At 41.1% G+C, this 576,716-nt stretch overlaps 14 protein-coding genes across 24 annotated transcripts; 6 read left to right on the forward strand and 8 right to left on the reverse strand.

The window, feature by feature from the left end:
- Positions 1–3,803: 3,803 nt before the first annotated feature.
- CDK5R2 (cyclin dependent kinase 5 regulatory subunit 2) lies at positions 3,804–6,398 on the reverse strand. Its single transcript, XM_075181052.1, has one exon. It carries the CDS (start codon positions 5,937–5,939, stop codon positions 4,971–4,973), a length of 969 nt encoding a protein of 322 aa, XP_075037153.1. The 5' UTR covers positions 5,940–6,398; the 3' UTR covers positions 3,804–4,970.
- Positions 6,399–6,483: 85 nt separating this feature from the next.
- Positions 6,484–300,253, forward strand: LOC142098309 (sterol 26-hydroxylase, mitochondrial-like). Of its 3 annotated transcripts, XM_075181047.1 has the most exons (11): positions 6,484–6,534; positions 8,168–8,392; positions 10,419–10,473; positions 284,285–284,475; positions 286,761–286,960; positions 291,216–291,413; positions 292,801–292,964; positions 294,291–294,457; positions 295,328–295,409; positions 297,817–298,017; positions 299,095–300,253. In XM_075181047.1, exons 3-11 carry the CDS (start codon positions 10,453–10,455, stop codon positions 299,215–299,217), a joined length of 1,347 nt encoding a protein of 448 aa, XP_075037148.1. In that variant the 5' UTR covers positions 6,484–6,534; positions 8,168–8,392; positions 10,419–10,452; the 3' UTR covers positions 299,218–300,253. The 3 variants fall into 3 exon arrangements, with proteins under 3 accessions (XP_075037148.1, XP_075037149.1, XP_075037147.1); XM_075181048.1 differs by lacking the exons at positions 6,484–6,534; positions 8,168–8,392; positions 10,419–10,473 and adding an exon at positions 267,623–268,550; XM_075181046.1 differs by lacking the exons at positions 6,484–6,534; positions 8,168–8,392; positions 10,419–10,473 and adding an exon at positions 280,651–280,945.
- WNT10A (Wnt family member 10A) lies at positions 72,466–113,498 on the reverse strand. Its single transcript, XM_075181050.1, has 4 exons — positions 112,772–113,498; positions 101,698–101,960; positions 89,998–90,371; positions 72,466–73,899 (listed from the first exon to the last, which is right to left on the reverse strand). The coding sequence occupies exons 1-4, from the start codon at positions 112,834–112,836 to the stop codon at positions 73,423–73,425; spliced, it is 1,179 nt and encodes a 392-aa protein (XP_075037151.1). The 5' UTR covers positions 112,837–113,498; the 3' UTR covers positions 72,466–73,422.
- On the reverse strand, positions 140,803–212,219 carry WNT6 (Wnt family member 6). Its single transcript, XM_075181051.1, has 4 exons — positions 211,818–212,219; positions 161,933–162,153; positions 150,185–150,489; positions 140,803–142,670 (listed from the first exon to the last, which is right to left on the reverse strand). Exons 1-4 carry the CDS (start codon positions 211,892–211,894, stop codon positions 142,209–142,211), a joined length of 1,065 nt encoding a protein of 354 aa, XP_075037152.1. The 5' UTR covers positions 211,895–212,219; the 3' UTR covers positions 140,803–142,208.
- LOC142098310 (sterol 26-hydroxylase, mitochondrial-like) lies at positions 253,355–267,088 on the forward strand. Its single transcript, XM_075181049.1, has 8 exons — positions 253,355–253,564; positions 254,970–255,169; positions 257,176–257,373; positions 260,537–260,700; positions 261,761–261,927; positions 265,484–265,565; positions 266,022–266,222; positions 266,814–267,088. Exons 1-8 carry the CDS (start codon positions 253,431–253,433, stop codon positions 266,937–266,939), a joined length of 1,272 nt encoding a protein of 423 aa, XP_075037150.1. The 5' UTR covers positions 253,355–253,430; the 3' UTR covers positions 266,940–267,088.
- A 2,888-nt stretch (positions 300,254–303,141) lies between the features above and the next one.
- Positions 303,142–328,160, forward strand: LOC142098303 (sterol 26-hydroxylase, mitochondrial-like). The gene is made up of 9 exons (XM_075181034.1): positions 303,142–303,436; positions 309,064–309,254; positions 310,727–310,926; positions 320,960–321,157; positions 322,012–322,175; positions 324,247–324,413; positions 324,643–324,724; positions 325,530–325,730; positions 326,164–328,160. Exons 1-9 carry the CDS (start codon positions 303,197–303,199, stop codon positions 326,287–326,289), a joined length of 1,569 nt encoding a protein of 522 aa, XP_075037135.1. The 5' UTR covers positions 303,142–303,196; the 3' UTR covers positions 326,290–328,160.
- A 1,562-nt stretch (positions 328,161–329,722) lies between these two features.
- LOC142098305 (sterol 26-hydroxylase, mitochondrial-like) lies at positions 329,723–349,863 on the forward strand. Its single transcript, XM_075181036.1, has 9 exons — positions 329,723–330,046; positions 339,290–339,480; positions 340,320–340,519; positions 343,755–343,952; positions 344,718–344,881; positions 345,721–345,887; positions 347,011–347,092; positions 347,817–348,017; positions 348,850–349,863. The coding sequence occupies exons 1-9, from the start codon at positions 329,828–329,830 to the stop codon at positions 348,964–348,966; spliced, it is 1,539 nt and encodes a 512-aa protein (XP_075037137.1). The 5' UTR covers positions 329,723–329,827; the 3' UTR covers positions 348,967–349,863.
- A 248-nt stretch (positions 349,864–350,111) lies between these two features.
- BCS1L (BCS1 ubiquinol-cytochrome c reductase complex chaperone) lies at positions 350,112–358,530 on the reverse strand. Of its 3 annotated transcripts, none has more exons than XM_075181038.1 (9): positions 358,374–358,530; positions 357,796–358,158; positions 356,071–356,210; positions 354,025–354,219; positions 353,485–353,548; positions 351,871–352,040; positions 351,249–351,366; positions 350,793–351,052; positions 350,112–350,332 (listed from the first exon to the last, which is right to left on the reverse strand). In XM_075181038.1, the coding sequence occupies exons 2-8, from the start codon at positions 358,113–358,115 to the stop codon at positions 350,800–350,802; spliced, it is 1,260 nt and encodes a 419-aa protein (XP_075037139.1). In that variant the 5' UTR covers positions 358,116–358,158; positions 358,374–358,530; the 3' UTR covers positions 350,112–350,332; positions 350,793–350,799. The 3 variants fall into 3 exon arrangements, with proteins under 3 accessions (XP_075037139.1, XP_075037138.1, XP_075037140.1); XM_075181037.1 differs by lacking the exon at positions 358,374–358,530 and adding an exon at positions 358,239–358,350; XM_075181039.1 differs by lacking the exons at positions 357,796–358,158; positions 358,374–358,530 and having other exon boundaries at positions 356,061–356,140.
- A 116-nt stretch (positions 358,531–358,646) lies between these two features.
- Positions 358,647–371,004, forward strand: ZNF142 (zinc finger protein 142). Its single transcript, XM_075181035.1, has 9 exons — positions 358,647–358,824; positions 360,349–360,651; positions 360,743–361,348; positions 361,893–362,081; positions 362,710–363,528; positions 364,349–364,526; positions 364,840–367,999; positions 369,071–369,176; positions 369,710–371,004. Exons 2-9 carry the CDS (start codon positions 360,405–360,407, stop codon positions 370,165–370,167), a joined length of 5,763 nt encoding a protein of 1,920 aa, XP_075037136.1. The 5' UTR covers positions 358,647–358,824; positions 360,349–360,404; the 3' UTR covers positions 370,168–371,004.
- A 4,097-nt stretch (positions 371,005–375,101) lies between these two features.
- PLCD4 (phospholipase C delta 4) lies at positions 375,102–416,952 on the reverse strand. 5 transcript variants are annotated; one of them, XM_075181041.1, is made up of 18 exons: positions 416,858–416,952; positions 403,938–404,035; positions 403,688–403,839; positions 398,570–398,652; positions 398,292–398,450; positions 394,667–394,895; positions 393,741–393,870; positions 392,092–392,323; positions 388,669–388,870; positions 387,972–388,116; positions 384,527–384,679; positions 383,831–383,995; positions 382,070–382,226; positions 380,187–380,303; positions 379,760–379,938; positions 378,785–378,920; positions 376,660–376,809; positions 375,102–375,850 (listed from the first exon to the last, which is right to left on the reverse strand). In XM_075181041.1, the coding sequence occupies exons 4-18, from the start codon at positions 398,589–398,591 to the stop codon at positions 375,744–375,746; spliced, it is 2,283 nt and encodes a 760-aa protein (XP_075037142.1). In that variant the 5' UTR covers positions 398,592–398,652; positions 403,688–403,839; positions 403,938–404,035; positions 416,858–416,952; the 3' UTR covers positions 375,102–375,743. The 5 variants fall into 5 exon arrangements, with proteins under 5 accessions (XP_075037142.1, XP_075037144.1, XP_075037141.1 ...); XM_075181043.1 differs by having other exon boundaries at positions 398,570–398,636; positions 403,688–403,843; XM_075181040.1 differs by having other exon boundaries at positions 403,688–403,843.
- A 26,844-nt stretch (positions 416,953–443,796) lies between these two features.
- Positions 443,797–453,670, reverse strand: CNOT9 (CCR4-NOT transcription complex subunit 9). Its single transcript, XM_075181056.1, has 8 exons — positions 453,378–453,670; positions 452,146–452,325; positions 450,436–450,551; positions 448,978–449,087; positions 448,132–448,241; positions 447,737–447,835; positions 446,686–446,777; positions 443,797–444,624 (listed from the first exon to the last, which is right to left on the reverse strand). The coding sequence occupies exons 1-8, from the start codon at positions 453,399–453,401 to the stop codon at positions 444,456–444,458; spliced, it is 900 nt and encodes a 299-aa protein (XP_075037157.1). The 5' UTR covers positions 453,402–453,670; the 3' UTR covers positions 443,797–444,455.
- Positions 453,671–453,693: 23 nt separating this feature from the next.
- USP37 (ubiquitin specific peptidase 37) lies at positions 453,694–469,131 on the forward strand. Its single transcript, XM_075181053.1, has 23 exons — positions 453,694–453,830; positions 455,703–455,895; positions 456,526–456,697; positions 457,049–457,146; positions 457,654–457,826; positions 458,890–458,984; positions 459,529–459,613; positions 459,879–460,040; positions 460,460–460,591; positions 460,676–460,799; positions 461,363–461,568; positions 462,183–462,300; positions 464,017–464,096; positions 464,203–464,367; positions 464,471–464,542; positions 465,122–465,266; positions 465,619–465,871; positions 466,084–466,247; positions 466,385–466,445; positions 466,755–466,867; positions 467,406–467,475; positions 467,605–467,743; positions 468,006–469,131. Exons 2-23 carry the CDS (start codon positions 455,740–455,742, stop codon positions 468,085–468,087), a joined length of 2,865 nt encoding a protein of 954 aa, XP_075037154.1. The 5' UTR covers positions 453,694–453,830; positions 455,703–455,739; the 3' UTR covers positions 468,088–469,131.
- A 4,710-nt stretch (positions 469,132–473,841) lies between these two features.
- On the reverse strand, positions 473,842–527,638 carry VIL1 (villin 1). Of its 3 annotated transcripts, none has more exons than XM_075181059.1 (20): positions 527,551–527,638; positions 498,437–498,536; positions 497,902–497,976; positions 493,870–494,066; positions 492,201–492,309; positions 490,877–490,987; positions 490,485–490,687; positions 489,338–489,416; positions 488,189–488,287; positions 487,105–487,258; positions 486,589–486,689; positions 482,588–482,725; positions 482,168–482,326; positions 481,351–481,530; positions 480,719–480,864; positions 478,673–478,817; positions 477,216–477,404; positions 475,858–475,926; positions 474,619–474,759; positions 473,842–474,164 (listed from the first exon to the last, which is right to left on the reverse strand). In XM_075181059.1, the coding sequence occupies exons 2-20, from the start codon at positions 498,509–498,511 to the stop codon at positions 474,051–474,053; spliced, it is 2,484 nt and encodes an 827-aa protein (XP_075037160.1). In that variant the 5' UTR covers positions 498,512–498,536; positions 527,551–527,638; the 3' UTR covers positions 473,842–474,050. The 3 variants fall into 3 exon arrangements, with proteins under 3 accessions (XP_075037160.1, XP_075037159.1, XP_075037158.1); XM_075181058.1 differs by lacking the exon at positions 527,551–527,638 and adding an exon at positions 508,086–508,191; XM_075181057.1 differs by lacking the exon at positions 527,551–527,638 and adding an exon at positions 501,645–501,725.
- A 6,941-nt stretch (positions 527,639–534,579) lies between these two features.
- Positions 534,580–563,035, reverse strand: CTDSP1 (CTD small phosphatase 1). Its single transcript, XM_075181060.1, has 7 exons — positions 562,695–563,035; positions 546,540–546,691; positions 543,622–543,720; positions 543,181–543,237; positions 542,623–542,715; positions 540,752–540,937; positions 534,580–539,643 (listed from the first exon to the last, which is right to left on the reverse strand). Exons 1-7 carry the CDS (start codon positions 562,759–562,761, stop codon positions 539,515–539,517), a joined length of 783 nt encoding a protein of 260 aa, XP_075037161.1. The 5' UTR covers positions 562,762–563,035; the 3' UTR covers positions 534,580–539,514.
- Positions 563,036–576,716: the final 13,681 nt, after the last annotated feature.

The raw sequence follows: 576,716 nt of genomic DNA on the forward strand, positions 1-576,716 counted from the left end.
CAAATTCAATAGAGTGCGGTTCCGCACAACCAAATGATGTGAAAAGCGCATTAGGACAGTATGCATTGGCTTCATCACCAACTTCGGAGATCGAATGCAAGATGCACCGACGCCTTAGGGAAGCACAAATAAAAAAATAACATAAAAAAGTGCTTCGCTAGCTGGTGACGGCTGATTTTAAAGTGGTCCCAGCATCTTTCATCTGTCTGGTTTGGCATTTTTCAGTGTAAAAACTGCATGAAACCAAGATGTGTAGAGGAACACTAATATAAAGGTGTCTTTTGTAGATCTTCACATCCAGAGCTATGGATAAAAACCTATTGCATATATATATATGAACCATTTATGTGGAGCGAGCTAAAGGCCATTTGCCAGTCAAGAGGCCTGCTGGCTCTTATAGTCCCACAACAGCCACAGGTTCCCTAATTTTATTTTACCATCTCCCCAAAAAAAAATAAAAAAAAAATTGAAATCAGATTTCCAAAATTATATTGTGGTTAAAAATAAAGTATACTATTGTGTACTGGAGGGAAATAGTATCTCAGAAACAAGTTAAATTACACATATTAATAGAATCCTTTCACACAAGAAAACATCTAACAAAGCCAACACGAATGAATGAGGCCTAGCAGGAAATGAACTTGGCTGCATTATTTGCAATGCTGTGTGCTACCATATCTGTTAAGGAGCGTTGACATGGCAGAATTATAATGAAATCAGCATTTCCTCCTTAACAGGAACACTTTTGTATGTTAAGTGAAATTAACTATAATTCAACCCCTACCGTATTTTCATACCATATGATATGTACTCTATTGTCTTACCTGTTCAGATCAGAAGTTGCTTACTGCACGTGGACATAAAACTGTAAAAGTTATTCCCACATCCCAAGTCATTTTCTGGGTTCAAGTTTCACTCTAATCTTAAAAACACCTATATTGTATTATCAGTTTTAAGATAATCCTGTTGAAAATTTCGGTTAGTATATTATGTTTATGTCACTGAAGCTACAGCAATCCATGCAGAGGTTTAAAGATGATAACGGTCAATTTGGTTGACTTTGGCTAATCTAGGCAGATATTGCAGCGTGTATCACCAAATCGAATAAATGTTATCCAATCACAATCTAAACCAGATTCGGTTAGCCAGGATGCAAATCTAGGGGTTGTATATGGTATCATCAGCTAAACAAAACCAGGACACTAAACCAGAGTGCTTCACCAATTGGCACAAGGTATGTGAAAATGATGCTACGTTGTATATGGCCAAATCACGGACATGATCTGCCTGGGTAACTGGCCCTCCGCTGATAGCAGCATCAGGAAATAACAAACAAAATATATTTTGTTTTTCTTGTGACATAAGTTATATTTTAAATAACCTAGAATATCTTCAAATACATCACTGAGGAATTCTACTAATTTCACACCATTACTTTTTGTGTATAATGACTGCGTAACCTGCAAACACAAGATCTGAATGAAAATAGTAAAAAATAACAATGAAAAACGATATATTTAAATTATGCATGCAAAGATTCCTTTACATAAAATAATGATTATGGGATACAGGAATGTTGTATACCAACATAAACACCTATGTTCATTATTTTGTAAATATATATTTAATATAGCAGCCTAGCGCATTCTGTGGAACTATAGCTGCCATGTCTCAATGAGGGTAGGTCACAATTGCAGCCATGAGTTTTAGGTAAGTTGCAGTTATATTGTTACCCTATTACCAGAAATAATGGTTCTACTAGTACCATGTAAATTAGGTATGGGACCTTTTGGTTCCTATGACCCCATACCCACTTACGCTTGCAGCGTTAACAGCATTTTTGTTGGACACGGCCTGTTCTATTTACTTACTTTCAATGCTTTGGGGACAGAGGGTTCCCACTCACACAAGCACTGTGTTTGACACGCACCATCCCCGTTGTCTTCCTATTGCCTGTAACCTGTTCCAAAATTTTATTTGGTAATAATTATAGTGTAAAGTTCTCTATGTTACGTTAAACAAAGAAACTCCCTGTGCCGAAAGATGAAAATCTGTAAATTATTTGTTTCATGCAAGTGTGCTCTTTTACACTGCTGTGTTTTTCCCCCCTATTTTGTGATTTGGGGTGGGTGGGGCGATTTTAGTCAGTGACTAAGCAGGTATGTTGATGGGCTAGGAGGAGTATTATGCATGACAAAATGCAGGACTCTTGCCCTTAAAGGGTAGATTTTGAAGTTTAAATAAAAAGAGAAGTGGAGGTGTTGCCCATAGCAACCAGACTGTAGCAATCATTTCCTAAACTGTATTATGAGAGCTATAATCTGATTGGTTGCTATGGGCAACACAGTCACTTTTCTTTTTCTCAAGCTCAAATGAATCTACCACAATGGCTCAGATTGCAGTGTGGCTCATGGGAAACTTGATATTTACAGTAAAGAAGTAGTTAAATCATGTAGCTGGAAGCAGTTTTTTTTTTTTTTTTTTTTTAAGGGTGCACTACACCCCTGTTATAGTTCAGAATCATGAAACCCTTTATTAGAAAAGGTCTGTGAAACATATTGGAAGTGAATGTTATTCATCTACTTATTGGTATTCATTAAAATATATTATAATTGCATTTTCTCTGCCAAGATTTAGATAAAAAAAAAAAAAAAAAAGTATCTAGTTTGTGGATAAAAGGCCAATGCCATCAATGGTACAATGTTTATTTGACTTTTTAAAAACTTAATAAAAATAACCAGCTAGTGAGGTGCTAGTGTTCACAGCGCTCCAATCACTCCCTGCTAACACACTGAAGTGAATGGAAAACACTCATCCTCTGCCACGCGGGAACGATTAATCTTTGAAATCGCACCATGCAACGTTTTATGTGCCCTACTGTGTGACAAAGGATGCGCGTTCCCTATCTACTTCAATGGGTCAGCATTTATCATCAACCTTTATTTACAGGGTGCCACAAAGGGTCCGCAGCATCGTACAAAGAGCATACGTCATAATGGTATTACATAGCATTACAGGACAATACAATAGAGCACGATTTGAATGCTACGGCCGCTAGTGTATTTCCAGCTGGAAAAGTGCTAGAGTTCAAAAAGCCCGTCTGACACAAGCCTAAACAACCATTTATAACTATTTGATACAAACCTACATTGAAGCAAACGTGTTGACCTATGTACCTCCATGCTAGATGGAGGGTGAAATCAGAAGATTACAACTTTGCACATAAATTATAACAGCAATATAAACTATATGACAAAATAATTTCTTGTGAAGGAAAATCAATTTAAAACAATAATATAAAAGTTGCATTTGTAAAAGTGTATATTACAGATGGCTGTTTCTGTAACATTTAATCCCATTTGAAAAACCTGTCAGGAGCCTATGTATTATTGGCTTAACGTTTCAGCACCAAGGTCAGCGAGCAACATGAATACTGTACTGTACTCTGCAGATATACAGCAAACACAAGTCTCTAATAAAAAAAAATAAAAAATAAAGCATTAGTGAGAAGGCAGGAGTGAGCATTTATATTGTCCAACGCTCCTTAAATATTGAATAGAAATTATGGATGCTGGTTGTGGAAGCACATTACTGTGTGGGTGAGAGGGTCTGCAAAATAAACCAGTGTATTGGTACAAATGACATTACAGGCTTTTGCATGGAAATCTTATTAAGAAACAAGGTCCATTTTTTTACCCAATAACAATCCAATCCCTTTGTCAGAGATACACATCACCCTGTCACCTGCTCACACAAATCCCAGTGCTCATTGCTACAATCAGACAATGAAGAAATCAGTATGGTCAAAGATCAAATCACTTTTATGATTTTTTTTTTTTTTTTTAAATATACAATATAAAACAATACGTTTCTTTTTGTACATTTGAACACCGTTGGCACATTGAACAGCTTCATTGTCAAACATATTGCGGCATTTTGTGTGTTCCAGTTTTATTTGTTACATTCATACATACTATGAGGTGTTTGATAATCTGAAATATGCAATGTCCAGTCACGGGTCCAATACCCAATGATCCGCTTAGTTTCCCTGCAACAGAAACACAAATAGGCTACAGGTAAAGATGCTGTCATGAAATTTAAAATAAGCTGTATTCCCAGCTACACAAATAGGTGTGTTGCAAAATGACGTATCAGAGCGGCTTAAAAAATAAATAAAACCCAACATAAATGACTAAAAGCCGCATACATCTGCTGAAAATGCTTAATAGGACTGCAATACTTTGCAGCAATACCGCCCCCCCCCCCCCTTCCCCCTGGGTGTTGTATTTCAAACATACACATTTTAAATGTAAATCACTGCCTGCATCACGGTAAAGTGACACAAATGGTTTTCAGTTTAATAAAAGGGAGATTTGTACAAATGTGATATACAGATCCTCAACTCTATTAAATGATGGGGTATTTAGGAAATTAGTAAACATAAAAGTTTCACTAATTACGTGCCCTCCTTCCCAGGGTGGATTAATCAACAAAGAAATATTACAAGCACTTTGGGTTAGTGATCATCTGGAACCTGCAATCAAAAATACTCCAGAACCTAGACCAGAACAGGATCTGCTATTCATGTCACCTTGGAAACGTGACTTACGGATCAGGAAGATGAAGTTTAAGCCCCTGTGTGTGTGTGTCTTATATTAGCAAACTAAAAATAAATAAATAAATATGTGAGTTGTCTTCACACCAGTAAAGTGGGTTTCCCTTAACCCTTTGACTACCAGCAAGCAGGCCGCAACATGTTGCAAACCTTTCCAACACTAAATAGATGAATGGTGCAGTGCTCCTTAACAATCCGTGCTGAACGGCAAAGAACCCAAGTGCTTTAGTCTGTTTTCCTGTCAGCAGCCTTGTGAACTGGACTTAGGCCCCAGTTTTCAAGTTGATCATGGACATTTGTTGGTTATACCTAGAATAGTCCTCACCCAACCCTACCCAAAGCCCACACCTCCGCCTTAACGGTCCAAATTTATAGTCCAGTGTCCATTAGATTCCCTGGTCTCTCCTTCATTCTTCAGATCCTGGAAGACCTGTGTGAAGTAATGTGGGTCAGAGTTGATCTGCAGCATTTTGGCACTCATACGGTCAATGATGCTCAGGCAGCGTTGCCAGAAGACTTCTTTGTCGGTCTCCACCAGGAAGGGCTTCAGGGGGTAGGAAATCTCATTCCCCATATATGAATAAGCCAAGTAGAGGCAGGTGAGGAAGGCGGCTTGTAGCTCATACTCACTGGCAAGTTCGTCTCCAATGGCCTCTCTGCAGAGCAGGTACACAAACACCAGGTTAGCAGGCGTGATAAAGCCTTGGTCTTGCCAGCCTTGCAGAAGCAATGAGCGATCAACATTACGGAACCACATAGTGGGTTCCCCTGGGCTCAGCTCTTTCAGTTTATAGCACCGGCGACAAACAAACTCTCCCAGACATCGAAGGAGTTCACCTGTGGATGCTTGAACAATAACCCGACGCGGTGAGCAGAGGGAACGGCCACTTGCCTGTTTCTGCACTGCCACCAGCTGCTGCTGCTGGATCTTCTGTCCTTCAATGGAACCTGGGGGCACCGTGGGCACGGGCACCGCTTTAGGTTCCCTGCGACCAGGACTGACCTGGGATTTGCGCAGGTTCTCGTGGTTGAGCTGCTCCACTGGGTTGTTGTTGTTGGGCAGCAGCGGGCCATTGATGGGTCCAGGGTTCGGGTTAATTTTCTTGGCATTTTTCTTCTTGGCAGAGGCCGCCACTAACCTCTTCCAAGTGAGCGCCGAGATCAGCACAGAATGTCTCTTTAGGCTCTTTTCCGGTTTGCTGCCTCCATTCTTGCTATTGGGAATGGCCAGGTAGCCACCACCGACTCCAGGGGGCTCGGGCTTCTTGTCATCCAAGGGTCCGGCCTTACCAGGAGCAGGGGACAAGGATAGTACTGTGCCCATGATCAAGGCTCCCTACTGGCACCAAGCAAACGAATGGTAAGAGGGTGCAGCTGTGACCTGGACTGGCACTGAGATCTGTGATTGAGATGGGTGAAGTCTGGATGTCCAGTTACCCTGTGCAGAGCTCGGGTAGCCACAGCCTGGTGCAAATCTGTACAATGCAATCAATGCACTCCTGGTTCGTTTAGGGTGGATGCAGAATATTCCCCTGTTCCCGGCTTGTAAGGGGTGTGGGTTAACCCCACGCCCGGTCCTTGCAGCTGGTGCGGAGATTGGTGCAATCCCGGGGTGCTGGCAGCCGGGGACGTGGGCTCCTGCAGCGGGTGTGGTGATTGGTGCAGTGCCCGGGGACGGCGGGGTGCTGGCAGCCGGGGACGTGGGCTCTGACTGCCGCTCCTCCCGCTCCCCTGTGCGCTCTGCAGCATCCAGCGCACGCAGCCCGAGCTCTCACACTCAGGGCGGCACCCGATCCACAGCGTCCGGCCAATCAGAGACGTGAGTGGACCAGAGCGACGGGCGGCTCCGCCAATCCCAGGCGGAGAGTGGGGGGAGTGTGGCTGTGGTGGGGGTCGTGCTGCTGGATGCAGCTTTGCGGGTGGGTGTGGGACTGCATCACAAACACGGACACGGGTGCTGGCGTTCCTTATTGTGACGCGTGGATACGGCCACGTTATTGATACAATACACCCCGTAGTTAGGTTACCTGCCTGCCCGCCGGATATAACGGTAAATCGGGGATATGTCGCCAACAGCAAAATGGCGATTGGTTTCGTGAGGTAAACATTCCTTTACCTCATAATCTCTGTAACAACCAAGCCTGGAATCCATTAGCCAACGTGGTAGGGCAATTGCTGGCGCCCCCCACCTCAAATATCTTACTGAGCAGTTATGTGACGTCATTGTACACCCCCTGAATGTATTAAATGACGTCATGTGGGCACCCTGTGATGGCAGGCTGCTGGGTTACCCTGTCAGAGAGCTGGCAGCCTCTCCCTAGGCAAACATACTAATTACAAAGCACACCAATCTCTAGAGCTGCACCATAATTACAGATAAAGCAGACTGGACTATCAATTACAAATCAGTCACAGGTGGAAATTGCATTTAAGCAGAAATAGGCACATTTAGTATTGTTTTATGGTGTTTTCTGTGTTCTTGGTTGCAGTAACATATATAATAACAGCATGCAAAGATCATCACAATAAGTAAAGCTCATGAAAGTTACAAAACTGAAAAAAAAAAAATTTTTTTTTAAAGGATATTTTATAACCTGGGCCTGGATCTGTATTTCCATTAAGGTGGAGTCACACAGGGCTGCAAAATGCTACCAGTGAGGTAGCTAAATGCAATCCCTGCCGTTCCCTCATCATTATGTGTCTCCTGGGCAGTTTCATTCCAAATTTATTGTTATGTGTCTCAGTACCAGTCTGTGTGCAGAAATACCTCCACAGTTTTCAGGGCGAGGGCACTGGTGCTGTATTCTGGCAGCAGACAGAGGTATATGGAGGGGGGTGATGCTGACACACAGGTATCATTGGTATCTATAAGAAAAGTATCACCTGTACTCATGGCCGTATTCCTTAATGTTAGACTAACAAAAAAGGACAAAGTTTCTTTGGCATCCACATTCGGACAACATTTATATAGAGGTGCCAGTCTGTACCGGTGGCACTTTTAGGTATAACTGCGAGCGTCACCTGTGCACCTAGGCTTATTTTTGGTATGATCAATTTCTAGTTTCAGGTTACCCAACTGTACTCAATAATACTTAATAGAGACATATAAAAGTCTGTATTCTTGGTAGTTTAGAAACCTTGCCTGTGGTTGCCAAAATCATTGGGGATCATGTATATAATGTATGTGTAAGGCTTTATATTTGGCAAGACACATCTGAAGATCATAGAAAATAGTTTAAAACATAAACTGCCTGAGTGTAGTTTTGTTTGTTGTAACAGTGTTAGAATGTGGGAAAATATTATTTTATAACGCATTCTTATGGGATCATTGTTACCTTACCAAAACACGTTAAAAAAAACAATAATTACCAAAAGCTTTTTCAAGTACTGTAAGAACAATACACATTCAGGGAAACAAAAAAAAATCAGTTTTGGGGGAGTTCCATAAGTTATACATTATAGCAGAATATTACTTACCTGGGGACTGTCGTTCAGACTGGTCCACTGATGTCTGCCGCTGTCCAGTTGAACTTTCCTCGTTTTTCCCGGCAGCCCTTTGATGGACAATATGCTGTTTGAGAAAAACTTAATTCTGAAAAGACCTAAATGTGTCAGACATCAGCAAACCTGCCTAATCAGTAAACTGACATTTCTTCCTTCTGGTGCTTGCTAATGAAAGGATCATCTCCACAAATACTTCTATAATACCATTGCAAAAAGGATTTTTCAATGGCAAACAGACAAGTGGTGAAAATCGAATAGACCACCTAATCCCAGGTATGTAGTAATAATGGAATTCCAACAAATATTAATTTCAGTTTTGGGTGGAATTCACCTTTAAGAACATAAGTTTTTATCTGCAATACACAGGGATATGTGATCCCTATACTAAACAGACAACTGTGTAAAATATTCTTTGTAATGACAAACTAAACTGAGGCTCATGATCATATGTTTATGCTTAAGTTATTGTGGTAGTGAGTAACGGGAAAAGCTTGTAGGTTTAGTTATTCAGCTCACTCCTGAATATAAATAGTATTACAGAGTTTGGAACTTCATATCTCCATGTGTATTACTGATCAAACACCCAAGATAGAAAATAATCTCATCTCAAGAGTCCTTAACGTTGCAGTGATGTCTTTTATTCTGTCCAAAGCTTGATTGTACTAAAGGATATCAATATTTGTAATGCAAACAGATTTTATATATATCAAGTACTTGAACAATTATCTTATCAACATGGTGTATGCAGTGTTCAATGCTCCTTATTGTTCCTAGTTGTTGATAATTGTTTGTTTCCTGAGCTAAATATCAAAACGCAATAAAAATATTTTAAAAAATAAATAAAAGATATTTGCAAGGAAATTGATAATGGACCAAGAATGGCAAATACTTCCACATCTTGCTTCCATTAATTTTCCATTTAGTATCAATAATCCGTATGCTTTGATCTGCTCACTGACTGCACTGAAAGGTGTGCCAATAGTTTTAAAGATAATGAATTAGGATTTGTGTGTTTGTTTGAGTGATTTCTGCCTGTGACCTATCACTCGCTATCCTCCCTACACAAGAATATGAGCATCACCTAATAAAGATCACACAGAAAGAAAACTCTTTGTACAAATAGAGTTCAAGTTGAGAGCTGAATGCACCATGACAGCTTCTCCTTTTTCATATGGATCAATCATCCTTTTACCACATGTATGCAGGGTTCAGCTTGTGGCAGGGTTTAGGTACACAGTTGGATTGCCATAGCTGATAATAATAGTAATAATACTCAGAACCTTTATTCTACCCTCCTGTAAGTTTCTCTGACTTCCAGCTAAAGCTGGGTACACACTACACTGTTTTCGTCCAATAATCGGCTCAAACAGCCAACATACGACCGCTCGTTCAAAAGTCGGGTCAGTGTGTGCAGTGACACGATGGTCGAAAGTCTGCCCAAATGGACGATTATCGTCTCATTTGGTTGGTTGTACTGTTTAATATTTTCGTTCCAATCTCGTTTCCGTTGTGTAGTGTGTATAAACTTCCGACCGATCCACAACAGTGAGTACGAAATTACAGTCATTGCTCACGACAACATGGCCGTAAAAAGTCGCTAAAGGGACGTCCGCTCTTCCCTTTATCGTCCTAAACAAGGCTAGTGTGTATGCAGTCCATGAACTGAGCGATCGGAACATCGATCGCATGTAAAATCGCTCGGCGTAAAAAGTTGGTAGAAATTTCTGTAGTGTGTACCCAGCTTAAGTTAATCCTTTTAAGCCATCTAGAAGTTCCCAGAAATAGGGATACACTTGGGCATGTTTCCTATCCACCCAATTGTACAACATATCTGCCAAAACAGCCCCAGTGTTAGTGTGTACATCACCTCTCTATTCCTCACAGTGTGGGGATAAACCAGTGTTGGCTAACCTGCGACAAGTCCCAGCCTGCTTTGCCCATATATAGCAGCTTATTGCTGGAAGGGTATGCTGGGACTTGTAGTTTCACAACACCTGGAGTGTTACGGGTTAGCCAACACTGGGATAGACTGTCTGAGCTGGCTGTTGGCTGGGACAGTTAATTGCGGTACAGTAAGGAAGGGGGTGGAGCTGACAACTCACCATGAAAACGGTTTCCAAGAGTTGACATTTCTGGGAGTCAGACGCTATTGCAGGATGGGCAGCAAAGTTCCTAGAAAACTTAAGTTCTTGTTTTAAATAAAGAATTCGTGGCTACATTTTTTTTTATTATAGAATAACAGGAACATGTAGAAACTACCAAAAAAGTATAATCTCATATTTTTGTCAATTTCATTTAGGTGCCTCATCAGGTACTGCAAGTAAATGTAGGACATGATAACTTTGTTTACCCAGGTAAGTAAATTTTATTCTGTCTGTAACAGTCATTTTTAGTGGACCAAAGCTGGGTACACACTACAGGTGTGTCAATCAACTATCGTGCCATTCACACGGTAAACGACTGTTCGGTCCGATATTGTATTGGTGTGCTCGCTCCCATGATCATGTTTTATCGTACCAAAGCACATTTTAGCATTTTATTTTATAAACTGACTAAAAATCACTGTCAACGATGGAATGATGTCGGGGAAATGTGGAAGTGTGTACACACTCACAACCAGCAGTGTAGGCAGATCTCTATAGAGTGTGCAGAGTCACAATTTTTCAGCAGATGGTTATAAGCCCAGGATTCTAATCCTTTCCCATTACACTCAAAATTTCACTTTCCTTTTATGTTTCATCTACCAGGGAATAACATACTTAATGTCTACAGGACCTAAAATGACCTAATCTGGGTGTTAGTACTTAAAATAACCTATTTTGAACGCATAAGAACCTAAAAGATCTAATTCTGTTACTTAAGTTGAAACTATATAAATTTACAGTGGAAATGTGTTTTTAAAAGAAGGCAGGCAGTTCCAGCATCCAGCTTGTGTGATTTGATTTCTGATTTGAGTGTATTGAACCTACTGTCCACCAAGGTGGTACTGTCACATAATTATATGTGTGTGGTACTGTGCTTGTATGCTGGCTTGTTGCTTCTTGTGTGTTAAGGAATGTCCCAGTGGCTGTATAGAAGGGATTATGCCTAAATGTAAATCTTCAAAAAGTGCTCTACTGCAACAGTGGATTGGAGCTGACAGAAACTTTCCAACTGATGGAAAAGTTATATATTGTCAATCATGCCGGAAACAGGTAAGGTTCGTTTGTTGCATGTATACTAGTATTTTACGCAATTTTTCCTTACTCTGCTAGTTGTAAATGACGTTCAGCATATCCAGACTCTTGAATGACAAACCCCATAATATAATATTAATTTCCAGTGGTGTTTTTGTTTTTTATTTTTGTTTCCTGTAACATCAGTAGTCAGCAACTCATTTGGCAAATGCTGATAGGTGTGCATCTAAACCGGAGCAGAGCTTCTTAAGCTCGAAATTGGGTACAGAACCCAAAGACATGTTTAATCTGCGTCTATGTGCGGCTCTCACTGCCGCCAATATGCCTGTTGGTACAGTCCAGAACCCAGTCCTAAAAACATTTCTATAAAAGTTTTGCAACAGGAAAGTAACAGATGAGTCCTCTTTAAGAAAAAAAAAAGATTTTCCCCAGCTATATGAGAAGTCTGGGGTTATGACAGATGAAGAGCACAGATCTGAAGGTAAATGGTATAGGTGTGTACACATAAATCTGCATGCTCATCAGGATTTTCAGTCGTTGGTAAAATTGCTACAGGAATCTGTTTTTTTTTGTAGTGTGTACCCAGCGTTACTTGTTCCACAGTGTATTTATCTAGATGTTTATGGGTCTGTTGGGAACTTATGTAAAGCCAAAAAATTGTTTTAAAGTGATTGTATTACCAAAATGGTTGTTAAGATATATCAGCTGTGCTTTATATGACTTTGTGTTTTTGGTGTACAGACATACATAAAATTGTGTCTGTTTTCACTGATCACGTGTCCATGTTAATTTTGAAAAGTCTGTGTTGAGCATCCACTACCCATTCAGTAAAGTCATTTTTATAGTATTTCTTTATTGCTTTCTGACCTCCAGCTCCAGAGACTTGACTCTGTAATAAAACTTTTATTTTTCTTAAGTATATTCTACTTACTGCAGCACTAGCTATAAGGGACACTAAACAAAATTGTGCCTTATATAGAACAGCTACTAGTAATATTTAGAAATACAATATAAAAATATCCATGCCTTAACAGAATTAGAAACGTTTGATATTCTGTTTACGTTTACTGTGCAGTTGAATGCAAAGTATTATTATCATTTTCTGCAAAGAGATTCTGAGGACTCTTGATTGTTGAACTGGTTCTTGTACGTCTCTACATTCACAGTGTGGGTATTCCTCAAAATAGGTGTTAATAAGTGTCATATGCAAGCTAATTACTCAGTCATAAAACTGCAAATATGTGGTTGTGAATTAATTCATAGTGTTAGCTTGGAGTAGCTTAGATGAACTCTGTGCCCAGACATGAGTTAAAACAGAGTAGGGGGGAGACTAAATTATTTATCTCTTTGGTCAGGTTTCTAATCTCCTCTGCTCTACCCATGAGGAATTTATGGATAGAGAATTACAGATGAGTACCCAGTACCAATATATGGGATGGGTCGTAAAATCTAAACCCTTAAAATCTCTCTCTAAGGTAATATCAATAGTATCCCAAAACAAACCCCTCACATTCTTGGTGAGTCTCTATAGGGAAACCTGTGGCCTGCTATATGAAGGTAATATCAACTTTGTAGTACATTCTGCTAAGAAGTTAGGCCAGTGTAAATAAACCCTGACTTGAAAGGTGCTTGAAAAGAGGTCATAAAAATGAATTTACATTTACACATACTTTCTAGGTCCGAAATCACAGGATGGGGGGGTTATGGGTATCTGCAGCATGTTTAAAATGTCTTATAAATCTAATAGATTTGTTCACTTTTGGGAGTCACTTTTATATTGAGAAATGTCCCATTATTCATGCCATCCCAGCAGACAGGAAACTAATTATTCGTGAGTTTACCATTTTTGTTGTTTATTCCTTTTTATTTTACAGGAATCTATTGTATTATATCGTTGTATGTCATTTAGTTAATGGTTTTTCATCTTAAGAATTGTGGATTTATTTTCCATATTAAATTACACTGAATAAGTTCAGGTGTGTTCGTACGAATTCGCGTGTCAGATTTAGCTTGGTTTTAGAACGCTACATGGTTGAAATAGAGGAGATCATTTGGTTTGATAACTCTGGGTCAGGGAAGATCATTTGGTTTATGATAACTCTGATGAAGATAATTTATGATTAGTTTAAAGGGAGAACCGAAGGCTTCCTGAGTAAATTGTCAGCTCTTCACATAAAAACCTTGGTGGTGACATAATTGGTAAGGCAAATTTAGTGTGTGGGACAGATAGGGAGAGCTTTAATCACTTTTAAACAGACCAGGTGGTTGTTTTTGATTAACCCTTTGTCACGCAGGCTCAGGTGAGTGCTGGATCGTGACAGTAACTTCAAATGCTAGACAGCCTCTGGATGGAGCAAGCTGCATTATTGGATGGTGTATTGTTTTAGGAGATTAATGTGTTTGCTACAATCGCCAACATACCCAAACACTTTTAAATGGCCAGGATGTTCTGGGATCAGTAGTGCAACATGTAAAAATGGTCAAATATCACATTAATTTTACAAATCAGTCCACACCCCCTGCCTCATGTATGTAGGAATAGCCCTAGTGCTTTCTACCCGGAGCTGATTTATAGACAGGAGCATATATTTTTTTGTGGATGTGATCCCCCTGGGGAACTGAGACCCATACTAATCAGCTTAGGGCTGGTTGGCATTATTGCTGGGGGCCCCATGTTGCATGTTTCCTCGCTATAATGTCACCAGTCATTAATGACATAACCTAGTGGTGATATCAGCATCTTCAGGGGCCTCTCATTTTTTGTCCCCCAGACTTTGCCAAGGTTGGCAGCAGTTGGGATGTTTTGACTTTTATGGTGGGTGTGGCTTATTTATATTTTTAAAACAAACCTGTATAGACGTCAGTCACTCAAGTATATGTAATTTGCGTACTATGCAGACTGACCGGTATCTTGGCATACTTGTATCACATCAGTTCTCAGATGGTAGCTTGGCAAGAGGTTTCCCTATTTCCATTACTTGTATGCCAATATTTTACAGATGTATTGCATGAAATTGCATTTGCATTTCACTTCCAGAGGCAGCGATGCGCTTCATATGAAGAGGTATTTATCACCTCTATTAACAGGCCACCTGAGGCTCAACAGACACAGCCTGCACCAGCTGCTGATGTGTTTTATCGCCTCAGTGATGCTGTTATATAGATGTTCTCTGGATTGTTTATTGTAAATAAAAATGCAAAAGTCTCAGTTGCACACATTTGCAAATGTATGTTAAAGCCACCCGCCACTCCACAGCGCTTTTGCTAATAGGGTGGTCGTGGTCCTAACTCTAAACAGTGAGAGTGCCATATATTTGGGCCATACATATATGTGTTTTAAAATTGAGAGCTAACTTACCCCAGAAGCCTCCAAATAGCAATACAGCGACAGCACTCCCCCTCAACTACTGACACCAACATGCCTCTCAGACAAATACAGAAGTGGAAGTTGCTCAATTAATTTATAGACTCATAGCAGGGGCTTGAAAGGGCGGGGTTATCCTAAAAGGAACAAATGCAGAAAAAAATCCCCCAGCAAACTGCTATAGCCAGCAAAGAACCTGACATTTGTACTGTAAATAAAATTGCAAAAGTCTCAGTTGCACACATTTGCAAATGTATGTTAAAGTCACCCACCTTTTAGGATAACCTCACCCTTTCAAGCACCTGCTATGAGCCTATAAATTGATTGAGCAACTTCCACTTCTGTCACTCACAAAATGAGGATCTGTCACTTTAATTTATCAACTAATATGTTATGAATAATGACGTCTGTTCTGAGAGACACACGTCTCATAAATTGGTCCACATTTTATCTCTAACGGATTGACATGTTGACGGTAGCTGTAAAGATAATGATATCCAAAGGAAGCCCTCCCACTGCCATAAAGACACTCTCACCTTCTTTACAGAGCTTTATCATGTCCCCTGAGTCACCTAATCTGTACACAGCTCGCAAGTCACCTGTCATCCAGCAGTGCCCTCAGCTGTGTGAGCTGTGGGCTCGATAATATACATGCTGCAGCCGTCACGTGGCGATCTCACATGCGTATTCTGCGTCCAGCTAGAATTATGCTATTTTAAGTATTCATACTTGTATTACTGGATGATTTACAATTCTGCCACTAACGGTATTAAATGCTTTGACATTTTTTGGAAACATTAGGTATAAAATTGAGTAGAGATGTCAAAGGAATAGTAAGCAGCGTGGAAATTGCAGCTCAGAACTGTTCATGCCAAATTTACCAGCATTTCAGACTTGCCCGAGCTTTATACTGCAGCTCATGGAAACAGTAGAGGTGTCCACGCTCCAGGATCGATAGCCCTGATACCCGCCCATATTTGAGAGTGGTTACATATTCTGCAGAGAGCGCTTGTCTGAAAGAGCCCTAATGTTTACAGCATTTCAAGGAGACCCCGGATCATTCACTGAACTCTCCTTACATTGTCTAATGATAATGTGTAATATTTGTGTAATAATATGTAATATGAGGGCACATTAAAGTAGAATAGCTCAAATTTTAATGTGTTATCCTAGTGGATCTGGTACAAGTGTGGAGTTCAGAGGTAGCACCAGGCACTAGAGTGCAGTTTGGTATGGCTGGTTCCAAATATTAAAATAACGTACAAAGGGACTAAGGGGTGAATAGTAGAACCACTTTAATTACAGACATCACTTCTTTTCACTGTTATTTTTTCCTAGTGCTCAGGGAGTAAGCCTTGCTGCACAAAGAAACGTATTAATACATATAATAGCCCCACGAGGAGCAGACATTTGATTGTTCAGCCAATATTAAGGAACACTGTCATCAATCTTGTATTACATTTATATATTTTTTAAAGAAGATGGAGGAGGGGAATAGTGGTCTATTATATGTACATGATCAGCCCCAACTTTAAAACCACTGACAAGTGAAGTGAGTAACATTGATTATCTTGTTACAATGGCACCTGCCAAGGGGTGGGATATATAAGGCAGCAAGTGAACAGTCAGTTCTTGAAGTTGATGTGTTGGAAGCAGGAAAAATGGTCAGTGTAAGGTTCTGAGTGACTTTGACAAGGGCTAAATTGTGATGGCTAGATGACGGGGTCAGAGCATCTCCAAACGGCAGGTCTTGTGTGGTGTTCCCGGTATGCAGTGGTTAGTATCTAGCAAATGTAGTCCAAGGAAGGACAACTGGGGGAACTGACGACAGGTCCATGGGAGCCCCAGGCTCATTGATGCGGGTGGAGAGCAACAACTAGGCCGTGATCCACCCAGGATCACTCATCATCCTCACACTGTCACTGTGCATATTAATGTGCAGTACCATTGAAATAAACTTTCTGCAAATAAACTTTTATGATGATACTGAAGTAATTTACAACCCTTACTGATTTTCTTGTGTCTTTCTAAAAGTAGATTTTTGGCAAAACCCAAAAAGAATGAGGAGCAAGACAGTCCTCTTCATACAATAAATACCCTTTTTCTTTGGTCATAATCCTGCCCTGCTATGTTTAGCCTTTGCAGTCTGTATTATGTTAAAGGAACACTAAACCCCAAAATGTACATTTTCAGATATAGACCATGAAGGTAAATCATATGACAGCATGGACTTATTTAGCTAGGCATAAGCTTTCCAGTTATTTTATGACTCTCGTTCAGCTCAGTAATGCACAGCCTTTGATATGTGTTAATGTCAAATAATCATTTACTTGCTCTTTAACTGATAGTGTAACATTGCCTGTGGAATGTTAAGGGACAATAGATTCATGTTGTGGAGATCTCCCTGCCGAGCCGTGGTCACATCACAGCACTGCGGCTGCTCCGTTTATTCGGGCTTCCTGAGGCCGAGTCCTGGCAGTACAGAGCGTTCTGAATGAATTCTCCCCCCTGTAGCTCAGCTCTTTCTTGTCCTCCACTATTATATGCACTGTATGTAGTCTATTATTCTGTCGCTGCTCATTTATATAAAAGCAGCATTTTTAGCTGCACTCTGAATCTGGGCATTTCCAGAGAACTAGGCAAAGAAGGTTTTTATATTGTGTCAATATGTATAATACAATATGCACTACATATACGTCACATGACTAGGTGACAACTGTTATGGTGAAGAGCATTATGCTATACAAAGCGAATACAAGGCCTGATTCAATAAGGCACACAAAGCAAATGAAATATGCATTTTTTTTAAAAAATAAATAAAAGCAGGCATATGCACATCCATATTCAAATAGAAGGTGTACATCATCTACCTGCTTTCTCCCATTCCCTCCCACAGTCTGACCTTGAAATCGTAGGCAATAGAAAGGGTCCTTTGAGTTGGAAGATGAATTTGACGGCGTATAGTCCTTTTCTGAGCATGCACAGCACAATGGTATGCAAAATATGGCGCGTATCTGCATTTGTGTTCCTTAATGAATCGCGCCCACAATGTCCTGTCTGTTCAGTAAGCTCTATGCATGGTGGTCCACAGACCAAACCATGTCACAGCAGCCCCCATGTTATTTATTACCTGTGAAAAAGGCTTCATAATAGTTGTATCCATATAAACATTAATGCCAATTACTTGCAGGTAATAACTGAGTGAATTCACTCTGTCTGAATCCGCCCAAGAATCCTTAGCATGATACACACTGGGGCATATTCAATTAGCTTTCCGGTCCGCGGAATCGCGCCGGAACAGCCGCGAAACTTAATCCACGTTACCGCAATAATGTGGATTTTCGATCGCAGCCCATAGGGTTGCGTACGAAAATCTGCGTTATTGCGGTACTGTAATACCGGCAATAACGCGCACTTTTCGCGGTAACGCGCGTTACCGCGAACCGGAAAGCTAATTGAATATGCCCCACTGAGTTAAAGCAAAGAGTGATCCAGAGTTTTGGGCCAGGAATAACTGTAATATCCTGGTTTTCCCAGGACAGTGCCAATTTATTTATTTAACGCAAAATGTTTATTATATAAATACAGGTGACAATAAACATGAATGAAACATTAAAAATACAATATCAACCAGGGTCACTTTCCATTGTAAAAGTATTTTGCCTGACATTGCATGGATCTCAATGCCATGAATGTATATACTGGTTCGGTGGAAGGCAAAACTGGTTTATATTGCGGTCACAGCTGACCTTTATGTACGTCGGACACTCTGCATTAAATTATACTTACTTTATTGTAGGTTTGAAAGTGTTGCTTTGTTTCATTGATCTGCCTGATTTGTTTTACTATGGTCAGAGCACCTAGTCATTCTGGGTGCACAGACGAGACATGATATGGGTGGGGTTTGAACAACCTGTAGCCAATCAGAATAAAGAACAGCACAAAGTATTTGAGCGTAACCACATTCTGCATGTCCGTGTGTAGGTAAGTTTGATGAGAGATGGGCTACGCCAACATTTAGACAATCTGAGAATCTAAATGCTACAAACAGCACATATTATTGATGTGAGGCCCTTGGTGCTAGAAGATTGTGCCAATTAGCTCATATAAGCAACACTGAGATCAGAGGCAGTTACTGAGATTCCACCTGCAGAACTGTTCACACAATAACTGCCATGTTACACTCTGTACATCATACATATAATAAAGACCTATACATGCAGCAAACTCATAGTAAACAGTTTATATCCATTCTGCTATAAAATAGTTTCCAATAAACCAGTATTGCAATAGTGGTTTGGTAGTGCAGCAGATGTAATTCTATGAATATATTTTATTGATACTTTAAGTTTTAATAGAGATGAATATATTTACTTGGTAAATATAAACCATACAATTCTCTGCTGCATACACTAGACCAAATTCGGCCTGAGGGATAATACATTTACGCTGTTATGTGATCACACAGATATCTAGAATTCTAACAATTTTTGAGTAGCCTGTGATTTGGAAAGTGCAGACATACTGTATATATTTAGCAATGGCGCCAGACTTCCCATATACTATACCACCTTAGAGCCATATTCAGGGTCCTGGTAGTGTTTTGTCATTTTAAATTCCCACACAACAATACAGAGATGGAAGTTGCATTCACAGCAGGTGCTTGTAGGGGAGGGGGTCACACAAAACCAAACAAATTATGTATGTTTACTTTGCCACCAATGAAGGCAAAGCTGGAAATATTCATAGTCACCTCCTCTCCAGAATGTCTGGGAGACTCCTAAATATCTAGGAGAGCAGTGTAACCTCCTGCGTCCAGCTCACTTCCCTAGTGGCTGAAGTGGGACTGACAAATCACAATGAATCGAGTCAACCTGGCCTGCCCCCACTGTATTAGGCTGCAAATAGCAGCAGAAGCGGGGCTTAATTATGCAATTTGTGCAGTCACTTTTTGGTTGGAATCACACTCAGGGGTGGAACATGGGCACCATAACAAAATTTGGGGTAGGGCCTGGAGGTGACCGTCCACCATCGCATGGCTACTTCTGGGCATGCTTAGGGCTGTTCTGCCAAACTGGGCTTCACTGCGCTTGTACTGTTGTACTGTCCACCATGCATGCTTGAGAGGCGTACATTGCTGAGTCCCCTACCTTTCTGGCCCCATTGTGGCCACAAACACTGCCGTGGCGGTAGTTCGGTGGTGGTGAGGCAACAGTACGAATCACTGTGTCAATCCTCCCTTTCTAAATTATGGTGGTCCCATCTTTGGGACCTCCTCCTTCTGTTCACCGGTGAAGTAGAGGTTAGTGTCTGATTTGCCATTAGACCTCAGGACAGCACTGTGTCGCTTTGCCCCTTGCTGCCTCATCACGCTGCTTCAAACCATGATGCAGTGCTGGTTCAGAGTCACACAGCAATAACTATTAGTGCTAGGGCTGTGAATGTAGCCAGAGACGCTGCACAGAGTGTTATGTTGACTCTGTTGGCATTGTCGCACTCTTTTAGGAGGTTGGCTTTTCAGAATCACAGTGCTAATGGTTTACATACTTGGAATTTGAAATATAATTGCATCTGTGGTCTGAAACTTCAGGAGACAGGGCCAACAACACTCGGCAGCTTCTTCACAGCTCAGGCAGCTCTGCCAGAGTTCATCAAGGATCCCATCGGCAGAGTAGAAGGGCCGTACAGGTGAGATTGGTAACTGCGTGGACAGTAACGAGCGCTCCTCACGTTCTGAAGTATAACAAGACAAAAATATTTTATTGCTCAATTGAGAAGTTACAATTCGGCAACAGCTGTAGGCATCCCTTTGCCAGGTTTTGCCCATATAAAAAAGCATGCACAGATTTGTTTTAGTACTTAAGTGATGTTTTTTGGAATCTAGATGACGAAACAGGTAAAAAGGCTCACTCAAAAGTAGATCTCAAATTCCATGTGGAGTGAATGGGATGTGTTTGGGATATATAAACAGAAACTGATGTAATGTAAAACAGTGGTAAGGTACAAATGTATAATTATCAAAACAGGAAAAAAAAAAAAACTTTTCAAGCAAAATTACTGCACAAGGGGATAAAAAGACATTTGAGAGTTATTAAGTAGGAAACGGCATTAAGGATTAAACAATTGACAACCCTGTAAGCCAATTAGAAGAATGACGAAGTGACAAACGCCAACACAAGAAGGCCAATCAACACACAGCTCTGCTGCAGCAGCCTGCAAATCACTCTAAATTTATCAGGGCTCCCAACAGCACCGCAGAAGTGGGTCCCAAGGGAGGAAATCCCACAATTCAAGCAACATTGTTAATATTTGCAATGTATTTTTAAAATTATTGATATAAAATATGTCTGATATTTATCACTTGCGTGAATGTACTGAAGCATCTTGCAAAATCTGTACAAGTTGCTCTCCCTTCAAACTTCCTGTTTATCTCCTTATTGTAGTTTCCTGTGTTGGATGTATTAATTGATGCTTCATAACACCAATCTCTTCAATTAATTAATACATACAATGCTAAGTGGGATGATCATGGGTAGATCATAGTCTGGTCTTTTTATTGTTTGTATTTAGTTCCAAAAATATATGCAGTTTGGTGTTTGTTGACCAAAGTTTGGAATTGGATTAAATACTGAAGGAATTGTGCTTGGTCATATTTACATTTTGTTTATAAGACAAGCAGTGCACTGGTTCCCAATGGGTTAAATCTTATCATAAATGCTCTTATATGTAATAAAACAAGCTTGTAGCATGCAGTTCCAGGCATTAGCCAGCAGGGTGTGCATGTACACTGTTACATTCAGGTGCTGGAGCACATGTTCTCAATCTGCTGTCACAAACGTGAGCAGAGCAAATTACTGACCCTGAGAACTGAGCCGAAAGACAGGCCATGTGCTCATATTCCGATACATGCAGTGTTGAGACAGAGAAGGATTATTGTGTACTTTGTTCACTCATGTTGTTTAGATTCCAACATTTCCCCTTTAAGTCAGTGAAATAATTCAGCAAATAAAAATATCATAACATATCTTGATATAATGAGTACTTTATTACTAATATGAGTGGTACTGGGGTGTAAGCTATGTTTTTTTTCGCAGAAACTAAATTAAAGTAATATGTGATCTTTTCTTACCCAGGATGCTACTTAAACTCTAACCCATTCTCTCACCATCTCCCGGTTTCACTAATGCAACCTACTGCTATCTGGTATTCCGCTCACCCATCTATCCCTTCTTCAATCCATTGAGGCAGCAAGACTGATCTTCCTCTCTCACCGCTCCACGTCTGCTGCACCACTTTATAAATGCCTACACTGACTCCCTGTATCCTCCAGAATCCTATACAAATTATTCACCCTTACCTACCAAGTCCTCAACAACCCCACCCCTTCATACATTTCAAATCCCATCGTCATATACTCTCCCCTCCATCCTCTTAGATCTACCTCTGACCTGCGCTTTGTCCTGTCTCTGGTAACCGCCTCTCACTGCCGTCTACAGGACTTCTCCCGTGCTGCTCCCCACTTATTGAATTCCCTACCACACCTGATCAGACATTCCCACAGCCTTCAAATCTTTAAAGCTCTCTTAAAACCCGGTGTAGATGTCATTGTGCGCAGTGGGACTTAAAGGTGCCCCCTCTAGGCAATGGGCTGTCACCTGGTCCTCTGGCCAAGAGGTCAGCTGCTTGAAGCCTGAGGTGCTATGTGCCCCCAGTGCTGTCTGAGCTGGGGGGAGGGCCTTAGCACTACAACACCTTGATTTTTGAGTGGCACCACTTTTCTTTTGCTCGGGTGCAAGGATAATTTTTATATTTTTGGCTGAGAGGCCAGGGCCTTACTTGGCACTATTTATTTATGCACCCCCAGGGGAGCTGAAGAATCTGTTCCCCTGGGGATAGCTTCAGCCTACCTGGGGGAGAAAGGTGGGCCCGAGGACCTTGGCCTCCTAAGGGGCATTTTGGCTCCAGGGGGTCGGGCAGGTCAAGGGACCCTCCCTAGCTTCTTTATTATGGTTACCATTTCTTACTTTTATATTCTCCATTGCTATATTCTCACTCTTAGCCTAGTCCCACCTATATTACTGACATTAATGCACCCTCTCAACTGTCCCAAATCTGCATCTCTTTTGTTTTTCACACTGTCCGATGCTGTGGAGCACTGTGGCACCTTACAAATCAGCGATAATAATAATATATAATAATAATATCCATTCAGTACTTTTCACATCATGCTTAATTGTCAGCATTTTAAAATAATTTCTAGTGACACTAAATACATAAAGCATGATGCTGTCTAGCCGGATATTTGTGTACTATCACCCCCATCAAGGTCTGATTTGGTTATAATGTAACTTTATATACTACAGTGAAATAAATATTAGCTTGTATTAACCCAGAAAATATGAATAGCTAGTAAAAATGACAGGCATTATACATGGGAGGAATTGTACTGCTCACTTGGTCAGTTTTGAAAAACAGGGATGTTTCTTTGGACAATTGGTAACTATGGATCATGCATTATCTAACCTTGGTCTCGGTGTGTTTGTGAAATCCTAGATTTATTTTTAGATTGTCAGAAAAGGCCCCTCATGTAGCTAAAAGCTTTCAATCATTTATAAACGGCATCAAGCAATGTTTTCTTTGGTATGTCACAGTATGTTTCTGTAATATTTAGTTCCCAGTTGCTTCTGTATTTGTGAATGATCCGTACAGCTGTAAAGTATTCAACCTTGGTAGTTTTACTGTTGTGTCAAATATTATATTGACCTTTACTGCTGAGCGGGTCTCAATTAATGATTTTTTTTTTTAAATTGTGTAGTTCACTTTATGAACACAAGAGGGAGTCTTTATACTGCATTTGACATCTCTAGTTGGTTTGCTGAAATATGCTTAGACTGTAGCAGGTATGACAAACAAAGGCTTTGGTAGTAGATGGTTTATTAAAGTATTTTTACGCAGTGTAAATGTGCTGTGGATTTTGTCTCGTAAAGGAGACACTAGGGGTGTTGCTTCATATTATTTTGTATGTAAATGCAACAATTTGAAGAATACTCTGATGCACCTAACTCTTGACATGTTAACCCATGCGCCAAGACATAGGTGACTGTAGAATAAACAAAGGTGAATAACATTGCAAAACAGGAGAAAAAAACAATTGCTCTGCACGTGAGGAAGCATGCTACACTTATGTGTACCCGCCCTTACTAAAACTTACTCTTGCTCGCCCCCATTCTGCTCTTCAGTCGTAATAGAACGTAAGTGTGAGATACGCTCAAAGTTACAAACACATTTTACATGTGCAGTACAGAAATGTGTATTTATACTTCCTGTAAATGGACTTAAGTCCATCTCTAAACGTGAGTGTATATTTATTCAGGACAAGTTTAGCTTTTCATTCATCTTTCTTGATTCGAGTTTTACATGTGAGATTATATTATGATGTTAGAAAGAAAGTAAAAGCATTACAAAAAAGGATTATTTCTAATTTTTTTTGTTCTATAATGCAATAAAAGATGGGCAGCTTGTGTTCCTAATGAGGGATTCTTTGCTTTGCGGGTACCCCTTCTTGATCCTCCCATTCTATACCCTCATCCACACCCCCCTCCAAGCTCCAGGAGCTGCTACTGACTACGGTATGGAGCAATCACTGCACATTTCACAATCATCTCTTCCGAGTTCATCAATTACCGGATTATTGCAGAAGATTTTATTTTTATCTTAAAAGTAAAGTTTTTACCTGAATTTTAGAAATGTAGTTTAACTTATTAAAAACTTTTGAATTGTTTAGAGTCTAGGGGCCTGATTCATTAAGGATCTTAACTTAAGAAACTTCTTATTTCAGTCTCCTGGACAAAACCATGTTACAATGCAAGGGGTGCAAATTAGTTTTCTGTTTTGCACATAAGTTAAATACTGACTGTTTTTTCATGTAGCACACACATACTTGATAGCTTATTTCTACACTGAAATTTAAAGTTGATATTTGTGTGCTACATGAAAAAACAGTCAGTATTTAACTTATGTGCAAAACAGAATACTAATTTGCACCCCTTGCATTGTAACATGGTTTTGTCCAGGAGACTGAAATAAGAAGTTTCTTAAGTTAAGATCCTTAATGAATCAGGCCCCTAGGTTCTCAACCTGTGGTAAATGTACCCCAAGGGATACATCAGATAGATACAAGGGGTTACTTCAGTCAGTTACAAATAACCCAAGAGAACATTTAATGCATTATTAAATAATAAAACGTATACAAAGTTATAAACTTAGAGGGGGTATTTTTAAAATATTTAAAGAAGTAGTTTAATATACATTTATTGACATTAGAGAGTACTTTCAATACACCTATACACAATAGGGGATACTTAGTATAAATAAACACACATTAGGGGTACTGAGTAAACCTGTCCCATTACTTAGTGATATATGTTACCTGTTCTAGAGTGTTTCAGAAATAAAAAATAGTTTTTACATTTTTTATGATTTTAACTTTTTAGGCTTTCTTTCCTCCTTATGGTGTATTTTTTTAGTGAATATTTAATATAAATGTAAGTATAATGGGCCTGATTCATCAAGGAAAGTAAGGCAAACAAATGAGTATCTTTTCTCATGGACAAAACCATGTTATAATGCCAGCGGTGCAAATCATTTTTTTTATTTTGCACATAAGTTAAATACTGGCTGCTTTTTCATGTAGCACACAAATACTTTATAGCTTTAATTGTACACTGAAATTTTAAGTTGATCTCGGACATGCCCTACCCCAGCTATAAATCTGCCATCACATTTTAAATTTACTTCCTCATCCAATGCAACATGGTTTTGCAAAGCTGCAAAGTTATTTCTTTTTTTTTTTTTTTGCTTTACTCTCCTTAATGAATCAGGCCCATACTAATCATATTTGTTATGAGAGCTACATATACGTGGTATAAATATGGCACTCATATATTATGGGGCTGGTGCAGAGTTGGCCGTAGCCAGGTTGTGTAGCATAAAATATGCTGATTGGTTCAGAGCATGGCCAGAAGCAAAAATGTACACCGACTTCTGTGTGCAGACCTGATCTCATCTTACACTTGTGCCACCCTACAGCTGGAGAGGTGACATGTCGGAAGGGGAGGGGGGGGGGGGGTGTACTTGTAATTGTAAACAGAGGCAGACCCGCATGGAGACACCTGTCAGCCATATAAAAAAAGTTTCACCCTTGTAGTTTGGGAGCACTCTCCCCCTGTGGAAAGAACACTGTTTCTAACACAGACATTGACTGCACACAGCCGCAGCTCTATCTAATCAGCGCCGGTGTTAGAAACTAACATAGAGCAGTTTTCATTTTAACTCTCCCAAAATGTCAATGCTGAGTGGGTACATGTGACGCTGGCTGGATGAGGGGCGTATAATTTAGTACAGAAGTGCCCAAAGTATTTGTTCTTGGGGCTGCAAATCTCAATCGGAACCAGGACAAGAGTGACAGACATAGATATATAATCTATGCTCTCTGCATTAATGAGGTGTTAACTCAACTCAGCAAATCCAGCTCTCATATCTGTAACATGGACCCAAAATCTGCCAGTGACTAGTCTCAGTCAGATATTGCAGAATACATTGTTCTTTTTAAGTATTATTCAGTAAAAATGAACAGATTAATGTGTAAGGTAAAGTAATTTGTTTCCTTTCTGTCTAAATATCCTGCTACCTATGTTTTATTTGGACGGCCATGGGTGAACAAAAGCTTGTTGTTCTGCTTCCATGTTATCGTGGGACCTGCCACCTTCTCCTTCAGCGGTAGCTTTACCTCCGCAATGGAGCAGCTGCAGGTGGGACCCAGCCTGAGACGGTGGGAGGGACACAAGACCAGTGCAGCTGCTGAGACATTAAGATAAGAGATGCTGGGACTGGGAAGCCTGGGAAAACCCATCCCCACTGTTTAACACTTGTAATGCTCTCAGTACTGCTAGAGATGGGTTCATGTACTGTGTTCCCACTCGCTGCACAGAACTAAAGCGTTTGGAACTTTCAAATAAATTAAAAGAATTAATAAAGTTTCAGAGAGAAGTGTTTATAAAATAAATGGCTGGAGCTGGATGAGTTGTAACAGGCTATCTATATAAGAAGCAGGGACAATAATCCTGATAAACATTGTATCTCCTCTCAGAAGATGTTGGTGGGACTAGTGCAGTGATTGATGCAAATAAATACACATTTCCCCCTTTGTAGGGATTGAACATTTAACACTGAACTTTGCTGAAAAGATATCACGTGTGGGCAGAGCAGCATCCTCTAAAACTGACAATACATGTTCAAATCTGAGATTCAATTGTTTTCAATTCTAACAGAATTAAAACATGTGCGGCTCCCAATAGATTTAAAACATTAAGATGTAGATTTATGAATCGATCGCTAATACGATGGGGAGTAATTGAACATTTTTATCTGAAAAATTCTAAACAACATTCTTTGAAGTGTATGTATTCTAATTAACAATGTTATAATGTGTGATATCATCACTCATTTTTAATCGGAACATGCTTAAAAATGTTAGACTGTAATGTATGTGACGTACATGAAACTATCTTGTTGCATATAAACCCAGTTGTTTATTCTAAAATAAGAAATGTTGTGTCTATGACCAGATAAAGGTTAATTTGTTTCACAGTTTATTGCAACATCAGTCACATGGGTGAGCAGAGCTTGGAATTGATGATAGTAGAGAGTAAGCAGATCCTTATACACTGTTCAGCCACAACATTAATACCACTGACAATTGAAGTGAATGATATTGATTATCTCGTTATAATGGCACCTGTCTATGGGTGGAATATAATAGGCTACATGTGAATAGTTAGTTCTTGAAGTTGATGTGCTGGAATCAGGAAAAATGGGCAAGCGAAAGGATCTGAGCGACTTTGATGGGGGCAAAATTGTGATGCCTAGACAACATGTTCCTGGTATGCAGTGGTTAGTACCTACCAAAAGTGGTCCAAATAAGGACAACCAGGGACCCAGTGACAGGGTCATGGGCGCTCAAGGCTCATTGATGCGCGTGGGGAGCCAAGGCTAGTCCATTCATTTCCACAGAAGAGCTGCTGTAGCACAAATTGCTGGCAATGATGTTAGAACAGACAACGCATTGCCGCTTGCTGCGTGTGGGGCTGCACTGCTGCAGACCGGCCACAGTGCCCATACTCACCCCTGTCCACCGCCGAAATTACCTACAATGGAGCAATGGAAGAAGGTGGCCTGGTCTGATGAATTACATTTCCTTTTACATCATAGGGATGGCCGGGTGCATGTGCACCATTTACCCGAGAAGAGATGGCAGCAGGATATACTATGGAAAGAAGACAAAAAAAGAAGAAAGAAGCCCAGCAGAGGCAGTGGGATGCTCTGGGCAATGTTCTGCTGGAAAACCTTGTCACAAAAATTGTTCAGGACTGGTTTGAGGAACATGACGCTGCGTTCAAGGTGTTGACTTGGCCTCCAATTCCCCAGATCTCAATCTGATCGAGCATCTTTAGGATGTGCTAGAACAACAAGTCTGAACCATGGAGGCCCCACCTCGCAACTTACAGGAAGTAAAGGATCTGCTGCTAACGTTTTGGTGCCAGATACCAGAGGCCATCTTCAGAGGTCTTGTGGAGTCCATGCCTCGACGGGTCACAGCTGGTTTGTGTAGGCAGGTGGTTTTAATGTTGTGACTGATTGGTACAGATATTAGAATTTTTAACTATTTCTTAACATAAAGCGAGCCTGTCTGCAGGCCAATACTTACTTTTGTTTTTAGTTATTTCCATTGTATTTGCTTCCTTTGTAGTGGTGGCTTATTATAAGGAAGGTCAGGGTGGTAGCCCAATGCCTAGAGCTGTATTGGCCATATAGCTGCTCCAGCCTTCCCTAATTGTAGAGGTGTTTAATTATAGTAAAATTGTCCCTGTAAGAGGTACAATTGCCTGAAAGTCCAGAGCAGAGGACCTTAATCTGCAGCAATGTGACCAAGTAGTGTGACAGGTGTTGTTATAATGCTGTCTTGTATGTAGTTTATCCATGATTTAGCAGCAATAAGCGTCCTTATCTGATTTGGACAGCATATATATAATCTGTAGTAAAAATTAGTTTGGTTAACCAGACAAAGTTCACAAAAATAATTAAGCGCTTAAGGTGTAGGAAGAGCCCATTGCTTGAGCCCTGCCCATCAGCCTTAATTTGCTGCCCCTCCCCTCCTCGGATTGACAGCCCTCTCTAACGCCAGTGGCGGTCTGTGTGGAGCAGAAAGAAGGGACAGGTTCTGTTAGCAGGAAGAGATGGCGGAAAGGTCATTACAAATGTTCCCACAACTAGCTAAATTGTAATAGTATAAAGTATGTATGACTAGTTCAGCTTAATTCACACTAGAAATGTGTTTCTTTTGTCCCATGGCAGCGATGTTCTCCATTCCCATAACTCATTTCACCCTAAACCGCATCATAATGTTTTATCTTTATTTCTGGGAGTTGATAGATCCATACCTGATTCGCCATCTCTCAGACAGGCCAAACTGATGATTCTGATTGAGACAGTGAAGGAAATGTATTAGAAAATGTTTTGTTTATCTCACAGATTTTTGTTGTGGTATCGGCCTAATATAAGGTATTCATATTCTCTTAACTGGATTATTCAAAAACGAAGCGAAACCTCATCCTTGGAGTTCTGTGAAATCAAAATTTCAAAAAAACAATATACAAAACGCCTCCTTCTTGCGTCCCTACTGGCCAACCATATGCCTAGACGAACTGGCTTTCAAGCATGGATACAGCCAGAGATCATGGTCAATAATCCATAAATCCAACCTGCCTGCAGTAAGCCTATTCCCATCTTCTTAGAAAGATCTTACATAGGTCAATGCCTTCTGCTTATTGCTGCTCGGAGAATACACCAGAATCTTGGAATATTCTTTTTTAAAAAAAAAAAAAAAATTATTTTATTTTATTCAAATTAATAAAGTAAATCAAGTCACTGTAAAGATGAGCTGCTTAATGGAGTAGTTATCAATACTGAAAACAATCTAGGGGTATATTTACCAAATTGTAGGTTTGAAAAAGTGGAGATGTTGCGTTTAGCAACCAATCAGATTCTAGCTGTCATTTATTTAGTACATGCTACAAAATGACAGCTAGAATCTGATTGGTTGCTATAGACATCATCTCCACTTTTTCAAACCCGCAGTTTGGTAAATATCCCCCCCCCCCAGTATACTTATTATAACAGATATTGATGTTGTGTTTGATTGATAAGTAATTTTTTATGAATGATTTTACTGAATAGAACATGATTGACCTTATTTTGCTTTAAATGATTATCTATATACATTGAAATGTCAATATTTTCTCATATGAACATTATACTGCTAGAGATCTAAGATTTCACTATTATCATGCAATTAATCAACTTACTTGTCTGTATATATCCCCAAGCTATATGTTTAGGTATATATACACTGAAAACACTGGCCTGCCAATGAACCAGGAGGCTGAACTTTGGATTGGGTTGCTTTAAGCTAATATTTATATTGAATCTTTTATCGCTTTAACATAATAAAAGACGTTTAATGTACAGCATTGTAAAGCAATTACCAAACTAAACAAATGCAGCAATTAATTAGTAAATGGACCCCACGGTGTGCCTAGGTTTAGTGGTGAGAGATGTTTAAGGTGAACTGCTCCCTTTCAGTGCTGAAAGCTTGTAGATGATTTGTTTTTGAGGGGTGGGTGGGAGTAACTGTGAATAATATGAATGGTGCCCGGTCTGTAGTCCACACTGGAATCGTGCACTATAGGTATAACCTTCACAAGAAGTATATCTAATTACAGTGTACAGGCAATCGGAAAATCCTGTGGGCTAATGCCATCATTTTTCTAAGTCTTCCAGCATTCATGTTAACCCTATCAGCTAGTCATTGCCATACAATATGCTGCAGACAACTCTGGCGTCAAGCAGTGATTCAAGTCATTGAAACTCATAAGCCCTGTGTGCTTCTGTTACTCATTTTTCTAATGAATTCTTTTTTTTAGGGGTTTGATTTATAGATTCCCTCTGCACCCCTGCATTCTTCCCCAGGACCTGTCCCGGTAGAAGCAATATGCACAGGTGATTGATAACACTGAATTCCTGGCTTCTGCAGACAGGCAAGCCATTGTTATATTAAAAATAACCCTCCCATTCTGCTTATTATTTCCAGAGGCTGCGCTTGGCCGCTCCGGTTCTGGGTGAAATGAAATTGCCAGTGTAATTGTTTAAGACAAATAGAATATACACTTATCCTAGGAACCCCATGCAAGGAATTTTAATAAGGTTTTGCTGTGGCAATCAGGCATCTATTAACCCTTTATCTGGGCTTCTGACACAAACTGATAATTTCAGGCTGTGCGGTTTAAGAGCAACAGTTCTAAAAACTAGTCCTAAGTCAATTAGTCACTTTTATGTGAAGGATTTCCTCCAACAGATAACTGGATTGGCTCTTGAAAAAATTGTTGTTATAGAATAATGATTTATCATTACACATGAATGGGGAATGTGAAGCTTGCAGTACCGTGGACAGACACATGGCAGTGCTGTTGCACTAGTTAGATAGACGATCCTTAGCTCTCACAGCCTACGTTGAACATTTAAAAGTTGGAACTGAAAAAAATGTATATTTTTTTATGAGCATTTGACATATAGTTACTGATCACATTAAAAAATATATTATACTTTAAAGATTCTCCTGATTACTGTGGCATGTTGGAGGGATGAATGGTATATCTGGTGTTTATATGTTTATAGTTAATTATACGACCCTGCAAGGTGGTTAATAGGCATCTGGCCATCATACTACTCTAATTTAAACTTTTGTATATTATTGAAGGTTATTGACTTTATTGTGCAATATCTTGAGGACCTCCCGCCTCTCCCTTGCTCCTCCTTCATTCCCCACCTTGTCATACTAACTCAACCGTTAATGTGATGAGAAATTTGGAAGATTAGATTAGATCATTGTTCTCTGTTATATCTGTATATATTTCAATAAAAAACATTAGAAAAAATGGATTATATACCAGCTTGTGCTTTTCATTTAGTATAGATGAGTATTGGAACATAGACAGATCTCAAAGGATATATATTGCCCTCCAGAGTAGGTTCTTCTGTTTGGTTATCTTCCTAGTGATTCTGATGTCGGAGTGTGAGCACAGTACATTTACATTATCCATATAGCAGTTTTACCTATAATTCTAAAATTATGAGTCAGAATACAGTATATGTAGCAGGTTAGTCTGTGATTGGATGCCAAATCTACGTAGCAGGTTAGTATGTGAATGTATGCCGAATCTGTATAGCAGGTTAGTCTGTGATTGGATTCTGAATCTGTGTAGCAGGTTAGTCTGTGTTTGAATGCAGAATCTATGTAACAGGTTAGTCTGTGATTGGATCCTGTGTCTATGTAGAAGGTTAGTCTGTGATTGGGTGCCAAATCTATGTAGCAGGTTAGTCTGTGATTGGATCCTGTGTCTATGTGGAAGGTTAGTCTGTGCTTGAATGCTGTGTCTATGTGGAAGATTAGTCTGTGCTTGTAGAAGGTTAGTCTGTGCTTGGATGCTGTGTCTATATAGAAGGTTAGTCTGTGATTGGATGCTGTGTCTATGTAGAAGGTTAGTCTGTGCTTGGATGCTGTGTCTATGTAGAAGGTTAGTCTGTTATTGGATGCTGTGTCTATGTGGAAGGTTAGTCTGTTATTGGATGCTGTGTCTATGTGGAAGATTAGTCTGTTATTGGATGCTGTGTCTATGTAGAAGGTTAGTCTGTTATTGGATGCTGTGTCTATGTGGAAGGTTAGTCTGTTATTGGATGCTGTGTCTATGTGGAAGGTTAGTCTGTTATTGGATGCTGTGTCTATGTGGAAGGTTAGTCTGTTATTGGATGCTGTGTCTGTGGAAGGTTAGTCTGGTATTGGATGCTGTGTCTATGTGGAAGGTTAGTCTGTTATTGGATGCTGTGTCTATGTGGAAGGTTAGTCTGTTATTGGATGCTGTGTCTGTGGAAGGTTAGTCTGGTATTGGATGCTGTGTCTATGTAGAAGGTTAGTCTGTGCCTGGATGCTGTGTCTATGTAGAAGGTTAGTCTGTGCCTGGATGCTGTGTCTATGTAGAAGGTTAGTCTGTTATTGGATGCTGTGTCTATGTGGAAGGTTAGTCTGTGCTTGGATGCTGTGTCTATGTGGAAGGTTAGTCTGTTATTGGATGCTGTGTCTATGTGGAAGGTTAGTCTGTGCTTGGATGCTGTGTCTATGTGGAAGGTTAGTCTGTTATTGGATGCTGTGTCTATGTAGATGGTTAGTCTGTGATTGGATCAGTGTATCTCAGGCACCATAGCAAAATTTGGGTAACATTTTGGGTTAAATTATGTGCTGTTCTCGCCTTGTGGGCCCCCACGTTCTGCTTTCAATGGAGGAAAGTAGGGTCTCTTCTCAGCACATACTGCACACGTACCACTCGGAAGAGAGGGGAACATTTATACACCTTCAATGCTTGTAAAAATAAGGATCAATAGATCACTATAGTAAATGCTTTTGAACAATTACTATTTTTAGCTATGACAGATGGATCATGAACACTTGTATTTTTGGTCCATCATCATCATCACCATATATTTATGTAGCGCTACTAATTCCGCAGCGCTGTATAGAGAGCTCACTCACATCAGTTCCTGCCCCATTGGGGCTTACAGTCTAAATTCCCTAACACACACACACACACACACACACACACACACACACACACACACACACACACACACACACACACACACACACACACAGACAGACAGACACACAGACTAGGGTCAATTTGTTAACAACCAATTAACCTACCAGTATGTTTTTGAAGTGTGGGAGGAAACCGGAGCACCCAGAGGAAACCCACACAAACACGGGGAGAACATACAAACTCCTCACAGATGAGGCCATGGTCGGGAATTGAACTCATGACCCCAGTGCTGTAAGGCAGAAGTGCTAACCACTTAGCCACCGTGCTGACCATTTTTTTTCTACATCTACAGTAAGTATTAAAGTTAAAGGGGCTGATTCAGTTCATTCATTTAAGTCATGTGCCACTGGACATCATTGGTTGCGTACATTTCCGGGTAATGTACCCCAACATTGCAGATTTTCCTGTGTACCTCTATGTTGCATCGCTGTGGAGTGCCTTTGCATCCTTTCCAGAGGCATTCCACGGCACATCGCTCAGAGTTGAATGAGCCCAGTCTGTCTTTCTCAAAATATATATATATTTTTTTTATAAATGTTGAAGCTATGAACATGGCCCACTGAACTTGTTGCAGGGCAGTGTTAGTGCAGTGTGCATGGTTATGTTGCTATTGATCAGAGTGTAGGACAATATGTGAGGTTAAGTGTTAGCAGAGAGTAGTGGACTAAACTTTGTACTTAGTCTCCTTTAACAGAGTGTTGAAACCATGCTCGCAAAGCCTCCCCGCAGCACAGTGGACTGCGTACTTAATAAGCGCTTAAAAAACACCATTATATTGTAAAAGAGAGCACTTATCAGGTAGTGTGCCCAATCACTTACATCATTTTTTGGACTATGGGTTTAAGAACACACATATTAACACCCGTGTGTGCTAGTCCTAAGACAGATATTACTTTTATGGTAAATATCTGTCACAGCCAATCCTTTCCTAGTGTAACACGTTACTATACAGGGTTAGGCCACTGGCTATAGCACTCATTTATTGCCAAATTACAATGCCTAATATATATTTCCTGCTACTAGATCCCTGATGTAAAAGAAAGTGCCGATTGCTTATCTCCAGGGCTATAATTAGGGCTATGCAAGAGGGGCATCCGCCCAGGGCGCAAAGCTAAAGGGGGGCGTAGGGAGGTGAATATTCTAGGTTCATTTGGTTAAAGTTGAGGGTTTGGGGGATGTCAGTTTTCCTTTTTACCACAGGCTTTAAAATTTCTAGCTACAGCCCTACTTATCTCCACTTATAAAATGATGTCTGTGTGTTACTTAAATTACATACAACATGACCGTTTGGAAAATCAGGAGAAGTTAGACACCATCCTCATCTTCACCCTCATCCATCACAATTTCATAGGAGCCTTGCCCATTTCAGTCTCCAGAAGTCCGGGATGTTGTGTACAAATGAAGACTGCTGGCAGTGTGCACACAGACAAAGATGGTGACTTGTTAACTAGCTGAATGCAGCCACTTGTCCTTTATATTGCTGCAGTTACCAGCAGAAAGTGGTTTTGTGTTTCGGCAACTTCGCCCTTGGGCTCCTTCATCATCATCATTTATTTATAATTGGCCAGCAATTTTTCAGTGTGGAAATGCAGTTTTTGTGTTTACACAGCAGGGCCTCTTAGTGAAACTCTGCACAACCAGGGTGGACCGTGGCAGGTGGATGTTTATTACCAAGAAGGTGTTTAAATACAAATATTTAATTTTTGCCTGTCTTTTACTTTGTAGTTAATTTTTTGCAAATCCTAGCTTTATGTCACCTTCTAAATATATAAAAAAACTTGCATTATGTGGAGTCCTATCCTTCCACAGGCCTGTATGTGTTTTAGAATGGACAGGCAGGGGGAGTTGGCTCTAGTTGCTGTCGTTATAGGTTCAGCCTCTGCATTCTGAAGAGTGCAATACATCACTTGACATACCTGAGGAGGCAGGTACAACATCCACTGATAGTTATGAGAGTATATGTTCATGTACGAGTGATTTCACAAATGAGTTATAGTTCCATTGTGTGTTAAGTGTTTGAACCATGAGAAAGGGGGTATGGTTTATTGCAGGTACTGTCCTCAGACACATTGTCTGCTCGTCTCTGCGTGGGGTGCTGTGTAGCCGAGCGTACTTCCCACATCCATCCCCAACTGTCACAAGTCTGTAGCTGAGTGGGTACGGGGGGATATGTAAACCCGTGGGGTGACTGAGTGAGTGCTGGTGCCAGGAATTGGCATTACATTTAATACAAATCTACTTACTTATGAATAGGTAATTAAGTTACTGAATGATAAAACATTATTATAGTGTTAGAATTTGCACAATTTTAGCAGCTGTAAATATTTATCTTCTCCAATGTGTTGGATGTGAGTATTTTATCTGTACATATGATACAGGTATTACTTATTTTATGTCCACATTTAGGGTTTTATCTTTATGCAATTAAAGTGGACTGTACTGCACTCTCTAGAAGGCAGCTGTTATGTTCTGGCTGTTTGCCCAAGATTTATAGATTTAGTTTATGGAGTCTATTTATTAATCAGTAAAAAGCCCTAGATCCAGCGAAAACCCTAGGTTTTGCCTGATTTAGGGCTTTCTGTATTGTTGTTTGAGAGGCACGTCTGGTATCAGTACCTGATAGGGAGTGCTGGTTCTTCTATTGCCATTTTGTAAGTTCCTGGGGTACCACTTTGCAAGTTAGCTCGCAATTTAAAAACACATGAATGTATGACCCAGTGTAGGGACTCTCATTGTTTAGAGTTAGGACCATCCTAATAGCAGAAGCGCCTTGACAGGACTAGTGGCTTATCATAAATTTGCAATTGTGTGTAACTGGGAATTATGCATTTTATGTAAAAGTACAATAGCAACTCCAGTGTTGGGGGATATTCCTGTGTATGTTTCATCAGGATAAGAAATAATCACAAAAGAATTGACTGGAAAGTGGATTATTGCAACTGGGCCCTCGAACAATTTTAGGGCAGTAAATAGGTTGCTAATGATGCAGTGTTAGTCAGATGGTGGACAGAGGAACCTCCTGTCTTCAGCTAAACATGTGATCGGAGCGTTACAAACAGGTTGGCTACACTGTAATGAATATGATTTGATGTGTTGCTATTAAATAAATGTCACTATGCTGAAACAATATGCAAGCATCTATATAACGAATGCTGCACAATTAGTATCAATATATTGTAAATAGCCAAAACTGTTACTCCATAATTACTCCGCTTTATGGGGCATATTCAATTGTCCGTGTTACTTACAAAAGTAACACAGCGTTAAAACTATTACCGTTATTACGGTAATTCTAAGCCGGATTTCAGCTCGCAGCTCCCTGAGCCCCGAGCTGAAATCCAGCGTGAAAGGTACCATAATAACGGTATTTACGCGCACTATTACCGTAATGACGGTAATAGTGCGCGTGACGCATTACTTTTCAATGTAACGCTAACAATTGAATATACCCCTATATGTAGCTGGCTATGAATACGAAGAAACTCGTCACAATGAAAATCATTCTCATTTTTATATCGCTATTTTTTTAATTTGTGGTTGTTGAATGATTTATTTACTATCCAATTCATTCACACCCACTGTGCATTTTTTAACTGTAACATTTTTGGTTTGTGTTTTCATAAATGGTTCCCCAACATTTGTGATGAGGTTTCTTCATTTAATTTTTTTTTGTTTTAAATGTTTTATTTCAATAGGATTTTGTGCCAGATATATTACATACAATTATTATTATTATTATTATTATTATTATTATTATCCTATATAAAGTACCAACATATTACACAGCACAGTATTTTGTAATCATCAGCTGGAGGAGAGTTGCATTTTGTTCCCATAATTAGTTCTGGACAAAAGCTTCTGATTTGCAGTCTGTGATTCTTTTTAGTGGCTGAATATAACAGTTGTGTAAGCAGTTAGCATGGGGCCCAATCACTGTGAGGCACCTTGTGTCATAATCCGTGAGCTTCTCTTAGTCTTTTACCTATTAAGGTTATTACAGCTCTCTTTTGTTATTGACGTGTTTTGCCATGTAATGAAAGATTAATTTACTCATTGATGGAGTTGGCTCCCAGAATCAAGGGACTCATCTCCGTAAATCAAAGAAGTAGTTATGGATTCATCAGCAAATAAATATCCTTTTTATGTCCTATCTGACCTATTGGATTGCATCAAAGCCCAGTCACCTCTAATGATGAATGCTCCTGGGACAGACTAGATATAACTATTTAGCTGCTGTTGCATGTCTCACTGATTTTATCCACTGTGCTTTTCTGACTTTCCAGCAGCCAGCTGGTTAAATGTAGTGTCCCGTAATGCCTATGGCGAATATCTGTCACCGCTGAGTAAGATGTGACTCATGGGAATGGAGTTTAAAGCTCCCTGATGTTCTTACTGGAGCCGCCCATCGAACACAGCCCTGGGGGCACAAAAACGCTTAGCTGCATCCCCATGTCACGAGCCAGGCATGTTAGAGCAGGGCTAGCAGTACTGCTCCAGGCTGGCTGGAGTTCTTCACCCGTAACTGGATTTCTGTATCTCTCCCTCCTCCTCCATATTTTCAGCATGGTGACAGCCGGGTGAGATGGGTAAAGCACCAAAGAGCATATGCCCTAAACACTTCTGAGGAGCACAGAGCACCTGACGTGTAATGCTGAAGACCATCTTCTCTGATGTTTTATAAACAACTATGTAGGAAACTTCAACATGGTGACACCTTATAATCACTAGATAAGTGTTAATGAAATGATCTCCAAATTGAAACCTTGGGACAGGGTAGATGTAATATAAACGCTGTACAGGATAGACTATGGGGACAGTTCAACCCAGGACTATAAGTGGATCTTCCCGCTCCTACGAACATTTTCAAACCCAAAGTTCTTCTTATCACACCTGATATTTTACCCAGTTTAATAGAATTGCCTGCTCGCATAACTTTGCCCGAAAAGTGTGGGACTTGCTGAGCTGGGAAGTTGCACACAAGACTCAAAAAGTTTTGCATCCAACTGTGAGAAGCACTGAGTCCACGGCTGTTTTTGCACCAACCTGCCCTTCTTGTCAATGGATGTCAGTGTATGATGATGCCACAGTATAAAAAAACAAAAAAAAAACCACAAAGAGTTAATCAAGTTTAAAAAAACAATAACAAAATAATTCCCTCTTTGTAAATTGATTTGAGGGGGGGAAAAAACAAAACATAAAAGCTGATTCAACTACTTGCTACCAATGTCTGCTGCTGAATGACTGTGACCTAAATTGACCAGCATATTCCTTCATAATCATAAGCTGCCAACATGGGAAAACACTTGTGATTGGCAGAGTTACTAATGGTCCTATCCACACAAACCTCCCCAGACCTGTACTGACCATGCTGGTGCTGTTTCCCACTATGGGAGTCGCTGATAAAAGTGCGACAACCCAGCCTCTCTGGTCTGGATACTTTAGCAGGGGGACACCAAGTTGTCTCCCTGTGTTAGTGGGAGCCAACCTGGGCTGTCCTGAGCTAGTGCTGGTTATGGATTTAGGATGGGGTCATACTCATTTTTTTATTTTTTTTTGTAATATTATTTATTTACTAGTGGAGCTTCTCCGATTCATTTCAATAGCCCATTCATTTGAATTAAGTTTTTATTTTTACAAAAACACAACACCAGTGGCTAACTAGCCAAGACACCAGCTCTATTTAACACAGTAAGTGGTTATTTATTTATTTAACAAATTATTTTTTAACTGGTATCTTCTATTAACGCCATCCTGAGATGGTGATAAACAATTCACGTATGCCAGGTGATAATGATGGCGGTCAGGCGTCCATAACAAGTCATCATGTCAACTTTTACCTTTTTTCCCTTAATAATTATAAGTGGTTTTATTGGGAATAAAATGTACATTATCAAGGATTACAGTGAGATACAAGCACTGTTGTGCTTGAACACCACTATTCCTTAAGTTGCAGGCTATGATTTCATGCGATTGAAAATTTTTCTTAAAAACTATTCAATAGGACTTCTCTTGCCTACCCATTGCTTTATATGGGGAAATAACATGCACAGAAAGTCCTCTTTTTGGCTACAATAGTGCAAAATGGTTAGAAAAAGAATTTCATGAAAATAAAAAGGTATTACCTTGTCACGTTTGAAGAATTATTTTTATAATGTGCAAAAATGGGGAACTGAGTTGGACAGAATAGATGGAGTGTAAATATAACTGATCAGCACTGGACAGGATAGACGAAGTGTAAATATAACTGATCAGCACTGGACAGGATAGACGAAGTGTAAATATAACTGATCAGTACTGGACAGGATAGACGAAGTGTAAATATAACTGATCAGCACTGGACAGGATAGACGAAGTGTAAATATAACTGATCAGTACTGGACAGGATAGACGAAGTGTAAATATAACTGATCAGCACTGGACAGGATAGACGGAGTGTAAATATAACTGATCAGCACTGGACAGGATAGACGGAGTGTAAATATAACTGACCAGTACTGGACAGGATAGATGGAGTGTAAATATAACTGATCAGCACTGGACAGGATAGACGGAGTGTAAATATAACTGATCAGCACTGGACATGATAGATTTATTGTTGGAAATCTACAGAGATATATATATATATATATATATATATATATATATATATGCTCTGAAACTTTATGCTGACCTATTCACATTGTATTTTCAAATGTAAAGATGAGATACTTTGCTTCAGTTGGTGGTGTAGCTGCTGACCCTTGCTTTGTGAGTGTAAATATAACTGATCAGAGTAGAATAGAGGGACTGCATCCTACATACAACATGCTGCCAATGCACACATGTGATCAGAGCTAGTGCTGCATGGAGATGGATGCGGCATATCCTATTGTCTTACATCCATGCTCTGTACAGTGTTCACTCTGACTGCTTGTGTTGGCACTTTCTTTAGAACGTTGAAGTATCCAATTTGCAATATGAGTTCTACTACATTCAGCAAGCGGTGAGTGCAGCTCAGAGTGAATGTACAACAGCCATTGAAAAAGCGCCCATGTGTACGAGCCATATAACTCAGAATGTAAATGTACTAAACATATTTGTCTTGTCTATCTTATTTCTTTTGCTTCTTGCTTTTAGAACACATACCCCTTGTTTCTTCATTAATGTGATTTTAATTGCAGGCTTTATATTTCTTTCTTATAGTTGCCATTATTGTTTGCTTGAAGAATATTGTGTGTTTTCACCGTGTAGAGCATATATGTACTCGATGGATTGAGTTTTATTGAACGCAAGATTTTTTTCAAGTATGTCTCCAAATTCCAACAGGCCTATATGGTCTGTACTGGAGAACTGCTGTAGGACGGTGATTATCTATCCACGGTCTCTCCTGGAATGCAGCGCCTCGGTTTCTGCAATCAGCAATTTAGCTCTAAATGAGTATATTCTTGTTAGATTTCTATATTACATCTTGGAATACATTGTTTTCCATTGCAGTAAACACAACATAAATATTGTGGTGATGAGTTGGTTGTGCGTAGTCATGACCTTCCTTAGTGTGGTAGTCGGCAATCTGTTATTATCCCTTGGTATCTAATGCAACATGTCTAGCCGGGAATAGACTGCTGTGTGTGCTGCTCATGGCTGTAATTATACAAAATTATAATTCAGATCTGGCACCTCTATATTTGATGTGTAAACATCATTGTCCTCCACCCACACTGCCTGCCCACAACTTCTCTTTGCCTGTGTGAGCCGGGGCACCGTTTTGCCTAACCAATCCCAACAGCATTTGATACACTGGACACAAAGCTCAATGTAAAGCTACATTTATAACTGATCATGGAGAATGCTTCAGTTTACAATAATCAGTGTTCGACATTGACATGCTTTATATGAATACCTGTATACAGTGCACTTTCTACTGTCTTTCAGTCATAGAGCAATAATAATAAATAATTGCATTCAAATATGATTACAGAACAGTTTGTTGTGGCTGAGAATTATCCAGTCAATGTAATGGGATTTTACTATCTTTTATTTTCCCCCTCTTTCCCCATACTAATGGTATAGTGGTTTATATTGCCACGGATCACCACCACTTAATTCTGTCCGGTCCCTGTACTTACAGTGGAATGATGGCTGGGCAGAGTACCTAGCTAAAAAGGTAGAAAGTCCCTTTAAGTTGAAATGATAATTTTTAAGTGAAATCTAAAGATGTTAGATGTCACTGAGGTTTTCTGTGATGTAGGCAACTTGCTATTATACAGGTCATTGAACGTTTAAATGACTATGGCATACATGCCTACACTCTTGCAATATATGGGAGGCTCCCGGACTCTGGAAAGAACAGACACCCTCCTGGATCCATGTGTGGCAGGCTTAATGACAGGAGTTGAGATAGTACCGGGCAGTGGGTGGGGCGATGGTGACACGATCAGGTCACCACGGCCCCTCCCTACTTGTCACTTGACCTCCCCTCTGGATTCCTGATGAGTGGAAAGAAGCTTTGTTTTGTAAGAGGATTCTGTCTATCTGAAACAGGTGGAATGTTCCTGGAGTAGGTGGTAGGTGGTACAGTGAGGCAGGGTGCAGTGCTGGTGATGATACTAGTTAGGACCACCTGGGTGTTTTGAGGGCAGTGTAATCTCTGGTTGTGGAAACTAAGATGGAGGCTTTGCTTGCTATATAGAGGAGTACCAACATTTTGTAATGATACTTACCTCTCCTCGCTCCCCCGCCGCTCCGTCGGACCCGGAAGCCGCACTTCCGGGCATCGGCGGTCACATGACCGCCAGACCTAGGGCGGGGAATTCAAATCTGGGACTTCCTATTTAAACAGCGCTCTGACACTCTAGGAGTGTCAGAGCAACTTACCTGTTCCTGGCTTCTGATTTCTGTGTGTATTGATCTCCTGTGTACCGACCCGGCTTGCTGACCATTCTGGATTCTGTTTCTCCTGTGTTCCGACCCAGCTTGCTGACCTCCCTGATTGCCTGTGCTCTGACCATGGATCCAGCGGCTAAAGATCTAATGGAACATTTAGTGGGAAGAATGGACAAACAGGAGGCGAACCAAGAGCAACTTTTAAAATTCCTCCAGAGCTTATCCACTCGGCATTCGCAAGATTTTGGCGTTGCTATCTCGCAACTATTGGTGGCCTTCCCTACAAGAGGATGTATGGAAGTTTGTGTCTTCTTGTTCCATATGTGCCCAACACAAGACTCCTAGGAGGAGACCTTATGGCCATTTGCTTCCATTGCCAGTTCCTGAATACCCGTGGTCACAAATCTTCATGGATTTCATTACGGACCTACATTTCTCCAAGTCTTGTACTGTAATCCTAGTGGTCACGGACCGTTTTTCCAAAACCGCTCATTTCATTCCACTGAAAGGTCTTCCTTCTTCCTCCTCTTTGGCTGATATTTTCATTAAGGAGTTATTCCTTCTTCATGGTTGTCCTCATCACATTGTCTCTGACCGTGGTTCTCAGTTTATATCCAAATTTTGGAGATCCTTTTGTCACAAGTCTGGAATCAAACTCGATTTTTCCTCCGCATATCATCCCCAGTCCAACGGCCTCAGAGAGAGAACTAACCAGGAGCTGGAGAAATTCTTGAGAATATTCATCTCTGCCAATCAAGACAACTGGGTGGATCTCCTTCCATGGGCTGAGTTTGCCCATAATAACCATTTCCGTGAGGCTATCTCCAACTCTCCTTTTTTTATTCTCTATGGCTGTCATCCCAGATTACCCACCTTTTCCCAAATTTCTTCTTCCGAGGTTCCAGCAGTGGACATATTATTTCGCAATTTTTCCCACATCTGGGAACAAACCAAATTAAGCCTTAGAAAGGCCATCACTCGCTCTAAACAAGCCTACGATAAAAGGAGAAGAGCTGGTCCTAATTTCTCCATTGGGAACAAAGTATGGCTCTCTACACAGAACATTCGTTTAAAGGTTCCCAGCAAAAAATTTGCTCCCAGGTTCATTGGTCCCTTTTCCATTTCCGAGATCATCAATCCAGTAGCCTTCAGACTAACATTACCACGTTCTCTTCGTATTCCAGATGTTTTTCATGTTTCCTTGCTGAAACCAGTGGTTAATAACGAATTTTCCACTCCTCCCAGAGTTCCTCAACCTGTTATTATTCAGAATCAGGGTGAATATGAGGTGAAACAAATCCTAGACTCTCGTAAAGTCAGAGGTTCCGTACAGTTCTTGGTAGACTGGAAAGGATATGGCCCTGAGGAACGCTCCTGGGTAAGAGCGGCTGACCTTCATGCCCCCTGTCTACTCAAACTTTTTCATAAGAAATTTCCCTGTAAACCTGTGTAGGTGTCCGGAGTCACCTTTAAGGTAGGGGGTACTGTAACGATACTTACCTCTCCTCGCTCCCCCGCCGCTCCGTCGGACCCGGAAGCCGCACTTCCGGGTTCGGCAGTCACATGACCGCCAGACCTAGGGCGGGGAATTCAAATTTGGGACTTCCTATTTAAACAGCGCTCTGACACTCTAGGAGTGTCAGAGCAAATTACCTGTTCCTGGCTCCTGATTCCTGTGTCCTCCTGGTTCCTGCTTCCTGTGTGTATTGATCTCCTGTGTACCAACCCGGCTTGCTGACCCTTCTGGATTCTGTTTCTCCTGTGTACCGACCCGGCTTGCTGAACTCCCTGATTGCCTGTGCTCCTGACCCGGATTGTCTCACGCTCCTTCTTCTATACGTTTATCTGCCATTTCTGTGTACCGACCCGGCTAGCTGACTTCGCATCTGTTCTGGTGACCGTGTACCGACCCGGTTTGATTGACTCCGAGATTGTTTCCTGATTCTGTCTGCATTGCCTGTCCGACTATTCTCATCCTGCTCCTATTCCGCTGTACTACATCTTGAGGCAAACCTGAGGACCGCGACCTGTGACTACTGGCAGCAAAGCCCATCCCGCCTTGCGGCGGTTCTTGGTGAATACCGGGGAGATCGTTAGACTCCGCACCTCAGGTAAGCCAGCGCTAATCAAGATTACTAGTGTATCCAGTAATCCGTTACACATTTTCACTTTGTAGAAGCACTTCATTTTTGCACTAGCTCAGAGCTGGAGGAGATTGAGTCTCATCTTACACCTTCCAGTTGCACTTTGGTGAACTTTTGCTCAGTGTGCAACAAAGTTTCAAACACACACAAACACGAGTGACACATGTAATAAAGACCAATGCCCCCTCACCCTCAAAATTAATTTTAGCCGTAAGCATTGTGGTTTAGACTCCATTGAAGGAAGCTTCCTAGACAGTGAGCTCTCACCAGCCAATACAGAATTAACTCAACACAAGCATCTTTTGGCCCCAACAAGTAGGTATAAATAGTAGGAGTTCCACATCAAGGTACCCTCATGCACAGAGGAGCAAAAAAATTACCCTTCACAGAAGGTGAATCAGGGCTCAAGACTTGGGTCTACCTCAAGCGGCCATCAATAGAGTAATCCCTAAAAACCATGAAGTATCACAATATCTAGAATGCCTTAGTATCCACTCATCATTTACCACCGGAATGCATAAAGATGTGACAGACCTGCACTGACCAATGCCCTGGACACACATATGGACAGATTATTGTCTTTCCAATAGGACACAGATTGTGGCCTCTGTTACCTCAATAATAAAGTGATCACCTTGTCTGAAAAATGTGAAGATCGCAATAGCAGGAAAAGGAGAAACAACTTAAGGATTCAAGGCATCCGCAAATTATTGGTACAAGACTAGCTTGACCCCTTCCTCAAGAGCTTTTATTTACATTTTGTCCTTGACCTATCATATCCTGAAATAATTATAGACAGATCATATAGGGCCAACAACCATGCATTGTCATTGTCTGTCTACACTGTAGAGCCAAAGAAGCCATCTTAGCAGCAACCAGGAACATGGTAGAATTTGGAGAACGCCAGCTATAACTTTCTCAGTACCTGGCTTTTACCACCCCCACCAAGAGGAGAGCATTGAATGAGATTACTAAGGGCTAAAAGAGGCAGGGGTCCATTATTTCTTGGGATTCCACTTTTGTCTATTTGTGGTTATGGACAGTAAAACACTAGCTATTACCTGCCTAGAAGGAGGTCCAGGCCTACTCAGCAGGTTGGGTCTGCAGAAGGTGGATTCAGTCCAGTGGCAATGATGACAACAACCTGCCCTTCCTCTCAGACAAACAGGTCATCCGCAGGCCCCATTGTGGATTGTAAGTGACAGCAATTCAAAAGACTATTAGTTGAGAGGGCCTTTAACCTCCTCATTGAGTTTGGGTTTTGCCTCAGTGATTAATAATGACCAGGTTGATTTTCTGAAACACCTGAACACCATTGATAATACCCGATGTCTGTTCAACCATCTGGAACATAAGAAAACACCAGCTGTGTTCTGGCACATAGATGCTGAAAAGGTCTTTAACAGAGTCAACTGGCACTTTATTTCTCCCTGAATGAAGGCTATGAATTCTGGATGCCTTCCTCACTGCTATTCCTGTCCCTCGACTAGGGTTCAGCTAGGACCCTATAGATCTTCTCCTATATTGATTTGAAGAGGAATGAGATAGGGATGCCCTAATTGCTATCTCTGTGGAAACATTAACAAATTATGTTAAATGTAATGCTGTTATCTCTGTGGTACTTATCGGTTATGTAGAACACAAGTCTTTTGTTTGTGTATGATGTCGCTGGTACCCTGACTAACCTTATTATTACCTTCCAAACTTTTTCTTGGACCTACAAATTTATCAAAGTTTGTCAGTCCACTTCCCCAGCCCCCCATTTGATGAAACTATTCAAACTGATTTTTTTTTTACAGTACTTGGCATGACACATCGGAACTATTTGTAGTTCCCTGAAGATCTCATGGACACGTTATATTGCTGACTTTTAGATGGATGCTGTCCCTAAATTTACACAATCTTTAATTCGGTTTCCTAAACCAGGGGGTAAATGTATCAATATGCGGGTTCTTCAACACCCACGTGTTCAGCCTCTTCCGCGATTAAATTTCAAGTGGCGCTGCATTGTAAAGGGAAGTTAACCTTTTACAATGCAGCGCCGCTTGAAATTTAATCGCGGAAGAGGCTGAACACGCGGGTGTTGAAGAACCCGCATATTGATACATTTACCCCCATATCTTCTTCTGCTCCAATATTGGGCAGACAACTTTGGGATAGCAAGAAACTATAAGTTGAATACCAAATTCTATGGAGATTCAGATCCATGGGAAAGCTGGGAGCCTCTGACTTAATTACATTTATAGAGAACCTCAAAGGGGCCAGCTTCCCTAAAGGACATGTCTCCCTGGTGTGAGGAAATGGCTAGGCTTGGAGCTTTAGAGTTGTCACTCAGTTCCTCTGGGTTGTGTACTGTGGTTATCCAAAAGATCACAAGTCGTCCATGTTTACTCTAACACAAGTATTGCACATTCATTTGCCATTTGGGGTCAGGACAGGTTCCCCTCTCGCCATTTATCTACAGAGAGAAATCATGATTTGTTTAGTTGGTGTTTTAAAGCTTTCAAATTTCTTTAATCCTCTCATAGAACAACTTAAATTTATTTCCTAACTTTGGTTGGAAATTCCCCAAGGTGAATTTTTACATTTTTTACCAAATTACCAGCTCTATTAAGAGTCTCCAATCAGGCCTGGAGCTAACCGATTTGGAAAAAAGTGTTGACATCAACTTGCCCCTTTCATTGTCTTCTCGGATCTATGAGCTCTTGATCTCCTGCACTTTACTATTCATCATTTTCCAACACAAATGAAGTAAATGCTGGATCAGCAAGAAGCATTTACTAAAACCTGGAGCAGGACAAAAGCTTTGGTAAAAAAATGTGTAAATGAAGTCCTTCCATACACCCCGATAGTATCATGGGAACCAGGTATATTCATGTATGCCCCCTTCCTTATCCTGATTAGATATCCCCAGTCCACCTGATGCTATGTGGGGCATAATCCCCCAGTCTATCTGCCTCCGAGCATTGGGTCAGTGTGTGTTTAATTTGGTCCCCTTTAATTAGGCAGTATAAGAATGATTCCCCCAATCCCTTATGCAAAAGACAAAATAAAGAAACACCCTCATAATAAAATATAATGGTGTTTTTTTAGGAAAAAGACCCTTACTAACCAGCCCTTTTTATTTGAATTGTCAACTAATGCCTTGATCTGAAGTTATTCATACCTGGCAACATTTGGAATGCAGGAGGGGAGGTCAAATGGCAAGTGTGGGTGGGGGCATGGTGACATGACTGCATCACTGTAGCTCCTCCCCCCGCATGACAGTGCCCTAATTCATGAGGGAGGCGATTGCGTCATCAAGCTCCATCTACGCCCACTTCTATAGTGAAGTACGAGGGAGGCCTACATGTAAACAAAAAGACTCATGTTTTACAATCTGACATGGTGAAGTAGTCAAAGTGCAAAAATAGTCAACAATGTTTTTTCAAACTAAACCCACCTCTTAGTCTTTTAGCTATGAGTTGCTAAAAATCCAACCACAGGCAAAATACTTTAACATACTACTGGCCCAACTTGTATTTTAGTTCTAGCATCCCTTTATGTGAATTGTTCCCTGCAAGTGTGTCACTGCTTTCCACTGACACTGGGTTATAACAACCCACGGAGCCTAATTCTTAAAGACCATGGTGCTCTTTTTTCTAATAATGAGATTGCTGTCCACCACTTGTCAGTAGACATTTGACCCTAAAAATGACACTTTACTTTTGAATTAAGAATTCCTGGTTCTCATGCCACTCACAGTTAATAAAAAGCCTATGGTTTATGACCAGTATCATGATGTTAAACCATATCCCAGTATTTAGAATGTTACTAAATAAACATACACACAGATATACACTCATAAACAATGCAATAATTGACCACCAGATGGAGACTTGATACACAGTGGCCCTCAAAAGCTTTGAGTATTTGCGATGGGGGCCTGCTTGTTACCTACCCTGTGCACCCTGTCATTAGCTGCCTGGACAGTTGTTACTGTCTCACATTTGCATTCTGGTCAGCAGGTTAAGCAGGTACTACCGCTGCCACAGCTTTTTTGAAAAACAAGTAGCATCTTTGTTTGGCGGTAACATTGTAAAGAATTGTTCAAAAGAGGTTGTCTGATTTCTGAGCTTCAGTAAATTGTAGCATATGAAATCGTGGGCTGGGCATAGATGAACTCAAAAAGAAACCAGACAGGTAGAACTGGACCACAGCAGGAGAAAGCTGTTAAATTAACAATGCTACTTGATATCTGAATGCTTAATCTCAAAACCTTGTAGCTTACTGCAATTTTACTTTCCGACATAGAGAAGTCTTGGCAGATTTGCAGCATCTGTGTACAACTCCAGCAGCCGCAGTGTAAAGTGGTTAGTCAGTAAATTTGCTCTGAAATAGCCTGGCAATTGCAAGCTGATCTGCCACATGTTGTGATGTACCAGTAGTGCAGTGGTTAATAGTGTTGGTGACTACTGTTTGGCATTGATGCAGTTAGAATGTGCTCACGTTTACAGGCTTATTGTACTGGTTGCTATTTGTATACGGAGTGCAGTTTATAATAATAACAGGTTTGATTTATTTCTAGGCAGTTAAGTGTAATATTGACTTCCATCTGCTGCCAGTTGGCTTGCCAAGAGGTTACAAGCTGGTAAATGAACCATGATTTTGCATGTATTAGTAAACAAATACTACTACCAAATGACATTTTAAAACTCAGTGAAATTAGCTAGTGAAACGTATGCAGCCTATCTCAGTGTTGGCTGACCTGTGACACTCCAGGTTTTTGTGAAACTACAAGTCCCAGCATGCTTTGCCAATATATAGCAGCTTATTTTTGGAAGGGTATGCTGGGACTTGTAGTTTCACAACACCTGGAGTGTCACAGGTTAGCCAACACTGGCCTATGTGATAACCAACATGTTATTGAGGAAAATTTAATATCCAAAATGACAACAACACTGCATTCCCAGTGACAGTTTTCTTTTCTGCACAATTTGCATGATCACGCCATTCTTTTATCATGATCACTCGATTACATGAATTGCATCCTAACACAGCATGGACAGGGACTAATGACGCGACTTGCGTCACTTAGGTCGAGCCCACTTCACAAGAAAGAGAAGCGTGATCTGGGAGGGGGGGTCTACTCTCAGGAATGCGGGAATACTCCCAAAAATTCGTCAGTTTCCCAGACATTCCAGAAGAGTAGGAAAGTATGACTAAATAGTATCTGTCTCCCCTCTGTGACATCATCACCAAGCTGCCTGCTGCATGGTTACATCAACTAGTCTTTGAAGGTGACCCAAAATAGAGTTTGAAATGGGAGGGGCTGTGCCAAACAGTCTGAAGGGGCATAGCTGTGTCTGTTACCTATAGCAACCACACTGAACATTATTACTCCACAGTAGGTCAGACAATGCTGGATCTTCTAACCAGTGATGGTTGCATGTGAATAGCTCAAACCTTCAAAAGCGCCACATGTTATTCTTAAAACAGCCTGAAAATGACCTTTGCACACTTACAACACTCATCCCAAGATGCCCCCACACCCCCCCTCACTTGCCATAAAATGCATCCAAATACACTCAGAACTCACTTACCACATGTAATCAGAGCCCCACTTTCCATAAAATGCCCTCAGATCTCCATAGGCCCTCACATGCCACTTGTACTCCAGAACCCTACCAGATGCCACTCAGACCTCCCCACGTGTGTTGTGCAGAGGAGGGTACGTGACACAGAAGCTATTTGCCCTCATTCAGTCTAAATGCTGTTTTATACATAAAGCATAGAATAAGCCTGAGCCTGGGCACAGAGCTGGAGGCCACAGGTGGAGGCTTTCTGCACCATCTTTAGCCTACCATAATTTTAAACTACCCCTAAACCGGACACTTGATGACTTTCAAATGCCAACTGTGTAATAATTGTTGGAGGATTTGGCTGCCACCACCAGGCTCCTTCACCAGCATCTGGAACCGCTTGTATAGCTGCTGCAGCGCCTCTTTACTGTGGGCTGACTGTTACCTCCTGACTGCTTACTATGGATCAGGACTGCTGGGTAATGAACAGAGTTTTGACACACACTGGAATCAACATAGGACAGCCAGGGAACTGATTAGAGTGCAAGCTCTTATCTGTTGGTTGCAGGATACAGTCAGGCAGAATTTTAAAGCAGTGATGTTTATTGCTCAAGGATCCTTTATATGTACCTTTACATATTAGTTGATCATCCAGAAGTACAGATTGTATACTACAGTTGAAATGCAAAATACAGCTCTTTATATACTGTTTCTGTCACACATGTTGGCAGGGGGTAAAACAGCCCCTGCCCCTACCTGACACCTCAAGGTCTGAGATATTACATTCAATATTTAGCATCAGGATGCAATATTTTCTAAACATGTATTTATCACAACATAAACTTAATATTTACATCAATCTGTGATTTCCCAAATTGCTTGCTGTTGCATTATTCAGTTAGTTCCCCTATCTTCTTAACAAGACAGGTTTAATAGGTAACTGGCCTCCTGCTGTGTATTCAGACTAATAAAATGTGCTCAGGCTAATAAGATGTGAAAAGGCTTAATTAGCATTTCCTTCAGGAAGTTTACAAAAGTAAATTTCCTCCAACGTGGCATACTGCCAAATAAATACATTTCCAATACAAATATCAGTAAATTTGCAATGCTATACATCGGCGCACTGTGCCCCTAATTGAAATAAATGTATACAATAAGTTATTTCTAAGTGATCCAGCCACACTGGTGCTAACCTCATACGATCTAAAGATAAAGACATTATCAGTGTTGCAGTTTCTTCATTTAATTCATATAGTGCCTAGAATGATCTTGTATTATATATAGTTAGTTGCTGCAGTTTAGCATTTTGTATATTTAAATAAATAAGGTTGTGCAGACTATGCCTTGTTTTTCTGCAGTTGTAAGCATCAAAATTATTGTAGTGGTAATGCCTTGGCACGGACAAACCCTATTCACCAGGTAGTTATAGCATATTCTGATGTGTCGTGTATTATGCTTGATTCTATACAACTTAATGCGTACACATTAGAGATGAGTGAAATCACTGAAATATAGTTTTCGCAGATGTGCGACAGTTCAGTGATACAATATTGAGCTCACAATTCCCTGGAATGATATTCTGCACTGTAAATTCCGAATTTCGTAGATATTATTTTTTCAACACTTGGCCACCTCCCCTGCTGGCTGTCAATACAGGAGGTCTTCTGCTAAGAGGTCTAAAGAATTAACCTCAACAGTGCTTTTTATATACCCTATTTTGTTTTCAAGTTCCTTAGAGATTACTTTGCAGGCACCTTTCACTAGAGTATGAGCACTTATGTTTTGTTTTATATCTTGTGTGTCTATGGGGGTCATTCAATTAGGCAGGTATCTCCGCATTATGTTTATAGTTACAACACCTTGCGGCCAATTGAATATGCCCCTATGTGCTAACTAGTTTGCTGTAGTTCCAACATGTAACCAAGCAGAGTGTTAAAACCTTGTACCTTCTCTGTACTGTGTTAACAATACTTCTGGCCCTTTTTAAATTACCATTATTGTTATATAGAATAATATTAATAGTGTAAGTATGTATCACACCTGTATATGGAGCACTATGCTGTACTAGACCTCAGTGTGAGGGTTATACAAATTTTGGTCTCCTGGACAAAGACTAATAAAGGTCCAGGAAACATCAACTATTATTTTCTGGTAGTAAAATAATCTTCAGAGTAGTTGCTGATCCTGAATACCTTTGATCCACCTTTGATTTCAGAAATGCAATATTGCCTGGTCATTGCTTGATCTTGTTATGTAACACAATACCACCGTGTACTGGTAAAGACACTAAGCATAAGATATACCTGTGTATACTGTATACTGTATCGCAACTGCTTATTCTCAACTTGAGTGTAGCCTCAAATTGACGGGTGCTAGTCAGAAATAATGGAAGGTTATAAATGGTGTTAAATGCAAGTCTTGCTTTTAACAGAGGTAATTTGTGCCATAAAATGCTGAATTCTGGTATCGATGGAGTTGCTGGGAGAGGCAAAGTAGTAGTTAATTGTACATGCAAAGAGAAGGATTATTATAGCTATATAACTATGCATGTGGAGCCCACGGCCTTCTCTTTGCTCTTGGACTTCTTTTATGTCCCAGATTCTTTTTTTTTTTACAAACGTTTTTATTGAAGAATTTCAGATATGTACAATACACGAATATATATCAAGTATTAATAACCTTTTTCAAATATAATGAGCATCTATGTACTCATATAATATTACAGGTTTTATAGGTGGGACCAAAGAGATATAGCAATGCTGAGTCTTTTTCTCCACTCCAAAGGAAACAGTCTTTTTTTCTAATTGCAGAGAATCCCATCATAGTCCGGCAATAAAATAGAACAAACTTAAACGATGATTATACCAAAATATTATGTTATCCCAAATGAGTCAAGTAAACAAAGAGCCCCATTCTCCCCATCCCATATGCAGATAGCTACGGAGACCTAAGGTGCGGAGGTCCCGGATTCTTTTGTATATTGATTATTTAAAAATGTAGCATTGTACCGATATTTTATACTACCATGGCAGAACATAGATGTTGGCTGGTGAAAATGGGGCTTGTGCCAATGTTATTAATATATCAGAAACATAATAGAGACGAGAAGGTAATTTTTCCCAATAAAGCTGGTAACAGTATGAGATCAAATTTCTCTCTTTCTGTTAACAAAATTAATTGCTGCTGATCACAAACAGCCAGGGGAGGGCTGGGGGCAAGACTCGACTCAGCAGTCTACATTAATGAATGCAGGTGGACCAGTGACCCAGCCCAAGGTAGCCCACTATGGGACCGGCTCGGGGGGCAGGTGTCCTCCTGCCCCCCAGCCTAGCCTGCCCCTACCAACAGCCATTTAATATTGCCAAGGTGATTTATAGCGCTATCCTGGGCATGACTTTAGTCCTTAATATCCTGAAAACATATCACTGTTCTGTTGGAGAAGACCTGGATATATAAAGCCTCCTATAATAAATTGCCAGAAGTGATCCAGGTATGAAACATTTAGTCTTTCTATAACTAGAGGCACCTTTATGGCTCATACACATGGGGGGACGAGAGCATTCACCAGTGTTACATGGCCCTACCCCATGGTTCCATCTGTACATGAGGCACAAGGTTAGGTAACAGAATTACCTAGTTACATTGAATTCTCATTAAGGTATTACTAAGCTCTGAAAGGTCAGAAACATGGGACCGTCTTACATGTGCCGCTAGCTTGTTCCTTCAAGACCCCATTGAAATTGGTGGTTACTGACACTGTGTGGTGCAATTGAGGCAGTAATGTAAAACAAATAAAAACCAACATTTAGTTGAGCAAGAACTGATTCTTATTTTATGTGTATTGCCATCAGCACTATTCTTACTCCATATAACATGCCTATGTACATAATTCTTGTTATTAAATTATGCTGTTTAAACAGTTATAATTTTTACATTTACATAATAGCTGCGCCCTCATTTAAACCACACACACTATTTAGTATAACTCACTTACTGTTTTGCAAGGTCACTAATCATTTCAGTTGCACCTCTGTGCTCTCAAGTCAGCCCTATATGCAGCTCTTGAACTGGAGTTAATGTTTGTGATTTTACACAGTGTTACAGTTGCCTCTAGTCCATGATGCGTAAGGACGGCTAAATTCCAAGTCATTTTTACCTATGCAAAAGCCATCATCTAGCCTAAGAAAGTTTTACACATTGGTGTAAAGGAAGGAAAGACTTGTGCATCCATTTGTAATTGTGCCCTATTTTCTATACCACTGTAATTTTCTTTTTATTGGATGATGGATCATATTTGCTACTTGTTCTTCTGTCATCTTTTTAATAATACAGTAAATATGAAATATTAGTTTACCATACAGTTCACTGATCTCTATTTTAACCTCAGTTCAAACTGCCCTCGCCTTGTTGTGGAAGATATTACTTTTCAGAAAACTAGTGTAAAACAATAGTAAAGACTAATATCTGATTGGATGCTGTGTGTTACAGCTCATTTGTACAGTTTTTTGTACTGACAGTGAGAGATGTGTTAGATTGTCTATTCTGTATGTTGTATCTGCCCGTGGGAATTATTACACACTGATGTGTGTGCTTGTACTGTTTGCCTAGATTCCTGTTAGCTCTATTTACCCCAGCTGCCTGGCTGGCCTCCATTGCCTCAGTAATTTGGGGTTGTATGTTGGAAGGTTAAGTATTGTTGACACTTGTCATGACCAGGGTTCACTTCACCTCTCTTGGCAGCAATATGCTCTATGCAACAGTTGCATCACACTCGCAGTTGCCGCTCTCCATACATGCTGACTACTGCTTTGCCAGCATACAGATAATCTTAGAATACTACAACCTACACACACACATGGTCCATTGGAGATTTAGGTTGAAAAGATGAACAGCCCTGCAAAAAGAGGTTTGTTTGGAGGTCTGCAAGAACAGAGCAGCTTGTCCGATGCTAGATTCCTTTGTGTACACAATCCTGTGTGTTTGTTCATACACCTGTTTTCAGAGATCTGCATGCACTCCTAAACCCTTTCTATCCAGCATGATTAAAGGTTCCTCCTGTCTGTATCCCCCAGCTTTAATTATTATTATTGTTTGTGGAAAGTCCCTATGCCGATTGCTCTGATCAGCCGCCACTGTCATGGAGAAAATGATCTGTCACCCAGCCAGCTTGTAATAACAAGCCAGGCTCCAATGCAGAACAATTATAGGCTGCGTACCTCTTCATCTTTACCACTTGCTCTGCCGCTTCCCTTTGCCTGCCTGGACTCTTTATTTCCCACATACTTCTTATTCATTTTTATCCATTCTATTTGTACCTCACATTTTCCTTTTTCTCTTCATTTGATCCTCTCTGTTTCTTCTTGCTCTGATAGTGGTTATAAGATGTGTGGTATGTGGTATATTGACCTAGGGACTGCTGTGCATTGATGTTCTGAAGTATTATATCCCAAACATTATATGAACCATGTGTTGCTATCAAAATCAGAGCAGGTTGCCAGCAGAGCACATGCCTGGAATATGCTGGGTACTGCTGAACATCTAAGCTGTGTAATATATAATATTCTAGGCAACTGTTTGCTGGTCATTGTTAGATATGATGCTATGTTATTATGCTGTGGAATGCATAAATGGATGTTAATGTAAGAAAATATATATACATTCACTATTTTGCATTGCCCCACACTAAGGGTTGATTTCTGCACTGGTTTAGAGCTGTTTTGAATCGTGTTTTATTCCTATACTTTCAATTGAAAGCATTTCACAACTCTCAGCTTCACTTTAGTGGAGAAACGTGTTTCAAAATTTAGGAGAAAAATGTAAACTATTAGTTATTTTAAAGTGGTAGAAGGTTGAACCTTGATGTGATGTTTAGAGTTTTGCATAATGCATCTCTTTTCTACTTCCCCACACACCTAGATGCATCTTCAGTCTACAGAGGTTCTCATCAATGACTGGAAACTAGACATGCAACATTATGAGTGCAGAGCAAACCGTTTAAATGCACTGGAGCAAAACCAAAGTGATTGGCAGTGTGCCTCAAAATGTGAGGATCATAGGTTCAATTCTAATGAAGTCGCTATCATCATCATCAGCTATTTATATAGCGCCACTTATTCCACAGCGCTGTACAGAGAACTCACAGCAGTCCCTGTCCCATTGCAGCTCAATGTCTAAATTCCCTAACAGAGATAAGGCCATAGCACAAGTCTGCCTGCAGTCCGGGGAAGGGGTGTACTAACAATGGCTGAGTACAGTAATGGCATATTTATGCAAATGTGGCTCATGCAGACCCAGTGTCTGACTAGGGCATGAAGGGCCCACCGGGGAATGCAAAACTAGGGGCCCACCAAAGGGGGTGTGGTCAGCCATCATAGAGGCGGGTCCAGACACTAGAGGGGGAGTGGTCAGTCCACTAAGGACAGCTAGCACCTTAGTGCAATATATAAAGAATGCAGTGTGTGTATAAAGAATACAGTCTTGACCTCCCCCTTAGATTGGGCAGAACAGTCACCAAAAATCACGATTGTCCCACTAGACCAGGATTGGCTAACCTGTGGCACTCCAGGTGTTGTGAAACTACAAGCCCCAGCATGCTTTGCCAATATATATAGCAGCTTATTGCTGGAAGGGTATGCTGGGACTTATAGTTTCACAACACCTGGAGAAGATGGAGTAACCTCTGCTATGGTCGTATTCCTCCAAATCTCCACCAATCAGCAAAACAAAGTGAAAATAGCAAACATAGTGTAACACCGTAATAGATAATACACCTAATGGGGATAGTTCACCACTAAACACCAAGGCTCTATAAAGTGTATGGGACCTGGATCCCAAAATCATATAACAGGACACCCCTGTGAGTGCAAAATATAAAATCTGCGTCCGACCCTGGAACAAGGTACCGGGAAAAAGCTTTATTACAGTGGGGAAGAGAGTTTTATATTTACATATTGTAAGAAGGGAGACTTTGGTGGTTTACTGACCATCTATGAAACAAACTTGGCAGAGGGCTGGTTATACATTGGATGTGAAAATATTATGCTGGGTACAGAACAGTACTACAGAATCTATATATAGTGGGCATGGGACAATATGTAGTGGGCATGATTCTTTTATGTTGGTTTTGGACAGTGTACTGTGGGTACAATGCTCTAATGCAGGAATAATGAAATATAAGGTGGACATGAGACAGTATGTGATAGGCACACTAAGGTGGGCATGTGGCTTTATGGAGTGGGTATGAGGCTGTTTGTAGTGAGCATGCTACTGTATATGAGGGATATTAGGCTGTGTGTAATGCACATTATTTATATTCTATATGACACTATAATACTTTAAAGCTAGAGTAAAGCTAGAGCTTGTAAGATAGAGTTACTGATTGGCATGTGTAAATAATGTGTATTAAATACTGCCTGATATAAAGAATAGAGAACATCATGAACTGTTATTCCATATGAAGTAGGTATCAGAAATGACTACAGCATTCACCATGTACATTGTAGCTCACCTCTTGCAGTACAGCACAGGCATCTTCCAGCGAGTAGAACACTGCAGAACCTTTGATGTTCTCCACAAATGGGGATGACATTGCTTTGTCCATTCTCCTCACTGGTGACCTCTCTACTTCCTTCACTCCTCCATTCAGCTCCCACACACATTGCCAGATCTAGGCTGGGAGTGCACGAAAGTCTATGTGCATGTCAGCTGACAGGGTGAGGGGGCGGATCAGTGACAGCCAGTCATCTTTCAATTGCGATCGCAGCTGCGATCGCAATTGAGCAGCGGGGACGACGTGAGGGGCCTCCTGGTAAGCTCCGCCCACTGGTGAAAGGGGGTGTGGCCGTACTGTATCCGGGCTTACCGGTGGTTTAACCGGTAGCCCGCTGGGCCAGTCCGACCCTGTGCAGACCAGATGAAATATATATGCCTGCTAGAAAGTGTATCTTATGCACCTGCTAGAGGGCAGGTGTAAGCACTCGCTGATGATGATGACTTATTGCAAAACAGCTGCATATGCTGATGAAGGGTGGCAGACTGCATCCACCCCTGTATGTTCTCCCTCTGTGTAGGTTTCCTCTGGGTCCTCTGGTTTCCTTCCATAATACAAAAACATATTGATAGCTTAAACTTATTCTGTGTGTGTGTGTTAGGATAATTTAGATTGAAATCTCCAGTGGAGAAGAGGCTGGTGTGAATGATTACATATTCTCAGCACAGTGCTGGCTAATATGATCGGTGCTATATATGCAAGCAATATTAATAATAATAATAATAATAATAATAATTAACATTGGACTGTAATCAAGCATGTTTATAGCTTATAGCTGTAGTAAAAGTCATATTTGCAGTAAAAGTGCTTTGTGGAAGTGGTCCTAATCAAGTGCCTTGTGATTATGTGTACGTCTTTGATCCTTTAGGGCTCTATATTACACAGTGAGTTCAATGGAGCATTTTGCAATAAATCCCTATTAAATCTCATTGGTAATTAGGATTTGTCAATGAGTGACACTGTATGTGCACCTTGGTTGTTGGGATGAAAGCTGTGCCTACATGTTCCCTGTAACACCCCAGGGAAGGAGCACAAAGTCTCCCTTTGTATGTGGGAGCGTGAGATGCTTGAGTCAGAGAGCTCTGCAAACACTGAGACACAACGACTTTCAGCCACTGCTTGTCCAAGAAAGATGTTCAGACAGGTGGCATTATATTTGTACACGACAGGTTTCGCTCAGATCTCTGGGATGGGTACATCCTACACACTACAAAGTTGCCAAGATACTAACAATAGAGCAGAGAAATACGATACACTGGATTCTCACAGTGATACCAAGTGCTGGCTCCATAGGCCATTCATGGAGCTTTACATTGGACAATGTAGCATAACAATCTGTACTTTGTTCAGTATCACTTTGACACATCCTTGTTTGCCAGATTTGTTTTATATAAAGGCATCTGTCTGTTAAACCTTGACAAACACTTCCTCACTTTTATATTATTCTATTTAATAGAAATAAATCTGACAGACAGAACTGGATATGTTTTGAAGAGGTTGAATTGTATCTTGAATGTCAGAACACTTCTGTTTATTCAGAAAATCCTTTGGAAGTTGCCAACAGGACAATACTCTATTTTTGGCTGTTCATTACTCCAAGTCACTGTCATTGACAATATGTTGCTGCTGGGTGGATCCGCGCTGATAATGACTGGACACAGTAATGAGAGTGTACGCAAATACTAAGTTCTTGTTGAAATATTTAAATGAGATTGAAAGGGCAGAGACCATGCATTTAGAGGCACAGTCCCAGTTTAGCGCAGAGCCTCTTTCGTGACTTCAAGTTTACATATCATCAGCCAGTATTTGCATCATCCAGAGACATTTTATGTGGGAAAAAAGCCAATGCAATAAAAATGTAAAATAGAAATGGGATTCATGAAATAAAGACAGTCCTGGCATTCTTCTACTATCATTACTTATCTTAGACATAAAGGAGATGGTTATGCAAAGTGTTTACAAAGAGGCACTTTCCAAAAGCTGTGTATCTATGTATGTGCATGGAGGTGCATTTATGCAAAATGGTGTGTGTGTGTGTGTGTGTGTTTATTGTGGTTTGTAAATTACTCTGATTTGAACCAATTAAATAACTTACCCTGTGAGCAGAATTTTATGTTACAAAAGTTTTTCTATCAGATTTTCTGCATTCAGACACAGGAACAATGCACTCTAGAAATCAAGAGTATGACCTCTTCACATGTGAGGAATACCTTGCAAAATCTATTTTCTTTATTATATTTTATATTAGTTCTCACGTACGTTCATGCCATTCAATCCCATTATATCAGTAGTGAAATGGTTTAAATAACACAGCAGGTGATCAGCATTTAACCCCATTGTATCCTGTGTTGTTCTGTTTCACTCGTGTTATCTCTATAAATTTGACTGTACCCCACAATATCAACATCCTTGTCATCTCCCACATTACTACTTCCTCAGGGTACTCTGTTATTCCCCATCCCCCTCTTTTTTTCCTGCACCCTATATATTATTCCCACTTTATCTTCCATGGGGTGTATATTACCTTCATTCTTCTCTCTTACCCTACTTATTACTCTATTTATGATCCCTCTCCCGCCTTTCGTGTTTATCCGACCTTTCCCTTGTGATGTTTATAGAAAGTGAGCTCTTTTAGGGAAGTAGAGGAAGGTCCTGGTCCCAGGTAGGTGGTTGTGTGTGCAGGTTTTTGTTAGTATGAGCAAGAGACATGAGTCAGCTAGAAGGATTTGGGGGAATTCATTTAAAAAGTTAACTTTCTTGAACGCTCAAGTCTAAATGAGTGTTTCCTTTCGTTTTGGTAGATGTAATGATGGTTAAAGTACCAATAATAATCTTACCATAAACTTAGACAAATGTTCAGACTAATTTGGGAAAATATTTAGGAAGCCATGGATAGCAGTATAACAGTGCTCCTGTATTGATAACTGGTGACTGAGTACAGCATTGCTCCTTTCAAAGTATTCCAAGTTGTTTTCTGCAGCTGGCACAAAATTTTGCAACTTTTGGCATTTCAGAAAAAAAGTTACACATCCATTTCTGAAACAGTTCTCAACCCCCTCTTATTAGAAGTATGATTAGCCCTTTTAAATGGGTTGAAACAATAAGGTATCTATCACTTTCCTCCACCTTTATTCTTCTTTACTTCTCTAAACAAATTTAAACACCCCAGCAGGCTTGAACTGGGCTGCTGGGAAGTGGGGAAAATAATTCCCATCAGTCTCTGCTGAGGGGTGAGAGGAGCATGTGCAGAGCTCTGATTGGAGGAGCCCATCTCATGCTCCTCTGACCCGTAAAGATCAGCAGCATCCTCATTCCTTCTCTTCTCTGCCTGTCCGGGTGACTGAGGCTTCTTCTTGTGAGTACAGTGTTGCTCTCAGTCTCCTGGGTCTCTCCCTCCCAGCACCCCTTCTCCAAGTTGCTGTTCCTCCCTGCTCCCAGCACACATTCTCCCAGTCTGAAGCTCCACTGTAATTAAACACTCGCTTTTTCAAATGTGACACCAATGGTCCAGGGTCAGGTAAGGTTTGGGTGGGCTTAAATTAGTGACCAAGGGGCTTTTCTTCACTAATTGGAGCACACGGAGGAAACCCACGCAAACACAGGGAGAACATACAAACTCCACACAGATAAGGCCATGGTCGGGAATCAAACTCATGACCCCAGTGCTGTGAGGCAGAAGTGCTAACCACTAGGCCACTGTGCAGCTCTTGTAGCAGATGATCCCATCGTGATCCCAAAATAAAACTTTGGGGATTTATTAACAACAGTATGAACAATTTTTGAAATGTTTTAAGAAAATTTTAAAATGTAGCTTTTTGAGAAAATCAAAATTTTGATTTTTAAAATTTTACACTTTTAATTTTGATTAAAGCATAATGCTGTATTATATATTATATGAAAGGCCATAAAAACACGTTTATAATGAGACTTTGCCCAACTCTCTAGTTCATTCAGGTGAGCTACAAATACAATTTAAAACACGTTAACTGCAAGTTTTTCGTTAAAAAATTGCAGCTTTAAAGGCATTTATCTTCAAAACCAGTGCACATATCAGCCTAAGGTTTAGGGTTTGTTTTTTTTTACAACCATAGCAGCATTTATTATACAAAATTTAATTGAAATTAGAGAATGTAGGGTAGAATTTTTTTCCAAAATTATGTTGATTTGATGTGGAATTACCCATTATTCTTGTAACTAAATGAATGACTTTCATGGCCAATTAGGAAATTCCTTACAGGTTATTGTTGCTGCTTTTGTTGAATGAACCTGCAATCTAGTTGTTCCCATCTATAAATCTGTTGAATGACTTCTGTTATCTCCTTCATGCTCATTTCTTAACCTATTTATGTTTAGAGCCGTAACCCTTTATATTTGTAACAGTGCAGAATGCACTGTGTGTAGAGTGAGTAGAATGAAGTGATGTACGTCTGTCTGACCAGTGTGTTTACCTGCCATTGTTTTATCATTGTTTTGCTCTTTTTTTTAAAGTCTGTTTTACAGAGCTTATAATAATTGTGAAACAGATTTGTGTTGCTGTTAAAGTGTTTATCAGCTCTTTTATCCCCACTATAGGGTTACCTGCTGGGTAATTTTGCGTTAATGTTGTTTGTTCAGCAGCAATGATTTGCCCAGCTTCCTATAGAAAACACGATCCCTCTGCTGACCTAAGCCCCCAGTCTATATTGCGCTTCATGTATGGAAAGGGTTATATGGGAGGGGTGAAAGTGCATTTCCCTTCCTCTTCCTGGAAAAAGTAAAGTTATTTGTGCTAAAAGATGTCATTGCAGCCTCTTGTTGCCAGCGAGGCCCTGTTCTCACGCTGAGAGGATGGGTGGCGCTAGCATTGTGGGGGCAGCCTGGAGATGCTGACAGAAGAAAGTAGCCCCGGTAATACAGCAATTAGAGAGGTCGGAAGGAGTCTTCTACAGCAAGTCCAGGAATAATGGTGATATTATGAGAGAGGAGGAGAGAACGTTTCCCATTCTGGCTGCAATTAGGAACAATCTTTCAACTCAATGACACAGACACGGGAGCACAGAGCTAATGAAGAGAAGAATGGCTTAATTAATTGGACAATTTACGTAAACAGGAGCTTTATGTTAATTATTTTAACATTTAGTCCTCACTAGAGAATGGGAATCCCACTTTCTCTTTTCTGACCCCATTAGTTTATTTTATCACCTGTCCACTGAAAAAGCACCAAAACCTTGTACAATTGTCACTTCATGCCTGGGGGGCCGATTTATAAAGTGCCGCTTAGTATCAGGGCTATTTATGAAAGCCCCCTGGTGGGTGAAGACTATTGCCGGTAGTAGCCTTTGCCAGGAGCCTCCTATTTAAGGACAGCTGCGTGACATCACAAGGACGGCGGTAGCAAAGGCCAATACAGGATAAAAATAAAAGTATTTTTCCCTTTTTTACTTTTACAAATATGTTGTCTTTTAATCTTCATTATTATTATTATTTTTACTACTCTGGAATTGAAAGCTTTCAGTTGCCCAAGTCCGGGCTTTCAGTTCCAGTACATGTGCAGGTCAGCATACCGGCTCATATGTACAGAGAGGGACCCTGTACTGTACTGGAAACTGCTAAGACTCCTCTTACCACCGGCAGCCAGTGTCGCCAGGTATCCCTGAGCTACCTCGGTGACAATTTTTTGTTAAATCGAGTTGAAACCAATAAGCAGCAATAGAAAATCTTGGTTATCACTCCAGCATCATCAATAAGCCCCATCATTTTATCCAATCTATCTTTTAGACTGTTCACATTGCTTTTGGGAGAGTGGGCTTGTCACGTGCTAATCAAGGGCAGGATATTTAGATCATGACATTAAATATAAGGTGCTTAATTTATGGGGCAGGGCTGCCACTTGTGTCCTTATGTGTAAATATCACGGAGACTGATCTGGAGGAAAGTAACCGTCCATTGGCCACATGTGGATACTGGCAGATGTGTTTGACACTGCTGTTCTACTGCTCGCTTTCACTGTGTGTGATCAGCAGAACTAGGAGCGCGATACACTGAGTAGTCTCATTTCACATTTATTATATAGTTTAGTACAGCATTATTTTGCTCTGTTGCAAGACTTGGTGAGATCACATGAATAACATTTTATAGAATATCTATAGGAGCATGTAGGATCCAGTAATAGTACCAGATTGAAATTGTAGCTTGAAACAGAATCAGGCACTGGCGTATATAACACTATTTTGTTCCATTCTGAATGTTACTCCAAGTTTATAATGTGATATTGGCCGCTGGTGATGTAGGTTTGTGAAATATAGGTGCATAAATACATATGGGAGCTTTTTATCTCTAGAAAGTGAATTATGATCTGATTATCTGGGCTGATTCCTTGCAAAACTGCAGATACTCATAGCATTTATTAAATTATGTCCTATCAAATCAACACATGAAAGAAAGCATGGTCCCTTGCACAGCAGTGGATGGCTCCACTCACTTCAGTTGCCATGTTATTTGGACTACACTTTGGAAAACCACTTTTTCTAGTAATAAAGTATGTGATCATATGTATGGATTGTCGAAGTCAGCAAATTGGATAAAGTCATTTCAATTAAAGTCGAGCAAACTTGGTTGTCTTTGTCTGAAAAGATGCGTACGGTACGCTACGACGTATAAGGGCACGCTACGGCGTGGAAGGGCGTACGCAGCTGCAACACGTGGCAGCTACAGTATTTGGTCTTTTACCATACATTCGCACAAACACGCATACTTGTAAAATAGTACACATTAATGGTAGTTGCAACACATAGTCATTTATGTCGAAATATAGTAGTATTTATGTTATATATTATAAGTTATATGCACATTAGTGAAATATATGGAACAGGTTGAATGAACCATATTGTGTGTGGTATCATAATAAACCTCTTTACATTTGCTACTGTTTGGTTCACTCTGCGAAGGAATCGCGGAGTGCATACACAAGTTATGAATGATAGGGAATTATGAACTACTTAAGACTAAGGAATCTTGGCGGGAAGAGCAGAGCATACCCCCTGGAGAGATGACCCCCTCCTTTGGATTCTTTAGTATGAACTAGCCAATGATGACAACCCCTTGGACCTTCCTGAAACCTGGACCAATAGAAGCAAGCTATACCATCTCCATTGTATTACTGTATTTCTGTGTGCATATAAGCAGCAGCTTCTCATCTAGTGTGCAGACATCTTGTCCCCAGACTTCAGGATTGAATGACTGCACACTGGATCCAGAGCGCCTGCGATAAGTAACGGCTGTATTTATTATCACTTCGCTTGAACATATTATACTACTTTTTGCGAATAAATCTTTGTGCGTTGGAAACAGAAATCGAGGTTCGACAATCGTTATTGGTTAGCGACAATACACACTTAACAGGATATACAGCCATTTAGAGAACTAGAGGTGGCCAGTAGTGAGCTGTTCATGAACCACATTAGTCCAATAATGATTGTTGTATATATCCGAAATAGTTTTAGAATTTTGCTGTTTTTCTATTAGGTCAATCAAATTTTAATAAAGATGATTATACTTTTCTAAGCCCTCCTGAATGCTTGTCAAAAGTTATATTTTTCCTCCACCACTACAAAGAATACAATGTATGTAGCTAAAAGAGAGGACAGGTTTGTAAGTGCATAAATTTGACTGATTTGTATGTTCTTTATGTCCTTCTGCACTGCTGGAATTGCTGCTTGAGCAGTCTTGCAGCAGATTGAAATTGCTTGAGCAGCCTTGGTCTAGATGAGGATCCAATACACCATTAATTCACGTTCCTGCAATCTTGGGAAAAACTCTAAATAAATTCTGATTTCACACTGGGGCTAGAATTACCTTTGGGGAATTAGTTAATTTAGGGGATTGCCCCAAAATAAATGTAAAATATCAGCAATGATATACTTTAGCCAAAATAGTTTCACATTCGTCAATGAATATATATATCAAATGTGTCTAATATTCAGTTATTAGAAGATAATACCATAGTTCATCATCACCATCACCATGTATTTATATAGCGCCACTGATTCTGCAGCGCTGTACAGAGAACTCACAGACAGAGAGAGAGACTAGGGCCAATTTTGATAGCAGTCAATAAACCAACCAGTATGTTTTTGTGTGGGAGGAAACCGGAGCACCCGGAGGAAACCCACGCAAACATGGGGAGTACATACAAACTCCTCACAGATAAGGCCATGGTCGGGAATTGAACTCAAGACCCCAGCGCTGTGAGGCGAAAGTGCTAACCACTGAGTCACCGTGCTGCTCCAATGTTTTTTTCATCATTCCATATGCAGTTCTCTACAATCTGTTATATCTTTTAATCAGTCAAAAAAAAATATCTCTGGTCAGAAATCAGAGTTATCCATTATAGGTGGATATTTCTGTAGTCTCAGCAAGATACGCAGCAATATCTCAGTAAATCAATTCCATAGTCCACTATTAGTCTCCTACAAAGGACACTTGAAACAAATACAAAAGAAACATCAATAGTTTTTGCCAAAACATGGTAACTACAAACCTTTATTGCCCAACCTTAAGGGCCTCTAAATCTCCTCTTCAGAGGATAGGAGGAGTGATGCATCACTCTGCAAGACAGGAGAAATGATAGACAGATAAATTAACAGCGTGCATAGATCAATAGACAGGTGCATGGAACGTGGAGGATCTGAGAGACCTGCTGGACCAGCGACAGCACCTTGTGAGCAGAACGCCAGGTGCTTGACTGTAAATACCACCTGATTATCATGCAGAAGAAAGAAGGGACTTGGGAGGGGGTTAATCACCAGGTTCTTTGAAGGAGCTAATTACTGTTTGATGTAGCATAGTCCTGGGGAATCACACCCATCCCAAATACAAGGGAGATATGTGGTCCAACCTATTGAGATCTTGCACTACACAACATAAGCAATCCAACAATGGTGTCGGCTTTGTGTTGCTGCTTAGTTGAAAGTGTCATTATTTTATGCTTGCGAATATTAATGAAACCTGTTTCTTCCTGTTTCAGCTTTATTGCAGACTTGTTAAGTTCTAAAGGGGGTTTCCACCATCGGATGACTTTGATTTATTTGTTTGTATATGCCCTTTCTGCAACTTGTACCAAATGCACTGCTTTATATTTGTCATTTCCTACTGTATGTTTCAGCCATGTACTTTGTATCATGAGACAGTTATGTATTTTAATAGCACAGAAAGCACAAAGCTGCTGTTTGGATACATTTGTATCCAATGCTGAGAGCGTAAGAGAGCTGTGTCATACCCCAGGGCAGGAGAAGCCGGTAACAGCGTCATTTTTATGACACAAAAAGTAAGAAGGAAACCAGAAAGATACAACAATGCGTTTAAAAAAAGTTGCAGGAGGGCACGTACAATAGCGGTGCTAAGGAAACTTAAACTGCTGGATGGTAAGACAATCCTCACTGAAGACCGTATTGCACAATCTAAATATCGGACACATTGCTCATCACCAGCTATGTTATAGAACCTCCATAGCACAAACCACTAATTGTATAGACTTGTCTCCCACATTTTGTATTACTTCAGCCTCTTTTCTAATGCAGATGTGTGTTATTCCATAGGTATAAAATAATCAGCAAATACTGTCCTACCTGCACATTTTCCGTATTAGCATTACAGATCCTGCCTTGCTGTGTGATCACTGACCTGCACCTGACTGTATATGCCTACACAACAGCTTCTGGGTTCTGGTCCAGCAGGGAAGAGTCACAACTGGTACCAAGTTTACCCTACTATGCAGAGTCATACTTTGTGATAAGACTAATAGGCAGAGGCATATCTGGTATCAAAACAAATATGCTGAGTCATACCTGGTGGCAAGTCTAATAGACAGTGCCTTGTCTGATGCCAGAACTAACAGGCAGATCCATATCTGGTACTAAGACTATGCCACAGTGCCATATCTGGTGCCAAAACTAATAGGCAGATCCATATCTGGTACCAAGACTATGACACAGTGCCATATCTGGTGCCAAAACTAATAGGCAGATCCATATCTGGTACCAAGACTATGACACAGTGCCATATCTGGTGCCAAATCTAATAGGCAGATCCATATCTGATGCTAAGACTAATAGGCAGATCCATATCTGGTCCCAAGACGAATAGACAGATCCATATCTTGTGCCAAAACTAATAGATCCATATCTGGTGTCAAAACCAATATGCTGAGTCATACCTGGTGCCAAGACTAATAGAGCCATATCTGGTGCCCAGACTATCAGGCATAGCCATATCTGATGCAAAGACTAGTAGGCAGAGCCATATTTGGTGTCAAGACTAATAGGCAGAGCTATATCTTGTGATAAAACTAATAGGCAGAGCCATAACTTGTGATAAGATTAATAGGCAGAGCCACATCAGGGGGTAAATGTATCAAGCTGAGAGTTTTCCAGTGGGTTTGAAAAGTGGAGATGTTGCCTATAGCAACTGATCAGATTCTAGCTATCATTTTGTAGAATGTACTAAATAAATGATAGCTAATTGGTTTTTCAAACCCGCCAGAAAACTCTCAGCTTGATACATTTACCCCCAGGTGTCAAAACGAATATGCTGGTGTCAAAGCATCTGTTGCTAAAACTAATATTTTCCCACTCATTGTCCTACCAAGTAGGGATTTTGACAAGCGGGACTGGATCTGGCTGATAGCACTTTTCCTGCTTTCCAATGACAGACAGATAGCCAATCGAGGGTCAGTGGAACCTAAACAGATATCAGCCAATGCTGATAAGTCTTTGGGACAGAGGCCCCTGGAAGGGGGGGTTGGCTGTTTAAATCAGCTTCACTTGATCATTTTGTTTTTAAATGGGAGTTTTGTGCTGTCACATTTTCTTTATGATGTTTAAACATCACAGGCTCTACAATCTGCAGGTCATTTGCATTCCTTATTTTGTAGTAGTTTTGTGGAACATAGTTTGGGAGGGCTAGTATCACCCTGACAGTAACGCAGACACAAGTACAGACCTTTGTCACTTTACCAGATCAAGATAGGCAAAGGGTCCCAAAAAGGCACCATGTTTTTGTAGGTAACTCCCCTTATTTACTAATAATGGAATAATGTTATTTTTATTTAAAATTGCCCATTTATTCTGAAATGTTCTCAGTGATCTTATGGTGCATGAATACATTGTATGCTGATTGTAACACCTGGAAGATGATATATCAGTACTTGAGCAAAATGGCCTCCTTCTTGTTCCCTTTCTAACTAGTTACCCTTGACTGACTGAATTACTTCCCCTTGAATACTATATTATTCCCCTCAACTGTGCTGAGTGCTATAGTGTATGTAATAAAATTTTGAAGGGACTAGTTAATTAATTAGGGAAGAAATTAACTTTTGTTGGCACACAGACAAGTGATCGTAGTCTCGGTAGTCAGATTGATATTGATAATGGACTGGCACTCACATTCTAGGATTTCCTGTATAGAGTGTGTATATATTACAACTATTGACAGGCGAATGCTGTTGTGGCCGTTGTTTGGATCATATTCTAGGTTATATTGTATTTCATACAGGCAGTAGGAGAACTGGACAAGAAAGCTGAAACAGGACAAAAGTCATGTATGTAAGCAGTCTGAGCAGTCTTGGCGTTTTGCATGTGTGGGCAGGGGTGGTGTCTTGGAATTTGGGAACTGAGGGGGTGAGTCATTGCTGTGCACTGTGGGAATTTCTTTGCAACCCCCCTCCCCTTATGAATTAGCTTTCCTAAGGATCCTGTGACCTCAAATGTGAGCACTAGGACAATGTACAGGTAGAAACTGGAGTGTGTTCTGTTAATAAACAATTTTACATTAAAGATTTCCACTCTTACATCAATTCTACATTGTGTTACTGTGTTGCATCTAATATCCCAGTGTTTGCCATGCCACGCATTGCTGCGAACAGGTTCTTTAATTACTTATCCAAGTCAGTGACTTAGGATGCGGGACAACCTTTTGCAGATTTATGGCAGCATCCATTGAATGACTTTTAGTTCCGGATATTTGAAACCTCAGATATATATGAGAGGCCATATTCTCTATCCCTGCAATTCATTTCCCCCCTCAAAAAAGGTTCTCGCTATAATACATTGTGTATCTCACCAACAAAAGATACCACTAAGGGCCATATCCAAACAAAATCTGCAGTCTACAATTATTATTATTATTATTATTATTATTATTATTTTAATTTCTTTATATTGCAGCAAACTGGGGAAATAAATCATAGCACAAAGTCCTAGACAACAAACAAGAGGTGGCTCAGTGGTTAGCACTGGGGTCATGAGTTTGATTCCCGACCATGGCCTTATCTGTGTGGAGTTTGTATGTTCTCCCTGTGTTTGCGCGGTTTTCCTCTGGGTGCTCCGGTTTCTTCCCACACTTCAAAAACATACTGGTAGGTTAATTGGCTGCTATCATTGACCCTAGTCTGTGTGTGTGTGTATGTGTGTGTTAGGGAATTTAGACTGTAAGCTCCAATGGGGCAGGGACTGATGTGAGTTAGTTCTCTGTACAGCGCTGCAGAATTAGTGGCGCTATATAAATAAATGATGATGATGATAAGCTACCAAGTTTATTTTTGCCAATACTTGTGAATGTTTCCTGGCTACTTTGTATAGCATGCAGTAAATATATGTTTTACTGCTTTACATTGTTGCTACATTGATAAACAAAGGAATAATTGCCATTAGACAGAAAAATTTGAAGGAATCGCCTTTTCAAACCATAGTTTACTTTAATGACTATTCACAACAAGAAAATAACTTACAATATAATAACATATAATCTCTACATACACAAATAACAAGATCATGTTGGTTTTTCTTATTCTTAATTTACAATGTATCAAACTCTCTCCTTGTTGACACAGTGTGGAGACCATATGATATTGTGGTAATGCTGTTCCTGGGTCACTATACACCTGTATAATTGTTTATCTCTCAGTGTCAATATGAAATATGTCTGTAAAGAACAAATGTAAGTGAGAACATAGCTTTACAACAGGGCTGAATCTGTGGAGTCATTAAAGGTCACTAACAGAACAGGATTATGCTTCATCACAGGTGGATAAATCAGTAAATAAGTCAGTAAATGAACTAAAAATCTGCTATATGAGACTTTTTAAATTAAATATTTATTATGATTTGAATCCAGTTAATTATGACATGTGACATATTATTGAATATTTCAGTCTGTGCACTAGTTGCCCATGTCCCTGGGAATTCAGTAACAATACTTTTATTTAATCTGTATATACATCAATGACAGTGTCTGAATGTGGACACCAGCATTGTAGAATAGAGCACAGCACACACAGCCATCGAGAGGCGCACAAACAATTGCACCATTCTATCTTACCCAAAAATCTGTGTGCAGGTCTGCACTTACAGTCATGTTATATGGGGTAGTGTTTTTTTGTACTATAAGTATAATGTGTATGTCACGAGAATAATGTTACTATTTTATTTAAAGCAGTAATGACGTTAAATTGGTTTGTCTGGCTACACCATGTGTTTTCCCTTGTTATACAGTTCATTCTATGCCCAGGCCTTTCCTATCTTTCCATCTGATGGAAATACACCTAGATACTTTACTGCTGACCGATAAGCAAGCTCCTCATGATCGATACTGTCTCAGCGGTTCTTGGTGCACTCAATTTTCATCATGATGGATTTAGGGAACTTGGTTATAATATATTTTCTTTTCCTTTTAATATGCATGCTCAATAAATAGTCATATTGAACCAGGAGAATAAGAATGGTTAAAATTGGATTTACTGTACAGAATAATGGGTATTGTACTGCGTAGTTGCTGAATATTGAAAAAGAAGGGCATTTCATATTTAAATCCTGAGACTGTTCCTGGAAATTAGGGTTAGTTCAGCCGGAGATTGCGCTATTTTTCCCCTTAAGTCCTGTGTGTGTTCTTTTCAGAGATTCATCACTGGTGTTTCACTACACCTGCATTACAAGGTAATCCAATGTTAAAAAATGCATACTTTAAAAGGAATCCAGCCAAGGCATTCCCTCCCTGGGTGGGTCAGATGCCCCTGGTACTCCCACAGTTACCTCAATGTGTTACTTGAATCTTCTGTGTCTAACACTATTCTAGATATAATAAATGAATACTGGCACGCATAGCTCAGGTATGTATGTTCTTAAATATTGACACATTTTAGCAGTATTCACTTTCTATGATTGAATCATCTGTGGGGGCTGTCAGGTGTGACACAGAGGTAAAAGCTGTAATCCTAGGGGAGGAACCCTCCTACTTTCTTGTACCAGTTTTGGGGAGGGGTGGGACGCTCCACATAATGAGATCTCCCTTAAGTTTCTCAAAAACACAGGTAAGTGTACTTGTTCCAAACAGAACATAGTGCGACTAAATCCCAAAGTGTTATATAGGCCCTTGAACCTTAGAAATACTCTTTATTTTAAAAATCATTCAGATGTTCCTCGGTGCTTGCTGTCATATTTTAGTGTGCCCCACATCCTAAGTCATACTTACCAACCTTCTGTTCTTCAAATCCGGGAGCCTGCGGAGGAGGTGGGCGTAACGGGGGGCGGGGCTCCAAAATGCACGTCATTCACTGGGAATCGCGGCGTTTGGGATTTAATTCTGCCCACTTCCAAATTATCCAGATGCGGGAGATTGCCACACTCCATCGGGAGTCCGGGAGACTCTCGCAAAATGCGGGAGTCTCCCGGACATTCCGGGAGAGTTGGCAAGGATGTCCTAAGACCTTGACAGATAATTATACTTGATGTATGGTTCAGCAGACTTACTGTTACTGAATTTGTTCTGACGTTTATACATCATTGCACGGAACAGTCAGTAAAGACTGATATTGTACAGTTGATGTACAGTCTATATAATTCAACAATTTATCCCCATCACCTGGAAAAATGGCTGCCTCTTACATGTCTGCTTTGTTTGGTCTTATATCCACATTAACATTTTTCTTCTTTTGTTTGACCAGCAAACTACAGTAATGTTAGAATGTTTCAGTATCTGTTCAGTATTGAAAAGAATTCTTTGTTTTTGGTTAAAAATGAATATTGAGATGATTATTGCATGATTGCATGACCTCAGCCACAGGGGAAGCACGTTGCAATTTGAACTACAAGTTCCAGCATGCTCTGCCAGCCTCCAGTTCAACAACATCTGGAAAGCCACACGCTTCCCGGTAAGGTAAATATATCCATCACATATTCACAAACATTCTCTGCAATATACTGGAAGTATTTCTGGTATGTGGCACAGACAATGTGTCATTCAGTCCTTCAGGTATATGCAATAATGTGTATGCTGAGTAGTCCTGAGGGGTTTCTAACAGGTGTGAACTTTGTTTTCTAACCTGAGCTTTACATGTAATGAGCTAGAAATATCTATAGAACGTCTTTCTGTCACTTGTAATAATTGTTTATTACGGTGTATGTACCAGGTGATAACTGACCGTCTCTGATCCAGAAGATTTAACCCATATTGTACCGTAAGAGTTAAACATTTTATGCAGATATTTGCAAATACCTCAATTCATTTCTCAAGCAGAGTGAGGCCCACAGCTATCTCAAAGGTTTCTGCAGATAAGATAGGGCTGCCTCAGTAATGGGGGAAAATATATGGATATTCAGTAGGATAATGACAGCATTTCTCAACACTTACATTTATTTGTTCATTTTAACATATATTAAACTAAAACTTTTTTTCTATGCAACAAGTCCCATTTTTGTCAATTCCATTTGTGTTCTCTTGCAGTCCAGACATAGCTGAGGCAAGCATACATCCATGTTTTAGATTAATGTCTTGCTTGGTCTCATAATTGTTTCCTTATTCCTTTGGGCTCCTTGTGGCAGCCAGTCAGTACTTCCAGTTTTATTTCTTTCTACTTACACACGCTCACCCACTCTGTGATGCGGCACTCCTCACACACCACATAACAACACCAGTGGAATTTGCAGTTGCACCTCTCGGAGCGCGTCTGTCTGAGAATGTTATGACCGCGGCCGCAACACAGGCTCTCGCAGTTGTCCATTCCCGGGCTGGTTTTGTTGCATATCCGGCCTTGTGTCCCCGCTGAGTCCAAGTTCAGCTCCTGCTCACAGAAGTCAGGAGATTTCTCGAAATATACCAAGTCAGTGATGCTGGTTCTCCTCCGGTAAGGAGCCTGCGTCTGCTCTAACTGCGCCAGCTGTCCATTGTTCCTGTTGTGAGGCCTTATCAGGGTGGCCACTGAGAACCTGTCTTTCAGGAGGGAGCCGATCATACGAAACTCCGGAGTGACCTGCCAACAGGTCTTTAGCTGGCAGCTTCCAGAAGTACCGTGACATTTACATTTTCTTTTCATATTGTCCATCACAACCTGAGGGTATATAAAGAAAATAAGTTACATTAGTGGTGCTCTGACCAAGTGCTGGTCTCCTGATTATGTGTGACTTGGTGTGTATGTGGCATTCTGTAGCTCTTTAGTCTGGCAGAAAGTGATGGGACTAGTAGTTCTATGGTAACTGACGAGATACAGGTTATTTGAGCATGGGCAGCAGGGTGAAATGCAAAAGTGGATAACGCAATCACACATTGGTTCAAGCTATTACCTTATTCACACCGAGGGGTAAATGTATCAAATCTTCTAAAAATGATAAAACTATTGTTTATCTAGTAGATTATAGAGAATGATAGCTAGGATCTGATCTGATTGATTATTGGCATCTCCTCAATGTTTCCTTTTTAGAAGGTTTGATACATTTATCTCCAAGTCTTGTATTCTATGACAATAAGATGGTTCGTATTCACATGTCAATTCTAAAGTATTTCTGGACATTGTTAAAAGTTTTAAACGAATGGTAAATCTTATTTATATGAAAACGTAACATTGACAAATCAATGTACTATACATTCATATACTTCACATATATTTCGTGAAGTAAGGTAAATGTGTGTCATGTAGGGAGCATTTTATCTAAGCGCGTCATACTGTCTATAAACCTATTGAATGAAAAACAGCAGAAACTCTTTAGTGATGGAAACAATGAATTTCAGTGGTACATACTGTTTCAGACAAATTCAGTTTTGCAAATTGTCATAGATATTTGTGCAGGTCACTGGATGACGTTCCCTTTTGGATTGCCTTATATGATCCATTATTACGGCACCTTCATAAATATATATGTACATGTTTCCATACTGATACAAAATTGGAGCTGTCTGTACCTTTGTAATAATTTGTCTGTGTGAAACACGTTGTATCTACGACTGAACAATCCCTTGCTGTCTACCACAAGAGTCTGCAGTAGGCTTAAAGACAGGAAGTATGATGTGCTCAGATAAAATGCTTCCTCCGTGATGCATTAGTTTAACTTTAGAAAATAAAATTTCCTAAGACAATATTATATATCATGTTTCATTTATGCTGCAGGTTACTAGGATTCCTCCACGCAGTGCAACAAAAGTGAGATTTCAAGTGGCTTAACTTTTGTTTACACTTTTATATCCAGCTTCATTTTCTGAACGAGCCTCCTGGGAGCGTAGGGTTAATAGTATTTTTTGCTACAACTGTCAATATAAGACCTGGCGAATAAAGGGAAGGCTTAAAGATTTATGGAAACAAGCCTGGAGCAAATTGGTATAAAAGCCAAAGCTCCTCTGACAAGTTGTTTTCTGACAAGATGTACGTGCCCCGCAGGTGGAGGTAGAGGTCACAGGTAGGTCAAGTAGGAGAAGGGTTAAGGGTCAGAGTTGAGTTATGCACTGTCGGTAGCTTTGGGGCTGGATTTGAGAAGCCAAGTTTTTTTCTATTATTGACAATAAAAATATTTTAACGTAATGGAATAAAAACTTTTAAGTAAGTGCAACCTTACAGTATTTCACTAAACAAAAATGTACCATGCAGTGTGTAAATTGGCTCTAATAAAATGTGAGAGAATGCTATTTCAGAAAGGAACACATGGGTCAAAGCATGATAAAATAAAAGGTATATATATATATATACAGCTCAGGATAATATGTAACCGGAGTCAGACACTGAAGTTATACTGTAGTTTGTATATAAGGGGAAGTTAGAGAGAGGCCTTGGGTCGCATCACATGACTTATAGCTCATACTTGGTTATCAGGAATGCTTAGAAAACAGATCTAGTTCTAGGTACAAGTAGGTGTAAGTTATACTTGCCAACTCTCCCTGAATGTCAGAGAGACTCCCTGAAATAGGGGTGATCTCCCTCACTCCCTGAAGAGTCTGGCATTCTCCCTGATGCTGAGCCAGTACAAGACGTGGTTGGCTTCGCCATCTGTGGCATTGTGACACAGATCAGAAATTGTGCCCTATGTCCATGTATTGATGCCTATGGAGGTGGCCATTTTCATGGAGACCAAGATTTAATCATAGACTGACAGGTAAGACAACATGACTACAGTAATGGAGACAGAAATGTAAAAGACACTACAGTCTCTAGAGATTCCTTAATTAGCTGCTTTTCTTTAATGAATGTCCAGGAGACTCCCGCATTTCTGGGATACCTCCCGGGAGAGCAGGGCAACCTCCCGGTTCTCGCCCCCGTAATAGATAAGTGGTGGGGGTGGGGCTTAATGATGCAAATATCACATCATCTTAGTCCCACCCCCTGCTGTAAGTGGCCAAAATTGTGACAATGGTTTAGGGGGCAGGGCCAAAATGATGCGATTCGTCAAGCCCCACCCCCACATGCCGACCTCCCTGGGATCTCCCTGAAGCCAACGAGGAAAAGTTGACAAGTATGGTGTAAGTGTCACCATTTACTGGTCTCCTGGATCAGGACTGAGCATGACTCTAACCTCTGTTTTCACCTGTTATTAACAATAGAGTTATAGACTGAACCTTGTATGGAGAAAGCAGCGTTATGCCATATTCAATATGTGACTCGAGGAAGAATCTTGGTATAAAACTAAGAATGCCGGTTGTATGATAAATCCGTTTACTTGCTGTATCCTGACCTCCTTCTTTATTATTCACCAAAACAAAATCAGGATGTTTCTCCATTGTCTGAAGCATTGTAAAGCGTAATTTCATATTGTATATAAACAGAAAGGCGTCTGCACTGACCATGGCATTATAGAAGTATTCATATAAAAATACAAAAGCAAAAGATGTGCTTTGAAAGCTTCTGTATCAGAATTCTGACTCTCTGCACACACAAACACCCACTTCCTTTGTATACACTCTAAAAACAATGGCGAAGCATTGTTCTCCATTTTTCCCAAACAATGGACACACTTGTCATGTGACTGACACTGTTTACAAGATCAAAGCACTTGTATATGTTTTTAGACTGTTGTTGGACATGATTAGATATTGTCAGTTCAGCATAGTGGGAAGTAATTTTGGCAGTTACCAATTCTGTTGTCTGTGTTTTCATTAAGCCAAACTTAGATTTTTAAAGGGGGAAAAAAGCAATTCAGAAGAAGCGAGGAGAGTACAGTGATGTTTGTTAGTTTCCTCGCTCCTGACGCCATGACTATATTAAGAGTATGGAGAGATATGCAGTAGATAAGTTAGTGACTTATATTTATAATTTAAGCTTTCCATACATGCTGCAATGCAGTCCCTTGGCCCAACCACAGAGCAACACGATCTGTGCATTTCAACCACACTTGTGGCTTGCTAAATTGGATGAAACCTCAGGCTGCATGGTGAGAGCACAACTGAAACACACTGAGGTCTGTACATGTAGTGGAAGATGACCGTACAGGCAGGCTGATAATGATTATTTTCTACCCAGATTTATGGGCATGCCCGATAAAGATACTGTACGTCAATTGTTTGACGTGGCTGCCAATGTCACAGCAAGTATGGACACCTGGAGATCAGTGGACCATAGAATGTATTACTCATTTTACAACACATTTTGGAGGTTTTGCCATGTGCTATTTGTATAATATTGGTGATAAGTGTATTTTCACTTGTGTAACATTTCCATAAGGACTGGAATCCAAAGTTACTAAGGAAACCTCATCCTTCCACCCAACTAATTCTGCCCCTCTTACCTTCCAAATGGTCCCTCTCTCAGGTCCAAAGTATGGACATCTAAAATAACTATAGGCTGCAATTGATTCTAAGTGATGGCATAGGTAAAGACAGCGCCATATTGTAACATTTGTAGTATCACACCAAGGTGGCTGAAGTCAGAGTATTATAGGGCCCTCTTACCTCTCTGTATGTATTACCCAGTATTGTTTTATTATTGTTTGTTCCCAATTGTAAAATGTTACGGAATCTGCTTGCGCTATATAAATAAATGATGATGATATATGGTATAATTCCAAGTTAGTGGACAGTTACCCTCTCAGGGGAGACTAGATTTAGTAGTCAATTAAGATGTGAGGTCCTAAAGTTTAGGCACCTACATCTCCAAAGGATCCAAAGGGAGTACGACCATTGGCGGTGTCTCTGAGATCATCTTACATTGGCAATTCACAACTGGGATTCTTATCAAGTTATTATGTGACAATAATGAGTGTCGTTAAATACGCTACTGAAACCTCGAACATAGGTGACTCTTGGCTTTGACATTTTATCAGACACTATTTGAGGTATGATTAATATCTGGGATGAGCAAAGGGAGTAGCACACTTTCTGTCAGCTACACATCAACATGCATATTTTGACATCATAGCCCCTAAACCTATAAAATGACCTAATAACCACAAAATGGGGGGGAAGTGGTTAAAGACAGATCTTAGTGGAAAACCACAAAATTGATTCAGCACATTTCTGACACTGTGTCAAATTTGCTACTTTAAATAAAAATGTAAAATTATATGTTTGATCTTGCACATCGAGCCCTAGGGCCCCAGAGGCTTACAATCAGACAGACCACGGGATGTCATCTATTGGTTGCACTCTACTGTTAAAGAGGAGAATGTAAAAGAAAGTCAGAAGCCTAGCTAGGATAATCCTGACATAGTCTTCAACAGAGAAGCCTCCTGAAGCCCCTTATGGAGGAGCTGAGAAACAACAATATAAGATACAGATGTGTATTCCTGCTGAGCACCCAGGTCATTCAATTATGGTAATCTTTAATGCTGGTTTTTGCTCGCAGCTCAGAGAGCCGTGAGAAGAAATCAGGGTTAAAATTAACGGTAATAGAATTATAATTAATATAATATGTGAGAGAAGGGTGGGTCTTAATATAGTGTGGAAGGTAAGCTATTTAATGGTGGAGTGCAGGTGGGGGCTAATTAATGGGTGCAATTTTTTGTGGGGTAATGGTGGGGTATTTTAATTTATTGGTGGGGATATTTAATTTAATAGTGGGGCTTATTAATTTAAGTTGAGATGACGAACCTTTAATTTAATGCTGGGGTGGTTTGGGGCTATTAATTGAATATGGGGCTGATTTTGGGAAGTAGGGCTATTTATTAAATTTGAACATGAATTATTTAATGCCAGGGATGGTTTTGGGAATACTTGTTAGAGGTAAATGCTATTTAATTTATTGCTGGGGCTGTTTGAAGGGAGAGAAATAGGTTTATATATTAAATGGGAATACTATTAATTAAATGTTGGGGTGGTTGGAGGGAAATAGGTTTATTTATTAAATGTGTTTGCTATTGTTTTAATGTCAGGGCTGGTTGGGGCAATGTGAATATTATTATTTTAATGTTGGGGGTGGAGGGAGACCTAATTATAAAACATGGGTGCTACTGGTTTAACACCAGGACTGGTTGAAGTTTTCTAAATCTCATGTACCCATTTTTATTTCAAATAGGGCATCCAACATTCCAGGATCAAGACAAGCAGAAACTAAGCTAAAGAAACCAGCAGCCACAAGTGATGAATTTGACAAGAACAGGTAGGAGAGAGCAGGACAGTCTGCCAACTGTCCTGAATCTGGTGGGACAGCCCTGAATTTCAGTGACTGTCTCGCTTAGTCAGGATTTGGTCTGACTGCATGGACAGTTGAGAGGTACGTTCCGCTTCACCATGTACTGCTCGTGAAGCCAGAACTGCGTGTATCTAACAGTAGTGCACACAGTATTGTCTGTGTATTTGGCTACAATGATAACCATGTTACATCATAGAGGCCCCCTGTCTAAAGTGCCCCAGTCCCGTCCCCCCCCAGAGCCTTAATACAGCTCTGGGCCAGGGTGACAGATTGACACCTGGAGCTTTTCCCAGTACCACCCCTCATATTATTTGTTTCAGGTTAACCCTGTCACATCGCCAGCATTTGAATCTCCCTCAATATGTCATGCCTAAAGAAGTGCAGCCATGCCCCATGTTGACCACGCCCTCAACATGTGACTGCTCCCCTCTGACACAGCCGCTGCACAGAGGGGCCGCGGCGGCTTACAGCAACCTTGCTTATCACCTATGGAGGGCCCAAAAAGTTGCTGTCCCCAAATTCCTTTTGGCAGCCCTGGTTACCTGCAAGAAAACACATGCAGTAATCATTGCTTTGCACAAAAAAGGCTTCACAGGCAAGGATATTGCAGCTAGTAAGATTGCACCTGAATCATTCATTTTACACATCATCAAGAACTTCAAGGAGAGAGGTTCAGTAGTTGTGAAAGGCACTCAAGAACGTCCAGCAAGCGCCAGGACTGTCTCCTAAAGTTGATTCAGCTGCGGGATTGTGGGACCACCAGTGCAGAGCTTGCTCAGGAATGGCAGCAGGTAGGTGTGAGTACATCTGCACGCACAGTGAGGTGAAGACTTTTGGAGGATGGCCTGGTGTCAAGAAGGCCAGCTAAGAAGCCACTTCTCTTCAGAAAATGCATCAGGGACAGACTCATATTCTGCAAAAGGTACATTGATTGGACTGCTGAGGACTGTGGTAAAGTCAGGGCCGGATTAACCCAAGGTCTAACTGGGCTAGAGCCCAGGGGCCTCGGGCATCTGGGGGCCCTTGAAAGTGCTTGGATTTTTTTTCTTTTTTTTTCTTTAGAGCTGCTCAGCTGTAGTGCGGCCGGCAGCATTATTCATCAGGCTGAGGGCTTTCCCGCCCCCGGCTCCAACTGTCAGCTCGTCACGGAGAATGGCAGGCAGCTAACAGCAAATGTTATGCTGTTAGCTGCCTGCTGCCACTAGTCCTTTCGCGGCGTGAAGTAATCTCCTTCCTGAGGAGATCTTGTGAGAGTGAGACTATGAGTCATAGTCTCACTCTCACGAGATATCCTCAGTAAGGAGATTACTGCCTTCCACAGAAGCACTACAGGGAGTGGAAGAACGCCTGCAGCCAGGATGGATCAAGAATAGGAGGTAAGCAAGGGGGGGCTCACGGGCGGGAGGGATCACAGTACCCTTAGCCTGGGGGCCTCCATTCCCTTAATCTGGCCCTGGGTAAAGTTATTTTCTTTGATGAATCCTCTTTCAGATTGTTTGGGGCATCTGGAAAAACGCTTGTCCAAAAATGTAAAAGTGAGATCTACCATCAGTCCTGTGTCATGCCAACAGTAAAGCATCCTGAGACCATTCATGTGTGTGGTTGCTTCTCAGCCAAGGGAGTGGGCTCACTCACAATTTTGCCTACAAACACAGCCATGAATAAAGAATGGTACCAAAGTGTCACGGTCGTCTGAATTTCTTGATCCGATTCGGGACCCTTGGGACTAGCTGGAGCAGGAGTGAAACAGAAGTTAGCAGCCTGGATGATCTTCTTGCTCATGTTCTTGCTGATTGTAGAATATAGCAGGGGAATGAGCAGTCTGGAAATGTAGACAGGAACACTGCACTTGTAATGCAGTCAGGAACACTGCACTTGTGATGCAGTCAGGAACACTGCACTTGTGATGCAGTCAGGAACACTGCACTTGTGATGCAGTCAGGAACACTGCACTTGTGATGCAGTCAGGAACACTGCACTTAGGAATGCAGACAGGAACACTGGAGCCAAGAACTATCCTCTGGAGAGAAGTGTGTTGTTCTGGCAATGAACAGATCACAGCAGCAGGTTTAAATAGGGTGTCCCAAACAACTATTGGCTGATCAGTTCATGTGATCACAGCTGCAGAATCTGGTTGGTCTGGAATGATCACCTGACTGCATCCAAGATGGCTGCGCCCATGCAGCAGAACAAACAGTATGTGTTTGTTTACAAACGGAGGTGTGGAGGATGGGAATGCTGCAGACGACCAGAAGGGACCCAGGTAGCCGTGATATGACAGCGGCGGATGAGGTAAGTGCGGCTAAGATCCCGATTTGTGACACAAAGCATCCTCCAAGAGCAACTTCTCCAAACCATTCAAGAACAGTTTGGCAATGAACAATGTCTTTTCCAGCATGATGGAGCACCTTGCCATAAGGTGAAAATGGTAACTAAGTGGCTCGGGGATCAAAACATCAAAACTTTGGGTTCATGGCCAGGAAATTTCCCAGACCTTAATCCCATTGAGAACTTGCGGTCAATCTTCAAGGCGGGTGGATAAACAAAAACCCACAAATTCTGACAAACTCCAAGCATTGATTAGGCAAGAATGGGCGGCCATCAGTCAGTATATGGCCCAGAAGTTTGACAGCATGCCATGGCGAATTGCAGAGGTCTTCAAAAAGAAGGGTCAACACTGCAAATATTGACTCTTTGCATAAACTTAATGATATTGTCAATAAAAGCTTTTGACACTTATGAAATGCTTGTAATTTTACTTCAGTAAACCATAGCAACATCTGACATAAAGGTCTAAAAACACTGATGCAGCAAACTGAAAACCAATACTTGTGTCATTCTCAAAACTTTTGTCCATGACTGTAAAAGCCATTGCTAGCTTGTACTTCTCCTGGATCTCTCTGCTGCATCTGACATTGTGAACCACTCTCTTCTCATATTATTATTATTTATAAAGCGCTGACATATTATGCAGTGCTGTATTTTGGTGGGATCATGGCACACATAAATAACATACAATGCCATGAAACTGAAGGGTATGATGACCCTGCCCAAATGAGCTTACAATATGAGAGGTGTGGGGAATACTTGATACATAAGGTAGCTGAATAATTGTATTTGCTGGTGGGCAAAGTGTATGTGTCTACTGTAAGGCAGCAGCATTATCAGTCGCCAGTAATAAAGCAGCCGCGATCGACTGGCATCTCTGCAGCTGTCGGTGGTGTAGTATAGCTGATATTCAGAACTATCCTTTGTTCCTCACATTAAATCTACACCTAAATCCTGTTACATACATATAAAAGCATTTCCAGAATACACACATATCTCACTCAAGGCTCTGCAAAAACTTTAATTCATGCACTCTTCATCTTCTGCATTGATTATTGCAATTCCCTCCTTATTGGTCTTCCCCGAATTAGCCTCTCACCCCCTACAATCTATTTTACACGCAACGACTATATTGATTTTTCTTGCAGATTGTTCTTCCAGTGCTGATCAACTCTGTCAGTCTCTACATTGGTTGCCTGTTTTTCACAGAATCCAATATAAAATACTTCTACTAACCTACAAGCCCATCAACAAAACTGCACCAACCTCTGTTCTGCACAAGATCTGCGTCTTTCATCCACACTCATTACCTGTTCCCATCCCCGGTTGCAGAATTTTTTTCGGGCTGCACCCACTTTGTAGAGTTCCCTCCTTTACACAATAAGACTTTCCTCTAGTCTTCAGACCTGCATGATTTCTCTGAAAACCCACCTCTTCAGGCAATCTTATAATATTCCTTAACCACCCTCTTAACCTCCCTAGGTTGCCCTATCATCACCCTTTACACAGTTCACACAAGACAACAACCCTGTGACCAACTTTGCTGTGTGACTGGATCATTTAGCCCACTGTTTCATTATTTCCTCATTATAATGTCATCCACCATAGAAGATTTAAACTTTACACCCATGTTACCTAAGAGCAGTATACATTTTTTATGTTAGATTATATGTTTCTATTTTTTTGTTGTTACTTCTCTCATTTTAATTGTACATATGCTTCCATAGTCCTGCACTGCTCCCCAATGCTCCTTACCTCTAATCCCTATGTCATAAAACTAAAACTCTTGAGACTTGCCACAAAAAAATCCACCTTAAAGTGACATATGCAGAGCTAGCCAAACCTAGAGCTGCTTTGAGTGAGTGCCTAGAAAACATAAATAAATTAACGTTCAGCAGGTGTAGGAATAGGTACTTTCAATGTAGAGCCAAGCTAGGCGAACTCCTAGCGAAGGCACTCTGCACACAGAGATCTCTGACAAAAGATAACAGGTAAAACTCATCACATAATATAGTCTCTCAATCCTAGAACACATTACCCTGAGCAGATCATAGCTACAGGGTTTCTTGTATAAGAAAATGTGTGAAAAATGTAATTGGCGTCTTTGGTAGTTTTCAAAACATGGCATGTTGTATGTGAAGATATACTGGTAAAGTCTGTATCATTGAAAAGTCTTATTCAAATGGGTATGAAGACCTCTTGCATATATATATATATATATATATATATATATATATATATATATATATATATATATACACACACACAGACACACCGAGGCATCATACATCGGTGGACTGTTGGAGATGTCTGAAGAGAAAGGGAGAATCTTGCACAATACTTTAAATAACTTGCAATTTAGACAAACATATGGTACAAACACTTTCACTCCACAAGCAAACCCTAGGACACTAATTAATTGTACTGGTGCTGTACAGCTTATCATGTATCAGATTTGAGCAACCTGTTATCTATGGGAGATTATTCTGTGAATCACATCTTATGCAGAAGTGGCATTTGCAGGCCATTTGTGTACACTGGCTGAGTTACTCTGAGATATAGGGCATCACAGCTTTGTCAACCAAAAAAATAAATGGTCAGACCTGGCATAGAAAATGTACATGGAGGAAATGGGGGATTTATTTCTGATTACTGAAGTGACAGCTTTTATAAATGCGTTGCTGAGAGCATCTATGTTGTATAGATACTACTTGTATTCTAATTCTTATAAATGTCCCCCATTGTGTATTAGTGGGGGCTGTTCTGTGATTTATAACAGTAGCTTGTACAGGTGATTTTCATAATTACAGATGATCATTAACATCAAAGAATGCACGAGAGAGAAGTGGAGGAGCTCCAATACTTCTGACACAGAAAAGATCAGAGACTTCCAGGCAAATGCTCCCCACCCAATGCCAGCGCAGTACCGCTACAAAGATGAGAGGGGGGAATAATCCAGGCTGGAGCACCAGCTGAGTTTTAGCAGGGTCAGGATCAGATAAAATGGCAAGATCACTTATTTACAGACTAAACAAACTGGAGATGCACATGCAGGTGGTGTACGCAGATCATCTTATGAAGGTGTTTCCACTTATTTCCAGACCTGGACCATGTTACCAGGGGGTTGGAAGAAGGAAGGGGCTGCAGGTGAAGGCTACGCAGGGAGTGGCCCAATAGCTGCATGTTGGCCTTCACTGCTTTATAATATAAATACTACATCTAATATAATCTGACCACTGGACATCATAATACAATTCTAGTACACTCTATACAGAAATAGGACACTACACCCCCAACATGACCTGATCACTGGACACGATCATAATACAATTCTTTTACACTCTATACAGACATAGGACACTACACCCCCAACATGACCTGACCACTGGACATGATCATAATACAATTTTATTACACTCTATACAGACATAGGACACTACACCTCCAACATAACCTGATCACTGGACATGATAATAATACAATTCTATTACACTATATAAAGACATAGGACACTATACCCCAACATGGCATCTAGACATGTTCATAATAAAATTATATTGTATTTTAAATAGATAATTACAATTATACAACATACAATATAATACCATATTGAGAACTGTATCCAGCAACCATAACAACAAATAGTATTGTGGTGCAATTGGTCAGAAATTGTTGGGGACAAATCTTCAAATGTAGAAATTTGTGATTATTGCAACTATGCTGATTATAGAGGAGCTGATTCCCCAGCTGAGGTTGTGCTTCAGTCCCAGAGCCGGATTTAGACCTCATGGGGCCCTAGGCAAGATACTGGTTTGGGGTCCCCTCCCTGAAAAAATCCATAGCACTATACTTTTTAGCATAACATATAGCCTTATTCAGGACCTGGCTGGCAGACTTTAGCCCAGGGGGGGCAAGCATATAACACTGTCCCATAAGTAGTAGTGGCCCATTTTTAAAGGTTGGTCTCACCGCCAGCCCTGGGAGGGCCCTCTGGGGACCGCTGGGCCCTAGGCAAGTGCCTAGGTTGCATAGTGGTAAATCCGGCCCTGTTCAGTCCTGAGAAAAACCATGATGATCCCTGAGTTAGGACAGCTTAATATTGTCAAATAAACATGTTTCCCAGATATAAATACATAGCGTTCCAAAGCTGTCAAAAGCCCATATTGTGTATGTAATACTGTACTAATAAATGCTGAATTCATTACATCCACACTTAATAATTTTAAGTGATGATCTATTTACTCACCACTTAGAAATTATTTAAAGAGTGTTTATACACTGTAGTGAATATTTGACAATAATTTTCAGGATTGTTTTTCTGCTGGTTAGATCCATCAATAAATATGCACTCTAAAAAGAGGCTCAGAACTAAACCCACCATCAATATGTTACCCTTTAACTAGGGTTGTTTTATAAAGGTGCAACAAAGACATTTGCTTTATGCCCTCCTGAAAGGGGACCTAACATTACGCTTATAACTAATACAGCTGGAATAAGTGAGGCAATATAAGAACTCATATCTTGGCGTGCCCGCCTCCCCCTGGTATCCAAGGAAAACAAAAGTTTTAAAGTGTGGGAGTCTCATGCTTAAATAGGCATGACTAAGCTTTAGCACTAGTACAAATTGCCTAAACAGTAAGTTTAGATTAAAGTCCAAAACTTTCCCAGTCTTAACCATACTTGCCAACTTTGGCAAGTTGTGATGCGGGAAAATCGGTGGAAGATGGGCGTGTGCCTAGATTGACATCACATTTCTAAGCCTATTACAGCAGGGGACAGGGCCACAATGACGCACAAATCACCTTCTATGCCCCGCCCCCACCACTTAACTAAAGAAGTGGACAGTATGGTTGGTCTGCTCTACTGGGAGTCTCCCGAAACATTTTGGGAGAGTAGACAGCTATGGCCTTAACAGCTTTGATCTTTCCTGTCAAATTTCTGAAAAGGAAGTAACCCCTCATACATGTGTAGCAGTGTAAACAAACAAAATATTATTAATTATTTAACTTCTTTCATCTACTATAGCATTACAGCACTGGTTTCATGTCCCCATAGGGCTATCGGGCCCCTGGCAGTTGTCTGTGGTGCCTCCTTCCAACTTTTAACTGTTTACTTAATAAAGTGATGAATGCACCAAACATAGCATAAGAGTTCTGAGCAATGTGCTCAAAGCGGCGGCAGACTAACATAGGTCATCTACAGCAAGGGCATGTTCAGGCGCAGGCAGCTAATTCAAATCCTGTGTTTTGCATCAGTGCCCTTCTTTTCAGCCGTATCTTTGCACTGGCCACAGATATTGGTGATAGGGCCTTGTCATGCATGCATCTCATAGCTATTGCAGAACATCTGTACACTTTCGAGAGTTATTTATAGCAAATATATGGATTATATTGAAAAATATTATGGATAAAATTGTTATTGAGTTTTGTTTTGTAAGTTGTTTTATTATTATTATTATTTTGTTAGCATTGATTTTAATTTATGATCATTTTAAGGTTATGTGCTTTCTCATGTGAATTCATTGTATATACGCATGTAACGCATGTAGTCCTCTGTATTTCCCCTGATTGGGTATGTCTTTTTTATATGCAACTTTCATTGTACTTATAACAACTACAATGATTTGGTCACTGCCATTTGGTGCCACTTTTAAATAAAAATGACTGACCTCCAGGGATGACAGCCATGAATCCGACAGCTGTTTGTGCCGCAAGGCTCCCTCTATGGCACAAAAGAGTTGTTGGATTCATGTCTGCTGCTGCTTGAGGTCAGCAGTTTATGATTTAAGCTGGGTACACACTACACTGTTTTCGTCCAGTAATTGGCTCAAACAGCCGACATACGAACGCTCTTTCAAAAGTCGGGTCAGTGTGTGCAGTGACACGATGGTCGAAAGTCTGCCCAAATGGACGATTATCGCCTCATTTGGTTGGTCGTACCGTTTAATTTTTTCGTTCCAATCTCGTTTCCGTTGTGTAGTGTGTATAAACTTCCGACCGATCCACAACAGTGAGTACGACATTGCAGTCATTGCTCACGACAACATGGCTGTAAAAAGTCGCTAAAGGGACGTCCGCTCTTCCCTTTATCGTCCTAAACAAGGCTAGTGTGTATGCAGTCCATGGACCGAGCGATCGGAATATCGATCGCATGTAAAATCGCTCGGCATAAAAAGTTGGTCGAAATTTCTGTAGTGTGTACCCAGCTTTACAAGTGGCCCCAAATGTCTGTCAGCCATATTCATCTTGTAACAGATTATATAATAAGATTGGACCTTTCTGTGAAGCTAATTACTAGGAGCTGAGAACTCTGACGTGTAATGCTGTATATACTACAAGCAGATGAAAAAATGCACATTTGAACTCCGTTACAACATCATGCCTCTTTGCCTGCATCACAGCACTGATTCCTATGCTAAAATGTTTTACATGCAAAACTAATACTGTTCCCCTCCACTGGAATGACCTCCCAGGCTCCATCCGTCTGTCCCCTAATCTGAGCACCTTCAAACGGGCTCTCAAACCCATCTGTTCCTTAAAGCCTACCAGCCATCCATCTAACCTGCTCCTTCCTTGCTCTCCTTACCTCCCACTTCCCTGTTCGCGCTCCTTGTGCACTTGCTCCCTTACACTGACTCCTCTCGTGCCTGATGTCTGTGTCCCCTCCCTTTAGGATGTAAGCTCTTAGGAGCAGGACCCTCTTCCCTTCTGTCTCAGCACCATTTCTTCTTCTCCACAGTTACTGTACTTACTTGGAGCTTTTGGAGTCTTGGTTTTGCTAATTTTTGGTCTTTACTGTTGTACCTTGTATGGTCTACTGTTTGTATCATGTTTTTTACCGCGCTGTGGAAACCTTGTGGTGCCATATAAATAAATATTAATAATAATGTTTTTTTATTGTAGCAGGAAAGTGGTAACAGTTTAGAATATACTCTGCTTAAGTCAGTTTATAAATATAAATTATATGTTGATGACAATGTACTATGTCATACTTGCCAACTTGTTCTAGTTGGCGTTCGGCAGCTGCCAGGGGGAGGTGGGCATGCAGGGCTTCAAAAATCGCGTCATTTTGCACATGCCTACTGTGACGTAATGACGCAAACGTGTCATTTTATAGGGGGGGGGCAAATGCCGCGATTCCCAGAGAATCGCAGCATTTTGGACCGAATTCTGCCCGATGCGGGAGACTGCCATACTCTCCCGGGAGACCCACCCGGAATCCAGGAGTCTCCTGGACATTCCGGGAGAGTTGGCAGGTATGTACTATGTATTTTTGATAATGGAGAGGGGGCATGCTTATATTTTCTAATTATTGGTGGTTCTGAAAAGCATATTTCTTTTTGAATAGTAATATGATGTTGTTACCACAGGACAGGAGACCACAGTGGTCTTACCACAAACATTTGCACTCATATTGGAGGACACATGGAGTACCTGGCAGTACACAATAGTGTGTATATAGTGAGTGTGAGTAATGCCTGGTGGAGGGCCTTGTGGTAATTCCAAAGCAACCATGATTTGTCTGTTGATGGCATTGTGCTGGCATCAGTCTTAAACTGTATGGAGGATTACAGAAGGGCCAGGGCCTTTGGTTTGATCACAGCCTGAGGGCTATCTCTGGTGTTTGTATGTTCTCCCATGTTCTCTTGGGTTTTCTCTGGGTGCTCTTGTTTCCTCCAATGGCCCAAAGACAAATGGTTTTGTAAACGTCACTGCGGTAAGGACTGATTCCCTGAGTTATATTCTCTGATCTGACTGTGGAATATGTTGGTGCTATAAAAATGAAAACAATTATATTGTGAAGAGAATAACCTGCAGCTCACTAAGGACTATGGGCTATTATACCAAGTCTTATGTTACGTGGTGGAGAAACACAAAAAGTAACGAGCCAACAGCCCCTCTGCCAGTCACATGGAATTCTATTATATAGTTAATATACTTGGTTATGGCATTAGATCCTAATTAATGAAAGCATAGCTATATATTAGAGCAGTTAGACTTTTTTTAGTCTGTAGTTATTTTTAAAGGAACATTTTGCATTTCTTATAATCCAGAGACCTGTATCATGGCACAAATGCTACAATACAACGCCATCTCCTGTTAACTTGGCCAACAACCTACATGGTGCTCAGGAATTAGGACTGAGCATTGTCTATGCATTGCCGTGGAACAGATATCTATGTTATCTCCTGTTATATGATCATAGGTTCATTAGAATACTGTAGTAGGAAACAGTGATTGTGGAAGCTGCAGGAAAGGCGGCACAGACACTTACCTGCCTGCCCACCCGGTTGTTGTGCAGTCTCATGCGAGCATGTATGTCCCTGTAAAGTTCCCGGGAATCCAAGAACTCTTTGGAGAACCGTTCCCCATAATCCACATCTGGACTACAGCCTCCCCACTCCCAGGAGTCCTGTGGCCCCGGGGCCTCAGCAGGCATGTGCTCCATGACACCGTGCACCATGCCCTTCCCACGATTCATCGCTTCCATCTGTAGTCTGTGCAGCTTGGCCCTGAAGGCCTCTTCGTCTCCTCTCCTCTTTTCATCGCAGCCACAGGACTTTAGCTTGCCCATGGAACAAGCATTGGACACTGCATGCACCACCCCAGCTGCAGCAATAGCGTAGGCATAGGCGCTTTCCCGGAAACCTGCATTGGAGAAGGAGAATGATCAGTGGTAATACTCACATCTGTCTCTGTTAGTATTATCAAGAACATAATTGTTGGGGTCTGCACAGGTCTTGTCAACAGGAGGGAACATACTTTATTTCCATAAGTGGGACGGCCTGATGTTTTGGGGGCTAAGAAACGTGTTTTCCTTAAAAAAGTGTGTTCATTAGAGTGTCGTCTTGTGGACATGACCGGTGCTCTCCATTAATTCTATTGTGTTGAAATTGCCCCGTGGACCTGGGGAGAGGTTTGCATTTTGGACCAGCACTGGATATTACCCAGAAATAAGTTAAATAGTTATACCCCATTCATACTGCACCAAAATCCTGGGTTTTTCCCGGGTCGAGCTCAAACGACCCGGGTCTTGGTGCAGTATGAATGGTACAAGTCAAAAATACCAGGTCTAAAAACCCGGGTCTTCAACCCGGGATTTATCGAGGGGTAATTCCCGGGGCGGACCCGGGTTGCCTGCACTATGAATGGAAAAACCTGGGTTTTTCAACGCTAGTTGCACAGAAAACAAGATGATTGGCTGTCTGCCTGTCAGTGAATCATGAAGAACTGTGGGGCAATGGTGAGGGGTATGTTTTATAGTACAGATCTGTGTGCAGCATATCTCACAGTGATTCTACTGTGCTGTGTACATACATTTTTTGGAACTGAAGGTGACCTCTCAGTTTTCTTTATTCTTTATTAAAAGGGGAAAGAGTAAAATGTAGTAATTGGGTTTGGATTGTGAGAAAATTAAGAACATCAACCAGAATAGAGCTACAAGTACACTAAATTTGGAATATAAGTAGTATATAAAGGTCAACATTTAAAGGTCATTTAGCCAGTCCTTGCAGCTGTATAATGCTCATTCTTCAGCCACAGAGGGGTCACAAAGAAGAAAGCTCAATGTACATGTCAAGTTGCTGCCTCGTTTTATTGCCATAGAGTAAAATTAAATTCTAAGCACCAATAGTTATTATCCCTGCACCTTTAAATCACAATATCTTGGTACACACCTTCTTACCATACCTTTTTGTAAATATTGTGCAGGAATCCGAATGATAAGTTCAGTCGCTGAGTGATGAAGAAAGGTACTTAGATCCCAAATACTATACACATTATTATATTGATTGCGTGAATCATCACATCCCCAAATTACGAGACATATAAATGCTGTGTTCCAGCATTAACCAGTCACCTTTCAATGACATCACCATTTTTCAGCCAATGAAAACTGCTCTGGTGATGACTCCCACAAATTGCCAGGGCACAGACTTGTGCAGTATGAATGGGGTCAACCCGGGAAATTCCCGGGTCCAAGGTGCAGTATGAATGGTGTTTCTGAGCTGGGACGCTCCGAGACCCTGCAAAAACCCGGGATATTGCAGGGGCGGCAGTATGAAAGTGGTATTAATAGATAATTAAAAGCATAATGCAAGTAAAATGAAATATAAGCATTGGATCTTTGCTGAATAGTTGTAGTTTCAAGCACCCCCAATCAGGCTATGCTTAGAGAGATGTGAACACAGGTAGTATACAGAACCAGACAAATAGATGAATTAACCATTGCATGATTAAATAGTTTCCCAAAACATGTCATGTTGGTGACGCTTGAGAGCTGCAGTTAATAAACCTGGTGAAGACTCTTCTAGAGGCAAAGGTTAAGACGTGTTTTTGGTCAGTCATATTGTCAATTCACTAATAATTGTGTATCTGGCTAAATCACTTAAATGTGAGTTACAAATGGTGCCATCATTATAGGTGTTCACTACATCTCTGAGCTGTGGAGATGTATCTGTTCAACCTGCACTCACCAGAGGCACCTGGCCTGCAGTAAGATGTTAATAGCAATATACTATAAACCACACATTTATGACATTTGAAATACTATTGTTATTGTCATTGAATTAAATAATTAATCATATATGTAGGACTTTGTGAGAAATCACAAACTATCAGTTTAATAAGGGAAGATACAATATGCTTGGACTTTTACAGCCGCTCTTGCAGTTAAGTTACCGACTTAAAGGGTGAATTGGGTGGTGTGTGTCTTATGTCTTGTATAACTCATGACAGTAAGGGGCATTAGGACTACAGTTATTTCAGATGTCCTAAAAATATTTAGATTATGATATGCATTGGTTATTACATGCTTTCGGTATGATATGAGCCTACGTGGTACAAAAGGTGTCCATTAAAAAGGAGTTGTTGAGGTCTGATCGCTGCCACCTCCAAGATAAATCTGGCCACTTTTCACTTTTTTGCATTTGTGTGTAGTAGCATTACCCTGGCTCTTCCACATTGTCTATGGAATGAGCCATCCAGGTATTCACAGAAACAGATACAAGTATCTGAAAACAGGTCATAGACGCCACTAAAGAAGAAGAGGCTTTTGCTTTGTTCCTCTGCATTTTTTAGTTCATAAATGACGACCGGTATCCTTTTATTATTGTTTACTTGTATAGCATATACACCGTGCATTCCAGCGAAGCCCCATTGGAGCTTGCAGTTTAAATTCCCTAAGACACAGACTGTGGTCTATTTTGCCAGAAACCAATTAAGCTACCAGTATGTTAATAGACTGTGGATGGAAACCGGAGCTCCCGGATGGAGCCCACAAACACGGTAAGAATTGACAAACTCCACATAGATAGGGCTCTGCCCACAGCGCTGAGGCAGCAATGCTAACCACTGTGCCATCCACCGTATTCTGCATGAATTTCATGATTTTGCTTACATGAAAACTGCAGGATTCTTCCCTGACTTGTCATCCAACTGCTCTGTACTGTGGAAACAGGCTGGTTGGTGTAGTTTCTATATTGTCCTGTGTTAAGATAATCATCACAGCTTGAATGCCAAGTTCTCTTTTGAATAGAGAGGATCTGGGGAAAGAAGGGAGAGGCTATGTTGTATTACAGAGCCCAGAGAAGTCCTCAGGACATATGCCATTTAGCATGGTTTTGCTTTTATCTTGTGTGCTGCGGGGCGGATCCGAGTGATATCAGCTGTGTTTACGGGGCCTTTTCCAAGAGCTGTCAAAATCAATCCGGGACACATGGGCCTATCTCTCCCCCATCCTCCTGTCTTTTGTACTCACCAAAAGCTTGTTACACTGACAGGTACACACTAGTGATCAGTGAATGAACCTGTGCATGACCTAGGCAGTTACAGTATTGTCATTAGATCCTGGAGACATGCAAATTAGGTTTATGAAACTACAGAAAGTAGATAAGATGAGATGGCAACTTCCTAAATAAGCTGACTGTAGACATCTGTACAGTATAAAGCCTTTGTTAACAAACAGTAAGGAGAATGTAGTTATCACTGCTAATGACAAGTGATTAACTTGAACAACAGATTCAAGAGAATATTGGTTATCACTATTTGATTGATATATCGCTATTCAAGGTCTCACAATGTAAAAATGTCAGGGTCAGCTTGTTTAAAAAGTTACATATGAATTCATGAGGTAGAAAGGACAGAAGAAAGTCTTGTGTCCTGCATGACAGACATTCATAGAAATATGGCACTGTCCACTGAATGACCACTAAGTATCTCTGGTTTTCTTTTCTTCTTCTCCTTAGGGTAGCTGTGCTGTTGTTCAGTATGTTTCATCCTGTATCTCACTCTAATCCCAGGATGTATTTGAGGAAATGTGATTTGGAGAAATGAATTGGTGCTTTGTTGTCCAGATACAGCAGCAATTAATGTCTTGTATGTCCTGTTACTTCTGTATAATAGGCAAAATTAGCTGCATGTATACAAAATGCCATCATGGTACCTCTAAAGTGACAGTATGAAAATTAAGATGTAAGTACTGAAATAGAGGAAGGTCTATGTAATATGGAGGGTTCTGATCTTATATCTGCTCTACAGATACATAACTCGTACCTAAGATCATATAGCTTATTGCAGCTCTGAAACTATGTGTTAGCAGCTGCTACAAATACAATATGTAGAAACTTGTGTGTGTTTTATGTAAGCTGCTGAGATTTACAGCTGCAGTCTGGCCGTAGATTGTATCAGGCATTTTTCAAGTTTAAACATATCTGCTACAATGTTTCTCAATATAATTTTCAGGAATACATGTTTATGACACTGAGATTTTACTGTATCTTAAGAGGTTACTACTATGATATGTGAGTGAAATAGACACTATTGGTTTGTCCCCTTCTCATTTCGCCGTTTGATGGTAGGCATAGCAGAATTTGTTGTTTTTTTTCGGCTCTGGCAGCTCTTTAGAATACATTCTTTACATTAATCCTCTTTATCGACTCTCTGTTTACCAACCTTCCTGTGCAAAGTGATTGGAGAGTGAGCCAAGGCCTTTCTCATTTTCCTTCCTTGTGCTTCCATAGCTTGCTGGCCCAAACATGTCTCCCCTATCCATCACCTACACCACCTCCCCCCTCCAAACTCCACCTAAACTGAGAGTGAACCTGCCTCGGCTGAAAACCAGCCACGTATCCCAACTTGTTTCAATTCATCTAAACACCTTCTGTCTCCAGGAAAAAAAATAACCCTGTGTGTGTTGAGTGTAATGTAAAGAAAATAGCTTCCCTTGAATGAATTGCAAAGAAAATTGAGCAGATGATGGAATTTCAGCACATCCCCTGTCTCATCGGGTAACTGCTCAGAAGTTACTGAGTTATTGAATAGATTGATTAAATAGAAACATATGAACTTAATGGGCTTAGAGTAATTATAATAATGCATTATTTTAAAATGAATGTAATTTCTGCAGAAAACTGATGTACTCCCCATGTGTTGCACACTGAAATAAATACATTATCCACTTAATAGCACATACTGGAGGTAGTTTGTGTAGCGCATAAAGTCTGCTGTGCAGAGAACGACCAGCATTGGATCTGCCCATAGCCTCGATTTGTGCAAGTGCGTCTATATTTCTGCAGAAGCAAATGGGTTTACGGTGGCGTTAGTGCCAGTTTACACTGCTCTACAAATACATAACTCGTACCTAAGATCATATAGCTTATTGCAGCTCTGAAACTATGGGCCTGATTCATTAAGGATCTTAAATTAAGAAGTATTTAAGTCTCCTGGACAAAACCATGTTACAATGCAAGGGGTGGAAATTAGTATTCTGTTTTGCACACAAGTTAAATACTGACTGTTTTTTCATGTAGCACACAGATATCAACTTTAAATTTCAGTGTACAAATAAGCTATCAAGTATTTGTGTGCTACATGAAAAAACAGTCAGTATTTAACTTATGTGCAAAACAGAATGCTAATTTTCACCCCTTGCATTGTGACATGGTTTTGTCCAGGAGATTTAAATAAGAAACTTCTTAATTTAAGATCCTTAATGAATCAGGCCATATGTGTTAGCAGCTGCTACAAATACAATGTGTAGAAGCTTATGTGTGTTTTATGTAAGGAGGAGGACTTTGGCGGAGTTAAGGCATTCCTAGCAATTTACGGAGTTGACATTTTGGCGTGCTTCTTGTTGCGGAAACAAGTTATTTTGAGGCATAAAATTTATTAACAATTTTTTATATAGTGCCAGCTTTCCCTGCAGTGCTTTATAATTGAAATGGTGAAAATGGGGTGCCAAGTGTGCATTTTTAGGGGAGTTACTGGCTAAGTAGAGGGGCGCACAGCTATTTCCAGTCCCCAAAATGACTGAAAATTATTGCGACAACTTTGAGCTGGTGAAGATTGTTTGTTGCTCTCAGAGTACTGGAATAACAAGCTTCTCATACAGTCGTCCCACATGTAATAAAGTCCCCAAATCAGGATTAACTTAAGTAAAGAATGAGGAAAAACTGCACAGCATTTAGGGAAAAGTATTATTTTATTATAAAGAGGTGGCTCTAAAGTGTTAGGGGATGGACTATGAGGTGGACAATGACATTTCATCTCTTCAGATTTGTCTGCTTGGCTGCACCTTGGAGTGGGATCGGACCATACTGAGCTTTGTGTTATGCAGAGCACATTGGGATCACTTGACAAACGACCTCCATTGTAAATAGCGATGTGTTGTGTTGAATTTTTCCTTACGGTTCCTGTTTGTGTTCCATTCATTCAGTGGAACACTGGTCTATTGCATTCTCATTTGTCTTTACCAAAGTTAAAGCAATGTTTTTGAAGATGCACAGCGTAGAACCGTTGACTTGCATGAAAGGAAGAAGCAGCCATTATGTGGTAGTGGGAGAGCATGTCCTTACATCTAAGGAATACCCCAGCGAAGCTCACAGGCATATCTGATACACGTAATATGAAGGAATTACTTTCTTCTGTGTATATAAATATCTGAGCCACAAATAATTCATCAGCAAGCCACACGCACGGCTGGGCTGATGGCACAGAAGTGGGAAAAAGAGATGAAATATTGAGAAGGCCTTGTCACTTCTGATTAGGGCTGATGACCCCAGGAGCACATTTTGTACCAGGCTAACAGCTGATGTGTAGGGAATGACTCTCCCCGGAGACACACACAACCATTAGCAAAGAAACACAAATATCTGTCTCCTGCTAAGTGTGAGTAGACTGTTACAGCTAAACGGTGTCCCAGTTCACACCTCTGTGCCTCTCCACCGCTCACTGATTTATTAGTAAGATGTCCCTTCAGTAGCCCTAGGATAATGTTGGGAAAATTCTCTTTATCTACAGGTAGCAAAAATAAAACTAACAATGACATAAAATGTTAATGTTTCATCCATGAGAAATTCCATCCGTTGATGTTTTGTTACTGATGGTGGTGCACACTGTCTCAGACTCTGCACCAGAATCAGTAGTCCGCAGTTGGCTGTAGCTCGTGGTGTCTTTCCCAAAGACTTCCATGCCAAGATCAGCATGGTATTGTGATCCTCAGAAAGTTGCCCAGCCGTAATCACTGTAATTTCTGCCATTAGCACCCAACTATCGCCACTATCTCAAAGTCACTTAAGCATCTTCCTATAGTAGACAAAATATAGGGCAACCAGCCCTACACAACATGTTTATACATATGCCTGGGCATAATGTAATGTTCATTTCTCAGCCCAAGAATATACTTTGTTTGCCCCATTTACTATTGTGGTAGTTTCCTATTTGTGTTTTTTTACTTTGTAGTGTAGCTGCATATTGCACTTAATTCTGATATTATACAAAGAAATGTTTGTATACAATAACAAGAAGTGTGAAAACTGCAACATTGTTTGGTACAAATAGCAAAGTAAGAATGTTTGTGATATTGGTCTATGGGGGGAATTCAATTTCCCCCGAAGTACCTCTGCGCTAAAACTATTACCGTTATTACAGTAATAGAGCGCGTAATTACCGTTATTACGGTAGTTCAAATACCGACTTTCTGCTCGCAGCTCAGGGAGCTGCGAGCAGAAAGCTGGGTTAATATTACCGTAATAACGGTAATATCTATAACGCAGCGGTACATCGGGGGGAATTGAATTCATATTCTTAACTTGCTATCCTAGAGTTTGGATGCTGATCTCACCTAAGCTCAAACTGTCCCCCCATCAGTATATACTTTATGCTGGAACAGTTAGCTATAACCATTATCAAAGGCTTTTTTTGGGCATATGTATCTGTGTGTAAGACAGAGTGACAATAAGCAATGTGGGCACAGACGCCAGAAGACTTATTTGAGCATATTATAAGGGAACATGCAAAGAAATTATAGAAGGCAGCTGGTAGCATATACAGGGCTCTAAACCAGTGGAACTTATTTATAGATTTAAATGGTAGGACAGCCTGTAAAATGTAACTCAAATAAAAGTTCCTGTGTTTGCTAAGAACAAAATAAAAACAATTTTACAAATAAAAGAAGTGTTTATTAAATATTTAGGCATATAGTGGAGCTTAGTTAGTGTTTGCAGACACAAAGGGGATATGTATAGGAGTGTTTGATATCCTGCACTATGCTGTGTGTATGGCGCTTTCCTTAGTTTTGTAGGAGTGTGTACAATATAATTATGTACAACCTCCATGTACCTACATATCTCCCAATATGTCAAGGGGCTAAAGAAGCTCACCTAAAGGGCAAGTAAAGCCACAATATAATGTGTATTGATAAGCCGAATATTGTATCATAAATAACTAAATATTTTATACTTATTTAAATATTTCATCATGCACTCCTTGTTCCCCTTTCATCAGATTGACATGTTAGGCGAGAAGTGCTTCTCTATCTGAGCCAGCAAATGCATTGAATGAGTGGAAGTATGGTGGCCTAGGGGTTAGACTTGCTGCCTTACAGCACTTGAAGCTGTTAGACTTGTGTTCTCGTAGGGTTCCTCTTGGTGCTCTGGTTTTCTTCCACAGTCCATGATCATACTGTTCGGATAATTGGCCTGTCTAGAGTGGTTGTGTGCCCTGGGACCGTGACTGCTCTGCAATTTTGTATAATATGTTGGTGCTACATGAGTAAAAGTAAGAATTGGCAGATTCATACACGGGCAGGGACAGTGATGTCACAGCAGCTCAAGTGACAGAAGTTTCAAATTGTTTACTTGCATTAGATCCAATTAGGACACTATGGATTATTTTCCAATCACTTATTTCCCCATTACTTATTCAAAAATTTGTGAATTGGCCTCAAATCAGAATGCTGCAGTTCGGTTGATTTTAGTGACGTTTTGACCAATATCAATAATGAATAAACAATTAAAAATAACTGTTGCAAGTATATGTGAAGTTTTGAAACAAATCAGCCAAACAAATTGCAACTTAAAATAAATCAGGACTGACTCTTGTTTGTTAAAAAGGAATTGTGACTCAATGGCAATTTATTACATAGCCAAAAACACTGGACCAAACACAAGTGCCTTGTTTCTATTGTTGTATTTTACCAGTGCCTCTCCGCCAGAGAGATTCACTGGTAAAAGCAAAAGCACTGGAGCAAAAATCAAGTGTTTCTGCGGAGTGAAAATGGCTGTGAGCCCTTCCGCAAGAGTAAATCTTGTTCTCGCTTTGCAAAACTGTGCGCCCCAGTATTTAGCAAAGAAAGCTTTTAATGCACCCAACTACTCACGTTGGCCGACGCAAACTGCTGCTCCTTCACAGATGCACCATATTGCTCTGCAAAACATTGCACTATGGTGGAAAGTTTGTCACACTACTGCAAATCTCTGACTGGCCTCTCTTTTCTGTCTCTTCTTTCTTCTATTCTTATAGTTAAAACTTGGTCAATATCAAGACTCTTTTTTTATGATATACAATGATTGTATTAGTCCCTGAACATGCATAACTTGAATGTAACAGATTTTGTCTTGGACTGATGCTCATTATTGACCTTCTCAAAAATAAAACTTTTTTTTAAAAAAAAGAGCATTTTACGCTTATTGTTTTTTGCATCAACATGAAGAGGTAATGCTGGAGGAAAATGTAAATGATATACAAAGTAGCTCCAGTTCTTAATGCACCTCTGTGACTGCAGCATTATTGCTGCCCTGACCTAAACCTGTCTAACAGGAGTTTTACACTAATCATATGAAAGGATTTTAGAGTTTTTCTAATAAACACAAAACTATGCAGAATATTAGCAGAGGGTCAAGGTTAATCTTGGGGTGGAAATACTTGTCCCCTTTGGTCCTTATCTGTTAGCAGACAGCCATGTAGTGAAGTGAGCAGCAGATAGATTGGGATAAGATCAGAAGGGTAGGAGCACCTCTTCAAAGCCTGCAAGGAGAGATGTGCTGTCACACAGGAATGGGAGGCCGCAAGTCATCTATATAACTGATGGCTGGGCTTTTCTGTGCTGCTTATGTATATTAGATGGCAATGTAAATGGCATCCAGTCATATGATCTATGTGACCAGTGAAGACCATGGGGTATATTTACTATATTGCAGATTTGAAAAAGTGGAGATGTTGCTTAAAGCAACCAATCAGATTCTAGCTGTCATTTTGACGCATGTACTAAGTGGTAAATAGAATCTGATTGGTTGCTATAGGCAACATCTCCACTATTTCAAACCCGCAGTTTAGTAAATATACCCCCAAGTCATAACCCTTATTCAGAGGTACAGTCCAAGGTTTAAAACGTTTGTTACTGGAATAACTGCTTAGTAACAGTCCTTTATTTTTTCAAGCTAGGTGTAATCCTCATTATTCCTCTGTATGCTGTTTCAGTTAAGAGTTCTTGAGTAGGATTGCATAAACTGTATTGTGTTTTCAATATGGGCAGCACTGTGGCTCAGTGGTTAGCACCTCTGCCTTACAGCGCTGGAGTCACGAATTCAATTCCTGACCATGGCCTTATCTGTGTGGAGTTTGTATGTTCTCCCCGTGTTTGCGTGGGTTTCCTCCGGGTGCTCCGGTTTCCTCCCACACTCCAAAAACATACTAGTAGGTTAATTGGCTGCTATCAAAATTGATCCTAGTCTCTCTCTCTCTGTGTCTGTCTGTGTATATTAGGGAATTTATACTGTAAGCCCCAATGGGGCAGGGACTGATGTGATTGAGTTCTCTGTACAGCGCTGCGGAAACAGTGGCGCTATATAAATAAATGGTGATGATGAATATGTACTGATGCCTAATTCACACAATCTAACGTACAGGTAAACATGAAGAGTAAGGTTGCAGTTTTGTTGCATTCCAAATACCTCCATTGACACATACACATAAATATAACGTGATTTACTGTTCCCAGACACCACTGCATAGTACTGAATTTAACAACAACACAACAGGGTGGGTACAATTCGGTTAGAGTTAGGAGCCAGTGAGAAATTTCTGTGAGACAATAAAGAGCTGTAATGAATGAATAATATTAGGAGAGGACAGATGGATAGGTAAAGGAAAGAGAGACACAGAACAGAATGACGCTCTCACTGAGAGTGACCTTAAAGGATAACTCCAACTAAAAGAACCATTGGAGACACATGCCCACGGTAGAGGAGAACCAGCAGTTTAGGAGAACTGGGCTCTACCAGTGTTGTACTGAGCAGTGGCAGCAGCCAGGTCATACCACACGGTGTCAGTTGTGCCACAGATGCAGTCTGTTCAGAGAAGTGTTAGAGAACAAGAGCATTTGAGTTTGAGGTATTCACTGTAAAAATATAGAGGTGAAATTTCCGAAACGCCACCCATCCCTGGCATGGCACCCCCACTGTTCTGTTAGTTGAGAGGAGCAGCAATTAGGGTAAAATCAGGTTTTAGGTCGCATTAGCCTAAAGTGTAACTATAGCTCAAAATAGAAGCATGGATAATAGACGGTCAGCACAGAAATGCATATAATATAATGACTTCCTGGTAGCCATACTGATATTTCATGTTGAGCTATCAGTGGATGAATGCTAGTGTACTAATACAGCCATTTGTATGGTGTAACCATGTATCCCCTGCTCACCTCTGCTGAATACCGCGCTCTCGTATGGAATCTTGTTCTTGGTTTCCAGGCTGGAACAATTCCAGCGGTGATTTTGAAATTGGTGTTGGCACTCATGGATAGCAATTTGTATCCCTTGGATGGCCGATGCTGCCACGTCCGGGTGCCGCATGCAGACGTCCATCTGACGGCGGGTCAAGCCTGGTAATGTTAAGCATACGGTATTGGCATTCAACACTGGCTCTGGTGGTATCTTCAGCCCTAGAATTTCATTGGTTAATGACCTGAAAAATGCAGAATAAAAAGGAAAACCGCTGTTAGTAAAATCTCACCTTGCCCAGAACGTCGGTTTATATAATAGTGTATAATTACTAATGACATGACTGACAGGCCCCTCTAGTAAACATGCACGTCTCACCTGACAGTATTATCTGTACTAAAGACAAGCACCTGGTGCTGAGAATTGAGGCATTGTGTACCAGTCAATATTGATGACTATGAACAAATGAGAAGATATATGGACACATGAGGTCATACAGAGCTATCTGTCGCTCTATTTCATCGTCTACAATCTTACCTGTGAGACTATCAGTTACCAGGAATGTTTAGTAAACGTTGTATCATTCCTGCTGTTCTACCTGTCCCTGCCTGACATGTTACAGACATCTCTGGCTTTTATCTACAAAAGCCTCTAGGTGCATTGCTCTCAAGTGCTGTCTTTGCACCATTAAAATAATTATGTCTCTCTCACAGTCATTATTCCTGGCTTGAAGGATGTTCAACGGGTTATAGAGGAAAACAGTGCAGGTGCCAGGAATTACCAGGGACCTGCCCCCCGGACACTCACTGTGTCAGCATTGGGCAGAACAGTGATATCTCAAACACTTTACAGGTATTACAGAACTGTATCGCAAGGACCACCTGAAGTCAAATGTAATCCAAAATAAAACAATCTTGTTACAGTCACAGAAAATATGTAACGTTTTCCATAGCATGACAGAACTAAGGAGCTTTGATATTGCCTGTGCCTTTGTTACATGGCTGTATCTAGACCATTATAGGTCCCCTGCAATGTCTTCCAATAGGCTCTATAATACAGAAATTGTGTGTCCTTATTGATACCAGCCCTGTCAAAAATATATGTAGTTCTGATAACTTTTTACAGCTTATTATATAAGGGAATTTGCATCATCGGTATTGTGGTCCCAACAATTGTAATGTCAAAAGTTATTCAAGTAAAATTCCTCACTGATTCAGCCAGGTATATCCAGGCTTGTGGCCCTTGAACAGAACTGGATTATGTGTCAGTTGCTTGTAGAGTTGGGAATTTGACTGAAGACCTTAATATCTACCTCTCTATATCTATAACTGTTCTAATCACAATCTTTTATCTCTTCTTTGCTCCAAGTGTAGCGTATTAGGCTTCACACCTTTATCATTACCCTATTTGGATAGACCTTGTTTGGGTTCTTTCTTTTCTAATAATGTTCTTTTCAAGATGAGGTCTCGAAAAGACAAACTTCCTAGTGGGGTCTAACTAACTATGGGCAGCATGGTGGCTCAGTGGTTAGCACTTCTGCTTCACAGCGCTGGGGTCATGAGTTCGACTCTGTGTGGAGTTTGTATATTTTCTTCTTGTTTTTGTAGGTTTCCGTTAGGGAATTTAGACTGTAAGCTTCAATGGGGCAGGGACTAATGTGAATGACAAATATTCTCTGTACAGCGCTGCGGAATTGGTGGCGTTATATAAATAAATGATGATTATGATGTGCACAGTGGAATGAGGACCTACTTCCAACTACAAACGGCTGTGGCTATGTAGCCAAGAATTCCGCCAGTCTTACTTTATGCCTGGCCATGCTATTTATTCATTTTACAGATATTTGAAAAAGCACCCCGAGTCTTTCTATTTTGTGGTATAATATTATAACCAATGATCCCCCCCTCCCAAGTGCTTTACTCTTCTCTTCGTCTCATTAACTTGTAAAGCTTAGCATGTTATTATACTGTATGTGTGTAAAACTACACAGTGCGTTTGATTTACAGCAACCAGCCAATTTTGTTTTAATGATCTCTGGATAATTCATTATCTGATCTTGTTTTTTAATTGTTATTCATTGTGTCACATTTTCTATATGCTGTATGTAATTCTCAGAATCTCTTAAAATAATAGGAGAATATTAAAATGATTTAAGATTGTTTTTGTTGGTGTATTTTTGGGGTATATTGCCTAGCATACACCTTAAGTGCATCATATGTGCCAAGCAACAACATGTCCTAAGGAATTGTATTTAACAGTTGGAAGAATGATAAAAAATGATTTTATTTTTATTTAATCATTTATGCAGATGCCATTATTTAGGTGAAATGCCTCAATTATTAAGGAGAGCTCATCGTATTTAAAAACAGTTGAGGACCTGCCATACTATAAAGCCACGGTGCTTGACCTGAAATACCTTTGTGTCTGGGTACAGGACATGGCTAATGCTAAGGCTGGTACTTGGGACATATGTGTACCCCCAGCCCAGCTCGTCGAATTGTATTCATGGCCCCAAGATCAAAGTGAGACCATACCCCAGCAGATGAAATGAAAAATTAGCCAAAAATAGCCAGTGATCCCTGTACGTCCTGTGTTTCCCTGATCAAAGCAAAGTCTCTGATACATTTCCTGTCCGCAATTTATTTCTGACATATTTTATTTACACTTTGTCTTCCTTTTGCCCCTTGGAACAGGCCACAGGTTCAAGTTTCCAAAATCAATTTCCATTCTGAACACCAGCACGTGGAGGGGGGGAGAATTGTGGTCTGCGTTGTTCACGATGAAAGGAGGAGTGGGTTTGTGGTTCATGTGCTTGTCTTTGAAGTGGGAAATGCGTTTAGGTCTAACAAGTTCTTGTGTGACCTGCTGCAAACAAGTTTGGATTGCTTGACCCTCATTTAACTCTTTTCAAGCCAGAGGGCTGTGCAAGATTAAATAGCCATGCGACTTTCTCTTTTATGGGGGCAGCGAGGGGGGCAAATGTTTCTTTAGATTGCATCGGTTCACAAAGAATAATTCTGAACCATATTAATATTTTATACTACAGGCAGATTAGTTTTAGCTGGAGTGTTTACAGTAGCAAAGGTTAGTAAAGTATTGTGTGAATAGAGATAGGTTATATAAAGTCTTCATTCTTATATTTTCATTTTATTGGCTTTCTGGGGTCATAGATACAAAAAGTTTCCTTTTGTGGGATTAGATTTTTACATTGACTCAGAAGTGTCATTAATTACATCTCACCCATTGCTTTTAATGTGATGCTTTGTGCTCCATCTAGGGGCATTTTTAGGGAAGCGTGGTAATATGTGTAGATACAAAAGTGTCAATAAGTATGACAATGTAAAGTGGGAATGCTTGAAATAAAGGTCCCCGTAATGTATCCTTATTTACATGTGATTTAGGACATTAGGTCAAATGAGGACAATTTTAGAAGAAAGAAAAGTACAGGTTTACTAAGACGGACATAATAAATACTTTGAGAGTTTTTTATTTTACACTTCTCCATATATGAACATTTCAGTCTCAGACTATGTATGCAGGGCCACCAAGAGGAATATTAGGGCCCCAGTACAGCAACTTCTTGGGGGCCCATTCCATAGTTGCAGTAATGGGCGTGGCCACACCAAGTTGATGGCTCCTCCCACTACACAGACAGGCCCAGTGCCCCCCTCCTCTCAGCATCCCTGAATGTATGTGCGTAGTGGGAAGGTTAGTGCATTTGATCCTTTCAAGCAGTGCAGTCCGGGAGAGGGGCGTGACTATAGGGCAGGAGGGGTGGGGCGCGGTCAATCGCATCATTTTGCCGCACCCCCCCTCCCTCCCTGCAACGGAAATAACGTTTTGTCGCTGGGGCGGGGCCAAAATGAGGCGCTTCACCGCAAATCGCATTATTTTGGCCAGGGAATTGCGAGTTGCAGGAGACTTGCCTGCTCTCCTGGGAGTCCGGGAGACCGACCCGGATTTCGGGAGTCTTCCGGACATTCCGGGAGAGTTGGCAAGTATGTAGTAAATAGTAACCGCCAGTAATGTGTCTGAGGTCATAGATATGCAGAAATTTGCTGCATGTTGTGTTTAGTGCCTGATGTACAAATCTACACACTTTACATAATGCAGTCATGCTTAGTGTGACTTCATATACAGTACATGGGATCCTCAGATGGTGAATCAGTAGGGATTGTAGAATGCTGATATTATGGGTATCATAATGTGCACTAAGACTGGGCTGACTCACTCTTGTAAATACATAATGAAAACAAGTTTTATTCCTAACGTGCAGATTTGTCTCCTGTGTTCTCCCGTCCTCTGCCAGGTGATTGAAGACAAAATAAAAAGTGTCTGCCCCTCCCCCCTCCTTTATAGACACATTTCATTACCAGGGTCCTGTCTGCTTTTCTCTCTCTCTCTATTCATGAGTAATACTAAATATTTTGTTTAGGAAACATCTTTCATTTATATAATGATATTTCATAAGTACAGATGTTTCCTTTTGTCTTAAAAAGCCAATTGTTTCTGTTTAAGTTTCATTTTTTTGATTATTTCTATCATTGTTTCTATATCTTTAAAGGAAATAAAATGACTTTACTGCTGCTGGTGATTTGTGAGCAGTTAGTGAATATGAAGACTTGGTTATCCACATTTGGTAAAATGTCTCTGATTTTACTCAGTATAGATTTAAGCTGCGACAAGCAGATCACAAGCATTATCAGTACATATTGGGCACAATAATTATCAGAGTGTAAAAACAGATTATGAATTGATGTAACAGAATCGTTCATCTGTTGCACTAAGCATCTTACATAGCTACAGGTTAGCAATTGTTTCTAGAGATGAAAACAACAAACATTTAAGTAGAAAAATAATATTGTGCAATGTTTTTAATAAATATTGTTGCAATTTTACAATTTTTTAATGCCAAGTTTCAGAGGACTGAACACTGGTTGTCTTACAAATATAAACATTTAAAGAGGGACTAAAGCCACTATTTGAAATTACTCTATATCAAAGGCTGTGTATTGCTGAGCTGAATACGGGTACATACACACAAGCATGCATTCTTAGTACTGCATGTTAAAATCCACAAAAACTGCACTGTGTTCATGTATGTTTTAATATGCATTTATATGTGTTTAATATGTGTTTAGATAAGATCAATCTGCGTTTTTTTAAAACATGCATCTTTGTCAGAAAACAAAATATTTACCTTTTGAGATGAATATATATTTTTAAATGTGTTGATGCGCATCAGTTGCACTGAATAGGACAAGAAGCATAAAAAAGTGAATACTTAAGTTAAACACATGTAAAAACACCAACATATATAGTTTTATTTGGAACCGTGTTATTTACATCCATTTAACTTGCGTCAGAAATGCATCTTAAACACAGAATTTTAATACCGGTGTGAAACCTTACATAGATGAAATAACTGGAGTGTTCATGCTAAACTAAATATGTCCATGACACTCACCTGTGTCATGGACATATTAAAATTCTGCAGCAAGTTGCTATGTTAGGAGGAAGGAGCTTCTCCAGCAGAGCAGACAGACTGACTGACAGCTTTGCAAACTTGTTCAGAAATACCCTGTGTGAATTGGTGGATACATGGGGTAGGGCAACTGAAATGACTACAGACAAAGTTGTTTTAGGTACATTAGGTCCCATTAGGGCACTTTTTTAAAAAAAAATAGGGGATTCAGATGTCTGTAATGAAGCGGGAAGGTGATATTTTACTTTTAATAGAATTGCAGTAGAATGTACAGGATAATACTCCACAATGTAATTTACTAACTTCAATTTGGGGATTTAGTTGTCCTTTTAGGCAGATGTGGATAACATTCGGCAGTCTGGCTGTTGGAGAACTGCAAGTCACAGCATGCCCTTCCAGCCATAAGGAGACTAGCAGTGCATGCTGGAGCTTGCAGTTCCACAACAGCTGGAGTGTGACATGTGGCCTACTCATGATTTAAGTTGTTGTTCACACTAAAATATTGTGCATTTTGTCAGACGTGCAGAGAAGCGCATTGCTTTGCAGGCTCAGTTTCTTGTGCTCATCCTATGAGCAATACATCGACTATACAAAATAAAATGTGCCGACCACAAGGTGGGCATATAATAGACTGATTATATCCTTCTGGTGCCGTATCCTGGTGTCATCACCTTGACATTAGCTGCCCTTTTAATGCTATAACGTGTGACTGGAGAGATTGTGTGAGAAAAGTCTTCTGAGCAAAAGTTGCTGCGGTGAAAGGAGTCTCTAATATAACAACACAATTGTTTTACGTCCAAACCATGTGATGAGCAACTAGAATAACTACAAGATATCACAAACACAATAACAACATATCTGTATTCAGCACAAAAAATAATTTGGTAAAACTGAAGATATGCTCAATGTCTCTCTATGCCAAATATATAAGGTATAACAAGATTACTGTCAGCATGCAGAGGGCATTGTGCTGTCCTGCCAGCGTTGTTAGGTGAACTTTATAAACAGGGAACAGTCGCACAAGAACCACTAAGTATTGTTTTATGCATCCAGAATTAGTTTGTAGAACCTGATGGATGACAAAAACATTCAGGAATGCTCAGCAAGTCACGTCTATTCCTAAGAGATGGTTAATCCATAAATAAATTGGCAAGGAGGATTTGGTGGTCATTTAGAATCCTGATAAAAGACTCGAGCGGTCCATTATTTGTGCACCAATATATACACACTTGCGTGCCAATATTAAGCGTTTTGAAGTGTACATACTTTGCACAACCATTCGCGGGACTGCGGCCCATCATTAGAATGCACACGCTGGCCAAAATGTGAATGTCACTTCAAAGTACCGTCTGCTGTCACTTTATGACCACCCCTTAGGTAATTACAGCTTTTCCTTTTCTCCGCCTTAATTACTGCTTGTTGGAGTATCATTTATATCTTAATTATGGGGACAAGTCTTGTTATTTCATGTGTCACATTTGTACATTTGAATGTTGGACTATGAATGCGCTCTCCCATGCTGAACTCATTACACCTAGATAGAGCAAAACACATCCCACTAACTGCAGGTGAAGCCTCAGAGGGACATACCATCCAAAATCTCTGTGCTGCCATCTATTGAACCAGGAATGCCTTCTTAAATTGTTAATTCTCCACCTGTAAGTTTATTAGAATATCTTGTCCCACTATACAAAATATAGTTTTTGTATCTGATTAGAAAAAACGTGTCCATTTTGCAAATAGTCAGGATTCACTAAGGAACAACCCAATGCACCTAAATTCTCCAATCAGAAGGAGCAAAATGTATCTACAACACCGTTGCTATCATGTTGATATGCCAACCCATGCTAACACGCTTTACAAATCACAGAAACATGACAACACAAAAGAATAAAACTGCACGTATGCTACTGGTTCACATGTGTCTGCTTTTCATAAATTACCTTTAATATCTCCTAGCAGACATTAAAGAGTGCCCGGCAAGATATTGGGAGTGTTGAGTGACCTAGGTCCAGACCAGCACCGTACTGTGTCCTCTGGCAACCAATCAGCAATTAGCCTTGATTAGTGTAGTGCAAGTTAAATGATGTCATCAGATACCTGACTCTTGCTGCCAGACACTATAAGGCACAATAGTCATTTCACCCAACTCTGTCCCTTGGGGGGGGATTCCGTTATTTCGGTAATAGTGCACGTAAATACCGTTATTACGGTAGTTTTAATGCCGGCCTTTTGCTCACAGCTCTCTGAGCCAGATTTATATTACTGTAATAGCGGTAATACGTTTAACGCAGCAGTACTTCAGACTGAAATCTCCTGTCCCTCTTTTCTCCCACAATATTATTCTATTTGATCTATCGGTAAGATTGGCATATGTGCACCCATCCATCTACACATAACTGCTTTCACCATGTGACATAATCATATCCTCACTATTGATTATACGAGGTTCTGTTATGTTGTGATGTACAGTTTGTGACTTTATATTGTAAGTATAATACCCTGCATTCTGTGTGTATGTCTCCATCACTTGCTTACTCTCTATCTATCATTATATATATATATATATATATATATATATATATATATATATAAACTAAAGGTACATACCAGTGGCTTTCACCTTGTAGAAATACAGTTGAAGATGCAGAACATATTGTGATACTTTGTACATTATTAAATTGTCTAGAAATCTGTTTCTGAGGAAGCATCTAGTGTATGTGCTGATGTTTTACTGTCATAGACTCAGAACTGGGAATGTTTCACACTACCTCTTGTGATCTAGGGAGACTAACTGAAGTTATGTATTGATTATAGTATACAGGTAACAGCACTGTAGGAGCAATAGTCTTAATACAACAGGAACAATGAATATTTATATTGTTACATTTTATAGGTGGTACTGTCAGTCTAGTATTTCCTCCATGACATTCTGCCTCTATTAATTCTGCCTCTATTAATACTGTACGGTCATTCATTATGTACAGTGAATACTCTGCATAGTTGTGTCTATAAAATTATACAAGTGTAGTGTAAGACATATGAATGTGGCCATGTCTTGGGAACATACCTTACCTTTCAGTAACTGGAGATTCATTATTTCAGCCATATATGCCAATTATTAATAACTTATATGGACAGTCCGAGGTTTAAAGATTTGTTAGTATTGCCCCTTGACAACACTAAATTCCAGTATTCAGCAAACGGGGGTCCCTTTATCTGAAGTGGAGCCGCAGTTTATGTTGCTACAGTGGCACAATCCATCTGCTGGCCTCATGTAAAGTGGGGGGCATCTGAAGGTGGCGGTGTCTCACTGTGGTTTTATTTTGCCTTCTTGGTTGAACTTGATGGACCCTACTAACTATGTAACTGTATTTTATATGATGGTTATAATTCTCTGTATCTGCTATTATTCTGTATTCACTGCATAGTTTCTCTTATTCTGTACATAATTTGCAGTGTTCTAATCTATTGTGAAAGTATAGATGCTACACCTGCTGTTGTGTAACCTGGATGTATGTGTCAGTATCTGTTCTTCTTCTATATGTATAGACAGCTGCACAGTACAACACCTCTTGTTCTATGTGTTGGGAAAGCTGCACAGTACAACACCTATAGGTTTATATGTAGAGGAAGCTACACAGTACAACACATCTTGTTCTATGTGTAGGGAAAGCTGCACAGTACAACACCTCTTGTTCTATGTGTAGGGAAACTGCACAGTACAACACCTCTTGTTCTATGTGTAGGGGAAACTGCACAGTACAACACCTCTTGTTCTATGTGTAGGGGAAGCTGCACAATACAACACCTCTTGGTCCCTATGATGAGTTCAATTCACAGTATCTGCTGCAATGCAATATGCTCTTTATAGAGCATGATGGAAGATGAGTATTTAAAATACAATACAACTGTTTCAAGGTCATAGCCAAAGCTTAGTTCATATTGAAGAATATAGTGTGTGAACCACTCCTGTTGAGGCACCTGCCTCTAGGTAAGATGCCGGGAACAATTCAGTGTTTTTCACTGTCCTGCACCTGCCCAGCACATTTTCTGCAGAAACCAACATAAAAGCATCATATGGGGCTATTTACTAACAACATGAAAATCCCTTTTCTTTTTCTAACCAGCATACAATCAAAGTTAATTGGTGGCTATACATTACTACACATTTGCACCATTGTTAGGAAATAATTATTATATTATGCAAATTTGTGCTGAAATCCATCATAGTAACTGATAAGATATTTGTGTACATTAGTCTAATCTATACTCAATCGATCAAAGCTAATAACTGATTGTTATGACTTACACAACACGTGTGTTGTTTACACCATGGTAATAAGTCAGCTTTCATCTCTGCCAAGAACTTGAGAAAATATACACTAGTGTCATTATGCACAATTAAGAGGACGAAATCATTTTGATGAACATTAAAAATCATTTTCAAGGCTCTGCTGACTGTATAGAGGACCCGGAGGGGGAATTGTTTTAGGTTTTCTCTCAGATAGGATACAAAACAATTTAAGATTCATTCAAGATCTAAGACATTACATTACTTTATACAAACCAATATAACGTTAGATGAAATAATTGTGTAACTCCACCTGTTGTCTGTCACTAGTGTTGCTATTCATTGATACAATGTTATCACTTTGCATCAGTATTTGTTTCAGATGGGGGAGTCGTTGTATCATAACATTCAGACTCTTTCTATCAGTTTCTGGTTATATATTACAGTATGACAGGTTTACAGCCTCTAGTAATTAACGTGGTACCCTGTGTGACCAGATCTTCCACATTATCCAGAACAGATTCATTGGGAAGTTTCATATTATAAGTTCTACTAGACTGAGGGCAATTATAGCGACTAGTGTGAATGCTATGGTACGTAAAATACTTCCCATGTAGACTGATTGTTGAGCAGGAAACCTGTTGTGAAAAATCGCTGTTAAAAGTATTTAACCCAGCTCGTCACTGCTAACAAGCAAATGGTTAATGTTGGCGAAGACACTGGAAAGGCGTTTAATTCCTTCCTCACTTACAGCCTCTAATGTGACCTTCCTGTACTTTTTTAATGGAATTATATTTACTCCAGAATGACTGATGCCCATATAATGTCTCCCACCCAGATAGATGTCTGATTAAGATTATGGAGCCAACAACACAGAGGATTTTTTTCACTACTAAATGCAAAATCCAAAGCCTGAGTCTGTGAAAACATTATGTTACATCTCAGTACACAGTAATATACAGAGAGCTGAATTCAATACATTCTTCTCTGCGATAGAGGCATGTACACAATTAGTGGTTTGGATTCAACAAGGTATCTGCAAGTCTTTGAAGTGGGGGCGTCTGAAAACGCTTAGATCAGCACTAGCAGACGAACATGGATATTATACAACCAATCTGACAGTAAAAAGCAAATCTTATCATACACAAATCTCATAACTTATTTTTTTCTGTGGATTTAAGACACTGGCAGCGCCTATAACAACACCCTGCAGCCCAACTTTCACTCTGTGTACTTTTATATTAGATGACATTACATAGAGACAGTAAAGTGTTACCTCTGCAGGGAGAGCAGCAGTCCGGTCAGGATAGTGAGGAGTCCAGGAAGGTACCACAGTGCCATGTTGCTTGTCAGTCAGTCTGGGATGCTCCCTTTACCCCTCTCTTCCCTGCTGCCTAATTTCATTGATGTATAGCTCAATGTAAGCAAGGTTCATCTTTCCCCCCCGCAGCTGGAGAAAGTTTCCCAGATGGAAGAAACCACAGAACAGTCTTCTCGTTAACGTTCTATACACTTCCAAGAGTTTAGTGACAGCGGTGAACAGATCAGTGGTCTCTGGATTTCATTCCTCCATACTCCTCCAATTCTCCACAAGTCTTTCCTCCTTTCTGCTCCTACACCTTGTCAGCCTGGGTGACTGGATCCAGTGTCCATCTAGAACTGTTCTTCCCTCTTAGCCTCAGCATCTAGATACTCATTTATCTCTGGAATATCTCACTACACTGTTATATATCTCCCTGGCTCCCAGCAATGTTCTCCTACCTCTGTTCTCCCTGGTTCTAGAGCTTCTTGTTCTCCTCTGACTTGCTTTATCCTGACTGCTGCTTGTCGCTGTCAATAAGTTGATGATTAGGTCAGTGTTGGGATAGGGTCGGTGTATTGCCGAGAAGCTGTCACAACTCTATCCTCTCCTGCTGTGAGCCTGTATGATCCTCCCTCATTACACTCTCCACCTCTTTAAATTACCCTCTCTACACTGACTGTCACACACACCCCAATTCTTCCCTCTTCTGCCCTCATCTGATGACAGGAGAGAGCACCCAGGTTACCAAACACGTTAACCTGCCAGGATATTGATTTATGCCACTACCTGTGTCCTAGTTGTGTTATACAATGAATCTATTTGCTGCGGTTGACATGATATGCACTATGGTTTGTGAAGGAAAGCAGAGGAAAGAGATAGAAGTTACATATTTTCATGTGTGTAGACTCAGGAGCTTACAAATGTGTTGCAGGGTATGGCATAATACTCGGTAGTCACGTTTAAGTGCCAGCCCTTTACTTAAACATAATTGTATTACATAATCCCATCGTCAGAAATCTCTGTTTCCTCGTTAACTTTTTACACATCAATCACAATATGTTACCAAAACAACTTTCACTTATAACACCACATAATAACATTACAGTAAAAACCATTATTACATATAAGTTTTATACATCTTTATTATTTGCATACAGTAGATTGTAAGCTCTTAGGAGCAGGATCCACGATTCCCGTCAGCTTGTCTGTTTCCCACCTCGTCTGCCCTATACCTCTTTGTGTTATGTTTAATGTTTGTTCTGTGTCCTCACTGCCGAATTTTGTGGTGCCCTATAAACACTAATAGTAATAAATATGTTTCTATCAGGGTTTATTAGTAAATAACAGCCATGTTTACTTAGTCATTTAAGGTATTTTGTTACATTTGCAAACATAAGAGTCGTGAGTGGATTGCTACATTATGTGACACTATAGCCTTGGTAGTGAGAGGGTTAAGAGAAATGACAGCCTTGCTGGATGGGAAAGGGAGGATACAGTCTTAGAATGGGCCCTGCACATTTGTCATGGACAATTTACTAAGAATTCACTGGTAGACCTGTGTGAATGCAGGACCTGTACTGGGGATTCCTGGTAACCTCTTCATTGCCAAATTGTTTCTGAAATGTATCAGACACATTACACAGGCCCATGATATGGACAAATGGCTCATTATGATTGGGGTTGGGGCATAAGTTAAGGTGTGCAGCTTCTCTATAGATATGCAGTCACTGGCAAATATCTGCAAACGGCTTCTGCTTAGCGTTGTAAGCAGACCAGGGACCGGCACGCAGCATAAGATATTGCCTTTTGCGTCTGTATGGATACATTCATGTCATACATACTCATGCTTCGCCTACTTTTACAGTTCTGCCAACTACATTCCATTGCATGATGGGACTTGTAGTCTTTCACTGTAACTTTCTTTAACGATGTTGAACACTCTCCTTCGCTATAGATATTTGTATGTTTATGGAATGTATTTGCACACACTGATGTTTATCAGAGCAGCAAGGCAGAGCCTCTCTTACATAAGGTCTACGGTGTTAGTCAGCTGGTTGGGTTCACACAGTTAATGCAATTAAAAGTTTCAGAGTGGTAACATACATTGTTGCGGGTCATTGTTTTCCAGCACATATACCTAGATCTCCTAGAGGTAGCACATTTCTCTCAGGTAAGGGTTAATTAGATTCTGATTGACATTGTTAATATTGGACCAAAGCTTTAATTTTCTATAAATGTTTGAGAATTGTCTCAGCAAAGTTCTGACTATAGCAACTCTCACATCTGTTAAATGTGCGTTATAATTACATATTCATATCACACATTCAAGTAAACCACACATTACTGGGTCCCTGTAATATATTGGATCAGATGACGTCATGCCAGCTCGAGGCAATGTTACTGGGCCCAAATGATGAATAATTATAGTCAGGACCCTCGTGGCTCAGGACCCTTTTAGCAGCTGGGGAAGCCCATTTTAGCTATTGTGGTCTGGCTGCAGCGATGCCGCACTGAGTGAGAGGACTGTACCCAATCTCTGCAATGATGTCTTCCATTCTACACACACAGCTTCTAGGGGTAAATGTATGAACATGCGGGTTCTTCAACACCCGCGTGTTCGGCGATTAAATTTCAAGCGGCGCTGCATTGTAAAGGTAAACTTCCCTTTACAATGCAGCGCCGCTTGAAATTTAATCGCCGAACACGCTGAACACGCGGGTGTTGAAGAACCCGCATGTTCATACATTTACCCCCTAGTCTCATTGTAGCTCTGGTACATAAAATACACCACATTCTAGAACTTATAAATCATACTGTTAATAATAATATATACCTGTCACCTCCACTCATTAGAGACAGTCATTTTATGAACTAACATATTATTCATGAGAATGCAGCCTATCAATTCACTCGGAACTAGTGACATCATCATCCCTCCGTGATATCACTGGTTTCTAAGTCAGTTCTCATTAGCTCAGAGCTGCCAACCTCCATCCACCCAGCGCAATATACTCTGCTACTGGTCTCCACACTTATTTTGCTATTACAGTTACCTGTGCTGAATTCATTAATTGATGGGAAGGTTTTTTTTAAAAAATCTCAATCAATTGATTCAGCAAAGGTAACTGCAATAGTCAATTACGTGGGAAATTTTGGTTAGAGCACTTAGTGCTGTATGGAGGGGATCATGTTGGAGAGTCGGTCATTCTACTTTGTCCCTTCCATCATACCTGATTTTATTAGGACAGTTGCAATTTCCACAGACCAAAAAAAGTCACAGCCCACCAATACCCTTAGCAAAAAGGGGTGTGGTTTCCAGATTAGAGGTGTGGATTGGCGGCATGTCCAACACTGTGTCTCTTTTATTTTCTGGTATGTGGGATGGTAACCTCTAATAAAACATTTAAAAATGTATCAATACATTCCAGTTTAAGAACGCCATAATCTGTGTTATGTTCATCTTGTGTTACGTTGTGTTACAGTTTGATTACAGACTAGTAATGTGGCAGAATATGCTGAGAAATGCTACACATTCTGAGGATGGCTACATTCAGTAGATCACATACTTATTGTCTGAGGCCTGAAGCAGTTGTACACCTCTAAGAAATCCGCCGCCTCTCATTAAAACATAATGTAGAAAGTCCAATTTACCCTGTGATGCACTGATATACCAGACACACAAGACGCTCACTGACAATGGCTGCTCGTAAATCAGGCTTCTCATTGCAAATATGCTTTTATGTGCGTCACCGACAGAATAGGAATGTTTGTAACAATGTAACTAGCCACTGTCCAAAAGAGTTTCTGCAGTAATATAGGCTGTGTCATTGTAAAAACCTGTGATTTTATCATTGTAAATGTGATGTATGATGAAAGAGCATAATGGCATTTCTCACATACCTGTAACTGGTCAGTGTTGTGCTGAGAAACTAATTACAAAGAAGAGTTAATCGTTTTGTCATACAAAGTTACAATACAACAAGTGAGATGTAGCTAGATGTTACTCTTGTGTTATGATTATGTCTAAGGGACATTGTGGAATTGACTCGGGATCAATAGTGCAGACAGTTGACTGATGATCCAATGTAATTATTATTATTATTATTATTATTATTATTAACATTTATCTATAAAGTGCCAGTATATTCCATAGTGCTATACAATTGGGAGCTCCACAGTAATAAAACAAGACTGTGGGCAGCACGGTGGTTCAGTGATTAGCACTTCTGCCTCACAACACTGGGATCATGAGTTCGATTCCCGACCATGGCCTTAACTGTGTGGAGTTTGTATGTTCTTCCCGTGTTTGCATGGGTTTCCTCCGGGTTCTTTGGTTTCCTCCCACACTCCAAAAATATACTGCTACTCCTTCCTCCCTTCTTGTAGTATAATGACCCAAAGACTTTTCATAACAAACTTCCTTCTGTGACATGTATTGTAACACCGCAAATGGATTATGAGTTGATTCAGAGTTCGACACAAGACCAGAAACTTACTCTTACAATAAGGTCATGGAAGTCGGGCACATTTCTGCCCATACACAGAGCGGTATGCATCTCGAGATCCGTCTGGCTCCGCATTGCCTGCATATGTTCCTGGTTTACCATAGGACATCAATGCCCCATAGCAGTTGCTAAAGATACGCCTCCTAACAGACGTACATGCTTGTTTCTGCTGGTCTGCATGAGCCAATTTTGCCTTTACTGTACTCTCCCTAAGTTAAAACACCCCTTCCCTCCCCTATAGCGCTCTCCATACACAGAAGCCAGAATTGTGCAAGTCTACATAGAGTCATATGTGTGCTCTCACTTTCTGGGCATGTGCAGAGCGCTTTCACACAAGATACACTACGCAAGCTGGCATACACCCGACTCGACATCAGCCCCCAGGTTTTTATTGTTGTTTTCTGGTTGTATGCTTTCAATTTATACCCCTTTCCCCGTGATGTTCCCCTGTCACTTCCCCTCTTTCTGTATCTTCGGTTAAACCAAAGGGAACACTTAATAGAAAGTTATTTCAAAAAGCAAATCAGTGCACTCCATTTACAGAGGAGGTGACTTTATGTCAGAGTCACCCTGCATTCTGTGGCTTCCTCCCTTCAGGGCAGAGTCGGACTGGCCCACTGGGGTGCGGGGAAATCCCCTGTGGGCCTTTCTTCTTTAGGACCCTGCCCTTATTATAGGGGGCAGACTGTGCAGTCTGTGAGGCGAACCGGGCCCAGACTGTAATCCAGAGCCGTAACTAGGCAGGTGCTGTTGCCCAGAGCGCAAGCCTAAGGGGGCTCCGCGCCCGCCCACTACCTGCCTCTGTGAGTGTGACTGACAGACCTCAGAATTTGACTGCCGGCGGTCCGGTGCATCCAAAATGGCACCGGCTCCTCCTGCCTTCTAAACTGTGCCCTCTGTCCCTGCAGTGTCTGATGTCATGATGCTGACCCTGTCAGAGGACAGGAGCCAAGAGCAGCCAGTTCAGCAAAGAAGAATGAAGAAGCAGCGGAGAAGAGTGAAGAATGAATAAGACAAGGTAATTATATATGAAATAACGGGGGAAGAGGAGGCTGGGGGAAAGTGGGCTTAGAAGGGGGAGAGGGGGCTGGAGGAAAGGGGGCTAAGAAGGTGATAGGGGGCTGTAAAAAATCACACTGGAGAAGCGGCTGGGTGAAAGGGGGTGGAGAGGGGGCTGTATAAATCACGCTGGAGAGGTGGCTAGAGAAAACGGGTAGAGCAGGCTAGAGAGAAAGAGGGCTAGGATGGAAAAAACATGGTGGAGGGGGCTATAGAGAAGGAGGAGATGGGTAAAACGGGTTACAGGGGGCTGTAGAAAACAGGGTAGAGGGGGCTGAAGAGAAGGAAAGAAAATGATGTCTGTATTAAATATGGGGGGAATTTGTAAGCGATTAGTTTGATTTTGGGGCTTGTGGGGAAATAGACTTTTTTTATTAAATCCCCAGCCCTTTAGAAGTGCTGTTAATGATTTAATGTTAGGTGTGGCGGAAGTGGGGGTAGGGTAGGAGTTGAAATATGTCTTGTTTATTAAATAGGACTGTTATCAATTTATTGTTGGTGCTGCTGGTGTTGGGAGAATATGTTGGCTTATTAAATAGGAATACTAGTAATTTAGTGTGTTTCAGGTTAAATGAGGCTCCTTCAGTTTCAAATAATTAATGACTCATGAATGCAAGATTTATTGTGACGTTTACCTTTATTTTTACGATAAACATAACATAAAAGAAAATGTAAATCAAATGCTTAACTTCCTGTATGTTCAAGTAACACGGAAGCTGGAAAAATAATAGGCACCTTTCTTCATCAAGGTCCAGTCATGAGGGAAGGGTCTCTCTGGCTGCATTCCAGTGTTATACTCAGAGAACAAAGGGTCTTAGAATCAACTTACATATAAGAGTATAAACATATTTTCACTCTCACTATTGGTACATTACTAATAAGAAACAATATATTCTCACTCGTGCAGAAGCATCTGAGACACCACCCTGGCATTATATGTGGAGATGTCTCGGCCCAGCCTTTGATCAGAATAGCATTTTACAATACGCACAGAAAAGTATGAATACAACAAAAATAGAGCTCAGTGGCCATTTTGATAGGCCTGTTACATAATGTCATGGTTGTTTGGAGGGAAATAGATGTATTAATCAAATGTGAATACTATTATTTTAATGTTGATGCTAGAGGGAGGCCTAATTGTTAATCATTGGTGCCATTGATTTAACGCCAGGGCTGGTTAGAGTTTTCTCATTTTAATTTGCCTTTTTTTTTTTAAAAAAAAATAGGTCTTCCAACATTCCAGGATCCAGACAAGCAGCAACTGAGATAAAGACACCAGCTGCCGCAGGTAGTAAAAGTGACAAGAGCAGGTAGGAGAGAGCTGGACAGTCTGTCAACTGTTCTGAATCTGGTGGGGCAGTCCTGAATATTTGGTAACTGTTCTGCTCAATCTAAGAGGCAGGCCAAGACTGTGTACTCTTTATACTGTATACACACTACATTCTTTGTATTCTACACTACAGTGCTAGCTGTCCTTCATGGGCTTCCCACACCCCCTCTAGTGGTGTGGTTACGCCCTGTCTAATGGCTGGCCACATCCCCTCTGGTGGGCCCCTACCATTGTATTCCCACTGTGGGCCCTTCATGCTCCATTCCGACACTGCTTCCGGGTGTTGCCCAGACTGTGATGAGCAGAGACAACTCTCAAGCAGAATTACCTGCATATAACACTCACTGGTTTCTTATGAGGGAGCTTAGACGACTCTCTAGCCTCTCTAGTATAAAAATGTATTGGCTCAGATTTGTCATGTCCTCTTTCACCACTTGATGACATTTTATCTCTGTACTACAATTGTATAATGGTGAACAGAATATGCTGTCCACTCTCTCAGAAAATGTAATTAAATCATCATCATTAGTACTGTCATACTGCAGCATCGTGGGGATAGTAAGAACCGTGCTGGACACCCTAATATACTGAGCACTAAGGGGTGCTGCCTGATGTGAAGGAGAAATCCTGGGACATCACTCATTCCCTAGAGATTAGTGCTGGAGAGATCTGCAGACTGGATCTAATGCAAACCGCTCTACTACATCCAATCATTTACTGCTGACAAAAGTAAGGCCCAGCAAGCAAAGCAAACCTCCCTAGTTAAAAATGTAAAAGTAAAATAAAAAATATATATGAAAAAATAAATAAAAACACAACTTGTACGTCAGCCTCATCCCACAACCATCACAATCATATTGCTATATTCTGGAGGAACTAGCTTTGTATATTTTAGATAAATGAATGCGCTTATAAACTACGTATATAACAATTACAGAAAGTTGAATCTTCAAAAACAAAATGTTTTTTACTACTTCGGTTTATTTTTCTTTATATAACAGACAAAAACGGTATTATCCCAATATATTGCAAAATGAAATCTGTATCTCCAAAGACTAACAATTTAAAATTTATTTTGGTAAACAGAAAAAATACAATTACTCCCAAATACATGGATGCATGCTAAATTTAATAAATTGGTTTGGTCATGAAGGGGAAGGAAATAATCCAAATACAAAGTTCCCAAAAATAATAATCATCATCGTCATCATTTATTTATATAGTGCCAACATATTCCGTAGCGCTTTACAATTGGGGACAAACATAATAAACTAATAAACGAACTGGGTAAAACAGACAAAGAGGTGAGAAGGCCCTGCTCGCAAGCTTACAATCTATGGGACAATGGGAGATTGACACATGAGGTTAAGTATACATTTTGCATCTTGGCCCAGCCAGACTGCAAAGGTAAAAGTGACTCATAAGCTAAATGATCCTTTCACACAACAATGTTGGTCAGGGGGTAGTTGTCTTGTGTGAAATTATGTAAAGGGTGGTAATAGGGTAATGTAGTGAGGTTAAGAGGGTGGTTGAGGAATATTATAAGCTTGTCTGAATAGGTAGGTTTTCAGAGAACGCTTGAAAGTTTGTAGACCAGGGAGGAGAGTCTTATTGTGCGAGGGAGAAAGTTCCATAGAGTGGGTGCAATTATATTGGATTCGGTAGAAGACAGGCAGCCAGTGTAGAGACATACAGAGTGATTCAACAGAGGAATAGTTGCTTTCAAATCCGTTTTTTTCTGTTCACTGTTCTTTCTGAGATCTGGAAGCTCAGCACCATAAACTCCACTAACATTTCATTCAAAACAAACATAGAAAACATCTCTCATTCTTGTGTGATCAGGTGCCAGCTGAGAGTGGACACAAGGGTATCAGGAAGAGTGCCCTCTAATGTACAGTAAAATAAATATATATATATATTATGATAGATACAATATTACTGGTCACTATGGGGGCACTCTCCCTGGTACCCTTGTGTCCAGTCTCAACAAGTATCTATCTATCTATCTATCTATCTATCTATCATATATCTATTTCCTATCTATCTATCTATCTATCTATCTATCTATCTATCTATCTATCTTATATCTATTTCCTATCTATCTATCTATCTATCTATCTATCTATCTAATATCTATTTCCTATCTATATCTATTTCCTATCTATCTATCTATCTATCTATCTATCTATCTATCTATCTATCTATCTATCTATCTATCATATATATATTTCCTATCTATATATCTATCATATATATATTTCATATCTATCTATCTATCTATCTATCTATCTATCTATCTATCTATCTATCTATCATATATCTATTTCCTATCTATCTATCTATCTATCTATCTATCTATCTATCTATCTATCTATCATATATCTATTTATCTATCTATCTATCTATCATATATCTATTTTCTATCTATCTATCTATCTATCTATCTATCTATCTATCTATCTATCTGTCTATCTATCATATATCTATTTCCTATCTATCTATCTATCTATCTATCTATCTATCTATCTATCTATCTATCTATGTATCTAATATCTATTTCCTATCTATCTATCTATCTATCTATCTATCTATCTATCTACCGCGATTCCCGATGAATCGCGGCATTTAGCCCTGCCCCCTGCTGTCAAATGACGCAATTTGAAAGTAGGTAAGTATGATCTATCTCTCTATCTTATATCTATTTCCTATCTATCTATCTATCTATCTATCTATCTATCTATCTAATATATATATTTCCTGTCTATCTATCTATCTATCTATCTGTCTATCTATCATATATCTATTTCCTATCTATCTATCTATCTATATATCTATCTATATATCTATCTATTTCCTATCTATCTATCTATCTATCATATATCTATTTCCTATCTATCTATCTATCATATATCTATTTCCTATCTATCTATCTATCTATCTATCTATCTATCTATCTATCTATCTATCTATCATATATCTATTTCCTATCTATCTATCTATCTATCTATCTATCTTACCAGCAAAGAGCGAAGGAGAAATATAATTGTAAGTAGGTGAAGAAGTAAGCAAGACAAAATGCATTGCATGATGTTCAGATTCTGATGAAATATTTAATTGGACTTTGTTTATTGATAAAAGATAGAGCCAATAAGGAAGCTGATAGCAGAACCCATTGTGGCTATGGAAGGAGAAAGGAAAGAAGCTTCATATTACAGAAATGTTTGGAGGCATTAACTGCACTCAGTAAAGGGATGTGTAGAATAGCAGGCGATTAATCACTTTATGTCTTTCATGTTTGAACTGTAAACCTGACAATCAATAGGAGAGTTCCCATTAGCAAGAAACCCCCTAGTGGTAAATGTGAAAACTACATCCTTTGGCTGATGCATTAATGGCATTGTCAAACATTAATAATTAAGTCATACACCGATCAATCACAACATTAAATCCACCTGCCTAATATTGAGTAGGTCCCTCTCGTGCCACCAAAACAGCTCTGACCCGTCAAAACATGCAATCTCTGAAGGTGTCCTGTGGTATCTGGCACCAAGACATTAGCAGCAAACCATTTGAGTCCTGTAAGTTGCGAGGTGAGGCCTCCATGGCTCAGACTTGTTTTTCGAGCACATCGCACAGATGTTCGATCGGATAAAGAAATTGAGAATTTGAACGCCAAGTCAACACTTTGAACTCTTTGTTATGTTACTCAATCCATTCATGAACAATTTTTGCAGTGTGGCAGGGCGCATTTTCCTGCTGAAAGAGGCCACTGCCATCAGGTAATACCGTTGCCATGAAGGGGTGTACTTGGTCTGTAGCAATGTTTAGGTAGCAGCAGAACTTTGCCTAGAGCCAGGTTTGTCTTCTTCCCATAGTACATCCTGGTGCCATCTCTTCCCCAGGTACACAACGCGTGCGCACCTGCCATCCACATGTAATATATGTAATATAAAACATGATTCATCAGACCAGGCCACCTTCTTCCATTGCTCGATAGTTCAATTCTGGCATTCACGTGCACATTGTAGGCACTTTCAGCGGTGGACAGAGGTCAGCATGTGCACTCTGGCCGATCTGCAGCAACGCAGCCCCATATGCAGCAAGCTGCGATGCACTGTGTATTCTGACACCTTTCTATCATAGCCAGCAATTTGTGTTACAGTAGCTGTTCTGTGGAATTGGACGTGGGTAGCCTTCGCTCCCCATACACTTCATTGAGCATTGGGCACCCATGACCCTGTCGCTGGGTCCCTGGTTGTCCTTCCTTGGACCACTTTTGGTAGGTACTAACCACTGCATACAGGGATCATCCCACAATACCCATTATAGGTGCTTTTTGCGGTGGACAGGGGTCAAAATGGGCATTCTTAAGTCCCATTTGCAGCAAGCTGAGATGCACTGTGTGTTCTGACACCTTTCTCTCATAGCCAGCATTACCTTTTTCAGCAATTTGTGCTACAGTTGCTCTTCCGTGGGATTGGACCATTCGCCTAGCCTTCAATGACCCTTGGGTGCCCATGACCCTCTCCCAATTTTTCCGGTTGGTCTTCCTTTGACCACTCTTGGTAGGTACTAACCACTGCATTCCAGAACACCACACAAGACCTGCCGTTGTGGAGATGCTCTGACCCCGTCATCTAGCCATCACTATTTGGCCCTTGTCAAACTCACTCAGATCTTTATGGTTGCACAATTTTTCTGCTTCCAAGACATCAACTTCAATAACTGACTGTTAATTTACTGCCTAATATATCCCACCCCATTGACAGGTGCCATTGTAACAAGATCATTAATGTTAGTCACTTCACTTGCCAGTGTGTTTAATGTTGTGGGTGATTGGTGTAGCAGCCTAGTTACCATAATCTGATGTTTTAAAAAATGCAAATTGTGTTATTTTATTATGCAGCAAATATGCAGTTTAGAGTTATCTTGCACCTGTTAAAGAGGATCGGGGGCATATAAGTGTTCAATAGGGGATGCAAATGAATGAACTTAATTTACCTGTAGGGTTCAATACATGAGCAAACTGAAGTGTTTGTTTTTTTTTTTTTTGCAGGTGGGATTCCCATGTGAGCTCTGCCCTGTGCTGATGAGGTTGGGACTGGTATCACATTATGGCAGGGGGACCCAATGCTGCGGGTCTCCCTGTTATAGTGTGACCAGCCTGGCATAGCCTAGTGCTGTGTGATGCCTTTGCAGGGGGACCTAGTCTGTATTGCGCTAGCAGGAGTTACTCATTTGGGGACATGCATTTTATTTATTTGTCTGCAATTTTGTAATGTTTTCCACCCTTTTCAGGCTGCAGTTTTGTGGTCTACTCTAAATCCAAGCTTTAAATGAGTCTTCTAATACACATTGAGATGCCATTTATTTAAAATAAAGTGCTTTGAATATTGCTTTGATAATTGACTGACACATCTCTGCCGCCATTTCTTTTAAATTATATATGCTTGCTGTTATATTAAATTACATATTCAAATACATGTTTTATAGACAGCATGGACTTCATGTTCATGGAATAGATTTACAGTAATTCTATACAGCATGACATGCAGGGATTCAAATCTCTACTATAGCTGGAGAGCCGCAAGTTGCCAAAGTGTGATGTACACGGCACAGGAAGTGCCTGTACATAGAGGCCAACTGTCCCGGTTGTAATTTTATGGTGTGTTTGCAAACACACCATAAAATTAGTTTGTTACTTGCAAATTTCATAATCTTTTCTTATCCTCTAGGCTTTATTATTTAAAAATCAGTGAAGTGCATTATAATGTAAATCAGTGAACAAAACATAATGGCAATTGTTATGTTTCAAGGTCGCTGAGACAATATTGTGCATAACAAGAGTAGATGCAGCAACTCGACAGCAAAGCATCCCTGGAAGTGACTTGGAAATGTTGGCAGCGAGGCACATGTTATTTCTGAGTCTGGTGGTGACGTTCTGCTTATTAGCTTTATGTTCAAGGCCATCTTTATCATTATGTATATGAAGGACTTGTTTATAAGGTCCAGGAAGCCAGAAGCTTCTCAGCCATGCCAGCCCTCTCATTAGCAGATAAAGCTGTTTAATAACTGCCGCCCATATATTGTATTACACACTGCCGCCTGTGACTGTGCCTCCACCCATTTCATCTATAAATCCCCCAGATATGGTGCAAATCCAGACCTAGGATGTGCACCAGAAAGTTGAATTTTTTACCTCCTTTATGCTATATTCCTCCCACTATGTTCTGTCAATGATTTTCGCCTCTTGTCATCATCACCTCACACTCCCACCTTGAGGATGTTGCCCACGTTGCTACCAGCATTTGGAACGCCCTGACCCAGTCAGTCAGACTCGTCCCAGACCCCGAATCTTTCAAACGCTCCTTTAAAACTCGCCTTCGCACACTTCCCTACTTGGCCCCATCCTGAGACAGCCCCCTCCTCACGCTCCACCTGCCCCTTTCACTCCATTTACTACCCTAATCCTCTTACTGTAAACTCTACCTCCTATCTCCCCATCCTCTGTGCAATGTTTCCTTTGTTCTAGATGAGTCTTATGTAGTTGCTTTCTCTATAGTCTCTAGTATTGATTTCTACTGCTTCTATTGTCCCTTATCTGTATTTTTTCTGTTTATTTTTTGTTGCTTGTGCAGCGCTGTGGATTCTGTGGCACCATACAATAAGATGATGATGATGATGCAGTAGTGGTCATAGTGTACGATCATGTAAAGGTGGCCTATACATGATAGTAGGCCGATGAGCTAGCATTGCAGCGGGAGACTCGGAGGAAGTAGGATAAAGTGTTCAGGATTCAGTGGCTCAGCATCAGAGAGGGTGATAGCAGACAGAGTAAGTGCACTGATGAGTGAGTGAAAGGGACTGGAAGTTCTTGTGATTACATAATGTTTGCTTTGCCATTTGAGACCTCTGTTTCTTCTCCTCCTTAAAACTCTATTCTGGCATCTGTGGCTGTGCAGATGCTGGAGTCTGGCAACAATGTTGCTGTCCGGGAGCAGCGCGAAGCAGTCACGATGTTTGAAGTCACATAATAGCAGGTTTTTCATTGGTCATTGGGTAAAAGTCTCAGCAGAAACGGATGGGTACTTATTATCCCTAGGGGGTTGGGAAAGGTGCCAAACTAACCCCAAATATTCCTTTATCATTAGCTTTCTGAGCTCACAAATCCTTGGTCTGTTATGTTTTCCTGTCTTGTTTAAGCAGTTCTTTCTTCATATACTTACAGTACATCTTGACCTTTAATGAGATTTTTATTAAGTTGTTTGTGAGCCCTGTGGACTTCTATTTATGCTGCTGACATACAGGACTACAGTGGTACTCTGCAGCTGTCTGTACAGAATAACAGATACAAAATACATACAGAGAACGAACAAATACTGAGAATATCATTAGGCATACAGGACAAGAGAAGGAGCACTGTGCAGCTGTTTGGTCAGTATCACCAAGGACACGTCTTTAAAGCAGATGCACTAAACCATCTTTTGGTGGTTATGTGCACCTAGGATTACTTTGGTGCCCCTAGATTTATGTCAAGGTGCATAGGTTGGCACCTCGGGTTGAGTGAGGGCATTATTTAATAATTATGGATTAAGCACACCAGATTACCTAGTTCTGCAGAATGGTACAAAAATGTGATTATTACTATTAAATAAAGGTGGTGATAGGGTCAATTTAGTTGGCGGATGAACTTTGATGTGACTTTTACCATTTTGCACAGAGCGCCTCTTGAGATTTTTCTCCCTCTTCACACACCTAGGCGCACTTCTAGCTTGCGGAGGTGTCTTTTAAGAGCTGAGTGTAGACGTGACCTTGCAGTGAGCTGGGCATCCAGGGGCAGTGCTGGGAAACCTGAGGCATTTTGCAGTGTGCATCCAGTGCTCTCACAGGTGCATGATTTCTCCTAAATGCTCAATTTCACATATCTGCATGAAATAAGCCATCTAGAAGTACTCCTGGGTGTTAGTGTGAGTGAGAAGTGGTTGTTTTTATAGCTTTCGTTTGGTTTGCCTATAGACTCCCTGAGATCCAATACGTATTCCAGACTTGGTTTGCTGTGCAGAAACAAATCCTGCCTAACTCCTATGTTCAGAAAGCACATAACACAACCTGTACTAGATAATTGTAGTTTATAGTACAGTAAGGAATCTGGCTGCTCTGCCTTCTGCTATCAAACTCCATATTTTTGGAACACCTTACCTGAGTTACTTAAACCTGCCACCTGTCTAAAATTCTAAAAACTTCTGTTACTCTGTTTGCTAGGTGATACTACAATATATTAGACTTTGGAAATCAGCTGTTACTCACTCCTGCACATTGCAGGGAACCTAAGCACTGAGCTTCTGTCACACAAGCACTTATTCGTTCTTCCAACAAAGAGTTAATGTGCCAGAGACTTAGTATTTACAATTTCTATTGTATGCAGGAAAATGTAAATACTAAAATAAAGGTGGAAGAATTTACTTATATATATACTTAATTTCCATATATATATGTAAAGGTTTGAGATAAGTTGTGATTATAGGGAAAGATATTTCCAATGTGCTCCATGCTTTCTGTGCAGTATTGATGGACACTACCTTTCTTTCTCACTCTAGCTCTAAATGTTACAAAAATATGTATTTTACCTGGAAGAAGTACATTGAGAGTCACCTCTATGTTTTGAGTATGCCCTGGATATATGCTATACAGTTGTGACTGAATTCCCTAAAAAACCATGTATTACTATTACAAACATGTTTATAGTATTGAATGGCAGAAGGTTTGAAAGGTCAGATAGATGGCATATTTACTCAGACAGGATATTCCAAAAATTGGGGGGGGGGGGGGCATAGGAAAAAGCAGAGTCCGGATTCCTTATTGAACTTTGGAACCATTAGTTAACTTCTGGAGGTAGATCTCAGGTGATGAGTGTTGTTAGCTGCAGGGGTAAGAAGTAACTGGATGGCTTGTAAAGTAAGTATCTGAAGGACAAACAGGCAAAGTGATTGCCATGTCTTTAGGGACGGCGAGTCTGGATCAGATAGCATTTCACAATGGTGTTTTGTATTTACACAGCAAAACAAAATGGCAAATCAAGCTTGCTAATGTGGGTTTGGGGGACTGTACCGTTTTTATTATTATTATAATCTTTAATTTGTAAGTGGCCACAAAGGGTCCACAGCACCATACATAGAGCTTGGCGAGACAGTACAGAGTGACAATACACGGCATACAAGGTAGTACAAAACAAAGTGCAGTAATTAAAGTGTAATAAGTATAGACAAAGAGCAATATATATAAACAAGTACCAATTTAGCAGAGAGAAGGACATAGGGCAAATAGGTAAAAGGGAATTCCAATGTACAGATAGGAAGGGAAGGAGAGAGGTGGAGTGAATAAAGGTATGCGCCTGTGCCAAATAGAGTGAGCAACACTAACAGGGCAGAGATGGAGAAGAGAAGGCACGGGAGAAGAGGAAAGATGGGGACAGGAGTCAAGTGATGAAATGGAGAGAAGGGACGGAGGGATAAGGACAAAGGAAAGCAAGAGGAGGAGGACATGAGGGAAGAGGGCCCTGCTCAAGGCAGCTTACAATCTAAAGGTGAGGGGGAGACTGACAGGAGACACAGAGTGGCAAGAGGAGGTGAGGAGCTGAGGGGAGAGGAGCAGGGGAGTAAGAAAGAGGGGCGAGGTATAGGACGGTTAGTTAGAGTGAGAGAGAAGAGGGATGGAGAAGGGTAGGGTTAGGTGGAGGAAAGGTAGGCTAACCTGAACAGGTGGGTTTTAAGGGAAGGTTTGAAGTCTGACAGGCTAGGTGATAGCCTGATAGAATGGGGGAGATCATTCCAGAAAAGGGGGGCAGCACGGGAGAAGTCTTGAATGCGGGAATGAGAGGTGTTGGGAAGATGCGAAGTAAGGCAACGTTCGTTGTATAACCGCAGTGGGCAAGATGGAGTATGAGTGGAGATGAGGTTGGAGAGATATGGAGCAGTGGAATTAGAGAGGGCTTTAAAGGTGAGGGTGAGGAGTTTGAAGAGGATTCTGAAGCAGAGGGGGAGCTAGTGAACGGCTTGACAGAGAGGGGAGGTAGATGAAGACCAGAGGGTTTTGGTGGCCTGCAAGGAGAAGAAGGGTCCGATCCGAGCTATGTTACAGAGATGAAAGCGGCAGGATTGGGCAAGGGATTGAATGTGAGGGGTGAAGGAGAGGGAGGACTCAAGAGTGACCCCCAGGCATCGAGCTTGGGGTGAAGAGGAGATGATGGTAGAACCAATAGTGATTTATTAAATGATTCCTACGCCAAAGAACGAAACTGTATACGATTCATGGTCGCACATAAATGACGCTTCCAACTGCCTACGATTTGAAGCCCGGAATGGGGGTGGGAAAGGGAGGACTAACGTAAGCAATGTACAGTAAGGGTGTGCCAATTGACAGCGCACACACATTCTGCCAATTCAACGTCTGCACATCTGTCAGGTACGTGTTTTTTAGCCGTATCATTTGCATCAGCTACAGGTCTGGTGTAAAATCAGAGTGATAGTGATGATGGAAGTGTATGCAGCCAGAACATGTGTTTGCACTTAAGAGCAACTGGAAAATGAATTTTATGCACAGTACATATTAAGAACATCAATAATTGTATTTTTGTTTATGTATTTTGATTAACGACTATATTATTAACAGATGACAATACATTCATGTTTTTTCTTTTCCTGTGTGTTCTGCTGGGACTTGATATTGCACATATGCATTGTACGTTTCCCAGAGTTAGTTCTGTCTGTCTGCATACGGCAAGTGTCTTATAGGAAAAGCGCACTTATACCCGTATTCAGCAGTAAACATTTCTTCAGATCTGCTTGCGTTGAATACGGGCATCTGGGCGTTCAAATTGTGTGCATTTGTTTTTAAACGTAATTTGCACTCAGATTGCGTTCCTTAATGAATCAGACCCCATGTCCATAATTAAACAGAAAAAGGTTACATTAGGAGTGAGCCAAGCTGTCAGTGTGAGATGATGTCAGGATAATCTACTTATTATATTTGTTTTCTCTTCTCAACCATGAAAATTGGACTGGATTTTTCCTCTTCCAATGACCTGGGTTGAATTGGCAGAAGCAGATCTCAATATAAGAACAACTGTAAAGGTTACACAAATCTCAGTAATGTGTTTATGTTTATATTATAAAACTAATGGTTGCTTGTTCCTCTTTATAGATATTGTGAAAATACCGAATAGTCTTATCGTTATGTCATTTTTCTTTTGCTGCAGTTTATATTAGCAGTGTGTTAATGTGAGTTTTCCATTTTTCTTCTATTGATATATATTAGAGAACCAGTGCAAAAGGCTATCCACATGAGATAGCTGGGGTCGCATGTACTTAAACTGGGGATGCAGAGTAAACTTTCATTTTGCATTTTAACTCCTTCGCCGATGAGCCTATTTTGACACTTTTTGGGTTGGTCACATTCCAACATCAATTTCAGAAGACTTTGAAATACAGAAAATACCATTCATTTTTGCTTTATACCTCCTGTCACTGCGAAAAAAATGTTTTTTTTTAGTTGACAGTGCATGTGTGTATTTTATTTTCTACGCACCACCAAAAAATACTTTGTGGTTCCTTCCTCTTGCAAAACAGCACAAGGCAGGCTTCTACACATAGTTCTTCATAATAAAATCTGCACTTGAAAATGATAATGCAAGTTTTATTTTATTTTTTGCTTGTTTGCACAGTCCTGAATAAAATGCATAAAATAAGAAGGAATAATATTGGAAGTCCAACAACGCACACTATTGTGAAAACTAGATAACCTACCGCATCAGATGAAGGTAGTCCTGAGATTATTTAAGCAAGGATGGGGAGATCTGGGTATTATAACCCCTCTTCTCTTGACTTTTTAGCGCTTTCTCTAGTGTCAGAAAATAACTATTAAGGTTGGGACCTTATTTGAAAGAGGGTACTTCCATCTTTCCAACAAGGTAGCCCCTGAGTCTGTAGGGGCCAGGATGGGGGAGACCTGTGTATTACAAGACCCCTCCCCCATCCTGGACTCTTATATAGTGTTTGGTGTTACTGTTTGGTGATAACATGTGATCACCAAGCAATAGCTACTAAAGGGCAATATAGTTTGAAAGAGGGGACTCCCTTCTTTCAAATAACGATGCCGCTGATTTTTTTGATGTCAGGATGGAGGAGATATGTGCCCTTCTACCCCATCCCTGGACTTAATTACTTCTGTAATGCAGGGTATTATTTTTATCACCAGATAATAACTATTAAGGGGCATCTCATTTGAAAGTGGGGATTCGCCTGTTTCAACCGAGGGTGTCCTTCAGTTTCTGGGTGCCTGGAAGGAATAGATGGAGCACATTTAGTGCCCTCGCCCCATTCTCTGGCTCCTCATTATTTTTCAGTGGGCAGTGTGTGAGGAGGCGGGGCTTAACCATGTCATTGCAGTGATGTCCTTAAGCCCCTCCAGCGTCACCCACCAACAGGAAATAGCTGGGGGGACTGGTAAGTATAATTTTAACTTCTTTGAACCGTCTGTGTGCTAAGAACGAGTCCCAATATTTGTTTGTAGTTGCCACTCCTTCTTTTCTTATGGATGGTAAGTGCTTTAAAAATGGGTAAGGGGGCTGAAATTGTTGAAAATAAGCATTTTAAGTAATATCTTTACAGTGAAAATATCTGGACTGTCGTGGAAAAGCTGGGACATTTGCAAGCATAATTATAGACTTTATCAATGTGTCTTACACCGCACTATGGCTGTCTTGAAATTAGAATTTCACTGTATATCACCAACAAAATGACTTGCGTAATTTTCTGCAGCATCTACTTTACAGTCCCTACTTTTTCTTTATCTCTACCTCTTGTAGGACACTATAGAAGCACATGATAAAACATTCAGTGAGTAGCTTGCAATGCATTGCAGAGTAGATGTGATATAGGTTCTTGTGTCTAGGTGACAAACACACAATGCCATTATTATCATCTCTAGCGGTAGGATGCAGGCACGTTTCACGTATCGTGTTCTCCTGCAAGTCTTTAATGTGGTGACATAGTGCACATACCCACATAGCTTGTCAGAATCTTTTCTGGTCCGTCTGTGGATTCTCCATTTTATGTTTTGTTCATTTGGTTGTTTAATCCCAGTGTGCCGGGTACACAGCTGTGTTAGTTGGAAGATACGTTTGAAGCAGATGCACTGACCACAATTATAGGGGCATCCACACTGGCAGACTTCAGCCTATCTGTGATCTCAATGCCCGTAGCCAGAAATAGCTTTCCAGAATTGGGGAGAATCTAACAGAACCACAGAGCAGGGACAAAGCCGATCCACCCAGTGGGTCTGGACTTAATAAGTGGTCAGGATATCAAAGTAGAGCTGTCACTTACATACAGTGCACAGACCAATATCCAGCTGCTTATATAGGATCTAGTAACATCATGATTCCACTGACTGCGTCTCACAAAACTTCCTGTAACCGAGGATTTGTGTTTTAATGGAAATGCAACTGTTTTTGAGTGATATTTAAGGAACATCATGAGAGCCATCTAAAAGTGGTTTATAATGTGATTTTAATTCTTTAAATCTTATCCATTGTGAACCGAGATGCAAGGAGTTGTCTAAGTTTATTTCATAAATCTTGTGTTTAATATGAGTAGACCAGATTTAATGTTACTTTTCTTTTAGCAAGATAATCAAAATTGTTTCTAAGTTCATTTTAATTTATAGTTAACCATAACCTTTACAAGCATATCGTTTGTTGCTATTTTGTTTGGATAACATATTGGGCAATAATGTTAGTTTGATTGATTAGCTGCCCAGTACAGTTTCTGTTGTTCTCTATTCACTATTCTTATCATCTGAGCTTTATGTAGTTCAGAGAAAACTTAAAATACAAATAAGTTATATTTTACCCAAGTTCAGTAAACATGTCACTATAGGGATTGTAGGGCTCTGAGATCCATCTACACTACTGCACCTGTGGAAATGCTGTATAAATGTTGGTCATTGCGACTTTGTATTATCACTAATTAACTCATAGTGTTGTCTATGGCCCAGGTAGCCTGAGACAGCTACATAAGTTGGGGCAGCACGGTTGGCTAAGTGGTTAGTACTTCTGCCTCACAGTGCTGGAGTTATGAGTTCAATTCCCAACCATGGCATTATCTGTGTGGAGTTTGTATGTTCTCCCCATGTTTGCGTGGGTTTCCTCCAGGTGCTCCGGTTTTCTCCCACACTCCAAAGACATACTAGTAGGATAATTGGCTGCTATCAAATTAACCATAGTCTGTGTGTCTCTGTCTGTCTGAGTGTGTGTGTGTGTTAGGAAATTTAGACTGTAAGCTCCAATGGGGCAGGGACTGATGTGAATGAGTTCTGTACAGCGCTGCGGAATTAGTGGTACTATATAAATAAATGGTGATGATAAGTTATTGGAGCAAGAGATACCACAAAGTGACCTGGCTTCTCTTGTAGAAACACATTGGAGGTAATTGACGAAGACAGCAGCAACTCTGCAGTGCAAATATGACTTCTGACCAGCCGAAAGCCTAAATTTCCGCCAGGGCACAAATGTTTCGGGTGCAAAATCTCTGCATATGTGAAGGGGCAGAAATGGGCAGAGGTGAGTAGTTAGATGGAGTGAAGGTTCTCCCACCGCAGTACGGAAGAGGTGACCACATCATGCAGAGCAGTGCAGAAACTATTTCAGTTTGGAGAACAAAGTTATTGTAATGAGCATTTTCAGGGGTGGAAATTTCCCTTCCATTAAGGACTTCAAAGGACTCAGAGCTGGCGAAGGTCAGGTCTTGTCCTTTACTTTTAATTAGACAAAACACTTCCCAAACACAGTGGACTGTATAGTAATAATAATAATTAAAAAGGCAAGATGCCCCCTGTCCCCCCCCCAAATCCTCCTAAACTAGCCCCAACACAAGACAGCCTGAGCTAGTTTCCACTATAACAGATATAGGGAAGAGTCACCCGAGGCTCCTTATCATATGGTTTTGGGGGGAAGTGCAATAAATGCTTCCCCACCAGAGGATACCAGCCCTGTGCTAGGAAGGGTTAGAGTATTTCTCAATCCCAAGTTAGACTTCTCAGTGGTCTCAAAGACCCTCTGCCATTTATACCAAAAGTGTGAAAAGAATAAACACAATTTAGAAAAAACAAAAAAACTTTCCTTGAATAAAGGTTTCCCCAAGACTCTCGTTCACTTTATTAAATAAAAAATAAAATCTTGACGACGGCTTCTACTCCAATTGGGAGGAAAATAGGAAAAACCCTGAAAACTTCCAAAACTATCCACCCGAACCATCCATGTGGACTACGATGGAACAAGAAAGGAGAAACGCTGTAACTTGATATGTCATCATTGATAACACAGGACAGAAAATATAGTGCGTTTTTTCTTAGTAGTGTCTGTAAAAATAAGTTGACCAACATTCAGAAACTACTTCTTTAGAGAAACGTTTGTCTTTTAGGATTTTCCATTTAATTTATGACTGAACATGAGCTCAGTTAATTAGCTCACAGCAAGCATGTCTTTTTATATCAATTAATCAGTCCTAAATACTGTATCATCTTTTCACGTTCATGAGAATCATCAATATCAGTGTAGTTGCTGTTAAATCCAGTACTTTATTATTAGTTTGAATTAAATATTTTGTGTATCTTAAGAGGGCGCAATAAGAAACTTGTTGCAGAATATTCTATGTGTCACATCCTAAAGGGTGGAAGTGACTCGGCTGTTTAGTGACCTCTGAGTAGATGTGCTCTTCCGGAGATAAGGAAGATATAGTGTGCACCTCTCAGGCCCCTGAGGGCCATCCGCTTGTATGTACCAGAGCTTGGCAGACTTGCCCAGCGCTGCAGGGGTTAGATTAGTCAGGACCCGCTGCCAAGTGTGTTTTCGTGTTATTTCTGTTTGCAGAGTGGGAGGATTACCTAATTCCATCAGTGCAAACGCTCTTTGCCGAGGATAGGATTAGATGTACAGTATGCCTGAATTCAATCCTACAAAGATCTGGAGGAAGAGAGGCAAAGGGTTATCCTACCTGTGCCAAGCTAACCCGCGGCCAGATGAAAACCTGCTTCCTATCTAGCATTTAACCCTTTATACGACAACAGATTGCATCATACAGTGTGTTCCCAAAACTTATGTTGCCTTTGTTTTTATAGTCTTTGATTTAGCAGTTGTATGTTTCCCAAATAATGATGCTAGTAGCTCTCTATGTAAGTAGCTGAACTACCGAGTGGACAATGACTTGCGTTGATCTAGGCGGTATGTTTCAGGAACTATTCCCTATGTTGGATGCTCCATATAGCTACAGTTTCAACTGATTCCATCGTATTATTAACTGTTGAACATATTAAACACACGTGTAAAATTATTCTGCAAGTGGTTAGGGCCTTTTTATTGAATACATATATGCACAGCGGAATGAACCAAATACATTCTACTTGTATCTATTTCTCGACATCTTTCTGATCACAATAATATCGTTTTTTGAACTGAGCCAATATTTTTGAGAATGCCGCTTATTTGATCATTTGAAACTAGTTAAATCACAGTGAACGTGCAAACATTGTCAAGGTGGGTGTGTCGCTATTCGTGCTGCCCCTCCTGTTGCTTATAAATAACTAGATGGCTACCCAGAAGCATCTGGTCATTGTACACACATCACAAAGCTAAACACATCATCTAGGTGCAGAATCAGAGCAGTCAGTTGCTGTTTATACGGCTTGTATGAAATCTTTAGCAGAATTATTTTGTTAAATGACAATGTTTAAGCCTCCTCTGACAGCACTGAGCATCAGTATTTATACAGCAAAGTATAACTGTTACCCAGGACCTGAATAAGGGTTCAGACTGCCCTAGACTAATACGCTCATAGCACCCCCTCTGTCTTCCACGCCAGGCTAATACTCCTTGTGTAAAAACAGACTCATCCTTAATTTAATATCCAGCTTCCTTCACAACTGCACCTGTTGCCATCCTTGTCTCTACTACTCATCCTCAAGCAAAGCCAAACTCAGACTATAGACATGCGTTTGTTTCTAATGTTTTACTTGCGTTTAGTTTTCATGCTTTCCCAATGCTATGATAATCATCACAGAAAAACACCATTGGGTACGTAGTGACTCTATCATGGTTTTCACTGACAGAACCATTTACATTTCTTATTCTAGCAAGCACTACAAAATGCCTGTAGACACCACCAATGGGTAAGAGTCTTTACTGGTCCTGTCGTGCCAGTTACAGGGGATTTGATCTGGTAGTGTGAACATATGGTTGGCCAATAATCTTTTTTGACGTACGTTGGAGATCATTGGCTAACCCAGTAAGTGTCTGCCTGTACGGCTGGAACTTTGCAGTGTGGCCTCTGAGTATAAATAACTCACAGGTCACAGATTAATTGTTGCAATAAAAGACCTAAGTTACTCCTGTTTTGTTTTTTTTTAATACTGATAATTTGTAACTTCTCTTTTTGTTCTCTTGACATATCACAAAATCTGACCAATCTAGCAGAAGTTTCTATTACAGACAAACAAACATATGAACCAGTAACCAATCCTCTTATCCCAGGGCACTTGTGATTCATCATTTAAATGTCTCAGATAGTGATACAGAACACACTATAGAACACAGTGCGCACATAGATCACTGTAGGGACCTTACGTATGAAGACAAGAATGTGTATAGATCCAGACTGCATAGGTGGTCAGGTGAATGAGAGGGATAAGAACATGTTCTATAGCACAGCTGTAAAGTACATGGTCAAAATATGGACCATAAGGGACGGTTACATGGCCTATGAGCTCCAGCGTTATCTAAATTAAATACATTTTTGCAGGGACAGACCCACCCATATGTGGTTCTACAGCACAGAGGTCCCCACCCCGATAAAAGACTTTGGAGTGCTCTGTCCTCATCTGCCCAGCCGCGGATCTCAGCAGGATAATTGGAAAACAGTACATGTCACTTGTCTCATAGCATGATTGCTCTGATTTGGCAGTAACGCCTGAAAACTCCCTCTGACATTAATATGAGATTCTGTTTGTTGGTTCTCAGCTGGCACCGTTCACTCTATTGTGTAACCTCCCCTGTTAATATTGCAAGTCACAATTATATTTATTAAAATACCAAACCATATTTATTTTAATAGCCTTAAAAGAACTGATGTAGAACCGCATAGCTAGCCACCAATTCAGAGGATGTCGCTAGATTCAGCATCGCTTATTATTTTCAATAACATTCTAATGCCATGTATTTTCAGTATTCTATACCTCTGGAGTTGGGCTAATGTAGCATGCCTTCTGTAATGTCTCAGTGTCCTGAAAATGCACTTTTACTTGCAACATTATAAGCAGGTGTTTCACTCCCTCTTGTGGAGAAGGTAGAAATGACACACTAGGGATATCTTCTGGAGTTGCTGTAAATATTTAGGGGGTATATTTACTAAACTGCGGGTTTGAAAAAGTGAAGATGTTGCCTACAGCAACCAATCCGATTCTAGTTATCATTTATTTAGTACATTCTACAGAATGACATCTAGAATCTGATTGGTTGCTATAGGCAACATATCTACTTTTTCGAACCCGCAGTTTAGTAAATCTAGCTCTTGGAGTTTTATTCATTTGCTCCCGAGAGACCTGGCTAACAATGTCGCCTGTCTTATTGATTTGTCCTATACAAGATATATTTTGAAAATGGTTTATGCTTTCATCATCTGAAGATGACATTAGCCGTTCCCTCCTATGGGGAGAGCATTGCAGGAGAGGGGTCTTTGGATCCTTCCCCGTCTGGCTTCGTCCTCCTCCCCATTGCAAATTTGCAAAGGCCATAAGAACCTTTAAGTGAATGCGATCACTTTACTATAGACTGTTCGCCAGGACAGGCTCCTATTTTATTTTTTTTTATAATTTTTTATTTTCAGTGGTCAATCAAGAAAATACAGACAGCAAAACGATAACACTGTGTAGCATACACAGTAAAATCACAACAGTTATTGGGGTGTATCGCATATTAGGAAACCTTTAGACAAAAATGACCGGTTTTTACATTTTTAAAGAGTAATATAAAATGGGTGTAGGAACAAAAGGGATTGTGTGAGGGGGGTAGGACCACAAAGATAAGCACTGTAAGTATTTAGAGGATAACTAGGGTGTGTTGAGCCTATAGCAGAGGGGGAGATATGTGTCGGGAAGAGTTAGGGTCATCGCACATGGGTCAGGTCGGAGGACACGGAGCGTTGACAGGCTCCTATTTTAATAAATAGTAATGATAAATTATTTCTTATTTTTTATAATATAATCAGAAATGATAATTGTGACGCAGATGTGATGGGTGATAAATAGACCCCTGTGTCTTGCTTGAATCTTTCATCCAGGGTTCCTGTGCTGTACTAGGTGGGAGAAAAGCGACCTAGTGGGCATACGTCAGTAGTTTTATTGTTCTTAGCATAACTAATTTACATGGAGACAACATACTCTGCATTCTTGCACAATAAATGAGCCAAATATATAATAATATATGAAAATACATTGAAACTAATGGGTGGGGATCACCCTGTGCTTACGCATTGTCTTGTAAAGAAATAACTCTAATTTGTGTCAGTAGATATAAATAGTAGGAAGTTACAAACTACAGACTAGTCTCAATTCTAAACTTAATAGCCACGTTCCAGCCCTGACTGCTGCTTCTGTAGGCTCTGCGCATCCCCTGGGCCCTGGCTGTGAGGATAAGGTTCTAGCTCCTGCAGCCTCACTTCACATCGAAAGCTGATTTCAATGTACTGTACTGTGTTAGCTTATTATACTATGTACTGTGGTAGAGCACATACTCTGATGTGTGTCACTCTGTAACACATTGGTGTCAATGTTATCTGGGGGAGACACAAACTGGATACTTCATCAAATGCTCTAATCATAATAATTTGAGGCCAGGTCCATGAAGAGCTGTAATGATAAGCGCTAGAACACCAGATAGTTTTTTCTGAAGAGAATTGAGTTGAGGACAGATGACAGGTTTATTTTAGGTGATTAAACTACTTAACGCTGCATTATGATTTAATTCAGCGCACTAATTAAGTTATCCACTTTAAAATGGCTGTGGGGGTGTGTGTGGACCAGTCAGAAGCCACATTCTGAGCGATTGCAGCCCCTGAGTGGTCCGACACCTCACACACCAGTAATATTTGCAAAGTTCTGGGTTATTGCATACTTGTCTACTTTTAGGCACTGAATTCCGGGGGACCCCGGACAGGGGGCGTAACTAAAGGGAGGGGGCGGGGCACGGTCATCCATTTTGCCCCCTATGTTTTGATGAGTTGGGCGGGGCCAAAATGACACGATTCACGCGAATCGCGTTATTTTGGCCAGGTATTTTCCGGGTGTGGGAGACTTGCCTGCTTTCCCGGGAATCCGGGAGACCGACCCAGATTTCGGGAGTCTCCCGGACATTCCGGGAGAGTTGGCAAGTATGGGTTATTGTATTATGTACACAGAAGTGTTTTATATTTTTTTCTTCTTGAGATGTTATAACAGAATTATAAAATGCAGACGGGAAGATGAAACTGGAAGCTGCCCTAAGAGGAGCAAAAAACTCTGATTATTCCTCTCCCCCCTCTGATATTTCCACTTTTACATCTCACAGCTTTGCTACTTATAACACACAACATTTTAGTAGCCAGTGAGAGTGTCTATCACTGGGAGAGAACAATACAGGAAGCCATAGTACAGTAGATTGTTTTATTCTAATACCCTGGGCTGCAGCACATCTACTAATAATAGACGATGGGAAGATTAGCAGCAGTTACTGTGTCATCCTGCCTCTGACTCTCAGCACACAGGGTGAGACCACTCCGTAAAACACAAACATTTACAATATGGAAAATGGCCTGATTCCAGACAGTTTATTGCTTTTTCAGTGTTGATCTGGGCTCTGTGTTCCTGGCTGTAACAAAGATTCTGAGATATTTACTACATATTCCTTTGTACAACATTTATAGTTAAATTGTTTCATTGTCTATGAAAAATAGTTTCAGAAATAATTTCTGTAACAAAACATCTTGTTGAGTAGAATCTTTTCTATACAATATTTATTTTACTCAACCTTAACAGAAACATATTAAATAACTTTATTAGTAAAAAATACAATAATATGGTACACACATTTCCTCCTACCAATGCTGTGTGAAGCTGTACAATGATCAGTAATGGAGATTATATGGTACTTTGAGAATCATTTACAAGGATAAAAGTTGATCCCATCACATTGAGCAAGGGCCACACTCCCAGCAGGCGATCATCCTTCCCCCTTACATGCTGATAATATCTCCAGGGTCATATTCACAGTCAAGAAACAGGTTATCAGGCATGATATAATACAGAGCAATAGAGAAACAGAATTCTGGCGGACCTGTGCAGTTCTATCACATCGACTTAGCACTAAACAGAACCTTTTCCCTTCTAGAGTATAAGTGCTAAGATTGGCGATATAGGGATATGGAGTTATACTTCTTAGGATTACAAGAAGATAGTGGTTTGCAGTGCGGTCTCCTTATACATGTATGATCACAGCTATCGTGTTATAACAGATGTTTCCGATGCACAAAGCATGACTACATTAACTGCCTCCCATGTGGCTTATAGAACCCTGTGGACTACAAATACTACAAAGTCCTGTCGTTCTGGATTGTACTATGTACTCTGATCAGCTGTGTAATATAATAAAAAAAACAACATGGTGGACGTTTATCTGTTGGTCGTCCATCATGAGTGTAATGACATTATAAGCATTTCCTGACATGGGAGTAGGTCATCTGTGAATGGAAGCCAAAGGTTACCTATCCCTGTCCTAACTTGTCCAGACATCCAAGTGGATAGCAATCTGCTGAGTGTTTTGCTGAGTGAAATATAAACTACTTACAGCTTGACGTGAGTTCTGCCTAAGCTCTGACAACCAATATATTTATTGCATATTAACAAGCCATTGTGCTGTTGCTCATTGAAAATATAATAATATAAAGGTTGGATGCTTTAATATGACAGTCTGTAGTTTGCACAACCTTTTGCTTGCGTGTTGTGTGGTTGAGGAGAATGATCTGGACAGATCAAGCACTTGTAGGACAAATAGGCTGAATTCAACTGGCGTATATGAAAATGATGCCCCATTATTTATTTGGAAATAATTAAATATTTTTTCCTGTATATATGTGTTGTCTTGGACATTATCGATATGTTGCTCTGCATTTTGATGACCCTCTTCAATGAATGAGTCCATCTATTTATTACACCGTGAAGAATGGTCCTTTTATCCTTCTGCACCAATCACTGCTAAGAAGTCACGTGACTGTCCAAGTCTCAGAGCTGACTCTTGTTTCTGTCTCACACTAGACTACCACTGGTTTAGAGGGCGGGTCTGTGTCGGTGTTCGTGGTCCGCTTGCAGGAGCCTGCAATGCCCGCAGTACAATTATTAATGAAAATTGACAGTTTTGGACCCCCCTCTGTTTAGAGTCTCACAAGCACATGCTGAGCTCTTTTTTCACAGTGCATTTATTGCAGTTTACAACGCAACACCAGTGGAAGCGACACAGACAGCTCTCCTCCACCACCACAGTCTCCTCCCGATACCCCCTGCCGCAACAGAGCAGGTCACACCCCCCCACGTCCAGAGCTGTGCTGTTACACACACGTCCCCGAGTCCCTGGGGAGCCTGTTTTTCGGTTGGCCTGGCAGAAGTCTGGGGAGTCGGCAGAGTAAATGAGATCTTGTTTGTCAGGGGGCTTGATGTTGTGACCAACAGGTATAATCGTCTTCCCGTCGTTTCCTCCCATGACCTTGAAGGCTCCATTGAATCGTTCAAGCAGCCGGTCCCCTACCTCCCTGAAGTGTGGCATTTTCTTCCAGCATGTACGCAAAGTGCAGGAGCCGGACAGCCCGTGACATTTGCACTCGGTCCTCATGTAGTTCTTCACCGCCTGCATGTAAAAAATTAAATGAGAAAGAAAAAAATTCAGACGGAATGTCCCGTATAATATTTATTTGTTACTTCTATATCTTAGAGGGAAGACTTCCTGTAGAACAGTAAAGTACTCTGGGCTCCATTTATTTCTTCCATTTCCATTTTACAGGTATCTGAAATGACCTAACCCCTTCTATGAAATAACTGACTTCAATCAGCCACAGTAGAAAGTTGATTTGCAACACTAACTGTATTTTCAGTCAAACAAGTTTAAACAATCCTAAACCTACAATTATATTGACATGAAAATGCTAAAACTGAAAAAGCGACAGCCTGGAGGGGGTCTAGGTCTACCGTGCCAAACACGTATCTAGACTTTCTTTAAAGGAAAACTTTCAAAATATTTTAAACAAAGATTTAAGATATATAGAAGAACAAATCTATATGAATAACTACTGAACATTGAAAATTGATTTCAGTAGTCTGATTAGTATTTTGCAGTTTGGCCACTTGGGGCACTGTTCCATGAGAGTATTTTGCTCATATTTCACATTTCCATGGAAGCAGTATAGCATCTCCCACACATTATTAAATTACAATATACAGAAAACAGTATAGAACTTATTAATGTGTGCTACTCAACATAGAATAATCACTTTTTAAATACAGACCCTAGGTTAGCCCAAACTCAACTGTGGCACACTTACTGTAGATTTCCTGAAACTGTGCTCATAATTGATTGTATTAATGGAAGCCCTTTTAGGTAATCTCTTCAGTGCAGAGGAAGGAAACCCTGATTCTACAAGTACAGGGTAGAGAGATTTATTTCCCAAGTATTCTTTCAAAATTGCATGTGTCCTTCAAAAATAGTAAACCACTTAAATGAAAGGCTTTCATGAGTTAAAAAAAAAAAGTTGCAAAATGGAGATTTTGGAACAGCAGTATTTTTGTGCAAACCACTCACTTTGGAAATAAACCAATCTGTCAGTTGTTAGACAGCAGCATGCTGAGTATTCCTAAAACAGCATTTCCTGAGAGGAGACAGATAACACTTCATATCGATAAACATCAGGTATTGCATAGCAGACATACACTGCATCCAGGAGGTCAGAGAAGCTGCAGGGGGTAATCAGGTGAGCAGCACCAGAGTGTTTCCTGAGATACCATTATGCTCAGGACCACCCCTGATTACAGGGGACAGATACAGGATTTTATGGCTTCTTATTAGCTACAAGTGATGTTGCCACATTTCAGCAGCTGAATGCAGCAAGCTCCTGAAGTCTGCGGCATACCACTGTACCTGGTAAAATCCTCCCCAAATGATGACATTTGTGCTTCACCTACTCAAAAAAGCTGTATATCTGAGAGTTTAGTGACTTTCATTTCTCAAGTCTTTAGTGTATGGCAATTACAAATGTAAACTGACAGAATAAAACTAGCTGAATAGAGAACAGACAGGAACAGGATGAGACAGAGGGAGTGAGAGATCGAGAGGAGAGAGCCAGAGGAGGAGGTGGAGAGATAGATTGGTGAGATAAAACTAGATGCTTCTCCCATGGAATGCATCTTCGTTCCCCCTGCAGGCAAAACCCGCCACCCCCAGGAATTCTGCATGGCCAACACGGCTGCCTGCCTCCCCGATCTATCGCTCATTAATTCATGATTCATGTAAGGCCTCTTCTGGCTCTTTAATTAAAATAGTTTTCTGTGATCATGGATAGGAAACCACAGGTCTTAGAACAAGCAGCCAAAATCCATTGCCCTTACTGATCCTGAGCGACAGGGCATAAGTTATAAGTGTGGGGAACGTCCTACCTCCACTTCTGTACCTATACTATTCCCATATATGACTTTAAAATATATGATTTCTGATTGATAACATCACGCAATGAAAATACTCAAATCTTAAAAGTGTATCACTGTATTTTTATAAAACTAGCTGGTTAATTGGAAATCAATATTTAAACAGTAACTTCATATTTATTAAGGGAATGATATCAACCATTTTTCTGTGAACAGATATTCCGGATGGCCAAAGATACTCACTTTGTGCTGATTTACAATCACTTGAATTTAGTCTCTTATTAATATAGTTGATGTTTTTTCTTTCACAACATAATAAAGTGCAAAGTTCAGTTATGTTTAATTGTATAAAATCTATTTAAATATATTAAATGATCATTTTCCTTTATCTGCTTAAAACTTCTTTTTTAATTTTAACTTTTTAGATTTTATGTAGCTTCACCTCCAAATAAAATTTGGTATACTTTGAATTGTTTTGTAATGCTTTATGCGCTTAAGAATATGATGAAAATCAAGTAAACATTGAACATTTTACTCTTTTTATAAATACAGGTATTGTCTACAATGCTTGGGCCAAAGAATATAGAAATATTGTGATGGCCGTGGGTACAAAACGACCAAGATGCCACCTAATTCATAGGATCATTATCAGGAATGGTGGAAAATGCTATTTTAAGATGAGTGCTAAAGACCTTTGGACAGCACTTACGGGACTGCAGAAAAATCAGGAAATAATCTGTCTGCTTGGCCTGAGAGTTGAACAGCTAGATATCAGCCAGTTTCTCAACCCATTGGTGTGGCCAAGTTGAAGGATGATCATGTCACTCAGCTTTCAGGGCAAGCAGCATAATCGGCCAATCTAAGGGTTTTCCGGATAAGGGTCTATTCTGGAATTTAAGCACCATGCCTAAAATATACTAAATTACATTTAAAGTTTACCTGTATCTTTATCCACCTTATACCTGTCCTCCCTCCTTAAGTAATTATTTAGCAGTGATCCTCAAAGTAACAGTAGCAGGAGGCACTTGGTAATCATATCTATCAATTCTTTTAGTTTGTGAATGGACCTTTCACTTCACCTTTTGGTCTTTGTCTAGTTTGACATGTAAGCAGCTTGCAACTGACCTGTGCAATATTGTTATTTCTCTTACATCATATGGTTGGACAGTGGACCCTTGTGGTATAGAGGCCCATATACATTCTGGGAGACTGTATGATGCCAAAGAGGTGCAGTACGGCTGCTGCTGCCTCCCCTGCTCTCCATTGACGGCCTCAGGAATGGAAATGCGTTCACTACCGCTGACCTGGTACTGCCACTGCCATCGGTGGACAATGTACCGCACAACACTGCAAACTGGAGATAACTCCTCTCTGGAGCCCTACAGTGGCCCAGTCTTGGGAGGGATCAGACTCTGAGTTTTCCTCTAAGGAGGAAGGCAAAATGACTGATGGTTTGGACCTTGGGCAAAGACTTCTTTAGGAGCAATGAGGGTAAATGGATCAAACCTACTAAAAGTGAAATGTGGAGGTGTAGCCCATAGCAACTAATCAGATTCGATCTATCATTCTCTAGAATGTACTAGACAAATGATAACTAGAATCTGATAGGTAAAACCTACTTTGAAACATTTACCCCATGATATAGATGACTTGGTGTGGACCATACAGCAGGCCCTTGTTATTAAGGATAGTGAGAAGCCTGTTACTCCAGACTTGTCTTTGCTCAAGAGGAAGAAGAACCAGTATTTCATTTCCTTCCACTCCTCAACTAAAAGGAGTGGGTCCAACCTGACAGGAAGATTTCATGCAGACTTCACTGTCCTTAGTGAGCGTACTGAAAAATGGGATGATCCTCCCAAAGTGGATGCCCCCATAGCATATTTGTTGAAGGCTACAACTATTCTGATTCCCAATGCAGTGTCTCTTGATGATAGCGTGAACTACTAGCTTCCATACCCTCAAAAAAACATTCTGCAAGATGGGCAATCTGCCCATCCGAGAGCACCTGTGGTGACAAACTGTTCACTTCTCTTCAGGGATCAGAGATTCACTCCTGATACCTGGGTAAACGGAATAGTAGATCGGAGTTACATCATAGATCTCCTGAAGTCCCCACCCAGACGGATTTTCACCACAGGTCTTCCTGGAGATAAATCAGAGAGGACATTCCTTCTTTAGTCTCTTCAGGGGTTGTCATTCCAGTCCCAGGAAAGCAGAATGGATTTGGATTCTAATCAAATCTCTTCTTGGTTCAAAAACCACATGGATTTTTTCGTCCCATTTTGAATTTGAAATTCCCAAACACCCATATTTCAATGAACATGTTCAAGATAGAGTCTCTGAGGTCTATCATAAATGACATAAAGCAGAGAGAATTCTTTGTTTCTATCAGCAATGCTTGCATGTCCCCATGGAAGGCCATCAATGCCTTCTCAGATTCACAGTCAGGTCTCATTATTATTAATTTTGTGCTCTACCTTTCAGCCTGGTGACAGCATCAAGAATATTCATAAAGATTATGGCAGTAATGGGCACTCTTCTGAGATCCAAGACAGTGATTATCATTCCTTACCTGGACAAACTGTTAAAGCAGGATCCTATGCTCCAGGACCAAGTGTGAGTGAAAGCCTAGACCTTAGAGTAACATGAGTGGATAATCATTTACCAAATATCCAATTGTTCAGGCATTGTTCAAACTTATTGTGGACAGATGGGATCATCCAGATGTCGACATGATGGAATCTCGGTTAAACTACGGGGTGGACTGTTTAAACTGCAGGACATGGGACGCCACATCATGCCATGGAAACTTCATCTAATTTATCTGTTCCATAAGTTCTAAAGAATGTAAAAAGAAAGGGTGTTTGCCTGATATCAGTGGCTCCAGATTGGTCAAGAAGGTTGTGGTGCATGGGCATTCTCAGATTGACAACAGGCCCATCATGGCACCTTCCGCTATTCCTCTATGACAGGACCTAAGTCAGGATCCGTTTCATCATCATGATTTAGCTCAGTTGGCTTTAACAGTGTGGCTTTTGAACCCTTAATCCTTAAACTTTGGGCTTCTTTGACATTGTGTTTAAAAATATGTTAAAAAGCTAGAAATTACCATAAGTTGTAGATGATATATATCTATAATGCAAAATGAAAGGATTTCCTACCACTTCTTTTCAGTTAGCTCTTTTACTTTTATCTTTCTGCAGGAGGATCTGGATCGAGACTAAGTGCTTTAATAGATCAGGTCTTGGTCCTGTCGGTTATCTTTAAGAAGAAGCTGGCTCTTTCACCGGAAGTACAGAACTTTTGCAGGGTTGTTGCATGTGTAGCTTTCATACATTTCTTCTATAGCTCCTTGGGACTTAAACTTCACAGCTTTACAACATCCTCCCCTTGAATCTTTGGAGTCAGTGGAATTGAAATTTCTTACATGGAAGACAACCTTTTTTTTGGCTATTTCTACAGCAAGAAGAGCTTTGAAGCTTGGGACTCTGTCTTGTAAACCCCTCCTTTCAGCCTAGGTTAGTGTCCACCTAAATCAGGCTATTGTCATTCCGACTTTAGGGCTTGGTCCATCTGCAGCAGAGAAAGGATCTCTTCTTTTGTTGCATGTTGTGAGGAAATATATTAATAGGATTCTAGAGTTTCAGAAAACTGATGATCCTTTGGTACTCTCTGGTGCCCGCAAAAGAGGTTGGCCAAGGTCTAAGCAGAAAATTGTTAGGTGGGTCACTTCAGTATTGGACAGACTTATATGGGAGTGGGGTAACCTTTTGCAGAAAATGTGAGGGCATATTCTACCAGATTCGTTAATGCCTCCTGGGCAGCAAGACACCGGGCTTTGGTTGAGCAGCTGTGTCTGGCGGTCACCTGGTCTTCTGTACATACGTTTTACAATATTTTTTATATCCACATATCCTAGTTTTGGCTGAGCGCATCCACCCGTAAAGGCAGCTCTGGACTGTCCCCATGGCTCCAGTGAACTTATATGAAATCCTTTTCTCTGAATCCAGTGGATGGTACTGGAAGTCCATCCTTTATGCTCTTTTAATTTCATTTGTTGCTATGGAAACATATGTTACGCTCTGTTGTTTTTCTCTCTCTCTCTCCTGTGGGGCTGTTAGTAAAGTAACTGATCCCGGCAGGCTAGGAGATATAGAGGGGGAGGAGTTCTGACTTAGTTTCAGATTTCTTAAGTGCCTAAAATATGCTTGAGTCTCTATACCCCAAGGGTCCAGTGCCCCCTAATGTATTCAGAAAAAAATTATGCAATGTTAGTAAAGCCACTATTTGAAATCATTTTTATCAAAGCTGTGTATAGCTGATCTGAATAACATGTATGAAATAACTGGAGCATTGTATACCATGGTTCATGGTGGTCCTTTAAGTATGGGAACCAGTTTACAAGTGAAATGTGTGCCACTGCATTCAACCCAATGGAAGAGAAGTGGTAAATATGTCTCTATGATAATGACTGCAATAAATTCCACTCCATCTATATACAACAGCCATCTACCGTGACAGGAGGCACAAGGTTTTAACCTAACCTTAAAGTAGGGGAGGGAAACTTTTGGATGCCCAAAATGAGGGTGCTAGTGACCAGCTACAAGCCCTTGACTCTCTTATTAAACTCTAACTGATTTGTCACTTTTAACCATGGGAAGAAGTGATATTTAATTAAAGTCGATAGTCTGCAATGAGACAAACCATGTAGTGATGCAAGAAGTGCAAATGCATTTCTTTCCTTTTTTTGCATGCAGGGAATATACTGGACAGCTTAATTAGTACACTGCAATTTAGAGTTGAGCTGGGACACACTCCCTCCTAACTCTAAATCTGTCAATATATATCAAATCTGCCCCTGCAAAATAAATATATATATATATATATATATATATACCGTATTTCCCCTTGTATAAGACCGCTTCCATGTATAAGACGCACCTTAATATTAGCCACGAAATTTGAAAAAAATACTGTTAAAAAGTGTGCTGAGACTGCAGGGGCTTACTGCCGGCGGCTGCACACTATGTGCAGGTCCGTTCGGCAGAGACAGGCAGGGAGAGTGTGTTGGCCAGCTGCTCTGATTGCAATCAGTTGGTGCAGGTCGCGGGTTGGAAGAGACAGAGGTTGTGCTGCTCTGCGCTAGGAAAAGTCGGTGCCTTTACTGTCAGAGTGTGCTGGCCGGCTGCTCTGATTGCAATCTGATTCAGAGCAGCCGGCCAGTACAATCTCCCTGCCTGTCTCTGCCGAATGGACCTGCCCATAGTGTGCAGCCGTCGGCAGCAAGCCCCTGCAATCTCGGCACACTCCTCAGTGGAACGGACCTGCAATCGCTTCCCCCCCCCCCCCCCCTGGATCCCCGCTGCCACTGTATAAGACGCACCCCATTTTTAGACCCGAAATTTTTAGAAAAAAGGTGCGTCTTATACATGGGGAAATACGGTGTGTGTGTGTGTGTGTGTGTGTATATATATATATATATATATATATATATATATATATAAAGACTTGGCCACGATCAATCACCTAGACTTAGGCAGCCTGTGACTCTCCAGAAGTTATGGTGCTACATGTACCAGCCTGCCTTGTTACCCAGGTCACAGACAGAGGCTGCCAACATGTTTTAACATAATATGAAACATTGTTGGAAAGCTATCCAGCTCTATCTGCAGCTATTAATTTCTCTGCATGGTATATAAAATATTTACTACAGTTACTGTTTCTTACCAGCCTTCCAGCTTCATTGTTATGGAGGTCTATCAACGTTCGTATGTCGCTTTTCCCCTTCTTCCGTTTTGCATCCATGAACTGCCGCGACTTCTCGTACCCATATTCTACATCGTCTCCACAGCCTCCCCACTCCCAGGCAGAGCCATCAACTCCGGGTCCAATCGCAAGAGGCGGAGGAGGTCCCCAATTCCGCGTCACCTCACAACCACACTGCATCAGCTCCCCCATGCTGCAGGCTTGTGTCACTGCATGGATCACCCCAGCGGTTGTGATTGCGTAGACAAACGCTGTCTCACGGATATCTGCAGGCATCAGATCACAGAAAACAAAATTAATTGTTAGCTGTATTATATCCTAGTTATATCCCAGTAACTTTTCTAAATATTCACATGCCATTTACTCCAAGTTCAAATCAGCTTCTAGAAATAATATATTTTATACAGGCTCTGAAGCAAATTGTATCTTCTTGTGTTACAATATCACTCTTCCGTTCTTGGCTTTTGTTCATAAGCTTGTGTTTTTGGTTTTGCCAAATAGACGACATTGCGAGTCACAATATACACCAGTTGTAACAGAATACATCCAAAGTCAATCATATACTTATTTAATCTCTTAATAATTACAAAGTGTCCATCCTGAGGACACAAAAGCATCTGTCACATCAATCCAAATACAGAAATGAAAGTTTGTGACAACTGATGAGACCAGGATTACATCACATATTTTTCACTTAGACTTGTATATTCATTTAAACTGTGGTACAATACAGAAACAATGTTGCATTCTGTTGCTTACATTGAATTGTATTATCTATACAGTGAACTCTTTGGGCCTGATTCATCAAGGCATGTATTTTGAGTGCAACCCGAGTTTAATATTGTACGCCCGTATTTAGGCTTTGTGCGCACCCGAATTCATCAAGGCGCGGATTTCAAGATACGTGTGTTTTTGAAATCAGAGGCAGGTATGCTGTACTCTAGTACAGCGGACGCAGCAGGATGCCTCTAATACCTATGTAGATTATGAATTCACAAAAGAATGCACAGGAAAATAAAATAAAATCTTGCATTTTTGTTACCTGATAATAATAAAGGAATTAATGTTAAAACAGTTAAGAAAAAAACAAGTATTTTTTGTTATTTATTTTTTCCATGAAACACATTTATTAGAATGTTGTTAACGTCTACTGAGCATAAAATTCATTTTACAGTTGTACATTATTGCAAACATAGGTCATCACTACTGATCAGGAATTAGGCTGGCGCAAGTGATGCGGCAGAAAAGCAAGTAACTTACATACATTCGGACGTGGCTGCATGTGCTCGAGTTTGTCATGCCCTTATTGTACATTGACTATGTAAAAACGCCCCTTCCTCCTCCAATTCACTTCCCTAAATCATAGGCTGTAGTAAGTGTCCTTTGCGCTCGCAGACGCATGGAGCAGGGCTGCGTTCACGGACGTTTCTGCCTATTCTGGGCATGCGCAGAGTGATTCAAAATTGGCACATACATGCCTTGATGAATCAGGCTCCTTATATATTATTGTAGAGCTTTATATATATATATATAGTTTAGTGTACGCTTTCAGTAGTCATGCAGATTGTAATAACTAAGACATGTAACTACAACTCCCAATGGACATGGCTTGATATTGCGAATGGCATTTGGGGAGCACCACACTACCTACACCTGATTGTTGATGTGAAATTCAAACAACAGTCAAATCAAAATTGAAAATATAAAGTTAAATGTAGTTAGTGTTATGTCATGTAGTATTGTTTGCATTATAGGCGGCCTCAAGAACATTCACTGATTATTAAATGATAAGTGGCACCAATAATGCACTTATTTTCACAGTACTACAGTCGTTTCTATTGGAAAGTGCGTAAATTATCAGGAGTTTCAGGAGGTAGAGGGATTTAGTGAGGTATCACAAGTTTTACAAGGGAGGGTGCACAACCTCAGCAAAATGAAGTGTATTGTTATCTTGAGGTTGTCCTAATGCATTGCTGGCTGCCCAGAGAATAATATACATGGTCAGCTGTAAACCACTAAAAGGTGGTCCCAGGAGAGGGCTGTCTGCTGATGCAGGAGTGCCACAAGTTATGTCCTGTTTCCCACCATGCCTTTTCCAGATATGAGCCTTCCTAGAAGCTAGAACAAACATAGTTAATCTATAACTCTGCAGCCTTTGCATAGCTGCCAACTGTCCCTAATTTTCAGGAGTACGTCCTGGGTTGGAAGTTTTACAGATCATCTCCTCCACCTTTGGTAAATTCTTTATTGAAGCAGCAAATTCGTGAAAAATACAGGTGTGTCTTCTAACAAAAAACACTGTGGCATGCTATAAGAGTCATTTTTGTATTTACCATTTTCACTCTAGGTTTTTTCCTTCAGGCTGCTATTAATGATATATGATTTTGGACTACCATGGCAACCACAGTTACATGGCACATGAGGTAGTGAGCAGTGAGGCTTTGGAATGCCCCTCTGAGTGCTGTCTCCCTTCCCCCCCCCTATCACATGACATACGGAGAGCGGTGAGCCTCTTTCTGTGTAGAAGACTGACTGTATCTGTTAGCAATTAAATATGTCTCCCACATACAAAAAATTTGCCCCCCTCCCCCCTGGATAACTTCCCTTTACATGACACCGAAATCCACATGCTTGAAATCTTGGTAGTTTTCCCTGCAGAGATGTTGCAGGATAAACGAGGATGCTGCAAACCCGTCCATAGTAGAGCTGTAGTATACATTACCAGAAGGACTTCAGTACTAGAGTGGGGGTTTCCTGGGATGGCCCCCCTGTTTGCTGTACTTTGCGGCCATATTTAATTAGCGACAGCTCCACTAAAGGTGAAGTTATCCTTTAATCCTGTTCCAGCCAGCTTCCTATACTCCAAGACATTCAGAAACAATCTGAGCTCAAAACCAACCAATTGGGAACTAAATTGCTAAATCTAACCCATAGTCTCTGCCGTGTATTTTTCGTGCAGTGAAGAGTCTCTGAAAGGTTTGAAGTCTTGCAGGGATCCTTCAGCAGGTGCCCCTAGGCAAAGATATAACTCAGGAATCAGACATATAGGAAGGCGTCAGGGACATTCCATTCCCATCATGCTCACTTTAGAGACTCACTTTTCATGTCCATCAAATTCCCCAGTGAAAGAGAAAAATCTTCTGCAGTCACTGAATGCGACTAAAATTGGGGAAAGCGGAGAAAAGAGTGTGCAGTGTGTAAACTGTAAGTTCACAGATTCTGTCATAGGCCAACTGGTGTTATCACCAATAAACTGACCTGACCCCTTCATAGAATTAATCCTGAAATTTAGGGGCCCTGTAGCAAATTGGCTTGTCCTTACAAGCTGCTTATCAGCAACACTCCATCAGTACAGACACCCACCCATCTCAGACTGTGCCGCATCTCGGACATATTATTCAATATTATCCAACATTGCAACACAGTTCTGACAGCTGCCTCATTCCGCTCAACTTGAATCTGATTGCAACGTATATGCAGCTAGCCTATGTCTAAAGACTCGGAATACTACTGCTAAATTACACATGTGCATTCCATATGTAACGTCTGATTCAGCCACATTCGCCGCTCATCTTGTTTGAAAATATGTTCGCCACGCAATTGGTTGCTATGGGTAACACCTCCACTTTTCCTTTTTAGCTTTAGTTAATATGCGCAAGTCATTCAATTGAAATTAATAATTTGTGTCCGACGCTAATTTTTTGTTTTTTGCATACTTTATCATGAAGGTATTTTTTATGTTCATATCTGATTTAATTGATGGAATCCAAAAATAACTAGTTTAACCGATCTTTTGACACCTTCAAATATATTTCTTTTTTTTTAACATAACGTTCCTAAGATCAGAACAGATGTAATATATATGCGATATGTTCCTGAGGCCTTTTGTGAAATAAAATCCTTACACTAATTATTGTACACAGTCAATTACAAATTGATACTATTGTATTGTAGGACAAGTTATGTGTATGATTGACATGGACTATGAAGAATATTTGTGAAAAGTCCTGCACTGATTCTATATAGTGGGCAGCCTTGGTCTGGGTCACTGGGCTACCTACATTTTTCTCCTTTAAAATATTGCTAATAGGCTGCTGAGCTGAGTCTTGCCCTCCAGGTTAAAATTTGCCAGCCACCGTCCTCTCCCAACATTTATCTCATTTCAATAATGAGATAAGAAGAGATGAGATGATGTTTTTGCACTGCTAGTAACACTGGGCACATCAGCCTACTCCTTACTATGCAAATAACGCGCTCACTACACCCAACTGTGCTCAGCAGCCAATGCAAACGTCTGCTCCTTAATAACCAATGTCATTGTGCTCTGAAGACTCGCGCTACTACCTGGAAATCTAGGTGCATTCGTGCAATTTGCTGCACACAGAGCCAACAAAGAGAATTTTGTGCTGCACTTTGGCCATTTGGCCCTTCGTACGTAGAATCTGTGCAACATTACTACAAACGTCACAAAAGAAAAAGAACACTTTGAAAAATAACCTATATGCCCCATTTGTACGGTGCTCAAGTTTGAATCAATGTCTCCTTACTGTATAGCCCAAATAATTTACCTGCAGCAGCAGGAGCCCTACTCCAACAGACATCTCTGCTCATTAGATCTTTCATGCCAGCTAAAAATGTTTCCTTTATACAATTTACCTTTGCTTTGTCATCCAAATCAAATACTACCTTTGCCAAATCCTTTAGTATTAGCTGCTAAATATATCTTGAATTATAACTTTTGTAAGAAGCGGAGGAGGAAGCGGTGGGTTGAAAGCGAGTGGTTTCTCTGCAATACAGGAACCATTATGCTATTTAAATGCTATAGTAAGATCTTGCGGCATCCAAACCCAGTGCCAGATTATCACAGGGTACTTATGTATTGATACCTCTTGGCCTCTTTTCTTAAGTAGGACCCAAAAATGAAGAGGGGGGGGGGGGTGTTCATAAGCATTTTGCTTAATGTTAATTATTCATTATTTTGCTGCTTAAAGTGGATCTGACACCTACACACAGCTACGGTATTGAATAAATAGTTGAACAGATAACATATAATCCAACATATATTTAAATTTGCCTACATAACGTTTGCCAACTTCTGGTCAAGTGTAGTCATGAGTATAAATGAGTGGAAACATCCCATGTACTCTGTGTTGTCATGTCCCCTGCACTTCCTCCTTGGTTCTCCCCTCCAGGATACCCCAAGAGGAGAAAACAATACATGTGTGATTCTGTTAAGCGCCTTTAATAAAATTAATATTAGTTTTGTCTTTATTTATCGAAGACCATGTATTACTGAGCTGAATAATATGCCTGTAATAACTGGAGTGTTTATAGTTCATTATTTATGTGTACTATGCTGTCTTTCCATCCTCTCCAGGAACTTGGGTGGAGTTATTCTAACGAAAGAAGCAGCTAGTGACTGACAGCTAGGCAGACTTGCTTTGCAGAAATGCACTATGTGGATTGGTCGAATCATATATAAGAACAGCAACTCAGCTGCAATGGAATGTCAGGTTAACACTTATAATGTACAGGTAGTAGACAAAAATAGAAACACCGCACAAATGTAGCTTATGCTTTAAATAAGCAAATAACATCTCAGAGTCATGTTTAAAGAAGCGGAGTGTCTTGCTCTCTATAATTATGACTAATATGGCTGCAAGAGCAGACCTCTGTGACTTTCAATCACTCCCTGAGCAACGTATAAGGAGATATCAGCCTGGAATCTGATGAAGAAACATCATCCGCAAAGGGTAACAGTGGTCAGAAAAGCATTCTCCATAATAGTGACATAATAATTGTAAGCTTGCAAGCAGGGTCTTCTCACCTCTTTGTATTACCCAGTATTATTTATTACGTGTTTGTTCCTATTTGTGAAGGGCTACGGAATTTGCTGGTGCTATATACATAAATGATGATGATATCCATACCATAATAGCATAATGTCATGGTTCGGTTGCTCATCAGATTTGGCAATGCTCATTTTCCAGTTATGTGGTACAAAGTGCAGAAGCAATGAACAGAGCAATGAAGGAAGGTGATATTTTTAGATGAAGCATCCTTCACCATGTTGTCAACAAATGGACAACACCCTTAAGGACGCTACAGCCTTGAGTGCTTGTTTCCAATAGTGAAGGGTTCTGGTGGTTCCGTAATATTGTGAGGGTGTCTCCTGGTATGATTTGGGTGCAGTCATTGCTAATCACTACTGAATGGTACCAAGTGATCATCTTCACCTCATTTGTAGAATTTATTTTCTGAGCCCCAATCCACAGAGCATGTGTGGTCACCTAGTGGTTTGATGAGCATTATTATTATTATCGTAGATTTTTTTTCAGTGCTCAGCAGCGCCCTACAGTAGGGAATACATTACATAGATAAAACAGGGACATGCAAGCCTGTTGCCTACAACTACCTCTTGCATGTTACTCAGCATTACTATTAGTGGCATAATTACTGGTCATTAATACTACTGTGCATATTACTGGTATATAACTACTAGTGTTGGCATATTACTGGACATTAATACTATTGTGCATATTACTGGGCACTACTACTACTGATAGCATATTATGAATGGTAAGCTGTATGAGCGTTAGGGTAGTACAGTGGATGAAGGGGGGTGTAATTTCATTCTTTGCCTCAGACATCTGAAAAGCTAGATTTTCCACTGGCAGTATTATGGGGTACATAACCCCTAGAGTTCAGGGTGGTCTTTCTTTAAATGCATATAACATAATCCTTTAAGGACATGATTTCACCTCATAAAACGTTTTAATTCTACCAAGTTCAAAAGTCAATAATTAAGACTTTAACCGAGTTTACAAGTCAGACAGCCATAAATCCCAAATTAGTGTTTTTAATTCATAAATGGCGGCTGAGTGCTGCTTAATAGACCCATTTGGGACAGTAAAGCGCAGCTATAATGATTACCTCCCACCGAACACAAAGATGTCATGTAGGACAAAGGGAAGATGGAGACCACAAGAGAGGAGCACCACACGGCTGGTATAGAGACTAACTTATAACACTTCCTCAGGGGAACAGTAAATTACACGGCAGACAAGAAAACATTCTTTTTCTATATTAAACCCACACATTGTCTCGGAGCATTCATAATTACTTCATTACAACACCGGGGGAACATGTCTAAGCAGTAAAGCTGAGGACTTATGTAAAATGTAGCAATAATCTTATTCCTGCCTGCAGGGAAGAGAGATGCGGCAGGCAAAATAACTTCTACCAGATCAACAACAAAACTCGGGAAGAACCGAGATTTCCAATTGTCCCATAGTGCAGACGCTGCACCACATACAAATAATAATATGTGGGTTTCATTAAACACATGCCTAATTGTACCCAAGATGGTGACAACATTGCTGTTCTCGGCAAACAAGACATTGGGCTAGATTTACTAAACTGCGGGTTTGAAAAAGTGGAGATGTTGCCTATAGCAACCAATCAGATTCTACCTGTCATTTTGTAGAATGCACTAAATAAATGACAGCTAGAATCTGATTGGTTGCTATAGACAACATCTCCACTTTTCCAAACCCGCAGTTTAGTGAATATACCCCATAGGGTCTATTTATGACCATTCACCTTTTGTTCATTATCATTGCTATTGCAATGATAAGAAATGGATTAGCATGGCTATTTATTATATTTGATTAGCCAGAACAACGGAGCCAGAACAGCAGCTTTGATAGGAACCTGTAGCGGCAAAGAATCTATAGTACGCTGATCCCAATCACTTCCAGGTTCTGACCTGGCCTTTGCGCTGAGCATGCGCGGCCATCAAGTCAAGCTTTACGGAGCTTGGTAAATAGGTTAAGACAGGTCAATTCATAATAATGGGAACTATGGTAGTTTGCTTAATGCAGGAGATACCTCTGATATTTCCTGGATTAGGCTAATTTTAAATAGCAAAATAACCTAAACCAGGCAGAAATATACATTTCTGCATGTTTTTTAAGCTTGATAAATAGCCCCCATAGGAAAAAAGTTATCTCCAGAACCTCCTCATGACCACACTGCCCATCGAGTGAACATTTGAAGTCTAACATATGAATACATTGTTAATTTTGCTTTAGTATGATACACACACAGTTATGCACAATAATCTTTAGGCTTCAGCCGTTACCGTGGATTACACTCTGGATCCATTCAGACACCTACTAAATAAATCCCACTCCTGTTTTGAACGATTCATGTGCAAGAGTAGCATATTACCAGTAAGTAAATTAATTAAAAAAGAGTTGTATCTCACAGAACCATAATGATTTTGCTCATGAAGGAAAGACAGCTGCCCCCTTGCCCCAGAAATACCCTCTTATTTGGACAAAGTACCCTTTCCCCTACTGCTTCTTACCTTGTGTGGAGCATGTGGGAGGAGGGAAGGCGGCAGGTAGAGCTGGGGGGGTAACCGTGCTGCTCCTTTGTGTCAATGACAGACTGGGAAGTGCGGTGCTGGGATGTGCGACACTCTTAGCCAATCACTGACACAAAGAAGCAGCAGCCTTAAGCCTCAGTACAGGTAAAAAGCATGCAGGACGCACTCAGTTTAATTTACATTATTAACACATCTCCTCTTCCCTAGTGTCAGTGAATGAAGAAGGGGGTGTGTTTAATTTAAATCCATAGGGCGGCAGGGGTGGCAGGAAAAGTAAAAATACTAAATGAGTGACATGATCTCACTTTTTCTGTGTTTTAGGTGCTCACGTAATGCTGGCGCTCTTAGCTTGCCTAATAGCAGCACCGTCCCTGCATTCCTGCCGAACAGTCCAGGTTATAGCGGAACAGCCCTTATTTACGGCTGTTTAAAGGAGACCGTTTTACTGAAATGGCGGAAAGGGGGGAGGGCATCATATGGGCAAGTCTGACCCGATTTTTACATTCTGAAATGTGTAGAGGTATGGTGATTGCAGTTACATAATCTAATGTGGTGTTAGTATAAGAGAAACTCATAGGTAAACCAAAGGGGGTTTCTAGTACCTGGAAACCCCCCTCCAAGCCTGGGGCACTGTATATTTGAGGTGGCTGGACCCTGCTCCCGATTCAGACAGCTCTGCTTGAAAAGGGAGAGCTGTGTGCACCTAACAGTAGTGCATGCAGCATTGCCTATGTATATTATGGGGATAGGAAGAGTTGGAGAGCAGCCAAGCACTGTCTAAAATTATAGCTACGCCCCCATGCATGCTGGTCACGCCCACTGGCGGCATGGTGTGGAAACCCCCCTCTACAAATCCTGCATTTGCCCCTGAAGCTGCACTCAGGATGGGTGGAATGATGTGTTTCCCTTTGTGAATGGTATAATGTTGGATAAATGCTGGTACATCATTACTTATAGGACTTGATCATATCCAGATTTACCAATATTGTTAAAGAAAACCTGTCAAACTGTTTTAGAAAATCTAACAGTACAGGCTGACTAAAAACCTATTTGCAATGTAAAGTTATTGCTACATAGACTAATATTTAGAAAAACATCATCTATAAAACACTGCCACTCCCTCTCTGTCATAAATGGCTTAGTTATTATTAAATATTGGTGGGGGCAGATGTTCCTATTTCATAGAATGAAAAGCATTCAACGCTTGGCTTCAGTCTTTCTGTGACTAGTCATTGAGGGAAGCATCTATGATGTCCAGCAGTGAATTTGCCCCTGCCCTTTAACAGGTGCTAACGATATAAATCCTGCCAGGCATACACGCGTCTCTCTGCTGGTCTGCCTCAGCCGCTTTTGCGCAACTGTCCTTACTGTACTCGACCCATGTTAGACCTCCCCTTCCCACCCCCATCCTGCCTCATTAGTTATAAGGAGGCGAAAGTGTCAGATTTGCAAATATGTGCGCTGTCTTTGTGGGCGTGCACAGTGCAAAATTCCTTAATTTATGCTACACAAACTGGCGTAGGTTCATCTCCATCCACATCAGGCCCATCGTGCCCAAGGGGCTGTTACCAGAGAGCCACCAGCCATGTGAAGATACTGCAGCAGTAGTGCTCACAAGCAGAACTTGCCTGTCAAATTTCTAACTTTAGACAAGGTGACAACCTCATAGCAGATTTCACGATTATCAAGGTGGCAAAGACGTGGCTCTTACATTGTCCGCAATGCTCCGGAATCAATTATTGCAAAAGGAAGAAGTATGGGACAATCCTTATACCAATCACCTGTGCTTCCTCCTGCACTCTAAAGGGCATATTCAATTAGGGTTCCGGTCCGCGGCAACGCACGTTACAGTGGAAAGTGCGCACTATTGCCGGTAATATGGTACTGCAATAACGCAGATTTTTGTACACAACCCTATGGGCTGCGAACGAAAATCCACGTTATTGCGGTACCGTGGATTACGTTTGCGGCCCGTTCCGGTACAATCCCGCGGACCGGAATCATAATTGAATATTTCTCCAAGTGCGGTAACCAACAGCATGATTATAGGAACCAGGAGGGAGAGGAAGCATATCCCTCCTCAATACCAACTCTACATGTGCTATCAGTGGCAATAATAAAGTCACTGCAGGAGGAAACACAATCTAATACATATACCAGTCACCTGCTCTTCTTTCTGCATTCACAGTGCAATAACAGACAGCTTGGCTATATGTAAGTATATTTCCTCTCCAGTTCCTACTCTACTTGTGCTGTCAGTGGCAGTGTTGCTAATACAGTCACTGCAGGAGGAAATACAATCTGATATTTACACCAATCACCTGCACTTCCTCCTGCACTCATAGTGCAGAAACAGACAGCATAGTTATAGGAAGCATATTCCCTCTCCAGTTCCTACTTTACTTGTGTCAGTGGCAGTGTTGATAACATAGTCACTGCAGGAGAAAACGCCATCTGTTATTTACATCAATCTTCTGCGCTTCCTCCTGCACTCACTGTATTAACAGCACAGTAACTGACATCATGAATCCAAGTGCCATAAAGGGAGAGAAAGTTTATTCATTCGCCAATACCTACTCTCAAGCTGCAAATACAGTCACTCTAGGAGGAAGTTTAGGGAGGGTCCATTGTGTGGGTAGTGCTCCTCTGGGGCAAGGGGGTTGCAGCCTAAGGGCTAGATTTGCTAAGCTGCGGGTTTGAAAAAGTGGGGATGTTGCCAATAGCAACCAATCAGATTCTAGCTGTCATTTTGTAGAAAGCACTAAATGAATGAAAGCTAGAATATGATTGGTTGCTATAGGCAACATCCCCACTTTTTCAAACCCGCAGCTTAGTAAATCTAGCTCTAAGTGTTAAGAACACCCCTGCTGATATAGAAAGATTACAAACGAATTGTCCTGTTGACAGTTAGGCCTCTATAACTGCTATATATTACTTAGTTGTTTTCAGTTATTTGATGCCTTTATATAGTAGTTGCTTTGCTGAACTAATAAAATATATGAAAAAAAATCACTGCAAGCCAACGTTAATCTTTCCACCCCTCTCTGCTTGTGATGACATTTTGTTTATCTCAACAAATTTTATCTTACCAAGAAATCTCATGTCATCACCGACTATTCTAGTATTTAATTACGATAATAGTATGAATATGTAACAAAAAAAGCACTTCCAGAAATAGTGAGTTATTCTAGCTCGGGGCCACATCAAATCCCATATAAATAATGTTGAAATATGTCTTGCTGCTAGTAATTAACATTGTACAAGGCAGTTGCTAATCTTTATAGCTGACACCTCCTGGAATCATGACATGCGGTTACCTTGCTGAAGGATCTTTCCAAAGTACTTGTTGTGACTGGTGCAGTTCCACCGCCTTGACCTGAACTGGTACTGACACTCGCGTACTCCCATTTTGGCACCCTTAGCCACCTCACTAACGATCTCTGGTTCCGTCTGGCACAGCTCCGCCTGCTTGCCAGCCAGGCGCTTGGTTTTCCTGCAGATGCTGTTAGGGTCCATCACCAAGGGGCTGCCAACTGCCCTGCCAGATGAGTAAAATAAAGGGAGAAAATAAGTGAAGGAGAGAATGAGATCCCTGCTAGTAAAGCTGTGAGAGGAGTTTAGCTTAAAACTGTCATACAAAGCACTGCTTGTTACAATGATCTGACTCAATGTTCTTTACAAGCTGCCCAATGTTTTACTATCGAGTAACCTGCCAAGGGACCTCCGATCTCTGCGGCCGGAGAAACAGCACCCCCCGCTGCCTCCTTCCCTCCTCACCCTGAGACAACACCCCATCTCTCGTCTGTGAAGGGGGAAAGCACAACAAAGCGGACAGTACACTGTGTTATTTGGGAGCAGTGCAATAATATTAGTAAAGTATATAAAGACAAACCAATATTTTCTCTTGTCTGCAATGTCAAACTCAGCACTGAAAAGGAGTCCAGCAATTGTTTCGCTTATATGACCGTATCAGAATTAAATTACGGTAGAGGGGGTTGCCGCCTTCAGATGACTTTAATTTTTATTGGTTTCTACGAGGCCACCAGCAGTTATACTGAGTACATTACCGTACTTGTCAACCTCTGTCCATGTCGTTATATCAGTTAGCGTTAGTTATTTTTGTTGTCCTGTAATATTACACAAAGTTTCTCACTGGATACAGTCTAATGCAGAGCCCAGGTAAATGAAAATAAACCATGTTATCGAATTATATAACTAGATGGCACAGGTGAAAGATAAAGCAATGTATTTAGTACAAGCCTCAGGAGGGAGCGTACAAGCCAATAAATAATAATCATTATCACAAAGTCATATTCAAAGTCAATGTGGAATCCCAAAATAGATCCGTTATGTAAAGTGATTCATAAACTGGTAAATGACTTAAACACATATGGCAAACTTGGCACAAGCCTGATGCAAGTTTCCAAATTGGTGACGATGATTGACAGCTGCATCTTTGCGCTGGAGGAATCAAAACGCTTGATTGATTTAAAGTTGCATGTATCTTAAAAAGCACGCAACTCCAAATACAGCCCTACCAAGGTAAGTGTATAGATGCATTTTTACGTTAGACTCTGTGGGATAAATTTACTAAAGCTTCTACAAAGGAAAAGCGGAGGTGTTGCCCATAGCAACCAATCAGATTCTAGCTATCCGTTTCTAGAACGTACAAGATGAATGATAGCTAGAATCTGATTGGTTGCTATGGGAAACACCTCCTCAATTCCTTTTTAGAAGCTTTAGTAAATCTACCCCTGTATCAGGCCCAATGTACTTAAATGTGCTGTGCAATGACCTGCAGGAGTGAGTTAGCCCTGAAGTTGGAAGAAATACTGCAATACTATAATACCAAGGATGTTACTTGATAACTGAACAAGGAGAATTAAATTAACCAAAATTAAATAAATAAAAAAACGGAACTTATTTATCAGTGTACTGTCAGAGCTGTTATAAAGTCTCGTTGAGAACTTTATTAAAGGAAGAATTTACTTAACGTCATTTTCCACTTTTTGTTTAATCAAAATAACTCCAAAAATGACAATACTTCATTGTCCCAAATCCTTAATGTGCCAAAAAGGGATTTTTTTTTTTCAAATGCATGCGATTTTGGCCGAATTAAAAAATATGATTTGTCACTGATGTTCTAAAAATGTCAGAGCTTTTCCCATTCGTTTCAATAGTCAATGCATTTCAATGGTGTCTCCAGTATGTGGGCTACATATAGAAACCCCATTGAGAGAAAAGGATCGACGCAAATGAATGGGCAAATCTGCATGAAGCTCCAGAGCATTGTTAATTGTTTTTTACCACGTAAATAAAGATGCAATTAGTCTGTATTGATGTGTAGCAATTGGGCAGCGTGGGTAACTGCTTCTGAATGGCAAAGGTGATTCCTGGCGTGGATCATTTAGGTGGCGGCCAGGGCTAGGGATTATATCAGGCTTCATACTGTAGGTGGAATTTTCTACTTTTTACCACTTGGACAATGACGACTTAAGACAGAAGAAAGAAGAACAGAAGATTTTCTTTATATTTCCCATTGTACTACAACAGATCTAGAATTAAGATTATATTTTTTATTTAAAAAATTAGCAAAAAGGAATAGGGAATGTTTTCTTTCAATTAAAGTTTATTTTAAAATTCTGTATGATGGAGTTAGGAACCTAAATACCACTTTGCCAAGCAGGGTTGGTATTCCCTGATGGGGGTTGGGCATGTTGTTTTTTGAAGTCCCACCACCATTGAGGCAGCAACCCTGCGTTGACCAGTCTCAGGCTGGGTTTTGGTATGACAGGGGTAACCCAGATTCGTTGGTCTTCCTTTTTTAGTTTAAACCAGCCCAGGCTCTCTGTCATTGGAGCTGATAAATATTTACATAAAAGTTTTGCCTCAAAGTTTTGCCTCAAACCAGTGAACTTTTCTAATCAATCCCTTTTATATTCCCCCTGTCTGATACACCAAAGAAACCAATGATTGCAGTCATTTTGAGATGTCTAACAATTTTTTGGGAGAGGTTTGAAAAATTGGTGACTTATGATCAATTTAAAGTTAACACATTTATTAGCAAACCAACCTAAAAATCACTTTAACAAATAGCGTTTTTAGCAGTATTTCTGTAAATTCACCTTCAGTAGTTCTCTCAGCTTAGACTTGTGTGGCCACAAGATAAGATCACATTTCTCTACCTTCCTTTACCCCAGTAAAAGGGTGGGAAGGAGCCTTTGTTTTGTCATAAAAACTCAGATCCTTTCCTACCAAGTAAACAGTGATATTCACACTATAACGATACAACAATACTGTACATGTACTGATAACTTAGACTATTTTTTTAACATAAATGAGTAATAGAAATATGTTAAGATTCATGTTTGTCTATGGTTAGTTTGTGGGTTTTGATTTAGATATTCACTCGCACTAGCATAGTGATGGGCACAATTCCTTGGTTAATATTATGTTTTCCTGCTACTACTTAGCATTTTGGCTTATTTTATGTTGCTATATTTTGGTATGCTTACTTCCATCGTTGGCTTTTCTGATGTCTCGTAAAATCAGCTATATGTTGTCTAACTACTTTCAGATGGAGGAGGGGAGAGGGCACGCCAACTAAAATATATATTCAAGACTAACATTCCCTTTCACCTTAACAGGTTCTCAGACACGTAGGTGTACTCTTAAATGCATATTTAAATTTAACTCCCATATATAAATTTAACGTTGGCGGAATTGTAACAAAGGTCTGCTCGATGCTTTTCCGGCACCTGCTCACTGCTGCTGTGCTGTGCAGTGGTGAACAAGGCACAGAGCCGGATAGAGCCCTCAAATCGGGACAGTTGGAAGTTACTCCTGAAGGAGCTTTGGGGATCTACAGAGTTGACAAACTAAACATTAGGGAATGCTGTATTATGCTGTATTTATCAGTCCCTTACAATCTAATCCCTACCACAGCCATACATACTCATACCAGAGCCTATTTACTTAAATCAATTAACTAATCAGTGAGTTTTTGGACACCAATGCAAACACAGGGAGAACATATAAACTCCACGCAGGTAGCACCCTGGTTGGAATTGAACCTAAAGTCCCATTGTGTGATAGCAATGCTGCTGTGTCTCCATGCTACCCCTATTATAGTACCAAAGATCTATGGGCCCCTTTACTGGATCTAGAGAGTTACTGTATATATTATTTGAGTACTTAGTACAGCTTTGAAGCATTTGGTTAATAGTTCCAATCCCGCTTCCCCTGTCAGTTTTGTATTTAAATACCCCCAAGAACACCCAACCTCTCTTCCCCTGCTCATGTTTTTTTTCTGCTCTCTGTGTCACCTTTCGTCCCAAAAAATGCAGACAAATGATCTGCTCCCTGAGGCCGCTGATGATGGTGATTACACATGACAGATAAGCAGTCAGGTGCTAAAGTGTTAAAGAGATCCCCAGCTTGCTGTCAAGTGGCTGTACCCGCACATGTGATCTAATATTGTGTTACCTCACATATACGCTTGCCGGTGCTCTATCAAGTGCTGGTTCAGCAGTGATTAACCATAAATTGAGTTCCTGTAATAAAATATTTTCAGGAACATAGTTCATTTTTTCCCCACTTATCATTGTTCACCAACAAGGTGTCTGAGAATCAGATATATATTTGTAACAGAAAGCAGGCCAGCCGTACGACATGGAGTTTGCTCGCTCCATTACAATCAACCTTTTGTTTTGACTTTTGGGTGCCAAATACAAAAAAACAATTATAGGATTCTACTCCGATAATGTAATTCAAGAGTATCAAGTATTAATTCTTGGGAAATCACCATAGCAAGTTGAAAATTCCCAAAACTGGGCTGTCCTGAACCTATTATGACCAGGACCTGTCACCTACACACAGTGAAGGTAGCTATTTTGGGTCAATATTCAGCCTACCAATTCATCAGGATCTGTGGGTACAATTCCCATAGGGGTTTTAGCCCTGCACGGATTAAGCTAGGGCTGGTTCACATTAAGCCGGGGGGATCCCACAGTACGAGTCTCCCTGTTATAAAGTGGCCAACTCAGCCTAGCAACAAAGCATGATGTTGGTTATTGCTTTTGCAGGAGAACCCAATGCTCGCTGTCCTCCTGCTTCAGCCGTAGGTACTATTATATCATAGTACCAAAGATCTATGGGCCCCTTTACTGGATCTTTACTGGCTATATATTTCTTTATTTCCTCTCCCACTCATAAATGTATCAGCTCTATCTTCACCCATCTCCCAATCACAACTTCATCTATACATCTTCATCCCATCTGATATATCTTCACCCACCTACTCCCTTTCCTAATTCTTTTTTAAATTTAGTAATAGATATTAAGTTCTTATGTAACATGCCTTTCGGATGACTGGGCTGGTGTGATGCCTCCGGGTGATGTGGCATGAATGGAACTACTTTTGGAGCAGGTTGGAATGTAGCGGTGGGATCACATAATGTCCCAGTGCCCAGGAAAAATCTTTGACTACCACAACAGCTTGGTTTCAGATAAACCTAACCTGACTTCAATCTCGGACTCAGACTACTTCATCTTTCAGTCTAAACCCTTTGCTTTTGATTTAAAAGCTTGTTCCAGTTTGCTGTTCTTCTGCAATGATCATCATCATCATCATTTATTTATATAGCGCCAACATATTCCGTAGCGCTTTACAATTGGGGACAAACATAATAAACTAATAAACAAACTGGGTAAAACAGACAGGTGAGAAGGCCCTGCTCGCAAGCTTACAATCTATGGGACAATGGGAGATTGACACATGAGGTTAAGTATACATTTTGCATTTTGGCCCAGCCAGACTGCAAAGGTAAGGTGACTCATAAGCTAAATGAACCCGTCACACAACAATGTTGGTCAGGGGGTAGTTGTCTTGTGTGAAATTGTGTAAAAGGCTAAAGGTAGCGAGGTTAAGAGGGTGGCTGAGGAATATTATAAGCTTGTCTGAAGAGGTAGGCTTGAAAGCTTGTAGACCAGAGGAGAGTCTTACTGTGCGAGGGAGAGAATTCCATAGAGTGGGTGCAACCCGAAAAAAGTCCTGTAACCGGGAATGGGAGTATGTAATGAGGGTGGATGAGAGACGCAGATCTTGTGTAGAACGGAGTTGCCGAGTTGGGAGATATTTTGAGACAAGAGAGGAGATGTATGTTGGTGCAGCTTTGTTGATGGCCTTGTAGGTTAGTAAAAGTATTTTATATTGGATTCGGTACAAAACAGGCAGCCAGTGTAGAGACATACAGAGTGATTCAACAGAGGAAGAACGATTTGCAAGGAAAATCAGTCTTGCCGCAGCGTGCAAAATAGATTGTAGAGGTTTGAGTCTGTTTTTGGGAAGACCAGTAAGGAGGGAATTGCAATAGTCAATGCGGGAGATGATGAGTGCATGAATTAAGGTTTTTGCAGTGTCTTGCGTGAGATATGTGCGAATTCTGGAAATGTTCTTTAGATGTATGTAGCAGGATTTAGATATAGAGTCAATGTGGGGAACAAAGGATAGGTGTGAGTCAAGGATTACACCTAGGCAGCGAGCTTGTGGGGTTGGATTTATGGTCATGTTATCAACAGAGATAGAAATGTCAGGTATGCTCTTGTTGGTGGGTGGGAATATTATTAACTCTGTTTTGGAAAGATTAAGTTTGAGTCGGCGAGAGGACATCCAAGATGAAATGGCAGAAAGACAGTCAGTTACACGGGACAACACAGATGTCGAGAGATCAGGAGAGGATAGATAGATTTGGGTATCATCCGCATAGAGATGATACTGAAAGCCAAAGGAACTTATTAGATTTCCAAGAGAAGCGGTATAGATAGAGAACAGCAGAGGACCTAGCACTGAGCCTTGTGGTACTCCAACGGATAGGGGAAGCGGAGCAGAGGTGGCTCCAGAGAAATTAACAGTGAAAGAGCGATTAGAAATGTAGGATGAGAACCAGGATAGAACAGTGTCTTGAAGACCTAGGGATTGCAGCGTTTGTAGGAGAAGAGAGTGGTCAACGGTGTCAAATGCAGCCGAGAGATCCAGGAGAATTAGGAGAGAGTAATGGTGTTCAGTTTTAGCAGTGATCAGATCATTGACAACCTTGGTCAACGCAGTCTCTGTGGAGTGTTGAGAACGAAAGCCAGACTGAAGAGGATCCAACAGGTTGTTAGCGGAAAGAAAGCGTGTGAGGCGAGTGTAGGCAAGTCTCTCCAGAAGCTTGGAGGGGCACGGCAGCTGAGAGATGGGACGGTAATTTGATAGAGAGTTTGGGTCGGAATCTTGTTTTTTTAGAATAGGAGTAATCACTGCATGCTTGTATAGTGATGGAAAGATGTCAGTAGAGAGCGAGAGATTACAGATTTGAGTTAGAGGTGAAATGAGCACAGAAGACAGGGATCTACCAATTTGTGAGGGAATAGGATCAAGAGTACAGGGGGTAGAGTAGGAAGATAAGAAGAGCGTAGAAATTTCCTCTTCATTTGTGCGGTCAAATGAAGAGAGGGTGTCAGAGGGTAGTGGGAAGGAATTGAGCTGATTGCTTGTCGAGGAAGAGGATACCATTTCTAGTCTGATCTTGTCAATCTTGTCCTTGAACTAGGAAGCAAGATCCTGAGCACTGATAGTAGATGGAGGGTTCGGGGTGGGAGGATTGAGAAGATATTTAAATGTATTGAAAAGGTGTTTGGGGTTAGAAGCCTGAGCATAGATAAGAGATTGGAAGTATGTTTGTTTTGCAGTGTCCAGAGCATTTCAATAGGAGTGGTAGACAGAAGTATATGTGAAGAAGTCATTAGAGGTGCGAGATTTACGCCAGTGACGTTCTGCTTTACGGGACAGTTTTTGAAGATTTCATGTTGCTTTAGTGTGCCATGGTTGACATCGAAGTCGACGTGTAGTATGTAGTGTCGCTGGAGCCACTTGATCAAGGGCCGTTGCTAAGGTTTGGTGAAAATGGGGTACTGCCATCTCAGGGGATGAGAATGTAGAGATAGGGGAGAGGTGTTGAAGAGAGGTGGAAAATTGTTGAAGATTAATAGAATTCAGATTTCTGCAGGTATGAGGAGGCTTGGTAGAGTTAGACAGTAGAGAGGTTAGAGCAGTGGGGGTGAGTGAGTAGCTGACAAGGTGATGATCCGAGAGGGGGAAGGGTGTGTTAAGCAAATTAGAAACTGAGCATAGTCTAGAGAAAACAAGATCAAGTCAGTGGCCATCCTTATGAGTAGATGATTCAATCCACTGGGAGAGGTCAAGTGAGGAGGTTAGAGAGAGTAGCTTGGAAGCAGCTTTGGAAGGTGGGTTATCAATGGGGATGTTGAAATCACCCATGATGATGGTGGGGATGTGTGAAGATAAGAAGTGAGGGAGCCATGCAGAGAAATCCTCAATAAATTGTTGGTGTGTTCCAGGGGGATGATAGATCACTGCAACACGTAGAGAGAGTGGATTAAAAATGCGAATAGCATGTACTTCAAAAGATGTGAACGTGAGTGATGGAACATTTGGTAGAACTGTAAACGTGCACTGTGGGGAGAGAAGTAGTCCAACCCCACCTCCTTGTCTGCCTTCAGGTCTGGAGGTGTGGGTGAGTTGGAGGCCACCATGTGAAAGTGCTGCAGGTGAGGCAGTGTCTGATTGCATGAGCCATGTTTCTGTTATTGCCAGAAGGTTGATCAATTGTGAGCTTATATTTTTCAGCTCTGTTTATTGTATTCACCTACTTGTTGATTTCTATAAATAAAGAGATTAAAAAACAAAATAACAAAAACTTTTCTCCGGTGCTAGACCCTTCCTGCCCAATACCCTTCCGATACAAGGCAGAGGCTAGGGAGATTGATGGCTGCAGAGTCCATACTGAGAGAGAGTATCGTAGACTTAGCCGTAACCAGTATCGTATTAGAGCATGAGCCTGAGAGTGAAGCTGTGGACTACAGCGAGATGCAGAGAGGTATCAGTGATACTCTGTGTGCAGCACAGTATTGGGGTACAGCCTAACCAGGTTCTGTCAGCCTGACTTGTCAGTGAGTGCTCCCGTAGGCATCCAGAGAGAACCATGTGCGTTAGGCTTGTCCGTCTGGGAGTGACTTGTGGGCTAAAGAGGGTGAAACCAGAACAACAGAAGAAACCATGATACGACCGAGACAGAGTGACAATCCCAGGATTTGAGTGTGTGGGCCCATCGACTGATGTAATGTTACTGGGATTCATGTAACTAAGTGCTGTGTAGGAGGAAGAGATGGAATAAAAGTGATGCATTATTTCATCAGGAAGATGGTTTGGTGCCATTTATCAATGTCATTGTGCCTGTCCACCCACATTCAACTTTCATTTGTTACTAAACCTGTAAGTGCAGGGGCACTTGTTTACAGAACTACCAACCGCATCCTGGGAGAAGAGGATGTGGTGGAATGTGGATCTACAGAGGAAGATGTCAGGGGGAATATGTACCTACACCACCCTACAGACCGACAGGGACCTGCACGCTCCTAGAATGTCAGTGTAAATGTTTAAATATCATTAGTAGCTTTACACACACACACTATATATATATATATATATATATATATATATATTGGGGATTTAAACAGGTTTCAGCTCTATCTGCTGGCAAAGGGTTAAATGTCTTTGACAACAAATGAGATTTTTGAAAATCAATTTGACATGATTGCAGCAATTGTCCTGCAGGCAGCAACTCTGCTCCCGAGACCACCTGTAAGAACATAATCCCACCTGCAGGGGCGGCTGCCGCCAGTCAGCGGTAAACACATGATGCATTAGGGTGCAAAGATTAAGTGACAACATCTGTGTTATTGTGTGAGATACAAATGGGGCAGACTGATAAATGTAATGCTAAATCAACCAAACCACAGAAGGTAGTTGGTTACTCATCCAGCCAAAAAATATCAAATTGTTTCTTCTGCAAAATATTTTCTTTTTCCATGTTTAAACAGAGGTAGTCTACGTCCAGATGGACCTACTTTTAATGGTAAATAATAAGACTAATGTTCTGGGGGCTTTTGTCGTCACGTGCAGGAACATTCTAAGTGAGTCCTGAGCGTTCCAAAGAATATACACATTTCTAAGCATTTTTCTTTAGAACCCCATTAGAGAGAATGGAGACATGATAGAAGAACATATGAGGAGCATATCTGAAATACGCTCTATAAAAGTGTTTGTCTGGATATAGCCATACACCCGCCATTGGGTATAGTGGTTACCAATTCGCCATGTAGAATTTTTTTTTGTATAATAAAAACACTTTTTGCAAATGTTACACTTGCAGACAGATGTAAATAGTAAGGCACGTTTTAATAGAGAATCCTAACTTTAGTCACATTAAAGCTACTTTATATCCATGTCATTATACGTGGCCATCCAAAACTGAACTTGTCCAGTGTACCCAGAAACTGTTCATTTCTATACAGTGAAGTTTATTACTTTGTTTAATGAAACTGAACCCCAAAGTTACATTTACTAATATATACTGTGAGGTGCTCAACACTAAAGTACTAAATGTTTTATGTGCACAGATCTGCATGTAGATTATTGCTGCGGAATTGTAATAACTGAACTGTTTAACACTTTTATATAGTACCTAATTTATTTTTAAGACACAAGAAGACTGATTAATAGTTGTAATAGCAATACAGTATACAGACTATTTGCAATATATTTAAATCTAATTATAACAGATTGGATGCCCCATTGGAGCTTACAGTCTAAATTCCCTATAATACACACACCAAGAGAGACTAAGGTCAATTTAATAGTGGCCTATTATCTTACTAGTATGTTTTTGGAGTGTGGGAGAAAACCAGAGCACCCGGAGGAAACCCACGCAAACACAGGGAGAACATACAAACTCCACACAGATAAGACCATGGTCGGGAATCAAACTCATGACCTTAGTGCTGTGAGTCAGAAGTGCTAACCACTAATCCACCGTTCATCGCTATATAACCTGATATACCAAGCTTTATCTAATGGACTTATGAAGAAATACATTGATATTACAATGTGTACAGAAAGGCATTCAGTACATGCTGTGTCAGTGTTGCTACAAACAGTCATTTGAAGTTTCACCATTATTGTCTTTCCAGATATGACCTTTTCTACATGCGTGTGATATTATATTATATAATAAAGATGACTCGATCTATTGACTTTTCTGAATGTTCGTTTTTGCCATTTCCTTGTAGTGGCGTTAGTGGGGATCTTTCACCCGCCATATGTAAAATTGTTCCTAGTGAAATGCTTGATGATTGCAGAGTTACACAAATCCCTATCTTCATGTTTAGTTCGCCGTTCAATCAAATAACACTTTTAGCACTTTCTTGTGATGACATTTGATAGGTTTAAAGCACTAATTAGGAAGAGACATTAAATTGTCTGGTTTAGTAAAAAATATAAGTTATACTTTTAAATATGTCATGTAGAGCTTTACTATTGGAGCAGCTGCATTCTATTGCCCGTGTGTGTGTGTGTGTGTGTGTGTGAGTGTGTGTGCGTGTTAGGGAATTTAGACTGTAAGCTCCAATGGGGCAGGGACTGATGTGAGTGAGTTCTCTGTACAGCGCTGTGGAATCAGTGGCGCTATATAAATAAACGGTGATGATGATGATGATGTGGGGTAAAAAATAAGTATTTTGCTATGTTTATGAAGGTGCATTTCATTGTAAACACCAGTAGGTGGTGTGCTAAACTCTGTGTTTTGACAGTTTCAAAAGTTTTTCACCTGCAGGCTTTAAATTGCGACTTAATTTTCTGAACAGGCTCAGCATCTTACCAAAGTAGATATATTCATATGTCTTAATAGTCAATACATTATACAAATATCTATTCTATCTCTCTGTACAGATAGCAACGTTAGGAGTTCTGTGTCTACCTCCTTTATGCCTTTTCTGTCATTAGGACCAGTGATGTCATGCAACACTCACCAATCAGTGGAGACCTCCCCCTCCCCTTCTGACCATAGGCCACACCTACACATTATTGTACTGTCAGGGAGTGAGTGGATAAATTAAAAAATATGAAAACAATGGCTTGAAACAGTATTCAATAAAATCAAACATACATTCTTCTGCAGTTATGATTGGAGATGAAAATAATGGCTCTCTAGCTCATGCAGACTTTATAAAAGCTAAGTAAAATTATGCAGCATGAACATTATTATATATTCATCTCTTAATATTTCCCCAAAAAAACATATTTCCACAAAAGGAATGTAACATAGGATCATTGTGCCTTTAACATAAGGGAACATTTATGATCATTATGTTCCTTTGATAGTCCAATAGTAGTTACATGGTTAAAACTTAATCTACATTTTGGGGCAAAAGGGTTAAACACAAAATTCAGATTTTCGCAGGGCAAAAAAGTGGCTAAAAAACATTTTGAAATATAACAGTCTATAAACAATATTATGTGCATGTGCTCAGTGTTACACGTGTATTCTTTCCAAACATTTACGGCTAAAGATAAGTTATTGTGACATACAGTCTGAGAAAAGTCTTTATCTTGGTTTCGGAGAAGGTCACACCAGTCAGTAATGGGTTAATGACACTGTTCAAAAACCTGTAACAACAATGAAAATAAAAGCTGGGAGCGCAGCTCATGCCAGAGATAAAGTGCTCCCAGTATATTAAAAACAATTTATTTTCCGGAGTTGATTCCCCTTTCTCTGAACTCGTCCTTTGTTCGGTATACCAACTAATAAGTGGCTGCGTGGGTAACCCTTGCAGTGCAGAAAACATGATAAATTGTCATCTACAATCCAGACGTTCATAATTGCCCAAGAATGTGTGCTCCATTTTATTGGACACTGTTTCAAGGACACAAACAGTCATGAGAGATAAGATTCTATTCCTTCTACTTAAAAGGGATTACCACATTTTTTGACAACACCCCTAGAAATTAGGAAGGAAGCCCATCTGCTAGGACCCATTTCTTTACCTGAAGTCAGAGCTCGGATAGCGATTCACAGATACGGATCATACAAACCGTCCAGTCCAAATCAGTAAATCTGAAAGTTCAATTCTGATCTGTCGAATATTCTCTTTGAATCGGACTGGACAGGCTAAAGTCTCGTTATTTATAACTAGGTAATAATGTAAATAAAGCCACCGAACCAAGTAAGAAATCCAGAAACACTATATAGCCATATTTAGCATTTTTCAAATGTTTTCATTATTTTAAATTGTTTTGTTGCTTATTTTCAGAATGTTGGAAATATTCTACCAATGACACATATTCCAGTGATCCTGTTGCTATGTCTCCCCGAACTTAACAACTAATGTTATGTGTATGTATGAAGACTGCCGGTTGTCAGGATCATCATCATCATCATCAGTTATTTATACAGTGCCACTAATTCCGCAGCTCTGTACAGGAACTCAATTCACATCAGTCCCTGCTCCATTCGAGCTTACAGTCTAAATTCCCTAACATACACAGACAGACAGAGAGATAGAGAGACTAGGGTCAATTTTGATAACAGCCAATTAACCTACCAGTATGTTTTTGGAGTGTGGGAGGAAACCGGAGCACCCGGAGGAAACCCACACAAACACGGGGAGAACATACAAACTCCACACAGATAAGGCCATGGTTGGGAATTGAACTCATAACCCCAGTAGTAGCATGTAAACAACATTGTATCAATAATTTATTATTTCTAAAATGGCAAAGAGACATCATTAACCACAATGAAACAGTGAAGAAGTGTAAAACAATCCTAAATGTGTTTGAAGGACAGTACAGTAGCCACAGATAAATAATAACTATTTACATTTGCGCAGCTGCTGACCATCATTTTGTTACAGATGTACAGTAGTTTTGCTGTCTCCAAGGTACAGACATCAGACAGCTTACAACATTCTATATGACTCCGTGATCTACCTACATTACAATCCTCATCTGTTATATATTACCTAGTGTGTATTGTATTGCAGCCGACCTGTGACCAGCAGTTATCTTTTTTATTTTTTTACTCAATAGAACATCTAAAATGATCTTTGTGTTGTGATTGATGGATTTAATTTTTTTTTCGTTATTTTTCCTTTTAATAGTTTGTAACCTGCATAAGTCTAGTTTCGTGCCTGAGGTTTGGCCACTGAATAAAACTGACTGTTAAGAGAGGGATTTCCATCATGGGAAGGGTGTTTCTTATTGCTGGAGGTGACAGCTTGTGACATTTATTGAAGCTAGGTGACGCATGCGCAGATGCATTAGGAAGGGCTGGCAAAGAGGTAAGACTCCGACTCCTTTTACCACTGCCAGATAGTATAAATGGGCAATATTTATTGTTTAAATAGCGTCGATAATAGGTTTTCTATCAATGCTTAATAAAGCTAGGTACACACTACAGAATTTTCCACCAACTTTTTATGCCGATCGATTTTACATGTGATCGATGTTCCGATCGCTCGGTCCATGGACTGCATACACACTAGCCTTGTTTAGGACGATAAAGGGAAGAGCGGACGTCCCTTTAGCGACTTTTTACAGCCATGTTGTCGTGAGCAATGACTGTAATTTCGTACTCACTGCTGTGGATCGGTCGGAAGTTTATACACACTACACAGCGGAAACGAGATTGGAATGAAAATATTAAACAGTACGACCAACCAAATGAGGCGACAATCGTCCATTTGGGCAGACTTTCCACCATCGTGTCACTGCACACATTGACCCGACTTTTGAACGAGCGGTCGTATGTCGGCTGATTTAGCTGATTATTGGACGAAAACCGTGTAGTGTGTACCTAGCTTAATAAATAGACACATAAGCAACACTGCTGTTTTCTTGTATATAGGGGCATATTCAATTAGGTTTCCGGTCCACGGTAACGCGCGTTACTGCGGAACACGCGCAGTATTGACGGTAATACGGTACCGCAATAACGCAGATTTACCTACGCAACCCTGTGGGGTGTGCACGAAAATCCACGTTATTGTGGTACCGTGGATTGACTTTGCGGCCCGTTCTGGCGCGTTCCTGCGGACCGGAAACCTAATTTAATATGTCTCATAGTGTTAATTTGTGGTAGTGTTTGAAGTATGTTTCTGGTTAGTTCACATCAGTGCTCAGTTACTTCAACCAATGTTGCAGTTATTTCACTTTAAATTTAAAGCAGAAAAATCAGTTTATTTAAAAGATCACTAAACCCATAACTCCCAACGGTCACATTTTTAGAATAGGGACATGATGATGGGTACGTGCCCCATCCCTCAGGGGCATAACTTACATTTCTGAAGTGCTAGACCACCCCCAACCCCTTCCCGAAAAACAACTCTACAGTGAGGGAGACAACATTCCCAGGGGTCGGGAGAAAAAGTCTGACTAGTGGGATGGTGTGAAAGTCCCTACAATTAAATGACTATAGTTGGGAGCTATGCTAAACCTAAATCAGAAGTTGGCTTGTTTACCAGTATACATGTAGAAGTCTCGGGAGCTTTATAAGAAATGGAGATACTTGTGAATGTGGGGGAAGATATTTTATTGTACAAAACACACTTGCTGATTCCTTTCACTGTCCACACTCCCTTTGTCTCTTTGTCTTGAAATTCTGATTACAGATAACAATAACTTGCACTCAACTCCACAGCAAATGCACAGGTAAAATAAATATATATATATATATATCTTTCTGTCAAAATGTGGAAACATTGACATATATTTTGGGGATGTCATTAGTTGGATTTTTATATACAGCAACTTGTGTTTTAGTTTTTTTTTTACAGTTTTAGAGGCTGATTTATCAATCTGCACTGTTTTTTGCTGAAATAAATAATCCCTTATTGCCGCAGTTTATTAAGAAAATAACATCGCTCAGATTTGCCCTTCAATAAATCAGCCCTTAAGTCTGAAATTATCATGAGTGATGGAACAAGAGAGTGAGAAGAACAAGATACATTCATTTTTCAGTAGTGAAATCATGTGACAACGTCCTATAATAATCCTACAAACAGCCTTTTAATGCCGACAGTTCACCTTTAAATTGCTTTTGTAGTAATTGCGTTACACAGCGGCTTATATGCAGTATGAAACATAGCAGCACACAGAGCACCTGCAGCAGTGTCTTCAATCCAAGATACCAATTCTCAAATTGCAACTGGAACAGATTCCCCAGTCTCTGTCGAAATTGTCTACGTATAAATCACACTAATGCAGTTTTCATTGGAAAAATACAAGTGTTAAGGTGTTCTAGGTTAAACAAAGAGTCTTGTGCCCTGAAGTGTAATACCACGTACCAAAAGCTATGCGAATGTTTATTTATTAGAATGCCGCCTATTAGTCATCCGTCCCAGTTTTCCAGGGTCAGTCCCAGCGTTGTTTTATGATTCGTTCTTGTAAAACTGTGAACGCTTTTCTTAAATTACCATTTGCACAGTACAACTTCTGCATGCTGGGTCACATTCTCTGCAAAGAACAAGAATGATGCTGAAAGATTTACCCTACTAATATCATATTTGGGCCACCCCCTCATTGATTTCAACTTTTACATTTCTTTTCCAAAATAACACTTATTTGACTCTCATTTATATTTCATATTATTATCATTATTATCCTTTATTTATAAGGCACCACAAGATTTACGCTGCGCCGTACATAATACAAACAGTAGACCATACACGGAAAATAGTTCAGAACAATAAATGAGTAATACCAAGACTCCAGAAGCTCCAGACGTAACAATTATAGTGAAGTTGGAGCACAAGAATAGGTAGAGAGACAGGAGTGAAGAGGACCCTGCTCATAAGAACTTACATCCTAAAGGGAAGGTAAACAGACAGTAGGCACAGAGGGGAGTCAGTAGGGGGGATCAAGTGCAAGAGGAGTGAGTAAAGGGGCCGGGAAAAGAGAGGTGATGAGAACGAGCATGGAGAGGGGGGTAGCTGGATGGCTGGTAGGCTTTGAGGAAGAGGTAAGTTTTAAGTGCCTGTTTGAAGAAGTACAAATTAGGGGACAGTCAGATGGAGCGTGTGAGGTCATTTTTAGCTTCTGAAAGTAATTTATTTACTTAGACATTATTTAACATTAAAAAGTTTTCTTAAGTACTTTGCTCTATCTGCATATAAATGCACATTTTACTTGTGGCATATTGGCATGTACATGGAGTAAGGAACTTAATTAAAATGATTTGACAAGTAAAACAAAATACTGATTTCAGCATTTCTGTTAAGCTTCAGATGCATTGCATGGTGTAGAAGCCCTATGGCACCCTCAAAGTTAGTATCACTTTCATATATGACAGTTTCCAATTCTTCCTGATCATTTAAATCTCATTCCTCATTAACGCATTTAACATTTATTCTCTCTGCATTCTGCTGCTCAAATATACACCAATCAGTCACAACATTAAAACCACTGACAAGTGAAGTGAATAACATTGATTATATCATTACAATGGCACCTGTCAAGGGGTGGAAATTATTAGGTAGCAAGTGAACAGTCAGTTCTTGAAGTTGATATGTTGGAAGCAGGAAAAATTGTCAAGCGTAAGGATCTGAGCGACTGGGTCAAAACATCTCTAAAACGGCTTCTTGTGTGGGGTGTTCCCAGTATGCAATCGTTAGTACCTACCAATAGTGGTCCAAGGAAGGACAACCGGTGCACCGGCGAGAGGGTCATGGGCGCCCAAAGCTCATTGATGTATGTGGGGAATGAAGGTTAGATGTCTGGTCCAATCCCACACAAGAGCATATATTGCTGAAAAGGTAATACTGGCTATGATAGAAAGGTCTCAGAACACACAGCGCATCACAGCTTGCTGCGTAGTCGCAGACTGATCAGAGTGCTCATGCTGACCCCTGTCCACTGTCAATAGCACCTACAATGGGCACATGAGCTCCGGAATTGGACCATGGAGCAATAGAAGAAGGTGGTCTGGTCTGATGAATTATGTTTTCTTTTACATCATGTGGACAACCACTGGGTGCGTGTACATTATTTACCTGGGGAAGAGATGGCACCAGGATGCACAATGTTCAAGAAGGCAAGCCAGTAGAGGCAGTGTGATGCTCTAGGTGATCTGCTTGGAAGCCTTGGGTACTGACATTCATGTAGATGTTACTTTGACACATACCACCTACCTAAACTTTATTGCAGATCAAATACACCCCTCCTTGGCAATGGTATTCTTTGATGACAGTGGCCTCTTTCAACAGGATAATGCACCCTGCCACACTGCAAATATTGTTCAGGAATGATTTGGGGAACATGACAAATAGTTCAAGGGGTTGTCTTAGCCTCCAAAATCCCTAGATCTCAATCCGATCGAGCATCTGTAGGATGTGCTAGAAAAAGTCTGAGCCATGGAAGCCCCACCTTGCATCTTACATGACTTAAGAGATCTACTGCTAATGTCTTAGTACCAGATACCACAAGACACCTTCAGAGGTCTTATGGAGTCCATGCCTGAGAGGGGTCAGAGCTGTTTTTGTGGCACGAGGGGGACCTACACAACATTAGGCAGGTGGATCTACTGTTGTTACTGATCGGTGTATGTGCTGTTCCATACAAATATTCGCACAGTTCCAAAAAACACTTTTATGATGACTCTTATGAGGGGTATGCTGCAGGTTTGTAAGGGTCCTATTCAATTACGCACATTAAGTGGACTTTTCACCATCATGAAAGTAGCACACCCTTTCGCATCCGTAGCGCCACATTATGCACCCAAAATATCTCTTAATTTAATGGCTGTGCCTGCAAGTCAGACCTTGCAGGAAAATTGAGGGGGTTTGATGAGTAGAAAAGTTGGACATGGTTGTCATAGCCGCTGTCCCCAGCTGTTTTATAGCAGAGTTCTCACTCTCCATCAGCCCTATATTGACAAATTGCAGAGTATGTCTTATTTAACCGATTTCAGAACATCTTTACTTCTGAAGACATTTTGTAAGATCATCATTCCTGCCTGATCCGCTTTACTTGTATGACAAGTTTTAGAAATGTCACCAGCTGCTGCAGATAATCTGTGCCCTGAATGATATAAACTCACAGAACATGAAGATTATTTGCTGCTGACTTGCAACCCAGTCCATCGTTACCTCTTCACTTGGGGTTTTCCAGTACGAACCCGTTCTGCCAAAACCACTCCCTACACCCGTTGCTGCTTCAGTCACACTCTGCAGTTCATTTCCAGGCTCACAGTCCATAATGTGGGGATTATGTGAACTCTTTTTTTTTTTTTTCTTTAAATCCTCTGTTTAATGATTCAGTGATGTATGAAATGATTCAATCCTGGAGCGTCCAGAGCCGCTATAAATGAGTAATGTTGACTACATATCTGTCTGTGTGCCCATGCAGCCGTATGTTAGCACTCAATTACCCATGCTTGCTGCTGGGCACGGTGCCCACTACAGAGTAACAAATGCATCTGTTTTCCCGTAAGACCAGGAGCGGCGCTCAGTGTGAATGTCAGCCCGGTGGTTAACCCTTATAGGGAAAGGAGTGTTGAACATGATGTAAGTAGCAATATAGAAACCTTGAAAATAATGTTAACCATTTATAGCCGTTTCCAGTTTGATCATAAGATCAATTAAGGTTTCATAAAGTGTGCAGAATACTCGACAACAGTGCCAACTGTAGGCAGTAAGACGGTACTGCGCTCTACCAAAAGTATCACTTACGGTTTAATTTATTCAGTATTGGATTGGTTTCAGGTAAACCATTATATTTTACCATCTGTATATGTTAGTTATTTTTATTTCTTGTCCAAAAGAAGTCCTGCAGCAGATGAAGTTATTAGATGCTAAAAACAGCTGTCTGTCATGACTGTATATCCATCATCATCATAATCATCATCATCACCATTTATTTATATAGTGCCACTGATTCCGTAGCGCTCTACAGAGAACTCATTCACATCAGTCCCTGCCCCATTGGAGCTTATAGTCTAAATTCCCTAACATACACAAACAGAGAGAGAGAGAGAGAGTGACTAGGGTCAATTTTGATACCAGCCAATTAACCTACTAGTATGTTTTTGGAGTGTGGGAGGAAACCGGAGCACCCGGAGGAAACCCACGCAAACACGGGGAGAACATACAAACTCCACACAGATAAAGCCATGGTCGGGAATTGAACTCATGACCCCAGCGCTGTGAGGCAGAAGTGCTAACCACCGAGCCACCGTGCTAAAGAGCCGAGTGTCTGTTCTATGTACAGTATTGTGTATTTTATTAGCAATGTTAACAAAGATGCAAATTGTAAGAATTTCCTGAAGTTTGAGTTTTATGTGACACTGGGTCTGATGCTGAGTTGAACCTACGACCGTTTGCGTAGTGTGACTTATGAAAATTTGCACCTTGCATGGATATGCACGCAGACAGACTTGCAATCATCTGACACTTCCGCCTCCTTGTATCTGGAGAGGTAGAATGGAGGAGGGAAGGGGCGTGCTAACACAAGCTGAGTACATTAAGGGCAATTTTTTTCTTTTTTTGCTGCGTTCATTTGAACGCAAGATGGAATATTATATCTCCTGTATTATATCCAGCCTAATAGTGAAAAGCCGGATGCATCTTGAGATGCCTATGACACAGCATATAGGCGTAAATACGCTATTTTTAGGGGCAGATTTTTTTAGCGTAAATTTCAGCCAACTCAGAATTAGTACTATTATAGAGAATGCATAGGAAGTAAGCATATACTGGTGGATTTAAATAACTAAATGTTGATGATGATGATTTATTTAAAAAAAGTAATAAATAAAAAAAAAGTAACAAACATATTGGCTGCTGGAGAAAGATTTTCTATGTGATAGTGAAATAAAGGGATCTGCTGCATCAGCTGCAAATTCACAAAGTGTCATACAAAATGGGCGTGGCTCGACAGGGGTTTTCCACTTTCTGATGACTAATTATTGGCTTTTCATGTGCAAAAATGTCTATCACACATAAAATGTTCTCTGTATGTCTCAGTTTTGCAGTTCTAACGGCTCGGTGTCACGCTTTTGTTTGTTTTCATACAGTAAATGTCCTTCCCATGTATATATTTCTGCGTGTGTTTATCTACATGTTCGCAGCTGTTTGTGAACCTGTATATCATTTGTTGTTAGTACATTTGTGTGCAGCTGCCAACTTCTCCCTTTCCACCAGTAGCTTAGGGTCTGTCTAAGCTTGTTCTCCCTGACACAATTTTAGGAACCATCGAAAATCTATAATTATCATGACAAGCTTGTCTCAACGCCTCCCTCCCTGAGCCTTTCCACCCCTGTAGTTGGGAATTAACCCCTTGTAAGTGACAGGTGTCCCTCCACTGACTCATGCCATTACCTGTATAAATAAAATGAATTAGTATACACTTTTTAAAAAATGTTTATATAATATTGGACGTTATCCAAGAGCCCTTTAATAATATACAATAATCCTGAGAAGACCTTTGCAACAGGATTTCTGCAGCAGGGACAAATGTTGGTGTTAGGATTATAGATCCAAGTTTTGTAGAACTACAAGTCCCAGCCTAAGCTTCACAGGGCATACTAGAAAGTTGTCTACTACTAGTGTTAGGGCTTTGGTAAAGTTAAAGGTGTGTTGACAGAGTATGAATATACTTCTCTACTCTCCCGGAACGTTCGTGAGACTCACGAATTTCGGGTGACCAATCCCAGAACCCACTTCTACTTCTTGAAAAGGCAGATCCCATAGGCAAACCAAAGGAGGTGGAGGGGGTCCTAGTGCCTGGAAACCCCCCTGCAAGCCTGGGGCACTGTATAATTTAGGTGGCTGGACCCTACCCCCACTTCACACAGCTCTGCTTGAAAAGGGAGAGCTGCGTGCACCTAACAGTAGTGCATGCAGCATTGACCATGTATATTATAGGGATAGGAAGAGTTGGAGAGCAGCCAAGCACTGTCTAATATTATAACCATGCCCCCATGCATGCTGGTCACGCCCACTGGCGGCATGGTGTGGAAACCCCCCTCTACAAATCCTGCGTTTGCCCCTGGGTCCTTGATGATGGCGTGATTTGCACAATCATGCCCCCCTTGGCGGGGCCAAGATGGCAAGATTGCATCATTACGCATTGGGAGGTTGACTCGTGATAACGCAATTTGCATCAGCATGCCCTGCTGCCCTTAGGACCTCCGCTCCGGGATCTCAAAAAGTATGTAAGTATAAATATGAAATATGGAGCATTAAAACAGTCATCATCATAGGGATTGGATGTGCCCTACTGCAGAGGTGCTCAAACCCAGTCCTCAAGAGCTACCAATAGGTCATGTTTTCAGGACTAAGTGGAAAGGCAACTAAAGGCCGTGTTCTGCCCCTGGTCTTAGCTTATATGGAATTCTCTGGTTAAAGTGGAAACAAACTATATGTTTTAGAGAAGAATGGAGTATATGGCCTTGTGTCTCATTGAATGTCAGCTCTGTTTTCATATTTTGCTCCTTGCACACCTCTGTATTGTGTGCGAGTACATTCCACCCCCGATCTCTGAACCAGATCACTAACTTCCCTTATTGCTTATAAAACCTCTTAACTTGTGTCTATATCACACTAGACAATCAGTATATAAATCACCCCCTTTGACACACATGGCAGATGTTGTAGAAATAATGTAAATGTAACTCCTCACTGTCACGTGTATAAACAGAGACCTCTTACATGAAGTTTAAAAGTATTTCATGTTTTATTTTTTGGGGTTTTAGTTCCTCTCTAAGGCGTCTGATTACTAAGATGTCCTATTGCTGCTTGTCGCACTGACTGGCAGCGGTAAGAGTAGTCTCACTGCCCGTCAGGCCTGTAAAGGGTTCGTGAGGCATGCCAGCTCATACATGCACACTAACGCTGGAGGCTCCAGATTACAAAAAAATAAAGTAGGTGTCTAAAACAAATAGTTTAAAAAAAATTACTTTATTAAATTTAAAAAAAAATAAATCCTTATTTTAATAATAAAACAATATTTTTCCTGTGGGCCCCTCCATCCTGAGATGGTGCTAATAATCGGAGGACAGCAACTGTACTTGTGCTGCCGCTGTCCTTGCCTGTTTTCACAGGGTTAGGGCTTGTCTCCCGTTGATAAATACACCACTAAGTAATGATAAATAAGATATCTGTCCAAATGTATTCTTCTAGCAGCTAGATATATATATCGGGTTTTAGGAATAATTATCAGCAAGTTTGGTGGAAACAATAAAACCAAGCTCATTTTAAGAACATTTCCTGTATTTTAGCACAATGTACGTATATGTCAGTACAATGTGTAGTCTTTAATCGTGAAGTGATATGACTGTATCTGGCACACACATTGTTTTAGCAGAGGTCTTAAGTGAAAATACTTATTAATCATTATTGTATATAACTAAATGCTGCTGGCTAGAGGCGTCTCGTTAGCAGCTCCTTTGACCAAAGACAGAGGCGTCAAGTGAAGGGCAGCCAAAGGGCTGTACGGCTTCCTTCGCCTCACCTGGAGACTGTTTTTAAAGGTCCAATAAGTTCATTTGTTTTCTGAAAACTCGTTTATGTCACGAGGCAGATACAAACAAGGAGATGAATTGTTACATTCAATTAGGTGACCATGTATGGGCGATAATGCCTAAAACATATATTTACTGAATTTAAAATATCATTTTGCAACATTTTCAGACCAACCACTCCAAGGTATAATACTAGTAGGGTACTTTGATGCCCAAAGTCATCTAAAGTTTTCTTCAACTGAATTACCCTAATTGCATGATCTAGTTGCTGATTCCATGATGTTACTATAAACAAATGAAAATCGAAGCGCTAGCAATGACCCTTTGCCCTCTTGTTAAGACCTTTGTGCGAAAAGTAAATAAAAATTGTTTTCACGAACATTGAATAAACAAAGACTCATTATGAACAACGAAAATGTGCGTGGTCCGTGGCAGCGTGCACCAGAGAAGGGGGAGTGGACACGCTGTTCAGGGGTGTGTCCATGTACCCCAGGGGCCACGGCCATTCCCATCCCGTCCCCACCAGTGAAGTACACCTCCCAACTGTCCTGGAATTGGGACAAAAGTTCAGTTCCGCGGGACAGATCCTTGAAATCAGGACTGTGCCACCTAAATTATGTAAATTAGGACAGTAGGGTGGCATATGCTTCTGCTATGTGCTTCTGCAGTATAAAATATAATTATCTAATTAATATATATATATATATATATATATATATATATATATATATATATATATATATATAAATGTTTATACATACACTCACACACATACACTCTCTCACTCTCATCACATCAAATACCTCAAATTCCTAAAGGCAATGGAAAGTTTTTCATGTACAAACTGATTGAAAATCCTGATTCATTGAGGTATTGTTGCCAACATTGTAATATAGTTTCACAGGACATTGCTGAGCCTGTGCATCCACAGAGGATATCTGTGATACCATATTGATGTTCATTTGCAAGTAGAAATTCAGAGGTAGGTCTAGGAGTTAGTGAGGGAGAGTATTTTGAGATGTATGAAGGTGTGGTGTTGATAAGGGGTTGTAGGTTTAGGATGAGTAATCTGACTTGGATTCTGGAGGGACATTTCCAGGAAGAAACCTTTAACACCTGCGGCCCTAGAAATTAGGGAAATGTGGTGGAGGCAAATAGTGTTTGACTTCGCCAGCACCACATCTCCCTATAGAGGCTGGCTTTGTGCTGGTTTGCATGTCCACAATGGGGGGAGAACCTCCGGATATGCTTCTTAGGAGGTGTATCTTTTGCGAGTACCAGAGGCTTTGTGTAAAGAGAAATGCTAAAGATGATGACATCAGCAGCACTTCTGATTGGCTCTTTGGGTATTGAACCCTCCTTAAGACAGTATTTTATTCATTAGTGTCACAGCTACAATACATCAAATTTCTTATGCGATTTTCATATTATTAAAAATGCTGTCAAGACTGTGTTCTCTCTTGTGTGTATGATGCTTTACTATATTATATTATATTTTGTATGAATAGGTTAATGCCACATTCACATTTATAACTAACACTGTCAAGTTGTGTCTCTCTGCTATAGTGGGGTGTAAGTATACACATTTGTACAACTGTGTTAGAAATACTGCTGTTTTAAGTTGGACGTATCTTGATACAGGTGTGATTCAAAATACATACGTAAGACTGCTATTCATGTGGCCAAGGGCCTGATTCATCTTTGATTACAACCTGCACGCAACTTGAGCGTATATGCGCCTGCATTCACATCCAAGTGGATCTAAAGATACGTTTTCATTTCAATCTGGGTGGGCTCTTGTCTGTTGTATGTAGTCAGATACAACAGAGTGCAGAATGCAGATATGCGTATGTGCAATAAGTCTCATCAGAATGCATGCATGCAAAAAAAATTATAAAAGAAATGAACAAGTCATAATACTATAATCATTAAATAAAAATGTGTGTTTAAAAAAATATATTGTTTCATTGTTTTCTTATATTAAATACATAAATCATGATATTTTTATTCCGTACTGCATATTCAATCCATTTTTATAGTCTCTTTTACTTGAAAACACGTTTTGTGCTTTTCTAGTGGCACACAGATGTGTAGTTTTAATACAAAGACGATGCCGTTACAGTCATCACTATCAGTCGGCACTTACACCTGCCCTGGAGCTGGTGCAAGTGATACGTCTAGAAAATACGTACTTAAGAGAAACCCAGGACTTGAATCAGCCAAATCTGCATTGGCACGCCCTTACTGTACATTGCCTATGTTCATCCATTCCTCCCCTCCCTCGTTCCGCCCTTGAAGTCATAAGTGTGATTTGCTTTCAGACATGAATTGCGTTCATTGGCATAAAGTCTGTTTCTGACAGGGCCCTGGTAAGAATCAAACCCATGGACGAAGTAGCAATGCTAACACCACTTTCCTGTATATTTATAAACTAAAGGCAAACAAATTGCCTCAATATAGTTTATGTACTAGACCTATCCTAGAGCATTTTTGACTATTTTTGTATGTGCCGTCCAGGAGATGCAGAGGGGAGATACGGGCATGACTTGATGATGACATTTACATTATCAAGTGGGTAGGGCAAGCCATATGATGAGGCTAATTGCATCATCCTGCCCCTGTTCACTCAATGTTCACTGTAGTGGGCGGTGTTTGATGACAAGATTTGTGTCATCACATCATGTCCCTGCCTACCTTGCAGCCGGGTAAGCACTTCTGCAGGAATTTTGCCTTATCTTTTAGGAATCGGTAAGGTCTCCTCCTGGCTCAGGAGAGTAACTAACTATGTCCAATAGGCTCAAATATTGAACTAGAGTTTACTGGCTACAAAGGCTGTGAAGGGACTAAGAACTTATCAACAATGCATAATGCTAGTGAGCTGCATGCAAATAAATTACATCTCCCTCCTGTGAAATATTGATGTTGTCATGTTTATTCTGTTTCGTTGCTTCTTTTAGTATTAATACTCCCCATTTTCTGGATTTGAGAAGTCTTCCCAAACAACAATACTTTGCAGATCCCTAACCAGCAGTATTGTTGAAGGCAGCTCGTGCTGTTTCATGGAAAATACTTAGATCAAAATTGAAAATATCCTCGATGTTTCCTCCTTGACATTGTCCTGATTCTTGAGTAAGAATTGTTCTATTTTGGTCATTTCTGTTTGTCTTCACTTGTTTCAACATTTCAGCAGTGCTGGCGAGCACCTCTATCTGGGTCTCAGATTAACCCAGTTTCTCCTCCTCTGTTTATCAATTTGTGGTCTGTGATAGTAAGATCGTGGTATTTCTGCTTTCCTTTTCACAGTTGCTGGTAGCCAGTTTTCCCATCTGTTCTGCATCTTACTACTTGTTCTGCGTCAAGTGTTTCTCTGTATTTTTTTTGCCTTTCCCTCTCCTCATGTATATACAGTAAAAGTATTCTCTCTGGCAGTAACATATTTGGTATCACTGGGATCAAAGCCTGTAACCTTCTACCCAACAGCAATCGATCAGGTGAAAACCTACTTTCAGTTCTTTCTGTTGTTCACAAAGCCTGGCTCTAGAACTTGTCCCATTTCTTTGCACTTTGTTAGAATTTCCTTGACAATGTTTACATATTTTTCCTCCAGATCATTTGATTGCGGGACGTACAGACTAGCGGTTGTGTGTTTGTTCCCCCAATTAAATGTGAAGTCCGGAACTCTGGTGGTGCATATTGAGGTCTACTGTTTGTAACCAACTCATCACATATATAGGATCTATGCAGAATTGCTTTGAGATGTGATATTATTGTACCAGCTGTATGTTTTCGTAGCTTCTAACATCAAAGTATCTGCTGTAGTAATCCACTACAATTAGAAGGGTCTCATTAATGCATATGATGACCATTCTTGGATTTCTCCAGGCATCACTGGTTCTTTGGTTCTTTGATGTTTTGTCTTTGATTTGTCAGGAAATTTGCTATAAACTCGTCAATGTCCTCTTGTATATGTGGCCCAAACACTGCGTCTCCGGCACATCTCTAAGTCAACACAGGTGACCATGATGCATTTGTGTCGATTTCACTGTGTACACACAATCCAGTTACATATAAATACTTATTTGCCTCTAACAAGTTCCACAGGTTCTGGATTATGGAATACACATTTTTGTCCTTAGCAATCTCATCACCCACCCATTGTCTGTATTAGATATTTTAGAACTTCTACATTAGTTGGTTCCTTTTGTGCTTTATGGCTTTCAACTTGGCATTTGTCACTGGAAATTGTGCCCTCATGCCATGCTTTAATGCCATGCACTTGTTCCTCCAGATCCAGTTCCTCTTATTCAACCTTTTTGGCTCTGGATTATCTATCTGCCATTGGGATGTCTTTACCTGGTTTATCTTGCACTGATTGGTCACAAATTTTTGTAACCTAAACAGCTGAGTTGGAACCACCGTCAGGGGTATGTGTTCCAATTTCTTGTGGTCTGTTGCAACTGTTCATTAACCATAAATGTAATGATGGATTTTCTCACATCCCACTACTATAGCTACTCTAGCCAACATTTCTTCCTCAATCTGCATGTAATTAGTCTGTGTTGAGGTCATGGCATGTGACACACAGCTACTGGCTGCCTTCTTGAATGTGCTCCACCCCTAACCCTGTTTGTTATGCATCCAGCAATGTTTTATGATGCAAAAAAAACTTATTATTTTTTCCTGTTTGCTTGGTAGTGAGATTTGGACAGTCTCAAAAGCTTGTTAGAATCGCATATCCATTCTATGTTCTTGTTGAGTAAGGTTCGTAAGGAGGCAGTGTTTTGTGCTAATCCCTTAGAAATTGTAACCAAATAGTTGTACATGCCTAACACAGTCTATAGCTTATTGTGGTTTCTTGGTGCACAGTCTATAGCTCTTTCTGTGATAGGAAATCGTCTATCCAGAGAAAAGACTGGGAGAATGTACAAGCTCCACACAGGATCAATCCCATGGACCCAGCTCTGTGAGGCAGCAATCACTACACCACTGTATTATTCAGTGTAGCTTTTTTATATATATATTTTTGCAATTGTAATTCCAGACAGTAAACAAGTAAACCTGTAGCTCCCAAATAATGTTTGAACTGGTTGATTTAGGGGTCTCTTTATCCAGCACTATCTGCTAGTATCCAAATTGGTCATCAAGACTATTAAAGAACTTTGTATAAAACGTCATACAATGTTGGTATCATATTATTGTCTCTCAATATAACCTGATTTAAGTCTCTTCAGTCTCTATGTAATATTTTATTTAGATTCAAGGGCTACTCACTCACTCCAGTGGATCTTTGACCTTCACAATTACACCAAGTTATTCCTACATACAAGTTCTTCCTTTAAGATCTATGGGAACGTTTCTCGGTGGGTGTATACATCGTTGTGTCCCAGGTTGTAATTTCATGGAACATATTCCTGGCAAACCGCCCAAATCTTTGAAAACATCTGCATAGTGCTCCTGAATTTTCTCCATTGTCAGGTGTGGTTCAGCCCTCTCAATGCACATTATTCATTTTATCAGGCTGTTTCTTGCAAGAAGACTTAGAACCGCTGAGGCTTTTGTTTCTATGACTAAAAACATCAGTTTATTTTTCCATTGTTTGTAGGCATCATACATTTCTGGATAATTTTTGCATATTAATGCGCTTTCACTATGTTGTATTAGTGACTAATTAGTCATTAGATTAGTAGGTAGGTGAGAAATCACTGATACAATACGTGAGGAGTGAGTGAGGTCATGTGGGGTTCTGAGAGGCATGGGGAGCATCTGAGAGTAGTGTGGGTTCAGAGACATATATGGGGCATCTGAATGGCATGTGGGAGGTCTGAGGGACATGTAGGGTTCTGAGTGGCATGTGGAAGGTCTGAGAAGCATGTGAAAGGTCTGAGAAGCATGTGGAAGGTCTGAGAGGCATGTGGAAGGTCTGAGAGGCATGTGGAAGGTCTGAGAAGTCTATTGAAAGTCTGAGAGGCATGTGGAAAGTCTGAGAAGCCTACGGAAGGTCTGAAAAGCATGTGGAATGTCTGAGAAGCCTATGGAAGGTATGAGAAGCATGTGGATGGTCTGAGAGGCACGTGGAAGGTCTGAGAAGCATGAGGATAGTCTGAGAGGCATGTGGAAGGTCTGAGAAGCTTATGGAAGGTCTGAGAAGTATGTGGATGGTCTGAGAGGCATGTAGAAGGTCTGAGAAGCATGTGGATGGTCTGAGAGGCATGTGGAAGGTCTGAGAAGCATGTGGATGGTCCGAGAGGCATGTGGAAGGTCTGAGAAGCTTATGGAAGGTCTGAGAAGTATGTGGATGGTCTGAGAGGCATGTGGAAGGTCTGAGAAGCATGTGGATGGTCTGAGAGGCATGTGGAAGGTCTGAGAAGCATGTGGATGGTCCGAGAGGCATGTGGAAGGTCTGAGAAGCATGTGGAAGTTCTGAGAAACCTATGGAAGGTCTGAGAAACCTATGGAAGGTCTGAGAAGCATGTGGGGTTCTGAGAGGCAGGTGGAAGGTCTGATCGTTTTGTGGAATGTCTGGGAGGCATTTGGAAGTTCTGCATGGCATGTGGGTGTATTTTTGGAAACGCAAGTGACTGTGGTACAGAAATCATTATGGGGCTTTTTGTCATTTTGGAAAACAATATTTTCTGAATATGCACAGAAGAGAGAGAGAAAGAAGTGAGCAGAGTATGTGAAAGGGTGAGGTGAGTGACCTCATGTATTGTTTTAAATTATTGTTGAGAATAAGGGTAATCTGAGGACCTTTTGAAAGTTAGTATATCAGGTATCACAGCACTGTCCTAGATGGTGTCAGAATCTGTGTTTTTTTATCTATCTAAAAATAATCTGCAGATAGTTTTAATTCCCTCAAATATGCACATTCTCCACCATATGAACTTTAAAAGAATATCTTACCAAAAATGACATTTTAGTTTTGCATTCATGTGCAAAATCCATAGCATAACTGCAGCTATCCCACATGGAAATCCCACCTGGCTAGATTCTCCGATCATAAGGAGGAAACATGTGCTCCTTTAAAACCTACACCACAATGCAGCACAAATCCATCAGCTGTCTGATAGCAGGAGCTGTTGGGACTTGTAGTTCCACAGCAGCTGGAGAATAATGGGTTGCTACTTCTGAATTTAACAATAAATAGATGCAACTTAACCCTTTCCTTTCAAAAACAAACTGAGATTCTAAAAGCCTTTTTCAACTTTAACAGAACTCATGTCTTTTTTCTGAAGACACCTAACGTTCTTTTCCTTCTCTCCAGCAACAATGTATCATTACATCTCTTCCTATTTGTGTTTCCATGACACTGCCTCTGGCAACAACACCAGTATATGTGGCATTAAATAAATCATTTTGGGATAAGAGCCATCGAAAAGGTTTAGATGAGTTTTTATTTGGCAGGGAAGGAGGAGGGAGCTGTGAAACAGAGCCAGGATATCTGGATGGATCACCTTAGATAATAAATTGTGTACAATTGCAGGTTCTGGCTAGAATAGAACGACTTTGGAAGGGTGGCTTAAATTCTTAATAGATTTAAAGAGTTCAAGTTTCGACACATACCTGAGTATACCTTTTATGACCCATGTAACGAAACCCCTCTATTTATACCACTGTCCCCTCATCTGATCTGAACAAAATCGTTCCAGCAGAGATTACAGAAGTTCAGTAGATTGTGGGATTTATGAGGCAAATGGTGGATACTTGTAATATCCAAAATAAATTCTTAAGGATAATCTTTAGTATTTGTAGTGTGTGTATCCTTAAAGGAGAAGTGTTGTGATTTTGTATATAATATTTTAATACTGCCCCTATAACCAGCAGCCCCACTAGGTAAGAAGTCTGCACCGCCTGATAGGAGTTGCGTTCCTCGCAATGTTCAGACCAAGCACGCCGGAACCCTACATTTGCTTCAGTGCAAAAACTAGATTTTTATTTTGTGGAGTATTACTCAGGCATTGAAAGGACTTGATTTTGCTCCAACTCTAAGCTGATGGAGATTGGATGTTTTATACATTTATGGAATGCGTATTGTCCCTACCAGTTGCATGTCAGCCGAGAAGCAGATTTTTAGATGAACTTTGCTCAATTTAAGCAAATGTTCAAAACATATAAAAATGCCACATGTAATAAAGATAGTCTCAATGTTCCCTCATTCTTGTGATTCACTGAAGCCGTAAATGAGACTAAGCTGAGCAGTGTTTTATAAAAGTTTATAAATAAATCATATTGTTATATGAGTAATTGTAAAGGTTTAGGTAATGCTTTATTTGGCAGAGAAAGAGGGTGGGGTGGTGAAAATGGCTAGGATGTACGAGGCACCTGGGCCCGTCGATGCTGTTCTTCCCTCCTGAGCCCCCCCCATCTCTGCTCTTCATAGAGTAGAACGGTGGCCTCCACGGAGCATGCGTGGTTCAGAGCATGTACCCCATGCACATGTTCTGGACCAGAGTATTTTCATAAGAGGCCTCTGCTCTACTCTGTGGAGAGTAGAGCGGGGTCATCAGCAATGGTTTTAAGGAGGAGCAGGGAGCTCAGAGGTGGGGGCGACCGAGCTTTCCTAATCTCCACCCACTGCACCCACGGTAGTTACGCCCCTGAGGATATACCTCCATATACAGTATAACAAAAGGGGTGGCTCTATAGTGAGAAGAGCTAGGACTTGAGTTGTTATATTTTTGTATAGCGCCAGCATACTCAGCAGCTTTACAATTGGCACATTGACATATTTTGTATACGAGTGAATGTATGAGCTTCAGTCTCATGAATATTGACACAGCTGACAAAGTGGGGGGTCTCCTGCGTGTAGTATGTAGCCGGTAGTATTTAATATTTAATTGAGCAGATATCCCTGTCTACACAGATTCCATCTGATCTTTACTTCCACATTCCCTCTTGAAAGCACAGTAGGTAGGTGATCAATTAAAAGAGCAATGTACCCAACCTCCAAATGTTGGGCTTTTATTGAACCCCACTGTTGCCTCAGCTCCTAAGACTGTGAGTAGAATAATCATTGTACCTCGTGGTGCCAGCGGAAGCAAGGGTGTTCCTCCCATCAAATGAGTTCCTTACTTCAGGAGGCAGAATGTAGGAGGTGACAAGGAAGGTACATGAGTTATTACTATTATTCTCCTTCACCATTTGCTACCTTTCTGTAATGCTTCTCACGGAGCCCATGATTGGTCAGTGAATAATGCAATCACTGTGCATCTCCTCCTGTAACACCTAGAGGTATTGGGGAGGAACAAGTGCCCTAGTGTAGTGCTTGTACCATGCGCAGCCATGACTGCAAGTCACTATCTGTCAAGTTGCTGAAATCTCAATTATGAGATCTCCACAACTCTACCATATGTAGGGGTGGGAAAGGTTTTTTTTTCATGTAATTATCTTTTAAGCATTAAAGGGTTAATAACAGTTTTCTTGGCATCAGCTTGGAAGAATTGCAAAACCACAGCACACTGAGGAATAGAACTCTAAAACATTGGATGGAATCAAAATTTCCATCTATACAAAGCTAATAAAGTATTAGAGATTGGTATCATATATGCAATGTTTGACGACATGAAGGTTACTCACTAAGTGCCTGAATTAAAGTTGGCTGCAATTTTGAGACCCAAACATAGGCGTACACATACAGTCGCAAAATTGCTTATGTGTGTATTACATACAGAATAAATATGTGGCTGCATCAAGATATGCTCTGAGCACTCTGCAGCTGGAGTAAAGATAGAGCAATCATCATCAACTTATACAATCAGTGCCACCCATAAGTAACTATCACCTGGGCTGGATACTGTCAAGGCAGAGTCCACCGAAAGAGCAACAACTAGCACCAGACCATGTCAGGCTTGGCTGGTCACACTATAACGGGGACCCTCAGCATTGGGGACACCCCTGTCATAATGTGAAACCAGCTCCACCCTGGTCAGCATGGGGGAAGGGGTATTTCCTAGGGGATTCGGGTAAAAAAAACCTGCAGCCAATCTCTCATTACCTCCTGCCTTGACTACTGCAAACTCGTACTGTCTGGCCTACCCTTCATCTATCCTTCCCTCTACAATCCTCTACTTCTGCTGCACCACTCTGCAAATCCCAACACGGGCTAGCTATATCCTCCAGAATACAATTTAAGCTTCTCACCTTCAAAGCCCTCACCAACTCCTCCCATTCATAGATCTCTGAATCCCTCTCACCTTTTTTAATCTGCCTCTGTCCTGTACCTCTCCTCTTCTCAAGTAATTTCCTCTCACTTGTTCCCCAAAGTCACCTTCAGTCCCACATATGAAACTCCCTAACCCGCCTGTCCGGACTGTGCCCCAACCTTGAGTCTTTCGAGCACTTTCTGAAAATATACCTCTCGCTATAGTCTTATCCACCACCACCTAATACTACTCAAACTGCATGTTCTACCAGCTCCATGCCAATGTCAACTCTTAAGTCCTCTAGTTCCTATTGTCTTATGAACATGTCCCTTTTCCTCTGGACTGTAAGCTTTTACCAGCATGTCCCTCTTCCTCCCTCTTCCTCTAAACAGTAAGCTCTCGCGAGCATGTCCCTCTTTCTCCCTCTTCCTCTAAACAGTAAGCTCTCGCGAGCATGTCCCTCTTTCTCCCTCTTCCTCTAGACAGTAAGCTCTCACGAGCATGGCCCTCTTCCTCCCTCTTCCTCTAGACAGTAAGCTCTCACGAGCATGGCCCTCTTCCTCCCTCTTCCTCTAAACAGTAAGCTCTTGCGAGCATGGCCCTGGTTCTAAAGGGGGAGGAGTCTCACGTCTGAACCTCCTTCCTTAACCTTGTCTGCGCATGTTCTACAATGAGATTGTATTTTTTATCATTTTGTTGCACTTTACAAATAATCAATGTGATTGCCCTTGCCTGATCCATTTTATGCACGCAATGAACAGACTCCTTCCCACTTATGTGGCAGCATTAATTTTGAATATGTGTTCCATGACTAAATGTGTAAGAGCTTAAATCAAGGCAAAATTCACCAAGATATTAAAATAAAATCATATAAGGAAAGATCCTACCACCTGCATTGAGAAGCGGTTCCATCTTTGCACTGCTCCATCACAGCCTGCCATGATGCACAGCAGCTTGACCTCTATATAGGCCACATTCCTGGCGTGGCCTTGTCACTGTGCAGGGTCTGGTTGACTGACAGTTAATCCGCTTATCCTGTTACCTGTTGTAGTAATTCAGGTCATCCTAGAGTATGCTGAGTGTACACTCTCTTCTGTTCACTAACCCTCCTTCGTGCTGCCAAACAACTCACAGTGACTGTCCTTCTAAACGGGAAGTGTGAGTTTTGAGTTGAACTATGGACCAGGTTTTGAGATTAAATCAGACAAATTCTCAGGTCAACAGTTTGTTCACTTCTGAGTACATTGGGGGTAAATTACAATGGCATAGAGCAACACAAAATGGTGTCATTGTTTATCCCATCTGCACCTGGATTAATACACCAGGATTTGCGCTGAATTATACCTAGATTTATGCTACAATACACCTGTATTTGTGCTGCACTACACCAGGGTTTGTGCTGCACTACACCAGAATTTGATCACATCCAAAAGAGCAGTACATTAACTTGCCCACTTGATCAGCTAGTTGTATATGTCCATTGCATTTTCTGGTTTGTAGCTTCAATGTGCGTCTGCACATTTGAAATTCCCTCTTCAACAATGTGATCCTTTTTTCCAATGTACTTAGGTTCATTTGAAAGCTGCACTACCGTCACGCTTTGCCCACTGAACCCACCCGTGGCTGTGAAGGAAATGCCCATACGAGCAGCAAGATGGCGATGCTGATGCTTTGGTCTAGGACATTATTTTTCATTCGCTCTGTGACATATCGTGTTTTCAGGATTTCCCTCTGTAGGATGAACTCAGTATTAAGGCAGATTTGCTGAGAATGCTGTGCTGAGAATTTCAGTCATTTGAGGCCCTTTGCAAAGCTGAAAAGGCAAAGGTGCAACGCAGAATATGCTTTATTTGCACTGTGCGCTATGATTTGCACAGGTGTATCTAGATTTCTGCCAGCACACGTAGGTTTACAGAGCTCCTTGCCGAGTACTTTGCATTTATTACTTTAGTATTTTCCTGCAGCTTTAAAAACAACAATATTTAATTTTGCAGACCAAGATTACAGGAACATGATAAAGGGGCAGAGAGAGCTTGTTATTAGCGGGCTCCTTGTTGTGCAGAGAGGCACATGGCCATTTTCACTCTGAAAAGGGCTTTCATTTAGCTCCAGAGGTGAATTTGCAATCAGGCAACAAGCTAGTGCTGACAATCACCATCATTATAGTGTATTCACTAGTCTCTAGGCTGGTGCAAATAATACGGCTCTAAAAGGCATCTATGCATCTGCGTTTAGGTCTGCTTGACTCACAATTCACAATGCACTCGGCTCTTCCCTCACCTATCAATCCTCTTCATGCACACATGTGGATGCATGCTGCTCTGTAAAGGCGTAGGGCAAGAAATAACAATGCGCTTAGTAGATGTGGCCCAGTAAGTTTGGTGGCTCATTTGGCTGCAAAGGTTATTATTATCATTTATTTATATAGCGCCACTGATTCCGCAGCGCTGTACAGAGAACTTACATCAGTCACTGCCCCATTGGGGCTTACAGTCTAAATTCCCTAACACACAAACACACACAGACTAGGGTCAATTTGTTAGCAGCCAATTAACCTACCAGTATGTTTCTGGAGTGTGGGAGGAAACCGGAGCACCCGGAGGAAACCCACGCAAACACGGGGAGAACATACAAACTCCACACAGATAAGGCCATGGTCGGGAATTGAACTCATGATCCCAGTGCTGTGAGGCAGAAGTGCTAACCACTGAGCCACCGTGCTGTTCCACATTCTGTGATCATATAAAACCTTACATCAGATGACTGCTCATTGCCATTTCCCTGTATACATTGACAAGGTCATTGGTACTCCCTTGTGTGGAGTAAGTGCCACCTTTATCAGTGTAAGTATAATATACTGGGCACAGCTGCAGTCTGTCACAAGCACTGGCCTTGGAGCATCAAAGTTTCTGTGTTTCAAGTAAAATAAGTCTCCCACTGAGCAGCAAATCCTAATATCGATGTTTCATGTTTACAATTCATGTACATCTCGCTTTCCTTATACATAACAGGGATACATCAAATCTCTCTCTACATATATAAATATATCTTATTGTTATTAAATAATTTCACCAGGTTGTATGTTCTATTCCATGATGCAGGATGGTGGGAGGGGACCAATAATCCACCAAATCCACTAACTTCTGTATTCTCCAGACAGTGAGGGAGAGACAGGGGTATGAGACAGGGGTACGGGAAACGTACCCTCAGGTAGACACTCACTTCAATGCAATGCAATACTAAATCATGATAGTAAAGATTTGTCAGAATCAGTGGTGGAAGTGGGGGGTATACGGGGGTATGACAGACTGCCACTTCTCTTACTGCCTTCATTGTAGCACATTCCAGTCACTTACATTATATATATATATATATATATATATATATAAACACATACAGTGGTGGAAGTGATGGTTATATGGGGTATGTCATACTGCCACTTCTCCTACTGCCTTCATTATACCACTATCACATTCCAGTCACTTACATTTTCCATACCGCCACTTCTAAATTTCCACTTCAACCACTGGTTGTAATCACGACCATGACCCATCTATCAGATGTCATCAACCTCTTTCTATCCCGTTTCTTGATTGATTTGCCATAAAATATGATTTTTAACTACCTTGTGTAAAGTTAAATAAAAAAATTCATGAAATTATTCTGATTTTATTATATTTAATGTTGTCACCTAGACATTTCTTACAGTTTGTTGCTGGCAGTGTCTTTAGATAAATACATGAAGTTTAGTGACTAAAATAAGAAAAGAATGGGGCATCATAATAGTAACATAACAGTAATCTAAAAGTATACACTGCAATATTAATTTAAAAATAAATTGTATGATTTTTCACATTTATCCTTTTATATTTCTAAATGTTTACAACGTTTTTACATAGTTACGTAGTAAGGTTGAAAAAAGACACAGATCCTTCGAGTTCAAACTTTCATAAATTGTAATTGAGTTGATCCAAAGGAAGGCAAAACAAAAACACCATTGTTACCAAAACTAGTAATTTGATAAAGTTCCTGGTTCAATGACCCCCATAATATCCTCTATTAATTATAGCTACTGATACAATTTCTATTAATGAAAGATATCATCATGATCATAGTTTATAAGGTTCCACATTCAATCCATTTTTACATTCTGTTGGTAAATGTGCAACCACCACCACTGTATGGAATTCCATAGTTTAGCCGCTCTTACAGTAAAGAATCATTCCCATCATTTCTACTATTCACAGTTAGTAAACCCTTGTCTACTGTATGTAAGGTCCTTTATATGAAAAATTAATTAGACAAATCTTTGTTTTGCCCTCAAATATATGTATACATATTAATTAGGTCACCTCTAAGGTTCCCAAACTTAACAAAGTCCAATAATGATCCATATGGTCACCACATACAACTTCAGCCTAACCTTGTTCCATATATAACTTTCACTTATAGGGCCTCATTTAGAGTCGGACGCAATGTGTGTCTAAGACGTACATGTAAGAACAGGAGTGGGAATGTGCCGCAGCTTGGTAGGGTATTACGAGTGGCATGCAACCCCAGTTGTATCCCACTCATAATACCCTACTGAGATGCGACCAGTTCCCACAGCTAGCTAACTACTTGCGCCATCTAATTCCTGCCGCACTTTTTCAGTTTTTTTGACACGTGTTCCGTCTGCATCATAAACCGTCTAGGGTTGTTTTTTGCGGGTAAACGCACATAGTATCTAAATTATTCACGGTCACGGCTACATAACTCCGTGTTCCACCATTTCCCTCGTACTGAGACGCTGTCGCAAGTGTACACTGCATCTGAAAAGCAGACGCAACTGATGCTTACTGCGCATGCGCGTCAGTGAAAATGTGCACAATGTGCCTGAAATGGACTTTGCGTCTAACTCTAAATTAGGCTCATATTGTTCAACCTGTACATTCTTCTTCCCCTAGTCCTAGTACTTTCATCTTATATATACCAGAATGCAGGGCCATCTTAACAACATTATGGGCCCCCGGGCAAAGCAGTGCGCCGGGGCCCCTAGATATAGATATTGATATATCGATCTATACAGATACAGATATAGATATAGATATATAGAGAAAGATAGATGTACTTGCTCAGTGACCCTTGAAGGTTTTTTTGCAGGTTTTTTTCTTTTGCAGGATTATTTATTCTCATTAAGAGCCTTGCCTATGGGGCCCTCTTGCCCGTGGGGCCCCTGGGCAGCTGCCCGTTGTGCCCAATGGAAAAGATGGCCTTGCCAGAATGTGGAACGATATCGGACACTCACAAAATACGAATATATCACATCAATTGCACTACCAACATCCAATTTGAAACGCACTTCCTCATAAAAATGAATAATATTTTCTAGGCATGACACTGGTATCAAATTATTTTCTACAATATATTTCATAATCACATAACTCAGAATATCTTCAAGTAATTTACCAACTGTCAGCCTCGCAGTTTTATCATTTTATGGTTCTGATCTTTTTCTTTTTTATTAAGACATTTAAAAGATAAGCTTTCTCTTTATATTCCACAGCTATTTTTCCTACTTTATCATTTATTGACACAAATATTATATGTATGTATGTAAAAATGTTTTGGGATTAGACTTGCTATCTCTTACATCCCGTTTGTACACTTTGGTCATTAGTAACCTGATTTGATATTTATATATTTTACAGCATTCCTTGCATTTACATAATGAACATTCATACCCTTTTAGTTTTAGTAAATCTAATTGTATTCTTTTTTATCCTTACATCCTCAAAGACATTCTTATTTAACCTCATTGGACATTTTTTTATTTATAGAAATGATGTTTCTATTCAGTATGTAATTGCTTCAGTACTTATTTAAATATTTTTCAAATTTGATCTCTTTGCTTTTAATTAAGAGTGCACTTCCCCAGTCTGCATTACTACATTGAGCTAGTTAAACGTTACCCTTCCAAAATCTATAGGGGTAGATCTATCAAACCTGAAAAGGAAAAGTGGAGGCGTGGCCCATAGCAACCAATCAGATTCTAGATGTCACTTATCTAGTACATGCTAGAACATGACAGCTAGAATCTCATTGGTTGCTATGGTCAATACCTCTTTTCCCTTTTAGAATGTTTGATACTTTGTAGCTTCCTCACAAAATGATTTATTGAAACTCAAGTCAAAAGTTACCATGTTGTGATCACTATTCCCTAAATATCCCTCCCCTCTGCAATAGATAGTATCAAGTCCAGTCGCGCTCTCCCTCAGATGGTTCTTCCACCAAAGAAGGTGTTTTACAATTCATTTAAAAATCAGCTTCTTTTGCCAGACTAGTGCTACATTTTTCTTTGCTAACCTTTCCATTTAGAATAATAATGACTGATTTCAGTAAAATTTTAATTAAAATGTAGAAATGTGACCCACGAAGTAAAGATGTTTAAGTTGTTCTTTACTGTCTGACTAATACAGGAAATAAATGAGGTTGGAACGATTGGTAATTTAGGGGATAAGTGATAGCAGGCAGGACTGGAGCGATGATTTTGCTTTTGTCTGCATGCGTATTCACATTTTAGCTTGTTATTCTACAAATGGTGGATAGATCGTTTGCATGGGGCACTTCCCAACGTAATAACTTGGTGTGATTCTCGTTACATACTGTACTCATAGGCAAACCGAGGGGGGTTTCCTAGTGCCCGGAAACTCCCTCCAAGCCTGGGGCACTGTATAATTGAGGTGGCTGGACCCTGCCCCCGCTTCACACAGCTCTGCTTGATAACGGAGAGTTGTGTGCACCTAACTGTAGTGCATGCAGCATTGCCCATGTATGTCATGCGGATAGGAAGAGTTGGAGAGCAGCCAAGCACTGTCTAATATTATATCCATGCCCCCATGCATGCTGGTCACGCCCACTGGTGGCGTGGTGTGGAATTTCCCCTCTCCAAATCCTGCGTTTGCCCCTGGTACTCAGAAATCATAAAAGAACTTTTTACAAAAAGCACCACGAGACAACACAATCTGCGGTTAGTAAGTTACCATTACATTCCTTTTATTAGGGTTCAAAATCTTGTCCCTCTTTCCTTCCAATTTGCCTCTAAGCTCTGATGTTTAGATCTGTATCGAAAAGAGCTATTAAATGTCCACTTGTATATTTGCAGCCACCCTGTAGTATACAGATTAGTTGTTTGTGGTATATGCAGCTATATACAATAAATATTTGTAGTGATTTTCTGCATCTTAAAGTGTGTTGAAGTCCTTGCTGTGTCTATGAACACATGAAGCTGCATTTTATAAGAGTCCTCAGGGCTCGTTTAGATGCACAACTCTGCAGAGTATGATCATGCAAACTGCTGTAAAAATCGTGTAGACATTGGGATCATCGATCCTGGTTCTTACACGTCTCTGTTGTTCAGACGAACTTCAGTAGAAACAGATGTCACACTGGACAACAGAGGGTGCAGGTATGGCACCGGTAATCCTGATGTCTGCTGTGTTCAGATCGTTTCACTTACATCTGGAATACTGCGTGAGAGAATTCTGGCCGTACCCTTAACTGAACCAGTTGTCCCGCTTTGTTTCATGCAAACTTTTACCACAAACATTATTCGTTCCGAAAGCTCTTTTTAACCTATAAACTAGTGATTACTGGAAACCTTTTACCGTACATAAAGTATTTAGTATTTTCTCTTTAGTGGTAGCATGACGATGGCGGACGCATAAGGAGTTTAAATGCAGTTCATTTTTCTTTCACTATGCACATAATGTACCTGAACGCGTCATATTCCACATAACGCATTCTGTAAGTATAAATTTCTCTTGAATTCCCGCAGGCTGTATAATGTATCCTTCTAATAGGATTCTTACTGGGGTATGGTTACAGCATATCTAGATCATAGCTTACTCTATGGAAATGTGTTTACAGCAGAGATTGAGCCCTTACAGCTTTTACTTCTCAGAAGTCTATTTATCAAGCCGAAAACCATGCAGAAACGTCTGTTTCCACAAGGTTTAGGTCAAATTAAGTTATGTTGCTATTTTAGATTAGCCTACCGTGGGAGATATCAGAGATATCTCCTGCCTTAAGCAAACTACCACAGTCCCCATTATTTTCAGTGGGGACTGCGGTCTGGACCTATTTACCAAGCTCTGAAAAGCTCAACTTTTCGGACCTTGTCCCCGATTGGGTACGCCACCTGAAAATGGCATTAGCTGTTCTATCCAATGGGCTGTGCATCGCAGAAAATGGATCATCAGATGCTGTCCCAGCAGGCTTTGTGATTCACCCCTCCCTTCTATCGCTAATTGTGTTCCAAGCAAATCAAATGAAGCCTTCACTTGTTATATTTAGTAGGCCCCGGCCAGTAAATTGTATTTTCCATTGCATGAAAAGTCGTTTAAGCAGGGGGCTCATTTGTGACGTCACCCCTATACACTGTTAAATTCTCTTAGCAGCAAGAATAACAGGTGCACAGTCGCTGCAAACATGGGAACTTGATCATCCAACAGGGAGGAAAGAGGACAACACCATACTTTATATATACAGTTTATAAAAGTTGTACTGGTCATTTACCCCTTAAAGTATACCTGTACATACATACAATTGGGCAATCCTTTATCAGGCTGAACACGTACTATCCGCATCTATAATTAAAGGATTTATGCCCGAAAGTCACATCCTCCATATTGCTGTCTATCCTGTAATAAAGTATTTTATTGGATATCCAGTGTCCAGGAGGAGGAAGGTGTGGTCTACATTTCTAAAACCAATATTCTGCCTATGAATTCACTGGCAGCTGGTGACATTATTGAGTCATGAGGCGCTCCATGCCTCAGGCGGCCTTCTCAAGAATATTGCTATTGACCACAAAGTGGCCACATGCTGTAAAGTGATAAGGACTATTCTGTCTCCTTCTATATAATGTTTCTTTAAAAATTACAACCTGTCATTCAAACACAGTATAATTTCTTAACTTCCCACACCTCTATAGCTTTGGTTACCTACACCAAGGAAATTAATAGCACTTTATATAAAAACCAAGATATTATAATGGGAGAGGTGAATACACCCTCACAAATACATGTTAGAAGTGCTGAGATATGCCTCCATAAACAGCAATAGGCACAGCTCTCCATTTAGTGGATGGGAGGGGAGCAAACAAAAATTGCCTCCCCCCAATCATTACTTTGGAAATAGTACTAGAACTGCTGCCGAAACATGGACATTTGTGTAATTGTCTTTTTCCTATCTATGTGTGTTTTATAACACTGTGACAAACCTTCAGGTGTAGTCATGTACATCTGACAATGGCTTGAGTCTACTTATTGACATAAGGACACACAGGAAGATCAGACCAGCACAATATGTATTTCTCTCTCTGTGAAATCTCCGCTAATAAAACTAGTGCGTACAGCAGACCCACCAAACTGTTTCTACTGTGGTCAGGAGTAGGTACCGGATTCAGCCCTGGCATCGCTGACTAGCAATTATAGATGAAGAATCATCATTATTGATTGGAGTCCTAAAGATGAGGGGAGGAAATCAATAAATAACTTAGGTAAATAGTCAATTTTAATTCAGTACTATGGGGAAATTCAGTTCTGAGTGATCCTCCGTAGAAACCTCTTGTGATTAGCTGATGCGCTCATTTCCGTGTGTTACATTACCCGAAACATCGCTGATTTTCCTGCGGACATCTATGAGGTACGAGCAAATATTGTCAAATACACATCGCCGCGAGATGCCTTCACGGACTATTCCAGAGGCACTCCGTGGCACATACCCAAGAATTGAATTTACCCCTATGTTTTAAAGTTAGAAGTAAATTCAACAAAACACATTAATTAAAGTAGAAATAAAATTCAAAAAGCTGTGATATAAACTACTGTCAATAATACAAGTCAGTGACTTGTGATGTATAAATAATGCAGCAATATGGCAATATCCAGTGAGTAATATATAACTGGAGTCTGAGTTAGCACAGCTGACATCCAGGGACAGGTGAGCGTCACCTGTACACTTGCATCGCTCATGGAGTCGGACAGCTGTCAATCAATATTAGATAGGTCAGATGGGTCCAGTCCAATTTAAACTGTGGAGACAGCGTGGGTCAATTTAAGCAATAAATAAACGGCACGTTAGGCCACTAGTTACTATTTATAGTATAGTACAGGGTTTCCCAAACCCAGTCCTCAGGGCTCCCTAACAGTGCAGGTTTTCTGGATCACATGTGACATAATTAGGACCACCTGTGGATCTGTTACAATGTGTCAGTCAGTAATGAATACACCTGTGCTCCAGCAAGGAGATATGGAAAACCTGCACTGTTAGGGAGCCCTGAGGACTGGGTTTGGGAAACCCTGGTATAGTAAATAGACTATAAGCTCTGACATGTTATAGGGACATTTACATGTACATTTGGGACTGTTACAAGAGGTCTCCACATATCCGACCAACCAGTATTTTATATCTATAAGTTCTCCAGTGATCATTTATGCCAAAGTTGTTCAGCTTTATCTCTAAATGTATATCCTCCGTTTGTGCCCTGTCTAAAGCCACGTGTTATCATTTCAGTTTTGAAATATGCAGTTCCATAAGGGACGGGGGGGGGGGGGGTTACATAAATCACTCGGTGCGACATTTCCCAGCATTCAACAATTAGCAACATGACAAAATCCCATGGAATTCACCCTACATGCAATTTCCATTACAGTCATCTGGATCTGTTTGTATCAGACAAAAGAGCATCTTCTGCCAAAAGACAACATAGTAGCAAAAAGATTAATAAGACTACATTATTACTTTATTTCACAATGAGACCAAAAAGATATATCTATCTACCTATATCTATCTATCTATCTATATATATATATATATATATATATATATATATATATGGAAAACTAGGCAATCATGCTGCACAGTAACGATAAATCAAAGTATGGTTTACAACTGCTGAGCTCAGCAGTCATTATCCGTTACACCGTGCCAAGACATAACCATTTCACTATCTATTAGTCTATTTACTGCTTATCAAAAGCAGTGCAGCTACTGTGTCTGCAAAACATCTGCATTGGCTTCAACAGCCAGACAAACAAATAGATATATACATAATTATATGTCCTCTAAGCTATGAGTGATATGTCTTCCTGGGTTCATCTGCTTCTTATCTATGTCCACTTATATAGATCATACTTTACAACTCTCCCTGAATGTCGGGGAGACTCCCTGAAATAGGGGTGATCTCCCTCACTCCCTGAAGAGTCTGACATTCTCCCTGATGCTGAGCCAGTACAAGACGTGGTTGGCTTCGCCATCTGTGGCATGATGACACAGTTCAGAAATTGTGTCCTATGTCCATTGATGCCTATGGAGGTGGCCATTTTCATGGAGACCAAGATTTAAACAAAGACTGACAGTTAAGACAACATGACTTCAGTAACGGAGACAGAAATGTAAAAGACACTTCAGTCTCTAGAGATTCATTAGCTGCTTTTCTTTAACGCATAGTTGCCTACTGTCCCGGAATGTCTGGGAGACTCCTGGGAGAACCGCTCTCCCTGCGGTTCTCGCCTCCTCAATAGATAAGTGGGGGGGCTTAATGACACAAATATTGTGTCATCTTAGCCCTGCCCCCTGCTGTAATTGGCCACAATTGTGATAATCGTTTAGGGGGCAGGGCCAAAATAGTGTGATTCGTCAAGCCCCGCCCCCACGTGCCCACCTCCCCCGGGATCTCCCTGAAGCCAACGAGGAAAAGTTGTCAAGTATGATATAGATATTACATAGCTTTAGATGGGCCAGTGTCATGAAAGGTTTCACTGTCTTGCACCTACAGAATACACATTTCCCATAACAATGCATTGTGACTTGTACTAATACAGAAATACAGCCTCCAGCAAAACAAATTACTAAAATCCCGATTTCTTAAGAAGACTGCACCAAATACGAAAACAAAATCTGTTAAGTAATTTTAATTTAGGAAACAGACTAAATATTGGTTCAACCCAAAATATGTCTGCCTCCACTTTGTGTTGGTGATGGATCCATTTAAAATTACCAAGCAAACATGGTGATCTTACTGGGGCTGAACAGTGCATTGTCTGAGAGCAGAGCGGGAGCCTCATGGGGGAGCCAGGGCCTTGGAGTGGGGGCGACCGGGCATAACTACTGCACCCCCTATAGTTCTGTCTCTGGGCATTACTTTTTTCTGCTAGAGTTTACAGATCTTCTGGTACTCGTTAATTATAGTAGCCTCCATTTATATTAAGCCACCGGAATAACTGCTGTTGCCTCGCCCTCTTCCGTATTCTCATCCACTCCTCCTGACCTTACTTCCCATTCTCTCCTCTCATGCTTGTTAATTATACAGTTATCTGCCACCAGTCATTCCAGAGATCGTCTATTCTGGTTATCCGACTCTTTAGGAACTGGCAGGACGGGTGCCCAACCAATAGCTGGCGGATTATTATTCCTTGCTGCTCCGCGCTGGGGTGCGAGACTCAAACAGCTCATCCCTGCACGGCTCATCTTCCATGGTGGCACCCGTATAATTAACAAACAACAATCTTTTTAGATGTGAAAGCGGTCTGAGGGCTAGATTTACTAAACTGCGGGTTTGAAAAAGTGGAGGTGTTGCCTATAGCAACCAATCAGATTCTAGCTGTCATTTATTAAATGCATTCTACAAAATGACAGCTAGAATCTGATTGGTTGCCATAGGCAACATCTCCACTTTTTCAAACCCGCAGTTTAGAAAATATACCCCTGAGCATTTACTCGTGGTCCGAGGTGATGGACATTCAGCGGGAACTGCACTTTACTCACACCTGTGCTTTTAGAAAAACAATGGTTCCAAAATATTTAAAGGACATGCCAGATTCATAATAAAATGCCTAACCATAGGGTCCATCACCACTTCAAATTAATATAATAGTAAAATGACAGTAAAATGAAAATGAAAACATTGGTATAAAAGGTTGGTTTAGTGACGGGGTGGCCCAGGGAAGACAATGCAATTACTGACTTTGCAGAAGTTTATGGAACAAGGGGCAGACTCTTCACATAAGTCTATTTATTGTAGGACTAATACTGCTATCTCCGTTGAAAAACGTGTGTTTTCACTGAAGATAGGGCGTTACTGTATACATCGAGGGGACACTGCAGGAGATAAGAGGATTTGCAGCGGTTCAGGTTGCCCTAGGCTAATACACTTGTATCGCCTGCTCGCTTTACACACCAGGCTAATACACGCTAGGTACCTCCCCACCTTCACCAATGCCTGTGCCCATCACCATCCTTGTGTCTCCTACACCCGCCCAAGTATGACTCATTGGCATCAGCCTTTGCCATGGTAATACATCGAGATTTAAACCTTACAAACAAAAAAATTCATGTTTTTTTTTTACTTTGGAAAACAACTGTTCTCTAATAGTTTTAAGTGAATTATTTCAGATTATACCTCTCCCTGTTACAATTTTGCACCCCAAAAGTGTTTGCACCCTCCCTCCAAAGAAAAAAGCCTTGTGCCCGGGCTGCAGCCTGGACAGCCTATTGGATAATCACATCCTGATATCATTGTAATCATTATTCTGTTATCTCAAGACAGCAATAGCAGAAAAAGTCAATGAAAAAATACTTTATTCTGTCAAAGGGTAATATTGATATATATATATATATATATATATATATATATATATATATATGTGTGTGTGTGTGTGTGTTTGTGTATGTGTATATATATATATATATGTGTGTGTGTGTGTGTGTTTGTGTATGTGTATATATATATATATATATATATATATATATATATATATATCTATATATATATGTTCAACATTTTTGTTATTCACTAAGTGGAACTGAAAGTCCCAGATGACCTTCATAATTAGACTCCAGAGCAACAAGTGGCAAATTCATACAGGTCTATGCACCAAACACAAAAGCAGAGGAACTGGTCTCAAAAGAGCATGGGTCTGATTTTGAGATAGGATAGGAGCAAAGCACAGAAAATGAGCAAATTTGCACCTTGGCAAAACCATGTTGCATTGGAAGGGGAGGTAAATTTAAAATGTTGGGATATGGCATGTCATAGATCAACTTTAATTTCAGTGTAAAAATAAAGCTATCAAGTATTTGTGTGCTATATGAAAAAAACAGCCAGTATTTCCCTTGCGTGCAAAAAAAAAAGTCAATTTGTACCCCTTGCATTGTAACATGGTTTGTCCAGATGCAAAATTGCTCCTTTTCTTTGCTTTGCTCCTAACTCAAACTCAGGTCCTATGTCTGTATATGCACTGGACCTGGCTGTTGAAAATGATCACCAATGAATTATAATAGTCTTCATTTGCATACTGGACGTGCGTTTTTAATGTATTTGCAAGAGGTAATGTCATTGGAGCTGAATGTACCATCTATTCTTCTAAGTGGCCAAAGAAAATATAGATAGAAAATGACCTTCCTGTCCCCCAGATTTACTTCAGTTCAACCAACTGTCTGTATTCTTGGGAAACATGACTCAAATTTGTTAAGAACATTTGAAACATACACAGGCATAAAGTTCATCAAAATAAGAGACTCACAGCTCCCACCACCCACAGCCAAACTATTACTTTCTATGTTGTTTACAGCTAATTCCAACTAAACATTTACATTTATTTTATTATAAAAGTTTTAATTCTACCAATTTTTCTCTGACACTCCACTATCTTTGAATGTTGCTATCTATAGATTATGAAATATTTTAAACACAGACCCCAAAAATTTTTTATGGACCGCAATAACTACAGTGACAAAACACACAATCAAACAAATCACACTATCCAAAATATCCAGGTGCAAAAGTATAAGTAGCAAGTTTCAACTGGTGGAGAACTAGAAGTCCCAGCAATCCCTGGCAGATAGGCTTCCAGGGGGGTTAGTTTCACAACAGCTGAAGAATCAGGGTTGTCTGAGGCTGAGGTAGTGCTATTAGTAAACAATATGTATTTTTCTTTCTCTAAAGAAGTTCAGTTATATTTAATTATAAGCAACATATTCAAGCAACTTGTAACTTTGTGAAATGTTCTGTAACCCTTAGTATCACAAGGGGAGTAGAGGAATTAGTAGGAAACAATGCAGAGATGATGTTAAGTATCATGAACTAAGCTCCAGGGCAGTAAAGAGTTAATGTACACATATGATTTGTAGGGTTATTACATATTACCAGGTGGTTTGCTAGTGTCCCAAATGAGTAGTAATGTAATTGTTTCCTTATTGTGTAAATGCTATACCACACACATGTAATATGCGAATCAAATATAAAATGTGACTTCTCTGTATAATGCACACAGTGGTGTATAGACATATCACTGGGGGAAAGATTGCAAGCTCTAGAGGTCATTATAACACAAAGCCACAGTTCCTCTCTGATGCTGCAAAGGTGGCAGTACAGTCAGACTAGCTGATAGCCACCTGGGCTCTCCCATCTGGATCGCAAATGAACACTTGCTGATTGAGGAAGACTCCGCTCCCGGGTCACACACTAAAATACTGTGAGCCACAAAACTAGATCTTTTGGGTTGTGCAATCATTTAACTATCACCAGCCTGACACTGGCGTTTAATAAAACGAAACAAGGAAAAACTGATTACCAACCAATTCTTCTACAGAGCAGTTTAACCCGTTTATTCCAGGACACGTACAACCTGTCTCAACTGTATTCGTTTTTATATAGTTCATTTGGTAATCATTAATTTAGTGAGATCAAGATAAAACACAGACAATATCTCAACAGCAAATACAGTACGTTCAGCCAGAGGTTGATGTAATTATACTGTATAACAAGATTAGGCAACCTGTCTCCCCAGCCGTTATACAACTACAAGTCCTAGGCAAGGCATGCTGAAACTTGTAGTCCCACTGTGGCTGGCGAGCCACAGGTTGCCTAAGCCTGCTATACACAGTAAGGTACATCGCAGACTAGTTATTCTCGGTGCACTGTACTGTACCCGGGCAATCTGCGGCTTTAAGCTGTAGTGGAACTACCAGTCTCAACATTCCAATGCTGGGACTTGTAGTTTCATATATTCTGGTGAGCCATAGGTTGCCTGAGCCACTTTATCTGCACATAATGCAACAATCACACTCTTGCGACGTTTAATACATCTGTCCGCTCTTTAACATTTCCGCGCAAAGCTGCAGATACTCTTCCACATGCGCTATGCTATTTAACCCTTCAGTGACAGCCATTAACCTTTCTTCAACCCATGTACCGATTATTATTACACCGATTATCACAAACCAGGCAACTGCAGAGTATTGCTTCCTCTCCATCAACTACACATCAACATTTGTTATTTTTAGCAATCATATGTAATCCCATGGCTGTCAAAGAGCAACAGAGCATTGCTCCCCAGTCTGTCAACAGCCCCACTGTCTGAGTCCTTTGCATTATGTCACTGATCTGTAGCAGCAACCAGTTAAGTTGACTTGACAAGCACCTAGAGATTTCACTATGCTCCTGACAAAACATTTTTAGGACGAGACTAACCCCAAACAGATCTCTGCTTGCTGTGGATAACGTTCATCAAATATCTTGGGCATGTGGAGTGGGGCAAGTGGGAGCTTGTGAGATAAGTCAGCCAGGGTTATCATCTAGGATCGTGTAGTCTGGGGCTACTCACCACCAAAGTCCTATGATGTTTGCAGGGCACAGGAGGATGAAGAAAAGTCCCAGCTGAGACCTGGACAGTGGCATCATGCTTTCTCTGACAAGGTGAGTGAGGGGATTCTCTAGACAGATGAGAAAATATATATTCTGCTTCTTCAGTGCAATCAAGGGAGGCAGCCAAGAACACACAAGGAGCTAGATCAACAAGTAGAAAACTCCGAGGAATGCCTGGATTGTTCACTTTTCTCCCTATGGGGATGGATGAGAGGTGGGAGGACAGTAGCACCACTCAGCGCGTGCTAGGGCAGTGGGGATTGGGGTATATAGGATTCCAGTGGCTCCAGAGCGCAGTCAGCGGGCATAGACTGTCCTGCAAGCTGAGAGCTAAGAAAGGGGAGCCCGTTTGGGAGGAACACACAAGGGTCGGGGGTGGAGAGAAGGAGGTGAAGAGAGGGAAAGACAAGGAGGAGGGAAAGAGGAGTGGAAGAGATAGAGGGAGGTGAAAAGGAATTAGGAGAATTATTAATTGCGCATTACCCTAAATGGAATCGGGGGACTACTTTATAACATATGTAATACACACTATACTACATACACAGGAAGGGCAGAGGCTATAGGGCAGGTGTGTGGGTTGGGAGAGGGCATGATGTGACCTATTCTCAATACACACCTTGGTCCCTGCAGTGCCCTGACCTGGCAGCTTGTGGCGCCGTCTTGGGGTAAAACGCACACAAGCAAAAGGTAATGTCCAATGCCTCTGTCCTCATCCACTCCCTCTGGCCCAAAATCTCTCCTGTCATTCAAACACGTGCAGAAAAATGCAGAGCGGTCTTGGCAGTGACCCGGTTTGGAAGGAGATGAGCGAGGAATGGTAAAATAGAATAGAAATACATTAGACCCGCATCGGATGGCGGAGGGGCGAAAGGGAATAATCATGTTTGATAAGTTGGTGTTCGGGAGATGATCAATGCACTCTATAGAGAGGCTGAGAATAGAGAGGAGACCTGACAGGTCTGGATGGAGAGATAGCTCTGGACGGAGAGACTTATTTATTGTAAAGAGAGAGAAAATGTCTTAGGAATGAAGTTCCTGCAGGTGGCAGCTCCTGGGCAGAGGTTATCTCCTGATGGAAGGAGAGAATAAGAGATAACAGCAGGATGTCACACACAATGCACAGAAATATGAAGACATGAGACGTTTAAGTGGAGCAAGCAAGAAAAAAAAAAGTTGAGATTTTTTTTTTTTAAGTTTAAAGGAATTTAAAAGCCTCCTAGTGTCAATTTGCTGGGTCTTACTGAAATAATACAAAGCTAGGAGATGTATGCTCCACTGAATTGTAAAGTTTCAACTCGTTTTAAAAGTTTTCCCTCTAACCCAAAAAAATAATAGTAGGAATTTCATGTCTTTTATATACAATTAAAGGTTGGTGAAACATATTTAAAGGCACATAAATTATCTAGAGACAGCTCCACCTGCCTGTTTAAGTCTATGCAAACAACAATAGATTTATCATTGTATTTTATAAAGTCGGGAGTGCTTTGGTTGCATCAAAGTGTGGTTCTTTAAAACAGCATTTAAATGCGACTTTTGGGGCTGATGCTGATCGCAAAATGGGAGTGAATTACTCCTTAAAATAATTAGACAACATAAATACACCCCTTTATTGCCCATCCTACCTCTCCAGGCGCAGACGGGCGTAAATGTCTAATACACGCAGGTCTGTATAGGCGCATTTGCGTTCCAATGCTTTCTGATCATGCACAGAGTGATACAAAAAATGCTACGTAAGCTGACGCACGTCCCACTCCACATCAGTTCATGAAAGTAAAAACCACACATCAATTTCGGGGACTGCGAACCACAATACAGGTTTTGTGACCTGGGATCTATACAAACTGAAGTTACTGCAAACATACATCTAGAGACCTATCTTATGATACCTCAAAGTTTAAATATAGCATAGAGGTGGATCCAGAGCACCAATTGGACAGTCACCATCATCAATACATTAACTTGCCCCAGGACCACGGTACACACAGAGGTACACCTAAAAGGTATGTCTTAAAGATACATGTAAGTTTAAATCAGAGGCGTCGCAAAGGGTTAATTTGGAGTGATCTCTTCATTGTGCAAACCAGCTGTTTGCTATAAATCAAATGCAGCTTGTTCTAGTGTGCATGTGGGTTGCGTCTTTTAAAACCGCCTATTAGATACGTTTCTATACAAACCGCAGATTTTTAAAGAGGTTTGAGTGAAAAAAACATATCCAATTTATGGCGGGTTTAAAATCGCATAATAAATCACACTCCATCATTGCCCCGATTTGCTTTACAGTGCAGACAGAGTGCCTCATTTAGAGTCGGATGCAATGTGCGTCTAAAACGCAAATTCATGAGCAACCGCGGGAACTGCCCACCGCTCGGTAGGGTATTAGGAGTGGGACACAACCCAAGTTGTGACCCACTGTAATACCCTACCGAGCTGCAGCCAGTTCCCGCAGCAGCTAACTACTGGCGCCTCCTCATTTCTGCCGCACTTTTTCTCTCTTTTTTGACATGTGTTCCGCCTGCGTCTGAGTCCGTCTATGGTTTTATTTGCGGGTAGACGCCCATAGTATCTTTATTATACAAGTTCATGCCTACATAACTCTCCGCGTTCTGCCCTTTCTCTCAGACAGAGACGCAAGATGTCGCAAGTGTATACTGCATCTGAAAAGCAGACGGAACAAGTACTCACTGAGCATGTGCGTCAGTGTAAAGGTGCACAATGCGCCTGAAACGCCTTTGCGTCCGACTCTAAATGAGGCAGTGAATTGCTAACTTGCCTTATCCTTGGTATACTAGGGATTCCCATTTAATTTTTTACCACCATGCTCACATCAGTTGCAATATCTCACTCTAGTGCATGGGATCATTATATATACTGCCGTGCTAGCAGCTTCAGTATCACTCTTTTTAACTGGCCAGTCAGAGAAAAGGATTGACATCATGATTGGTCCCTATTAGTATGCTAAATTTTCTGCACAGATAAATGCCAGTATTGCAGCGGTTTTAAACATAATTACAGACACCTTTAAAGGTTACTGATTATTATTATTTTATAATATAAAACTAAAAATAAGTAAAAAAAAGTTTTTGAAGGGATCTCAGTCTGATAGTGCAGCCTTGTTTCTCACTTAGAACAGGACAGTTTTATAACTACAAGTCTCAGCATATCAGAGCTAGTACCGCAACATTAGGAGGCCCATCAGTTGCATACATCGGTCCTCATCACACCTATAAATGGTGAGCTCAGTTTTCCGTTTGTTACTCTACAAGGATATTGGGGTTTATTGAAGATGTGCAAATGCAGTTTAGCACAGAAGCCATCTTTGCACATTTATGATTGCATTAGTGTCTGTATACATGAAGATGTCTGTGATGTCATCAGAGTCTATATACATGAAGATGTGTGTTTATGATGTCATCAGTCTATATATATGAATATGTGTGTTTGTGATGTCATCAGAGTCTATATACATGAAGATGTTTTTGTGATATCATCAGAGTCTATATACATGAAGATGTCTTTGTGATGTCATCAGAGTCTATATATATGAAGATGTGTGTTTCTGATGTCATCAGAGTCCAAATACATGAAGATGTTTGTTTGTGATGTCATCAGAGTATATACATGAAGATGTGTGTTTGTGATGTCATCAGAGTCTCTCTCTCTTTATATATATGAAGATGGCTGTTTGCAGAAAATTAAATATGCTGGTATTGTAAAGTCCAAAATTTAAATGAGCAAATGTGGACTTGTCTGAACACACCTATCCTTTATTTGTGAGCAGTCGCTGACTTTCTGCACAGATCATGTACTCACACATAGCACATACACCGTGCACTGGGGCACATTGTAAAGTATATAATAAGTAAGGGTGAAGAAAAGGCACCGATCCGTCAAGTTCACAAACTCTACCACAACCTCCAGTCTGACAGTGGCCAGTTTGGCCTCACAGGGGTTGGGGAAATCTGTTCCTGGACACAACAATGGGAATTAAAAACATTTCCAGGACCAATCACTATATCTATAATCACTATATATAATTTCCTCTAGTAATTTGAGCCACCATCACCAACCACATGTAAGAAATTGCACAGCGTATCCACCCTTACAGTAAAGAACCCTTTCCTATGCTGATGGTGAAACCTTCTTTCTTCCATTCACAACTGATGATCCTGTGTTCACTGTATGGTCCATAGTACGAAAAGTTTGTTAGGCAAATCTTTGTAGAGTAAATTAAAGAAAACCCGCCCAGTAACTTTTTTTCAGCCCAGGTTTCTTTAAAAGTGATTAGTCTTGCACATGCTTGTGAGAAGTACACAGTGAAATAGTGGTGCGATCACATCACTAGGTGTCTAGGGAGGAAAATAGTGTGAAATGATCAGTTTACAATGATATAAAAGCCCTGTTTCTCAGTACCTCTTAGTACCACACTTCCTCCTCTAACGTGTTGATACAATGAAGACTTTCACAATCCGAGATTCCACTTTCTGTTTGAAACCGTTTAGAAAATAGAATTGTATGTGTCACTCTAACACAAACACTGACTCGCAGCGTGTGGGATAGATGTAAATCCTATCTCAGGAAGCACACGTTATTTCTTCAGCCCAGGATTTATGGACCTCGGCCGAGCATTACGAAACATTAATATAAATGTTTATTTCTCATCGTCACGTTTGCAGTTGGTATATGTTTTATGATCTGAGAAACCGCTATTGTTTCTTTACTAAATTGTAGGGTAAGGATTGCACTTGTCCCAAGAGCTTACAATCTAATGAATGCAGTACAGTGATAACAATCCAGTCTTTGAAGTTGAGGCACACGATCAAACTATAATACTTTGCTAAACAGTTTTTCTTTACATTTTTTTTATACATCTTTTGCCTCATTGTCAAATACTGTTTATTGTGTCTAAAGAAAGTTTTTGTTTAGTCTGATAATAGTAAAGGATTCTTTGAAAAGCAGTTAGAAAAGGTGGAAGGGATTTACCTTCTATTTCAGTGTTTGTAGTAAAGTTAGATCAATCAGGCAGGTGAATCCTTATCTGTGTTTTAGAAGAAGGTTACTCATCCAGATTATACGCTTTAAAAAAAAAAAATTGACGGAAAATAGAGTTTGCTGCCAAATGGGCTGATAGAGAAATTTGTCCCTCGTTTCACCGGAAAGCATGGGTTCAAGTAAAGGCGTCTACCCCAATGATTTGTCCTGTTTGTGATCTGCTTGAGGTAACAAACAGCTGGGAAACTCCTCCAGAGGAAGTCGGAGGATCTCAATCACATGAAAATGCCAATTATTTCTGTTTGGTTCAAACAATAAAAACAAGATCACGTGGCATTTTGCTGGTGACTTTTCTCTCATCCGGACTATTCTTTTCTGTCTCCTCAGATCCTATTTACAGGGCTACATTAATTAATCAGAACTGGGCAGCCTACATTTTTCTTAGCAGTAGCTAAGGCTTATGTTACATTTTAAAACTAGAGATGCTCAGGCTCGGTTCCTCGAGAACCGAACACACCCGAATTTAGGGGATCCGAGTACCAGGCTGAGCCAGCTTGGTACTGTCGCGAGCCCTTGGAAATTAAAACAAGGCAAAACGACATTGTGACGTCGTCGGATCTCGCAAGTTTTGAATTCCTTTTAAAGATCCAACATAGTGAGGGGTGGGAGGGAGGGCAGACCCCCATTTTTCTTTTCTGCCACTGCTGTGTGCCAATGTGTCCTAGATGTGGTAGGAACTGCCGTGTGTTTGTGTCATTGCTCTGTTGCTTACCATCCAGCCAGGTCGCTGCAGTATTTGTCCCAAAGTGTATGAAAATAATATTGTGATCTGTGGGGTGGTCAAAATTGACTGCAAATGTCTTGAAATTAGTGTTATTGAGGTTAATAATAATGTAGGAACAAAAAAAGAGCAAAATTATGTGATTTTAGCATATTTTTAGGATTTTTTCTAAAAAAATCCAAAACCAAAACACACAAGGGTGGATTTACCAAAACCAAAACACGAAGCTAATCCAGATCCAAAACCAAAACCAGTTCACGGGGGTCAGTGAGCGTCTCTATTTAAAACTACTAATTTTTAATTCTTTCAATGTCAGAACAGTTATGTTGACTCAAAAGCATATTTCATTAGCTACTCAATGGTAACTGCCGCATTGTTTTTAAAGTCTTTCTCAAATACCAAGATACTGACTAAGGTGCTAAATAAACCGCCATTCGCTGCACATTGCTTTTACCATTGAGCTATTTACATATCACACCAAAGCTAAAAATAAAGCAAAACATTAATCATTGATATTACTAAACATCACAAAGTCTGAGAGACATCATTATAGATTTGTAAAACTGATACACTTTGCAAAATTCCTATTTCTCCTTTATGAACAGTTAACGAGATGGCTATTGCATAGAAAGTGTGTTCATTTTGGCCCCGCCCTCGCGACGTAATGACAAAAATTGCGTCATTTGACAGCGGGGGGCCGGGCTAAACACCGCGATTCACTGGGAATTGTGGCGTTTGGGATCTAATTCTGCCCACTTCACTAGGAAGTGGGGCACTTCCTAGTGAAGTGGGCAGAATTCGGGAGACTGCCACACTCACCCAGGAGTCCGGGAGACTCTCGCAAAATGCGGGAGTCTCCCGGACATTCCGGGAGAGTTGGCAAGTATGCTGTCGATATGACAAGCAGGTACTACCCGCCTGAACTGCACTGTGTTCATTCAGGATTGAACAGTTGAAGCTCAAGTGTAACTTACATTCAGGATCCTTAAATAAAACTTCTGGAATTTATTTACTAACAAAGTGCAAATATGAGTAAATCTTAGTGACCAATCAAAAGCTAGTTCCTGTAGCTCTAGTGAAGGCTAGGCCAACCTATGGCTCTCCAGGTGTTGTGAAACTACAAGCCCCAGCTTTACAAGTAGATAGCCAGCTGATAGTTGGCAGGGCATGCTGGGACTTGTAGTTTCACAACCCCTCGAGAGCCACAGGTTGGCCTGGCCTGATCTAGTGCAAAGCTGGCCAATGAAAACTGTTGGGTGGATGAGGGATACGCACATCTGTGTCATGAATGGTCCACTAAGCCTAAATACAAGCTGCCCTATATAAAAACAGTTGCTAAGTAATAACATTCACAAATATATTTGTAATAGTTTCAGTGCCTGTCTTGACTGAAGATATTTGTCATCTTGGTGAGATGCAATTGTACACTCAGTAGATATCCGGTCAGTAATCCCATTGTAAGAGACTTTATTTCTGCAGAAAATAGCTGATAACTGAGAACAATACCTTGTATGTAGCCGCATAGCAAATGTAAATACAATTTCAAACATCTTATGTATTATTAAGGTATGGAAACTTAAATGTATCTAACCTTCTAAGAATGAAAAGCCCAAAGCAATCATTCAGATTCTAGCTATCATTTTTTAGAATGTACACGATAACTGATAGCTAGAATCTGATTGGTAGCTGTGAGCCACACCTCCATAATTCCTTTTTAGAAGGTTGGATACACTTACCACTTTGGGGTATATTTACTAAACTGCGGGTTTGAAAAAGTGGAGATGTTGCCTATAGCAACCAATCAGATTCTAGCTATCATTCTGTAGAATGTACTAAATAAATGATAACTAGAATCTGATTGGTTGCTATAGGCAACATCTCCACTTTATCAAACCTGCAGTTTAGTAAATATACCCCTTTGACTTTTCCAGCCAGTAGCTAATTAAACATATGTAAGATGGGCCTGCAGGCTCCTGGGCAGCGAGATGCCATTGTGTAGCACAGTGGTTTCCAAACTGTGTGCCGCAGCTCCCTGGGGTGCCATGGCCAGGGCCAGTGATAAGCAAGGTGGGGGACTACTTGGTAACTATTTTGGCTTAGGGGTTCCTTGAAAAAATTATGGAGACCCTAAAGGTGCCTCGAACTGAGAAAGTTTGGGATCCACTGGTGTAGCACATCCTCTCTGGTGTGGATGAGTCCTGTGACTCCAGCTACACATAACGGAATTTGGAGTTTGTGTTTGGCAACATAGCACCGGGGTAAGGTTAGGCCCAGCTTTCTGTTCTTTCTGCTTTTATTGTTTACTAATGACCATTGGAAGAAGGCTAACAGCAGAGGACAAAGGTCCTTCTTCAGAGGTCCACTACCACTATCACCTTTTATTTACTAGACCAAACACCTGCATCCAAATACAGCTGTCCACATGGGCTGGCTGGCAAATTTAACCCAGAGGGCGAGCTTAGGCTCAGCAGCCTATTAGGAACATTTTAAAGGAAAAAAAACATGCAGGTAGCCCTGTGACCCAGCCCAAGGTAGCCCACTATGGGACCGGCCCAGCTAGCCGCTGGCTGTCCATAGCACAGGACACGACAGCCGGGTACTTCCATAAAACAGCCGCAGACTCTTCTCCCTATTAATATACCAGCTCTAGCTTATGCACAGTGCTGCTTACACTAACGGATCCATGGAACAATAAATGATTGAAGGCTACGGGTGGGCTAGCCTCCCTTTCTCCTGAAACCTCATTGTGCACCTGAGCAGATATCTCTCCACTGCTGACAGATAACCCTGACATGGTGCGAGAGCAGCCAGTGCTGAAATGCCAGGATCTTCTGCCTCGCTTCCCCTCCGAGTGAGTGGCACGGCTAGAGACAGAGGGACAGGTGTAAGGCGTTATCAGATCTACAGGCGAGCAGTGGGGCCAAATGAAATGAGCCCTTTGATTTTCTCCAGAGGGATCTTAGGCTGGGGCCAAGGAGGGGAGGGGGCAGTGGGCTGTAAAGACAGAACTACAGAACCAGAGATGATAGCAGGTGCAGGAGACCCTGGGTGGCTGCCACTCATTATGGTTCATTTCAGGAATCTTATCACTGCGGGCTGTGTATTCTGTCATTTCATCTTGTCTGTTACTGGGATGAAGGGGTTAACAGAATATTAGAACTAAAATTAAAAGCATCTTCCTAGTATGTTTTCACACTTCGCAGTGATGCAATTTTCCTTTGCACTCATCAGTTCCTGTAGCTGGCAATGTAAATGCCCATGTTTCCAATGGCAGAACTATTGTGGCTGCAGGGGGTCCAGAGGCGAGGGGGGGGGGGGCAGCAATGGCTATACCCCATCTCATACACCCACAGGAGACCCCCAGCAATCCCAAATCCCCAACTTCAGCCCCTAAGGCTTCTGCTCTGCTCTGAAAATAGCAAAACAGAGACCTCTTTGGATGGCACAAGTTTGGGCTGCACTTGCTCCGTAGTTTACAGCAACATTCGTCAATGTAGAGTTCTGCCGCTGTCTACAAAGATAATTTATGTTTGGCTCTTCTAAGCCAGATAGAATTTTCAATATGGATCCTACCACAAATTCATCTTATATATAATAGGTGTCACATGATGCAGGTAGAAACATATTTCTAACTCTTAGGGGTAAATTTACTAAACTGCGGGTTTGAAAAAGTGGAGATGTTGCCTATAGCAACTAATCAGATTCTAGCTGTCATTTTATAGAATGTACTAAATAAATTATAACTAGAATCTGATTGGTTGCTATAGGCAACACGTCCACTTTTTCAATCCTGCAGTTTAGTAAATATACCCTTTAGAATTTCTCATATAGCTAATACATATTTTCAACTCATACATGAATTATATTGGAAATAATGTACCCCTCCACAGTAAAATAGGATATTATAAGTCACTGAGGAGTGTGTCATCCCCATACATAGATTATAGGACTCCAGGGTGACGTTTGGTTAGACAGTAGGAAGCACATTATTCCATGTTTGAATTTGTATGATCCGATCTTCTTATCCAGGTGTGTTTTACCTTCCCTGACAGTTATACATTCCATCACGAAGCGCACATTCTACAATGAGTCATGAGACCTAAGTGACATCAATACTCTACAAATATAAGGATATATTTTACAGGAGTTTTTACATATATTTGTGCATTAACTATCAATTACATGCCATACTGATTTACATTTATGAAGGATATTTGACAGTGATGTTATAAAATATCTTTATGCATTGAAATTTCTTCCGACAATCAGAGGACGAGGACAGAACCATCACAGGGATGATAGGAGGAAGCGTGTTGACAGATCATTGCAGTCTTATCATTTTGTGGATAATTATAAATAGTATAGTATAAAGTAGTATTGTCCTATAGTATTTATATATATATATAGCACCAACTTTTATTTTTAAAGCCTGTACATTTCCAGTCTGTTCAAATAAACACAAATAGTCTTCAAACTAAGCCAGTAATAATAATATATAGAAACTGTACTGTTCTCAGTTTCTGAAATCTTCCATGACACTGTTAAGGCAGAAGTGCACAGATCAAGCGCCTCTTTACATTATGCACTTATTGGCTGGATACATGAGCGATCGCTGATGCAAATGATGGCATGAAAGCTGTTTGATATACTTTAAGAAAGGCCTGTAAGGGACCGGTTATACGTCTGATAACGCGACTGTCAGGCTTCTATTCATATGCCAGGTTTATGGTTTGAGCATAGTCATCTTATATGTTTTTTGGAAAGTTTGGCATTACCATGATACAGGAGTTAAGGAGACAATGTGACAACTGCCATTCATTCAGTAAAAAAAAATATATGTAAATCTACAACCCCCCCCCCCCCCCCCTTCCCCATTGGAGATGTCTCCTGCATTAGGAAAAGTACTGTGTTAAACGGCAGTCCCCATACTCAATGGGGACTGCGGTGTGGGCAATTGATCATGCTCCAAAAAGCTTAGTTTAAGGTGGTATTAGCGTTCCCACTCTCATCACATCCTCCCATTCTTAGTTATAGGACCTTTTCGGGCTGCACCCACTTTGTGGAATTCCCTCCATCGTACAGTAAGACTTTCCTCTAGTCTTCAAACCTTCAAGCGTTCACTGAAAACCCACCTCTTCAGGCAAGCTTATAATATTCCTCAACCACCATATTAATATTCCTAGGTAACCCTATTGCCACCATCTACACAGCTAATGCAAGACAACAACCCTCTGACCAACATTGCCACACAAAGCACACTCAAAACTTTTACCTTTGCCTTCTAGCTGGTCCATTGTGCAATATGATGTAGCACATGCCCTTGTGTATCAAACTCCCATTGTCTCATAGATTGTAAGCTTGCAAGCAGGGTTCTCTTACCTCTCTGTCTGTATGTATTACCCAGTATTGTCTTATTAATGTTTGTTCCCAATTGTGAAGCGCTACGGAACTTGCTGGCGCTATATAAATAAATGAGGATGATGATGATGATTCATTCCTATGGGGAGAGCATCACAGGAGAGAGGGTCTTCAGATCCCCCTCCGGCATCCTTGCTGCTCTCCCATGTGCTGTTTAACGCAAATGGCATCTGCTCAAGCGCGATCCTTAGTCACAAATGCGTATTGAAGACTCTGGTTCAGAACCTGGAGTTTTCATTAGAAAGAAGTCACCACCGGGACAGTCTCCTATCGGATGCACTGTCCCGACATGACTTCTATAGCAAATTGCCCCAAAAAGTCGTCTGTCAACGTTGCGATAACAGATGATTCTTATTAGTAGAGATGTTCACTGACCCCAGTGTTTTGGTTTTGGTTTTGTATCTGGATTAACTTTGTGTTTTGGTTATGGTTTTGGTTTTGGCAAAATCGCCCCTGCGTGTTTTGGTTTTGGATCCCTTTTTTTTTCTAAAATCCCTATTTGTTTTTGCTAAAATCACATAATTTGGCTCTTTTTTATCCCTACATTATTATTAACCTCAATAACATTAATTTAAAATCATTTCCAGTCAATGTTTGTCAAGTGACAAGAACACTGCTATCCCTCCTGTTTCTGTGTGAGCAATGTCACTGCAGAATGGAGAGGAGTGACAACACTGCTACCCCTGTTTCTGTGTGAGCAATGGCACTGAGCAATGTCACTGGAGACTGGAGAGTGACAAGAACACTGCTACCCCTGTTTCTGTGTGAGCAATGGAACTGAGCAATGTCACTGGAGAATGGAGAGTGACAAGAACACTGCTACCCCTGTTTCCGTGTGAGCAATGGCACTGAGCAATGTCACTGGAGAATAGAGAGTAACAAGAACACTGCTACCCCTGTTTCTGTGTGAGCAATGGCACTGAGCAATGTCACTGGAGCCTGGAGAGTGACAAGAACACTGCTACCCCTGTTTCTGTGTGAGCAATGGCACTGAACAATGTCACTGGAGAAAGGAGAGTGACAAGAACACTGCTACCCCTGTTTCTGTGTGAGCAATGGCACTGAGCAATGTCACTGGAGCCTGGAGAGTGACAAGAACACTGCTACCCCTTTTTCTGTGTGAGCAATGGCACTGAACAATGTCACTGGAGAATGGAGAGTGACAAGTACACTGCTACCCCTGTTTCTGTGTGAGCAATGGCACTGAGCAATGTCACTGGAGACTGGAGAGTGACAAGAACACTGCTACCCCTGTTTCTGTGTGAGCAATGTCACTGGAGAATGGAGAGTGACAAGAACACTGCTACCCCTGTTTCCGTGTGAGCAATGGCACTGAGCAATTTCACTGGAGACTGGAGAGTGACAAGAACACTGCTACCCCTGTTTCTGTGTGAGCAATGGCGCTGGATCTCCTGGGGAGAGAGGTACTTATGGAATCCAAAACCCGTGAGATCCGACAACGCAACAATGACGTTTTGCCTCGATTCAGATCAGAGATTGCGCAAAAGTAACGAGCCGGCTCACGAACCTACTCGGTTCCCCTAAGTTAACGGAGCCTGAGCATCTCTACTTATTAGGGCAAAAATATGAAAATCTTAAATAGGCCGCAGAATCTCTCCATTATCTGCAGACCATTCAATGCTAAAGCTTCCGCATGTCCCATAGCCCAGTGGTTCCCAAACTGTGCGCCTAGGCTCCCTGGGGTGCCTCGGTGATCTCACAGGGGTGCCTCAGCCAGGGCCAGTGGTAAGCAAGACGGGGGACTACTTGGTAATTATTTTGGCTTAGGGGTGCCTTGAAAAAATTATGGAGACCCTAAGGGTGCCTTGAACTGAAAAGGTTTGGCATCCACTGCCATAGACCCTGGTTAAGAATTTTCTGTGTCTGTTGTACGATGGATGAAGTTGTCAAAATAAGTAATTCTTCCCTTTTAATGCCACAGGAGGGAGCTAAAGAGCTCGCACATTTGTCCAGAAATAGATCTAGTATTTGATTATTTTATCAGATTCTTTCTCATTGATAAGGAAGATTCCCTATCATTGCATTAAACCAAGCCAAAATTTAGCACCAAGATATTACCAATCTGCATTTTCACTTATCACATAGCTACATATTATTTAGTATTATTACAAATCAGACAATATATAACAATTCTTATCAGTCCCTGCTCCAGTGGGGCTTACACTCTAAAATTCTCTACCACACAAACAGACTAACATTCACCCAACAGTTGGTTCTTCTGCAATAATATAAGTGATATTTATTTTTGTGTAATATTTATGATAAAATTGGTGCTAAATAATTAAACTATAGAAATAATAACAATTATCAACATCGGTTATTTATATAGCGCCACCAATTCCGCAGCGATGTACAGAAAACTCACTTACATCAGTCCCTGCCCCATTGGAGCTTACAGTTTAATCATAAGGAATTTCAGCCTGCTTATAATTATTATGGATGACATCACTCATTAATTAGTTGCTGTTAATTCGTTCATATAAGACTAATTATTTCCCTTTAAATGGAAAAAATAAGGCTGTTATAGGAATACTCGGTTATTTTACTCTAGAATGCAAATAATGCTGAGAGAGATAGGTTACAGCCAGTAACGGGAATAAGACCGCACAATCCAAGCTAAACAGGAGAGAGAAAACACAAGTACTGCCAAGTCCTAATAGCACACGCAGCGCTGCTTAAATTATCTCATCCTTGCCACCCGTCCTGCTCACGGTATGAACAGGGGGCTCAAGCTCTACGCCTGCCCGGTATCTGTGTGCCGATCATGGACCAGATAAAGACGGTAACAGATGATTGTAAGCCCCGTGGGACAGACAATTCTCTAGATAAATTGGCTAATTGCAATTTTGTCATATATTTAATAAATGTCATGCTAAATTAACCATATATATATATGTATGTACACACACATGCATACATATATACATATACATACATGTATACACATGCAAACATATATACACATACATATATACACATACATACATACATACACATATATACATACATATATACACATGCATACATATATACACCTACATACATACATACATACATACATACATACATACACCTACATACATATATACACCTACATACATATATACACACACATACATACATATATACACACACATACATATATATATATATATATATATACACATACATATATACACCTACATACATATATATATACACATACATACATATATATACATATATACACATACATACATATATACACCTACATACATATATACACATACATACATATATACACCTACATACATATATACACACACATACATACATATATACACACACATACATACATATATATATATATATATACACATACATATATACACCTACATACATATATATACACATACATACATATATATACATATATACACATACATACATATATACACCTACATACATATATACACATACATACATATATACACTTGCATACAGTAGTGATCCAAATATACCTAAAACTGCCTTAAGCTGTTCTCTCAGGCCTGATAGCAACAGACAGCCCAAGCTCTGGTGATGCGCCCCTCTGATTAATGGCAGTGAGGACAGCCATATGCGGATGACCCTTTTTGGAAGGCCGCTGTCATCTGTTCCTCCATTGCTTCTCTAACCTGACTCTACCCTCCTTCCTTTGTTACATTGTTGTTATAAATTATAAAGCCATTATTTCCCTGCCTTGCCGCATTCTTTCGCTCTGTGGAAGAATTTTAATGTATTTATGTTTTAGGACTGCTGGGTGAGCAGAGGGTCGCCCCAGCCAAGTCCCAGTGAAGAGCTGCTGAAACATAATGATAAGAAAACTCTTGTCCTCCTAATTTACAGACCCAACTTCAGGGGGTCTCGCAGTCTGCTCCAGTGCATGAAATTGTTACTAATCGCTTCACTCCTCCAGCGCAGCCACTTCTGCATCTGATTACTATACCTGGGAACTTGCAGGCAGGCTGACCCCCTTGACCTTTGAAAAAATTAACCCTTACAGTGCACAAGTATATGCAATGCCATGTTTCTATTCCTTCTACTCCCTGTATTGCATCAATTCCGGTGAACTTGTGGATGAAGCAAAACCAGGATTTACTTTATACTTTCCAAATGAATAGCTCTTGTGATCTGACTATAACTTCATATGTCCGGGTATTCACATGTCCCAGGTATTCACATGTCCCAGATTTCACAGTCCTCTTTTTTCCCCCCACTAGATATCTTAACATTACAGGGGCTGAGGCAGAGAGGCCATATGCCAGTTTGCTTAGTGTGTCTTGTAAATACACACTAAGCTATGCTCAGCAGCATAGTGTCGTTGGAGATTATTGGTCAACTATTCAGGGTTTAGGGGTCTATTTAAGACTCATCGCACACTTTGGCCGTTAACTAACATCTCTCATCGCCGCTATTTGCAGCAATGAGAGATGTAAGCGCTACGGAATATGTTGGCGCTATATAAATAAATGATGATGATGATGATGATGTAATAACGGAGTGATTTACCAACATACTGGGAGACCTGCTACAATAAGCACCTGTTCCTGCAAATGGTGAACTGGAGGGGAGGAGCGTTCACTCTGCCAGGGAGGGTTCAGAAGTTCGCCCTCTGGCTAAGCTTCCACTATAGGGTGAGCTGCTAATGCCAGCTAAGGAAGACAACCTTGTTAAATTGTACAAGACCGCAGTTCCCATAGAGGATATGGTGACTGCGGTACTAAGAGATAATTTAGTGAATGCTGGAGATATCTGTGATACATTGTTGCTAAATGGCCCCAATACTAAAAATTGCGGAAACAGTCGTTAAAGGCAAAACAATGTTTAATAATAAAAAGGCCTTTATCTCATTAATTTCACCTTTTCCTTGGCTTCCTGTAAACCCTTTTACTAGAATTCCAGGTGAGCAGGGAACTGAACTAGCAGACTTTTAGATTCTAGGTAGGTGCTGATTTCTGTGCTTGGATGGGGGTTTTGTGCCCTAGACAGTGACTTGATAGGAGACTCTAATGTGTTCCCCAGAATGAACCCTCTTTTGAACACCTGTCACAGGCAGAGAACATTCCTGTGAAGCTGAGCACAGCCCCTGTGTGCAGAACCCTCCGCCAGCTGCAAGATTCCTTTCCAAGGCAGACAATTGTGTACAATCACCTTCAGGCTCCCAAAGCTGGAACGTTATCAAGAGGTGAGAGGTCTTTTGATGTTAAGCCCCCGTGAGGCAGACAAGTATGGCTCATCCTCAGAATTCCCAAGATCCTAGCAGCTTCAATATCAATGGAACATGTAAGGAGGCAGCTCCTGACCTCCAAAAGCCCCGAGGGGGCCAGCAACTTATTGCATTGCACAATGACAGCGTCAGTAAATATGCAGCTCCAGTTATTTTCTGCTGGGGCAACAGACATTACTGACATTTTATTGAATCCATACCGTTTCCTTAATAATAGATTTTAGTTCTTAATATTAAAAGCTCAAATAACCTAAAATACAAGTGCCTGTATATTAAAAGTAAAAAGCACTGACAGCAACATTCACAAATATTTATGTAAGAATTCTTTAATGTATTCTTGTGAATGTTATTAGTCGCTCTTTTTTGCGCTAACTTGTGTTTTAGGTCTAGTGGCCCTTTAAAGAGCAAGTATTGCAGATAGTCTATTTATTTACACACACTGTCAGTAATCTCCTCTGCCTGGAAGATTTATTAGAAGATGTCAATGTCTTTAGAAAGGCCTCATAGATAATTTTACTCTCCAACATTTTCTATGATGTGGAGCTAAGTGGTGAATTGTGTGGTAATAACGGGAACTAAATTCTGTAAGGTGAGTCGGCCACTGACGAGCTAATGCTGGCAATTGGCACTTTGATCAGCTTCCAATTTGGCCACACACGTAGGTGCTCAGATTGGACGAGGTCCAGAAGTTCCTCAAGCGGCCGGATCGCTACTGGTATTATTGGGACCTGTCAGTGCAGTAGGAAAATGGTTGTGCACGCGATCATTTTCCTATTGGGAAGGGGAGGTGATACATTTCTTTTACAGGGTAAGTACATCCCTAAACCTGGACTCATTCCTGCACTCTACCTCAGTGGACAACTTGCTGCCTGCCTGAACAAAGACCAGTGGGTATATTTACTAAGCTGTAGGTTTGAAAAAGTGGAGATGTTGCCTATAACAACAAATCAGATTGTAGCTGTCATTTTGTAGAATGTACTAAATAAATTATACCTAGGCTGCATTCCCAGTGATGTCACTGGTTCCTAGTGACTGGATAGGCTGCATTCCCAGTGATGTCACTGGTTCCTAGTGACTGGATAGGCTGCATTCCCAGTGATGTCACTGGTTCCTAGTGACTGGATAGGCTGCATTCTCAGTAATGTCACTGGTTCCTACTGAATGGATAGGCTGCGTTCTCAGTGATGTCACTGGTGCCTAGTGAATGAATAGGATGCATTCTCAGTGATATCACTGGTTCCTAGTGAATGGAGAGGCTGCATCTTCAGGAATATTATACAGCCTACAAAATGGCTGCCTCCAAGACCATTGCATGAGTTGTGGGAGCCCTAGGTGTACCCCTTCACCACTCTCAGGTCCTGCCCTCTGCTTCATGCCTAGTTTGGAGCAAAGAAGAGATTACATCTTCTATTCTTGGGAGTGTGTTTCTCGGCTGCAGCATCATAGTCCAGGGCACCCCCAGCCCATTGTAAACATGAAGGAGCAGCAGCCAACAGCTTCACAGGTAAGAAGCTGGCAGCTGCTGCCCCTCCACGTCAGCATCTGGCGTTTAGTGTGGGGTCACCGTGGTTGCAACGAGGACACTGAATAAGTGACATTCAGTGTTTTAGGTGCCCCCTACAACCTGGCACCCTATGCAACCTCCTATGTTTGTCTAATGGTAGTGTTTGTCCTGGCTACCTGTGTAGGTGACAGGTCAGCATTTAAGGTTGGCCCTTCACATGGCATTGCCGGTACAGCTCATCCCCGGAGGTTAGGTATGCACATCACTCTCATGGCCCAGACATCTTGCTACTTAGAGAACCATGTGTCTGATAGCTGGGGCTGCCTGGTGCAGAGTGCTGGGTTAGCAGGGCTTCCTGCTAACAGTCTGACACTCCTGTGACACTGTCTCCCAGAGTGTGATCCCTGCTCTCCTGATAACCTCCCGCTCCCACCATCCCAAACACACTGTGCTAGGGCCTGAGAGGCTGTTAACCCCTCACAGATGGGTTGGCAATCAGTACAATTTACCCACGCACATCTTATCTAGCCCTTGAGCATATTGTTTTCACATACCATGTTTATCATAACTTATTCTTCTACAGCTGAATGTGTCTGCAGAGCCTCAGCTTTACGCAAGTTTATATATAAATAATAATCTAACTCTGCAGCTGAAAGACCCAGGTGCAAGTTACTGCAAACATGGGGTGTTACAGTTGGTATTACATCTAAAGTGGGGGCACAACATTTCTAATGGACACTGTGTAATTCCGTGAAATGATCCCACTTATTTGCCCCCCCCCCCTCCCAGAGTCACAGAACGGCTCCTTATTCCAAGGTTTCCTCATTCGTTTTATGACCCTTCTTTGCTGAGAGTAGTCGGCCATCATTACACTATTAAAAGCAGATGTGGTGGATCATAAATTACCTCTAGAATAGGAGATTATGTCTAGCAGCACAAATCTATGTGAGCTGGAAATCCTTCTGTCACTGCAACAATTGCTGCTACTTATTACAGCTGCAGGTATGGAGATGTGAGTGATGCACACAGTATATAATCAGGTCCGGGGGGGTCTTCCTATGAAGCGACAGAGGCAGCCGTCTCAGGCAGCAAGGTTTTGGTGGGCAACAAAGTTTAAGGATTTTATTTAAACATGCAAATGTTGGGCCTGATTCATTAGGGATCTTAATTTCAGAAACTTCTTATTTCAGTCTCCTGGACAAAACCATGTTACAATGCAAGGGGTGCAAAGTAGTATTCTGTTTTGCACATAAGTTAAATACTGACTGTTTTTTCATGTAGCACACAAATACTTGATAGCTTATTTGTACACTGAAATTTAAAGTTGATATTTGTGTGCTACATGAAAAAACAGTCAGTATTTAACTTATGTGCAAAACAGAATACTAATTTGCACCCCTTGCAGTGTAACATGGTTTTGTCCAGGAGACTGAAATAAGAAGTTTCTGAAGTTAAGATCCTTAAAGAATCAGGCCCGTTGTTCCTGCATATAGGTATATTATTAGACTCTACCTGGGGCTGGCTGAGAAATTTTAGCCCGGAAGGTGAGACTCTGCTAAGCAGCCTGTTAGGAAAAATAATCCAGGTAGCCCAGTGAAGTCATCACGATCAGTCGGCACTTACACCCGCCCTGTATGTGATACGGCTAAAAATCACATACCTGAGAGATGCCCTGAACTTGAATCGCCGCATTTGCGTTAGGACGCCCTCGGATCTCTAAGAGGGAAGGTCCTAAATGCCACAAAATAAGCAAGTATATTATGGTAGTATGTGTAAGGAAGGAAAAAAGGGGCAATTTCAGTTGTCACACTAAGCAGACTCCTGTATATTGTGTGTATTTCCATTTACAGAGAAATTTGGGGGATTGGGAGTGTACATAGGTGTTGATATACAGTAGTTGATGCACCCTCCTCAGTCTGTTTCCTTGTCATTTTCTACAGTGTTGTGTTTAGGGCATACTTACCAACTTCTTGAAGTCTTGCTCCGGGAGCCTGCCAGGGTGGGCGTGATGGGGGCGGGGCTCCAAAACTTGCGTCATTTTGGCCCTGCCCCATGATGGAATAACGCAAATCGCGTCATTTGACAGTAGGGGCGGAGGCAAATGCCGCGATTCCCGGTGAATCGCGGCATTTTTGAACTAATTCTGCCCACTTCACTAGGAAGTGGGCAGAATTATACCAAATGCGGGGGATTGCCACACTCACCCGGGAGTGCGGGAGACTCTCGCAAAATGCAAAATTCCTATCCATCTGATACATACGACCCCAAACATGGGTGAGGGAAGGGCCATGTACAGTAAGGGCGTGTTCATGCAGATGCAACTAATTCAAATCCTGTGTTTAGCGTTAGTGCGCTTGTTTTCCGTCGTATCCTTTGTACCTGCTACAGGACGGGTGTAAATAGCAGATAATTGTGATGACATTACCTCTCTGATCTTTATTGGATGACTGTGGCACCGTTTATTTCGCTGTTTAGGACGTATGTGAAAAGTCTTTCTTTACTACCTTTCAGTCTCAGTAGCTAAGCATACGCATTAAAGATCTATTTATTTAGTTAGTTTAAAATAATAGATACAATTTTTTAAAACAAATTCTCAAATATATTAATTATATATTTGTGAATTATATATATTTTTTTTATTTGGTTTGCTATTATGTTATTATCAGTTGTTATTTTAATTTATGATGATATAAAATAATGTGCGTTCTGACGTGAATTCATTGTAAATACACATGCAGTAAACATAGTGTAATTGCTCCAAAACAACTACTTCCGCCTGTATTTGTGTCTGTTCTTACGCACTGGTCATACCACCCCTACTCACGCCGTAACGGATCTTGAGTAACATTTGGGATTGACTACGGGCGGATGTACACAATGTTGCGCACTTTTTTTAAACAGGAAAAATAAAATCTGCGCATTTTATGTATCTACTTGTGAACAGTGTGTTTTATAATTGAATAACAGGAGAATTTGAGAGTCGGGTGTTTTCTGCCTGTGGGACGTGTGAATGTGGGAACAGACTCAGACACTCTCCCTACGACGTTCCCTGTGTCCGGATCTAATATCCTGCATGAGGACGCTATTCAGGACCTTATCAGCACTTGTTAGTACTCAGTGACATGTCCTGGCGCATCCCCTGTGTGAGGTCTTATCTGTCTCCTGCTGTAATCTCTGTCATTCTCCCTTCTCCATGGAAACGACAATCTCCCATCAAACATCCATATACTGCAGCTTACTATCCCGAACATGCTACATTTACTCATTTTGATTCTGGAATTATTTTTGCCTTTCAAATACTCCTCTTTAAAGAACAGGAATAGATGGTAAGAAAAGCAGAAAAAGAGGACGTGTATTGTGCAGTCGGTCAATTTGGAAAAATAGAGACATAGGTCAAATCTGTGAAACCTGGGACAGTCTGCAGCTTTCTATATTGTCATACTCATTGGGCCTGATTTAATAAGTAACTTAAATGCCGATGCATCATCATCATCACCATTTATTTATATAGCGCCACTAATTCCGCAGCGCAGTACAGAGAACTCACTAACATCAGTCCCTGCCCCATTGGAGCTTACAGTCTAAATTCCCTAACATACATACACACCGACACAGAGACTAGGGTCAGTTTGATAGCAGCCAATTAACCTACCAGTATGTTTTTGGAGTGTGGGAGGAAACCAGAGCACCCGGAGGAAACCCACGCAAACACGGGGAGAACATACAAACTCCTCCCAGAACTGGAGCATATGCCTATGAACGCAAGAACATACAATTAATCTTCAAGCACAATGGACTCTTACTTTACCCTATGATTTCATGGGCGGAACAGGGATGGGAATGGGCGGATGCGTGTTGTCAATGTACGGTAAGGCCGCGCCAAGCTGGAGCACACGTCCGTTACAAGGTGTATCACTGGCATCAGCTACAGGTCTGGTCTAAGTGCTGAGTGATAGTGATGACAGCTATGTATACAGCTAGAACATGTGTTTGTAATTAAAAGCAACTGTAAACATTTATTTTATGTAGAATAGACATAAATAACATCCTAATAAATGTATTTTATCAGAGTGGGGATGAAAAATTTTTTTTTTTAATGTTTTGTCATTAATGACTCTTTTATTAACAGGTGACATTAATTGAATTTTTTTCTGTCGTTCTTTTGGGACTTTATAGTCCACATGTATTGGACATATCCTGCAGTGTGTTGTCTGTTAGAGCAGAGCGCAACTAGACCTGTATTCATTGTTGAATATGGATGTGTGTATGCCCCAATTACATGCTGTTTAAAAATAAATGCAATTTACGTTCACTTTGTGTGTCTTAATGAATCAGTCCCTGGGTGCACCTATAAAACATTATAATTAGTAATTAGCGATGTCCCTACTGATCTGTTATAAAATATGAAACACTTAGTGAGTTCTGGCAGTCTGAAATCAACATTTAGGGGTAAATATATCAAGCTTAGAGCTTTCTGTCAGGTTTGAAAAACCAATGAGATACTAGCTATCATTAATTTAGTACATTCTACGAAATGACAGCTAGAATCTGATTGGTTGCTATAGGCAACATCTCCACTTTTCAAATCCGCCGGAAAACTCTCAGCTTGATACATTTACCCCTTAGTATTGGTAACAGTGGATTATATACCGAGAAGTTGGAACCACAGAGGGCTGGATTTCCGTTACTTTTATTGATAACAATGAAGGTTTCTGTTGGCACAGATTGGCTCCTGGACATTCTTGTACCAATTTGCTCCCATAATCCCGCTCACAGGAGGTAATCGCCCGGTGATGCCAGTATCACTAGGAGGAGTGACAATAAGAGGGGTGATTCCTGGCTACATGTAGCACGTTCCCCTATGTTATGCTCATCCTCCCTAACCCGTCACTGAAACCTGTTCCTAAAATACAACTGGCTCTTCTGCTACAATAACACTGTTTCTTCTACAGAATTGTTCTCCTACAGGAGATAAATATTTCCCTGGTCACAGTGCACAGAGAGCAGGATGGGAGTGAGCTGGAAGATGCTCCCTGACAGGCTGTGTTGTTCTAACTGGTCCCACACTGGGAGTCTGAGTACTTCTCTCCCCAGGCCGAGCCTTCTATGTAACAGAGGCCTTTTCAGCACAGACCTTTCTCGCCACCGCCATCCGAGGCGTATCTGGGTGACCTTGGAGCTCCTGGTGGGAAGAAGTGGGTTTAGGAGCGGGGGGCCGGAGGGGGTTTAGTCTTCCCATGGCCTCTTGCTGTGATCAGAACATGCAGACGGGAGGGTTAGACGATTAACCCTTTAGTCCCTGTGTCTGGGGCACTGTTGTACATGCCGGCATGAATCCTGCCATGGACATTTATGTAACAAACTATTAACTATATAGTAACACACAGAGGAAATGGTCCAGAGATTCAGTCCCAAATAAAACCAAACCTCGCTCGGCATTTAATAGGTTAAACAGGCAGCTGTAATGTGAGGCGGATCTGTAAGAAGATGAGTAAAGTATAAGGGACAGCATATGTCTCTGCAACAAGACCCCCTCCACCCAGAACAATACACTACCGGACTCCCAATTTAATTTACTATTGCAGTAACCTGGGCTCAGGGGGAGGGATCCTGTTGTGGGGACTGAATAAGAGAGATATCCATTTAAATCAAAGGCAAGTGACAAGACATGGTCAAAGCAGAGCAAAAACTTGGAGCCAATTGTCATCGAAAACGGGCGTCTTTATGGTGTTAGGCCCGTTTCTTGTTTTGCCCTATACATCAATAAGTTACATAGGCAAACCAAGGGGGGTTCCTAGTGCCTGTAAACCCCCTCCAAGCCTGGGACACAGTATAATTGAGGTGGCTGGACCCTGCCCCCGCTTCACACAGCTCTGCTTGAAAAAGGAGATCTGCGTGCACCTAACAGTAGTGCATGCAGCATTGCCCATGTATATTATAGGGATAGGAAGAGTTGGAGAGCGGCCAAACACTGTCTAAAATTATAGCCACGCCCCCATGTATGCTGGTCACGCCCACTGGTGGAGTGGTGTGGATACCCCCCTCTACAAATCCTGCGTTTGCCCCTGAAGTTACTGACAAGTGATATCGCCAGCTGTAACCTTAACTGGCGGGGAAGCCTATTTAACAAGTCTCGCTGCAATAGTTGTTTTGTTATTTTTTCAATTTTTAAAGGTTATTCATTTTCTTCAAATATTTTTTATACATTATTATCCATTTTGTTTATTTTATTTTTATTAGTGGAACTGTTTGGGGTGATATAAAATCATCCGTATCGTGGCAGTTTAATAAATAGGCTCATCACATGACGGCTACGTTGTCTCGTTTTATTTTCCAATCTCGCTGTCTGTTCTTCCATAGGTAGTAATTGGCTGCACAATGTATGTGAGCTGGTGAACACATCTCTAGAACCGTTTAATTGGGCGCTTAGAGCGGGGCCTCTCACCCTTATTATATCGCACTCTCTACACCCCTATGATGCAATGTGCAGGTAAATCTGTTCTGAATACCCCCATACTGTGAATTCCTTTACAATCTATCTAGTTAAATATTAACAAAGGACTCATTTTAAGTAGTGTTGAATATGTTTTATTCACTCCTGATACATTAATTTAATAATAATTGTAATTTGCTTCATATAACAGGTGGCAGAGCCTCTTCACTCTCCCTCAGCTTCTCCAGGTTAAGAAGCCCAGATTAAGAGAACCAGTTTGCAGCAATCAGACCCCACCTCCCTGATTTATAGACCTGGGTCCTATTTACCTGTTCAGATAATGATGATTCTACTCCAAACCCCAACGGTTATTTTAATAAATAAACATAGAGAAGAGACTGGAAGAGCTTATTCTGTGTGACTTTAGGAAACGCTTCCTATCTTGGGAGTAGTATGTCAGGGGCCTGGATACAATTTGTACCTTTGTGGGGAGATTAGAGGATTGTGCTAATCCTACTTTAATCATTTAAGACCTGTGAGTACTTGGTGACTTCAGGCTGTTGGAGTTTAACCCCTCTGAAGGCAGAGAGTGCTGCAGTGCATTGCGGTACAGTATTCTGCAGGGCTCTCCGGCAACCCAGCGGTTAACTGCGTCTTAAATCCAAGCCAAAGAGGAACTGTTTCATTAGATGACATTACCAGACCCCTGCTAATCCCTTACAGCCTCTTTGGATGATAAGCTAAAATAATATCCAGTATACGTTGATAACTCTCAGCTGATATGCCCTATGAGAATGCGCCTAGTGATCATTGTGGGCTCCAAGAGCATGGGTCTGTCCCGGACTGTCCATCCTGTGGATCCCTGCTGGGATACACTGTAGCAGCAGCCCCCGCACCCAAGGCAATGTCTAATGTACAAATCGGCTAGGTCAACAAATAAAGAGCCCCCGCAAAGAAATAACTGGGCCCCTAGTGGGCACGGAGGTGATCACACAAAATATACCAGCAATGACCGCCCAAATTCACACCTCCCAACACTGAAACATTAAAGAGCTGGACAAACTATGGCCATGCTTCCGATCTACCCAGAGACACCCTAGATACACCCAATCATGTCCCTGTTACACCCAACCTTGTCCCCATCTTGGTGAGGCTCCACCCCAGAACTGCTAAGCCCTACCACGTTAAGCAATGGAAATCGGGCCCATTGTGAGGTATATACATTATACTGAACCTTACTCAGGATATCAGTGTGGCTCCCTGACAATATACCATTGGGGGGCCTCGGGATATTGTGCCAGCATTGTCCTACAGATATTATAGCAACACTACCCTCAAAACAAGGCCTGGATTTCAATGTTGTACTCCCCTAGACCATGTGCTACCTTCACCCCACCCCACCCTACTCTTCAATGTCACAAAGCTCCATGACCCAACTCCCGTAAATCCCATCGTCAATGTGAAATAAATATGTATAATCTACTAGTAACGACATACAAGGCTGCTTGTCCAATATTATCACTATTATCACTATTCCAAGTGAACTTTGGGGCTGGCAATCGGATATTATAAAACTGAACTGAGGGTCAGTGCAGGTGACAGTCGGTCAGCATCATATTGCTATGTGTCTACGAGAGTTCTTGAGGGCCCCAACACTGCTCTATAGTACAACATGTTGCCTTTACTGTCATAATTCCAGTCTTGTTTGATAAGTCTAAACATTTCCAATAGACAAAGAGAGACACCAGTATAAGTATATACATTGACATGTATGGGCTCCAGTTAATAGAAAACACAGCAACTAAAAGCCAAGATTACATAGGTAATCCATGAAATTATAATTCTTATTTCTATTTATTTAGTGACTGTCAACAGTTTCTGCAGAGCGGAACAGTAAATAGGGTACAATATTGACCTACAAGTACAGAGTGATATTGAGGGGAGAGGTTGCTGTTTGGAATCACAAGAGCTTACAATCTAAAGCATTTATTCAATATTTATCCCATCATCAAGTGTCCCTAACCCACATCTAACATTAGTTTACCTATAGATATGGGGGAAAATAAAGGACATGCAGTGTCAGATTAATGCCTTCTTATATAAGACTGATGATTGTATTGTTACTTTATTTTCACATTTTATTTTTTATATATTATTATAATTATTACATTTCTTATAATATTTATATATTTTTATTTGTTTTCCTGTTGCTGACATATAAGATGTTTGATCATTACACACGTTTAGCCAACAATTGATTTTCATTTGTGTCACAGGTATTGGGAACAGAGGAGGAGGGAAGTGCAGGTTAAACTACAATTAAAGCTTTCAATTGAGTCTTTTTAAAATAGATGTGTAATATGAAAGTATCCACCAGGAGGCACTATGCACTAGCTTGTAGTTTTTAAAGACCCGTTTCTCAAGGTACAATTAACCCTTTATATTATTCCGTGGCAACATGAATCCGTGAAATTGCAAAATGACACTCCAATGGCTTTTAGAGGCAAAACTGTCAGAATCTGACACTGTTTTGTTTTTTTTTGGGAAAAGAAGGATTTTCTGTTTTTGGAGTCTTCAGCCTTTACCATCATCATCATCACCATTTATTTATATAGCGCCACTAATTCTGCAGCGCTGTACAGAGAACTCACTCACATCACTCCCTGCCCCATTGGAGCTTACAGTCTAAATTCCCTAACATACACACAGAAAGAGAGAGAGAGACTAGGGTCAATTTTGATAGCAGCCAATTAACCAACTAGAATGTTTTTGGATTGTGGGAGGAAACCGGAGCACCCGTAGAAAACCCACGCAAACATGGGGAGAACATACAAACTCCACATGGTCGGGAATCAAACTCATGACACCAGTGCTGTGAGGCAGAAGTGCTAACCACTGAACCACCGTGCTGCCATGGGGATACATCAAGAATAAAACCTTACTACATTTATCTTTCATGTATTATTTTTCTTTGAAGAACAACTATTCTCTTAAATTTTAAAATTAATTTCAATTGATACCTCTCCCTGTCACAATTTTGCACCCCCCAAAATCTTGTGCCGCACCCCAAAAGCCTTGCACCCTAGACTGCAAACTAGGGCCATACTCCCAGCTGAGGAGCCGAGCATGCTGCCCCCAACTCCTAAGGTAGGAAGCAGCCGGCGTGGCAGTGCCGTTTCCTAGGGGGGAACAGGGGCAGCTTCTGAGCCAATGTTTTTCTTTGTTGCCCCTAACTCCTCTAATAACTGCCCTAGACCATCGAAGGACACCTTTTTATATAACAGGGCTCTCAGACATATATTTATACCGTGAAAGGAGCGTAGAGTATATGTTCGGCTCGGTTAACTTGATGCCATGCCCAATATGCCCTCTGGTGAGCAGAGCCATGCTCAGATGAGTCTGTATAAATCTTTATTCACAGGTAACTGTCCTGACACTAACTGACGTTCCTATACACATTGCAGAGATTTTCCAGGAATCGCTGCCCACCCTGATCGGGCAGCTGTGCGCAGTTAATATGTTAGAGTGGACCTGTCACCTCTGCATAAAACTACGCTGGCATCAACTATAAATATGTTCAGATGTCTGTGCAGAAAGGGAGCCTCACTGACAAGGGGGTTCTTTCTTTTTTAGATGTTTCTCACTAGCGTATTAATCAGTTATTCTTTTCTCTTTTGTGTCTGTCTGGAAACTGGCTGCAGCTGTCTGTTAGATGCTGGAAATAGCGATAGGCGGAAGTACAGTCCAGTAACGTGTATTTGTACAGTAGTTGCTCCCCTGCGTTCAGACACCATTCATTAAGGAAAGTTAAGCAAAAATAAGTAAGACAAAACCATGTTGCATTGGAGGGGGAGGTAAATTTAAAATGTGATGGCAGATTTATAGCTGGGGTAGGACATGTCCTAGCTCAACTTTAAATTTCAGTGTACAAATAAAGCTATCAAGTATTTGTGTGATACATGAAACAACAGACAGTATTTTCCTTATGTACAAAATAATACACTAATTTGTAATCATTGCAGTGTAACATGGTTTTGTCCAGAAAATTTAAGTAACAAAACTTACTCAATTTTTTGCTTAACTTTCCTTAATGAATCAGGCCGTAGTCTTTATATAAACCTGTGTACTCAGTAAGTAAATAATTAGTCTGAGGGTGGGAGTGAAGGCCGGAGATCATGTTACCATATTGGGTACAATAATCATAGTTGGCCGATGACTGCACTACATACTGACAGCTCATCGTCCAATCATCTTTCTTCATTCTGGATGATTGTTGGTGAAACTGAAAACCCACATATCGGTCAGTGTGTGGCTGCCTGGACTGTGTCTGTTCCCATTCAGTTATCAGATAATTGTTATATAACAAAACAAGCCAGCAGCGGTCATTAAAGTATGGGGTATATTGAGGGTATAATGTGTGGGGTAATATTGCTGGTACTTATGGGGTAATATTGCTGGTGTAATATATAAGGTAATATTACTGGTGTAATGTGGGGGGGAATATTGCTGGTTTAATATATAGGGTAATATTGCTGCTATAAAATATGGGGTAATATTGCTAGTGTAATGTATAGGGTAATTTTGCTGGTATAATATATGGGGTTATATTGCTGCTATAATATATGGGGTAAATTGCTGGTGTTATATATGGGGTAATATTGCTGGTGTAATGTATAGGGTAATATTACTGTGTAATGTATAAGGTAATATTACTGGTGTAATGTATAAGGTTCCTCGAGCATTAATATTTTGCATTTTTATGAATATTGTGTAAGCCCAGTGACTGCCTCTTCTATGTAGCTGACGATACAGTTTAATACATAGGAACAGGGAGACTTTAATCAGGTATAATGAAGTGTTTATCTACAGTACCAGTAGCAAGCTATGACACCAGACCCCCTACTCAGAGATCAGCAACAGAGATGCCTCGTTCTGCAGATGGCTGTGAGATTTTGTGCGTTTCAGCAGCAGAATTTGGCCTTAAATGTTTCCCACCACACAGCAGAATGAACTGACCGTCATCGCCACAGTATCCCAGAGAGCTGACAAGTAACATTGTATCCAGAAAACATCAATATCACACATACCTGATCATTTTCTGCAAATGAAATAATTATCCACTTCAATCTCTTCACTGCCGGATGCAGCAATTTTCACACTTTCATCTTAAAATATCCTCTTACAACATATTACCGAGAAATCAGCCATAAATGTGTCATTAAGTACAAACTTAAACATCTCTGCAGGATTCTGACATTTCCCCTTATATATATATAGAGATAAGTACAGTGTGTATTGATGACTCAGCCGGGATATGACGTATACAATTCTTGACTAATCCACAGCTAATCAGACATAAAAATAAATTTTTACATTTTGCTTAAAAACATATTGTCAGAGCTTTTATCCCTGGTATTTTTAGTTATTCAGTGTCAGTCTGGAGATTTATCTGTCCGATCAACAAGTCGACAAACTTCTGCGCATCCAAAGTCACATTAAAATCAAATGGAGCCCTAGGTAGATTAGTAGTTTGAGGTCCGCTCCTTCTATATCCAGCTCCAGTTCTACCTGTACATTCAGTAGTACACAAAGAACCCAGCTTATACCACATGATTATATATTAATTATAGGACCTGATAAGCAGCCTAGCACACTGAGCATGCTCAGAACAGAGGTAATCACTGAGCATGATCCATCCACCCTCTTCCAGCTGTTGGTGATTCAGAACCACTTCGGCTCCTGGTTCCAGTCTCTGATACATTAGTGGCAGCTCGCTGATCTGCTTCTGATCTCACTGCTGTTGCCCTGGGTATCTATTTCTCTTGTTCTGAATCTCCCTACCATTGTCAGTACATCTATCCTGGTACCTAGTGCTTCCTGCATGTCCCAGCGTGCCAACACGGTGCTTAGACAGTTATATAAAAGAAGTTGCCCGGCTTATAGCAGGAGCGCATTATTATTAACATTTATTTATATAATGCCAGCATATTCTGCAGCGTTTTATATTTGGAAAAAAATCAGTAATATAACAAGACTGAGTATTAATAAGGAGGTAAGCGGGTCCTTCTGATAAACTTACAGTCTATAGAATGCCTAGGAGATTATATTACCAGCATTGTATAGGTGATTATATACTGGGGAATTCCCATCTTATACCAGTAGTGTATAGATGATTATATACTGGGGAATTCCCATCTTATACCAGTAGTGTATAGATGATTATATACCGGTGGATTCCCATCTGATACCAGCAGTGCATAGATGATTATATTCCGGGAGATTCCCATTTTATACCAGCAGTGCATAGATGATTATATTCCGGGAGATTCCCATCTGATACCAGCAGTGCATAGATGATTATATACCGGGGGATTCCCATTTTATACCAGCAGTGCATAGATGATTATATTCCGGGAGATTCCGATTTTATACCAGCAGTGCATAGATGATTATATACCGGGGGATTCCCATCTTATACCAGTAGTCAGGGCCGGTGCTAGGGTCCTTGGCGCCCTAGGCACATTTTCAAAATCTGCGCCCCCCGCCCCATTTTCAAAATCGGCGCCCCCCCCCTGTCTTTTCTTACCTTAACTTGCCTCCTCTCTGTTCCGTCTTCTACCCTCCACTCACTGACACTGTCGGGCCGTGATGATGATGTCACGGCCCGACAGTCAGTGAGTGGAGGGGCGGCGGTGGTGATGATCAATAGTCCCTCCCCCCTCCCTGTGGATGTATCTGAAGCTGTGCGGCGGCCGTGAAAGGTATGGTCAGCAGTCGCCGCACAGTTTTAAAGAAATTTTTAATCTGTGGCGCCCTCCAGAGCCCGGCGCCCTAGGCAAGTGCCTAACCTTGCCTAATGGGAGCGCCGGGCCTGCCAGTAGTGCATATATGATTATATACCAGAGGATTACCATCTTATACCAGTAGTGCATATATGATTATATACCGGGGGATTCCCATCTAATGCCACTAGTGCATAGGTGATTATATACCGGGGGATTCCCATCTAATGCCACTAGTGCATAGGTGATTATATACCGGAGGATTCCCATCTATTACCAGCAGTTCATAGGTGATTATATACCGGAGGATTCCCATCTAATACCAGCAGTGCATAGATGATTATATACCAGTGGATTCCCATCTTATACCAGCTTTGAGGGCTATGACCTTCCTGCGGCAACTTATTCCCGTGGTGGGAAAGTTCACTTTTCTTCCTGTCAGCTCTCCTTTTTCTCCTCTGCCCTTTCCTTTGTCTCATGTGCTCTCTCCTTCATGCCTCATATTTCTCCTTTCCCTTCCCTATCTCTCAACTCTCTGTTCCCCCATCATCCTGATTTCTCTCTTGTTTCCATACTATTCTCTTTTCTACCCCAGTCCCCCTCCTCTCACTCAGCCTGATTTCTCTCCTTCTTCCTTATCTATCACTGGGCATCCGCACTTGCCACCTTACAGCAGGATGGTAGAGGGTGTGGGCAGCTCATTTCACTATTCCTCTCTGCAGAGTGAAATCCTACTTATCACCGGAGAAAGGACCATATTGAATAATACACCCCACAAGGAGCCAGTAACACCCACAATTCATATATTTAGGAGGAAAACCTTGTTTGTTTAATTTAGTAAAGCAGAATATATTTTATTTTAAAAAGACTTTTTTTACTGTATTATGAGATAGAAAATAATATTAACAATAACAATAAAATAGGAAAGTTTCAACTAATTTACAAGGTGACAGTGATCGCTAACACTGTTCTCATTACAGATGCTGCAGTGCCACCTAGTGACCAAACATGGTCATTTAGCAACTAGTTTTTCTAATGCAAACTTCAGGTAACTGCTTACACGGTTCAGCTGATTATTGGCTCAAAATATGTGAATTATGTTGAATTATGTTGATTTTTTTTTATTATTATTAATTCTGCTTGTAAATCACAGTTTGCTTCCTCTCAATCTGTTTTGCCGTATCCCGGCTTTTATTTGCCCCACCCAATTCCCATCAGCCCTATGTAACCACCTGGGGGTTTTGCAGGTGGCACAACTAGCTAGGTAGGATTCTGGAAATTTAGAGAGAGAGGGTTGTAGTTGTTTTGGGGTGAGGTACGTTTTTGCTGGTGCTAATTGTGACAATCAGTATAGCGACAAAAGAATGCCGATTAAAATATTCCCCATACGGATTAAATCCAGACTTACTATAAAAAAGACACACAACGTCACCAACACACCCCCTATACATTCCAAATGCAGAAAATGCCGACAGTTGCAAATTACGTCAATTAAAATGGCGAGAGTGACATTTACGGTTTTAAAGCGGCAATGCCAGAACCCGCCGCCATCCTTTTGCACAGCGGAAAGGACCGTGTACAGCAGTGTATGCCCCTGAATTTGCACCCTGCACCTCTTACAATAATTTCTCTCTGCAAAATGCAATGTTGTTTCTGCTCTACTCCACAAAATGAGACACACCTCTGTGCCTACTCCGAGCTTCGCGAGAAATGCCTCCACTCTGTCCAACTCCCTCCGTTTGCCTGCGCAAACTTTTGCTCCTACGCAAAAGCGACCATTTTGCTCTGCAAACCCCATACGCCCTGGTGGAAACTTAGGCACATGCGGAGCACGGTAGGTCCAAAACCTGCATGTGTACGTCGTAATTGGCCTTCAGGGTTTTTATCACCAGTAAGTGTGTTGTGAAAATAATACACCTGGGTTATTATCTGGGTATTTATACTCTGTAATAACATATCTCCGATATCTCCTGCGTTAGGCTTTTAGTAAATGAACATTTTACTTTAAAAAACATACATTTTATATTAGAATAGAATGTTACGCAGTATTGATAGTTCAGTAAAATGTAATTCTCTGCCAGTGTTTGGCTGCTGTATCATAAGTCCGGTCACAAGATAACCACTGTCAGCCAGATTGGAAAGTGACCCTGTTGCTGGTGGCAGGATTGGCTGGGTACACACTACAGTGTTTTTAGCTGAATATTGGGCCAATCACACAGTAAACTACTGTTTTGAGCCCGATATTGCATTAGTGTGTACACTGAAATGATTATCGTTCTAAAGCTCATTGTATCTTTGATTTGATTTTGAAACCAGATAAAAAAATCTCTATAAACGATGGAACGATGTCGTTCTAATTCTGCAGTGTGTAAGCACTCAGGACCGACAGTGTCCATAGATCTCTATGGAGTGTGCAGAGTCACCATCTTATCAGCCGATGGTTATGACAGATGAAGAGCACAGATCTGAAGGTAAATCATGTAAAACGTGTATAGTGTGTACACAGGAATCAGCTGCTGATCGGGACTTTTTTTTTCTTTTTAATCGTTGGTTAAATTGTTAAGGATATCGCTTTGGGAGACGTTTTGTTTAGTGTGTAACCAACCTGAGTCACACATCTGATACTAATTTCGTGGTATAGTAAATAATGATAATAGAGAGGTCTGTATTATGATGAGATACAGAAGAATCTCTCTCCTGATATCACAAATGAAGGTTAATAATTACTAAGACCTTGGATGAGAGAAGATAACAGCCCTGATAGGAACAGATATAACCATGACCTCAGCAGTACCTGACTTTGTACTACAACCAAAGCTGTGACCTTTTCAAATACTTTCCAGGGACACTTTGCTGCTGAGCTGCGTTGGGCCAGCGATGGGCTACAGGTGGCCCTGGGACCGCACGTGGCTCCGAGCCTTCATCTTGGGCTCTTGGCTCCTTACTGCTTTATTGTCAGATGTGTTTGTTATAGCTTGTAACACTTGTATAAAATGCCCCCTGATTTGTTATTACAGATAGGTGTCTCTTTCTTTGATTAAGTGTATTGTTTTATCTTATTACTGAGATTAAAGGTGATGTCGGCCCTTTTGAATGTTAGAGGATCCACCACAACAGCACACAGGTACTGTTGTGGTGGATCCTGGGGCACTACAATCCCCATCATGTTATATTCTCTTTCCTCAGCTCACTTCCCCCTTCCCACCATCTCTGTCGCTGCTATTCTGAAAAGATAAATCAGGCAGAACCGTATAACCATGCAGTGTGTATTCACGGTTACTGGGGCTAGATTTACTAAACTGCGGGTTTAAAAAAGTGGAGATGTTGCCTATAGCAACCAATCAGATTCTAGTTGTCATTTATTTAGTACATTCTACAAAATGACAGCTAGAATCTGATTGGTTGCTATAGGTCGCATTACCCTATTTGCATGCAATGTAATAATATAATGTTATATCCACAAGAGAGTACAGTGTCTTGATTGTTGTTAATAAAAGCAAACATTGCATTTTCCATATAAAATGTAATGAATACAAACACATCCTGCTTTGTTGTCTATTCCTTTCTAAATCCAATAGGAATATGTCAATCAATCAAGTAATGTGAATAGACGGCCACGACTTGAGATAATATAGCCGCGACACTAATGATGTAAGTACCATAGGCTGGAGGGGTTAAGGTGCAATGAGCCAATCAGAAGCGACTAGATGTGCTGCTGACAATCGTCATCATCGGTTCGTATCATTGCACCAGGCCTCCATGACCTGTAAGTAATATACTTCCTAAGAGCTGTATCTGGTCAATGCGTTAATGCCTAATTATGTCACATAATGTGTATCTAACGCAAAAAACATTGGCGTACATCCGACTTTTAATGAGACCCTGCGTTCACACCACTGCTAAATGCATTTCTTACATTTACATTCTGTTCAACCAATCGGTGGGCAGTATGATTACATATTTGCCTTATGAGGAACAGAGGTTGTGTCATTCATTACCGCTATACAGGTACCCAAATATTATAGAGAGGCAGGGGGGCACATGTCCCCCGGGCCGGACCAAAAAATAGTATTTTGGGCCGGTGCTATCCCTGTTAATTACTTGGTGGCCGGCCCCTCCTCTGGGACCAGCCACCTTCTCCCGTTGCCGCAGAACCTGTCACATGGGGCGCGCACCATGTGATAGTTGCCGTCCCGTGTCTGAATATTGCAGAGCGTGCTATATTAGTATAATGTGTATGTGTGTTATACTGTGTGTGAGTGAGGGGCCAGTGTATTGGACGTAAATGCTATTTAATTTATTGCTGGGGCTGTTTGGAGAGAGGGAAATAGTTTTATTTATTAAATGGGAATTCTATTAATTTAATGTCAGAGATAGTTGGAGGGAAATAGGTCTATTTATCAAATGTGAATACTATTATTTGATGGAGTTTTCTAAATTTCATGTACCCATTTTTTTCTGCAAATAGGGCCTCCAATATTCCAGGATCCAGACAAGCGGCAAATGAGCTAAAGAAACCAGCAGCCACAGGTGGTGAAAGTGACAAGAACAGATAGGAGAGAGCAGGACTGACTGCCAACTGTCCTGAATCCGGTGGGACAGTCCCGAATTTGGGTGACTGTTTCACTTAGGACAGTTGGGAGGTATGTCCCGCTTCACCCTGTACTGCTCATGAAGGCAGAACTGTGTACACCTAACAGTAGTGCACACTGTATTGCCCGTGTATTTGTCTAAAATGATAACCATGCTACATCATAGGGGGTTACCTTATCTAAAGTGTCCAGGCCCCCCAGAGCCTTAATCCATCTTTAGACCTGGGCATAAAAATATATATATGGATTAAGCAACACTAAAATAGCCTCTTTTTATATGGATAAATATATATTGTACTAAAAACCACACTTTAAGGATGGGCCGCTACTTACGGACCAGTGATGTGTGCTTGCCCCCCGGGCTAAAGTCTGCCAACCCTCCCCTGTACAGAGGATACCGAAAATGAAACAAGCTAAACCAGCGTATGAGAAGTGGTACTATGCAGGCACCCATACATTCAAAATAACCAACGTAATGAAATTGCACCTAACAAACATCTATAATTTCAGCAGCAATGCTCCAGACTCCACAGACCAGGTACAGATAATAAAATGTTTCTAACGTCATACCTATAAAATGTGGACTTTGTGCTGCTACAGTGCACACTGTACACTGGCTGGGAATGGGAATACACTGTCTGCCCCTGGATGTAAACAGTGGGAGGTCCCGGAGGCTTCTTCTTTTCTCTTTCACACTACAGTAAATGATAGCAGCTCTCGCTCACTCCAGCCATGATGTCCCCTTATCTCAGGCGCTGCATCCTCCCTCTGCAGACGCGCAGGGCCGCAGTCACCCCGGGCAGGACAGTGACAGGTGCGGCCGCAGCTAGAATAGCAGAAGGAGACAAGAAAGTGAAAACCTTTAAAGATCTACCGGGACCCTCCCTGCTCACCAACCTGTACTGGGTTTTTCTGAGGGGTTACCTGCTGCATAGTCATGAGTTACAGGTCGGTGTGGCTTCACTGCATGCCATCTATCTGTCTTACTGTGTCTTGCAGAGTTTGTGTTGGGAGAATTGGTGTAAGCGAATTCTAACTATGTGCAACGTAACTGATACATACTGGTCTACCCTCCAGAATGTCCAGGAGTCTCCCTCCAGAGAGCAGGCCACACTCCTGCTTCCAGCCCACTTCCCCTGTGAAGTCGGCCAGGATGGGGCCTTGATGATGTGATTCACTGCAAATAGCGTCATCGTCTCCCCTGTCCCCCTCTGCACAATTCTGGTTAATTGCAGCACGGGCCAGCAGGACCAAGATGATGCTATTGGGACATCATACAGTGCGGGGCGAGTCCAGAAAGACGGTATTCCGTCATTAAGGGCCCATTCCACCCACCTACATAGAATGCGAAGGCGCCCAATGAGATCGGAGGGTAGGAGAGCCCCTTGATGTGCGTTGGGCGGACCATCCTTATGCCAGGGGGTGCAGAATCACAGCGGTTCTCTCTGCACATCGAGCGTGCTTTATACGTGACCTCCAATGATGACACTAAGTAACTACGCATTTTATTATTAACTATAGTAAACATACATGCCATATATATCATATATAATATATCAGTTTGTGTCCTTATGTCACTGTGTATTTTTCTCCATTTGTACTACGCTATAGAAAACCTCAGTATGCACCACTAATCTGTTATTATCTTAATTTGATAAATGGATTAGAAATGTCTGATAATTTTTTTAATTATATTATAAATTTTTACTCCTGCTCTCCTTATTGTTTGACTGGACCCTCCCTGGGCAAACACTTGGTCCTTGTAGAGTTACATAAATGGCCATATAGCCTCCTATAATGTCCGACCTTGATAACATTGCTGAAAAATGATGCTTCCCTATCCCAGGCTTGTGAGCAAGTGGATCTGTGATCTAATACAGTAATTACTGAGATGTCACTGAAACCGAGTGCTAGGACTGTACTACTTTCAGGGGTCTGTTTATCAAGAGCTCTCCGATAAGGAGCGATAGAAAATCATCATTATCATCACCATTTATTTATATAGCGCCACTGATTCCGCAGCGCTGTACAGAGAACTCACTCACATCATTCCCTGCACCATTGGAGCTTCCAGTCTAAATTTCCTAACAGACACACTGACTAGGGTCAATTTGTTAGCATCCAATTAACCTACCTGTATGTTTTTGGAGTGTGGGAGGAAACAGGAGCACCCGGAGGAAACCCACGCAAACACGGGGAGAACATACAAACTCCACACAGATAAGGCCATGGTCGGGAATTGAACTCATGACCCCAGCGCTGTGAGGCAGAAGTGCTGACCACTGAGCCACCGCAAAAATCTTCTATCATGCTATTTATCCAAAGATCTCCGGGGCAGCTGAACGATACAACTCACTAATTTTGTGGCAAAATCACACGTCTGATAGCAGTGAGGTTATTTTTGGTGATTTCCACAGCAAATTAATAAATCGATCTTAAATTTATGTTTATAAAAAATCATACATTAGTAGATTCCTACTTAGACTTCAGTGTTTCTTTGCTTAGTTGGTAAATATAGCCCCTTATCCAATTGTCACTCTGTAGCTCATACTAACACTTCTCTGTTGTTTCTTCCACTCATTTCCTGTATGCGTCTCTCTTCTCTTATTGCACAATATTAGTATTATCCCAGCAATCTACATTCATACCAATATATGTATGATGTTTTGTGTGGTGATTGTTGTGTTATATGCACACAGCAAAGAGCTGGACTTATCTGTTATCAGTGAGTCTGCTGTGCATGTACCACACTATGTTATTGTGGGAGAATGTCTGTCTTATAATGTATGTTCACCAAGGAGAAACCCCAGTACATGTCTTATACCGTTAAGAAATGGTGATGTGTTCCCTCTTTCACCTATAGGTGTCACATTATGTTGTCAGGAAGACCTCAAAGTGAAGGTGTTGCCCATAGCAACCAATCAGATTATATCATTTATGTACTACATTCTAGAACATGATAGCTGGAATCTGATTGGTTGCAATGGGTAACACCTCCATTTTTCCTCTTTAGAAGATATGATAAATCTATCCCATAGTCTTTGAGCATCCCTGGCTATAGAAACAGCTGCATAAAATAAAATGTCATTTTTAAGGGCGGACTATACCCTGTTTATGAGTATTGCTCATTGCCACTTTATTTTTTATTGAAATGTTCATTAAGGCATAGGGATACATTCTGCATTGAGAATATTATTACTCTGCATATTAGCATGTATCAGCTTGATGAGCCACTACCATACAAGGTCAAATATCAATTAAACTCCTATAGAACAGGGCACTAGCGAACAAACTGAAGGTTATTCATTTGGATATACTGTGCCATTTTAAAAATGATAAATAGTTCAGTATATCATACTTGCCCACTCTCCCGGAATTTCCAGAAGGCTCCCGAATTTCGTAATATTCGTAAGAGCAGGCAATCTCCACTATTAAATGCCGCAAATTTCAACATTTTATAATGGGGGCGGGGCTATGGTGACGCGACAACATCACCCCCCCCCCTTTTGCCCCCTGTCACATGACCTGTCCTCCCTGTTTCTCCCGGTGGACAGGTCATAAAAGTTGGCAAGTATGCAGTATATAGGGGCCAGTTTATCAATAGATAATGCTGGTGAAGTATGCTTTTATTTTGTCACTTATAGCAGAAAAATTTAGCAAAAATATGGTATGGAGTACTTACCACTTCACCGACCCAGTCACCGCAGGTGTGCGCATGAGTGAGCTAACTTACCAGACTTGGGCTTTCAGTTCCACAAATGTGAAAAAAAAGATGACACCAAGGCCGTGGAAATATTTCAGTACAAAGGGGGGAGATTCAGTTAGCCGCGTCGTGTCTTCGGACCGTCCGTGAAACACTTCGCGGCAGAGATTTGACAGATATCTCCGTTTATTTTCCTCGCACATGAACTGAGATTTCTACCGTAATTGCTGCAATGTGCGTGGCGCAATGTCCGTTCGCCACATCACGAGCAATTGAATCTCCCCCATTGAATGAGATACAATTAGGAAGATTTGACGTTAGAACATGCACTGGGGTATACTAATAGACAAAGAGCTGTGCAGCAACTCCCAGTGTCAGGCAGCTGCTGCAGGAGGTAATAGAATCCTGGGAAACTAGATACACAAGAAGAAAATATAATTTTGCCTTTGTAGAAATCACCTGTTTTTGCATTTTTAGTATGGAATACTGTGTATAAGACATAGGAGAACTTCAGAGGTGTCACCGATGTGCTACCTTATTAATAAAGGGAATGCAAGGGTTACATAATGATAGACTCGACAAACCAGAGTTGTTTAATTTGGAAAAAAAGTTGCCTCGGTGGTGATCTAATTATTGTCTACAAATATGTCCGAGGACAATGCAAAAAATGTGTCTGATGAGTAGTGAGGACTGTACAGGTGACAAGGAGGCACCAACACAAACTGGAGGAACCATGTCTTCACTAACAACATAGTTAGACTATATGCACTGCCGAGGGGGTTACTAACGGCAGCATCACTGCATGGGTTTAAAAAAAGACTGAATGTATTTTGTAGGAAGAATTGTATCAATAGTCATAATGCACAAATTAAGCAGTGGAGTGATTGATGTAGGGAATGGGTCTGATGGCCATTTATGGGGTTGTTGACTTGTTTCTACCTGCGAGGTGTGTCTTTTACCCACACCCACTATGTAGTTATGTGATATTAATTCTAGGTCTTTATGTACAGTCACTCGGTTACTCTTTAATACATTAATATTCTATATATTATTATTATTATTATTATTAATAATTTATTTGACCTTGATCTGTGTTTCAACATGTAGACATGTTATTCCTGTCTATGCCATACTCAATTAATGCTTCATTCAACTACTGATATAAATTACAGTTTTTCATTAAATCCTCTCTGTAGCAGCTGGAGGCAGCGTTACAACAAACCACTTTGCTAGTCTAGGCCCTGGTCCTGAGAGGAGTACTCTAGAATATGTTCCTCCAGATATTTCCAAATATTTATTAAGCAAAGTTCCTTTCTTTAAACTGGTGAGTTCTTCCCATGAGACCCCACCATTCATGAGATTCTTATCCATCCATTACTCTTCAGACTGTGGTGTCTGAAGTATTTATTTTTGAGAAGGATCTGAAACGCATGGCGTAGCCATACTGACCTTGGACTTGTTGGGAATCAAATGTCTCCAGGGACCGGCCATCCTGACCTTGGACTTGTTGGGAAGCAAATTTCTCCAGGTGCCGAACATCCTGACCTTGGACTTGTTTGGAATCAAAGTTCTCCAGGTGCCGAACATCCTGACCTTGGACTTGTTTGGAATCAAATGTCTCCAGGAGCCGAACATCCTGACCTTGGACATGTTGGGAATCAAATGTCTCCAGCAGCTGAACATCATGACCTTGGACTTGTTGGGAAGCAAATGTCTCCAGGAGCTGGACATACTGACCTTGGACTTGTTGGGAAGCAACTTTCTCCAGGAGCTCGACATCCTGACCTTGGACTTGTTGGGAATCAAATTTCTCCATTAGTTGGACCCGTAGCCTGTAGAATAGAGGAAGCAAGGTGCTGGGGATGGGATCCTGCAATTTTACAAGCTGCCGTCAAGTTTTCATTGTCTGTTAAATTTCATTAGGTCACACGTTACAGTGTCAGCTCGGATTAGATAACGTTTTGGATTAAAATTATGTTATGTCAAGAAATTATGTTTTTACTGTATATCATGGCAGTTCAATCAATGTCTTGTTTTTTAACAGCTGATATACAAGAAGCGGTATGGTCCATGGTGGAAATCAGAAATTGGCAAGTTCCGAATGGTGAACATAGCTGACCCAGCGATTCTGGAGGTTATGGTGCGACAGGAGGGGAAATATCCAATGAGAACTGATATTGACATCTGGAAGGTGCATCGGGAGGAACGGAACATCCCCTGCGGGCCTTTCACAGAGTGAGTCTTATGTGTGCGGCCTGCATTTTGCATTAATGAGTGTTTAAACACCCAGATTGGCCTGCGTTGCTGGAAAATATCCACACACATGAGAAAAACATGGGGATAAAGGGTGACAAATTAGTAAAGCACAAATTAGCATTAACATACCACCCAACTGTCCTGATTTAGATGGAGAACTCCCTATTTTGGAAACATTTTGGAATTGTGTCTCGGTGACGGATGCCTCTTCAAAGCTGCATGCCAGCAGTGGGTTCCGGCAGCATTAAAGGGGCATTATTTTGGGGAGGGGAATCGTTTCTCTGTGTAGCGTGACCATGCCCCAAAATTTTCCACACTGGGAAGCCCACCCTCGAGGGTTATCCACAGGTCAGTGATGCTGGGGTTGGCTGGCAGGTGTTAGTGGGATGGAGATGGGCAAGAAACAGGATATCTCCTCCCTGCTGAGTTGGTGCCTCACTCAATGCTAGTCTGAACTAGTTAATGAGATTCCTAATCCCTGTTGCTGAAGAGCAATTCTTTCTTTTAACCCCTAACAAGCATTTAAAGGGGCTGAAAGAGCTGCTCACTTCCTGTGAATGTGATGAAACGGGGAGGGAGCCCTGGAAATAGGGAATCCACCATTTATAGTCCATGGTATTGCAATGTGTTAATCCACCTGGTTCTATTTAAGAAGCTAGGTGGTTTCAGTCCATGTTCAGGTCCAGTTGAATAAAAGTTCTTAAACACCCACAACCCCAAATAAGGAGAAACATTCTTAATTAACAAAGAACATAATTATATTCACAGGATCCAAGATTGTTGATGAAGAGACAGCTGGACGGAATGTTCGCTGTAGTTTGCGCTGTCACAACATTCAAAATATTTAAGTGAAAAAGCTCAACAGTTGAGCTCTTCCTTGTCCAGTGTGAGGATACAAATAAAGTATAGACCCTGGTACTGGGTCAATGGGTGAAAAGCCCTAAATCTGTTTTCACCTGATTTATCAAAGCCTCCAGACTGGAGAATGCTATCACCAGGTACCAGTGATGGCAGCCTTCACGTAGGGAGGGGTGTGAGGCACCTCAGGATGACGATAGCCAGACATCAACCAAGCAAAAAATCCTTTTTTTTTGTTAAAATTGTTCTTTTCCATTTTTTCCAGTTTCTTTTATAACTTTATTATTTATTTTCGAATCTAGAACTGGAAGCCCCTATTTGGTCTTCCAGTTCCAGTGCGCAGAGGGACCCTGCACTGGTTTGGTGACTGGTAAGACTCCTCTTACCGCTACTTGCCAGTACCGCCGGGGAGCAGTTAGATATCCCAGTATTGTATTATGCGGGCATGACTACGCTTTCCTCAGAAACCTTTCTGCAACAATGACTATATTTACTATAATAATGACTTGTTATCTTGTTATCCCAGGCAAGCAGATAAATGGCGTTCTCTGCGGACGGTCCTAAACAAGAGGATGCTGAAGCCGGCAGAAGCCAAAACCTATGATGGGAGTATTAACGAAGTGATTTCAGATTTCATGCACAGACTGCAGTACTTGCGCAAGGAGAGCCCGTCAGGCGAAATGGTCAATGATGTGGCAAATGAACTGTACAGATTTGCCTTTGAGGGTACCGAGATAACTGTAATAACATTGCCTGTTGGAAAACATTTGCTAATGTGTGTTTGTTTTTCCTGTTTTATTTTATTTTTGCTCTAATATCTTTGACTCTCTTGAATACATGAAGCTATAAAGAAATACACTATTGAAATCAGTAAGCACCAGTTCAGTTTTGTATGTCGTGTGCTGAGAGTTGGGGGACGGATGTGACAAAATCAACAGGGACTATTTAGATTGCAATTACCACTGAGGAATTGGCTAAACTATAAGAGCCTTTTGCCAATATCAGTGTTTCTAATGCTGACCACACTCTTGGCTCTATCACCGCAGTTATGTCCAGTGCGGCTGTGAATGTGGTTGGCCGTATTAGAAAGATCCAGCTGCTCTTGAGTGGATCGTTCTTGGACATTGTGGTCATTTTGGGGCTGTGATGAGCTATAATCAGTCTGGTGTTGGTAGATCTGCAACTAAGTAATTCAACAGTATTCCTGACTAGGGGTGTTTTTATAATGACAACCAAACCTAAGGCAGCTGTCTCGGGAAGAAAGTTTTGTCGTGAAGCAAAATGAAGGGAATTATTTTTTAACAAAATGCTTGTTGAATGGAAGCAATAGTCTAAATTAGTGATATTTCATCAACATCTTAATATTTGTATACACATCTCATATAAAAATATTTGTTTGTTTGTTTTATTTGAAAGCTATGTGGTCTTTCTTCACCCAAATTCTTAAAAAAGTGTCAGAAATAACACAATAAGTAGACCTGGATGTAGTCTTGAGGTCCTCTAAAACAGAGGTACCACTTTAACCCTGAACCCCATGACCTAAAAAGGTTCTGGCTGGGACAAAGGTCTGAAGGCACAGAGATAGGCACCTCGAGGTCACATACTGTACCCCAGACCTGGGACAGATGCTGTACAAATCGTGTGGGGCTTCCCTCCCATATGTCTTTCCGGCACCCCTGTCACCACACCAGGGGCACATGATTACCTGGGCTTTCTTGCTGCCAGCCTCTTAGCGGGAGAACCAAGGAGGATTGTCCATGATTAGAGTGGGTCAAAGGTCCCCGCTAAGACAGTACTACACTGATCTAGCCAGAAGACAGGGAAGCAGAGGATTATGATACTTATACAGTATAAGAGATGAGGAGCAGTAGAGCATTAGGCAGTAGACTGGCCAGACAAACCGCTGGCGCTGCCCTTGGAGCACGGTGTGAGAGCTCAGACTACCATCTCTTCAAACTGGATTGATATTTATCAGCTCAAATGTGCAGCTCACAAGTCAAAGGATTAGAAACAAGTTAAACACATCATCATCATCACCATTTATTTATATAGCGCCACTAATTCCGCAGCGCTTTACAGAGAACTCACTCACATCAGTCCCTGCCCCATTGGGGCTTACAGTCTAAATTTCCTAACACACAGACAGACACATAGACTAGGGTCAATTTCTTAGCAGCCAATTAACCTACCAGTATGTTTTTGGAGTGTGGGAGGAAACCGGAGCACCCGGAGGAAACCCACGCAAACACGGGGAGAACATACAAACTCCACACAGATAAGGCCATGGTCGGGAATTGAACTCATGACCCCAGTGCTGTGAGGCAGAAATGCTAACCACTAGGCCACCGAGCTGCCCAATGCTTATTTTTCCACCAGAAAATGAGCTGACAGACAATATATAACATATATTGCCTAATAATAGATGGGCTCCGTTGGTTTTGCTCAAACCCTTCCTCATTGGAATGAATATTGTAAATTCAGTAAGATAACTGTGATGGAACCGAAATCCAATACGGGACCCCAGCCTGCGTACTAAGGGGACACCATTGGAGCGGTGATGACCCCTCACCCAACCAATACCCCTGAAAAAGAATATCCCATGGAGACCAGCTAGTGCTAGTTACCCCCTGGTTATCATAATAACTGGGAGAAGGGGTAAGAACGAACGTTGTCAGTGCTTATAAGTGTTTGGTGTTGCTGTATCTCTGATAATTGTGTCTCCTGTCTCTTAGGAATTTCCTATATTGTGTTCGAGACCCGAATCGGCTGTCTAGACAAACAGATTCCTCCAGAAACCCAGAAGTTTATTGACAGTATTGGCCTAATGTTCAAGAATACAGTATATGCGACCTACCTTCCGCGATGGACCAAGCGGATCGTTCCCTTCTGGGGTCGTTTTATGAAAGGTTGGGATGATATCTTTGATTTTGGTAAGTACAAATTAAATAGCAGAGAGGTGATGCAGGTATGGGATCATTATCCAGAAAGTTCCATAAATTGTGCTACCCACAGTAGGTGGAGGATCTCGGGGGTATTGTCTGTGTGTATGTCACTTCAATCCTCATTACTCACGTCACAGTGATTATATCGCCATGTATCACATTGTTATTAACTTGTGTAGCAGTGGTCATCACAGTGACTGTGGGAGAGGCGCTTGGTCATCGTGTCTGTATCAAGACTTTCCCTTCCTCATTATCCTGTGTAGCAGTGCTCCTGACTGTGATTGTAGGAGGAGGAGCTCAGTGATAATATCTATGTGTATGACTTTCCCTGCCTCATTACCTTGTGTAGCAGCGCTCCTCTCAGTGACTGTAGGAGGAAGAGCTCAGTGATAATATCCATGTGTATGACTTTCCCTGCCTCATTACCTTGTGTAGCAGCGCTCCTCTCAGTGACTGTAGGAGGAGGAGCTCAGTGATGATGTCTGTGTGTAGGAGTAGGACATACTCCTTCTCATTACTTGTGTAGCAGTGCTTGTTGCAGTGACTGCAGGAGCAGGAGCTCAGCAATAATGTCTGTATAACATTGTCAACTAGTAGCATCGAGTGGTTTTTTTTTTCCTCCAGAACTATCTTTATAAGTGGTTTCTTAATAAAAGATCTCACAGCTGTATCATAACAAATGTTGCATGTCTGGGGCCTCTGGAACAAAAGAGTAAAAGAAAGAGCAAAGATTCAGTGGTCATCACTATAGTGATCATATAATATAGTTATCATATAATCATATAATAGTGATCTTTACTGTTTAAAAACAGATTAAACAAAATGACATTACCATGTTTGTATTTTGCGTTACACACTTCTTAAGGTACGTACAACCTTAAATCTAGATCCATTTAGAGCAAATATACGGCAATTATCATCATCATCAGCTCATCAAACTGCCCCTGTCTTGTGCAAGTACAGCATTTACCTTGATAAGGAACATATTGTAGATCCCATAGATTGTAAGCTTGCGAGCAGGGTTCTCTTACCTCTCTGTCTGTATTACCCAGTATTGTCTTATTAATGTTTGTTCCCAATTGTAAAGCGCTACGGAATTTGCTGGCGCTATATAAATAAATGATGATGATAATGATGAATCAATGCATATTTTCTGCTGTCAGTCATACTTTCATGAATTCGCATAAGTGAGAAGATCAGCTCATAGCTTGGTCTTATATTATATTATATTATATTTCCACCCTCCCTCTTTAGTTTTGATTACTTTTTCTTCTTATATACAGTTCATTGCTTAACTTGTCTGTAAGGTTATGCACCTACATCATCATCATCATCATCATCATCAGTTATTTATATAGCGCCACTAATTCCGCAGCGCTGTACAGAGAACTCACTCACATCAGTCCCTGCCCCATTGGAGCTTATAGTCTAAATTCCCTAACACACACACACACACACACACACACACACACACACAGACACATACACACACGCAACCTACATGGAGCAAATAAGAAAGTTTAGATTAATTGACTAGCAGCATGTAAAGCACTGCTGATATCTGACGATTTGTGTGACCTACGGGGCAGGTTTATCAAACCTTCTTAAAAGGAAAAGTGTGGTGTTGCCCTTAGCAGCAGCTCAGATTCTAGCTATCATGTAATAGTGGGTACACACTACAGTGTTTCAGTCGAGTATTGGGCTAATCAGACAATAAACGATCGCTCAGCCTGATATCCCATTAGTGTGTACACAGAAACGATGAATGATTCTCGTTCCAAAGCTCATTGTATCGTTTCATTTGATTTTTAAAAAGAACTAAAAATCTCGTTTAGCTATAGAACGACGTCCTTCCAATCCTGCAGTATGTCCGCACTCACGGCCAATTGCAGACAGTTTCTCCAGGAGCAACGCCCTTCTGGGAGTGTATATTTAAATTTATGATGTTGTCTCTGCCTCTCCCACATGGTACGGTGTCTAAACGTCAATCAAATGAAAATAGTGTGAAATAATAAACCTCTTTTACAAGCTCCATATGTCATTCATGTGTGCCTGTATACCAGTGTATATAGCATGAAACACATTTTCTCATTACGGTATCATTTATTTACTTATGTGACATGTGTCCATCTCTTCAATTCTGTATTGTTATATTAACATTATTCCATGTTTGTTTCCTATACCTCTGTGTATTTAAATTATTTGTAAATATAATGATGGCAGAGCAGGAATACTATATATATATATATATATATATATATATATATATATATATATATATATATATATATATATATGTATATGTGTGTGTGTGTGCGTATTGATATGTCTACATGTACAATTGTACCTATTATCAGTCCTTAATTTAAATGTATTTATTATATTGCTATTGGGAGGCCATATATCGGTACAGTGTCTATGGAGTCACAATCTTTTAAAACGATGTTATGATAGACAAAAATCAATGTTCAGACTTTAAATCATGTAAAAATTGTTTAAAACGTGTATGGTGTGTACGCATGGATCGGCATGCTGATCAGAACTTCAGTCGTTGGTACAATCGTTATAGATAACACATTGGTTGGATATTTCTGTAGTGTGTACCCAACCTTACAGGTACAATTGCAAACAGCTTTTGCAGTCCGGGCACATACTACCTGTCCTGCCTGCTGCCTACACACTGGGACGCTCCTGCTGTATAACTCCAAATCCGGGGCTTCACTTACATTTTCACTCCTGTATTGCACAATGTTTGTCCAAGTGCACATTTTACACCCAGTAGCTGGATTTGTCCCTAGCTCCAAATCAGCCCCTATATTGCTATCTCAAAGGCTTTCCCAAATCTGCCTTTCAACCAGTGCATAAAAAACAAAAAGTGCCCATGGATAGAACCATCTTAGTGCTCAAATCCACACTTGTCAAAGTACAAAGAGACACAACTAATGCCGAAGTAGATGGATAACATCACAAACTTTGGGTTACTTGTGCACTGTGCCACCATTAATCTCTGTGTAGGATATATCTGAGAAATGGATATAACATTAAAGTTATACTTTCTATTCTGTCTCTTGGATGTCGGTTATATATCTTTCTATTCTTTAGCAGTACAACAGGGTGGCAGTATTATAACCTCCTGATTTATCCACTCCAGGGAAGAAGCTGATTGACAGGAAGATGAGTGAGATACAGTCCAGACTGGAGCGCGGGGAGGAGGTGCAGGGAGAGTACCTGACGTATCTGCTGTCCAGCGGTAAACTGAGCATGTCCGAGGTGTACGGCAGCGTGTGCGAGCTGCTGCTGGCTGGTGTGGACACTGTGCGTAATCAACACAGATCATTCTCATGACGGTGCTGCTAAAAAAATATTACAAAATCTGGAAGCAAAATGAGACACAGGGGTCTATGCATCCAGCTTATATGTTTCCAATGCATTAACTGCCTAACGGAGGAGTATCACAATCCCCATAGATTACTACGGGATTGCAATGTTCTGCAATGCATCAAGCTTTGATAAGCTTTGCACTGCGCAGACAGGTAACGCCATCTCAGGATCTCGGCAGCGCTCGGCTGCCGGTAAATAGGAAAATTAGATCACAGAAGAGGGGTCACTTCGCCGGGGCTCCCAGATTAACCCCGGCATGATGCCTTCAATCGGTGCATAAATATGTATCACTGTGATGTGCAGCGATGCATATTTAGTTGCACCCCATCCTATTGATGCATAGACCCCATAGTGCTTTAAATTAAAATAAACTACAATTACACAGAATTTCGTCATCAGATTAACTTATCTGCACAGCCAGATAATGTTTTTTAAAAGAACTCCACCCAAATACTTGTTTGATAAGATGATTTGAAAATTATTGTTAATTAACATCTCTGCTGCTTTCTAGGGGGGGGGGGGGGAGCCTATATTATATTTTTTAACCTCTCCACCTGTACGGTGGTGATTTCAGCCAACATTTATCAGTTCAGTTTAATGGCATAGAGGTCTGAGCTCTGAGCTCCTTGTCCTGCTCACTGCAGTCAGCCAGTACTGCTGAAACTATGTTACAGCGTTCTCCAAATCAGTGAACATTTACAGCCGCAGTGAAGGTGATTACGTTTTTCAGCCATAGTGCAACAAAAAAGAATGAAATAACAGTGTTTGCAAATCACCTTATTATCAATTGGGAGATCCAAACTAAAAATAAGTTTTACTACAGTTTACACATGCAGGACTCTGCTTCATAAATAAACCTTTTTGTTGCCAGTTATGAGGCAATGTGCAACAAAGCTACAATCCACTGTAAATGTCATTTTACGATTGATACATGTGGATGAAAACACCACAATCACCTTCATGGTAACCTCCTGTTTTTCCACTGCTTTTCCAGACATCAAACACATTATCTTGGTCTCTGTATCACCTGGCAAAAGACTCCGAGCTCCAGAAGACCCTGCATGAAGAGATCGTAAAGGCTGTTCCTATGGATCGTATACCTGTAGCTGAGGATATAACCCGAATGCCCTTACTGAGGGCAGTAATTAAGGAAACGCTGCGGTAGGTCCAGATGCGTCTAGAGATCAGAGTTCGGGACTTTTATCTTAATTTAATTATTAATGTTCAGTTAACAACCAAGTGATGACAGCCGTTATCAGGGGGTACAGCTGTAAAGGGCCCGGACAGACCCCTCCGTCGGTCCGTGCCCCCTAGTCTGATTGATGTGATTCTACATCCCTCCGCAATGCGGTGGCTCACAGTCATTTAGCGCGTGATGTGGTGACATCATCACTTCGCGGTGTGTTCCCAGTCTGGGAGCCGCTTCATTGTGTCAAGAACCAGGAAAGTGAATTGGGGCTTGTATTGTAATGAGGGAGGGGGCTGCCAGATTAATTTGTACTGGGCCCCACAGTTTTTTGATGGCAGCGCTGACCATTATGTTATATAAACTGTACACCATTCAAACACAGTGAATTTGGGGTATATTTAACAAAGTGTGATGGTGCACTAACGTGCACTTAACATACAATTCATGCCTCGATGTGTCCCCCGCATATTTATTAAAGATGCATCGCAGCAGATATCGTGGATATCTGCTGCTTTGCATTCTGCTTCGTTTTGGGGAGCAGTCACCATTCAATAGTATGGTGACTGCTCCCTTTTGCAATCTAACAAGTTCCGAAAAATAGTTTTTTTCGGGAACTTGTCTTGATAATGTACCAGCTGGAGCTGGCGTACATTATCATAAATGAGAAATCTCAGTGCTGTCAGCTCTGCTCCGAAGAGCAGAGCTGAACAGCGCATGTGTGGAGGGATCATGTGATCCCTCCCTGTCACTCAGCGCTCTCTCTCTGCAACGATAGTTGCAGAGACAGAGAGGGGATCTTTGTGCGCATGTGCAGTTCTTGGAACTGGACATGCGCAATTGAAGAATGAAGAGAAGACCCGGAGACAGCGCTTCCGAAGAGGGGGGTAAGTATGATTTTTTACATCACAGAAACAGCAGTTTTTCGGAACTGCTGTTTCTGTGCAGGGTTGTACATAAATGTGAGAAATAGTTCAATCCTTATCATTGCGATAAGGATTGAAAACTATTTTTCACTTTATGTTAATATTGATAAATGTGCCCCTTATTAATCATTTAAATACAACCATCATGGCATTTATAATAACATAATGTCAGTTGCACAGTTCAAAGCATATGTGCCTACTCTCCCGGACTCCCAAAAGAGCAGTCCTCCCTCCTGGATCCTGCCGGAGCGGGGCTTGATGACACAATCACTCCATCATAGTCCTGCCCCGAGCCACAGATCGTGATTTTGCACAATTGGGGGCAGGACACAGTGATGCGATCTCGTTGCCATGCCCCCTAACGCACTTACCTCCTGACCTCCCCTCAGGGATCTCCCTAAGGGCAAGTTTGAAAAGTTGTCATGTATGTTTCAAGTGTTTCCAAAGATGGATTCACAGATAAAATACTCTGATAGGAGAGCATCAGGAACTTGTGTGTGTGAAGCCAAAACTCTATTTCCCATCAGGTCGAAGGGGCGCAGGAACTGGTCCTGTCTCACTGTTATGCCCTCTACTCACCTCCATTACTGCGTATTAACACATTTGCTTTATAAGTGTCGCCCATTGCTGTTCCAAGATGACATAAAAGACTCATTTTTATGAACTCTGAAACTTTTTTCAGTGCAAAATTCGTTAAATGATTCAAGATGCCAAAGTCAGCTATTGACAGAAACTGGAAATGTCATGAAATGCGTTGTCATCCCTAGATATCATTCCACAGGAGATTTTATCCCATTTAAATGTTACTGTGATGATACAGTTCCCTGGGAGTCTGGGCTGTAGGACAGGTGGATAGAATGAGTAATTGCAGTTTATGTTGTTCGTGCTGTTATTTGTTATTGTATGTAAGGAGCAAGTTGTGTGGAGTTCGTTCGCCCCATATAAGTGGTCTTGCTCCAGTTTTCCCCCACACGCCACACACTGGTAGGGTAACGTTACTGTCTGTCTATGTGGGAGAGAACTGGGACGGGACTGATGTGAATGATAAACATTTTTGTTGCTTAGCGCTGTGCAAAATAAAAGTATATAATTATAAATAGAATTACCGATACACATTTAGTTGTGCTGTAATGGGCTTCTGTTACTTAGTACTGTGGCAATATTCAAAAGTTTTATGAATAAAAGAAATTGTGGTTATATTTATTGATATTTAGTTACTGCACTGTATTATAGAATCCTCATTTGTAACCTGACACACGGATCACGAGAAGGGAAAGCCACAAATTATTTACAGCTGCTGTTGTGTCATGACAGGGACAGATGCAGGATTTGTAGAGGGGGGTTTCCACACCACACCACCAGTGGGCGTGACCAGCATGCCTGGGGGCGTGGCTATAATTTTAGACAGTGCTTGGCTGCTCTCCAACTCTTCCTATCCCCATAATATACATGGGCAATTCTGCGTGCACTACTGTTAGGTGCGCGCAACTCTCCCTTTTCAAGCAGAGCCGTGTGAAGCAAGGACAGGGTCCAGCCACCTCAATTATACAGTGTCCCAGACTTGGAGGGGGCTTTCCAGGCACTAGGACCCCCACCCCCCTCGGTTTGCCTATGCATGAGGCAGCGTTAGACAGTCTCTAAGGAGTGATCATTAGGCAGTTTTTAACATGAGTGCATTAGACAGTCTCTAAGGTGAGATCCCTAGACAGTCTCTAAGGTAAGAGCATTAGACACTCTCTCTGTTGAGAGCATTAGACAATCTCTTAGGTGAGAGAGCGTTAGTCTCCAAGGTGAGAGTATTAGACAGGCTCTAAGGTGGGATCATTAGACAGTATCTGAGGTGGGAGCATTAGACAGTATCTGAGGTGGGAGCATTAGGCAGTCTTTAACGTGAGTGCATTAGGCAGTCTCTAAGGTGATAAACTTTGCACCTTCTAACTGCACTTCTGCAGACTCCAACCAACGTATTAAAAACCTTCACACATGTAATTAAGAGACAGCCACGATGTTCTCTCACTGACAGGCACTACAAGAGGTGCAGCCATAAATTATGTGCAACTGACCTTATGCTCTATATTCAGCTTTGATACAGCTTTCAAGGGTTTTCCAACTATTTAATGTACGCGCCTTCTTGCAACTTTTGCTCCTGTCCAGTCCTGCAGAATATATTGGTGCTTTATAAAGAAAGTATCATGAACATTTATCTTTCTGCCTCTCTCTGGTTTTCACCAGATATTTAAAGTCCTTTTATATTTGTTCAGCAGCATTTATCTGTGCTGCCCTATGACCAGTTCTGCTCTTTGTACTGGATAGAATCCCACCAACAGCTTTATATGTAAGAAAAATAATAGATATGCATAGAGAATATATAGGGTTTGGATACAAAAAAAGATAAAACATTACATTTAGTAAACATTGCAGGAGGCCATGGCCAGGTAACGTTAGGATCCCCCGGAGATGTTCAGCACTTTCAAACCATGGGGCTGCCCTCATGCCGATTTCCCTCTCTTAAAAACATTCCAGCTGAGACAATTGGGCGGTAGAAGCACTGCATTATGGGAAGGACAGTTGTCCTAATACATTTTTCTCTCACCCCCATCTACAGATTGTATCCTGTTGTACCGACCAATGCAAGAATGGTCAATGAGCGAGAGGTGATAATTGGAGACTACAAGTTCCCTAAGAATGTACGTTTTACAAACCCATGTGATAAGAGTGAATATATTACAACATGACCTGTGTAACGGTATTTTTTCACCAATTTGGCATTAAATGTTTTTGTATTATACTTGCGCTGGTGTGTTAACTTCTTTGAACATTCATTATCATCATCATCATTTAGTTATATAGCGCCAACATATTCCGTAGCACTTTGCAATTGGGAATAAACAGAGTAATGAAACAATACTGGGTAATACAGACAGAGAGAGGTAAGAGGGCCCTGCCTGCAAGCTTACAATCTATGGGACAATGGGAGTCTACATGAAGTTAAGTGACACATATTGCATAGTGGGCTATATTGTGTATGTAATATATATATATATATATATATATATATATATATACGTACACACACTAATTACACACCTGTATGAGATTGTACGCAGTCCTCTCTTTCATTCCTGTGTAATCTCTTCCTGCAGACACTCTTTGTTCTGTGTCATTACTCCATCGCCAGAGATGAAGCCAATTTCTCAGAACCTGAAAAGTTCTATCCGCAGCGGTGGCTACGGGACAGAGGACTGACGCATCATCCGTTCAGTTCCATCCCCTTTGGGTACGGGGTGCGAGGCTGTGTGGGGAAGCGAATCGCTGAGCTGGAGATGCACCTAGCGCTGTCTCAAGTAAGTCTGTAGGATGATCTGGAAGGGGGAACGATGTCACCCAGAATTTTTCATCTCAAAGTGTAAATAAACTAAAATATATATTTTGAAATATTGTTGTGGAAGGGGCTCTGTACTATTTTACATTTCCATGGTTGTAACAACTTTACTTATAAAATCATTCTGTAGGGACTCAATGATCATTTCCATATTTTTGTGAAACTCTGCCCCACATCTCAAGTCAATAAGACTCATTTATGAACTGAGAAAACTAGTATATATAATAGACTGAGATATCAAGTCAGGTATAACATATATGAATAATGGCCTCTAAGATGGTCTTTTAAAATACTGTATATCTTTATATTTTTGTGGAGTTTGTAATATATCAATAATGATACAGGGTACACAAGAGCTGCCATGTACAGATACAGTCACTGCTCTATAAATCACTTTTCCTTATAATTTGTCGATGTTCAGAGTTTTAATGCGACTGTCATTAATTCTGCGCAGCGCCTCCTGCTGGTGGTAATAGAATATAATATATAATAATATAATACTAGGTTGATACAGGAAGATTAACACTCTCTCTAACTTTCCTCTCTCCTGCAGTTGATCAGGATGTTCGAGATTAAACCAGACTCTCAGCTAGGAGACGTCAGATCCATCGCTCGTATCGTCTTAAGTCCGGGAAAACCGATCAACCTGCGATTTATAGAGCGGAATTCTGAGGATTAGGAATTCAGAGATGGACAATTTATAACCATCATCAATTTTTATGTTTCAGAGTCAAGTAACATAAAACCGGTGGTAATCGAGTTATCGGGGCTGTAATTATTCCGATAGTGAACAGAGCAACATAGAAAATATAACTACTTACCAGTAAATAGACACAGAAGAAATCCGATGAGAGGACATCGCAACACTTCCGAATGACGTCAGTTGCGTATGCGACTTGGAAATGTCAACTTTTAAAGAGGCAACACACAGACCCAGATAAGTTTTACTTTTGGGTTAGGGGTTAGGATTAGGGTTAGGGGTTAGGGTTAGGATTAGGGTTAGGGGTTAGGGTTGCTAATAAAATTAATATTACCATAGTCCTTGTGTTGCCGCTTTAAAAAATAAAAAAAAACAAAGTCGTGCACGAAACTGACGTCATTTGGAAGTGTTGCGGTGTCCTCTCATCAGATTCCCTCTGTGTCTCTTTACTGGTTAGTAGTTATTTTTTCTATGTCGCTCTGTTCATTATCGAAATAATTATCTAGGAGTAAACTGTGTCGGTGTTTACAGCACCGATAACTCGTATTACACCCCATAAAACTATACGTCAGGGGAGAATAAGAATTAATCTGAAACAGGGATTAGTATATAATAGTGTGGCCAGGTCCTTGTATGTGGCTGTGATAGTAACAAGCTCATCTGTGTTTATGTCACATTTCTACCTGGTGGCTATAATGTGAGCTGAGCAGATATTAGTGAGAATACAGGGCAACAGGCGGCCCTAGGGCCACATGCGGCCCTCCAAGCCATCACATGCGGCCCCCAGGGCCTCCCCGCTTTATTGTCAGATTTGTGACATGTGAAATGCCTCCTGATATGTAATTACAGATAGGTGTCTCTTGCTTGGATTAAATGTATTGTTTTGTCCTATTAATAAGATTAAGGGTAACATGCTGCCCTTTTGAAGGTTAGAGGACAGCCCATGTAACCCCCAAAGTGTTTCAGGTCACCGATCACTGCACTGAAAATAAAGTTAATTAGTGAGACACAAAATTCCTAATAAATTGATAGCAGTGTTGAAGTGTGTTCGTCCCTAGTGAGGTGACAGCTGTGTTCCTATGAATATTCATGTGTCTGGTTTCTTTGTTCCTTACTAATATCACTAGTTCCCATGGGGATTGTTTGGCTCTTTCTTCATGAATATTCATGGCTCAGTGATGTCACTAGTTCTCAGGGGATTGATTGGCTCTGTCCTCATGAATATTCATGGCTCAGTGATGTCACTAGTTCTCAGGGGATTGATTGGCTCTGTCCTCATGAATATTCATAGCTCAGTGATGTCACTAGTTCTCAGGAGACTGATGGACTGTATTCTCATTAACTATTGCATACCTTCCAACATTTCCGTGCAAAGCATCGGGAGAGGGACATGGTCATGGCATGATGGGGGCTTGGTCACGGCACAATGGGGGCATTGCCACGCCTCCAGAAGGCTGCCCAGCGCTGTAAAGCACTAGGCTGCCCCTTGGGAATCTCCCCTCCCCTCCAAACACTGCAGTAGTTGGTGAGACAGTGGGACAGAGTCCTAAAATCTGAACTTTCCCGCTGAAATCGGGGGACATGTGGGAGGTATGTATTGCTTCAGGAGCAATAAGTGTAAATATTTCCATTTCAGTGCCTGCGATCATTCTATATATATGTGTGAGGCACAACGGTATATAAATCCTCCCTGGCAGATTCCGGAGGGGAGGTCTGCAAATTAAACTCAAATTCCGTCATTGAGACCCCCTGTCGCCCGCCCTCTTCACTAGGATGTGGGCAGAATACCAGTGGTTGGCCTGCTCCCCTGGGAGTTTAGGACAACTACCTGAAATTCAGGAGTCTCCCGGACATGTATCCACAAGATATTATGTTTTGTGTAAGACTTCAGCCTGTATTAACAATGAGAATATTTTTATTAAATGTTTATTTTAAATGTATTATGTTATTATAGAATACTCACAGATCCGTCTTTGCGTTCATTCGCCTATGATTAATACAGTTATTTTGCAGTTCTGCTGGATGCTCTCTGAAACATCTTCTTGAATTGTAGAATTATTTTCTGTGGGGACACTATGGGGAACATATTATTTAAATTTACAGATACATAGTTTAAAGAAAAATTGTATCTATTAGTGATAATCTTGAAGAAGTTACATTCAGGTGCACATCATGTTAGATTTGTTGAAGTGTACAGTGTCCACTGAACTCATATGATAGAGGAGACATTGAATCCTAAATTTCTTTTACCAAGAACCAAAAGCAGAAGATTAGTAGTGGACAGTCGCCCATCATATACGTTACCGTGACTCGAGCAGCGGCTCTGTTAATGGATGTCAGCAGACCAGGGGGTAAATGTATGAAGCTCCGGGTTCTTCAACACCCGCGAGTTCGGCGCCTTCAGCGCTTAAACTTAAAGCGGCGCTGCCTTGTAAAGGGCCGAACTCGCTGGTGTTGAAGAACCCGGAGCTTCATACATTTACCCCCAGATCTGTATAAATACAAATCATTACATTATTTTTATTAAAGTAAAAAAAAAAAAACTGTAAAAAAATAAATACACTACATGGCCAAAAGTATGTGGACAAACCTTCTAATTAGTGAGTTTGGCCATTCTAACCCTTTGCTAAGAGGCCGACCGACAGGCGTGCAAATCCATCCTTGCACTAGTGTTTTATTTTCATAATTATCATACTAAGCCTGCTTGTTAACCCTTTGCATGAGGCTTTATGTACGATGTCTGTATGACATTGCTTGATACGAAAAAAATATATATTTATCATACCTCAAAGGTGCAAACGTTTCCTTAACAAAAACAAAACACACACAAAAAGTTTTCCTAAACAAATCAATTTTTTATAAACAATATTTTTAAATTAAATTTAAATAACAATCAACAATCAGATGTGAAATAATAGTTTTTGTAAAATGTTTAAATTTTTTTACTTTTTTATTTCATTAATACATGTGCTGGTGGTATTTCCTCAGCACCTGGAAATACCTGACTTATGACATTTTTAAAGCATATTTTGGCTCTATGGTTGCACTTTGTTCACACATTTCCAAGCTCAGCAGAGTTTAGCTACACAAAATAACAGGAGACACACTATATATATATATATATATATATATATATATATATATATATATATATACATATATCCTGAGTGAGAAGCCTTTTGCACAATTTTAGGTACATCTGATGCAGAAAAGAGCATAGTTATTAGTTATGCTGACAAATTCTAATGTAATACACAAATATAAAGTGCTTTCATGATTTATGACATAAATTAATGAATTTCTTAAAGTGCAAGTAGGCAGGAATCCAGAGTGAGTCTTTTTGTCGGGGAAGAAGTAGAGTATACTGCAGGCAGATAAATACACATTTACACATCATTAAATACTACTTGTCTGAATTTCCTGCTATTAGTAAAAACCCTTTTTATATTAAAATGTGTTTGTGTGCTTAAATGCTGCACCTCCAAGCAGCGGGAGTACCCATGTTACAATCACTATCCAGAGCATTACAAGGTAAAAAGTCATTCTTTACTGTTCCAGATGGTATATCCATGCAGTCCAAGGCCTTCCACCCATTATGTGATTACAGAGAACGTATATAGCATCTTATCACCAATAACCGAGATATGGAGAATGAACTCGGCCAGAGTGAAAGGAGCAGAGTTCATTTTCTAGCGATACAATGAGTGGAAATGTAGCAATATTATGGTTTTAAGTCTATGCAAACCCTGATTCTGAATAGCCATAGCTAACATTTAGGTGGCTGTATAGTAAATTGCAGTACGTTGATATATTGGGCCTGATTCAAGTCCAAACGAGACTTGCGCTAAACTATGGAGTACGGAATTGAGTGTATTTCTGTCCGTATTCAGACCCAAGTGGATCTCATTTTGATTTGAATCTGGTGTAAGTACACATTGCCCGTTCAGAGCATGTTCAGAGCGAATTCACGCAAGATACAGCACTCAAACGAACTTACATTGGTCTACAATACTATTGAGTTTGCAATTGATCATAAATAGCTGCTGATGATGATCATCATCAGATTTCTTTTGTATTCTTAGGGTTATATGTATCATAATTATATGACTTTTTACAGACATTGGAGTTTAGTCACACCCCTTGTTTTAGGATGTAGGGTGTGTACCTTCTGTACACCTGTTGGGAAGGTGCCTCTCACTTCTGAATAAGATGGTCAGTTGCTTGCAAGACGCCATTGCTTTGTGCCCACTGTGATGGTGGGTAGAGGGGTCCTGGCACCGCCTGGTGACATGAGCACTAACTTGTCTCTTTATTACTTGCAAATTTACTCAGCGCACACTTTTTCTCTTGCCCTGGTCTTCCTGGCTGGGTGAGCAAGAACAGCATATCTATTATATAAACGTGTTTTATACGTGCAGATCGCATGGTTCTGGGTTAGGTCATCGTAGGTCTCCAGTGTCAAGTCTAGGAGAGATGTCCTGGTACATCTCTGGAGATTGTGGAGACTTCCCTACATTGTACATAGACTGCACCACGCACGTAGTGACTGTGATATAATGGGGGTGTAGTGTTCCACATTCTACGTAGACTGCACCACGCACGTAGTGACTGTGATATAATGGGGGGGTGTAGTGTTCCACATTCTACATAGACTGCACCAGGCACATAGGGACTGTGACATGATGGGGGGGTGTAGTGTTCCACATTCTACGTAGACTGCACCAGGCACATAGGGACTGTGACATGATGGGGGTGTAGTGTTTCACGTTCTACATAGACTGCACCACGCGCATATTGACTGTGATATAATGGGGGTGTAGTGTTCCAGATTCTACATAGACTGCACCACGCACATAGTGACTGTGACATGATGGGGGGGTGTAGTGTTCCACATTCTACATAGACTGCACCACGCACATAGTGTCTGTGACATGATGGGGGGGTGTAGTGTTCCACATTCTACATAGACTGCACCACGCACATAGTGACTGTGACATGATGGGGGGGTGTAGTGTTCCACATTCTACATAGACTGCACCAGGCACATAGGGACTGTGACATGATGGGGGGGTGTAGTGTTCCACATTCTACATAGACTGCACCAGGCACATAGGGACTGTGACATGATGGGGGTGTAGTGTTTCACGTTCTACATAGACTGCACCACGCGCATATTGACTGTGATATAATGGGGGTGTAGTGTTCCAGATTCTACATAGACTGCACCACGCACATAGTGACTGTGACATGATGGGGGGGTGTAGTGTTCCACATTCTACATAGACTGCACCACGCACATAGTGTCTGTGACATGATGGGGGGGTGTAGTGTTCCACATTCTACATAGACTGCACCACGCACATAGTGACTGTGACATTATGGGGGGGTGTAGTGTTCCACATTCTACATAGACTGCACCACGCACATAGTGACTGTGACATGATGGGGGGTGTAGTGTTCCACATTCTACGTAGACTGCACCAGGCACATAGTGACTGTGACATGATGGGGGGTGTAGTGTTCCACATTCTACGTAGACTGCACCAGGCACATAGTGACTGTGACATGATGGGGGGGTGTAGTGTTCCACATTCTACATAGACTGCACCAGGCACATAGTGACTGTGACATGATGGGGGGTGTAGTGTTCCACATTCTACATAGACTGCACCACGCACATAGTGACTGTGACATGATGGGGGGGTGTAGTGTTCCACATTCTACATAGACTGCACCAGGCACATAGTTACTGTGACATGATGGGGGGTGTAGTGTTCCACATTCTACATAGACTGCACCAGGCACATAGTTACTGTGACATGATGGGGGGGTGTAGTGTTACACATTCTACGTAGACTGCACCAGGCACATAGTGACTGTGACATGATGGGGGGGTGTAGTGTTCCACATTCTACATAGACTGCACCAGGCACATAGTGACTGTGACATGATGGGGGGTGTAGTGTTCCACATTCTACATAGACTGCACCACGCACATAGTGACTGTGACATGATGGGGGGGTGTAGTGTTCCACATTCTACATAGACTGCACCAGGCACATAGTTACTGTGACATGATGGGGGGTGTAGTGTTCCACATTCTACATAGACTGCACCAGGCACATAGTTACTGTGACATGATGGGGGGGTGTAGTGTTACACATTCTACGTAGACTGCACCAGGCACATAGTGACTGTGACATGATGGGGGGTGTAGTGTTCCACATTCTACATAGACTGCACCAGGCACATAGTTACTGTGACATGATGGGGGGGTGTAGTGTTACACATTCTACGTAGACTGCACCAGGCACATAGTGACTGTGACATGATGGGGGGTGTAGTGTTCCACATTCTACGTAGACTGCACCAGGCACATAGTGACTGTGACATGATGGGGGGTGTAGTGTTCCACATTCTACATAGACTGCACCACGCACATAGTGACTGTGACATGATGGGGGGTGTAGTGTTCCACATTCTACATAGACTGCACCACGCACATAGTGACTGTGACATGATGGGGGGTGTAGTGTTCCACATTCTACATAGACTGCACCACGCACATAGTTACTGTGACATGATGGGGGGTGTAGTGTTCCACATTCTACATAGACTGCACCAGGCACATAGTTACTGTGACATGATGGGGGGGTGTAGTGTTCCACATTCTACATAGACTGCACCACGCACATAGTGACTGTGACATGATGGGGGTGTAGTGTTACACATTCTACGTAGACTGCACCAGGCACATAGTGACTGTGACATGATGGGGGGTGTAGTGTTCCACATTCTACGTAGACTGCACCAGGCACATAGTGACTGTGACATGATGGGGGTGTAGTGTTCCACATTCTACATAGACTGCACCAGGCACATAGTGACTGTGACATGATGGGGGGGTGTAGTGTTCCACATTCTACATAGACTGCACCACGCACATAGTGACTGTGACATGATGGGGGGGGTGTAGTGTTCCACATTCTACATAGACTGCACCAGGCACATAGTGACTGTGACATGATGGGGGGTGTAGTGTTCCACATTGTACATAGACTGCACCAGGCACTTAGTGACTGTGACATGATGTGGGTGTAGTGTTTCACGTTCTACGTAGACTGCACCAGGCACATAGTTACTGTGACATGATGGGGGGTGTAGTGTTCCACGTTCTACGTAGACTGCACCAGGCACATAGTGACTGTGACATGATGGGGTGTGTAGTGGTTCACGTTCTACAAAGACTGCACCAGGCACATGGCGATTAGATGATCAGCTCAGCAGTAAAGCGTGCCTGTGAGGTATTAAAGCACGTTGACAATGGTGACAATAGAATATAACCTCAAGTAATACCGAGTTTGTTATTAGACTGAGTCTTATCTCCTATCCTAGCTGATATCTCATCAATTCAGAGATGACCCTGAAATCGGCACAAAGTCCATTGCTGTAGAGTCTCTATACATCTGCTATTGACTACAGAACAAAATAAACAGTGCTGCTAGTTTACACTAAGGCTGGGTACACAGTACAGGAAATATCTCCCGATGCGATATTGTTAACGATTTTACCAACGACTGAAAGTCCCGATCAGCAGCCGGTTCATGTGTACACACTGTACACAGTTTACATGATTTACCTTCAGATCTGTGCTCTTTATCTGTCATAACCATCGGCTGATAAGATGGTGACTCTGCACAGTCCATAGAGATCTATGGACACAGCTAGTCCTGAGTGCTTACACACTGCAGAATTGGAACGTTCTATCGTTGAACGAGATATTTAGTCTGGTTTCAAATTTAAATGAAATGATACGATGTGCTTTAGAACAATAATCGTTCATCGTTGGAGTGTAGACACTAATGCGATATTGAGCCAAAACAGTCATTTATCGTGTGATTGCCCCGATAATCGGCTGAAAAACTTGTGGCATGTACCCAGCCTTATACTGAAATATGTCATCTTGAAAGCAGGAAAATGTGGAAAAGTGCTTTCAATTTACAAAACTCTTGTTTACTATATTAAAGGAATATTATACTCAAGATGTAACTTTTTCAAATATATGTATTGTAGAGATCGAACAACTGAATAAGTTATTAATATTCCAATCGCTAAGATCACTTTGATGACAGGTTTGTGATTGGCAATAGGGGGCACTGTTCCTAGACGGGAATTCAACCAACCTGTTCCTGCACACGTCCGGTTATTGCGGTAGGGCAAACTCAGCTCGTTTTTGCTCGTAGCACTGCGAGGTGCCGCCGAGTCTCATCGTACTAGGCTTCGGCAGCTTTCCGCTTTGAATTCAATTGTCATCAGCTTTTTAGGGGGGAATTCAATTGACCGCGTTGTTCTGAGGAACATTGCGGCTGTGCATTTTTACAGTTTATACGGTAAAAATATCCACTTATTTTTGCTCCTACCTCTGTGGGGCGTGAACAAAAATGAGGGATACTTCTGTGGAAAAAAAAATCTGCGCAAGTTGTCTCGCGGCCGTTCCCCTTAGAGGAGGCACCGCCATAGGTATAGATGGAAACAGCCCTAATTAGTAATTATCCACCTAGCCCTGGGTATAACTGCTCCTATTCTCATTACTGAATATAAATATTCTGCACAGAGTACTAGGGTCTATCTCCCTGTAATGGGAACACTCACATTCCAAAGTAATTTCTCAACATTCCAACGGCTTTAACCAACCTGCTCTCGCTGTAGCCTAGATAGAGGATGCTTCTGGTCCATCTGATGTCAGTAATATAATACAATAGGGGAGCAAAATGTCCTCAGAACAAGGATGCTTGATGGAATCATTAGATGTTTAGGGGGAATTCAATTAGCCGCGAGGTGCAGTTGGACATTGGCTCCATGTACGGCTACATATATTGGGAATGCGATACAAAATCTTCGCTCATTTTCTCCTCCCATCTCCACGGGACGAAAGGGAAAAGGAGCGTTGATTTGTGAAAAAACTCTGAGGCGATGTGTCTCCGCAGACTGAGGCACATCACATCACCCTGCGGCTAATTGAAGTTCCCCCTTAAAATAATTGATTAACAATAAAATGAAGAAAGATAAAAGTGCTATAAAGCCTGTCTAATCCATCTTAGATGGGGTCGTGCTTCAAAATGTGCATAAAATATAACTGCATAACGCACTAAAGAATGTACGTTGTATTGTACTGAACAGGAAATATTTATGTTATCACCAACAATTCCTAAACATTCCATCCTGTCTGGCAAATAGCCCAGATTTCAAGGTCCTGTTCTAAGGAATTTATTCCTGAACATTTTTTTTTATCTCATAATGTCGAAGGTTTCCAAAGCCGATCAGCTACACAGTGCATGCTGGAGATCTCAGTATCTGTTCTTATACTGTGTGTGTGCACAGTACTACTTCTATAATTCCCGGTATCTATATGTTATACTGTGTATATGGACGATTACACAGTGACACTTCTACCATTCTCAGTATCTGTTCTTGTACTGTGTGTACGGACAATTGCACTGCACTACTTCTCGTGTAAATTGGATGTGATTCTCAGTATCTCTTTGTATGCATGGAGTACCGTACACTAGCGATTCTCTTATTATCTATGCTGCATAGAGTCTCATGGGCCTATTTATCTATTTATAAAAAAAAAAAAATTATTGTAACAATGAAAATTACCACTTTCTCATATTAATGTTTAAAAAACCGTCTCGGAGAGATGAATCACTTATCTCTTCGCCAGGTCTGTCTCCGTCATTGTGCACAAGCGCGAGTTGGCGCACACACGAGCTATGGAAGTGAAAGGGTGGATTTGGGCTTTCTATTCCATTAATAAACTAAGTTATTTTTTTCTTTTAAAAACACAGACACAAAAATAAACTACATTATATACAGTACATAACTTCTAAATAATGTTGTTTGTTTAATTACATGAAATAATTAATAACAATAATTAATAATTAAAACAGTTATTCCAAGTAAAAAAGCTTTTTTTAAGGCTGTTATGGTGACAGTTATAGCTTTTAGAGAAAAACTAAAGGAAAAGTATTTGCTGATTGATAAATAGTATATTTCGCTTCCCTCCATTCAGCTCTATGGGTACAGCGATTGCCAGCGAAAATGGGGCTATCAACGGTAGCAAAACCCCATAATATATAGGGCAAATTACCAGCAAGTTATCTCCAACAAACACCCCCATTCTTTAAATAAGCATCTCAGTATCTGTTGTAGATCTCTGTGTCTGTATAACCCCAGAGTACCACTCCCCTCGTTCTGTATACTGCATGTAATTCCTATTATCAGTTGTCATTTTGCAGAATTAGAGTTAGAATTTATTGAAGGTAACAATCTCCAAAATAATTGGTTTGTGTATTGATTGGTTGGACAAGAAGAGATATTAAGGGGTGTATTCAATTGTTTCTTTTAACGCGCTAAAACAAAAAAAAACGAGCGCTCTAAAAATATTACCGTTAATACGGTAATTACTCGCTAAATTTCATCTCGCAGCTCCCTGAGCAGCGAGCTGAAATTCAGCCCGCTGGCAGCGAGTAAGTACCGTATTAACTGTTTACGCGCGCAAAATTACCGTATAATATGACGTTTTTTTCGAGCGCTCGTTTTTTTTTGTTTTAGCGCGTTAAAAGAAACAATTGAATACCCCCCTTGGTGTTGTAGAGAGTTTATCCAACTAACAACCTGCTACTTATTAGGACAAAAACAAGCAGAACTATGAGATTCTTAGTAGCACAACAGGTTTTAACATCGCTACATCCAGTAACTGGGAAACAACGATACCACTGCTCAGGGCCCTAAACCTGCCATAGCCATACACATTTTGGGAGTGCCCTTCCTACCCCTGTGCATAGACCTTGGGGAACCCACTCCCCTATTCTTGATTCTTGGCTTCGAACCTAACGCCCCATGTGGTATCATTTGTCTTGGATGACATAGTGTCATCCAGGAAGGCTGGTTTCAGGGTTTTTCTACCTCAGCTGTGACACATCTGCAACTAAAAACAGGATTTTTGTAGTTACGTTAAATCCTTTTCTCTGAATCAATTTGGGGAAACTGACAATGGGCGTAGAGGGTCTAGGCAAGAGTTGGGCACCCTAAATTTTCTTTGCTAACAACCTTCTCCCTTCCCCCTCTTCTATATGCCCTCCCTGCAGCGAACCCATTTTTCTATCATGGTCTGGAATGAGACTGTGCAAGCTCCATGTCCTAGCTGGTCGAGACATTCTTGCACAGGATTTTTATACCCAATTGAACAGAGCCGATAGAGACTTTACTACTGTAATAAGTGTATCTTGTCTTGAGAAAAAAACACTCTCTGCTTTTGGTCATCATACAGCGGACCCAGAAGACAAGTCTCTGGGTAGGAAATAGATTAGGTTTCTGATAGTCGATGATCCGCCTATGGGATGCTAATGTGTGTGGCATCTCTGGCACATGAGCATCAAGTAAAGCTCAGTACTTCACCTTGAGAGATCGTCCAGATAAAGTAGGATTGTCGCCCCTTTGGCAATGACCGCCATGGTCTTCATGAACAGCCTCGGAATTGTCTCAGAAGACATCGATGGCCTTACCAGACTGCAAAATACAGTAAGCATTCTGGATGTTCATGAAGTCGGTTCTATTATGAACTTGTCCAGTTCCCTGATATATCTGAGATTACACCTTGAACCTGTCCACTCAAATCTGAGTGTTTAGAGTCTTGAGGTTCAAATTGGGCCAAAAGGATCCATTTGGCCTAAGCAGAAGTCCAATTAGAACCCCATTCCTTTTTGGACTGCCGTCACTGGAATGACCACAATTCATAATTAAAGCCCAAATAGCTTCTTGTAGAAGCTTGGGTCTTACTAGGTCTCCAGGAAAGTCAGGGCTGAGGGTTGGAAGCCAGCCATTTGGCTGCTCAAGCCTACTTTCCCTTCAGTTGTCCTCCCAAGGGGCATAGGACTGTCCTCTTTAGGTCTGATATCTTGCTTTACTCATAGTGCAAAAAGACAGAAACTTTGACCTTGCACCTAGATATATCTACTGGCAGAAAATAACTAGCTCCAATGAACAAACATCCAAAGCTGCATCCCCCAAATATTTGTATACCTCCTGAATGTGTTCAACTAAATTTAGTAATTTAGACCAGAGTCTACCAGATTTCAAGCCCTCCAAAATCTGCTCCAAGCCCTTTATCCTCCCATGTTAAACCATGTTAAACCCCTGATCTTAGAGGACAACTAGAAGTCTGGACTACCGTAGGACTTGTAGCTAGGGAGGTGGCTTGTAGAATCCTCTCTAAAGTGGAGGAAACCTTAACAAGATTCTGGATTGACTGTGCTAGACTTCGAGTCCCAACTAGCTCATCAGGGGGAGTTATCACATTGTCAAAAGATCCCTGTCTGAGATGCCTCAACGATCTGACTCCTTCACTGAGGTTTCAGCAGAGGAGCAGAAGGAAGGTTCCCTTTGTCTGTGTTCTCCCTCAACTAAAGATCAAGTGACCTGAGGACATGAACCATTTTGGGGGTCTGATCTAATTAAAAACAAAAACTATAAACGGTCAGGTTTTAAGTTTGTTGAAATACAATAACCTCTTCAGAAATAGTCTTAGCCATACAGTGTTCCAAGTAGAATTATGAGGTTGTTTGTCAAAATACTTGGAAATGTGGAACCAGCTTGAAATTCGAATTCCGAACTTTTGATGACCATGAATATATTCACGGTACAATCACCAATAGATTTTAATTTGTCATTAGAATTCTGCTGCTCCAGTTTGCATTCACAGTTCGTCTTTGAGTTTCGCCCTTTGCATTCTGTAAACGTACGTAAGTAATTATTTTGTCGTAAAAAGTATTCAACTTTTAAATAAAACTTTGCAATCTAGAAAACACCAAAATGTTTCCATTTTTAGCTTGAACATGGTCGAACCTGTTTGGCTTTCCTAAATTTTAGAACGGATTTGTCAATTGGGGTCAACAATTGATTTGCGGCCAGTTCGAGTGTTTCCCATCGAAATCATGGCCATGTGCCCTAGTCCTGATGGCGTGTACGCAAATGTTGTTACCGTGGGGTCTATGCATCAAGCTAATATTCCACTTAAAAGATACGGAAACGGCTGTAGGCTCCGTCGCAGCCCCCATAGATTAATATGGGGACTGCGATTTTCTGCAGTGCATAAAGCTTTGATAAGCTTTGCATTGCGCAGACAGGAAACGCCATCTCAGGATGGCGTTACTGTCATTTCCTATAGGATTCTGCTGAATCCTCTCTGGCTTCGCAGAATCCGATATAGTGAAAGTGCTGTGACGTCCTCCTATCACTGGCAGTGCGCTAAACCAGGGCTCCCAGACTAGCCCCGGCATAGTGCATCTTAGCGGTGCATATATATGCATCACTGCGATGTGCAGCGTTGCACATTTAGCAGCACCGCATCTTATGATGTATAGACCCTTGTATGTGAGTCTGTTTGTCATGTGTGTGGAGATTTCCCTCTATAGGAACATGTGCAGTAATTACTCATTAACGGCAATAAATTAATTCACCTCTATATGATTAGTGAAATGCGTGACTCTTGGCTGCACCTATGAACCTGCTGCACATATTCTACTGTTATTAGTGTAACTGAAGACTTGCCCAGTAGGGAAGAGGTTAACTGTAGGCAGTTCCTGACCTATGTATTGTGTATCCTGTGGTTTGTCAGAGAACACACAGAGCAGACAAGAAGACTGTCCTGTATCTGCGGGAACCTCTAACCTCTCTCTGCAGCCATGATTGGCACAGTTTTCAAGCAGTTTTTTACCCCTCTGAGCAAGGGAAGGGTCTGCTCATTGCAGGAGTCCTGCAGGCTCAGAGGGGTGCAGGCCAGGGGGGTGACAGGGGCTGCGGCTGTGAATGTCCAGGGGGAGAAGAGATACAAGACGTTTGAGGACCTGCCTGGACCTACTCTGCTCACCAACATATACTGGGTGTTCTTCAGAGGGTATCTCATGCATGCCCATAAGCTGCAGGTATGCTTTACACAACTTATTTACTTTCTATTTACATTAAAGCACACAGAGCTCTAAAAATGATAATTTTCTCTTTGCAGAAGTCTTAAGATGTGTATTTTTTTTACCTCGTTAGATATAACAATTATTTGTCACTTATATTGTACAGTATTGAAAATGTTTGTAGATTTTTGCAAAGAATTGTCGGAGTTTAGACTTTTCACTGAAAAATAATAATAATAATAATTATAATAATAATAATAACAAATAATAATAATAACAATAACCAATAATAATGATAACAACAAATAATAATAATAATAACAATAATAACAAATAATAACAAATTATTTTACTAACAAATAATAATAATAATAAAGCCCGAACATAGACTTCCATATCCACTTTCCATACATATATACACACAAATTTTATATATATATATAGAGAGAGAGAGAGAGAGAGAGAGAGAGAGAGAAATGTGTATATATATCATTTAGTTCTATATAATTTAATTTAATAATATAATTTCTGAAAAAATGGTTTATTTACATAATAAAGTATTTTTGGCATGTGTAGAGAGTCGGCTATATCCTAAGTTAGTGATACGCTGACTGAGTGTATCCCTGCTTTAGAATGTTGTGGTTTCCGGGTCTCTAGAACTCCTCCTCCCTGGCACTGCCCTGGAGTTACCCCAGTCAGACACATGAAGTACAGATACTACACTGCATTAGGTTCTGGTGCATTGTACTCGCCTGCAGCTCTTTATATAAAGAAGGTGCAGCTGATTTCTTTGTAAGAGAGCCAAAATGGTTGAAATGAGATCCCTAAGAACATCGGATTTACAAAAATAATAAAAAGTTCACTTGTCAAAATAATAATATTATGCTGCAGCAAGTAAAATATTATTGTAAAAAAAAGATTAACCATTTTTCCAATAGTGGTGGAAGTGGGGTATACAGGGTATGTAATTCCATCATTTCTCCTACTGCCTTTATTGTAACACTATCACATTCCAGTCACTTACATTCCCATTACATTGCCCATACCACCACTTCTAAATTTCCACTGCTTTGCAATTTAAATAAACTAACAAATAAATGTATCAGGGTCTGCAACATACCAAGGGCAGAGTTGACTCTTCTGTACACAATAAGTTAACCCTGACTTTGGCTGATACTATCTGACTACCGGCTTCTGTCATACAGGCTACGGCTTATCAGCCATAGGTACAAGGTCCACTAGGGCTGGTTTACAATTTGTTCAAACCTTAGTTTTTGTGGGAGTGAAGTTAACCTGATGACTGTTTATAAAAACTTTATACTGGTTATGCTGGAGTCAAGAATATAAACTAAATGTAGCACTAAATATGGAACTCTGGGTGGTATCTCTATATTCTAATAAAAAACAAAAACAATGAACTGCCAGGTCTTAAGTTTGTTGAAATACAATAGCCTCTATAGAACTCTTGTATAAAGCTGGGTACACACTACAGAATTTTCCACCAACTTTTTATGCCGATCGATTTTACATGCGATCGATGTTCCGATCGCTCGGTCCATGGACTGCATACACACGAGCCTTGTTTAGGACGATAAAGGGAAGAGCGGACGTCCCTTTAGTGACTTTTTACAGCCATATTGTCGTGAGCAATGACTGTAATTTCGTACTCACTGTTGTGGATCGGTCGGAAGTTTATACACACTACACAATGGAAACGAGATTGGAACGAAAATATTAAACGGTGCGACCAACCAAATGAGGCGACAATCATCCATTTGGGCAGACTTTCGACCATCGTGTCACTACACACACTGACCCGACTTTTGAACGAGCGGTCGTATGTTGACTGATTTAGCCGATTATTGGACGAAAACCGTGTAGTGTGTACCTAGCTTTAGACGTAGAGCGTTTCAAGTAGAATTATGAGGTTGTTCATCAAGTTGTTTGAACATTAAGAACCGGCTTGAAATTTAAATTCAGCAGTTTTGATGACCATGGTTATGTTCGTGGTACAATCGCCAATAGCTTTTAATTTGTCGTTTGAATTCTGCTGCTCGAGTTCAAATTCACAGATTGTGTTTGAGTTTCGCTCCTTGTATTCTGAACATGTTAAAATGGGTGGGGTTTTCATTTCATTAAAAGTATTCAACTTTTAAATAAACCTTTGCAATCTAAAAATCACCAAAAGGTTTCCATTTTTAGCTTAAACATGGTCGAACCTGTTTGGCTTTCCCAAATTTAGCTAGTTTTTACCAACCTAAAATTCAAGAAATTCAGAAAAATTTTAGAACAGATTCGTCAAATCCAGAATTGACATGCGGACAATTTAGCAAATGTTGAGAGTTACAAAGCACAAAGCCTAAGGGTCCAAAACTGCTTTTCTGCATGGTTTGGGCATTTTCAATTAAAATATTAATTTTGGAAAGGCCTAAATTCATCGTTGCAATGATACTTAACGGGGCAAAAACCTGATAATTATGATATAGTCACCTAAGTGAGCAAACGCTATAACAGACAATGAAAACAGCCTATAAATATATATATATATGTTCTGCAGCGTTGCCATCTGGAAAGCGGTTTGCGGGTTTAAGGTAGCGTTGTCACTTGGAAGTGATTGGCAGGTGAGATTTGCTGCGTAGGAGCCTGGAGAATCCGGAATACTGGAACGCAGGATAGGAACGCAGGTTGGAATTTCTCAGGAGCATGGAAAAGATACAAGAGCTGTTTTCAGTGCAGGGTCAGGAACTGACTGAAAGAACCAGCACAGAGTCTAGGTCAGAAGTTCTAATATAGTGCAGTTCTAATAGGGCAGCCAATAGAGGGCAGCACGAGGACACAAAAGGTAGGACAGTTCTGCGCATGCGCAGATCCGCTGAGCTCTGTGAACGGAAGGAGAGAGGCAGCGCTGGATGGACTGCACGGCGAGGAGACAGGTTAGTTGAATAATTAAACAGGGAGAGACCCGGCGGGGAGACCGCGGAGGCAGCGGATACACACGCCTGCTCCCGGGGAGGATACGGCGGGAGTCCGGCGTGTGACAGTACAGACATACAACAGGGAGCGTTGAATATAAAGTGTCTAGGAGACATACGCAGTGAAGAGTAGAGAAGTTGCGGTTCGATCCCCGCACTGTTTTGGCGAATAGGTTTGAAAATTTGTCAGAATGTCTCAAATTTTATAAGGGATTAAATAACCAAGAAAGACAAACTAGTTTGACCATTTTTGAGCCAGTTTCATTTAATTAAAGTAAAATTTTAATAATTTCGTTATTTATTTTTTTTATCATGAAAGGAGAATGGCAAACACAGCATCTGAGGACTTAATATCTATCTTTATAATGTCACTTTAATCTTTCAGAATGTCTTCAAACAGAAGTATGGTCCGATATGGAAGACGTCTCTGGGACTCTATAAGAGTGTGAGTGTTTCTGATGTGGATTTGTTAGAGTCATTGTTGAGACAAGAAGGAAAGTATCCCGTCAGGCTGGACATGGAAATATGGAAAATGAATAGACAAGAATGGAACGTTGGACTAGGTCCCTTTACAGCGTGAGTTCCTGCCTGTAATTATTTGCAGAAGCTGCTTTTAACATTCCAATGATGCATAAAATTAAATGCAATCTGGATTCGTTATAAACATCGGTATCAGGGGGTTATAACTATGAATTTTTGTATATTCTGTATTTGGAATTTTGTAATTAGACTCCTCCCCTTTGCAAAATTTAGGACACACCCCTCTTTCCAAGTCATACCCATACCCCCAGGGAAAAATGCAAGATTTCTAGAGAGGGGTTTCCAAATGGTTTCAGAACACAGGACAAAAAAAAACCACGTGCTGTAGCAATAATAATAGAGTGAGAAAAGTACAATATAATAAGTTAAATAAAACTAAACATAAACAAAAAATAAGGCATAAATACAATAATGTAAACAACAAATGTTATCCATCTGGACATAAATCCATTTTGACAATCTTATTTATATTAATAGAATACTTTATAAACTAATGCAAATCTACAAGATTAATACTAAATGCCTCTCAAAGCCTGCGACATGAGAGGCAGGATGGGAGAGGGAAGGGGGGATAAACAAAGGCCCTGTACAGTAATGGCACGCCGAGAGGATGTTGAAAGCCTGAGACAAATGCGGAGCAAGATTATACCCAGATTCAAATGGAATTGGGATATGAATACAGTTGGAGCCAGGGCCTGATTATCCAATAGGCTGACCGAGCTGCAGGCTAGGGCACAAGATTTTTTTGGGGGGGAGCAAAATATTGAAATAAATTTTAAAAAAAGAGAATTTTTGTTTTCCAAAGTAAAACGAAGACATGAAAGAAAATTGTAACGTTCTAATGTTCCCATGGTGACGGCTGAAGATAATGAGCCATTCTAAGGTGGATGCTTGAGTACCAGTCAACTGGTTAATGGAGTGCTCACTAGTGCTACCCCAGAAGGATACCACAGCCAATCCCTGCTCAGCAGGGTAACAGGGGAAAGTAGTTTAAGACTGGGGGGTTTAGTTAGTCTTAAACACACAAGATTAACAATTTATGCTTTTATATTTATTTTATTTGTTAATTAAATAAGCATTTAGCTGAAACAGTATTAAAACCCTATGCATAAATAGATTTTATATTCCAGTTTTATGGGACAACAATCTATATCTTTTAGTACCTTTAGTTTGTGATTTTTATTTATTTTAATTAAAAATGTTATCGAAACTAAACACATGGGGCCTGATTAATCAAGGAACGCAAAGTGAATGCAATTTGCGTTTTTTGAAATTGGACGGAAATTGCACACTGGTACGCCCGAATTTAAGTACAAGAGGATCTCAAGAAATTCGGGTTCAATTCGGGTATAAGTAAAAAAAAAAGTAACACAAGTCCGGGGTTTTCGGTACAACTGACCCCAGACAGTTTTCTTAAACATGTTCCAAACAAACAAAACATACCATAAAAACTTACCAAAACTTACCATAAGGCAAAAGTGATAACTAATTGGTTCAGGGATCAAAACATCTACATTTTGGGTCCATGGCCAGGAAACTCCCCAGACCTTAATCCCATTGAGAACTTGCGGTCAATTCTCAAGAGGTGGGTGGACAAACAAAATCCCACAGATTCTGACAAACTCCAAGCATTGATTAGGCAAGAATGGGCGACCATCAGTCAGTATGTGGCCCAGAAGTTGATTGACAGCATGCCATGGCGAATTGCAGAGGTCTTCAAACAGAAGGGTCAACACTGCAAATATTGACTCTTTGCACAAACTTAATGTATTTGTCAATAAAAGCCTTTGACACTTATGAAATGTTAGTAATGTTACTTCAGTATACCATAGCAACATCTGATAAATAGGTCTAAACACTGAAGCAGTAAATTTTGTGAAAACCAATACTTGTGTCATTCTCAAAACTTTTGGCCATGACTGTACTACATAAAATATTTTGCCTCTAATATTAAACTTCCATGATATTGGGGTGAAAACACAGCCTAATTCCCCTGAATTTCAGTCAGTCTTACAAATGCAGGAATTGTTTTTGGCAGGAATATTTCACTGATTAAATGCAATGGTTAATATTGAGGGAGGCTTTGGCCTGGTCAATGTGCCATTATATTATTAGGGGCGCACGTTGAAAACTCTGGTTTGGCCCAACGGTCCGTCTCCCTGCGTCCCAGGCACCAAAAACTCGATTGTAAGCTCAATGGAACAGGAAGCTTTGGTCGACAAATTCTATGAGCACAACACTGTTTATAAACGTATGCACTATATAAAAATCAATACATAAACTGAGGAGTACTGAGCTTAACTGGGCAATCTGTGTCCTAGGGAAGGAGAACGCTGGTATGCCATGAGGTCCGTACTCAATAAGAGGATGCTGAAGCCCAAAGAAGCCTTTATGTATAGTACAGTGGTTAATGAAGCCGTGATTGATTTCATGAAAATGCTGGAGGATATGAGGAAGGAAACCCCGTCAGGAGTCATTGTGAATGATATATCAAATGCCCTGTATAGATTCTCTTTTGAAGGTAAGTTGGCTCCTCCAGTGGTTTCCTAAAGAATTACTCATGATGCAAGTCAAGCGAGGGCTGTCTGCCCCCTATACAAAATTATTATAAGCACCGGACTGCCCATCACAAACACTCTTCAAATCTAATGAAATTGCTTACAGATGTGTAGATCCTGCTGCATCATCAGACCAACTTTGATATATTGCTGCTTTAATAATCTAAATGATGATGGTATTGAGCAGACAGTTAAATTAAAGAGGCGATTGGGGCTAGGAATCTGAGCAGAGATGAGAGATTGGGAGTGTTTGTTTGACAGTGTACAGTGCACAAAAATAGCAGTGGTAGCTTTATATTTCAGGATGTAAAAAATAATAATAATAATAATGTACTTATTTATACATAGAAATAAAGTAATTTAAAGTAAGGTATTTTTTTTAATAAATTAAACCTGAACTGTGCGTCACAAAGCCGAATACCAAAATTCATATTCAAGAATGACTAACGGCATCAATTGAAAAGGATATTTGAAGTCACCAATATGCTGTCACCATACAAAGATTCAGTGTTACATACACAGCTTCTTATACCAAGGCAAAGAAGCTCTCCTACGCTGATAGGGATATAGAGGATAAAATAAAATGAAATGAACACCCAATTGATGCAAATAAATTTTAGTTCAATGATTAATCATTACATAGCGTAAGTATATATACACAAATAGTCAATCCCTCTGCAGCTAGTTTTTAGGGTCTTATGCTCACCCTAATCACAAAAACACACACAAAAATAGAGAAAGAACTGTGCTGTGAGATTGATCACTAAGTTAATATATAAACAATACACATTAATACATTCTGGGTAATATACACAACTAGAGAGGGTCTCTAAAAAGCAATTAATAGCCAACACGGTCCTTGATTTGTATGCATGGATGCTGAAGTTAAGTACTAGTACTATCTTTACCTCATTTTAATTGGGACTGCTATTATATTAGTGAACGGGACAGAAGGATATAGTCTGTAACATCTAACCTGGATTGTTCCTACTTTAAGGACCTTGGGCCTGATTCATTAAGGATCTTTACTTAAGAAGCTTCTTATTTCAGTCTCCTGGACAAAACCATGTTACAATACAAGGGGTGCAAATTAGTATTCCATTTTGCACATAAGTTAAATACTGACTGTCATGTAGCATACAAATACTTGATAGCTTATTTGTACACTGAAATTTAAAGTCGATATTTGTGTGCTACATGAAAAACAGTCAGTATTTAACTTATGTGCAAAATAGAATACTAATTTGCACCCCTTGCATTGTAACATGGTTTTGTCCAGGAGACTGAAATAAGAAGTTTCGTAAGTTAAGATCCTTAATGAATCAGGCCCCTTGTCTTCTTCGTTATATCTTATCAGTGGGATCTATGTTTGAGATGGGGCTGCATCTTTTTCCCTAATATGAGTGCTACTGGGATTCCTTAGGAGAACATATTTGTAACAAGGTCTTCAAGGACTGTGTTGGATATATCTGGGAAATATCGCTGGAGCTCATTTTTCTTTTATGAGTTTAGTTTGCACACTACTAACATTTGGTAGTGTTTTATAAACGTTTATATGTTGATTAAATATTTGCTTAGTAGATACCCTCTCTTGTCGTGTATATTACCCACAATGTATTAATGTGTATTGTCCTTTCTCTTTTTGTGTGTAAAGATTCAGGGTTGTCTATAAATTTTTAAAAAAAGCTTGGAACTCCTTAGTGCAACTCAGTTCACTTCAATTACCCTTATTATTTATTGTATACAAGTTAATCCGTGCATGATACTCATGCATTCTAGTCAAATCAAGCTACTAAAGGTGTTAAAAAGGTTCTTGTCATGCATTTGGGCCTAGCCCAGGCCTCCTCAGGGGAAGAGCGTTACTTCCCGATGCAAGCGCCCTTTTTTAACGTGGTTTTGTCCACATGTCACCACCTCATCATTCTTCTCCATCACCTCATCCTTCATCTTCATCGCCACATCAAGCTACTTAAGGTGTTAAAAACTCCCCACTGTCACCCCCGGCAACCACCAACCACTCCCAACTGTCACTTCTCCTTCAAGAAATGTATAGGTCAGTGTATAACTCTGCCCAGCAGGTGGCGCTGCAGCTTGTTTTTGTTTTTTTTTCACACACGCCACTAGGCATTTATATAGTAAATTGTCACATTTTATGTAATGTGGGCATATAATTTTTCCTTTACATATTTCTATTGACGGCCTTTGGAACATTACCTGATTGTCGTCATTGGCATGTTATCGTACAATCTCAAATGATTGTAGTTGTAGCATGTAGGAGAATAGTAATGAAAGATTAATAAGAGGTTAATAACCCTTTACAGCATCAGAAACGGTGATACATTACTTAAAATAATACACATTGAAGCATTGCATTCAGAATTAAGATTGCTGACTGGCAGTAAGTTTATTGAACCTTGGCAAGATTTTAATTAAAAACATTCAACATAACTTCTAGTGACTAAACTGACAACATCATTAAGTAGTTTCTAAGAATATGATATGCAGGATTTAAGCATTTGTGTATAGTGATGAGAGTGAGTTCTCTGTACAGCGCTGCGGAATCAGTGGCGCCATATATATAAATGATGATGATGATGATAGTGTATCCACTTTCAGTTTTTTCCTGGTTTCCCGCAGTGTTTCTACCTACAGGATTCCCTGGTTGTGTAACACATTATAAAATGTATCTGTAGAATATTTTATTACATAATGTTTTTATACATTAACTGTAAAATGAGATTAAAAAAAAGTCCACATAAACAGCTGTTTTCAAAGCTTTTCTGGAAGATCAGTGAATTGTGATAAAACTGAAAAGAGAATAATCCTCAAGTTCCATTGCTAAAAATTTGCAATATTAAATAAGTGAATTCAACATTTTATTTAATCGTAGTCCTTTGATGTGATGCTTGTTCTCTTTTTTTATACTGCTATTTGTGCAAAAACCTTTAAGATTCTATTTATTAAAACTCACCAATAAGGATAAACAATTGCTGCAATTTACAAAACAAAATTAAAAAAATATTTATACTATATAATATTTTAAATAAAAAAACAAAAAACAAAACAAAATATAAAAATCTATACACAATGAAGTATTGTGCTGGTAACGATTTGATATATAGGGCGAAGTGATAAAAAGCTATATCGCCTATGTATATATATATATATATATATATATATATATATATATATAGGGCTTTTCATCTTTTGGTAAATATACTTAGTAGCCAACTAAGGTTTTTGTTTTTTTTACTGCCTTTGCATGGCAGCCTATTTAACAAGTAGGATATAAAAATAGACACTGCCACAATAATTGTTCTGCTATGGCGATAACAGAAAAAAAATATTATCTATATTATACAATTCATATTTAATATTTTTCATTAGTGGAACTGAAAGCCCTGGACATTTTGGTAAACATGGGCCTATAAGTCTTCATGGGCAGCAATAGCATCAGTGACACTTGCAGGATAGATTCACCAAAATACTAAAGATGAGTAGCACCAGATCATAGTCATTGTATAGATATATATAAATTGCAGTTAATCCGGACATATCACAACTTAACAAGTTGATTCTAAACAGTTAAAACATTTACAAATTTGAATCCCTGTTTTCAGGCCCAAATTTTTTTTTTTTGGTTTCCACCCATCTTCCTTTTCATGTTTTCCTCCATACTTGCCTACTCTCCCGATGTCCTAGAGACTCCCATATTTCGGGGAGTACTCTCAGATACCTAGGAGAGTAGGTTGCCCTACTTGATTGCTGTGAATCATGTCATCGTGCCCCCCCCCCCCCCCCCGATCCCACTGCTTGATGACCCGTATCACGGTATAGCGCAATGGGGGGATGGGGCAGAGATGGAGCACATAGCATCATCGCGTCCCCCAGCACTTGACCCTTGGTCTTCCCCTCCGAGATCTCCCACAGGGAAGGCGCAAAAAGTGTGCAGATACGTCTCCCACCTCTCCATCATTGTAGGTCTCCCTTTCCCAAGCCCCTACATCATCCCATTTTTAAAAATACAGTAAATGAAAATAAATCAAAACTCATCCTGTAGAATTTTAGTAAAACAATAAAGTTTTAACGCACAAGATTTAATAAAAATAAGTCAAGTTGACAGCACCGCTGCCGACCCATTCTGCAAATCCTGCTCTGTCTACTTTTTCTTCTTCTTTCTTAACCCTGGCGCTATCAATCCTTTCATTTATGTTTCAGCTATCTCGTACATTTTATTTGAGACCCGTATAGGCTGTTTGGAGAAGAATATCCCACCTGAGACCAAAAAGTTTATCGCCTCTATTGGTGACATGTTGAAATATTCAGTGTATGTAAGCTTCTTACCCTCCTGGACCAACAAAATATATCCTTTCTTTGACCGGTTCATTGAGAGCTGGGACAGCATGTTTTCCTTTGGTAAGTTTAAAAGAACGGGGAACGCTACCGAAAGGGTCCTGGGGATGGAACAGTGTAAAGTAATTTAATGATTCTTACAGGGCCTCTAAACCAAAAATATAAATTGCCTTAAATAAAACAGTTACTAAGAAAAATTTACAAATATATATATATATATATATATATATATATATATATATATATCCATTACTTCCTGACACCAATAACACAGACTATTCAAGTCTATAAATTTGGATAATTTCACTCACTCAAAGGCTCAGGTTTTTTTGTTACACCCCCCTCTCCCCAGGGGCTAAACAGAGTCTTCCTTCCACCATGTCAACTGGTCAACTGGGGGGGTGGGATTGCGAATAGGACTGTGTTCGTTTCTGACACAGGACGTTGATTACATAGAGATGAGACTCTGTCATTTATCTCCCATATTGCAGACGCATCGCCATTTAGATTTTACATTTCCAGGTGCTGTGCTGGGAGGGTGAACTCCACCAAACTGTGAGAGGTCTTTTTCATATATCTCTTAATTTAAGGGCAATGCTATTAGCTTTTTTTAATTGAGCTAAGTCACAAAAGTAAATCCAATGAACAAAATTCTATCAAGGTATGGCATATATTTATTAGTAATGGTAGATCTGATCTTTTGCATAAAGCAATTTGCTTTTTATGTTTTAATGGTCTATTGAGACTTTAGGTGTGTATAAATACATATATATATATATATATATATATATATATATATATATATACACTTATATCTCCAACAAACTTCTTATGTTTTTGAACCTCTGTCTGCCTCCTTCCTTCTAAATCACGGCCATACCATTACTCCAGTATGCATTGCTTACCATTGGGCTGAGTGCCAGTATGCATAGCACCAGAGGGGCGGAGACATCATAGTTGAGTAGTATGAGTTGAATAACATTTTGTTTCTGAAACAAATATAAAGCAAACTGTCACGAGAATGATTTGAAATACTAAAACCAACATTCTAAAATTTTACACACGTCATTAAAATTTCAGAACGCAGTGGTGGGAACAAGTCTATAAGAAACCATTCATTCTATTTTTAGTATTTTCAGGCATCGCTGTCTAATAAGCGCATTAACTGCGGATTGGTATGGATGAGCCATTGTTGTGAATGAGCCATTGGTGTGAATGAGCCATTGGTGTGAATGAGCCATTGGTGTGAATGAGCCATTGATGTGAATGAAAGCACCCACATATTCGGGCAGTAAGAGATATTATAATGCAGACAAATTGAAAACCGCATTGATACATCAACCTTAAGTGTAGCATCCCCTTCCCATATAAGCTTACAATCTAAATCTAATCCAGGAGTTTTTGAGACACATCTGATAGGTAAAAGACCTTTTGTCTTCGTTAACTCTAGGGAACAAGTTGATTGATGAGAAGATGGAGAAGATACAAGCTCGCTTGGAGCGTGGGGAGGAGGTACAAGGGGAGTACCTGACACATCTACTGGTCAATGGCAAACTGAGCAAAGCGGATGTTTATGGGAGTGTGGCTGAGCTGCTGCTGGCTGGAGTGGACACGGTATTGAACCCTAAGGGGGATATTCTATATAGGGGAGGAATAAAGATTTCCCTAACTTGTTTCAGGACTGTCTCACTTTGCATATATATATATATATATATACATACACTCAGTGGACACTTTATTAGGTAAACTTGTGCACCTGCTCGGTAATGCAAATTTCTAGTCAGCCAATCATGTGGCCGCAACTCTATGCAGAAAAGCATGCAGACATGGTCAAGGGGTTCAGTTGTTGTTCAGACCAAACACTAGAATGGGGAAGAAATGTGATCATCTAAGTGACTTTGACTGTGGAATGATTGTTGATACCAGACGGGTGGTTTGAGTAGTTCAGAAACTGCTGATCTCTAAAGTTCACAGAAAATAGAGCACAAAACAATATAACATTTAGCGAGCGGCAGTTCTGTGGGCAAAAAACACATAGTTAGTGAGATAGGTCAGAGGAGAATGGCCGGATTGCTTCAAGCTGTCAGGAAGGCCGCAGTACTCCAACACCAGTATTATGCAGAAGAGCGTGTCTGAACCACAGCACATCGAACCTTGAATTCTACCCATCTTCTAATGGCCACTTCCAGGATTACGCGTCATATCACAAAGCACACGTCGTCTCAAGCTGGTTCCACGAAAATGACAATGAGATCAGTGTACTCCAGTCCAATCATCAGATCTCAGTCCAATAGAGCAGCTTTGGGATGTGACGGAATGGGAGATTCGCATGATAAATGTGCAGCCGACTGTGATGTTATCATCTCACCATGGACCAGAATCTGTGAGGAATATTTCCAGCACCTTGTTGTGGCCATGGCACAAAGAATTCAGCCAGTTCTGGGGGCAAAGGGGGGTCCTACCAAGTGCTAAAAATGTAAAGAGGTTTACCTTTATAAAGTGACCACTAAGAATATATATATATATATATATATATATATAAATAAATAAATATATATATATATATATATATATATATATATATATATATGGTGATTCAAAAGTCGCAGTACACCCTTTTATTACAAAAACTACAGGAATTGGGCCGATTGGCCGATTTCAAGATGGCGCCCATGTTTGGTACATACCGTAAAAGATAGACCACGTCACCCATACCTTACTGGAGTATTCAGGTTTCCCAATTTCCTGTAGAGTTTTTGAAATATAAGGGTGTACTGCGACTTTTGATTAACCCTGTATATATATATATATATATATATATATATATATATAAATATATATATATATTAGTTTATTTTTTTTAAGGGCACAAAATGACATTTTGAAAATCCGTCCTTGGATATTTCTTTCGGATAATTCCTCCTCTCTCTCCGACCTTAGACATCTAACACCATATCTTGGGCTTTATACCATCTGTCAAGAGACATGGAGGTTCAGAATGCTTTGTACCAAGAGATAATGTCCGTTATCCCAGGAGAGAATATTCCTTCGAGAGAAGCTATTGCCAATATGCCTTTGCTGAAGGCAGTGATAAAAGAAACATTACGGTAGGGCCCATATAAACTGCAAAAAAACAGCATGTTTTATACTATGTATAACTCTAGTCCTAATATAAAATACATATGATAGAGGTGTATCCATAAAGCAACCTGAGGAGGTGGGAATATGGGGGCACAAACCAATATCTTGCCAATGGTCCCATGGGGTCGTAATCAGGCTTTGAATAGCTTATTGCAAATAAAATAATACAGTCCGATTGTGAGGTTACTCTGGCTCTCAATAGTTATATTAGGTTCATAACTGGTCCCATAAGGTTACGTTTACAGTACTTCAAAACGACATAACTTAGTTTTTGCAGCCTCCTCTATTTTCAGTTCTGAGAAGTTTGCTCTGTTGACCTTGTCTATTTTTTATTTATATATTTATTGTGGAAAAGATGGATAACAGGTAGGAACACAGTTAGTCTGCAGCAGCAGGCTGCAGACAGGGTTAAGTTTTCCCTAGGTTCCTCTTTTAGCACATAGACACACAGGTGTTCCACATGGGTGTAATCGGTTTACTTTGCTGTGATTTGTTGTAGTGCTGGGGTGAAGGATAAAGGCACTGTCTGTATGTGTGGGTGGGACCACCGATGCCAGTATGTGGCCGGCTTGCAGAAGTTATGTCTATCCAGATGTAGGTGGTGGGGATTTTTGTGTACTGCTACTGGATATGATTACTGAACCAGAGTTGGAACTGTTTTACCATCCTGTCAACTGCTAATAAACAGTTACATGGTTCAGCATACCTGTGTCGGATTCCTGTGAATGCTGTAATTTCTCACATTATATTCTGAATTTTTAAGTCTTAGGGGCACTTTTCAATAAGCTTTAGCGATTTGCTCTCATCTCAGTGGAAAAACCTATGTTCTTATTTAGGATGTATCCTGTTGTTCCAACCAACTCCAGAATTGCTGTCGAGAAGGAGATGATCATCGGAGATTACTATTTCCCAAAAGGCGTAAGTGATTACTAAGCAATTTGGATCAGACAGATGTTGTGTTATGGTCTATGCTGATTATTCTGACGTTGATAATCCCACTAGTACAAGATTTATCCGTCTCCGGCCCCCAGCTCCTTGCTGGCTCATTGTCAGATTTGTTTCGTATAACTGGACAAAAAGGAAACAAAATCCCACTCTGGGCTGCACCTCACTTAATAGACACAAAAAGCAGCTGCAGAATATACTACTATAAAATAACTAAAAGGCACAAAAGAAGCAGCACTGAAATGTAATATATAACTGGATATTTAAATGAAAAAAAAATCATCTAAAACCATGACAGGATACATATAAAGTATATACTTATAAATACATATACATATAAATACATATACTTTCTCCCGCTCTCTACCATACTCTTCACTGGCTCCCCTTCCCCTACAGAATCCTTGTCAAGCTCCTCACCCTCACAGACAAGGCCTTCGCCAATTCCACTGCTCCCTATATCTCTCCAACCTCCTCTCTATTCACACTCCTTCCTGTCCTATGCAATCGGCCAACGATCATCGCTTCTCTTCCCCTCTGATCACCTCTTCTCACTCACGTATTCAAGACTTCTCCCATGCTGCCCCCCCTCCATTGGAACGATCACCCCCCTGCTATCAGAACCTCCCCCAATCTTAAAAGTTTCATTAAAAACCCAGTCATCTGCCTAACTACCCACCTGTCGGCTACCTCTCCCTCTCTCTCTCCCCCTTTCTTCCCTCTTCTCGTTCCGTTTGACTCTATCCCCATTTTACTTTCCTTGTGTCTTCGGATTGAACGCCCCTCCATTTAGATCATAAGCTCCTCTGAGCAGGGTCCTCTCTCCTCCTGTTTCCACCACTTTTAACTTAAACAGTATTTTTATTGGTTTTCAAAAATTGTGGGATACAGAAGCCAAAAAAGGGAAAGGGAGGGAGGAAAGAACATAATATAAAAAGGGAAGAGGGAGGGGGGGGGGGGTACATAGTGTGATAGGAACACTGCAGTATAGCAACATTAAATCATCATGTGAAGAAGATAATTATTACATTTTGCCATAGCGATCTGTTTCCACCACTTTAACTCTGCTCTACAGCTACTCTGCCCTCCTACTTCTGAGCCTTCTTCTCACTGACTACACTCCTGCTTTTCTCTCCACCCTTTCATTTGCCCTTAACCTGTTAGCTGTGCCCACACTCTTGGGCACTGCAGGCTTCCTGTTGGGCTGACCTTGCCTCACCCGTTATTAGCTGTTCTCTGAGCTACCTGAGTTATTGTGATGCTTGTTTATTGTAACGTAATGTTATACCTTGTACTGTCCTATTGTTTGTCCCTGTACGGCGCTGCGGACACTTTGTGGCACATTACAAATAAAAATGAATAATAATAATAATAAAATAATAAAGTGCTCCGGACAGCTACACCATCTTAGTCTGTTTACAGATATTTTTCTGAGTTTTTATTCATACAGTTTAAGTCCCAGTTTTTTAGATTTATGTTTTTAACTGTTTATTGCAATGTTCTGTGAGGCTAATACATTGTTATTTATTAAGAGATTAAACTATTTGTAAGTAACCATCTCTGGTTTGTATGTATCCGGTCCTGGCTTTTACTGATTGTTTACTTTAAATACCCCCTTATATATTACACTTCAGAGCTGCTTCTTCTTCTGTTCTTTTTGGAGATTCGTTTAGTGTCTGTTTACAGTAACTGCTGATATATTATTACAGATAGGTGTGTCTTTGATTACTTTAATGTATTGTTTTAACTTTTTACTGGGATTAAGGGTAATGAGAGGCCCTTTTTTAGTGGGTCGACCATCAGGTTGCCCATGACTGGTCTACAAAATCCTACTTCAAACAAATGGTGTACAATATCTAATAAACTGATTATTTAGTTGTTGGATACATGTAGGAAAATCATGCATATCATGGCAAATGTGTAACAGGAAAGACTGCTTTTTAGCTTTTTGCTTATTCTTGCTAATTTTAATATGCAGGATTCATATTCAGTTTATTATTTGGACAAATCCTTCAATATAGACTTGTAACTATTGCATTTTGCAATTTTAATATAGAAAGTATTTGACCACGTTTATAAGTTCTGGACGTCATCCACATTACAGTGTTCATGTCCATGTTCCATGAGTAGATACTTCATGAAGAGATAATGCTACGTTATGACAAAACATAAAACATAAAATAGGTCTGGAAATCACATTTTGGGAGTCCTGAAGGTGAATGTGTTAATTTGTTATTGTTAAATGACAGGTGCAGGCTCTCGTGTCTCTACTAAAAAAAAACATAACAGTATTAGTGCAGTTGTGATATATATTGAGCGCGTTCGCTTTCTCTATCTATAAACCAGGATATTCTGACTTTTTTTCTCTCCAACTTCGCAGACACTGTTCACCCTGTGTAGTTATCAAATAGGACGCGATGAGAAGAATTTCCGAGAGCCAAATAAATTTATCCCCCAGCGCTGGTTTCGGGAGCAAAAAGAAAAGAACAACCCTTACAGCTCAATTCCATTTGGGCATGGGGTCAGGGCCTGTGTGGGGAGGAGGCTTGCTGAACTGGAAATGTACATGATAATATCCAGTGTAAGTATGAATCGATAAACTGACCAATGGCATGTTGCATTATATTCGGAGGTGGACAGATGCCGTGGGTAGCAACCTGTATTAAATATTATAAGATAAAAAGAAGGGATTCAATTGTCCATTGGGACTAATGCAATATGATGAAATGTGTGTTGGCCATTAACTGTACAGACGCAACATGCATATATCTAAGTATTTTCTAGTGAATATATTGTATTCTTTAACCTGCAGTAACACCAAGTTGGTCAAACATTTAAGTTTGCCACTCACAAATGGCTGCAGGTGGGCGCTTCTGAGCAGGAGGACCAATCCACCTCTGCAATAGCAGCTTCTGATTGGTCCTCCCACTCACATTTACCCTTTGCAGCGTTACAGAGCCCCAGGTTTCAGATTGTTTGTGGTATGACCCACAGAGCCTCGGGGGAAAAGGAATGACGCCCTGTATAGAATGATTTTTCATCATACTTGGGAGTGCAACTTTTAAGTGTCTCAGAGATGTAAATTTTTAGGCTTTTTGATTGTAAACCTAACTACAGACTACAGAATGTCTGTCCTCATGTATTAGATTACCAATATTACAATCCTGAAAATTCTAGCACAAAGAAAGAATGACAAACGTACACAAAAGTTGTATGGGAAAATGATTTCCTTAACTTCAGAAAATAAGGTCACATAAACTATTCCATGGACTTGCAGCCTCCCATCAACTCAGTAGCCCTCCGGCTGATTCATGTGTACTACGATCTTCATGGAGGAGATTGGCACAGCTTTTCTTCACCCACCGGCGAGATCCAAATTCATTCCTCACTTTGCACTCCTTATATAATTTATTCAGACTCAAATTAATTGTTTCCTCCTTCTTAAGTTTCCTGAACTAACACTAACTTTGGACAGTAGATGGCAGTAATACTCTAACTATAAAATGTGAACAATCTGTGCTATTAAATCATATAGTTGATAGAGTTATGATGAATAGAATAAAAGACAACCCATAGCCTATTTCATTCTATTTCTAAGTGGTTTTATATAATTTTTAGTCTAATCTTGGAATGTGACAACGGCTGTTTTTATTTTCAGGTCTTGAAGAAATATGAACTTAGACCAGAACCACCAGGTAGAGAGATTCTAGCTGTGAACAGAGTGGTCCTAGCCCCTGGGAAGCCAATTAACCTACAATTTCTGGAAAGAAATCCTGCATAGACCATTTGATCATTCTCCTCAATGGCACTTTGTGATCAATTCAAGCTGAGAAACTTGTACATTCTCTGTTCATCTACATAACAGACTAATTTACATTATAGCATGAAGGAAGATCATTATAATATGTATCACTGGAGATTCCAACTATTTGTAAGAGTGCTAACTAAATCTGCAAAGTTTGTAGCACAAAGTATGAATTCTCTGAAAGCAACAGATATCTGCTGTATCACAAAGCTTGGATGACCATCCTGGTTTGTCAATATGGGTGTCAAGACTCAATTTGTGCCTTAGTAAAGAATTGTGGTAGCTTTGTCATTATAAGAATGATGCCCCTATAACAACCAGCAACAAGATTGAAAAATATTATTTTCATGCTAGTTTTGTTTGCTAATTAAAATCTGGAAATACTTTGCATATGTGTATAAATGATGTATGCTCTTTTGGATAATGATTAGATGTTCGTGTCAGATGTGGAATCATTCTTGGATAATGCTGACATTCTCTAGTGTCTGTCTCCATATGGAATTTGCTACAGCGCTAGCAGAAAAATATTCACTGTTTGGTAATGTATATTTAAATTTCGCACTACTTCCTCTGGATTATAACAGTATACATTTTATAAGGATTATGTATACTTAGATCATTAAAACTCACATCTGTTTATTTTTCTTTACTCTATAGTTTTTTTTTTGCCAACGTCATACAGAATATTGACTTATTGACCAATATAGCACAGGCTTCTATCAAAAAAAGAAAAGTAAGGAGTAATATATTGCAAAATTTGTTTTATACAGCTTATAAAAAAATATAAAAAAGTACTTATACAATTTAGTTTCTTACTGAAAATTGTTCATAAAATCCAACATGATAAAATCACTTCTTAATGACATCCTCAGAAGCAACTTTGAGAAAGTCATAGGTGGTTTAATTGTGAATACATCTATGATGTGTTACACCATTGTCACATTAATGAACAATAGTCACAAATATAGCTGATAAAAAGAAATGGTAAATAAAATGAAAAGTTGGGAAAACACATTGTAGTCCTGGTATTTCTGAAAAGATTTCAGTGTATGTCTTCAAAGACTTGCAAAATGGCAGATCTCTGGGTAGATCAGTGATGGGCACCAAGTGGCCCTCTGAGCCTTTACCTGTGGCCCCCAGGTTATTCCTGCTTTATTGTCAGATTTGTTTAAAATGCCTGCTGATATGTTATTACAGATAGGTGTCTCTTTCTTATATGTATTGTTGTCATTTATTACTGAGATGAAGGGTAATGTGTGGCCCTTTCGAATGTACCCAGCACGGTGGCTCAGTGGCTAGCACTTCTGCCTCACAGCACTGGGGTCATGAGTTCGATTCTGATAGTGGCCTTATCTGTGTGGAGTTTGTATGTTCTCCCCGTGTTTGCGTGGGTTTCCTCCGGGTGCTCTGGTTTCCTCCCACACTCCAAAAACATACTAGTGGGTTAATTGGCTGCTATCAAAATTGACCCTAGTCTTTGTGTGTGTGTGTGTGTGTGTGTGTGTGAGAATGTTAGGGAATTTAGATTGTAAGCTCCAATGGGGCAGGGACTGATGTGAATAAGTTCTCTGTACAGCGCTGCGGAATTAGTGGCGCTATATAAATCATGCATGCACAGACACACAGAAGCTCTGCTGTGCTGCCCTCATTCTTTGGAGTTCCTTACCCCATCTCACTCGGCTCTTCTCCCAACCTTCAGTCCTTCAAAACTCACCTTTTCAAGCTCGCCTATCCTACCACCTTCTGACCATCTTATCCATCACCTCCTCTTCCTTGCCTGCCATCTCCATTTTCTCCCAACTGGTCCTACTGTCTCCCACCCCCCCTCCATCTAGAATGTAAGCTCTTGCAGGCAGGGACCTCTCTAACTATTAACCTCTGTCTTCTGTCTGTCTCCCTCGTACGTCCTGTCACGTCTTTTGCTGCTCTCTACGTGAGTCCCCGTAGCATTACTCACACTCATCTGTGTTACTTATGTGTATTACCCCATCTATTTGTTACTTGCTTCTGTATCCGGCGCTACGGAATCTGTGGTGCCTTATAGATAAATAAATAATAATAATAAAGACTGGCTGATAAAGCGTTAAGACTCTTCTCCCCTCCAGTTTTGCGCGGCTGCTCCAGCGATATTTTTATAGTAAACTGTGGAGACAAATGATTTTCTATTGCTGCGATTAGTTATAATCTCATGTTGATAAATAGGCCTGAGTGCCTGTAGCTGCAATGAAACAGGTAAAGTAATGAATTAGGTGGTGGTAGTTGATAAAATGACCTTTTCAGTACATAAATAATTTCGTTTTGCCAGGTTCATCAAGGTAGAATTACTCGGTTAATAAGCTGTCTTTATAATGCCATTCGGTTCACATAGAAATTGCACTTTGCACTAAGTGTAGTGAGGATCACTGTGTTCAGTCTGTGCAGCTCTGCCCCAGTGGCAGTCACAGTAATCTGTCTGTTCACTAGTCTTCCATGCTGTTCTGTAACAGCTCTTAGGGTTTAACCCTCTGTGCAGAAGTACAAGTACAGGACTGCAGCTATAATTGCAGATTTCACCCATCAAGGGCCCCCGAACGGGTGGATTATGTCCAACTACATTGTGATCTTTGTTCAGTGCTGGAGATTGTCTGGTAGCTGCTGCTACAGTAACACTTTTATGGGAGGATTGTAGATTATTTTGCTGTGTGTATTAAGCTGGAGGAAACCTGGCAATCCATCCATACAGGAAGCAATTGTTTATAAGGAAGAAACAAAACACTTCAGAGATGGGCGACCTGTGACTCTCCAGCTGCTGCAGAACAACATGTCTCAGCCATAGGCTGGCAGGGCGTACTGAGACTTGTGGACACACATAGCAACTAGAGAGATACAGGTTGTCTGGCCCTAAACTGTTGTAAATAACTGAACAGCAATTGTATCGTGACTAATGAGGTCACAAGACCCTTAATATAGGCTGCAAGGATATTATAAACGCACTTTGCAGTTCTTTGCCCTGGTTGAAAGTGATTGTTACTGGCCTATTATTATTATTATTTAATATTGTTTAATGTTTCAGTGAAGGATATGGGGAAGGATACAGATGTGGGAAATATGAGAGGAAGGCAAAGCTGAGTGGTAACAAAATCATAACCATTTCTTACATCTCCACATGATACAAATAAACACTTTTGAAACATAAATGTCACGCCATTAAGGGGGGTATTCAATTGTTAGCGAGTTCGCTAAAATACTCGCGCTCAAAAAATATTACCGTTAATATGGTAATATCTCGCTGGATTTCTCCCTGAGCTGCGAGCTGAAATCCAGCGAGTAAATTACCGTATTAACGGAAATAATTTTCAAACGCAAGTATTTTAGCGAACTCGCTAACAATTGAATACCCCTCTAAGAGGCAACATATCCAACCTCAGATATTGTAGATCTGGAGACCTTTTATTATTATGGATGCTTAATTAATAATAACTACATGGTAATGTATTAATGATTTTTCTTTTTATTACTGAATATATATCAGATGTAATCACACACTGTAATCCTGCTGCACTATCTCCCCTCTTCTACTTGTGTTTGTTTCACTCACTGATAAGCGCAGAGAATGAGGTACACAATAACCAGAGATCGCGCAATCAGCGCAACATGTGAGTCTGAATGGGGAGAACGCAGCGTTGCGGTGAGCGCTGTATATACTGTGCACAGTGGGGGTCAGGGGGATGTCTACCCCCGGGCTGGTCCTATAGTGGGTTACCTTGGGCTGGGTCACTGGGCTAGCTGCATTTTCTTTCCCTTTAAAATATTCCTAATAGGCCGCTGAGCCAAGTCGCCCCCTGCAAGTCCCTTTGCTGTAGTCACTCTTGTCTGCAGCAGTGAAAGAGTTAAAGTGGGAGTTCCGTGGGCGTGTGTATTATTGTGTACAGAGCGGTGGAAAGCCAAGGCCCTGTCTGACACCTCTAAGTCCACGATGACAGCGGTTCTCAGGCGCTGCGTCCTCGCAGGGAACAGGGGACGGGGCTCTCTGCTGCTGCAGACATGCAGGGCTGCAGTCACCCCGGGCAGGACAGTGACAGGGGCGGCTGCAACTGGAATAACACAAGGAGACAAGAAGCTGAAAGCAGTAGAAGATCTGCCAGGGCCATCCTTGTTCACCGACCTGTACTGGGTCTTCCTGAGGGGTTACCTGCTCTACAGCCATCAGTTACAGGTCAGTTGTGCTTTAAAATGAATAGTGAATTTTATTTGTTTGTTCTTTTTCTGAATACAATAACGATACAGCTGTACTAAAACTATTAAAATAATAAATATATAAATGAAATGTGTGCCTGCCATGGATTTAACTTCAAGAAAATGAGTTCTGTATTCGGGGAATCTTAAGCACCTGCATTGGTGGACATAGTAAATCATTAATAGCTGTAAAAGGACCTGTAGTTGCGCCTCACATGCGCACGCTATCCTCTTATTCTGTTCTCAGATACACTCGTTATAAAACTTGCACTTTTATGCACTTTTCCTCACACAATGTTGCCTTACTCAGTCTTTTGACCACACTAAATAACACTTAAGCTTTACAGAATTATTAATCCAATAACCACTGTATCTCAGCAGTACTTCACAGTATATATTCGTTATAAATAACCAATACTCACAACATATGTATGTATTTAAATCAAAGTATTTTACTGGTAACACAGAAAAGCTTGTATTCACAGTTCACATATATATCATAACGTTGTTCAACATAACATAGTATATCAATATAAAATTAACCCTAGGTTCACTACCATTATTCCTTACATTATCCTAGCCTTACATATGTATCCTTGATAAGAATTAGTATTTATAATATTGATTTAATTATCACAGATATCAAACAATATATGAATATAAATAGTCAAATCAACATTACAAAACACATATAGCTTTACAGATAGATATACATATATATATATAATCAATGATACTTATCAAATCCTTGTATCCTGGAACCAATTCTTTATCTACAATGTAGGGAACGTTCCTGTAGTATAGAATCCTTTTCTGTAGTGTAGTGTAGGTTTTCTGTAGTATAGTGTATTCCTATCCTTTGCTGTAGTGTAGTGTAGTATAATATATATTATCTGTAGTGTAGTGTAATATATATATTTTCTGTAGTGTAGTGTATCCCTATAGAATAGTATATTGCCTTTCCTATAGTGTAATATATATATTTTCTGTAGTGTAGTGTGTCCCTATTAACCCTTTAGTGTAGTGTAGTGTATGTTTTCTGTAGTGTAGTGTAGTGCTCGTTATCCAGGGTCAGGCAGGCAATACGAGGGAGAGGGGGAGTCCCGGGTCTGGCTGTTATAGTTCAGACCCGGAAACTAGGGGCATCCATGCACGCACCGAGATTGGCGCGTGCACTGTATGTACTGCGCATGCATTTTAAACTTTTCACACGTGCGTGTGCGTACACTCAAGGCCCCCTTCACAGTCCCCCTGTTGTCGAAAGCCCGACACTACAAGTAAAAATTACCTGTCCCTAGATTTGGTGGTGAACTAAGAAAAAAATAAAGAGAGAGGGGTAAAGAGAGATCCCGATAATTTTCAACTCTCTCTACCTCTCCCTACCAACTATGGAGGAGACAAAAAAACATCTGGTGTTATTGGCGCACAACAAGAAAAAACCTCCTAGAGGGGGAACCATAGTGGAAAAACACCCTTTCCCCAAGGGTGTGAAGAGCAGGAGAGAAGAAAAAAAAAAAGAATAGAGAAGAATGGAGAAGAAAAAGAAAAAAAGGCACAAAGGAATAAAGACAAACAAAGACGTTCACATAAAGCAGTCCATAATGGCTGCAAAGTCCATGATGGCCGCAAAGTCCATAATGGCCGCACCCCCCCTCCCCTTCCCTTAATAGTTCAGGCTTGCATGGTTTTCACTTGATCAACGTGGACCCAGAGAACTTTACGTCTTCTTCGAGAGTCTTTCTTTGTAGTCATTGGCCTTTGTAGTTTTAGCATTGTATCACCCAGGATTTCAAGGACCAGATATGGTCCCTCCCAGTTTGCATCCCGGGGACCTGCCTTTCGGAATGTCTTGATCATTACCAGACTATCTACTGGAGGCATGGGAGTCTTCCCCTGTAGATAGGGTTTGTTCAGTTGGATGGCTGCATATGGCAGTTCTTTCAGGTTATTTTGCACCTGGCAACACATCTCTGGCAATCACCTCTTTGATGGGTATTGCAGGCAGGGCTGTCACCCAAGAGGAGCCCTTCTCTAACAGTGTCTTGGTCAAACGAGATTTAATTGTTCGATTCATTCGTTCTACTATTCCTGCTGACTGGGGATGATAAGGTACAAGAAATCGCTGTTTTATGTCCAGTAGATCACAAAGCGCTTTCATGACCTTGCCAGTAAAGTGTGTTCCCCGATCAGATGAAATGATCCTGGGAACTCCCCAATGTGACAGAATCTGTTCCCATAAGACCCTTGCTTTGGTAGTGGCAGAGTCATTTACAGTTGGAATGGCCTCAACCCATTTTGAAAATACACCCACAACTACCAAGGCATACAGACAACTGGGACTGCCAGCTGGTAGTGGTCCTATAAAATCTATCTGTAGGGCAGCCCATGGTCCTTCTGCAGGGGGCACACGCTGTAGAACCGGCTTGAAATATGTGGGACTACTGGGAAATCCTTGGGGTAATACGCAAAACATGTATTGCGTATCTTGCACAGTGAATGCAAATTTGTAATGGCAGCTTTCTGTCAATGGTATCGAAAAGAAACCATTGGCTACATCAATGGTAGAGAATACCTTATTTTTTCCGTTTATTCTTGACAATATGTCTGGTGTCTCTGCTACTATCTGTGCTGACATGGGGGTATATGTATTCAAAACCCTGAGATCAATTGTGAGTCTCCAGGAGTTAGACTCCTTCTTTTTGACAGGCCATAAGGGATTATTGCACTTGAAATTTCCCTTTATGATTTGCTTCTAAATCAGTCACAGCTTCTATCACTGGTTCCATAGCTTCAGGGGGGAAACGATATTGATGTGGGGGGATCTGGTCCTTTTATGTCCACCTGAACATCATTTATCTTTCCACAATCATTCTTCCCTTGAGCCCATAGCTCTGGGAATTTGTATACAATAGGTTCAAGATCTGTGTTATACGAGACCTCTGGCCATTTGTGTACAACCATGTTGACTGATCCACCAATTTCATGTATGGGTGGTCCTAAGTGATGTTTCTTTATCACACAGACCTTTGAGTTTCGTGGGTCCTTCCATACCAAACAGTTTGCTATATCTAAGATCCAGCCATTCTGTGTCATTACATTAGTTCCGATAATGTTATCAGAACCTGAATAATACCACATAGGACTTTTTAAGGTGAAATCCTTGTTGATTTCCAAAGTGACTTCCTCAATTCTTTGAGGTCCACGTGTGTGTGGTGATTCACCACACACACGTGGACCTTGTGAGTGGGCCAGGAGTGATGATGTCATCACCCCTGGCGTCTTCCCCCACGGTGTACGTGCCGACTTGAGTCGGCCCACACGGTGGGGCTCCTTGTTGTGACTGCACATGTGCCATCTGCACATGTGCACGTACACCGTGGGCCCGCCCTTCACAATAGCTTTGCATGTGTAAGTTATGTATTATGTTTTCCTGTCAGTGGTCCACGTTTGTGTTTTTTTATTAATAACGTGTGCAAATTATTGGTGTATGAATTTCCCACAGTGCAAACAGACACCGATTAAGAGAGAAGTTCTAGCAAACTGGCAACTATCTCTAAACTGGGTTATTTCCATCAATATCTCAGCAGCCAGAGATAAGTGTCAGGCAGAAAATGGAGCACACTCGGTCAGTGAGAACGACTGGTGCCAACATGCACATTGTGAAGTGTATCTTGCATGAAATCACACTGCGCATATCCAGAAAGTGGATGCACGCATATCCGCCTATGAAATATTGAGCGAGTCTGACACTTATGCCTGGAGAGGGATGGGGGGGGGGGGGGGGGGGAATGGGCTTTTCTAAAGTTGGGCGGGTACAGTAAAGGCGTCTTGACGTGAATTCGGGTAATGCAGATTTGCAGTAACACACATAACAGAAATACAAAATGGGTGTATTTTGCAGAGTAAGCAGCATAAAGTGGTCTATTTTGTATACTAGATGTTAGGAAAAGATTAACTTAGCATATTTGCCACTAGAAATTGATTTGTTATGTATAACTGGCACCAGACTAGGGTCTGCTTTGTATAATGATCACTATTGCTTTGCTTTGTCCCCTGATCACAAAAATGCTCTCTACAAGGGGTAAAGAGGTGGGTCCAGAAAATAAAATCAACTAATGGACCTGTACATGCATTCCTAGTAAATAACCCTTGCAATACTGGAAGTTTAACATTTCTCACACGCAGTGTCATTATTATTACTATTATTAATAAGGTGCACTAACCTGTATATTTGTATGAATTGAGGACCAACGATCAGCAGAAGGAAAAAGACCCCGCTCCATAAAGCATATTATAACTTGCACAGAAAGGAGAAACATTTCCTTCCTGGCTCCTGTATTGTTCTGCTTCATGTCTTTGATGAATGCCTTTAATAAAGAGCATGAATGTATTTATATATTACATATCTCCATAAATGTCTATTTTTCTTGTGAGTGAAAATAGAAGACAGAGATCTTTCATAACCCTTCATAAAGGGACAACATTTTACTTGTACCTTTGGAGCTTGTTTCCTTTAATGCAAGGTGGTTCCAGATGCTGCAGGTTGGCGTTGCAAACTTTTGTCAAGTCTATGATCTACGGGTACACCTGGATCCTCCTCCTTGTAGGATAAAAGGTGCATATGTATTACTCCAAAAATGCATAACCATACATTTATCCACATTGGACAGCAGGTCTGATTCATTAAGGCACGCATATTGAGCGCAATGTGGGTTTGTTTTAAAACAAACATAAATCGGGTATGTGTACGGCCCAATTTGATAAGGAACAGATGTGAAGATACGTGTGGTGATGAATATGTGTGTAGGTCCCCTCTGCTGTACTAGACCAGACACTGTAGGATACGTTCAATATATATGTGGGATATTAAGTCACAGAAGAATGCACGCAAAATGAAAAAGCTATTCAATTAATATTGATAACATAGTCAAAATAAGTACTTTGAGATGCCCAGATCTTGAATCGGACGCTGCTGTGTGCACTCCAGATTTGCACGCCCTTACTGTACATTGACTACAGGCAAAACCCCCTTCCCAGCCCCGTTCTCTCTCTGAAATCGTAAACTGTAGCAAGTGTCCTTTGCGCTTGAAGATGAATTGACCGTTGCTGCGCTCTGCGGTGTATGAGTAAACTTGCGGATTGTACGCACAAAACTGCCATTTACATCCAGTTTCCTAATTTTGTTTGGAAGTAACATTTTTAAAATTCGCTTTTTTATTTATATGATGAGAGTTGCCACAGACGTTGTTACAGGGGAATTAAATCTACTCAGTGGACAGGAAATAGGGGACAGCAAGGGGAGACAATGTTGCCTCTCACTATGCCGCCATCCATAATTCATATCCCTGTCATTCACAATGATGAGAAGGATGATTGGTTAGTAAATGACCTGACCACAGGTCACTTCCCTGTCAGTGTAGTGCTTCTCACAGGCAGGAGTGAACAGTGTTCGGATAACTTGCTGAGCAATTGCCGTAGCTTCTTCCCTCTTATCGGCTCTTGGAGCTCCTGATTACGAGATGTTAGAGAGGGATTGCAGGCTGCAACGCACAAATATTCAGAAAGGATGCTTAGTGATCAGTAGTTACTCTCTCTTCTGTCTTTCAGGCTATATACAAGAAGAAGTATGGTCCTATGTGGAAATCCTCCCTTGGTCGATATAAAACTGTGTATATTGCTGACGTTGATCTTTTGGAGAAATTATTACGGCAGGAGGGAAAATATCCTATGAGGAGCGACATGGAAGTATGGAAAATGCACCGGCGTCTCCGAGGCCTGGCCTACGGTCCTTTTACAGAGTGCGTTAACAGACACAGAATTGTACAGTATTACAGCATGGCTCTGTAATCTAATGTGGACAGTGGTCCCCCCATTGCAACCTCAATGAAATCTACTACATTCAGGTATCAGGTTGAAATGCTGCATCTATCAAGGGTTTAAAACCAGAAGGAGGTGGGGCAGCCCCCCCTTCCTCACTATGTGATGATTGGTTGCAGCTCATCTGCAAATGGATGAAGTAAATTAAACAGCTGCAATTAAGAGTTTCCAGACCTGTGGATTCCGTATATCTACAAAGAGACAGGCTATGGTGGAGACAGGAGCGCATATCCCCGGTTCAATTACCTCTATTCACCCAGCCAGTCGCTGCCCTGCTAATACAGATGCTGCAGGAGGAAGCCCTAATGGTTGCTTTCCTGTAGCTCCACAACCTGTGCTTTGGGTAAGATTAGGCTATAGATGTAGCAGGATACTTAATAAGAAAAGGTTGAGGAACGTGGATCTAGATCTGTGGTTGTGAACCTGTGTTCAAGCCTGACCAATAATTGATCTCTTAGGAGGAGAACAGGAGAAATAATCAGTGGATCCTTGGAGGAGATCCTCAAAATGTTCCCTGAGAGTGAGGGCTGATAACCACTGTTCTAGATTGTTACAATTAACTTGATATAGAGCTACTACAAACCCTAGTAAGAGCTGTCGCTGCAGTGAATCTTGGGTGCCAGAGAACCCTCACCCCAATTAGTCCCCTTACTTCCCATAGAACAGGTGTCATATTTTTTATGGGTCCTGTATGGAAGAATACAAGTCAGTTGCAGGTGATCATTAGACTGCTGAGTCTACAGATGTGGCTCATTGGAACGGACCTGTGGCTCTCCATCAAAAGCAGATCATTATATTGTTGACCATCCAGCATAACCCAACAATTGCAGAGCACCCTGCTCCTGATTTGTCCACCTTTGTCTTTTTATTGCAGTAATTTACAGTAATTCATTGTTTATTAAATAATAATATTAGCCCAGGTTACTGCAATAGGTAAGTAGGTGTAAAATCGTAGGAAGAGCAGTTTGTACGGGTGAGTAAAGGTCATTCTGAAAAGTCGGCTTCTGTGTTCCCTGATACGAAACGTCTCCAAAGTCTGAGAATTCATCTTGGCTGACGGCACCAACAGCGTTTTTCTGTAATCCACAATACCGTCAGTTAATATAACTGTTTTTCAGGGAGCACTACTTTTGGATACTCCAAAGGTGAGACTTTGAAAGGTATTATCATCATCATAATTTATTTATATAGCGCCAGGAAATTCCGTAGCACATTACAATTGGGTATTTGCATTTAGCGAGATAACTATTGGTGCTGGGACTTTAAACGTCTGTGGCAAGAAGCTGCATGATGACATGGGAGATAAAGGGGTGGGTGATTATGTTTAAAAATAAAAAAATCCAACAGCACAATTAGCCTTTAATATTGAAAACCTATTGACCTGTCTCTGCAGGGAAGGCCACCGATGGTACACTCTGCGTTCAGTGCTCAACAAGAGGATGCTGAAGCCAGCAGAGGCCATGCTCTACACCGGGGTGGTTAATGAAGTAGTGACGGATTTGCTGGTCATGCTGGATGACAAAATGATGGAAACACCATCTGGAGTTATGGTGAACGACATCGCAAACACCTTGTACAGATTCGCTTTTGAAGGTAAGTCGGTTATAGATCAGGTTTGCTAATGAATGAGACATTCAGAGCGTGAATCAGCTCTTATTTCCAATAATAACAAATATTCTGCTAATCCATTAAACAACCAATACCATGCTAATACATTCTTTATACGGTCCTAAACTAAATACATGTAAATACATTAAAAAAAAACAACTATTTGATTCAGATTGCAAAAGATTGCTTTACATGGGAATTTGCAGTGGAAATTGTCAGGGTTCCCAAGGTAAAACCAGGGAGAGAAAGTAGGTGAACAAAGTGGTTTATTAGAAATACAGGTTCAGGATGCAAAACTGGTAAGGCAGTAATATTCCCACAGTTCTTAACAGTGGGATAGGCAATGCTGTAAAGCGATGGAGAGATGCAGGGTGGATACTGGATCTGGAAGAGGTGGAGAGATGAGTAGCCTGCGGATTGCAGGGTGGATACCTCTGGAAGAGGTGGAGAGATGAGTAGCCTGCGGATTGCAGGGTGGATACCTCTGGAAGAGGTGGAGAGATGAGTAGCCTGCGGATTGCAGAGTGGATACCTCTGGAAGAGGTGGAGAGATAAGTAGCCTGCGGATTGCAGGGTGGATACCTCTGGAAGAGGTGGAGAGATGAGTAGCCTGCGGATTGCAGAGTGGATACCTCTGGAAGAGGTGGAGAGATGAGTAGCCTGCGGATTGCAGGGTTGGATACTTCTGGAAAGGTGGTGAGAAGAGTAGAACAGGTAGCAATAATCTGCAGAGCGTTACCACAGAATAGTGGAGTAGACAAAGTGGCTGAGATGGCCTGCGGATAGATGTGCTGGGAACTGCAGACAACAGGTAGCAATAATCTGCAGAGCATTACCACAGGATACTGGAGTAGACACAGTGGCTGAGATGATCTGCAGATAGATGTGCTAGGAACTCAGAGAACAGGAGCCAGGAAACAGGAACAGCAACACAGGTAAATGCAACAAATGATCTGGCAAAGATAACAGGTTGGTCGGAAAATTCCCCGGTGTGTACCCAGCCTTAGGAAGACTGTTTCAAAGAATAAACTCCCCCTTTTTCAAAAGAAATGGAAAGTTACAAATTTAAAGAAACTAAATACTAACCTTAACATAGTAATCTAAATACTGACGTTCTTTGTTTTAGTACAAGTTCTACATCAAGGTTTGTGCTTAGATCTAATTCCAGCCCTAATCCAAGCTTAACCACAAACTAGACTGAAGTTCTCATGCTATCCTCAATCCTAAAATATGTCTGACCTTACTCTTTAGGCTTAAATTGTAATAACACACACACACACACACACACACACACACACACACACACATTAATTTGTAGAAGAGGAAATGCTTTTTGCACTCAAGAAAACAACATATACTCTACAATTTAATTATTGGTGCAAGTGTTTATTAAAGGAGATTGGAAAGCACTAAAGTGGTTCTGTTGCTAACAATTTGCCTTTGTACTACCACCTTGTATTCTTCAACAGTACTACAAAAGACAGTGGAGTTCATTTACTCCACACTCATGGTCTCCCTGCTGAAAAACAGCTCATACCGTCTAGCCATGGAGCTTATATTTGGCGTTAGACGGGCACACTTCACTTTTATATTTATTTTTATAACCTGGTGCACTGTATATGAGAGTGTTGCATTAATAATATAGAACGAAACCCAATCTTTTTTCTTTAGCACACAGCGATTTCGGTTACTGTTGACTGTTTATTTGAAATGGTCCATTTTGTACCTTCAGCTGAGAAATTAGTCAGATTATTTCCAAATATGCTGAAGCTACATGGAATCCAAGAAGACATTGTCTGTGATAACACATTTTATTCCCAAGCTCTAGAGATCATTTTAGTATAATTTTGATACCAATCTATCATTTCCTTTGGTTACCACCGTCAGACAGATTGACTAAACTGGATCTGAGAACAATATCATAGCTGTAACATTTCAGAGAAACAGTTACATTTGGCATATCTACAGTCCCCCTGTTGTTTTTATGGTAGACTTGCAAAATAATACGCACATTCTCCCAATTCTGATGTACTTGAAGCAAATTCTTTGTCAACTCCAATGACCAAAATCTGGGAAAAGAATCAACAGGAATTTGTGACTCAACACATGTGATCATTGTTCTGGGCCCAATAATGTCGTAAAGTTGTCCTAAAGCAACAGTAAGGTGCCAGAGTATTAGGTCTCATCCTTGCTCCACTTACCTGTATCCTGTTCCCTTGTCCCAGTGTGTCTTTGGCTCCTGACTCAGCGTGTCACCTGACCTTCCTTTAGACTGTGAGTTGGCTTATTATGAGTTCTCCGGTTTAACTCCTGACTATTCTCTGGATCTGCTTCTGTACTCACATCCTGGCTGGTTCTGATCGTCTAACCCAGTGGATCCCAAACTGTTTCAGTTCAAGGCACCCTTAGGTCTCCAGAATTTTTTTCAAGGCACCCTTAAGCCAAAATTATTACCATGAAGTCCCCCTCCTTGCTTACCACAGGCTCTGGCTGAGGCATCCCTGTGAGATTGTTGAGGCACCCCAGAGAGCCTAGGCGCACAGTTTGGGAACCACTGGTCTAACCATTCTTACATCACCTACTGCTTCGCTGGTGACTGTCCACAACCTGCCACCCCTTGCAGCCAAGTCTATACTTTCTTGTCTGGTGAACACCAGGGGTGCGTTAGACTCCGCACCTCCTTGCTCAGTTGTGCGAATATCAGCAAGTGGCACCATCCAATCCTCTGCCTTGTGGAACCAATCTCCTGATAGTTTCCCAAATATAGATCCGTTCAACAGAGTCAAAATCCTTGGCAGCGTCCAAGGCCACCACCACATCCTAAGTCTTCAGAATGTGGATTTGTAAATGAGGGGACAGTCTCCCAACGTTTTCAGTGATGGACTTTGGAGGCATAAAGCCATGAGATCTAGATTTTGCAATTACCTTATTTATTGTAATAAAGGAGGACGAGGCTTGTTTACCAAAACACCGCTCTGAGATGCTGTCAGGCACGGGGTGTTCGGCTCAAATATTATTGATTAAACAAATCTGTCTTTCCCGGCGATATGGTAGGATATATATGAGCCTGTCAACTAATATCAATGTGAACCAAAAAATAATAAAAATATAATTTTGTAATACAGGCAGCTGAGATACTAATAAATGCTGCAGATATTTACTCATGCTAAACAGTGTTTAAAGTGCAATATATTAAGTTTCTAAATTAGTTTAAATGATAATTATTGTGGTATGAGACATGCAGATGGTGTCGCTGGTTGGTAACAGTGTGAATATGTCTTTATGTATAACAAACAGGGATGAGAGTGAGATAAGATTTAGAGACGAATAATCTATTGTAAATCATTGTCTAACATCAAACACATTTAAGTCATGTGAAAGTTACTATTGAATCTATAAAGGATACAAAGTATTCTCTATAACTAAATATGGGATAATAAATACATTCAACAGTGTTTGCTATTGGATTTAAAGATTCTGATATAAAATATGCTTAGGTAATAGTTTAAAACCACAATATTGCGACTAACAATGAGTCCACTAAGCGCTCTCTTAAAGCACCACTAGATGGCGAAATAAGCCCAGTTAATATGCAAACATTATGAATGAGCTTCTATTTAGCATGAATGGGGATGTGAATGCGATTAAAAATTAGATACTACAGTGCCGGGGCAAATGCAGGATTTGTAGAGGGGGGTTTCCACACCACGTCACCAGTGGGCGTGAAGAGCATGCATGGGGGCGTGGCTATAATTTTAGACAGTGCTTGGCTGCTCTCCAACTCTTCCTATCCCCATAATATACATGGGCAATGCTATGTGCACTACTGTTAGGTGCACGCAGCTCTCTCTTTTCAAGCAGAGCCGTGTGAAGCGGGAGCAGGGTCCAACCACCTCAATTATACAGTGCCCCAGGCTTGGAGGGGGGTTTCCAGGCACGAGGAAACGGTGGTAGTATCTTTACCGATGCTGGTAAATCCGACACCGAGGATACCTACAAAGGAAAAACGATTTCAGAAGACAACAACAAAAATACACACACTTACCTGTTCAGCGACTGTCCAGATATCCGATTGTACCAGAACACTGACAGTAGCTTCTTCCAAATGCACAGGTGTCCGGCAGTAGTGCCTGACGTCAGTGCGCCCTTAATGAATATTTATTTAAAGCGGCAATGTCGGGACCACGCAGGACTCCTGGGAGAGCAGGCAAGTATCCTGCATACGTAAACTTACCAACTTACCAAATACACCCCCCCCCCCGTGACAAAAACGGCATTTTGACGCGAGGGGCGGGCCAAAGTGACGCAATTGACCTCGCCCTCTGCCCGGGATCTCCCGGAATTAACTTTTCAAAGGTTGGAAAGTATGCTTTTAGTATTTAGAACATGGTCTAGTAACAGGATGGACCGCCTATGCCACCCTGTCTGTTGTTGCTGGGAACCGGCTGGGCTTACTTTGCCACCGTTCCCTTTCATTATCCCAAATGCGCCCTCTAACCGCAGTAGGAGGGGCTTACAAATGCTGCCACCACTGGACTCCTTACCGGCATCCAGTACCGGGTTCCTTCTGGGTAACTGTCACTGCTAGTGTACCCCCTCGCTGGTACATCTGGGCTGGTACCCATGACCACTTACTATGGATCAGGGTTGCTGTGGATGGATCCCCCCTGGCCTATCACACTGGCCAGAGCTGCTGGGTAGCGGACAGAGCGGTGGTGCTGGGAAGCTGGGTCCAAACCTCAGAAACAACCGGAAACGGATTTGATTTGGAGTCTAATCTGTAGGTCACAGGATTTTCAGCGTGGAAGACGTTTTCAAGCAGGTCTTTGAAGCAAGTGATGTTTATTTGCAGTCACACTGATTGAAGGTACCAGTAATCAGGTCCGATGGAACAAGAACAATGATACATTTCAGTGGACCAGTTCTCTCTTTTTATACAGTTTGGACACAGCCTCACAGGGTAAGCCAGCCCCCTGAGGTCCGAGTTATTTTTAGTATCAGGATATGATATATGTTTCCCAAACATGGATTTACATGCAATGCAAAGCTAACAATATTTACACTACTCTGTTATGTGCTAAAACTTGGTGCTTGCATTATCTGAGATGCAGCCATGCCAGACAGAGGCCCCCTGCTGGGTATACAGGCTAAACAGATGTTTGTCACTTTACATAAAGACTTACTTATACATTTCCTGCTATCAGCAAACAGACATCCTATAGCAAAGTTACAAACCCAAATAATGACACTTCCATAAAAAACACATCCTAATGTAACACGATAAGTGCATTTCAAATTATATGTTGGTGCCTGCACCTCTGATTGAAATACATTTCTACAATAAATTATTTGTACATGATCCAACCACAAATAAGTTATTTATAAGTGATCCAGTCACAGGTCTACATCAGGGTTTTCTTTAATACATGTATCTAAAAATCACATTGTCTGCTATAGAGTAATACCCCATGGTATAAGGTAAGATAAATGCATCTTTATTTTCACGCCCAGAGATCAACACCTTGAGTCCTGCCCACTCCTAACTCAGAGTCTTCCCTGCTTTGTGCCTCTTCCTTTCTCTACTTTTCAGGATTGAAAAACAAAATAAAAAAATCGCTTCAGGGGTTTCTGGAGCAAGAGGCCCCCATTCAAGGGCAAACTGATCAGATATCAAAGGGTTAATCAGTGGAACAACCGGTATAATCCCCAAGACCCAATATACACATAACTCACATTCCCACGTGTTGGGACCTGTGAAGCTGCGTGTTTAGACATCGTTACTCACCATACTTTACTAGAAATACACGAATTGGTCAAAAGAGCAAATCTGGAAAGAATTCTGCAACCTTGCGGAAAAAAACAAAACAAAACAAGATAGATATCTGTATTATCATAATCTTTTATACATGAAGTGCTGACATATTATGCAGTGTTCTACAGTGAGGGGATCGTGACATAAACAAATTATATACTAAGACATGAAGCAGAAGGTAAAGGTGGCCTTGCCCATGTGAGCTTACAATCTAAGCGATGTATCAATGTATCATCTGTACACGGGGGGGGGGGGGTCAGTTACACACAGGACAGGGGAGAGAGAGGCAGTCACAGCTGAGCAGGGGGTAGATAGAGGCAGCTCTGACATGATGGATGTTCTGGTGGTGAAGCTATAAGAGGAGTCCAGTGGGAGCAACTCTTAATGGTCAGGGAGGCAGGAAATGGGGACAACATTTGTGGGTGCCTGATGGTCTCTTGCTCTTGGTCTCGTGCGTTGCACCTTACTCCTTATCTACACTTTCCTGGCCCCTGGTGGCCCCATCCTTCCTCAGGGAGGGTTTATTGGTAAAAGAGGAAAACTTAAAGGACAAGGAGAACAGTATCCCCCAGCCTGAACAAGCCGAGCGCAGATAACAAGGTGGCCGCTTAGCCACTAATAATCCATAGCTGCGGGTTTGATTGCTTTGGTTGTTTGGAACAGAGAAGTGCAAGTTCTTCTTGTGCTTAATACATTTATAGAGAACAGAGGCTCCCTCCGGTTCAGTGACCTTCAGAAGTTTCTACATAATTTCGCATTAATATCATTCATGAGCCTTCAAAATAAACAAGAAGAAAAAGAGGTTTTGCATCAGCTGCGCTGTGCTCTACTCTACCTGTGGCGAAGTACGTTTAAGAGCCTCTCTATATTTCAGGATACTTCCATCTGTGAACCTCTTTTATACAAAGCAATGGGGCCAATCTCAGCCGGAATGGGTGAAATCCACTTATTCCCTTTCAAACATAATCCCTGAACAACTAATACAACAACACAAATAATCGGTGACGCTCCTTGATGACATCACTGCGACACATTTCATCCATCTATACAGGTCATGTGACCACAGTGCAAACAACCCATTTATATAGCGATAGTCATTCTCTTCCTAAAACAAGTTTCAAAAACTTAATTAAAGTGCTCTGTATATTACAGAATGCTTATTTAAACTTCAAATACATCATCATCAGTTATTTATATAGCGCCACTAATTCCGCAGCGCTGTACAGAGAACTCATTCACATCAGTCCCTGCCCCATTGGGGGGGGGGGGGGGAGAGAGAGAAAGAGAAAGAGAAAGAGAGAAAAAGAAAGAGAGATTAATTTTGATAGCAGCCAACCTACCGGTGTGGGAGGAAACCGGAGCACCCGGAGGAAACCCATGCAAACACAGGGAGAACATACAAACTCCTCACAGATAAGGCCATGGTCGGGAATCAAACTCATGACCCCAGTACTGTGAGGCAGAAGTGCTAACCACTGAGCCACCGTGCTGCCCATAACAGAAGCCAAATTCACCACATTGTTTAACCCTTTGGTTTCCAGAATATTGCAATTATTTGCTATCATGGTCACCCCTCCTAGTTCTAAGCTATAGATTTTAAATACTCTTAAAAGAGGCCTGAATATTATGACATTATTACAAATGTAAAACCGTAAGGGATATTTTTCCATTCTATTTTGATATTTCTATTATTTTCCCCATTGTGCATGTTTAGTTCCCTTTTGGTTTTCCTTATATAAAGTTAATTACATGGACATTTAGTTTGACAGACAACCTCTTCATGCACTGCAATTTATAAAGGATCTTATTGTAAATGATCTTCCGCCTTCACTATGGTGAAATATGTTCACAATGACCGATGTATTTGCACATTGTGCAGTGACCCCATTTCTGCCTTCACATTGTTATGTTGTAATCGGGAAGATTTGCTTTTTGCCATTCTCATAGATTCACTAGAAATTTGTGGATAGGAACCATCTATCTTACCTATTTCTATGTAGTTGCTGAAGGAACCTCCAGTGAGACCTATAAATCTCACCAGATTAACTTTTTTTGGCATTAAAATGTAAACTATTAAAACACTGTCTAATCATTTTTTTTCCTGGCTACATCCTTTGTGTAATTCTAGTGTCTAGATTGCAAGCTTCTCTCGTACAATTATAATTTTTCAAACAATTACATAAAATTGTAAAAAATTGGCCTGTACAAATTCCAAGACGTGTTATTTGAGGTGATGACTTGTCACATGATTACCTAAGGTGGGATTTTCATAAGTGTCCATGCAGAGTCTATAAGTCCATCCTTCTAACAGTCAAGTCCAAAATCTGGATATCCCAAAAACTTACTGTATCCATCTGTTTAATATTTCGAGTAATTTTTGACAAGTTCTTGTAATTGTTATAAAGTAGCTCTCCACACCATGAATACATTGTTAATATAGCAGGAGAGAGAGAGATGTGCTCACCAAAATCATCATCATGCACCAACCTAGGCGTAGACGTGGGTAAAGCAGTGCAAACACAGCTCCCATGGCCGTGCCTTACACCTGCCTATAACCTTGTATAGAAAAAACAAAACAATTTTATTACAATACAAATTCAGACATCTCTATAACTCACACCATTGGGAAAGGGAAAAGGGAGTGGCTGTCGCACCAATGGATGAGAGCAAAAACCCACTATTACGTTTTTAGACACATCAAAAAGTATTTATTTATAATAAAATACTTTTTGTGGGGTGCTACCTGAAACTGTATTAGAATATATCAGAAAGCAAAAGAAGTCAATTCGGTGCACTAGAGCTCTGGAATTCCATTTAGGGAAAGTATCATTAACTTTTATTATATTTATTAAGAATCAGCGAAATATTAAAACCATTTAACAGACAAAATATATATAGACATATTCTGAAATTTTAAAATCAGCTGGATGCACCTATTGCCATTTCCTATATATGTCTGGGGAGTATCATATGCAAGATAAACACTAATTTGATATAGCTGAATGCTCTCCTATATAATATAATAATCCCCTACTTTTTTAGATGGATACAAGGTTCTCCCGGATAAGTGATCCATACATAACATCTGGTATCAAGTAGTTTATGGGGTTAATATAGTGGGAAAAGGCAGATCAGAATGTACGTGATTGCTAATTAAACTGCTAGTTCCAAATAATTAGCTGCTTCCTCTGAAGATGACTAATAAGGGAGGTGGTTTGCTATCTGCCTCCTGTATGCTCTAGATAAACTGTGGCTTTTTAATGGAGCAAAATGTCTTATCAAATAATCAGCTGCTTCCTCTAAGAATAAAAAATAAGAGAGATGGTTTACTGTCTGCCTCCTAAATGCTCGAGCTAAACTATGGCTTTTTCCCCTATAAGTTGAAAGATCAACTGGTGCATCCAGTGAGATGCCAATACGCGTTTCGCTGTGTGTGCTTATTCACCTCCCTTATTATTCATCTTCAGAGGAAGCAGCTGATTATTTGGAACTAGCAGTTTAACTAGCGATCACATACACTCTGATCTGCCTTTTTCCCACTATATAAACCCCATAAACTACTTGATACCAGATATTATGTATTGATCACCTATCAATCTAAAAAAGTGGGGGATTATTATATTATATAAGAGCATTCAGCTATATCAAATTAGTGTTTATATGTCTGGGGAGTATCATATGTAAGATAGAGGAAATGGCAATAGGTGCATCCAGCTGATTTTAAAATATTTCACAATATGGCTATATATATTTTTTCTGTTAAATGGTTTTAATATTTCACTGATTCTTATCAAATATAATAAAAGTTAAGCTTTATCATATGTTCCATGATACTTTTCCCTAAATGGAATTCCAGAGCTCTAGTGCACCGAATTGACTTCTTTTTGCTTTCTGATATCTCTATAACTCATTCAGTTTGTTCAGGTCTATATGAATTTTCTTTCCCCAGAAAATAGCTACATGCTCAAACACCCATGGCATGGGGATTCAAGGTAAACATAAAAAAAAAGGCAATATACACACTGTTCATATCAGAACAATAAATAATGCAACATCCAAATCTCATTAATTACTTAAATAGAGTGTGTGTGTGTGTGTGTGTGTGTGTGTGTGTGTGTGTGTGTGTGTGTGTGTGTGTGTGTGTGTGTGTGTGTGTGTGTGTGTGTGTGTGTGTTTTATATCATATCCACTTTTGTTATATTTTAGGAATTTCGTACATCCTGTTTGAGACCCGTATTGGGTGTTTGCAGAAGAACATTCCACCCGAGACGAGGAATTTTATTGATTCTATAGGTGCCATGCTGAAGTATTCAGTTTTCGTCAGCATTTTTCCCGCGTGGACCAATAATATACTACCCTACTATAACCTGTACATTAAAAACTGGGACAACATCTTTGAATTCGGTGAGTTTGAATACGTAAAATGTCTGGGACTCCTATCTTGGTCACTCTTCGCTTATAGCGAGTGTCTCCAGGCAGCTCTTGCAGATAGCATATGTCCACCGATATAACTGTAGGAGCTTTAACTTAGTCACAAGTGCTTTAAAACAGCACAAGATCTACATCAGAGTCAGATCTAGACTTATTCTTAGGGGGCGGCACCAACACAGTGATTGGTGGGCCCTGGCCCCTCCTTCACACTCAGCAGGGGTAGGCTGCCTGCAGACACACCCTATGTACACGTGTCTGATGGACGTGAGGCACACAGTAGCAGTGGCCAGGCGGGAGTCTGTGCCTCCCTCTCTGCTCTAAGGCACGTGTACATAGTGTGCGCCCACAATCAGCCTGGCCCTGCTAGGGCAAGGGTTACTTTTGGCCTTTCCCTTGCCCTTTTGTAAGCATCTCAAACCAAACAACTGGTAAAGGCAAGAGGGGCTCTCAAAAAAATTGCATGTTTGAATTTATATACAGAGATTTCTTTGAGATCACAATCTTCCAGCACCATCCTGACAGGAACCTTGTGCTGTTTGAGGACCCTGCTCCTTCTGCTAACAAACTCTATCCACAGCTTCCCTCTGGTCTCCATTTCCTTCTTCAACATGCAGGCCACGTTACGTGCATGTTACAAACCATATAGGTATTGCTTATTGTTGGTATCAGCCATCTACATGCACCATGTTCCCCACAATGACTTTTTGATTGGGAGTTATGAAAATTCAGGAATTCCTGGTGTATAAAGCTTGCAGATATCCACCTATGTTTCTGTTTAGTAGGTCACAATAGTGTACTGTTTAATGAGGATATATTTTGAACTCTAGGGAACAAGTTGATTGATGAGAAGATGGAGAAGATACAAGCTCGCTTGGACCGTGGGGAGGAGGTACAGGGGGAGTACCTGACGTATCTACTGTCCAGTGGCAAACTGACCAATAAGGAGGTGTATGGCAGTGTGGCCGAGCTGCTACTGGCTGGAGTGGACACGGTATTTAAATAATGAACATCATCACTAAAGTATTAAGGCAGTATGCATTCTGACTTCCACCTTGGGTCTCGACTTGTCTGGTACGACTCACCCACTAGATCACATAAAATTAATAAAAAGGGTACAGATTTCTATAGGACCATTCACGTTGACATAGTGTGGTATGGAGCTTTGCGTTACATTAGCGAAACTATGGAAGATAACTAGGATGGATCGTTAGGCAGTTCAATATCCCCTCCAGAATCCAAGCACTCTCTCCCTGCAAACAATTCCACAAACATCCTTGTCAGGTAGTACTTTCCGCTGTAGACAATCAGAACGAAGTTCAATATCCACGCTCTTTTTGGAAAGTGATCCCATTGGACAGTTGCTTTTCCCACAGATAAGCTCTTTAAAGGGTTCAAGCGAGAATGGACAGAACCTGACAAATGCTTTTGCACAGCACTTTGGAAACCTTTTTCCCCTCAAGTTGATTGAGCTGTGGAAGTCTTCTCCAACAATGGAACCTCCAGTTTCATGGCCAACTAGGACCAAAAATCCTCTTCTGGATACAGCACCTTTTAAAGACCCCTAGGACCAGGTCTTTGGAAGAACCTATTTTCCACCTTTCGCTTTGGTCAGTCTTTGCAGCTCATCGAGTGGCTAAAACCACATTCACTTGGGTGGAACAACTTGGAGGGGTTGTAAAATGGGCACAGCTTGATTCTGTCAGACTAATGACCTGATCCTCAGCAAATTCAGGGGTGGTGCAGAGAGAGCTCCGACTCACATCTTGTAAGCAGAAAATACTGTGTTCACTGCCTTTTTGAGAGAAGGTCCACTTTGTGTCCAAATTAGAGAAGATAATCATGGATGCTATGGGTGGGAAGCATTCCTGACTTTCCCTGAATAGACTCAAACAAGATTTTTGCCGCAATAGCTACAGACTGCCGAAAACGAAGTTGCCATGGACTTCTAAAGGGGACCAAAAGAGCTGGCCATGAGATAAGTGGGAATTCTGGATTCCCTGGTCATCTAGGATGCCTATATTCATATCCTATTGAGGGAGATTCACCAGTGCTTACTCTGCTTTGATTCCCAGGGAGAATACTTTCAGTTTCGGACACTACCTTTCGGCCTGTCCTCTACCGAACAGGACTGTGCCAAAGTCATGGCCTCAATACAGATGTTTGTTTTGTCATTTGGTTATGGTTTTCATCCAGATATCAAACATTATGCTTATGGTTCAATCTATGGAACTTATGGTATCCCATCTCTAGCTTACTGTCCGGCTCTTGGAGCTGCATGGTTGGATCGGAAATCGATCCAAATCACCAATCTCTATGATGTCGTTCGGTTTTGAGGGAGTGTTCTTCCCTCAGAAGAAAATTTTGCTCTCTACAAGAGCTAATCCCCCGACTTATGTCAAACCTGCTCATTACTATCCAATGTTTGAGGTTGGATGGGATTGTGGTCTTGACCCAATTTTTCCAGTTGCTGTACTCACCAATTTATAACATCATAGATTAATTCAGTCCAGGTTACTGCAAAAGGAGAAAAAGTTGGGAAAATCAGAGCAAACGACTGTTAAACAGATGAAATGCCTCCTAATGGAAGGACAGCAAGTGCCAGCATTATTCTGTAATCGGTTACTGAAGGCACTGAGAAGGTGTCACAGCTATGTAAAATTATACACCTCCCTTACACCTGCAACGACCAACCAGCGTATCACAATACAAAGGTTGGATGCAGCAAAAATATTAGGCGCAATAATAAAAAGAAAGACTTAGTATACAATCTCTATCTTAGATGAAAGAGAGAATTGTTAAAAATTTTAATTGTTTTAAATGTGCTCCTAGTTTTTCTTGATAGAAGTTTTGTTCACTACAGTGATTTAACACCATAAGAAACACATTCGATAAGTCTTTTTGTAGTGCAGGTGCAAGAACCGGTTAAGCAATTTATGATATATATTAAGTTACTGGAATGTACCTAATATTTTGTGCTTTGCAGCTATAGCTTAATGACAGGTATTGTGTGGTCACGGCTATAGAGCTGTAATATTAAGCTTCTCCCCCCACCCCCATCTCAGACATCGAACACCTTATCCTGGGCCTTATACCACCTGTCACGAGACCAGGAGATGCAAAATTCTCTATACCAGGAGGTGAGCACAGTTATTCCAGGGGAAAGAATTCCCACTGCCGAAGATATCTCCAAAATGCCACTGCTGAAGGCTGTGATTAAGGAAACACTGCGGTATGTATCTTCATTATGGGGGTGGGTGGGGAGTAATAAAATTCTGCTAGAGGGCACTGCATAGTCATCGATAGAACGGGTTTTGGGTGAAGCATGTTGCTAAGAAATATTTATCTAGTGGGTGGAAAAATCATTGCTGTATTTTTATTAATCACTTCCTATATAATCATGGGAGATGGCATATGTACCTGCGCCTTAAAAGTAACCAACCATGGTGTGTTTTATTCAGGATGTACCCCGTTGTGCCAACCAACGCCAGAGTGGCCGCTGAGAAGGATATAATCATTGGAGACTATTGTTTTCCAAAAGATGTAAGTGGATCAGGATTGAGGAGCGCTCATATTCTTACACTTCATAAGTGTTATTTACATTCTTAGTGATGTAACATTAACCTACTATTGTCATCTCTCATTGGCCACGCCGTGTTCCTCAGAACACTTACACACAGGACTTCTGTACAATCTGACTATCGGTGTGGCCACAAGGCCGCAGATCCAGGCATTAGGAGACAAGGCAGAAAAATTGTGTTTTCTGTGGCCACCTCGTGTTACTGTATTTAGAAAAAGGAAGACATTTTTTCGACTTATCTTTAAATACAAAAGTGGAAGTTACTCAATCAATTTATAGGCTCATAGCAAGTGCTTGAAAGGGTGGGGTTATCCTGAAAGGAACAAACACAGAGAAAGTTCCCCAGCACACTGCTATAGCCAGCACAGGAGCTGCCATTTCTACTGTAGCTAAAAATGCAAAAGTCTCAGTTGCACACATTTGCAAATGTATGTTAAGCTACCCACCACGCCACGGCGCATTTGGAGGCTTCTAGGGTATCTCCTGGTAAGTTAGCTCCCAATTTAAAAACACATATGTATGGCCCAAATATATGGGACTCTCACTGCTTAGAGTTAGGACCACCCTATTAGCAAAAGCGCCGTGGAGTGGCGGGTGGCTTTAACATACATTTGCAAATGTGTGCAACTAAGACTTTTGCATTTTTATTTACAGTAGAAATGGCAGCTCCTTTGCTGGCTATAGCAGTGTGCTGGGGGATTTTTCTCTGAATTATCTTTGAAGGCAGAATGTCGGTCCAGAAATAAATGAAATCCCTTTGTCTTGTAGACACTGTTTGTATTGCCTCATTATGTGATGTCCCGGGAAGAGAGCAATTTCCCAGAACCAAATAAATTCAACCCTCGGCGCTGGTTCCGCGACCAGAAGATAAAGAATAACCCGTTCAGCTCCATCCCCTTCGGCTACGGTACTCGAGCTTGTGTCGGGCGGCGGATTGCAGAGTTGGAAATGTATCTGGCCTTATCTCGGGTAAGCTGTAAATATTCGTCTTAGTCCTAAACACTTCTGCTGCATTTTACCAATGTCCAATCGGCTGAGACCTGACAACCAGACTGACCCCTCCCACTAACCCGAGCAGCTGGTGAAAAACAGGATTATAGGGGAAGGTACCCAGTGTTCAACTAAGGGAGGGTATATCTACCTATAGTGGTAAAAGTTTAGCATCAGTTGGTAGACATAGCAAATTTATACCTGACAACAAGACAGAATATCATTTAAAAGCTTAACGTTAGTTACTTCATTTACTTTGTTAAAAACAGCAAACTTAAGTTTACATAACAAAGCGCTTGTTTTGTAAATGTTATTTTATCTTTAATCCTTTTTTCTAACCTAAATTGGTTCAGTAAAAATATATTTATAAACATATCTTTATCTCATTCTTGATGTTCACTTCTATCCCCAGATGATTAGGAAGTATGAAGTCAGACCCGACCCCCAAGGTGGAGAAATTACATCGGTGGCCAGAATTGTTTTGACTCCCGGACGCCCAATAAACCTCCAATTTCTGGCAAGAGCGTATGAATCATAACAAGTTCCCTCCCAATGTAACATTGCAGCATAAATTAACCAGAGTCAGCAAAATGCAAAACACTATTGTGTCAGATGACCTCCACTAAGTGCTGTTCTTGAGATACGAGCATGGAGAGAATATAGTGTACAAAATATTCAGTTGAAAATAAGAATTAATTCATTCATGGTAAACTTTTCTTTTTTTTTTTTTTTAACTATTTAATACCATCATACTAATTGCAGACTGACACTCAAAAAAAAAAAAAAGTGAAACAATTTTAACATTTAAAATATATAACTTTATTAAAAGGGGTTCCCCCTACCTAAAAAGCAGCAAGGACAAGTGCCGCTATTTCACAGTGTACCACTAATAAGAAGTAGACATGTTAATTTTAGTTGTTGCTGGAGAACGCCATTATGACTTCTCAAAGAAACATTTTTTAAAATATATATTTTTATTATTGGCACAAGCACCTTTTGGTGATGTAGACAGGAACAACTTCTTGCTTTTTTACTTTGCTTTATTGTCAGGATGGCAAATTAATCAACAACATAAAGCTCCACACACTTTCTTGTGACCCTAATGCTAAATAGACAGAGACCAGCTCCCTAGACACCGGCCACTGTCTGGTGTGGGTCACACTGTATTAGAGAAAAAGACGGGGTTAAATAGTTTACATTCCTCCCACAGCCCTACCTTGATGGACAGGTGACACCGCCACCTTGCCTTTAAAGAGGAGATCTCTGCAGGTGTTCTGTTTAATTACTCTCACTGCAGATACACCCTAACAGGTGGCTGTTAACTGTAGAAAAAGATCATTCAAAACCTACACAAAATATGTAAGTTAAATCAGATCCTTTGCTATTATTTTGTCACACATATGTCCTCCACCCGTATATCTATAACCTAGGTGCGCTACTGTACAAATATGTAACTGTCTGCAATCCTTACTCTGTAGATTGTCAGCTAAATACCTGTCTCCTCTCTTAGAGACTTGTGGCAAAACACTCTGTCACAAATTTTAGATATATAATTTTGTACTGACCCTTAATTACTGTACTCCAAATGACAGAGAATGCCATGGATTGTAGGTACTACCAGATTCCCCTATAGACAGAAGATAATGGAAGCAGGTATTTTGTGCAGACTTTTCATTTAAGGGGGAACAATTTAACAGCAACCCAACAGTCACAGAACATGGGCCAATCTTTAAATGTCAGGACAAGCCTCCTGGAATTGGGACAGTCCTGAATATGCTCATATTAATGTCAAATAATAGATTTAGTTGCTCTTAAAAACAAAATGTTTGTGTGAAGAGAGTTTTCGATCAGTAACCCTATACCTGCCCCTCCCCACCCTGAAATGGCTGATAACAGAAAACACCACCATGCACTTAACTTCACAACCACTGTAAACACAATGTCAAATACCTCACATTCTGTCAAGGATTAGGAATGTTATTAATATCTTCAGTATGATGGGGACTTGTACTACAGGTTTAGCGGCTCTGTAACCTTTTCATATACAAACAGATGTTTTGTTCTTTGTTTGAGCACTAGTGTAACGAGAACCATCTACATTAGATTTTATTAGTGCTTTACATAGTGCCTAATGCAAACAATCAGGAGAGTTTCCTTTGTCTCCGTCTCTGATGATTTGTACTTTTTACCTATTCAGAATATAAATGGTTATTTCTAGTGACAGAAAATGAGAAATATGATCTACGCCTTCATACAGGGATCACTGCTACAATTAAACACGCTGCTCATTATGAATGTAGTAAATGGAATAGATTTTCTTATGCTACCTCAGACTGTCTAATCTTTGAATATATCTGGACTGAATGTAACAATTGTAAATCTTTCTGTAAATCAACAAATAAAATATTGTCCTCATAATGTGTGTTTCCATCTATGTATGAATCCAGGGACAAACGCGGGATTTGTAGAGGGGGGCAGGGCCGTAACTAGGGCTGTGTGACAGGGGCAACCGCCCAGGGCGCAATGCTGGTGGGGGGGGGGGGCGCGCAATTTAGGAATATTTTAGGTTAATTTGGTTAAAATTGAGGGCTAGGGGGGCGGCATTTGTCTTTCTCGCCCAGGGCACTAGAATTCTAAGTTACAGCTCTGGAGGGGGGTTTCCACACCACGCCACCAGTGGGCGTGACCAGCATGCATGGAGGCGTAGCTATAATATTAGACAGTGCTTGGCTGCTCTCCAACTCTTCCTATCCCCACAATATACATGGTCAATGCTGCGTGCACTACTGTTAGGTGCACGCAGCTCTCCCTTTTCAAGCAGAGCTATGTGAAGCGGGGGCAGGGTCCAGCCACCTCAATTATACAGTGCCCCAGGCATCGAGGGGGGTTTCCAGGCACTAGAACCCCCCCCCCCCCCTCCCTCCCTCGGTTTGCCTATAGACTCAAGCTTTGTGCTTTCTTAAACATTTACAATATTTTATTATTTGTGTAATAGTATATGAGTAAACCTGCAATCAAATGAAAAAACAAAGAAGTTGTTATCTGGGCAGGCAGTGGAGGCTGAAGGACACATCAGTTTCTACTGAAAGGTGCACTTTTCTTGTTCTTAGAAATTAAATAGAGCTTTAATAATTGTTAATAACTACTGTGGCAATTTACTAAAACATGTAACTTTTGCATATATCGTATTTATTTATTTTTTATTTATTTATTTATTTAACCACACTCGGTGGGAAAAGCTGGAGGCAAACTTGCATCTGCCAAACTTCCAAAGTAAATTACCTGCCAAGTAAGAAGTTGTTGGATTGCCTACACCCCTATCCCGAATACCTGACAGATAGGGTGTTCCAGCCCAAAAAAAAGGAGTAATCATTACTTTATTGAGTTGGACTTACCCACGATTTCCCTGTCGGCCGGGAGCGCAGCGCAGCGCATCCTCTGGCAGCAATTGTCCTCTTGCGTTTTAGTAGTAACGTTTTACAAGCGTTGCGTTTTGTTTGAAACATCACGTGACTGCTGCTAGCGCAGGTGGTGCTGAGGTTGTAGAATTGCTCCCTGGTGAGCTGATTATCTGTCTCCATCATCTCATCTCCCGCATAAGAAGACACGTAAACTAGGTTTTTGAATGTTACACATTTCTATATGTTTAATTTACACCCCCGGGCATACAAGCACGGACTGGTATCAATGGAGCTTAGTTGTATTAAATAATTATATCATTAATTACTACTAAATGTTATTCCGGGTCACTTTTTTTTTTATATTGGTTTTTGTCTTTCCGATTATCTTTTCCTCGGAAATGTTTTAGAGAACAGGTAGTAAAACGAAACTGCTCAATACCTTGTAGAATTGGACAATGACGGAGTTAGGCGCTAGGACCCGGCTGCTCTGTCCTGACGGTGTCTGTCAGCTCCCTCCTCAGCTCCCTCCTCAGCTCCCTCCTCTTACTTTAGAATTCACAAATACTTGGGCACAGTATGTTGCAATAGATGATAGACAGTTAAGACTGAACTTCATAGACCCAGGACTCCAGCTGGAGGTGATTTATTGAGAGATATCCCGGACAGAGTTGCAGGATGATGATAACTTTGCTCAGGAGAGTAAGTCGCACCTTGTCGCAGCCGCCACGCAGGCTGAGCGCACTGAGGTACAAGGCATCTCTGGGGGTCGCAGGAGAAGACATACAACAGGACAGGAGACTGAAGACTATTGATGACTTACCTGGTCCCAGTCAGCTGGAATCACTGTACTGGCTTTTCTTGAAAGGATTCCTGTTTCGTATCCACGAGCTGCAGGTGAGTGATCTTTCTACATGTATGACTGATATATGTACATCTGTATTACCAGCCTACACTGATTCGTATATAAACAGATGACACACAGCAATCTCCAGGTATATGCTGCATCTGTGTCTCACCATTATTGCAGGGCCATCTTAACAACATTATGGGCCCCCGGGGCAAAGCAGTGCACCGGGGCCGCTAGATTTAGATATAGATATATAGATGTATACAGATATAGATATAGATATATAGAGATAGAGATAGATAGATGTACTTGCTTGTGACCCTTGAAGGTTTTTTTTGCAGGTTTTTTTCTTTTGCAGGATTATTTATTCTCATTAAGAGCTGTGCCTATGGGGCCCCTTTGCCCGTGGGGCCCCCGGGCAACTGCCCATCGTGCCCAATGGAAAAGATGGCCCTGCATTATTGACTAGTGGGCTTTCCACGCGTGTTTATATTAATCAGCTCCCAGTGTAACAGTGAAACTTGACATATTTTTTAGATAGAGTGAACCACACTATATGATCTTGAATAAGCTCTGTTAGTATAATAACAACGTACACTCTGCTACAGAGCCAGGGTGCAATAACTGTTGAACATCCTAACGCCTGTCCTAGATATTTAAACTTTTCCATAGACATTTGCAATTAAAAAAATAAAAAAAAATGGATCAAAGTGTACTTTTGTTCAATGGTGATTTCTTGAATATTTCCAGCTACAAATCAGAATATCCAGTACTAGAAAATACATATTGCAATCACCAATCCAATTTTAGAAGCATTTTCTAATTCAGAAGACTTAATCACATAGTGTAGGTTATAGGTTTTGACTCATCAACCAGGAAAATATATATTCTTTAGGGGTGTATTACATAATGGTCTTGTGTGAGTATCTCCAATGCTTCTTGTATGTTATACTGGTTTGAATTATTTGAGAGAAACAATGTTTGGGGTGTTGGAGTCATTGTTAAGTTCTGAATGTTTGGTGCTCAGGGCGCCCAGGAAGTCGCTCATTAAGTAGCCTATAAAATGCTTTATGTTAATGAAAACCTGCAGCTTCTACAATGTTTATAAAGCTTTGATTGTAAAACTATAAATTTCCATTCCCTTACATGCTCCGTACCGGCAATATTAGATTTGCCCTTCACCCACTAGGTATTATTGTTTGGGTTGATTGGGGCAGCATGGTGGCTCAGTGGTTAGCACTTCTGCCTCACAGCACTGGGATCATGAGTTCAATTCCCGACCATGGCCTTATCTGTGTGGAGTTTGTATGTTCGTCCTGTGTTTGCGTGGGTTTCCTCCGGGTGCTCTGGTTTCCTCCCACACTCCAAAAACATACACGTAGGTTAATTGGGTGCTATCAAAATTGACCCTAGTCTCTCCCTCTCTGTCTGTCTGTGTCTCTCTCCCTCTCTGTCTGTGTCTCTCTCCCTCTCTGTCTGTCTGTATGTGTGTGTGTGTCTATATTAGGGAATTTAGACTGTAAGCTCCAATGGGGCAGGGACTGATGTGAATGGGTTCTCTGTACAGCGCTGCGGAATTAGTGGCGCTATATAAATAAATGATGATGATGATGATGGTTTGTGCTATAGCACTGTCTGTTCTGATCTACATTCTACACATTTCCAGCAAGTCATCACGTATTACAACCGCAAGGGATGACCCTAACGGTGTGCCTCATCTACCGCACTTCAATAATCTCACTCTGCAAAATGAAATCCCGTTCTCACTGCTTAACAACACGAGGGCACCTTCCCCCACTGGGCACGGAACTTCCTCGCTCCATCGAACAAATTCTGCTCTACGGCAAACACCACCGTCTACAGGAGATTCCTGGTGACCTCTTTAGCTTTTATCACCAAGAACATTGTGTGGTTCTGTCGTCTTTGAAGATGTTTTGTTGCCAAAGAGACATGTCCAGGTGACACCCCTTTAATGTCTGTAAACACCTATGGCTGCCTTTTTCAAAATCTGACTCGCAAGCGTGGAAAATGATATCCTCTCCCATAGATCCGACCATCTAAAATGACCCGTTCCAACTGGTAGAAAAATATCACTGCTCCGGATACTGTCATTGCAGTTACCTGGGGTTAATGGGTGTCAAGTGTGTTTTGCAAAATTGAATGTACTCAGCAAAGGTGACCGCAATTGTAAATTAATCAGGAAGTTTGATAACGCTGTAAAATGAGTCACGTGGGTGGGTCAGAGAGTGATATAAATATTGCAGTGTGACTGGAACTTTCTGTCCCATTTCAAACAAACAACACCGTATACAGTATGGTTAATCCATCCATAGGAAATTAAAATACTTTTAAAAAGAAAAAGTGGAGGTGTTGACCACAGCAACCAATAAGATTCCAGCTATCATTTATCTAGTACGTTCTAGAACATAATAGCTAAAATCTGATTGGTTGCTATGGGCAACATCTCCCTTTCCTTCCTAGAAAGTTTGATACATTTACCCCTTGTTACCACATCCTATAAAGGAAATGAAGTACACTGCCAGCAGGGGGTCAGCACTGTACACATTGCATCTGTCATTGTTAACAGCTGGGGTGATTGGACGTTGTTCCTTTAAGACCCTATTGGTTAATTTGCTTTATTTTCTAGTTTTGGTCCTGAAACTGTGTAAGATTACATCTGGGTGGGGATAGTTTGTGTTTTTTTTTATAAAGTTTTAATTTGGAATTTGTTTCCTCCACTCCCTAACATGTCCTGGCTGTTAGAAAACAATACAACAATCAAATAACTAAAGTTCTGGATGCTACAAGCTTACACTGTAGGCCAGTGCATGTATTTCCTGTACGCAGTCATCCGTGACGGAGGCTCCAGGATAAGGACGTATACTCTGCTCTTGCTTCTAGCTTGGATCACATCTGACGTCCACAACCAAACAAGGTGTCTGAGTTGTTGAGAGGTTTTTCCTTTTTCTGGCAATTGTCTGGAAAGTGCGTTTCTTCTGATGAGTCCATACTTCAAAGCAAGGAGTCAGTTTGGGTTTGAATGAAGTATATTTTGAATGTTTGTAGGCGGTTTTCTTGCATTATCAGTTTGTTAGTGATTTGAGGTCATTAAAGTTGGGGGGGGAAGAGGTAAAGAATTTGTGTAATGACCTTTAAATGATTTCATCTGTTGCCTCTGAGAATGAAGCATAAGTGCAAGAACAAGTGAGAGGTCTCGATTTTCTGGCAGCTGTCTGACAAGTACATTGTTTAACACAAGGATGTAGGAATACAAAATATATCTACATTGTTAATATTATTATTATTATTATTATTATTAATATTATTATTTTTTGTTATTATTATTATCTTTCTTCTATGGTGTAAATTTCTGTAAACAGTTGTGATTTCTTTTTGTACTTTACTCTGGATTAGGGTTTACCTGTTCCCAGAAAGGATCCGGAGGTTCCCAAAGTCTCTTCCTTCGGGATTCGCCCTCCGGGTCATTGTGTGACTGTCCTGGGTCCTGTTTCTCTACTAATAAGGTGGTAGCTGCCGTAATTGGATTTTTCTTCATCTTAATCTTGCTCATGTTGGTTAGCGCCTGACGTCACTTCAGATCAGGCCCTGCAGTATAGTTAGCCCGCGACTGTTAAGCCCTAGTAAGGGGAGTTTTGAATTTGTAATTAATTTAGGTCCTTACTTTGATTCCTTCTCGCTACTCAGAGACTTCGGAGGGAAAGAAAACTGTTAAAAACACATAACCGTGTGTGGAGCTTGTGACGGACAGAAAGTGATTATACAGAAACATTTTATACGGACCGTATCCCTACAGAAGATAGTTTGTTGCAAACCCCAACACAGGTTAATTAGAATGGATGAGAAACACATTTTGTATCAGTTAGTGAAAGTCAGACAACTCAATGGGTTAAAAGAACAAGATCCCGTAGAGGATTAAACTGGGATAACACTGATGTATAGAATCAGGTGATGCTTTGTCGTCTGAAGAGAACAAACAGTGATGCTATAGGCAGCATTACAAAGCTGTATGCAAATACGCTTACAAAAACAAGTAATTTGTCCCGTGCCTGTAGATCAGAAATGAACAGGACTCTTTCTGGTAGAAAAACAGTCGAGAGACTTCCGGATGTCCTAGACAAAACATTTTCACATGGTGTCTGTAAGTTCTACCTTCACTGGGGTTGAATTTTGAGATTTCTGAACATCAATAGATTAACCGGATACTTATCGTCACATTCCATCTGTATCTCCACTTTCCCAGATCCTGCAGTATGGGACATCATTTCCAGCTTATATGTCTATCATTTGGCTTTTTAACTTCCCTCAGGATATTCACAAACGTGTTGGTGGTCCTGAGGGCTGCACTCAGGGAGCAGGGAATTGGTGATGACCTACCTAGACAATCTCCTAGTAGTAGGAAAATCAGAAAACCAAGCCAAGACATGCATGGCAATTATATTTTTATAGAGACATGGCTGGATCCTAGATGTCAGAACAGTCAAACAATCATCATTTGGCTTCTCTAGTCCAATCACAGCAACAATCCTGTCTATGACTCCTAGGAACGTTCTCCTCAACCACATTGGGACCTCCTGTCACGAGCCGCGGCGGTACTCACAGCCGCTGCGGCTCGCTTCCTGTCGGTCCCAACGTCCCGGCCGTCACCATGACGACCGGGACGTCATTTCCTTCCAACTCCCGACCGTTGCCGAGGCAACGGTCGGACGCTTCCTCAGCGCCGTGTCCTGGCAGCCAGGCGCGCATGCGCTCTAGGGACAATCAGGCAGATTTAGCCTGTGGCTGAATTAGCAGGCATTAGCCTGCAGGTGTGGATTTCAGGGCTAAGCCCTGATTGGTCTTGCTAGGTGCTGGCAATTAGCCTACAAGTGTGGCCATGTCTAGGGGCAGGTTCTGATTGGTTGTGGGTTGTATTTAAGGCAATGAGGTCTGCTGCCTCATTGCCGGTTATAGCTTCTGTGCTCCAGTCTGCTGACCTGCTTGTTCCAGTTCCTGTTTCCTGTATCTACGTTTTGACTTCCCGTGTATGACCCTTGGCTTCGTATTTGACTTCGCTTGTGTTTCCTGTGACCCTGATCCTTGGCTCGTTTACCCGTTCTGCTACTTTGCCTGTGACCTTTGACCTCTGCGTGGACCTGACTCTTCTTGTCTGGGTTCTCCCCAGCCGGTACACACTTCACGACCCTCTGTCAGTCTGCAGCCCAGTCTGTCCCCACCATCAGGGGCTCCAGTGAACACCTGACTGGCAGAGTAGACTCCGGGTTGTGTTGTGCCGGCTGCAGGGGTTCCTAACACCTCCATTATGTTTTAGAAGCTAGAACCCTTTGACCCATTACAGAAAGTATCAGTCAATAGACGTACTCTCAAAGCAATGTTATCGATAGCCTTTACATCTGCCAGAAGAGGGAGAGAACTTCAAGCATTATATACAAGGTACCGCCCTTAAACATACAAGGTGGTTCTATAAACAAATCCTGTTTTTTGTACTTTGCTTTTTTTAACCAAAAGTAGACTAGTTTACAAATTTCATGTGAACCAGGAAATTGTACTTCCTACTTAATGTCCAGAGCCAATTAATGAGAGGGAACGTTGCATACTTTGGTCTTGGAAGACAACTTATAATGTTATGTATTAACAACTTAATGTTATAATCTTATGCAACTTGCCCGTATCTCTTCAGAAAAGATAATCACTTTGTACTTCTCGAATGTCCAAAACAAGATCAAGTTCCTTCCAAGAGTACGTTGGCAAGATTCCCAGACGTTATTGCACAGGCTTATAAGAATAAAGTTCGTGAAGTTCCAAAAACCATTGAGGGCACATTCCACGAGACTAGTGACGACATTTTGAGCTCCCAATGCTCAGGCATCACCAGAAGACCTTCCTAAAGCAGCGGTTTGATCGCCAGTTCATATGTTTTCCACACACTATCTTCTGGATGATATGACTTCTGAAGATAGAAAAAATCTTCAAACCATTGTTCAATAAAATCACTTCTTTTGTGTGTATAAATTGATTAGTGTGGATTGTTTTTGGTTTTTAATCCCCCAATCAACATATTAATGGCTTCGGTAGATCCCACACGTAAGGACCGCCATGGAGTCTGATCAGGAAGGATACAAATTATGTTTACCTAATAATTTCTTCCCCTGGTAGAACTCCATAGCAACCATTCATTTTCCCACCCATGTATTTTGGAGATAATCTGCAGAAAAAGGTTGGGAAGACTCTCAGAATATAATGAAGGATAGAGGAGCCACAGTAACTTCTGGGGGGTGTCAACTTTTTTTTTTAAACCCCCTTTCTATGCTCTGCTGACTAGGGGACTAAACCCTTATGGCTGTCATGGGTTCTTGAAAGAAAATAAAGGTTCAGGTAAACATAATTTGCGTCTGTTTATCTTTTATTTATTTTTTAGCCCCATATTTAAAATATTACTTTGTAGTTCTGATGTGTTGATACTCTTAATACTAGTCTTTGAAGGCTATTCTACTTGAAAGTTTATTCATCCCTTAGTATGATTGTAATGATTAAGATTTATCTTTTGCATATACTACAAAAAGTGGACTTTTTCATAAATAAGTTAAACCTAATAATTTAGGGCCTCATTTAGTGTCGGACGCAAAGTCCATTTCAGGCGCATTGTGCACATTTCCACTGACGCGCATGCGCAGTAAGCATCAGTTCCGTCTGCTTTTCAGATGCAGTTTACACTGCGACAGCGTCTCAGTACGAGGGAAACTGCGGAACACACAGTTATGTAGGCGTGACGTGAATAATTTAGATACTATGGGCGTCTACCCACAAAAACAACCCTAGACGGATCAAGACTCAGACGGAACACGCGTCAAAAAAGACTGAAAAAGTACGTCAGGAATTAGGTGGCGCGAGTAGTTAGCTAGCTGTAGGAACTGGTCGCAGCTCAGTAGGGTGTTACGAGTGGGACGCAACTGGGGTTGCATGCCACTCATAATACCCTACCAAGCTGCGGGACATTCCCACTCCTGCTCTTGCATGTACATCTTAAACGCACATTGCGTCCGACTCTAAATGAGGCCCTTAATGTTTAAAAATGCCTGCAAAGTAACTGATAAGCTGAGCTCTTTTACAGGATAATAGAGTAAGGCTAAAAACATCAAAATCAAAGAAATACTTAATTTATTAAATGGTAATACTCAATTTGCTAAAAGCCTATAATCACAGTATTAAAGTCATTTTATCGCTTACCAATAATCATTGTCCGCTGCGATTTTGTGTGGTTCCAACGCACAATTAGATTTAATAGCAAAATATAGCAGGATGCAACAAATAACAATTCAATAAAATAAGTAGAGCCGATTACATATGCAGGCGCCCTGGATCCAGCATACAGTCATTCCTGAAGTCTGTGCTCAAGAAGACTGACTGTTGGTGCCAGAACTCCTGCTTATATACAGTTGGTATGACATTGAAAACAATAGAGATGATTTGGCATGTTTCCATTGGTTCAGGCTTCAGGACAGTCTGGTATACTGCAGTTCATAGGTCAGTTCAAACGATGCCCTCCAAGGGTGGGGGTCAGCTCTCCAACAGATGCATACTAATCTTCCCGCCGAAAAGCTGGTTCAAACTGGTCTATTTGCATTACACACACAATAACATTATGATCATTAATTCCCTATAATCCATAACTCGCATACGCAAGGTGCAATCTCTTAGCCGATTGAAACGGATATCTGAGGATAAATAGGGGATTAGAATGATACTATACATGATATGTTGCCTGTATCCTGAACCTTAGATCTCACTAACGTGTATTTAACATTTTGATATTTAACTATAAACTCTATCAAATTTGATTATAAACGACTGTGTGTTGAAGCAATTTTTAAGGTTAACTATTTACAAGTAAATGTGTACGTGTATATGTGTGTGTGTGCGTTATTTATTGTGCGGTCGCGTCATAACACGTGGCGTACTAATCACAAGTGCATGATAAAATATTAATCAATCTGATTTACTTCATCCAATTATTTGACTTTGACAACAGTGTTGAACAATAAAAATATTATATATATATATATATATATATATATATATATATATATAATCTTGCAATGGTGCACATGTAGATTCCTGGCGTTGTCGGCCTGTTAGATGAAAACTTGAACACAACACAAAAGTCAGCAAGCTTGTTAGTTAACAGTAGTATTTACCTAGCAACACTTAGAATATTAGTAATTTGGAGGTAACGGTCTCTGTGGTTAGAATGATATTATATAGGAATAGAGGCGTTTCAGATAACTATACTCTACATATAGCATTTAGCCACTATCTTTAATGATGAAGTTTCAGTAGGGACTGGTCCTTGAAGAGTAACATCATCATTATCATCTACTTTTATATATATATATAGTGACAGCAAATTCTGTAGCACTTTATAATTGGGAGCAAACAGTAATAAAACAATACTGGGTAATACTGACAGACAGAGAAGGGCCCTGCTCGTAAGATTATAATCTATGGGAGCGCATCAGTTCATATTTTTTTACTAAGGATACCCTGTTCCTTCCTTCACTGATGAGAACAGTAATATATTCTCTGCTTCAGTTGAGATCTGTTGCTTTTAATATAAAGTATGTACAATTTCCTAACACTTAGAATCCCGAAATCGGGACAAAATTAGCTCTGCCCCCGTTATACGAGAGGGGACACAGCCGAGGGCGCAAAACTGAAGAGGAGCACACAGAAGTGAATATTTTAGTTTAATTTGGTTACAGTTGAGGATTTGGGGGTGTCCATCTTTTTTTTTGCCCCAGGACTTAACGTTTCTAGTGACTGCTCTGAATATGGGGTACGATTTTTGGTACCTCTACTCTAAGAAGAAAAACTCAATACGATTCGAAGTGGGCAACCTAGGTAAAAGTTATGGAAGAGTTAAAGGTGAAGGAGGTTCAAAAAAACTATATTCATTTACTGTAGGGAGCAAAAGGGATTTCAGGAGTGACCTAACAGATATAGAAATCTATAAAAAACTATAATCTATTATTTTTAATAGCCTTATGCTATCTGTCTCATCATAGTAATCCATGTTTTTGTTTGGGAGGGGGCGTGACATTTTTCAACAATGCAAATTTTTGTACTTGGGGACTGTCTACAACTGGGCACGTGTGATTAATGGAACACCGCTATAACCAGTGTATCCTAGCCTTTATATGACCATCCGTAGACCTGTCTTCTGCAGGCGAATGACGTTGTCCCCCGACCTGACATGACTTGTGGTCTTCTTTTAGGTAAGGCAAAAAAAGAAGTTTGGACCTATGTGGGGGGCTACCATTGGACATTATAAGATGGTTAATATCGCCTGCCCTGAGATCTTGGAGACGCTTCTAAAACAAGAAGGGAAATATCCGATGAGGGCTGACATGCTTCTGTGGAGGGAACACCGGAGTCTTAGAGGACATTTGTATGGACCATTATCTGAGTGAGTAACAATTACTGAAACCAACTGAGGCTTCATCAGTGAGTCACAAGAGATGCCAAATTCATGCACTGGGTAAATTAAAGGTTTATTTAATATGTCCGATAGATTAAAGCACACATAACATTTACAAATAAAATCTGGCTATTTTTGGGCTACCGATTACGAAGGTAATTTGTGACGATCATTGTGCGTGTGTGTTTGTCCCATGCAAGCAGCCAGTTTAGTGGTCAAATGCCATCATTTCGCAGACTATTGCTGATGAGGACGGTAATGAGCACATTAAAGAAGGTAACCCGTAGAGTGCCTATATCTGGGGGGCATAAAATTAGCCATGAAGTGTCTCCTGAACGTCCGTGAGACACTTTGCGGCGGAGATTTGCCAAAAATCTCTGCTGATTTTTCGTGCAAGGGATTGTTGCATGTGCTGCTTCATTGAGTAGACCCCCAAAAACGTTGTTCAAGGGGGGGAATTGCAATCTTGCTTTTTGCTTTTAATTGTCAAGGCCTATAGACATCTTGTAGATGTCACTGCTTCGTGGCAGAGACTGATCATAACCATAATTATCCTGCACACATCACTCTCGTAACAATCCAGATTGGAAAATCAGGAGAAATTAGGCCGTTTGCCAGTCTGTCCATGACAGTATTCACTCCCATAGTAGCCTAATTTTTGTAAACCATTATATTGAGCTCTGGTTCCGTGAGCCACTTGCTTTGGCGGTAGGGAGGTACAAGTTTGTGTGCGTGTGTTCTAGGATTAGTGTTGGGGGGTAGTTCAAGGACTTTTACTGTACAAACAATCTGATTAATGCTGCATCTGGTGCTATTCCTATCTATAGACAGGGTGATCGCTGGCTGAAGCTTCGCTCAGTACTCAACCAGAAGATGATAAAACCCACCGATGCAGCGTCTTATACAGAGGCTCTAAATGTCATCGTCCCTGACCTGCTGAACAGAATCAAACAGCTGAGAGCGGAGTCTCCATCGGGGCTTGTGGTCCACAATGTTGCCAGCCTGATGTATAATTATGCTTTTGAAAGTAAGTTAAGAGCCTCTGTTCATAGATGTACAATAACTGATATAAGTGATGGGAAAATAAAATATAAAATAAGTATATTAATACCGTCGGAGGAAGTCTAAAAACTTGTACGGGATGAAACGCGTTGGGCCCACCTCTGACGCTCTCTCCTTTGATAAACCCTGTGTGGTGATTCTCACAAGGACTCGTTGCATCAGTAAGCTTCTGTTCCAGACTTGTTTATTTAGCTGCACTATTGTTTGTTTTGATGGAATAAATGTTTTTTAAGGTCTTACACTATGTTGCTGTTTTACATATTTTCTGGGTTCACAATCAGAATACACAAAGGAGATTTGGATCTAAAAAGAAACCTATTGAGAGAGGAGATGTACGTTCTATTATACGATAGTCGCTACATAGGCAATTTATTTATCACGGGTGAGGTGTCTAAACACGGGAGCAACGTCTCTGTTCACATGAAGACGGTATTTGTGGTGGAATTTCACAGATTCTTAGGACATTGCTTGAGAAGGAAAATATCTCCTGATATAAAAACACTTTATAAGTGTGGCGCCTGCACGGGTGTTTAATTTGAAGAAAACAATATTGCACTATTTTTTTATTTTTAGTTTTATGTCAACATGCCTAAATACATGATGCTGGGATCTACTGGATCACCATACTGTCCTTATCGCCTGTTTCTAATCCTTTATATGGTACGCAGGTTTTATTGATTGAAATTAGATTGCAAGTCAAAATTATTGCACTACGAGGAGCCTTGTTGTTCTTTTGTATTTTTCTACAGAATATATATATGTATAATTCGTGTGTATACAGATAGCATCGGTAGTATTCCAGCTACAAGGCTTGTCATACCTTGTGTAAACCTCTCAGCCACAGAAGCCAGTATCCTCAGCCCATCATATGATTGACTTCGTGTTCTCATTGTTCTTTGAAATAATTTATTTTCCTGTGTGAAATCAAAGCTCCTTAAACTCCTCCTCATCTGTTTCCTCACCCGTTAACGCAGGACCATTGTCAATCTGTTATGAGACATCTGCTAAGAAACAAGATAATATTCTACTTCCATGACCGACCTGGATTTATCCACCAGGAAGAGGCGCTAAAAAGAAAAGGACACAAAAGGAGGGAATGTGACCTTAATTGTGGCTATATGAAGTTGGGGGGTCTGAGTTATTAAGGAAAGTAAGGCAAAAAAGGAGTAAATATTCTCTGGGCCAAACCATGTTTCAATGCAATTGTAGTGGAATGTGTTAATTATGTGTGAAATAGTGCTCTGAAGCCGCATCTTCAATGAGCTGTGCAATGAAATGGGCTCTGAATTTGAGGTACTTCTGTACGATTCTAACATTGGGTGGTTATCCCGGGGAAAGGTGCTGAATCGTGTTTTTGCCATGCGTGTGGAATTAGCCCTGTTTTGGCGAGAGCACCAACATTGTCTTGCAGATTCGAAAATTCTGAGTTCATTCTCCTTTTTGGAGCACATGGCCGATACCTTCAACGCTCTCAATCATCTCAATCAGCAGATGCAGAGGGGTGAAGTCAACATCATCGAAGCAGAAGAAAACCTGAAGGCTGTTCAAAAAAAGCCACAAAAAACGAATGTAGCGCTCAAATCTAACTATCTCCTAGTGTGGCTAGTAGAGCATAAATAGCAGATCACGAGTGGTCAAATGTATAAAATAGTATTTAATATCACAATAAAATCATACATATATTACCTATTGATGCTTAAATGATGGTAATAGGAGGAAAGATATACAGAATCTACGTCACAGTGCACTGTGACATAGAGAAATATAACAATTCATTGGCTGTAAAAAACCATATGTAATAGTGCTCATGAGTCTATATTGTTGGAACCACACTGCTACTATTAGCAATATGTATAACAGCTGTGTACCCTGTAGCCGATATTGTGGTCAAAAAATATAAGAATTGAGCATTGCTCTGCAACTTCCTCCCAGAAAAAAATGCTGATTATTGCCGTAGTTATTAGTCCACATATAATAATAAACTTCTTCCGATGGATAATAATATCTATATAGCCATATGTATAGCTCCGTACGGAGTAAAGATAATCTGAAGCCTCCGCTTCCAGTTGGTTTTATAGTATTAGTTCACCATGAAAAGTGTATTCCACTTCATACCCCATAGATGGAGAAAGACACATAAATGAGTAAGATATATTATAGTACTCACTGTCTCTGATTGGAATTAGATGCGTCGTTCTACACACCCGTTAATTTATACCATTAGCGAATCATCTCCTTAAGATCACTGTGTGTCCGATGGTTATAGATTGGAGTCCCACTCCTTCATGATGCAGACTGGAATCGTGGGTGAATAATAGTGTAGCCTTTTAGGCTTTAGCGGAATACTCGCACGAATAACTTCACGCACTGCATCAGATGATGGTCCTTGTGTAATCCGCGGTTCACAGCTGCGTGTGTAGCCGCCTGACCCAACACTAACTGTGGTGGAAGAAAGCTCCAAGCGGAGAGAGGGGTATGAAGAGACCGTAGGATTCCAACGGAGTCACTTATTTACTCAACTCCTGCGTATGATGAGTGGAATATAGCCGGCACTTGAAGCATGTAGAAAATTAATAAAAATAGCACAATACGGTACCAAATATAATAAGAGACCAACTAAATAGTTGACTCTATGCCTCTAACGCGTTTCATTACGGAACGTAACTTCATCAGAGGGAATGTTCAAAAAAAGCCATCTTTATGGAAACGAAGAACAGAGACTGATAACTTTGCAAACTTTCCCCTGCTGGACGACTGTGTAAGATCGAAGATGAGATTGGAATCGGAGACATTTCTGTACCCGAAGAAATGAAGCAAGCAATTGCCATGCGCTTAGATGAGCTCGCAAAGTCTCTCAACAGATATTTATCCAGCATGAGTGAGACAGTCGTTCATGTTTAGTGTTAGTACCTCGACGAAATCATTGACCTTCAGCAGAGCCAGGTTCAGCAGCAACTCTTCAGAACAACAACCCTCGCAATGGTTTGGTGTCACCAAATCGTACCATACCTTCTTATTGCTAAGAAAGCCCTTGAGATACTCATACTGTTTGTTCCAACGTATCTTTGCGAGCAATCCTTTTCCAGGATGGTAGACATCAAAACGAAGAAAAGGAACAGACCCACTGCTTTAATGTGCTTCTAATCATTAATTTTGTCATTTCTAATTTAATCTCAAATGTGGTTGAAATCTGTCTCTAGGCATCTGCACCATCCTGTTTGAGACACGGCTAGGATGTCTGGACAGTCAGGTTCCAGAAGAGACCCAGAAATTCTTAAAGGCTGTATCCACAATGATGGAGAATGAGATTGTGGTCGAAAAGCTTCCTAAGTGGGCCAGCACTTGGCTTCCCTTCAAGGAACGATTTCTAAAATCCTGGGATACAATATTTACTTATGGTGAGTGAAACCCAGACTTGTGAGCTTCCGACCTTCAAGAAATTCCCAACTCTAATAGTCCTGTAAGTTATTAGAAAAGACATTTATTGGGTTATTCTACAAAGGTCCTAATAGCATTACATGCTTATAAAGATGTTATCATAAAAGTATCGCCTTCTGAAAAGGCTTTTATTGAAGAAATTACACCAAAAAAAATAATAATAAAAAAGAGTTAGGTCTATATTAAAGCAGATAGATTTTGTTTCTATTTAAGTAGCAAGTCAAGTACTCTTTAGGCACTTATCTGATCGTCATTTTCTTAGCTATCCTCCTACAAATCATTTTCTCCTTTCTAAAAGCTCTCTGGTTGGCAAACAAAAATGACTGCCAGACAGTCAAGTCTGCTACATAGGCTCACAGATCTTAGTACGTCATGCGATGGCAGAGAAAGGGAGGATGTCACAGTACAGACAGAGCTCAGAGGGGCATTCTAAAGCCACTCTGCTCACTACTTCATGTGTCATGTGACTGTGGTTGCCATGGTAGTCGAGCTATAAATCAATAGCAGCCTGAATAAGGAAAAATGGTAAATATCACCATTCTGCTGCCAGTGTGCTGTTAAAAAACCCAAAAACTTTCATGCAATTGCTGCTTTAAAGTAAATTATAAAGATGTCTTTGAAGTTTATCATGTCACTATAACCTTAGTATTACTCTAATTGGTCTTGTTGCATTCTTAATACAATATCTATTTTTGTGGAATAACTCATATTTCTCGGACTTGTAGGGACAAAGTTAATTGATCAGAAATTGGAGGACATTGAAGGACGTCTGCAGAGAGGTGATGACCTCGGTGGGGCTTATCTCACCCACCTGCTCACTGGCGGGAAGCTGGAGGTGAAGGACGTCTATGGGGTCATGCCCGAGCTGCTCCTAGCGGGCGTGGACACGGTATGTGTTGTACACTCACTCAGGTACTAACTGCAGGTCCCGGTTCTCCGTTCAGCCTGAGGTCCACTCATCTCTGTCCGCTCCCTTGCGCTTGCCATCTGCATAGAATCTCTAGCTGAGCAAATAAACTCCATGCACTGAAGCAAGGCATTATGGGACAGGTAGTAATGGAGCCTGCAGAGTGCAATGATACAATCAACATGATATGCAGACTCCAGGAAAAGCTATTTTAATATAATATGCAATGTATAATACAAGTGTCTAATACAGTAATCTAGTCTCTCCAAGCAACATTTTTGATATATTATTTTGTTTGTTATCATCATCATCACCATTTATTTATATAGCGCCAATGATTCCGCAGCGCTGTACAGAGAACTCACTCACATCAGTCCCTGCCCCATTGGAGCTTACAGTCTAAACTCCCTAACACACACACACAGACTGAGAGAGAGACTAGGGTCAATTTTGATAGCAGCCAATTAACCTACCAGTATGTTTTGGGAGTGTGGGAGGAAACCGGAGCACCCAGAGGAAACTCATGCAAACACGGGGAGAACATACAAACTCCACACAGATAAAGCTATGGTCAGGAATTGAACTCATGACCCCAGCGCTGTGAGGCAGAAGTGCTAACCACTGAGCCACCGTACTGCCCATAGCTTGGATTATTATTATTTTTTAAAATGACTTTGTGTTCTATTGACCATAAACAATAAATGGGAGACCTAGTAACATGCAGGTGAGGCCACACAAACATGGAAAGGGGGAGTTAGATGGGCCGAGCAATGTTGGACATTAGACGATAATAATGTTGGGTCTCTTCCTCCTCCCGTTAGACATCTAACACAGTCACCTGGGCTCTCTACTTGCTGTCCCGACACCCCGAGATTCAGCTCTCCCTGTATGAAGAGGTGATGAAGGTTACCCCGGGTGAGAAAGTTCCCACTTCAGAGGATCTCTCTAAAATGCCGCTACTTAAGGCAGTGATCAAGGAAACTCTGCGGTAAGGTTTTGCTTTGAATTAAAACGTATTTCAAATTGTGGAACAATAAACAGCCAAAGTGATAGAGCTACTAATAAATGTTCCAGCGAGATTTTATGCTGGAACAGAGGTCTCTGCTCCAGGCATATCGCACGAATTAGGCCCACTGTGTCCTGTCACGGAAAAAACAAAATAGGGAAAATTAATCATTTTAAATGACTTTTTGGCTTTCAAATATTTCCCTCTCTTGAGAAGAAGAGGAACAAGACAGCTTGACTGATGTCTGCAAATAATAGTCTTTGACAGAGCTGATAAACTTCAGATGCTAGAGCAAAGCATGATGGGACAGGTAGTTATTTGCGCCTAGAAATCTTATTAATGAAACATGGGCTCCTGCAGATCAAGCTTGATAACCTATAGAAAGTTTTGTTTTGTTTTTAACTTTTATTCATTTAAAAAAAACCAAAAAAAACATAGAATTTCACATATGACAGGATCCAAGTGAATCTATTGTTATAGAAATATTATTGTTTTTACTATTTCAAAAACATTTACTGACAATCGGAATTTATACATCACTTAGTATCTAGAAATTTAAACAGAACATCACGAGAATGAGTTGTTCTCAAGACAACCCTATTAAGATCCTTTAAAGTGTGGTGAATATACTGGGTAGTAGTATCATAGGAGATCAGAACTGTACTGCTCACTGCAGTTAAACATCTTTTAATTGGTTTTATTTTATTGTTTGCCTCTCAAAGCGTATCAACTGTTGATAACTCAAACTGTTAATAAGGTAAGATATTTCATACACTTTTCAGGAAATGTATCTAAGTCTATGGGAGGCTGAACCTGGAACAACCTTAAAGCAGGCATGTCACGTACACAGTGGAGGAAGCCATTTTGTGGGCGGGACCAGTGACCTCACTCAGGCACTGTCTAACTAACACTTCTGAGGCCGGTCTTGTATTCATGCGGTACTGGTTTCAGAGTGAATTGATAAGTTACATTTCTAATGAATAGTCTACAAACGGCTGCCTCCACTCCTCATCTCTAAAGCGGAAATCAATGTCAGGACCGACTAACAGCATTCTGGAATCCGATCGTACATCACCCTCTGTTATTGTGCTTTTTTTTAATCCAGTTTGTACCCAGTGATTCCAATAAACGGCAGAATACTGGTGGACAAGGACGTGGAGCTGGGGGGCTACGCGTTCCCCAAAGATGTAAGTACATTTCTATTTGCTCTCTGTGCTCTACTGATTATTCACTTGGAACTAAACATTTATTTAGTCAGTGTTGGGAACGATGGCATCATCTATGGCAGGCTCGGCTCACCTGTGGCACTCCAGGTGTTGTGAAACTACAAGTCCCAGCATACCCTTCCAGCAATAAGCTGCTATATATGGGCAAAGCATGCTGGGGCTTGTAGTTTTACAACACCTGGAGTGCCACAGGTCAGCCAAGCCTGAGCCATGGGAACAAGTCTTAGGGGGCTCTTTCAACGGGAATGTTACTATACTGGGCCTGATTCATTAAGGAACTTAGGCAAGAAATTTCTTACTTCAGTCTCCTGGACAAAACCATGTTACAATGCAAGGGGTGAAAACTAGTTTTCTATTTTGCACATAACTTAAATATTGACTGTTTTTTCATGTAACACAAAAATATCAACTTTAAATTTCAGTGTACAAATAAGCTATCAAGTTTGTGCGCTACATGAAAATACAGCCAGTATTTAACTTATGTGCAAAATAGAAAATTAGTTTTCACCCCTTGCATTGCAACATGGTTTTGTCCAGAAGACTTAAGAAATTTCTTGCCTAAGTTCCTTAATGAATGAGGCCCACTGAGTTTATATGAGCAATATCGTACGTTAACTGGCGTCATGCTGAGTGTAAAAAAAACAAAAAACCCAAAAAACGTCCTAAATCCACGTCTTCATTTTAGACACTATTCGTCCTATGCCACTACGTGATATCCCAAGACGAGGTCCACTTCCCAGAGCCGGACAGATTTGTTCCCCAGAGGTGGCTGCGGAGCGTGGGGATCACACACCACCCTTTCGGTTCCATCCCCTTTGGGTACGGGCCCAGGGGATGTTTGGGGCGCCGGGTGGCTGAGCTGGAGATGCATTTATCGCTGGCACAGGTGAGTTATAGGTAGTGGTACTATGGACTGTGATGATAGAATACAGTAAATTCATCATTTATTTAGCTTTCCACATGAATATAGGTAGGATTATGACCCCCGATGACCAACAGGGCACCCAAGAATAATTAGAATTTGTCCATAAATAAATAAGACATAAATGTGCCCTTGCCGTGAATGTGCGGTCATTGGATCCGTCGCTGTCTCGGATGGCTGTAACTGTCCTCACTGGACTTACATTTCACACAGACGGAGCAGAAGCTGATTCTCTCTCTCTCACAGGAGCTTCCTCCTCTTTCCGATGGAAAGTTAATGGAGGCCTCCGACACCTGTTCGGCCTGCGTATAACACGGCGATCCCTGACAGAAGAGCCGCGTGGGACCGTTACAGCCATCGAGGACCGCGGCAGTAACACAAGAAGCCATTTTACTTAACTGATTGAGCTTCACCAAAAAACTAATCTTTTTAGGCTGTGTTCAATCAGTTAAAGTACAATTTGGGGCATTTAAAGGCGCCATCTAAACAGCTTTCTGTAATACAGTGAAACATGTGTCACTAACAGATACCATAGTGCCAGAACATCTAATACAATGTGGCTGAGAAGCAGCAGCAACAACTAGTTCTCTCTAATCCTACATGAAACAAACAATATTTTAATTAGTTGCACAAAAATAATGTCCAATTTCTCAGCAGATACGTTGGTAGTTTTAAAAGAAAATGATTTCATTTGTACCATCATTTACTTACAGTTAAACTAGCGCTGAGGTCCGTGGGCTACGTATTTACATGTCTAATAGTGAACGGGTTTCTTTGGTTTCCTTTAAATCTACAGATAATAAAGACCTTCCAGGTGGTCCCGGACCCAGCAATGGGAGAAGTTAGAAGCAAATATCGTCTGACCCTCGTGTCGGACAGACCGATAGATTTGCAGTTTATTGATCGCCAATAAGAAGTGCGCAAAAATGTACATTAAATATTTATGAAGATGTCAACTATCAATGAAACTGTGAAGAATAAAAGCGTAAACAAGACAATCAGGGAGCTTCAGGCGCCAATTCACTGGACGAACACATACATGGGGGGAACATAGATATAATCTAGTACTGAGGTCACTGTGAGAACGATTGCCCCTAACAGAATCAGTTACCTGCGCAGAGATTAAGAGCAGGGTAACGAATGTCCATTCTGCCGGATGAGTGAAGATGTCGTATAAGAGAAGTCCGGCATAACGGTGAACAGGGCCTCCAAGAGGTATTTCGGGCCCCGAAACAGCAACTTCTGTGGGGCCCCGCCATATAGAAAGCGGCATGGCCACATGAGGTTGGTGGCTCCTCCCACAACAGAGGAAGGCCAGGGCCCCCAGGAATGCCCGGGGCCACGGTACTTTGTACCCTACATCAACTTCAAGAACTGACTGTTCACTCGCTGTTTAATATATTCTATCCCATGACAGGCGCCATTGTAACGAGATAATCCATGTTATTCAACTTGTGGTTTTAATGCGGCTGATCGGTGTAAATACTCCACAGCTCAGGAACTGTAAATTGCTGTTACGGTATAGAGCCAAAATCTGACACTGTAGTAACATCCAGTGTATATTATGTATTTTGAAGAATTATTAGGGCTGCATTAAGAAAAACAAAGCACTTACATATCTGATAACATTACTGTCTTCTAAGTTATCGCTGTAAATGGAACTTTTTCATGATGTGAACACTAGGTGGTGCTGTTCTCTTGTTGGCTATGGGTTATATTTTACTTTAAAGTGGACCGGTTATAAAATAAAACTTTATTTGTTTATTTTAAAATGTTTAATAAAACAGGAACACATTTTTTTCTTTTTTAATCACCTTTTATATTCTAATTCCAAACCTACCAAGGTGGGAGCATCTTACTATTTACACTACTAGAATAAAGCTGAATCTTTCTCCTCATTTACATACCCGAGCCTCTGGCAGTAGGCAGAAAAAGATACATGAGGGGAGTATGACAAACGAAAAATTATAGGGAACAAACAGGAATTATAGGTAGTTTATGAATATTAAATACAAAATATGAATTCACGGCGGCACAAAACAGCCAGGCAGACTCCTGTTAAAAATAAATGGGCTTTTATTTAATACAAGTTCCTTCTATAAAACAACCTCATTATGAGGCAACAAAAGTTCATTGCTCTTATATTTTTTTTACTCCTGACTCGATGAGCGGAACCTTTTTCCAAAACAATCCCGACAGCCGTGGGGTCCTGTAAATCGTTAATCCCAGTCTTAGAAATGAGGGTTCTGCAGGAACTATTAACATCGACAATATAGTTCCTAAAAAAACAGATTTTATAACTGAATGTCATTCCTGAAGAGGTTTATTCTGACTACAATCTATCAGTTGTAACAACGTTACTGCTACATTACAATATTGTGGCAGAGAATCGTGAAAAACATTCATTAATAAATATTTAAGTTTATCCAAGGAAATAACCTGTATTGATCGATTACATTTATATACTATGCAAAATTATTATCCTATGTCTTGGTATTTTTTTTCTTTTCTTATTTCTTTCGTCCAATAAGCTGCAGACCTGTAATTTTCCAGGTCCCCTGACAACTGCAGTTGTCAGCTCCACCCCTTCTATACTTTACTGCAATTAGTTGCTGCAGTTGAGAGCCAGCCAATCAGGAAACAGTAAGTAAGGGAGGTGCCGGTTGTCTAGGTGGTAGTCAGACAAGTCTGCAGCTGGGTGGACACCCCCATAAAGATCTTTTACCAGATCCCGTTTACCTGCCAGTTATAGAGCCAGGCACTGAATGTTCTCTATGGCCGCCCAGGGGTCGTTTTTGTGCATCATAAAATGACCCTGGACCTGGGCAGCGCTGATCTTCTCAAACGTGCCCAGGGCGGAATCCGCAAACTCTTCTGCTGATGAAGGGGGCTGGTCCGGGTAGAACCGCAGAAACATCTGGGCGAGCTGCCAGCGGGAGCAATGTCCTACATACTGCTTTACGTCCACGCGGCCTGGACGGATCAACGCTGGGTCCAACCTGCAGTACCACATAGAGAGATGAGTATTCCTTACCCGCAGCAATACACCCCTTTCCCATACAGAGAATACGACACTCAGTGTAAAATGCTAGAGGCATCTACTGTGATACAGAACATTTCATGGCATTAGGATATTCTAATAGACTGTAATGTTGAATAAAAACACAAAAAACATCAGGCTATTCACTCTCCCACCTGTCAATGTGATTGGTCGTCATAAAAACTATCCGAGCTTCAGTGGAAGCGACGCCGTCCAGGGCGTTTAACAAACCGCTGAAGGTGAGCCGACCCATACCCTGATAGGCGGTTGGATCTGCGGAGAGAGACGTGTATAATGTATCCATGTTATATTATTATTTCTGCACTAGAATGGTTATCCCAACAAGGAAAACCAAAGGCACAGACTACACCTCACTGCACACTATGAACCAGTCAGTATAAAACAACGAACTATGTAAATCAACAGCGGTGACCTGCGATCATATTCCCACCAGATTTACCACTATGCCCAATAACGATTAATCTTGTACCCTATCTCGTCATTTTTTGGCTCACACATGCTGCAATATTGCTGTTTGTATGGCCAGGATAAGGGAGCATTAAACAGCTGACTGTGTACTAATAAATGCATCAAATAATGTAAATATGCAATGAAAAAAAAAAAGCATCAATTTATCGGCTGCAAAGGTTCAAAATCTGCGGAGAATCAGGGAGCGGAATTCAGAGGGGACAGAAGAGGACGTCAGAACACAACGTTTATATATAAGGGATGTAGAATGGATGAACGCGGCAGCCCCCACCCCCCGTAGATACTCACTCTCCTTGGCCATATCGCGGCTGACGAAGGCAGCGTCTACGTCTTCCAGGAGAATGATGCTCTGCTGAGGGGCCACACTCAGGAGATGATTGAGACGGTCGTCTGACAGGCTGCTGTCACTGAGGCTCATCAAGCAGATGCTGTATTCCAGCTCCCCGGCCAGGGCTGTGCTGAGAGGACAGATATAAAAGGAGATCACATCAGAGACCAGAGCTGTCTACAATACAGGCAGCTCTATACAAATATTCATCAGACACTTCATCTCAGCTGCATGAGGGTGGCAGACGGATATCTGGAGCTCCCGTCTGTGCCTCATTCGTTATACAGAGACACTGTATTCATAGGAGATTTTATCTTTCTTTAGACAAGAACAGAGGTGGTACATGGAGATGGTCAGATGTGAGCTCAAGCAGGGTGTTACCGAAATAACTAGGTTTCTCCAGCAGGGCTTCTGAGTGAAGCCCTGCGCAGCCAGTGGAGCATGGGTAACATTGCTAGTAAGGACACACTAAATATTATGGGCCTGGGTCATTAAAGAGAGTAAAGCATTAAAAAAAAAAGTAAGTTTGCACCTGGGCTAAACCATGTTGCATTGGAGGGGGAAGTAAATTTAAAATGTGGAGATAGATTTATAGTTGGGGTAGGGCATGTCCTAGATTAACTTTAAATTTCAGTGTACAAATAAAACTATCAAGCATTTGTGTGTTACATGAAAACAAAAGCCAGAATTTTCCATAAATGCAAAATAATAAACTAATTTCCACCCCTGCATTGCAACATGGTTTGTCCCAGAGAACATTTACATTTAATGACTCAGGCCCTATATGTACTGTACTGAAGCTGAGAGAATTCTGGTATTTGTATAACAAAGAGGAGAGACTACATGGCAGACCAATCATTGCTCCTGTTAAAAAAAATAAATTTTTATCTTCAGATGACTAACTTGGCTTGTGTGCACCCTCCTGCGACATTTTTACTAAATCCATTGCTTTATCTTTTTGAAACTAATTTTAATCAATTGTTATACTGTTTCTATCATTACTGCCCCACCCATTATTATTATCCTTTATTTATAGGGAGCCACAAAGGGTCTGGAGCACCATGCCGAGAGCAAACACCACAACAGTACATCATGGCATTACAAGACAATTCAATAAACACATTCACAACACAGCTAAGACTCATACAGGGCAATAAGGTGCAAGGGGTATCCAGAAAACACTATAATTAGAAAATGAGGAAGGGGGGGGGGGGGGGGGGGAATCACAGCAAACCAAACCTGTACCCAGGAGCGTGGGCACAACAGGACCAGAGCCAGTGAGGGAGGTGGGCAGACATGGGAGAGACCGAAGGCAGGAGCCCAGGGAGGAGGAGCGACACACAGCTGGCGTGCGGAGGGCAACGATAATGAGGAGAACGAGGGAAGAGGGCCCTGCTCACAGGAGCTTACAATCTAAAGGGGAAGGTGTAGACAAACAGGGTAACACATAGGGGTGAGTCAGTGTAAAGGGAACTAGAAAACAGAGGGGGGGGGGAGAGACAAGAGCGACATAAAGAGAGGAGAGTGAATGAGGGTAAAAAGTCACACAAAGAGGGATGTAAAGTAATACTGACATAAAACTGCTCTTCCCACACCCGGGTGGTCCGTATAGAAGGTACCCTCTTCTGTATGGGATTCCTGGATTAAAAAAAATATATATATATATATATCATATTAAAAACAAGGAATATGACACAGTCAGTTATTAAACGGATTCTCCAGTTTAATTGTTTCCTTCCCCGTATTCAAGGATCCATTATGATCCCCCATCATATTTTACATTTTTTTAATTTACATTTCCCTATCTGGTGATCCGGCCCTGAATAAGCGGAGTACCGGGACTGAATGAGCGGAGTACCGGGACTGAATGAGCGGAGTACCGGGACTGAATGAGCGGAGTACCGGCACTCTATACAGCTCGGCTCCCTGCTATCAGCCTGCAGGGTGATTTATGGGAATTATGCATGGGGGAGGGTAAAAAAAAAAAAAAAAATTCTGTGATTCGGCCCTTGGCTGTTTTCCCAAAATGAATTCAACCCATAAAATAGACCCAGATTTATCGCAGAGACAACAGTCACAGGGATATCAAGTATCAATAGACGATCTGTTCTTGCCTCGGTCACTGTACCACTTGGGATTGTCAATGAATCCTTTCACGTCCTGAACAATCTGATCCGAAATCCCCTCTTCCAGCACCACAGAGCTCAGGGGGCGCCTGCGACGCGGGAACCCAAACGGCCGCCATTCTGCACCCATGGCGCTGTACATGACTGTTTTCCCCTCCTGCTGACGCAGCGCTAATTCTCTGGCTGTTTATTAGGAAATAAAAGAAGAAAATTAGAATAAAGCAATGAATACGGATCCTGCAATCCAAGGAATAGGCATTCATTGGAAACTTGGAAAAAGAAGACTTCAAGCGGTCCCAGGCTGGGGATTGGGGGGGGGGGGGGGGGGGGGGCGGGGGGGAGGAGAGGGAGGGGGGGGGGGGTAGAGGGGGGGTTGAAGGTGGTAGTGCAGCGTTAATATTTTTTTGGGGATGTTTTGCTTTCTACTACCAACTTATTTGAACTGAATTTCACACACTAATCATTTCCCATCTTGCTTACTGTAACCTTCTCCTCACCGGCCTCCCCGCTCCCACCTCACCCCCCTTCCTTCAATACTCCACGTTGCTGGGAGACTCATCTTCCTCTCTTGCTGATCCTCTTCTACCTCCCCTCTCTCCCTGGCCTTACACTGGCTCCCCTACAGATTCCTCTCCCACTCAACTGCCCCCTATATCTCTAACCTCCTCTTCATTCACCATTTAATCCCATTCCCGGCGTTCGGCCAATGATCACCTCATCCCACTCCAGAATCCAAGATTTCTCCCGGGCTGTCCCCCATCCACTGGAACGACCTTCCTCACTCTTTCAGATGGTCCCTTAACCTGTGCTTCTCAAAATTAATTTATTCCTTAAAGCCTACCAGCCACACACCTAACCCTCTCCATGCTTGATCACCTCACCTCTCTCTTCCCCTGTACGTGCTCCTCTCGTGCCTGCAGTCTGTGTCACCTGCCTCTTACGAGCAGGGCCCTCTGCCCTTCTGTCTCTTTACCATTTATTCTCCTCCAACATCACTGTACTTGCTATGTTTGACGCTATTGGAGTCTTAGTTTTACTTGTTTATTATTCTGTACTGTTGTACCCGGTATGGTCTAGTTTCTACTATGTACGGCACTGCGGAAATCTTGTGGCGCCTTATAAATGACGGTTAATAATAATAATAACCTGTGTTACAATATGTCAGAAAAAAAATATTTTCTCTTTGTGCAGTATTGCAATAAACAACAATCAAGTAGTTACAACTAATATACATTTTATACTGGGGACCCCTTTGAGAAATTTACACCGCAGAATTTGGTGATTGGTGTATTAGTGATACCCCGGAATGTTGGATAACCCTCTCTGATGATCATATGACATGTAGACATGACAGCTCCCACTTACAAAAGCTGAGATTGAATTTACCTATGTTGGATCATATTAACCACTTATCCCTTTTCACACATATAAATAGATGCCATGAGAGTGTCTGACCAGGGTCCTATCTGTGTGATGTATAGATGTTCTCCCCATGTTTGGGGGGGAGGGGGGGGGTGGGGTTCCTCCCACACTGCCATACTGGTAGACTAATTGGCTGCTGTCTAAATGGACCTTAGCCTGTGCCTAGGTTTATCCGTGTGGTAGGGAATCATCATCATCATCATCATCATTTATTTATATAGCGCCACTAATTCCGCAGCGCTGTACAGAGAACTCATTCACATCAGTCCCTGCCCCATTGGAGCTTACAGTCTAAATTCCCTAATATAGACACACACATAGACATAGACAGACAGGTAGAGACTAGGGTCAATTTGTGATAGCAGTCAATTAACCTACCAGTATGTTTTTTTGGAGTGTGGGAGGAAACCGGAGCACCCGGAGGAAACCCACGCAAACACAGGGAGAACATACAAACTCCACACAGATAAGGCCATGGTCAGGAATCGAACTCATGACCCCAGTGCTGCGAAGCACAAGTGCTAACCACTAGGCCACTGTGCTGCCCGGGAATATAGATTGCAAGCTTCAATGGGGCATAAAAAGCAGATTTGGAGACTCACACCATCGTACCTTCCTGCAGAATATTAAAGAAAATATCCCGCTTGGTCCCTATTGCCGTGAAAGTTACAGATTCCCAGGGCGTTCCGGTATGAAGGTCGATCATCTGCTTCTCACGGTTCCTCTCTATGCGAATCCATTTATTTCGGTACCTGATGATGGGAAATAGAAAAGAAAGAATAACGGACACTCAGACCATCAAACGGCATTTTCCAACGTGATACCTGTGCATTTTACAGATCCCTGGTGAGCTTCTATTGCATCTCACCATCATTTTAATAAGTTTCATCTCATGAACATGTGCAACGGGGAGTAAATTTGGATAGAGCGGATATAAAACTCATGTGGGAACGTCCTACTGACAGCCTGCAGCTACCCAAAAACTTTTGCAATGCATAAAAATACTTAAATATAGAACTGCCATCTTTTGCAAGAAAATCATTTGTGAGCGAAACGCGTCAAGTATCACAGTCCATGTTTTTGCATATGTTGAACTATACTCTCATGTAGTTTTTACAAAATATAGAATAGGTACCGTTTTAGTGCTCCAATGTATGCAGCCTGGTAAGTAAATATAGACTCCTTGCCTTGATAAAGACTTTAATAGATAAGTCGAAACGCGTTGCAAATCAGGTGGTTTCCAGGACCTTTTGGCTGTATGAGAATTGTGTGGAGGAGGATAGACCCTGGACTGAGCAGTACATTCAGGTGTTATGGAGAAATTCCTAGAGAGTGCAAAGTGACACTACAAGAAATTTTGGAGTAAGCACAACCCACAGGGGGGGTCGGGGAGGTCACTAAACCCTGGGTGGAATGAATGATGGCTACACCTTTACAGAGACTGAAAACCTGTTATCATAGAACTCTCGGTACCATTGATGTTTTTGGGTGGAGGATATCTTGGTAATTAACTTGTTACACTATATGGTTTTTCTTTATTCTCTTTGAGCCCATATTTAGAATAAATGGTTTCTCATCAGCAGAAGTTTTGAGTTTCTCTTACAGAAATATCCATGTAGAAGGAAACTCTGTGTTTGAACATTTGGAGTGTCAACTTCTTTTGATTTGTATGTAAGCCCCAAAGTACGTATATCGTATATAACTTTTTGATATCCCATACAGCTTTGTTCCATTAAAACTAGTGGTTCCCAACCAGCGTGCGACACAATTTTGTACAATTCCATTGTGTCGTAAAAATTTAGATGCCAAAGTGAAAAGGTCTTCGAATAAGTTGAAAATAATCAGTGACAAATGTGGAGAATATTTTAACTGCAATAAATAAATATCTAAGATTGGCAAATGTTTCAAAGATCCATCAAAAATCCATTGAAAGTGTCAGCTACCTATGTCACGCGTTTTACCACGTTAAATAGAGATGGTCATCCTTCGGATGTCTTTCATGTATTGGAACAAATTAAATGCCTGTCGTTATATTTATGGCTTCCTCCTGTGCTTTTCAGCTACATATCTATATCAAAATAGAAGAATTGCTCATTTGCGTTGTTCTGGGATAGGACTCCTCTCTGCTGCATTTTCTGCACCCGAAAAACTCTACCAAAGACCAGGTTTGTGTTTATCCCATTGGAATGAAGATAAACATCCAATGTAATTGTTACAGAGGGGCAAACCACTAAAGTTATTTTAAAACAGAAATCCTTTATTGTATCTCCTGACACTCCAAAGATATATTTTTTAAATATCTATTAATATAAATGGGAATTGGATAGTGACACCTACCAAATAAAATGATTTCCGGGACTGGGGACAAAGTCAAATTTGGTGCTGACCCGGCCGCTCTCGTGCTGGAGGTAGGAGGTCTCCACGCTCAGATGCTGGGTGCGCTTGGCATGGTGAGAGATCCAGCTCAGCAACCATTGGTAGCTCTTGTCTTTACTCGGCACCTCAAGCGTTATCATATAGTGTCTCCTGAAGGCGACCACACCAATCTGGGCCCCTTTACGGGCCAATGCCAACGCTGTCCCAACACCAACCAGACCAAACCCAGCCCCGAAGTAAGGGTTGTCCTTAAGGGCCGCCAGGAAATCAGAGAACGGCATTTCCAGAGATGATGGGAGTTGTGGTTATGGCCACTGCTGCAGGCTGCAATAAAAGAATGAGAACATTATCTGGTCCCTGACAAGAAGGTTGTAATATACGGTGGCTCAGTGGTTATCACTTACTGATCAGTATTACTGAGTAATCTGTAACATTATGAGGGTCTGAGGACACGTGTCTGCCCCTTCCACAATAGGGGCCAGTTTATACAGACATATTGGGGATTACACACAGTATACGGTGCAGATTAAGAGTTATACCCGCTCTCCAGCCGCAGAGGTCACCGCTCGCCCCCTCCTGCGGTCACTAACCGGCTAATGTCAGACACTTCCTTATCGTGCGTTCCACGCCTCGCTTCCAAGAAGAACGTTCTGTAATGTACGTCACACTGCATTCCACGTTCTACGTCCGGATCTGCGTTCCACGTTCTGCTTCCGGGTCTGCGGTCCACGTTCTGCTTCTGGGTCTGCGGTCCACATTCTGCTTCCGGCTGCGTTTCACGTCCTGTTTCCGGCTCTGCGTTCCACGTCCTGTTTCCGGCTGCGTTCCACGTCCTTGGTCTCCTCCAGTTACAGCGCTCTCCGTCAGTTAGAGCTCCCAAATTTGGGCTGGTAACCTGAGGCAGCCTGTGACCAGCTTTGGTAGTCGTTATCGTCACCCACCGAGCCGTCAGACGTTACTCAGACATGTCCGGAGGCCTGCGGGTGTCAGGTGCTGATGGTTACCCGGGTAACAGGGCTGAGCTGCCTGTGGGGAGACTTGGGTGGTCCCCTTCCTGTGGGGAGACTGGGGGTCCCCTTCCTGTGGAGAGACTGGGGGGTCCCCTTTCTGTGGAGAGACTGGGGGGGTCCCCTTTCTGTGGAGAGACTGGGGGGGTCCCCTTTCTGTGGAGAGACTGGGGGATCCCCTTTCTGTGGAGAGACTTGGGGGGTCCCCTTCCTGTGGAGAGACTTGGGGGTCCCCTTTCTGTGGAGAGACTGGGGGGGTCCCCTTTCTGTGGAGAGACTGGGGGGGTCCCCTTTCTGTGGAGAGACTTGGGGGTCCCCTTTCTGTGGAGAGACTGGGGGGTCCCCTTTCTGTGGAGAGACTGGGGGGGTCCCCTTTCTGTGGAGAGACTTGGGGGGTCCCCTTTCTGTGGAGAGACTTGCGGGGTCACCTTTCTGTGGAGAGACTTGCGGGGTCCCCTTCCTATGGAGAGACTTGGGGGGTCACCTTTCTGTGGAGAGACTTGGGGGGTCCCCTTCCTATGGAGAGACTTGGGGGGTCCCCTTCCTGTGGAGAGACTTGGGGGGTCCCTTCCTGTGGCGAGACTGGGGGTCCCCTTTCTGTGGACAGACTGGGGGTTTACTTTCTGACAGTGGTAGAGACATTGCTGTTTTGTACTGAACTACAATAGGAGACTGAATATTATTAATATAATTATTACAGACTATACAACTGGTTATCATAATATCACTTGTTCAGGAACCTGACACAATGAGTGTTACGTTGTCAGATGCTGCATTGCTTTATTGCAATCAATTGAGGTACAGGGTGTATTATGGTGCTATGGGACTATGCACATTTTATGTGTGTCAGGGTTTAAATGGGTAATCTGTCAACTAGCTTAGAGCCTGCGTTCAGTACCAATGATGCCTCCAATGCTGTCATTACTTGTTATTTCCTGTTCTGGATGTAATGTTAATATTTTACATATAGCAAGCATGTTTGTAAATAAATAAATCAGTTATAAATAGGACAGCTACCCCTATTTCTACTACCTTTTGGTTGTTTGCAGCATTGTCAGATAATTTTTATGTTATGGGCACAGAATGCTTGATACTACGCAAATAAGACTCTATATGTACGTAGATTACAAAAGTAGTGTGGCATGTTATAACTGTTCTACATTTGTCAAAATAAAGTAAGGTGTTGCTTTTATAGACCAAGTTAATTTAGTATTAAATGGGGTTTAAGGTATTCTTATTCATCATCATCATCATCAACATTTATTTATATAACGCCAGCAAATTCCGCAGCGCTTTACAATTGGGAAAAAACATTAATAAAACAATACTGGGTAATACAGACAGACAGAGAACCCTGCTCACAAGCTTACAATCTATGGAAGAACATGGGGAGACATAATGATAAGACACTTGTCACTTCTGTGCCTTTACATGTATACTTCGAACTGGTGGCAAAAACATTGACTTGTTTTCATATTTTTTGCATTTTTGTTTGTTTCAAATTCAGATGGGACCCATCAGGTTGTGAAGAGGTCATAGAGCATTCAGCCTCCACTCTGAGAAATGTCAGAGGAAGAACTTGGGAGTTTATGTGATTGGACAAGAAATTCATATGAACAGTTTGTGCCTCAAACAATTGATGCAGAGAACCAAATGGAGGATACAGTCAAGGAAACCATTCCTGGCGAGAGCGCCGTTGATTCTAGCTGCCTCCAAAATGGGGAGACTTCGCAGATCAATGCTGTGTCTCTAAGTGCAGATGGACAACCGGCGTTAGGAACTTCTGAAGTGGATTGTAGAAATAACACTGGCAAGTTGTTCATGGTCTGATGTTTACATTCATGTTTTGTTTTCACTTTGTCAGTCGTTCCTTTGGTAACATTTACTCTGTCTCTTTTCAGTTAATTCTGACCACGTTTCAGCTTTCCCTGATTCCAGCATGATGCTTCAGGATATCTGCGGTCAGCTTGTAGACTCAGAAACAACAGAATATCCCAGAGTGTCAAACATCATTATAGGAGACCAAGTTTTCTTAGGGCAAGATGAGAACTCTACTGAAGACGTCAAGAAGGACGCCCTCTTCTGCCCCATTTGCCATAAAGAATTCAAGACACCCACTGAACTCAAGGAACATTTTAAAAGCCACCCGTCTCCCCCTCCGGACTTGCAGTGCTGGCAGGGTGGCTGCACGTACACAGCCCAAAACTTTAAGAGGTTCCAATCTCATATGCGGCGGGAGCATAGGTTGACGGCGGTGACTTGCTCACACCGTACCTGCCGCCTGTTGTTCCCCAGCCGCGAGGAGATGTCCCGGCACTTTCGGAACCATTTTGCTTTTCACTGCAACCATTGTGACTTTGTCAGCTCCAACACAAAGGTGTTCTGTCAGCATAAGAAGTCGCATTCTAGACAAGGACAAACATCTGAATCCAGACAGACATCGCCACTGAAATTTCTTACAGCTGATCCAGCAAAGGAAAGCTTTGGTCAGAACAGACGTCAGTCTAGTAAGTACATAGATGGCTGAATGCTTTTTTTTCCCTCCAAGATCCAACTGTCTCAACGAGGGTTTATCACACCCTACCTCCTGCGAATCGATGCAATTTCAATCTAGCAATTTGTATCTAGCAGTTTTGTTAGATATTGATTTGTCTCTGTCTGTCTCTGTCTCTGTGTCTGTCTCTGTGTCTGTCTCTGTGTCTGTCTCTGTGTCTGTCTCTGTGTCTGTCTCTGTGTCTGTCTCTGTGTCTGTCTCTGTGTCTGTCTCTGTGTCTGTCTCTGTGTCTGTCTCTGTGTCTGTCTCTGTGTCTGTCTCTGTCTCTGTCTCTCTGTCTCTCTGTCTCTCTGTCTCTCTGTCTCTCTGTCTCTCTGTCTCTCTGTCTCTCTGTCTCTCCTCTCTCTCTCTCTGTGTCTCTCTCTCTCTCTGTGTCTCTCTCTCTCTCTCTCTCTGTGTCTCTCTCTCTCTGTGTCTCTCTCTCTCTCTCTCTCTCTCTCTCTCTCTCTCTCTCTCTCTCTGTGTCTCTCTCTATACCTATCTGACCATATTTTCAGATGAAGAAGTTGATTCCAGGTCAGTCCTCGCATGCAGAAAACGCAGAAAAACGTCGACTCGAAAAGAAGAGTCAAAGAATCCAGAGAACAGCAGCGTGGAGGAGAATGGAAGGGACCGTGTGTTAGAGAAAACGGCAAAGAGACCGCAGGTCGTTCGTACTGGGAAAAACAAGGACGGTGCTCTTAAAGGTACCATCTGTCCCACATTCTGAAATCTGTCATAGAAAGTCCCAGCATGTACGATGGATAATCTCCATCCTTTAATAATGCAGTATGTAAGAAGAGATTTTGGCTTTTAGCCACACGGTTTAATTGTTCTTTTCGGGTCAGGCATTTGAGTAATAAAAGAACTCTACACAACTGTTTAAATGTATTAATTCAAACAGGAAAAGTACTAGAGGACAGCACTAAAGTGTGTTTAGTTGTAAAATGTAGATGTTTGTAACTGTTACAAGCCAATAAGTGTATATGTTAATTTTCTACTTTTCCAAGTTATTTTGCGGGAGAGAAAATCAAGCAAGGGAATTTGCAAACAATTAGGTAAAATGGTAGGGAAACGAACGACAAAAACTATAAACTGCATACAAGTAATTAAAGTTTTGTTGCCCATAGCAACCAATTCTTGAATGGAAGTAAACATCTGGTTGCTATGAGTAACACTACCTCTTTCCTGTGCAACAGTTTTCATAAATGAACCTGATCGTGGAGCTTCATCCCACCCTGATATTACAGTGGAATTTGCAAACTCTTGTTACACCTTCCAATGCCATGTTCCTGGGAGACATAACCTCTAATATTTCTCTAACTCTTCTTTTAGATGTTGGGGCTGTTGAGAATGGGAAAGAGCATCTGTTTAAGACCCACATGTGCCCGGAGTGTAAGCGTTGCTTCAAGAAGAGGACCCACTTGGCCGACCACCTCCACCTGCATTTCCCCGACCCAAACCTTCAGTGCCCGAACTGCCGGAAGTTTTTCACCAGCCGTAACAAGTTGAAGATTCATATGATGAGGGAGGCTGGAGAGAAGGTCCATCGTTGTTCTCTCTGTGATTACAGCTCTGTGGAGAAGAATGCCCTCAACCGTCACATGGCAAGCATCCACGAGGGGGTGTCTAATTTCTACTCCGACACGTACTCCTGCCCGGTATGCCAGGAGACCTTTAAACTTAGCCAAGCTCTGAAGGATCACATGAAGGGACACAAAACCGAGCAGAAGATGATGCTGTGCTTTCAGCAGGGCTGCAACCAAGCCGTGTCGGATCGCAAAGAGTTCCTCCGGCACCTGAAGGAGCTGCACGACATCCAGGCCGTGGAGTGCCGGTACCACGCCTGCTCCATGCTCTTCAGGAGCCGCGAGGAGATGGAACAGCACCGCAAGAACCACTATGCTTTCCACTGCCAAGAATGTGACTTTGTCTGCTCCAACAAACACGTGTTCCGCAAGCACAAGAAGCGCGGGCACGCCGGGACGGAAGAGCTGGTGTGCCGCTTCTGTCCTTACAAGAGCTTCAACCCGGTGGAATATGCTGACCACGTGGGCAAGATGCACGCCAACGAGAAGATTCACCGCTGTGGGGACTGTGACTTTGCCACGGCACACAAGAGGGTCCTGATGCGGCACATGTTACTACACACAGGTAACACGGAGACCTCTACTCCTAAATATGTTATTTCACGTGTAATATGAGCACATAAACACAAATGTTCTTGTTAATCATATTAAGAAATTCATAGAAGGAAACTTCCTCTCCCTCCCCTGTACCTACTACTTCTGCTGTCGGTTACTGGTGCAGGAGGAAGTGCACATTGATTGTGTATGATTGTGCTTACACCGACATTATGTGACTGAGTAGAAGTGTAAAACACTGGGTTATTAGGTGAACTCAGAGTCTTGTCTAGTATTCCTGCATGATTTTCACCTTGTCTTTTATAGAAACTGCCCTAGTTAGTACATTAAACAGATCAACCACTTTATAGAATAAATAAAGCCCAATATTTATAATTCTCCATCGTGCACCATCTCACTATAACTAATGATGCAGAGTATCACATTTTAAATTCTCCAGACCTATATGCCTCGAAAAATCTTAATAGAAGTTATTTTCGTTAGTGTCTATCATTGGGATGGATGCTGTGGGACAGTCAGATATTAGATGTCAATCATTTGATGTTATCATGTAAATCATTAAAAGAACAAATTGGTGCTATTGATGATCAGCGTCTCTCCAGATCTTTAGCCTTAGTATAAGACACAGTTTGAGGGTCCCAAAGGATATGCGGATCCAAGAAAATGTATCTGTTGATAATTAATGCTCTACAGAATGTAATGGGATTTTTTTATGTAAAAGGTGTGGAAATGACTGTTAAGCTATAATATATGTATCCTAATGGTGAAACATTTTACTGGGTATAATTGTCCGAATATAATTCCCGTCAAATCATTTGTCCCAATCTCAGGCGAGAAACCTCACAAGTGCAGCCAGTGTGACTTCGTGTGCCGAGACATCAGTTACCTCTCTAAACACATGTTAACGCACTCCACGGACAAGAACTACATGTGCACGGAATGCGGGTACATCACCAAATGGAAACACTACTTGAACGTACACATGCGCAAGCACAGCGGCGACCTCAGGTCAGTGTTTTACGACTACACCGTCTCCTCAAATCTTCTCTCCGCTCCAGCTCTATAAAGCACTGCAGCATGAATGTGGGAGATTCGGGCAGCATAGGATATAATGACTCCTAGGTTACAATACAGTGCCTTGATGTCCGCTTATCATAGGCATTCTGTAATTGTGTGGATAAGCGCTTAACCTACAAATACTTTACATGCATTTTTACTGGCGATTATATATTGACGTACTGAAGTCAACATAATTACATTACGTTGTTTGTTTTTTTTCTTGCACTCCTGATTTACGCATATTCTATCCCTAATTTGTCAGGTACCACTGCAATCAGTGTTCATACCGCTGTCACCGCGCAGACCAGCTGAGCAGCCACAAGCTCCGGCACCAAGGGAAGACCCTCATCTGTGAAATCTGTGGGTTTGGCTGCAAGCGCAAAAGCGAGCTCCAGAAACACATGCAGGCCAAGCACTCGCAGTCCTCCCAGATACCCATGTACCAATGTCAGCACTGCAGCTACCAGACAAAGTACAAACAAACCCTGCGCAACCACGAGAACGGCAAACACACCAAGCACCGGGAGTTCCGCTGCGCCCTGTGCTCCTTCCGCACTTTCAGCAACACCAGCCTCTTCTTCCACAAACGCAAGTCCCATGGGTACGTGCCGGGGGATCAGGAGTGGCTGGAGAAGTATGCCAGCAAGCAGCAGGAGATCAACCAGGCAGACCTGCTGTTTCCATACAAAGTGGAGGGAGCTGCCCAAATGAAGCCGCCTTCCTCTGGCGATGAACCGGCACAGAACGGTAACCCTGAGGAGTTAGATGGTCAGGTGCAGAAAAATGTGAATGATCAGACCTCTGAATGTTTGCAGGTTAAAGATCTTACTGAGTCAGCTGGAGATCCCGATATTTCAGTGACCGAGGAATCTTTATTGGCCGCTATTACGCTGGAACCGGTTGAAACGTGCAGCATAGAGATGGAAGGCTTTCCAGTGCGACTTGAGCTGTCTGCCTCCAATGAGCTTTTGGCCAAAGAGTCCGCTGTAGAGACTTTAGTTAATTGTGAAGGTTCTCTTCCTATAAGGGCCGAAATTCTGTGCTTCTCTGAGAGTTTGACGATCGAGGACCATGTGAACTGTGGACAGGACTATGAGGAGGAGGCCGACCCTCACATGGATGATCAGGAGAAGATTGAGAATTGTCTAACGGTCCAGTACAATCAAGAACCAATTTTGTGTGAACTTACTGGCAAATGTGATGAGCTGCCCATCCACGTGAACGCTAACATTGAACTCCAGCCGGGAGACATCCCAGTAGAAGTACAGGAGTCTTGGGCAGATGTGGTAGAGGGTGGCGTACAGTTGACCATCGTATGTGAATCCAGCGGGCTTAGTGAAAGCAACATTCAGGAAATAGAAACGTCTACCGTCTCTCTGGACCAAGAAGATGAGAGCAGCAGACCAGAGTCCATTCTGAAAGCTTTAAGAAAACAGGACAAGGAGCAAGCGGAGACTCTTGTCCTTGAAGGGAGAGTCCAGATGCTGGTGGTTCAGTCCAACAGTCAGGTTTACCGATGTGAGAAGTGCTCTTATATCACCAAAAAAAAGGGATGTATTGACCAACACTCCAAGTCTGGCTGCCATGTGCGTAAATCTTCTTTAGTGTGTGAGGAATGTGGAGCTGTCTTTAAACAGCAGCGAGGACTCAATACCCATATTCTTAAGAAATGTCCAGTGATACTCAAGAAGAAAAGAGCTTCTCTTAAGGCAACAACCTCGGCAGAGTCGCTGGGTCAGGATAGCGAGAGGCATTTAGAAGATAATCCCGTGAACACCGTGTCTGCTGAGGAAGTCATTCCCGCATCTCAAGATTCCAACATGCCCAGGAACTGTTTAGAAGTCGCTGAACAATTATCCCCATGTCAGGCATTTGCCCAAGAACAATTTAAGGAAAATATCCCTGACCGAATACTAGACAATGAGGAAATGGAAACCACGTTGTCTTTGGTACCATCGGAGGACCACAGGAGTCCTGACTTGGTGTCGGTGGAAAATCAGAAGTACAGATTTGAGGAAGGAAAGTTCCGCTGTATGTTTTGCTCATATTCATGTACAAGAGAATGCACTATAAGCTGCCACGTGAACGAGAACTGCCGGGAGTTGAGGATGGTCCCATGCGCTCTTTGTCCGTCAGTCCTACGTTCTGTGGCCGCATTGCGGAAACATCGGAGGGAAAAGCACAAAGGTCCGGAGAGCGGTCGGGGGGATGGACATGTTTCGGAGAGCTCTATAGATGAGGAGAGCCAAAATCCAGAAGATGATCAAGGAAATAATCGAGATCTTTGTGAAACGGTGAACAAGTTTCTCGGCACCTGTAGACTTTCTTGTCCAACCTGTCCTTTTACATGTACTCAAGAACGGGCCATGAGAACACACAAGAAAAAGGGCTGTTTAAAGGCCGGAGAGCTCCAGTGCTCCCTGTGCTCTTTTAGATGTATGTCTACGGCGGCTCTAAAGCGTCACCGAGAACTTCACCAGAAATATTCTAGGAGCAGAGCGCAGCTCCAGTGCAAGCAATGCGACTTCACCTGTAAACAGCCTCGTTGCATGAAGCAGCACGAACGGATCCGCCACGAAGGAGTGAAGCCACACCAATGCCGTTACTGTGATTTCAGCACCACCCGGCGTTACCGCCTGGAAGCTCACGAGTCGCTGCACACCGGAGTTGGGCGGATAGCCTGCAATTCCTGTAGTCGGACTTTCGGCACAAACTCTAAACTCAGGTTACACCAAAGGAGAGTTCACGAGAAGAAGCCAACTCACTTCTGCAAACTGTGCGATTATAGCGGCTACAGTCAGAACGATATTGCCCGGCACATGGGCAGTTGCCACAGCGGTGAACCTGCCTTTCCGTGCGCCGTTTGCCAGGCCACTTTCAGCTCCGAGGCTGCGCTGAAGCAGCACAGTCTGCGGAAACACCAGGAGAAAGCCACTCACGAATGTTCGCAGTGCTCGTTTTCTTGCCACAGCCAGGCCACTCTTCGATGCCACACTCAAAAACAGCATCTACAGCTAGAATGCAGCATCTGCAAAGAGACCTTCTCTCGCCGACAGGACATGGAAGAGCACCGCAAGTGTCACTTCAGTCACCGTTGTCAGCAATGCCAATATGCAGCCAAAGACCGACAGCAGCTCGTCAACCACTACGCGGAGCAGCACGAAACGTCAGCGCTGCCGGATGCGGAAGGAGAAGAGGTTCCCCTGCACTGTCCGTTCTGCACATTCTCCTGCCGCCACCAACTGGTGTATGACCACCATGTCAAGGGCCACGGAGCCACGCGTGTCTACAAGTGCTCAGACTGTGAATACAGCACCAGGAACAAGCAGAAGATCACCTGGCATAGCCGAATCCACACCGGAGAGAAGCCGTATAAGTGTCACCTCTGCACTTACGCCTGCGCAGATCCTTCACGTCTGAAAGTAAGAATAACATTTATTTATTACTAAGAACATTGAGGCATTTAGAAAATCTAGCACAGATAGTTTAATACAATAATTGGAAGTTCAAAAAGTTTGTTGTAAAAGGTATACAGTGTTTTACGTATACAATGTCGCTGTAAATAGTCTAAATCTGGACATTGATTATTTTTTTTTGTGTGTATGCATGTCTGTATGTAGTGTATGCTTCCATCTCTCTGCATTAAGCCATTCATGTTGTATTGTATATTCCATGATATAAAGACGTCGGTTGTGTCTGTCGGCCTAGTCACCGTCCCTGGGCATCTATATGAGAGTATTTACCGTCTACTTGCTCTTTAGGACGCGCTCTTCTGTATTTTAGGCTTTTACTCCTAACCGACTGCTCAGCTCGTCCTCATTTACGTCTGACGTTGAGGGGCCTGTCTTGATTTCACGTCCATTTTGTGTGTTTTGAATGTTTTTGTATCGTTTGGAATGTGAGCTACCATTTAAAATTCAAATGGATGATGCAAGGCTTTCTCTTCATCATCATCATCATCATCATTATCATTTATGTGTCTTGTCTGCTATTTACAAGCACCGTGTCTATCCCCAAAAGGAAAGTCCACTTGGGGGGAGAAAACTGCTGTATGCCCCCTCTCCAACCCTCATTCAAATAATCTTGCCCAGCAAAACAAAATCTCCTATGTTTTCATGTTGGTGTATATGATGCATATGTTGGTGAACAAACCTCCCACCCTACACACCCAGTTTCTCCCATCAACATGTTTGGGAGAGCCAGCCTGTGTGTTTGCCACCTAAAACCGGATGTATTTGCAACATAGGCGCACATTTTGCACTTTCATAAATCGCCTTTCCATAATGACGTTGGGTAGAGGAGCTTTTCCCTCCGCAGCAGACATTTAAAGATGTTTTCTGTCACCGAGGAGGTTTGACAGGTAGCATGAGAGCAGAACTAGCAGAGACTTCAGGTATATATTATTTTGCTGAATATTCACACTTTGAATCATGCTAATGGTAGCTGTACTTGCATGCAGTATTATATTCTAACATTGTATCCTTTCTGTTTAGTATCACATGCGAATCCACAAAGATGAGAAGAATTATCTGTGCCCGGAATGTGGATACAAATGTAAATGGGTGAACCAGCTGAAATACCACATGACCAAACACACAGGTAAAGGTGTGCCCGTATCCGGCCAGTGCCGAGCCCGTATCCGGCCAGTGCCGAGCCCGTATCCGGCCAGTGCCGAGCCCGTATCCGGCCAGTGCCGAGCCCGTACCTTGTGTAATGTCAGATACAACTTGCAGGTTTCTAGGAATTGCTACGTTTAGGACGAGGTAAGAAATTTGTTACTCTGCAGCTGTTGTCCTCCCCAAAATGTGCTGTGACTTGTAGTTCCACAACAGATTTGGAGCCACAGGTTATTATTACCAAGGTTTCTAAACATCGGTCCTACTTGTTCCCACAGATAGAAATCCTGAGAACATGACCTGTTGGGGCTTATTGAGGACTGTAGTTGAGAAACACTGGTGTAGGCCTTAGGAAGTCATTGTCTGGATGATATTGAATTAAATCATGAATCAATCATAAATTCTTCTCTTTACGTTAGGACTTGGATTGTGTTTGTATCTGCTGAGGATAGGATGAGGCGCTGACATGAATGCTGTTCCTGTTACATTATTTGTTACATACTATTCCATTCCCAGGTTTGAAGCCATACCATTGCGAGGAATGTGATTACTGCACAAACAGAGCCGACGCCCTCCGCGTCCACCGGGAGACCCGTCACCGGGAGGTGCGCTCCTTTATCTGCGAGCAGTGCGGCAAGGCGTTTAAGACTCGTTTTCTGCTAAAGACCCACCTGAAGAAGCACAGCGAGGAGAAGCCATACGTCTGCACGGTGTGCCAGCGCGGCTTCCGCTGGCCGGCCGGTTTACGCCATCACTACCTCACCCACACCAACCAGCAGCCCTTCTTCTGCCAGCACTGCTCGTACAGGGCCAAGCAGAAGTTCCAAGTGGTTAAACATATACAGCGGCATCACCCCAATGATCAGGACATCACAAAAGGCGTAGGCAAAGAACCGTATTTATTTTCTATCCAGGGCCACGATACATTGTTACAGCCGATTGCGGAGTGTGAGAAAGAAACTTTATCTGTGTAAACGCCCTAAGCTTAGTATTAAGTAGAGATTTGTACGATGGGACGTCCAACTAGTTCTTCTCTCACTCTTAAGTGCTTCCAACACGAACGTGTTCATGAATTTTTTTTAAATCCGTCATTCTGTGGTTCTAATTTTTGTGACAGTCTACAGACAGATAATTGCTCCAGAATGCATTTTCTTTTTTCTAAGAGAGCAGAAAGACCATTTATAACCTGTCGATTTAAGTCAGAGAAAGGTGAATTCATTAGAAAAGGTCTCCAAGCATCTAGTGAGCAGGTCTAGGATAAGAATCCTTAAATCCTCCTGTTCTATTTGATGCTGCCCTCTCAGACTTGTAGCCTTCAACAACTTGCTCATAACTAGTGTTTCTGGATGAATTCTCAATTACCTTGTAACGTTCTCCGTTTTGCTTGGCATCACCTGGCGGAGGTTGAACCATCTTAAATGTAGTGTGTGTCATTAAATTATTTAGTTTGACTTGCTTCTAGCATGTTTGCAGAATATACTTATATTTAAGTATACATATATTTAATTATAGGTTTTGTTTTTTAAAAAAAAAAAAAAAAGCCTCTTATTTGACCAATGCGTTAAACCGTATTGAGTAGACGTAAACTAGAACATATTCTTTCAGAACTTCCCCTGCTATATTGTACCTTAAATTAAACAATTGCCCTATGTAAATAAGTGAAGTGAAACCTTGTTAGAGGACAGACCAGGGCTGTGATCCTCTGCAATACTGCAGGTTTCTTATTAATAATAATGGGCCTGATTCATTAAGGATCTTAACTTGAGATACTTCTTATTTCAATCTCCTGGACAAAACCATGTTACACTGCAAGGGGGGTGCAAACTAGAATTCTGTTTTGCACATAAGTTAAATACTGACTGTTTTTCATGTAGCACACAAATATCAACTTTAAATTTCAGTGTACAAATAAGCTATCAAGTATTTGTGTGCTACATGAAAAACAGTCAGTATTTAACTTATGTGCAAAACAGAATTCTAGTTTGCACCCCTTGCATTGTAACATGGTTTTGTCCAGGAGACTGAAATAAGAAGTTTCTCAAGTTAAGATCCTTAATGAATCGGGCCCAATGTCACTGTGTATTTAATTTACCATATGACTGACAACTGGGTCAGCAAAGCCTTTTAGGCCAACAAACGTTACCAACTGTATACAATAAAGTTCTGTTTTGAAACTGTTGTTACGTCCAGCGTTTATTTTGCATTTATTTGTTGCATGTGTTTTATTCTTATTTTTATCACAAACCGTTTTCTTTTTTTCAAATTGACTAAAGTAAGGAAGCTTCAGCAAATCGTGTCATCCGTTCCATTATTATTATTATTACCATTTATTTATATAGCGCCACTAATTCCGCAGCGCTGTACAGAGAACTCGCTCACATCAGTCCCTGCCCCATTGGAGCTTACACTCTAAATTCCCTAACACACACACACAGAGTAGGATCAATTTGTTAGCAGCCACTTAACCTACTAATACAGTGTTGGCTAACCTGTGACACTCTAGGTGTTGTGAAACTACAAGTCCCAGCATACCCTTCCAGCAATAAGCTGCTATATATTGGCAAAGCATGCTGGGACTTGTAGTTTCACAACACCTGGCGTGTCACAGGTTAGCCAACACTGTACTAGTATGTTTTTGGAGTCTGGGAGGAAACCAGAGCACCCGGAGGAAACCCACACAAACACAGGGAGAACATACAAACTCCTCACAGATAAGGCATTGGTCAGGAATTTAACTCGTGACCCCAGTGCTGTGAGGCAGAAGTGCTAACCACTGAGCCACCGTGCTGCCCAATATTCCATAATTTCACTGTGTACCATAGCAGAGAATGCCATACCCCACGGATGTCTTGTCAGTTTAAGAAAACCCAAAATGTTTCAAAACATTGTACCTGAATATGTAGGTACTTACCGAAAATACTCATGGCCTGATTCATCATGGAATGCAAATTCGATACGCGCCGTATTTTGCTTTAAATTGCTCTGCGCATCCCCACCAATTCATCTTCAAGCGCAAAGGACCCTTGTTACAGCCTACGATTTTCAGGGGTGTATGTACGTAGTCCATGTACAGTAAGGGGGTGCCAAGCTAGAGCGCACACAACAGCGTCCAATTCAATCTTTGGGCTTCTCTCAGGTACGTGATTTTCAGCCGTATCACTCACACCAGCTACAGGTTGGGTGTAAGTGCTGATTACTAGTGATGACGGCTGTGTATACAGCTAGAACATGTGTGTGTAATCAGGAGCAACTGTAACAATGTATTCTATGTACAGTAGACATTAATAACATCCTAATAAATGTATTTTATGGGGAGATAAAAAGCAACTTTTTTTTAATATGTTTTGTTAGTAATAACTATATTATTAACAGGTGACGATCATTGAATATTTTTTTGGTTTTTTTTTTCCTGTACGTTCTTTTGTGACTTTATATTCCACATATGTATCGGACGTATCCCGCAGTGTCTGTTAGAGCAGAGCGGACCTAGACCCGTGTTCATCAACAGACGTTTCTTTCCATCTGCTCCTCGCTGTATACGGATGTACGTATGTCCGATGTATGTATGTTTTTAAGAAGGAAAACGCACAATACGTTCATTTTACATAATTTAATGAATCCGGCCCTCAATGTATTTTATTATCAATACCAATATTATTATTATTATTATTGTTTATTTATAAACGATATTAATATAGTTTATAAATAAACAATATTCCAATATTTCACTTATATTAAACAAATGTATATTTTTCTCACCCACTGATTATCAGTCACTGTGTTAAGTACACAATGCTGGGGGCTTAGGAGGCAGACAGACCATTTTCTGTTATTATTCTGCTTGAAGAGTCTGCTAATATCTAATGCTCTGGCTCACAGCTCATGGCTATGGGCAGCTTAGTAGTCGGTGCCCAAAAAGAATAATTGATTAAGGAGTGCTGGGCTTAATGTCTATTTTAAGAAAACATTTCTGTAAATTGTTTTGTACTCAGTGATTCAAGTTCCGGGAATAGTCTTTTTTCCATACAGTTCAGCTTCTATTAAAACCAGCCATTAAACGACAGTGTGTCAGAGTCTTTAGACATATAAATCATTTAGTATGCTTCCAAATAGAGGATAGCATTACAAAGGGAACTCTCGTGGGGATTGTCCAATTTACTTGGCTGTTCTATGTCTTCATTCTACGTATTGCCCAAGATAGTGTGCTACTATGGCAAGGATTGCTCCCACCACTGCAAGACTCCTCAGTGTTGTCATGGATTGGCTTCATGAAAATAGGCTTACCTCCCAAAGTGGCTGCTATTTTCAGGGTGATGTGTGACAAATACACTATAATAGTACAATTGGAGACAAAGACTTGGGTATATTTACTAAACTGCGGGTTTGAAAAAGTGGAGATGTTGCCTATAGCAACCAATCAGATTCTAGAATTTGATTGGTTGCTATAGGCAAGATCTCCACCTTTTTCAAACCCGCAGTTTAGTAAATCTAGTCTTTGGGGTATATTTAAAAAGCAGCAGTTCCAATGAACCACTGCGTCTCAGCACTTTGCTGTCCAACCCAATAGGCTTTGTCTTTAATTAAATTGCCATTCTTAAAAAAAAAAATGTCAGCAAAGCGCTGAGAAGCAACTGTTCGTTGGAACTGCTGCTTTTCAAATATACCCCTTGGTGTGTCTATAGGTGTTACGTTGGCAACAGTAAATTTCGTATTGAGATGTTCCGAGCAAGTAGCAAACTTGTTCATTTGTAAGTATACCATCTTCTGTTTATTCCTTTTTAATTTTTACAAGAAACTATTGGATTATATCGTTGTTTGTCATTTTGTTAATTGTTTTTCATCTTAGGAATTCTGGATTTTTTTTTTCATATTGATTTTATACTGAATAAGTTCGTACGAACTCGCGTGTCAGATTTAGCTTGGTTTTAGAACGCCTCATAGTTGAAACAGTGGAGATCATTTGGTTTATGATAACTCTGGGTCAGGGGAGATCATTTGGTTTATGGTAACTGATGAAAATATATTGTGACAGATTAGTTTAAAGGGAATATCGAAGGCTTCCTGGGTAAGAGTGTCAGCTCTTCACAAAACACCTTGGTGGTGACATAATTGATAAGGCAAAGTTAGTGTGCGGGACAGACGGGGAGAGCTTTAATCATTTTTGAACAGAGCAGGTGGATGTTTTTGATTAACCCTTTGTCACGCAGGCTCAGCTGAGTGCTGGATCGTGACAAGCTGAAAGGCAGACCTGAAAGTATTATCCAATAATTAATCTAGAGTCTTGATTTCCAACAATTGCTTTGACCTATAAATATCATTTAGGGAAAACTAAATTTTATTTTTTAAAGTGTACAGATAACTATGTCCACCTGTTGCATTTCATTTGCCGCATTTGTTCAGGTCCGGTTACATTTGATGCTGCTGCTTCTCCTTAGCAGATTACTATGTGCGGAGACATTTTTGTCCCAGGCTGATCCTCCACTTCAGGTTCCAGGACTAAGCACAGGGATTTGGAGAGGTGAGAATACAAAAGTAAAAAACTAGAACTTGTACATTAAATGGGGGCTAGTACAGGTGCGATTCCACCCTTATTTTTATTTTTTTAAACCAAGTGCCATGTTGCAATTTTGACACATACTTAAAATACAATGTGTAAACAAATACCAAATATGTAATTGTCTGATATACACAAATGTTCCCTGTACAGCCTATATTGTAAAATAAAACCCATAGTTTGGAGACAAGTGGTCATAAATTCACTTATTTAATAGTCTGTGATTGGGGTGGGGCTGTCTGAGGCACTTGCAGCACCCCCCACCTCATCCACCCCTGTGGGCTATATTAAACTACCCAAAATACTAACAGAGCAATAAACCAATGTTGTTGGTATAATACAGATAGAAGACAGTTACACTTTAAAAATGTGCAAACTTTATTTATTTTTTTTACAATGAGTTGGTTTGCTGACCCATGGCTAAAGCCGAGTAATATTTTGGTCGTGTGTGTAGATGACTGGCCTTTGAGGCTAACAGCAACTTAGTGAGAATAACAATCTATTATTAGGCAAAAGAAGAACTTCATACTAAAACAAACAAATTCCTCATATTGTATGGTACAGAAAAACACCCCATTATAAAATGGAGAACTCTACAATACTGTTTTAATACTTTACGGTGAGTTTCTTTAACACTTTCCATTAGCTGAATTTGTATTGCAAGTGCAGTAACACTGTTCATGCTGCAGGGGGCAGCACTGCTGCATTGTACACGGCTTGAGCTACAGTAGTAACACTGGCTATGCAAACCAGCAACATAACATAACAATCAGCATAGCACCAGACAATACACCTGTACAATAAATAGGTAAAAAATAATATATTTATATATATTTATATATATATATATATATATATATATATATATATATATATATATTAGTGTTTTGTATGGACGTGCAAAATACAGCCAGACAATTGGGGGGCAATAAAGCCAGGCTTTTAGGACTGACACTGCGGCTGTGCATAGAGGTCATTGACAGAGGTCCGAGCCCATTAAACCTGGGTGCCCTCAACAGCATTTGTAATTCGGATGTAAACAAACACGGTAGACGGTGGGATCTTGGTACCGTCCTTGGAAAGGAGATGAATATGGCGGTAACCTGTGTGAAACACACAACAACAAAAACACATTATTAATTATTGGTCGATGTAGTGCATTGAATCTAAATTTATGTTTTTCCTTGGTTTGATTCTTCAGACTTCTATTAATCATTTTAAATTCTGCACTAGGCCATGAACTACCATGGCAACCACAGTCACATGACAGGGAGGCTCTGGAAAACTCTGAGCTCGGTCTGCTCTGTGCCCTGCAAAATGTGTCCCTTCCTCTGCCATCACGTGGCATACCGAGAACTGTGAGCCTGTGTTTGTGTAACTGTCTGACATTTTTTTAATCCTTCAGAGAGATTTTGAAAAGGACTTGTAGAAGGATAGCTAAGAAAATCATCTGCATGCTTAAAAGGCACTTAATGGGAAAAAAATATTCTATGTGGGATTGCTGCTCTAACTGTTTCAATTTCCTATCGTTCAAAATATAAATGGAATTATTTATCATTTATTTATTCATAATTCTATGAACTAGTGATGTCAATGAGCCATAAGGCACAAGTATTCAATTCACTACGTACACTATGTATTCACTGAGGCATGAGGTATGTACTTCACCTCACAGAATGGATTCTTGTGCTGTGCATAGACAACAAACTCACTTTTTTGAAAGCATGTGTAGTTTTATATTTAATTTAAATAGCTGCAGGAGATTATTACCGTCATACTGCGAACCTCAAATATATAGTTCCTGCATTTCCCCTTTGTATCATTTTTTTAGTTATTTATTTTAATATCAATTTTTAAAATGCTATTTTTTGTTCATCAGCCTTCAAGTAAAAAAAAACCAAAAAGCCCTTACCTGACTTTACGCTTCTGAATGGAAGAGTGTATTGTCCTATAAAATCATTCCTTGTGGTCTTGTCGTAATCTTCCACCACGAACCTTACAAGGGCCAGGTCCGGAACGTGGATCTTAAATTGCAACGTTTCGTACCACATAGGATTAAATCCTTGGAATGGAAAGAGAAACCTTTTTCATGTACAGTTTGACATCTGGGGTGTAACATTTAAATTGAGAAACATATTTCTGCAAGTGCACCTCTCGCCTATAGTGAAGGCAGCTATTTTCGGAGCAGGTGCAATATGTATGAGCTTTGCAGCCAATCGATTCGCTAGGTCCCAGTGACATCACTGAACTACTCCACAACCGAATGTTCTCAAAGGTACAAATATAGTTGTCTCCCGGAATGTCCAGGAGATTCCAAAATCTCTAGGCCTTCTGGACACCCAGGAGAGCAACCCCTTCTAGTGATGCGGGTGGAGCTTAATGACGCGATTGACAGCGAATCGGTTCATCCTGGCCCTGCCCCCCGCTGTACTAGGTCTCAAGTCGATTGTACAGAATGGGGTTTAATGACGTGATTCAGCAGAATCTCCCTTCTTGGGGGTGGGGTGGGGTGGGGTGGGGGGGGGGGGGGGGCAAAATGTTCCCAATAGGCTGCTGAGCTGAGTCTCACCACCAGGGCTAAATTTTGGCAGTCAGCCCCTAAACCATACTTGCCAACTCTCCCAGAATGTCCGGGAGACTCCTGGATTCCAGGTAGGTCTCCCGCGAGTGTATGGCAGTCTCCTGGTGAAGTGGGCAGAATTAGGCCCAAAATGCCACGATTCTACTTTTAATGCCTAACTTAATGTTTGATAATCACATAGATTCCCTGGTGATCCCCATTTTTGTTGCTATATTGAGCTCTGTATTTCACCCTTTGGGGCATATTCAATTCCGATCCCGATCCGCGGTAACGCGCGTTACTGCGGAAAATGCGCACTACTGCCTGTAATACGGTACCGCAATAACGCGGATAGGGCTGCGTACGAAAATCCACGTTATTGCGGTACCGCGGAATAGGTTCGCGGCCCATTCCGTCGCGATCCCGCGGATCGAGATCGGAATTGAATATGCCCCTTTGTGTCTTATCTTGTGAGGTTTACTGACTTTATATCCTCTACCAGATAAACGTTAATTCTGTTTTACAACTTACAAAGACATTTACCAGTCTGCCCCTTGTTGTAACATCCATCTAATCTCTAAACATCTGATATTTGTAGTGTAACAGCCTCAGAGATATCTGTTGTCAGTATTTGTCTGTACTTACACCCCGGTCACATCACTCTACTGACATTAGATTTATCTCTGTATCTGCTCCTTTCTCTGCCTACAGTCCGTCCATCCGGGAGTCTGTGCCTTCAGCTCGCAGTCTAAGTTACATACAGTAATGTCCCTCTCCATCCCCATGGGAATAAATAAAATACAACCGTATGGGGGGAAAGGAGACCCTGCGGCTTTATTATTCAAACAGTTGTTTACAACATTCCGTGACAGCAACAAATGCAAATAAACCAGATATCCAGGGCACGGTCTCCCACCGCTATCCAAAGGGTGACACGTAATTCCTTATAGCCGCAGGCTTGGGAGATCCTAAAAAGGTTACAAATACAGTGTGGAGCTGTTAACTTGCCCGTCAGCCGTGACCCTGTGAGATTCTCCCCCAGCCTTCTTCTGCCCTGTTGTCCCCAGCACTCAGCATTTGGAAAAATGCATCTCTATAATCATCCTAATGGACACAGAAGATGGCCATCGCTGATAAGACACAGAAGACCTCTTATCGGTCTCTGTAGGTCGGTTCAAACTTCTATTACAACCATCTCATTCTCTACATCTGGGCCCGATGTACCCCTAAAACTCTTTACATTTTTATCACATCAATATTTAGCTCCGTTCATGTGTTCATTAAACTTTGATTTCCAGAATACTGTAAGGAGTTATGTTCATATGTCTCAAAGTCAGTATTTTGTTCATTTACAATTTATAAGTATCTTTAAGATTTTATCTTTAACAACTCTATAATAAACTATATTACTTGTCTGCTGTTGTTGTTGTGATTAATCTCTGAACAATAGAGGACAGGGTGATTGCACATAACTTACCATTGTTCTCTATGTACCTGGTCTCCTGCTTTGATTGGTCGATAGGAACCCCAAAGATTTCCACCCGTACCAGGGGATCTACGATAGAGCCCTCTTTACTGTTTTCAACTTTAGGCAATTGCTGGGCGCTGATCACCTACACACAATTATACAATGTCAGTCATACAAATAAAGCCATTTAGGGAACAACATCGCAAATGCTCTTTTTGTCACGGTCCTAGTTTTGTGCAAATTCACCCATTACTGGGTGCACCTGGAGCGTGAAGTTTTGCGCAGTCTGATGGGACGAGCTGGTTGGGACAAGGATGTACCTTGCTCAGTGTGGGTTAGGAGCACAAGTGTTTCTAGTTTTGCATTTAAGGGATTTTACAGGTCAAGATTATTTTAATGAGTTGGCATAATGGAGGAGGTGAATCAGTGAGAGTTATTTCCATTTTATAGGAAGGTACAAAGCCTTTACCTCCCTGCAAAAGGACTTGTCAAAGGACCCGCAAACCCAGTCTCATCCCTTTGTGTATAATGGGTACATTTTGCACCTCCCATTTGCACTTTTACTGGAAAGCGCCATTGCTAAACGCACCTCGATCAATGTCATAAGCACATCCAAGAGCTGCTCCTGTAATTACACAGCTGCACCACTAGGGGTCACAGAATACGCTCTGCTTTCTCCCCTATAGGTCAAGTCTCCTAATTAGGATCCAGCAGTAGTGAGGGGTCCTATATGCCCATAGATTGTAAGCTTGCGAGCGGGGCCGTCTTACCTCTCTGTCTGTCTGCATTACCCAGTATTGTCTTATTACTGTGTTTGTTCCCGATTGTAAAGCGCTACGGAATTTGCTGGCGCTATATAAACGTTAATATGCGGCTATTTCAATGACTTCTTGATTTATTGCTATTTTTTTTGAAATTCAGAATTAATTCTGCTAGTAGGACCAGGTCTACACAGCCTCAGCCGCATCATATGAAGCTTTGTACCTGTATGGAGAGGTTGACAGGGGAATAACCATCAGTGTCTTGCGGCTGGTCAGGGTTAAAGCTGGTTTCTAAGTTTCTCATGAACGGAGGCTTTAGAACGTAACCACAGCGGGCGTTCTGCTGGAAGAGTCCGTCATTGAGGTCCATCTCTACGCCCGCTGTCTGGAAATTCAGCGCCACTAAGAATTCAAAAGCCAGAGTAGGGATTCTTGTTAGTGTATGAGGGCACCCAGTTTCTATTTGCCCCTGTAGAATCTTTTGTCTGAAATAACTGGGTAATAAGGGTAGTGTGATATCTGAGCCTTAATTGGTGACATTCTCACCCTGTCCTGTAGGGGGCAGCTGTGTAGAATCCTGCCACAGTGAATACATCCACCCATACCATGACGGTGCCCAAGGGCCAAGGAAACATTAAATAATACTTTACCCATTTGGCACCCAACATTCCACATGTCCTTAGGGTTGTAATTGGAGGAGTCCGTCCGCAGCCCGGTGGGGTAGACCCGCGTCAGCTGCCAGGCATTGTGCCGGACAAACTCGTTACCTACAAGAACAACAGAAACCATAAAACAAAAGATATTTAGAGCAAAAACAATCAATAGATGAATTGATAGACACAGAACTGTACAAGTCAACAGCTGGTTTCCAAGATAAAACACAATTAAAAATGTAGTTAAAATAGTTTTTCAATGTAGATGTTGTTTTAAAGTTAATATTGTGGTTGTTAAGTGACCCAAACCTCACCGTCCTATCTCGGTGTACACTTACATTTATCCTGCAGTTTTCCACTTTTGTTCTTTTGCAAAGGAGCCTTAGAGGTAGATTTACTATAGTTTTTAGAAAGGAAAAGTGGAGGTGTTGCCCATAGCAACCAATCAAGATTCTAACTATCATTTATTTAGTATATTCTAGAACATGATATCTAGAATCTGATTTGGTTGCTATGGGCAATACCTCCACTTTCCTTTTTTGACGTTTTAATAGATTTATCACTTAACGTCTAAATTTAATAGGTAATATAGGAACTCTGCTTTGATTACGGTTAAGAGGACAGTCTGGGGCAGATTCAATTGTCTGTGTTTCCAGACGCGTTTTTTAACGATATTACGGTAAAAAGTAACGCAGATATTTGTTCGCCCCTCTATGGGGTGCGAACAAAAATCAGCGTCACATCTGTAACTAGGTGGCTCCCGCGGATTTTTCATTAAGTGAATCTGCTCCTTTGTTTATTATCTTTATTATCTGTATATATATATATATATATATATATATATATATATATATATATATACATATATATATATATATATTAATGTTCCTATTAATGTTCAAACACAGATATGGTTATCACTGTGTATTTCAGTAAGTTTACTGGGACAATTGAATTTGTATGTAGTGTCTGTGGTGCTTAATTGATTTTAACATCAGTTGATGTGTATACATTTCTTGGAAATGGATATAATTATTATTGATTTTAAGTGAGTATATTGTGACTTCTTTTTATCTATCTATCTCATACTTGCCAACTTTTCCTCATTGGCTTCAGGGAGTTCCCGTAGGAGATGGTTGTGTAGTGGCGGGGTTTGACAAATTGTATAATTTTGGTCCCACCAAAATGATGAAGAGTAGGCAACTATGCGTTAAAGAAAAGCAGCTAATTAATCTCTAGAGACTGAAGTGTCTTTTACATTTCTGTCTCCATTACTGAAGTCATGTTGTCTTACCTGTCAGTCTTTGATTAAATCTTGGTCTCCATGAAAATGGCCACCTCCATAGGCATCAATACATGGACATAGGACACAATTTCTGAACTGTGTCATCATGCCACAGATGGTGAAGCCAACCACGTCTTGTACTGGCTCAGCATCAGGGAGAATGCCAGACTCTTCAGGGAGTGAGGGAGATCACCCCTATTTCAGGGAGTCTCCCTGACATTCAGGGAGAGTTGGCAAGTATGATCTATCTATCTATCTATCTATCTATCTATCTATCTATATGGAAGCAGCACATACACACATTTTTTCTGTTCTTTTTCACATTCAATTCTTTATATTGTATTAATGCTCTGTTAGTTCGGCACAGGTGTTTTATATTTTACAGAAATATGGCTACAGTCAGTCAGCAACTTCTGGATGATTAATAATCAGCGCTGTTCTCACAGTCATTGAAATGCAGTATAATAATTCATCTTTCTTCATAACATATAAAGATATTTTTGGTTAAATGTCACTGTAATAATTGATGATGGATGCAAGTTACAGATGGGGGCTAAGTTCCGTCACCTATATTTGGGTCACTGTGCCGGCTCACCTGGCTCTCTGACGAGCTTCCGGGCTTTATACTCCGTGAAGGAAGACATCTCGTATAGCTTGTAGTGGGCTCTCGAGTGCTTGAAGCTCTCAAAGGCGACGCTCTTACAGTATATAATGCAGTCAGACAGCTCCTGAGAGAGGCGATCTTTGGACTTCTAAAAAAAAATACCAAGAAAAACTGTAACTGAGAACTGATGAAACGGCATCACAGAGTCTCTATATGCGTCAGGCAGCGGTATATAAAGGGTTTCCTCAAGAGAACAAGGGGCTTGTGGTGGGACGCTGTTTGCGCCCATATTGGCTGGCGCATCCATTCTAAGACCATACTTGCCTACTTTCAGTCAGTGCAGTCCGGGAGAGGGGCGTGACTAGAGGGCGGGAGGGGCGGGGGCGGTCAATCGTGTCAGTTTGGCCCCACCCCCATGATGCAAATGATGTTTTGTCACTGGGGGCGGGGCCAAAATGACGTGATTTACCGCAAATCGAGTTATTTTGGCCAGGGAATTGCGGGATGCGTGAGCCTTGCCTGCTCTCCCGGGAGTACGGGAGACCGACCTGGATTTCGGGAGGCTCCCGGATATTCCGGGAGAGTTGGCAAGTACGTGTAAGACATAAGACGGCCGGTACACATTGCCTCTTTCACTGCTGCCAGGTAGGGAAGAAGTCAACACAATAAAAGTTCCCAACTGCACTTGGTGTTAGGACATTCTTTATAGGAAACAATATGTTCAATATATTCAATAGATCTATTCCTAGACCAGTTTATTTAGCTCCATGTTGTGCATCCTTACACTCTCAATATTAAATTTAAAATACAGGGAAAGAAAATGGTGTCATTGTATATCTCGTAGGAATTGGGTTTTTTTTTTTATTTAAATTTTTTATTTATTATTCCATTAAAATGAATATATCATTTATCAGAATCCCTATTTCATAACAGCAGCGAAAAGTTAAAAGCAAAATTAGTGATAAAGTGACAACGTGAATATAATAATAATAATAATAATAAATCCGAGTTAAAAATTTGGCGTCTGTTCTTACTTATTTATAAGGCTTAGTCTACGTATATCTCCAAATCTTGTTCTCAGTTTTTACTGGTATTTAGATTTTAGATAATCATCCTGGTAATGCAGATTTGTGAAGCATTCACCTTGTCTTTAAATACAGTGAGACACTTTACACCGAGTTGTGCGAATCTATCTTATATGTCTCAAAAGGGAGAGATTTATCAAACCTTCTATAAAGGAAAAGTGGAGGTTGCCCATAGCAACCAATCAGATTCTAGCAATCATGTTCTAGAATGTACTAGATAAATGATAGCTAGAATGTGATTCGTTGCTATGGGCAACACCTCTACTTTTCCTTTTCAGAAAGTTTCACTTTATCACAAAAATATTTCACTGGTGTTATGAAACAGGGATCCTGAAAAAATGATTTATTCATTTTAATTGAATAATAAATAAAGAATTAATGTTATTTTGCTTTTTGTTTTTTTTATACGAGGCATCCGGTAGGTCTACCTACAGGACCACGCCCATTTCCTAGGGAAGTGGGCGGAACAGGAGCCTCAATGACTCAATTCGCCGTGAGTTGGATCATTTTGGCTCCTATCCCTGCAGTGCTATGATGCAAACGAGACGTTTCCCCACAGGAGGTGGGGCCAAAATAACTTTATTTGCAGCACTATGCCCCCCCCCCCCCCCACTTCCTACACTTGACCCTTGTATCTCAAAGCTGACAAGTTTGGCATAAAACCTACCTTTGAATTTTTTTTATCTTCATTCCGTATGTTCTCCTCATCCATCTCACCGTTGTCATCCTCCTCCGAAATCTCTCCCAGATAGGAATCTTCGGGGCGTTCATCTAAACAATCCTCCAATCTCCCAATCTTCTTCCCTTTTAAAAGGATTTTCCCACGCAGATCCTGGTGATAACAAATGACAAGTGTATGTTAGAGTAATACATAGAGATTGTCCAGTTATTGATATTATCCGTCTTTTACTTTTATGTCAGAGTTACATTGGGGGACATTTATGATGGCTAGAGCGAAGAAAAAAACGGGACGTTGTTCACAGCAACCAATCAGAGTTCTGCTTTCATTTACTAAACTGCACTGTAAAAATGATAGCTAGAATCTGATTGGTTGTTATGTGCCCAAGTTTTCAGAAATGTTTCCAAATATCACAGGCCATCATTTTTTTAAAAGCTAAAGCAAGCATTTTGTGGGCTGAGCCAATTGGCATGAAAATGCAAGTCTATCATCTCACCACGGAAGTACTTTGTGAGACATGATTACCTCATAGAAGATTCATAGACCCCATGAATATTGGTTAGCCCTACAAAATGGCTGCCTAGTCCAGAGGTCATTTACAAAATGTAAACAACATACCTCTCCACATTTAGCAGCACACAATCGGGTCAAAATAAGCCCCGCCCCATCAATAAGTGCAAGTACCTCAGGGGAGGGTAAACAGACAGGGATCCGCCCATCCAGGGTGCTGGTCACGAGCTGCTCTCCCAGAATGCTTTTCAGGTGTTGAGCCATTGTGTCCTGCTGCTCCACGCTGCAATGGTTCTCCAAAGACAGAATGACCGGATACTGTGATACCTGCAGACCCAGCACCAAAACCCCTGAGTGCCAGAGCAGACCGGCCATATCGTATAACACTTGTGTAACTGCTACAGGAATCTTCTGTCACCTTAGATTGGTTTTCACCACCTGTTCATTTACTGTATTTCACTTTTAAGGAGCCAATGTAATATTTATCGGGAGGACGGATTAGCTTTCCCCAGTCTGAGCAGCGGGTTGTAAGATAAGTGACGGAGGCTCTGTGTCTGGGACAGGGAAGTCTGGCTTCATTCCCGTCATCTCTAAGATCAGCTACTCAGCTGTACACAGAGTCTGAAGCCAGGAGGTCTGATAGTATGCCCTCAGCAGCTAGATCTCACATCATCACTGGGGACACCCGAAGAAATGGTCATTAAACTCGGAACAGACCAGACAATGCATAGTGTATACTGTCACCTGAGCAACGTATAGTGTATACTGTCAGCGGATAATGTACAGTGTATACTGTCACCGGACAACGTAAAGTGTATACTGTCACCGGACAACGTATAGTGTATACTGTCAGCAGATAATGTACAGTGTATACTGTCACCGGAAAATGTATAGTGTATACTGTCAGCGGATAATGTACAGTGTATACTGTCACCGGACAACGTATAGTGTATACTGTCAGCAGATAATGTTCAGTGTATACTGTCACCGGACAATGTATAGTGTATACTGTCAGTGGATAATGTACAGTGTATACTGTCACCGGACAACGTATAGTGTATACTGTCACCTGGTAATGTGCAGTGTATACTGTCACCGGATAATGTATAATGTATACTGTCACCAAGCAATGTATAGTGTATACTGTCAGTGCTATGTAAAAGGACAACTTCATAAAAACATTACATTTTCACTTAGATTATTATGTTTTTCTATTATTATATGGCAGATTTTTCTCACACTCATCACTGTACTTTCGTGAGTGTGTTGTCAGTGAGTGCGATAAGGACATATACTCAGATCCTGTTAGATATATAAGGTAAGGCAGCTGGGGGTGAGGCAGGTCTGTAGGGACTGTACTCATGGTTATGTGTCCAGGCTCGCTGTATCGTTCTGCTGCTGATTCATCAGGGCACGCAGACTGAGCGCAACGCGCGTTTTGTATTATACACCCGTATGTAGGCTTTGCACACTCCTGAATTCATCAATGCCCGGATCTCTAGATACGTGCACTGTTGAATTCTGGGTCAGGTCTGCTGTGCTCTACAATACACTGCAGGATACGTCCAATGTGGATCATAAATTTGCAACAGAACGCACAGGACAAAAAAGTTACTCAATAAATGTCACCTGTTAGTAATAAAGGCATTAATGAAAAAAAATGTAAAAAATTTGTTTGCCCCCACCCCACCCATGAAATACATTTATTTGGATATTGTTAATGTCTACTGAGCATAAAATACACTTTTACAGTTACTCCTGATTGCAGACACGTTATAGCATGCATACGAGACTATCATCACTACTGATCAGGACTTAGACTAGTCCTGTGGCTGGAGCAAGATATACGGCAGAAAAACAAGTAACTGTGAGATGGCCAGAACTGTATACAGACGCGGCTGCGTGCGCTTGAGTTTGGTAGGCTCTTATTGTACATTGACTACGGCAAAAAGCCCCTTCCTGTGCTGTGTTCACGGACGTAGCTCAACATAGAGATCTATCGATGTAGAGGAACGTACAATATATACTCATGGGATCAAGGTGAGTAAGGATGATGCGCTCCTAATCGTGATCAATAGATCCCTAATTGGAGTTCTGCTCACACTCTGTTCACCAGCAGGACAATACGCCACAAACAGATATATAAATGAGTAAACGTATTGTTAATTTGTAACGCCCCCCTAGTGGCGTTTTAGTAAACCCTGCACCTCAGTAAATACAGGAGGGGTCACCTAGAGGGTAAGCTAGAAGTTTATGAAAAGTTACATAAACTGGTTACCATGTTGATAACCCAGCACAGCCTGTGAGACTAAGGGGGTATTCAATTGTCCGCGGGTTAGAGCGCGGAAAAACTAATACCGTTAATACGGTAATCTCTCGCTGGATTTCAGCTCGCAGCTCCCTCAGCTGCGAGCTGAAGTCCAGCGAGTAAATTACCGTATTAAAGTTTTTACGGTAATCCTGCGCGGACCGCGGGATTTTCGGCAATCCCGCGGACAATTGAATATGCCCCTAAGTGACAAAGGGGAAAAGAGAGAGAGAGAGGACACACAGAAGAGGAGAGATGTAGCTGGGGACCTGGGAGAGTGGGGTGGAAGCTCCAGGATCCTCCACCATTGCCTGGGAGTCTGAGCGCGGTGACTGCGCCAGGGCAAGAAATGTGTGCCCTGGATGAGGGGGAGAACTCCATGTCACTATAGAGAACCCAACAGACAGGGGGACATTTGCATGGAAGAGACCCTGGAGTGAGGGTTGCTACAAGAGGCATGGTAGCTGTATTGTCAGAGCCTGAGGCTCAGAGAGCCCAGAGGAGACATCATCCCCGCAGAGGAGGGGTGAGCTGCAGTTGAGAGTTACACAGCGTGTGTCAGAGCTGCATGGAGGAGAAGCTGCCTGCCTGTAAGCATCCATGTGAGTGCCCTGCAGAGGAGGGTGATCTGCAAGGCATGTGATTTATGTTATATAACATCTGGATAACATTAAGAACTGTGCAGGAGGAGTAATAAGATATTTGCAACCATATTCGTATTGCTCATTAAGAACTGTGCTGGAGAGAGTGAGGAGCTGTATATATATTTCTTTATTGCTGCAGCCATTATGATTATCGTGCTGGAGGAAGAGGAGTGTAAATAAAGAGTTCAGTTTGTGATAGCGATGGTCTGGCGCCCTTTATTGCACTGCATCACAAAGTGACATCCCCTGTGTCCCACTAACTACAAAGAAACACCTGCATGTGCAGGGACCCCCGGATCATTTACACCCATGCCCATCAGCTAGCCAGGGCTTGAGAAGGAGGTGCACTGTGTACCCTTTGCACCCCACACTACACACAGTGACAGGGGGTTATAAATTTATATATTGCACAATGTCTAAACCCAGAAATGATGCTTATACCTAAATATTTACTTTACAGATCACTTTTCTGTCCTGATACACAAACCTTTATATTTTAAAGCATGTCCTAGTGATCGCAAAGTAGCACAAATGATGTCACACTCAGCATTACAATATAACTGGTATTGTCTCTCTAACTTCCACAATGATCTAATGATCCCGATATCTAGCTTTATCCCCACCTCCCCGAGAATTAGAAAATGTCTGTTCTTTATAAGTTACACACCCTGAATGCATACTTGTTGATGGCTGACACAACATCTCGGAAGAAGATTTTGGAGGTGAACGTGTGGCCGTGATACACAATCGGTTCTCCATTGGGGCCATCCCAGGTGTCCACCTCTACGCAGCGGCATCCTCTCCTTAGTGCCCTGTATCAGTCACAATGTAACAATAAGGTCAACCAGAACCTCTTACCTTAAACCTTCTACTAGGCAGCCAAGCAAAATAGTCTTCTTAGGCTTATAAGAGAGACGATAGATGGTATCTAAGTCACACTTCCTTCTCTACATTCATCATCTACAGTCATTATTATCTTTAACATTCATAGTAAATTACACTACGTGCCTAAATACAACACAACTCCTCTCCAACAGCAGAGGGGGTTAGGGTGGACTTAACAAAAATCTAAAAAGAAGGGTTATCCGGGCCACTATTGAGTCTGTATAGTGGGCAGCTCCAGTATTCACCAGGTAGAAAGTGGTTTCTGATCAGGGCCAAATTTTGCCAAGACCTGGCCCTGAATACATCTAAGTGGCAGGTAACATTAGATCAGGGGGTAAATGTATCAAGCTGAGAGTTTTTATCCCCTGATATTGTGACTGACAGCCCTCGCTCAGTGTTGGTGTTGCGTGTATCACACACATGTATGGCGGAACCACACACGTGCAGCACTGACAGATATCATGTAACACGCCACTCACCTGATGTACCCCTCCACGCTGCTCTGCCCTCGCAGCTGGTCCTCCATCAGGTAGGTGTTGTGGGAGGAGGAGATGAAATAGTGGCACAGGGGCTGAGTCATATCCTGGTAGAGCGGTTCGTGGTTCACGTTGAAGATGGACCCCTCCAGGGAGCACAAATATGTCAGGAAGCCGTCAATACTCAGCGCGTGAAGCTTCTGCGCTAGAAGTCAGATAAGTTCATATTCATATTAACAACTTAGACATAATGAGCCTTATTCAAATCTGAACGTAACTAGCACACAAGTTGCGGTTTAAAAAATAAAAGAAGACGGAAATTGAGCATAGTCTCGACCATAGCCAAAACCAAGCGGATCACAAGATGCGTTTCCATCTGAATCTGGTTATAAGTAGTACGCTCTGTCTACACAGTACTTGTCGCATGTTAACATAAAGACTAGTATACACCTATTCAATATAAGGTCACATCAGAATGCATACAAATAAATTGATATTATAAAATAAATAAACAACTCTAAATAAAATATAGTTGGTTTAATAAAAATATATATATATTATGACATTAAACACGTAAATCAACTTGGCATTGGATGTGAAAATGTTAGGCCAAATTTTTGCCATTCGGCTTAACTCCGTCACTGATCTTGGTGCACCCAGACTAGACAGGGTGCATGCCGGGTAATTCTACAATGACCAAAATGCGTCACCTGTTTACCCATCTCCAGAGGTTCCACTTGGCTGAGCCGGGGGCAGTGGTGCCGCCTTTTGATGCTGCCCCGGCCTTTGACTCGGTTGAATGGATCTAGCCATGGGAGGCGTTGGCTCAGTTTGGCCTTGGGGACATTTTTGTTAAGTGTATTAAATTGTTATACTCTGCTCCGGTGGTGAGAGTGCGACAATGGCTATACTACAGCTCTGTTTGGTTAGGGGCATCCGTCAGGGGTGTCCACTGTCTCCCGCTATATTTGTTCTGGCCATAGAACCACTGGCGTGTCTTATTCATAAGCATCCTGGTATTAATGGCCTCCATGCCCTCTACGCAGATGACGTCATTGTTTCCGGAGGATGCTGATCACTCACTTTACACCCTCTTGGAGGCAGTGTGCACCTTTGTCGATTTTCTTGTCTCAGAATAAATTGGGATAAGTCCAGTATTTTTCTATTCACGGCGCCGTCCCTGTTGGTGTGACTTCGCGTCACTCCCTGCAATGGACATTGCGCCTTCAATATCTGGATTTCCTCTCTTCCGTCAGAATTCATTTCACTTAATGTGGATCCTATTATGGATTATTTCAATTTGAATTCACAAGTCTTGGGGGGAAATTGCCTCTTACTTTGTTGGGAAATATTAATACCTTTAAATGTTATGTCACATTCTCCTGTACCTCTTCCCAATAGAGAATTTCTCTCCATCAATAGAAATATCTCCTCCATTCTTCGGAGGGCAAGGAGGCCCAGAATTAAGTACCCTTAGCAGATCTATGTCATCTGGTGGCTTGGCCCTTCCTAACCTTCAGCTATGTTATATGGCGACACAATTGCCCCACTTATTGGAGTGGACGAGAGCCCCGAGAGACTGCGCTCTTGTGGAGTTTCTTGCTGAGCAGATGGGGTCTCTCAGCAACACCACTTCAGAAAATTATGTTAGGCAGAAGAGGGCGGGGTGTGCTCCGTATTATCCAGCAAGCAATAGCGGTGTATCCTGGGTGGAGGGGTACGATCCAGATACTCCCCTTTGGTATAGGTGACATTTGTCAGCGTTACAGTATAACGGCTCTAGGTCATAGATCTCGGAATGGAGTACTTAAGCCTTTTTACCCAGCTGCAATTACAATTTGGTATAGAACGTGGTCTGCTATTTGCAGATGCGGCATGCTATTAGTTTCCAATTTAGACACTGTCCTCCGCAAATCTGCGTATCCTCTATTAAACAACTTCTATTCAGCTTAGGTCGGAGATGAGTAATTTCCACGTTTTACTCAGAACTTAATTCTAAACTTGCCCCTGATGGTCTGCTCCCCCTTAAATCTAAATGGGAGATCGATCTGGCTCCATTGTTGATGAGGATTGAGTTTGGATACTTAAGAGCCTTCGAGATGCCACATTTGAAACTGAGGATTTGTTTTAAAAACAAATATCCCAGTTTTTCCCATTAATTGCAATGGCCCATACATTTCAATGGGCTTACAGAGTGTATGTTATATGTAGAAAGCCTATTGAAATGCATGGGCAGCACAGTGGCTAAGTGGTTAGCGGTTCTGCCTTACAGCACTGGGGTCATGAGTTAGATCCCCGACCATGGCCTTATCTGTGAGGAGTTTCTATGTTCTCCCCGTGTTTGTGTGGGTTTCCTCTGGGTGCTCTGGTTTCCTCCCACACTCCAAAAAACATACTGGTAGGTTAACTGGCTGCTATCAAATTGACCTGTGTGTGTGTTAGGGAATTTAAACTGTAAGCTCCAATGGGGCAGGAACTGATGTCAGTGAGTTCTCTGTACAGCGCTGCGGAATTAGTGGTGCTATATATATAAATGGTAATAATAATAATCTTGCATTAAATTCCAGAAAACACTTATTTCCTTCATAGGGTATATCACACACCGGTATGTGACAAATATATTTTTACTCTGGTCACCTAAGTAATTATTGCCTGCACTTGGCTTGACGTGGATCAACCTGACTTACAAAAATGGTGTGCCCTCGTAATTGATACTATGGGCCATGAATGTTACTGGTGCAAATGTAAATCCTTACATTTGTACTAGTAACTCAGCGTTAATTATTTATTCGGCTTAATGCCTACAGATGCTTCTTTGAAAATAGTCTGTGTGCTTTAAAGGGAACTTGGGGGTTTAAGTGCTTAGTTATTTTTTGTTATCTTACTATCGTTTGTTTTATTCGTGTCTATGGGGGGAAATTCAATTAGCTGCGAAGCATCTTGGGGGATTTCCACTCCGAAGATACTGCACGGCGAAGATTTTGACAGAAATTTCCGCTCATTTTTCTTTTGCGCCCCATAGAGGTGCGAGGAATAATGAGCGGATATTTCTACCGTAGTATGGAAAAATACGCGCAGCCGTGATGTTCTGAGGAAAATCGCGACTAACTGAATTCCCCCCTATGTTTGTTTTATATTTTTGTTCATGTGAACTAAAATAATTCAATAAAGAACACATGATTAAGAGAACAAATACATAAATCAAGATGTGTACTGTATGTACAATGCGTTTTTATGTTCTATCTTACTTGCTTACACATTTATTGTGCTATCTAGTGGCGTGATTGCGTGTAGTTTTTAAAACAAAGACTATGTTGTGTAGTCATCCCTATGAGTCGGCTCTGACACCTGCCTACGTTCCCCCTCCTTCCATCCATCCCCTGTTGACCCTTCAAGCCCATAGATAGGAGTCCCCCATCATCTCACCAGTTTCCGATGGCTCATATCGGGCAATAAGGTCCATTGCAAACTCCTCCGTACCGTCCACTTCCAGCTGCTCCTGACGTAGAAAGTCTACAAACTCCAGGAGCGTCAGCTTCTTGCCATCTTGTGAGAAGTCCTGAAATATCTTGAGCACCTCGTCACGTTGTGTCAGAGCTTTATAAAACAGCACAAACTCGTCTCCCTCTAAGGTGCTGGACTGCGATTTATCTGCCATCTGCGGATATAAAATGGTGCCTGTAAGTGTACTAAATATCCTATTGTGATGAATGTTGTAGTCACCAGCAGCTCTAGGACAAAGCAGACTTTCCTGGACAAGAGCCAATTATTTCCCAACATTCAGAACTTCCGTGCCCATCATTAAAGTCAGCGATGGTGAAGGCACATTTCTCTTCGCTTCGACACATCAGAAATTTCACCCATAACTTGTGGAGACTAATTCATGAAATTAGTCAAGTAGCCACAACATGTTATAGCAGCAGTACAGTATAGAGGATCAATATCATTACCTTAATGTATTGTATTTATCCTGGAATCTCAAATGACTAAAGAAGGACAAGTAGAGACACGTCATGCGTTAACAATCAGATTTCAGCTTTCATTATTAAACTTGAATTAGACTGATCAAAGCCTTTAAAGTTGACCTGTCCTGGAGTTTTGACAAAACTACCACCAAGAGTATAGGCTGAGTAAAACCCCTAATTTGCAATATAAAGTTACCTTCTCCCACAGTCAGTGCTTGTCCTATGCCTGCTAGGGAGCCTAACGAAATGTTGTGGGGAGTGACCTTGTCATATAGATTGTCTATTTACAAACAATCATTAACAGGTGATTATCAGCATGTCAGCTTCACTGTGATTCACATACGCATCATTTATATTTAATAAATCAGTCAAAAGTATCACGCAAATGTCTGAATCTATGAAAACCACTGTGCACGGTGGCACAGTGGTTTACATTGCTACCGTCCAGTACAAGGGTCATGGGTTCGATTCCAAACAGGGCCCTATCTGTGTGAAGTTTGTATGTTCTCCCCGTGTTTGCGTGGGTTTCCTCCGGGTGCTCCGGTTTCCTACCACACTCCAAAAACATAATGGTAGTTTCATTGGCTTCTGACTCAATGGACCCTACTTTGTGTTTCTGTGGCCGTGTAGTAGGGAATATATACTGTAATCTCCACTGGAGCAGGGACTGATGTAAATAATTACATATTCTCTGTACAACGCTGCATAGTATGTGCCCGCCATATTAAAAAAAAACTGTTAATAAATAAATGCTTTATATTGTGCATAACACGTGCAATTGCACAGAAAAACCATTACTTAAAATGCAAAACGGACTGTTGCAAATCCATTATTTTAAGATGAGATATAGGTCTATACTTATAGGATTATACTCTCATTAAATTATTAAAACCACTCTATGTCTCAGAGTAAATACCTTTTCAAACCACAGACATAATTTTACTATACAACAAATTTCTACAATGTCTGTCATTAGGAGATTACTTATAGTGTACTCTACTTTTATAGAATGACTCCTCAATATTAATTTGGGTAATCATACAATAGGAGCCAATTAATGCTGCCTCCTGCATACCACCTAGGAGATAAGGTATGTGGTGCTTGACTGACCTGGAAGAGGCGGTATGCGTGATACTCATTCATATCCACGTTCATCATCTTCAGCAGATCCTGGACCTCCTTAAAATTCATCCTCCCGTCTCTGTTCTTGTCGGCCTTCAGAAACCAGTCACAGATCCATCTTAGTGGCTGATCAAGAAAAAATACTTTTCAGAGCAAGCTTGGGCAACTAGTGTCTCCATGGCTGCTGGGGAAAGGCATGTCTGGACTTTCAAAGTTCCACAACAGTTGGAGAGCTAAAGGTTGCTTATGTTGGATCTAGAGCAGGACTGTCCAACTGGTGGCCTCTGGGCTGGTTGTAGCCATCCAGACCTTTTTATGTGCCCTCTTCTTTATTGAGTTCCATAGACTCTGCACCTTCCACAAGATTCAGTCTTACTCTTTTTCGGGAAAGGGGTTTTGAGGACTACTAAAGTTATCTTTGGCTTGGGCCTTGGAATATTTTAAAGTGGACATGAAGTCGGGGGTTTTCCATCTCTTGCAAAGAGTTGAAGAGATGGAAAAGCCCCAAACATACCTGGCTGAAGAGGTCCTCACAATATTGGATATGCTACATGATCATATCACATCCTATTATAGCAATCGCTTTGTGGCTATGCATCTGGAGGTTTTCTACCCCCTTCAAATAAAGTAAGCTTAGAGAAAATGTTCTAGTCATGTGTATATTCCAGAAGGGACAGAGGGAGAAGTTAATAGAATCGCTCTAGAGATCCAAAAGCCAGATGCACAGTGAAGATACAGCAATAGCCCCTAGCATCTGAGACCTACCAGCAAATGGAAATGAGCTCTGTTCATTAACAGAGCAGTAAATACCCCCCACCAGCTCCATGCATGGCTGGATGGATCAGTGGAGTGGTTCATTGTTATAATAATGTTTCCCCTCCATATTTCATTTTAACGACAGATGCAAAAGATACTGATCGAGGAGCTCCTTCTGGTCCATATTTGTCACTGTCTCTACGAGTTTTTCGAGGCCTTGTATCCAGCATTGGGCCTCCTCTGGGGTATTTGCGACAAGGTCAAGGTTGGCCCGCCGTCCGTGGAATACGATGGTAAAGCAAAGCTCGGGTTCAAACTCATCTGCGATGCTCTGCAGGATCTCTGACTGATGTCCCTCCCGTACGGTCTCAATGTCACTGATGGAAACTAGACGGAGAAATCAATATTTTTACCCTTTGAATAAGAAACGATGGTAGGAGAGGAAAAGGGAGAGAACACGGGGGCGAGGGTGTACAGAAGTGGTGGAGGACGAAAGAGGGTCACACATTGTGGTTACTTAGTAACGAGTTGTGGGGCTTTATTGCAGTTATGCTTCATAGAGCTGTGGTTATTATATAATATTCTGGCACGACTTCCTTCCCCTAGATAGTTCACTGGCGCTAATGGCAGGGATGCCGGGGGACAGGTTGTTAGTCTCAGGGAGCATTTTGCGCAAAACATCCCCAAAGCAGACAAACTCTTTAGAGTTTACTGACTCAGTAAGGACATTTTTAAAACAACGAGGTGCATTCTGCAAACTGTCGGCAAGCAGTCTATTGTAGTAAAAATGATAATCACTTTTTATTCTGTCTAATTTTTAAATAGATAAATTCAATGTTCCCACATTTTAGTTAGTAAATTTTACGGTAAAATATTTTTAGGGGGGATTCAGTTTACATTTGAAAATAAAGTGCTAATAAATAGAATTTAAACCTTTTTTTTTTAAAGGTAAAATTAAAATATATGTTGTTAATATTCCAGCACTTTCACCAATAATAGATGTCAGTGGGGTGGATTTACTAATAAAGTTCAAGGGCCTGATTCATTAAGGAAAGTAAAGCAAAAAAAAAAAGTAGTAACTTTGCACCTTGGCAAAATCATGTTGCATTGGAGGGGGGGTAAATGTACAATGTGGGGACAGATTTATAACAGGGGTATTGGATGGCCTAGATCAACTTTAAATTTCAGGTTAAAATTAAAGCTAACAAGTGCTACATGAAAAAACAGCCATTATTTAACTTATGTGCAAAATAATAAAATAATCTGCACCCCTTGCATTGTAGCATGGTTTTGTCCAGGAGAAAACTTACTCATTTTTTTGCCTTACTTTCCTTAATGAATCAGGTCCTAAAAGTAAATGTCTGATTGGTTGTTATGGGTCCTGTATCCTATATAATCTATCTGTTGTACTGTTCTCCCGCATCAAGCTCACTTCTTAGTGAAGTGGGGAGGATGGGGGCCTCCATGACGTAATTGTGTAGCACTGCGGAGGACGGAGCCAAAATTCTACAATTCACTGCACCCCGCCACCCTCCTCAGTTGGTTTTCACTTCCCCTCCGGAGGTGTAACAGAAAAAGTTGGCTAGTATGCCATTATGTCCTAAAATACTGCTCACTTTTTTTTATTTATGTCTTAAATTAGCCATTAGAGTTGCTACATATTTTATATTGTTATTAATAAATCAATTGATAGACTCATAGGTCCCATTATTGAATTAGCATGTAAAATCACCTTGCTAGTGCACTGACATTAGAAACACGAAACAGAGGGACTATGAGGTCTAAAATGTAGAGGTGTTGCCTATAGCAACCAATAAAATTCTAGCTATCATTTTCTAGACTACAAAATAAATGACAGCTAATATCTGATGGGTTGCTATGGGCAACACCTCCACTTTTCCCTTTTAGAAGGTTAGATACATCTACCCCTATGAGAGGGTATTTTACCCTTAGTCATGATCACTACCAGTAAATCAAAAGTACCAGCTGTCATGTAAACCAACATAACTTTAGACATAGAGATATAAATGTAATAGATCAATCAATATTTCTGTAAATAGACACGACGCCCCAGCCTATCGCTAAAGATGTATCTGGCTCCCCTCGAAAACCACAACTGATATTAAAGCGAAAACGCTCACTCGCAGGATTATTGTGCATTAACCCTGCTGCCCTCAGCGCAGAACTCGTAGACCCCCTCCTCCTCCTGGAATCTGATTACTGGAAATACAGCAAGACTCGGGCCAGCATGACAAACTTCTAATACCCAGAATGCACTGGTGCAGGCTGAATGTTTGATGCATTGGGTATATTCTAAGGGGAACACTGTAATTTAATTACAGGCAGTATTGCCAGAAAATAGATCACACTTCCACCACTGAGGACTATCAGTGTAATAATAATCAGCACAAACTTCATCCAGAAAAGCCATAATCATGAAAATTAAGAAACACAAAGGATATAATGAATATCAAGAGAACAATAATGTCTTTGACACTCTGGTCTAAATTTAGGCTTCCAGGTTTCCAACTCTTAAGCTGGGTTATGATATAATTGCCAATAGGACAAGGCTTTGAAAAGATTTCTACAAACTCCCCCCACACTCTCACCTTTAACTATCCGTACCACCAATTAGCCCTTATGCAGTGCTAATGCACTTGTGCACTGACCCGGTCCCCTACAGCTTATCGGACTGCGTGTAGATGACAGAACTGCAAACCGACTGGGTGGGAGATTCAATCTCCCTGAGTTGAAGGTGTGTAGTGATTGCGCCACCTGATTGGAGGAGAGCCACGTCCAATCCAAACAGTTGTCACATTCACTGCACACATCGTGTTCTAGCCTCTTGATTAGGTAAGATGGCTTTAAGTTGGCCAACACTGACAGTTCTCGTCTCTCCATGCGGTTAGATGCAGCAGCCTGTGTAGGTCTAATGAGAGGGTCGATAACCTGACAGTTTTATAAAACAAAACAATTACTCTGAAGCATTATTATTAACACTGTTATATGTAGCAGAATTATTCCAAAAGTGGAAGTGTAACAGCATCTAGAAGAGAAAGGGGGTCAGGGAAAGTAAAAAAGAACTTACAAACCTTCGGTGTGTAAAAAGTATGTGTTTTGCAGTGTATTAATATCTGGAATAGGGTACATTTGTACTGCCATTTATTTATTTTTTGTTACCATCAGATAAAAAATGAATTACATTTTAACTTCAGGTGATGATAATGTGCGTCCTTGTTAAATATATATTTATAGCTAGTGACCAAAGTGTCTTCATTAAAAAATGGTCAAATTCCATTAACTTACATTTTCCATACCGCCACTTCTCAATTTCCAGTTCGACCCCTGTTTTTAGCCTCAGTCGGTAGTTCCAATAAATGTTTGAACGTGTTTAATTGTCTTTTTAAATGGGTTGTTGCAACTTTGCTCCTATTACAATCTTTAGTTATATGAGATCTCTCTAGGAAAGTTAACGAACGTTAGGGTGAGCACACACGGTATCTATACGTTCACTCATGGTAGGTTGTGTCTGACCTCTAATGAACAATGGAAAATGGAAAACAAACAGGAATAGGAATAGGGATCTCTGATCCCCATGGAGAGCAAACTTCACAAGAGCGATCACCACAAGCACAGAACAGACCATTGACGCAAAACATAAGTGCAAGCTGTGTGGTCGCATCCTGGAGTACAATGAATGTTTGTGAGAGATGCTGATTATTATTATTATCTCTAATGAAAAAACAGAATATTCTACAGCGCAGTACATTACACACCACTCACATGTAGACTTAGTGTTGCCCGTCTTTTTGGACTTATACCAGATTGTCATGCAGTCCTCCTGGAGTTTGAAGTATCTTTGTTTTTTCCAGCTGCGTGACTTGACTTTTCTCATCATCGACCCGGTCTGCATGAGCTGCAGGTTCTCGTCCGTCTGCAGACCTGCAAAGACCAACCAAACTGTGACCACCAGGCAAAGCTAATGATGGTACTAGAGACACGCCCACTGCATCTCACGCTGCTCCTGAACGCCCCCTTTGTCTGATTGGCCAGTTACTTACGAGCGGATCGCGGAGAAGTCATGATGAAGATCTTATACCCACAGTTCTCCTGGCATCTGAAGACAAACTAAAGGGACATTGGTCTGTAAAATAGAGAAATCATATACGGTGAAGAAAATCAAACCGAATATTAAACTATATTCTGTATTTGACATTAAGGGGTGTTGTTTCATTAATGCTTAGGACTGATATTTACACCAGAATTACAACAAAGTTAGTAAAAAAAAACTATGCAGAGACTGGAGTATGAATTAAGCTTAAAAAAATGAATGTGAATGTAAACTCTACATAGTAATAAAGTATATTTTACTTATATTGTCAACTGCTGCATATGAAACAAACATGGATTTGCTTGACTATTTGAAATCATCAGTGGGGGTAGAGAGTTTTGCATCTTTTGAAGGGAGGAGCTTGGTGGTTTTGGGGGTCCCTAATTAAATGTGGACTAGGCATACTCATGCATCTTGCATTGTGTCCAAATGTAAAAACAAGATTTAGTTTCATAGCATGGTATTTAAATGGGATTGACAATGCTTCATGCAATATTTTCTGAGCGTATTCTTTCCTGTGAGTCAGGGAAGAATCATTGCCCCTTAAATTCAATGTCAGCCTGGGAGCAATTAGATTCAATGGACATTAGCACTTATGTAATTGGAAAAACGCTAGTTTTCAAAGCGCTCATCTGACACCGCTCTTAAATGAGACTGTATATTAATATGCACAAAATAAAAAATAAAAAAAACTGTCTCACATCCATACACATCAAATCGCTGATACCACCTATTGTATTAGGGCAATAGGATCCCAAAACACTGTCACATGAATGTACATAGTAGCACACAATAGGCCCCTTGTTAGTGAAAAGGGCTAGCAAATAACGCCCTAGCACTCAAAATATGAATAAAGCATACCCTTACATGCAAAGGTTTAGTACAGTCAAGCAATCAAATGTGACCTCTACTGGGGGGTCGCTCAGAGGGGCAGTGAATGTGCTAAGATGGGGAGCAACCCCCCCCAGGTTGTGAATAATAGCATTGTTAGAAAATTGTCCAAAATATTTATCATATCTTTCCTCTGGCATATCACAGAGATATGATTCCCCATTCAGTATACAGGTCATAACTTTCCACACAATTGAATAGTAAACATGATCGTATTATGATATCAGGGACGAACACAAGATTTATAATCTTGTTACCTTTGATGGTGCTAGTGGAGCAGAAATTGTGAGATATGGCAGTTGGGTCTTGATAGTTGGGAAAGTCAGTGAGTGTAAAGAGGAGAGACGGGAGTTATCTGGGTGGCTGCCTGGACACCTGGTTGTTTGGAAAATAGTGATAATTTGGGATGGGACTCAGGATTCTGTATGGAAAAGTATAATAAAGATCATTCTGCTAATATCCCAGTTTATTCATTATAGAAGACATCTATGTGGGGCAAGGAAAACAAGGTCATATGTGTGAAATTCATTGCCAGGGAAGGTTGTGATGGCAGATTCAATAGATATGTTTAAGAAAGGGTTAGACAAATTTTTAGCGGAAAAGTGTATCCAGGGATACGACCGTTAATTAAAATGAAGGATAGTAGTGGATATAGGGTAAAAATAGTACTGAAATATTGAGTCTGGGGGGATTTTCACAATTGAAACAGATTTGCAGTTGATTACTCTGGATCAATTTCAAATATAAGTGCAGGATCGCAGGAGATACAGAATAGGTTGAACTTGATGGACTGGTGTCTTTTTTCAACCTCATCAACTATGTTACTATGTTACTATGTTACTATGTATGTCAAAATCACTATGACAGGTGGTCGGGAAATACAGATAAGTGAGACATTTATACCGAGGAGAATATCTGTCGAGTAGCATTGACAGATCAACTAAATTACAGAACTATTGTGTTAATTTACACACATCAAATGCAGATAAGTGTTGCTGAAAGTGTATTAAGCACAAGGAAAAGGGGAAAGTGGACATATGTGTGTATGATACAGTACTGCAATCCTACTCCAGTTATTAGTATAATGATACTACATTCAGGAATATATTTAGTAGCTGTTCAAAAAATATGTTACTCTATATACCGATATAAATATCCCTTTTTGGACATACAGTTTTTAACCAAATTTCAGTGTCTCCAGAAGACTTGTGCTGATTACTTATCTTAAGTAGTCAGGCTATAGATACTTGTACTAATTTGACTAAGGAAATTTATTGATTTAAGTTATAAATGAGTGGCATATCATCTGTATCCTGCTTTCAGTTTTGAATGTGAACAATATTCCCATTTCAACTACACTATTAAATCTCTTGATCTGATTGTGTTAGTGGAAATAATGACATTACAATAGCCAGTTGTATTAACGAATGAAAGTGTCTCGGCATTTCAGACAGACAATTTATTTGTTTGGTTGAGCAAGGCAACAGTTAACATAATACTGTGGAAGAAGACATAATACCAGTTTATAAAATAAAGGGATAGACTGAATATAGGATATCTTCATTTGCACCAACGATCAATGGGCCGCACCAATTGTCTGGTATATGGTATATGTTCTTTTATGAATTTATACATTTATGGAGTGAAATATTAAGGGTGAAAGTGCAATAGTTGTCACCCAATACAGTAAAGGGTAAAGCGAAATTTTAAGGAGTTAGAAATATATATTATCTCCAACATGTTATATGTGAGTTAGTAGTCTTCTTTACCATGACCAATAGGCATGTAACTTATGTGAATCGCATTGCAATTTATTTAATTTACAAAATCCAATAATTTTATTCTTATTCTGAATTATTCGACCCATCCCTGTAATAAATATTTACTATACTTGCCTAAAGATTATCATGTGTTTTGGGATCTGGTGTAAAAGGTAATAAGGATAAAGCCTAGAGTCTGATGTTTCAGCTCCAGAACACTTACCTGTAAAGACCGAAGAGCCAGGTGGAGGCACTAAATCCAATTAATATTGCTCCATTCATTTAAGCAATATCTTAGTTTACCTAGCTCAGTATTAGGGTTCAACCAAACAGGTGTCACAAGTGGTTACTGTTGGTTCTCTATAGAGCGGTTATTTATTATTAGCAATACCTTCTGCATTTTCTGTCCCTGAGTTTAAATAGGCACAATATTTCTCAAAACCAGAAATATGAAGAAGTGCGTTTTGAAGTTTCTATTATCTGTACAAAGGCATTGGCAGCTGGTGTCCTGTGGAGTTGTCTGGAGTGTCTTTGTCTACCCAGCATATAGATTTCACATCCTTTTACAAATTGACAAGCCTAACACCTTTCCGTGCCCACATCCTCTGATTGTACCAAGGAACTTTAACCTAGATAGTAACCCTGTGACTCAGGTGAAAAAACCCTTTCTCCTATAAGGACATCTGACCAGCATGGGGACTGCTGGAAGGTAGGAAGGCAGTTAAATCAAATTAACTCTTTTTTTTACTGGCCACAGCGACTTCAGAAATCACTCACAATCAATACTTTATGTTATGGGTTAGACAACACGAGGGCATTCTAACGTGGATGCTGATACAAGCTCTAGGAATCTTGTACTTACGCTTTTTTCAGGTACACACTCAAATTTCATCAAAATACTCTCCCTCTCACCATCTTAGATCTACCTCTGACCTGCGCCTTGTCCAGTCTCTGGTCACCACTTCTCCCTCCCACCTACAATACTTCTCCCTAGCTGCTCCCCACTTATGAAATGCCTTCTCTACCATGCCTGACCAAACTCTCCCACAGCCTTCAAATGTTTAATATTCTTTGAAAACACATATCTGTATTACAGTTTACGTACTCCCACTTATACTTCTCACACTGGTACACCCTCACACCTGTCCAAATCTCTAATCTGAGCCACACTTGTTTCAAAGCTGCCCTCTTCCACTTAAAATGTAAGTCATTCCTACCCTTTGCTTTCATGTCTGCAGTTATATTGTCTACCTTTTATGTCCCTGTTTTATGTATGTTCTATTGACTCCATTGTCTGGCGTTGTGGAGCACTGTGTCGTCTTACAAAACTAATAATAATAGTAATAATTACCAAATATTTAGCACTGATGCATCAGGGAAGAGAAGTCTCCAATGGGACAAGTTTATAGGTTGATACGTTCAGTCCTTTACATGGTCTGATCCTTAATTTATTTTGGAGACAACTTTTGGGTCACTCAGCCCAGGGCCCCTTAATTCAACTTTTTCACTGACTTTCTGACATTCGTATGGGTCATTTACAAATTACAGATCTGTGAGCATGCAATCCTTCTCTATCCATTGCAAGTTTCACGCCCACATCATAATCTTTAAAAAGATGATTGATGCTTCGATGTTGCTTCTTCCCCCTGGTCTGAATGATTGCCGTGTCTCTTCTTTCCATCCTTCACCCCCTCCCTGCCCCTTACCCCTTCTATTTTTCTTCTTATTTTCTTTTCCTCCTCTCCTTATTACAGTTGTACAAAATAATATTGCTTTTTATCTGTTTCCCATTGTGAAAACTTTCATAAAAAGTATTAACAAAAAATAAAAAATGATTGCTTAACGATAGCGCAGGTCCTGGGCGAAAGTAAAAATGTATCCTATGTTCACTTGTGTAGCATCATCTCTCGCAAAAACAGGAGCGCCATTATAGCGCCATTTATTCTACACAGTTCTGTACAAATACTGTCTGGGTAATTTTCATACTTATAAGCCAAAGAGGGAAAAAAAACGATTTAACATTAATGTGGGACATTTTTTCATACATTCAATTCAAACACTATAAAAAAAAATTAATTGAAGACTTCAATTTTTGTTACAAAGTTTTTAACTATAAACAGTTCCCTTAAGAAAAGATAACAGCATTAATGCCAACCTGGTTACATATTGCAATACTAGACAAAATGTTAATCTAGGCAAAGAGATTAATTGATGGTTCCAGCTACTTGTGCTGACATTTTAATAAAAGGTTAATAGTCTTCTAAGGCCCCTAAAGAATATAAAAATACAAGGCAGGTTTTATATCATCTGCTCCGTAACCCGGGTCTATTAGTATTGTGTTTTCATTGTAATTGATGTAACTGTCTGAGTCTGACTCTACTTTCTACAGATAATACCATTCTTTGCAGCGTACTGACCTGGTAGAAAGTGGAGCTGGCTATATCCCAGGTATCAGGGCTCCGTCTGGATCATGTATCCAACGCTCCAATAAACAGAGGCTTAATGAGTTCTCTGCATCAGTTCCACCTTTGTCTTCCAGTTAATTAGGATGGGTCTTGGTAGAGTGTGTCTTCCTTGGACAGAGAGATATAACAGCAATGTTAGCACAATGACTAATAGGAGATGGAAAACTCACATCCAGCAGCACGGAATAAATTTAGGGAATACCCCGATCCGCTGAGTGATGGGCTCCTTGGACGGTTACAAGGTTACATAGTAACATAGTAGCTCTAGTGGAAAGAAGGCTCCAGTTTCAGCTTCACCACCTGACAAGAGGAAAAACAAACAAACAGCTTGATACAATGTGATCAGGGATGCTTAAATGAATTTCAAAAGAGGCATTTTCCCGGGATAGAACACATTATAATTACTAGTAATGGAACATAGATCTTATGCTGACATTCTGCAATACCTCATCGCCCTGGTGTCATAGGGAGGTAGCCAGGCCTGGCTTTATCTCTTTTTTTGCCCCATACCCCTCCAAAAAGTAACAAAACTAACATCCAAATAACCGTGGAATTTCAAAGACATTTAAGTGGCGCTATATGAATAGGTGTTGGTGATGATGATGATGATGATGATGATGAAGTGCGTTTGCCACGGAAGTCCTGTCAATATTAAGATAGCCATTGTGTTTTTCATTAGGATGGGCCAGCTTTTTTTGCTCTCCACCCCTCCAGATCATACAACCTCTGCACAGTCTTATCTGTATAAATAAAATTAGAGTACTCTAGAAGTAATTAAGCATTCATTTATTTTTTATGGTGCCAGGCATATGTGACAGACAATGTAGTTTGATTATGAGACTAAGGTATGAAATTCTACCCCTATACCCCTATTACTTTTCTACAAATACAGACTGGTTGGCTGGTAATCTGGGCACCTGGCATGGGCAAACCGAAGGGGGGGGCAGTTCTAGTGCCTGGAAACCCCCCTCCAAGCCTGGGGCACTGTATAACTGAGGTGGCTGGACCCTGCCCCCGCTTCCCATGGCTCTGCTTGTAAAGGGAGAGCTACCTAACAGTAGTGCACGCAGCATTGCCCATGTATATTATAGGGATAGGAAGAGTTGGAGAGCAGCCAAGCACTGTCTAATATTATAGCCACGCCCCCATGCATGCTGGTGGCGTCCACTGGTGGCGTGGTGTGGAAACCCCGCTCTACAAATCCTGCGTTTGCCCCTGCCTGGGATGGTTGCCTGATATATAATATGGGCAAACCTCTGTTATTTGCTAGTATAAAATCTGGGCAACTCTCCTGGTTAGCTGGAATATAGCCTGGGCACCTCTGCTGGTTGGCAGTTATGTAACCTGGCCTCTGATAAACTGGCAGGTGTTTTGCACTGAGTTTGAAGACCGGAGGAGGAGGCACAAAACTGCCACCCTGCCTAAGAACCCACTTGATCTTAAACCGACTCTAGGCCTAATTCATCAAACAACGTAAATGCGGATTTTGCTTGTATCATACGCAAATGAGAACTAGTGATGACAGTCTCGTCTATGCTATAACGTGTTTGCAATCAGAAGCAACTGTAAAAATATATTTTATGTTCAGTAGACATTAAGATCATCTTAATAAATGTATTTCAGTGGGTCTGATTGATTAAGGAGAGAAAGGCAAGAAAAGGAGTACACTTTCTCTTGGACAAAGTATGTTACAATACAAGGGGTGCAAATTAGTTTATTATTTTGCACATAAGGAATATACTGGCTGCTTTTTCATGTAGCGCAAAAATACTTGACAGCTTTATTTTTGTACTAAATTTTAACATTGATCTAGGACAAGTTCTACCCCAACTATAAGTCTGACATCACATATTAAATGTAATGCAATATGGTTTTGCCTATGTGCAAAATTGAGTTTTTTGCTTTCCTTTCCTTAATGAATCAGGCCCAGTATGCGTGCCTTGATGAGCCGGGCCTGATGTGTGTAGCAGACGTGGTACATTCTGTCCCAGCACTCACTATGAACTGACCTAAGTGCTACTGGCAATCACTCCTCGCCTACAAAGTAAAGGAAATCAATTTGTGCAATTAATTTCTGCAGCGCTTTGCGTAATGCACAATGATATATTTATAGGAATGTTTAAAAATAATAGCAGATAGAAAATAAATATATCCTTACTGGTCAGGTACATTGCAGTCCTACCGCTGGTCATAGCAGAGAAGGAACAAATTGTTCTATGTTAAAGCTAACAAGAATAGTTACATAACACTCTCCTGACAGTCGCCCTACTCATTCCCGCACTGGGCAGAGAGACTGGCAGAGAGTCAGGAGTACAGAGTCTGCTATGAGGACAGCAATGGGAGGCTGTGTACCACTGGGCTGGGGATCAACAAAGCAAAGTACTGTAGACCTGTGGTTCTCAGGATTTGAGGACGTAACTCACTGGTGAGACTCGCCTTCATTTGAGGCTCAATTTCTTTATTTATGGTGCTATATATTGAATGATACTGCCTGGCCAGTGACATCACTGAGAATGCAGCCTATCCATTCACTAGGAACTAGTGACATCACTGAGAATGCAGCCTATCCATTCACTAGGAACCAGTGACATCACTGAGAATGCAGCCTATCCATTCACTAGGAACCAGTGACATCACTGAGAGTGCAGCCTATCCAGTCACTAGGAACCAGTGACATCACTGAGAGTGCAGCCTATCCAGTCACTAGGAACCAGTGACATCACTGAGAATGCAGCCTATCCAGTCACTAGGAACCAGTGACATCACTGGGGCAGTTCACTCAGGGTCTGATATATTAAAGCACTAAAAGCACTATTTCCCAGGCCTCCTGCTCCATCGTTGACTGACCATTTGTTTTGAAATCCCCCTGGCACCCAAGCGTGATGCTCCCCTCTAATTACACAGCACCATGACTCCTTCCTCCTCCTAACAGCACTACACACATTCTACACTCTATGGTAAGCTCACAGTTTCTACCGCAGCTGCACTGTAACTGGTGGGTGTATAGGGCCATCCTGGGAGGAAGCCCTGCCCCCCTACAGTAAGGGGCGGGACCCTTACCATAGTAAGGTTCTATAGTCAGAATATTACGCAGTAGGAAGATCAAATGTAGTGAAAATCTAAATAATCCACATGGTAAAACAACTAACTAAGCGGTATAAAACTGTGTGTTTAAAAAAGTAGAGATGTTGCCTATAGCAACCCATTTAGATTCTAGCTGTCATTTTGTAGAATGCAATAAACAAATGAAGGCTAGAATCTGATTGGTTGCTATAGGCAACATCTCCAATTTTTCTAACCCCCAGTTTAGTAAATATACCCCTAAGTCTTTTATCTGGAAATGTAAATAAATGTAATTGCCGGTTGAGCCGGCAAATAACCATATAGAAAATGGTACAATATGAATGAATCAGAGAATTCAGAGACATTTTCTCATAGGACGTCTGTTGAAATATTACAGACTTTAAGATACATATTTATGTTGTGGTATAGTTACCGCTGAGAGAAAAAAGGTGCTTTTTATTAATAAAAACCGTATATAGTTAAAAACATCTATTATTATTATTATTATTAATTTTTATTTATAGTGCGCCACTAGGTATCCGTAGCGCCGTACAGGGACAGACAGAAACACGATACAGGGTGAGACAGCACGGTACAGTTAACAGAAATCACAGTAACTCAGAAGCTCAATGAACAGCTAGATTAGAGGTGAGAGCCCCCAGCGGGATAGAGACAGGGGCCGGAGGACCTCACGGAGGAGACAAGGAGCTGGAGAGCAGAGTTAAGGTGGTGGAGAACAGAAGGAGAGGAGGCCCTGCTCGGAGGAGCGTACAATCTAAGGGGAGGGTAGGACGGACAGAGACACAATGGTAGGAGGAGGGAATGGGGAGAACGGAGGCAGAGACGGAGAGAGGGGGGAGAGGAGAATGAAAAGGAGGGAAGTAGGAGGGGGACAGGAGAGGGTATCTAAATAATTAATCAACGATATTGATGAAAAAAAATTAGTAACCTGTGAATAAAAAGTAGTATTTATTTATTGCTTGCTATTTTTAATGAATAAAGGTTCATTTCTGTGCATTGTCCAACTAGTAATAATAATATATTTAAGTGGACACTGACGTTCCAATATCTGTTCACTTACAGCAGCAAAGTATTTTCAAATGTTATGTCTGGTTAAGCAAAGTTTGCATCAGCTGCAATATGGATGTGCAGGGAGTGGGAGTGGTTAAAAAAACCAGGGTTTATCCGTGACATTAGTAATATGGAGGCTGGTCCCTGGGTAGGGGTCAGCCACCAAGAGGCGGAACCAATCAGAGCCACACTGCCCTCTTAGTGGCCAGCCCTCCCTTTCCTTTACCTCCATTTATGAAGTCAATCTTTGTATTGTGGTCAATCCTGTCTCCCAATTCCTTGATAGGTTTTCTGCCCTGCTCCCCCACTTCTTATCCTCATACCTTGGTGATCTCATATCCCTGTTATTAAACTCACAGGACACTTACTACAGCCTACGATTTCAGGGAGTGAACGGGGCGAGGAAGGGAGTTTTGCCGCAGTCACTGTACTCAAGCGCCCACAGCCATGTCCCAATCCACCTCTGGCCACCTCATAATTCATAGACCCCCATCCTGCATCACATAATGCACAGACCACTCCCCACAGCACATAATGCACAGACCACTCCCTGCATCACACAATGCACCGACCACTCCCTGCATCACACAATGCACAGACCACTCCCTGCATCACACAATGCACAGACCACTCCCTGCATCACACAATGCAGACACCTCTCCCCACATCACATAATGCACAGACCACTCCCTGCATCACACAATGCAGACACCTCTCCCCACATCACATAATGCACAGACCACTCCCTGCATCAGACAATGCACCGACCACTCCCTGCATCACACAATGCAGACACCTCTCCCCACATCACATAATGCACAGACCACTCCCTGTATTATATAATGCACAGACCACTCCCTGTATCACATAATACACAGACCCATACCCGTATCATATAATGCACAGACCACTCCCCGTATAATATAATGCACAGACCACTCCCTGCATCACATAATGCACAGACCTCTCCCAGCATCACATAATGCACAGACCACTCCCTGCATCATATAATGCACAGAACACTCCCTGCATTGCATGATGCACAGACCACTCCCCGTATCATATAATGCACAGACCACTTCCCGCATGACATAATGCACAGACCTCTCCCTGCATCACATAATGCACAGACCACTCTCCGAATCCCATTATTCATAGACCACTCCCTGCATCACACAATGCACCGACCACTCCCTGCATCATATAATGCATAGACCACTCCCTGCATCACATAATTCATAGACCCCCTTCCTGCTTCACATAATGCACAGACCACTCCCTGCATCACATATTGCCCAGACCACTACCTGCATCGTATAATGCACAGACCACTCCCTGCATCACATATTGCCCAGACCACTCCCTGCATCACATAATGCACAGACCACTCCCTGCATCACACAATGCACAGACCACTCCCTGCATCACATAATGCACCGACCACTCCCCGCATCACATAATGCACAGACCACTCCCCGCATCACATAACGCACAGACCACTCCCTGCACCACATAATGCACAGACCATTCCATGCACCACATAATGCACCAACCATTCCCTGCACCACATAATGCACCGACCATTCCCTGCACCACATAATGCACAGACCATTCCCTGCACCACATAATGCACAGAGCTCTCCCCATATTATATAATGCACAGACCCCTCCGTGCACCACATAATGCACCGACCACTCCCTGCATCACATAATGCACCGACCACTCCCTGCATCACATAATGCACCGACCTCTCCCTGCATCACATAATGCACAGACCACTCCCTGCATCACATAATGCACAGACCACTCCCTGCATCACATAATGCACAGACCTCTCCCCGCATCACATAATGCACAGACCACTCCTCTCCCCGCATCACATAATGCACAGACCACTCCCCGCATCACATAATGCACAGACCACTCCCCGCATCACATAATGCACAGACCTCTCCCTGCATCACATAATACACAGACCTCTCCCTGCATCACATAATGCACAGACCTCTCCCTGCATCACATAATGCACAGACTACTCCCCGCATCACATAATGCACAGACCACTCCCCGCATCACATAATGCACAGACCTCTCCCTGCATCACATAATACACAGACCTCTCCCTGCATCACATAATGCACAGACCTCTCCCTGCATCACATAATGCACAGACCTCTCCCTGCATCACATAATACACAGACCTCTCCCTGGATCACATAATGCACAGACCACTCCCTGCATCACATAATGCACAGACCTCTCCCTGCATCACATAATGCATAGACCTCTCCCCGCATCACATAATGTACAGACCACTCCCTGCATCACATAATGCACAGACCTCTCCCTGCATCACATAATGCACAGACCTCTCCCCGCATCATATAATGTACAGACCTTTCCCTGCATCACAGAAGGAAACCTGATTAGAAACAATTACTGGAAGTGTATGGATTTATGGGATCTGACAAACTGCTTCCTGACCCCGCAAAAACCCTCTACACAAATTCCTGCTCTTATTAATCATGCCTCCATTATAACCAGTGTCACGGTTTGCCACAGTGCTGAGACATAATCCACTACCTCAATATAACATTATCACTGGACACAGAACAACAAAGAAATCACTGAGCTTTGCGCAGACAGAGTTCATGTGTGTAATACATTGTCTGTTTTTCCAACCAAAATTCCCATTGTTCTTATTTTCTTTCCAGCCATCCCCACCATCTATTCCTCCCTTTTTTCCTTCCTCTTCTCCCTCGCTCCATCCCCTTCCTTGCTTGTCCCTACGTTTTCTTCACCTCCCTTCCTCCCTTCTTTCACTCCCTCCTTTTACGTTCTTATATACCTTTCATATCTTAACTTATGGCTTCACCGTCTCAGAGGATAGCCAGATAGCCTGTTCACCCATGTGCAGAGAAACTGAAAGACCAGGCTTTTCGTTCCACTATTGAAGAATAAACAAATAATTACTTGTAAAGTGAACAGATTTAAAAATATTTAGTCTTACAAGATAACAGATTACTGCAGGCTTCCTCATGCTTTGCCAAAACTCGGCAAATCTTAAAGGACGGTTGTATTGACTAGGATAGGGATGGTTCACATGAGGACTGGGGACCCCATGCTGCACGTCTACCTGTTACAGTGTGTCTGGCATAGATTGCTGCCCCTGCATTAGCAGTAACCATCTAAGGCTGCAGCTCTGGTTCTGGTTACTAATTTTAAAGGGGGGGGGGGGGGGGGGCATACTTTTTTACTGTTTATTTAATTCACCAACTCCAGTCCTCAGGGACCCCTAACAGTGCAGGTTTTCCAGGTGACCAGTGAAATAATTAGGACCACCTGTGGATCTTTCAAAATGTGTCAGTTAGTAATGAATACACCTGTGCTCCAGCAAAGAGATATGAAAAATATGCACTGTCCCTGAGGACTGGAGTTGGGAAACACTGATTTAATTGTTCTCTTTTTTAAGATGTAAAGATAAGTGCCAAAGGTCATCATCATCGTCATCATCATCATTGTCATCATCATCATAATCATCATCATCATCATCATTGTCATCATAAGCACCAGGTCTTCAGGAGCTGCAACTGAGAGGTGTATCTGGAGAAGTGGCCTAGTGTAAATTACATACTTTGAGCTTCCCGTTCCTTACTTACATCTATCAAAGCCATCATAATAGGTCTGATTCATTAAGGAAACTAAATTTGCTCCTGGACAAACCATGTTACAATACAGGGGGTACAAATCAGTTTATTATTTTGCACATAAGGAAAATACTGGCTGTCTTTTCATGTAGCACACACATACGTGATAGCTTTATTTTTACACTGAAATTTAAAGTTGATCTAGGACATGCCCTACCCCAACTATAAATCTGTCTCCATAATTTCAAATCTACCTCCCCTCCAATGCAACATGGTTTTGCCCAGGTGCAAAGTTACTCCTTTTATTTGATTTACTTTCCTTAATGAATCAGGCTCAATGTATGTATTTGTAGACTTTATGTTGCTGATTAAATAAGGCAAGTAAAGCAAAAAGAAAGAGTAACTTTGCACCTTGGCAAAACCATGTTGCATTGGAGGGGGAGGTAGATTTATAGTTGCCGTAGGGCGTTGTGGCTTGATCATTTATAAATAACTTATTGTAATAATATATTTAAATTATTAGAACAGTGTGCCCATTTATATAGTTAGAAATGTACTGATTTTTGATACTGTGTATTAGAAATTAACTTATTTTTTTATATTGTGTGTATTTTGGTAGCGGAAATGTATTTGTTTCTGAGACCAGGACAGGAAATTCGTTTTTTCTTTTAACCTTTCTAGAGGAAATCCCAATTAGGCTAATTAGATCTTTGTCATCTGTGAGTGACCAACACTTGAATATACAACAGGGAGTCCTTACCTGTATCCTGCTTGGTTAAAGTGAAAGGAAACCTCTGATCAATGTGATATCACAGATTGATGTGAATTTTGTTAATTTTGCATTGCATTTAAATCCATGTGTTGGAAAACATATTGCGTCCTGATACTAAAAATAACTCAGACATGGTGGAGCCATCCCAGACAAGGAGTCTGGCTTACCCCCTGCCAGGATTTGTGTCAGAATGGGCATAAAAAGAAGCATTGGTTTGTACTGAAATGTATCATTATTGTTCCATCTGACCTTCTGATCACTGGTATCTTAAACCAGTGTGAACTGTCCTTATTAAGACACTTGAGCTAATAAACATCATTTGCTTCAAGATCCTGCTTTGCTAACTTCTTACCTGCTGTAATTCCTGTGACCTACAGATAAGACCCAAATCAAATCCGTTTCCAGCTGTTCTGAAGTTGGGACCCAGCATTCCAGGACCAACGCTCTGCCTGCTACCCAGCAGCTCTGGCCAGTGTGATAGGCCAGGGGGGATCCATCCACAGGAACCCTGATCTGAAGGCAAGAGGTCAGGGGTACTAGCCCTGGTGTACCAGCAAGGGGGTACCCTAGCAATGAAAGATACCCAGAAGGACGTGGATGTCGTTAAGGAGTCCAATGGTGGCAGCAGCTTAAGCCCCTCCTACTGCGGTTAGAGGGCACATTTGGGATAACGAAAAGGGGACGGTGGCAATGCAAGTCAAACCGGTCCCCAGCAACGCAACAGACAGGGTGACATAGGCGGTCCATCCTGTCCTAGATCAACTTTAAATTTCAGTGTAAAAATAAAGCTATCAAGTATTTGTGTGGTACATGAAAATGCAGCCAGTATTTAACTTACCGGTATGTGCAAAACAATAAACTAATTTGCACCCCTTGCATTGTAACATTGTTTTGTCCAGGAGGAAAGTTACTCCTTTTTTGTATTACTTTCTTAATCCTGATTCATTAAGGCACGCAAAACGAACGTAATTGGGACATACACACGTCTGTACTGAACAGGGACCTGATCTGAAAAAACATCTTTTGTTGAATACAGATCTACATCTGCTCTCCTCTAACATACAAAAAACTGAAAGTATTAAATGATTGTTACATGTTAACAATAAGGGACCTGATTCACCAAGGTAAGTTAAGCAAAAGTAATTAAGTAGGGCAAAACCATGTTGCATTGGAGGGGGAGGTAAATTTAAAATGTGATGGCAGATTTATATTTTGGATAGAGCATGTCCTAGATCAACTTTAAATTTCAGTGTACAAATGAGCTATCAAGTATTTGTGTGCTACATGAAAAAAACAGCCAATATGTGCAAAAGAGTAAATTAATTTGCACCCCTTGCATTGCAACATGGTTTTGTCCAGAAAACTTGAGTAAGAAAACTTACTCAATTTTTGGCTTAACTTTCCTTAATGAATCAGGCCCGCAGTCATTAGTAATAAAATTGTTTTTTTTCACTTTAATACATTTATTAGGATTTTATTAATGTCTACTGTACATAAAATACATTTTTTCAGTTGCTCCCGATTACAAACACATGTTCTAGCTGTATACACAGCCGTCATCACTATCACTCGGCTCTTACACCTGACCTGTAGCTGTTGCTAATGATATCACAGATTCGGCGCTCGTAAATACACTATTATATAAGGGTTGTGAATCTTAATGAGATGTATATCAGATAGATGGCAAATCTCTACATGACTTGGTATGTGAGTCCTCCCAACATAAATATTGAATTGTGGGTGTTCCTGCCTTATATAACCACAATGTTGTTACTATAATATAATGCACCAATTGTGTATTAAAAATGATAAATTTATTCCTGTACACTAACTAACATGTATATATAACTAGAATGACCTTAAGGAAGGTCTCAGTCCTTGAGATTTACAAATGTGAAATACAAAACGTAAATGCTAAATATCTTTAAGGTCCATACTGAGCACCATATCACGTAAATAGACATGCTGCTCACAGTGGGTCAAAATACAAATTAATTGTCCAATTAAAATCTACGCCTGGGATTAAGCCACGGATACTTGCGCTAAGAAGTTCCGCAATAATCCTCCTCAGTCCAGTGTGCAAGATGCCAAAAGCGCTGTTGGGAAGAGCAGGGCAGTCTACGCAGCGATAAGTGAGAGAGTCGGAGAGCGTTCCACTGCGGAGCGTATGTGACTATTTCCGTGATATGCTGTGCAGAGTTTCCGACGCGTTTCGTCACGTGAACGTGCCTTCCTCAGGGCTGGTGGTTTCAAGTGGTATGACAGAAAATTAGAGATACCCAGAACTTGAATCGGACGCTGCTGCGTTCTCTCCAGCTTGGCGCCCTTACTGTACAATGACTACACGCATACGCTCATTCCCCTCCCCATACCACCCCTGAAATCGTAGGCTTTAGTAAGGGTCCATTGCGCTCAAATATTAATTGGATGTTGCTGCGTTCACTGGCAAATAGCCCAGTTCTGGGCAAGCTCAGAGCGATTTTACGCAAAATACGCAACGTAAGGACATTTATGTTCCTTAATGAAGCTTCTTACATGAGAAGAACCTGGAGTTCTGGGAATAACAGCTGCATGAAGGAGCTAGTTAGCTTCACGAGATAATGGAGCTTTAACAACTACCTACAAAACCAGATTTTGAATAATCTTTTTGTGCACAAAGCAATTGTCGGCTCAGACTCTGGCAGGATTGGTAATTCTGGACACAAGGAGTTCTATAAGGCCAGTATCTTAGGCAACCCCTAAGTACTAACAGCCTGAGGAGTAATTTACCCATGAGCTGGAAAAATGTAATAATCGTGAACGATTTACCTTCAGATCTGTGCTCTTCATCTGTCATAACCATCGGCCGAAAAGATTCTCACTCTGTAAACTCTATGGAGATCTGCCTAAACTTCTGGGAGTGAGTGCGTGCATGCTTCCACATTTGCCCGACATCATTCCATCGTTGATAGTGATTTTTAGTCATTTTATATAGCGCCACTAATTCCGCAGCACTGTACAGATAATGATCAGTCCCTGCCCCATTGGAGCTTACCGTCTAAATTCCCTAACATACACAGACAGGCAGAAACACAGACTAGGGTCAATTTGATTGCAGCCAATTAACCTACTAGTATGTTTTTGGAGTGTGGGAGGAAACTGGAGCACCCGGAGGAAACCTGTGCAAACACGGGGAGAACATTCAAACTCCACAAAGATAAGGCCATGGTCAGGAATCGAACTCATAACCCCAGTGCTGTAAGGCAGAAGTGCTAATCACTGAGCCACCGTGCTGCCCCGTAAAATCAAATCAAATTATACAATGGGCTTTGGTACGATAAAACAAGATCGTGGGAGCGTACACACTAACGCAAGATTTTGTGATTGGTTTGTTAATTGGATAAAAACCCTGTAGTGTGTACTCAGCTCATCTTATACAAATATGACATACTCTGGAACAGTTAACTGGTGCACAGTAATATTATTCTGTAACTCACGCCAACCAATCAAATGTTTGTTTTCAGTTTCTAAACTGGTCTAGAAAACAATCCGTCAAATCACACTGCTCTGTGAAGAAGAATCGGTTCAAGCACTGGTGCTAGAGACGGACAAACTGCAGATGTGTGCTACATGAAAAAACAGTCAGTATTTAACTTATGTGCAAAACAGAATACTAATTTGCACCCCTTGTATTGTAACATGGTTTTGTCCAGGAGACTGAAATAAGAAGTTTCTTAAGTTAAGATCCTAAATGAATCAGGCCCCAGATTAATATTTCATAAGCTGTTTCCTTATAAAAATACATCCACAAGAGGTTTTATTAAAATGACACCCACGTACCCAAAGTCCAAATACAAATAACAGCAATCATTATCACTATACTCATTTATTTGCCAATTTCTTGGGTTAGCTGGTTGATACTGAGCAGGTGGTATATAAATGAAATGTTTCTTATTACAGATACAGACTTTAGTTGCAGGGAGGAGACGTTGCAGTAACAGCGAGTTTACCGTCTTGTAATAAGACGCCAGAGACCATGACACAGACTGTAGACTATATTACATTGCAAGACACACTGAATGTACACCAAGCAACAGTCCCTCAGTCTCCCCGTCAACAGGAGACTCAGGCTGGGGAGATAAGTCTCTATTCTAACCAGCTTTGCAGATCATGAACTTCATTAAACTCCTTATCTGTCTCTAACCCAGATACAGACAAATACCTACATGAACTGGGGCCAGGAAACCTGTCCCAATAAATGATTATTTCACAAAGCGTTGATCCTATCTTCATAAACTCACATCCCTGAAAATAGAGTTTGAGGATCCCTATTACATGTGCAACAAAGTATCACAATAATGTGTCAGTCTATAAATGTGAGTAAAGTGTGTAATAATGCTAATAGAACATACTAGATTACTAATAGAAGCGTAATAGCAAAGTATTGTGCATAAATAATTGAGCATAATTCTGCATTCATCCTAGCAGCAACTCAAGACAATACAACACGATACATTGTAACACGTAAGAGAAGCAGTACTGAAAGAGTAATAAAAGAGACATATAGTAATATGTCCTGGATATTATACCTGTGCCAGGGACATCTTCACTGACAGCTCAGCAGTCCCTTAGTACATGGAGCCCGTTCTGCCTCTGGCTGGGTCTCCTGTGCACTGTGTGTGAGTGGGAATGAAGGAAGGGACATAATTGCTCCATCCCAGCCCTGCCCATCCCTCTCCTCCTCTCCCTATACATTCTTAAAGACACACTCTCATGTGTCACTCACCCAGTCTGTCCTCCACATGGGCTCCAGGGGAATTGTATAGTGCATGTTAGATATAACAATAATTATAATAAAAATACTAATAATAATATGACTGAATATTATAATTAGTGCTACAACAAATATGGAATTTTTATCTGGATTCAGTGCTCACATTGTTTCTTTGAGCACAGGATTAGCCGTATCGGTTTGATCTGGCAAACCAAATCCAGCCATTGAGCACCCCCCAATCATTTTAAAAAGTTGATTTATGCTACAATTATTATTATTGGATCAGTGGTCAAAGTGAAGATCTGGAAGTGGCGGTATGAAAAATGTAACAGGAATGTAAGTGCATTGAAGATGATAGTTTTACAATAAAGGGAGTAGGAGAAGTGGCGGTATGACATACCTCCGTATACCCCCCACTTCCTCCACTATATATATATATATATCATCATCATCATCATTTATTTATATAGCGCCAGCAAATTCCATAGCGCTTTACAATTGGGAACAAACATTAATAAAACAATACTGGGTAATACATACAGACAGAGAGGTAAGAGAACCCTGCTCGCAAGCTTACATATATATATATATACATATATATATATAATGTAACTGACTGGGGAGATATTAAGGTACAACATCTACCTAAGGTACACAATACATTTTCAAAGCCGCCTTTGATTAATTTCAAAGGTTGAAGCAGGTTAGCATTGAATGAAGAGTCTTTGACAACAGTCACCGCTCGATTGAATACAGTGTAATATTATATTGTCGATGCTAAACACTGTGTCATAGGTATATTTGGAATATTAAATAAGATTAAACAAAATTCAGAAAGCAGATGTTCCATATATCAAGTTGAAAGTCATATCTATGTGTCACAGTCTGATTATTCCCTGACATGGTCTATTTATTTTATTATTTTATATTTTGTCCTTTTTCTTTTATTTTATGAATTTTATTTTATTGGCAGGTAATAAAAATGTTATAACACCCTAGTGGCTGGCTTATATGTGGATTCAACAACCAGCCCCTGATAAAAGGTGCTAGAAATACCAAGGATTGCCTCTCATGTCAGTAGTACTTTCCTTCTTTATTAATTTAAGTCATGATATACTACTTAAAGAGCATCCAGACACATAAGTAATAAATATTGTAATTAATATATTAGTGAATCTTTACGGGTCATTTTCAGACCAATACTCAACTGATGCGGTGAGTTTCATCTACTATATAGCAAGATTTGAAGGGGGAGCTGGTAAATCGTGTCCGTATGTTTGGCGATAGAGGTTTTTTCGCTCCGCAGGACGGCTCTCCTCTTCTGAGCGTGCATCAGGGTCATAGGTCTAGTTGAGCTTTCAGTTGTAAAGCTGACTGCTGTATCTCATCCAGGGTACAGTGCATCGTGACTGGTCCCTTGTATTCAACTACAAGCTCGTTGACTGTAGCCCATCTGCTATATTATTTATGAGTTGGCCCATCCTCCCTGCACCTGTGACACTGCTGCTTATGAACACCTCTACTAAGAGATAAGTGGTACATTTTGTGCAATTAAAGTCTGTGTAGGGGGTGTGAAATTCTAGTGTTACAATCGTCATTTTCCACCATTCCACGGATTACCTTTCTGTACTGTGCTTATAAAATCATAATTTCTGGAATTTGTAGTGTAGAAATAATGCTGGGACAGCAACAATCAATTTATTCTGCTTTGTGGTGTTGTACCAGAATTAATAGTATTAGTACATATTATTCTTTTCTTTCTTTTTACCTTTTTACAGTCTCATTTTCAGACTACGTATGTGCACTTTGATATATAGTTCTGTACCGGTTCAGGAAAGCATACTAGGTACAGCTGCAGCTCAGCTGTACAGCAGCTGAAATTCATACAACTTCCTTTGAATAGTGTATGTACCACAATTAATATTATTATTAATAGAAATGACTTTTGTGGCCCACATGTTAGTACTCTGAGGATAATAACACACCATTTGTGATATTTATGTACTGCACCAATTCAGTACAGCATACTACTTTACTAGACACAGAGGCACAGCTGCATCCTAGCTGTATTGCAGCTGCAATTTATACAATTTGAACTTCATTTGGTCTACCAAAATACAATTACTATATTAGTTATTCATTTGTTGTCAACTGGTTGCTGGCTAAGACATCTATTGATCACTATGAGAATTACTGTATACTTGTTCTGTTATGTTTCATAATCATCACTGTTTAGATATTTGCAATTTGCAATTGTGCCACACTGGACAGATATTGATTACTTTTCAGTATCTCTCCAATATATCCATTTGTTTCTATTAATAATTAATATAATATTAAATAACTGTGCCAAAATAGAAAAACAGTGTAACTAAAATACATATACGAAGCCTGGCTGTTAAGGGATTTATTTGACTTAATTTGTGGCGTTTGTATGTTCTCCCTGTGTTTGCGTGGATTTCCTCTAGGTGCTCTGGTTTCCTCCCCCACTCCAAAAAAAAACATACTAGCAGGTTAATTGCCTGCTATCAAATTGAGCCTAGTCTGTGTATGTTAGGGAATTTAGACTGTAAGCTCAAATGGGGCAGGGACTGATGTAAGTGAGTTCTCTGTACAGCACTGTGGAACTAGTGGCGCTATATTAATAGCTGATGATGATGATGACTAAAATTTAAGTATTCATATTAAATATATTATTGGGGTGCAACTGCTATGCTGGTGCTTTGAGCAGTTGTAGCGAAAATCTATCTAGCTTCAGATAAATAAAGAGGGGAATAGTCATGCTGAAATGAACCAGTCTAGTTCCGTGGGACTTACTTACACATCTTTGGTTTTAAAGTTTTAAAGAGCAACCCCTTACTCCCTTAGCAGGAGCAGCAGCACCTGAAATTCAGAAGGATACATTGCCATCATGATGCTGACACAAACCCAGAGGCACCAACACTATCAGCATTTGATCACAAGGCAAGGCATTTATTTGCTGGTGTCACCAGTGTATTCAAACTGCACTTGGCAGCTGAAAATGTACAGTTACCTAATTCTCGAGAGCTAATGCAAGGTTCTGATTCTGAAGAACATTATAATGATCAGGTCTTCCGATAAGAATTATGGGCACCCTGAATATTGTCGATCCCAGACCCACCTCCTTTGAGAGATTTAATTGAAAAAGGTTATATCTCAACATCTAATTACTAAAATTAGGCTCATAACAATAATTTTATTATGTTTTGGGGTGGATAAAGCAAACAAATGGTGGGTTAGAAAGTAGATCTGTTTAACAAAGTAATAATGTAAGTTCATAAATTCATAATATAAGTTCTTGCAATAACAGCCACCTGCCCCTTGCGATCACAGATCCTTGATATACAGTATGGCCCCCCTTTTCTCCCTATAGGTGCAGGGGCAAACACAGGATTTGTAGAGGGGGGTTTCCACACCGCGCCACCAGTGGGCGTGACCAGCATGCATGGAGACGTGGCTATAATATTAGACAGTGCTTGGCTGCTCTTCAACTCTTCCAATCCCCATAATATAAATGGGCAATGCTGCATGCACTACTGTTAGGTGCACGCAACTCTCCCTTTTCAAGCAGAGCTGTGTGAAGTGGGAGCAGGGTCCAGTCACCTAATTATACAGTGCCCCAGGCTTGGAGGGGGGTTTCCAGGCATCAGAAACCTCCCCCCCCCCCCCCCGCCTTTCGGTTTGCCTATGGGATGATCCTGACAATGATGATGCTGAGGGGGAGGCAGAGCAAGAGGAGGCAGATAGAGTTTACATTTGGGTAAATGTCAAAATAAACATGCATAAACCAGGGGTGATGATGATAATGAATAAATTATTGTGCATTTTTCTCCCAGTAATTATTCCAGGGCCGACATTCTCTCCTATTCCCCCAGCACTGAGTGCATCTGCACCAACTTCCCCAATACAGTGCTGCTTGGTGTCATGATGATAACATTATAACTGTTGTGATAATGACAATGGTGAATCATGGCCTGATAACCCAATAGGATGATTAGACTGCAGCCTAGGGGGCAAGGCTTTAGAGGAGGTGCAACATTTTTTGGGGTGCAAAATTGTGACAGGATGTCACATCTTTCACTAGGAATATCACTGACTGGTATTGGCGCTACTAAGCTGGGAGGCACGGAGTCTAACGCACCACCGGTGTTCACCAGGGACCCCCGCAAGGAGGTATTGGCTTTGCTGCGTGTGATGTGCAGGTCGCGGTTCTCCCAGATAGTTACCAGAGCAATGAATGGAGAGTAGTCAGACAGGCCGAGTCGAAACCAGAGAAGCGCAGTACCCCGGAGGCAAGACAAAGCGTAATCAGGAACGGTCCAAGGGTCAAATACCACCACGAGCAATGAAGTACAAAGGGAGATCCGGAAGAGTAGTCAAGCAACCCAAAAATCAGGTGTAACACCCCCCTAGTGGTGTTCTAGTAAAACCCTGCACTTAAGTAAATACAGGAGGGGTCACCTAGAGGGTAAGCTAGAAGTTTATAAAAAGTTACATAAACTGGTTACCATGGTGATAACCCAGCCCAGCCTGTGAGACTGAGTGAGAGGAAGGAGGGTCTGTCATTAAGGGGGGATAGAGAAGAGAGACACAGGAGGAGAGAGAGAGGAGCCACAGGGGAGAGAGAGGAGACACAGGGGAGAAGAGATGTAGCTGGGGACTGGGAGTGGGAGCTTCCTCCCAGGCTCCCCCAGCATTCCCTGGAAGTCTGAGCATGGTGACTGAGCCAGGGCAAGGAATGTGTGCCCTGGATGAGGGGGAGAACTCCATGTCACTATAGAGAACCCAAGATAGAGGGGGACACTTCGCATGGAAGAGGCCCTGGAGTGAGGGCTGCTACAAGAGGCCTGGTAGCTGTAGTGTCAGATCCTGAGGCTGAGAGTACACAGAGTGACGTGTCAGAGCACAGGAGACATTATCCCCGCAGAGGAGGGATGAGCTGCAGTTGAGAGGTACACAGAGTGTGTCAGAGCTGCATGGAGGAGAAGCTGCCTGCCTGTTAGCATCCATGTGAGTGCCCCTGCAGAGGAGGGTGATCTGCAGTGAGTATGGAGTGTAAGAGACCTATGATTTATGTTATATAACATCTGGATAACATTAAGAACTGTGCAGGAGGAGTAATAAGATATTTGCAACCATATTCGTATTGCTCATTAAGAACTGTGCTGGAGAGAGTAAGGAGATGTATATATTTTTCTTTATTGCTGCAACCATTATGATTATCGTGCTGGAGGAAGAGGAGTGTAAATAAAAGTTCAGTTTGTGATAGCGATGGTCTGGCGCCCAAATTATTGTGACTTCTATTACACTGCACCAAAGTGACATCACCTGTGTCCCACTAACTACAAAGAAACACCTGCATGTGCAGGGACCCCCTGATCATTTACACCCATGCCCATCAGCTAGCCAGGGCTTGAGAAGGAGGTGCACTGTGTACCCTTTGCACCTCATACTACACACAGTGACAGGGGGTTACATAATGACGCCCAAGGTGGGGCTCAAGCACAACAGATGGAGCAAGTGCTTGCAGGACACAGGAACTGAGTGCAGTGTACCCAGCCGGAGTAACACCCTTGGGGCACCATGTCTGACCGTCTCTAGGTGCCCAACAGAGACCAAGGGTAATGAGGAGAAGGTAAAGCAAGTTGTTTGCTGAGTAGTTCTGTCCGGGACAGTATATGGAGCAGCAGTGTGCTTGTTGCTGAGACTTGTAGTGACACTTATTTCAGCTAATCGGGGGAGAATGTAACACCCCCTAGTGGCGTGTTAGTAAAACCCTGCACCTCAGTGAATTCAGGAGGGGTCACCTAGAGGGTAAGCTAATAGTTTATGAAAAGTTACATAAACAGGTTACCATGGTGATAACCCAGCCCAGCCTGTGAGACTGAGGAAGAAGAAGGAGGGGCTGTCAGTAAGGGGGGGGGGAGAGAGAGGAGACACAGGAGAGGAGAGATGGTAGCTGGGGACCTGGGGTGGAAGCTCCCAGGATCCCCCAGCATTGCCTGGAAGTCTGAGCGTGGTGACTGAGCCAGGGCAAGGAATGTGTGCCCTGGATGAGGGGGAGAACTCCATGCCACTATAGAGAACCCAAGATAGAGGGAGACACTTCGCATGGAAGAGACCCTGGAGTGAGGGCTGCTACAAGAGGCCTGGTAGCTGTAGTATCAGATCCTGAGGCTGAGAGACCACAGAGTGACGTGTCAGAGCACAGGAGACATCATCCCCGCAGAGGAGGGATGAGCTGCAGTTGAGAGGTACACAGAGTGTGTCAGAGCTGCATGGAGGAGAAGCTGCCTGCCTGTTAGCATCCATGTGAGTGCCCCTGCAGAGGAGGGCAATCTGCAGTGAGTATGGAGTGTAAGAGACCTATGATTTATGTTATATAACATCTGGATAACATTAAGAACTGTGCAGGAGGAGTAATAAGATATTTGCAACCATATTCGTATTGCTCATTAAGAACTGTGCTGGAGAGAGTAAGGAGCTGTATATATATTTCTTTATTGCTGCAACCATTATGATTATCGTGCTGGAGGAAGAGGAGTGTAAATAAAGAGTTCAGTTTGTGATAGCGATGGTCTGGCGCCCAAATTATTGTGACTTTTATTACACTGCACCAAAGTGACATCACCTGTGTCCCACTAACTACAAAGAAACACCTGCACGTGCAGGGACCCCCTGATCATTTACACCCATGCCCATCAGCTAGCCAGGGCTGGAAAAGGAGGTGCACTGTGTACCCTTTGCACACCACACTACACACAGTGACAGGGGGTTACACAGGTAACACAGGAGACAACACGGAAACTGAAACAACGCTGCAGCTGGGTAGAACCAATACTCTGGCACCCTAATGGTGAAGTTTAAATAGAGGATAGGAGAAAATGAGGAGGAGGAGTATTTCCGGCGATCAGACTCACCTGATCGCCGCGGAAGCGTCCCGTTGCTAGGACACAAAAGCGGCAATTCGCGCTTGCTCGTAAGCCACGACCACGTGGCCTGAAGATGTCCCGTTGCTAAGCAACGGGACGAGTACTGCGGGTAGAAGGTGTCCATCTCCGCCGCCCTTGGAGGGCGCGGAGACGCCGCCTGACACAGGGATAAACTGAACTGAATTTTAAAATACAAGAGAATCGTTGTTCTCCAAAGTAAAAAGAAAACATGAAAGAAAACCATAGTAAAATTTAATCTTGACGTATTCCCATGGTAAAGGCTGGAGACCATGAGTCATCCTTGGGCGGGGTCTTGAGGATAAGCATTTAGGAGAGACAAGGACAGCAACAGGTGCAGGTGGGGCCACTCTGGTGCACACATCTGTGGTAGGAGAGTTGTAGTCCAACATCCCTTGGGTGCCTTGTCCACCCTTAAATGCACAACTGCAAATAGTCCCTTGGCATGTTCTCTGTTTCTGCAGACCATGCTCCCCTCCCCCACATATTTGAGTATAAACTGCCCATGGGCCGGAAAACTTTGGGGCTCCTTGTCCAGATGTTTCTGACAAAGATCCTCCCCCAAACACTCAAGGGACAACTGCGAGGTGGCAAGCAAGCGTGGGAGTTCCATTAATTCTTTGCTGCTGGGGAATCCTCTATCCCCCTTCCAAACCACTTCTGGGTGCCCCTGTATGCATGTTGGAGTGCACCTCCCCTCCCCCGCTACCACATCCAACTGTTGCACTACTTCCCTCACCTCTGGCACCTCGGGGTAGTGTGAATCCTCATTAGACCCAGACTTGTCCTCCTGGCAGCAAACCAGAGTGGATAGTCTATTGCAGGCCTCTGGTATGGGATCTTGGGTCCCCAGATTTGGAGCTGGAGTGCGATGGTTCAAAGCTTGTGGTGTTGGTGATTCCTGCTGTGCTTGTGCCCTCTCAGACACCCACTCAGTCAACATTTTCTCATCTGCCAATTCTGCATAGGGAAATGTATAGGAGTAGTTATCCCAGGGCCCCATGGTAGTGGTCCCTGACATGACAATTCTTTTATCCTCTCCCATTAATTATGTAATATAGTCTGTAATCATGAATTCTGATGGTAGCTCTTTTTCCATCCAAGTCAACAAATGGGAGAATTTCTCCTAAACCTTTATGAGTAGTCAGAGGTACAACATACTCACCAAGCAGTTCTTCTCCAGTATCCCAAAGATAGTAGTTCGGGCAGCTGTGTATAATCCACTGGGATGGACCTCCTCCTGATTAACAGACTGAGCAGCCCTTTTTTTTGAATGTGACATATACATATACATACGATATTGTAATTGACATTTTTCAGTATTCAATCGATAACACTGATCCTGCCACATTTCAGTGTCAGTTAGTCCTTGTCGCCATACCTGGTCCTCTGCTTCTTTAAAACTCTGTTGCAGACATTGCATTTGTTCCCAGAGTGGTATATGGGGACCTAAAGTGAGCATCCATTTCCTATAGACACTAAAGGCATTGATGGGATTCTCCTGATCTTTTAAAAGACGTTTGAGGATATCCCTGTGCGTGCAGTACAGGTACAGCAAACCATGGATCTGGCATTCCACTATCAGCTCCTCCATACTCATTGTCTCTAGTGGATCTGTAGAATGTGCTAATGGGACAGATTCTATTAGTAGATTTGCAGGGGATTCATCAGGTATGTCCCTGCGCTGTAACAGTCCATTTCCCCGTCTTGTTTGTACTGCTGATTATTGTTGTAACTGGATTTTCCCTTGGGCAGATTCTGCATAGTACAAATAACTTCATTTGTAAAATCAATACATTCTGGTTCATCATGAAAATTCCAGGGACTTCCTTCCTCTTTAAACATTAGGAACATATCCAACAGGTTCTCCAGTTTCTCCTGTAGACTGGCTCATTTCCACATAATAATCTTTGGGCACGCCTCATCCCAATAATCCAAAATATGCTGCATTGTGGTGAGGTGGTGCAACACATCCATATCCTCATCCTGCAGACACTGCCATAGTCCGTCATCCCAGTAAACCTTTCTCCTGGTTGCACTGGACTGCTTCATGCCTTCCTTTGGGAACTTTTTCAACATTGGGCTGTGATCTGCTCTCTTCTTCCCCCAGCTCACACCCATTTTACTTCCAGGGATCACCTCACTTTTATTTCTCCTCTTTGAGACATGGATCCATCTTCCGCTCTCCACTGGCAGGGTGCGCCTCCCTTTTAGGAGTAAGTTCAGGAAAATGTGGTAACTGATTTCTAGTGCTAACTGCATTGCAGAGCCCTGGATGTATCACGATACAGTTCCCCTGCAGCTCTACCCAGAGAGGACCTGGGACTGAGTGACCCCACTGCTTGCCACCAAACATGTGAAGATACCGGGTTTATCTAGCCCAATGCTACCCTCTTCACGCTGGCTGGCCACTCACAGGTTCCTTACTATGCCAGGGAAATCTACCCAGTACTTTCTAGGGTTCTCAGTCACTCAGGCAAATACAGTTAGAAAATAAAGCAAAATGTCTGGACTAGTCCTATGGAGAACAATGGATACTAATTGGCTTCCCCACCTCCAAAAATAGGGTAGCAGTCAGCCCCTCCTAAAATTAACCCCTTACACTACTTTGTGATGTCACAGGGTCCCCATCTGTTCTATGCTACCTGTAGAGGAAGGAGGTGGGAGAATGAATGCAGCTCCAGCCCCCTCACCTGTATCCTGGACACCACTGATCTTTACCCATAACCCAGCCGGCTTCATTTTAAGGACAACGAATAACAGCCTCACTGCCACATCATCAATATACAATACACAATATACATATATACAATGAGCTACAATGTCCCCTTATCCACCTGTAATTAGACACTGCAATGGTATTCTGTCGAGCTGGGGAACAAAAGCAAGGGCTATAAAAAATACATGTTATAATCCACATTATAGCATGAAGGAGGCTGGTTACGGTGTTATCAAACTCGTTTCGTCACATATATGAATGGCAAAGATTTCCGTAACCCTTTTAAACAGCCATTATAGTTGAGTTTCGAAAATACACAGGAAGAGAAAAGTTGGTGGTTGATGAAAGAAGACAGATTTTAAATTAAGGATGAATTTGTCTTTACCTACCACGTATTAGCCTGGCGTGGAAGCCGAGTGAGCGCTATGAGCATATTAGCCTAAGGCGGCCTCTACCCTTAATCAGGCCCTGATATGTATTTAGGTTTTGGTTAGTAAGATGACTTTTAATTCAGAAGTTCTGTCACATTCCTCAGGCTGGGAAGTCCCCTTTGTTACTGCTGAGATCTGGAAGCTGAGACGTGATGTTCCCCTCCCAGGGGATTATATTACTGTCTAGTTAGGTCCAAGAGGAGGTTGGAAAACAGGCTTATAGATTGCTCATCGTTGTGAGGATAATTTCTAGGATTTTAACCGCTATTAGTTTGGACTTCTGCCGAAATGCTTTCTTTGATTGAGACATTGTAAATGCTGTTAATAATCACAGCTGCTCAAACAAAGACAATCAGTTAAAATTCAGAATATTTACATTCACTCCCAGGAACCTTCTGAGTACAGCTTGACCACCATATTTTTATATGATCTTTTTATAAGATTGATTCATCACATAGTCCGTTTTCATGCATCCAATTTTAATAAAACTATTGATTTCCAGAGGTTCTGATACCCATTATCCCTGTTATTAAACTGATTTATAACTGTGGGATTTAAATCTCTAGCACCTTCCTCTGATTCATATATCTGATACAGTTATTCTCCAAGGGCTATCAGTACCATTCCAGTCTGATTAACTAGTTATTGTGTCCCTCACATGCCCTAACTGATGACCTGTATCCCTAGGTATAGGTTAGTCTGATAAATGTTATTAGAATCTAATTAGTTTCAAATATTCTTTTATTCAGTATTGGTACACAGTGAAAATGTCAACACGCATTTCGCCATTTGCTTTTTCAAGGCTGAAAGGTTCCTGGTGTTACCATGGGAATATTTAAGAGTGGGTCACCGATCATCTAGTTACATGTCATCCAGCTTGTCTCCAATTGTAGCAGTTCACGACAGTAGGTTAATATAAACATTCCCATGGTGGCTAAGTGGTTAGCACTTCTGCCTCATAGCACTGGGGTCATGAGTTCAATTCCCGACCATGGCCTTATCTGTGTGGAGTTTGTATGTTCTCCCCATGTTTGCGTGGGTTTCCTCCGGGTGTCAAGGCTATGAATTAGTTCTTTGATTTAATCTTGATTTCAGCTGGACTTGACTTTTAGCTGAAACAAGGTCTTAATTTTTTTTTTTGCTGCTTCTTCTTTCTCTTCAAAGTGGACATTATGCAAATTTAGAAACCAAAGGTAATATTGGATGCAGTGGTCAAAGCAGGGAGGTATGCAATGGTATGTTATCATCATCATCTATTTATATAACGCCACTAATTCTGCAGCGCTGTACAGAGAACTCACTCACATCAGTCCCTGCCCCATTGGAGATTACACTCTAAATTCCCACGGTGGCTTAGTGGTTAGCACTTCTGCCTCACGGCGCTGGGGTCATGAGTTCGATTCCCGACCATGGCCTTATCTGTGTGGAGTTTGTATGTTCTGCCCGTGTTTGTGTGGCTTTCCTCCGGGTGCTCCGGTTTCCTCCCACACTCCAAAAACATACTGGTAGGTTAATTGGCTGCTATCAAAACTGACCTTAGTCTCTGTGTGTGTGTGTGTGTGTGTTAGGGAATTTAGACTGTAAGCTCCATTGGGGCAGGGACTGATGTGACTGAGTTCTCTGTACAGCGCTGCGGAATTAGTGGCGCTATATAAATAAATGGTGATGATGATGATGATGATGGTTTCCATAGTAGTAGAACAACGCTTCTGTCATGTCGACAAACTCATTCAATCACGAAACACAAAAGGTTAAGTTTGCGCAACCACTCCTGCTCCACACCAAGTGGGGCAGGTTTGTCTATGTTTTCTCCCAATCTCAATGTGTTAAGCTATTTGTTCCAATTCATTAGTTCAGAAGTATTCCCATTTGTGCTATAATGTATGTTAGCTACTGTCACAAACTAGGGTCTAAAGAATCCTTTGGGCCTTCCGTTTGGTGCCACCTACAGGGAGGCGCGGAGTCTAACGACATGGAAGGTGTTCACCAGTGAACCCCACAAGGGGATATGGGCTTAGCTGGTTCCATACTGCAGGTCACAGCCCTCGAAGTAGATGCTAAGTGACACCCAGTGGAGAAGTTTGGAACCAAGTGATTGCAACAGATGGAGAGAGTTCCGTGGAGCCACAAGTGAGAGGGGTGGCGGAACAGTGACGTTATGTTTCAGAAATATATAGAGGTACAGGTAGGGAGCTGTACCAGAGTACTTGGAGAAAACAGCGCTAACGTACAGGAGTTGCTAGAAGCACTATGTCAGGAAGGTACAATGGTCTGCAACGAATGTACAGGGGTCCAGATATATTGACAGTTGGAGACAGGATCGGCTGGGATAGACGGAACTGCAGGTTGGCTCACGAGGATCCAGGTGTTGCTTAAAAGCAAGGTAACTGGAGCAGGAAAGTGCAAATGTCCGTAGCAGTTGTATACTGAGGTCCAGGTATGCTGGGCAGTATGGGTCTAGATCAGTTGAGGTGTACCGAACAGCAGCAATGGTACCAAAAAGAATTCCAGTGATATTCAGGAGCACTTAAACTATAACAAGAAAGAGCAATGGTCTTCCCCAAGTGTATAGTAAGGTCTAGGTGGTGCTTGGGAGCACAATAACCGTAGTTAGAATAGAGGTTCAGCGATCCAGAAGTACATGCAACCAAACACTGGGAAAGACACAAAGAACTGGCAAAGAATGAATGGAAATGGGTTCCTTAAATAGTGCGGCCAAAAGAGTGCAGCAACCAATGAGAAACAGTGGAATGTTTTAAAGATGGGTCCGCACATGCGCAGACCCTATTTCAAGATGGCGCCGGGCAGAAGCTGCTTGCCAGCGAACGGAGGAGGAGTGGGACAGACAAGTAAGCCAGGACCCTACCAAGTAATCAGCGGGCCCAGTGTGTGTAGTTACTAGTTGATAGCTTCTGTATCGCTTTTAGGGATGTAATATATATGATTAAATATGATATTTTAGAATTATATGGAAACATTGCTCATATATTATTAATAAGATCATTAGCTGATATGATAAAAATTAAAAAGCACATTGATTGAATTCTATTATGTAAATTAGTAAATTGTATTATAAAGTAATATTGATATTTTAATTTTTCATATATAATTTAAATATTTTTGTATTAATTTTCAGTGATGTGTTATAAGTGAGTGAAATTGGGAAAAAACTAGGTAATATAATAAGGGAATTTGTGAGTAATGATCGTGTAAGTGATTATGTATTAACACACTGTAGTGATATACATGTTATTATTTTTAAATATTAAGTGAATACCTTATATCCTTTATTGCCTGAGAGAAGTGAATATCTTAGATCATTTACTGTCTGATATCATACTTTATAATATAATATGTTACTGTAGGTGATTTTAAATGAGTAATAAAAACGAATACATTTAAAATGGGAAATTAGGAAATATTTGTATTATATTTTTTTTCACCTCACTACATTTTTATTGAAAAATGTGTAAAACAATTTGATTAAAAAGTAAATATTAAGGGATTAAAAAAAGGGGGTGGGAGAGAGGAATAAATAACAGAGATGAGTTTGGGGGGAAATACAATATAGTATTACATGACGAAAATACATTTTTTGAAGGAAATTTAAATCATTTGTTGAAATATCCCAATTACTAAACTTATGTTTTTGATGAACAGCTCCACGTGGCCTTAATGAGAATATTAATTGTTCAGTTTACTTATAAGTTATAACAAATACAAGAAGAAACTAGCTTTATATATTGACAAAATAATTTTTGACAACAATTACCCAAACACAATATAAATGGTTGTTGGTATAACAAATTTTGATACAAGTCACTAAATATTTAGGATATTCACTCACATATTTTTAGATTCCACTTAATTGTTTATTTTCTAATTTTACTCGCATGATCACTACATTCTAAAGTTATTCATGTAGCACACAAATACTTGATAGCTTATTTGTACACTGAAATTTAAAGTTGGTATTTGTGTGCTACATGAAGTAACAGTCAGCATTTAACTTATGTGCAAAACAGAAAACTAGTTTGCACCCCTTGCATTGTAACATGGTTTTGTATAGGAGACTGAAATAAGATACCTCTTCATTTAAGATCCTTAATGAATCAGGCCCCGAGTTTTTATTCAGATTTCGTTGACAGCCTAATCTGATTTGATTTGGAGTATTTTTAAATCTACAGTCACTGCCCCACTGGTTATGGTATGTGCTACACATTTAAATTGCTATATTTTACGTTTGTTACTGGACGCACCGCACAAATAACGAATATCAGGGTAAAAGTAAAATGAATAAATGGAACACTTAAGAGTTTTTTTTAAATAAACAAATCAATAAATCTGTATTATATCTATACTAAGGCATCTATATTAAAGAACATTTTGGTAGTTATACTAAGACAATCCAGAATTTAAACAAGTTTCACAAGTTTAGAACAGATACCATGATGACAGTTGACTTTTATTCCTCCCCAATCACTTTTGTGTAGAAGTTCATGGGGAAGGCAAAACCCAGTCTTTGCCCACCCAACAGAAATCTGGGGGGGGGGAGGGGAACTACCCCCTCTGCCCCCCTTCCCCATGATAGTTTTGAATAAATACATTTTTGCACTGGATCCATTAATGTTGAGATCCTTTCCACCAGCAAAGTTTAATTTAATTATTTAATTAAGGGTGCATAAAAGTAAATTGAACTATGGAATGTGATGAGTTGGTTGGAAATAAAACAAACATAAGAATCCACTTATACAGTATTTATTGTGCTAATGCGGTAACAAATTCTACGTATGTTCATTTAATAAAGCATCTTATTTGGTGACATTTTCTATGTATGTTGTTGATTTCTTTATATGACAGTTAATTCAGTATAAAATATTAATTTAGCTGTAAATACTTTTTAGCATCAAATATTCAACAGTTTAAAGCTTTAAAATAGAAACTGTTCTCCTTTGTCCTTTTATATATATTTCATGTCTTACGGCAGATCCTGTTTCTTATACAAGAACTTGGTCTCCAGCATTCAGCAAAGACTCTCCTAGTTTTCTCTCTACGGGGTATAGTTGTGAGAGGACAAAAAGAAACACCCGATCATCAAGGGGTTACACGCTGTATCCCTCAATATTAGACAATGGCCCATGTTTCAGTGATAACACTAGCCCCCCATTGTCACACTGTCCTAGGCAGGGACGGGCGGATTACAGATGCTTGAAATCCCACCTTTAGAACAGATGTAATATATTACTAAAATATGAAGAAAGGACATTACTTGCCAGACATCTTCTTAGTCACTTGTTCGACCTGTTGCTTTCGATTTTGGATATTTTTCTCTTGCTTTGTTCCTAAACACCGTTCCTTGCCTCCTGCCCTGACCTATTGCTTGTTATTGACCTTGACTTCAGCTTGCTGATTTTGGACAGTATTGCCTGTTTGTATGTGACAAGGCCTATATGACCCCTCTCTCCTTTATTTTGATCGTCAGCCGTAGCCATACTGGTCAATAACTATAGCTGTGTGAGGGCAATTGAGTACCGGTGAAAACATTATGTTATACAGGAAAAAGGGATACAGGTGAAGGCGAAAGTTAGGATTAGCTGTAGTGTCTGATTTATGGGTGTCAATAGTGCCCGTCACATTTTGCTGCCCCTTCTAGCACTGAGCAAGCATTTGCACTGACTCTATTTTGCAGGGAAATGTGATTTGTAGGTTTTCCCAGGGCGGAATGTATTGATATTTATTAGAGATGCTCAGGCTCGGTTCCCCTGAGAACTGAACACACCCGAACTTAGCAGATTATCGGTACTTTGGCACGCCCTCGGAATTGAAAACGAGGCAAAACGTCATTGTTACGTCGTCGCATCTCGGATCTCGCGAGCTTTGGATTCTATAAGTGCCGCCCTCCACGGCGATCCAGCGCCATTTCAGAGAGGTAGCACAGTTCTTGGCAGTCTGTAGAGCAATTGGGCAGCATCATAGGTAGCAAAGAAAGAGGAGGGGTAGCAGTGTTCTTCAAAGTCTCCAGTGACATTCAGGAGAGCTCCATTGCTAATTGCACCACTTTTCTTTACTGACACTGCTGTGTGCCAATGTGTCCTAGATGTGCTAGGAACTGCCGTGTGTTTGAGTCATTGCTCTGTCGCTTACCATCCAGCCAGGACGCTGCAGTATTTGTTTGAAAGTGTATGAAAATAATATTGTGACCTGTGAGGTGGTCAAAATTGACTGCAAATGACTTGAAATAAGTTTTATTGAGGTTAATAATAATGTAGGGGGGGGGAGCAAAAATATGTGATTTTAGCAAAAAAAATTGGGATTTTAGAAAGAAATTGGGATCCAAAACCAAAACACACAAGGGCGGTTTTGCCAAAACCAAAACCAAAACACAAAGTTATTCTAGATCAGTGTTGGCTAACCTGTGACACTCCAGGTGTTGTGAAACTACAAGTCCCAGCATGCTTTGCCAATATATAGCAGCTTATTGCTGGATCCAAAACCAGAACCAGAACACGGGGGTCAGTGAACATCTCTAATATTTATACTGTATGTAGGATTGGTCGGCTAATGACATACATAGAATATGAATAGTTTGGAATTCCCTATGCTAAAATCCTGGACTCGTCCCTGACCATAGCATGCAACACTGACTCACAAGAGTGCAACACACTCACTCACTACAGTCCAGAATGACCTTATATACAGCAGCACGCCAATAGTCCATAATGTTGCTTTTTAAAAGGTTGCTGCTTCTGATCTTTTCTTTATTTTTTTCTGTTGGTTGAGTTAACGATCCTATATGTGTTATATGTCCGTTGCAGTCACCTGTAAGCACTGCGCTGTGTCACTACTATTTTTCTTAGACTCCCAGGGCTCGTAGCGCCCCGTCGCCTTCCACGGTAATATGCAGTAGGTAAAAAAACAAACTTGTCCTTAATTTAAAATACAGCTTCCCCCACTTGATTTTTTAAAAGGATTGCAGCAATCTTTGTCACTAATTTATTTTTCTTTAAAATCAGAAGTGTGTAGCGGAACAGAGGCCGGAATGAGGGCGAAGGTGGAGGGCGCTGTCACACTTGCGCCTGTCGTCATCCTTGGATCTCAATGTCTTCAGCCTGTACCAGGGGAATACATCAAGAATAAAAGCTTACTACATTTTTCATGCATGTTTTTTATTTACTTTGGAGAACAACTATTGTCTTATATTTTAAAATTAATTTTGAACTCCCACAAGTTTGGCAGTTTTCATTATTAGGAATACAGGCTAGTTTGCATCCAAGCATTTATTTTATCATCATTATCACCATTTATTTATATAGCGCCACTGATTCCGCAGCGCTGTACAGAGAACTCATTCACATCAGTCCCTGCCCCAATGGACAGTCTAAATTCCCTAATGTACACACAGACAGAGAGACTAGGGTAAATTTTGATAGCAGCCAATTAACCTACCAGTATGTTTTTGGAGTGTGGGAGGAAACCGAAGCACCCGGAGGAAACCCACGCAAACACAGGGAGAACATACAAACTCCACACAGATAAGGCCATGATTGGGAATCGAACTCATGACCCCAGTGCTGTGAGGCAGAAGTGTTAACCACTAGGCCACTGTGCTGCCCAAATGATCTATTGAGATACAATAAGAGCCAGCGTAAAACATTTTGAAATCATGCTGGGTATATATATATATATATATATATATATATATATATATATATATATATATATATATATATATATATAAGAAAACAGGGATACTCTGCACTCTCCAAACACATAATTAATGCTATATCAAGTACTCTTCTATATTAAAAACAGGGAATGTTAGTTCCACATATTGCAATATATGTTTAAGCTGACCAACTGACGCCAAAGTCTTCCCATTCTGGTCAGTCCTAACATGATCAAATGCTATGCTATTTTATCTGGGCTTAAGGCTTACCTGCACACAGCTTTTAAAGGCAAGTCTGTCCCTAGCACTAGCAGCCATGGGAGACCTGGGAATTTACCTGACACAAGTTGGAATTAATTAATGTAAAGAATGGGGTGCAAGAGTCATGGGACTTACATTGTATAAACAAATACAGACATAGGTCCTCTGCACTCACCATATACATATATATATGTATATATATATATATATATATATATACATACACAAGAGAATCCTTAGAGTGTGCATAATTAGTGAGAAGTAACCAATGGGAAGATGGACCTCTTGATTGGACAGCTTGACTATGTAGAGTGTGTGGACTGAATATGAACTACAAAGGGAAGGAATACAGGTGAACCAGTGCACAGGAATCACTGGGTATTGGTATCGCAGCTTAATACAATATACTGCCACCCTGTGGAGAGAAAAGGTATAAGGCAAAGGAGATAATAGAGGACACATATATTTTGCATTACAAGGAAGGGAAAAGATAGAATTTGAACAATGTGAGACAAGTAGGTTGTCACGGAGGTCCTGAAAACCGCCATGACACTGAATGTGCATTATATGATGTCATTGTGTAATGAATTGCCCATATACAGAATGAATGTGACTAATCAGTGAAATTTGATAGAGTGAATGTTATGGAAGGGATTGGGAACAATGTGGATGGGAACAGATATATATTCTATAACAGGATTGTTGTCCTAGTGAGTTCTTACTGCAGTGATTTCTGGACACTCAGATAGATTCAGCAGTGGGTATTGATTTAATATTTACCCCATTACATATACTGGATATGGGTGCATATAATCTGGAGGGTTAAAGGGAATGGGGTTTTTTAATTCCAGAATATTAGAGGAAGAAACAAGCTCTAAGTGTAACTAAAATAAAATGTTGCATGATGCAGATTATTTATCAGGCTCAGCCGGAGAGGAGACCGGGGCAATCACAGCTAATGGAATATACTGGTTAATCCGAAGATTTATGGGACGTTAGACTGAGCGGAGGAAATCACAGTGAATCGAGTTTTAGTCCTCAGATGACTGAGCAGCCAATGCTGCTGTGCAAACACTACATCCTTCCATAATCCAAAAACATACTTGTAGGTTAATTGGCTAACTTATTTAAGTTAATAAATGAGTATCTTATAGGCAGAATGGGATTCGTCTGAATACACTTACCTGGATGGCTGCTCCTCCTAGGACCTAATCTAACAATACAATAATCCTCTTCTTAACAGATCATATTCAAAAGATATTTATATTTTGTGATACAATTGACTTATGGATGTGTATTGCTCTTTGTTGATAAATATATCATATATATATTGATTTTCTATATATGTACTATGTACGACAACTGCAATAATTACTATTATGTTCCCATATTGTCTCTATTCCAGATATAAGGATATAAGGATATTGCCAATGTTTATCTTTTTATCCTCTTTCATTTGCTTCCATAAAAATGTTTAAAAAAAAAATTACCCCCCCCCCCCATCCTAAAGACCGTATCAGTAACAGCAAGGAAGGTCCCACAATGTCTTCTGTGCTCTTCTTTTTTAGGAATGTGAATCCTGATACATGCTGTATTTTGAGTTAAATTGCTCTGTCCGTGCCCAGAAAGGGACAATACGCCAGTGAACGCAAGTGCATGCAATTCATCTTCAAACGCAAAGAACACTTCTGACAGCCTACGATTTGAAGAGCGGAACAGGGAGGGGTAGGGGTGTATGCCTGTAGACAATGTACAGTGAGGCAGTGCCGCTGTCGAGCGCACCCAGTAGCGTCCAGTTCAATCTTTGGGCATCTCTAAGGTATGTGATTTTTAGTCATATCACTGGCACCAGCTACAGGTCGGGTGTAAGTGCTGATTACTAGTGATGACAGGTGTGTATACAGCTAGAACATGTGATTGCAATCAAATGCAACTGTAAAAATATATTTTATGTACAGTAGACATTCTGATAAATTTATTTCATGGAGGGAAATAAAATTAAATAAAAACACTAAAAACAATGTTCATGTTTTTTCATTAATGATTAAATTATTAACAGGTAAAAATAATTTCAATACTTTTTTTTCCTGTGAATTCTACATATGTATTGTTAGTATCCTGCAATGTGTTGTGTCTTTCTCAATTTGGCAAGTGCCGTATATGCAGAGCGTTCTACACCTGTATTCAACAAGAGACGTCTCTTCAGATCTCCATGTAGTTCAATACGGATGGGCGTAATCCCGAATTACGTCAGGTTTGGGGTTTTTTTTGGGGGGGGGAGAGCGGTTTAAAACACACATTACGTTAGGTTTGTGTGGCTTAATGAATCAGGCCCCCTGCATCTGTGAATTAGTTCTGGGGGTGTCAAGTGGCCAAAGTGAGAAACATGCAAGAGGCCATACACTGGCATGCCCATTGATAGATAAGGTGGACTGAGAGAGGGCACACACTGGCAGGAGTACTGATACTGCAGTGGTTACTAGAGGTTATGGGGCCACAAGGTGCTGGGAGGGCAGTAAAAGAGCAAAGCGCCGGAGTCTTCTGAGCTCACACCAAGACTTTACGGTAGTTTGTATAAAGGATGAAGAGTGGCTCCATTTCAGTTGTCCCCTCAGGCAGGAGAACGACAAAGCCCACCCCAGCCCACGAAACAGGAGAATGATCGAGAACAGATGCGACTGTCAAGTAACAACGGAAGAGGAACTCTCCACTTCTGCTCATCTTAGAAAACAGCACATGAGATGAAACTGAAACCCCCACGGCTGTTCCTCTAAATTATGTATGAATGGGCGAAAGGTGAACACAAGGAACCAAGTTTATAGGAGACGTCCAGAAACCTGGGGGCTCTAGAGACCCCGGGAAACAGACATGACGGAGGCATTGTGTCTTCTGCACCGACACTTCTACGGATACAACCCAGGCTTACCGATCTGTCTGATGTCTGGGGGAGATTCCTGATAGTGATCAGAGAGGAGCAATGGGCACCTTTATCTGAGAACAGTTATATCTGCAGCTCTTACAGGGCACTTAAAACCTCTACCTCTTATTACAAGAACTTGAAATGAACAAGGGTACAGAGGAGATATGTTTAAACAGCTGGAAATAATTGCATGTACATTTTGGAACATTAGAAGAGGAAAATAGACATAGAGAACATCAATGGCGCAGCGCACTGTGCTAATTTATTAACAATGATCACACTACAGAAAAAAAGCCCCAGACATGGATTACGTCTTCATATTGTATAGTCTATATATGAATTGGACAATAAGTATTTATAATAACAATGTTTGTTACATTTCAACGTAAAATTGCATATTGGTTAATAACTTGTTTGACGTTTGTCACACAGTTCTAATTACATTATATGCATGCATAATTATCTGCATAGGTGTGCACACAATCATTCTGTCTTCCTAGGATTACCAGAACACTGCATTCATGTAGTAAAATCGATCCTTTATCATCAACAATTGAAAACGGGTCTGAATTCACCTGCAAAGTCTGAGTTAAAAGCTAAGAGCTGCAGATAAGATAACACTCAATGGAGTTTGAAGTGGGAGGGGGCAGGCCAAACAGACCCAAGGATGCTACCAAACTAAATATAATTATTCATTGGAGAACAGATGACCAGATTTCATGACAACCCAGCATCTGTGGGGTGAGATGGAAGAAGATATTTGGTGTACCTGCTCATTTGCCACATACTGCAACACCTTGCTGCGTACATGCTCAGCTTAACTCAGGCTGTTCTGAGGACAAATTTGCTATGAGGTTCATACTTAATCAGGACGCCTCTCATATTTTATTTTCATCACATAGTCCAGATCCACACACATAAATTCTCATCCCCCCTACCTTGGTGCAATCTCAGGTGTCTCTTCAAAGTTTACACCACCAGCCGAAATATAGTTTGGAGGTAGAGGTTCACTTCCAATCAGTGGTGGAAGTGGAAATTTAGAAGTGGCGGTATGGTAAATGTAACAGAGTAGCCGGGGACTGTCTCACTTTAGGTATTTTGATTGGTTAAAATAAATTATAGCCCTAATTTTAGATGCTTTTTAGCACTAATTAATATACAAAGATATAGTAAGTGATTAATAGGGCTTTACGTTTGACTACATAGTATTAAAAAGCATCGGAAATTAGGGCACTGTGTCCCCAACTTTTCCAAGTCACACACAGACATGGGGCACAGACACAAACATGGGACACAAAGACACACACACACACACACATGGAACACACAGATAGACGTACAGACACACACGCGTGGAACACACAGATAGACGTACAGACACACACATAGAACAGAGACTAAGGATAACATCCAGCATGCAGAAATCTGTCACTGTCAGTAAAGGACCTGACTCTGTCCTGAGATAGATGCTGAGAATGGTAATGAGTAATGAAGAAATCCTGGTGGTAAATGTATCAAGCTGAGAGTTTTCCGGCGGGTTTGAAAAGTGGAGATGTTGCCTATAGCAACCAATGGCAGCCATGGCAGCATGGTAGCCATTGGTTAGCACTTCTGCATCACAGCACTGGGATCATGAGTTAGATTCCCGACCATGGCCTTATCTGTGTGGAGTTTGTATGTTCTCCCCGTGTTTGCGTGGGTTTCCTCCGGGTGCTCCGGTTTCCTCCCACACTCCAAAATCATCCTGGTAGGTTAATTGGCTGCTATCAAAACTGACCCTAGTCTCTCTCATATACACACACACACAGAGAGACTAGGGTCAGTTTTGATAGCAGCCAATTAACCTACCAGTATGTTTTTGGCATGTGGGAGGAAACTGGAGCACCCGGAGGAAAGCCACACAAACACGGGCAGAACATACAAACTCCACACAGATAAGGCCATGGTCGGGAATCGAACTCATGACCCCAGCGCTGTGAGGCAGAAGTGCTAACCACTAAGCCACTGTGGGAATTTAGAGTGTAATCTCCAATGGGGCAGGGACTGATGTGAGTGAGTTCTCTGTACAGCGCTGCAGAATTAGTGGCGTTATATAAACAGATGATGATGATAACATACCATTGCATACCTCCCTGCTTTGACCACTGCATCCAATATTACCTTTGGTTTCTAAATTTGCATAATGTCCACTTTGAAGAGAAAGAAGAAGCAGCAAAAAAAAAAATTAAGACCTTGTTTCAGCTAAAAGTCAAGTCCAGCTGAAATCAAGATTAAATCAAAGAACTAATTCATAGCCTTGACATATGCAAACTATTGAGAGAGGACAGCGAAGATTTAGGACTATTCTTTAATTTGCAGCCAGCGTACTTAGCAATAAAGAAGGTAATTGGGTTTTTGTTGATGGGGTTTAATGTCCCGTTTGAACTGTACTCACATACATATCAATCGCTATGTATCCTGTCACACAGCCAGGGCTGAACACACAGGGCACTTAATAAGAGTTTCAGACTTTCTCGGCGTCCCTCTGGCCTAGATGTCATTTCCAATCCAGACAGCTGATACCTGTAGAACAGCACTGAAATAGCAGAAGGAGAAGGTCAACACTTGACTCCAGAGCAAAAGCAATCAACTCAAATATCTGAGCTGAAACAGTATCCCTGATGTCCGGCTGCCTGGACTGAAAGCCAAGACATTGCAGTGAAGAGGACACAGGACACAACGAGCTCATAGGAAATAAGAAAACTTTATATGGTTTCCCAAATCATCAACTTTTCTTCCACTGCAACAAGACTAGGGCCGCACTCCGAAAGCATCTAATGACCGAGTCAAGATCTTGTAGGAGGAATGATCTGATCCAACCATGTGTGACGTCTCAGTGTATATAGGTTAAAGAAAACAAAACTACCTGTTCTGTCTACAAATGACTAAAATCCCTACAATTACATCTAACAGCCAGTTCTGTCACCACTAATATTTAGTTCAAGAACAGACACTCTTAGGGAGTTAGGCTAGGTACACACTGGCCCACTGATTGCACGAAAAACCTTCAATCAGCCGACATCCGACTGTTTGGTCAGATATCGTGTTTGTATAGTGACACAATGATCTAAAACTGTCTCGAAGTGTCGATCATAGTTTCATTTGGTTGGTCGCACTGTTTATTATTTTCCGACTAACCACCGACCAATCATGTAGTGTGTATTCACTCATGCTCACGATCTCCATAGAGTTTACAGTCAGGCTCTTTGAAGCCGATACTAGCGATGAATGTCCCGGTGAATAAATGTAGAGAGCGCTGTAGAAGGAATAATTCATTTGTTCGTTCTAAGACAGAATGTTTTGTTTCAGTCACAGAAGCTAACAAAATTCGTTAGGACATGTGGATAGCTATAACAAGGCGGTTTTAATCAGTGTGACAATAATGAATGAATGTTGTGTTGTCATTCTCTGAAGGACCACATGAAGAGCACAGATCTGAAGGTAAATCGTGTCAGTGTATGCATGAATCGCCAGACTGATCGGACCTTCAGTCGTAGGTACAATCGTTTGAGATAAAATGTCGGTTGGAAAATTCTTCAGTGTGCATCTAGCCTAACTCCACAACTGTTCCCAAACTGGAATCTCAACCTAATCTAATCAGTCACTATAAATAAAACAATTCCCTGCATAAATGTAGCATTCTATTAAAAAAAAAATAAGCCTACCTAACAGATGAATTCTTTAAGAACACAAAGACAGAACGTTAAATGGAGTTTAATATGACAAAAAGTCACAACACTTATTACATAAAAAGTTATAACATATGGTTATATAGCAAATCTAAATGCAAAATATTTTTTGTAATATAAAACCGGAATAAAAATAGAACCAGTCCTAGCATACTCAAGTTCTCTTACCATAATTCTGCTGCTTCCAGAAGGCTAAGTGGTATTGACAATTCATCAGTAGAAAGCCTGAGCCTCAAGAACTGACAATTTCTAAAATCATTTCCTTACTTTTAAACATTCTAATCTCTGCCCCCCTTTGCGACCTCACAGCTAGAAGTGTGCTGGTATGCTAATCTGTTTTACAACACTGCAAGTTTTTAGTTTTCACTTATCATAAAACCAATCTATTTGCTTTTGATTTGAGTATTCTCAGTTGCAAGGTCACATCAAAAGTGGAAAAACGTTTTACATGATTTATTTTGATATCAGGCATTACATCACAAACATCTGCCATTTCAATAAGGATGTGTAGACTTTTTTTTATATCCACTACATATAAAAATAAAAGGTGTAAATATACATACATGTATATAGACCATTTATGGGGCAATAGATCTACACATAGCTGGGTACTCTTGAGCAGGAATATTTAGGAGCAAAATTAACCTGTTCAGCAATAGATCAGTATGTAGCCTCCATTATTAGATAACATTATTTATTGTGTTGCAGTTCAGTAGGTTACAGAAGCTTTTTGGATTAAACTATGGTCATTGTACAATGTCTATGGGAACTGTCCAGCAGATGTCTCTGTTATTGCCCATCGAAAGTACTCGGCCAATTACTCTCAAGAAGCCCTAACAGTGCATGTTTTCCAGATCTCCGTGCTGGAGCACAGGTGTGGTCATTACTGACTGACACATTGTAACAGATTCACAGCCAGTAATAATGATATCACTTGTGGCACTTGGAGACCGGGAAAACATTGCTTTACTACAGGACCCCGGAGCACAGATTTGGGAAACACTGGCATAGGCTGTGAGCACTAGTTTTTGGGTTCAGTAAAATGCTTTAAAAAGAAATAAAAAATTACAATAAAACCATGTCAACACATGTAATGATTGCCCAGTTAATGATGATGAGCGGCATAATACACTTTACGCTTCATCTTGTTCCTTAACAGCATTTAGGAGATCTATATTCAACACCAACTACACAAAAGGACGGTTATCGATTATTGGCTGGCACACGTCTTTGACTTTATTTAATAAGACACTTTACACCAGCCTGTTATTTCTCTCCCATCTCCTTCATGAAGAATTTACAGTCTTATGCACATGTGCCAGATTTAGGAAGAGCACAAATCAAGATTTCTAAATAAGATACCGAAAGGGGCCTGGTGGCTCCTTCTCAGCTAGCCCATTCTTATGCATACAATGATGTGCCCTTAAGGCTGGGATGCAGGCTTAAATGTTTTGATCAAAATATGAACAAATACATCATGTTTTACTTTTGCTATGTGCACACAGATATGCAGTGGGAAGGATAAGTGCAGACAAAACTTTTTGTTTTGAGCACATTCTAGTAATGTATATTGTCCTGCCAACAAGATATGGGTTTTCATATTCAGGTTTCATGCTTTATCAAACTTAATGACTGTGGGTGTTACAATGTATCAGTCAGTAATGAATACACCTCTGCGCCAACAAGAAGATATGGAAAACGTGCAATGTTAGGGGGCCATGAGGACTGGATTAGGCAAACCCTGCACTAAGGAAAACTTACTATTCCCAGTACACTCTTAGACAATGATCAAGTCACTCTCAGTGTCTCCTAAGCCCTCTCTTACCTGCATTACTGCTTCTATCCTCATCTTAATTAGCTGTCTCCATTTTCAATGGTTTGTTGTTGCATTTGAACAGCTGTAAAAACACTGGATAAATGGACTAAAGACTTCTGTTTCTATGTATAACTATTGCTCTGTCATTCTGCAAAAAATCCACCCTCCCCTCAGACAGTATGTTCTACTCTATTAAAAACTTGTATGCAAAAGATAAAAAAATAAATAAAATAAAACGCCAATGGCCGAAATCAGTATTTATTAAAACCTGGAACATGTGAAGAAACAGTAGCTTTGTATATTGTTTGACAGAAGTCTTTTTTTTTTTTTTTAACTCCCAAAAAACATTTTGGTAATTTAGTGCATTGTTGTTTGTTTTGTTTTTTTTAACAGCTTCATACCGAAAAATAAAAAATAGTTATCTTTATTTTCTTTATTAGACACAGCTACAAGCATAGGAAGAAGTATAGAGAAAAGGCAGGCAGTGGATGATGCGTTTAGGTTCCGGCTCTGTTCATTACACCTTTAACGCCGCTCCAGAGTCTGTCGACTGTAAGAAATGTTATTTTGTAAACAGTAAAAATCAGAAGAGACCCGAAGAGTCAACTCAGGGGGAACGAAGCTGGAGCAGCTAACTCTTGATCAACAAGAATACAATATTTCCTTACAGTCTGTGCTCTGTAGCGGACGTCCTTTTGCTGGTGTAGAAGCTTGGAACCTTTGCTCTGAAGAACGGCGGATATCATGCCAGCTAGCAGAGTCCTCATCGATGAGAGAGAGATTTGGAACCATCATTTGGATAATGACAGCTTACTATTCCCACTGTTCAATACTCCCCTCTATTTCCAGTCGTGTGCTGTGCACGTTTGAGTAGCTGTGTCACATTGCCTTCACGGGTGGGTCACTGGGGAGGAAGGGGTATTCCTCTGGGGTCAGTGACTTGACCTTCTTGCAGGTTCTTAACCAGCTGAGCCAGCCAGCGTTTGGTTGTGGTGTCGTCCTTCAGTACCTGGGCGAAAGTTGTATCTTTCAGCTGGTCCGGAAGACACTGTCTCAACGCCTCCCTCGCTCTGGAACACAATACGGACTGGTCATTCTCTCAAGACATCATAAACGGCTTATAAATAATAATCAAATTGTAAAGTATTTAATGAATGCAGTGTCCATAGCTAACTAATGTAAGAGAAAAAAATATAGGTTATACTTTTAGAAAAAAATAAATTGATTAATGTGAATTTATGTACAGAGTGAAAGCCTGGCCGTTACCATTATAGTGGATATAAAAAGTATTCGCCTCATCTGGAATTGTTTTACTTGCAGCAGGGAATAAGGAGGAATTTATTCGGTTCGGGCCTCTCCAGGATTTAGTTTTTAATTAAAGCCCCTCCAATGTGGCTATTGAAATACAAATCTTCTCCCTAATCCTAGGTCTCTTGCAGAATGCATTAGGTCTTCCTCCAAGATTGGTCTATATCAGTGTTTCCCAAACCCCTGACAGTGCAGGTTTTCCAGGTCACAAGTGAAATAATTATACCACCTGTGGATCTGTTACAATGTGTCACTCAGTAATGATTACGCCTGTGCTCCTGGAAGGAGATATGGAAAACATGGACTGTCAAGACTCCCCGAGAGTAGGTTTGGAAACACTGCTCTATATCCTGCAACATGCATTTTCCCCATGAAGCATCACCCTAACATTACGCTCCCACCACCATGTTTCACAGTGGGGCTAGTGTTATTTGAATGATGCAGCGATAAACTTGTGGTAACCAATCAGCATGTTCCATCACGGTCTCTTCCTCTACTTGGTCTGAGGGTCTCCCAACTGTAGGTGAGATTTCATGCAAGTTTTCTTTTTGCCACCCTCCCATAAACAGCAGCTTTGTGAACCCTCTGGACTGTTACTGTCTAAAAGCACCAACGGGGTGAAAGGATTTAAGATTTCAAACAACCTTTTCTTTGATTTGTTCTGAATGTTCTGTGATCTTCATGATAAAGCTCTTTGGACTTGCACTAATCAAATGTGGGACCTCTCAGAGTGTTTCAACAGATTCCAAAATAAATACACCTAATTGGACACAGGTGGACTCCACTCAAACTGTGAGATATATGATTGTACCTGGGTATATTTACGGCATTTCTAGCAAAAGGAAATGAATACTTACGTGAACAATTTGTTTGCTTTGTTTTTTTTAATTTATAAAAAAAACAAACAGTGCTATGCTGTATGTAATTCCTCTGTCAGTACGTTCCCGTTTTGCCTTCACTGCACAGATTGTAAGCTCTCACTCTCTACTCTGTCTCATGTCTGCACCTTTATATATGCTCGATTTCTGTTTCGAAGTACGATTTGCTATCCTGTCTGCACAGAGCTGTGGAGTTTTGTGGCTACTTATAAATAAAAGGAGATGACTGAGCACAGAATACATGGAGGTAGCATTACTTCCTATCTTAAATGACCTGTCTATAATCACTGGGGGTCATGAATAAATCAGAGGACTGCCCGTAAACACCGCTTGTTCAATTATTTGCTAATACAAAGCATATAGACAACGCATTTTACCTCAATTCAAAATAGTCAACCTACATTAAAGGCAGGGCTATTGAAGTAAATGATCAAACACCAATTACAACATACAATTAGGACCAAGAATCCCTCACAGTAAGCAATGAATACATACAATAGACAGGGAAAAAACAAAACAAAAACAAAAAGCATTTCAATCACATCAGAAATTATAATCATTTTGGTTTAGTTATTGCACTTGGAAAAGTCTGACATTCTTGTAGCAAGATGGAATCCACACTAGTAATACAATTACCAGACCCCAGCAAGACACCACTATTGTATTTTTCAGTGACCCTGAAATTTGTATACATACTACCAACCTAACACTACAAGATACATAAATAACAAGGTCCCTGGTACAATAAAAAACAAAAACAGCAAACCTTCTAGAAGAGAAGCGGAGGTGTTGCCCATAACAACCAATCAGATACTAGTGAGCATGCCCTAGATAAATGATAGATAGAATATGATTGGTTGCTATGGGCAACACCTATTCTTTTAAAAAGTAAAAGGTTTGATACCTGCATCCCTGAATGTCTGAATAAGAGAAGTAAAGCTGTACCGTGGATTGTCAGAGAGGCGGAGATAACAGCGGACAACGTGTTTCAGGAGCCTGGCGGACGGCTCTTTTGAAAGCTGCAGCACCATTTTACCCTACACAATACAGGACAAAACAGATTATTATACTGCACAACACAAAGCAACAATGGATCAAACACAGCATTAGAGCTGAATGAAAGGAAACAACTGCGTCACTAAATGGTAGAAGCAGAAGTAATAGGAGATTCTTCATGCACACAGGTACAGGATGGACTTTATTTGTTATACAGATCTTTTTAATGAATGCTCTTTTAATAAAGACTTTAAGCTTTCAATTGTTTTGTCAGGATATTATAATTTACCAGTAGCCATGTATTACTTAATCTATGCAGCTATGAGGGTCTGCCCCTCACAGTCACAGGTGGTTGTGCACCTACCCATGGAGAGAGAGGACAGTGCAGGGGGAGTACGAGCCTAAGCCTAAAAACCCACCTTTTTCTTAAAGCCTTCCAGTCTCCCACTTAACTTCCTACCTTTTCTTCTGATCTTCCCCTTCTCTTATCCTTATCCTCCTTCTCTCCCCCGTGTCTCTCTGTCTGTCTACCCCACCCCTTAGATTGTACGCTCCTTTGAGCAGGGTCATCTCTCCTCCTGTCTTCACCACTTTTAACTCTGCTCTCCAGCTACCTAGCCCTCCTCCTCGAAGACCCTCTCCCCCCCCCCGTCCCCTCTCGCTCCCTCCTCTCCCCTCTGGGGGTTTCCCTGTTATCCGTGCCGTCCCTCTTGGGCTCCGTCATATGCGGACCTTCCCCTCTCCCCTCCCCGCCCCTAGCTGTGCTTTGAGCTCACCGAGTTACTGTGCTTATTGTTTACTGTACTGTGCTGTCTCACCTCGTATTTTAATTTTGTTTGTCCCTGTACGGCGCTACGGACACCTAGTGGCGCCCTATAAATAAAAATTAATAATAATAATTAAATAAACTGCAATGATGTAGTGCGTCAATTGTAAGGAATCTAAGCCTTCACTTATGTCCTTTCAGCCAACACCAAGGCCATTATGAAGGTAACCTTACCAAAATCATAGCAACATGAGAGAAGCGCTCGTAGGTCTGACAAATATATGCCAACCCGGTGTCATCCAGGAGAATCTTCTGGAGAATAAATGTGGCAACCTTGGAAAGAAGAAAGATTCAATTTACTAACACGTGATCTGCAGCTGAAAGAGACAGTATCTAACTACAGAGGTCCCAGCGTTACGGTTCTGAAACAAACTTGAATTAAAATTTGTTTGGTCTATTTGTTGTTTTTATGTAAATAGTTTTATGAGAGTCATCAGACACTGTTACATTGTACACATCTCCATATAAGTTCTAGACAGTAGGGAGCCAGGAAGATGCCAAGTATTGGAGATGGAAGATTGATAATTAGCGGAAAGTAACAAGAGAAAAGGGAAGAGAGAAACGCTTACAGTTTTGGAGAGCTCGCTGCCAGACTCCATGATCCGTAGACACAGCGGGATAATTTCTGTGGTCAGGAGGAAATTGATGACTTCTTGTTCATCTGTCTTCACCAGAGCGCCTGTTACACAAAGCAAATAGGGAAACAACCATTAAACCTGGATACAATGTACAGAATATTAAAATACAACTGGGAGATTATGAGTAAAATTAGTTCAGACAAATCTAGAACTGTTGAGAGAGAAAAAAATATCCATTAACTTATATGCATATTTAATCAGTAAGTAACTTAGTTCGGTATGGTTCTCTTATGTACAATACGGACACTATAAATGGTCACGGTTTTGTAAATCTTACTGCAGTTTTTCCACTTGTCTAAGACTTATCCAGGCACAATATAAGTGGAAGCAGTCACCAGCTCTCAAGCATTTTCAAGTGCTCTCCTTATTCAACGTGGGTTGACATATTGTTTTAATAGTGCATTCTGCAGCACAGTGGCCTAGTGGTTAGCACTTCTGCCTTCCAGCACTGGGGTCATGAGTTTGATTCCCGACCATGGCCTTATCTGTGTGGAGTTTGTATGTTCTCCCTGTGTTTGCGTGGGTTTCCTCCGGGTGCTCCGGTTTCCTCCCACAGCCCAAAAACATACTAGTAGTTTAATTGTCTGCTATTAAAATTGACCCTAGTCTCTCTCTGTGTCTGTGGGCGAGTGTGTGTCTATATTAGGGAATTTAGACTGTAAGCCCCAATGGGGCAGGGACTGATGTGAGCGAGTTCTCTGTACAGCGCTGCGGAATTAGTGGCGCTATATAAATAAATGATGATGATTATTCTGTTATATAAACTGTATTTCTTACCAATTACTCCAAGGCTGGTCAGACGCAAATATTCAAAGGGCCGTGTTTTGCTGACTGTGTGCAGGAAAGGATACAGGAACAGTGGAATGTGTGCAGCAAGAAATGCAGACCTAGAAGACAGATACAATACGTAAAAGAAGTTAAACTGCTCAACATTATTTACAGACACTTAAAACCCTAAACTCTGAAATCCCATTATCTGGGAGTGTACTCTGCAATCTTTAGATTAATTATGCCTTCATGTAGAATGCTGCATCAGGAAAGCAATTTGTCTTTGTGCTCCTCAATCCCTGATGTTTGTTGGATGTGCATGGGTAGTCAATGGTGAGATTTTTGCCTCTCCAAAAGGTTTTCCCACTTTTAATAAACACATTGCTTCATATTTTTTTTACTTCCTTCTGTGTTTTTCAGCCATGTCTTTGGGGCAGATTCAATTTGGAGCAAGCTGCCACTATGTCTCCAGAGCCGACAGCAGAGACACATCGCCTAGATGTTGTCACCAAAATCTCTGCTCATTTTCCCTGAGAATGTCACACGGCTCTTTTTATATTTTTGCTTTCCTGCAATACAACAAAGGCGCTCTCTGGATACAACTGTATCCAATGCAGAGTCAAACTGTATCTAACAGCAATGAAAATAAATAATTCTGCCTGATAGACATGGCTGAAAACCACAGACAGTTTCTGAAGAAATTGTATGCTGATGATTTCAGTTTGGACTCTGAGACAAAATGTAAAATGCACCACTAAGGGTTAAAGAGCTCCCCCCAAAAACATAACATTTAGTATAGGAACAGCTTTGCTATGTCATTATTAAATCCCGAGTTTCACTTCCTCATGATGCATTTGCTCCTCTGGATATTGATACCACTAGCCTACGTCAAACAGGGAGAGATGTGTAGATGGCACTGCCCAGAGATGTTCCTATTGGCATGTACAGGAAAGACCCAGTTGTTTAATAAAACAGGTCAGTGAAACGAATATAAAGAATAGCAGAGCATGTTGTTGGAGGAATTCTGTAATCTGATGGATCAGGCGAACAGGGCATGAGCGTAAAGTGCAACTCAGGATTAAATGTTAACAAGAATAAAGCTTACGTTCTGGGTAGAGTTCTTCTTTAATTGTTTTGCATACTACAGCAAAAAAAACAAAACAAAAATAAACAACAACCAGAGTTGGCTGCCAAGTCCTATTGTAGTGAATAAGAAAGGTGAATGTGAGGAGACTGATCATTTCAAACTCACATGATAAAAGTAATCTGAAATCACCAGTTTACAAGTACGGTAAATAGATTAGTAGAAAGTTTGATAAATATTTATTTTTCCCAGGAACAGGCAACAGAAAATTTAATAAATCTTAATTCACTATATATTTTTTTTTTTTTTAATGTATTGGAAATTAGCAAAATATTAACAGGTGGTTGAACTTCTATCTAACACTTACTGCACCTGATCCATACCTGGTCTCTGGGTGTGATGCTACACACTGCAGCAGGGCCAGTGCATTGCACACTCTATTGGACTGGTGTGCAGTCAGGGTCGGCGGGTTAATTGATGGGTAAATATTTACAATTTCCTGCAAGAAAATATACATAAAACAGACCATTTAGAACAACAGGAATTGTCATAACAATGTTAAAATTCTGGCACACAGATGCTAATGTCAAAATACAGAGGACACTTTATCCTATTTATGTTTTAACTCCCTTCGATTCTGTAAAAAAAACAAAAAAAAAAAAAAAACAATGGGCAGACTCATTCTTTAGAAATTTCGCTGGCTGACAATGTTTCACAGACAGTATAATTCAAGATGCTGCACAGGGCTGGGTTTATAGCAGCAAAGCATCTATTTAGATGCAGCATATCATCATCATTTATTAATATAGCGCCAACATATTCCGTAGCGCTTTACAATTGGGGACAAACCTAATAAACAAACTGGGTAAAACAGACAAAAAGGTGAGAAGGCCCTGCTCGCAAGCTTACAATCTATGGCACAATGGGAGATTGACACATGAGGTTAAGTCTACATTTTGCCCCAGCCAGACTGCAAAGGTAAAAGTGACTCATAAGCTAAATGATCCTGCCACACAACAATGTTGGTCCTGGGGTAGTTGTCTTGTGTGAAATTGTGTAACAGGCGGTAACAGGCTAAAGGCGGTGAGGTTAAGAGGGTGGTTGAGGAATATTATAAGCTTGTCTGAATAGGTAGGTTTACAGAGAACGCTTGAAAGTTTGTAGACCAGAGGAGAGTCTTATTGTGCGAGGGAGACAATTCAAAATAACATCTTGTGCTGTCAGAACCTGTTTAGAGCACTAGGGAAAATCAGCAGCAATATTAAGCCACGCAGTTCATGACAAGCCCAGAGGTAGGCAACCGGTGGCATGTCATCTGTCGAGCACTATTGGTTCAAGCAAACTCTTATTGGTGTAACTGTAATCGATGTTCAGGGAACTCAGGATATCACTAAAACCAACCCCCATTTTTCCTAAGAACATTCTACATTAAGTGAGGCCTGGATTCAAAAAGGTGTTACGGCAGAGATGTTGTTGAATATTGATTCCAATGCCTCCTAATGTAATCATATAACAGCCAGTGGGGGACCTGTGTTTATAACTCTCTCTATCTCATCACACAAATGCTTGACAGGGTTACGATCCAAGACATTTGGGGTCACTTAAAAGTTAATTAACTGTCACTTTCCTGGAACCATTCCAATCTTTGTGACATGTAACATTATCTTGCTGAAAAAAAACAATCATAGATGGGTGCTCACTGCAGGTATTCAGGGAGGAACATAAACGGTAATCAACTACATTTTTATTCTACATCACACTAAAGCAGCGCCCCTCCAAGATGAAAAAAAGATTCTCTTAACAGACTAATGGATTCACATCGGGCATGGCAGGGATACCTATGCCAGAATAAATAGCACAGATTTAATTATTTTTAACAACGTAGAAACTCATGGTACCACTGAACAATACATTTACCTTCACACTCCATATATTGAAAATTCAATGTTTCAATGGAGTGGTCCTTTAAAAGAGTTCTAGAAGAACAATTTCTATTCTGTGAACCACAAGTAGATTAACAAGCTACTAAGTTAAAAACGTACACCAGCGTGATCAAATTTTGAATGAATAATGTTATATACAAAGTAACAAACCTGTAACAGTGCTGCAATAGTACCAAATGAATGCCACAGCATCGGTGCAAGGTCTGGGACAGATTCACGTTTTTTGCTAAGCTCCAACAAGGCATTCTCACGAGTTTCTGGGCTTGACAACTCATTAATCCACTGATAAATCTTCTCTCTGTCGACTTGGGCGAGTGCTGCTGGCACAGGCTACACATGGAAATAGGAAAGTTTTAGTTAAACAAAGCTTAGATACAATAAAAAAAAACAAAAAAAAAACACAATGTCTTTAAAATGAAGACGAAACACATAATCTACCATGCGAATACAAAAAGGAGTGACAGCTTGATGAGAATGACTAAACCCACCACAATCAAGGGCTAGGATATACATGCACATTCCCCACCCCTACCCAGTTAAGGTGCATTTTGATGTTCCAAATCAAAAACACAAAATTAAAATACATAGGCCAACAAGAACTCAATTTAGCATACAATACAGACGTGTTTTGTTCTGGGCCTCCCCTTCACTATGGGGGGGAATTCCCTGTCTCCAGCCTGTCCTTCACTTTTTTTTTGGGGGGGGGACACTGTCTCCAGCCTTCCATTCCCAATGGGAGCAATCCCTGTTTTCAGCCTCCCTTCCCTAAGGGGGCAATTCCTAACTCTAGCTTCTACTCACCTTATGGGGGACTCATTCATCGTCACCATTTATTCCGCAGCGCTGTACAGAGAACTCAATCACATCAGTCCCTGCCCCATTGGGGCTTATTGTCTAAATTCCCTAACACACACACACACACACACACTAGAGTCACTTTGGTAGCAGCCAATTAACCTACCAGTATATTTTTGGAGTGTGGGAGGAAACCCACGCAAACACGGGGAGAACATACAAACTCCACACAGATAAGGCCATGGTTGGGAATTGAACTCATGACCCCAGTGCTGTGAGGCAGAAGTGCTAACCACTGAGCCACCGTGCTGCCCATTGTCAGCAGCCTACCTGCTCCTATATAAGGGTCTCCCCTGTCCCCAGGCACCACTACACTATGGGGAGTGTGGGGGTCTTCCTGTCTCTGGTGACCCCTCCCCTATATAGGGGGGGAATCCCTGTCCCGGGCCACCCCTCTACCCTCACTACATGGGGGTCTCATTGTGAGCACTCTGCCCCTTCCTGTATGAGGGTCTCCCTGTCCCCAGCCTCTCCCCTCTGGTTGGGGCCTAGTGTCACCTGAGCCCAGCGGACCCCCCCATACTCACCGCCGCCGTGGCCAGGCTGTGCATGTTCGGAGCCGACCCCCGGCTCTATGTTCTCTTTCCTCCCGCGCTGCCGGTCTCTGTACCCCTAACCCCGCCTCTCAGCTCCCACAACAACCGGAGCCCCGCCCCCTTCTACGTCATCAGCACGCGTGACCTATAACCCCTGGGTCCCACGAACGGCCGCTCACACTGACACGTCCCGTCTCCCGGCCGCCGCTGGTGACGGTATAAATATCCCCCGGCAGCGGCGTCACCGGAATTAAATAGACAAAGAAAATCTGAGGGGAAGCCCGTGCGTCATCCGGGTGCGCGGCGCGGCGACGTCAGACGTCAATGACGTGATTCCCTCCTGACTCTGACGCTGGTTCCCCCGCGAGGAGGTTTCACAGGTTCCCGCCAAATCGTGCGGTGTGTGACAGGCGGAGGGATCCAGGCGGAGGGAGCCCGCACACGGTGAGTGCTGAGCAGGGGGGCCCGTCCTCTGACAGGCCGGGGGCCACAGCGGTGACTCCGGAGCGAGCGGCCGAGTCACTGTGTCCTGACCCGAGATGTGCAGACTCCCGGCGTCTCTGCGGGACAGGCTGGAGTGACATGCTGGCACCTGTAGTCCCACTGCAGCAGATGTGTCACAGGCTGGGACTTGTAGTTCCATAACAGTGTAGAATTGCATGCTGGCACCTGTAGTTCCATTGGTGGTGGAATCCCAGGCTGGGACTTGTAGTTCTATAGCAGCAGATGTGTCACAGGCTGGGACTTGTAGTTCCATAACAGTCTAGAATTGCATGCTGGCACCTGTAGTTCCATAGGTGGTGGAATACCAGGCTGGGACTTGTAGTTCTATAGCAGCAGATGTGTCACAGGCTGGGACTTGTAGTTCTATAGCAGCAGATGGGTCACAGGCTGGGACTTGTAGTTCCATAACAGTCTAGAATTGCATGCTGGCACCTGTAGTTCCATAGGTGGTGGAATACCAGGCTGGGACTTGTAGTTCTATAGCAGCAGATGTGTCACAGGCTGGGACTTGTAGTCCATAACAGTCTAGAATTGCATGCTGGCACCTGTAGTTCCATTGGTGGTGGAATCCCAGGCTGGGACTTGTAGTTCTATAGCAGCAGATGGGTCACAGGCTAGGACTTGTAGTTCCATAACAGTCTAGAATTGCATGCTGGCACCTGTAGTTCCATAGGTGGTGGAATCCCAGGCTGGGACTTGTAGTTCTATAGCAGCAGATGGGTCACAGGCTGGGACTTGTAGTTCTATAGCAGCAGATGGGTCACAGGCTGGGACTTGTAGTTTCATAACAGGTTGGATTGGCATGCTGGGATGTAACTCAGCAGCTGGTGCGATCACATGTTGCATTTATTATCATCATATGTTACATACCTAGAAGTATCTGTTTAATTTAAGCATATTTCTGATGTTTGGACCACAGGTATTTGCTTTTTTTTATTGATGATGGAAAGTTCATCAGGCTCAGTCTGTTTCAGAAGTTTCCAGTTTAAATAATGTCTACAAAATCTGATGCTATGTGATAGAAGATACACACTTCCATGTTGTTGTTCCTTAACTGTTAATTCAGTTGTTTCGCCATACAAAATCATTTTATTAACATTACACAGTGATCCCTCTTTATACCTATATATCTTAAAATACAGCCCAAAACTGGGTTTACAGAGTGGTTGTTGTAAACAAGCTGATATATGCTGGCTTTAATATATTGGAATACACTTGTGTGTAGAAAATAGACATTGTTGTGGCGATGTTACAAAGGGATCATTATAAAGAGGAAGCATTTTATGACAGAATTGGGAGATTACAGAAGGGTCAGAAGTTTCAGGTCCTGCGATTACTAAACTAGGCAGCAAGTTATTTCTAAGGCTTTAACCACACTAAGGGGCTGATTCAATTGTCTGTGATGTCCCTAAGAACAAAGTGTTAATGTGTTGGCTCAATATAACCTCTGTCTTTATGGTTGCAAAGTTTTTCAGGTAACAGTTATCATTTGTAAAACATAATAACTATTGTAATTCTTTTTGTTTAACTTTTACAGCACAAACCTATTTCTAGTATGCAGTCTCATGAAGACGTATATCTTTCTCTACACATTTGGAAAATATCTGAAATATAAGATGCATCCTTAACTTACCATTTTTTTCCCCTACATTTTTTTACATTATAAAATTTCCAGGTTGTTCTTGGTATTGGATCTATTGTTTTTCTGTCTAACTTGATACATTTGTGTCTTGTTTGATGTTGATGTTATTTAATGTGTTTTAAACCAAAGAAAACATTTACAATGTTTTGCTTTTCTCTTTCAAACTTTAGATTATCTATTGTGTGGGTAATATCTATTTGAGTACAAATGGCTTCGTTGTGCCTGCGAGGTACAATTCGGATACACTGTCTAAATATGGGAACATCGAAATGGAAGGAAGGCAGTTGTGAAGTTGTTGAAAAGGACAACAAGTTCAGCCTGGTTGTGAATTTTAATGCTGGTGGGATACCAGCAAAATTTCAGGTTAGCATCTTGTTTTCATTGTAGCAATATATTACATAGCACTGTATATGCATTTAATTATCTTAAGTCAGTTTGTACTCCATAGGAAGCCTTCACCTTCTGAAAGCTTTGATTGTGTATATTCATCCAATAGTTTGCAATGCACTGGTTTGAGTTAAGTTGATTGGAATTTTATTTATTACCTAAGATTTTAGATGCTATTGGCATAGACCGTTCCAAACAGTAATTTGCTCTGAATACATAATTTTAGTTTATTTATTTTTTCGGTTGGATTATGATAATGTTTTTAAGGAGTGTTTCTGGTGGGCAGGAATAATAGTCAATATCAGAATGCAGCAGAACAGAGTATATTGGGAGATGTTTACTTATTTGGGGCTGCTGGGCAGTATCCTGATATGAGGAGCGGAGTCAAATGGGATGCCACAGATAGTAGAAGGTGCAAGGTACCCCAACAGCACAGAATAGTGATGTGGGACAGTTGGGTGTCACACCTCTTTGAAGTATCAAGCATTCAAGTTTTTATTGACTTGTGTACTTGCAGAATGTAATTGTTTTTAAATTTGTATTTAATGTAACGGTAACATAGAATGGAAGATTTAAAAAAAATAATCATCGTTCTTATTTCTTCAGCTTAATCAAAACATTAAAAATGTTGTTCTGAGACCAGCTGGGATGAAGCAGAGTCGGTTGATGCTTACTCTGAAAGATTCTAGTTCTCTCACTATTGATAAGGTTGCATGCAAGGATGCTGAGGAGTTGAAGCACTTCCTAGATTCTATTCACCTTGACAAAACGCAAACAGGTAAGCATTTAATCTTCTAGATATCTTATTAATCCACTTTTGGGCAATCCGTTCTCCACAAATCACCTCTCCTTATACAGTTGGTGTACCCTGTTACTTGAAGCTCGATAATAAATGTAATGCTGCTTAATTTCCCTGTGGTAAACAAATGCATTACAAACGGTCCATAGCTCTACTATAGTGCTCTATAGATGGCCTTTGTTGTGCCCTAATCTGAAAAAAATACAGATTTCAAGCTGAACATTGTCACGTGACTGTATCTTCTGTGCATTGTAATGACCACCAAGATGGATTTAGGGAATATTGTTTGTAAATCTGTAATATCTCATGTTAACATCAATGTTTTTCCAGTGAAACCAGCCCAAGGATCCGCAAGCTTTGGTGGTATATTGGGGAACAGAAGTACCCAAAGAGAAAGCATCAGACCCTTGACTAACAACCGAAATCAGGTAGCAAAAAACATAAGAAATGTAACATTTAGTGCCAGTAATAAGTCATGCTCTATGTAAATGGCTGAAATAGTCATAGAACTGCTTGTTTTCAGCAGTGGGAGCTACCTGTGGGCAATAGAAAATCTCATCCCAGTCTTCATACTTCATCATGGGGATTAGACCCTTCCTCTTTACTTCTGACAGTTGTCCCTACGTTCCTTGATTCCCTCCTTCCTATTAATGCATTATCTGATTTATGAGGATGACCCAGCAAATTGGGTACTCAAACCTTGTGTTATAAACATCTGGAAAAAATCTTTAAGTGGGAACCCAAACTCCTCTACCTGTTAAGGGCTTTCATCCAGCATCCTCATCGCTACCTGAGCATCGCAGGGAGTTTTAATCTTTGCTCATGACCAACTAGTAATAAAACAAACTGCTAAAAACTTTGTCCCAAAAATGTTTTTTATCAATGTGTACTAGGTGTTTTTTGTGTTTAACCGTATTGCACTCTCTCGTTTTAAGACTCCTACCAAGAGAGTAAGCTTTGATGGCAAAGATGAAACACCAGTGAAAAAACAGCTAAGCAGTAATGGAAGAATGCTAGGGAAATCCTCACCGAACAGCATGACCCCAAACCGTGGTGGGAATCTCCCAGCAACCTCTACTCCACATAGGACCAGCCTGATGGAAACCAGGTATTCAACCAAGACACAAATGCTGCAGCTTCATTTTATAGATTAGGAAAGAAAATCCACCCAAGGCTCTGATGTTTCCAAACGTCTAGAGAAGGTGGCACCAAATGCTTCAGTTTCAACAGTAGGATCCCTCTGGTACAAATAGAAGATTTCAGGTATCAAGTGTTTAAGCCACCTTGTCTATTGCCCCCCAAAAAAACATTTGAGAATCCGAAAATATGGAAAGCTCAAGATCTGACTCCATGAAGTATATTTACTAAACTGCGGATTTGAAGAGGTGGAGATGTTGCTGTAAGCAATCAATCAGATTCTATTTATATATTTGGTACATTCTCCAAAATGACGGCTCCACTTTTTTTGACCCCGCAGTTTAGTAAATATACCCCCATGGAGTGGTTTCCAGAAGTCCATGTGGCAGATTTTATGCTGGTACATGAGCGTGTATTGGATATTTTTTTTTTTTTTTAAATCAATTCTTTTTATTCACATTTTCAAACAATATAGATACAGCATAACATAATTAACTTGGCACATAGTTCTAGTTCTTTTGAGTATGTAACCCTTCACAGAAGTAAATATAAAACATTGATCATATATGCAGCATACGATTCAGTAATCCTCCAATATAGCATTTGGCTCACTCGGGTATAACTTCCCCTTCCTTCCCCACCGAACTGCAGCCCCCAACCCTAGTATCCAGTCATCCAATTGATTACATATTTTTGGTGACGTAACTTAGTCTGGTGTAGCATAGAGATGGCCACCAGTGGATGAGCGTGAAGGATGACCTCTTTGTTTTTGCTGTGTGGGAGTGATGACAAGATCCACCTTTCCCAGTGTATCGCAGATTAATGAAACCGTTGGCCTAATCAAACTACATTGTCAAGTACACAGGCTCCATATGCCATATAATTGACACGCGACTGTTTTATGTGCAAGTTTATAACCCATGAATATGGCAAACTTGCTTTTTGTTTGGATGATATTTTAATTTCCTTTTGTCCATGTTTTAGTTTTATTGTATTATCTCCTGTTACACTTTCTTATCCATCTGTGTCCCCAGCACCAACAAAGCATTAACAGACCCTGGTCGCAAATTTTTAAATAGCAGCCGCGAGAAACAGCTGAATCTGAAGCAGACTGAGGAAAACCGCCAAGGTGCATGACGTTCTCTGTGCTTGTAAAGTCATTTGTTTTAATGTTTATGTTCATTGGGGTGTTAGGGGTTGGATTAGATAAGTCTGTCTGAATAACTTATGCTCCAAGCTTCTAATGTGTCATCCTTTAAGATCTATCTGGCAACAATAACCATTAGTTTAGTAATGTATACTTTATGATTTATTTCACTTGAGGATGGTGGTAAATACTTTGCTAAAAGAATAACTCTTGAATAAAGACTTAAGGCTGCTCCCAAAACTGAATGCTTGGGGATCTTATTCATAAGCGCACAGGTTAACTGGTAGATGTAGTAGTTTTCCCCAGGTGAATATAACAAATTAGTTGAAACATTGATATATGTGCCGCTGTGACACGTTCACAACCTGATGTGTTTGGGGAGAGCTGATAAGTTTTGGAACCACTTCTAGCCCAGCCTGTTCCATTCACAGCGTAACTTGCAGCAATTTGTTCTGTTGAATCATTGACCTATTTCTTTCTTTCTAGATGTATATTGACATTCTGTTTCCTTAACTGCATATTTTAGGTTTAATGCCCCTGCAGTCATCATCCTTTTACAGTAGCAGGTTTACCCCAAAGGAACATTCTGGAGGAAATTCATATACAGACAGGTATGGGCTTTTCCTTTTCCTTTTTTTTACTCATTTACTTTTAATTTACTTTATGTTGTGTGTTCTATACTATTGCTTAGTACATATGCTTTTGTTCAGTAGTTAGCAGGCACACATTGCCAAGGAAATTGATAGTCTTTTGTTGTCTTCCATAAAGTTGTGAAATTCTCTAAGCTTGGGCAGTAGATAAACAGGGTCTTTAGAGTAGTAAGAATACATCGTACAAAGTAGTACCTCATTATTGATTGTTTCTTCCAACCTATAGGATGACTGGATCCACACAGCCCCCATCTGCTAAGAGAAGTTTAGTCCTTCCTTCCCAACCTAGCCCCCTCTCAGCAAAAAAACTCAGACCCAATCAGGATTATACTGGATGGAACAAGCAGAGGGCGCTCTCAACACATCCTCAGCCGCAGCAGCTGCAGGGGTAGGTAACGGTGCTTCTTCCCTCGGGAGACACGGCACTGGTACAATACTGACTCCTCCTGATTGTCACTTGTTGACCTAGGCCCATGTCCCTGGACATCCCACTGTTCCTATATTTCCCGTGATGTAAAACGTGAGAGGATTAGGATCTTTGTGCCTACTGTTAATTTCTTGTGCATTTGGGATCATAGGGATTTCTCACCAGTTTAGATGTTCTCTGCAGCTTTGGTTGTTGTAGTTTCCTTTCAAACAGACTGGTTAGCTTGCGTCATGCATGGAGGGTGGTTATTGCCTGCAAGAGGAGTCCTCTTACTTTATGTCCCACATCCACTGTTCCTGTGCTCCTAAATTAAATTGGACAAGGAAAGGTTTTCATGTTTGTGCAGTTTATAAAATGACTAATAACTGTTCACTCTCCAGCTTCTCCAACTTGGGAAACACCTGCTACATGAATGCAATCTTGCAGTCCCTGTTTTCCCTGCAGCCTTTAGCCAACGATTTGCTCAAACAAGGAATTCCATACAGGAGAATACCACTGAATGCTTTAATCAGGTACGAAGCAGAATGCCCAAACTGGATATTTGCAGAGTAATTTAATTTACAAAATTTCCTTTAAATCCGTGCTCTGTGTTATAGACGCTTTGCATTTCTGCTGGCAAAGAAGGATGTGTGCAACGCTGAGATGAAGAAAGACTTGCTGAAAAAAGTGAAGAGCTCCATCTCCGCCACAGCAGAGCGATTTTCAGGTTACATGCAAAACGTACGTTACCCCCCCCCCCCCCCCCCTCCCGGCTGAGTTCCACCTTTTGCACAGGTGTAGTTTAGAAAACGAGATCCGGCGTTTTCTGCACTGTTGCAGTTTGTCTTTGCATCTCAATGTCCTTGGCTGTTCTTTGTAATGTAGCAGTGACCTGAGAATCGATATCTCTCCAGTATATAATGGCTCTTGCACCAACTCCTTTAGGATATAAACACTGTTGCTAGAAGTTGTTTTGAAATTGTACTTATTTCCCAGTATTGGTTTGTCGTGTTCCATATTTTTTTACATTTAATGTAAATCTTTTCCCACCAGTATGTTTACAGCAACCCTTGGAGGTTATGAGACTGCACTACGTCATTATTTATAATACTTAGTTTGAGTATAAGCGGACCTGGCTGTATATAAATGCACATATGTCTGTACAACTTTATTTTTATTGTATGCGTTTGGTGTTCTTGTAGTCTAATCGTTTCCCCACCCATGCAGAATTAAGTGAAATGTAAAACCGAATCCAAAGAAGGAAAATATACAGGAACCCCTCCTAAAACCGATCATCTTTTTAGGATGCCCATGAGTTTTTGAGCCAGTGCCTTGATCAGCTGAAGGAAGACATGGGGAAACTGAACAAAACATGGAAGACGGAATTGTCATCAGGAGATGAAGTTTCTGGTGTAAAAACCAGTGAAGATGTTGCTGCAACTCACATCTATACCTGTCCTGTGATCTGCAATTTTGAGTTTGAGGCTCAGCATTCAATCATCTGTAAAATGTAAGTCCAGTGTCTAATATATCTATAACTTGCATAATAACACTGTATTGTGCTTTACTCACATAGTCTCAGTACTGTATTATGCTTCCCAACTGACCTAGATGTAGGCATCTTTTATATATTTTACTGTGGCATATAGTAATTGCTTTTAATATTTGAGCTAATAACCTGTTTTAGGTTAAAGACATGGTCTACTTTAGGTGAACTCCTGTTATTTAAGCAGCCCATGTCGCCTTTTTAGTCCTTTTGGATGAGGTCTGTATTTGGCTCCTATTGTAGCAGACAGCTTGCAGGGGAGAGAGCTTCTGGTGCACGTAGGATTAAGTTTTAAATACCAATCCCTAGTAGGTGCTTTATATAGCATCTGATCATACAGCTAATGCTAATCAAATTAGCTGTAATGGATGATGAACACCCTCATCCTACCTGATTGGCTGGAGCCGTTTTGGTCTGCTCGTGCTGTCTAGCAAGGAGCCCGTACACGGCTAATAGTGGAGTTCACGGTGTAGTCTGAAGAGCCACAGGGAGCTAACTATTGTTTTGTGATAGTTGCCTTTGAACAGTTGATTGAGATTTGTATCCATGAACGTGTGGCATTGTCTCTGTGTATTTAGGTGTGGTGAAAAGGTCATCAAGCGGGAACAGTTTAATGATCTCTCCATCGATCTTCCTCGACGAAAGAAACAGTTGCCCTCGAGATCCATACAGGACTCCCTCGACCTCTTTTTCAGGGTATGTTGTAAGTAGAATATTTACATGACTTTAATGCAAGTCAACCTTAAGACTAAGAGGAGAGTTGTTGCTTTCAGTGAACGCCAGAGATGGGTCCCATTTCTGAATCCACAAACACCATATTTCAGTATATGCATCTTAATCCCAGGCATTAACAAGTAATGTATTTTGAAACAGAATTGTCCAAAACTCTAGATCTGTTACTGACCTTGCTGACAAGGAAGAGGCAGGGCTTTAAGATTTTTGTCCCATAGTTATGTGATTTCTTACTGTTGCTACATTACATTCAGTGTGGTAGAAGCCTGGTGTCCATAGCAGCAGGGATGCTGTGGGACAGATTGGTGAATGCATTGAAACGCCTGGGTAGCAGCTCCTCCTTGTAAAGAAAGTTACTTATTCCTGAGCATATATTCTGGAGTTCATTCATTCAGCGTGTATTTTCAGTAGTGGTTTATTTGATGTTTATAGTAAATAGATGTTCTGAACATTCTGGTTATTCCCTCTACACTTGCAGAAGTCAATACTTTTTTAGCTATGTGCATGCTTTTATCTGTAAACATGGTTGGCAAAAGATCTAACCGCACACTGTTTTCATATGCAGTTCTCTCTCCTCTTCAAAGACTGGCCCTATAAATGTGTAGTTGGATAAACGCTTGGGGTAGGCTCATTGCTTAAGCTGGATACACACTACAGGTTTTTCACACGATTATCATGCTAATCACATGATAAACAATTGTTAGGTCTGATATTGCATTAGTGTGTACGCTCCCAACGATCATGTGTTATTGTTCCAAAGCACATCATATCGCTTCATTTGATTTTATAAACGGACCAAAAAAAAATATAAACGATGTTGGGCAAGTTCTACAGTGTGTACGGACTCACAACCAGCCGTGTAGGCAGATAGAGTTTACAGTGTCACAATCTTTTCAGCTGATGGTTATGACAGATGAAGAGCACAGATCTGAAGGTAAATCATGTAGGTGTGTACACACAAATCTGCATGCTCATCGGGACTTTCAGTCGTTGATAAAATCGCTAACAATATCTCATTGGGAGACTTTCTGTAGTGTGTACCTAACTTTACTATGAACCTTACTTGTGGCAAGAGGTTACTACACACATACTGATTTAGTACAGAAGATGTTCAGTCATGTCAGGAAGGAAATGTTTCCTGTAGAGAGAGCATATAGAAGTGGGAGGCTTTTCAGACTTGGTGAACATTTAAAGTACCAAACTCCTGCCTGGGCCCCCTCTACACTCCATTGTTAGAGGATCCCATAGGATTTAAGAGAAATACCCAGTAAGTGCCAATACGAGGCCCCACCTTGTGGGGAAATGGACCAAGAGGAAAGCGCAAAGCCAAAAGCGCATAACTGTAATGGTCTCTATAGACAGAAGGCACTAAAGCAATAGGAGGATAAAGCAGACCCGTTCCCTTGGATCCATTAATCTTGCTGAACCAGTGTGTCGTGAGCATTTCAGTCAATGGTTTTAGGGCGTTATTGGTCTGCACTCAAATATTGGTTCAGCAAACAAAATGGCGACCACTGAAGTTTATAGGTGAAAGTGGTATTACATTTTCAGTAAAATTCCTTATTGACTGTTGAAAAGTATCATCAGTACATCTTTCAAAATGAGTTTTCATTTTGTTTCTATAATGCATCACATTTAAATCTATTTATCAGCAAGTGAAACTGTTATATCCTTTCACAGAGGGAAGACCTGGAATATTCCTGTGAAAAGTGTTATGGGAAGTCTGCAGTTGTAATGCACAAATTCAGCCGATTGCCCAGGCAAGTATTTTCTTACATGTTGTAGGGAGTCCTTAACAGAACAAGGAAACATCGGTCAGAATGGCTTGATATTGTGTCCTGATGACTTTATTTTTTTTGTGTGCAGGGTTCTAATCCTTCACCTCAAGCGATACAGTTTCAATGTGGCTCTCTCGCTTAATAACAAAGTTGCCCAACAAGTGATCATTCCTCGTTACCTTACACTGTTATCGCACTGTACAGAGGGCACCCGGCCTCCTGTGTCCTTGGGCTGCAACGCACAGGCTACACTGTATGTCCAATTTGACGTTTTTAGTTTTGCCTCTTTAACTGGCAATTTAAAATATCGTACGCAACTGTATTGTTTCATATTTCTTTGTCTCTTTTTAACGCAGGAGCTCCTCTCGTCCATTGAAAGCATCACAGATGGTTAATTCTTGTAGTTTTGGGAACTCCACTACACTTAGGTATGTGACAAATAGTTTTTCTGATATCTATTGTAGTAGATCATTAGAATGGACCTATCAAGATGGTCTTTTAGCGTTACATTATTGCAAAGCAGGAAAAAATGTCTTCTGCACTAGGAAGTAAGCAAAGAAGTTTCCTTGGAATCCCATTCATCCAGAAGAGAGTTCAGTTCGGCAGATTATTCTCTCTCCCGGAAAGGCTTCCACCAGGCCCACACAGCTGTCACATAATGAGGATTCCAGCCCAGGAACTTGGCTTTCAAATCGATGTGTCGGACAGCTCTGTGCTCTGTCCCGGGACTGCTTTCTCTACGCCTCTCCGCTTTACTGCTGTGCTGTGCGGGCTGATCAGAACCATCCCAGGGGAGAGAATGGCCAAATGAATAAATGCCCTTCTCTGTGTCTATTGTTGTGTTACATCTGTTTAATGTTACATATGTTGTACAGTGATTTGGTTCTTTATTTCCTTGTATTGTTGTTCCCCAAAAATTAGTGAGATAGGATTTATTGAATAAAAGAAAAACCTTTTTCATTTTTTGAAGGGGAAGTTTAAAATTACTCTTACCATTTTCTATTTAGAAAGCAGACCTTTAAATCTGCAAGCACCTTGCCCATTTGTGTGGAGTCTGAAAGCGATGACGAGCACCTGAAGAGGAGTGTAGCTTTCAGCCAGAGGACAAGTAACAATACGGTTAAAGAGCAGCAGCCTGAAGACCAGGACAAGGTGAAGACTCCATCTCACATCTGACAGCTTAAACTGTTCTGTAAGGGAGCGCATAGGGTACACCTGTTCTGGCTGTTCTGAAGGGTGGGACTAGGGTCATTCATTGCCCTTATACTGTATCTGCTCATAACTGTAATTATAGTGGCCTACTATGATTGTAACAAACATTTGAATCAGAGCTGTATGAATATCTGATGGAATTTCTCCACACATCCCCCCAAGAACAAGTTTGTACAGAGAATGTTCGATTTAGAACCTAGTTATTTTGAACTCGTGAAAGTCCCTAAAACTGCTTATTCAGTCTATTTATTTTTTCTTCTTCCTTTCAACACCCCCTATTTCTGTACAAAAGAAATCCAGAGTGGAAAGCCCAAAATGTCCAGAGATGGCAGATGGATGCTATGATGAAATAAATGATGAAGAACTGGTGGCCGCTGTCCTGGAAATGAGCAAGAAGGACTTTTCACCGTGGCTAGCGGGGAAAGACGAGGAGAAACCGGCCAGCAGTCCGGACACCGGCTTCGGTGGAGATGATGATCTTCAGGAAGCTGCGGAGAGTATGGAAGTGTTAGAGGAGGAGAAGTCGAAGGCTGTAAAAGAATCTGGTACGTATGGAGAGATGTGCAGGGCTTACTCGGCCAGTGCTGGTATTCTTCTAACTCCTTATGCTGCTATAATTTCTATCATGGCCATGCATGTGCAGACCTTGGTTGGTGAGACTGCTTTGGGTGCCTATCGTCCAATCAAAGATCCCAATCTCCATACTTGTTTGCATGTGACCCAAGTTAATAACAGGGTTTTTGATGTGCTGTTCCAGGTGCAGCTCAGTATAGTGACATGACCAAGGACTTTGATGAAAACAAAGAGAACAAGACTCCAGAAGGCTCTCAGAACGAGGCCGACTGGATGCAGTATGACCTGGAGAGAGAACGTGAGGAGCAGGAGCTGCAACAGGCTTTGGCCCAATCTCTCCAGGAGCAGGTGAGTTCAACTTAAAATAAGTGTTGTTCCTCTTGCAGCACATACATCTGGAGTTACTTTTATTTGTGCCCCATATTTTATTTAACTTGGCTTACAAATCGGGTGCTTAAAAAGAATCTTATTTATTGCGGTTACAGGAGGCTCGGGAATTGAAGGAAGATGATGACCTGAAGAGAGCAACAGAGCTGAGTTTACAAGGTGACATCTTTTATCTGTCCTTCAGTCCAAGCTTGCAGTGCTTAATGTAGAGGACAATATGGGAACTAAAATGAATTATATAAGTGGTTTTATCCCTTCTCAATGTGTAGAGGCATACTAGAAGCATTGTCTGCAGAGACATTAGTGTGGCAGGGCAAGAAAACTTAAAATTTTCCTATAGTGTTGATAAACACTAAGACCAGAAGACACATTGTAAGCTGTGACCACGTCTGCATTATGCAGGAGGAGGGTCTGCTTGTTTTGCTGTAAAACAGGATGGTAACTGGTAATTCTAACTGCTGGTTACAGAGTTTAACAGCTCTATGCTGGATGAGATGTCAGACGAGGATTCTGGAAATGAAGACGTTCTGGACATGGAATACACAGAGGAGGAAGCAGAGGAGCTAAAGAAAAATGCTGAGGTAATAGGATAATTTTTTGCTTCTTGATTTGTTTTCATTTTTGTTTCTTGGTATTCTTAATTATTGCTTTGAGTGGGTTGGAGGGCTTAAAATGCATATTTACCAGTGGATAAATGCCAGTATTCTCTCTCTACTCAGACGCCACACACAAGATCGGGTGTTCTTAATTTGGACAACACCATTCTTTATCTATTCCTATACATTGGGAAATTTGTTTTCGATACACTTGGATAATTTATTTTAACTTTTGCTTTACGTACCATGTGTTAAACACTGAAGTGGCAACATGTTTAAGGATTGCATCTTATAACATTAATGTTCTTGTTACACAATCTCTTCCTCCTCCATCCGCCACCATGCTGCCCTTAAAGCTAACTGAGGCAGCCAGTGTAAAAATAAACACTATTGTCTTGTCCCACTTAAATAGCTGTACCACAAATGCAGAGTTACAGCCACGCAATACTGTGAGGTTATGAAGTCTAATTTGTATATTAGTGTTTTGTGCCATGTGTTCAGTAGTCTCTCTATCCACCTGCAGGTTGGAGACCTGCCCCATTCGTATCGCTTGGTCAGTGTTGTCAGCCACATCGGATGTTCCTCCTCTTCTGGTAAACAAGATATTGGCTATTTAGTTTTAAAATTGCCCAAAACTTTGGCATTGATGCAGCTACAACATTTTATTTAACTTATGATTTCTTTTAATTGTGATGGTATTTATTTATCTTTTGCTTGTTTAGGCCACTATATCAGTGATGTTTACGATATCAAGAAGCAAGCCTGGTTTACGTACAATGATCTGGCCGTGTCCAGAACGCAAGAGTCCACCGTTCAGAGCGACAGAGATCGCAGTGGCTACATTTTTTTTTACATGCACAAGTAAGCATTCATCCTGTAGGTTTTCACCTTGTTTTAATGAACCACTTCACCAAAAACTAAATGTACCCTTTGCGTGGTGATGGAGTTGAAAGTCCTCCGTCCAGGGGGCACAGAGGTGAAGGAGCAGGCCAATCAGGTTTTAGAATTTAGTGCCCTCTGTGTACCCGATGGTCAGCAATGGGTTAAGAGAACGCATTTTACAGTGAGTACAAAAATCATCCTCTTTTGATGCTTTGGGGATAATTTTATTTTTCTTCTGCAGAGAGATATTCGATGAACTTCTTGAGGAGGAAAAGAAAACTACGACCACAGACGCAAACAGGTCAGTCAGACCCCAGATGTGACCCCCTCCCCCCCTGGAGTGCAGACCTGTACACTTGAACTGGACTCTGAAATGTATAGTTACTTTGGCTTTGTGAGGTGTTTCCTGCCGTGAAGATATGAAAAGCACATTTATGGATCTGGATCTTCATGCCGGTTGTGTGGCTTGTTGGAATCTCAAGACTGTAGCGCAGTCTGGTAACTGCAACAGAAGACCCACAGCTTCATTTGCTGATGGGATTGGAAAGTATTTGTCGTCCTGTCCCTTTCAGCAATAGGATTTCTAAAGGACCTTGGATTAGTAAGCAACTTCACAACACTACATGATTGCGGTTCCTTATGCTACCTGTGGAGGCTGCTTCAGTCTGTTTATTTTTTTTTGTTGTTTTTCTTTTGGTCTCCTCTTGCTTTCCGAAAGAATTGCTAGCACTGGTGTGCTGTTCACTGTCGCAGCCTGTTATTTTAATGGACACAGTCTTTGCTTTTCATTTTTGAAAAATACAATTTATATAAGAGATCTATCTTTTGTTATTACTTTGTAATGGGGGCTGTTGCTGTAAGTGCAAGTATACGATTAACTCTCCCCTCACAGACCCGTTGGTGCAAAGCAATAAAATAAGTGTGGGACGGTGCAGAGGATTGTGCGAGCTGCTCCGTGTGACTTATGGTAAAATGACGGCAACATATGGGGCTCAGAAACGTTCGACAATCAGCACTATCAAAAGTCATCAAGATGACTCTTTTAACAGTTTACTTTTATGCATGTTGAGTCTCTTTAGTCTTGTACTTCATAGGGCATTATTACTACACCATTCAGCTGTTATGCAGTTGTTCTCCACTCTTCCCATGCATCTCGTTTTATACGAGTTGATTAATTATTCATAGCTACTGATTAAGCTCTTCACCCATGAATTGTTTGCTTGGCACAGATACATGCAGAACATTAATCCTTTGTTAATGCATCGTCCTTTATTTTGCCTGTCCGGCAAAAAAGTATCTCTTGCTATGTTCATGTTGCAGTTTTTGACCTTCCACAATGCAATTTGTATAAACCTTTGTGTAACATCTTGTGTTTTTTTGTTTGTTTTTCTTAATCCCGGGTAAAAATGTATTTTGGTTTAGATGTATATATTCTATCATATTTATCTATTTTAGGCTTTGTTTTTATGTTGTCTTTGTTCTGTAAGATACAGACTTATAAAGAGGATAAATAATTTGGTGCATCTGATGGTTTTTTAATGTTTGGTTTTAGCATAAACAAGTTTATAAATAACATTTATTTGTAAGGGTTAATTGATAATCTGAGCTGTATTGCGTTCAAGGAGACTGTCTGACCTATCTGGCTGCTGGGATTATAACATTGAGACTTGGAGCAATGTGGAACTGGACAGATACAGGGTCACAAATATATCAAGCACTTGCTTTCATTGTTTAACTTTACAGTGCCCCTGTTCTATTTTCTTACAATTATTTAAAAAAAGTGTAACTAAGTACAAATAAGCAATCTAAAGCTGTCTTGTGATTGGTCAGAATCATGACGGTCAAAGAAAATGCCTGAGTGTGCACAAAATGGTAGTTTAACATTTTGCAGCTCGGTGGTAATATTGTTAAAACGATTACCGCAATTCCGAACACCGAGGAGACCTACCAATAAAAACCAAATTTATTAAAAACTGATTTCAATATAAATAGACAGGGCAAGCATGGTGGTAAGTGTTTAGCACTTCTGCCTCACAGCGCTGGGGTCATGAGTTCAATTCCCGACCATGGCCTTATCGGTGTGGAGTTTGTGTGGGGTTCCTCCGGGTGCTCTGGTTTCCTCCCACACTCCAAAAGCATACTAGTAGGTTAATTGGCTGATAGCAAAAAAAAAAAAATTGACCCTAGTCTCTCTATCTATCTGTCTGTGTGTGTATATTAGGGAATTTAGACTGTAAGCTCCAATGGGGCAGGGACTGATATGAGTTCTCTGTACAGCGCTGTGGAATCAGTGGCGCTATATAAATAAATGGTGGTGATGATACCTGAAAACCGACGCTTCACATCTCCGATGGCACCATCATGCTGACCACAACTTATTCGGAATGAAGAGCTCTTCGGCACTACATTTTGATGTCATTGCGACTTCTTGTTAATTTAAAGCGGCACAGTCGGGACCCTGCAGGTTAAGTGATCACGTAACAAAACCGTACCCCACCCTTGATGCTTTACTATGGTCATGGACTATGCTAGTTAGGGAACAATTGAATGAATTTTGGGGGTTAATGGGCAAAACTAAGCGTTAGAAATGTTTCAACAAGAGCCCAGCATTAATATTTGACATAAATGGACTCCAGTTACCTATAACGTGTTTTTGATTGTTGTGATATTTATTTTTGCCCCTTTAAAACTTTTAGGGGAGTATTCAATTGTTCCTCCGGGCGCCGCCGGAACGAGCGCGTTAAAACTATTACCGTTTATACGGTAATTACTCGCTCAATTTCAGCTCGCAGCTCCCTGAGCAGCGAGCTGAAATTGAGCGAGTAAATTACAGTATGAATGGTAATTACGCGCAATATTACCGTATAAACGGTAATAGTTTTAACACGCTCGTTCCGGCCACGCCTGGAGGAACAATTGAATACCCCCTTTAGTGTACATTACAGCAACAAACATCCTGCTAATTTTTACCTTCATAGTTCATAAGTTAAATCTGTTTCTTAAAATACATTCTGGGACACTGGAAACACAGGGCTGTAGAAGTACAGGCAGGAACTTGGTAATTTTAAGAGAAACTTGCAGAAATCTGAGTTGTTCCCTCTATATGTTCCTAACGTGTTGGAGGCCTGTTATGCTTAGTTATGTATAAAAAAAAATCACAACAGGAGCGTGCAAAAGGAATACATTGTCCTCCTACAACAGACAACTTAAACACTAGCGTAAAGTAGGGTGTCCAGTGTCCTTTTCTTTCAAGAAAAGAATTTAATGAAAGTACAAGAATCTCATGTTCAGTTGAGGGACACTAGAACCATGAGGGATGTCCCTTCAAGAGGGAATGATCTGAACTTGCTGTGTGCAAAACCTTCATCCAAAAAAGGGCTGTTTTGGAAATGAAAACGTTGAATTGTATAACTTTGTAAATGCATTGGAAAGAGAACCAGCTGGCATGAAGCAACTAGTTAACTTTGTACGCACCAGCCCCATACAAGGCACTCATTGGGTAGAATATGCCCGCATATCTTCACAAACAGGCTTCACTTTTCCAATATAAGACCGTCTAACTGCTAAAGTGATATCTAGCAATAGTCTGCTAGGATGCAGCCAGCTTCTCTTCTGTGTGTCGTAGAAGACTGAAACGTCTGTTTTCCTAGACTTTGGAGTTCTGTCAAGTCACATCCTTGGGCCCCTTATGACTTCTAACAAGAAAAAGGGATTCCCCTTCATCAGATGCCTAACCAATACACTTAGTCATTCTGACTATCTTAATTGAAATTGTCCTAGGCTGGAAGGAGGGCTTGTTTGTAGTACAGCCCTGTTATCATGAAAAAATAAATAGTTCTATTGATCTACAAGGCCTGTTTTAAAGTTCTTGCTGTCGTTTGCCAAAAAGGTATCCTGCATAGAGAACTTCAACCCTATCAGCTCCAATGATCCAAAAAGAGGGTGATGCTGGCTGTCAAACTAGGGTTAAGTCCTTATAGAAAAATATATGGGGGCCTGCACATGCTGCATCCCCTGCCAAAAAGAAAAAAAAGTACTAATTAGTGCCAATTTCGTCTGAAAGAAGACAGACAGGCTGTTGACTAGACCCTATTGCAGAAACTGAAGAAATGTGGCTGATTTAAAGGAAGAAGTAGGAAATTATTTTCACTCCAAGATATTATATAATGTTTATAATTTTCTCCACACTCTATCGTACTTTCCAGCTGGTACTATTTTTCTGCCCTTCAGCATGGTTTTCACTTCCTGTCGGGCTTTTTGCTTTAAGAAACATGCTTCAATGATGTTGCTGGGGAATCAAGCCAAGCTGAATCCTGATATGGTCCCTGACTAACAGTTCTCATCTTGTAGGGAGCCCTCATGATGGGCCTGAGACCATCTGTGTACCCTGTTCTTCTTGGCCAGCTTAGTGCCACAATAATTGTGATCACCTCTTTTTACCACCCTTAGGACCCTTGGATACATTGCAATTCTAGGGAACTGATAAATTAGATGAAATGAGGATACTGCCTTGATTAACAGGCCCTCTAGGTAAAGAATAATTCATTTCCTTGGACCTTTAAAAGAGGATTATAATTGTTTCTTTTTATAAGTATGTGGCAGCTGCTAGACTAGCTGACCAAGCCTTTTTCTCCCCTCTCTGCTGGTTCTCCCACCCGATTTGTATGGTAGTAAAGTGCCCTCTATAATTGGCGCTTTTAGATCTTCCTGAAACGGTGTGAGAACCGAACGTTGAGATCTATGGCCTTGGGACAATTAACCAGGAGGAAAGAGCTCTTTTCCCTGCAGACTGACTGATAATTTTATCCAGAGTCCTTTTGGGTTCTGTGTCTGCCTCTCACGCTTTAAGCCAGAACCTACATTGTACCCTGACTATGGAGGCCACATTTCTGCATCAGGCGCAGCATCTCCCAGATATCGGATGTGATTATACAATGTCATTAATTCCTGACTGCAACCTTCCTCCAGCTGTTCTGACTGCTTTCCTACCGCTTTGTTATGCCAGACTAAGAGCTGGGGCTGGTGCTAAGAGAGGCCCCAGCAGCAAGCTATATCTATTTTAAAATGTCTTCCGATTTTTCTATTCAAGCTCTCTTCTAGACTGGCTGAATTGAGTTAGGAGCATCCACTTCAGAGAGAGATTCCTATTTGTCACTATACTCCCCAGGAAAGGGATAATAAGACTGCAGTCTGCATGAGACCTCAAAACTTTTAATGAGATTCAAATTTATTTGTCAAGTATAGGCTCCTCCCATTCCTCAGGTCCAGCGCTGATTAGGCTACAGCTGTTCTATGAATGGCTCCTGAGCTTGTGCTCCGCAAGAGAGCAGTTTCCCTACAGTCCCTAACCTGACCCCTTACACGACACTGGCGTCTGTGCCCCGTAGTATTAGTGCTTGGCCTGAATTATGACAGACTGCTGTGCGGGGAGAGAGGAGGGCTATTGTTACAGGTGAGATAATGTCTCACCCAGCCAAGTAGGTTAAATCACCTCTGCATGATTAAAAAAAAATGCTGAAACTTGTTGGTGGCTCTTGAGGACTGAGTTTGGGCACCTTAGAACCAGGGGATATAGAAGGAAGAGGCGCTAAGGGTTCTGTGAGGGTTTATTTTTTTCTTTTTCTCTATACGGCCAAAGTTGCACTGTCCCCCAATTGGTTATATGAGAAACACAATTAACAGTGTTAATCTGACATTCCTTTACAGATCTCTTAAAACCCCCTCGCCCTTGGAGACAGCTGAATCTTGTAAGGCACCTTTACTTTTTAATCAGATCCCATTAAAACACTATTGTAAAGTTACAGCTGCTGTCATCAGTTCCTCTGATATCACTGTCGCTGTGTTTGAAGCTTCCAATCAACACTGCAGTTCTGCCAGGTCTACTACGTTGGCAGCCACTCTCGGCTTTAGTTAGGTCATTATAAATTGGGTAGGAAGTTCGAAAGCAGAGCATTTTGTACCCGATGGACGGGGTCACCTTTGACATTTGCATTCAATATAACACACTAGAACACGAATGCAGAGGAACAGACACACTGTTACATACAATCTAAATATACATTGCTATGGAGACGTGGTTTTGCTTTTTTTTTTTATTTTATTTTTTATTTTAGAACAATACAATTTTTAGTACTCCTGTAAAAACACTGGATTTCAGCATACAGGGTCTTATAGCCCTGAGCTCACATGTGAGGATATGATGATTCTTCTGGGAGACAGTAGAGAGAACAAAACAATAACAAAAAAAAGGGTTTAACAATAAAGAAAGCAGCCAGCCGTGACACAATCAGAACAGTCCTTTTGATTTCTTGATGTTTTGTTTCTTCCAATCGGGCATAGCCTGGAAATCAGTGCGAGATATTCCAAATATCCTTGTAAAGTCCTCAGTGGACAGATATTCCTAAAACACAAAGCACAATTGTTACTGGGTCATTAATGCAATCTGAGGGACTCATCCTGTTGTGGAACCATAAGCCTCAGCATTAGGCCCTTGTCAAAGTCGCTCAAATCCTTATGATTGCCCATTTTTCCTGCTTGCAACACATCAACTTGAAGAACTGACTGTTCGCTTGCTGCCTAATATATCCCACCCATTTGCAGGTACCATTGTACGGGATAATGAGTGTTATTCACTTCACTTGTTAGTGGTTTCATTTAGTGTTGTGGGTGATTGGTGCAGTTTAAGCTGTGTAAACATTTCTAGCACTATGAATTCATAATATGATTTAAAGCTTCTCTGCAAAGGTCATTTGAGGTACCAGAGGCTGATGTGTGAAATATTTTGCTCAACATGGATATAAAGGGGTGTTAAACAAACTTTTTTCATTCCGCTGATAAACAACCCACTCTCTTACCTCTTTCTTGGAGGGGTCCACACCTGGAGGCAGTTCCTCCGTGGTCTTGTTTAACAGTGCGTCGGCTGGGTACGACTTTAAAACTAGAGACCCCAAATTGGTCTGGGCACTGAAAGAGTTCAGCTGTGTTTGGGAGAATTCCTGAAACAGAAATAGAAATGTTAAATTTCATTACAAACTTGGGATTTGGAAATGTCTCAATCTTTTCAAGACATTTACTAAATCCCCCTCTCTTCCCAATAATAGTAATTTGGTGGGTGGCTATTTTTACAGGGTCCTATATCTACGTCATGGGTGGTGCTCAGGTCTCCCCATAGCAGGTAATCGGCGCAAATACAATCGATGCGCTGGATCTCTTTTGCTACAGAAAGTGCTGAGTATTACTGAAGGTGTTTGGCAAAGGGTCTGGCTATGCTGGGACCTTGTTAAATTTTGGTAGAGAACCCATTTAATACTTGTCTACTCTCCCAGAACATCCAGGAGACTCCCAAATGTCAGGGAATCCTCCCAGACTCTGGGAGAGTAGACTACCCTAATGGATTCTACCTCTTTACTTGTACAGAGGGGGGATCTTGATGATGCAACTTTCTTTGCCATAGCTGTGAGCCATGAGTCAATCAATTAGTTGTGCAGCGGTGCTGTGATGCAAATTGTGTCATCATGCTCCCACCCTTGCCCATTGGATTCCCAAGAGGGCAGGTCCAAAGAGTAGGCAAGTATAATAAAATATACTGTACAATGTAAACTGTTTTTAAAAAAAAAAAAAAAAAATCCTCAACGCATGAGACCATTTATTTCTTTGAAATCGGCCACATTCCAGCTTAACAAATGATGTCTCTATGTATAATTGTTCACACTCCTGGAAGTTTTAAATAGAGAACACAATTTTTTTTGTGGCTATAGCATTAGGAGAAATAAATAATTTGCTATGTGTTAAAATACAAAACCTAAAATGTAAATTGCTTTTATACAGAGCTTCTACTAACATTCACAGATACTGTATTTAGGAAAGCTCTGTGCTTCATGGCGCATGCGTAAATGTTTTTAAACTGCACGTGTCCCGCTATCCCTACCCTCACGATTGCTCAATTACTTCCACTCGGTGAAGATGGAAAGGCACCTGCAGATCCGCCTATGCCGGGGAAAAAACAATTTGGCATGGGCTGTTGTGACACCCTGCTGCCGTGCTTACCGCGTTTCCCCTGCCATGCATTCAAGACCTTTCTTTGTGTTACTTACTGAGGCGATCTGGTCAATCTCGCTGGCACCTCCCAGTTCAGCTTTTAGCTCCTCATAAGATTTTCTGTTCTGTAAAACACAAGTCGTAGATTCTCATCCTTATCACAATACATTTTGTAAATAAGAAAAGAGCTATAAGTAGGGTCCACTACCTTAAGTCTTTTAATGCCTAAGGAGATTGCAGCGCTGCACTAAATAAGATTCAAATTACCAAAAACCGTACTATGATAGGATATCTTTGTAAGAAGAACAGTCTGGGGGACAAGGCAAATATTTTGGACATGTGGTATGTTGAAAATTTATGTAGTTACTACACTGAAAAAGTGACTCATGAGCACAATGGTTACAGACATATGCTCAGTGCCTCCTGCACAGTATGGGGCACAATACAGCAACTAAAATGTAATGCCCATTCCCGGTGACCATAGTACAATATAAAACCTACAGAGCCCTATTCTGTTGACCACAGTACAATGGCAAACTGGTACAGCCAATATTCAAGTAAGCATATCCTAGTGGAAAACCTACAAAGCCCTATTCTAGTGAGCACGCTAAATATTCAGAGCTCATATTCTGGTGATCACGGTATAACTGAGGTGATGAAGTGCACACTTCTACGCAGTATAACAGTGGGAAGCTCCCTCTGATGACAGATCTCTGCCAAGGTAATCCCACTTCTCACCTCTGATTGGATGAACCTGCTCATTCCTAGAGATTGGCAGGTTGAGCAGCCAATGTAAATAACTGAAAGGGACAAATATTAAAGAGGCAAATGAGGGAAAAGTGGACAGGGGCCAATCCTTGCTATAATATAGACAAGTGAGGAGAAAATGTTTATTTCTCTGATATGATCATTCTGGGATGGATTAGGCAAATTTGCCAACAGTTTTTGGGATCCCTGTTGCACTGGGGTCAATAGGAATTCAGAAATGCTCATCGTCATCATCATTTATTTATATAGCGCCACTAATTCCGCAGCGCTGTTCAGAGAACTCATTCACATCAGTCCCTGCTCTATTTGGGCTTACAGTCTAAATTCCCTAACACACACACACACACACGTCAATTTTGCTAGCAGCCAATTAGCCTACTAGTATGTTTTTGGAGTGTGGGAGGAAACCCACGCAAACACGGGGAGAACATACAAACTCCTCACAGATAAGGCCATTGTCGGGAATTAAACTCATGACCCCAGCTCTGTAAGGCAGAAGTGCTAACCACTACCCCAACGTGCTGCCCGTTCATCGCTTCCTGTCTGGAATTATTACATTACAAGCTAAGGTGGTGGGCTTCCATGCCCCTGTTATCTGGTTGGCAGTGATTCTGGGCACCCAGAAAGTTGCTCACAAATCACATACCTCAAATTTAAAAGGATCCCAAGCATGGAACCAGCCAGTGAAAGTGGGGGGTTCGAATCCTTCTTTTACTACAATGATGGGGGTGTCGCGATCTCGCCCACTTGGGTGAGACTTTAGATAATCCTGAGCTGTGAGTGCGGCATCCCTTTTTTCTGATTCATTTGCATTTTTCCCGATCCACAAGAAGACCTAGTGAGAGTAACAAATGTGCAGTGAGCAAGCGGTACGTATGATTCAGCATTTAATTCAATAAAGCAGCAACTTTCAGATATTTTTTTTCCAGACAAAAATGCCATTTGTTCATATATTGTGTTTCCAACATTTAATCCTAGAAAGGCAAGTAACTCCACTGCTGGTTAGTAATATACAGTGCCTTGAAAAAGTATTCGCACTCTTGACTCATTTAACTGAATAACAAATCATACACTGACATTTTATTAACTGTGATACTTTACTTTCAAAGGACAAACTCATTTTGTTATTGTAATATTGTTGGGTTTTTTTTACAAACATCTTTTTTTTAAAAAAAAAACTTAAATATATTGTTTGCAGTAGTATTCAGTGTCTGGGCCGTTGCTGCTATTTTCTGATAATCAAACCATCTAGTCTACTGACACATCCAAACACTTGGATGTTGTTTTGCAGTCATTCCTTAATGTATATAGTTGTGTCAACCTTATCTCTAACTTCTTTGGGATTCCTTAATTCTGGGGTTTTTATCCAGAAAAGATGGCAGTTATTTTAATGACCTGGGGGGCGGAGGCACATTGTAAGGCCATGGTGTCCTTGTTTGACAATTGTTTTTCACCGTTGTAACTTTAGAGCATACACAACACAGGGAATAAATAATTATGCATGCAGCATTTTTCAGGGAGTTTTTATAAACTGTTTTATATCATAATTCAATGTCACATTAAAGAAACTTAGTTTGAGTTTCAATGCTTTGAAATAAAACATCACAGAGAACAAAATGTTGGCGTACGATTCATTATTCAGTATAATTAGAGAATTTGTCAAGGTTTTGACTACGTTTGCAAAGTGCCATGTGTGTATTACTGAGATAAATAATATTTTTAAGTGAAGTGTTTATATACATGCCTAACATGTGCCATAGGAGAAATAACACAGCTTTAAGGGAGTCGCTATGTTGCAATAGTTTGGGCTGAGAAGAAGGGGTAGAAGGTACAAGCCTGATGCTCCATAAATTGCAATCTTGTTACCCTGCAGTCTCATAAGTAACGGACATGCTATGTCTTGCTATTTGATCTTGTTAATTTTTATCGCCATCCTTTGAATCATTGACTGCATGGTGAGACATTAGCTGCTTAAAATGGGAGAAAATAGTCCGTATAAGATTAAGCAGCGCCCTTTACTTCCATATTTTGTGTGTGAAGAGGCTTGGTTTTTGCTTTCCCACAAAGAAAAGTTAGTCTTATATTGTCTTATCCCCCTCTCACCTGATCCCAAGCATCCAACAGGAACACATCATCGTCTTCCAAGTCATCCTGGTTGTAATCTGTTATTTCAGTGGCAACAAATTTTCCTGTTTGATTAGAACATTCAAAGAGGCGGGGGGAAATATCTAGCGTTTGTTCCTGGAGCCTATGGGGGGGAACAAAGTATTATTCTTAGTCTGTCTAAATGCCAAAAGAGGGTACAGTCCAGAAATTAAAGTGTAGCCTTCAACTGCAGAGGTGGTCCTTTTGTGGGATGAACAAATATTAATGAGGATGCAGAGAATCAACATCACTGAGGCAGTTTATTTTTACACTGTGATTTAGAGTTGAACATCCCCTCTCAACTCTAAATCTGTCCTCACATTTAAAATTTGCCCCTTCTGCAGCCCCTATTAGTTCTGCCAACATGCAAAATGACACATTCTAATTGTTTACTCATTTAATTTAGTTGAGTTTACTCATAATCCTAAATGAGGCACATGCTCTCCATTTCTTTGTATCTAAAAATGGACATAATATGGTCACCTGCTCATTATATCTAGAGTTGGACATATTATGGTCATCCATTCTTTGTAGCTACGGTTGGACTTATGGCCACTGCTCTTTGTATCTAGAGTTGGACATATGATCATTCTCTCTTTGTATCTAGTGATGAACATTTTATGGTTACCCGCCCTTTGCATCTAGAGATGGACATATTATGGTCACCAGTTCTTTGTATCTAGAGATGGACATACTATGGTCATCAGTTCTTTGTATCTATAGATGGACATACTATGGTCATCTGTTCTTTGTATCTAGAGATTGACATACTATGGTCATCAGTTCTTTGTATCTAGAGATGGACATACTATGGTCATCGGTTCTTTGTATCTAGAGATGGACATACTATGGTCATCAGTTCTTTTTATCTAGAGATGGGCATACTATGGTCATCAGTTCTTTGTATCTAGAGATGGACATACTATGATCATCAGTTCTTTGTATCTAGAGATGGACATACTATGGTCACCGGTTCTTTGTATCTAGAGATGGACATACTATGGTCATCGGTTCTTTGTATCTAGAGATGGACATACTATGGTCACCGGTTCTTTGTATCTAGAGATGGACATACTATGGTCATCGGTTCTTTGTATCTAGAGTTGGATATACTATGGTCACCAGTTCTTTGTATCTAGGGTTGGACATATTATGGTCACCAGTTCTTAGTATCTAGAGATTGACATATTATAGCCAGCTGCTCTTTGTATCTAGGGTTGGATATACTATGGTCACCAGTTCTTTGTATCTAGGGTTGGACATATTATGGTCACCAGTTCTTTGTATCTAGGGTTGGACATATGATCATTCTCTCTTTGTATCTAGTGATGAACATTTTATGGTTACCCGCCCTTTGCATCTAGAGATGGACATATTATGGTCACCAGTTCTTTGTATCTAGAGATGGACATACTATGGTCATCAGTTCTTTGTATCTATAGATGGACATACTATGGTCATCTGTTCTTTGTATCTAGAGATTGACATACTATGGTCATCAGTTCTTTGTATCTAGAGATGGACATACTATGGTCATCTGTTCTTTGTATCTAGAGATGGACATACTATGGTCATCAGTTCTTTTTATCTAGAGATGGGCATACTATGGTCATCAGTTCTTTGTATCTAGAGATGGACATACTATGATCATCAGTTCTTTGTATCTAGAGATGGACATACTATGGTCACCGGTTCTTTGTATCTAGAGATGGACATACTATGGTCATCGGTTCTTTGTATCTAGAGTTGGATATACTATGGTCACCAGTTCTTTGTATCTAGGGTTGGACATATTATGGTCACCAGTTCTTAGTATCTAGAGATTGACATATTATAGCCAGCTGCTCTTTGTATCTAGGGTTGGATATACTATGGTCACCAGTTCTTTGTATCTAGGGTTGGACATATTATGGTCACCAGTTCTTTGTATCTAGGGTTGGACATATTATGGTCACCAGCTGTTAGTATCTAGAGATGGACATACTATGGCCATCAGGTCTTTACCTCTTATCGTTGGCATACTGGCTCTTGCCTCCCAGAGCCAACCAGAACTCATCTGGTTCCTTGCCCTCAGCTACCACCGCCTTCTCTCCCCTGGAAATCAGGTCAGCAACATTCTTGGCCATTTCTCTCTCATCACCACTACAACCCTATGGGAGACCAACAAATCAAAACGCTCAGAATTAAAATCAAAAGGTGGCCTACTGCATTGTACCTTTACTTACCTTATACCAGGAATTCATTAATAGTATTGTCTATAGAAATACAAATCTACCATAACACAACTAATTGCAATTTACAATTATACTAGTTAACTCTGGGTCTCATAGCCACCACCGTAGTTACACCCTTGCATATAGTTCTTATAGAAGAGTTTTCAGCAGATAAGAAGGTTCAAGGAAAAGAAATGTCAATGTCGTATGGAACAATCCAAAAGTCAGCCTGATTCATTAGCTTACAGTCTCCTAGGTAACAAAATTGTTTTGTATTATTACAGGTTTTGTCCAATATTAGAAGCATTTAGATGGCATCTTAGTGCTGTGGGATGTAACTGTTTGTAATGAGGGATAAATAATTTTGAATTGTGGAGTTAACTGTCCTTTATTGCTGAAATTCCATGTAGCCCTTTATCTTACCTTCCCACACCACAGAAAACAGGTTCCTTTGGTCTTCAGTACGAATACATCATTGGAGTTCAGGGATGAGGCCCGGACAGGTACTTCAAAGGCCTTGGTGTTGTATTCATTGGTTCCATGGACATGAAATAATCTGACCTCTGGAGGTGGCTCGTCGTTGTCTGCGCGGGATGTACCACCCTGAATATGGAGACAGCAAAAAACTTTTAATCATGTTTGCCCCCACTACACAGCAAAAATTCCTCCCCCCCCCTCCCTCCCTCTAAAGTCACTAGACACAGCCGTGTAATAAGAATATTTTTGATAATGCGCAGGGTTCTAAACATATTTACAATCCCTGAAAGCAGTATTATTGTATAGGCGCCTCCTACATTCTGGGCAAATCTAGAAACCGCATCATCATGTGAGCAAAAATTCTGTCACTAAGTTTTTATTAAAAATATTTTCAAGGCGTCTTTTTAAACTACATTAAAACAAGTAACACTATTGCACAAGTAAAGAGAGTACAATGTAGCTAGAGAAGAATTGCCTATTGTGCTTGTCTGTATGTAATCAATAAGCATTTTCAATACATGAATATGGACTGAAGTCGTGGGAGGGAAATCACAAGTTTGCGATATTCATGTGGACGACACTACACTCCCAATTGCAGTATGCTTATATTACATACAAGTGATTCACCCATGCATCAAAATACAGCGGAGGAGCCGTGGAATGGACCTTTCAAAGGGTAAATCCCTCCACAGGTATAATCTCTGAATGTGAGGTCATAGAATTAGTTACAATGTTATTTCAAGGTCCATATGATGGTTCTTACCGCGTACACCACCACCTTCCCTTTGAATATGGCCATGAGGTGCGAGGGTTCCTTTCCCATTGTCACGCGTATCTGAACAGGTTGATTATCATACTGCTGATCCAATGCCACAGCCTGATACGCGGAGGCAGCGATCTCGTCTTGACTGGCATGGCGGCCCTGTTCAGAGTGACAGGTGAGTGTGAAACCAGACAGGTGACCATGACTGGTCGAGGCGAATGAAGATGAAAAGGTTATAACTGGGTTAATCTGTTTAAAAATAATTCACAACTGACTAAATTGTAAAACAGGGAGGTGCATGTAAAGTCTGTGATTCCGCATATCTGCGAATCCATGCATTATAGTACAGGTGTGAAACAGTTTGACACTTAATACAAAATATGAACAATACGGAAAATTTGTATTGTCAGAGATCCTTACCTGCCATATGTAGATAATATAATGGTATTTGTTATTGACAAGATATTTGTAGAGAATCAGGTAACAGTCTCCTCCATAGAAATGTCCCAACCATTTCTTCTCTACTGGCGCCAACTCTAGATTCTCAATTCTCCAGACCTGTGGGGGGTATATAAATTGCTACCATTAGGAAAAAGCAAAGTAAAATAATATTTTATATCTCTAGGGACCAGCTTGGAGGAGCACTAACTAGGAGGGGTAACACCAAATTACTCTGTATGAGAGAGGGATCTTTAACCTCCTATGTGATTCTATTCCCACCCTATTACCTATAGATAGATAGGTAATATCTGGTCATTCACTGACGTAATCACCATGCGCCTCCTAATGCATATCTATAAGGAGTGTAGTGGTGACCGGCAGCAGGGGAAGGTGAATGAAACAGACATTATTTGTCCTTTTAAGAAAAATGATTTATGTCCCTTCAGTTGTGGTGGGGACTGAAAAGACTTCTATCTAAATAAAAAAAAGCCCAAAAACACAAAAAAGGGCAGACTAGATTTTCATGCATCAAATTCAATGCTTGTATGTAAGTTTCCAATTTTTGTTTTTACTTTAAACTTTTATTTTAAGAAAATGTATAGGGTTTCTATTGGTTATAAAACTACAGGTCCTTAACAAGTTGTTGCACCCTGCTGTGGTCGGTGAGATTTGCTTAGTGGGACATTCCTGCTTTACGCTCGTATTTAGCTGGACATTCGGTTATACCCTCAGGTGGAGCTGATTTAGCTGGATATTTGTTAATATTATTATTAATCTTTATTTATAGGGCGCAACAAGGTATCCACAGCGCCATACAGAGTACAGACAGTGGATCATACAGGGTAGAACCATACAGAACAATAAACATAAATACCAGGACTTCAAAGCTCCCAACATAGCTTACACATTGAGAATGGAGCAGAAGAATAGGAAGAGAGACTGGAGGGAAGAGGGCCTTGCTCGTGAGAGCTTACATCTTAAAAGGAGGGGAAACAGACAGGAGACACAATGGGGAGATAGAGGGGATCAATTGCAAGAGAAGTGAGTGGCGGGCTAGGGGAAAAGAGGTGATGGAGTCAGGCATGGAGAGCAGGTTAGGGTGGATGGCTGGGAGGCTTTGAGGAAGAGGTGAGTTTTAAGTGCTCGTTTGAAGGTGCACAACTTAGGGGACAGTCTGATGGAGTGTGGGTAGTCGTTCCAGTGGAGGGGGTGCAGCCCGGGAGAAATCTTGAATTCTGGAGTGGGATGAGGTAATCAGTGTGGAGGAGAGGCCCACATTCATTGGCTGAGCGCAGGGAACATGATGGGGTGTGAGTGGAGAGGAGGTTGGAGATGTAAGGGGCAGTGGAGTGGGAGAGGGCCTTGTAAATGAGGATGAGGAGTTTGAAAAGGATTCTGTAGGCAGAAGAGGAGCGGTGGGAGAGGAATATGAGTCTCGCAACAGAGTTAAGTACTGACCTGAGGGGGGCATGGTGGGAGAGGGGGAGGCCGGTGAGAAGGTTGCAGTAATCAAGACGGGAAATGAGTGCCTGGATAATAGTTTTGATGGCATCCTGAGATAGAAAGGCCTGGATGCGGGCGATATTGCAGAGTTGGAAACAACAGGATTTGGGCAAGAGATTGAATGTTGGGGGCAAAGGAGAGGGAGGAGTCAAGGGTGACGCCCAGGCAGCGGAGTTGGGAACAGATGAGATGGTAATATTGTTAACAGTGAAAGAGATATCAAGATGGGAAGAAGATATAGATGCAGGGAAGACAACAAGCTCAGTTTTGGCAATCTTAATTTTGAGAAAATGTGAAGACATCCAGAAGGAGATGGTGGAAAGGCAGTCAGATACACGAGAGAGGAGCGAGGGGGAGAGATCAGGAGAAGAGATGTAGAGTTGAATGTCAACAGCATAGAGGTGGTATTGGAGACCAAAAGAAGTGATGAGATCACCCAGGGAGGTAGTGTAGAGTGAAAAGAGTAGAGGTCCAAGAACAGAGACCTGAGGGACTCCTACAGGGAGGGCAGAGGGGGGAGAAAGAACCAGAAATGTATACAGAGAAAGATGGCGAGGTAAGAGGTGAACCAAGTGAGGACAGAGCCAGAGAGGCCAAGAAAGAAGGGTCTGCAACAAGAGGTGGTGGTCGACGTTGTCGAAGGCTGCCGAGAGGTCCAGAAGGGTGAGCAGGGAAAAATGGCCCTTGGATTTTGCAGAGATAAGGTCATTTGTAACTTTGGCTAAGGCGGTTTCAGTGGAGTGGAGGGGGCGGAAGCCAGATTGGAGAAGGTCAAGGAGGCAGTTGTCTGAGAGGTGACTGGTGAGGCGGCCGCAGACTATCCTCTCAAGTAGTTAGCAAGAGAGGTGGGGTCAAGATTGGGTTTTTTGAGAATGGGAGAGATAAGAGCACGTTTAAAGGAAGAGGTGACGATGCCAGTGGAGAGTGACAGATTGAAGAGGTGAGCAAGGTAGTTACAGGAAGTAGGGGAGAGGGAGTGGAGGAGGTGAGAGGGGATGGGATCCAGGTGGCAGGTACAGGGGGGAGAGGAAACAATGAGGGAGGGGATTTCTTTACCCGAGGTAGGGTGAAAGGAGCACCAGAGTTGGTTGTTAGAGGAAGGCGGATCAATAGGGGTAGCAGGAGAAAGAGCCAAGGAGGAGATATAAAGTCTGATCACCTCAATTTTGGAGGAGAAGGAGACAAAGTTGGTGGCAGAGAGGGTGAGCGGGATAGGAGGGTGGGGTTGAATGTAGCAAAGAGGCGGCCGGGTTTGGAGGACTGAGAAGAAATGAGGATTTGAAGAAGGATTGTTTGGCAAGGGACAGGGCGGAGCTGTAGGAGGAGAGGATAAATTGGGTGCTCAACAGCACGAGTGCACATTTGAATGAAGCGGGTGAATTTAAAATGCCATGGTTGGGGTATCAAGAGGCGACGACGGACAGAAGAGGCGTTAGCAAACACATCCAGGGAAGTGGTGAGAGAGAGGTTGCCTGGTCAGGGCAGGCCAGGGTGGGAAAAGAGAAAAGGAGAGTATCAAGAGAGGAGGAGAATGAAGATGGGTAAACAGCATCAAGATTGCGCCTAGTGAGGATAGTTTTAGGCGGAGGGGGAGCAGGAAAGGAGGACAGAGAGAAGGAGAGGAGATGTTATACCCTCAGGTGGAGCTGACTTAGCTGGACATTCAGCTATATCCCCAGGTGGAGCTGACATAGCTGGACATTCGACTATACCCTCAGGTGGAGCTGACTTAGCTGGACATTCGACTATACCCTCAGGGGGAGCTGACATAGCTGGACATTCAGCTATATCCCCAGGTGGAGCTGACTTAGCTGGACATTCAGCTATATCCCCAGGTGGAGCTGACTTAGCTGGACATTCAGCTATATCCTCAGGTGGAGCTGACTTAGCTGGACATCCGGCTATACCCTCAGGTGGAGCTGACTTAGCTGGACATTTGGCTATATCCCCAGGTGGAGCTAACTTAGCTGGACATTCAGCTATATCCTCAGGTGGAGCTGACTTAGCTGGACATTCAGCTATACCCTCAGGTGGAGCTGACTTAGCTGGACATTCGCTATATATTCATGTGGAGCTGACTTAGCTGGACATTCAGCTATATCCTCAGGTGGAGCTGACTTATCTGGACATTCGGCTATATCCCCAGGTGGAGCTGACTTAGCTGGACATTCAGCTATACCCTCAGGTGGAGCGGACTTAGCTGGACATTCAGCTATATCCTCAGGTGGAGCTGACATAGCTGGACATTCAGCTATATCCTCAGGTGGAGCTGACATAGCTGGACATTCGGCTATATCCCCAGGTGGAGCTGACTTAGCTGGACATTCGGCTATATCCCCAGGTGGAGCTGACTTAGCTGGACATTCAACTGAATTATTGATTCAGCTGATAAAAGGCTACTTCCATTGTGTGTAGGCAACAGACGGACCCCTATTACAAACCCACTAGTCCACAAACAGGAGCCAAGATATCATCACCTCTGCTTCCCCAGATCCATCGTCCACCATCTTCTGCTGCGCGGCTAGCTCAGGTTTGGCATGCATCAAGTTGACGTCAAACTTCACTTGCTCCACTTTTGCTGCATTCAAACAGACAGGTGAGGGTTAGGAATATAAATATAAATTATACATCAGCTGCAACATTTCCTGTCGGCTGTGCGACTCAAGATCACATAGCCAGCAGATACAAAGCCAAAAAAGAGGGGAAGACAGGTTTTAGGAGCACAAAGGTATTGCTTTTCAGGCACAGAGATTCTGAAGGGCATTTGCACGGGCAAGGTAAATGTTCATTAAGAAAAGTGAAGTTGACAAAACCATATGAATGTAGCAGTAGCATACTAGCAAATAGGAGCATGAAAAGGTGAAGGAGAACCCGTTGGAGGAAGAGACTATAGCTCAAAGCTAGTAGGGTCAATTATAAAGAGTTACAAAAAATAGAGCTTTAAAAATGTAATGTCTATGTCTATTTTGAGAAAACCTTTATGATGGACTTACCCACTTTACCAACGGTACTCGTCTTGCCGAACCCTGTGGTCTGATTCTTTGTGTTCCATTTCTGGAAGAGCTGCTTAAAAACCGCTGACTCCGAACCCTCGTTCTGCACCTCAATGTTAGTGGAAGGGGGGTAGTTCTTTGCTTTAATAAAATTCTGTTGATGAACAAGTTTAAGATAAGAATGTAGAAGAGAAACAAGGGTGACAAATATAATTACCGAAATCACTGGGGTACAACGTATTCAATTCAGTATCGGATTGAAGTTACCTATCACCTGTATACAAGAGCCTATTGTGGGTTCAATCAGTGTTCACGAGAGAGCAATCTGTCATTTCACTAGGAACCAGAGATATCGCTGAGGCACAAATTAACTGAGGATTGTTGCCACTGACGGCTATTAAATTAGTAGGCTTCAGTGCCTCCAATGTGTGTATCCAACTGGTAGATTTCAAGGTCCTTGACATGAACTCTTGATGGAACAGTTACAGAAATTATACTGATTTGATTGGTCTCACTATTCCACTACTTAATTATCAGTTAATAATAATATTTTGTATAAATCACTGTATTTTCAAGGGGAAAATAATTACATTATGATTGGTAAGATATAGTTTAACATTAACTTTGCAGTAAAATTCATTATAAAAACGGTGTCATGTATCTCCTCTTTAATCTATTTTCCACCCAGTGACCTGAAGCTGCTAATTGATGAAAAGAGATGGCAACTGACACAGGCTGTGAGACAGTGTTAAATCCCAGTGGTATCACATGGAACACCTGCCTTTGAACTCTGTTTTCTCGCATGAAAAAGTGCATCAATAATGCATATGCCTCCTCTAACTCTCTATCCTCATTATTACACTCAATATTTTGTTACAAGTAGAAGGACACGTGTGTTACATATACAAGAACATGCCTCTATAAGGAGTGAATTTTACAAATTCAGTTTTGTTTTTTTTATTATTATTTCTCTAGCAGGAACAGAGCAGACACAGCTATAGGTTTCCTTTCCCCCTAATGTGTTTTTGGAGCCTTGGTCTGAGTGTGGCAGAAGGCGACTGGGATATTGAATTACTGTACCCACCAAGGCTCGCTGCATTGATTGTGATTTTTCCTCCTTTGAAGCGTCTTTCCCCTTCCACACAAACATCTTTATTCCGCTCTGATCCAAGATGTAGCAGTCCTGTCGGGAACAACAAACAGATGATTTTATGATTGAAAAAGAACGTTAGAAAATCGTTACATTAGACGAGGTCGGTAATTTCTGTGCATCCCACTTGCCAAACCTATATAATTCTCAGAAAGTATTGTGTCCCCCTTCCAATTCCCTCCCCACTGTCACTTTTTTCCTTCCCCTCTTCTATCCTATTCATGTGCTTTTAATTGTTTTGTCTTTTTAATTTTTTACTAATTTACATGGTCGTATTGGTCTATATGTAGACCACACTGCAGGGAGGTCATGCAGCCCAACCAATCAGATGAGGGCGTGGAATGCATTCTGGACCACACCCGCTCCCTCCTCCCTCTGTGGCTCCAAATTTGCAGGTAAGTGTGGGGAGATGTGCGGGACATATGGGGAGGTCTGAGTGACCTGTAAGGGAAATTCAGGATGCATGTGGGTACATTTTGTGATAAGTGGGGGTCTGAGGGCATGTAGTGATATTTTGAAGCACATGGTGCATTTTGGGATGCCGAAGTTGTTTTCTGATATGTGTGACCTTCTGGAGATTGGAAGGTCGCACATGTGCCCTTCATCATCATCATCATCATCATTTATTTATATAGCGCCACTAATTCCGCAGCGCTGTACAGAGAACTCATTCACATCAGTCCCTGCCCCATTGGAGCTTACAGTCTAAATTTCCTAATATACACACACTCACAGACAGACAAACAGAGAGGGAGAGACTAGGGTTTTTTTTTTTTTTTTTGATAGCAGCCAATTAACCTACCAGCATGTTTTTGGAGTGTGGGAGGAAACCGGAGCACCCGGAGGAAACCCACGCAAACACAGGGAGAAACATACAAACTCCACACAGATAAGGCCATGGTCGGGAATCAAACTCATGACCCCAGTGCTGTGAGGCAGAAGTGCTAACCACTAGGCCACTGTACTGCCCTTGAAGCACATTTGGTCTCCCATCAATGCTGTAGCCTATTCTTCTCTATGTTCTGCATGTGGGGGATGACAACATAATGGATTTGCAGCTAAATGCATTTGTAAAGAACTTACATTGGAATTCAGCAAGTCCTGGGTCAAGGGTGTGGTGGCCACTTCTTGTACCATGAGGTTGCCGCTAGCATCGGACACTCTGGGTAATAATATGGAGACAGAAAGTATTAACTTTTATAAGGAGTTAAATAATCATTTGTAAAGGTTATACATTCTGCATCAAGGCAGAACATACTGGGACATGTAGTTCCAAAACAACTTGCTAGACACATTTACTTTCGCCTGGTTTTAAGGTATAGTATGCTGAGGAAAAGTTGTATGTTACTTGAAAACAATACACATTGTGTATGGTTCTTTTTGCGGAGCACAAAAAAGGTCTTGTATCTGAAACATGCTCTGTTCAATCCATTGACAGATAAAGCTAAACAAGTACTGCACCCAGGGACGTAGCTAGAAGCTTGTGGGCCCCGTAGCCAAATTTTGATGGCCCTCCCAAAAAAAGTTTCTAGGGAGGAACACCCTCCACCCCAGTCACTTACCCAGTTGTCGCCACTCTGCACTTCCTGCTCAGAGAGTAAAGGAATATCAGAGAGTGAGGGGCGCTCTCTTCCCCTCTGAGCGGAATTTAATTTTGGAACTCTAGAATGCCGGCAGAGGAGATGGTACAGGGGACCAATCGGGGCCCTGCTGCTGGAAGGGGGCCGTCTATTACCTCAGTAGTCGTGCTCATGGATTCCACCATGTTCTGTGATAATCCATCTTCAGCTGACTTTAATACACTGCTTTGCACATGCCCACTTGCAACGTTTACTAATAGATTGTTTTTGAATTCTAGTTGTGCTCTGTGCTTTTTAGTTATGTCTTTATATCTTTAGGCAGATTGGTTTCTTTTTGTCGCCACCAAGCTGCTCTCTGGATACAAACCTCTGACATGCAGAGAGCCCAGCAGAGCTGGGTCATATTGTTTGGGTGTGTACACATCATATTGGGGATGCATGCATTGACGGAACACTAGGGGGTGCGGTGGCTGTGGGGCCCTGGGTTGATTGGGGCCCTGCAACAACAATTAGTTGTTGAATTAGAAGTAAATGTAAAAATTTATATCACAATTCCGTGTTAGAGGTGCCTTAAGAATTGATATAGGGATGCTATATATAATAGAGGATAAAAAAAAAGTCTTGTTGGCGACTTTTGTGCGTCTACTTACTGATACAATTTTATAGCTCCTTTGGCAGCCTGATCCACCACGTCATCGGATATAGGAGCCCGAATTTCCCTTCGGTCTCCCAGTACATGCATCATAATTTCCATCAGCTGAGGTGAAGCTCCTTCATCATCTCCTTCCACCACGAAAACTTGGGAACGCCCACCGCGCTCACGGTCGCGGATATCTTTCGCAAGGTTCATGCCCTACAACCAATCAGTACAGTTTGCTGTTGCAATGCATGCCATTGTCAACATCCTTATCATCATCGACATTTTATGCATAGAATAAAAAAAAAATGTGTAAACTTGTAACATTAAAACTACAAGACATATTAAAATATGAAATATTATATATTGCTCTCTGTGTTTGACACAATTACAATAGCTCCGTACCCTAAGCCTCTCCATTCTGTTGCTCTCTGGTCCGTTCCACTGGATGATTAACTTCCCCAGATCCATCAAGAAGACATCACCAGTGTTAAAGCTTTTCCACTCAAAGGGGACCTGTAGGAATAAAGGGAGACTGGTACAGATTCTTCTAGATCAGACATGTTGGACCTGATTCATTAAGAGAAGTAAGGCAAAAAAAGGAGTAAGTTTTATTCTCGACAAATCATGTTAGAATGCAAGGGGTGCAAATTAGTTTATTATTTTGCACATAAGTTAAATACTGGCTGTTTTTTCATGTAGCATACAAATACTTGATAGCTTTATTTTTACACTGAAATTGATCTAGGACAGTGGTCAGGAAACGGGTAAATTACCCCAAATGGGGTAAAAATGAAATTCCTGGGGGGTAATGCTGCCGATTCACATGCTGTCAGTTGGATTGTAGACCCCTTTAAATGTGAAATTGCTGTTGTACCAGAAGAGCCTCAAGGGTTGGCAGAGGCACTTCTTGAGCTTCGATGCAATAATGAAGCACGTATTGCATTTGAAAACAAAGCAGATCTGTCATATTTTTGGATTTCAACAGCTGCAAAGGCATTCAAAATTGCACATGAGGAGGCAGTCAAAAAGTTGCTGCCTTTTTCAACAACCTACCTTAGCGAACAAGGATTTTCCACTCTAACTAACATAAAAACAAAGCAGAGAAATCAATTGGACGCTGAAGACCGTATCCAAATTGCTCTGACATCAAAATGCCCCAATATTGATGCTCTCGTATCAATAATGAAGCAACATCATTTCTCCAAAACATGAAGTTTTGAAGTTCAAGATTTCAAAGAAATTTTGAATAGATTCAATAAAATTTTGAATTCCAATAATTAATAATATATGATTTCCTTCCTTTCAAATCAAGGGGGCAACGTCAGCGTATCTAAATATATTTGGGGGTAAAAGGTAAAAAAGTTCCCTGACCCCTGATCTAGGACATGTTCTACCCCAACTATAAATCTGTCCCCACATTTTATATTTACCTCCCCTCCAATGCAACATGGTTTTGCCAAGGTGCAAATTTACTCCTTCTTTTGCTTTGCTTTCCTTAATGAATCAGGCCCCATGAGTTTATGGGTAAGTAATTTAAACTGAATATAGAGTAGTCTTTACAGGTCTTATACAATAATGCAGTTGTCAGGGACTTCCATCTTACTGTTAGAAAAAAAAAGACTTAAACAGTGGAATCTATATAATATTATATCTGGTTCGTTATTGAAGGCCACCAGATATCTGGAACAAAGAATATTGCTGGAAACAAAGAAGTTGAAAGCCTTACCTCTCCGGCCAAAACGTTGTTCTTTCCCTTGACATGTAGAAGACGTTTCACGTTGTAAGAGTTTGTCTCCACCTGCTTCATTCCGGAAGCTACTCCACCAGTCTTGTAGCTTAAAAAAAATAATAATGAGAATTAATTTCATATAGTTTTCTATTCTTTAACCCTGGTTACTTAGTCAGTTACCAGAATTCAATGACATATTGTAAATAATAATTTTATGCGATGGTGTCTTTTGATGATGACTAGCAAAATCGTTGTAGCTTTAGAAGATATTACTGAGTGTCACTTTGTAAATCAAGCAGTTGGTGCTTGTGGTAGCGACATACCTAAAAAAGATTTATAATATAAAATATATGGTCACTGTCGAAGATCAAGCACATTATAATGTCAGCAGCTGACCAGCAGAATACAGTGACTGATTTATTCCTAATTGAAAATCACTGTCCTGTACATTGCAAGAAAACATTAAATATAGTAGTAGTATTGCTATCCAGACATCCAGGTTGTATTTAATGATATTTACGTATACTCCAAATATTTGCATCCTTTTAATTCTTTCACTCATACCCTTAACTACAGACTTCTTCTGATTGAGTTTTTTTTAATATCATTCTAGTCAATTTGGCAAATTATTTTGGACTGTTGATGAAACATCAGTAAACTGCTTTTTATTACTCTTCTCATTGTCCCCGTCTCTCCTGGTTGAGTTCAAGTGTAATGTCACACTGAGGGGTTAAGTAACTGCCAAACTTAGAACTTCTCTAGTTCATCTTCATCACATGGCTACAAAGAGCCCAACAAATATGTGTTTTTGGTGAAATAATGTCACCGTGTCATAAAAAAACAATGATTTTCAAAACTTCTACTTCTTTTCTAAATGCCAACTTTCTAGAGAAATGACAATAGAGCTCACTAATTTTCAGAAAACAGAAACTAGTGTAGTGTAAAGAACAGTCATCAGTTTTGGATAGAACCTTTGATCTAAGTACAAGACTAGTAATCTATTATACCTCAAGGGAACTTCCCTGAAAATGTCTACTACCCAGTAAAGCTGGATACACACTAATGCAATCACTAATGCAATATTACTTCATATACAATTTCTGTAAGGATTTTTCCAACGACAGAAAGTCCCAATGAGCATGTAGATTCATGCATTAACATCTACATAATTTATCTTCAGGTCTGTGATCTTCATCTGTTATAACCATCTGCTGAAATGATCGCGACTCTGTACATTCTACAGATATCTGCCTACGCTGCTAGTCGTGAGTGCGTGCACACTGCCACATTTGCCCGACATCGTTCCGTCGTTGATTGTGATTTTTGGGGAAGTTTATAAAACTAAATCAACAGATGCAATGTGTTTTGCTATGACAAGGATGATTGTAGAAGTGTACACACTCTAGCACTATCTGAACAAACAGCCGTGAGTTGTGTGGTCTGCATGATAATTGCATAGGTGTTTACCAAGCTTAATCCTCCAAATTGTGTGTGACTAACTTCTGTTCAAAAAAATAAATATTTTTTTTGCAAGAATGGGGACCAGCCTGCACATAATTAAATGAGCTAGCTGTACATCACGGGAGATGTAGTCCAGCAGCATCAGAGTTTCTGAAGGCCATTCCTTGTGTAAATACAGTATGTTAGTGTGTCTGAGGATACTCACATTATGCCTTGTTTGAAGTATCCCTTGAACGTATCACTCTCATATCCTTGACACTCGCGGTGCTGGACGGCAACTCCTCCAAGGTGGTCGTCAATCTGAGTGGTATAAATGGCAGCCGCTCCCTGCTCATCCATGGAGGAATCATTCCCAACCCAGAAGTGGATATCATAGGTGAAGTTATTTCCAGTTTTGTGCGTCTGTAATACAGAGAGTTACAGATGGATGAAAGACACCAACTGCCAGGATACAAACATTCCTATTGTCAAACCTTCGATGGTCATTGCTAATATTTTATTAGGTCGTCTGACTTTCTACATGAGAGTCGCTTGAGAGCTACATAATCACGAATGACAAGCAGATCTGATTTCTATTGTGTGGTGAGGTTCTACCTCTGTCGAGGGTTTGGATTCGGCTTTCTCATGGTCGCAAAAATGGAACATACACCGACCAACCACAACATCAAAACCACCTGCCTAATTCTGGCCCTCCCTCTTCGGAATTGGCCGTCCTACATTACTACCCAGCGTCCACTTTGCAATGGGATAAATATGTGCTGGGTCCTGTCCTTATTGCCACCAAGGCGGCTAAAGCACAAGCATGGAAGCAGCCTTTACCTCCCTCACTGTCATAGATTATTTCTAAAGTGAATTATAGTTTTGAAATGGAGACCCTGGGTGTGCCCTATTCCACGGCAGCGACCTCTCCATTAGTGAATTGGCGCAGTTGGCACGTATATAGAACAGAGGGGGCGGGCGCTCCTCCTGGAACCTCTAGTCAGGTTGCTGCGGTTGACTCTTGCTAGATTGTATGATAGTTTGGCTAAATGTCTTTCTCCTAAACAACCATTCTATGAGGTTTGAACTATGCTGGTGTAAATATGTACTCATAGAAATATCTCAATATTTTCAGATTTGCGTGCACAATTTTTATAAGCTACTGTTGTGTTCCATCCCCACTATGTATCCCCTTTTGTTTTTGCTCCCCATGTCCTACATCCTCCCTTTTCCCTTTTTTTTCTGTAACCCCTTCTTGAAATTTACAAAACCTAATAAAAAAAAAATCAGTTAAAAAAAAAACAAAAAAACACCTGCCTAATATTGTGTCGGTCAGGCTTGGCTAACCTGTGACACTCCAGGTGTTGTGAAACTACAAGTCCCAGCATACCCTTCCAGCAATAAGCTATATATTGGCAAAGCATGCTGGGGCTTGTAGTTTCACAACACCTGGAGTGCCACAGGTTAGCCAAGCCTGGTGTAGGTCCTACTCGTGCCACCAGAACAGCTCTGACCCATAGAGGCATGGACTCCAAAAGACCTCAGAAGGTGCCCTGTGGTATTTGGCACCAAGACGTTAGCAGCAGGTCCTTTAAGTCCTGTAAGTTGCGATGTGAGGCCTCTTTGGCTCAGACTTTTTTTTTCCAGCACATGCTACAGATACTTGATCGGATTGAGATCTGAAGAATTTGGAGGTCAAGTCAACACCTTGAACTCTTTGTCATGTTCTTCAAACTATTCCTGAACATTTTTGCAGTGTGGCGGGGCGCATTATCCTGCTGAAAGAGGTCACTGCCATCAGGGAATACAGTTGTTGGCATGAAGGGGTGTACTTGGTCTGCAACAATGTTTAGGTAGATGGTACGTGTCAAAGCAATATCCACGTGAATTCCAGGACCTAAGGTGTCCCAGCACAACATTGCCCAGAGCATCACATTGATCCTCCAGGTTGCCTTCTTCCCATAATACATTCTGGTGCCATCTCCTCCCCAGGTAAATGACGCCCATTCACCTGGCTGTCCACATGATGTAAAAGAAAACACAATTCATCAGACCAGGCCACCTTATTCCATTGCTCCATGGTCCAATTCTGGTGTTCATGTACCCATTGTCGGCACTTTCAGCAGTGGACAGGGGTCAGCATGGTCACTCTGACCGGTCTGCAGCTACACAGCCCCATACACAGCAAGCTGCGATGCACTATGTGTTCTGACACCTTTCTATTATAGCCGGCATTAACTGTTTCAGCAATTTGTACTACAGTAGCTCTTCTGTGGGATTGGACCAGACTGGCTAGCCTTCTCTCCTCACGTACATCAATGAGCCTTGGGCGCCCATGACCCTGCCGCTGGTTCACTGGTTGTCCTTTCTTGGACCACTTTTGGTAGTTGCTAACCACGGCATACCGGGAGCACCCCACAAGACATGTCGTTTTGGAGATGCTTGTACTCAGTCTTCTAGCCCAGGGCTGTCCAAACCGCGGCCCGCGGGCCGCATGCGGCCCAGCACGCCTGTAAGTGTGGCCTAGAAGGAGTTTTGGTTGTGGCAAGGGGGCAGCGCTCTTAATGGAAAAAAAAATCCTGCAAAAAAAAAAAAAGAAAAGAAACTACTTACCTTGCGGTCACGTCAGCTGGTACTCCGGCTCCCTCCCTTGTCTCCTCCTCCGTGCGGCGCTCGCAGTGAATGTCGGGCGTGATGTCCTCACGCCCAACATCCATTGCGGAACGCAGCACAGAGGAGACACCCGCGCGAGAAGAACAATCAGCAGCACAGAATTGGAGAAAAGAAGAGAAGAGGACAGGAGAACAAGCCGATTAAAAGGTGAGTTAAGGGGGATTTTTTTTTTATTATTTCAAGGGACGCTGACCAGTGCATAAAAGTCACCTTGTCCTGGAGCATCATGGACCTTATCTCCCTGCTACATACTTCTACTTGTATTACTAATGGGGCATTTTATATTATTCTCTTTGGCCCAATATAAGTTGTTATCCCTTAACTAACATAGTGGTGTAATTATCAAAACAGGTCACAATTTGGGGTCACAGTGGTGTATATGTCAGGTACCGCAGGCCTGGTCAGGGCACCCTGATATACAATGCCTGGCTTAAATGCACTTTATTGATATTGCATCGAAACAATACAAAAAGTGATTATAGTATAATAACTAGAGAGGATTTTTTGAACAGGGCGATTGAAACTTAAGTATAGGGGGATTTGAAAAAAAAAGTGATATCTATATATATATATATATATATATATATATATATATGTTAACTATGTTTTCTATGGTTTTTTGGATGATCAGCTATCGTTATTGTTAGTGTATCTTATGTGCGGCCAAAACCAACTCGTCGTCTGCCAATGTGGCCCAGGGAAGCTAAAAGGTTGGACACCCCTGCTCTAGCCATCACAATTTGCACCTTTAAAGTCGCTCAGATCCTTACACTTGCCCATTTGTCCTGATTCTATCACATCAACTTCAAGAACTGGTTGTTTACTTGCTGTCTAATATACCCACCCCCTTGACAGGTGCCATTTTAATGAGATAATCAATGTTATTCACTTCACTTGTGAGTGGCTTTAATGTCGTGGCTGATCGGTGTATATATTTATTAACATTTTTCCTATGGAATATGGCCAATATAAATATTTTTACCATCATTTCATTTACACTATAAAATGCATTTGGTTTGTTTTTGTGAATGTTTGTACTTAAGGTAAGATAAAGTTATAGGGCTTAGAAAATAAAGGTTACAGATTTATTTTTTACCTTTTCTTCTGAACTAAGGGAGATCCTAATAGATCACAGGAGATCAATCAAATAATCCGCCCGTCCTGTACTCCAGAGCACTTGACAATTCCATAACACTATTTGTCCATACGTGTCTGGTCTATTTCTCAAAACGTGCATGTGTTCCTTTTATATCATCTCCTTTTCTTTTAGAATGTAAGCTCTTGTGCACAAAGCCCTCACACCGTTCCTGTATTATAATGTGCATTCATTTTTTATCTCTAAAGTGCTGCAGAATATGTTTAGGCTTAAGCGAGAAATCATGATAATAATTCAACAGAAGCATTTGTCTTTTAAAACGTGTCACCCCCACCCCCCGCCTAAGTATTTTCCTTGAGTGTTTGCACTGACAGAACTTACTTTTCAGTAACTTTGTATTTCTAAAATGTTTTGATTAAAAATATTTACATTTAAAGTAAACTTTAAACTCATGGCTTATCATAACCTGGAAAATGAAATGTAACTCACCATAAGGAGAACGTAGCTGTCTCCCTCGAAAAAGTTCCCAAAGGATTTCTCTGGAACAGGAATCATTTCCATTTTCTAAATGCGAAAGAGCCAGCATGAAAGTTATATGTAGCAGAGGGAATTATAGTTATAAGTAACGTTGTATCAGAGCACCTCATATTATTATATACACTGTATTTCACTATCATACAAAGTATATGTTAATACATTTCACTATAACACACTAACATTTATACTTTAATAGACTCATGTGTTACTATTATCGGGTAAAAGTGGTTGGTTGTGACATCTCCTGTAATATAGACTTAATACTGCATATAATATAGATATTATTACTAAGCGCTATCAGCTGATGGCTTCAACAATCAGATCTGTGCAATTTGGTCATCCATGTGTGTAGACACAGATCTAGTGGATCAGGGGTCTTACAAAACACATTTTACTCCAGGGCCACTTGTGTTGCTGGGGCCCAGTGGCAGTCACGTAGATTGTCCCACCTACAATTATGCTGTAGTAATTTAATACATTTACTTACCTCTATCCTCCATATTTGAAGTCCCGGGGTGGTTTTATTCAGAGACTTAGAGACTTTTTCCGTGAGTTCCGTCATGTTGGATGAAGAGTCACCTGGAAACCTGGGAGAGAAGCATAGAGAAATTACTGTCAGGGCGAGTTGGTCAGTCAGGAGCTTTAATCATAGAGTTTGCAGTCAATATGGGCAGCATGGTGGCTCGGTGGTTAGCACTCCTGCCTCACAGCGCTAGGGTCATGAGTTCAATTCCCAACCAAGGCCTTATCTGTGTGGAGTTTGTATGTTCTCCCCGTGTTTGTGTGGCTTTCCTCCGGGTGCTCCGGTTTCCTCCCACATGCCAAAAACATACTGGTAGGTTAATTGGCTGCTATCAAAACTGACCCTAGTCTCTGTGTGTGTGTGTGTGTGTGTGTGTATGTATGTATGTTAGGGAATTTAGACTGTAAGCTCCAATGGGGCAGGGACCGCTGTGAATGAGTTCTCTGTACAGCACTGCAGAATCAGTGGCGCTATATAAATAAATGGTGATGATGATGATGAGTTACTGAGATACACAGATTTTTTTCCCCCTTTGTTTTTAAAGTAGCTGTTCAGCGCCTAATAACCAGCCTGATCTCACACCTCGTGTGAGCTTCATCAGGGTTCTGTCATATGGAACATGACAGGTTTTCAGACTATCCCAGCCTGTTCCACGGAGCAGAGCATGTGTAGTCAATAGAATGTACATTGTATAACTTCTGATGGCCTACAAGCCTATTTATATCACACATACCGAGCAGAACCTGCCTCTTATAAGTGTAACCACTAAGCATGTGTCCTTTTGTTGTTACATATAAAACTGGGTGCAGAGAATACTGAGAATATGGGCAGTAACCCAGAGCAACCAATCATATTCTAATAGTCTTCTAGTGCAGGTTACAAAGTGAAAGCAAATTCCTGGCTGGTTGTAATAGGCTACAGTGTAGCAACGATGCAGTAAAAACTCAGGCAAAAGGCTTGTACACAGAGAGTAATATTGTGCTTTCAATGCATGTTCTCCAAGACTGATAAATGCGCTTTTCACTCTGATTGTCCCAAAAAATTATGAATGTACCTGTACATACACAAGCGTTCACTTTGTTTTGCTCAGTTTCAACAACGTGATTCGAGCGAGGGCAAAGTGTAAGATTATTTCTATAATTTTAGCAGATGTTGTTTTTCAACGCCCGTGTGTATAAGCCCTAAGATTGATCCATCCCTATATGATCATGATTTAGGCTAAACCATCCTTTACGGGCAAGGGGTTAATTCATACTTGTCTACTCTCCCGGGAACATACAGGAGACTCTTGAGTTACGGGGTATCCTCTCAGATCCCGCCTCTCCTCTCCTCCTTGTAAAGAGGACAGGCCTTCATGATGTGACTTGCAATATCAGGCCCAAGCCCCCTGCCAAACAATAGCGCAACTGTGTCATCGTGCCAACGAACATTTTAAGCGTTTGGTTTTTTTTAAATGCACGTACATCAGCATACGCACAAGGAGCGGATGTAAAGACAATACACTGCAGGATACATCCAACACATATGTGGAACATAAAGTCACAAAAAGTACGCACAAAAAAAAAAAAGCTATTCAGTGATTGTCACCTGTTACTAGTATAGTCATAACATTAAAAAATAAAAAAAAGTTGTGTTTTTTCCCCAATAAAATAAATTTATTAGGATGCACTTAATGTCTACTGTACAGAAAATGCATTTTTACAGTTGCTGCTAATTGCATATACATGTTCAGCCGTCATCACTATCACTCGGCACTTACACCCGACCTGTAGCTGGAGCAAGTGATACCACAGAAAAACAAGTACCTTTGAGATGCCTAAAGTCTTAATCGGACGCTGTTGGGTGTGTTTGAACTTGGCACGGCCTTACTGTATATTGACTATATGCATACGCCCCCTTCCCGTTCCGCCCATGAAATCGTAAACTGTATTAAGGGTCCTTTGCGCTCAAAGATGAATTGTTAGGATGTGACTGCATTTTTTGGTGTATGCTCCAGTTCTCGGCGTGCACAGTGCAATTTTGCGCAACATAAAGCACGAATCGGCAATCAGTGTTACAATTTGATTGTTTTACTACAGCATAATCTCTGAAATTACATATTAGTTTATGTCAAATTCCATCCATATGTGTAATGATTAATGACAGATCTCAATTCATTATTCAGTGAAACATTATAAAACCACGCACTGTGCAGGATAGGGGAGAAATTCTACCAAGTTCCTTATAGTCAGCGATGGAACCTGTTAACCATACTGTGTGTTTTATGATGAGCCAGGAAAAGATGACAATGACTGAGTTAGTAAATTACCAGCTTATGATCTCTGGGTTACTAACATGGTGAGCTTTGATCTTGACATATGTAATTTAAATACTCAGTGACTGTGAAGTGAGACTGCCAGACAATGAACTTGTATGTAAGTGTAATTATAGTGGATTTCTGAAGTGACTTCCTTTAGTGGAAAACCGCTGAGAGATTGTTATTGAGCGAAGGTTACAGGTAAGGTAGTAATAAAAATTATTATTATTATTACCATTTATTTATATAGCGCAGCGCTGTACAGAGAACTCACACACATCAGTCCCTGGCTTACAATCTAACACACACACACATACACACAGAGTAGGGTAAATTTGTTAGCAGCCAATTAACCTACCAGTATGTTTTTGGAGTGTGGGAGGAAACCAGAGCACCTGGAGGAAACCCAGGCAAACACGGGGAGAACATACAAACTCCTCACAGATAAGGCCATGGTCGGGAATTGAACTCATGACCCCAGTGCTGTGAGGCAGAAGTGCTAACCACTGAGCCACCGTGCTGCCACCGATTTAATAAAAATCACAGACTGTGTATTATGTGGAAGAATATTATACTCGTAATAAAGTTTTTCTACCAAACTAAATAAGCTCTTAATTGCCTATACACCCCTGTACACATACAGTCCTGGGTTAGGTGGGACTGTCCAAGTTTACGGCACTGTCCCACCATCCCAACAGTCAAGACTTTTGTCCTGATCGCTAGGACTGTTGAGGGGTTAGTCCTGCTAACCTGCCACTGGTGCATGCAGGAATGGAGAGGTGCTTATAGGGGGGCAATGGGGGGTTTCCTAAAGCTTTAGGAACTTGGCAACCCCAACAGTGTATAATATATATATATATATATATATATTTTTACCTGTATAAGATCCAGTTAGGACACTGCATACCTCCCAACATTTAAGTTTTCAAAGTCAGGACACAGCCACGCCCTTCCAATAAGGGGACGTGGTTATGTCACATTAGGGGAAGTGTTCATTTTCCAATGGGTGTGGCCGCACCCATAGAAACATGTTTGGCTCTGCCGTGCAGTATGGTGGTATACAGGACACACCTCCATTGTTAACAGAAAACAGGGACAACCAAAGTCCTGACTGCTGGGATGACAGGACTGTCCACCAGAATTGGGACTCTCCCACCTAAATCTGGACAGTTGGGAGTTATGACACTGGTTTCATCTGTCTGTAAGGGAGTGGGGGGTGTTCTGTTAATCTTCAATTTTAGCAGCACTACAGTGGAATGACAGGGTAATATAACACAATCTATTTACCTTCATGTTTCATATATAACATTTTTCACACCGTCCCAGTTCTAAATATTTGTCCATAGATGATTTGAGATAAGAAGATTTATGTTTCATGTGGATGCCTGCAAAGTACTTATTCTGTATGTCACATGTATGTTTGTAGGTCAGATATAACTCTAAAGCCTACTACTATCTATTTCTGAATACTGAATGTATATCCCGGCATCTATCCCTTAACTTGCATGGACAGCAGAACAGTATCCCTGCTCTTGTGTGGTAAATCTCAGTAGTTGTCTGATTTTGGTATGTACGGATACCTGCTCAGTGCCACTTCTCTACTTCTGTATGTTGTGTGTAAATCTCATTGTCTGTTGCCATTGAGAGGACCTCATTTAAGAAATGCACTGAATGTCCACTGCGAAATGCGTTGGAATTGCACTAGTGCGCCAGAATGGTCTACCAACCACATTGCATGGTTCATAACTACTATTACATCGCCACCAAAGAGAATTTTGTGCTGCTACTCGTACATTTTGCATTTCGCAAATTACCTCTTGTCTGTTTTTATTCTGTCTGTGACTGGACAAGTTAGGGAATATTCCTCACTGTCATTATGCTTTAATTGACTTGTTTACACACTTGTAACAACTTTGAATTAGTCAGTTACAGAAGAATATAGAGCTGGCCTCTACCATTACACACACCAACAATGTTATGACATTAATATACACCTTCCAGGAGGCTTAGTGCTGATTGTTCATTGCATTTAAGAAGATACACCCTGTTGCCTAAATCATTTAGTACATAGTCACATTATCCCCCTCCTCCTTGGAAGTTTACAGTGATATCATCCGTGTGTGCACATTCAAGGAAAGAGCAAGTTTATATCTTTATGAGAGAGCATCCACACTTCCTATGCACAGCACGTTCTCCGAGTTATATAATGAAATACTCTATTCAGCAAAGTACCATTAGTCACCCTTGTTTATTTTCTTGTGCATTGTGTCAGTGTAGCTATTTCTAGGTATATATCGTGTACGGGACATGAGATAACATATCCAAACAGTTTATTTTGGTCCTGCAGGTGATAAACTGAATTATTTTTATTCAAGTGCAGCGGACACTCCACATATATTAACAGAGACGCCAAGTGACACACTGGCAGGTGCAGGAACTAATATTATGTCATATAAAGAACATATTTAAAGACTGAACCAAGAATGCCGCCCAAGAAATCACTGGGAATGTACCACTGACTCAGTCATCCATTCCCACAATTCCTAGCTGCAATGTATTCGTATTTGGAAATAGTGCAAGGGTTATACTAGCCTACTCTCCCGGGAATGTCTGGGAGACTCCCAGGAATCTAGACCACCCTCTTGTATCCCACTTATTTTTCTTGTGAAGTGGGTGGAGCCTTGATGATGCAACTTGAAGCCCCACCTCCACTCCCCCAGGATGTGGTTTATGTCATTGGTGGCCGGGGCATAACACAGATTTTTTTTTTCAACTCAGAAGTCATCTTATATCAGGGGAAGTAAAAAAAACATAGAATTTGATGACAGATTTGATCCCTGTTACCCATCCAGTCTGGATATTATTATTCTTAAAAAACAGGCCCTATTGGATGGTTAGCCTTTTTATCAGATTTAGGATAGTCTTAAGTCTATCCCAAGCAGGTTTAAATTCTGCTTTTGTATTAACCTCTATCGTCCCTGTTAGACGGCTCTTCAACCTATCCACTACCCTGTGTTCCTCCAATGTCTCCTAAGCCCACTACCCTCCAGTTTAATTAATGTCCTCTTGTTCTAATACTTCCCTCTTGTACATCTGTAAAATTCTTCTATCATATCCCCCCTCTTCCTTCTCTGGTGCCAACTATACATATATTAAGGTCTTTTAGCCTTTCGTGAAAAGTTTTGTGACGTGCACATATTTATTTACCCTTCTTTTCACAATGCAATTTATTTATGTCCTTCTGAAGACATGGCCCCAGTATTCCTGGTGTTGTCTCACTAATAACCTCATCATTACTGCTCTCTGCTACTAATTCTTCTACCTATGCAACCTAGCATCTAACTGGCCTTCCCCCATTGCTTTGCTGCATTGTCTTGCTATTTTTGATTCACCTGAAACAGTGACCCCAAAATCCCTTCCCACCTCGGTAGTGGCCATATTTGTGTACTATATTCTGCCTTTGATAATCCGCCATTTGTCTTTGAAGAGCAGCTGCTCCATATCAACGTTCTGATTTAATGTATCACTGGTGGTAACAGGTACATCAACCAGACTGTTATATGGGGGGCATTTAAAAGGCTGGAGACCCCTCCAACAAGGGAAATCTGTTTCTGAATATCGTTTCTGTGCTCTCTCTCACTGGTACTGCTATGGAACTATGGCGTTAATAGAGATTCATCATATAATCTCGCCGTTCTGTATATGGTAATTATATACGCTCTGTCTATTATCACATAATAATTAAAGCGATACTTTGACCCCATTCCTGATTGCTAAGGGTAGGGCAGAACAGGAATTTGCCCTTGTCCACAAAAGTAAAGGAGCAAACTCTCCGTGTCTCTATAAGAACAAATTGTTCCATTAGGTTTTGAACATTTGATCATTTCACAGAACCCATTGGACGTAGGACTTGCTCACACTGTGGTCCGGTGTAACAGGGCATATTGGGTGCACAAAACGCACAGAAATATGGATGCTGATCGTTTGCTGTTTTACAGTCAGATCTCAAACCTATCGACAAAATGACACCAAATAATACCCCTTATTTGCAAATAGAGGAGCTGCAGGAAGGGTAATGGATGACCTGTGTTGCACATAAAAAATATTTCTTGCTAACGATTAAGTAAATATTTGCTGACTAGCAGCCTCCACCGCCTCCCTATTGCGCTGCCCATGCACAAGGCTGAGTCTCAGTGCCAATCATAGACATCCGATGTGGCCAATCATGCCATAAATAAATAAAGTATTCTTATTGATCCCTTTCGTAGAACCTCCTGCATGTACTCCAAAAATCCCTACAAATTAATTTAATTCACTCGGGAAAATACAAAATTCTTCATGTTATAAATGGCGCTTGCTACGAAAACTCCCTCCTCATGCTCCACCTGCACATTCCATTCATTTCCCACCTCACCCCGATTGTCTTCCTCGCTCCTATAGAATGTTATCTCTCACGAGCAGGGTCCTCTCTACCTCCTCATCTCCTTGTCCACTTGTAACGGTTCCTGTATGTTCTAGGTTGTGTCTTCTGCTATTGTTTCTTCTCTTGCACCAATGTTTATTCATATTATGTTCTGCTTGTGTATTGCTGACTGTACGGTGCTGTGTGAACTGTGGCCCCTCATAAATAAATGATGATTATAAGTTTTAATGTTCAGCTATATACATAATCAATTTATTAGGAAGAGTGATCTAGGAGAAGGAGAGACTTAATGGCTGCATGATTAACATGATTCCTTCTTCTAGCCTCTAAATATAAACACAATTCAAATATACCTATGATGGCTCCAAATATTTACATGCTGATTAAAGCTGTCCACAGGAATAAAAAGTAAAATGAAATCCCTCAAGGACCCCTAACAGTGCAGGTTTTCCATATCTCCTTGCTGGAGCACAGGTGCATTCATTACTGACTGACACAGTGTAATTTTATCACTGGTGATCTGGAAAACCTGCACTGTTAGGGAGCCCTCAGGACTGGGTTTGGGAAACACCTCTCATTTTCTACTATCCGTAATAGACTGTGTCTCTCACAGAGCTCTGAAAGCGTCACATTGATCGCGATATCCTCTGTGAGCTATATCAATACCAACTTTGCAAATCTTAGAGTGTCACTTAATGGGTGTGGAAACCAAGGGCGTTCTTTTGAACGCAGTGGATCTGAATGCAAGAGTAATTCTTTGCCATCCCCAAGGGGCAGGGATGAGGGCAGGGCCAGCACTGATTATGCCTGCCTGTTTGGCTGTGTCACCAGGGGCTGCTGGCAAACTTTAGACCCTGGGGGCGAAACTTGGCTCAGCAGCCTATTAGGAATATTTTAAAGGAAAGAAAAAGGTAGCTCAGTGACCCAGCCCAAGGTAGCCCACTATGAGACCAGCCCGGGGAGCAGAGGCCCCTCTGCCCCCCCCAGCTAGCCCCTGTGTGTCATTCTTAGGTGCAGGGGACCCTACAAATCAAGAGGAGGGTTTGGGGGCCTCTTAAATCATGGGCCCGTGTGAACAGATCACTTCACACCCATGGTAGATCTGCCAGTAACAGAAACTCCCGGATGGATCTCAATGTTCTTCACAATGGGCTAGGGGATTCGGCAGCCGCTGGGCGTACCTGAGCCAAGAGGATGGCCCAGGATAGGACGTAAGCCAGTCACATGATGCTCACATCCAATCCTCGGATGTACTCTTTGACCAGGTGCACCCGGCTGATACCAAGTCCTCTGGCCAATCGTGATAAATATTCAGATGCGTCCAGGAGTTTCCAAACCCTTCAAGCGACGAGCTTTTGATTGTGTTGGGAGATGCGGCCACCTTGACAGACTTTGGCATATAAAGGCACAATTTACTATACCTAGTTAAAATACCACAAGACACTAACAAGTTTATCCACACACATCAATACACAAGACCATGAAGAGAGACGGGGGAACATGGCTCGAAATATCCAATTACACCCAAAATATTACCAATAGGGGTGCCAAAATAAAACATCTGTCACTCAACTTTCTTATAGGCAAACGTACAGACCTTCACAATTCATAAGAGGAAGACATGGACAAAAATAAGTTGCAAGGGTGTCACAAAGTAAAATAAACCACACAACATATCTATAATAGATAAATAAAGCTATTTGCATGCTCCTGTTAATGCCTGAAAACTAAATTGCATTCAAAATACATTGTTCTTGTTAGAGCTTGTTGACACATGAGAGTTAAAGTACAGATGTCCTGCAGTGCATTGCAACAAAGCTGCATGTTGCAGTTTTCTTCTATTACCAGACATTTAACCCCTTCATATGAGTCACTGAAGTTCTGCTCAAGTCATCAAAATAAATTTTTAGATTCTTTTTGCTGAGACGTGAAAGGAATTGAACAAGCCCTTAGGGTGCACATTAGAAGTTCTATTAAACAGTTGCACCCAGTAATGTTCGGCTGCGTTCATCTCATGGAAGGACCTTTAACGCAACTTGTTGTATTTTGGTCCTTCCTGTGTTTGAGTCCATAGAGATCAGTATTGTGAAGGTACAAACCATCACCAGATGCTACCAGATGTTAAGCATTGTGTACACACCCTAAAATAATCTGCTGAACAAAGGGGGGTTGAAATCTACCAATGATTTCTTAATGTGTTTAATATTACACCCATTAAATGTATCACTTTTAAATTACTTTTGGTTGCAAAAACTGCATTACTTCCTCATAATATCTTATAACAAACTGACTTCCACTGATTGTCCCTCTTCCATTACTGATTTGTAAGTTCTTTGCAGCTTCCAGTTCTGTATTAAACGTGCAATACCACTTTGTGGTAAAATTATCATTATAATACTCACGATAATAATGACATATAACAGGTGTAAGTGGAAAACTGGGTAAAGAGAGGGCACCTTCTCATCCCTGAGATCTATCACAGTCTAGTGGCATTAATTTATCATTAATCCACGTATACCAGGGGTAATCAGCTGCAGGAATGAATGCAGATCCATTGTGCCATAATCAATCTCTTACAGATCACTAACAGACCTCACAGCCAGAATAAGACTAGTTGTACTTAAGCTAAAGTTTCTAGAACAGTTTGTGAATCTTTCAATGAATGTGAAGATTAATAATCTTCACCACAACTGTATGCATTATTGGAATCACTGAAGAACTGCTGAATAATGTATTTCTACAGCAGCGTAGTACAGTCTGAGATTTAGTGGCACTAATAGTAGCATCTAAGTCTGTTGATCACACAGGGAAGCAACAGAGAAAACCTCCTATGTATAGAAGACATTTGCAGCCGCACAGGTGACAGACAAGAAAGAAGACAGAGGAGAACGTACCTGTGTGTCAGGTGTGGCCGGCTGTCAGGAAAGCAAAGCAGACCCGTACAGTGTACCTGGACATGTACAGCCTCTCCTGGCTGGGAGTACTGACCTTTGGTCCTTGAGTAAGAATCTTTATTTGCCATATAAGGATATATGCTCAGCTGTGCACAGGAGGCTGTCACCAACCTCTCCCCTGGGTGTTTTATGCTAATTAGACTCACTCTATTAATTGCTGTTTATTTATTACATCAGCTTCTTCTCTTTTTTTTTTTTTTTCTACCTGCAACTACCTGTGTAGAAGCAATGTCTTCTAAAGAGAGACGATGTGTTAAGACTCTCTCCTGATTAGGAGAAAGAGGAACCAGGGATGTGATGTTTGTGCACCTGTAAAATAGATCCTCAAAGCCTTAAACAGACCTCACCCTCTAAGCCTTAAAATACTAGATGATTCAATGTGAAAAGGCATATTTCAGCATTTATAAATTAAAAGATTTATATTGTGATAAAAAAAAAAGCATTGTATTTATCCTTGTTATCTAGCTGAGTGAGACAGCAAATTTACTGTGCAATCAGGGGTACGCTGGACTGGGGGGTATCTGCCCACCGCCGGTCACATATTGGGCTACCGTGGGCTGGGTCACTGGGCTAACTGCATTTTTTTACCCTGTAAAATGTTCCTAATAGGCTGGTGAGCTAAGTCTTGCCCCCCGGGATAAAATTTGCTACCCAGCCCCTGTTTGAAGTACAGATGGAGCGCAGCTTAGTCTATTGGAACGATCCAGTGCCCCCTAAAGTAAAAAAGAACATGCCAGATTGTGCAACATTGACTCTGCTCTATCCATTCTGTCACTGTAGAGGTGCCACAGGTAGGGGTGAGTTGTGTAATGATTGCATGCCTAGAGACAGGCATTGTAGTGCATGGTTAGGATAAGTCTGCACCATCTGTAAGATGGGACTAGGGACAGATATCAGGACATATAACAACACATTTTGCAGCATTATGATTGCAACAAAATGTTCATTCTATATTTGATATCACAAATGTCCTGGTAGCAGGAAAAGCGGTGGTACCGGAAAAGCTGGGTCCAAACATTAGAAACAGCCGGGAACGGATTAGATTTTGGTTCTAATCTATAGGTCGCAGGATTTTCAGCATGGAAGATATTTTCAAGCAGGAGTTTGAAGAAAGTGATGTTTATTTGCTCTTACACTGGTTAACCAGTGATCAGGTCAGATGAAATCAGAAGAACGACTTTTAATACAAAACAGTGCTGTTTTTATACACATTTGAACACAGCCTCACAGGGTAAGCCAGCCCCCTCGAGGTCTGAGCTATTTTTAGAATCAGGATGTAACCTGTTTATCCAAACATGGATTTACATGCAATTCAAAGCTAACAATATTTACACTTATCTGAGATATCTTAAAAACCTTGCTGTGATTTCCTGCTTCTTATTTCAGAGGCAGGAAATCTAGCAAGTCAAAGGGTCTAATTAACATGAATACTTCCTTCAGACAGTTGCAGAATACACATTCTCAAAGAAAGGTACAAACCCCTGTTATGTCCCAAGAGTTTTTGATTTTGTGCTAAACAGTTGCTATTTTCTACTGGCAAAAGCCTATCAGGGTGGCTGTTTTGGGCGATGGCAAGTTGTGAGTATAGGTAGTTAGATTGGAGGTTTCGGTAAACTGATCAATGGCAGGGTAAATTCTGACCTAATTTAAACTCAGCAATGTTGGGAGCAGCATGTTAACAAATGGCAGTACCCAATAACAGTCAGTGGCAGAACTAAAATTGCTGCAGCAGGTGCGGATCCCAAGGCCCACGGAGATAATAGGGGCCACTGCACGGAGGAACTAACGAGCTGTGAGCCCTAGTTCCCTCCGCCCCGCTTCTCTGCACCGGGGCGCAGAGCTTGCTAGTTCCACCTCTGACAACAATAATTATATAAAATGTTATCAAGAGCCTGATATTTGACTGAACAAGTGACTCTTTCAGTTTAATTTTAGCTACAGCATTGTTGTAATATAATAATGATTGAGAACAGTCTAAGATATCACATACAATACAAGTTCCAAGGACTTTCTCTTATTCCATGAACTGTGATGTTTTGGCTGATGAAATGGATTATTCTTTGAGCTATATATAAGTTTAAGAATATTTTTGATACGTAGGGGGGGGTGCAATTGGCCGCGTTACTGCCAAAAGTAACGCAGCCTGCGCACTATTTCCGATATTACGGTAATGGCATGTATAATTACCATTAATACGGTAAATTCAACGCCAGCTTCAGGGAGCCACGTGCAAAGAGCCAGGTTAAACTTACCATATTAACGATAATACACTTACCGCGGTGGTATTCTGGGGGGAATTTAATTCCCCCCTCAGGGGCATATTCAATTGTCAGGAAATCCCGCCGCGGAAAAACTAATACAGATAATACGGTAATTTGTAGCTGGATTTCAGCTCGCGGCTCAGGGAGCTGAAATCCAGTGAGTAAATTACTGTATTAACTGTTTTTAAGCTCACGATTACCGTAATAACGGTAATCGTGTGCGGACCTCGGGATTTTCGGCGATCCCGCCGACAATTGAATATGCACCTTAGAAGCTTATTGTCCCTTTAGAGTATCCAATGTAAAGTACAAAACTGCACTTAAGGACATAGTAAATAATTGTTACATGAGAAAAAGTCTATAAACATTTTGATTCTTGTTCAGAAATAAAATCAACATTTTCCCATATATTGTGTGGATATTGAACTCAGTAGATGGTACATGAATGGTAAAAAGCATTCAGATATGTCAGCAAAACAACTGTGATGTGAATAGTTCCTATATACTTTTTATACATTACACTTTGGTGCATAGTTTTCACTTAACCATAGCACCCAATCAGATAGTTGCTTTTTGTCTAACTTGCACGAGACAGATAAAAGCCAGTTTCTGATTGGCTGGTGTGGTTCAAAGCAAGTTTTACACCTAAATAGCAATATTTGTATATAAGCTCTATTATATTTGCCCAAAAAAAAAACAACAGCAAGAAATGAACAACAATGTACAGCATACGAGGATAGACTAAGGACACTGGTGTGGTTATGAAGACATAAAATACCCTTTGTCCAAGATTTGCAGATAAGTGTTTGCTGGAAGTGACACGAACAAGTGAGCAGCTATTACATATAACTCTTTTAATGAGCAACTTGATATAAAAAATTAACAAGGGAGAGCTTGTCCATTAGATATTCAAAAGAATAATGTTTGTAATAGAAACCCATACATTTATTTTAATACAACTGGCAATCCTGAATACTAAATCAACATTTTCACAAACTCAGAAAATACCAAAGCACAGAACTGATTTATTTTACATGAACATGTGATGAATGGTTCTGGATTGGCTAAAACTTAATTAACTCATCTCCCTAAACTGACGTCTGCCTTTTCGCAATACAAATTGTATTATTTTATATCAATTGTTGCACAGGGTTCATTGAATTCTGTTTTTAGAAACCATGAAAACATCTGATGTTTATACGTTTCCTCTTTGTAAAGTAATCTTTAAAATATTTCTGTGTTTTGTTATTTGCAGATTGACATAGTGTACTGTGAAATTCATTACTACAAAGTGATATTTGCACCAGTTGTCTACAGCTTGTCAACCAATAGAACATTTTTGGCATTCTGAGATCAGAAAGATAAACGGTGTTTGGAATACCCCAGATCATTCTTGTAGAACTCTGGGGAATTCATTATGTAATTAACTCTTTCTCTTCTGAGCAGCTTCATATGAGTCCGCCCAATGGGAAAATATCATATCCACGTCTTTGGAAATTAAAACAAAAATTAATAATGCAAGTGATCATTTGGGAAAAGAAGTGGATAATACATTTATGGTAATAGTTCTACTATGGGTAACTTCCAACATCAGTATTTTCCAATAGATAGTAACAGAAACAGTGCCACCATTTAGACAGGCAATGAAAAAACATTGCACCCATCTTTTTAACCTAGGCTTTGACAGAGGCATCACCCAGCATTTTCAGCCCCATTCTTTTGGAAAGCCCAATATTTGTGTTGTGGTTCTTTCCCTAGTGATCTCACTGGTTCCCATGGCTGCGTTGCAGATTCCATTTGCAATAGGAACATATTAGCTCTCGCCGTGTTTACATCAGAGTGACGCTCGTTTGGTCAGCAATCTAGCGTTATTTAACGTTTGGCAGTAGGAGCTATGTTACTAGCCAATCCGTCGGACATTGTAAGTAAGAAATAAGTGACATCATGCCCTAGGGATGTCACTGGTGTCTATTCAGTTGACAGGCTGCAATCTGTCAGATATTGGTCCAGCCAACAAAATGGCCGCCGCAGTGATGTCACTAGCTCCTTGTGAATTGATGTGCAGCAATTAGGTGAATGTAGGCAGCCAATAGGTAGGGGGCTCTTGAAATAGCATATCATGTCAGTCAATCAGTGCTTTTAATGCCCTTATATGGAGCACCGATCTCAGAGATAAGGAGAAGCATCCAGCAGCATCTTACTAGTGAAGCTGCTTCTCTGTCAGTGTTATGCTGGGAGTGTGAAGCTTGGATATGATGTCACAGCCAAGGGCCACACTATCAGCCTGAGGAGCCGAGGATGTGGCCCCCACCTCAGACACCACTTTAGAGTGGCAGGAAAGCACAACTTCCAAGTGGGGGAATTGGGCTGCCATGGGTGTCCCCAGGGCTTTCACTGGCTCTGTTCACCTGAATATATATATACACAAAATGGCTGCCTCCCCCCCCCCCCTTCACACACACACACACACACACACACACTGGGCCTGATTCATCTTTAAACGCAATGTGAACGCACTTGAGCATACGTTCATATTCAAAATACAAGTGGATCCCAAGAAACGGGGTAAATTTTAAAGCTGCGGGTTTGAAAAAGTGGAGGTGTTGCCGATAGCAACCAATCAGATTCTAGCAGTCATGTTGTAGAATGTACTCAATAAATGATAACTAGAATCTGATTGGTTACTATAGGCAACATCTGTCCTTTTTCAAACCCGCAGCTTGATAAATTTACCCCTGGGTATAAGTACACTCTGGCTATATGTTACTTGCCGTATGTAGACAAACGGAACAAACTGCTGGATACACACATGCATATGTGCAATATAAAGTCCCATCAGAACGCATGCAAAATAAAATATACTATAAAATAAATTTTTAATGCTATAATCATTAATAAAAATATATATTTTTAAATAAAACATTTTTTCTTTTAATTTTTTTACATGAAATACATAAATCAGGATATTCTTAATGTGCACTGTATCTAAAATGCATTTTTATAGTTTCTCTTACTTGCAAACCCATGTTGTGGCATGTAAATGTGTCAGCCATCACTATCCATCAGCACTTACGCCTGTGCTGTAGCTAGTACAAGTGATCAGGGCTTGATCAACCAATAGGCTGATCAGGCTGCAGTCTGGGGCGCTGGGTCCTGGGGGGCGCAGCGCATGGCACAATCAATGTTTTTAGCATAATTTTTTTATTTGTTTACCCTGTGATCGGGTCGGATTTCTGATCATCATTCCCCCCTGAGTCATCAGGGCTGCCCTTGGTCTCAAGGGGGCGGTCCCGATTGTGACTGTTCAACAATGCAGGCAGCTAATAGCAAATCTGCTGCTGTTAGCTGCCCTGTCAGTGCGGCTGCAGTGCTACACTTAGTGTGGTCATGTGAGATCTCACATCTCACATGACCAGACTATGCACACAGACAGTGCCGCACTGACAGGGCAGCTAACAGCAAAGGATGTGCTGCTGGCTGCCTGTCAGAAGAAGAAGTAGTGCTGAAGCCATGAGAGAAATAAGAAGAGGAGCAGCCTGGGCCCGAAGAGAGGAAGCTAAGTCTTGCTGCTTAGTATCAGGTCAGAGGAGGAGCAGATATACTGTCTGGGCAGTGGGGTTAATGGCTGGGGGTGATATGTATGTTGAAATGGGGGGTGGGGGTAATAAATTGACCATTGTTTAAAATCTGAGAGGGTTAATTAATTGCCTGAGGGGTTGATTAATGATGAAATGACTGGTGGGGAGGGGTGACGAATGAGGAAATGGCTGGGGGGTGGGTAATAAATTGTCCATTGATTAAAAGCTGAGAGAGTTAATTGCCTGGGGGGGGTGAAGAATGATGAAATGGTTTGTGTTTGTGTGTGTGTAAGTATAAATAATTTGACCACTGCTTAATAGCTGAGGGGGTTAATGAATTGGCTGGTGGTGATGAATGAGGAAACGGCTGGTGTGTGGGGGGGGGGGTAATAGATTGGCCACTGATTAATAGCTGAGGGGGTTAATGAATTGTCTGGGGGGGTGATGGTATGGCTAGAGGAGGTCATAAATTGGCTGCTGTGGGTCATGAAATGGCTGGTGAGGGGGATGATCTCTGTATTGTGTGGCATTCATGAGGATGCTCTCTAAATAACCTAATCATTCAGGGTTTGTAATTTTTGCACATTTTCAAAATTTGCCCCAACTTTCCAGGAGACAGCTAAATGACGACAATGCTGCAAGAACAAGCAAGAAAGAACAGCAAGAACCGGTAAGAGAATCTGTCTAAATTTGTTTGCTGAAGAATACTTCTGAGTTTTCCTTTAATGATTTGAGGGGGAAGGGGCGCTACAGGTGTATTAGCCTAGGGCGGCCAGAACCCTTAATCAGGCCCTGCAAGTGATACAGCTAAAAACCACGTAGCTAAGCGATGCCTTGAGGTTGAATCAGACGCATGTGTGTACGCTCTCTCTCGGTACGCCCTTACTGTACATTGCCTACGTGAGTCCTCTCCTTCTCACCCTGTTCCGCCCTTCAAATCGTGGGCAGTCATAAGTGTCATTTGCGTTCGCACATGAATTGTGTGTACTGGCGCATGCGCAGAGCAGATTTGTGTAAGATACGGCACACAAATGGACTTACATTCGAAAATGTATTTAGTCTACATTTTATTTATCTTTCTCATGGTTTCCTGTTTAAGTATTTAAAGTATTATAGGTAGATTGATACATATAACTGATACATATATAATTTGATTTATACTTCTGCTATACATAGTTGCTATAGGATGGTTTGATAAACATTTTATTGACCATGAACACTCTGCATACATGGGAATAGGAGACAAGTGTACACTTATTAATCACACATTTAGGAAGGTGGGAATGATAACACTCACCTGTAACAAGCTCCCTGATATAAAACATGTCTAGTGTAAATGTGTCACCTACTCGCCACGCCCACACCTGTACCAGGTACAAGGTGAGTGCTGGGTTCTACCTGTCAGGTATTGATGTGAGGCTTTACCTGTGGAAAGTGCTGAGGGGGTTTATGACTGTGAGATCCACAGTCCAGTTGTTATCTCTGCCGGGTGATAGGGGACGAGGAGTGCCCTATAAATACTCCACTATAAATTTATTTTTGCAAGAGAGAGAGAGAGGGAGACAGGGATAGAGATAGAAAGAGGGGTAGAGAAACTGATAGGCAGAGAGAGAGAGACAGGGTTACGGAGAAAGAGAGACAGGGATAGAGAGAGAGAGGGAGACAGGAATAGAGAAAGAGACAGGGATAGAGAGAGAGGGAGACAGGGATAGAAAAAGAGACAGGGATAGAGAGAGAGGGAGACAGGGATAGAGAGAGAGACAGGGATAGAGAGAGAGACAAGGATAGAGGGGGAGAGACAGGGTTAGCGAGAAAGAGAGACAGAGATAGAGAGAGAGGGATAGAGAGAGAGTAAGGGTATAAGAACAAGGACAATTGGAATATATGTTCGTGAGCACATACAGACATAAAAAAACAGATTAAATGATCATAATAGGTGTCCCGCAATTGCACAAAACAGATTTAAAAAGTGATTCTAAAACAAAAAAAGAGCAAGAAATAGCATTTATAAATGAAACCACACAGTTAATACGTATTGATTTCAGGATACTTTGCTGAATTCCATCATTCTTCTACAGTCTACAGTACAGCAACCTTTGAAGTGTAGAATTGTAAAAGATAATAATTAAGGAAATATAAACTATATATTACATAAACCCAAGGAAGATATAATCCAACATATTTCCCCACTTTGCCAGCATTAGTTTAATACAACATTTTTCTTATTTTTTTAATGCAAAACTTATTATCAATTGACATTTTACTGCATAGTATCTATGTGAATCATATTCATGTAACAGGCTTCAGTATGGAAAATATTGATCAATCATTGTGTTATCACCAACATAAGTAATATATCGTCACCACTTTCCAAGTGAATTTTATCATAGGATAGCAAATAAGTAAAAGGGCTCTGCTAATTAGAATGTAAGAAATGCTGATATTTTATCTATATAGTCCATTCTAAAGTAATGACAGCTGTTGATATAAGGTAACTGACACATAGGAGAGGTTTGCCCTCCCTGCCCTGCATTCCGTGATCAGAATCCTTACAGAATGAGTCATGTGACCTAAATGGGTGGAGTCTGTTTACTGAATTCATAAGTGATTCCAAAAAGTCTGAAAAGATTATAATAAAACTATGAGGTGCATAATTCTACATACACAACACAATATATACACTACATATATATATATATATATATATATATATATATATATATATATATATATATATATATATGTATACAATCAATGCAGGAAGCACCTATCTGCTTCAGAGGTGAATTGGCAATCAGCCAATCAGGAAAGGCTAGGTAGCGCTGGCTACCGTCTTTCTCATCTGCGTGAATTTGTGAGTAGTTCTAAATCCAGGCCTCTTCGGGCTGCCTCTCTATTTTTGGTATCTTCAGACTTATAGTTTTAACTAGATACGGTGGTGGTGCAGTGGTTACAGACTCCTGGAGAAGAGTGGGGCTCCACAGTTGCTGCATTCTGTGCAACAGCACAGTAACTCCTGCCATCGTAACTTCAGTACAAGCGCAGTGATATCGGAACATGGCATCACTACACATGCTTAAACCCCGCGCATTCTCAAGGAGAGCTGAGGACAGACCGCATCACTGTCCCCCCTCCAAATTTTGCTGTAAGGGTCGGCGATATAGTCTTCCTCTCCTATGTTTATATTTTTGTTTCTAAAGCAATGATAGAGTTTTCTTTAATCTTGTTTCCTTTTAAGCCAAAACTTTAATATGATAAGTCTAGCGGGTTCACATAAGTGAAGTTATAGCTTAGAAGGGTGTTATCTCTGCTTTTTGGCTAAGATCAAGTGTAGAACCTGCCCAAGCAAGAAAGGTTTTGGGGCTCTCTAAAAGGGCGGGTCTCCTTTGGTGTTTGGGGCCCGAGGGGCTGATGTGCCCATGGTGGGCATAGAAAGAATTGACAAAGTGGATATATCAGAAGTGGTTATAGTCACCAGACAGCTCTCTCAAATCCTCCACCAGCCACATGAGGCCCTAGGACTGCCTGTTGCCTACCACTGTATCTATTTATCTAATAGAAAGAGCATTGTGTATTTATGTTGTATTTTTTGTGTTTATCAGCAGATACAATGTATCTGACATTGTGTTATGATAAAAAGAAGAGCCTTGAATCACCCATTGCTGCAATTTAATAAGATACACAGTAACTCATTGACTGCCATAAGGATAGAGATTGACAACCAGCTTGCAAACATGTCTGCATTCAGCAGTATAGGTCAGATAGCATTGCCTTTAGATAAGTAGAGACACATCAGTATGAGAATCGATACACAGGTATGTGAGCATGCATCTTGATCTTTAGGCTTTGGACCTGGGTAAAAAGTGCCGTGCAGAAACGTCCCCAACCCTAGGCCTGGAATTCCAAACATTTTCTTGCCCAGCCCGAAGGAAGGAATTGTGTACACTGCAAGGAGAATAAGAGTATTGTGAATCCCTTATCACTTGTGATTTTGTGTTTCTACTCTTTGGACATATGGGGGTAAAAGTATTAAGGTCCGATTTTTTCAGCGTGTTAAAATTGCGGAAAATTTTGGTCAAAATTTTTTTAAATGTTTCAAGCTGCGATTTTTACCCTGATCCTCAAAATCGCTGGTCATCTCTGGCGCTTTGCTGCGATGTAAACACTCCCGTGTTTAGTTAACTCTCTTGTGTTGTAGCAGCGAGTTGTATAAACACATCTCTGTTACACTGCCTGTCATACTGCCGGAGCTCCGGCAGCTGTCAAAACAGTAAAAAATAGATCAAAGTTTTAAAAAAAAAAAGCGTGGGGTCCCCCCTCTATTTAGTCTTAACCCTTGTGCTGCCAGCCCACTGCTGGTTCCGTGAAAATCAGGGAAAAAATTTGCGTGGGGTCCCCCCTATTTTCACGGAACCAGCACTAGGCCCCCCCACCCAGGGACACCCAGCCCAGTGCTGATAGCACTAGGGCTCTTCCTACACCCCTGGGCGGTGGGTGTAGGATAATAACGGCGAAAATAAATTTGTAATTCCCAAAGTCCATGCTTGACCATGTCCAAAATAAATTTGTAATTTCAAAAGTCCTGCTTGTAATGTCTTCTGTTCTTTTGGCCAGGGGGGCCCCATTGTTGATTGCAGTCTTCTGTTCTTCTGGCCAGGGGGCCCCATTGTTGATTGCAGTCTTCTGTTCTTCAGCCAGGGGGGCCCCATATTTGTAACATCCCCGATTCTTCTTGCTTGATTGAAGGAAAATAAAAAAAAAGTGCAGGACCGCCGCAAACAGCTTCTACACAGTAGAAGCTCCGATACGACAGGAGCTTAGCTCATTGCACTAGGTCTATTTATAGTATTAGGGGATCAGAAGAACAGAAGACTGCAATCAACAATGGGACCCCCCTGGCCAGAAGAACAGAAGACATTACAAGCAGGACTTTTGTAATTACAAATTTATTTTGGACATGGTCAAGCATGGACTTTGGGAATTACAAATTTATTTTGGACATTGGTGACAGTCATTTTTGGATTGAAAGCTGCTGACAACAGACGACAACTTCATTGGTAAGTATATTGGGGATTTATTATTTTTAACAAAATATGTGGTGTAAATGTGTAATGTGTTTACTGTGATTATAGTGGGTTTATTATTTTTATTAAATGTTAGTGGGTGTTGTGGATTTGTAAACATTTTGGTTTGTGGAACTACAGGTCCCAGCCAGCCCTGGGTGTCAGGGCATGTTGGCACTTGTGGTTCTCCAAGTACGAACATGCCCTGGCTGCCATGGGTATGCTGGTGCTTGTAGTTATACAAGTAGCAGTATGCCCACACTATTTAGGGCAACCTGGCTGGCTAGGACTTGTAGTTCCACAAAACAAAATGGCGGCCGTTTGTTTTTTTAACACTTATATCGCCGTTATTACCCTACACCCACTGCCCAGGGGTGTAGGAAGAGCCCTAGTGCTATCATCACTGGGCTGGGTGTTCCTAGGAACCAGCAGTAGTCTGGCAGCACTAGGGTTAAGACTGAATAGAGGGGGGACCCCACGCTTTTTTTAACAAAACCTTTTATCTATTCATTATTGTTTTGACAGCTGCCGGAGCTCCGGCAGTATGACAGGCAGTGTAACAGTGATGTGTTTATACAACACGCTGCTAGCAAGCAGCGTGTTGTATCTGGCGTGTTTTAAAGCAAACTCTCCTGAGTTTGCTTAATCGCAGTTTCATACATTTGAGACTTGTATAGCTACAGTGGCAAACAGTCGGGTGTTTGATCTCTAGCAATTTTGCAAATAGCGATTTTGACAGAAGCAGAACTCTGGCAATTTTACATGAAATCTCAGCTTCATACATCTGCGAGTTTCAACTCTTCCGAGAAAATCGCTGGATTTGCAAAATCACACCTCGATACATTTACCCCATGATGTTATAGACTTCTTCAGCCAAAGAATCATGGTAGTCTGCCTATTTCCCCTGCAGTGCCAGATAATACACTCGGGGGTCTACTCAACAAGCGGTCAAGAGCCGAAATGCCGGTGTTTGGCTCCTTCATCGCTCTTTCTTATTTAACAAATGGTTAACACTGGAGAGATTTCTCTGGCATTAACCTAGTTAGGTGCACTATAGACCTCTTTGGAGACAGCAGAACTACTTATTAAGCTGCGGAAAGCAAAGTTTTCACAGCAAAGTAGCTCCATTTTAGGATGGCGTCACCTGTCTTTTTTAATGGCTGAACCGTCTCCGCTGGATCCCTCTCAGAGGTCAGAGGTGTCCAAACGCAGTCCTCAAAGGTTAGCAAAAATTCATGTTTTCAGGATTTCTGTTTGCAAAAACAGGTGGGATAAATTACTGACCCAGCCAAATAGATTAACTCACCTCTGCATGATTAAAGAAATCCTGAAAATATGAACTGTTAGTAGCCTTTGAGGACTGAGTTTGGACACCTCTGCTCTAGGTTAAATCTCTATGTGCATTGCACTGTCTCCATTCGCCAGTCGGCTTCGTGGAGGAGCAGGGTCTTCACCGGGGCTCCCAGATCAGCCCCAACAGGGTAAATTGAAATGGTGCATCATTATGTATTGCCACTTAAGACACAAGAATCCAGGCAATAAATCATACACATATGTTACAAAAACTATGTACAGCACATACTACACTACTACTATAGAATATATTCACAACTAAGTAAACGTTCATTTTTTTCGGCAGGAAAATACTACGGAAATTGTAAGGTTGTAGGTTTGAGTAAGTGGTGAAGAATGATTTTATTTGATTGTCCCAACTAACAGTTTCCTATGTTGCCTAAAAAAATGCACAGAAAAAGTGTGTGAACAATGTCATTTAGTTGTGTACATTTTCCCATATTATTTTACTACTGTGCAAATTAATAACAGCAAAGTGTATAAAAAAAAAATAGATAATTCTGTTGTATAAAGTCACTCCGTGAACGCACTATGAGTTGGGGAACATTAGACAGTAGTACCAAATGCATGTAGCAGGCTTTTTTATGAATGATATCTGTCTATGGGGAAGTACACACTCTGGTCTGAATCATTAGGGCAGGCAAATGCCGATTTGTGCTGTATTTTGCATAACGCGGTAACGTCCAATTCGTCTACAACCTCAAAGGACCTCACTACAGCCAACAATTTCAGGGGCGGAACAGGGAGGGGACTGGGCGTATGCACGTACTCAATACACAGTAATCGCGCACAGCAGCGTCCGGTTCAATCTTTGGGCATCTCTACGGTACATCATTTTCTGTCGTATCACTTGCACCAGCTACAGGTCAGGTGTAAGTGCTGATTACTAGTGATGACAGTTAGAACATGTGTCTGTAATCATTTGCAACTCTAAAAATTTATTTTATGTACAGTAGTAATTTGTAATATCCTAATAAATGTATTTAATGGAAAAAATAAAGTAAAAAAAGTTACTTTTTAATTATTTTAATGTTTTGTCATTAATTACTTTATTATTAACAGGTGACATTAATTGAATATTTTTTTTTTCTTTCTGTGCATTCTTTTGTGACTTTATATTCCACACTTGTATTGGACGTATCCTGCAGTGTCTGTTAGAGCAGAGTGGACCTAGACCCGTATTCATCAACAGACGTAACTTTACATCCGCTCCTTGATGAGTACTAACCTGCACTTACCCGATGTAGGTGCATCTTTTTTAAAAAAAAAAACGCACATTGCACTTTGCTTTCCTTGAATATTCAGGGCCTCCATTTATTTATTTGTGTCTGTGTGTTTCTATTCATTTGAAACCTCTGGTGGAAAATGCAGAAAAGTAGCAAATCTAGAATTGCGTGTGTGCAGAGGCCCTTACAACGCCAGCCATAATTCTGATTTTGTTGCAGACAGCTTAAATCATGATTGCTTATTGTTGTGTCAAAGTTGCTGCCTTTACTATAAACACAGTTGTAATACAATATACTGAAACCAGACTATATAATACTCCACTTCTTTAAGTTGCCCACACCCATCTTTATTGAGTGATAATGTGATAGGGTGACTGACTTTGGATCTTCTGGCGGATAGTGACTAGTAAACCATTAGAGGAGCTCTCGGACTGTGAACTCAACTATCTGAGGTATTTCACTATATCTGTCCTGCTGTAGTAAAGAGATACATGGCTGTAAATCTTTATATCTCAGAGAGTCAGCAGGGAAACGTCCTCCTCCTCCCAGAGTGATTCTGGAATTGTGTCCAGTTATCAGACTGTTAAACTTGATCTGAGTACACATTTCAATGAGCGTACTTTACAAGAAATGCCTTGTAGTGGGTAACCAATCAGATTCTAGTGCGAGTTAGAATAATGGAAGAACATCCCTGATTGGTTGCTGTGGGATTCAGAAGAATTTGCAGTGTTCTAAAAGAAAGTAATTATATATCTTTACTTGGGTTTCGCAGCATTTTGAGTAGTCGCAAGACCTTCATTGCGTTCACCAACATTACCACATTTCCTGAATTTTGGCGCAATCTTCAAACTCATACACTTATAAATAGGTACTTGGCATATTCCTAAATGGATATTCGGAACAAAATATGCATGCTATACCTTTAAGTTGCTGAAAATCAGCAACCCAGGAAAATCAGGACTGCTGGGAGGAATACATATGAGTCGAATGCCTACATTGTATAAAGATTGGATTTTTTTCTGTTCATTTTGAGCAAATATTTTTCTTTTTCTATTATTAAATTATATAATATTATAAACAAGAATAAATTGATCATCTGTATCACCTTTGGCACATTGCATGTGGTTTATCTACTTTAAAATGTAATCTGTATTTAAAACAGGGATTTGTTAAGCTGGTCGTTCCCATCTGACCCCGTCCCAACGCTCAACTAAACTTCAATCAGAATTTCTGTACAATTATCACTGAACTTTTTACAAATGGGCCGTCTCATCTGCATCAAGGCAAGTAGCAAAAACAAATTTAGTGCAAACAGAGGGAATAACCGCACTAGCCTGGAGGGGGAACTACAATAAGAATTTGGTCACATCAGTGGCGGAACTACCATTGGTGCAGAAGGTGTCGTCAGGGCCGCCTTCAGCAATCAGTACGGGCCCCCCGCCGGCCCCCGATGAGCGCCCCCCCCCCCCCCCCCCCCCCGATGAGCGCCCCTTTCCCATGAGCCTGGCTGTCACCGTGACAGCCAGGCACCAGGATGCGATCGCAGGGGTGGAGGAATCATTCCCCTGCGATCATGTGATCTGCCTGTGACAGCCAGATTTGCGCTTTGCGATCGCATCCTGGTGCCTGGCTGTCACGGTGACAGCCATGCTGAAGACAGAGTAGCGGAGACCAGCAGGGTCCCAGGTAAGTCTGTGCTGCGCTGTTGTACCGGGCCTCCTGGTGAGCCCAGGCCCGGTACTACAGTACCCCCCGTACCCCCCTGATGGCGGCCCTGGGTGTCGTGCACCCGGGCCCTTGGAGATAATGGAGCTGCTGCATGGCAGATACAGGTGGTCAGGGGCCCCAGTTCCCTTCCTCCCTGCACCGGGGGCCACAGCTCGCTAGTTCAGCCTCTGGGTCACATACTCCATATTTAGCAAAAACACTGGTATGTTATTCTTCCTTATTGCTCCAAACTTTTGAATTAAGGATTTTGATGAACACAATATAGTGTAGGCATTACATATAATATATAATATTAAATAGCCACCAATCGAATCATGACAGTTCTGTGGTTTAGAAGAAGGGAACAGCTTCTAAGAACCTCCACATCCTGCTTACATTAAAAAAAAGTGTTTGCTGTCTAAGAGCCATTTTTGTGGGGATCTGCCTGTGTTTTGATGAACTGTGGCTTCAACAAAATGGCCACCACTATTGTTCTTTTTGGCTAGTGTGCTTCTATGATTTTAGGGAAAAGAAAATGCAGTATAAGTAAATTATTAGTGCTGTGAGTGATGTGAAGCAGTAGGTAAGTGACTGTAACACTAATTGCACTATTTGTTTTAATTTTATGCAAGGGGGAATTAGTATTCATTTTGTTGTATTACTTTACAAGGAATTACATTATATTTTGTAAGATGGTCATGGGTGATTTATTTAAATTAGTGTAATATTAATGTGGTTTTTGTAATGTACAGCTTACTTTATGCCTCATTCTTTTTTTTATTTAACATATGTTATAACATTTATTAACGTTGTACTTCATACTTGCCTACTCCTGGAAACTTGTTTCCGGGAGAGGGGGCGTGACAGGAGGGCGGGAGGGGGCCCAAGCACGTCACTTTGGCCCCCCCCCCACGCGAAACCGTCATTTATGTAGTGGGGGACGGGGCCAAAATGCCGCATTTGGCCTCGCCCTGCCCCCTCCCGCCCTCCAAAATGGCGTGATTCACCGAGAATCGCTGCAAATGACGCGATTCTCTGTGAATTCCGGGATGCGCGAGAAATGCCAGCTCTAGCGGAAGCCCGGGAGACTGACCCGAATTTCGGGAGTCTCCCGGACTTTCCGGGAGAGTTGGCATGTATGTTGTACTTTTTTAATGGTCTTATTATTGCAGCAAGTATTTTTTATATTCCTCCTACAAACCAAGCATTTGGACCCCCCTCCTCTGTAGAAATCCTGGGTTTGCCCCTGATCTGATCAGCATAAAAAGTGTCAGTAATGCTTATTAGTGATACATTGGTAATAGTGACATTACCGTGCATTACTAATAGTGGTGGCTTATTATTGGACACTGGTCACTATAACTGTGATATTCTGCATAACTGGAGACAGAGGAAGAGAAAGGAGGAGACACTGACCACCTTCCGGCTATCAGTGGCATGCACCCCAACGATCTCACGCCCAGCATTATACAGTGCGGTGCTGGGACTTTTGTTACACTGCTGTGTGAATCGTATTCTATGATCATTCTCTCAGTCATAAAATACAGGTCAACTGATACATATCTGGGAAAATATTAACCACAATGCATCCTATTACCCTGGCAATTTATGGCCCTCTTATCTGACAATTCAAACACACAGCAACCTATGGACTGAAAATTTGCAAATATGACGACAGACCCAAACCTCTAAATTCTACAGAGCATGGTCTGCAGCTCTGCACAAACTGTCGTCTCACTGGTTGATGGGCCATTTAACCAGAGCCGTAACAAGGAATGTTGGTGCCTGGGGCAAGAAGGAAGTGTGACCCCCCCCCCCCCCCCCCAAATTCTCATTATTAACCAAATTAATGTAAAATATGAATTCCCTGCACCTCCCTTCATTTGGGCAGCACGGTGGCTCAGTGGTTAGCACTTCTGCCTTACAGCACTGGGTTCATGAGTTCAATTCCCGACCATGGCCTTATCTGTGTGGAGTTTGTATGTTCTTCCCGTGTTTGCGTGGGGTTTCCTCCCACACTCAAAAAAGATAATAGTAGGTTATTTGGCTGCTAATAAATTGTCTCTAGTCTGTCTGTGTGTTAGGGAACTTAGACTGTAAGCTCCAATGGGGCAGGGACTGATGTGAGAGTTCTCTGTACAGCGCTGCGGAATTAGTGGCGCTATATAAATAAATGGGGATGATGTTTGGGCCTTGGGCAGCTGCCCCTCTCACACAGCCCTAGTTACTGCCCTGCATTTAACCTATATAAAAGTGCTTCTAATAGTATCTAGAAATAGATATATAACGTTTCTGGAGATTACCAGAAAGAAAACTATTTCAGATAGAGTTTTGATAGTGGGGGAATGGGTTTTCTCTATGCAAAGCAGCTGTCTTGTCTTTAACTCTAGGACAGACAGGTGGTCTCAGTCAGTGATAGATGATAGCAGAGAACAATACCTTTTACTTAGCTGCATAACAAACATACAATTTCACACATCACAAAAAATTAAAATAAAATATTTGTGTCAGAAGTGACTGACATGATACAGGTGTAGTATTAATTCATGGTGATGTTTCTTACTTAAATTTGGAGTTGGATACATATGGGGGTAAATTACTTTTAAAAAGAGCACAGAACAACAACAGGTGTCTGCCATATGCAGCGTACACGAGATGCGTCCGTCTCCTGCTACGTCATCATTATCAACGCATATTTGTAGGTGTATAAGATACGTCTCCTAACAGGTGTCTACGCGGGTTTCTGCATGAGCTACATGTGCGTGAACACGCCCATCTCTCCCGTCTCCTCCTACACAGGCGCAAGTCTGTATAGGGGGGCATTTTCCTGGCAAGCACGGAGAGATCTCACACAACATATGTGTATATGCCACTCTGACGCACAGTGTAGAAAACCATTTTTCTGAGCTGAATATATATTCATGAATCAGTACACTAAAAACAAATTAAATAACAGTGCCTCATATTATGGTGCAAATCATTCTTTCCCGCTCTCCCGGAATGTCCAGGAGACTCCCGAATTACAGGTAGACACTGTAGCGTCATTGCATTGCAAGCCGACAAAAGGGCTGCCTCAAGTGTGTTCAAAAAAAAACATTTTAGACATTGTTTATTGAGGATGAACTGAAATAAAGTCAAATTTCCAAATTTGTATTGTTACTCTAAAGTTTTATTGAGAAACATAACGCTGTTTTGTCTTTTATATTTACAGAAACCTGTTCACAGTGACAGGGAAATGACCTTAGGAGGAAATCTCTTAAGGTCATTAAAAATAAATAATATATATATTTAGACAGACAAGAGCAGCAGAAAATAATATGAGTGTGTTAATTGTCGCTGGTTCTGGGCCTTAGATACGAATTGATTTTTTTTTAACGACAAAGGATTTCTCTACATATCGATCTTGCTGTGAAGTTTACTCGTTAATGATTAACCTATTCGAGAAACGAAATGAAAACCCTTGCAGAATTGGGGATACATACCGTACAAATTACTTATCAATGGTTGTTGCCACGCATTGTAAATAAAGGGTTAATACTGAGGAGCCGCGTAATATTGTTTAGTGTGTTTTGTTTTTGTTTTTTTAGTGTTGTTATAAACAGGAACTAATCCCATTATTGTTTTATCAGGTTTACGGACGGAAACACATAAGCGGTTTTTTTCTCCCCTTTTATTTTGCTATTTTAAAGTGCGTAAAACACAAAAATATACCGTATTTGCACTGCGGGCAAAAATGTTCACATTTGCACCCCTTACTGTGCATCAGGGCTTAATCTTCTGCAAATTGTGAACCTACTTCATAGGCAAACCGAGGGGGGGGTTTCCTAGTGCCCGAAACCCCCCCCTCCAAGCCTGGGGCACTGTATAATTGAGGTGGCTGGACCTTGCCTGTTTCACACAACTCTGCTTGGAAAGGGAGAGCTGCGTGCACCTAACAGTAGTGCACGCAGCATTACCCATGTATATTATGGGGATAGGAAGAGTTAGAGAGCAGCCAAACACTGTCTAAAATTATAGCCCCCATGCATGCTGGTCACGCCCACTGGCGGTGTGGTGTGGAAACCCCCCTCTACAAATCCTGCGTTTGCCCCTGTACTTCTAAATCAGCCACACTGGGCCTAAAGCATGTTATACTATCTTGTAGTACACATTTGTGTATTTAGCAACTTAACTTAACTTAACACAGTGACACAACACAGCCACAGGACAACACCTACCTGTTAATGTCTCCGTCATCCACTGTGCATCCCGGAGCTCTCGATGGTCCCAGCGTTTAAGCGGCTGAGCAGAGGTTGCGTCGTCCCTTCTCTCTGTACTGAAGTCAGTTCTGCTGTTCACTGAAATTTACAGCCCATGAACAAGCAACGGAGCGAAACATATTGTGATGACATCAATTCTGCCTCAGTGACCAACATATTTGTATGAGCCCTAATGATGCGAACTATGACAATTACTGAGACCGGCCACAAAGATCTGCTCATTAACACAAACGCAGAACAATGGACATTGGTTCTAAAATGGGATCAGCACAATGGGATCGTGGGTCATGATTGAGATTTCCCAGCATCTCAATGTTCCATTTTAGTAGAGAGTAAAAAAAAATTGATGTCAGTAGGATCAGCTCTTATATAGTCGTCATCAGACTGGGCTGGCCCCATATTGGGCTACCATGGACTGGGTCACTGGGCCACCTGCAACTTTTCTCCTTTAAAATGTTACTAATTGGCTGAGTTGAGTCTTGCCCCCACGGGCTAAAATTTGCAAGTCCTCCCTTGGTCGTCATTTAGAGAAATGGTTTTAAAGCCACTACCGAGGCCTTGGTAACAGTGCGTGTTTTGTGGGTACCCTCAGAGCAGTGTTGGCTAACCAGTGACACTCCAGGTGTTGTGAAACTACAAGTCCCAGTATACCCTTCCAGCAATAAGCTGCTATATATTGGCAAAGCATGCTGGGAGTTGTAGTTTCACAACACCTGGAGTGTCACAGGTTAGCCAACACTGCCTCAGAGAATACTCTGTGAGGAGATACAGAAATCCTGCCCTGCTGGTGAGGGCTGAGGATTGTTTGTAGGACCAGTGTGCTAATGAACACAAATTCTACTTCACAAAATAGACCGTAATCTAAGGCCAGAAGTGGAGTAAAATGGGTCAAAACAAAAATTATAAAGAGCAGATATTTCAGCATTTTGGGGACAGCCATAATGACTGCGCAGATTTAGCAAACCTTCTAAAAATGAAAATTGTAGGTGTTGCCCATATTAACCAATCAGATTCTAGGTATCATTTATCTTGTACAGTCTAAAAAATAATAGCTGGAATCTGATTGGTTGTTTGGTTTGTTGAGGTGTTGCCCATAGCAACCAATCAGATTCTAGCTAACACTTACCTAGTACTTGCTATAAAATGAGAGCTGGAATCTGATTGGTTGCTATGGGCAACACCTCCATTTTTTCTTTTTAGAAGGTTTGCTAAATCTACCCCATATTTCTGAGGTAAAATGATCCAAAAACATCTCTACCATGCTGCTCTGTATCACATATTGTCTTTGTACTGCTTTGTAAGACTTTGTGGCAGAAGTGGTTATTTCTAGACAATTCTTTGCAAATAGCAAAGTAACTTAAAGTAAACCAAATGAATACAATTCTGGCGATTAATATATATCAAAGACTGTGTGTTACTGAGCTAAATAACATACCTGGAATAACTGATGTGTTTTATATTTAATTATAAATGAGATTCTAGAAATAGTGTTCTGCAGCCGGTGAATCACTTTGCAATGTCCCAAGCTGACCAAACATCTGACTTTGGATCTAAATTGTATTTTATAATGTCGTTAATAAAACCTTAAATAAACCTTCAAAAAAAAAAAGTAAAAACAAATAACTTTTTGTGCCCTCAAGTCTTTTTTTTATATATATATTTTTTTGACCTAGTAATAAAATGTTTTTGGATCGATTAAGAGAAGGTGAAATTATTAATTCTCATCTCTTCGCCCAACAAGATTTCCCAGCATGCTCTCTGTTTCACTCTTGACAGAAAGCAGCCATTTGCTCAGATGGGCGACGCTTCTCTGTCTTGTACCAATTTTCAGCAGTGTAAAGCCAGAGTTTATTTGACTCGTTTTCAGACATCTTAATGGGTACAAAATACATGGATGCTGTGGGAACTTGTTTTGCTGTTGCAGTTACCTACACTGAATTAACTGGATATGTTTTTTGCTTCTTTAAATGAAATAATCAATGAATTCAGCGCATTTCAAAGAGCAGGGGCCTGATTTATTAAGGATCTTAACTTGAGAAACTTCTTATTTCAGTCTCCTGGACAAAACCATGTTACAATACAAGGGGTGCAAATTAGTATTCTGTTTTGCACATAAGTTAAATACTGACTGTTTTTTCATGTATCACACAAATACTTGATAGCTTATTTGTACACTGAAATTTAAAGTTGACATTTGTGTGCTGCATGAAAAAAGTCAGTATTTAACTTATATGAAAAACAGAATACTTTAATAGCTTTATCATTTGAATCTATATTAGACCCATTTTAGCGGATGTCCTAGAGATATGGGGGTGCCCAAATACACATCTGTAATGGGCTGAGAAAAGAAAAATAAAATATGTTTTAAAGCCGCAGTTGGAAGACAGGATAATAAATTTTTCCAACATTTATGTAAATGCTAATGTTTGTGTTTAGTTGTGCTTTAAATGGGTTGTCACATGGATTACGGAAAAAATATAATATAATAAATTCACTCTCATCAGTTAAAGCAATTCTTGTACCACTTTTAGATTTAAATGCACATTTAGAGTTGAAGTCATATGAATGAGTTCAGAACTTATTCAGGGAAAGACCCATGTTACAAAAGGTGTATTTATATGCGTACGTTGAGTCGAGAACATCTCAAGACGTGTTCAAGTCAAAATATTACTACACTCGCCCTACGCTTTTCTACTCCGTTCCGCCTCTCCAAGGGTAAGTGGGGCGAATCAACAACACGCAAATGTTTACATAGCAACGTATTAAATGAAAAGGAACAAAACAACATTAATAATAAAAAAGGGTATAACACTCAAAAAATGATCTTGTCTAACTAATATCATTATACTGGGTACTACAACTCCTGAAAATGCACTTCTGCCTGAAACTACCTGATGAAAACTCAGACTGTTTCCATAGTTACAGATGTCGCCAAGGTATGTCCAGTATGTTCAACGTATTCCTGAGCTTCCAAGAGGTGATTTCAGGCAGTTGTCCTATTTTAAGTATCAGCATTTGTTCAGTTAAGTTGTAGCAACCAGGGTTAACTTGTAAATATATTCACTGTGATCTAATTAAATACAATGCAATGTTTATATAAAACACTGATTTTAAACAGCCAGTTTATTTTTGTTGTATTTCAGCTTCCTAGTTTCATATGTTTTTATGCTTTTATGTGTTTCAAACAATTCTGACTCTTTTTTTTTTTTCACCATCTGGATCCTGGACTACATTGATTAATATTCTCAGCCAGCCCTGATATATCCTGGACAATATAACAAAGAATTGTGCATGATAAAAAGACTGGTGACGATTCCAGTTTCTCTCACAGATGATATAAAGACATTGACCAATTCTTTGTACAATTTGGACAACCATGTGGACGGCTACATTTGGTGTAGTTGCACAACAGTCTAGATTTAACTTAGACCAGCAACTTGAACACTGCTTGAAACCCAGACAGGCTGTCACTGGCACCCTCCAAACCCCATGCCAGATTTAGGCCTGGTACAAAATGGCAAGTTTTCCTAAAGTATTGAATTGCAGTGATTAATTATATCTTCTGTAGGATATTCCCACAGAAAATGTTTTAAGAGATGTAGTGACATCTTGTGGCAGCCTAAAGATACTGCAGGTTTATGCACTAGGTCTAGGAAAATGGGCTCGTCATTGATATAAATTTGAATTTATATATTAGCATAATTTTTTTTAGCTACCAGGCTACATATATAACAAATGTATTGTTCATATTTATTGATCGTATGCATCTCAAGTCATATTTTGGTCTGTCTAGAAAGGACAGTCACTACAATTGTTTGCAATGTGAGTCGCCAGTTATCTACAGACTACATTTCCCAGGAAATTATCCCTGCATGGTGAATGCAGCCACCTTGTGTAATAACTAATAGTCATGAAAACGCAGCCTATCAAATTCACCAGGGTGTGATGTCACTGGTTCCTGGTGCACTGATTGCATTCCCAGTAATGTCGCTTGTACCTAGTAAATAATAGGCTGCATTCTCAGTGATGTCACTGGTTCCTAGTGACTGGAAAGGCTGCATCCTCAGTGATGTCACTGGTTCCTAGTGACTGGATAGGCTGCATCCCAGTGATGTCACTGGGTCCTAGTGACTGGATAGGCTGCATCCTCAGTGATGTCACTGGTTCCTAGTGACTGGATAGGCTGCATTCTCAGTGATGTCACTGGTTCCTAGTGACTGGATAGGCTGCATCCTCAGTGATGTCACTGGTTCCTAGTGACTTGATAGGCTGCATTCTCAGTGATGTCACTGGTTCCTACAGAATGGATAGGCTGCATTCTCAGTGGTTCCTAGTTAATGGATTGGCCCCATTCTCAGTGAGGTCACTAGTTCCTAGTGAGGTGATAGGCTGCATTCTCAGTGATGTCACTGGTATCCTCACATCACATGTATAGAGATGATTCACCTGAACCATTAACCTGGCTTGGTTTGGTTTATTCAATGTTGCCCCTCAACATTCCTCTCCCTCAATCAGAGATTACAAGCCCAAATCTTTTTACCAGACAAATGCACAATGGGTCAGCCTTATACATTACCTTAAATCGTGTTATGGTGGTCTCCCCCATTGATAATGGTTTAACCCAAAGATCACATCAGTATGCAGACTTGCATACAGCCTGTATAATGGGACAGCTTATCCTGAGACAGAGGAGGATGGGATGGAAATGGAGGCGGCTTCTTTCCAATGGCTCCCTGGTCAATCTCTTATGGATCCCCCTGAAGCTTCATCCCACCATAAGCCACCTATATCTTACTATGACATATCCTTGTGTGGGACATAACCTATAACCTTTTCCCTCATCCCTGCTGTCCCCTGAAGGCAAAATCACCTCAACCTACGACTGACAACTGAAGAGCTCGCTGTCAAATACTATCACCTAGGAGAGAGTTCTATAAATACTGAGTTATTACTCAACAAAAATGGTGCCCTCTATTGTTTATGAAACTTTATGTGATTTTGAAATGGGAAGTGGTTGTAAAATGCAAACTAGATAATTCCATTTGGCCTATGACTTAGTTTACGTAAAAGCTGGTAGTCCTCGTGTTGCAGGAAACACATGGAGATCGGATTAAATTGCTATTGAGGTGACATCTAGATCCATATATACTACATAAATTAAACCTCTAGTCCTTCACCTACCCGTTGTTGTGGAGAAACTGCAGAAAAGCTACCAGCCCAGGTATTTTGTCCGATGCTCCAGTCCCTATGTGAAAACATCTTTACCATGTTCTTAGTTTTGTGCAGCATTAGTGGTCTTTCAAACCCCTCCTCCCCCATATACCACTTGTTTCATGGGATAGCTACCTGAAATACATAATGGGTCACAACTCCTGTCCTTCCCATCATGAAGGGTCAATGTCATCTGCTCCTTGGAAACCATTGGGATTTGGAGCATTGCTAGGTTGAAACCAATGGTCCAAACTCTACTCTAGTGGCTATACCGAGACAATTATGGTTCTATATATTGATATATATTGGTATATATATATATATATATATATATATATATATATGCCGGTGAACTCAAATCAACAACCAAATCATGTCTTTATCGCAGATGATTTTCCTCGGTATCAATCTATATTGTACTGTGGTGCTACGGTTGTACTAGTGTGATCATCCTTTGTGAATTAAGGGACTAATTTGTAACTAACTTCATGTGGTTGTTATAGGGCAGCCAGACCAACCAGCGTCTCTCCAGGTAAAACTAAAAGCCCCAGCATGCTTTGCCGTTAGTCAGCCGATAGCTGGTAAGGTATGCTGGGACTTGTAGTCTCACAACACTCGGAGAGCCACGGGTTGGCGAGACCTGGTATAGGGTCTATACATTTAACATGCTCTGACCATCACCCCTCTATGACCAGGTCAACTTTTATGCTTGAGAATCTTGAAATTTCTCTGGGAATATGTTTTATTCAGTGATCTGCACAATTAAATTTGATATACCGTATTTCCCCAAGTATAAGACGCACCCATGTATAAGACGCACCTTAATTTTGGGGCCCAAAATGAAAAAAAAGATGTATTACATAAAGACTGACAGCTCCGAGACTGTGGAAGGAGCCTGAAGGACCTTAAGGTCCTTTTGCCAATCAGCGGAGACATGCTGTGTGAAGCAGCCAGCGGGGACAAGCTGTGTAAAACAGCCAGCGGAGACACGCTATGTGAAGCAGCCAGCGGGGACACGCTGTTCCGATTAGCGGGGACTCCTCTCTCACACCAGGTGCCGACTTCTTCATTAAGGTAAGTAGCGCTTGCAGTGTATAAGACGCACCTTTTTTTTAGACCCAAAATTTGGGGGAAAAAGGTGCGTCTTATACTTGGGGAAATACGGTAATTGTTTTCTTTTATAGAAAAGAGAAGGGTTTCTTTAGGGAGAATATGAAAAATTCATATGGTTTAATTTTATAGGTGTTAATCATATCGACAAATTATGTTCAAGGGAAAAAATTTTAGTTTTGTAGGTTTGTTCCCACTCACTTAGTGCATCTCTGTATCCTTAAACCAAGCGTAAAAAAAAGGATAGCAGATAAGAGTACATTATACAAGGTCTGACGTAGTGATAAAGTCCAAGATTTTGACAGCCTGTGTCCAGCAGTGGTTATACTCGTGCCCACCACTAGGAGGTGCTGTAAGAATCCACCACCCCAATGTAAATCTTCCTGTGGCCAGTTGGAAAAGCAAGGGGCTTTCTAAACCACAGACAGCGCTGATTTAAGGATATTGCACACGCCCCACTGCAACTTTAACTATAGACATTATTTAACTTTTTGGTTTCAGTCTGAGAAATGTTTTAACCAACCTTTTTTCTTGTATATCAGCTTTTTTTGCACACATTTATTTTTTTTGCTAATTACACAGTACAAAGGTGCCATGTATCAATCTTTCAGCACAAATGCACCCACAGCTCTGTCGCAGCCAAAATAAGACCACACCAAGACAAAATTCAGGATTTTTCTTTAGTTTTGTTGGTTGCTTGTCATTTTAAAAGATTATTTTACAGTTTTTAAAATCACACGCACAAAAAAAATACAGAAGGCACTTGAAAATATCTTGTTTTCTCACCAAAGAATTTAAATGGATTAGCTCCCATATTCTCTCTGAAGACAGATATACAATAAAAATATAGAATATAATAAAAAAAATAACTTTAGGAATAACAGCAGCCCTTTTTCCAAGATATGTGTTTTCCTGTAGACAGAACGACGTATGTTATCTCCCCAATGAGGACCCCCGGATAAGGCCAGAGGTAAATACAATCCCAGTCTGGCTGCGGAACACTGTATCCTGTCTATGTCTTATACACTGCAAAGCAACAGCTTCTGTGACAAAAAATATCTATATATAGCTGTGATTAAAGACAATTCCAAAAAAAAAGATGCATCAAAACAAAAACAAAACAATGGACATTTAAAAATGCCATCTGGAGAAATTCTGCAATTCTGCATTTCTCCTTCACCTCTTCACCACTAGAGGGAGTATTGTCTGTTCCCAGAAAGAACGTCCAGCACTGAATACAAGGATTTAAGTAAGCGGGAGACGTGTACGTCCAAATAGGTTTCCCCAATGTCCTTTCCTTTTTCGATAGAAACGTGTCCATTTTTCATTTTGCAATTGGTCTTTCTTTCCCTTTAACAAATAACTGGCAAAAGAGCGGTTTATGCACTTAAATACAGGTGACTATGTAAAGTGTTTGCAAAATTAAAAGACAGCAGCAATGTTTCTTTTAGAATGTTCCTCTCAATACGATGCAGGACAGAGATTTTCAGACTCATTTTGGTCATCCCCCCCCCCCCCCCAAAAAAAAAAAGAATTCAAACAAAAAACAATCAGTTGTAGGTAGTGTTAGAATTGCTATGCTGCATTCTCAGGGATATTGGTTTGCACACAGAAATCTCATTTCGGGTTGGGTGCAAATCCAGTTAAAAAAAAGCAAATTTAAACCTGGATAAACCATGTTGCAATACAATAGGTGCAAATGCCATTTTCTGCAATCAGGGGAAACACTGGCTGCTTTTGCATGTGGTACAAATATATCAGTCAGCTTTATTTTACACTCCGATTTAGAGTTGAGCTAGGACACACCCCCTTCCAACTCTAAAACTCTCAGCAAATATAAATTTGACGGGCCCCCCCCTGCAGCACAAACTGGTTTTGCCAAGGTGCCAAATTGCTCCATCTAATTAGAATTAATCCTCACTCTAAATAAGGTTCCAATGTTTGCCTCCCACAGCGTGTAGTTGACAGATGCATTTTAAGCATTGAACACCCATCATATCGGCAGGCGGCGGAAACTTGAGTAGACAATGCCGAAAAATTTATATTTAACACTGTAAATATTAATATAATGCCATAATCAGTGTGACACAAACAAGAAAATGACTGTTCAGCAATAACAGGTGGAATATAAGAGACAATAATAAATCCAAACAGTCGTTAACTAGAATAGGGCTTCCGAATATGATAATTCACCAGGTGTAAAGGCAGAGACGTATTTTATAGGACAGGTAAATCGGACCTTTCTGTCTCCTCAGTAATGGCAGTACTCTCCTCCTCAAAACAATGTCTGCTTTGGCCTTATTTATACGGTGGCCATTTTGTGGGTTGACCCTTTATTCACCATATGAGGCACAGAGTGGCACCACAAAATGTCCACCTCCATTCGTAGCTGACTGGTTCATTTTAAACTAGTGAAAGATGCTGGTCTACCATGTTTAGACAACTTCAACCTTTAGGCAAGTCTGGCCACTTACAATGAATAATATTTTACCATTCCCCATTTTACAGGCAGGACCGCTATAACACATTACCAGGCCCCTAGGTTAGAATTAAGACTCATTTTTAAAGGATAGATTTGCGAAACATTCTAAAAAAGGAAAAGTGGAGGTGTTGCCCATAGCAACCAATCAGATTCTAGCTATCACTTCCTAGTATGTACTAGATAAATGAAAGCTAGAATCTGATTGGTTGTTACGGGCAAGAAGGTTTAGTAAATCTACCCCTAAGTTTCTTCTTCTTTTATTTTTATGTGACCCAGGAGATTTTAGGATAACCTTGGTCAGAGACTCTTTTCTTTAGAACAGGGAGTCTAATCTTTTTAGGACATCAGGATATAGAACTTATTTCAGAGGCTCCATTACTAGGAAGTATAAAAGGGGGTCCTCTATCCAGGTAATCTCAGGTAACAGGTTCACTCTCCCGGGCCCCTCACTGATCCTACGATGTGGCTCCACAAGTGGGCGGGATCTATGTCGGTAATTGGCAGATATCCTCCAATCGGGTGCATCAGACAAAACTTTAAAGGTGGCGTTCCCTTTTAAGGCGAGCTTACTCTGGGATCTTGTAAGGAGTGTACTTCTTATTAAAGGGGGCTTTCACCATCCTAAATACTCTCCCTTCTCATTACCAGATGGGGGTAACCAGGGGAGGGGGCCTAACCAAAGTACTATTGATGGGAATAGAGGGGGATTAGGTAACAGGTTTATTTAACATAGAAAAACCCCTTTAATGAGAAGTATTGGTCTAATCTGCATTTCCCATTCAGAGTAAGGCATTGAGGGTCTACAAGGAAACACAAGATATAAAGACATACCATAATTCATATCAATGTTACTATATCTAAATCATATATACAGATATACATATTTATAGTGATAAACTTGCCGAACAAACAAGTCTTTAGTTACCTCTCGCCTGCCCCCTGGTGGACACTCCACATATAACACTGCGGTCACTATAGACACCAGGCCACGGTCACTTCCATGGCTTTGCCATAAGCTTAATGCAGCAATCGGTCATTCAAATGAGACCAGTAAAAATGAATACTGATGCCGAGATCACTTTGTCTGGGACGAGAACTGAACTGAATTCTGGGTAAGGTCATGAGTGGCTCTGCATGAAAAAAGTTGCAATGGACAACATCGCAAATGTCAACTACGACGACTACTCTGAGGAGAGAATGGGAGTATTGATGCTGGTTATCTTGTCACATCTCCTATATACCGCAGAACCCTCAACAACAGGACTCTAAACAATAATCCCTTAAAGATAAACAAGGTACACAACGTCAGATAAGGCACTATTGTAGCTAAAGATTTAAGGCAAATGGTAAAACACAAGCGTCTGTGTAGAATAGAAATATGAGCAAGGCACAAGAATAGCGTCACTGAAAGTGTACCCGTCTCCCACACAGAGCGGAGGCAGCCATTTTGTGGACTGGACTAAGATGCAGCCTTATCCATCGTCTAACTCGCTGAGGTGCGAGACACCTTGTGCCTCCTACCTCAGCCGAAGTCGCCAATTCCTAGTGCACCGATGAGCTGCGTTTTTCACAATCATTGATTCATCCCCAAAAATGGATGTCCTCTCCCCCCTCACTGAGTACAGGAGACAGGTGACCTTTAAAAGCTCTGGAGCCCTGATCACTTGGCACCATCTGTGTTTAAAGTCTGCGGCATTCAAGAAGATGAGATACAAAAAAAAGGCACTTGACAGGTCTAGAGGTCCCGCTCGCAGAGCACAGAGCCGACATCTTTTTTTCGCCAAGAACTTGAATCAATATTGCATTTCAAAGCAGTTTTTCCTAGACGTCAAGAATCTAGCTTATTATTTATCTGAAACGTGCAACGCTCCCCCCACATCCAAGACTGTGACCCATGTTTCTGCAGCCCTCTAGTGATTTGCAAAACCTTCAAATCATAATAGAAAAGTCTGAACCTTCCAATGAAACCTCCCCAATGTGTTTTTGTGGTCCCTAAACTGTCCACGTTTTACAGATTACAAAGAAACATAAGAAACAGTGTCCGCCTGGCTATTCTGTACAGTTCTTGGCCATTAGCTATAAATAACGTCAGTGATTTTGTGCACAAAATCCATAATGATCCAGAGCGTTGAGACGTCTGCCTGGCTAGCAGTGTTTGCCGTTAACGGGTCCCTAGCTGTTCATAGTGCGATATTCCGGTTATAGCATGAACTGGCGGACACTGTTTTTGCGTTGGGGGTGAGGGGATTAAAACACTAACACACAACTTTCCGAAAATGTACGTTTCCCACCTACACACTTCCCTCCAAATCGCTCCACACATCGCTCAGCAGGCACCAGTCCAATCCCAAATGTGTCCAGCACGTAGGGAGATATCCCAGTGTGTAATATGCCACACATCCCAGGCCCCTGCACACCTCCTAGGCCCTACAACGCATTTTGTATTACAAACCATAAGAAAAAAATAATAAGAATCCTAACAGTGGCTGGGGGACTGTTGCTGTTTTCAGTATTGGCAATTAAGCCATCTTATAATCACCGTGAGCTAATTTCATTATGATACTTTCTTACCAAAACCTCCCAAGGCCCAATTCTTTCAGGTCCTCCCAGTCTCCTTAAAGGTCCGCAATAGACCAACAGCAGAAGCGGCTTCAAGTTTAAAGTATTCTCCAAAATTAAAGAACAAGAGATTTTATCACTAAAACAAAGCTCTCTCGGAAATAAAAGGCAATGAAATTTAGGCGGAAACTTGGGAGAGTGTTGCACATTCCTTGTCTTCAGACAGTTAAAACAACCATTCCTCGTTAGTTTGTGGGTTTTATGTGTATGTATAGCTAGGAATTTTCTCTCTCCCTTACGGACACTAATGCAAACGGAAATGTTATTAAAAAAATTGTTAAAAATGTTTATGATTTTGGTATGAAAATCATCACGATAAAACCCACAAACCCTATTAATACCGCGGGAGTAGGGTGCAAGGACACTGAAGAAACAAAGAGCCAATTCACTCATGTCAGCAGTTGTAGAGGTAAGAGCCACTCTCCGGTCCTCCCGCAGACCAGCGCAGGTTTGAGCTTGAGCGCCCTCGTGCACACAGAAACCTCTTCCCCTCAGAGTCATTAGCTGGCAGTCCTGCGCTGCTTTAGAACGCTGTACACGTCATCCACGCGGCTGAGTTTCTCAAAGAAGGGGAGAAGATCTAGTAGTTCTGTGTCAGTCATATCGTCAAACCAGGACACTACCGGAACCTGCAATGGGAAGAAGACGACCCGGGTGTGAGCTTGCAGGAAAAATATATCAGTCACTAAATTACAAAGCCGGTAACAATTTATTTTTTATTGCACAGCTGCCTGATCTCAGTCTACCCAGGCTACAGATCGTGGTGGGAATCGTTTTAACGATGACCACAAATCCGACAACGACAAGCCCTACAAAAAAAAATCTGAATGGTCCGGTCTTCGGCACTACAGCTTGACGTCTTCGCGACCTCTGTCAATGTTAATTTAAAGCGGCAATGTCGGGTTAAGTGTTTAAAAACTTAACCTTGGGGGTCCCGACTTTGCCGCTTTAAATTAACACTGACAGAGGTCGCGATAACGTCAAGCTGTAGTGCCGAAGATCAGACCATTCGGAATAACTTACTGTCGGCATGATGGTGCCATCGGAGATCTGCAGCATCAAGTTTCAGGTAAGTCTGTTTATTTTGCAATTTTACCCAACCCACATATCGCACCATCAGTTATTAAGGGATATTACCAGTGCAGCATGAAAGGCAATTGAGAAAGAGGGGTTTAAAAAAATAAAAAGGTTAAAAATAGTATTTACCCCTCTCCTGTGGGGTAATACTGTGGCATTTGGTTGCTCTGGGTAACAGACATTGTTATGTAGCTTTAAAGCTTTCTGACCCACATCAAACTCCATTTTGTGTTACATTCTCTGCAGGTATTAACTTTGTGCATAGTTCAACCCCTAGTCCTGGACTGGCCAACCTGTAACTCTCCAAGTGTTGTGAAACTACAATCCCCAGCATGCCTTGCCAATAGATAGCAAGCCAGGCATGCTGGGACTTGTAGTTTCACGACAACTAGACAGCCACATGCAACCAGGGTATAGGCAGTTTGATGACACAGGAGAGAGACGGACATTGCTTGTCATTGAAGACTAGAGTCGGTTTCTTTTGTAAACACTTGCAGTAGTCAGATGCTTCTACACGTACAGCTACTGTCATTGGCATTAGCTATGCAAAAGGAAAACCATATGGGTCTGATCCCCGGCCAGCATACACGGCAGTTTGGCAATTGAAGCCGCGTTATATTAATTCAGTGCACACAATATAATTGCAAGAGATTTTCATACCGCATTATCTGGATGGAAGATATAGGACGCTGGAGAATTGTCAATAATAATCAGCTTATTCAGGTCCCTCCCCAGCCTGCTCAGGTCCTTGACGTAGTTTCCCCTATGGAAGGCACAAGACTCCCGGAAAAGACGGGCCCGGAACGCTCCCCATTTATCCAGCAGATCTGCGACTGGGTCTGCATACTGTGATCCAGGAATTATGTAGAAATGAGAGGGGATGGGGTGAATTACAGGAACAGAAGAGAAGATGAGACAAATGTAAAGGATTCCAATTATTAAACACATTCATAAAGTACAGAACATATTGAGACTCGTTCGTACAGGTGACTATTACATTGTTAATAATACAATCTGCTATTATATTTGTAGAAAGTTCATGAAGACGACACCTTCATTCTTACAGGTCCCGTAATTGGGAAACAGAAAATCAGCTCACCCAGCAAATATTATATTTTTGGTGCCAAATAATAGGACACAACAGGAAGCTATTTTCACTGACAGGGTTTGTGGTGGATCAGGAGTCAGAATTCGAATAAAGTAGAAGTTTAGTGTTACAGAAATCCATCAAGCTCGTCCTGGAATCCGGGACACGTGGGAGCCCTGGGCCTTATATATGGAAACTTTGTGGGGGAAACGTGGTGAAATGATGGCAACAGGAAGCTTGAAACTGGAAAGTCCTTTCCTCAGCTCTTATTATGGTACAGAAATGTAATGTACGAGGGGTGAAACATGGTGGAAGTTTTTTTACATCAGAAAAAAATTAATCTTGCGAAAAATATTCCATAAAATATTGGATATGGTGAAAGAACTGTAATTACCCAGAAGCTAGAACCTGTGAGTGCTCTTACTTTAACTGTCAGACAACCTGTGAGTGCTCGTACTTTAACTGTCAGACAACCTGTGAGTGCTCGTACTTTAACTGTCAGGATACAACCTGTGTATTAGTCTCAGAGTCTATCAGACTGAGCATGGTCAGAATAACTTTGGCTCTTACATTCAGCTTTCACCTTGGACACATCCCCAGTGGGAAGTTCACTATTCTGCCGAGGTACTTAAAGCCACGCTCAGCATCCAGCCTTTGCATGGTACATTGTTCCCCTTTCAGTCTTCTACAGTACTGCAGCAGCCTGTTTCCTGAACTACTACTGGAATCCTGTCCGCAACCTGGCAGTGCTTCAGTCTGTCCTTATCTGCTCCAGCTCTCAGTCTTTAGACCTGCTGCCTTCATTGGTTCTCAGCTCTACTTCAGTATAGTCAGTTCCTCTATTATGAACTCTTCACCAGTGACCAGTATACAGAGATCCGCTCATTCCTGCTTTCTAATCCAGGATTCAAGGGATTACATTACTGGTTTCAGGTCCCATCTTTCTGCTCTGAAAACCACCCTGAATGCTCTAACTTGGGGCGTAAATCAGGATGTTTTTTGGTTAAAACCAATTTGGTTGAAACTGAAAGTTTTTAAAATTTACATTATTTGACTCACATCCTGTATATCCCTCTGACATTAACTAAACCACAAATTAAATCATTAACCAGTTCTTGTTAACAACATTTGCTTCCTGCTGGTGTAACATAAGCTGTATCAAAGCTGTTTCTAAACTATCTGCTTGTAAGCTGGAGATTTCAGCTGACCTGTCACATCCACCTCCCTTTCCATTCACTACATGCAACCAAGATTACTATTATTATATAACTAGACGAATACAAATATTATTACTATTCAACTTTTGCGCTGCTCTCTAGGAAATCAAGATTTCAACCATATAGGAGCATAAAAAATAAATACAACTGTTTGCATATCACCTTATTATCAATTGTAGGATAATAATACAGAAATATAGATCGTGGGCATCTCTTTGAAGTCTCACCTTAGCCAGACTCGCAGTGAATAGAACACACTCGAACATCTCTCCCATCCGCTTCAGGAACTCGTCCACGTGTGGCCTCTTTAACACGTACACCTGGGAACAGAAGAGACAGAGTTGGGGGTGAATGAAAACCAATCTAAGAGCCGACTGTTTGAGGAGATCAAAATCCATCAGTCTGGGAACTGACGTCTTCTCGCTGTTATACGTCTACAGCCATTGGTAGAACGACCCAAGCGGTTTCCTTCTTCAAGGATTATTTTCTAAATTACAAATTATGTCCATTTACATCTTTAATATCCCAGCTGCTACGGAGCCTCCAGACGCTCTTATCCTTCATTTCGTCGCATAGGATTGGCGCTGGCCACAAGTTATCAAGAATAGGATGAAAGAATGTAACATAGCCTATCCTGGATTACTTGAAGTTAGCACCGAACCAGGAGCTGAGATGGACTCTTAGAACACGCGCTCAAGCAGTAGATCGGTGCCCACTCTATGCTACAAAGTTAGGTGGTTAAAACATGGTACAGACCAAACTAATTAAGTGAAAACAATAATTACCTGATGAACCGTTCCATCAATCTCAACAGGAATGATAAAGTCTGCATTGTTGACTGGCTGGAAAACAAAACCGTAAAGCAAAATCTTACTCTGTGGATCAACACCTCAATTGACCTGTCTCGGTATCCCAGAAGCCTCTGCTCCAGGAAACACATTGCAACAATGCAATCTAAGGAGCATCTAAGTGAACCTGGGAGCTGCGGCCAATGACCAGCATATAAACGTGAGACTACTGGGTTTATGGAATAACTAGGTTCAGAAGGAACCATTCAGATATCGGTTGTCGTCATACCAGCGCACATTATACTGATCTGTGATTGGTTATTATGGATGACAACACATTTCTGATTGTTGTGCAATGTCGTTACACAATCTCGTTAGTGTAAGGTAACACGGCTAAACAGTAGAGTGTGATGCTATTACGAACAATAAATGTATCACCTTGAACGAACTATGAACCAAAGTTTCATCCAGGTCTATGACCACGCAGATCTTTCCAGCGTCCTGCGGCTTCACCTCCGGCAGAAGATACTTAGTCGCCTGAGAAATAAATAAACAAGCTTTTACAGATCCCTTTCGAGGTGACAGCATCTATTAACTGTCTTGCAGGTTACACCGAAGCTCTATGATTCCAGGTTATTGCAATTATTATTTTTTGCTCTGTATTAAGATCCCATTAGGATCTAAAGACGTGGAATGTGGCTTGAGCTGTCTAATGGGGAGGGGTGAAGAGATCGCACAGTGTGACTTTTTACCAGAGCAGCTGTGAAGTGGAAGGGTAACATTGAAGACTGTATTTTACCTACATGTATTAAGAGTTTAAAATGTGTAGTTTCATTGTCCTTTAACGGTTAAAAAACTGATTTTTTTTCCCCCAAATTGTATTTAATTTTTATCCCACATGAAAGGGTCTTTATTTCTCTCCTCTAGGTGATAAAGTTGCAGACACAGTAACAAATATAATTCCAGGGCAGCGCACCCCTCATTCCACTAGGTGGCACTAAAGAGACACTTTATTGGTTAATAATTTGCGGGGAAACTACCTCTGCGGTCTAAAAAGTTAATTAGCGCAGTAACAAGAATTTCATTACAGCTTCACTCATTTACATATCTCCACATATCCTGCAACCGCAAGTCCTCTGAAGACGTGATTCCCCCCCTCTCCATCAATGTATTCTCCTCTCCATCAGTTTATCTCTCTCTATGCCACTTATTCTATTAACAAATAGCCACTTTACAGGCTGGAAATAGTCCCCAGTCAGCGACTCGCACTCTGGAATGTGTATTAATGTTTTGAAAGTAACTGACAGATTTGCGGGGGAAGGAAGGGGAGGTAGAGGGCAGCAGCTGAGATAACAAACAGCCTTTAATGTCCTGCAGGAGCGCAGGGCTTAGTAATAACATAACACAGATGCGTTGGGCAGAGATTCCGGTGTGACGCCAGGTCTGGTCACACAGGACTGCGCAACACCACCGTGCTATGGGCCCATCCACGTATGCAATATAAATGTATCTATATACAATATTCATATTGGGGTCTACGGAGAGCTTGGAATACAGGCAGCTGCTAACTGACGGAAGCAAAACCACAGCCGCACTGAACGGCGCATTTTTTCCACATGGGCCCGAATGCAGATTCACAAAAACTTTTAAAAGGGAAACGTGGAAGTGTTGCCCATAGCAACCAATCAGATTCTAGCTGTCATTTATCAAGTACATTCTATGAAGTGAGAGCTAGAATCTGGTTGCTATGGGCAACGCCTCCACTTTTCCCTTTTAAAAGTTTTAGCAAATCTACCCACAAGTCTGATATAGAGGGAGATTGTGTAAACGTGGAGAAAGTAGAATTTGGTGCTAAATTAGCAGGGAATTCATTCAAATTATCTTTAAAAAAAAACAAAAAACATACAATCACATTTACCTGCAGTTTATCAGCATTTATTGGTGGTAAACTGGAGGTAAAAATCATTCCCTGTCATACAAGTGAGGGTGCAATGCAAATTATTATTCCATAGCAACCGTAGGGAGCAACAATCCCAATATGGGGGGCAGTGGATACGTACAATTCATAGACAGGTCATCCCAAATATTACAACAGAATAAACTTAAAACTGGTTGTGCACCTTCAATTATCCTTAACTTATTAACGTGCACATGTCCCATACTGTAAATTTGACTAAATATATTGATATCTATATTTTGTTTGGTTTACTCTGTGTTTTTCAGCCATGTTATCAGCAGTCTGACTTTTCTGAGCAGGCAGAGTAATTATGGTCACACAGGGATACAGCACAGCTCTGCACTGGATACAAACATAACCAGAAAGTGACTCTCATATCCTGAGACAGGGAAAGACATTCAGCCTGATGATATAAGAGCATAGCGGAGAAGCACAGAACGGCCACAGAGATAAAAAAGGTTCTTCTGGCTGCCGCTAGAACCCTCTCTCTGCGCTGTCGCAGTAACCTTCCCAGTGTGTCTTGTCCTTGGCGAGGCCGATAAATCAAACTCATGTGAAAATCGAAATACTCTTTCTTTTTAGGAGGGTGAAATTATTTAAGTGAGAAATCCAAAATCCCACAGAGATCCTATTAGTGCCCACTCAGCTGATTAATTAAAGTCGTCATCCCCTTGACGCTAGAGAACGGGAGAACCAGAGTAGCTGAAAGCCACATTAAAAACATCTCTGAGCCGAGTGCATTTATCTCTTAAAGGGACAGTAATTCTGTAAAATATTAATGGGTGACTGTGCAAAAACATTTTTTAATATAAGACTCTGACTAGTTTCTATGAAGGTCCTAGTAAGTCAATTTTCAAAGATCAACCTATTAGCACAGTTCCATTGTTTCACTTCTCTTCCCAGAATCCTAAACACCCCCCCTCCCCCCAGAAAAAAAAAAAAAAAACTCCCAAAACTTTTACGGACCTGTCATAATCCTTTTAAAAAGGACCTTTATGTTTTAAAACCACCAACCCCAAAGGTCACTAGGACCGGCTCCGGACGGACACCTTAGGTGATTCCGTTATTTACCTCCCTGGGTTATTCATGTTAGTTACCCTGACCCTAGCCCTTATGCCCCAGCCTTCAGTCTCCCTGTCCCCCTCTCTTCTCCCGAGTGGTCCATTCTCTCTCATACAAGTACTCCAGCATAATACTGTATAACCAGACTCAATGGCTATCAAACTCTTCTCACTTAAATCCCCTCACACACACATAGACCAGGGTCCTACCAGTTTGTCTTTGGACCGTGGGATGAACCCAGAACGTACATATACTGCACCCAGACAAGTGGCTGCTTATGACATAACAGGAGCTGACTGTTACATCACCTCTGCAGACTTCCACTTCCTCCACCCACCTTGGCCACGGATCCATTTTCCTCCACCAGAAGAGGGGCGTTGTTATTGACCGGAAGGGAAAGATCCTCGTCGTCCTGACACAGACAGCAGAAGAGGGTGTGGAAGATGCTGCGGCTCCGAGGTTTCTTGGAAGAGGAAGAGTTGTGAGCACCTAAAAGATAAAGAAGAGGAGTTAATCCAATAACGCAAACATTGAATCACCCCAGAACTGGACGGGTCACTTCAACGTCTCTCCCAAAATCAATCTTGTGAACCCTGCGGCAGAATTGGGCAACCCGCGTCCCCGCTGCGTTAATACAACTTCTGCAGCCTCTTTGTTTTGCCGTCTGTTATTTCTGTCAATCAGGCAAAGAGAAGAAATACCACAAATGATACATTAGCAATTAATGTTTTATTGACCTTCAGTGATTAGTCCTCTTTACCTTTTATTATCTGCGCAGAATTTCTGTAACACACTTTTAAGTTTGGCAACGCGCGTCTACGTACGTTTATGGTCAAATCAGATCACAAAGTGGGCGGATCGATCCGTTTAAAGTCGGCTCTATAGAGAAACTGAGACATTGTAGCACCAGTCAGCATCGGAATCTCTTCCTGCTTCCTATCTTATCAGATCAAACTGATTAGACAGTGACTGACTGACAGCCCTGACCAGGAAAGAGATAAGAGTATTCTGTAGAGATCAGCCAGGATTATTGTACCTTAATCCTCTGTAGTTAACAAGATTTCATTAAATAGGAGAGAGAGAGACGTGACTGAAGCTGTCAGGCTGATATCCAGCAATACTATAACCAACCCGTTACCGATTACCAATAATACTAATTGTATGTTCTATATTAGGCTTGTTGATTTTCTGGCACCTGTTCCTGAGAATATTACACGTTTGTCACTGTAATCACCTGTTAATGTGGCATCATACAGCATCCCAATATTATAGGGGCTCACTGGCACAATATCTTGGGGGACCAATCACTGGAAGCCGCAGTGAGACGAATCGTAGAATCCTTGGTGTCATAAAATTGTGGAAAGTATAATTGTAGATTACACAGAGTGGAAGGAGCCATTGTCTGGCCTGAGCTAGTGCTCAGCCTTTCAACTGACTAGCAAATGGGGACATCATCACTGAGGCAATGAGCGACATCACAGAGGCAATGAGCGACATCACAGAGGCAGGAGTGACATCACAGAGGCAGGAGTGACATCACAGAGGCAAGAGTGACATCACAGAGGCAAGAGTGACATCACAGAGGCACACTTTGTGATGTCACTAGTTCCTGTGAACTGACTGTCTCCGTCTTAAAAAAAAGCCCCAGTTGCATTAAACATCTTAGGGGTAGATTTTCTCAAAGCTACTAAAAAGGAAAAGTGAAGGTTTTGCCCGTAGCAACCAATCAGATTCTAGCTATCATTTATCTAGTACATTCTAGAACACGAAAGCTAGAATCTGATTGGTTGCTATGGGAAACACTTATACTTGATAAATCTACCTCTTAGCTCATTAGATCACAATGAATAATACTGTTACAGGTTGATACAAAGTCCTCTGCATTAATGTAATAAGTCCATACTCCTCACTAACATGAAATGTATTTTCCTGTATCCAAAATAATAAACATGTATGTTAAACTGCATGTACAGTAATAATCTATGTGATACGGCCGTATGTTTACAAACACATTTTTTTTAAACACAACTTTTTATGGTACCTGCAGAGCAAATGTTAGATAACCCCGAACCCAAAGCACGGAGAAATGAATCCTCTAATGTTAGTTATCAGATTATCGGAGGGAACCTGAAAGAGGGCAGCATGGTGGCACAGTGGTTAGCATTGCTACTTCACAGAGCTGGGGTCATGAGTCTATTCCCGACCATGGCCTTATCTGTGCAGGTTTTATATGTTCTCTCCGTGTTTGCGTGGGTTTCCTCTGGGTGCTCTGGTTTGCTCCCACGCCCCAAAAACATAATGCCAGGTAAATTTGCTTCCGAGATAATGGTCTGTGTGTGTGGTAGGGAATTTATAACTCCTCACCACATATGCGTTAGGGAATGTAGTATTAATATATAAGGCGCTAGAGAATGTAGATTGTAAGCTCCATGGGGCAGGGACTGAATGACAACAGGTGTAATTACATGTGTAATATGACTAGCAATGTATAAATAAACAATAATTAATTATAAAAATGAATTGCTTTGGATGGCTCAGGACTTGTGGGTTAGGTGGTCTCCGGATGATCAGAATCATAATTTGTGGACGTATTTCCATATTAGCATGTGTATGAAACTATCTGCCACTGTGCGTGTTCTTGTATAATAACTTGTGTCCGTGCGTTTGGCCTAAATTTTGTATTAAAAAAAAAAAAAAGGAATACGGAAAATGTGGGTACATCTGATGGTCCGGAGCCTCCAATAGTCCGCAAGATACAAAGTGTTTTACAGATATCATGTGACCACACATCTTATGGGGCAGCAGATGTAACATCCAGCGACACAGGCTGATAAAGCCGCACCATACAGAACATATTCTGGTAACACGCTGCCTTTTCAGATACGCCGGGGGGGGGGCCGTATTCTGCATTGAAAAAGGAATTTTACAGCGGACGTCCAATTAACGGGGAAAAAAAAAAGCACGAGAAGAGTGTTGTTTTGAAGTTCGCCGGGTTCAAGGCAGTGGGTGGACGCTCCAAACAATGTCACCCATCCCAAGAATGTCATTGCAACACTAGTTAATGCCTAACAGCTTAACCCTTTATTAACCAGAGCCAGCGATACAGGGTTTTTTGCTGCAAAAGATAGTTAAGTCCGTAAACAGCGGAGGGAGCAGATATTTTGTGACCAGTAACCGGCCAGTAGGAGCAAGTGACATCACTGAGGCGTGAGGCACGAGGCGAGGTCACAAGTTTAGGTCTGAAAAAAAAAAATCCCTGAGCCTAGAACATACTTGCCAACTCTCCCGGAATGTCCGGGAGACTTCCAACTCCCGAAGTCTCCCGCATCCCGCAATTCCCTGGCCAAAATGACACGAATTGCGGTGAATCGCGTAATTTTTGCCCCGCCTCCCACGACAAAACAGCATTTTTCGCTGGGGGGGGCAAAATGCCGCGATTGACTGCATCCCGCCCCCTAATTACGCCCCTCTCCTGGACTGCACTGCCTGAAATTAGACAAGTATGGCCTAGAAACCAATATACCAAAGAAAATGACTGCTGGTGTCTAATTTTTGGTAGTCATTCCTATCGATGCCCGTCTTCCCTCCCAGCCATATACCCCCTGGCATTTGCGTTTGTGGTTTTCAACACTAGTAAAGTTTGTAACTTGCGTCTAAGGGCTTTCTCAATGCGTTTACGTGTGTGGTAAACGCAACAAACAGAGCGTGATGCATTCTGAATCCAGAACGCTAAAGGAACACTATTACAACAGTAGTAACAGAAAAAAATAAAATATTCTTAAGTATTTCCAAACTTTCTACTAATAGGCTGTACTGCAAAGGGATCCTGTCAGTCAAGTGGGTTAAAATCTACCCATCCCACTCTGTCTTGCAACGAGGACTACAACAAGATGGCCGCCAGATTTGTTTGGGAGTGGAGAGAAAGATGGAGTTACAAGATTAAGATTCCTTTCAAGTCTTAGGAAACACTTGAAACTGTTCTGTCCCCTGTTTTTATCTCTGTGGCAGTAAAACAGTTACTAGCACCAGTAAAGCTGAACAGTTAATGATTACACCAGCCCTTAAGTCAATATTTTGGTAGAAGGTTAAAGTTTATACCTGTCGGGCATGAAAACATAATTCTGTGCCGTCTGCTCTCGCTTTACCTACAGACATAAAGCTGTGTACACACACACACGGGCTCACTGCGCATGCGGTACGCTTGTTTGCTGAACGCGGCGCAGAGCTGAACTCAAATAGAACAAACTGTACTGAATGAAGAAGTTGGACTTTAGATCTGAGCCTCATTAATCACTTTTGGAAGTGCAAATATATTATTGCAAACTGAAAACAAAACCAGACCCTCAAACTATAAAGGATGGATATTAGAGATATTAAATACGTAGACTTGATACAGATACAAAGAGGTTACGCTGCAACGCTCATCCACTGCCTACAAAGTACCTCCAGTACGTCACACAGGCCCATCTCACTCCCGTTTCCATGACGTCCCAATGTTTATCCTCCATCCTTTCCTCTAGCCAGTTATAGCTCTAACCTCTGCTCCCAGAATGCTCTGCTGCCAAAACAGAAATCAGACAAGGACTGCAACCCCCCCGGCCTGCTTAGGAGCCACCTACAGTCCTGCCAGAAGACACAGGGAAAGTGGGGCAATGAAATATTAAGCAGATCCATTATACGGCCCAATAGGACTGATAGGTACTTCTGAACAACAAGGGTTAATGCAGCTGCTATGTTTCCGCCAAACACCATATATCATGTATAACAAGTATTACCTACTCTCCTACAGACACAGTCAGCTGACACACAACTATTAACACGTTGCCACCAAAAGAGGCCTCAGGGGTCCCCAATGGCTGTAAATATTGTACTGAGAACAGTAAACATTTTCTGATTTTCTAACATTTTACTGACGTATTATCATGTAGAGCCAAACGGGACGCAATATCTAATGTACTAACATCGATTTAAAGGATAAGTTTACTTTGGTGGATTTTTATTGTATAAGGGGTTAAATGTGTGAAAAAGGTCCAAAAGATTTATCTTGCAAATATAACCTCTATCCTACTGTGCAATTGTTTGCTAGATATATTCTCTAACAGAGAGAACGCAAATAGCATTTTATACTGTTCAAACAAGTCAGCTAGAGGACGCGGCGTTAGGACCTGGTCATTGATATGACCAGTCTTCGTAGGTGAAAACGCTGCAGTAAAGGTTAGTGCTAGATACACCTAGTTAGAGGGTGTATCTAACAAATGATTGTACATGTAGTAAGTGTTATACGGATATTTAGCCCATGACAAAGTCTGCCAAGATGAACTTTTTCGTTAAATGAGGGATTTGCAGCCCTACACAATTTTGCAACTCTGAAACTAAGGGCTAGATTTACTAAGCTGCGGGTTTGAAAAAGTGGGGATGTTGCCTACAGCAACCAATCAGATTCTAGCTTTCATTTATTTAGTACATTCTACAAAATGACAGCTAGAATCTGATTGGTTGCTATAGGCAACATCCCCACTTTTTCAAACCCGCAGCTTAGTAAATCTAGCTCTAAGACTTTTACATATTTGTTACTGGCAGGAATGCAGACACAGGGACTTGTAGTACCACAACAGCTGGAGAGCAACACGTTAGTCTATAAGAGGTTTAGTATAGAGGTAAGTGAAGTCATTGTTTAAGTATAACTATGTAGAACTACTGTGATGAATGTGTAAATATTCTGTGAACAACATTGTGATGTTAACAGAGGTGTTTTGACGTTTCCTTTCCTGTGTGAGGTTTACTGAGCTCCTGTGCAGTCCACCACAGGACACACGTGAAAGCATTGGTGTTACACAGCAAAAACATGTATCACCATCAAAAACTGTGCATGAACGAAAACTTGCACGGTGTGGGCACGCTATGAAGCCTCCACCTTTGAAGCCTTTCATGCTGTGAACATCTATTCTTTATAAAGTTAGAGCGGATTACAGGAGGGTTATAACGGCCCAGCTAAATGTACTGCCACAAACATGTCATCTAAAGGGAACACATTTTTTTTTTTTTTTTTTAAGTACGTTTTATTAATAGTAACATCGTATCTTTAACATAATTACAAAATTCTCAAAAGGTACATTAACAAGTACTTGTACATATATAGATAGACACAATGTACAGTTTTTTCTCACCATGCTTTTACAGTGTAAATTTGACTGCGTGTTGATCTTGTACCGTGAAGATGTTATTTATTTTTTTATTTTTTTTTAAAACAAAACAGAAAGAAAAAAAGTAATAAAAAGAAGAGAAGGGGGGTGAGTAAGAATGATGGGCAAGAAAGGGGGGGGGAGAATTAGAGGGGTTAGGGGTAAGGAATTCACGCCTTTAACAAGAAGAAGTCAAATCCATTAATTTCAATAAGGGATTGGTCTTACTAGAATTGAAGCAGGGGTTGATTATGGTGTGAGGCCCATGGAGACCAGACTTTATGGAAAGACACGGAGGAGCCCTCAGCACACTAGTGATGTGCTCCATTTGGTAAATATGCCAAACCCGACCACAGACCATTTGGAGAGTAGGGGGTGTGGGACTTTTCCAAGAAGCAGCTATCTGGCAAGTGGCCGCGCTGATTATGTGCCGGAGGAGCTTATGTGCATGTGTAGGGATGTCCGGGAGAGGCAAGGGTAATAGTACATGCTTAGGGTCGGAGGGTATGGGAGTGTCGAGGACTGCTGTAGCTAGTGTGAGAACCGCTGTCCAGTACGAGCGTATTCTGGGACAGTCCCACCAAATATGCATAATTGGCCACAATTTCTCCAACATGTGGGGTTCGTTTGTGGATATATAACATGGAGCCTAGCAGGTACATAGTACCATCTATGGAGCAGTTTATGGGCATTTTCTTTGATACGGACATTTATGGAACAACGCGCTGTCCATTCATAAATGTCCGACCACTCTTCTGGATCTAGGGACGTTCCCAGGTCCGCTTCCCACTGTGCTTGGAATCGGTCCTTGATCTCTGTGGAGGTGGGGAGTAATGCGTTGTATAGCGTTGAAATGAGACCTTTTGAGGTTGCTCCAGAGAGGCACAGATTCTCAAATGTCGTGGGAGGCCTAGAAGATAACTGAGCCTTGACCTTTTGGTGATAGTGTCTAATCTGTAAGTATTGGTGGAACTGTCCCATCACAAGCCCGCACCGGCCCGCTAAGTCTGAGAACTGAGGGAATGTTTGTGTCCTAGTGATATGATTTAGTAGCAATATTCCACCTTCCCCTGCCCATTTTGTGTGCATAGGGCGTGCGAGACCAGGTGTAAAGGCTGGGTTTGTCCAGAGGGGTATCATTATCGAGGGTGTTGGAGACAGATTCGCCATTCTATTACACCGGGTCCAGATTGAGAGGGAGAGGGCTATTACTGGGTGAGTTCTGGCGGGGGCTGGGCGCTGAGCGGTTGGAAGCCAAAGTGCAGAGCAAATCGGTGAGCCTCCCAGAAGGTCCGATTCTATATCAACCCAGACCCTAGTTCCGGGCGGAGAGTGCCATTGTACACATTGAGCTAATCTAGCCGCATAATAATAATTCCGAAAGTTAGGGATGCCGAGGCCACCTGCCATGGGAGGGCGCTGCAGAATACGAGCAGAGATCCTGGGTCTTCTATTTGACCAGATGAATCGCCTTACAGAGGCTTGCAGCAGTTTTAGGACAGAGGGGGGAACTCTAATAGGGAGGGTGTGAAAGAGGTAGAGCAGTCTGGGGAGCAAGTTCATTTTCACTGATGTGATCCGCCCCACCCAAGATATCATGAGTTTGTCCCAGGAGACCATATCTTTTTTGAGAGAAGCTATAAGTTGGGGATAGTTTGCCCGGTAGAGATTTTCTACCTTTCTGGTAAGTCTAATACCCAGGTATTTAATACATTCGGAACTCCAGTGAAAGGGGAAGTTTAGCTCCAGGAGCTGCTTTAGCTTAGGGGGGATATTGAGATCCAGGATATCTGTCTTAGTTGTATTGATCTTAAAATTCGATACTATGGAAAAATTGTCAAGTTCTTGGAATAAGTTGGGTAACGATGTTAGGGGATTGGTGATGGTAAGGAGGATGTCATCCGCATAAAGTGCAATCTTATAAGTGCTAGATGATAGCTGTATGCCGGAGATGTTGGGGTTCTGACGTATTTTCACGGCTAGAGGTTCTATAATTAATGCAAATAAGAGGGGGGAGAGGGGGCATCCCTGTCGGGTCCCATTGCGAATCTGAAAGGCCGATGAGGAACACCCGTTCACCTGGACAGAGGCAGTCGGATTGGCATATAAGGCAGAGACTCCCTCGAGAAAACGATCTTCGAAACCATAAGCAGCGAGGGCTTTCATCATAAAGGGCCAGCCAATGCGGTCAAATGCCTTTTCGGCATCTAGGGACATGAGGAGGGAGGGTAACTTACATTCGTTAATATGTTGAATGAGGTCTATTGTCCGCCTGGTGTTGTCTGCTGCCTGTCGGCTTGGGACAAATCCTACCTGATCGGGATGTACTAATTTCGGGAGCACAGCATTCATCCTATTCGCAAGGACTTTGGCATATATTTTTAGGTCCACATTAAGTAATGAGATGGGGCGGAAGCTACTACAGAGGGAAGGATCTTTGCCCTCTTTCGGAATAACAGTAATCCGGGCCCGGGTTGTAGCTATATCAAAGGGGGTCCCATCAAGGATGGCATTAAACCATGTGGTTAACTTTGGACTGAGAATTCCTGCAAATTTTTTGTAGTAACTGGCAGGGAGTCCATCCGGACCCGGGGCAGAGGCTATCTTCATGCTACGTAGGGCTGAAGTAGTCTCTTCAATTGTTATGTCAGAACTGAGAAAGGGAACACATTTTAATTGTGAGAAAAAATACTCCTAAAGTCTTGGATGCTTTACAACCCCCAAATAAATTTACAAAGAGTTATATAATAAAGTACTTTTTGGATGTGCAATAGCGTCATGTGTTCCTACAGCAGTTGTCAGATTAAAGTGGCCGTCAGACACCTCTCCAATATGTAACACTTTGGTGATAGACCTTCCCTGGGATGCTGTTACCTAGAGGACTGCAACACTTGACAGCTGGGGCAGGAGAGAGCCAATAGCGTTCCATGAGTTACGATCATGCAAAGACTGGAATAAAGAAGCTTAATGAGGCACCTTTTGGATAGGGGCCATAATTGCCAGGCCAGGCCAGTGCCCCCATCATGAACCTCCAAGTCTGTTCCCCCACTTTGAGCCTCACACCTCACTGATTTCATTAGATCCTACTGAACTGATTCTGTGCCTGTATTCTCCTGAATACTAGCCATGTCTCATGTGGATCCACCAATATTAATGAAGCTTCTCTATGGACTAGGAGAAGGAAGTTTGTCCCTCAAGTGTAGGCTTCTGCATTGCCCCAGACGATGTTACTGAGAACATTGGAATGAGGCAGAAAGTATTCTCGTTTACGTTGGGGACATCATATTATTTTGTTCTGTAATTCACAGAGGTTAATTTGTGATTTGAAGGACAAATGGTTTTGGAAACACTGACCTAGAGTAGCACTTTAGACTGCAGGTCAGTGTAACCCTACAGAATAATCCAGAATATGCAGATCCTCAATTTTTTGCCGCAGTTGCTACTATCAGACCATTTGCTGTTGTTTACTTTTAATTAGTGGTGAGAAAATAAGCATATATCAAAAGTTATTTTTAACCTATCTACTTGTGAGCTAGATATTTTATCTGACACATCCATTCAGCAGTCTTGATTCTCACATCCACTTCCATTCCCTATCCCTTACAATAGAACCTGCAGACAGCCACCAGTGCATTTTGCTGATAAAATGTTGTGTGACTCTGTGATACCGTAAACCCTTACAGGGGTGTCACACTGATGCTTTGCAGTCCGTGTATAAACCAGCATCTCCAAATTGAAATTATGAACATCTATGAGTAAAACAAAGAGGATGTGCCTGTGTGTGTGTGTGTGTGTGTGTGTGTGTGTGTGTGTGTGTGTGTGTGTTAGGGAATTTAGACTGTAAGCTCCAATGGGACAGGGACTGATGTGAGTGAGTTCTCTGTACAGCGCTGCGGAATTAGTGGCGCTATATAAATAACTGATGATGATTATGTCACAAATGACTTTTAATCGCTCTAGCGGTTTATGAAATGTCGACAGAACAAAATGTTTTGAACAAGGGTCCAAGGCGCTCAAAAAAAAATGCTCTTCAATTGAATTCCATGAAATTTAGCAGCTTCTGTCCTATATAACGTTCTAAGTGATCAATATCAGCTGTGAGTTCCAGCCGCAATACTAGAAAAATGAGGCACGCAAGCGTCCAGCGTGCCCGTGTGAAGCCAACCGTAAAGGCTGGTATACGGGCGTTGAAAAAGCATAGTTAAAACTATGCACACTTTACTATAATATTAGAAGCGCTTCATTAACGGGTCTCAAAATATTATCAATTGGAGGTTTCTAAATTCAAAAACAAAACAAAAAAAAACGACCATTTCCGTTCACAAATCAGCATTCCACGGTCACACCTTCCCGGAGAATTTCATCCACTAGAGTAAAACAAACGCTGACTGAAATGACGATCAGATAACCTGAGGATTCATTTACTAAGCACTTTGCAAGCACACGGCTCACACACTATCTGCTCTTTTACAGCCGTGTAATATATGTAGAAAGTTAGAAAGTCATAAAATGTTTTCAATTACTAAAACCGGCTCATTCATCTGTGAAATTGAAGGTTCCAGATCAGATTTTGCTTCAATAAACAGAAAACTATAAATAAATGCAAATGTCACGGACAACAATTAAAAAACTTTTCTGATGAAAAACGTAAGAGTTTATTCACGTGCTTATTTTCTGTGCCTTAAACCACAATGGTACAATGAAAGACACTGGTTCATGACCTTGAGAGCAAAGCTTGTAAAAGTATTATAGATTACATACTTAAAGTGGACCTGTCACATGCAGCCTTGTCCTCCTATCACATCACTCATCTCCTGATATACTATGTGCTGCTGAGGGTCCCTGCTCCTTCCACTATATTACTCTCAGTCTGTGGCTTCCTGCTGCCTCCATTCCCCTCCTCACATCATGTTACTGCCCCTGTCACATGCAGCCCTGTCCTCACTAACACATCACTCATCTCCTGATATAATCTGTGCTGCTGGGGGTTCCTGCTCCTTCCACTATATAACTCTCAGTCTGTGGCTTCCTGCTGCCTCCATTCCCCTCCTCACATCATGTCACTGCCTCTGTCACATTCAGCCCTGTCCTCACTATCACATCACTCATCTCCTGATATACTCTGTGCTGCTGGGGGACCCTGCTCCTTCCACTATATAACTCTCAGTCTGTGGCTTCCTGCTGCCTCTATCCCCCTCCTCACATCATGTCACTGCCCCTGTCACATGCAGACCTGTCCTCACTAACACATCACTAAACTCCTGAAATAATCTGTGCTGCTGGGGGACCCTGCTCCTTACACTATATAACTCCCAGTCTGTGGCTTCCTTACTAACACATCACATACGTGGACAGTTCACTGCTTCACATGCAATCACACACTCACCTCATGAAATAATCTGTGCTCTGACACGACTCACGTGTAACTATGTCCAGACCTTTTTTGATATTTCCAGAAAACAAAAACTTCAGAAAAAGTTGTATTTGTAATTTTTCTCACAACTGATGATTTTCTCTTCTTCCCTCAAAACGATCAGTGAAACTTGTTCTATACCTAAAGCCTAACGTCCATCCATCAGCTACACCAGGCCTGGCCAACCAGCGGCTCTCCAGGTGTGGCAAGACTACAAATCCCAGCATGCCCTGTCAGCTATCGGGTGGCTATCTACTAGCAAAGCATGCTGGGACTTGTAGTTCCGCAACACCTGGAAGACCACAGGTTGGCCAGGCCTGAGTCCTATACTCAGTCAAGGCGGCCATTTTGTGAGTTGAACCAATATTCGTAAGAATGGCTCCTGTCAGCCTACCAGGAACTGGTGACACCGATCACCGAGGCTGCTGCTGAACTTTAATATTATTGTTTTATAATCTGCTTTTTTTTTTTTCAGTTTATAGATGTAAATGATTTGTTATCACTGAACGTACTGCAAGACATGGCTGAAAATCCTGGTGGCGATTCAGCGTTTAGGATCTGCTGAGTGCAGCCTGCACAGTGCACAAACAGTTACAGGATCCGGAGAGCAGGGGAAACGGGGCCTCCGGTCTGACACCTCCCTGCGTGGGCAGCAGCGATGTAAACGTCAGCCACACCCATCCACGCTGCTGGAAACAGTACTACGATGGCCCTGCCATACTCCTGGCCGCCCGTGTACTATAATACTACTATAATACTTCATGACATCATCAGGCGCGGCGCCGTCCACGCCGTCCTCATAAAAATACTTCATATTATTTCATAACCCTCGGGCCAGGATGCTTATAATCCTTTTCTCAGGCTTAAAGTGCAGCAGTCACCAACAACTAACAGTTAATGACTCAAAGGTAGATTATAAAAAACAAACATATGTACCGTGTTCTCTACTGTCCCAGAAAGACTGAGATGTTTATATAGTTTACATCTGGCGTCGCCCTTTCCAGACAAATGCCAAGGGCTGCAGTATGCAAATCACAGAGAGGAGACAGATTCAGCAGCCTATTTAGTAGTATAAAAAGGACAATGACCTTTGTTATTTGGGGAGAGGAGAAAAGGGACCTTTCAAGGGTTAGTTATTGGTTTGAAAAACACAGACAAACACTAGTGTGGTTTTATGCAGGATGCACTTGGAGTAAAATTTGGCTTTCGAGTCCTTGTTGAATGACAACTCCCAGAGCATGCTGGGACACCCAGCATTGGGAGTAGTGTTTAAGCAGCTGCAGAAAAGCGCAGTTTGCGACTGTGGCTTCAACGGGCGCCAAAACAGCGATCTACTGATCACAATGGTAAACGCAGCGCTGTTATCCGCAGCATTCTGTTTATTATTATTTTTTTAATACAAAATAGTTTTAGAACATACGAGCCAATAAGACCAAATCAGGTATATCTAGGAGCTAAGAAAGGGGGTATAAATACTGGGGGCATTGGAAAAGACTCTAGATTAGGGCCATAATTCCATATCATGTTAGGAGACATGTAAGGACTGCACTGTGGCTCAGTGGTTAGCACTTCTGCATTACAGCACTGGGGTCATGAGTTCAATTCCCGACCATGGCCTTATCTGTGTGGAGCTTGTATGTTCTCCCCGTGTTTGCGTGGGTTTTCTCCCCACACTTCAAAAACATACTGGTAGGTTAATTAGCTGCTAACAAATTGACCCTAGTCTGTGTCTGTGGTGTGTGTATATTAGGGAATTTAAGTGTAAGCCCCAATGGGACAGGGAGTGATGTGAGTGAGTTCTCTGTACAGCGCTGAGGAATTAGTGGCGCTATATAAATAAATGGTGATGATGATGATGATGATCACGTTCCCGTAGCTACCTGACAATTTCACAATAGAAAGCTTCGTCAAGTGTGAGGTTCTACGGAACTGTCATGATGCTAACTTTGTACCCATATGGTAAATAATATCTTGTGAATACAATGTCAATATTACATGAGATTTCCACTTAAATGTAACATTTTAGCAATACCTTGGACCCCCTAAAGTAGCAGGACTTTATAAGACACCACACTAATGCCACGTTACTGTATCAGACACCAACGCCGTTGTCCGAAGACAGTTGCAGCCTTTTTGAATTTGTACCAATAACTGCGTTTTTACTTTTGGGTGGATCTAAGTCTTTAATGTTTACCTGCAACAATGACAGATTCTGCAGGCGTGTGTGACCGTGCCACAGGCGATGAAAGGTGAATAAATGTTTCAATTTATCAAGGAAGAGTTTCCGAACACGACGACGGGATGTTTATAAATTATTCTGCAAACCAAACAAAAAATAACCCTGAAAGACAACGAGGAGCCGAAAGTACATCCTCAAACACACAATGACCCTGGTATTCCGATCCCTTATCATATTCCAGTTTATGCAATACTACCCCTAACACTGCCACCTTAAATACAGCCCTATGCCAATGCCAAGTCTGACCATGGTACCACCCAGAATACAATGCACACAAGCTGTGATCTTACACAGGAAACACCCAGCACTGACAGCTGCCAATCACAGATGGGATAGAGTCAGCATTGGCTCTCTCCTTGCATACAGTCTGTGCCAGCCTCTGGGTACGTGCATGGCAATGCCCGCAGTCTGTGCCAGCCTCTGGGTACATGCATGGCAATGCCCGCAGTCTGCTGTGCCCAGCACAGGGTAGAGAGGATTATTAAATCTGTACCTTGGGGCACAGAATGGAAGTGTCCACTCAGTGACACCCCAGGAGGTTGATGACCATGAAAACGTTCTTACCAGTCACATTTATTAATCACCATGTGTCAGACACAGACAGAAGTTGCTGTTAAACAGTTGCTGACAGTTGTAGAGATAACAGTTTGTGGCCAATGTACATCCTGCACCAAAGATGAGAAGTACGATAGCAGCGATGCATTCACCCAAACTGTAATATGTTAAATAAGAGCTCAGAATAGTCAATATAATGGGGATAATAGAAATATATACCCTGTGCTGTATAATATAAGATTTGTGACCCAACCGAGTGCATTTATACAACAGAACTCTGAGATGCTTCTAATATCCTTGTTTACGGTAGGATGTGCGTTATTCATTATAAAATACAATATTCAGTATGGAAAACAGAGCAGGTTGTCGGTATGAGTTACAGCGAGGGACACGTTCACACAAAGTCACGTGACACATGACATCACTGCTCATCAAATATAAGTGATAATTTACAGGAGTGAGATCACTGCTCACCAAATGGAAGGGCATATTTTACAGGATACAGCATCCATTAGAGCACCAGTTATTAATGGGTAATCTATAAAGACATACATCAAACTGACCTCTGTATATACCCAGAGCAAGTAAAATTCGATAAAAATGGAAATGTTTACTCTAACTGTATATTACACTATAGACAAACAGGAAAATGTGTTTATTGTAAAGGATATATTGATATTTGTACTTATTTTTTTTATTATTATCAGTCAGAAATTTTAATTGTGGGACAGACTTTTACAAAATTATTACAGTGTGCACTGAGTAAACTCTGAATGCTTAATCAACAAAGGAAATGTTTATCACCAATTAGGTAATTTTGAAACAAATACGATGTAAGTCTGTAGTTTGCCATCTCATGTATCGCTGCTGAAAGGGCACTTTTTTATTAATAAATAATGCACAACTTCTGAATGTTGTTGTTTTTTCTCTGTAAACAAAGCTCTTTCAACAGTTAAGGAAATAGCAATTCAAAAATATTGTAACCCTACGGCATTCAGAGGGGGTCAGCAACAGCCTCATTTTGCAAAATTGATTGTGCATCACCAACAAATTAATGATACATTTTTTAATATGTTTTGTAAAAAAAAAAATTGTGAGGGTGTTCTGCACCAAAGATTTTATGATCAAACATTTCAGGTAAACACTGAAAATGGAAAAAAAAATCACTTTATGAGACTCTGACATCATAGAGATGCATTAATGTACATTATTATATGTTCAGTTTAGCTGATCTAAAAAAGTCATTTGAAGTCTCCAATCTGTGCTCAGTGTAGAGTCTAATGAAGGTAAACAAAATCTATTTACACAATACTTGGAATATGAACTCTCACAAACAGACTTCAGTCTCACACAAACAAAATTAAAAAAATAAACAGAAAGTATATTCTGTTTTTAACAATAAAAAATATAAAATAAAAAGTGACCGGTCAGTAGTAACTTGATGCAAAATGTCCCACATGCCCAAAATTTATTTCACTATTTATTTGTTGTGTTTAAACAAGTGTCTCTGAAGCCAGGTGCTGCCAGTGTCAGCACTAACACCCTGGATTATAGCAGATACAATGACACCCAGCACAGGTTCAGATGGATAATCCCTATCTGTAGGGCCAGGGGTCAATCGCACAGAGCTGCAGGGGTTAAAAGATCAAGGCTGTCGGCTGATAACAATGTAACAATTTTGCAATCCTGGAAATAAAAGGTTAAATCCCGATCACTGATCTGTTGCTGTCTGGATCCTGCAGTCTTGTCACCCAAATACTATTCATTTCATACCCATGTGCAATAACAGAGGGGGCTGAGCCCAATTAGGAGATCAGAGGGTGTCAGACAAGACTTCAGGGGGGTACATGTTATGTGACATATTCCACTGCCCCGCCCCCTATCTGTCAAACCCCCTTTATATCATTCTCAAGTAATTACCCCCTACAGTATCAGGGTTATAATGCACGATCCAGTACTGACATATCAGGGTGCACAGACAGGATAAGGGGGGCAACATTCTGTTCTAGACACACAGGCGCCAGAGTCAGGAAACCCCCAATAAATGATCCCAGCAATCTGCAGCCCCCCTGTGATAATTCCGGGGTATCTCCGATCACTCACCTTTCTCTTGCAGAGGAGAGTTCACATCTTCTCGGCTGACCTGGGTGAATATGGACGGATTGTCCATCACACCTCCCCGGACCAAGATTCTCCAGGAGTTCTTCTCTCACTTCTTCCTCCCTCTGGGCTTAGGGTTGGATGTAGAAATGAAGAATACAGGGCGGGAAGGGGACAGGACGGGGGGCATGGGGGGGACAGGCAGAGAACAGGGGCTGGGAGAAAAAATAAAATAAAAAAAAAACAAAAAGGGGAGATTGCTGGAAACTTTGTTACAACATGGAGTTCTCTGCTCACAGCTCGGATACAAACATGGAACCCAGAGGCGGTTTCAAGGGACCCCATTAAAGCGGCGATACCTCCGGCTCCCACTGGGGGCCGCTCGCTCGGCGGATTGAGAATGACAGAATGTTATGGCTTGGGGGGCGAGGCGACTTCATGCCAGCGACCCCGGGGGTCACAGCAAGGCGTGTGTGTGGGCCACCAGGAATAGTGAGTGGAGGGACAGAGGGAGGGGGCTCAGCTGCTGCAGAACTTCTTGGAAGCGCAGGGCTGGGGAATAGAAAAATGGGGCTCCGCTGCTGCAGAGTCTCTTGGAAGGAAAGGGCTGGGGAATAGAGGGAGAGGACTCAGTTGCTGCAGAACTTCTTGGAAGGTCAGGGCCGGAGAATAGAGGGAGTGGGCTAAGCTGCTGCAGAACCTCTTTGGATAGCTATAGTTGTGGAATCGAGGAACAGAAGGAGGTGGCTCAGCTACTGCAGAACTTCTTGATAGGACAGCAATGGGGAATCGAGGAACAGAGGGAGTGAGCACAGCTGCTGCAGAACCTCCTTGGAAGGACAGGGTTGAGGAACTGATCCTCTGTACATTCAGCTGCTGCAAAATCTCTTGAAAAGGTTATTTAGCCAATGATGTGACATTGGATGCAGATCTTCTTTGAAGGGCAGAGATAGAAATATTAACTAGATGTGGGTCCTCTGTCAGAACCTTTTAGATTGGGATGTATAGGTAAAGATAAAATACAGGGGGTGTGGCTCTGCTGCTGCAGAACCTCTTGGAAGGATAGGACTGGAGAATTATACAGTTTTGCATATTCTAATTTACTAAGAAATTCCAGCAGAAAGTGTTTGGAAGCAGCAGCCGTTTCCATTTCCCTGGACCTCACCTCGACAAATGTAAAAATGTGAGCTGGGCTTTGGAAATACGGATAGATTGCAAGTTCTTGTGACCCATTTTTTCCTATCTAGTGTAAATTAGTATAAAACACCATGGAAATGTACCAAACACCATCATTTATGCAGCCCAGACATTTAAATTAGAGATGGACAATGATGAATAAATACTGCATAAATCTAATTACCAGAGACCCTGCTATTGGGAGCTTCCTGTACACAGGAGCTCTTGTCCGGTGCCTGCAGCATTTCTTCCAGTCTGTCTCATTTACCTGCAAAAATGCAATCCTGCCGCATAAATGCTCCCATCTCGCATCTACTTTTGCACCAATGCACCTGTGTGCAGGTTAACACGTGGACTTGTGGGCAAGGAGGGCAGTTTATACCTGTGTACAAAACTTTGTAGGGCCTGCTGGGAGGATTAATATTAATATTTTGGGAGACAAGATTAAGGGGTCTATTTACAAAGCACCACAAAATATGAATGAAACTTTTCAATCTTTTTTGCATAGATGCAGATTGAAAAATTTCTCATATTATTAAACAATCAACACAGGAACAGCTGTTCCGAAAAACGTCTGTGAAGTGTAACACTCATCTTTCACCTGAGTGTTCTCTTCTTTTCCCTGTGCGATGCTGCTCGCAATGTGGAATCCTCTTTCAATCCCTGTGCGCATGCGCAGACCGGTAACCTTGGGCATGCGCACAGAGATCCCTGAATGAAAGAACCTGAGTCACGTGACATGGAGGGATCATGTGATCCCCCCCACACATGCGCTGTGCAGCTCTGCTCTTCGGAGCAGAGTTGTTACAGTGAAATTTTTTAATTATGTTAATGTACGCCAGCTTCAGTTGATGTACATTAACATGTTGGGTTTTTTTCAATTCAGCTGTTAGTACATAGCACTACTGAGGAGTGCCCATACACTGTTGTGGGGACTGCTCAGTAAAGCGAAGAGATATGCAAAGCAACATATGTATGATATCTACTGTGATGCCGTCATAGTAAATAACAATTTTGCGTTTTGGCTTAAACACAATTTTTAGTTTAATAAATAGGCCCCTCTATGAGATAAAAGAGGAGCAGAGGGTGCATTTATGGTGTAATATAATGAATGTGGCACACTAATATTGTTTTTTGGATGAGTTTGTTTGTCCCTCCACAGCTTCTGTAGCCTCTAGTGAGAGCCATCCTTTAATTTGGTGTTTGCAGTATAATCTGATAGAGGCACTGGTGTAATGTAGAAGAGAGAGTAGCTGCAGTTCTCTGGTACCACTAGAGGGCGCCACTGTACATAGAAACATTACTAAGAACTGGAGGGAAGAAGACGGAGGTATCAAGAGCTGACAGTTAGGCTGAGAGTCAGAATGCAGCATGCGTTTATTAGCATTTATTTATATAGCGCCACCATATTACTCAGCGTTGTACAGAGAATATTTAATTCACATCACTCTGCATCATGGGAGCTTACAGGCTAAATTCCCAGCCATGCAGACATACACACTAGGGTCCAGTCAGCAGCCAATTAACTGACCAGTATGTCTTTGGATTGTCGGAGAAACTGGAGCACCCGGAGGAAACACGCAAACACGGGGAGAACATACAAACTCCATACTGACATGGGCAACTGTGACGCCCATCCATGGTTAATAGATCTTACAGATAATGGGCCTGATTCATTTCTGATCTTATCTTGTGCATAAGTTGCGCTGAGTATTTTAAGAACAAACGGGGAGATAAGAAATTCGCAATTCAACAAGGAACGGAAGTTCAAAGACACGCCCACCTTAAGTCTTTTAAGCAACGGAAAATAAGAAGCAACGGATTTTAAGAAGTCAGTCCATCTTAAGATCCGCTTCTTAAGATCCACTTATTATTTAAAGATAAGACGGTATTACGTAACGGCAAATGTGGGAGGTGCGAAGAGTTTGTTTACAAATGTTAAAACACAATTGAGTATATATTGTATAGAATTCTTGTACAAAAAACTAGGCAGACCATAATCCAGCAGCACAGTGGTTAGCACTTCTGCCTTACAGCACTGGGGTCATGAGTTCAATTCCCAACCATGCCCTTCTCTGTCTCATTTTTGTGGGCCTGAACAAGGGAAAAAAAGTTAACCAGGAACTTTTAACCTTTGCCAAATCATGTTGTGACCCATGAAAAATTAAGCTTAATGTATGTGATAAATGTACAATTATTATTTGCAAAAGTGACATGAATACATGTTTGATAATTACATTATAAAAGAGACACACACTGTTTTTTTTTATATATATACAAATGTAAAATAGGTAACAACATAAACAGACGCTTCCTCAGGCTCCTCCCTGTGCGCCTCCTCCTCAGGTTCCTCCCTGTGCACCTCCTCCTCCTCAGGCTCCTCCCTGTGCACCTTCTCCTCCTCATGCTCCTCCCTGGCCTCATGCTGTTCACGCCTCTGACAGCCTGTTGGAATAAGTATAACATATTAGTTTCTTTATAAATGTTCTCCCTGTTTCACAGTTACCTACATGTAGCCATATAATAATGTCAGCTGACATTGAGAAACATGCATTTAGCAACATACATAAAAGAGTGTCTTTCTATAAAAAAACATGGTGCTTGACATTCAAGTCTATATAATGTATGTAATGCTCAATCAGCACGTTTCCTTAGTGGTTAGACAATCCACGTTTCATCAGTGGGGTCATGAGTTCGATTCCTCACCCATTTTGTGGAATATGCCTGTATTGCATGTTGAAATTTGTGTGGAGCTACAACACAGACAAGCAGCTGTTGCAAATAAAGTGAATCCAAACAAATAGAAAATATCCACAGATAAAAGCAAAAAAACACCAAACACCAAACGCCAAAAAAAGGCAGAAGGCAAAAAATGACAAACAAATTAAAGACAAACTATTATTATTATTACTATTATTATATTATACATCAATGATTTCCCATAGCAAATTATTTAAACTGTGCATCTACAAAGGATTTAGGGCTATAATATTTCATTGTATAATTATTGACATTAATAGAAATTCTAAAAGAAAAAAAGTTTATGAGAGAAGTTCATGCTTTTCGTTCTGGTCTATATCATGCACATATTGTCTCTACTTGCACGTTGGCTTAGTGGTTAGACAATCCACCTCTCAACAGTGGGGTCCTGAGTTTGAATCCTCACTCATGGGCTTATCTCTGTGGAGTTTATATATCCTCCCCATGCTTGTGTGGATTTCCTATGTGTCCCTTATAGAAGAGTACACATGGTTTAAGTTTGTACAATTGTAACAAATTAAGCTGTTAAATTTTTCATTTATACTAGCGTATTAGCCATTTTTTTTAAATATCAAAAAAGGTATTATTATATATTATACATCAACCACTTTACATTGCAATTTATTACAACTGTGCATCCACCATGGTTGTTTTTTAAAAATAGTACATTAATTAATGTTTGAAATTAATATAAAATTAAATTTAAAAAAAAATTTGACTGAAGTGTATTAAGATGTATGTTGTGCATATTTAGTTGTGAGTGTTTTAAATGAACAATGTTTTTGGAACAGTTTAGTGCTGTTATTCAGCGCTGCTGCTATAGCTGTTTTGGACTTAAACATGACCCCGAGCTTCCTTAAGTTTAAGCAAGAATTTAAGAAAAACTCTAAGCATTTCTTCTTTTCTCTCCGACAGATTCGGAGGTAAACGCCTACTCGTCTTAAGTCAATACGATCTCCGCCCATTCCCCTCCCTTTCCCAACCCTTTTATCTTAAGTGTTGGGAGAACTTCTAAAGTGCGGTTAAGAAGTTTTTCATCTTAACTTAAGAAATTCTTAACTTAAGCAGCGGATTTTCCTTCTTATCTCCCTTTTCTGGGCATGCACAGAGAAGATTTTCTTAAGATCCTCAAAAAACAGCAGATAAGATCAGTAATGAATCAGGCCCAATGACATCAAGTAGCTGTTTATCCACAATATGTTTAAGACTATACTGTTATTACAGATCTATACAAAACCGTCTCCTACATGCTGAACAGAGGAAGCAATATTGTGATGCTCTGGGCAATGTTCTGCTGGAAAACCTTTGGTCCTGGCATTGATGAGGATGTTGCTTTGCCACGTACCACCTAAACATTGTTGTAGACCAAGTACACCCTTTCTTGGCAACAGTATTCCCTGATAATGCGCCCCGCCACACTGCAAAAAGTGTCCAGGAACGGTTTGCGGAACATGACAAAGAGCTCAAGGGGTTGACTTGGCCTCCAAATTCCCCAAATTCCAATCCGATCGAGCATCTGTGGGATGTGCTGGTAAAACAAGTGCGAACCATGGGGGCCCCACCTCACAATTTACAGGACTTATAGGATCTTGGTGCCAGATACCATATATATATATATATACTGTAACAAAATCGCACCCTTCTCCTGGCACTTTTGTCACCTAGACATCAGCAACACGAAACTTCTTTTATAAATCAAATATATTTATTGTTTTCATCACAATAAATTGCACAACTTCCGTCAGGATGACACCAGCAAGCAACTACCTTTTGCCTGCACCTCCTGGTGACCCTAAACACTAACTAGACACAGTACAGCTCCCTACTGACTGGCCAACTAGTTCAGCGTCAGTCACCCCTAACAATAGCACAACTCAGGATTAAATACAGATGTCTCCTCCCACTGGCTTGGATGACTGACAGGCGACACTCCCACCTTGTCTTTAAAGGATGTCTCCTCAGGTGTTCTGTAACGCCTAATCAGCACAGCCTCCCCTATCAGCCCTGTGGATACTAACACGTTAAAACATGCAAGTAAATTACTTTTTACATTTACTTTACAACATGTCTCTGACCTGTACATTACTGAACTTAAGCACAATGCTACACCTGTGTATAACTTGGTCTGCAGCCTTTTACCTGCAGACAGCATCATAGCTAATTCCACTATTAGAGGCCTGTGGAAAACCACTCCCATTGCCACAAAATATATATTTTTTAGAGCACCATTTCTTCCCACTATCTCATCAACATCATTATATCAAACTACTGGGTGAGAGGATTTACTTATGAGAAGCCAGAGGTTAAAAGGGTCTTTTTGATGGGCCTCCATGAATCAAGCAGAAATAAATATGTTGGATCTCTTCCTTAAAGGCTAATAGAATTTCATGTACAGTATATAGAGATGCACACCTCCTGACGAAGTCCTCAAGGATGAAACGCGTAGAGGTGATTGTGGAATACCTGTGAGGATCACACTGATATGATATCCCCACTTGGATGCTAGATACCTACTGATTTATGCCTGAAAACTTTTCAGTTCTGGTACGTGCAATTTTAATGTTTTGGGAATAAACATTTTACTTGGATTTTACACTATGGAAGCGCCCCTGTCTTTTTGATGTTATAGGTGTGTTGCTGTTTCCCCGTGGAGATCGGGTGTTTGAAGGGAATGACGCGCAGAGTACGGTCTGCTGGTGTTTAAATTATCGTGGACTTATACAACGATTAAGAATTAGCACTACCAAATACTGAACTTTTAACTATCGTGCGCACCGTTTCTGTATCTAATTATATATATATATATATATATATATATATATATATATATATACTTACATACAGTATAAATATATATATAGAGATATAGTAAAAACATTTATCCTAATTTCCTGTGGAATTAAACTCTTCACACCTTTCCCAAGTTACCATTAATCTTTGTGCTTTGTAACCTACTCTTACTGCTTGTGGAGACTACACTATATTCTGTGGTGTGATACCATCTCCAGGACGTGAGATCTTTTCAGACTGTCCCTCACCACATCTAAATGTGGTCATTATTCATTACTTCAGTGAGTCATCTATGAATCAGGCAGCACAAGTGGTCAGTAAGTGCCATTTGTGAAGCCATAAAACGGTATTTGTAGAGGATGCCTCTATTATAACGGGAGGGTGCATGGATGGTGCAGAGAGAGGTCTGTTGCAGAGTGAGCAGATTGTTGCATACGATAGAAGCAATGATGCTGGAAAGGTCACATAAATGATCAGGAAAGGTGGAAACATTGAGCATAATTGAAGTCGTATCTGATTTTTCCCGTAGCTGAAATAAACAGACTTGCACAATGCACAGCAATCTTAGACATAAACCATTGTATTTAAATAGAAAAAAATAGCAATAAAAAGGAAATTACAATCTATATAAATAAATATATGTTGAAATAAAGTGAGCCAAACGTGAGAGCAACGATTTATAAAGTGAGTCTCTACCAAGGGACTAGAAGCACTTTATAGTTTCCAGTAATATAATGGGATGACATTAATTGCAGCCACGAGCCTTGGAGAATAAATACATTTTGAGTCTTCTTTTGAACTCTACAAAACAGCAGCCATCTGTGACTGAAGAGGGCTTCTACAAGGGGACGACTTGTGCAAGACATGTTGTTTTCAGAGCCACCTCCAAAATCGGGACACTTTATTTTGGCAAAAGTCAGTTTAATGTTGGGTTTTCAATAAGCAGTAAAAGGACTTGTACCTATAAATTCCAAGTTGAAAGCAAAACTGCTCCTACACCTGCTGGCTACGCAAAGTGGATACAACAACATTGGGCTTCAATGACGTTGCCTCTTTAAAAAAAACAACTACAGTTGATAGGCTACAGAAATACAGTCATTTGTGCTTCAGTGATTTCACCGGTTCCTGCTGAGATGAAAGGTGTTGTCACAAACAGCACTCATCTGAACCTGGGTGACGTATGTGTGGCAAAGGGTTAATCACAGAAAACCCACCCGCATAGTATTCAAGTGCTTTTTAGAGCACATGAATACTATTAATCTAAAAACTTCCACCACCAAGTTTTATTTTCAAAAATCCCACTTTGAGGATGTATTAGGTTACTCCCCTTAACTGAAAAAAACATCACTACCTATTTCCCACTAAAATGAAACGTTAAATCAGTTAGCGTTATCATTAACCAAATAATACTTTGCATTTTAATTATGTAGCACTTTTAATAACTGAGCTACCTGGCACATGAGTTTCTTAAGAACACAAAGGCAGAACGTTATTAAAGGGAATTTAATATGACAAACTAGCCACAATGCTTAAGGTAACAAAAGAACAATATTAATATGACATAAATTATTAAAATAATACAAAACAGTTTCTTTGAAAAGTGTAAATGCAGAAATAGAAATACAATTACACAATTTCCTATCTGTTGCTGGAGGAGGCAGAAACATGGACCAACTCCTCAACTCAGATGGTCTCCAGGAGTATGACAAAGATGCTCTGTTCTTATGGTGGTTTTAAGAGATCAGTATCCTCTCTCATGTACCCTTTGTTTAAAGTCACTCAGAAGGGGAGTGTATATTGTTAATAGGGGGCACTTCACACCTCTGTGTGAATCATAGTTAATTCAGGTATAGCTAGATATTCTTATACAGAGAATAACTTTCCTTTCGGACATCACAGATTCACAATAGTACATGCAATAGGGGCAGCACGGTGGCGTAGTGGTTAGCACCTCTGCCTTACAGCACTGGGGTTATGAGTTCAATTCCCGACCATGGCCTTATCTGTGAGGAGTTTGTATGTTCTCCCTGTGTTTGCATGGGTTTCCTCCAGGTGCTTCAGTTTCCTCCCACACTCCCAAAACATACAGGTAGGTTAATTGGCTGCTAACAAATTGACCCTAATCTGTCTGTGTGTGTGTTAGTGAATTTAGACTGTAAGCCCCAATGGGGCAGGGACTGATGTGAGTGAGTTCTCTGTACAGCGCTGCAGAATTAGTGGCACTATATAAATAAATGGTGATGATGATGATGCAATTAACAAAGTACAATTTAACAATAGATATGAAACATCACTATAAAATATTGATTATTTGGGACAATACTTTGTTCTATTTTGTATGTGTTTAATGATTATATATATATATTGTCTTTTCTTATTTGTTTGCTTTTAGATGCCAGCCTAGTGATGGGCATAGTAAATAGGTTTGTTTGGGTACGTGGGTCACATGATCAGTGGAAACGTTGGTTTATTTACTCCATACATTTTTCTGAATTGCATGAATTTAGTTTGCTACAGCATCCTCTGCCCTGAGGAAATAAGAAGATTTATATAATGATCACATCCAGGAAGATGCATGTAGTGTTAGGGATCGCTGATCCCTATGAACAATGTGCACAATTCATATTGACCATTTTCATGGCAGAAGAAAGTGAAACAGAAAAACTGCAGCTAAGTGTGAACAAGCAGAGTGCGCATTTACACTTCAAACATAAAATACGAAAGTCAGAGGATTATACAGAATATTCCTTTATCAAACACATATTCTGACATATATACAGTCAACAGTATGTTAACAATGTAGTCAAGAGTTTATATTCTCAATGTGCCAAACACTAGTATAGATGAAGAATAGGCTGCACTTCTGCCTTTATGGATATCGTCCAACAGCACAAACCTTGATCTGTATATAATAGCTGCTTGTTGCACTAATATATGTGTAAAAAGATCCAGAACTTTTCAGGGTTCAATATAATAAAAACAATATAAACTGCACAGAGCAGTTTTGTTTTACACGTCTCACTTACTGATAAAGTCAGTGGTGCAAAGGACAATTGTTCCCTGATAAAAGAAATGCCATTTACATTCCATTAATGTATACAAAACTGATCTAAGTTCATTCGTAATATTTAATTTGAAAATAGGCTTCTTTTTCCTCCCCATGACCCTTGCGAAACTTACGGAGGGTCACCATGTATAAAAATAGCATAGACATTTAGTAGGATGTTAAGTATTTCCTCTCAACACACTTATCACTTATCTTTATAAAGGTCTCATCTATTGCCTTGCACCCTACATACAGTACGTTTTCTCTGTGAATTGAAATATACATAAAATTGTATATTTTTGTAGCTATTCTTAGATAAATCTACAACGGTGCAGAATATATTTATAAATACAGATCTAATATTAGTGTGTTAGTGTGATATCTCATAGCCACGCCCCTTCAGTGACATCAATGTTGCATTTTATTTATAGAATTCTCTTAAAACCATTTCCTCTTTTCCAGGTCTGAAAAGTCAGTCGGACCCAGGGGCTCTATTTAGCCCATTTACTGCTCAATATTCCTAACAATGCAGAGAAACAGTTCTACTTGTTATTGCAGCCACAGATTTGGCAAAAAAAGGTGTGAAGCTTATTAACCCTTATTTATATATCGCCTACATATTACGCAGCACTGTACAAAGAGTATTTAATCGTTCACACCACTCCCTGACCCAGTGGAGCTTGCAATTTATATTCCCTACTACACAGACACACACTAGGGTTAATCCTGCCAGAAGCCAATTAACAGTATGATTTTGGAGTGTGGGAGGAAACTGGAGCACCTGCAGGAAAGCAGCATAAACACAGGGAGAACATACAAACTCCACACAAATAGATCCCTCCTCGGAATCCAGCTATGCTAACCACTGTGCCACCACGCTGCCCTAAATGGGAGTACCACTAAGTTATAGAAAAACATATATATATGTATGCATGCATTGTTGTACAGCAAAACAATACTTTAAATTTGATTGTAATATTCTAGTGAACATACAAGAGATGCAGTGTTTTAGGATACCACATTTTGATGATTTTACAAAGTACAAGTTGAATTTTATTGATTTACTGACAGGTGGAATTTTTTACTGACACATTTTGAGTCTACACCAAAATGTATCTGCAGCATGAAGAAAAATAGACTACAGCTGTCACATTTTACTGACCAGCAGCAAGTTCACTCCTGGTTGGTTACACAGCCCCAAATCAGCTATTACCTGGCCAATCACGTGTGTCACGGTGGCATCACACATTGCAGCCAGTAAATATTTAAATGATGGGCTGGTATAGTGGCACTATCAGTGGGTGTTGCCCCTTTAAGAGCACTGACATTCTTCACAAAAACAAGTTGTGTGATGGGGAACTGATACATTCCTCTGGGCCTCATTGCTCAGGGGTGTCCTGTTCTCCCCTGGCCTCCCTGCCAGGGGTACTTTGAGGGGGCCATGACAGGACTCAGGGGCCCCGGCAGCCTCCAGGGAAAGGCTTTTACTTTGCTCCAGGAGGAGAGGTTTGCAGTGGGGGGCCTGGAAACCGAGCAGGGAGCGTCTGCAAAGTGCCATCCCCCGTCCCAGGCGCAGGGCGGGAGATAAACACAAGGGGTTGTGACAGTACGTGAGCTCCGGCCCCTCCTGCGGCCTCTGCACTGAGAGCCAGAGAGCAGAGCTCACCAGTCAGGGACTGTCTGCAAAGTGCCACTGCTCGGCTGCAGTGTGAGGGCCACTATCCCTGGCTATATATAGACCCCGGGCTGCACTGACAGCTTGTAGTTATAGTAGAACATGCTTTCTGCCAGTTACATTGTTGCAATGTCAGACATAATAAACTAGACCCCAACAATAATCCACATGTATGATTGCATACTACCAAAAACTGCAATCATGCAACGTGCATCTGAATCGTGCAATCATGCACCTTGTGTATTTCATACTTTTCTGGTTATAAAAGACCCATCTATTAAACCTGCACATTGTTATAAAGTATTTGCATGACAAATAATTATAAAACTCATGTCAACACCATGTGAGTTGTGTATCTTGTGTGCTATGAATATTTAATTTTATATAGAGACAGCAACTACCTGTGAAATTGGGGACTTGAATTAAATGATTTAGTTGCATTGGATTAATGACATATTTACTTAAAGGTTTTTGCCACAGAGCTTACACTCTACACGGGTGTTTTTAGTATCAGTACTGTAGTAAGAAGTATATTTTTCCAGCATGGCATTCCTCGAACTTGGCCTTATCTGTGTGAAGTTTGTATGTTCTCCCTGTGTTTGCCTGGGTATCCTCCCACACTCCAAAAAATACATACTGGTAGGTTAAATGATGCTAACAAAAATTAACACTAGTCTGTGTGTGTGTTAGGGAATTTAGACTGTAAGCTCCAATGGGGCAGGAACTGATGTAAATGACAAATATTCTCTGTACAGCGTTGATTGGTGTGCTATATAGATAAATGGTGATGATGATGATGATGATGATATAGGTTACATACATAATATTCACACTGCCTTTGTTCATTTACAGACATGTAGCACTTGTACTGAATATATGATAAAACTACCACTATGTGACCATATGAAGGCTGCTCATCGCCCTCTACTGGGCAAAGCTGGTATTTTGTTTGCAGATCCATGTTGGACTATTACTGCTACATATTGTCTAATGCATTATTTTAATGAGCAATGTTTTATTTATAGTGTCTCTATTAGGGCTTGTTTATATGAGTATATGAATACTTTTTTTTTTATAAAAAAAAATGTTGCGCTTCTAGGCTGGTATTGGCAAAAAGTTTGGGGTCCTCCTGAAAATGCCAGTACCTGCAACAGGGAGGATACAGTGGCATCGACGTGTCTCTACCCAAACTTTTCTATGGGGCCCAGTTCTGCCCCTGGTTAGCACCAACCCTGTGCAGATGATATTTTAAGTGTGGAGCTAATATTTAGAGTATGCTGCTCCAGGATTCATGGCTCAGTGGGCAGAGTCACAAACAATGGAAAGTTCAGATCGGGTGTCTGATATTTATAACCATTACTATTTAGTGCTCTATGACTAAGAAATCAGATCTTTGGAGTGAGATGCAAGATCTTAAAGGTCATTTTCCTAAAGAAACCTGATATCAATTGTTTGTCCATTTCAATGTGGGCTCGTAAGATGTTTTGTCTAGATGGGGAAAGAATTCCTTCTATTTTGACATAGCTGTCTGTGTGGAGTCTAAGATTATTAGAAGAGAGGTAGGATGGATGAGGATGGATAAGACAATATTTTTAACGTGGGTGAAATTTTCACAATATATCTTTGTGCTTAGATAAATATAAGATTTGATATATTGGGGTTGTGTGAAGATGGACATATTGAAGAGGTCTGAGAAAGGATCAAGAAAATGGTGTAATCATAATGAAGAATTTCGGGCCCTGGAAGAGCATCGTTTTGGGGCGACCTTTCATAGCCACTAAAGGGGGTGTGGTCACACCATATTTGTGGCTCCTCCCACTACTCAGTGTTAAGAAATAGGATCTTCCCTTTTTGTCTGATCTCTTGGCTGTGCATTATTGCTGCAACCATGTGTAGGATCAATCCAGGAGTCTTGTTGCTATGCTATTACTTACCACATCCATGCAGCTAATTATCCTGCAGTTTCTGATTGGTGTTGCTGTTGTTATATAAACCTCTTCCTGGCAGCATACCATTGCTGATGATAGTGCCTGCTTGACCTAGTGTGCCTTGTATCCTGACCTGTCCTGTTCTCTGTATTTGACCCAGATTGTTCTAAGGAATCTGCTGTCAGTTCCACTCTTGACTCTTGGGTTTGTTAAACGTATTTGCTCTCATATGTCTACCTACCCAATCCCTCTTCTATTTAAAGGATTCTGCCGTCTTCTCTATTCCTGATCCCTGCCTGACTCTGAGTTCTTCCAAATACATTTTGGTTGCTCACTACATGTTATCGTGAGCTGTCTACTCGATCAAACAAATGCAAGACTACTCTGCAATAACCCCTGCCTGTCTGGCTTTGAGTTGTGCCAACAATATCCTGGTTGCTCACTACCTCCTACCGTGATTCGTCCACTCCACCGAGTAAATGCTGGATCAACAACTGCTACTACCCGAGCTTAAGTCCTGGGGAGCGAGTACTGTGGAACGTAACTAGAGTCTCGGAAAGGGGGCTGAGGAAGGTGAACATCTCGTGAAGGGGTTCTAGTAGTTGAGGATCTCCCACTACTCTGACCTTTACACCCAGGCAAGGCAGGGC

Source organism: Mixophyes fleayi, chromosome 7 (genome assembly GCF_038048845.1).
Source record: "Mixophyes fleayi isolate aMixFle1 chromosome 7, aMixFle1.hap1, whole genome shotgun sequence".
In the NCBI taxonomy this organism is placed as follows: domain Eukaryota; kingdom Metazoa; phylum Chordata; class Amphibia; order Anura; family Limnodynastidae; genus Mixophyes; species Mixophyes fleayi.

Bases quoted from the DNA above. Each gene is read 5' to 3' on its own strand.
- USP37 (XM_075181053.1), top strand. From the start codon at position 455,740: ATGGCTTCGTTGTGCCTGCGAGGTACAATTCGGATACACTGTCTAAAT. The intron at 457,147-457,653 runs GTAGCAAAAAAC...TCTCGTTTTAAG, and splicing joins TGACTAACAACCGAAATCAG to ACTCCTACCAAGAGAGTAAG. The intron at 464,368-464,470 runs GTATGTCCAATT...TTTTTAACGCAG, and splicing joins TGCAACGCACAGGCTACACT to GAGCTCCTCTCGTCCATTGA.
- LOC142098305 (XM_075181036.1), top strand. From the start codon at position 329,828: ATGATGATAACTTTGCTCAGGAGAGTAAGTCGCACCTTGTCGCAGCCG. The intron at 343,953-344,717 runs GTGAGTGAAACC...TCGGACTTGTAG, and splicing joins GGATACAATATTTACTTATG to GGACAAAGTTAATTGATCAG. The intron at 348,018-348,849 runs GTGAGTTATAGG...TTAAATCTACAG, and splicing joins TGCATTTATCGCTGGCACAG to ATAATAAAGACCTTCCAGGT.
- LOC142098310 (XM_075181049.1), top strand. From the start codon at position 253,431: ATGGTGAACATAGCTGACCCAGCGATTCTGGAGGTTATGGTGCGACAG. The intron at 255,170-257,175 runs GTACCGAGATAA...CCTGTCTCTTAG, and splicing joins GTACAGATTTGCCTTTGAGG to GAATTTCCTATATTGTGTTC. The intron at 261,928-265,483 runs GTAGGTCCAGAT...CCCCATCTACAG, and splicing joins GTAATTAAGGAAACGCTGCG to ATTGTATCCTGTTGTACCGA.
- BCS1L (XM_075181038.1), bottom strand. From the start codon at position 358,115: ATGCCGTTCTCTGATTTCCTGGCGGCCCTTAAGGACAACCCTTACTTC. The intron at 353,549-354,024 runs GCAAGAACAGAT...TTTTTAATCCAG, and splicing joins CAAGTGGTACAGTGACCGAG to GAATCCCATACAGAAGAGGG. The intron at 352,041-353,484 runs GTCAGTATTACT...CTGTCCTCTCAG, and splicing joins TGTGGGAAGAGCAGTTTTAT to CACAGCCCTGGCCGGGGAGC.
- VIL1 (XM_075181057.1), bottom strand. From the start codon at position 501,685: ATGTTGGGAGGTATGCAGTGTCCTAACTGGATCTTATACAG. The intron at 497,977-498,436 runs GTAAGTAAATGT...TTTCGCATTTAG, and splicing joins TTCAAATATGGAGGATAGAG to AAAATGGAAATGATTCCTGT. The intron at 482,726-486,588 runs GTGATGATATCT...TACCCCCCACAG, and splicing joins ATGGATCTGGGGAAGCAGAG to GTCTGGAGAATTGAGAATCT.
- PLCD4 (XM_075181041.1), bottom strand. From the start codon at position 398,591: ATGACTTCTCCGCGATCCGCTC. The intron at 384,680-387,971 runs GTGTGTAACTTA...CTGGGTCTGCAG, and splicing joins TCAACAAGTATGCATTCAGG to GTATCACAGTATCCGGTCAT. The intron at 382,227-383,830 runs GTAGGTTTTATG...ATTTTTTTTTAG, and splicing joins AAGATAAAAAAAATTCAAAG to AAGTCCAAAGATCGCCTCTC.
- CTDSP1 (XM_075181060.1), bottom strand. From the start codon at position 562,761: ATGGACAATCCGTCCATATTCACCCAGGTCAGCCGAGAAGATGTGAAC. The intron at 542,716-543,180 runs GTAATTATTGTT...TTCTGTTCCCAG, and splicing joins TTGATGGAACGGTTCATCAG to GTGTACGTGTTAAAGAGGCC. The intron at 540,938-542,622 runs GTGAGACTTCAA...CCTGGATCACAG, and splicing joins TCACTGCGAGTCTGGCTAAG to TATGCAGACCCAGTCGCAGA.
- CNOT9 (XM_075181056.1), bottom strand. From the start codon at position 453,401: ATGCACAGCCTGGCCACGGCGGCG. The intron at 452,326-453,377 runs GTGAGTATGGGG...TTCCATGTGTAG, and splicing joins ACAGCCTGGCCACGGCGGCG to CCTGTGCCAGCAGCACTCGC. The intron at 448,242-448,977 runs GTAAGAAATACA...TTTGTGTAACAG, and splicing joins GACCAGCCTTGGAGTAATTG to GCGCTCTGGTGAAGACAGAT.
- LOC142098303 (XM_075181034.1), top strand. From the start codon at position 303,197: ATGACAGCGGTTCTCAGGCGCTGCGTCCTCGCAGGGAACAGGGGACGG. The intron at 310,927-320,959 runs GTAAGTCGGTTA...GTTATATTTTAG, and splicing joins GTACAGATTCGCTTTTGAAG to GAATTTCGTACATCCTGTTT. The intron at 322,176-324,246 runs GTATTTAAATAA...CCCCCATCTCAG, and splicing joins TACTGGCTGGAGTGGACACG to ACATCGAACACCTTATCCTG.
- WNT6 (XM_075181051.1), bottom strand. From the start codon at position 211,894: ATGATGCCACTGTCCAGGTCTCAGCTGGGACTTTTCTTCATCCTCCTG. The intron at 150,490-161,932 runs GTAACCGCATGT...TGATGCCTGCAG, and splicing joins TGGAAAGATCCTTCAGCAAG to ATATCCGTGAGACAGCGTTT. The intron at 142,671-150,184 runs GTAAGAAACAGT...TTTTACATGCAG, and splicing joins ACAATGAAGCTGGAAGGCTG to GCGGTGAAGAACTACATGAG.
- CDK5R2 (XM_075181052.1), bottom strand. From the start codon at position 5,939: ATGGGCACAGTACTATCCTTGTCCCCTGCTCCTGGTAAGGCCGGACCC.
- ZNF142 (XM_075181035.1), top strand. From the start codon at position 360,405: ATGTCAGAGGAAGAACTTGGGAGTTTATGTGATTGGACAAGAAATTCA. The intron at 360,652-360,742 runs GCAAGTTGTTCA...GTCTCTTTTCAG, and splicing joins GGATTGTAGAAATAACACTG to TTAATTCTGACCACGTTTCA. The intron at 368,000-369,070 runs GTAAGAATAACA...CTTTCTGTTTAG, and splicing joins CAGATCCTTCACGTCTGAAA to TATCACATGCGAATCCACAA.
- LOC142098309 (XM_075181046.1), top strand. From the start codon at position 280,706: ATGATTGGCACAGTTTTCAAGCAGTTTTTTACCCCTCTGAGCAAGGGA. The intron at 292,965-294,290 runs GTATTGAACCCT...CTCCGACCTTAG, and splicing joins TGCTGGCTGGAGTGGACACG to ACATCTAACACCATATCTTG. The intron at 295,410-297,816 runs GTAAGTGATTAC...CCAACTTCGCAG, and splicing joins ATTACTATTTCCCAAAAGGC to ACACTGTTCACCCTGTGTAG.
- WNT10A (XM_075181050.1), bottom strand. From the start codon at position 112,836: ATGGCACTGTGGTACCTTCCTGGACTCCTCACTATCCTGACCGGACTG. The intron at 90,372-101,697 runs GTGAGCAGGGGA...TCTCCAATGCAG, and splicing joins GAGCGCGGTATTCAGCAGAG to GTTTCCGGGAAAGCGCCTAT. The intron at 73,900-89,997 runs GTAAGTGTCTGT...ATATACCCTCAG, and splicing joins ACAACCGGGTGGGCAGGCAG to GTTGTGATGGACAATATGAA.